Genomic DNA, 475,562 nt, shown 5'->3' on the forward strand with positions numbered 1-475,562 from the left:
TGTTGATCTTTGAAATCAAACCAGGCTTAGGAACCCTTTCCAGGTAGATGTCAGTACTTTGTTTCTCTTCTGTTGTTGAATTTCTTTAGATCAGATCAGGATGTGTGGCTTTTTGAGACCCTTAGGCCTACTTCGTGCTGTCAGACAGGCTCTGTTTTAGAGATTTCTTAATTCTGCAGGCACACCAGTAGTTAGGCCTTGGTCAGTTTAATATTTATATTTTTTGATGATCTCAAACATTTAGGTGTGACAAAAAAACAAGAAATCTAAAATGAGGCAAATACATTTTTATTCTGATGTATAAAAACTTAAGCTACAGTTATAATCGTGACAGATCACATCGATCCCTGTACCTTACTCAGACATTTAGAAAACGTTTGTTTTGATAAAAAAAACTCTTAGCTTGTCTCTTTAATGAGAATTCCCTCCTTATTCTCCAAGCTGGGATCACACCGACGGCTGCCTACTGATGGTAAGATACTGTCTGCTCAAAGCTAATCTACACAACTACACTAAAAATAACCCAAACTATCCACTGAACACCATAATAAAAATAATATATTTACCGCTCTTTGACTTTCTCAGCCATTAGAAGCAACAGACAAGATTAGGAAAAACATCAAGAAAGTCAAGCTAATTGTTCTTTTTTCAGAATTTATTGACAAAAGCAAACATATAACACACAGCAAGCCTTACCTTTTCAAAAGAAATCATGTTGAGCCCAGTGGAAAGAGGTAAGGATTGAGGGCAAAGCCTACATGTAGTAGCCTGGAGTGGGTTTTAATTTTAGGCCTGTGCAGATTCCTGGGTTTGCGAGTCTTTTTCACAGCCGTCCTGGAATAAAACCCATCTTGAGCCGTGACAGCAGCACAGTTTTCATTTGTGGATCAGTTGATTTAAAGCAGGCATCGTGCACTCGACTCCACACATAGAAACAAAAGATAAAACCCGGTGCTTCACACTTTGTTGCCATTTCTGCCTCAGCTGTACATCTTATAATACACGTTTAATTTACAACTCTTCACACACAAACGTGAAATCCGCTCGCAGTCTCACGAAAGCCTGGACCCGGGGACTGCAGCGGGTAAAGCTACGGGAAGATGAAGTGTCGTCCTGTTGCATAGCCCTACTTTTTAATATATTATTTCTTTGTGAACAGTCATCTGCAACAACACAACTTTTTATAGTACCTGTGAGTTTACATACAGGTCCATTTGCCAACAAACCCTCACACACTGGTCCCTTAAAAATCAGAGATGAGAAGAAGGAAAGCCCGGAAAATCTGGGCTTTTATGGCAGAGGATAAATACGGTGCATGCTGGAGGAGGCAGGTGTTTCTGAAATGTTTCCTTTTTTATAGAGATTTTAAAAAATGGCACTTTTTCTCCATTCAGAGACCGTTTTCTGTGGCTGACTGGCAGTTTATTTGAGAGAATAAAGGCAAATGCTTACCACAAACCCTTCAGCCAAAGTAAAAACACTACGTTTTCACAACCCTTATCATGCACTACATCACGTACTCTGAATTAATTGTACTAATTTGAACATAACCACCAGAAGAATTGTACAAGGAAAATGTATATTTCTGGATTTAAATCCAAACTGAACAGGAATTTTGTTCAGTAAAATTTTCCTTCCCAGCCACTGTCACTCTGCTTTCTCTGTTTCGGTCCTTCTGAGCCGAGGCGAAGCTGAAACCTTTACGAGTCGTGGTAAACGAGGCACTTGGTATTTGGCCACTTAATGCCAGAAAAGAGTTCCTCTGGTTCTGTGTGCACAGAAACCTTTCACATCCTGTACAGATTACAAAAATGTTACAAATGGAAACGCGACAGAAAATGTGGAATCTGACAACTGGAGGATAATTGGTTGACTTACTTCGTAGGCAATTAACAAAAAATATGTAGAAATGTCACAAATACTGACATAAAAGTCAAGCAATCCATCAGTGTTGATGGTACCACCCCATAATTTGCATTTCTACAACAAACACCTGCACAGGCCTGATTCTGCAGCTAAAAGAGACGAAGAAGAGGATTGATTTTCAGGAAATGTGACCCCAACAAGACAGCGTCCAGCTGAAACTTTGGAAAGGAAAGGAAAACTTACTCTAGAAGGTAAACCAGCACTGAGGGAAGCACAAGATGTCTGTTGATCTGTTGATGGGTCGAAAAGTTGCAGCAAGTTCAAACAAAATGGAAAATGTGTAAAAATGGAAACATCCAGAAAGGCTTCAAAGCACCAGGACAGAAAGCTCCAAGCAGCATGCAGCTGGAAAACAGATACAAATGAGTCGATGTTTGTCAAATCAAGAACACTCTCCTACGGAGGCCATTTCTGAAAAAAAGATTTCTTGACCTACTTCATGTTGTCAAACAGGTTCTATTTAGGTGATCTCTTGGTTCAAAAGCTCAGACAGCAATCAGGCTTAAACTCAGCTTTACACAAAAGGTGGTTAATTACAGTTAACTTAGGATTTAACATTAACAACAGGTTACTTACTCAGGTCATCTTTCTCTGATCTAAAATGATCTTGCTTCACTTTTTCAACCTTCACACTTTGTCCAACCAACTGGGAAAACTGGCATCTTTTGCTGCCCTGCATGTTGATTTGACCTTCTCTTGGACATGCTTCCTGGAAATAAGCTCGTTAAGATCTGCAAACCCTCCCCTTTAACTGTGGACCCATTAGAAGAATTAGATCTGTGCAGGTATAAGTTTTACTAATGTAAATTAAAGGCAATTTGTCGTTTTTTCCTGGAAATTTGGTCATTTTCTATATTTCTCCTCCTTGATCTGAAAAAAGATATGCCACCAATTACAACAATGTAATGAAATTGTTTGGAGATGTTTTAAAAAGTCATCATCTGTTAAATTAAACAGCTCTTTATTATTTATGTGATTTTTTTCAGCTTTAAAGTAAAATAAACATCATCTAAGAGATTCCACATTTTTTGCCCCATTGGCTGATGCCTCTTTTTCTACTCATGGTTTCTACATATTTATCAGACGTTCTAGAAGAATCTTAAGACCTGAATGAAAACATCTTTCCTAACCTTTTTTTGGCAAAGATTACACAGAAGTAGCAGCTAAACAAACAAATCTGAAATGCTATTCAGTGGATAAAACTTTTGTGACCAACAAACAATACAACAAAGTATTAAACAGTGTGAGCAGCTATGATAACATCAGGAATGAGGCATTCTGATTGGTCTGAAGCCCGGTTGACAGTTTCATTCAGAACATTTTGGCTTATTTCTTCTGAATTTACCAGCCAAGGCAGAAGGTTAAGGGTCTTCATGTGTGCTATAATCTCAGTGCAAGTAAGCGGGATAGAAAAAGTAGTTTTTTCCTGTAAAGAGGTTGTGATGTTACAAATTAACACTAAAAAGCTGGAATGACCTGTGAATTCCTTTAACAGAACAGTCCACTGACTTTCCTTCTGGACCGACCTGCACCCGGCCGGTATCAGTGCTTAGCAGCACTTTTTTAGCTTTCAGGTATCTATCCAAAGCTTTCCGCCCAGCTAGCACCAGTCCTCCTCCTCCCGCTCCCCGAGACCCGCTGTTCCTCTGCTCCCGGGCCCCGACGCAGACCCGAGGGTGAAGTGGTACCCGTTCGGCACTCCCGCTGCCCGTCCCTGCGTGCTGGTTGCAGTGCCAGGCGTGGCAGCGGTTCCCTGTGAGGCTGAGGTGGGAGCAGCGCTTCTGGAAGGCTGTCCCCCACCATGGCTGCTCACAGCGTCCTGGAAGTCCTCGCCCTCTTCAAGGAGGACCGGCTGGGAGAAGTCCAACTGTTGCCTGTTCGAATTAGAGTCCGAACCAATGGAGGTGACTGGGATTTTAGACTCTTCGTGGCCCGGGAGCAGACGGTCGTGCTCTGATATGCCACGGCCGAAGCGAGCCTGAGGCCCCGTTGTAGAGGCAGTGGCACTGAGTGGAGGAGCTGAGGAAGTGGGAGTCTTGTAGGCCACGGCGGGGCGAGGTGTGAGGGGTGTCTGTGGGAGCTGCCTGCGACCACGGCCTTGTGTGTTGGTACCAGAAGTCAGCTTCACCACAGTGATTCCCTGCTGGGACACAGAACCAAACCGTGACTTTAAGGTTGTCTTAGTGAAGTGGTTTCCAATCCAGTACCTGTGACCCGGTATTTCCCCGATTAACCCTTTAAAACATGTGTAGTGCTTAGGACCTCCAACATCTCACCTGTTTCCTTCAGGTTCATACATGCACAGAGCTCCAGTCTGAACCAGAATGTTTGTTATCTACACAGAGTGAAAGCTAAGATCTTGGGTGGATCCAACGTGAAGGTCAGAGTTCGTGTTTGTTATGCACACAGATTATTTTTCTAGAGAACAACCTAGACAGCGTGCTTATTTCATGATTACACTCCTGAGGAAGAAACTACAGGTTCTCCTAATTCAATCATATGGTGGATCAGAACCAGCCGGTTCATCAGCTCATCAAATGTTTAAGACCATCAGTCTCCACGAGCTGGAATGTGTTAGACCAGCATTAAAATTTCTCAGAAGACCCTGAGGATTATGGGACCAAACACCAGTTTTTGCTTGGCTGAGGTGGATCTGGGGGGTGTACATGAAGACTCAGGCAGATCTTTGACCTAAATTAAGGCCTTCACTGATGCCGACTGCAACCCAGTTACCATAAGATGGCATCAGCGAGAGAATGGCTTAGAGAACAAAAAACATCTAGAAAGATCACACTTTCTCACCGCACAGATTTACCCTTTTGGGCTTTGCAAAGCAGCACCAAAGGTGGGACCCTGAAAGGTGGAAGAAAGTTTTACTCTGACAAGAAATTGTCCTGATGACAAGGAGGTCCCACTGGAGATGTTTTCTACACAGCACAGTGGAGGAGGCTCCATCATGATCCATCCTTCAATGGAACAATGGAGCTTCAGGTTGTGTAGGGGTGTCAGAGAGATGTTGGAACGGGCGTTTCTTCTGACTGGTCTTCTCGTGATGAGTGGATATTTTTAACCTGCAGTTTACAACACCAGGCTGAAAAAAGACTGCTTTCCGGTTCTTTTGGACCATCCTGCATGTTCACCAGTTCTAAATCCTATTGAAAATGTTTGGGGTTGGAGGCCAAAGGAGGGTTACAAAAACAGACATCAGTTCCAGACTGTAGGTGACCTTCATGAAAGCCATCTTCACCACATGGAGCAACACTTCCACCAGCCTACTGGAAGCACCCCTAAACCACATTTTTGGAGTGATCAACTAGAAAGGCAGGGTGACTCACTACTGAGCCTTTCTGTGTTGTTTCTGAGGCTAATGGTCTTAAAGAGGACATATCATGCAAAATCCACTTTTTTAGCCCTTAAATACATTGTGTTGTGTACTTGGAGTCTGTAGGAGGGCAGAAAAGTTGAATTTAGTCTCTCCAGGTGCTGCGGAGACATCTTTATATTCAGTTTGGGTCATAATGTTCAGTCTGTTCAGTTTTCTCTATCAACTGTTACGTTTTTTCATCTGTTACGTCACAGTATTTGCTGCTGAACAGCTAAATAAGGTCATGGACTTCTGGCTGATCAGTTTCGCGTATCCACCATATTTATTTCTCGCTGTGATGTTGTAGTCCAAACTCAAGGTTTCCTATGCTGAAAGAGGATAAGTTTGGTTCGGTTATTGGGTGTATTAACCCACACAATTCATTACACCGTCCCCCAGCATCAGAACCTCTTCAAAGCACCTGATTAATTTTTATTTTTCATGGAAATGTTCCCGCATCAGTGGGGAAATTCCTGTTTTCCAACTTCAAGGACGAGTTCTTCAGCAACCTCCACCAGTATCAAGAAGTATTTGCTGAAAGACTTCATCTGATTAAGGGATTGGTTCCTTCTGTCTATGGAAACGATGGACACAAGAAAGCTGTAAGCTGCAAATAAAGATAAAATGACTACAAACTTTATTTTAAACCTGAATTTCTTGTGTTGATATGACGTCCTGGCCATTGTTCTGATAGCAGTAACATCTCTGCTGATGTTAGCGCTGTGTGCTGCTTTTAGCTCCTTGAGGACAGAACCGTACTGAATGTTTTGGATAGTATTATTACATTAACAGTTTAACATTGTTTTTGCCATTTTGTCTTGTTTCTGCGCCGCAAGACAATTGTTATCAAACTACAAAGATGGCCGAACGGGTTAAAGTGGAGCGCTCTTTGACCTGGAGGGCGGCGGGGTGTGAAGATCGTCAGTAGCATTTAAAGAGACGGCACCAAAACGAGTTGATCTCAGATGCTCCTCAGAACAGGAGTAAAAGAGGAGCCTGTGGAGCTGCAAGAACAAGGAGTTCAGACCAAAGCATTGAGGTTCCACTTCATAGAGACCACATCTGGATGATTTAAGGGTGAAAAGGAAGGATTTAAAAGCATCATATGTCCTCTTTAAACTTTTGATCAGCTGAGGAACAGAGTGTTCGAGTTTTGATGTGGTTTATAATTATTTACCTTCTCTATTATCTCTTGCTTCTGAACTCATTACCTGTTTATAATCCAGAATTTCTGGAACCGAGAAAAATTGGATAAAGTCCAAATCCAACCGCCTGTTGCATTCAACCAGCCCCAAAAAGTCTTTCTAATGGCAGACATGCAGACCAGATGTCTGTCTAGCAACAGGAGATTTCCCATCAATTTTCCTTCTATGGTGCATTCAGGTACAACTAGGAACCCAATCTCTAAAAAAAATCCAACCTTAAACGAGAAACATCTTATTTTAGAGGCCCACACCTAAATGACAGAAGAGTGAGAAGCAATTCATGATCTGGAGCCCAACTTTTATTATCTCACCTGTTTGATGAGACCAGAGTCCTGGCTGTCTCCCGGAGATGTGGACCGGCTCGGACCGGCCGACCTGGCCTGAAACTGCTCCCTGCCACCGTAACGATCGCAGGAGTAGTACCGCTGCTTCTCCCCAGCAGAAGAGTGGTGTCTCCTCTCGTGGGGGCGGCTGCGGTCCCGCTCCCTCGCTCGTTCTCTGGACAAACCATCAGCTGAAGGGTCTTCAAATGAGCCTGCAGGACGGTACCAGAGTTAAAAGGAAGCTGGAGCCGTGAGCTTGCATTATCATGACCTTCTGACAGAAAATAATTAAAGGATAAAGGCCTTAAAGGCTGCTGGTACCGAAGCTTGTGTGACTAGTATCTGTCCCACAAGTGTCTCCTGTTTATGCTTTTTTTTTTCAAGTGTTTCAGATCGTTAAATAAATTTAACCTGGGTAAAAACATAAAGGTAAATATTTCATTAATTACAAACCAACTGGCCCTTGTAAATTCATGAATAAACTGTAAGCAACCACACTGTTTCCCTTAAACAGAACCTGTCTGGCAACCTGACGTAGGATTAAAGATCTCCAAAGGCGATACACCATGCCATGATCCAAAGAAATTCAAGAACAGATGAGAAACAAAGCCACTGACATCTATCAGTCTAGAAAGGTTGTGCGAGACCAGAGAACCACAGTGAGAACTGTTATTCAAACACGGAGACAACACAGAACCGTGGAGAACCATCCCAGGATTGGCTGGGATACTGAAATTACTCCAGGACAGAAAACAAAGCCCCTTTCACATTGCTGAAAAACATCTTGATTTGGGTGTTCTGTTTAAGACCTCGCAGACATACTGATACATATGCTACTCTGGACAGCATATACCACACTGCACCACAGCGCTGAGGACAAGGGACACTCGTCTAAAGACAGCAATGTGCACATTTTGGGCAGGGAAAACGGTTTTAGAGAGGAGGGAAAGATTTTTTGTTGTTAAACATGAAAAACCAAACCCAAACAGAGCAAGTGGTCTCAGGTTTCATCTTTCTAACACCTGCTCTGCAGCCCTGACTCCCCAGAACGTTTTGGGACATGACCAAAACGACTCATATGGCATCGTCAGGGACAAGTTTGGATCGTCAAGCAATGCTGCAAACATTGATCTGAATATAGGGTAGAACCAGTGACTCGTGTGTCCTAATTGGCCCATTAGCATCTGCTAGTTTGATTGTTCTGACTACGACCTATAAACCTGGTACTTCCAGCCAGAACTGAAGAAGCCTTTTGGATGAGAGAGGAAACATCTTCAAGAAACAAGAGAAGTCCAGTTGCCTTCTATCTGATAATGCAGGACTCCTGTTTTATCTCATGTACATCATTTTGATTTCTTCAGAATGAAACGTGTACAGAAATAAAAACATTAATGATGAGGTTGTGTGATAAAAGCAGTCAATGACGCATAAATAATGATGTTACCAGTTTAAAATGTTCTACATTTATCTAAATGTACACATTTAATGATTTACAGACTGCTTTTAACTGTGTTTTTATTTAAGAGTCTCCAATTACTTTTATTAAATTAAAATCTACTGACTTATTTGTGGATGTGAGCCAGCTCTTTCTTGGGTGTGGTAACATAAGGCGAAGCTACAGTCTGCAGTAGATACAGTGTCTTCAGAGTTGAAATATTTCCAGTTTTCAGAATGAAGCTGCAATGACAGCAGCATAGAAGCCTATTCATCCTAATCTGATGTGTCAGAGAAGGCCCTAAACTCTCCTTTTCTCTTTCATTATTGCTGATGTTCTTGGGTCTCACCAAGAAGTAGTCATAAATCCTGAGTCTGACCCCTGTCTGCTTTGGTCTTTTATCTTGGCTGTTCAACCCTGCAGCAACCCTTGACTGATCCCACAAAAACCATCCTGCCACCAGATCTCAGGCTTTTATCACTTTAGCAGATGACCCGAAATGAAAAACCAGGTTCTGTGACCAAGATCTGCAGTTAAAAACAGAAAGAAACACACAGTTTGCAGTTTGTGGCGCTCTCTGAACTCACTGGCACCCTGGTAAAGATGCCAAAAAGCCAAAAAAAATAAATTGATCTTTTATTGCAGCAGCATAATCTCACACTGTAAACTTTGGAACAATTTATCATAAATATATTCAGTGGGGTGAACAAATCCCATTTTAGGAAACAAGCGCTCGCTGCCAGAGTTAATTCTTTATATACAGCACTCAGCCTTCTCCCGTGATATTTCACGGGACCGCAGCATGCAGAGAGAGTCCTGGGTCCTCTCTTATGCTCTCCTCTGTCTTGTTCAGCCAACAGGGTTTCCACAGGAATGAGGTCTGGTGAAGCACGGTGTAGATTTGGCCAGATCAATACCATGGATCATCATCAAGCAGGAAGAGCCAAAGATGAACCAGTTACAGTTTCCTGAGGTATTTTTTCTATTCCAGATGTCCTGGAATCCCTTCACTCTAATAAGGTTCCCAGAACCGGTGGAAGGGAAACGGGCCCACAGCATCACAGGTCCTCCACCGTACTTCACATTAGACATGAGGTGATTTTTCACACACTGATCCTTTGTTTCACACCAGCCAATCCTGGAGTGTTTGTTGCCCAATCTCATCTTACCACGGTTCCACTTAAAGTCCCAGTAGAGTTTAGCAAACTCCAGACATTTACTCTTGTGATGGTAGGACATAAAAATTGTTAGATAGTTGTGGCTGACCATTGATGTACAGCAATTTGTTGCAACTTGTTTGTTTAAATTGCTACACAAATAAAATTAAAATTGACCTTTAATTATGGCTCTGACTGTTAAGATGGGCACGTTTAGGACGTTTAGATCTTACTTGAATACCATGTTCTCTTGTCTTTCACATTTTCTAGAGCAGCTAAGAAAAACTGGCCTTTGTTTAAAACCATATTTTAACCCAAGAGAAACATAAAGTTCTGGAACATTTAAGTTCCTAGAAACACAAGTCAACTCAAAAAGTAGAGGAGGAGTTAAAAATGCTGTAATTAAATTATTTCACAGTAATTTGTAGGGCGTCAATATGAGTCTTTTGCTGAAAACAATTATATTTAACATAAAGACTCCTCTCTCTGCATGCTCCAGTCATGTAAATTTACAGGAGAAGATCTGTATTATTTGTTTCTACAAAGCATTAACAACTTAAGTTAAAGGTAAAATGTTTTGGTGGGACATTATGCTTTTAGGACAGGAGTCTCCAACTCCAGTCCTGGAGAGCCACTGTCCTGCTACTGTCCCTCCTCCTAACACACCCGAATCAAATTAATTGCTCGTTAACCTCTCAAGAACTTCATGACATGGTGAGGAGGTGATTCAATCATTTGACTCATGTGTGTTAGAGTAGGGATGCATTTAAAAGTTGCAGGAGAATAGCTTTTCCAGGACTCAAAAGATTCAGATTCATTCCTTCATCCATTTTTTAGGAATTAAACCATTTTAACCAGAGGTGCCTGTAAGTGTGGAGGTTGCTGTGTTATTTAGTGAGTTAAAGTAATTGTTCTTAGTGTTTAATTCTTTTTACTGAACTTTTTTTTTGGTAACAAATCAAAATGAAAGCAAGTGGCTCACCGACTGAGCAGGACGGCTGCACCGGGGACGTTTTTTCCAAAGATTTCTGTTTCTTGTCTTTGTCTTTATCCCTGCGTCGATGGCAGCGGTGATGGTGGTGATGGTGGTGGGCTCTGTCCTGCCCCTGGACCTGATCTGGTCCAGCAGAGGACCAGGTCTTATCGACCCGTTCCAGGTCGTGCTCCCTCAACCTGAAATCCTGTTGGGAGTGCTGTGGCGTCAATGAGGACGCTGAGCGTTTAATTGGGCTGAGGTCAACAATTGGCTGAAAGGAGGGAGATAAACAGAAGAAGTGTGATAAAAAGCAGACTGTTTGCCAGAGGTGGTGGTTTCACCCAAATGACTTGAAGTGGATCAATTAAATATTCACAACACACAACTAGAGAGCAGCAACCTTTCTTCTAAAGGTCGACATTAAACTTGTTGCTTGATCATCCACACACAGAGGTTGGAAACTTTAAAAAGCATGAACAGGTTTCTGTGGCGTAACTTAACTTAAAGCTACATAACCGATGTCATCTTTAATCTGACAAACAGAAAAGTGGTGGGGGAGCAGAACTGTCCTTCGCTTTTAGATGCTTGGCTTCTGGACACACTTTAGTCCAAGGTTAGGTAACACTGCCAGGTGTATATATATATATATATATATATATATATATGGCACGTAACACTTACTTCTCACTGCCATATATTATTAAAACAAACTAAACTTTTCCTGTTTTAGGTCAGGTAGGATTTCCAAATTATTTTTTCTTGGCTAAATGCCAGAATAATAATGAGAGACTTTCTATCAAACTTTCTTCAAATTCAGAAGTTTACATACGTTTCTTCAGTATTGGCAGAATTTCCTTTTAAACTTTAAGACCTGGTTTTGAACTCTTTGGATTTTCTCCTACAAGCTTGTCACAGTAGGTTTGGCCCATTCCTCCTGACACACCTGGGCTAACTGGGTCAAGTTTGTCAGGGCGGGCTGCTCACACACCGTTTTAGCTCAACCCAGATCATTTAGATGCAACTGAGATGAGGTCACTCCGAAACTTTGTTTTTCTGAAGCCACTTTGTAGCGGATGTGGCAGTATGATTTGGGTCATCATCCGTTTGGAAGACCCATTTGTGTACAAGGTTTAGCTGACCAGGTGACGTTTTGAGATGCTGCTTCAGTATTTGAATAATAATGTTATTTCCTCATGATACTATATATTGTGTGAAGTGCTCCAGTCCCTCCAGCAGCAAAACACCCCACAACATGGTGCTGCCACCTCCATACATCAACTGGGCTTTCCCAGATTGTTTTAAGGTATAGTAACTTAATTAATGTAAACTTTAAAACAACGAAATCTCTCACTATTCTAGCATTTGGCAAATGGAAATAATTGGGATTAATCCTTACTGAATTCTAATAAAAATACCAATTAGGGGTGGATTTTTTTTTTGCTAACTGGTTTACTGGTAACTTTACTGAGTGTAAAAGCAGCCTTCAGTTGACACCTGATGCCACTGGCAACTAATGCAGTCCAAATAATGTATTTGCAATAGTTTCTTAAGATTAACAAACGATTCCTTGATTTTTAACATTTTAAACTGTGTCTGAACCAGCCTGAAATCAGCATTAACCCATTTCTTGTGACTTAAAGGGAAACACCAATGAACACATCTGATGCTGACCTGCTCAAACATCAAACTGAACATTTTTAAGAAAACATTATTGGAATAAAACAAAGATGTCAAACTCTGGTCGTCTCTTAAACTGTTCATCAGTTTCTGCTGAGGCCTGTTAATGACCCACTCGTTTGATCCAGAGGTGCTGAAGCAGAAACATCTAAGAAGTTAAACCAGCCCCTCACAACTGAGTAAACTTTACCATTTTTACATAACAGAGTTGTATTTTAGTATCACATTTTTCTTAAACAAAAAATCCAGGTTAATCTGCCTTACTTCTTGAACTGCTTGGTGCTTCAGGCATCCTTTCACTGAACAGGCAGACCGTGGATAACCTTCTGCACAAAGATGCTTCTTTATGTTTTTAGTTTCTTCTTCATTTTCAGTGGATTAGAAGGACAGAATCTAGGATTTACATAAACTTCTGAAACTATGTTGACTTGTTTCTTAAATCTAAATAAATGAACAAATTAATATAAAAGTAAATAAACCAAGAATAAATATATAAATAGAAATTAAATAAATCAGTAGATAGGTAAGTCAGAAAGCAAATGAATAAATATAAAAGTAAATTAAAATGTTTGTGAGGTAATAATTAAGTACTCAAGAAACATGATTAATATGCATATTATTAATTATGATAATATTTTATGAATAATTAACTAAGAATATATGTTTCTAAATGGATCAGTAATTAGGCACCAAACTGATTCAAGGAATAGCTGAATAAATGAACAAAATTGTGTATTATTTTACGCCAAATAAATCTGTATTATTAAGTAAATAAAGAAACATAAGTAAATAAAAAACTGATATGTAGATACCTAAATAAATCAGCAAGTAAGTAAATATATACATTAATATTTATTCACGTAAATATTTATCATACCATATTAACTACCCGTTCGTCCTTCTGTGTTTGCTTCAGGCCTCCACCGCTTTCTTACAAAAAGATTTTCACCTGCTATCTGCTTTTTAGCTCTAACATCTTGAAAAATATGTAATGCATGATATGCAGGTATGAGTACGCAAAGTATGCATCGTATGCAGGTATTACTTGTATGCAGGTATTACTTGTATGCAGGTAATACTTGTATGCAGGTAATACTTGTATGCAGGTATGCATTGGAGTATTCGTTTTTTTCTTAGCAGTCAGCACATTTCTTGTTAAAAAGGATGACATTTAATTAACTTCAGTTAGGTTTTTGTCTTGTACTGTAAGGACAGTGCTACTCACCCCACCGTATTCTTACCTTGTAGACCAGTTGGGATTGCAGCAATCAAACTGTTGAGATGAAGAACTGGAACAGGACCCAAAACTCACCTTCCAGGCTTTCAGCAACTAATTTTAGTAATGATTTAAATATTATTTAAAATATTAAATTGTTTGTCTGATTAGATAAGTCAAGGAATATGCATTGTTTGGTTAGGGTAGGTGGTTGAGCTGTTCCTCTTGTTCCTAGCTCACAGTTTGAACTATTGCTGCAGTCAGAAACCAAAGACAACACAACATGTTAAGAAACTAATCTTAACACAGTTATTTTACTCAGTAAGCAGCCTTAAAATCTTCGTTTTAAATAAACAACAGATGTACCATAATTTCTGCTATTTCTGTTCACATCGCAAACATTGGTGCAATCAAACGTTTTCAAACTTTCATTTAAAGTATGAAAGACTCTTAGAATCAGATGTCTTTGTTCTAATGAGACATAAGATTTTAAGACTGAAATCAGCACAATGATAAGATTAAACATGTTTTAAGTAAGAAATTGAAAGATTTTTCTTGAAAACAGAAGAGCAGCAGTACCGTCTCTACCTTACACAAAACAACACGAACACTCACAACCACATTTGACCAAAGTGTAGCACTGTACTGCTGTAGAAGCTGGTTGGAAAGCAGGAAAGAGAGCTTGACGTACCCTGAGAACACATACAGATACCTTTCCAAGGATGTATGGCTTTAATGGGTCATGTGAATGCGTATGCTGTGAGGACTGTTTTTTACTGACATTTATATGAAATGACTGGTGCATTGTGGAGGGCGTCAACTCTGCAATGTGATGGGGCAAACGCAGATAAAGAGAGAAAAGGCTGGGAAAAGGGGAGAAGAGGAGAAGGGAAGGACAGAGAAGAAGCGACAGAGTGGTGGTGCAACAGGTGGTACATACTGCCAGGTGGGTCCCGGGGGCGTGGCGAGGGTGGCTCCGCTATCAGACAGCACGCACAAGAGGAGGTGGGCAAAACATTAGCAGTGAGCATCAACAGAAGAAAAAAAGGGAAGACAGTGGAGAGTAGAGACCCTAAGAACTTTCCTGCTGTCCAAAACTCCAACAGAACCTTTAAACAGATAATATTGGTTCTTTGTTTGTTAGCCATGTTGAAAATAACCTGTTATTGGCAGTTTAATTGAAGGGACATAGTTTGGATTCATTAGAGGGAGAGGTTTAGTCTCCACATACAAAAATGATTTATTTCTGCTGCCTACATATGGAGTTCCTCAAGGCACTCTTCTGGGTCCTGTCATGATTTAATGATGCACATTGCCCTCAAGTTGCATTTTTACGTTCCAGGATTGTTCAAAAGTCTAGAGTATACCTTCATCTTGTTACATTTCCTATTCAAGCCACAAGATCTTCCTAAAATCTTTTAAAGTGGTTTGATCATTAGTTCTCCAGACTTTCTAATCGTCTGTAAAAGGTTTTCTTTTTAATTTCGGCTGAATTTTCCTCCATTTTTTGGAGTACCTCTCTATTTCCACAGGAATTATCTGTTTATTAAGGCACTTAACGTGGGCTCAGCAATCATTCTGGCCTGAAAATTCACAAGATTAACTTGTGCACCAAACAATTTTACTAAGACCCAATTGGGCCCATAGGCTCTTAGTCATATAACCAGTCTGTAAATTCTGGCTTTGCCTTGTGGTCTCAGTAGCTGTGAAGCACTTCAGATGACTCTGTTCGACGTGGCAGGGCAGTGGATTCACTCCTATCTGTTCTAGATGACAGTCTGTCCATCTCCATCCCACCACTACTCCTTAACAAAATACATGATGCTTCAACAGACAGAAGAACTGGACTAAAACTGGGAGAGGAAGCAGCCCAAGTCCTAACCTTAGCAGACCCTCAGAAAGCTTGGACAACCTTTGATCAAAACTACTTTTAAATATAAAAAAAAACAACTGGATGCTTAGATGGAAGGTGTGAAGAATTCAGTGGTGGTTTAAAAGCTTTTGCAGAGTACTGTGATGTCCAGCTTCATTACTTTGCTGATTCAAATATTTCTGTATATACAAATGAAATGTCAAGATTCTCTGAAGGCTTTCGTAATATTTTAAACAGATTTTAAACACTTTTCTATATTCTCTGTGTTCCTGCACCATCTCCCAGCTGCTTTCTAGTTGGGCTCCAATGTTGGTGACACTTTCATGAAAAAATATTCACACCTCAGGATCCTTTTCATATTTTCTCCATTTTCAACCAAAAACTTCAATTTCCTTTTTTTTGTCAGGATTTTATGTGAGACTAAATCAAACTGGTACATAATTGTGACCCAGAAAATGATGCACAGGTATTCAAAATGTGTGGTAATATTATCAGCCCCCTTTACTCTGACGCCCCTAAATAACATCCAGTGTAACCAACTGCGTTCAGAAATCACCTAATTAGTAAACAAAGTCCATCTGTGTGTTTTCTGGTCTTAGTATAAATCTAGTTGTTCTCCGAAGGCGTCAGAGGTTTGTTAGAGAACATCAGAGAACAAACAGTATAATACGGGCAGAGGAACACAGCAGACAGGTCAGGGAGGAAGTTGTGGAGAAGTTTAAAGCAGGGTTGGGATCTAAAACGACATCCTAAGCTTTGAACATCACTCAGAGCTCTGTTCAATCCGCCATCTGAACATGGAGAGTGGATGGACCAACTGCAGACCTACGAAGACATGGGCGTCCAGCAAACTGAAGCAAGGAGAGCTTTAATCAGAGAATATATCCATTGGACCACTTTAAATCATAAACTCCAAAAATTTGGTCCCAATGGAAGAGCGGCAAGCTTTGTAAAAAGTCAGCCAAAACATATTTAACTGTCAGAAGTTATGCAGAAGACACAGTAAACATGTGCTTTGGTCAGATGAGACCTACATGCAAAACACTATGTGTGGTGGAAAAAACCCCCACTGCTTATAACACTGAACACACAATCTTTAGGGCAGTGCAGGGTGGTGGAAGCGTCATGCTGTGGGGATGCTTCTCTTCAGCAGGGACAGGGAAGCTGGTTGGAGCTAAATACAGGACGATACTGAAAGTAAAGCCTTAAGAGAACACTTCAGGCTATGGTGGAGCTTCACCTTCCAGCAGGACAACAACCCTAAACTGCCAGCAAGTATATTCATATTTCAGCTTGGCCTAGTCAAAGTTTAGACCTTAATCCAATTAAAAATCTGATGTAAAACATGAAGAATTATGTAAAAAATGCTGTCTCTCCACCTAATCTTAGCTTATAACTATTTGGCCAAGAAGATCAAGCAAACATTTTAGTCTCTAAATGTGCAAAGACAGAAACAAACTCAAAAGACTTGCAGCTGTAACTGCAGCAAAAGGTGGTTCTACAGGGGAATGATTGAAGGGGGCTGATTATAAATACACACTTTGCAGATGCTCATTTGGTAATAAAAAAAATCATTGCACTGCTTGTTGTCTGTCGATCACATAAAATCCAGAGAAACGTCTGTGGTTGTGAAGTACATTCAGAAGCGAATGAACAATTTGCAAGGCATTGTGGGGCGACTGCAGCATGAACTCTTTAAAGAGCTTAAAACGGAAAGCATGTGCTCATTAATCGTGCGGGAAAGACGAGTGACGGAGGTCCGACAGGTGGAAAAATCCAGAAATAGAGAAACGAATCCTCCGAACACGACATTGACGCGCTGCAGACAAGAACAGCTGCGCAATGTCTCAGAACGAAATTTATATAAATTAAAAACCGAGGTTTATGAGACTAACGCACTGGATTATTGAACCCAAAACTAAATGAATAAGGCAAGGTTAGGAAACAAAGTGCAGAACTAATAAAATTTAATTCTAACATTTATTTCCTTAATTATTTTACCTTTTCTTTTAAACGGTTTGATTAGGTAATGCATATAAATGTAAAAGCTCTTAAAAGAAATTCTGTTTCTTTTTTATACACATTAATTAATAAATGTACAGTAATCTATGTTTCCAGATTCCATATTGAAGGAAAATATGGAACTTGATCCTTTTAAATGCAAAAGAAACAGAAATATTAGGGGTAGATGTTGCTTTACATCTTTTCTCTTCCAATAAATCACTTCCTGCATTATGATATTGTAACAATTTCAGACTGAAAAACAAATTCAAAATGCAATTTTAAACAAAAACAGTACTGTGCAATAGTTTTAAACCAGTTTTAAATCTCTGACGTGTTTTTATTTTTCGTTCAAACACCTAGACATTCTTGTAAAATTGTACATTTGTTCTGATGAAAATTTAAAAAAGAGATCATATTTCTCTTATTTTAGCTTCCCTTCACTGGCTACATGAGATCTGATTGGTCCATATGTTCCTAACAGAGCACTTCGTTCTCAGACTGCAGGTTTACTGGTGGTTCCTAGAGTCTCTAGAAGTAGAATGGGAGGCAGATCCTTTAGTTATCAGGCTCCTCTCCTGTGGAACCAGCTCCCAGCTTTAGTCCGTGAGGCAGACACCCTGTCTACTTTTAAGGCTAGGCTTAAAACTTTCCTGTTTGATAAAGCTTATAGTTAGAGTGGCTTAGATTATCCTGAACTATCTCTGTAGTTATGCTGCTATAGGCGTAGGCTGCTGGAGGACATAATGACCACTTTCACTCTCCTGCTACGCTCTCATACTACTCTCCAATTTTGTGTTATTTGCTGTTATTTCAGCTTCTAACTTTATGTTCTCTCTCTGTTTTTCTATTTCTAGAAGCTACACCTGGCCTGGCTCTGTGTTTAGCTGTGGCATATTCCTGGAGGGGGACATGGGCTGAGCTGCTGGTGTCAACAACTTAATGCTCACCTTCTACAGATGATCCACCTGGCCCTGTCTTTCAGTGTTAACCCTGTCTCTCCTAGACATGGCTACTGGCTGAGCTTCTACTGTGACTAACTCTATGTGCTCTCATACTTTAGACCTGAAAACTGGCTCAGAGTTCATCTGCTGTCTTTCTCTCCTAGATGAAGCCACTAAAGGAGCTACAACCATTAATGTTTTACTGCTCCTGGATCAGTGCTTCTGTGTTCTTTTTGTGTCTCTGCTCTGTTCTCTCTAGGAAACTGTTTCAAACTTAATGCAGTTAAAACTTTTCACATGTTGTCGTGTCACAACTACGACTCTGACCAGCTTCTCTGTCCCAGCTGAAGAAAAATATCCCCATATCATGATTCTGCCACCACCATGTTTCACATGTTTCTTGATCCCACATAAAGGATTTTGCCTGTAGACCAGAAAGTTCAGCTTTGTTCTTATCTGACCCGAACATCTGCTTCCACATGTTTGCTGTGTCTCCTGCAAGGCTTGTAGAAAACTTTAAATAGGACTTCTAATGTCTATTTTTCATCATCTGTCCACAGAGGCCAGACTTGTAGAGTTCATGACTAATAGTTGTCCTGCTTACAGATTCTCCCTCCTGAGCTTCAGATCTCTGGAGCTCCTACGCCGTTCGTTCTCTAATGTTCTCTAACAAACCTCTGAGGCCAGAAACAGAACAGCTGCTTCTATGTTGAGATTACATTACTGACAGATGGACTCTATTTAACAATTAGGTGACTTCTGAGGGCAGTTGGATGTTATTTATGAGTATCTGAATATAAATGCAACGTCACACTTTTAAGATTTGTCTTCCACTTCACAATTATTTATCACACAAAAACCCCCAAAAAACAGTAAAGTTTGTTGCTGCAATGTGACGAAATGAGAAAATGTTTAAGGCTTATGAATACTTTCACACGACGGTAAATTATTCTGCTAATAATTTCTATTTTTTCCAAAACAATGGCAAGTTGTTATTTCACTTCTGATGCAGCAGAGTGATCCTAAGCTTGACTTTGTGAGTCTAGAGATGAACTGTTTGCCGTCCGACTTGTTGCCTCTGATCCTGTAAAATACATGAAAGTGTCTGGCTGGTTTAGGTCGGGGTCAGCAGGCTGATGTGATGCGGGCAGACAGGGAGCGGCTCTGCCTCCGTTTGCTTACTGCTGATTTCCCTTTAGCCTTTCTCAGTCCTGTCCACTGTCTCCTATTCCAGCTGCTTATTTCACTTTTCCACCAGGGAACATTCAGGAGGTCCACAGTGCCCGCATCTTTAAGAACACTGACTGACACAGAGAGCACACGGATATGCAGAGATGCTTTCAACAGAAGAAGAGCTTACATGGTACTCGGCATTCAGGCGAGGGAGAGATGCAGCTCTGGCATGGCCCTCCAGGCTGGGATATCCCTCTGAGTCTGAAATGTTCTCCCCCGGCTTTGGATCAGCCTGGTGCTGTAAAACAACACAGACGTTAGTGTAAGTTAGGAGGTTTTAGAGGGGAGAAATTTAAAATAGATGAGTGTTTTTCTACCTGTGCTCTGGAGGAATACTGCACATCCTCTGACTGGCCTCTCTGCAGCCTCCTCCGGGTTTTATGCCTCCCAACCGCCTGGGAAAAATCTCCAGACTGGGAATGTTTTATGTTGCTCCTCTTGTTCAGCCTGTGTGGGGAAACATAGGAGCTTTATGGGCAATTTTATTTTTTTTTCATTAAAATTCATTGAAAAGAGCAAACGATAACTGTTCTCCTCCGTTTTTCGTATGAAATGTATTTTCTGTTTTCACTCTCTGTGGAATCAGTGTGCTTTTCTTGAGTCGAAACAAATACCGGGAATATTTTTTGGATGTATTAGTCAAGGTGCTCTTGATTAAAATGATTAAAATGTGTGTCCAACATTGCATTAAGGTTGGCAGACTGTGTCGGTGGCCCCTGTTCAGTCAGAGTAAGAAATTGGTTTGTATCACAGGTAAAAAGTTAGACTTTGTCCTGGTGAGTGCTGGAATCCAGCAAGGTTGCTTAATGTCACCAACTTCTAAGCTCAGACTGGCCAGAACAGTCTCCATCTTGGCGGTTGGGTGCTGTCTCTGGTTTTGTTGCTGCTTTCTTGCAGCTGACGCGGTTCTGCTGGTCTCATCAAACAATGACCTCCAATAGGCACCGGAAAGGTGTGTGGACCCATGGTGAAGCAGCCAGGATGAAGAGTCTGGTCGTACCGACCACTCAAAACACTTTTAAACTAGAGCCACATTTACCAAACTCATCACTTTATGAGTGGAAGATGACTACTCTTCCCACTGACCCACCGTATCCCCAGAGATCATGGTAAGGACATGGTCCTCAGATGGGTGAGAAATGTGGATTACCCCCTTCTGTTTTTTCCAGGACAAATGCACAGATTCCTCCTTTAGCTAAAAAACACATTTTCTCAGAGCAGGAAGTGTTTGGTGCTCAGTCAGCCCTAAAGCAGCAGACAGACTGTGATTGTAGGTGTCTTACACTGTGTCCCGGCTGGTGGCACTGTTGACGGTGGTACTGGTGGTACTGGGTGGGGCTTCTGGTTTGGATTCTGGCTCTGGTTCTGGTGGGGCAGGTGGTTTGATTGGTGGCGCTGCCTGGTGTAGGTGAGTGAAGGGCAGCACAGGACGGAACAGCGCACACAGTTTATTCTGCAGGACAAACCAGAATCCATCATTTAAAAATAGAAAGGAAAACATTTAAATCAATCATTCCTCCGATCCATTTACACCAGCGGTGAAATATCCCGTAATCTGCACGTCCAAATGGCTTTAAGGTCAAACATCTGCTATTATTCAATATTTTTCCAACCAGATGTTGCTTTTTTTTCTCAATCAGTTGTTTTATGGAAAAATTCCTTGTTGAACACATTTTCCAGTTAGGGTTAGAAAACCCAACAGGTGGATGAGATGCTGCATGATCCTGAGAGCATGTGAAGATTTCACAGCAGCTTTACTAATGAAGATAATACCTAACAGGTGATATTTGAAATCTTTATTTCAAAGATGTCACCTGGAGCTCAGTGAAAATGAAATTTCACTTGTTTTTTATGTGCATATTATGTTAATTTTTTCCTCTGAAGACTAGTTTACTTTTGGCACCTCAGGGCAAAGACAGCATCAGGTATAAAATTGTAAACATTATCCTTTGAGTTTTTAAACTGCAGCAAATGTTTGAATTAAAAGTTTATAAAATAACATTACATGAACAGTGGGTGCATTAGTAGTAGGTTTAAGAAGAAAAGAAGCTAATCTGAGCTCTAAAACGAATCAGTTTCATCAAACGTAAGATACTGAGAAAGATATTAACTGTGGATAAGATCTTTACTGCTCATAACATCCTAATAGAAGCACACAAAGAAAAAAATGATGCTGAAAGGCTTGACTTGCATTTATATTCACCCTCCTTTACTCTGATTCCAATAAATAAAACCCATTGCAAGCAATTGCCTGGGAGGATGGATGGAGCTAAATACAACCCTGGAAGAAAGGCTTTAAAAGACATGAGACAGTAGGACAATGACCCTAAAGATACGGTCAGAGCTGTGTTTAGGGTTGTCTTCCTGCAGGAAGGTGAACCTTCACTCCAGGCTCTAACAGGTTTCTTCTCTAGGACTGTCTTCATTTAGCTCTCATGAACTCTGCCTAGCTTCTCTGTCTCTACAGAATGATGCTTCCATCACCACGTGTCACCAGGGGGACGTGCAGTGTTAGCTTTCCTCTACAGAGCAACTGCATTCATACTGAGTCTAATTTACTTACTTTTCAGTCAAATTCAAGGGGTATTAATACCGTTGCAAGGTGCTGTTTCCATTTAAATTAGATATGCATTGTTATTTGCTGTTTATTTACACTTAAAATATGTAAAAACAAATCTGCAAAACAATATTAATCATTTGTCCAAATGGTTTTCCTAGACAGTTTTCTGTGCAATCAGACAACTTTACTGATCTTATCTGTATAATGTGTGAATGATTTCTTGTTCTTCATTTCCTCTTAACTGAACCCCAGTTCCGAAACACATGATCCAAACTGTTATTTACAAATTAAAACAACTACAGAAGTGATGAAACCTATGTAATAAAACAGGATACAATAAAACAAATCCACAGTTTATTAATCATATTTTCAATTATTTTCTACATTAAAAAGATAACGTGTTCATATACTGCAAGTAGGTTTTGCAGATTATTTCAGAGGAATGGTTTGACTGTAGAAGTCTGGAAAAAAAGATCATATAAATCTGTGGAGTTTTTCACATTAAAATGTTTAAATAGTTGATAAAATTTGTAATAATTTCATTTGAAAATAATAACTGAAATTGAAACTTGTCAAACTGTAGGTGTTTTTCCTTCTGAGACAATATAACAAGATTAGAAAAAGGAAAGTTTTTGACTTTGAAACAGAAATGTAGAGCTAATCATTACGCTGAATTCAGCTTAGCTTCATACCTGAGAGATGCCGGAAGGGTTCTGCTGTTGGAGTTTCTTGGCTCGATTCTGTTTGTAGTAGTCAAAGATCATGTGGGCAGCGTAGACTTTTCCCACAGTCAGCTCATTATCTGCACACAGAGGGAGAGGACAGGTTGAGGCAGTTTCTCTCTGCAGCCACTAGATGGAGCCAGAGGAGCATGAATGAACAACTGATGGAAGGAGAGTAATTAAATGTAATTAAAGACAAATATTGCAGAAAATCTTCAGACTAAGCATTTAAAAAATACTCTGGACTCTATCACATCTGTAAAAGGGGGGGGGGGGGGGGGGGCTGCTTCATAAAAACAAAAAAAATGACTAAAAAACATGGTGTGTTTCTATTGATTCTAGAGAGCAGGGCTCATAACTAAGAATTAAAATAAATTACTCCATAGTAAAATTTACAAAACTATTCACACTCCTTAAACTTTTTCACAGTTAATTAACAAACTTCAAGAATTAAGAAGTGTACGAGTTGTAAAACTGCAGGCATTTTGAATGGAATTTAATCTGGATCTGTATAGGTAAATTAGTCGATGCTTAAAAGCTAGGTAGAAACTGTTGTATCCAAAAACTAACTGTACATGTCTTTTACTGATTCAGTCACTAACATTTATTAGAACTTAAAAACTTTGTTTATTGTGTCAAAAGTTGCTACTTGATAAAAATGTATCATGATTTGTTAATTACAAAGCCTCTTATTATTTGGCCTCATTATTTCTAATCGTGTCCCACCTCTAATTATTTTTCTTACACTGCCCATTTATGCACATTGTTCTGTTTGTCCACCACATAAAATCTTAATAAAAGTTATTGAAGTTTTTTTACTCTAATGTTAGAAAACGTGGAAACTGTGGAGACAGAATACAGAATATGAACTATCTCTGTAGTTATGCTGCTGTAGGCTGAGGCTGCTAGAGGATGTATTACTTTTCCTTACTCTGCTACTTTTTCCTACTACTCTCCAGTGATTCATTATCTGCTGTTATTTCACTATTAACGTTTATTTTCCCTGTGATTTTTGTATTTGTAGAAGTTACACCTGCCTCAGTTTTTACTTAGCTGTGACACCTACCTGGAGAGGAACATCAGCTGAGCTATTGCTGCCAATACCTTCATGCTCTCTTCCTGTAGATTATAAATCTGTCTCCATCTTTGTGTGTTTAACCCTGTCTCTCTTCTAAACAGAGAATTTGAAGGAGCTATTGCTGTAACAAACTATTTGTGTTTTTCTTTTATCCTACAGACTTTAAAAACGGACTCAGAACTTATCTGTTAAGCTGTGTTTCTCTCCTAGACAAAGCCAGTAAAGCTACTGCTGCCGTTTACCGTCTACTTTTTCTTTTTCTTGAACATAGAAAGTACTCCTGGAACAGTTCTTCGGTGTATTTTTTGTGTCCATGCTCTGTCCTCCTGTTTCTGCTGGAGGTTCATTCCTGTTAAAGGGGAGTTCTCTCCACTGTTACTACATCCATATTCAGGACGAGGGATTGCTGCATGGTTGGTGACACCCGTCCAGGAGGACTAAATGCTGCAGGTCAATGACTGCAATCTGCTGGATTTTCTTAGACAGAAAAATTTTTAGCACTTTGAATAATAAACTAAACTTAACTGCATTGTTAATAACTAGGATCAAACTGCATAGTATGTATTGACTTTGAAGTCTCTTGAGGCGACATTTGTTGTGGAACAGAGCTATGTAAAAAGACTGAATTTAATTGCATATAAACCAAAGTAATAGTGCCACATAATGAAGAACAATGATAGAAATTGAAAGGTTTTCCAGTTGAAGTTAGATAAACAAACAAAACACAGAGACACCGCAGCTTTCAGAGCCCAAACACCAACTGTTTCTCACACTTATGTGGCGTCACCAGCAGGTCGGCGGTCTTCTGCTGCAGGTTGGGCCACACTCGGTTGATCTCCCTCTTCAGGTCGGCATCACACAAACGCTGTGCCAGGACGCCTTGGGACAGATGCATAGACACTTAACGTTAAATCAACACCAGACACATTCACCTCACAGTTGTCAATAAGGCAGCAGAGAACTCTGGTAGTTGTGGTTTCTGAGTCTCACCAGATGCCAGCTTGATCTCCAGGGCTGTGCGGATCAGAGCCATCAGCGTGGAGGTGAAATGAACTGTGTTGTCCTCAGCGATTGGCATGTTCATTCTCACCAATCGCTACAAGAGGTGGAAGAAAGGGTTATGGTTTAAGATGTTCCTGAATTTATTGAGCTTAAAACGGTTGATCTTCAGTTTACAAAACAGCTGCAATAGCAACAAATAGTTTAGCACTGCTCTGCCATGTTGCAAAAATATTTTAAGACAAAAAGCTCTACAATCACATGGGACTGCAGAGAAACATCATTTCTGACTTTTTATTTCCCATGAATCATGAGAAAATGGTCACAGACGCCTGCTATTACAGAAAAACAGCAAATCCTCCCACCGGAAAAGCTGTAAGCAGCCAGTATTCAGTGTTTTAATCGATGAGTGATTTAGAGGCCGATCAATGCTCCGACCTGGAGGTACAGCGGTCAGTTTGTCAATACTGCCTGGGGGAGAACTGGGGCTCCACATCTACCTTACCCATTATTCCTGGTAAGTCAGTGGAAGTAAAAGGAAAATAACTCATCATCAGCATGAATGTTACTTTGATTTGGTGCTTTATGTATAAGTACAGTATATATAGTGTTCAGGTACTATTATTATTCTAGAGGGGAATGATAACACAATATGCAATTTCAATATAAAAATAACAAGAATTAGGATCACAGATTTGAGTTTTAGGTCAATTTATTTAATCCTCAACAGTTTGGATGTGTTTGGTATCACTGTCTTGCTCTAACGCCTAGATGTGCCCAGTTGTCAACTAGAAAGCTCCTGATTTAGGGTTAAGTTGACAAATTTGAGGGTTGACACATCATACATTCTTCAATACACTTTTTGCAATGCACTAGAAAGTAAGGAAATTTTATTTATAAAGTGCTTTTCAAAAAATCGCAGTCAGATAGCTCAGTCTGAGTCTCGTCTGACCAGGGAGCTTTTCTCCAGGAGGCTATTGGCTTGTCCATGTGTGCAGCTGCGTATTTCAGTCAAGCTTAAAGGTAATGATTTTGGAACTGAGAGGTTGTTTTTTTAGTTGATATAAAACTGATTTTATTGTGGATAGTTAAACCGGTTTTCTCAACGCTTGTCAAGCCTTTGCCTCTGTGGTTCCTGGGTTTTCCTGAACATCTTTAAACTTTTCTTATACCTAAAGGGGGCTGTTTGTGTTATATTGCTGAAACCTGGACTCAACTGGGTGTTCCAGGATGAAATGGATGCAATCATGGAAAAAAGAGGCTGCCTGTTTCTTTATTCTTGGTTTTTAAATGCTTAAATGGTCTGTCACCTCCATATCTTTTTGAGCTTCTACATAGCTATTGTCCTTGTGGAGCTCAGAGAGGGTGCTTTTGGTGGTTCCTAGGACTCAATTTGCCACCAGGGAAGACTGAACCTTTCCAGCTGCAGCTCCTAAACTCTTCCTCTTTCTGTGAGGTCTGCCAGACCTCATAATGAACTTAAATCTTTTTTTAAAACTATTTTTTATACACTGGCTTTTAACTCCAGAGAGCATGATCAGTAGGCCAGTCCTTGTACTGCCTTTCATTGATAATTTTATTGTGTAACTGCAACTTCTTATTTTTTATTCACCTGTGCAGCACTTTGGTTGCCTTTTTATATATATATTTTTTGCAGCACTAGAGGCCTTTATTTTATAATGTTTTTTTGACAGTAGGTAGACAGGAAAGACGGCAAAGAGAAGGGGAGACATTCAGCAAAGGTTGCTGGACTCGGGACTTGAACCCGGGTCAGCCGCATTGAGGACTATAGCCTCTGCACATGGTCACATGCTCAACCCCTACACCACCAGCACCGCACCGTGCTATGCTTTGTTAAAGTGTTTTATAAGTAAAGTTTTGATTGAGTGATTGAACTTTGTTTCTTAAAGGTCTTTACTAAGCTTTGACCCCTATATAATTGAACATTTGTGGATCATGGTTAAATGTTGGGTTTTGTCCAACCATTTTAAATAAGCTGGACCCATTTTTCAAAGTATAGTGATCAAATGTTCATTCAGAAAGATACTCGAAACTTGCTTATGGCCACAAAAAGTGTGTGGTTGAGATGCAAATACTTAAAGGACAATTAACTATATATTAGCAGGGCTATATGTATAGATTTGATTCTATGTGTCTAATTTTGACCATATAACATTATTCAAACTTGTGCGATCAGCTCTTGTTTTTAAAAGTCATTGAACTTTAACTGTTTCCAGTGAAGACAGCAGGACTACACAAACGTTGTGCTGTTTAAAGTAAGTTACTACTGCTACAATCTAATTATACTCAAAATGTTCCCACTACAGAAATAATTATCAGCCAGAAATAAAATATGAACAAAATTTGATCATAATCTATTTTCATACACTATTTTGTAAGCCCTTTAAAAGAGTTTTAATCCATTGAATTATTCCAGATTGACTTGAAGGGGTTTCTAATAAAGTCACTCATGCAGGGTTAGCGAGTTAATGCATGATAATAAATTAAAAATAAATTGGATTTGGAATATTTTTTTTTTTACCTGTTTTGTATCTACTGATAACAAATGTTGAATTAAAAAAAAAGAAGAGAAAGTTTCAGAAACAATACAGGTTACAATATTTATTTTCAGTTCCAGCTCATCAGATGTGGGGATTTGCTGCATTTCTTAATGTCATCCAATTATTTTTGTTTGGTTATTTAAAAACCTGTTAACTTCAATCTGACTATTTTCTCAGACAAAAGATCCCTAAAATGCAATATGGTATTAGATGTTATTTACAACTGCATCTCAGTAAATCGTTATATTCTCAAAAAGATGAATTACTTTGATAATTCAATTCAAAAAGGGAAAATCAGACATTATATAGGTTAATTTCACACAGTGATTTATATCAAGCTTATATTTCAGTTCGTTTTGATGATTATGGCTTACAGCTAGTGAAAAAACAACAATCAGTTTCTCTGTAAATTATATTACATTGTAAGATAAAAAACATATTTTAACACGGAAATGTCTTGTTACATTTTAAAGTACGCAAAAGGGTCACTGTTAAAGAAGCTTGTTCTTCGAAGATGCTGTATCCAAGCATTATGGTAATGGAAAGTTTGGTGGCTAACTTTCCAGTCAGCAGTATCCCTACCGATTGCCGATGGCCATAACATGACATTTCTGTATCAAACCCTTTTTAAAAGTTCTTTTTATGTAAAATATAAATTTTATGAGATCCCATTTTTTGTATTTTCATTAGCTGCACACCATAATAATGAAAACTAGGGGTAAACAGTTAAAATATATCACACTGTGTCTAATGATTTATTTTTTATGTTTCTAAAATCATTTAACTTTCAATGATTATTCTAATTTATTGAGATGCACCTGGAAATTTAGACTTCTTGACAAAACAAGAGGAAATACACCTGCAGACAAAAAGAGCAAAGCACTGAGATAAGCATCCAGAAGTATTGATCTGATGAAATTATAATTGGTACCCATGAAAATAATTGATAAGGATTAAAATTATTCAATCTGGAAGGACCTGGAGCCCCTCAAAGGGCACCAGAGGGTATAAATCAGGCAGCTGTAGGAGCATCCAACAGTGCCTGTTCTAACCTTCCCCACTCCTTCCAACTCTTTACTCTTCCATGTGCTTTAACTTGCGTGCTTTAATATTTTTATCAGCATGTGTAGGTACAAATAAATCATCCCCAGCTTCGCCAGGCAAGGCTTGTGGAAGAGTCATCCATGCTATGGCAGAGCAGTGATTCCTGCACACATGCATGTTTGAATTAGTACCTCACGCTCACACTGTGGCTGGAGGCAAAAACAAGACCAGTGAGTGATGGTTTGTTACTACTTCCAGCCAGGTTGATGCAGAAATGCAGAATTAAAGCAGTGCAACAGCATGAAGCCCGATGATGGATCAAAGTATTTGCATCTTCTTCCCAGAAACAGACAAAACGAAGATGAACAAGGGACACATGTTTCTTTGACAAACACTTTACATGCTCAGCATGTTTATTCAAATGAAAATAGGAGAGAAAGGCCTGAAGCAACTAAAGTAAATGTTATTAAAAGAGACAGAAAGCTCAGCCTGAAGACAGAACATCAGAGGAGGAAACGTGACGCAAAAAATCACGATAATGTGCTGATCAGAAATCTGGCCCAAGTTAGCAGGGATGAAGATCAGCGGGATGGATTAGAAAAAGGCAAAACAAAAGAAAAAGAGGCAAATAAATTGCTCCGCCCGTGTCTTTGTTTGTGCCATTCCCTGTCGATTCACAATAACAAGAGTTATATTTGGAGATGCGGTCACGTCAGGCCCGGACGATTTTAACTGGGGCAAGGGCAGGGCCGCTTCAAGTTTGATTCAGTTTGACAGCTGTGCACATGCTGGAAACACTCACATTAAGGCTGGATGTTAGGAGGTAAGCAGCTGGAACTCAGGCTACCTGAGGATCGTTGAGACGGAGACCCGCCTCCCCCTTCAACATAACTGTTTGATCAAAATCAAAGAGTGCACAGAAAACAGTCATCTGCTGTCCAATCAGAGCAGAGAAAAGACACAGCCCCCTCCACCCCTAATCAAAGATGTTTTAAAAAGCCTTCAAATGAATTATTCTTTTATTGTAGATGTATAATCTCACACTGGAAAATCTGGAAATCTTTCCAAGACTCAAGTGTTAGGAAATGATTGTTTCTTATTATTTTTATTCTTATTATTGGCCCAGCTGCTGTTAACACTTCTTACAACCTCTTTTGTCAATAATCAGAGCTTGGTCTTGTTCTATCATATTTGATAAGGATGGAGCTTACAGAGAGGGATCTTTGACCCTTCCTCTCTGAGTGGTTTCATTAGATCATCCAGAGTCCTGGGTCCTCTTTTCACACCATGGAAGAAGATTAATTTCATGTCCGGTGAATTATTTCTGCGTTGATTTGCATACAAATCTTGGGTTATCGTCCTAAAAGACCAACTGATGACTGATTTTCTTCATTTTTGGGCCAAGTCCACAAGATTCATATTTAAAGTGTCCTGTTGTTTCAACGAGGTCATGATGCTACGCACTGTAAGGAGCTTCCCCGAAGCCTTGGAAAGAAACGGGCCCACAGTATCACAGATCTACTGCCATACATGAGAATGAGGTGATTTTCCACACATGCATCCTTTGCTGTACGCCACACCCACATGGAGTGTTTGCTGCTCAAAGGTTTAATCCTAGTCTCGTCTACACTACATACCTGTTAAAGTACCAGCAGCACTTCGCCAGCTCTGCATGCTTACATTTGTGATGGTAGGACATGCCTTCCAAATAACTGACTGACAAATGGATACCATCTACTGGTTGTTTTGGAGATGCCAAGATGTCACTCTTTGCTGCAGCACTCTGAGCTTTGGGGATTTGTTTACTTCCTTTATTAATCCTCTAATTGTCAATCAACTTGGGTTCAGCCTTGTTTGTCACAGTTTCAGTTGTTTTAATGTTTTAATTAAAACTCTGACTGTTAATACAGGCCAATTTAAGCCAGCAGATAATTTCTTGGATCCATTTCAACATCAACAATCATCTTTTTTATCTCAATGGCATGTTCTTTTGCATTTCCCATTTTGAAAAGGGGCTAAAATAAATGCGATCCTGTGTCGTGTCATATTAACCCCACAGGGACACATAAAGATATGGATCACTAACTGGAATTCTCATGACACTGTGACTAACTTTAAAGATTAAAGTATAAATTAAAATGTGCATCAGTAGTGATTTTATTAAAAACTGTTTCTTAATGTTGTTTTTTCCACAACTAAATCATGTAGTTAAATTAATAGTTACTTTTTTTGGTTTTTTGGGGTAGAGACTATAACACTGAATAAATATGAATTTACTTTAAGGTTTATTGCATATCTTTACCAGGGGGGTCAGTGATTGTGCAGGCTGCTGTATATTTGAAAGGGGATAGGAGTTATATGGGACTACGCCACTAAACATCGCAATATTCAGAGCTGTGAAGAAGTATTTGCCGACTTCATTTTCACATCCAAACTTTAAGCATCAAGAAAAATCTTAGAACCAGTCTGACAACATGAAGTAAGCTAAATCATCTCATAATGCCTCAACCTATAGAAATTATAGGAAACAGATGAGAATAAAAGTCATTGACATCTATCAGTCTGGTGTTAGAGTTAGTGTTAGAAACCCATTTGTACAGCTTTGGGACTCCAGTGAACCACAGTGAGAGCCATTATTCACAAACCAAGAAAACATGGAACAGTGGCGATCCCGCCCAGGAGCCGGCCTACCAGAATTACTTCAACAGTGCATCAACGACTCATCCAAGAGGTCTCAAAGGAACCCAGAATAACATCTAAAGCTTCGCAGGCCTCACTTGCTTCAGTTAAGGTTAGATAAGGAAGAAAGACGGGGCAAAAAAGTTACAAGATGCTCACCAAACAGAACACAAAGGCCAACCTTTTGGAAGGTATATGTCCCCTTTCAAAAGGCTTAAATCATACCCAGCTATTCAGAAAAAGAACATCACACCAACAGTCAAGCATGGTGGTGGTAATGTGATGGTCTGGGTTTGCTCTGCTGCTTTTGGACCAGGACTACTTCCTGTGATTGATGGAACCGCAAACTCTGTTCTATATGAGAAAATCCTAAAGCAGAATGTCCGCCCATCAGTTTGTCACCTTAAGCTCAAGCGCAATTGGATGTTGCATCAGAACAATGATCCACAGCACACCACCATGTCTACCACTGAGTAGCCTGGAGCGTCCTAGTCAAAGTCTGGACTTAAATCTGATTTAAATGCTGTGGCATCACTTTAAACATGTCGTTCATACTCAAAACCCCTCAAATGGGGCTGAATTAAAACAAATAAGCAGACCAAAATTCCTCCAAAGCAATGAAAAAGACCAACTGGCTGGTATCACAAAAGCATGATGGCGGTTGTTGTCTCCAAGGTGACACAACTAGCTATTTGGTTTAGGAAGAAATGACTTTTTCATACACAGTATGGGCAGGCTGGATGAATCGCTTTGTTCCCCTCGTAAACATAATCATCATTTGAAATCTGCATTTACTCAGTGTATCTTTGTCTGATATTAAAGTTTGCTTCATTTGAAATATTTAAGTGTAAAAATTAAAAAGCAAAAACAAAAAAGAAGTCAGTAAGGGGGCAAATACTTATTCACAGCCACTTTGAGGAGCTTTTGTCTTTTTTGTGCTAAAATTTGAAGAGCAAGAACCCTAACCTTTTGTTTCTGCAGTATCACTTATCTGTTCTGTATCGGTTTCACACAGCTTGACTGTAGACGGACAGGATGTAGAACAAACCCTGACAGAGCAGGACGAAGCCACAGCGCTACACAGACAGACAGAAACAACAGCAGGCCAGAAGATGTGGAGTGCATCAAACTGACAGAAGCCTGAAGGTGTTTGGCAGGTGGAAGCAGAGAGCCAGCAGTGACTGAGAGGAAGCAGAGGAAGGAGGAGAAAAGGAGGGAATTCTACCTTATAGGCGACCCGGGGAGGACATTTCTTTCCCAAACCTAGCGGAGGAGACATGTCGCGAAGCATCTCGTACATGTCACGGTAAGTTATGTGGCCGCTTCCATGAGGGAAGCAGGAAGCAGGGATGATGATTTCCAAGGAGAGGATGAGTGGGGATTGATTGAGGAGGAGGCAGCAAAGAAAAATGGCAGAAAATCGGAATGGGGAAAAGAAGGAAAAGACAGAAATCTTTGTTAATTAGATTTCCAGGATTTTTCCATGGAATGCCATTGCAGTTGAATTTATTCATCCAAGAATGGATCCCAGGGGAGAGCTGGAAGGATTCCCCTGATAAAGATGTGATGGAAGGAACCTGTTGGGTAATAACTTGGCTTTAAAGGAGTACTCCTCTGAAAACACTTGTACTGTGACTGATGTTTGCAGCTGGTAAAATATACCCCTACTTTTTCTTTGAACACAGTAACTCACAAAAGTATTCACGGTCTTTAAACTTTTCCACTTTTTGCCATGTTACAACCTCACACTTCAATGTATTTTAGTGGGATTTTAGGTGATGGACCATCACAAAGTAGCCGATAACTGTAAAATAGAAGGAAGACGAGACACCATTTAGAGATATTTAGAAAGTGAGCCGTGCATTTGTACTCTTCCACCAATACCCCCAAATGAAATCTGGTGCAACCAACTGCCTTCATAAGTTACCTAATTAGTAAAAAAAAAAGCAGTCAAGAGACCCATGGTAACTCTGGCAAAGCTGCAGATCAGGTGGGAGTATCTGTCGACATGACACTTAATAGTCGTGTTCCTGAGAAAACAGCCGATGTTGAAAGAAAGCCATGAGAAGTCCTGTTTGCAGTTTTCCACAAAGCATGAAGGGAGCACAGCTAACAGGGGGAAGAAGGTGCTCTGGTGTAATGAGACCAAAATGTAACTTTATGGCCTACAAGACATAAGCTATGTGTGGCAGCAAACAACCACTGCACATCACCCTGACCATCCCATTCATATAGTGATACAAGGCAGTGGCAGCATCATGTAATGGGGATGCTTTTCTTCAGCAGGGGCAGGGAAGGTGGACGGTTGATAGGAAGATGGAACCAAATATAGGACAATCCTGATAGAAAACCTGCAAATGACTTGAGACTCCAGACAGAGGTTCACCTTTCAGCAGAACAACAACCCTAAACATACAGTCAGAGATACCATGGCTGGTTTAGATCAGAGCATAATCATGTGGTACAATGGTCTAGTCAAAGTCCAGGCCTGAATTAAATCATTAGGAATCGTAGACAAGACCTGCAAATTGGTCTTCACAGATGCTCTCCATCTAATCTGAGCCGGAGCTGCATCTCTTCTGCAAAGAATGGGCCTAAATTCCTGTCTGTAGATGTGGATCTACATATAAATGTATGCCACACTTTTCAGAGTTTAGTGAAAAATTATGCTTTGCAACGTTTCAAACATCAGAATTAGGCTATATTTTGTAGTGGGCTTAGATATAAAATAAAAAAAATGAAATAAATTGAAGCGTGTGGTAAAACTGGGCAGAATTTAAAGGGATGTGAATACTTTTTCAAGGTACTGAAAACACCACAAAGAACAGGACTTTTTAAAGGGTGCAAGTTGATGCCCGAGCTTCTTTTTTATTAGAAGAGTCAATCATTTGGCTTTAGACCTTTCGGATCCTACACACCCACAGCTGGATTTTCAGGGGAGTGTTCCTTTAAGATTCCCTGTATTTCTGCATGCTACAGGTTCTCAGCAGTAACCACAGTGAAAACAAGGCACACAATGCTCTGTCTCTCTTCCCTCCTCTTCTCACTTCTGTATCTAGAAGAAGGTAAACATCTCAGACATCCCATCTGAAGCCTTCAGCTTGAGCCTGACTTGCTGCTTTGTTTCCCCGCACATGGTTACGTGCCAGCTGGTTAGTAGAGGATCAGTGAGCGCTTGTATGCATGTGTGCTCAGGTCTTTCTCTGCCAAACGCAGAGAATGAGGACAGACAAAGACAGTCCAAAACCATCACAGTCTCTTTCTTTAAAACAAAGGGACTGTGTGGGAGTGCAAACCTTATAGGCCACCCTGTTGGGGCACTTCTTCCCCAGACCCAGGGGAGGCGAGATTAAACGCAATAATTTGTACATGTCCCGATAGCAAATCCTCCCACTGAAAAAGATGACACATGTTCAAGAGGTTAGATCATAGGCAAACTCAAAACATCTGTCCAACATTATCAGAAAGCAGCATGAACATTTTGTACAGGGGTAGTTTGATTTGTGTGGGTGTGCGCATGGGGTTTTGTGTGGTAGTTATAAGTAGTCAGCATCTTCAGTGTATGGCAGTCAGAGAGACCTCAGTTTGAAGAATCATTAAGAGATTTTTGCAGGGGAGCCAAGCACGTTTCCTACTGCTTCATGTATTCCAGAAAACAGCCCTGGTTGGGACATAGTACATTAGATATTACCTTTAACCTTCAGGTTGGAGCTTAGCAGAGTGAGGGCACACCAAGCACTTCTAATTGCTATGTTGGCACTAATATTTCTAGTTTTAGTCATACTAGTTTATGCTACTCTAAAGTTCATTGGTCCTTTCAGAATTAAGCCTCTTGGTGGATCAAATCCTGCTCTGCCAGTTTATATCTGCATTTTTTCACCTCTTGAATTTGCTCTCCTTTGAGTTTTTCTGCTTTTTTGTCCTGCAAGAGCATTCAAACTTTTAAAAGATTTTTATATTATCAATGTGCATTGATTCACAACAAAATGTAAATGCGACCAATTGCGGCCAAGGGGAGCTTTTTACTGTCTTTATTGCTCTCACTCCCACTGGTGACTGAAATGGATGCTGGGATTTGAGCAATTCATTAAAAAATCTATTAAAGTTGCAAATTTTAACAGGAATTTTAACAGCTTTTAAAGACAGCAAAAAGTTTTTGTGCATCTGCTAGTGTTTTTCCTTTTCTCTCTGAAGCACGAACGTGTCTGCAGGTAGTAGTACTACCAATGATGCCGAGCGGTATTGTAGGACTATAAACATGACAAACAGCCACAGGGAGGTTACCAGCTCAGGGTAATTTCTGTCTCTGCTCTGTTCTCTCAAACCCCCAGTTGGTCGTGGCAGATGGCCGCTCACACTGAGCTTGGTTCTGGTTCTACTGGAGGTTTCTTCCTGTTAAAAGGGAGTTTTTTCTCTCCACTGTCGCTACATGCATGCTCAGTATGAGGGATTGCTGCAACGTCAACGCCAGTGACTGTCCACTGTCTCTACATGCTCATCCGGGAGTCACGATGTCACGATGCAATCTGCTGGGTTTCCTTAGATAGAAAAACTTTTTAACCAATTTGAATAAATAACTGAATCTGACTGCACTGTTTGATAGTTAGGATTAATTGGAATGTATGTACCTGACTTGAATAGACTTAGCCCATTTTAAGGTTACCCATCTTTCACACAGTGCAACAGGAAACAACACTCGCCAATTAATTTTACCTCTGCCTTCCTCCCTCCCTGTTTGTTGGAGTAAGGGGAGTCAGGTTTAGCTTAAACCGGCTCAGTTATGGTTGAGGTGCAAACACACCCTCCATTTCTGCTACCTGTATGACCCCTTCTCTTTTCCAATGGTTATAATCCGTCTGACAGAGAGAGGTATCCCAATCCTTGTGGTTTTTAGTATAACAATGGCCACCACTGGACTCTTTATCAGTTTATTATTTTACGTAGTACCCCTACACAGGTAGCCCATTCTATCCTCCCAAACAACCCCACACCATTCCAAACCCTTTGTAAAGTGCCTTGAGACGACATGTGTTTTGAATTGGTGCTATATAAATAACACTGAATTTAATTAATTAAATTCTGAGGGATAAAGGTAGGTATATTCCATTTCAGTCTTGAAAACGCTGTTTTCTAGATTGTTTTTATGGCATTATGAACATTTGAGCAGAGAGAGGGGGAGACATTTGGCAAAGGTTACTGGGTCCAGGACTCGAACCCGGGACGGACTATAGCCTATATATAGTTGGTCGTGTGCTTAACCCCTTCACCACCAGTGTTTTACTTCATAAAATCCTTCCTTCAAAATAATTGTGAGTAAAATAAAATGGTCGCTATGCTGATTCCTACCATTTTTATGAGGTAGGACACTGATTTGGTAAAAAAATAGTAAGAACACCTTGAAGTAGTCGATAAATAGGCTAAACCTGCTGAGAGAGTTTTGAGTTTTAGTTGTTCTTGTATGGGGTTAATTAACTCTTAGTTCAATCTTCGATGAGAATTTTTTCCCAGTTTCTCAAAACTGAGATCAGTATGAATGCTATCTGTTATGGGTAAGATTCTGACTACTTATAGCTACCACTCACATACACACAAAAAAAAGGCCTTCTTTTTGAAATTTGAATTTGATAGCAAGAAAGTCTTTAGTTTAAGGTCAAAAAATGTTCAAACACTGGTGTGTATATAGTGCAAGGAAAACTTACCTGTGAACTCCGAAAGGTCCGACATTAAAGACATTTTTCAACAACAAAATTATGAGGAAAAACTTTTAATATAGACTTAAAATGAAAGAGTAAATCCTGAGCTTTTTTTCATGTCAAACTCAATAATATCTGAAAACAGAAAAAAAAAAAATTTGAAGCAGGTAAAAAAGGTTGAATGCTACTAAATGCTGTTCTGGGGGCTAATTCATATTCAAAGGAATACATAATAATTCCTCTACCATCATCTCTGTCAGGTGATGTTAAATTTCTGTTTTACTTCTCACACCTAACAGAGTCCTGATCAAAGAAAAGAGTCCTGTGACGCTTAGTTAAAATGTAACGAGCCGCGCATAATCTGAGACAGGTTAGCCTTCACAGTTTGGCGCTTAGAATTTACATTTCGTTTCAGTCAAAGTAAACTGTGTTAGGTGGGTGTGAAATAAAATGATTGGCCCGACATAAACCTGCACTCTGCTGTTGGAGTGATAGAAACAGACAGCGCCGGATTCTGAGCCTGCCGGATTATCAGCGGGAATGGCTGAGCGGATGTGGAGCAGAACGCTGGATTTACATGCATCCGTCCAGCCAACAGGGGGCTCGTCCCCATTTTCAGCTGACGCCCCCGACTGAGGCTCACTGTCATTTATCCGTCGGCGCTAAGATGAGATTTTACCAGCTGCACTTCGGAGGCATCCTGCTGGAACCCAGAAGTCGCTGTGGGACTTTCCTACGATTCTTTTAAAAGCGAACCTCCTCTGTAACGCCAACACTTTTTAACTCAGGGGAACATGCTGGAGCAGTACAAGGCACCTACCAGGCAGCGGGGTCATATTCAGCCCACACACGGATGAATTCATCGAGGTGGTGAGGCCCGAGGATGGAGGCGTCCCGAGTTAGATACTCGAAGTTGTCCATGATGACGGCCACAAACAGATTCAACATCTAGGTGATACAATGAAAAGTGGAAAATGAATGAATGACAAGAGTTCTGCACTTGATAAAAAGAAAGAATTTCACCTGCATAGATCAGGTACCTCTACAATTCTGCAAAAACTGCTTAAACATTGGTTATTTTTGTTATTTTGCACAAACAGTCAATAACATCTTTATTTTTTAAACACACATTTTCCATTTGTGTTTAAACCTGTGCGTGATTTTATTACTAATTTAAGTGTGAAAAAGATATTATAGTTTACTAAAACACAGGATCAGTGAGGCAGCCACGATGGAAATCTTTGGTTTAAAATAAAAACTTGCTCAGTCAGTGGTTTCTATAGGGATTTAGGTACGAGGGAAAGCACAGAAAAACACGAAGACAAAGCCTCAGTCTAAGTGAAATAACTATAAATCTTATAGAAACAACAGGTATTTTGTGGTGATCACGTATGAAATTTTATTAATCTAGAATATCTGGCAGGTTAAAGAGACCCTTAATTTAAAATTTTGAATAGAAAACTCAGGGATAGAATATTCCAGAAGTGATCTGGAGTTTGGCCGAATTTTCTCAAAGCTCTTTAGAAGTTTGACAGAAATCTATATAAAGCATCAAGCAGACATACTGGGTAACAAAGTATGAGAAATTCTGAGAAAAATAGTAGTTTTATAGGGTTAAGATCTGCTCTGTGCTGAGGCCAAAAACATTTCCACCTTGTAAAAGGTAAACTCCACAAAGTAACCTGTAAGTTGTGTAAGGTTCAGAAAAGCACCCAGATAAATACCCTGTAAGGACCAGAAATGTACCCTGGCAGTTCCAGGAAAGTAGTAGAATCTACATGAAAGTACCCTGCTTGTTTAAAAAGTAGCCTGTTGGTGTTAGAAAGTTTGGAAGGTAACCTTTAATTTCTGAAAAGTACCGTGTAAGATAGAGAGAAACAATGTGTAATTTCCAAGACAGTACCCTACAAGTTCAGAAAAGTACCTTGTCATTGTCAGGATCTGGGGTTGTGTTTGTGCTTGCTACATGTCCTCATTCTCAGGTGGTGCTGGAGCTCTCAGGTGTGCTGCGTGACAAGTGCGACTTATTCCACTGATTGCCAGGAGGAGTACTTAAGCAGGAGGCTGCCAGCACTTCAATGCGAGAATGTTTTGCCACAGTGATTTTGAAAGCTTAAGCTTTGGATCTATGTCACTGAGTTTTCTGGACTACGTTTCTGAAAGTTATTCTGGATGATCAAGCCTGTCTTTGTTCTGAGGATTCCTATCCTGTGATCTACCTTCGTTTGGATTCGCATCAAGCTGGCAGCTTCCTGTCCTCTTCGTCTCCTGAGCCAAGCCACAAAGCGTACACTGTCCGCCCTCCAACGTAAGCCACCGCACATCGAACTTGTTACTGTAACCTGAGCTCCACAGAGAGCACTAAGTGAACTCTCTACGGATATACCTGCTTAAGACCTGGATCCTGAATCTCATTCCCCCTGGCAACCTGACCACCATAACTCTGTAAGCCGATCTCAGTATCAAAATAACTATTTGCTCTTAGTTTCGTTTTTCCCTCCGTTACCCGTACTCATCCATTCTCTTCACTTCTCTCCTTACAGTGAGATATTTCATTTGTTCCGTTCCTGACTATATCTTCAATAATCAATCTTTATTTTACTTCCTCCTCCTGAGTGTTCTCTGTATGTGGGTCCGAGCTTTTTCGAACATAATGACAGTCATTTACATTTAGTAACATGTAAGTTCGTGAAACTGCCCTGGATTTCATTTAATTAAGCAACCTGTACTTTCAAGAAATGTACACTGCTGGTATCTAAAACAATGTAATCTGTAAATAACCTAGGTTCCTGGAGGTAGCCTGTGAGGTCCATGAAAGTACCTAGGAACTTCTAGGATTAATAAGCTTGTAAGCTCCAGAAACTGTTTCAAGTTTCAAGTTTCACCTCATAATACCGACTGCTCTCTAATAGTAGCATAGGAAAATACAAGCTGTTTTTAATGGTAACAATGCTTATGCATTGGATGAAGAGCAAATAAATAAGTGACATATTAGTGAAAATTGTGAGTAATAAGTGGCCTTGAATGCTCACTAAATCACTGTAGTCTACATTTTAAGCCATCAAACTATTGCAGAATATCAGCTGGAGCATCAGTCTCAAGCTAAATACGGTGGAACCCTCTGATTTATGGATGGTACTGACCAGGAAGGAGCAGAGGAAGATGAAGGACACAAAGTAGAAGTAGGCGAAATCACTGCCACACTCCTTCCCTGAACTTCCTGAGAGTTTATCACACGGTCGGTTACTGAGGCAAGCCAGCATGATCTCATGCCACGCCTCGCCTGTTGCACTTCTGATAAAACACAAAGCAAACCACAGAGGAGAAACTTTCATGCAAAACGTTTATCCAGATGTTGTGTTTGGTGTTATCAGAAGCTTCAGAATAACCTGGATATATTACCTGAACAGAAGAGTCAGAGCCTGGAAGAAGGTCTGGAAGTTGTTGTGGTGATTTATGGACGTCTCCTCGTTTAACTCGATGTTACCAAACACCTGAGGAGAGCAAGAGGTGGTTACAGAAAACAAGCATCAGACTTCAGAGTGAAGTCTTAATGTGTTTCATTATTGATCCCATCAAACAGCCACATTAATAATAAACATCTACCTTTAAAAATTATACTTTCTCATTCTTTGGAAAAAAAAACTAAATTCAATCTTAAGACTTTAAAGGTAATTTTTGGATCTCTCATTAGAACATATTTTAAAGCAAGAAGTAAATATAAAATTGACCTTAAACCTGTTTTTTATTTTAGAAGATGATGTAAAACAATTTACATAATTATTTATACATTAGTTAAACTTTTTCACAGTTTGTCATATTTTAACCACAAACTCCAATGTATTTTATGAGATAAACCAACAGACGTTGGTGCTTAACTACAAAGTGGAAGGATATTGACGTTTGTTTTCACGTTTTTTAATAAATAGAAATCTTAAAATGCCACAGCTGGCAAAAGGGGCTGCACGGTTGGTAGCACTGTTGCCTTGCAGCAAAAACGTTCGAGGTTCTCCCCGTGCATGCGTGGGTTCTCACTGGGTACTCCAGCTTCCTCCCACAATCCAAAAACATTAGGTTACTGGGTCTCTCTAAATTGCCCTTAGGTGTGTGAATGAGTGTGTGCGTGGTTGTTTGTCCTGTATGTCTCTGTGTTGCCCTGTGATGGACTGGCGACCCGTCCAGGGTGCACCTGCCTCTCGCCTGTAGACTGCTGGAGAGCACCAGCCCTCCTCCGCCCCCGTCACCCACTATGGAAGAAGCGGTATAGAAGATGAACGAATGAATGATAAATCTTAAAAGTGGGCCGTGAATCTGAATTTAGCCCAAATGAGTCAGTACTTTGTAGAACCACCTTTTAAGTCTTTTTGCGTATGTCTCTACCAGCTTTTCTGCCAGTTCTCCTTTCCACGGCAGCTTCAGCTCAGTCAGATTGGATGGAGAGAGTGAGTGGACATCAGTTTTCAGTCTCGCCAAAAATCTTGAAATAGATTTGAGTCTGGACTTTAACTGAGCCATTTTAACACCACCTAAACCTTGCAGTGGAAAGGCTGTATTTGTTATGTTGTTCTGCTGGAAGGTAAATCTCTGTCCCAGACTCAACTCTTTTGCAGCCTCTAAAAGGTTTGCTTACAGAATTGCCCTTTATTTGACTCTATTCATCTCCACAATAGATCTGAGGAGCTTCCCTGTCCCTGCTAAAGAAAAGCATCCCCACAGCATGATGCTGCCAACACCGTATGTCATTATGGGGATGGTGTGTTAAACGTGATCTCTATAGTTAGTTTTCCTCTACACACACAGATTTAAATATATAAACCTTAGAGGAAATAAAAGACAAGAAGTGTGTGTTGAAAAGTAAAGGGAATGAGTGAGTACCAAACATGCATTTAGATCACTACTAAGACATGTGACTGTCCCACTGTGGCCCCTGACACAAGCCCGAAGCCTTCTTTTAAATATGCATATTCCTGTCTGTGTGTCCATCCTGCTGACCCGTAAGCACCATCAGGTTTTCTTGCAGGTTTATCTGAGAGTTTTCTCCCAACAAGCCAGGCTGAAAGGCTCTCAGAAAGCCTCAAGAACAACTGTTGATCAAGACCAAGATTACAAAAAAGTCTTGGTGGAAGTAAAATAGAAAAAACAATGAAAGTGTGGTACTATAGATGTGACTCTCAGTTCTTTGATGGCAACAGAGCATCCATGTTTTACAGGAATCCTGACGGATTCATAGAGGTTGGTGTTTCTCATCGTTGCCATTTACCTGCATCCCAATGATGGCATAGATGAAGAACAACATGGCAATAAGCAGGCAGACATATGGCAAGGCCTGAAAACAAACAGAAAGACATGTAAATATACTTCTCTTCCAAACAGACATCATATAAATCCACATTTATTATTTCCTCGGCCTCCTTTTTAATCTCTTTAGCCTTGTCTGTACTCACAGGAACACTAACACGATTCTCCACAGGGGACGAGCTCCCTTTGTCAGAGTTTTTGCTTTTATTTAGGAACACGAGCGGCCGGGCTGATTCCTATGACCGGCTATTTATAACGCTGCGAGGAGTAGGCGAACAGTTGCTGTAATTAAATAGCCACCTTTTAAGACTCCACAGCTACTGTCTGTCTGTTGCTGCTGGGCTTGAAAGCTCTCACCACTGACATTAAACCTCCTATAAATTCTCTGAGCTGTGTCCCCGGCGCTCCACATATAACTCAACTTCTCCCAAGGGGATTTAGAGAGCTAATCGGCAGAGTGTGGAAATCCCAACTGCTGTCTGCCGTGGGGGTATTTAGCTGGAATTTAAAGGAAGCACCGCATCTATTTCCTAAGGTGCATCAGTGCGTTTGTTCAAGAGTGAAGCACATTCGATTAAAGTGGCTAATTAGTTGCATTTCCAGAGAAAAATGCTTTTATCTTTTCCTCTTAAACATGATTATTCGCCATTCGCACATTAACTCACTTCAGTCGCCCACAAACAGATGCAACTGCTTTTTTTTACTCACCTTGAAGGACTGAACGAAGGTCCAAAGCAGGATACGGATGGTGTAGCCCTGTCGCAGCAGCTTGATGAGACGAGCTGCTCTGAACAGCCTCAGAAAGCTCAGGTTTATCAACTTGTTCTGGAAGAAAAAAATCCCTGTGAGGAATTCGAACATACATGTTCTCTATGTCTTACATTTTACAAGAACTTGCAAAACGCCCTCAAGCAAACAGCAAAGATCAGAAGCTACATCCACTCATGTATGAATGCTGTATTCATTTGTGCTTTTAAAGATTTATCTGAACTGTTCTTCTAACAGGAAGAAATGTTTACCTACATGTAACCACAATGATTATTAAAAACAAGGATTAGGTCCGCAAACAGCTAAAATGAGATCTGGAAAATGTCTCTGAGAAAGCTGCACCACAACCACACACTTTTGGTAGCCATCAACAAGCTTCTGGCTGAATAACTGACCACTCGTTTTGGCAGAACTGGAAGAGTTCATTTAAATTAAACACTGAGGATGAGGATGGAGATCCTCACAAACCACTCCAGAAGCTTAATGTTTGTCTTCTTGATCCATTTCAACACCAGTTCTTGTTCGTGTTTTGGATCACTGTCCTGTTGGGACACCCAGTTGTGTCTTCAGTTTTGTTGTTGATTGGTGTTGATGGTCCTACTTGATTATTCCATCCACGTTCAGCAATGCACCAGCATCAAGGGTGGCAAATCAATCCCACAGCATGATACCGCCACCACCATGTTTGACGGTTGGTACAGTGTTCTTTGGTTTAAAAAGCTCATCCTGACTCCTCCTTAATGTCCCCAGGTAAGCTGCACCCCAACTGCACACTTTCCACAGCCATCAGTGAGCCTCTGGTGTTATTCTGTCTGGATATCTGACCACTCTTCTTGGCTGAATTGGCAGAGTTGATTTAAATTGGTTGGTTTCCTAGCACTGACCAAGGTTTTAAGTATAGTCCACAAACTTTCAATAAAGTTAAAGTTGGGTCTTTGGGATGACTGTCTTTTAAGCACTCAATTGTGTCCAAGTTTAGACAACTTTTACAGAAACTGTCATCTTTAGATGAAAGGAAATTGGTCAGGGTGTTCATGAACCCTACAGGAATTACCAAGACTACAGTATGGCAACAACTGAAAAGACAGCACAAGGCAAAACAATCAACACCTTCCAAGTTTAAATGAATTTGTAACTTCTCACAAGAACAAGCTAAGTGCCATCTGGAGAAACGTTTTATGGACAGATGAGACAAAGATGGATCCTGTTGGCCCCATTGATAAGGAGTGAGTTTGAAGGAGAACACTGAACAGTGTAGCACCTGTTATCATCATCCTGTGGGCCTCTTTCACTGCTAGTGGCACGGGTGCATTGTACAAAGTGGATGGAATAGAGAAGAAGCAGCACTGCCTCCAAGCTCTTCAACTTTTTCTCGAATCAACAGCTAGATGGTTAAAACTTGATGCCAGAGGGTGTTTTAACAGGACAATGACACAAACCATGCATCAAAACTAGTCTTAGGATGGATACTGCAGGCAAACATCAAGCTTCTAGAAGGCCTCTGACCTCAGCCCTACTGAAAATTTGTGGAATATTCTATTAAAAGCCGAAAAACAAACCAATTAACAAGATAGCTACAAATGATGATGCTGCTGCTACTCTTCTCCCGAGAAGATTGGTTAAAGCTTGTTGGTGGCTATAAAAATCATGTGCCATAGGCAACATTTGCAAAGGGACATTTAAACAAGCATTTGCTCAAACAAATAATTAAAAACCCAACATTAATAGGTTATTCATGCCTGTGTTGAGCTTTTCTGCAATTCTTACCAACGCTGTAGCCAGAATCCTTCTGTTAAACTTCAGGAGATGGGATTACATTCATTTTTTAAATTTCTTGTTTAACATTAGGACTGCAAGTGCAGTAGATGGACTAGTTACAGCTGAAGCTCTCGGTTCATCTCTTCTCTAATATTATGTCCTGCCGAGGATTTAGCCAACAGTTTCAACTGAGACTGCCGGAGAGAACAACACACACACTGACAGGGGAACTGGAAGGAAAAAAGGAAGAACCAGCAGGCAACAAGAAAAGCCACTTACCGTCTAGAGGTGTCAGATGTGACAGAGGAGGCAGAGTGAGGGCACAGGCGCCAGGATAGACACAGCAGATGATGGAAACAGCCAAACAGAAATAAGAGAAGCGAAAAGGGAGACAGAAAAGAAGACTGATGTCCTCATGAGGAAAAACACAGCAGGCGTTGACACACGGGAAACCACATCGGCCAGCCTCAGTCCTTACATCCTTTTTTTAATGCTCGTGCAGTTTTTTTCTGCACGTTAAATTGGAATTACCAATTTTCAGCACATCTGTATGTTAGCTGCTGTGACTTGGTTGTATGTTTTGGAGATTTTATTTTGTTTCCCTATGAAGATTATGAAAGCTTTTGATTTAAGGACTGAGACCACGAGAGTACGACAGAGCATGGCTTCTTTTACTGCCCTAAAGGGTGGAAAAACAACGCAAATCCCTTTTCATTTCATCTGTTCAAAGTTGTAGATAATCCTATTAATCTGGAAATCAAATATTTTTTATTGAATTGACCAAATCTTTTCAGAAATGAATATACTATCAAAATAAAAATACTACATACAAGCTAATATGATTTCATTTTTAATTTTACCAGATTAACACATTAATTTAAATCTGCCCCATGCAGCAGTGTATGGATAGCAGTTTCATGCAAAATTAAATAAATAAATACTGCTATTGATAAATTATTAATAAATATTCCATGAAATAAAACGAAATAATTATGTTAAAAGAAATTTTTATCTTGTTTTATTTAATTCATTTCAAGATTTATTTAATTTACTTAAAAATGTATTTAATTCACTTAAAGATTTATTTAATTTTCTTAAAGATTTATATATATATATATATATATATATATATATATATATATATATATATATCATAGAGGCTATGTTGTCTGGGGCCTAAATGCCCCTGGTAGGGTCTCCCATGGCAAACAGGTTCTAGGTGATGGGTCAGACAAAGAATGGTTCAAGAACCCCTCATGAAGAACACAATATCGAGGCACGTGACGTCGCCCGGCGGAGCCGGGGTTCCACCCTGGAGCCAGGCCTGGGGTCGGGACTCGTCAGAGAGCGCCTGGTGGCCGGGTTGCTCCTCGCGGGACCCGGCCGGGCCAAGCCCGAACGAGAGACGCGAGGCCATCCCCCAGTGGGCCCACCACCTGCAGGGGGAACCGTCAGGGACCGGTGCAAAGAGGATTGGGTGGTGACGAAGGTGGAGACCTCAACGGCCCGATCCCCGGATGCTTAGGCTGGCTCTAGGGACGTGGAATGTCACCTCGCTGGGGGGGAAGGAGCCTGAGCTTGTGCGGGAGGTCGAGAGATATCGACTAGAAATAGTCGGGCTCGCCTCCACGCACAGCGTGGGCTCTGGAACCCATCTCCTTGAGAGGGGTTGGACTCTCTTCTACTCTGGAGTGGCCCACGGGGAGAGGCGGCGGGCTGGTGTGGGTTTGCTTGTTGCCCCCCAGCTCAGCCGTCTCGTGTTGGGGTTTACCCCAGTGGATGAGAGGGATGTATCCCTGCGCCTTCGGGTTGGGGAGAGGTCTCTGACTATCATTTCAGCCTACGGGCCGAGTGGTAGTGCAGAGTACCCTGCCTTCTTGGCGTCCCTGTCGGGGGTGCTGGAAAGTGCCCCTCCCGGGGACTCCATTATTCTGCTGGGGGACTTCAACGCCCACGTGGGAAACGACAGTGACACCTGGAGAGGCGTGATCGGGAGGAATGGCCTCCCCGATCTGAATCCGAGTGGTGTTTTGTTATTGGACTTCTGTGCTAGTCACGGATTGTCCATAACGAACACCATGTTCAAACATAAGGGTGTCCATCAGTGCACTTGGCACCAGGACACCCTAGGCAGGAGGTCGATGATTGACTTTGTTGTCGTATCATCAGACCTTCGGCCGCATGTTTTGGACACTCGGGTGAAGAGAGGGGCTGAGCTGTCCACTGATCATCACCTGGTGGTGAGTTGGATCCGCTGGAGGAGGAGAAAGCCGGACAGACTCGGCAGGCCCAAGCGCATAGTGAGGGTCTGCTGGGAACGCCTGGCGGAGCCCTCGGCCAGGGATGTATTCAACTCCCACCTCCGGGAGAGCTTCGACCAGATCCCGGGGGATGTTGGAGACATAGAGTCCGAGTGGACCATGTTCTCTGCATCTATTGTCGATGCTGCTGCCCATAGCTGCGGCCATAAGGTCTGCGGTGCCTGTCGTGGCGGCAATCCCAGAACCCGGTGGTGGACACCGGCAGTAAGGGATGCTGTTAAGCTGAAGAAGGAGTCCTATCGGCTGTGGTTGGCTTGTGGGACTCCTGAGGCGGCTGACGGGTACCGTGAGGCCAAGCGTGCTGCGGCCCGGACTGTGGCAGAGGCAAAAACTCGGGCCTGGGAAGAGTTCGGTGAGGCCATGGAGAAGGACTACCGGTTGGCCTCGAAGCGATTCTGGCAAACCGTCCGGCGCCTCAGGAGGGGGAAGCAGTGCTTTGCCAACACTGTTTATAGTGGGGGCGGGAGACTGCTGACCTCGACTGAGGACATTATCGGGCGGTGGAAGGAGTACTTCGAGGATCTCCTCAATCCTGCCATCACGCATTCCGTGGTGGAAACAGAGGCTGGGGACTCGGGGTTGGACTCTTTCATCACCCAGGCTGAAGTCACCGAGGTGGTTAAAAAGCTCCGCGGTGGCAAGGCTTCGGGGGTGGATGAGATCCGCCCTGAGTACCTCAGTACTGGGGTGGTGGTCCCCCTTTATAAGAAGGGGGACCGGAGGGTGTGTTCCAACTACAGGGGGATCACACTCCTCAGCCTCCCTGGTAAGGCCTACGCCAGGGTATTGGAGAGGAGAGTCCGACCGATAGTCGAACCTCGGCTTCAGGAGGAACAGTGTGGTTTTTGTCCCAGCCGTGGAACACTGGACCAGCTCTATACCCTCTACAGGGTGCTCGAGGGTTCATGGGAGTTTGCCCAACCGGTTCACATGTGTTTTGTGGACCTGGAGAAGGCATTCGACTGTGTCCCTCGTGATGCCCTGTGGGGGGTGCTCCAGGAGTATGGAATCGGGGGCCCTTTATTAGGGGCCATCCGGTCCCTGTACGAGCGGAGCAGGAGTTTGGTCTGCATTGCCGGCCCTAAGTCGGACCTGTTCCCAGTGCATGTTGGACTCCGGCAGGGCTGCCCTTTGTCGCCGGTCCTGTTCATAACTTTTATGGACAGGATTTCTAGACGCAGCCAAGGGCCGGAGGGGGTCTGGTATGGGGACCAGTGGATTTCGTCTCTTCTTTTTGCGGATGACGTGGTCCTGCTGGCCCCCTCTAGCCAAGACCTACAGCATGCGCTGTGGCGGTTCGAAGCCGAGTGTGAAGCGGCTGGGATGAGGATCAGCTCCTCCAAGTCCGAGGCCATGGTACTCAACCGGAAAAGGGTGGCTTGTCCTCTTCAGGTTGGAGGGGAGTTCCTGCCTCAAGAGGAGGAGTTTAAGTATCTCGGGGTCTTGTTCACGAGTGAGGGAAGAATGGAGCGGGAGATCGACAGACGGATCGGTGCAGCTGCCACAGTAATGGGGGCGCTGTGCCGGTCCATTGTGGTGAAGAGAGAGCTGAGCCGAAAAGCAAAGCTCTCAATTTACTGGTCGGTCTACGTTCCTACCCTCACCTATGGCCATGAACTTTGGGTCATGACTGAAAGAACGAGATCACGGATACAAGCGGCTGAAATGAGCTTCCTCCGTAGGGTGGCCGGGCACTCCCTTAGAGATAGGGTGAGGAGCTCGGCCATCCGGGAGGAGCTCGGAGTAGAGCCGCTGCTCCTCCACATTGAGAGGAGCCAGTTGAGGTGGCTCGGGCATCTATACCGGATGCCTCCTGGACGCCTTCCTCGGGAGGTGTTCCAGGCACGTCCCACCGGGAGGAGGCCCAGGGGACGGCCCAGGACACGCTGGAGGGACTATGTCTCTCGGCTGGCCTGGGAACGCCTTGGGCTCCCCCTGGAGGAGCTGGAGCAGGTGTCTGGAGAGAGGGACGTCTGGGCGTCTCTGCTGAGTCTGCTGCCCCCGCGACCCGGTCCTGGATAAGCGGAAGACGACGAACGAACGAACGAACGAACGAACGAACGATATATATATATATATTTATTTATTTATTTCATAATGCAGTTTTATTTTGTGCTGCTGTTTTTGTGGAAGCTGTTTGTGCGATAAATTTTCGTCATCCTTTCAGCACGTCATACACACACATAGTGCTATTTATTTACCATCCAACGCTGTTTATTAAATAAAAACCAATAAAGACATCATCATTTAAAAGTAACAGGCTATAACAATAATGACATCCGGTTTGCCGATAATCACCATTGGTTTGCACAAAAAACAGCGGCAACCGCCATGGCAGGCTTTTATGGCCGGTCTGGCACCGGCTCTGGCATGCTGTCTTCTGCCGGCCACCGCCACGAATTGAGCTCGGCCCTGCCGTCCCAGCGCCACCCAGCAGATAAAACTCTGCCCCCTCATTTGAATATCAGAACATGAAATAAAAAGAGCTTAAAATGAAAAACGAGGTTAAAAAGTAAAAGTCACTGAAATACGTAAAGTAGATTTACAAAATAAAAGTGTCACAAAATAAAACTGCAATATGAAATAAATAAATAAATAAATAGATAAATTGATAAATAAATAAATCTTTAAGTAAATTAAATACATTTTGAAATTAATTAAATAAAATAAGATGAACATTTCTTTTAACATAATTATTTTGTTTTATTTCATGGAGATATTTATTCATTTCATGGAATATTTATTAATAATTTATCAACAGCAGTATTTGTTTATTTATTTAATTTTAAATGAAACTGTTCTCCATAGCAGTGATGGTACACTGAAGTTTGGTAATTATCTGTTGGATGCATTGACATGTAACATTGCACAAAGGTGGCTGCAGGTCTTACATTTATCTCTGTGAACAAAATGTCTGTGATGCTCCCAATCACAGTCACAAAGTCAAACACATTCCAGGGTTCTTTCAGGTAGTTCTGAAACACAGACACAAATTAGGCTGTTAGCAATAAAATAAATAGAACTTTTACGGTAAATATCCTGGGTTATTTATTATATTTTAGTCATCTGGAAGAAATGAGACCCTTCGACTTCTACAAAAAAAAATACAAATGACATACAAACTGAAAACATACTAATAGATAAACACTGACACCATCTCCTGCATAAATCATGAGGTGTTTCTTGCACCCTGAACACCTTCAGACAGGTCCATCATCCAGTTCCTGAGGGTGGAGGTTTCTGCCAGACCCCCACAGCTGTTTTCTTTGACCCGCTACAGCAGCCAAGCATTTAAAAAGGCAGATGTGAGCTTAGCAGCGAAACAGGTGAAGGTAAGTGGTGTGTGAGAAAAGCAATTTAATAAATGGGCCGTGTAAATGGAATTGAGCTGAAAAGGAAACGCGTCACTGCAGACCAGACGGCAACATGTCAGGAGCAGATTTATGCTTCTTCCTTTTAATTCATTCCTGAAATAAAAATGGAAAAAATCCTTTTAACACCTGATACGTTATGTGTTTTTCATTGGATACTGACATTGTAAAATGGGAATATTTTAACATTAATTAGGTTGGTTTGATTTCATAAACATCCACTCAAGTAAAAGATTAAACCTCTGAAATGGATAAGGTTTGAGAACCTACTGCTTGTTCACCTCAGTTAAGAGTAATCGGTATCTTACCTGCAACAAACAGCAGGTAAGATGATCTCCTTGGAGAGTTAGGGAGAAATTATCTGGAAGGAGTCTCCCAGGCAGACTACTCAAAGTCAAGCTAAAAGTTTAACATTATCAAGCTAAAATCCAAGTAAAATCAAGGAAACGGATACTCAGAATCAAGCGAAAAGCCTATCAGAGTCAACCTAAAACCTACTTAATGTCAAGCTGGCAGGTAGTCAGTGTCAAGCTAAAAACTACTTAAAGTGAAGCTAATTGCTACCCAGAGTCAAGCCAAGGGCAACACAAACACAAAGAACTACTAAGAATCTAACTAAAAGCTACTTACAGTAAAGCTAACAGTTACTCTGAGTCTAGCTAACATCTCCTCACAGTTAAGCTAATGCCTGATTAGGTCAAGCTAACTGATATTCATATTCAAGCTAACAGCTATTCAGAGTCAAGCTAACAGATACTTAGAGTCCAGCAGATATTTTAAGCTCACAACTATTTTATGTCATGCTAACCAATGTTTAGCCACACAAACAATCTGAGTCTAAACCAACAGCTGTTTATTGTCAACTAAACAGTTACTTGGAGTCAAGCTAACAGTCAATGTGAATCAAGAAACTAATAATCGGAACTTAGCTAATGACTAATCAGGGTAAAGCTGATGGCCATTTTTAGTCAAGCTAATCCCTAAGCAAAATCAAGCTAACAGCTAATCAGAGCCAAGCTAACAGCTAATCAGGGTCAAGCTAACAGCTAATCAGGGTCAAGATAAAAAGGGACTTCCAAACAAGCTAATTACTACTAATAGTCAAGCTATCAACTATTTAGAGCTGGGGTCATGCAACAGAAAAAAATGGCCCTCTTAAACAGATCAAACATAAAACCTTACAAGCAGGAAACTCTCATTACCATAGTAACTGTGAACATAAAAACATTGGAACAAAGAGCGAGAGTTTAGTGCACGGCAGATTGTCTTCAACAGCTCACCAGTGGATTGAAAGCAATAATCTTGAGGATGCACTCCAGTGTGAAGAGGCCAGTGAAGACGATGTTGAGGTATTTCAGGATAGACTCGTACACCACTGGAGCTCCGTAGAACTGAGGACAGAAGGTAAAACAAGTATACGGTTTTAATCTGACAGACTGCATCTGCATAATATTCTGTACCTGAAAGAGTAAATGCAGCTAATAGCCATTGGATTACTCACACCTGCTTAAAAGCTTTATGTATAGAGAAAATGTATCTGTCAACCCCAGGTGTTAGTTACACTCTAACCCACTCAAATATCTGTGTGGGCTGTTTGTGTTGCCACTGTGGGTATCTCAGATAAACAGGTATGTTGTGTTGGGTCGGCTGGAGCTGTTTTAATCTTGCTGAGATGTCCCACTCTAAGTTCACCATGAAATTCCAGTAAGAGAATTTGGTATTTTCTCTTTTAGGGAGGAGATAATTTATTTGACATAAATCCTTGAAAACTGTACATCAAGAAAGGTAATTTTCTGTTTCCGCATCTCGTGACACTGAAATATTGGTAGTTTTTCTGACTAATTGTTACCATGACTCAATTTGATACCGAAAGGGAAAAAAACTGCCTCATCAAAAGCAATAGAGCATCAGGAGAATAGCTGCACCAAATTATGACATAACAAAGATGATTTTCCAGTGTTGTTTGTTTTGAGAGTACAACTCTCTCTTAAACCTCCTCATTTGGTAGAATACAATTCAGACTTGAGGAGTCTAACACCTTTATAGATCATTCTACATCTGTAAATAGTGACTCTGAATTGAATCAAAAGGTAAAAGTAATTATTAATGAAAAAGACTAAGCCTGAAGCCTCAGCCGGGGCGTTTACTCTCTTTGGGTAACTATGACTGTAAATGTGGCAGCCCATCCGCCTGAAGTGTAAAAAACACAACAAGTTTTTCTGTGTATGTGATAATTAATACTTATTGGTTCTGTTACATGTGTAAATGAACCTGTTTACAACAACCTACCTCCTACTGTCTGTAAACTTTTCCACATATAAACAGAAAAAACTGAGGTGAGCATCACTATAACTTCAGCTTCTGGTAATCTGCTATATATATACAGTGCCTTGCAAAAGTACTCGGCCCCCTTGAACTTTTCAACCTGTTGCCACATTTCAGGCCTCAAACATTCAAATTTTTTGTGAAGAATCAACAACAAGTGGGGCACAATCGTGAAGTGGAATGAAATTTATTGAATGTGTCAAACGTTTTTAACAAATAAAAAACTGAAAAGTGGATTGTGCAATATTATTCAGCCCCTTTACTTTCAGTGCAGCAAACTTTTTGCAAGGAAGAATGGGCAAGAATTTCAGTCTCTCGATGTGCAAAACTGATAGAGACATATCCCAAGCGACTTGCAGCTGTAATTGAAGAAAAGGGTGGCGCTACAAAGTATTAACGCAAGGGGGCCGAATAATATTGCACGTTCCACTTTTCAGTTTTTTATTTGTTAAAAAAGTTCGATACATCCAATAAATTTCATTCCACTTCATGATTGTGTCCCACTTGTTGTCGATTCTTCACAAAAAATTAGAATTTTTTATCTTTATGTTTGAAGCCTGAAATGTGGCAAGAGGTTGAAAAGTTCAAGGGGGGCGAGTACTTTCGCAGAGCACTGTATATATATATATTTATATATTAGGGATGAAACCATGAATCGGATTAATTGTTATTAATCTATTTTTGAAATAAACGTCAAATAATTTAGTAATTTAATAATCTTTAACTGGAGTATATAGACTCTAAAACATGCAAATTGCTGAAAGAACAACCCACTCAGAGCAGTAATTAAGCCAAAACTGTACAAAAAAATAAATACACTTTGCATCTAAGATGAAAAACCTTCTTTGTCTGTAAATATGCTCTATCCACGTGGCATAGTTTTAGATTCGCCTGGTTCAAATTATGTAAAAGAAAATCTCCTATTAAGCACCTTTTGCAATCATTCATAAATAATGCACAATCCTGCACAGGAATCAGTCATTGAACATGTCAGGAAGGGTCGATGTTGGTCGTGGCTTCGCCCTGTGGTGCTTCAACACCTCAGTGATCAGATTTGTGAGTCAGACATCAAGTGAAACACAGCAGTAAGATGCTAGGTGCTTCATTGTGTCCTGAATGTCGTTTAGTCAGATTTAAACCTCCACATTTCTGAATCCATGTACAAAAGTAATAAAAAGCTACACTAGTATGTGCTCAGCTATGTTAATTTGTTTAAATGAGTTAGCCTTAAGCTAACAACATTAGAATCAGTTAGCCAAGCAGCGATCAGCATTAAGTACACACTTTCTGCCAAACTATTTTCTATATTTCTCCTAACTATCACGAGATACAAGCCTGAACACATTTGAAAAGGAAAGATTGAAAAAATTATGATATATACCTAATAATAAAATGATCATTGTATCCTCAGCCTTTCAGCAAACTGTGTGCTCAAACATCTGCTAATTTCACCATTAAAAATACAGACAACTGTAAATGTGTGAAATGGTTTCCATCCACAGGATGGTCTGACCTATCAATCACAAATGGATAAAAAATTTAAAAGCAAAAGGTTGACATTATTCAACACATAAATTACTCTGAGTTTAATTCATTTGAATCTTTTCTTTAACAGTGAGAGTTGCATATTTAAAATGTGACCCAGCCAGTGTGCTACTTTTAAGCAGGTGAGGGATATTTGAGAGGAACTGGCACTTTGCCTCATTAGTAAGAGTGAGAACCGACCTTCATCATCAGCACGACTGTGTTGAGGGCGATTAAAGTCATGATGGCGTACTCGAAAGGTGACGACACCACAAACTTCCACATCTTGTACTGGAAGGACTGCTTGTTCTCTGGCATGTATCTTGTAAGCGGCCTGGCGTTGATGGCAAAGTCAATACAAGCCCTCTGTTTGTGGAGAAGAAAAAGCTCAAATATTCTCCAGTAGAGTTAACATTTAAAGACAAAACATTTGGCTACACACCAGGGATCCTTCCAGTTCTCCTTTTAATTACTTATTCTGTAAACCATGCTGGGGTTGGGATGAGTGGAGTTTATATTTCTAACAGGACCAGCTTGAGCTCCAGGTTCTAATGAGGTAAATGTTTGTTGTGCAAACAAACATTTGCTAGAAACTGGAGTTTCTGCATATAAGAGCAGTGTCTGTCCCTGTTGCATGCAGATGATTACATGAATTAAATCTGAAGAAGAAAACCAAAGAAGGTACAACACCTCATTCTTCTCCAAGCTGCACTCCGACATGGCCTTGTCTCCTTGCTCCTGGAAGGTGATGATGATCAAAGCCACAAAAATGTTGACAAAGAAGAAAGGAAACACCACAAAGTAGACCACATAGAAGATGGACGTCTCCATGCGGAAGCCCGGGCTGGGGCCCTGATCTTCATATGTGGCATCCACAGAGTGCTTCAGGACCCTGGAAAGAAAATATGCAACTGACTGAAGATTACCCACTTGGAGATAAAGCACTTTAATGCATTTTGACGCATTTGTAAAGATTAAAACGCTTCCTCTGCTCTGTTTCCTGCAGCTTTCATTGAGCTCTGTAAGATAATAAAGAACTTTATTCCAGTGAGACGCAAAATAAAAGACTGGAAAAACTGAGCGCTATGAAAGCAAATAAAAACAGTACTGAGATAATCATCTGACTCAGTCACTAAATACATAATTACAGCCCTCAGAGGTTTTCAACCACTACCAAAGAACATATTAGGAGATGAGAAATACAGATCAGACAAATGTCTGTCATTCATCGTTTCCTTCCATGGACGCAGACTTTCTTATCTTTTAAAGTAGTTTTCCAGGCTCTCTGAAAGTCATCTGAAGTCTTCTTTTGGACTTTGTTTTCAGTGCAATACCTGATCATGTTCAAAGGTTTTGTGCGTTTCTGTTTCTATGAGTCATTCGGATCCACAGATATATTTTCTGAAGCAAATTTCCACCTTTTGCTTTTCAGCCATCCTTCAGACATCACCGGAGCCTTCAAGATATTCATATCCAGTATTTGCCCCCTTTTACTCCCTTTTAAATGTTTCAGATCAACAAAAAACAATAACATTAGATAAATATAATCTGACCAAATACATAATTCAGTTTTAAATGATGATTTGAGTTATTAAGGTCAAAAAGCTATGCAAATGTGAAAAGTAATCATTCCCTTGGTAAGTTATGAATTAAATATAATTTAAGATATTTTTTGGGAAGCTGAGTTCAATCTCACTACCCACACCCAGGCCTGATTAAGACCTTTAGTGAGAAGGAATCACTGAACCAGTACCTGTCTGAGTCAACATGAGATCGGCTAAAACATCTTAAAAAGATGTAACATGCCCCAAAATAAATGAATTCAAGAACAGATGAAAAACAAAGTCATTAGCATCTATCAGTCCTGAAAGGGTTGCAAAGCCATTTCTACGGCTTTGTGACTCCAGTGAACTACAGTAAGAACCAAATTTACTCCAAGACTGCATGACCAGCTCATCCAGGAGGTCACAGAAGATCCCAGAACATCATCTAAAGCAATGCAGGTCTCACTGCCTGACTTAAGAGAGACTGGGCAAAAATGGCCACTATGTGAGACTTCCAGGGCCAAAACCACTGCTGAGCAAAAAGAGCATCAAGGCCAGTATCACATTTACTGGCATATTGACAGTGAAACATGGTGGAGGCAGTGTGATGGTCTGGGCCTGCTCTGCTGCTTTAGGACCTGAACAACCTGCTGTTCAACCTCTTTTTTTTTTTTTTACTTTTCAGCACAAACTACACAACATGATATTATGATCAGGTACAAATCCTAGGAAAAAATATGTAAAAACCAGCCAAAGTCCAGAGAAAAGACCTTCAGAAAGCCTGGATCACAACTAATTCTAGCTTCCTAAGTGCTAAATTAAAAAACAAATTGTTTACAGTTTTGCACAGCACTATAAATGGTTCAATGTAAAGTCACACGCAGGGCAAGCAAAGATCATAGGTTTCCGCAGGACTTCGACATGTAAAATGTAATGATCTAATACATATTCACAGATTACAGGTGTCTGGAGAATCAACGTGGGATCCAATCCTCCTGCTGCGAGTATTTAACAGCTTGTGCAGGCTCCTGTTTTTATCACCATCTGCACATTTCCCATAAGCTGCTGCATAATTAACTGCTCCTTGTGAAGCTCTTGTAAGTTTTTCAATGAGTAATAGCAGAAATTAAGAGAAAATATGTTGATTATTTTGCTTTAAAAGTTACACAAAGCTTCCAACCAATTAAATACCGGCAGCTGTAGTTTTACAAAGCATCGTTATTGATGTTATAAATTTATGTTTGGCCATTTTTTACTTACTCAGCTAACATTCATCTTTTTATTCCTCACCTCTAATAACTAACCTGTGTAAATCTTAGGTATGAATTTACTCCCTACTTTTCCTGTTGGCAACAATGCATGAAGACAAACTCCTTCACAAAGGGCAGTTTAACATCTGCATAGTTTAGATAACAGGCAGAGAGGCAGAACTGAAGGGCAAAATTCATCAGTCATAATATTTGCACCAAATCAGCCATCCCTGTTCCTGCCCATTCAGCCAACTCTGTTATCTATTTGATCCAAGGCAGCGCTTAGCTAAAGTATTCACACCCCTTAAACATTTGCAGATTTTCTTTATGTTTTTTCTTAATGTGATAGATCAACAAAAAGTGCATGATTGTGAAGTAGGAGGAAAATGATATATGGGTTTTATACAAATGAAAATCTTAAATCTGTGACATACGTTTCCATTGGTGTTGCTGCAATTCCAGCTGCAAATCTTTTGTGGTATGACTAGCAGCTTTGCATATCTCAAGACTGAAATTGTTACCCATTCCTCTTTGTAAAATAGCTCAAGCTCAGATTAGATGGAGAGCATCGGTGAAAAGCAATTTTCAATTCTTACCACATCAAATTTAGCTCTGGACTTTGACTGGACCATTCCAACACTTGAATATGCTTTGATCTAAACCATACTATTGTAGCTCTTGCTGTATGTTTGGTTCATTGTTCCTGCTAAAAGGCGAACCTCCACCCAAGTCTAAAGTCTGTATTAAGATTTCTTGTCCATGCTGAAAAAAAACATCCCCACAGCATGATGCTGCTACCATTATTGTCCCTTTTCCACTGGCTCTAGTTAGGCGGCGCGGCTCTGCTCCACTCGGTCTCGTTACACTCTGTATGGTACCAGTTGTGTTTTCACTGACCCACTGACAGCTGGAGCTATAGCTGCTGGAAGCCCCACCTCCAGCTGTCATTGCACTGCTGTGCTGCTATTAACATTATTAAAGTAATCTGAGTGAAATGATAAAAAATAAATAACAATTAAATAGAAAATAAAAAAATTCATAAACAAAATACAAATAATTTTTGGATGATTGTATATGCAAGGATGTCATGTATATGTTTTCTTTATGTATAAAATAACAGGATAATTATCTGGACCACAGCCCAGCCAGAACTTATAAAATAAGGCTCATGCAGGTTCTGATGTGAGGGGAAGCAGAGAGGAGAGAGGCTGTTGTCTTGATGGTGAGGCTCCAAAGTTTGCCTGAAGAAGTCACAATTTTGGGCTTTATGAGGATGTTTTTGTCTCAGCTATGGCAATAATGAGGACAAGGACTTTAAAGCGCAAAATTGCTGACTTCTGACTGCGGTGAAGTTCGTTTTAGGTTGGATATTGGGTATTCGTGCTCCCATTCGATCCGAAGCAGACAGTCTGATTACGGGCAGCTGCCTATTGCCTGCTCCCTCCTCCTGCAGATGGTGGTTTGCTTAATGACCGCCAATATATTTGTGTGTCTGAACAGCTGATTTTATGTTTGATCTGCTGGTTTAGGATGTTATTAAGTACAGTGCCCTGCCTGTGTGTAATACAGAAAGCTGATGAGTCCTTTATCTTCTTTCAGCCTTCAGGCATGGTTTATGCTCTGTAAATAGTAAAATTATATTTCGGTTTAACCCGCTGCAGCCATTGTGGTCCTTAATAATATTGTAGTCGATCTTGAGTTTTATTAACTTTTCCCTGCACTACCTCTTTCAAAACGTTCTCATTTCTCCTGGTCCCATGGCCAATCATTGAGTAGCAGTCCTGCTCAGGAGCAAGGACCAAAAAACTAGGTACCAGTATGAAAAAAACTGTAATGGAAATGCTCGCAAAGTTGGCCTGGCCAAAGTTGCCCTCCAGTCCAGCAGGTGGCAGTAATAAGAAACCAAAGGCCAAACAAGCAAAGCCTGACCAAGAAGCCCATATCCAAAACAAGATGGATGCCCAACTGGCTCTTTTGCTTGTGGTTGTAACTGAAACCCAGCGATCTGCAAGGGAAAGAAAGCAGGCGATCACCCGAGGACAACGTCTTAGAAAACAACAACACGTAGATCTTAAATATGGTGGGTAAGTTGAAGTTAGAACACCGCAAGAAAGGGTCCACCAATATCACAGTCCTACCCCAGGCCAGGACCTCTTATACAGGAAAGTGTGGATCTGAGAAACTGAAATAACTTGCACAAAATTGTGTCAAAATGCAAGGAGGGCTTTAATCTAGTATGGAAAAGGGAGATAAAATGCTTATGGTATATCACATAAAACTCCATTAAAAATATTAAAGTACGAGGCAGTAATGTAACAAAATTCTTAAAACGTTTAAGGAGTATAAATACTTCAGCAGTCACTTCAATACAGTCACAAAGGGCGTCAACACAATTAACACACACATGCGTTTTAATCACTTACAGTGGCCAGCCCTCTCCAGTGGAGACAGTAAAGAGCGTTAGGAAAGCCCAGAGAACATTATCGTAGTGAAACTCATACTTCTTCCACTCTCTGGCCTGAGCCGTCACTTCTTCACGATCATACTCCAAAAACTGACCCCTGCAAGGAAGGTGAGGGGATAACAGGTAACAATCAAACATTTAATCAACAGGTAACTATGGCCGAATGTGTTCTGGTAACAGATGTCACTAATATTTGTTCTCCCTGCTGATTGTGGTAACACATAATAAAGAACTGTTGATGCACCTGCAGTCCTTCTCCAGACCCTTAGACTCGTCGGTGCAGTAGAAGAATTTGCCTTTGAAGAGCTGCACAGCGATAACGGCAAAGATGAACATGAAGAGGATGTAAACGATGAGGATGTTGAGAACGTTCTTCAGAGAGTTCACAACACAGTCGAATACAGCCTGAAAAACACAACCAGAAACACATGAGCCGCTATGAGAGTGCATCTATTCATAGCTAGCAGGATACTACACAGATTCAAGATGTCAAGAAGTAAAAAATAAACTGGAACACAAAGTAAGTGGGATTTCTGACATGTAAGTCAGATGAATCCTGCAGCCAACACCCCCAAATCCAACATCCCGGCCCTACATTTAAACAGGAGTGATAGTTGAATTATCCATAGTGTTTACAGTCGATATAATAAGTCCACATCCCTGGAAAAATGCCATCCATGTTCTGATATAAAAAAGGGGACCAAGATAAAAAAATTTGAACTGTTCCCAACTTAAATGTGACCCATAACCTGTACAACTGAAATGTTTTAGTTGGAAAACTAAATGATAAAATTATGTGGTTGCATAAGTGTGGCCACCCACTTATAAATACAGATCAAATAGAGCCCAAAAGAATTTGTAAACTGAATTTCTTTTAATAAAGCAAACATACAAAACCCTTTTTAGGTTTTAGATCTACAATGATTTACAAACCCCTTTCCTACAGAAAGTCTGACCACTTTATTTGTTTAATCAAAATATTGCAGGTTTGCAAATTTATGTATCTGAGAATTTATTTTATTTTTTTGTGCATATGAACGTATGTACATGTCTGAAAAGCAAAATGCCTATAAACATATTGTAAGAGATTCCGTTACAATAAGACAGATCTGGAGCATGTTTTGCAAAGAAGAGTGGGCACCTGTTGCCAGGTGAAGATGTGAGATGCTGACAGACTCCTAACCAAAAAGACTTTGCTTCAACAAAGTATTAGTTTAAGGGTTTGCACGGGTATGAGACCACATTTTTTACATTTTTTTATTATTCCCCAGTGTGTTATATGTCATAGATTGATCAATAGATTCGTAGATAGATAGGTAGAAACCAAAGTTCCATTAAAAACAAAAACAAGATTAACATGTGCAATAAAAATTTTACAATTATGTGTCACAATTTAACAAATAAAAGTAGTTGAAACTTTATTTAAATGCTGTGTAATAAATAGAGAATAAATAATAAAACCTATACCTCAAATATTAAGATTGAACTACAACAAACTTCATAGAATCCATATTACAGTCTGTTTTTATTCAGTTAACTTATGAAATCCATTTATAACAATTTCTGGAACAATCTAAATGTATCACTTCAGTACCTATTAGGCACCAGAAGGAAGGTTTGTGTTCCTGTGTCTTCCTGCATGTCTCTTTCAGCCTTCTGTCTCTTGGTTTTACCATCATGTCTGTATTCAGGATGATCTACCCTGACATGTGACCAATGCTGCTGCATGAGTGATCCCCATCAAACAGTTCTTCTATTCTGCAGAGAGCTTTGAAGCATAATTATCCTCTCCTCCACCAGCAGCAGAGCTGTCAAACCACTCTGTCCAAGTATCCACAAAGACCCAGGGACGGACGGCTGTCTGCCAAGACTGATCTGTCCCCTTCATTTCACTTTTATTACTCCAATCAGATTCCTCATCTTTTGTCAGAGGCATTACTTTTGGGTGATCAGCTGCCTACATGCAGGACAGGGAAGCTGTCATTTCTCCATTAGGAGAAGAAGCAGATGATCTTGCCTTGGAAAGTCATACCAGGAGCTGCTGCTGTTGTTGGTTTTTCTTTTTCTTCATGTAACATGAATGTGATCTTACATGTCATAATTCATATTGTTCAAACCTCGTCATCCTGACTGTTTGGGAAATAATTTATCTTCTAAACCTTCGGGGAGAAATTTGAATAAATTGATCCCTAAGAAAATTATATGTTTTAAAATTCTATTTAATATTGCTAATATAATACCAGATATCAACTACACTTCATAACACAGCTAATTAGACTATTTGCAATATTGATGAAATAAAAAAAAACTTTTAAAATGAGTTTTGCAGCCCTGTGAGTCACAGCAGCTGACATGTCACAGAATGGCCAGTTTGGCATTTAGACTGATGTCAGCAGCTGCTCCTATAGACTATAACCCACCATCACAAACCTACTGCATTGAGCTAGAAATAATCACTTTATAGAAGGTTTACAAGACCATTAAGCAGCGCTAAGACTTTAAAAATAGTTATAATCAAATAAAACATATGGTATTTATGAGCATTGTTAACCAAAGCATCAGAAGCTACTTCTCAAAGCCACTAACAGAACTCTGCAGGGGGGGGGGGGCGCATACTAAACATGAACAGAAAACAATAATAATAACAAAACATTGTACTCTGTGAGCAGTTTCAACTGGCTGACTGAAACTACTGGTGGCCAAAAGTTTGGACAACCCTGTTTTAGACATTTTTGTGAACCTTTGGCTACTTAGTTAAAATAAAAGTGATGAAACTCAGCCTTAGCGACTAGAAAACAAAGAAAATTACTTTTATTGAATAAAAATTAAGAGAACAAAAAAACTCTTGTGGACGTTCTTGTCGGTTCTGTGAACCTTTTCCTGCAGAACTGTTGAACTTTAACTACCAACAAATCTTCATATACAGTTTTATATCTTTGACTCATAATACAGCAGGGGATTGTGAATATGTCCAGAACCAACTGATCTGTGTTTCTAGACTTTCCAGAACATTCAGACAGAGTGAAATACCGTACCTTCAGCTTCGGCAGCCGTTTGATGGTCTTCAGAGGCCGCAGGACTCGTAGGACCCTGAGGGACTTGATGGTGTTGATGTCCTTCCCCTTCGTTCCTCTGTGCAGATTGAAAATGCAGTCAGTCTGGGAGATATGCTGTAATCGATTGCTCTTTTCTCCTTTAAAGCTCCATTGACAAGATTAGAATGTAGTCCAACAGGTATACTGGTCATACCTGTTTGCATTCGGTTAGTGGAGCACATGCATGTGAGTGGATCATCTAATTCTAGAGAAACATGCAAGAACGATTGGGTTGTTTCTTTCTTTTCTTTGCTCCTCCATAATACCCTTCCTCTATTGTGTTTTTATTTGGATCCTTCTTGCAGGAAAACTGTTTCTTGTGTTTCTTAATCAACCCCAAGAAGCCACAATGTAAACAGGGACTGGTAAAATATTTGTAAACACTCTGGGACACAAGTCAAGCAATGGGGAAGTTTTGTTCTTACTTTATAATAAATGAAGGAAGTCAAATGGCAGGAACTGTGCTTTCGTATGAATGGGGCCATCCAAAATGGAGCATAAAAATAAAACGATACAGTTTTACACAGAAAAGGGAAATATCCACTGAGTGCCAGGAAGAGTCATCGACTATCAGATACTGTAAGTGTATTGCAGAGTACTACAGGAAGAAAACGATGAGCTTTGAAAATAAAAGGTGTTATAAAGAGATAAATATGCTAAACCTATAACTCTGTGTATGACTAAATAAAGGGTATAAGAGTAGCGGCAAGCTTTATTTAATTAGCTTGAATGCATCTATCCCAAAGAAGCACTAAAGTATAAATAACATCTGCTCGCCATAATAGCAACAGGAATTCAGTTTATCTTTAACTGTGGTTGCATGAAGTTTTTTTTTAAATCTTTGTTTATGTGTTATGCATTTTTTATCCCGACTTACCATCAGAACTGAAACAGAAGACACATCAGAGGGAAACATTGTAACCTACTAGAAACTATAAGCCTGGTTTACTGGGAGTCTGTCCTCCTGAGTTCCATCATCAGGCTAGAAGCCTGTGTTTATCATGCAGACTGAATAAAATCTACTTTTTCAGGTCACATAAACACACAGAAACCCAAAGACAAACAAGCCCAGACTCGTATAGCTCTCAATAAAACAGCTCAATGATTTTTAAGTGGAGGGACTGGGGAAACCATAAAAACATTCTGGAATCGCGCCGGAAAACCAATTTTTGAGCCACACAAAACAACAATAATGAATCTCATTTTGTTGCGAAGTTTCTGCTAAAGACCAATGCTTCTAAAGAAAAGAAGTTATACTCTGAAAATGTTCTTTTACAATATAATGGCATGCAGCTCTCATGCTTCAATGAATACCATGACATGCAATCTCTGTTCCAGTCCGGCTACCCAAGGATTCACGCCATTTTTAAATGGCAATAACAGTCCTATAATAGCTTTCAGAAGCACCAGACACAACGTGCTGAACATCCACCAAACTCAGGTCATTTGTAGTCGTCAAGACGTCTCTACACGGTGATTCCTGTTCAGAGAGTCCAGCTCACTCCGTGTTTCGCAGGAAGTTCAATGACTTGAGGAAATATGTAAGGCACAGTACATATTACTGTGCCTTACAGTACTGTGTGAACACCGACCTTCTAGCAATCTTCAAAAGTGGTCTTGATCTGTTGTTCTCCAGCTGTCTGAGGGTCAGTCCAGTTCCTGACCCTTCTCAGAGAAATGTTTCTCAGGCTGCAGCCATTCTTCCACAATTAAAACCCGTTGATAAACATTTAGATGACACATACTTTTGTTTCAAGATTTTTTATTTATTTTTCCTCCAAATTGTTGTGTGTGTGTGTGTGTGTGTGTGTGTGTGTGTGTTTGTGTGTGTGTGTGTGTGTGTGTGTGTGTGGAGAGTTATTCTATTGTCAGTTTCTATTAAAGCAGCTGAAAGCTCTCTGAAGTGAAACAAGTTGTCTGCTACATTTTCTTGTTTTTTCTGCACATTTGACTGATTGGCTTCCTGTCTGTACCTGAAATAATGTGCAGATTCTCTATTATTACATTTTAATTAAAAGGTTTCCTGTTTGACCACCTTTAGACACCAGTTGATGTTTTTCTGTTACATTACTTTCTACACTCCTTCTATATTTTAACTAAATTTATCAATATCAATCAGTAATCAATAAACAACTTTTCACTAATATTGCATCGCTCAGCTCATTTTTAAGGTCTTTTCTGGATTTCTTTCGTTTCTCTTAACAGCGTGACCTTCAGATAGGTTTTTTTGAGGCCTGGACCTTCTTCTCCTGTCCACTTCTCCAGTTTATCCTAATTTTTAAGCATGTCCTGAACAACATGCTGTCATTGCCAGGCAGACGATACTGGACAGAGCTGAACAGCCGGGAGAACTACAGATCCAGAACATTTTAAAAGACTACAAGAATGTCTGGCTGCTTGGAGAGAAAATCTACAGAAAACAGGCTTGATATGAAATTTTCCACAGTACTGTACATGCAGGTAGATTCTATACAAAATTAGGGACGTTAAAGACAATTTATTTTTTAAATAAAACTGAAATTAATATTTAAAGCAAATAGGAACAAAAACGTTTTTTTGATCAGCTTTTTGTTAAGAATTGACATCAATTTGTGTATTTCTAGCAAAAAATAAGGTTGTCTATAGTTAGTTTACATGCATACATGGCAGCCCGGGAAATAAAAATCAAAAACGCACTGATGTAAATTGAGAAGAGAGCCTGCTCTCCTTTATTGACTCTCCTCTAAGCCCATGGCGTAAAGGAGAGATGTTAAAGGCGTAAAAGAAAGCTGTAATCTCCTCACATTGACCAATTAAAGCGTCTTATATCGTGATTGTAGGAGTTTAGATGGGTGGATAAAGACCAGCTTTGATGGACCTGATTGTGGAAAGAAAAGCAAACAGATTTTCATGTTTATCAGCAGCTTGGGCTTCTGAAACCTATTTAATGGAATTCCCAATATCGCCTTGTGACTTTGGTTTTTCAATATTGGCACAGGAGGATAAAAACGAGCAAGGAGGGGTTGACGTTTGGTCAAACTGCAGGCACCGTAGGACTGGTGGTGAAAGGTTTATTAGGAGGCTGGGAATGGGAATGTTCTGCATTTTAATAGTCAGGAGGGGGAGGTGTAGATAGGGACAGTTCCCACCTGGCCACACTTTGTTGTGATCTGATGAGGGAAAGAAATGATGAGCAAGCAGACAGGACAGAAAAATTACCAGCAGAGAAAGAAGAAATAACTGAATAAACACTTAAAGCAGAGATTAAACAGGCAGGAAGACAACATTATTTAACCTTGCACCATTAAAACAGACCACTTGTTGCAATTAAAGTCAGAAGCATTTAAATAAAAGCAACAGACTAGTTAGAAAAGTCTAAATGAATGCGCTGAAGTGGAAGTAAATCAGGTTTATAAGCCAAGGTAGAAAGATACAGATGATGATATTTGGTTGTTACTGCTTTCACAATGCAAGGCCTGCACATTAAATCACAATTTCCATTACTTTTATGGTCTCTCATTTCACTACATTTGTCTATCATTATTTTTTTTAGCACAGAGGGCTCATTACCAGCTTCACGCAGATCGGGTAACTGTTTTCTGCCACTTTGATACTGTGTATGACCTAATTACCCAGAACCTCTTCTAAAATCATAGTTTGTCTCTACAGCCCTGTTTAAAGACACTAAAACGTCCAATCAAGCTTCATCCTTGATATTGTTTCCTGACTGGAAGAATAAAAGCAAAAAAAGACATTTATTGAGTTTGGGTTCACCAATAAGAATTATACTGCTTTTTGGTAAAAGGAAAGAACAACCTCGTAATACCAGATTCTACACAGACTTTATTTACTAAGACTTGGCAGATTTAGGTTAATTTAAAGTGATTCTTTTGACTGGAAATGATGTTAACGTTTAGGAGTCCTGACTTTAATCTAATAGAGAATCTGTAGGGGGCAGTTAAAGATTAGGGCGATGGCAAGTAGCCCTTCCAACCTCAAAGACTTGGAGTTAATCACCAAAGATTAATCATGAAAATACCAGAGGAAACATGCAGAAAACTGAAGGAAACAGTTTTTTTTATTTATTTTGGTTAACATCTGGCTTTAACTATACAGTATTTGATCCAGGGGTTGTACCAGACAAAGCAGCGGCACCTAATCTGTCAATGAGGATAATGTGGGAGGTTGTTCTGAATGCTACCCTCAAGCCGAGGAGGATGAGGATGATAAGGAGTTCAAAGTCAGCAGCCGAGAGCCGTTGTTTCAACATGGACCTGTTCATACAGGCTGTTTAGAGAGAGGTGATCTTAAACCGGAGATGCAACTGGTTTTTCCAGGGTTTGAGAGATTAAAGCTAGACTGGAAATTGGACGAAAGTTGTTGAAGCTACCGGGGTCAGCACTAGGTTTCTAAAGAGCTGGATTTACAAAAGCTGATCTAAGATATGAGAGAAGAATGGACAAAAGCAGTTTAATGCAGATCTGTGTACCGTCGGTACTTTGACATAAATCAGTTCAATTCCCTAAACTGAGCCACACCAACTCTTAAGCATTTTGTCTCCAGTTGTTCAGCAGATCCAGGATTATCCTGCAAACCTTGCATTGTGAATGCAGCCCATTAGACATAACTGTAACTGATGAAGGAAGTAGTCTGACAAACAATTTCAACATGAGATGGGTGGAAAAAAGAGGAAATGGTTTAATCTCATCAAATCTAAAACTAGAAAAAGAGAAAATTCTGGCATAAAAACAGAAATATATGGAATCAAAGAACATTCACTCTGTTTCTTGTCATTTTCAAAAAGTTTGTGTCCAAATGTCTGAAAGTTGTGGAGAAAATAAAGTTCAAATGTGAAAAATTCAAATCCTTTTGACAGTATTTTTGTCAATACCAAAGCTTACAAACGTTTATTCTACCAGATGATTTTAAAGCAGGTATTTACAATTATGCAACCGGAAAGTGTGGGTATATAACAAACACAGAGTAAATGGCAGTTTCTTCAATCATGACTGATGAGAATGACAAAATTTGACATTTGCTCGAAACATTTAGCTGCGAAACTCAAATGACACGGGGTTGATGGACGTGAAGAAAAGCAAGAGGACACAGACAGACACAGACAGAAAAGAAGCAGGCATTACCCCATAAGGCTCCTGAAAGCAATCCGAGCCAGGAAACAAAGACAAAAGAGGACATAAAAGTGGCAGAGGCAGACTCAGCAACAGAGAAAAGACGGAGAGAAGCCGCAACAACAATAAGCCAATAAAATCTGAGTCACAGAAAGATTACAAAGCAGAATCTGCTGTGAGGAACCAAAACCAGTTTCAGCACAGAGCAAACCTGTCAAATACAGTTAAACAGTTAACTATAACTCACAGCTGCTCTGAGAATGAATCATCTGCTGGCTAAATGTACTGATACCCCTGGTAAAGAGGTAAAAAACGTTTTGTTTGCAAACACATTTAAACCCAATTACTGAGGCTGGATATTGCAGTGCTTACTCTCACATGAGCTTCGTGTAAATATTAATTAAATAAAGTGCAAACTGAGGGAGTAACATTCTTCTCAAAGCCATTTTTAGGGATTTAAGCCAGAAATGTTAATATGTTTTACAGTATTTATGTTCAAAGAGACTAACCAAAACAATCGCAGCCTCAAGGATTGTGTCACATTAACTCATTTTAGGGTGGAATGAAGTAGACATGCTGCAGCTGCTGCTACATGTGTGTGGTTGAAAATCTTGACATAAAATTGACTTTAATTCAGTTTCAATGTGTAACCTGGCTCTCACCAGGAGCCATCTCTCCTTCCCTTTCCTCTCCTCTGCCCTGCTCCAAAGACAAGTTTTTTACGGTTACACCTTTCCATAAGGTTTGGAGTGACAAATCATGGCTTTTATCTTTGTAACTGCAACTCCTTTACTGTGTCTCCTGCAAACACTTGGGAATCAGGATAATCAGGATAAACAACTATAACTTTGAAATGATGGCAGACTAACGCTGTGCTGTTTAATGTTTAGCATCATCTGCCCTGACTGACATTCACAGCCTAGTTATGGAACTGACTGACCAGGTAAAACAGTCAAAACATGCCTTAACAGTGATTTGTTTTACCTCTGCAACGTCCAGGGTAGAGAGATAAATGTGGGTCCTAGTTCAGCCTTGTTGCCAGTGGCTAAAGAAATTGGTCTCAATGTCATGTTATATTTATACCTCAGGTAAACAGGAAGAATGACTCTGATCAGCCTATAAACATAAACTACAAATAGCCAGAAAATATATGGTTCAGTTTTTATTTTAAAGAGATTGAGGTATCTGGACTGTGTCTTTATTTCTCCAAACTTAACTTCCTGGATCTACCTAGCCCATTTCTAGTGTGCATTTCCACTTTGGGCCTCCTAAACCGGGTTTTTTATGTAGATTAACGTCTCCTTACACTAAGTGGCTCATCCTCCTGCAGGAGTGCAGCTACAACCTGGATCGTCTCCTACTGCAGTGGAGTAAAGACTGTGATTTAGAAGAGTTAAATCAGGCCAAACTTGCATTAATCTCAATTTTGTTTTATAGCAGTTATGGTTTAAAAGCCATGGACTGCCACTCCAAACTGTGTGGAGGATAGATTTTAAATGGTCCGGACTTCTGTCTGCAGAGGAAATTTTAAAAGCAGAGCTCTGACCTGGATTAAGATCAGCTATCAAAGGACATTATATCAGTTTCATGTCGGTTAAGATCTGAAACTGAATTAGAACTAGTTTGAACTTAGAAGAAGTTTTAATAATCCACAGACCTTTTATAACTAAAGAGGTGTGTCCTCTGCCCCTTAAGTGGTTCGTGAAGAGGAAACACACCTCAACTGTGCCATCATTGATTTTTGTCAAAAACAATTATTACAGTATTATCACTTAGCCAGTGAATTTCCCCAATTTCCAGCGTGAGATTATGCTGCTGCAATAAAATATCTTTCATTTATGATTAATTATACATGCTTGCCATGGTGTACCAATAAATGTGTAAGCAATTTGCCTTTTACTTCTGCAAATGTTTGCAACACCGTATACAAAAATGGGAAACAATTACCTGACATTGTGTGAGGGATTAACAGCAAAGCTGCAATTATCTGGCAAACAAAGCCTTAAATGTACTAAGAACAAAGTCCTTCTGACCCTCATAAACTACCAGTAAATTGAAAACAAAGGGACAGACTGTGAGTAGAAAACAAAAGAGCAATCTGGCTTGATTGTGACAACCGAATAAGCCTCCAGCTTACATAAAAGCCTGAAGCTCAAAAATGCAAAGTGGTTTTAGCAAAGTAAAACAAGCAGCAAGAGCATAATAATGGAGACAACATACCAGCTATACACTATTTCAGTAATGTAGGTGGATCTAATTTGATATATGGGGAATTATAAAGTAATGTGCATCACACAAGGTGCTTAAAGTGACTTACGAGCAAGCGAAGGCCACCAGAGCTCCACTGACCACAATAAAATCAAGGATGTTCCAAAGGTCACGGAAATAAGAGCCGGGGTGAAGGAGCAGTCCGAGGTCGATCATCTGGAGTCAGACGTTAAACAAAAACAGAAAACAATGAAAGAGCAAGTTCATTGTGAAAATAATAAAAAAGGTATTACTTTAGCCTCCAGAGTTTCTGATCAGTACACTATGAGACCTTTTCTACCACCAAGCCCTTTCAGACATTACACTCTACTATCACTTAAAATATCCCTGTACTAAATGTTAGATCCTGTAGATTATTAGTTTTAGGTTGGTGCATTGATGGAAACACCACGGGTTGTGTCTGTTTTCAACCTAATCAGGATATAGGTTATATATGTTTGAAATGATTTATCTAATTTTTCACACTAAAACAATTGTTCAACATGTTTGGTGCATGCTTTAGAGAACTTCAGGCGTGTTGGAGCAGAAACATCTAAATATAGGACATCTGCATGCAAGAAAACTGTCAGCCAAGAGGGAGATGCTATTTGCTTGATCAAGGTGGATTCACAAACTCTGGTATGGTTCGGTTTTGAAAACTTGCAGGTTCTGATAGTATTGGAGCAGACAGCATTACTAAGTAATTTCCTTCATTTTTTCTCCTTTCACATGTTTCCAAGTGGATCTGATACAAGGCTTCTGGCAAACAACAAACAGGACTTCTTATGGCATTCTTCCAACAATGACTTCCTTCCTGCCATTCTTCCATAATGTCCAGCTCTGTTGAAGAAAGACCAACAACTGACTTTCTGATAGATTCTCCCACTTCAGTTGCAGATCTCTGCAGCTCCTCCAGAGTTACCATAGGCCTCTTGGTTGCTTCTCTGATCTGGTCCTTGCCAGGCCTGTCAGTTTCAGGTGGACGCCCATGTCTTGGTAGGTTTGATCCATCATGTTCAGATGATGGATTGAACAGAGCTCTGTGAGATGTTCAAAGCTTGGGAGAATGTTTAAGAACCTAATCCTGCGTAAAGCCTACCCACAGCTCCCTGACCCGACTGATGTTCCTTGGTCTAAATGATGCTGTTTGTTCTCTAATGGTTTCCAACAAACCTCTGAGCCAGAAACACAACAGTTGCGTTTCTACTAAATTGAACTTATCTTTGACTTCTGAGGGCAGCTGTCGAACTAGGTTTTATTTATGGTTATCAGGATAAACAGGTGTGGATATACTTTACAATTATACTGTAATTGTGTTGGATTATCAAATAGCAAAGTTTGTGGTTGTAAGGTTCAGGGGTATGAATACTTTTGCAAGGCACTGTTTTGTTTATTATGAAAAAAAACTATTGAGATTGAAACAGTAAAATTATTATAAACCAATAACAATTTCCAATCTCCTTCTGCCAAATCAAAGAGATTGACCTCATTCTTACATTACAGGTTTTTAAGAACTCAAAATGCTCAATTATCGTCTCTATGGCTCATCTCACCTTTATCACCATCTCAAACGTGAATACTCCAGTAAAGACATAATCCAGGTATTTGAGAACCTGCAAACACAGCAGAAAGGTTTAGGATGACACGTCAGAGGAAAGTTCGCTTTTAAAGACTCCTCGGAGGTGCGAGCGAATGGACTGGTTATGTTTCTCTATCCTGTCAGGGGTCTCAGGCTCTGTTTGCCTTGCACTCTTCTGCACACACATCTACTAAAGAATACAAAACACGTACACACACCTTCACCTCAGTTTGCCTCTGTGGCCCTGACTGAAATGCTAATTAGCTGTGCTTGTCTGTCTAAAGGGAAAAGCTCAGGTCACATGTCTGCATGCATCTCCTCCCAACATGGGCCAACATGTCACACATGGATATCAATTGAAATAAGAGATTAAACTCGATGTGTGCAATACTCAGTCATTGTTTTAACACTTTATCTGCAAGGTGAGTTCAGGATACACTACTGCACCTAAAATACTTTATTAAAGCATCTTTGTTGAGCTTTCCTTCGCTTGTACATCTACAGGAGCCGACTGTCCAAATGACTCAGTTAAAACTAGAGATATTTATGCATTAATCTCCATTCGCTTGCATGACCATGCACATTTTCATGCAAATACATGTCTGCCTGTGTTTGTTGTGCTCGCCCCAGATGTTTATGTATGAGGCCCAGACGTCAGCTTGACTCACGTTGTTCCGCGGAGCGTTGGCCTGCACCGGGTCCTCGGCTGCCAGTGTGATGCTGCTCATGGTGATGACCATCAGGATGCACATTTCAAAGTAGCGCAGGTTGACCACATAGTGACACAGGCGTCGCACCCTGCAAGACCATGTGCATAAAAACCCAGAGATATGTACAGAGGTTAAGCACTCGGTGGTTACCGCTTGGCAGGTACAGGACTGGGAAAAGTATTGTTTTATTTTTTTGTCGCATGTAAATGTTTCAGATCATCAAACAAAAACTGTTTAATTTATTTAGAGGAAAATGCTATCCAGACCAACCTGACCCATTGTGAAAAAGTAACTTATAACTGGTTGTGCCACCCTTAGCAGCAACAACTGCCTCCAAGCGTCTTTAGATTGATGTGGAGGAACTTTGATCCTCTCTTCTTTGCAGAATTGTCTTAATTCAGACACACTGGAGGGTGTAGGAGCATGAACAGACTGTTTAAGGTAATGCCACAGCATCTCAATAAGATTCAAAACGTTCACTATGGGACGTTTTTGAGCCATTCAGAGGTGGACCTTTCATGAACCGATGGGTACATATTCTCCTCCAGGATTTCCGTGTAGAAAGCAACATTTAGGGTTCCAAAAATTATGACAAGTTGTCCAGATCCTTAAGCAGCAGAGCAACACTAGATGATCACAAAACATTCTCATCAGTCCACAGACTATTTTCCTAAATGTCTTGCGAACCATCAAGATGGTTATTGTTTAATCATGAACTCTGACCTTAACTGAGACAGTGAGGCCTGCATAGCTTTTGATGTTGTTCTGGGTTCTTTTGGGACCTTCTGGATGAGTTGCCAATGTGCTTTTAGAGATTTTGGTAAGCCATCCACTCCTAAGAAGGTTCTTCACTGTTCCTTGCTTTCTGCATTTGTGGAACATGACCCTTACTGTGGTTCTCCGGAGTCCCAACGCCTTAGAAATGGCTTTATCAATGGCTTTTCAGGTTGATAGATGTCCATGACTTTGTTTCCTATCTGTACTTGAATTAATTTAGATCGGGGCATGATTTGTTTTCTTATTGAGATTTCTTGGCCTAAATCATGTTGACGGACATTTTCATTTAATTATTTAAGTGATTTTGAAAAATATCTAGTCGTGATCCTTGTTTTAGATCTTAGTTTATTCCCCTTAGGTTAGTTTTTGTCTTTTCCCTTGGGTTAATGTTTCATGGTGTCTGAGTTCAGCTTCTTGTCTTAATTAGTCTTTCTCCCTCAGCTCCCAGTTGCTCTCTCCACACTGCCCTCAGTATATATAAGCACGCTTATTGTCATTGTTCTCTGCTGGATCCTTCCGTCATTCCCCGTTTCCATTCCAAAGAGGTTTGATCCTGTTTACCAATGTGCTTCAACCTACTGGATGTGGAAATCATGCATATTACTATTCTCTCTGTTAAATGGCCCTCCCTGTTTGTCCCCAGACGTTCCCAAGGGATGGATTCCAAAGCATAAATATTTGCTAGGGCTGCGACCATCGTATCTGTGTCAGAGCATATGTAAATACCACACACAGTGAGGTCGGCGAACTGCAAATATTTCACACATGTCTGTTCCCAGAGTCGAAACGTAATTAGGAAAAATGGTGTTTAAATACGCAGCATCTGTTTCCAGAAATAATGTAGAAAAGGAGAAGAATTTGTCAGAAATGGTACAGCTGATTTTTGTTTTTTGCTGTGTATTAGTTGTAGCTGTGTTGTTTCTTGTTGCCATTTATATGTTTAAATGTTAAAAGACATTTTAATCTCAATAAGAATTTTACCTGGACTTTTATAATTTTTCTATGTATAATGTACATATATTTATACTTTATGTTTTATATAGTGTTAAAATATTTCTTCAGTGTCTGTTCTTATTATGTTTATTCAAAGTTTGGTTCTTTTTCGCAACAACATAGCAAAGAAAAAGTCTGTCAGTGGTGAAATTCATTTAGAAATAAATCTGATTCTGATTTTTGAAAAACGTTGAACATCATGTACAGAAAGCGTGAACAGGAATTTTGCCGTTAAAAACTATGATTTTTGCAAGACAGATTTTTGTGGAAATGCACACCTTAAACTTTTGTTCATCTTATCTCAAAAAAATAAACTTCCTTTCCAAGGATTATAAGGCTAAAGTGAGCCTTGTTTGAGAATGGCATAATTACAGAGCAGATAGAGGCTTCGTTGTTACTTGATTAGATTTGTTTGCTGGTAGCTTTTTGGTGCGACATGTTCAACTTATATTAGCTGCTACCATCACTGTTGTGCTTTCTGATAAAGAAGGAACCATTTTTTATTTTTATTTTAAAAATATTTCTGCATATGACAAAAGAAGCCTTTTTTACGTTTAAAAATATGTCAATATATTCACATTGTATCTCAAATGAATGATGAAAAAACAATAAACAACGATCTCCTTCAATGAATGAGAAATAAAATTAAACTACACATATAAGAACAGCTAAGTTTTCTTATATTCATCTATCTCAAATAATTTATTTGATTGTTTGTTAGTGTAGTATAATTTAGAGGGCTGAAATGTGCTAAACATCTTTCTGCGTATTATGTGTTGCTCCGCTGAGACCCCCTCCAGTTGAAACTTACGGGTTTGTTTGTCCGAAAATGAACATTGAGCTGTAGGGAAGGATCTGCCGAGGTCCGTTAGCTGCCTCCTCCTCTTCCAGATCTTTTTTCTCCTCGCTGAGCTGGAAGTTGTCACAATCGATGTTGTTCACTAATGTAAAGCAAAAGAATATATAAATAGCACTTATGTACAGCAACATAAATATTTAACAAAGATAAAAGTTAGATTTTTATTTGGATAAGAAATGCATAGTGTTGTTTATTGTAGCATTCCCTTCAATTGTTCTACTTTTGTGAAATCAATCTGTTCATGTTAGCTGTAGCTACTCAAAGTTGAGCTGACAGCTCTTACGAGAAAAGCTAACAGCTACTCAGATTCTAACTAACGGCTGTACTAGGAGTCTGGCTGACAGCTACTGACAATCTAGCTAACACCTACATTGAGTCAAGTTATGTAGATGTTAGCTAGTTAGAGTCCAGCTAACAGCTACTGAGAGTCAAACCAATAGCCACGAAAGTCAAAGTAGCAGCTTTTAGAGCCAAGCTAACTGCTTGGAGTCAGCTTGCAGCTAATCAATCAGAAAAAAGAGGGTTATCAACTCTCATTAACCTCACTTGAGTACTCTTTTCCCCCTTTTCTCGCTCTCTCAATCTGCCAAAAAAAAATCACACTCCAAGTGAGGAAAAGGACACATGAACCCTTTTTTCCAACATAAGTGGTCATTCAGGCTTCTTTATTGCTTGTCAGATCTTCACACCAATTGGATTTTTTGTCAGTAATTTACAGCCATCATTGTGATGACCAATAAAGTAGCAGGGAGAAACCGAGGAAACGAGTGCTAAGAGCGCAGCAGCAGGATACACTTTCTCCAAACTTAGATCACTCTGACAGCTGTCTATAGGTAAATAGTACTGATATGTACTCACAATCACTGTATAAAAATGTTAAAAGGTATAAACAATGACTTAATGTAGAAAAGAACCATAATATTCCAGCTATTAACAGGCAGCATTTTACAGATCAAGTTTTCTTTTAATTAGATCAAAATAAAAGCTTACTAATGTTCTGTAGAACATACAGTGAATATTTAATGTCTAAAGTGTAATTGTATTTAAAATAAAAGAAAGAGAAATGCTGTACTCACTAGATATGACGGTGGTTTCTCTAGGTGGGGCAGTGATGGTGACAGGGATGTGGACAGCGTTGCTGTTGAGGCCAGCCTGGCTGGCCCTGGTGGAGTTCTTCTGGTTGTCAGCATCTTCTTGTTTTTCACTCGGAGTCAAACTGCTCCGCTTCAGCTGTAAAGAACTGCCAGCAAGGCTGTCCTCCTCAGTATCCACCTGTTTATCCCTGGTAAAAAAAGTTTTGGATAAGTAAAATTATACAAAGAATGTCCTGTTGCTGAGAACATATCCAAAGGTAACTGAAATCAAGAGCATGTTTACTATTTAGAATTGAGTACAAATGTTTTAAATGTGGATTTAGAAGAGGATTTCCCAATATTATTAAAACTTCTCCAACTAAGGGTGAGAAGAAAATTCTGCAAACCATATTTAGTGCAATATAGAATGAAGGAGTGAACAATATGAAGAGAGATAAACAGCTGTTAACTTAGTCACTACAAAGACAAAAAAGAACTTTGTTTGATTCACTCAGAAAATCAACATTTACAGGTTTTAATCTGTTTCTTTTGTTTTCCTTACAGCATAAGTGCCTGTTTTATTTCTAATGGGGTAAATATCACATCTGAAAAATTTTCAAATTAATATAAAGCAGCCTTTAGCAGTTTTTTGGATTTAAAATTGTAGGCAAAATTATTAAAATGTAGCTGTTAATAAATATTAAAATATTGAAAGATAATTACTAAATCTTCATGTAATAATTTAGGCCAAACAGTGCGGGTTTGGATGCCTAACCTACAGTGATGCAGGGTTAGAGGTGACCTATATGACATGGATATGATGAGAAAATATTTATTTCGGTCGTAAGAGACTTGAGACTTGACTTGGACTTAAAAATAAAAATCTCTGATTCTTACTCCTATAATATAACTAACTATTCCAAGCAATCCAGCCATATTAGATTTTGAGGTTGTTGTTGGTGAAGTGAACTAAACCAACTTCAGTCGCGGCATTTCAGTTGATTTAACCAATCTGGAACCAACAAATTCTAAGTTGTGCTCCAAAAGTCTCACCTGTTACTTTTGAATCCATTTTTGTTCCCCTTATATTCGTCACCACTCAGAGTAGAATGAGCTTTAGCCATGCAGGAAGAATGCAGCTTCTTCTCGCCATTGCTGTCCCCATTTCCTTTTCCCTCTTCTTGTGTATCATTTGTCAAACGGCTGTTTCCCTCTTTCGGAGTTCGACGGGAGCGGTGGTGGCGATGCCCTCTTTCCTCTGCTCCTCCTGCCCGTGGATCCTCTTCAGGTGAACCAGTTTGGTGGTGGTGTCTCTGACCTCCCTCATGATTCCCTCCCCTCTCTTTTTCCTGGGAACCATCTGCATTGTGTTCTCTGCTCCGGCTGTGATGACTGTGGTGTCTGCCTCCCTGGCTATCACCTTCTTCACCATTTCTGTCTCGGTGGTGGTAATGCCTCCTGGGATGGGTGTGGAAGCTGTCCCTTACACCACCTTGTCTGGGCCCTCCTGGCTCCTCCTGCACTCCAGGTCTTGTTTGATCACCATTCTTGTCCTCCACAACAAGTGGTCGGTCAGTGTGAGTCTTCATATCGGGATGCAGATGGAGGGTGCTTGATATCCTGAGATGCTCCTCGGGATCCACCTCATTGAACAGGGCCTCGGTGCTTGTCTTCATGTTGTGCTTCCTCAGCTGGTTGGTCCGCTGCTCCCACACTGACATGGTCTTTGCAGACCGCTGCTGCTCCTTGCTGCAAGCATCGAGGCATATCGAAGCAGAAAGATTATGAATAAATTTCATGTTTAACAATGAGGTGTTCTGGGGTTTGGGTGAAGAAATGCAGGATCAGCCATAGCCATGACATCTGCTGCTAAAACATTTCCCAAAAAGCATCTGGATGATTAAAAATAGCAGATTTAGGTCTATGGATGGGTGAGTAAAATGTTGACATGAAGAAGAAAATGGAGAACAATTAGTAGATTAAAAGCATCTAATGCTTAGGTGTGTACTAAGATGCTCTGATCTATAGATCCTTGTAAAATCCAGTTGAAGTAATGGAAGTTTGATTAAAACCGGTTGCCTCAGTTTATAAATCTTACCTCCAGTTTAGTGAAATGTGCTTTCGTCTTTGCTGACAGAGATTTTGCTCATGTTCTCAAAGTTTGTGGTACAAATAGTCATGGGGAAAAACTAAGTACATCCCATAAGACTATGCTGTAGCTTGTAGGACCATCTTTAGGGGCAGTAACTCTTAGTAATTATTTTTTATAATAATATCGGTCTTACTATAATAATATAATAACCGCGCCAAGTACTGTCGTTCCTCATCTCTTGTAATTGATTTATCTCTCTTTTAATTCTTCATTATTTTAATATACATATTATTAGTATTATTTGTTTTCAATTCAATTCAAAAATACTTTATTAATCCCAAAGGGAAATTAAATGTTGTTATAGCTCATATTATGTAGGTTTCTTCAAAGAGCCGTTGTAGATGCTGATGGCTGTGGGCAGGAAGGATCTCCTGTAGCGCTCCGTTTTACAGCAGATCTGAAGAAGCCTCTGACTGAAGACACTCTGTTGTTGTAGGACAGTGTCATGAAGAGGATGCTCAGGGTTCTCCATAATGTTCTTCATTTTATGAAGAATCCATCTTTCCACAATGATCTCCAGAGGTTCCAGAGGAGTCCCCAGAACAGAGCCAGCCTTCTTTATTAGCTTGTTGAGCTTTTTTAAGTCCCTGGCTCTGATGCTGCTTCCCCAGCAGATGATGGCAGAAGAGATCAAACTCTCCACAACAGACTTCTAGAAGATATGCAGCATCTTGCTGCAAACACCAAAGGACCTAAGCTTCCTCAAGAAGTACAGTCTGCTCTGTCCCTTCTTGTAGATGGCTTCACAGTTGCAGACTTCACTCTAGTCTGTTGTCCAGGTGAACACTGAGGTATTTATACTCCTCCACCACCTCCACTTCTTCTCCCATGATAGAAATAGTTTTTAACTTATTCCTGTTTCTCTTAAAATCTACAATCATCTCCTTTGTTTTAGTCACGTTCAAAATGAGATGATTGTTTCCACACCATGCCACAAAGCGGTCCACCACCATCCTGTACTCAGCTTCTTGTCCATCTCTGATCCACCCCACGAGTGCAGAATCATCCGAGTATTTCTGCAGATGACAGGAGTCTGTCTTATTCTGAAAGTCTGAGGTGTACAGAGTGAAATGGTGAGAGTACCGTCCCCTGTGGTGCTCCTGTGCTGCTGACTACCTGGTTAGACTCACAACCCTTCAGTCTCACAAACTGTGGTCTGTTTGTCAGGTAGTCTTTGATCCAGGAGATTGTTGAGGCCTCCACCTGAGTCTTCTGGAGTTTCTGACAAAGCAATTCAGGTTGGATTGTATTAAATGCACTGGAGAAATCAAAGAACATGATCCTCACAGTGCTGCTGGCTTTGTCCAGATGACAGTGGGTTTGTTGAAGCAGGTGTATGATGGCATCTTCAACTCCAACTCCACAGCGATAAGCAAACTGAAGGAGGTCCTGATAGTTCATTGTTTGCTTTCTCAGGTGGGCCAACAGGAGTCTCTCTAGGACCTTCATGATGTGAGATGTCAGGGCAGCTGGTCTATAGTCATTGAGGACTGATAGGTGAGTTTTCTTTGGTACCGGAACAAGACAGGAGGTCTTCCACAACACCGGAACCTTCTTCTGGGCCAGGCTAAGGTTGAAGAGGTGCTGCAGAATCCCACAGAGCTGCTCTGCACAGGCCTTCAGGACTCTAGGGCTGACCGATCTGGACCTGTAGCCTTATCCTGATTCAGTCTCTCCAGTTGTATCTTCACCTGACTTCTTGAGACACAGAGGTCTCTCAGCTTACTTGGGTAGATCCTTTTAATGTATTTCTCTAGTGGTTTTTATGTTTGTCTTTCTGTTTATAACCTCTGTAAAGCATCACTCCTGGTTGTATGAGTTTAGTTGACTGATTGTTTGATTCTGTTGTAGATCTGTTTTTTATGTATCATTGTCCTGTTGATGACCCAGTTTGTGCCAAGCTTCTGCTGTTGGTTTATATTTGACTTTAGAATACTTTGGTATATGGTTCAGGTTCCCCTCAAAGACTTCAGGGTACCCTGGTCATGTAGCTACGAAACAAGCTCAGATCATTACCCTCCACCATCTTGCTTGACAGTTGTTATCAGGTGTTTGAGCAGATGTGATGTGTTTGGTTTTGTCCAAACATGCTGTGGATATCATTATGTAACCCCAGAAGCCTCGGGGGTCCGTTTACGGGCCCCTAGATGGCCAGAGTGATGACGTTTATTTGTTTGACATCAGAATGTCACAAATTTTTTCTAAAACATGTTACCTTTGCAAAGATGTCCTACCCAAAATTGCTATTTTCCTCTTTATACACTATAGGATCTATAGGATGATGGATTTTTCATTGTTTGAAATTACCTTACAGCCCTTCCCAGATTAAAGGGCAGCAACAACTGCTTCTCTACTGTGATTGCTGAGGTCTTTCCACCTTGGCACAGTCTATTCTTAGAAAAGGTTTTTAAACGACTTCAGACCTTAAACAACACACTTAGGGATTCTTAAGGCTCTTCTTTTTACTTCACATAGGGTTGTTTTAGATCTTTTGGATCTAACTGCAGCCTTTGGCTCAGTCAATCACACCATCCCTCAATCAATAGTTTTGTGTTCCTAAAGGTGTACTGCTGTCATGCTTTGAGTGATATTTGTCAAGATCTTTTTCAGTATATATGGGGGGATAAATATTTTCCTCTGTGATAGTTTGCTGTGGTGTACTGAAAGGATCTACTTTGATTGAAACATTTAGTGTCCATTTTCAGTATGTCTTGTAACAGGTACTACAGGGTAAACTGCCAAAACTCCTGCTAATAATTGCTAATAATATAAGCAAATGTTAAATAAGAAACAAGGTTGTGCTTAGTTTTTACCCATGTCTATAAATGCGTTCACTGAAGCGTTCTTTTCCCCTTAACTGTACTCCTTTGAATTCAGAGTGAGTCTGTCATGTGTGAACGAGATGGGCAAGGCCAGCATGCTGCACTTTATTAACGCATTGCTGATTCCAGAGCAGGAAAGATGCTGGGACATGATATTTAATGGGAGAAATTAACTGTTTGCATACATGCATTTATTTCCCATTAAAGTAAAAAGGAATAAAAATCAAATGATTAAAAACATCAAATGTCTTCAGTGTTTCCACCCTGGAAGCCAATACTGTTTCTGTAAAGTATGACTGTACATGACCATTTGTGGGACAATTGTCTTCTATGGGGTCACCTGTATTTCAAGATATGTCGAGTGGGAGAGCAGTAGACTGTATAACTCCTAAAAGACAGACACAGACAGAAAACACAGGACAGGCAACCAGACAGACAGGTGAAACACACACATACAAGTAGCTTTAGCAGGGTTGCACATAGAACATGAGAGATATTACACTGACAGGGTTTTTGACAAATAATATCCAAAATTTACAAAACAAAAAAGGATAAAATGCGTATAAATGATACTTTTTTTTTACAGATGCTTTACAATAAATTGAATTATTGATGAAAAGTTTTTTCATTTCAGTAATTTAATTAAATAAACTAACAGAACATTATTTCAAACAGAGTGATACATTTTAGGTGTTTATTTCATATTATTCGGATAAGCAAATTATCTGACATGCAAATTTGAATATTACATCTAACCAACCCCCAAAAAATTATTTTTAATACAGAAATGTCAGCCTACTGAAAAGTGTATCCACGTTGCAGTCTATCCACTCAGTACCTGGTTGGGGCTGCATGAATTTCGGCATCAGTGTGGCGTGGCATGGAAGCGGACTGGCTGTGGTTCTGCTGAGGTGTAATGGAAGCCTGGGCTGCTCTGATAGCGGCCTTCAGGTCATCTGCATTATTAGTTCTGGTGTCTCTCATCTTCCTTTTGACAATAATCCATAAATTCTCTATGGACTTCAGATCAGATTTGTTTTCTGAACAATGAAGAACAGTGATGCCATTTTTGTTAAAGGAGGTATTTTGGTACTTCGGCAGTGTGGGCCGGTACCAAGTCCTACTGCAAAATTAAGTCAGCATTTACATAAAGCTTGTCAGCAGAAGGAAGCAGGAAGAGCTCTAACATTTCCTGGTGGATGACTGCGTTCACTGTAGACTTCAGAAAATCCAATAGACCAACACCATCAAATGACATGGCAACACAAATCATCTCTGACTGTGGAAACTTCACACTGGACTTCAAGCAAAATGGATTCTGTGCCTCTCCAATCTTCCTCTAGGTTCTGGGACCTTGATTTCCAAATTAAATACAAACTTTACTTTCATCTGAAAATAGATTTTGTCTCAACTGAGCTGCAGCCCGAGTCCTTTTTCTCTTTCTAGATACTTCTCTGTGTGGCGCTGACTCCAGCTGCAAGCCATGTGAACCAAGCTCTTCAATGGGCTTTGCTTCAAAGTTCTCTCAAGGTTTTGGTCAGCCCAGTATGTAGGTTTTTCCTTTCACAAAACCTTCCATTAATAGGATTGAATACAGTACTCTGTGAGCCTCGAGCAATCAACTTTTGAGGCATACCCTTCTTGTAGAGGGTGTCAGTGAATGTCTATTGGACAGCTGTCAAGTCAGCAGTCTTCAGCATGATTGTGAAGGCCTTGACAGAACATTTCTTTAATAAACATTTATTTTATTATTGGTCTTACGTAATATTCAAATTTTCTGAGAAACTGTTTTTTGGGGGGGCTTTCATGAGCTCTGAGCTGTAATCTATATATATATATATTCAACTCAATTCAAAAATACTTTATTAATCCCAAAACTCTGTTGTTGTAGAACAGTCTCATGAAGAGGATGCTCAGGATTCTCCATAATGTTCTTCATTTTATGAAGAATCCATCTTTCCACATTGATCTCCAGAGGTTCCAGAGGAGTCCCCAGAACAGAACCAGCCTTTTTTATCAGCTTGCTGAGCTTTTTTAAGTCCCTGGCTCTGATGCTGCTTCCCCAGCAGATGATGGAGAAGAGATCACACTCTCCACAACAGAGTTATAGAAGATCTGCAGCATCTTGCTGCAAACACCAAAGGACCTAAGCTTCCTCAAGAAGTACAGTCTGCTCTGTCCCTTCTTGTAGATGGCTTCACAGTTGCAGACTTCACTCTAGTCTGTTGTCCAGGTGAACACTGAGGTATTTATACTCCTCCACCAACTCCACCTCTTCTCCCATGATGGAAATAGTTTTTGACTTATTCCGGTTTCTCTTAAAATCTACAATCATTTCCTTTGTTTTAGTCACATTCAAGACTAGATGACTGTTTCCACACCATGCCACAAAGTGGTCCACCACCTTCCTGTACTCAGCTTCTTGTCCATCTGATCCACCAACAACTGTAGAATCATCTGAGTATTTCTGCAGATGACAGGAGTGTGTCTTGTACTGGAAGTCTGAGGTGTACAAAGTGAAGAGGAATGGTGAGAGTACAGTCCCCTGTGGTGCTCCTGTGCTGCTGACTACCTGGTTAGACTTATAACACTTCAGTCTCACAAACTGTGGTCTGTTTGTCAGGTAGTCTTTGATCCAGGAGATCGTTGAGGCCTCCACCTGAGTCTTCTGGAGTTTCTGACAAAGCAAATCAGGTTGGATTGTGTTAAATGCACTGGAGAAATCAAAGAACGTGATCCTCACAGTGTAAATCTTGGGCTGTGGACAACGTGAAACATGTATTGTTCTCTGATGAGTCCACCATTACTGTTTTCCCCACATCCGGGACAGTTACGGTGTGGAGAAGCCCCAAAGAAGCATACCACCCAGACTGTTGCATGCCCAGAGTGAAGCATGGGGGTGGATCAGTGATGGTTTGGGCTGCCATATCATGGCATTCCCTTGGCCCAATACTTGTGCTAGATGGGCGCATCACTGCCAAGGACTACCGAACCATTCTTGAGGACCATGTGCATCCAATGGTTCAAACATTGTATCCTGAAGGCGGTGCCATGTATCAGGATGACAATGCACCAATACACACAGCAAGACTGGTGAAAGATTGGTTTTATGAACATGAAAGTGAAGTTGAACATCTCCCATGGCCTGCACAGTCACCAGATCTAAATATTATTGAGCCACTTTGGGGTGTTTTGGAGGAGCGAGTCAGGAAACGTTTTCCTCCACCAGTATCACGTAGTGACCTGGCCACTATCCTGCAAGAAGAATGGCTTAAAATCCATCTGACCACTGTGCAGGACTTGTATATGTCATTCCCAAGACAAATTGACGCTGTATTGGCCGCAAAAAGAGGCCCTACACCATACTAATAAATTACTGTGGTCTAAAACCAGGTGTTTCAGTTTCATTGCCCAATCCCTCTATTTGATCACTTATTTTTTTGACATTTTAGGGGAAGCTGAGCTTCCCTTGCAGTCTTAGAGAAATTGCCACTGATAGTATATCTCTGTGTGTGATGAATCTATATGGGTTTAATTTGGTGGTGTAGGAGTTTAAGCGTGCGACCCATGTACGGAGGCCTTGGTCCTCAAAGCAAGCTGTCGCGGGATCGAATCCCTGCCTTGGCGACGTTTTCTGCACACCCTTCCTCCACCCTTTACACCATTTCCTAACTGCTTACTGTCAAAAAAATGATAAAATAAAGGCATTATCGCCGGAAAAAACAACTAACAACTAAAAGCAAAAGTAAGAGTAAAAGTAACATTATTAAAGTTTAACCCTGAGAAGGAGTAAAAACAGATGACACAAAGTAGGAGAATAGAAGAGATTATTCATAAAAACAAGAAGAAAAATCAATGGCAAAATGGGAGGGATTAAGCAATGAAAAGAGAGAGTAAAGGAAACAAGAGAGGAAGGAGAGGAAAGAAAGGAAGGAAGGAGAAGAAAATTGTATCAGAGAGAGCGATAACTCACGGTGACTGAATGCTGGTGACGGACGACCTGCGAGAGAGTGCATCTCGATTTTGCTTTACAAAACTGTACATGCAGAACAAAAACAAAAGAAAAAAATGAGACAAATGTGTAAGGGACAGGTGGACGGTCTGTTGACCTCCCGGTGCCATCCACCTGTCCCTAACTCAGTGTTTCACAGTGTTTCTATGAAGTTGCTTTTAAAACACAACAGCAACCTAGGCAACATCAGGAACGATTTGACAAAAACCAAAAACCAGTCAGGAGTTTCATTCCGTACTGGGAAGATTTGAAAATTAGGAATTAATGGGCACTCAGCATTTCACTTTTTGCTTTCCTATTAAACCAAAATCTCATCCGGAGGCTACAGTGCTGAAAATTAGAATTTAACTTCTTGCAAATGGCTTCTTTGTTTTTGCTCATCTCTCAATTAAATGTTTCAAGTCACTAAAAACATTTAGTACCAGGCAGAGATAACCTGGAAGAATACAAAACGTAGTTTTAAAATGATGACTATTGTGCTCAGTAGTCATCTTGCAATCCAAAAGTTGAGGGTTTACTTCCAGCTTTCGCCTGCTACATTTATATGTTCCTCTGGGCAAGGCAATTCACCTTAAATTGCCTTCTGAAAAGTTATATTTTTGTCTCGTCAGTCGATAGAATAAACTGACTGCAGACCCCAAACAGACTCACGCAGGAGCCCAGAGTGACCGCGGGAGAATGACCTGCAGTAAATGGGGAAAATTGCAATGATGTATTGTAGTCCAGGTAAATGCTGTTTTTACATCTTTTTCATCTGTCCCAGGCTTTACGCTAATTTTTACAAATGGGATTTCTGACAAGGAAAGAAAATGGTTTTACACTAAGCCTGTTTGAATAGGCTTGAGTGCCTTTTCTTTAAACAGAGGTTAAAGACATTTTTTTTATTGACTGTGTTTACTGTCATTTTGCTGTTCCATATGCAAAATGCACTTTTCTTTTCAGAGTTTAAAAGTACAAGTTATTCAAAGAATTTAAGTTATTAAAATATGAAATATGGTGAAAGTGATTAGCATAATTACGCTGTTGTTTATCTATAATGCCATAATATACATTTATACTGTTTACAAATGGCCTCTGTTTTACACAGTGTGGTGGGTTGCTTGTTGGGCTTGCTTTCATAGAGCTGGTTGCTTGTTTCTCTTGCAAGATCTGACAACACTGGTTAGAACTGCAGCTGAGCAAGCTACCACAGGAGTCACCAAAAACAGAACGCTAGCACAAATTAATGCCACAGCACAGCTAGCTGAATCAAGAAGCTAACATTTACACACTATATGATTTTGTCATTTCCATATTATTAATTTTTCTCTTAATTGTGTGTTAATTGTATACTCTATTAACCATTTTGTGTTATCTTTTTAGTGAAAAGGGCAATATAAATAAAATTTACTTAATACTGCATCACAGCTAGCTGCTACAGGAATCTACCATTAGCACTTCAAGAAAGTAATTTAAAATAGGAAGCTAGTACTAAAACTTCAGCACAGCTGCTACTGGAAGCTGGTGTTAAAACTTTAGCTCAGTAAGCTGACATAAAAAATTAAAATTGCACTGCAGAACAGCTAGATATCATAGGAAGCCAGTGTTACCTTCAAAGCTAACTGTTACAGAAAGCTACTGTTAGCACTTCAGAGACATTTGCAAAAGGAAGCTAGTGTTAAAACATCTGCACAGCTAGCTGCAACAGGAAACTAAATGTTAAAACTTCAGCACAGCTAGCTGAAGCATAAAGACAATATTAGCACATATTGCTGCCAAAGGAAACTAGCATTAGCTGTCTAGCACAGCTGCCTGTTACAGGAAGCTAGTGTTAACCCAGCAGAGCTAGCTAAAACAGGAATATAACAATCGGACTGCAACAAACCTAGCTGTTATTATATGCATTGGATTATGGTCTATTCATTGACTTTTGCCATGTGGCAATCGTTTTCAGCAGATAATTATTCTAGTCGCTGTCTTAATGGTTCTGCTAGGGGTCGTTATTTAAATGTTGCCTATTTATTAATACCATGACAGAACTTCCTCTGGTAATGAATAATATTCTGCCAGAATTTGTAGGATGGGTAAGTTGGTAAAAAATTATTTTGGCCTACTAGTACACTGTCTGTATAATTTTATAATTTTATAATTTAGGACACATCAAATATATGTATCCCTTAAGCAATATGAACTGACACATTGATTAAATAACCTTAATACTGACATTATTTACATCATTTTTAATTATTAGCATAATTTACAGGCCCAATTTGGTAATCTTAGATCTATTCAGCTGTTTATATGGTACATAAATAAGGCTATTTGGTTTAAAATGCTTTAGTCAACTGTGTTTTTAATTTAGACAGAGATATTGAAAAATTAAACAGATCTACAAATACACTTAAATGTGAGGATACTGTAAAGAAAGGAGCTCTAAACACACTTTAAAACTGATGACTGTTGTATGGCACCTACATTTCCAAAAAGATCTGAATCAATTATCTCAAATAAAATGGCATAAAATGTTCCCTTTAAATTAGAAAAAGGGCTAACTGTGCTGTGTGCTGGAAAAGGACTTTGGAATGAAACCCTGAGTTTTTCTCAACATCACAAAGGAAACAAACAAAGCCTGTTCATTTAAAACAAAACAAAACCACAAGCCTTTTTGCATACTGTTCAACAACGAAATTAAATTGTTCAGACATGCTGAGACCAAACGCACAAGATCACACAACAAAAGAAATAACAACGACCAAGGAGAACCACTGGGAAGCAGACTAACTGGTGATGTACAGCACTGATCAGCTGCTGGAGTCTAAATGACCTCATTCTCAGTAGGGAGGATAGCAATTAAGGAGCAAAGATGATCACTTTGTTAAATGAATAAATCACTGTGAAAGTCCTTCCAACATAAAAGCCATGCAAGGACTCTGACTGAAAATTAGCGGATCCAGCTTATCTTATTTCTGTTCAGCACAAAGGCCAGTTTGTTTGATGGGACCGATGAGATGAGCCATATGTGCACCTGTATTTACAATAGTTTAACATCTAACATTCCCATGTTAGAGCCATGTCTGTCACAGTTTTGAGATATGCAACTCCTTGGCAATAAATCTTTACATTCTCTTTTGTCTCTTTCACCGCTTCTACTTTTTCTCTAAAAACCACATTCAGAAGAAAACATTTCAGTGGTCTGAATTATTAATCAGCAACTGTGCTGAAGTAAACAGGCACAATAATTGTTTTATTATAACAGTAAGTCAGAAAAAAAACTCACAGCTGCTGCTCAAGACATATAAATAATAGCCAACCTAAGAGTCACAAAAATATATATTCTCCTATCCTCAGAAGCATGCTATGTGCTTTTTTTCTGGTTAAAAATATGCTGTGCTCAAATTATCCTGATTATTTGTTAGTATTTTGTGTCACACCTCATTTTAAAACTTTGCAAAGAACTGTACAATATTAATGTCCTGATGTTACATTAGCAATATTTTCTCCTTGGCTATTCTTATTCTGAAATGTTTGATGCATTTTTTTATTTCATCAATAAAATGTTAAATCTAAAACATAAATAGTGCAGACTGCATCCTAAAAACAAAATGTGCCATATCTGCAGAGCTGGGAGCAACATACGGGAGATAAGTGGTTGAATTTCTAAGTTTTTCAGACAATTGAAGAAAATGTTATTTAAGCTCAGCAGTAAAACAAACAATTAAATGAAAACTGTTAGTAGAAACTCAGTGCTTCCTTAATTGCAGATAAAGTTGGAGAAGAACAACAGCTGGGTGTGAGAAACCAGACAACACAACTAGAGCACTCTCATAGCGGGAATAGATGAGGAGAAATGCAAGACAGACACCAATCAAACATAAACACACTTTTGAGTCTAAGAGGAAAGAAAATACAAAGAGAAAAAACTGGGAAAAACATATTCCTTCCACTGTGGGTTCAAACAGAGGGCACGAGACACTTAGAAACTTACGCAGCAATGGAAATGTTAGTAGCTGACATTGGGCTGACTTCTTTTACTTCCAGAGCTTTCTGCAGGGCTAGCTTCTTATTGGCTGCCTCCTCCTGCTCTTCTTCATCCTTCAAACCATTGGTTAACATGTAAAGCTGATGGTTTATGTTTCACAGGTAAATATCATGAGCACACACAGAAAAAACTAAAACTTTTCAAGTGATTTCAGTTATTTCTGTATAAAGATAACCCTGGAAATGAATTTGCAGAGCCCACCTTAGTCAGCTCTTGGGCGTTGGCGAGGTTATCAACAGCGATAGCCAAGAAGACATTCAGGAGAGTGTCTGAATGTAAACAGTCAGGTAAAAAAAACATTTAACAGTAAAATACGACAAAAAAACATGCACTTTTTATTCTCGTATACTAGAAATAATTCCCACTAATGCCGATATTGTCCAACGGTTCTGCACCTCAACCATCAGCTTCAGTCGTGCTATTTTGAAGCAAACAACATCCGTACTTTCAGCAGTTTATCAACAGCATGAGAAGATGCAGGTAAGGATGGAAGAGGAGTTATTTCTTCTCAGTTTTTTTTTCTCAGTTGTGCTCTGACTGTAGTATTAGTGAATTAGAAATCTTAGCCGCTGCCCATGCTTTTTCCTCCTCTTCATCCTCCTGCTTATTGTCTTCCTTCTCTCTCTTTTAAACATAAATGCAATGTCAGGACTTCTTTTTGACATCATGGCAGGCACAATTTGCATTTGATTTGTTTAGTGTATCATTCCATGTGCAATTTGGAAGTGTGTGTGCTACTTCACTGTTCAAAACTCCATCTTCATTGCAAGTACAATGCCTTGGCTTCTCTGTAACACTGCGACAGGTACATTTTGCATTTGAACAGCAGCCTAAATTAACTACAAACATTAGTGAGTCTACCAACCTATGCACAATTTGGAGACCTACGCACTTCTCCAAAGCTGTGAGCCCTACTCCACAAGGAACCCAGCACATATTGATCTTTAAGCCGCCTGGTGCAATGCTCAAAGCAGCTGCAGTGTTAAAAATATTACAAGTATGGCCAGTCCTGCTTTCAATTTTCCAATGACCAACGCAGGTGCATGCATGTCACATATAACAGATAAGCTATCCTTCACAACAGAGGTTTTGTGCTTGCTAAATATACGTCAGGAAACTCTCACGCTCCATCTTTTGTAACAGGGAATGCACTGCATTGTTGGTGTGCCCAAGACGACTCACCAAGTCTCTGCAGCGACCATTGACATTCGAATTTATTTTTTATGTTAAAGTGCTGATTTAGTCTGCTGTGGAGGGAGTCTAAATAGCTGATGTTTTGAGTTCATATTCAAATAATATTTTTTACTTCAAGTGTGCCACTGCTGATATTTTGACTCATTTCACACTTAAATTGTAAATCAGTTTACACAAAATGTAAACAGATTTACAGGATTTATTCTAACCACAATGATAGTAAGTAGGGATGGGTACTGAATTTGGTACTTTTATACAGTACAGACCAAAAGTTTGGACACACCTTCTCATTCAAAGAGTTTTCTTTATTTTCATGACTATGAATATTGTAGCTTCACACTAAAGGCATCAAAACTATGAATTAACACATGTGGAATTATATACTGAACAAAAAAGTGGGAAACAACTGAAAATATGTCTTATATTCTAGGTTCTTCAAAGTAATCACCTTTTGCTTTGATTACTGCTCCGCACACTCTTGGCATTCTGTTGATGAGCTTCAAGAGGTAGTCACCTGAAATGGTTTTCCAACAGTCTTGAAGGAGTTCCCAGAGATGCTTAGCACTTGTTGTCCCTTTTGCCTTCACTCTGCGGTCCAGTTCACCCCAAACCATCTCTATTGGGTTCAGGTCCGGTGACTGTGGAGGCCAGGTCATCTGGAGCAGCACCCCATCACTCTCCTTCTTGGTCAAATAGCCCTTACACAGCCTGGGGGTGTGTTTGGGGTCATTGTCCTGCTGAAAAATAAATGATGGTCCAACTAAACGCAAACCGGATGGAATAGCATGACGCTGCAAGATGCTGTGGTAGCCATGCTGGTTCAGTATGCCTTCAATTTTGAATAAATCCCCAACAGTGTCACCAGCAAAGCACCCCCACACCATCACACCTCCTCCTCCATGCTTCACGGTGGGAACCAGGCATGTAGAGTCCATCTGTTCACCTCTTCTGTGCCGCACAAAGACACGGTGGTTGGAACCAAAGATCTCAAACTTGGACTCATCAGACCAAAGCACAGATTTCCACTGGTCTAATGTCCATTTCTTGTGTTCTTTAGCCCAAACAAGTCTCTTCTACTTGTTACCTGTCCTCAGCAGTGGTTTCCTAGCAGCTATTTTACCATGAAGGCCTGATTCACACAGTCTCCTCTTAACAGTTGTTCTAGAGATGTGTCTGCTGCTAGAACTGCTATAATTGACCTGTTCTCTAATCTGAGCTGCTGTTAACCTGCGATTTCTGAGGCTGGTGACTCGGATGAACTTATCGTCCGCAGCAGAGGTGACTCTTGGTCTTCCTCTCCTGGGGTGGTCCTCATGTGAGCCAGTTTCTTTGTAGCGCTTGATGGTTTTTGCGACTGCACTTGGGGACACTTTCAAAGTTTTCCCAATTGTTCGGACTGACTGACCTTCATTTCTTAAAGTAATGATGGCCACTCGATTTTCTTTACTTAGCTGCTTTTTTCTTGCCATAATACAAATTCTGACAGTCTATTCAGTAGGACTATCAGTTGTGTACTGTATCCACCTCCTGCACAACACAACTGATGGTCCCAACCCCATTTATAAGGCTTGAAATCCCATTTATTAAACTTGACAGGGCACACCTGTGAAGTGAAAACCATTTCAGGTGACTACCTCTTGAAGCTCATCAAAAGAATGCCAAGAGTGTGTGGAGCAGTAATCAAAGTAAAAGGTGGCTACTTTGAAGAACCTAGAATATAAGACATATTTTCAGTTGTTTCACACTTTTTTGTTCAGTATATAATTCCACATGTGTTAATTCATAGTTTTGATGCCTTCAGTGTGAAGCTACAATATTCATAGTCATGAAAATAAAGAAAACTCTTTGAATGAGAAGGTGTGTCCAAACTTTTGGTCTGTACTGTAGGTACCGACCGAATTCATTATGTGCATTATGGGGAACAATCTTTGATCGGGCAAAGACCTCTACATAAAGACCGCTAAAAAGTACAAACACTCACTAGTGGTATGCATGTCTGGCTCATGATTGGTTAGTATGCATTTTTTGCCTCACATTTTTTCTAGTTTTATTAAAATGCAGCTGTTAAATGTTTTGTCATACCTTAAGGAAGGCAAACAAGTGAAACAGAAAACATAATGCTAGTTCTGTAACGGTTCTTGGAGTTTTAATCTCCCCACACAAGCTCTGTTGTTACATCAAAGAGGATACAGTTTCCAAAGAGTGTGAGGACGATGAAATAGATGGAGGAAAACATTCCCCGTCGAACGCCTCCTTGAGACTCAATGCCATGGTACATGACGGCGTTCCAGTCCTCACCAGTCAGAATCTGAGGAAGGCAGGAGTAGGATTGACACGAAGGGACACATGCTGGTTCATAAAGCACATTCAGATCTCACAGACTGCAGAATTAAATTCCTTTACAGAGCAAAAGGTGATGAGCAAAGACTAATTGAAGGATTATTACAGAGCTCCTCTGGGGACAGGAGATGCACAAAGCGCTTATTTTAAACTAATTAAAATGCAGATAACAAGCTTTCTTTGGTCATAAAGATCATTTCTCCTCATATTTTTGTGAACTGTTGAACTGTGTGGAGCTGGGGTTATTTTACCTGGAACACAGTGAGGATCGCTGCTGGGAAGGTATCAAAGTTTGTTGTTGGTGTCTCATCTTCAAAGTTAAACCTGGAAAATCAGAAACACATCATTAGAAATAAAGAAAAAAATTTAAAAAGATAAACGTAGTTTTAGGTGTTTACAAGATTTATAAGTAGGTGAAGAAAAGTATTTACAGTAATACAAGTAAAAAGTAGTTGGTTTACTGAATCAAGGCAGAATGAATATGATCAAAACCAGAAATATTTACACATAGTGTAATCTGCTCTATTTTCTTTTCTTTTTTTGTGCAACAAAATGTCCCACAACAACACTAGCATATAAATACATAAACAGGTAAACATGTAAAACCTTCTCAGTTCGTAAAAGAAACAAAATTGTAAAATATTTTTGGAACATTATTGTTATATATATACTTATATATATAAGTTATCCCTTGTTTATAAAGATTTAACAACTAAGCAGTTTCATTAGAATAATACATAAAGCAAAAACAAAACAGCATTTTTAAAGCCCTGAAGTGCTGTGCTTTACAATTTTCTCCAAGATGCAGTAATGTTTGTTGCTTTGTGCATGTATTCCTTCCTCTTTACTCTCCATTAATATGCATCGGATACAAGAGTCAGCTTCTTCAGTCATGACATTTTTAGGCTTACACACCTTATGGCGAATATCAATGAATGTCTTCTGGACAACTGTCAACTCTTACCCATGATTATAGGCTACAACATTGCCAAAACATAACATTGTGAATATAACATACCTGAACCTGGTGGTTTTAGCATTGATAGTGCCCTGGGCAAAAAATAATGATCCGTTTAGTCCTTTAAAGAATATACAGGTGACCCATCTTAACTTTATACAACTATGCTTTAATTATTTTGGATTTTAAACTAGGAACGATTAAACAAAGATTCTTTAAAAACAGTGAAATAGCTCTTTAATTTAGTGCTGACCTGGAAGCCATCTGACACCAACCTCTGCATCATTAGATAGCTGTGGCACACAAGCATATATTCTTACAGTGCTTACAGTGCAAAACACCGGGGGGCACCGCTCCACAGAACCACTGCATGTGGTGCAACAGTAGAAATGATCCAACTATTTCAACTGCTAATGGTGCCTTAAAGCCCATGCCCTCCTGGGTGGAGAGTCATATTACCTATGTCAAGAAACGCCATGGTATCTGCATCAAAAATCTTTGTTTTATTGGTCCTTTGTGTTATTCTCATTTTTTGAGATACTTTGGCTTTTCATTAGCTCTAAGCCATTACTATCAAAATTAAGCTTAATTAGAGGGTTATGGTACACTGTAAGTGTACCTTAACCCTCTTTACAAGGGATAATCCAGTAGAGATACTGTTAGTAAATATTAATAATGGCACTAATGTGTAGTCATGCTCATTAAACATGCATTTGGTAGATAATTTAGGCTTAAGCAGAAAAAAAAATGGAAGGATTTGATGAGAAACATGAAGGAAGAAAGAATAAATAAAGATGAGGACAGGATGCAGCTCACTGTTACCACAGCAACTGGCTGCAGAAACGACAGCTGGCTTCTCCCTCTCAGTGCGGATCCAACAAACACGTGTACGATCATATGCATTTGTACAGGTTTAGTGAAGGCAAGATTACTTGGCTGAAACAAATTGTACAATAGAGCAACATCAAACCTTACAGTGAGAATATTATTAAGGTCAAAGGTGGTATGACCCATGCATTGTGCTCCAAAAACTCAGACTGTAACATCATGTGTGGTAAAATGTGGTAAATTTGTTAGATTCTCTTGTATGTGCAACAAATATGCTAGTAAATAATGTCCGTAATGAAAGGCACATGGTCTGCCCTTCAAAGGTTTCACAGACTGATCTTTTATCTTAACTTCAAAATGCAAAATTACTGAAGTTCTTGATGTTCTGGATCATCAAGAACTTCAAGAGGTTTAGCTGTAGTGAAGAAGGCCGAAACCAAGATTTCACCTCAAGCATTAGGGCGGCTCACACTGAGAGATGATAGGAGTGTAAAATCTGAACCTTTATCCTGCTACAAGAGACAGAAAATAGACGTTTTAAGTACAATACAGGACGTTTTATCTTCAAACAATCTCCATCACCTGCATTTGACATGTGAGTAAGCATGGATGTGAATGCAACTGGCCATGGAACAGTGGACCAGATCTTTATCCTTGTGCAGTCGCTAAGGCCTGGTTTACACGACAAGATAATTATACTGATTTTAGACTCGATCCTTCCCTTCCGATAATCTTAAGGACGCCTCTATTATTGTGATGGCTCTAAAAATAATCTTATGATATATTCAAGCTTTGTGTGGTGTGTTAAGAGTGATCTAGAGTGATCTAGAGTGAAGGACGTCGAGACCGCTCTGACCTCAAATCGGAGATATTCAACATGTCTTGGCCCAATATCCTACCATGTGGGGTGTTCCCCGAGGACAAATGGCCTGTTGAACGTGACATGAAGCCAATCAGAAACTATCGGCATCCTTGTTGGCCATGTTTATCTACTCTGGACTCACGTTTGATCTCGAGAGGTTTTGCGAAGTTTCCCATCTGACATCTGAATGTTTGTAGTGAAATCTATTTGTGTGTGGGGTGTTGTGCTCGCTGTGTGGCTGGACACCACACACTAGGACCAAACCTGTTATATCTCTGATTTTTTATCGTCATGGTCTTGTCAGGTCTCTCAGGTTTTGAAAATCAAACAACAATTTCAAAATTTTGCATGAACCAGGCATAAGGGAGCCGAGGATATTTTTGAGGCCTATCCAGTCCATGCGAGATCTGGGTCTGCATCCTTAGGACAAAGTCAAGCTTGTTTCCAGAGCCAGTTGAACTCCACTAGGCCTGCCCCCTTGTTCTTGATGCTACCTGCGGTGTTCATAAACAGGATCTGACGGTGTAGCCATAGAGAGGAGGACGCCTGGTTTGGGAACCTCAGGGTCTCATGTTTGGTTTTTGGAGATGATGTGGTTCTGTTGGCATCTTCAAAGCAGAGTAGTTCAAGTATCTTGGTGCCTTGTTTATGAATGATGGGAGAAGGTTAGCTGTATTGTATCATCTGTGGTAATGCAGGCATTGCTCCGGTCTGCCGCGGTGAAGATTTATTGGTCAGTCTGTGTTCCAACCTTCATCTATGGTCATGAGATATAGATCATGAATGAAAGAATGACATCCTGGATACAGGCAGCTGAAAGGAGCTTCTTCCATAAGCTGGACTTAGTCTTGGAGATACAGTGAGGAGCTCTTTCATCCAGAGGGAGCTCACCGTATCTCCACCACATCAACTGAATCCTTTCTATAGTTCTGGCATCTGATCAGGATGCCTCCTGAGTGCCTCCCTTTGGAGGTGTTCCTGGAACTTCCCACTGGGAGGAGACCCAGGGACAGCACTGGAGGGACTCTATATTTCCCTTCTCGCCTGGGAAAGCCTTGGGACCTCCCAGAAGGGGCTAGAGAGCGTTGCTGGGGATAAGTATATCTGGGTTTCCCTCCTGGACCACAACCCTCACGAAGCAATCTCAGATAAATAAAATACAATAGATAAATAGATAGATAAATCTCTATCTAGCTGATTCTTTTTATTTGAACTGTTTTTCCAAGAAAATTGATTTGACAAATCAGATAAATTAACCTTGATTCTTGATTTAATTCAGGAATATTATGTTACAACCATAGTTTTCTGAAAGTTCTTTGAACTCATACTAAAGTTTATTCATGTTAAAGGACTAGATTTGTACATCTCACACAGATACTGTCTTTTTAAAAAGTCCAGCATGTTTAAAATCCTGGTGGTGTTTCTCTCATCCAAACTCACACATCCGCATGGGTGAAACATGTGTGGTGAAACACATTTTCATAGCAATGCTGGTTGGGTTGAGGGATGAAAAAATAAAGATCAAAAGAAGTGATGGATTGGCAGCTACCTCTTGGGCTGTGAGACTTCTTCTCTTCTTCATCTAATATTCTTCTTTTCTGTTACATCACTCCATCATCCACAACTTGCTTTACCTGTCTCAGTTTTTTCACCTCTCTGTCTTTTCCCACCTTCATTTCCTTCCTCCGGACTCTATTTCCTCCCTTTCTTCTACAGGGATTAGTAAATGCTCAGTAGTGAGCATGTTGCAGCACCCATGCTGTGGACCTCTGTTTAGTCTGATAATAGGGATTGGGAGCACATGCCTCGGCTTTCAGGAGCCGTCCACGGAGACTTCATTAACTCTACCCGGGAAACGGGAATCACGTGACGCCCAACTCCATACAAGTTTGTTTCCACAGCTCCACTTTATCTAATCCTGAGCACAATAGCGGCAGGTTTTATCATAAACTGAGTGCAAAAGCAGCTGGCTTTCTTAACGAAACCTTGAGGAGCAGCTTTATGGCAGAGTCTAAGCATAAACATTTTTACTTTTACAGGAGAAAGTCAGACGCAGAGTGTGAGTCTGCTGGATTAGACGGTTTCTTAGAGAAGACAAAATGTTCTACATGTTGGTCCAACAATGGTTCCTGTAAAGCTGTTCGCTCTTTGGTAGGTTAAAGACGTTATTTCTTTAGCTTCCTGTTACTCTCAACGCTCATCTCAATGCAAACTTTCTTTTATTGGAAATCTATTAAAAAAATGAATAAACCCAGGAGTCATAATGCTAACATCCGTCCATCCATCCATCCATCCATCCATCCATCCATCCATACATAATGAAAATATCATTGTTCCTCCTTAGTACAAGGACCGCCCCAATGACCCTGAAAAATTTAGGGCAAATCTCATCAAGTTGTCATTGAGTTCTTTGGTAACTCAACACCCTCAGCACTAGTGGGAATTTTTGTCTTTTCTGTTAAGGAAAGCACACCGGTTGTGATACTCATTCCTCCCTCTGACTAAACTCAACTTTATTAGATACTGGACTGGACCCCCTTTTGCCTGCAGAACCCCCTGAATTATTTGAGGCATTCTGTGTTATTGTAGCCTAAGTTATGTGTTCTTAGTTTTGACACATTTAATGTGTCTTCTGCATCTATTGTCCATCTGCTTTAAGGTATGACATGTTGTGCATTCAGAGACGGTATCCTGCATACCCAGGCTGTAACGAGTGGTTATCTCAGCTGCTGTTGCCAGTCTCAAAGCTGTCTGCTTGTTCTACTCTGAACTCTGATAACAGTAAAGCATTTTTGTCCACACAGCTCCTGCTTACTGGATATCCGAGCAAATCTGCAGACTGCATTTAAAGTCACTTACATTTCTTGTGATACTCTATTTGAACTTAAGGAAGTCATATTCACCAGGTTTAGATGCCTAAATGTACTGAGTTACAGCCATGTGATTGGCACTTACACTATTTGTGCTAGCAAGCATGTTGATAGGAGTACCTAATAAAGTGGCCAGTGAGGGTAGTGGTTTTTTTGTGTTGGTTAGGCGTGACTTGGCTAAAGATAGTATAAACTTTAATTTGTTTTTAAGGGCTTGCAACAATGTTCTCAGCATTACAAAAACAATTTGACATTTTGTTGTCAAGACGGATCACTGAAACAAATGACAACACAGATCAAGCTCTTTTCTCTGTTTTTCTTTTAACTAAATACCAAATCTTTAAAATACCGAAAACAGTCCTACACTGAAATGTCAAACTGAAAATAATCTAACTGAACTTTAGAGTAAACAACTGCCTTTTGATGCGTTTGTGCACAACAAGCAGTAGAGTCTCTGAATGGGCTTGTGCAAGAAGTTTCTGGCTGAAAACATTAGAATATCATGTCTGCTGTGAATGACAAAGTCAGAGCTAATCGACAAAGATGTCAGCAAACTAAAAAAACAAATCATTGCTCCGTCACAATAAATGCAGCCTGTTTTCTTCGGAAAATTTCAAACATTTTATTTCTTTCCAAACACAACCATGTCCATGGAGTCTCAGCGGGGAAACATGTCTCTGCAAGATGTCTAATTTTCTATTCTCACCATTTCGCCAGGAGATTCCTTTCAGTGAGTGAAGAGCAGAAACATTCAGGTTTCTAGAAAAACTGTAAAAGAAAGGTTGTTTTCCCTTTGTTATCCCACAACTGACTAGAACAGGCTATTTTTAGGTTACACATGGTGACTCATGATCTTTGCTAGGGAACATAAAACAGGCTAGATGCCACTTTACATGCTTAACAGGAGTTCAGTTCAGAGCAACACAAGGAAATAATTGATGTAAAGAAGTGTGTTCAGTCTGATATGCTTGGCTAGCTTCACGGATCACGTTGATGTCAGACTCATCTCACACATGTCCATCAGGACAGACCGATGTAACGCTAATGAAGCTGCACAATTAAATAAGGCACTATGGCAACAGCCTGCTGTCTCAAAAAGCAAGGACACGTGGGGGCTACTCCCAATCACTGGGAGAAAGGACAACCGATAAGAGTAACAGAGTACTCAGCTCAGAGACTTGATTCACACTCAAGTCAAAAAAATAAAAGGCTGTCTTCCACTGAAGGCTGTGCTAGATTTTATTTATGGGCATCACAGTAAAGGGGTCGGAATACAAAAGCTCGCCATTCTTGTCAGATTTTCCCTTTGCAAAAATTTTATTTCCCTCACATTTCAGAATAATTTTGTTGATCTATCAAATAAAATCCCAATAAAATACATTAAAGTGTGTGGTTGTAACATGACAAATAAATTATAGGCCACATTTCTCAATAAAGGCATTACGTTTTTCAACAAACAGTTTTTCCAGTATTATATTGTGTTTGTCACCATTTTAATAGATAGGAATCATTTTTGCAGTTTCTATTTCTTGGGAAGATACCCGTTAGAAAACACTTGTTATAGATATAGGTAAGCGGTTCAATAATACAATAATTACTTCTTTTATGAGTGACATCAATGTCACTCATAAATGAGTGACTGCATTTATGAGTGAACGCAATAATCAACATTATTGCAGTCATTTTTTATTCTTAAACTTTCTGTCAACTTCTCAAACAAAACCCCCAAGAAACAGAGTTACAATTTTTAGATTGACTTTGAAACTCTGGATCACCAGAGCCAATTTCGTTAGCCATATTTGCGCCTACGTTACCAACAAAATTTCATTGAATTCATCAACAATAACCTCTATTTTGTTTTCCACCTCATAATAGATATCAGTCTATTTTTATACTTCTACTTACCCTTTGTTTCCCTTGTTTGATATTTAATAAATTCCCTATAGAATTTATTTCTTTTTTTTACATGCTTTTTCCAAGCCCTTTCTTAACAACGATTTACAAAGTGTAGAAAAGTTTAAGGACTTTGAATATTTTTGCAAGGAACTGGGTTTTATTTCACATTGTTTGATTGACTGTTCCAACATGTACATGAAGAATCTGCCGAATGCATGACGTCTGTGCCCTAGAAATGCCAATTTGTTTTCAGGAAAAGTCTGACGGTTGTTCCTGAACACCTCCGACATCTAACGGATGAAAAATTGCTGAAAGACTTGCAGTGACAACAGAAAGCTGGAAACTGCTCTGCAAACTACAGCATTTTAACATCACAAAGTCACAGCAGTGATGTGGACTGTTATATAAAAGGTTTGTGTGTAAATTGATTCAAAAAGGGGCCAGATGCCAGGCCTCTGATTATCCACAGTCAGCTCAGGATCAGGAGGTGTTCCTGTCATTAGAAGACATGGAGCTCCTGCTGGGGGTGATATTCAAAGGGCTGCAGTCTGTGCAGCTGCTCAGCCAGCTACCTGCTGCGTCGACTTGCCTGTCACCGGCGCCGCCACAGTGGTCCAGGAATTACAAGCGGCTGGAGGAGGGCTGGGTACACGAGAGGATCAGGGTGGCGCCGCTGGAGATTTGTGTGTGCAATGAATTGCAGACGGAGTGACAGAGGAGTCAAGAAGACGATGACATATTGAAAGTTGTTACTCACTGTCCACCGAAGAGCTGCATGCCGAGCAGAGCGAAGACCACAATGAAGAGGAAGAGGAGGAAGAGCAAGCTGATGATGGACTTCATGGAGTTGAGGAGGGATACAACGAGATTTCTCAACGAGTTCCAGTATCTGAGAGTGGGAAAAAAGAAACGAGGAATTACTGTCACCATAAAAAATGCAACAGAGAAAGATCATTTTTGGGTTGAAAGAAACAAACAAAACCACAAGTTGAAAGGTTAAAGTTTACATCCACAAATCCTGGACATAAATGTCATATAGACTGTGGACATTTATTGTTGCATTTAGACAGCTTAATTTCTAGAGTGGAAAGAATACACGACTTCCAACTGCAATGGTTTTTAAAAACAAGAATAACTTTGCATTTATCGTGGATTTCCTCTGATCCTAAATGGATCTAAATTATACATACAGACTCACATTTATTCGTACACCCCCACTAACGATCGTTTCTTTGCAAGATGCTCCTCAACCACATTTTTTGTAGCCATCAACAGGTTTCTGGCATCGCTACCTCTCGCTACCTGGAAGAATGGGTAGAGTTCATTTAAACTGGTTGGTTTCCTACCCCAACCCACACATTTTCAACAGGGCCTGCTTTATCCATTCCAAAACCAGTTTGGATGTGTGTTTGGGATTACTGTCCTGCTGAAACACTCAACTGTGTCCAGGTTTCAACCATCTACAGTTAAGTTCTAAATTATTTTTCACCCCTGGCAGACTTTGGTGCAACGTGATCTTCTAATTAAACCAACATGTTTCTTCCGGCTGGAACAAATATTAACGTTTTGGAGTCTCGACCTGAATCTGAGAGAGAATCTGTGGAGGGAGCTGAAGATTAGGGAGATGGCAAGAAGGACTTTCAAGACTTGGAGCTCATCACGAAATTTCATTTTTGTAAAACGAGTGCTCCTTTTGCATTGTTTCATCAAATTTTTGAGTGATGCTTCTTTTATTTACTATCAGAAATAAAACTTTTTGTTGAATGAAAGTAATTTTAAATCAAAATTTGTTGTGGCTATGGAATAATTTTGGACTTAACTGCAGCTGCTGATCTGAGGTAAAGTTGAGGTATTTGAAGGTAGCATCCCATCTTCGTGCGATGCATCAATACCTCTGGAGCACACAGCATGGTGGTACCACTGCCGTGCTTGATATTTTGTAGTTTTCTTAGGTTCAAATGTCTCCTATTCAGTCCTCCAAGCATTCTTCTAGTTGCTGTGGCCGGATAGATCAGTCTTTGTCTTGTTGGCTTGTACAGGTAAAACACTGCAGATTTCAGAGCAGGGGCGTCTCAGTCCACACTGGCTTCTCTGTGGAAAGTTACACTGGTGTTCAAACAGTTTCCAATTTATCCAAGGCTTCAGTCCTGGTTGCTTCTGGGTTGTTTCTAAACACCCTAACCAATTATTACCAATAATTCATCTGAGGGGGACAGTTTGGGTCAGATTCAAAACACTGATCAAGGTGCTTCTGAAATGGACAAATCAGGGGTCCGAAATGGCCTCTTTCAAAGGTCTGACATCAACCCTGTAGAAAATTTGCAGACTGTCTTTAAAATCTAGGTTTGTACCACAAAATCAACCAATTTAAATTAACTCCACCAATTCTGCTGAGATCAATGGTCAAATATCCAGACAAAATTATACCAAAAGCTTGTTGGTAGCTACAAAAGCTTTGTAGTCAAAATTAAACTTGTTGAGGAACATTTTGCCAAATAATATTGAGAATATATACAGGTCCTTCTCAAAATATTAGCATATTGTGATAAAGTTAATTATTTTCCATAATGTCATGATGAAAATTTAACATTCATATATTTTAGATTCATTGCACACTAACTGAAATATTTCAGGTCTTTTATTGTCTTAATACGGATGATTTTGGCATACAGCTCATGAAAACCCAAAATTCCTCATCCAGAGTGTTGGGTCTTGAGTTTCTCAACGTTCTCTTCACAATATCCCACAGATTCTCTATGGGGTTCAGGTCAGGAGAGTTGGCAGGCCAATTGAGCACAGTGATACCATGGTCAGTAAACCATGTACCAGTGGTTTTGGCACTGTGAGCAGGTGCCAGGTCGTGCTGAAAAATGAAATCTTCATCTCCATAAAGCTTTTCAGCAGATGGAAGCATGAAGTGCTCCAAAATCTCCTGATAGCTAGCTGCATTGACCCTGCCCTTGATAAAACACAGTGGACCAACACCAGCAGCTGACACGGCACCCCAGACCATCACTGACTGTGGGTACTTGACACTGGACTTCTGGCATTTTGGCATTTCCTTCTCCCCAGTCTTCCTCCAGACTCTGGCACCTTGATTTCCGAATGATATGCAGAATTTGCTTTCATTCGAAAAAAGTACTTTGGACCACTGAGCAACAGTCCAGTGCTGCTTCTCTGTAGCCCAGGTCTGGGGAATGCGGCACCTGTAGCCCATTTCCTGCACACGCCTGTGCACGGTGGCTCTGGATGTTTCTACTCCAGACTCAGTCCACTGCTTCCGCAGGTCCCCCAAGGTCTGGAATCGGCCCTTCTCCTCAATCTTCCTCAGGGTCCGGTCACCTCTTCTCGTTGTGCAGCGTTTTCTGCCACACTTTTTCCTTCCCACAGACTTCCCACCGAGGTGCCTTGATACAGCACTCTGGGAACAGCCTATTCGTTCAGAAATTTCTTTCTGTGTCTTACCCTCTTGCTTGAGGGTGTCAATAGTGGCCTTCTGGACAGCAGTCAGGTCGGCAGTCTTACCCATGATTGGGGTTTTGAGTGATGAACCAGGCTGGGAGTTTTAAAGGCCTCAGGAATCTTTTGCAGGTGTTTAGAGTTAACTCGTTGATTCAGATGATTAGGTTCATAGCTCGTTTAGAGACCCTTTTAATGATATGCTAATTTTGTGAGATAGAAATTTTGGGTTTTCATGAGCTGTATGCCAAAATAATCCGTATTAAGACAATAAAAGACCTGAAATATTTCAGTTAGTTTGCAATGTATCTAAAATATATGAATGTTAAATTTTCATCATGACATTATGGAAAATAATGAACTTTATCACAATATGCTAATATTTTGAGAAGGACGAGTATATGTAGATCCATGTTGCATTACCATTACACCTTTACAATAGAGCAGCTCATATAAATCATTAAAAGCCCAAAATTAATGTGGCTATAGCTATATGACAGAACTGTATGTGTGCCAGGATTTAGAGCTGATAGGATACATAAATCATTTAGTTATTTCTAATATTATAACGCGTTCTAAGGTCATCTGCTCAAAGGGTAAAACCACTGACCTTTAATTTCAATTCAATTCAATTCAGTTTATTTATATAGTGCCAATTCACAACACATGTTGTCTCAAGGCACTTCACAAAAGTCAGGTACATACATTCAAATTAGTCCCAACCATTGAACAGTGCAGTCAGAGTTAGTTATTTATTCAAATTGGATAAAAAGTTTTTCTGTCTAAGGAAACCCAGCAGACCCAGCAGATTTCCAGCAGAAGTTCTGGATTATCAGCAAGATGCCTTGATTGTGTGTTAGAAACATTCAGAATGGACCCACATCAGCCCAAGTCAATAATATCAATTATTTTATTAATTTCTGACCATCTTAAGAGTCTTAATTGACACATTTTTGGATGATTGCAATACTGTGTTAATCATGAAAGAAAGAACCCAAATCCCTGCTACATTTTTATTAGTGAGTTTAAGAATATATTTAATATAAAAGAGTGGCTCAGAAGGATTGACCTTTGGAAATGTGGAATCAGAAGGTTCCAGTTAATAGGTTCCTAAATGTTGAGTTTAAAACAAATCAGAAAATGCTTTGAAGCAATAATGCACTGACCGTCGCCATGTGCATAAGATAAAGAAAACACTGTTTGTTGACCAGAAGTCATCTTGGCAGCAACTTTCCTAAAACAAACTCACTTGGTAACTTTGAAAATCCTGAGTAGCCTCAAGGCCCTCAGCACACTGATCCCAAACGATGCTCCAGGTTTGATCATGTCCCAAATGACCTCAAAAATACTTCCCACAATAACCTACAACAAAAGAGCAGAGGACACATTTATCAGGTGGTTTTAGCTCTGTGGTAAGAAGAGGAGTCAGAATTAACCAACTGTGAGAAAATTTGTCAAATATATTCTGTGGACTTAAAGCTCTTCTGAATACAACCCCTTAATGTTTACTCCCAGTGTGGTTGATTATTTTATCCCAAAACAGTGTTTTGTTTTGTTTTTACAGTTTCCACGTCTCAAAGCAGTAGTATATTTGGCCTCATTTACTACCAAACCTAATTTGGATTCTCACAACAGTGGTAAAAACGGTGCTTACTGTAGGAAACGTTCGATTTCACAGAGTTGTATTTTAAACTGGAGTAATTTTGGAGTAATTGAGGCTCATCAACCAAATGAAGTTGTGGAAATAATATTTGAAAGGTTATATCCCTGCATGGCAATGATTAGGGTATCAGATAAGGTGGGTAACAGAGGTGGCAGTTAAGGCACACTGATGGTCCTGTCTCCATCAGATGTGCCATCCCCTCAGGCCTAAATGCAACTTTATATTTAGAGCAGAACTGATGCATACAGCTGAATCCTCTCCTGCAACAAGTTGGGCTACAGCTGTTGAAACATGCCCCCAGATCCAGCAGATTGGTACTTGATCGGAGTTGTGTCCCTAGATGATCCTTTCCTATTTCTGACAACCATGAGAGGACCTCCGCATGTCATAGACAGTATTTTCAATTCACACACAAGCTGTCTTTCTAAAACAGCAAACAAAGAGGTTTTGTCAAACAGAAAGACAGGTGGACCATCAATATCCTCTGAATCATTACCAAAGGTGACCTAAAGTCAGACCCTGTCACCCTCTGCACCATGATGCCAGGAGGAACGACCCATCAGAGCCACCATATGACCAGATGTGATCCATGATTATAAAGAACTGAGATTCATTCCTGAACCAAGGTAAATCGTCATCAATCCATCCCGCCCAGTTATGGCCTACAAAGGTAGTTATCTTTGCATCAGAGTTAATGGCAATCGGACAGAAGAAGTACTGTTGAGCTAATGCCAGTCATCAAGATACAGCACAGAATGGACCTTGTAAAAGTCTATAAGAAAACCTGTGTCCAACTAGAGATGTCATGGGGTTCTGTAATGCCTATCTCCTAATACAACCATCCTACCTTGATCTTGGCTTTCTTGGAGAACAGGAACCTTAACAATAGATATGGTTGCACTCATATTAACTGGTTAATGGTGAAATGGAACAACACAGCTGATAGAACATCACTCCACTGTTGTGACCACACATACCCCCCTGGTGTTCGTGCTCTCTGGTGCTAACTCCTTGTAAACTGAATCATTTATATCTCCATCACTGGTCTACATGTGTACCAATTCACACTGAAATTGGACCGATCTGCACAATTTAACATGCAGTTTTGTATTTAAACAGCTAATAACCTCACAGATGAACCCGTTCTTATGATAAGAGTGCTCCCTGCTATTTTCATATCCACATAGCGTCAGTCCTGCAGTGGGATATAATTTCAGTTTGACCAGCCTAATTAAAACAAGCAATTAAAAATAATAAAACAAATCAGGTTTTGCCATCAAAGAAACACATTTGATTACAGTCAGGAGCAACTTACCCCAAAATCAAAGCAGTTGAAGGACGAGTGGAAGTAGTTTCTTGCTCCGAGGCCATACATCTTCAAAGTCATCTCCGTTAGAAACAAGCCCAGAAACACCAACTCTGCTGTGTCTGGTTGTGGGATTGTAAATAAAACTTTCAATTAAAATGATCATGAATATCTTGGTAACATTTGCTTATTTCTGGAGATCACTCACAGAGAGCTCTGGTCAGCCACTCAGGTTGGTCGTAGTGTACGATGGCCACACACAGAGTGTTGAGGCCCACCAAGCACAGGACAATCCAGTAGAAACTTTGAGCTTTCACCATTCGCCGGATGAAAAAGCGCAACCGCTTCTCTTTACGTCTGAAGTAGGTCGAGCTGTCCATCTTCCCACCGCTTTTCACACTGGCCCGACCAAACGGAGAGCCAGGGGGAACTGAAACATTCATAGGAGAAACAAATGGGAAATAGGCTGGATATTTGCATTGGTTCATCATTTAAAACTGTTTTTCTTTTTTACTTTAACAAAGCAAAAACAGAAATCTGTTGTTTTGGGCACGTCAGGATTGAATTACATAATATATTTTAATTCAAGACACTGTGAGTAACAGAAACACATATATTCTGTTCGGACGTCAAGTTGTTTTTGTTTTTTTACTTTTATTTTTATTTTAGCCAAATACATGTTCAGCGGGAGCCCCAGTTTAGCTCATAGTTAACCAAACAAGCACAGTCACCAGTTTAAATTTGGTGTGAATGTTCATAATGTGTTGGGTTTGGGTTTCAGCCAGACTTATTGAATTATTTATTTATTTTTCGTTGTCACGTGTGCCTTATATTAAGCGCTTATACAACCTCCTACTTGAGTAGAAATGAGTGCAGTCCGATCAATTAATGACTGTGTGGTAAATTTTGTAAACTGGAATGTAAAATCACCCAGTTAAGCGAAAGAAGGTTATTACTCATCAACATCTCAGAACAGATGTAGCATTTCTTCAGGAAATCTGTGTACTACCGATCATTTTTGAATTTAGACTGGTTGGGTAGTTGGGGTTCAGCAAATCTAATTAATAAAACTTTACCATTTATTGCTACAAGTATAGATATGGACCCGACAGGCTGTTTTGTTATTATTATAAGGCAACTTTATGGCTTTATTTTTGACAAATATCTACGCCCCCAACTGGGATGATCTGTCTTTGTTTTCTAAATAGATCTGACCCACATACAGAAGAACGCTCTGAGGAAACGAATAAGTGAAAAAAGGTGTTTTTCCACTCGTCCCCTTGGCAGATCCTAACAAGATGGTAAGCATTTCTGAGATCTAACTTGGAAAATTCTGTAGCACCATAAACCGGTTCAAAGACAGAAGTGATGAGAGGAAGTGGGTACTTGTTTTTAACAGTGATTTGATTTAAGCCCCTATAATCAATGCAAGGACGTAATGAGCCGTCCTTACCTACAAAGACAAATCCTGCCCCAAGAGGTGAGGAGGATGGCCGAATAATACCTGGCGACAAAGAGTCATTAATATAATTTTCCATGGACTTTTGTTCTGGATGGGAGATATTATAAAGTCTGCTAGATGGCAGAGGGGCACCTGGTAGAAGGTCGATCACGCAGTCATAGGGTCTGTGAGGTGGTAGAGATAGAGCTTTGTTTTTACTAAAAACTCCTTTTAAATCATGGTACTCAGTGGGCACATGAGACAAATCTATTACCTGGTCCTCCTTGTTAGCCTGCTCGGGGAAACTCGGGGAGAAAGCTGACTGGAGACAAGATAAGTGGCAACTAGTGTAGTGGACCAGGACTCGACACGACACTCAGACCAGTCAAAATGGGGGTTATGTTTTTGTAACCAGGGGAAGCCTAGAACTATGGCACCTTGAGACACTGGAATCACGTAAAAAGATATATTTTCCCTATGGTTACCTGACAACAGAAGTTCTAGTGGTTTGGTTCGCTGAGTTATCTGCTGCAATTTCTTTCCGTCTAAAGCTAAAATGGAACATGTAAGTGGTTCCACCTCAATTCCTGCTTTGATTACCAACTCCGAATCTATCAAATTCTGTTCGCTCCCCGAATCTATCAAGGCAGACAGAGTCAAACTATGTTGATTAACTATGATAGTACCAGGTAGGCTGAATCTGGGGGCTTTGCAAGTTTGCAAGTGGTCCACCAACCCCCACTTCAAAGATGGCGGACCCTGTCTTTTGGCTGCTCGGGGCAAATAGGACATGTAGCTACAAAGTGATCAGGTGAACCACAGTAAAAACACTGTTTGGTTAGTCAGCATCTCTGTCTCTCTTCAAAGGTCAGACGGGTATGTCCCACCAGCATGGGTTCTGATTGGGTGGCTAATGGCTGAGGTGGATGTTTGGCACTGGGTGGAAAACTGGTCATTGACTGTGATTTGTAAACAGACCTTTCAGCTCTGGATCTTCTCTCTCTTATTCTATTATCCACTCTAGTAGCTAAAGAAATAGCTTCATCCAGTGTAGGGGGCTCATCAATCAGGGCTAGCTCATCCTTTAGGGAGTCGTCTAGAGCATGAAAAAAAGGCAGTCTTCAAAGCTCCACTATTCCAACCAGAGGCAGCTGCCAAAGTACGAAATTCGATAGAAAACTCGGTAAGAGATCTATTACGTTGCCTTAAGGTCCACAATTGTCGACCTGTACTAGTCTTGTTACTTCCCTGGATTCTGGTGTTAGATATATTTATTTATATTATCTTGTAGATCTGGTACCTCCCTGTTTATGTTCTAGAGTTTAATCATTGTTTTCTTAGATGTTGTCTGTTAACTCCTTGCACTCCTGCTAATCAGCATTAATTAGTCACACTCCATCTGTTCCCTGCAGTCTCCTTGTCTCCAGCTGTATTGTATTCCTCCTGATTAGTTCCCCTGGTTCATTGGTCCACAATGTGGACCCCTGGTTCATTGGTCCACGGTCTGGCACTCCCAAACTTTTTACTGGGCATCTAATGTAAAGGCAATGTTAAACTGGATGAAAGATCATGACAATCTATTGTCGTGGTTAACACTGGAAAAACTGTCATTAAAATAATCTTCATTGCTTTGTGCCAGATTGCCACTGGCAGTTTTACAGCAAATCCTGCTTTTAGCGTATGGACAAAGCTTGGAATAACATCAATGAATGATTTTTTTTTTTTTTTTTTGCAGCACTAGAGGCCTTTATTTTTTCATGAGACAGGAAATGGGGCTGAGGGAGGGGGAAGACATTCAGCAAAAGTCTCCGGGTCCAGAACTCGAACCCCAGACAGCCGCTTCAAGGACTGTAGCCTCTATATATGGGTCACGTGCTTAACCCCTACACCACCAGCGCCACGCCCTCAATGAATTATCTTTTCTGTGAAAATGTCTTTAGTTCATTTGAACAGCTGGTAAGATTCCTCAGTCCCATTTCTTCAGGTATCTACAAGCTTCATTGCCTCTAATACTTAATGTTTTCTGTCCTCTCCATCTCTCCTGTATTAATTCTTTGATCTTAAACAGAATGCCAAAGGTGTTACAGGTGTTGCTTATGAGTTACTAAGTAACTATAAGTTGACCATTGCGGTTGCTCACGGGAAGATGGGAAAGAGACTTGGATGAATTTTATTCCACATGTGACCGGTGTAGACGGGACCCTGCATCTCTATTACGTATGTTTTGGGCTTACCCTACAATGGGTAAATTTTGTATATGTATATTTGAAACCTTGTCTAAAATATGTGGCATTTCAATCGCACCATGTCCATAAATAGCTATCTTTGGGGTGACACTTAGTAGGGCCGGTCTAACTAAATTACATGCAAATCTGATTCTTTCTGCATTTTTTTTTTTTTTTTTGCCTTGCTGTTTATGATTATATTGTTGAGGATTTGTTTTGGGGGAGAAACATTTTTAACAATTCTGTTGTAACTGCATTTCAACCTGGAAACTCACAAGAGAAGACAGGGATGCAATTAGAAAAGTTTATTAGTGAATGTTTATATTTTTGGCGCTCGGACCCCAGTGGAAGATATGAATGCTGAGAATGACATGGGCTTGAATGAACATCTTAGGGTTAGATTTAAAGATGTATTCCCCCCTGGGATCCGATCCTGGTGGTGGAGTGGAGGCCTGAGGAGATTTGGAAAGAGTTTGGAAGCCAAATGGTGGAGATGGGGTGGAGGAGGGTCAAAGTCCAGCTGCAGAACGGAGGGTTCATGGATGAAGATCTTTTAAAGCGGAGCCTTGAAGGATGATTGGCCGGGGAGAAATGCAGACTTGACGCTGATTGGTGGAGCAGAGCCGCATGGAGGAGTAATTAGACGAAGCTGGAGGTAATGGTGAGTTTTCCATGTTGAATTTTCGTTTAAACTCGATTATGTGAAGAGAGATGGAGATAGACATTTATTCCCTCTGCACACCTTTTTATGAAAGGCAGTCAGTAGATTGAGTACCTAGATGTTTAAACTGAAGGCAACAAATTGGATTTGGTTAGCAGACTAATGTTTCCAAAGAAAAGCATTTAAAAATATTAATATAAACTTGAAAAAAATATAATAGGCTCCAGGGGATTTTCTTGCAAGTTAATTCAACATTATAATTGGAAAAGTTAATTATCTCATTTCTCCTTGTAGGGGATATGCTTCTGTAGGAAAAAAAAAAAAACTTTATTCCCCTAGATCAATGCATGGTTTGTGCTGTGCTAATGTACAATACTATGCAGATGTTTCCGGGAAAGGTTAATTTACTTTCACAAAAATAACTTCTATTTATTGTTTTGTTATTTATTTAATTCTGGCTCCAGCACTGGTCCTCGTTCAGAACTGGAACATATTTGGTGGAAAAACCCTAAAAGAAAGTGATATCACTGAGGACTTCAATTTAGCAATTTTAGTGATGGGCTGAGGAAATTATTGTGGCAGATGAAAGACATAGTAAGCTAATTTTCTGTCAAAATCAAAAGAGGATCAACAGTGAAATCAACTCTAAATTAGAAAAATGGTCTTGATTAAAGGATTTTAGGTAAAAGCCACGTAATAAGGCCAAATATAGGTGAAAATGTAAAACATTTCGCAATATCAGAAGCCTGTTTGGTTGTTGAAAAGCTGGAGAGAGATACAATGGTCAGTATCTTCAGGCAATAGTCAAGTATGAGGTCTCCTTCAACGTTAGGGCTGCATTTCTGCAGTTGGAGTTGGAGATTTATTCAGAAACAATTGCGTCCTTAGTGCTGATAAATGGGAATATATTTATCCATTATGTGATACAACCATGGATATAGCCTATGAGGTCCAAATTTACATTTGGCAAACAGCTGAAACATAAAATGTATGTTTTAATATATATTTTAGCATTACTATAAAAACCAAACCCCCAAAGAAAAGAATATTCCTTAAAATAGGACCTGATGCCCTTTTTGCAATAAAAAGTGCCCAAAACAGAAAGGAGTGAGAACATGTCGTGTCATCACTTTTCAACATATCGAGCAGGATAGGTACTAAAATTCAGGGTTTTCTGTAACATCATTAGCCGTACAGTCTATACTGGTGAGGTAACAGTGCCTGCTAATCTGATAAATGGAGGTCAGAGGGCCAGTTGCACATAGGCTGTAGAAAACTGGTTTTCACAGACACCTTTTATGTAAAAATCTTTGAACAGCTGGTGTCAGGTGACCTCCATCTGATTTAAAGATGTGAGACGTACCAACAGAGGACATGTCAGCAAAGGGATCCTCGCCTTCCTCAGCACCAATCAGATCATTTTTATCCTTCTTGATTTTGCCTCGCTTCAGAACTGCAAAAAACACAGCACACATAATGGAAACTAGCATTTAAAAGATTGTTCTGTTAATGAATTAAACAGATTATCTCTGATTTTATCAAATGTATTCTGAAAATAAATGATGGCATAAGAGTTTCACACTTTAAGCAAACAGCTCTTGCAGAATTAAAAGGGAGAATGTGTTCCCTCAAACTTAGCTTTGAGACTCATAGAAAAAATGATCCAGCACAAACTAAAACAAAATTCACTTTTGTCAGTATCAGCTACGGAAAACAGAAAAGCTACTTAAAAAAAGGTCTCGCCATTTTAAGAGGCTTATTTTGCTTCAATTTTCTACACAGGGTACATTTTTAATTGTTTTAAATGTCAACATGGTAACAAATCAAATTACAAAAACAGGTAGGAGGTAGCAAAACTAGTATTTCAAGATGACACTTTAAAGATGTTTTCATCTATTTCAAATAGTCAAAAATTGTTTAAACTGGAGGATTTTATATTTAATAGAAAAAGGAGCTATCATCATTCATGAAGGAAGTGGCGACCAACAGTTTAACAAAGAACATCACAAGTGCAGAGGCTAACAAAAGAGTTCATCACAGCACTCACAAAGCAAGAGAGACATACAAAAATGCAGTGGAAACCTAATAGACTTCTGTTTGTGCTCATGTACAAGCTGACATTAGTACTGTTGCAGAGCTGCAACAGTACTACAGAGAACTAAATGGAGCCTTGCACCGCAGTTAGCGACAGGAAGTCAGCATTAATACTGCAACATCATCAGCAACATCAGAAGGTTAGCATTAGTACTACAGAATCGTTAGCAGAAACAGGAAGTGAGCATTAGTACTGGAGTGTCAATAGCAACAACAGGAAGGCAATATTAATAATGCAGCATCATTAGCAGAAACACAAAGTTAGTGTTATTACCACAGCACTGTTAGACACAGGAAGTCAGCATTAGTACGGTAGCATCGTTAGCAATAACAGGAAGTCAGCATTAGTACTGTAGCGTCGTTAGCAACAACAGGAAGTCAGCATTAGTACTGGAGCATTGTTAGCAACAACAGGAAGTCAGCATTAGTACTGGAGCATCAATAGCAACAACAGGAACACAGCAGTAGTACTGTAGAGTAATTCACAGAAACACAAAGTTAGCATTGTTACTGTAGCACTGTTGGCAGAAACAGGAAGTCAGCATCAGTACTGGAGTGTCATTAGCAACAACAGGAAGACAATATTAATAATGCAGCATCATTAGCAGAAACACAAAGTTAGCGTTATTACTACAGCACTGTTAGCAGACACAGGAAGTCAGCATTAGTACTGTAGCGCCGTTAGCAATAACAGGAAGTCAGCATTAGTACTGTAGCGTCGTTGGCAATAACAGGAAGTCAGCATTAGTACTGTAGAGTCGTTAAGAACAACAGGAAATCAGCATTAGTACTGTAGCATTGTTAGCAACAACAGGAAGTCAGCATTAGTACTGTAATGTTGTTAGCAACAACTGAAAGACAGCAGTAGTGCTGTAGCGTCGTTTACAGAAACACAATGTTAGCATCATTACTGCAGCACTGTTACCAGAAACAGGAAGTCAGCATTAGTATTGCAAGCATGTTAGCAGCAGCTACGAAGTAGGCATCAGTACTTCCACACAGTTAGCTATTACAGAAAATTAAAGTGATCCTGTAGCACAGTTAGCTAGAAGTTACTAAATTACCGAATTTGCATGATGGGTTATCTGCATATAATTGTAACGGATGTTGTTGAAGTGATAATAAGTAGCTACAATTATTTCCACCAGCAATGACTCATATACCACCGGTTTTACTGTCTACCTAAATCCCAGACTATGACTGACACTTTGCTCCATTACTCACACCTGTTATTTACCTGAAAGAAACAAAATTAATATTTTCTGCACCAACAACATCGAAGTGGCATTTCTACAGTTGAGGACTCAGACATTTAAATCCTTCATTTGTGACAAATTGAGCAGACAGGATTGCTGGATTCTGTCACTTTGCTGAAACTATAGGCTGTGGATGTGTGTTGAGTGTGTGTCTGTTTTCTGATAAATGCATGCCACCCAACTACCTTCTAACCAAGCTGCAAAAACTTAATTTATCAGCAAATTAGTGAATTGAAATGTACTTTTTGAAGACTAGAAAAGTAAATTAAAAGTTTAGAATAAACTCTTCAAACAGAATGGAAAACAGCTAAATATGCTTTTGTGCCGCCATATAACACATAATATGCAGTGATGTTGTGTCTAATAGAAGATTTGGTTAGTAAAATGATTTCTAAACCTTTCTGATTTATTCAATCTTTAAAGAATTATGTACAGTGTATTTGTAGTGCCTTGTTATAGTATTCTTACTATTTGACTTCTACCCATTGTGTCACGTTCTAACCACGAACCTCTATGTATTTTATGGTGATTTCATGTGACAGACCAACACAGAGTGGTGCCTTATTGTGAAGTTGAAGAAAAATTATATATAGTTTAATTAATTTGTTTAAACAAATATCTAAAAATCCAATCTTAAGAAAGGAACAGTTTGCAAAAAAGAAAAACGGGGACAGAGGAAATAGTCAGAAACATGGAAAAACACTGAGGCAGGAAATTACAAGCAATTTAGGTACAACCTTAAAGGTTTTATTCAGGAGCACAGAATTTTAATTTCAGGGAGTACAGTTAAAACCCTGCAGTTAGCAGCAGGAAGCGGCTGAGTATCTCTGCAGAAATCTACAAACTGATTTCGTTTTTTAATTCTGTGATGCTTGAATGATCTGCTAAGAAAACTGGGAGAAAGGAAAGGTGTGCTCAGATTACTAGATCATTTCCAGACACTGCCACCGAAACCTGGATTATTCATGTAATTAGGATATGTTTTACCTATGCAAATGTAATATTTGATTCTTTTGTTTTTAATAAACATATATTTGCTTGCATTGTGCAAGTACTGAGCCTATAAAAAGTGCCACACACAACAGTTTTTTTCTTATACAGGTCCTTCTCAAAAAATTAGCATATTGTGATAAAGTTAATTATTTTCTATAATGTAATGATGAAAATTTAACATTCATATATTTTAGATTCATTGCACACTAACTGAAATATTTCAGGTCTTTTATTGTCTTAATACAGATGATTTTGGCATACAGCTCATGAAAACCCAAAATTCCTATCTCACAAAATTAGCATATTTCATCCGACCAATAAAAGAAAAGTGTTTTTAATACAAAAAACGTCAACCTTCAAATAATCATGTACAGTTATGCACTCAATACTTGGTCGGGAATCCTTTTGCAGAAATGACTGCTTCAATGCGGCGTGGCATGGAGGCAATCAGCCTGTGGCACTAAGGTCTTATGGAGGCCCAGGATGCTTCGATAGCGGCCTTTAGCTCATCCAGAGTGTTGGGTCTTGAGTCTCTCAACGTTCTCTTCACAATATCCCACAGATTCTGTATGGGGTTCAGGTCAGGAGAGTTGGCAGGCCAATTGAGCACAGTGATACCATGGTCAGTAAACCATTTACCAGTGGTTTGGGCACTGTGAGCAGGTGCCAGGTCATGCTGAAAAATGAAATCTTCATCTCCATAAAGCTTTTCAGCAGATGGAAGCATGAAGTGCTCCAAAATCTCCTGATAGCTAGCTGCATTGACCCTGCCCTTGATAAAACACAGTGGACCAACACCAGCAGCTGACACGGCACCCCAGACCATCACTGACTGTGGGTACTTGACACTGGACTTCTGGCATTTTGGCATTTCCTTCTCCCCAGTCTTCCTCCAGACTCTGGCACCTTGATTTCCGAATGACATGCAGAATTTGCTTTCATCCGAAAAAAGTACTTTGGACCACTGAGCAACAGTCCAGTGCTGCTTCTCTGTAGCCCAGGACTGGGGAATGCGGCACCTGTAGCCCATTTCCTGCACACGCCTGTGCACGGTGGCTCTGGATGTTTCTACTCCAGACTCAGTCCACTGCTTCCGCAGGTCCCCCAAGGTCTGGAATCGGCCCTTCTCCACAATCTTCCTCAGGGTCCGGTCACCTCTTCTCGTTGTGCAGCGTTTTCTGCCACACTTTTTCCTTCCCACAGACTTCCCACTGAGGTGCCTTGATACAGCACTCTGGGAACATCCTATTCGTTCAGAAATTTCTTTCTGTGTCTTACCCTCTTGCTTGAGGGTGTCAATAGTGGCCTTCTGGACAGCAGTCAGGTCAGCAGTCTTACCCATGATTGGGGTTTTGAGTGATGAACCAGGCTGGGAGTTTTAAAGGCCTCAGGAATCTTTTGCAGGTGTTTAGAGTTAACTCGTTGATTCAGATGATTAGGTTCATAGCTTGTTTAGAGACCCTTTTAATGATATGCTAATTTTGTGAGATAGGAATTTTGGGTTTTCATGAGCTGTATGCCAAAATCATCCGTATTAAGACAATAAAAGACCTGAAATATTTCAGTTAGTGTGCAATGAATCTAAAATATATGAATGTTAAATTTTCATCATGACATTATGGAAAATAATGAACCTTATCACAATATGCTAATTTTTTGAGAAGGACCTGTATATATCAAATTTCTTTGACACAGTCTAAATTGCATGAAAAAAAGTCAGAGCAGAGTGTCTGGATGCTGTTTTATGCAAAACATTTAAATGCAGGCTGCAGATATTCAAATCTTACCTGAAAGGTTTTGTTTTCTCTTGTACCACGCACCGTCCAGCGGGGACTTCTCCTCAGCAATCTCATCTTCTTCTTCAAGCAACACCTCCTCTGCAACAATAGATTAATTTGTCATATTTAGTCTCTTTTTTTCTTATTATTGACACAAAGCCACCAGTCCAGATTTGCTTCTAGTCTAACCTGCTTTGCAGATCCACTCCAGGTATCCGGTGAGCTCCCTCTCAATCTGCTGCTGTCGGCGAAGCTTCAGGAACTCCTGCCTCTTCTCCACCCGTTCTCGCTCTTTGGCAAATTCTCTGACAAAGGTTTATTTGAAAAAAAGAGACAGAAAATGCATCATCAGCTAGTTTTGATCGGGATATGTTTTATTTTCTCTATCTTATGATTTATATTTGAAACTGTCATGAAGCTGGGAGGTTTACACCTCTACGTGGTGGCTTAAGACTTCTGAAAAACATTCATGAAGATGGATGTACTTGCAAATTACAAATATGGCACACAAATCAACTAATTTTTCATAAAAGATCAACAATCTGTTTCCCGTCCCCTGCAGACTAAGGTTGCACATTAATATATTTGCTTTATGAGAAAAGCCAGAGGATGGCGATGGGTGAGATGAGTTTTTTTGTGGCTGGAGACACAATAAGATCAACAGACATAAGATCTGACAGATCCAGAGACACAAACAACTGGGAGGATTAAAGCGACACATCCCATTCATGATATAAGAGGTTTGCAGGAAAAGTCAATTAGATGACAAAAAGATGTTATATGACAGAGGAAGAGCGTAATCAGTTTAGTTTAGTCAATTTTTCACTTATATTGGGTTATGTCTCCATAGCTGGATCCTTGTTCACATTTTAAAACTCTAGTTTAGTTAAAGTGGCCACAAACATGGCCATTGATTTAAAATGTTCTTATTACCTTCCATGTACTTAATTATGTAATAATTGATTTTTTTTAAATGTGCTATTATTTACCTATTTAAAATGTTTTCATATTCTTACAGACATTCTAATTTAACATTGGCATTTAACACCATATTATGTCAGCACACGATAGAAAAACCAACATCCTAAATGTATTCCAACAAAATCCAGTTAACATGTTAGCAAATTTACACAACAAATAACTTTTCTGAAGAAGCTTTTTTTTACTTTTTTCACTAATTAACCCCCACTTTTTGTGTTGACTGTGTGTTTAACCAGAAGTTTTACATGTTTTCTAAAATTCAACCACAAACCCAAGAAAAACTGGCAGAGATACATACTGCAGCTGATACCTTCCAGGAACTTACTGGATATTTTCCAGAAAAGACAGGTAGCTTTCTGGAACAAACAGATTACTTTAACTAGAACTTACCTAAAACTTCACGGGGACGTACAGGTTACATTACCCAAACCCACAGGCTACTTTCCGAGCTTATCATTTACTTCACAGAACCTGAAGGTTTATTTTTCTGGAACTTCCAGATTACTTTCCTTTATTTTTCTGGATCCAACAGGTAACCTACCAAAACATAGGTAAGTTTTCAGAATTTACACGCTACTTTCTAAACCACAAAGGTTACTGTCCTGGACCTTTCAGGTTATGTTCAAACATTTAAAAGTTATTTTATTGGAATTTTCAGGTCACTTTTCAGAACTTTCACTACAGTTTCCCAGAACCTCCCAGAATCTACCGACAAGTTTTTGGAACGGACATGTTACTTTATGATGCGTTCTGGATCTTTCCGGAAATAACAGGCTACATTCCAGGAACTTAGAGGTTTCATTTTCTGGATCTTACAAGTTGCTTTCCAATACTTTTGAGAACTTTCAGATTACTTTCTAGAACCTAAAGCTTACTTTGTAAACCTATAACTTTCTGAAAACTACAGGTCACTTTCCAGAAGCCGACAGGTTCATTTCTAGAACTTACTAGTGACTTTTTAGAACTCGAGTTCTTTCCCAGAATTTAGGGGCTGCTTTCCCAAAACGTACAGGTTTCATTTTCTGTAACTAACTGTATACAACTTTCTGGAACTTGACAACTTACTTTTCTGGAACCAACAAGTTACTTCTAGAACTTTCAGGTTAGTTTTCCAGAATATTGAAATATCATTTTTGAAACTTACAGATCATTTTCCATTATTGTCTGAAAGTTAGATTTTACGATTTAGAACCAATGGGTTATTTTCTGATGTTTTTTTAACACTTTCCAGAACTTAGCAGTAGTTTTCCTGGAACTTGCAATCAACTGTCTCAAAACCTACTGACTGCTTTCCCGGAACTTCCAGGTTTAATTTACAGGAAATCAGTCTACTTTCTATTACCAGTACATTGCTTTCCCAGAACTTACAGGTTAGTTTCTGGTAGGTTAGTTTCCACTTTCCTAGAATTTAAAGTGAAACTCTTTTTGGAACCATGAAGGGCATTTTCAAGGACAGTTACCACAACTCACAGGTCACTTTGATAGAACTCAAAGGTCACTTTCTGAAACTTAACAGTTACTCACCGGAAGTTACAGGTTATTTTTCAGTAAGTAACCCCTAACCTTTCGAAAGGTTACCTAATACATAAAATCTAATGGTTAAGCCTTTCTTATAATCATTACCTTCATGCTCATTGACACATTCACACTCAAATAATACAATGCTTTACTTTATGTTTGTACTCTATATAAGAGAGGATGATTTCAGGAGCAATAAGAGTTCAGGTGTCTCACTAAATCATTTTCACTTGTGGCAGGGTTGGTAAGCAGCAATTTACACACTGAAGTGAATCCAGCTTTAATTCTAAACACATTGTTTGCCCTGACAAGATGGGAGTGATATGGTTACTGCACTTACATTTGTTTTATATGAAGATGAAATGCGAAAATATTTCTTCTTTAAGTGGACTTACCCCGACAGGACACCGAGCACCAGGTTGAGCATGAAAAAGGAGCCTATGATGATGAGAGGGATGAAATAGAGCCAGTTCCAGTTGTTTCCCACAGCATCATTAGTCTGAAAACAGAGCCAGAAAAGAAAGGCTGTAAATCACGACACTGATTTCCCTGTTTATTGCTGTGAAAATCCATTAAAGTTGTATATATAGTTGGTTCCAAATTTTAACAAAAGTATATTCTGCTTCTCTGCCTGTTCTGTCTGAAGAAAGCTTTCTCGGGTTCCTCATTAGAAAAAACAAACTGTCATATCAGTTCGCCTCCTAAGACACAAAGGCACTCTGTCCTCTATCGCGCCAAAACAGAAGCATGTAACTCTAATTAAAGTTGTTCCTAACAATTCAGCATGATAAAACTGCGTTGCAGTACCAACTGCCACAAAAAAAACACATGCAGTATTTTCCCATTCTCCAGTCTGTACAAACCACACAATATTCAGAGCCATATAGTAAACGTTCTGCTATTTTTCACAAACATGTTACTGCAGTATTTCTCTCTGCTGGATTTTGACATTTTTTATAGAAAAAAGAAAACAATGGGTTTACAACACACAAGTATTGTTTCAAAAGCGAGATGGGGCAGGATTTTAGAATTCATTTTGACATTTTCATTGGGACATATGAGATTATATAACTGCTAAAACAGGTAGAACAACCGGAGCACAAAGAATCATCCAGAGTCCTCCTGTCATGAGACCATCAGCTGCCTAGGCAGCATCTCTTCCTTTTCCCCTTCCCAGTTTGCCTTGCCACTTGAAGGCATTCAGGGGAGGTGGTGCAATCATTTGAATCAGATGTGCCAGAGCAGAGACACGTCTAAAAACATGGACTGTGAGTCCTGAGGACCAGGGTTGTAAAACGCTGCTCTAGAGCAGTGAAGACATGTTCTCTAGAGTGACCCATAATGCCTTTCTGTCTGGCAATCCAAGCGATGACTGGGTTTGACAGCTGCCAGGAGAACAGCACTTGCCTGACTGAATTGAGTCGAGTGTGACGTTTGATAAAGAGAGAATTATGGTATGGTTCTGATTTTCAGGAGTTTGGCTCAGTACCTTAGTTCCAGTGAAAGGGACTCTTAATCTTTCAACATATTAGACACTTTGGACGATTTTATGCTCCCAACTCTATGGGAGATGTCTATTTCCTGCTCCAACATAACTCCACACCAGTGGACAAATCAAGGTCCATAAGATATGGATGAGCGTGTTTTGTGTGGAAGAACTTGACTGGCCTGCTCAGACCCCTGACTGCAACCCAATATAATACCTTAGGAATAAAATAGTGCAGAGAGCCTAACCTAACCTAGACCTTCTCGTCCAGCATCAGTGTCTGACCTCATAAATGCTCTTCTGGTCAGATATTTCCATAAACTCACTCCTAAACCTCGTGGTAAAAACCTTCCCAGCACAAGTGAAACTGTTATAGGCGCAAAGGATGCACCACCATCATACTAAACCCTGTGGATTAAGATAAGCCTGTTAATCAAGTTTATGTGTGTGTGAATGCAAGTCAGCTAATACTTTTGGCAATACAGGGTTTGCAGAAATTCCTGCTGCTCTGCAAGTAGAGAGTCCACAGCTAACAAAGCTGCAAACAAAGCAGGCGCTAAGAGAAATGTCAGAGAGATCTCCATTAATGGTATCAAATGAGTTAATGGTTCTGTTTTTATTTTTTTGTCTGGTTCAGTTCTATTACAATCAACATAAAGTGGCCTGAAACACTCCTCCCACTCAGCGGTGGTGTGAACAAGCAGTTTCCATCTCAACTTTTTCAGGCAATGATGCAGAATATCTGTTGGATTGTAGGTCTGCTTCAAAGACATAGTTCCTAAAATATTTATCAATTACTCCTCAATTTTCCCAAACACTCTCATTTTGCTTCTCCTTTGCAGTTGTGCCTCTATGTCCTGCCTCTGGAAGTCAACGTCCTCTGTGTCTGAGAGTGCTACCGCACAAGGGACAAGCAAACCGCAGACTGATGCTCCGTGTGAAGCACAGTGACATTTTGCAGACGCCGGTGTCAAAGTAATTGTGATGGAAGGTTCAGGCCAGCCCAATCAGTGGGCTGGGGTTCTGTATTATGCACCAGAGAATCCGAGATAAGAGCATGAAAATGTGCTGCAGCAAACCTTCTGGCCCCGCTGTCAGAGAAACAACCACCCACCCGTAGGATAAATACCTCAGAGGGGCTGTGTTGTATTAGCTGGGTTCATTTCTTTTCAAGCATTTCATGACTTTCTCATCATCTCTTACCCGCTTTGTCTTGTTTTTCCCTCCACTCTATAGCTGAAGTCATTTAGTTTGACACTTACATGAAGGTCTTTTCAACTTTCTTCTTCATTAAGACTTCAAGGAAGCTTTTGGTAATAATTTGGCAGTTCATGAAATGATTTTCCATTTTTTTCTTAAAATGTGCAAAACATGGAAGAACTAACCAGCCAGTTTATACCTAACAGAAGAGGGGAAGTTTGGCCTTGCCTTAGACTGGATGAAAGATGCATGTAAAGTCCCCCCGTGTAAAAGAAGACGTGCCTGAAATCTGCTTTCCGTTTAGTGACCAGTAGGGGTTTGCATTGGGCTCACCGGAAGAAGAGTTTTACTTCTGCACCCAGAAATTATGAATGTGGTGTTTTTTTTTTTCCTGGGAGGAGGATGTCTATGTCCTAGGAGCTGCATGGTCTAGCCTGGTAGCAGCTGTGGAAGTTTATCCATGACATGTGGCCCATGAACATCTACACATGCACCTTGGTGGTCAAACAATTAAAAGTAGAATGGACACTGCTGCCCTCGCTCAAAGTTGCCTCATTTATTGAAAACCTTTTGGCATTGCAGCTGTTATGTGCATATAAAACTGCACCATGCTAAGGTCTCTCGCACTAAGATGACTTTACACATCCACTGAATTTCCCGTGCATTGGGGCTTCCTGCAGAAGATAAGCACACACACACCACCTTCAGCTGCAGGAATAGTGGGGAAGAGAAAATAAAGTGAGGCTGTCTTTTGTGTCATTTACACTTTTAAATTCAGCTCGAAAGGTGGAAGTGCTTTTCTTTTGACATGGCCTTGATCCGGCAGCTTCAGCAGTTGAACCAGGTTCATTTGAGAATAAAAACACATTTCTCTGGTTATACTGGGAAGGATTCTATTAGATGTCCACTTTTGCAGAAGAAAACATTAACAATAAATAAAGCATTGATAACAAAATTACAATTAAAAATAAATGACTAATAATGACAATAAAATATAATTTTGCAGCCCTTATAGTAAGTAACAATTGTTTTCCTTGTAATACTGGACATTTTCCAGAGCTGCAAGAAAACCTCTAGAAAATATCTGGCAGCCTAACAAAAACTTTAGGATAAACCTAGCCACCATAATGATTTCATTGCACAAATATGGATGCAACGTTTGTCCTCTGTCCAGGACCCAGATTTTGTGCAGGCTGTAAAATGCCCTGAGCAGCAATAAAAAAGGAAAAGAAAACCTGAATCTCTCGAGGACATCACTGAAGGACACCCATCATTTCATTTAATCATATGTCACTTCATGACGGAGGTGTGATTATCAATGAAACATAACTAGCAGCCTCTGGCACTGTCAGTAAAATACATCTGAGGCACCATTTAGGTTCAAAATACAAATATATTGAAAGATTTTGTGAATAGACTGCGCAAGAAAAGCACAAAAAACGATTATTCTGGTTCTATTGCTCTTTAACAGACCAAACTGATCCTTATGCGGCTCCTGACTCACACAAATAAGTAAAAAAAACATTCTCATCTACCCTGGAAGATGTTTCTGTTTTTTACTTTAAACGAAATAAATAAAATGGTTCTCCTAAATTCTTAACATAAACATTTTAAATTTGTGGCCTGGATTTGTATTCAGCCCCGCTGCACCAGCTTTGCACATCTAAAGAATAAAGTTTTTGCCCACTGTTTATTGTAATTTAGCTCAAGCTCAGTCAGATTGAATGGAGAAAGTATTTCAACACAAATTTTCAAGTCTCGTCATGGCTTCTGAATTCAGGTCTGGACTTTGACTGGGCCATTCCAAAACATAAATATGCTTTAATTAAACCATTCCACTGCAGCTCTGGCTGAATGTTTAGGGTCATTGCCCTGCAGCAAGGTGAACCTCCACCCCAGTCCCAAAACTTTTTCAGCCTTCAAAAGGTTTTCTTCCAGGGTTGTCCTGAGTTTACCTCCATCCATCTTCCCATCATCTCTGACAAAATCCCCTGTCCATGCTGAAGAAATGCATTCCCACATCATTATGCTACCACCACCATGTTTTGCAGTGGGGTTGGTGTGGTCAGAGGATTGAGCAGTGTTAGTTTTCTGCCATGCTATATGCCAAAGGATAAATATGACAGAAAACAGAAATTGCACATCACCCTGAATACACTATCCCTACCAGGAAACATGGTGATGGCAGCATCATGCTGTGGGGATGCTTTTCGTGCTACTCTTTCACTATTAATGCAGCGAATGACTCTACGGCTCCTCCAGAGTTAACATGGGTTAAATGAGTATGAATACATGGCACTGTAGTGCCTGCCATGTCATATTCTGCTGAGACAATTTTAGTTTCCAACCACCACAAGACAGCTATGCCTGCCTCTATTTGCTGCTCCCACATCCTGGATTTTCTTGACATGTAAAAACAACCATTAGAGCGAAGTTCACTTGACATGATTAATCCAGAGCTGTTCTTCATCTGAGCTGGTGTGGGCTGACAGCTTTAAATGATCAGCAGGGGAAAATATACAAAAAAGGCACAAAAAAATGCCACAGATTTGGATTCACGCATCATGCAGTTCCAGGGTGACAGTTTCTACTCCCACTCTCCGCTTTCGGATCAACCATCAACACACAGATACAGGCACAAGGAGAGCCTGCTGAAGGGAAGACAACTGAAGCTCTAACATCACGCACAAGTGTCAGCAGCTAAATAGCCAGGGTGACACACAGAGCAAAAGGTCTTTCAAAAGCAGCAAAAAGTAGGAGAATCAAAAGAGCTGCGTGAATATGAAGTTAAAGCTAATCCACCTCTTGTGGAGTCGACTATTATCTCCAGACTTTTGAAATAATTTACTTCACAGTAATTTTAGTGAGACTTTTTCAGTTTAAACCTTAACTGTGCTCTGCATCCAAGTAATCTTACTCACTATTGTACAGATACAGATATGTTGTGCTGTTTTTGCTCAGTGTTAGCCATGTACAGAGCTGTGAAAAAGAGTTATTCTTTTTTTGAAGATGATGATTTAATTTATCAGGGGAAAAACTATCCAAGCCAACCTAAGCTAATTCATGAATAATCTGTAAGTAACAAAAATTGTTTGTTTGGTTTAATTAAACTCACCATGCCCAGGTCCGATTAGTGAGGGACCTGTAGAATCAAGAAATTACTTAAATAGAACCTGTCTGACAACACGATGTATGCTGAATGACCCTTTTAGTTTTACTTGTGTTGCATGTATGTCCTGTACAGTCTCTGGCTTATTTTAGTTTTATATTATTGCTTATGTGCTTTATGTGAATGTGTGTGCTTTCATTAGCTTTTTACTTTGCTGCTGATTCACTTGGATTTTCCCCGCTGAGGGACAATAACAGATAATTCTATTCTATTTTATTTTGAAAGACCTAGAAAAAATAGGGGTCATGCCCCAATCTAAATAAACAAAATCCTCGACGCAGCCGTCCGGGTTCGATTCCTGACCCTTGAACCTTTGCTGCATGCCTTCCCTTTCTCTTTCTGCCCATTTCCTGTCTATATACTGCAAAGAAAGGCCACTAGAGCTAAAAAGAAACCTTTAAAAATTTTCTATGGACTGACAAGACCAAAGTGGACCTCTTTGGAAAATCTTTGAAAAAGAACATCATACAAACATGGTGGTGGTAGTGTGATGTTCGGGGCTGTCCAAACCTAGAGGTGCATCTCAGTAGGCTGGAATATTCGCTCTGATGAGGCTCATTTGTCAGATGAAAAGTACCTTTTGAAAATAACAACCTTTATTAACAACAGTCATTAAACATACTTTTCATTTATATTCTAATTGTACATGCCATGTTTTTATTAGTTGTGGGGGGAAAAAATCATCATATTTACCAGAAACAGGCTTGAAAACATCAGTCTGTGTGTAATTAATCTACATAATGTGTTTCACTCGGTGAATTGAGTTACTGAAACAATTTATTGAGGTGTATGTACATCAAGACACCACTGGTTCATCTCTTAGGTTTAGAGGCCTTTCTATGTCTGAAGGATTTACAGATCAAAATCAAGTGGCTTCCTCAAAAAACTGGAGAGAAAATGAGTAACAATGCAGCAAAAGATCTTCAGAAAGCCTGGACAACTTGAGACGATAAGAAATTCTAGCAGCTTGGATGAAAGATATATAGAAATGAGGGTTGACTGAAGACTTTCTAGCTCTACTGTAAATCGAGATCTATAACCAAACCTACACATCTCTCATGTGATTTAATAAAACTCTGACAGAGCAGACATAATTAGTGTTGCCTCTAATTTAAAAGTAGCCGTTGAATCCTCAGGGGAGGCGGGGAATATGTAATGAAATTGCGGACTGTGAAATATGCATCTCTACGTTAACAACACAGTGAAACCGCCCACAGATCCTGCTGCTGCTTCTGCTGCTGCAACAGCAGTAGCACGTTGCCTCCTGTGTGGCTCACAGTGTACAGACACTCTCACAGTGTGAATCGGAGCAGCACATTTCTGATTTTTGTGTGCACTCTCATTGTGTTACAGCTAAAAGAAGAGAGGGAAAGGTGGGATAATAATGTCGGGCGGTCACAGGTGGAGGAAAAATGCTGCTCTGTAGATTTATAGACTCACTTCCTGGATTTTAGCTGTGTTAAAATCAGTTGCTGATGTGTATGTTCTCGTTTAGTATCATTTGGAATCAAATCTTTTCCCTATTGCAAAATGTTACTGGAGGAATTAAAGATATTTTGAAGTAGTTGATGTTGAGGTGTCGCCTGATTTTTTCTTCAGTGTTAAATAAAATATATATTTTCCAGATGTGAAAATCCAAACTAAAACGGCAGGGACCGGCAGTCATCATTTAACCTAATGAGTTTCCAAAAGCACACCTACAGTTCTGACCCAGATCTAAATAGATACATACACCCACACTAATATTTACCTGGATGTTCTTTAACAAGTTGCAAAAGGTTAAAAAAGATTTTAGGAAAGTTCTGGCTTAATATTTGACCACTCTACTCCACTGTGCTTGACATTCACTGCTGTATTCTTAGCCTCACTTTGACTCGAACCTATTTTTCAATGTCGGCAGGTACAAATCTCAGCCTGGCTTTAAGGTGTCGATTCTGCGGCGCAGGCTTCTTTTATAGTTAGCACCTCCAGACTCTATGGTTATATAAAACTGGGTTCACTGTGGAAAGTCACACTGGTGTTCCAACAGAAAACTGTGTTTATAATCAGCTTAAACTTTGGTGTTTCCTCAGTTGCTCCTGAACATCCTGACCAATTTCCTTTAAACTGAGTAACAATTTGGGTAAGATGGTTGGAACATACACACAAGGTGGGGCTTCTAAAGCTAGGAACCCTACACCACCTGTGAAACATGGTGGTGGCAACATCATGTTATGAGACTGTTTTAACTGCCTCCCTATAGTTTTACTTCAAACCAACAGCTAGATGAATGAAACTTGGACAGGGCTTGGTGTTCCAGCAGTACAAAGATCCCAAACACACATCCAAATGGGTTTTCGAATGGATAAAGCAGGCTAACAATAATCTTCTAGTATGGTCTACCCAAAGACCTGATCTCAACTCTACCCTGTTGCTCAAAAACGTTCCATCCCTCCAACTCCTGTGTAGTGCTGTCGGTTGTTCTCCTTCTGCCAGATTCCATCTAAAGACCATTGAAAGGGGTGGTCTTCAAGCAGGTCTTACAAAGCCTCTCACAAAACAATCACCTTGACCCAAACTAATCTGGGTTAAGAAGTGGCCTCTCCACTTTGAAAAGGCCTTAAAAGAAGACATTTGACACATATAAACCACCTCACTGGGCCAGATCATCCAATTATGTGGCTTCTCATTCACTGCTATGCTGACGATACCCAACTCTGATGACCACACAGTCTCAGCATGAATCTCGGACTGTCTTTCTGCGTATTGACATGGATCAACGCCTATCGCCTCTAGCTAAACCTCTCTAAAACTGTACTGCTTGCCTTCCCAGCCAGACCAATCATTCGCCATGATTTCTGCATCCTAGCTGAATCCCTACCGTTTGCTCCATCAAAGGTAACTAACTTGGGTGTCACAATCAATGACCAGCTGACTTTTAAAGATCATGTTGCCTCTGTCACTCAATCATGCCGCTTCGCATTGTTAAACATAAGATTTAGGTCATACCTGATCTAACATGCCACCAGGCTCCTGGTGCAGTCAATGGTCATCCCCCATCTTGACTAGGATGCCGTACTAACTAGTCGTCCACATTGCAGTGTGAAACCTCTGCAGACACTCCAGAACGCAGCGGTACGTCTCATCTTCATTCAGCCTTAAAGACGATGCATCATATACAAATAACTGATGTTAGCCTACAAAGTGTTTAACTGAACGGCTCCCGCCTATTTGAATGTTCTCATGAAGTTTTATGTGACGACTTGGTCACTCCAGCTATCAAGGGATTTTTGGCTAGCAGTGCCTACGCCACGATCAAGACTTTATTTAAAATAAATGTATTTAGGCATTTATTCGGATAAAAAAACATTTTGTCTGTTATGTTTTGTCTAACAGCCAAACCCACTGTATAAAACAATTTGACACTCTGTGGGTAAGACAAAAAATAAACCCAGTAAATTCAACCATGTGCACGAAATGCTTGTTTTGTATTTTGAAAAAGAAAGATTCAAATGAACAATTAAAAGCCCTTAATAAATATATTTACAATTCTTGCAAATATTTTCAACAGGTACAAATCTTTCAAGAGAAACTAGCACAAAATAAAAACAACTATCCTTTCACAGGATCACAACAATAAAAAGAGCAGAGATTTTAATGTGGGATGGTTATGTATTCCCAGTGATCCACTGATGATTTGCAGTTTGTTCTGCTTTTGGAGAGAAAAATATTTGCCTGAGAAATGCACAGCATGGGGGGGTGGGGGGTTTACATAAAGCTGATTCAAAAAAATAATCAGAACAAAGATCATGCAAGAAGGTTGGCAGTGTTTATAAAACTGTTTTTGAGGCACACTGGCTTAGAGAGTGCAAAAAGGCGCTTCTCTGTTAGAGGCCAGGACAGTGTGAATGTAACATCTACTTCATTAAGTTTTCTGTAATCAGAATGTCCTCCTCCATCTGTTCCTTCATTTGCAGTGTCTGGGATTTGTCTCCCTTCTTTACCCTGAAAATGTGTTTGAAATTCAGAAACAAATACAGATCTGCCACAGATGGTAAAAACATTTAGGATTAAAAGATCTGAGTGTAATTAGAAATTAGGATTCCAGATCACTACCTTACTTACTTTGCTAAAATTAAGCCTCAGAAATGAACCAACACAAGTCATAGCTTTAGCTGACTGCATCTTTCTGGTTCTTTGGAAATTTGGAAAGTTTGAGATGCCTTCCAAAGGTATTACATGTCTGAATGCCTCCACCTGGATAGATAACATTCATATTTTGATTCAGGAATAATAAAAATGACCAAACAGCTACATAGAAAGCAAGAGGTGGTCAACAGGGGCCCCGCCTCGTACTGATATCCACAATTTTGACTTTTCACAGAAAGTAAAAGATAAACAGGGGAATCCTTAATGTTTTTAATGTAGCTTTTATGCCCAGAGAGGAAATACAAAATTTTTTACAGTAGTGTCAAAAAATTAGGACACTTCATTAAATATTATTTTCTTTTAAAAGAAATATTCACATTTTGATGTCTAAGCTGTCTTTTGTTTATCCTTAAACTAAAGATAAACAGAAATTCAAGCAGAGGAAAAACGTTTTGGAACCCTACCCCCATTAGCTAGTCTCACCGCCTTCAGATGAAATAACTTTAGTAAGACACGTTTTTTTACGTAATTGTCATGATTGAGACGTCAGTCATTCAAGCAGTCAGACAAAGAAAAACATCATTCAAAGGCAATTACCACTCTTATCCATTCATGTGTTTTTCATGGCTTATGTTAAGTGCAGCAACAGAAAATGCATAGATTATGCTAGTACCTAAAGCTCTCCACACCAAAGCAATGCTATAACTCCTGGAAATGACACACAGGAAGCTAAAGACCTTCTACTATGTTTATAATCATCAGAGAAGAAAGTGATTTTGAGTTTTAGATGATACAGCATCAAAGGTTAGTGAGCAATGGCAAGCCTGACTGTCATTTAATAGATACATTTATGAAAAGCTGTTTGTGTATTTAATCTGGAGGAGGGGGGGGGGGGGGGGGGTTGTCTTCTCAGTAGCAGAGTTTTTATTAAAAGGCACAGTCATACTTTTGTCTGGCCTGAAAAACCACTAAGGACCTGATGTTTAGATAACCAAACGGTTTGGTAGCAGAGAGGTAAAAGAAAGACTCAGACTGTTGGTAACCCAGTGACCCAGTGGTCAAAAGACACAACCCAAGAAACCACCTCAGTTCTGACATGAGCAGCCCATCCCTGTTTTGGCATTTACAGCCAAACTTTGTACAAATATATCAGAACCGATCAAGGAACTGACAATTACAACAAATACAATGTAACAAGATGGAAATTTTATGGAGTGTATCAGCGCCTTCTGGGTTTGTTGCCATCCCTGTTATTGATATTTAAAGAACCTTAAGATAAATTCATCTTTTACTCCCAAACAACCAGTTGGCATGTCGATAGCATCTAATGGTTGCTATGGCGACTTGGTGACCCCCCCTTAGATGCTGCAGTATGTTACAGGTCTCACAGATTCTTGTTCCTTCCTAACCTTGTCTTGTCCAGCCTGCTTTGTTACCGTTTCAGGGGCCTTAGTAATTTAGATCAGTTGGGATAAACAGAAACATTTTTATTTGCTAAATGTCTGAAAATGTTTTTTTTAAACTGCATGACTTAGATCAAATGTTCTGGGGGTCCTTCCACAAGCTTCTCACAATAGTTTGCTGGAATTATGGCCCATTCCTCCAGACAGAACTGGTGTAACTGGGTTGAGTTTATAGTTTACCTTATTCACACACTTTTTCTGCTCTGCCCATAAATTTTCAATGGTATCTGATAGGATCAGGACTTTGGAATGGTGGCTCCACAACTTTGACTTTTTCCTAAGCACCGTTGTAACTATTTTAGAGGTATGCTTATGGTCACTGTCTATTTGGAAAACTAACTTGCTGCTGAGCTTCAAATTCCTTACTGATTTCTTGAGATTTTGCCTGAATATTTCCACATAATGTTCTTCCACCTTGAGGCACTTTATTTTGTGAAGAGCAACAGTCCCTCCTGCAGCAAAACACCCACACAACATGATGCTGCCACACTTGTACTTCAAAGTTGGGATGGTGTGGTCTGGCTTGCAAGCTTCCCCATTGGTCCATAATTATCTTCCTGATATATTGGCTCATTTCTTTGGATTGTTCAATGATTAATGGAAATTCTCTTTATCATTATTCTGACATTTAGCAGAAAAGAAATTACTTTGTTAATCCCAACTGACCTAAAACACAAAACGTTTAGTCTGATTTGTTGTCAGACTGAAATAAAAGATCATGTGTGTTTTATACAATGTGTGTAAATATCTGCTTCCAGTTGAATAATTCATACTAATTTACTACTAGACGTACGCTGTAGAGGATGTCCACCCAGCCTTCCATGGTGATGCACTGGAATACTGTCAGCACTGCAAACAGGATGTTGTCAAAGTTGGTGATGCCAAAGTTCGGTCCGGTCCAGTACTCCTGGCAAACGGTGCCGTTGGGGCAAGTTCTGGCTGGTGACTCAGAACCACACGGCCAGTCCACCACTCTTTCAGCTGAACAAGAGAAAGACAGAGAAAGAAAAGGAATGGCACTGCCAGAGTTAGTCCAATGCTTTGTAATGAGAAAATATGTCAGTGAAAGATTACATTTAAATTATATTGACTTTAAATGAGTCCAAACTGCAGCCGAGACCCCAGTATGGCCAAAAGGAAACCGTTTTGCTCTTGCATCCTTGTTCGGATGTGTAATTTTAATCTCATGCCTGCTTGGTATGTTTATGAACATGCAGCAGAGTTGTTGAAGTTAGTTTTCTGATCAGGATCATTTACCCATCAACAGAAGTGCATAGGTTAAAACACGTTTAGCTGAGTTAATTGTACTCTGAAAGTTTCTGACATATTTGAGAAAAACATTCTAGGGGATTTCTGACACCTTTAGATATATTTATTTTTATAATGCATCAAAATAAAGCCGTCATGGAGGAACCGTGCTTTAAAACACCAGGAATTGGATTAAGGTTCTTCCTGCTGCTACTCTCAGCAAGATGGTTTTTACTTGAGAAAACCATCAACGTGGTTTAAGTTTTGTGTTTAATCCTCTCCGGTTTTTACGCTGCAGCTGCATGTTGGACCATTCCAACACATGAATATGCTTTGATCTAAGCCACTCCACTGAAGCTCTTTGCGTATGTTTAGGGTTGTCCTGCTGGAAGGCGAAACTCCTCAGGTCAAACAGTTACATTTTGGTATCATATGATATGAGCACTGTCTTCTACCTATTTTCTATTTCTGCTACATGACTTGTTGCAAAGGTAAAACAGGAATTATTTTGGCTTTAAGGAAAGCTTTATGGGGTCAGAGATAGCATTGGTAAATTAAATGTTGTCCTGTTGACAAATGCACTGAGATTTTTGTTGGAAACTGGCTAAAGCTCAATCAAACTGGACAGAGAGCATCTCTGAACATCCATTTTTAATTCTAACATCCTAACATATGAATATTGGTCTGAAGCATTCCACTGTAGCTCTGGCTGTATGTTTAGGGTCACTGTCCTGCTAGACTTTAAACCTCCAGCTCAGTTTAAAGTCTGTTGCAGTCTCTAAAAGGTCTTCTTCCAGGACTGACCTGTATTTAGCTCCATCCACATTCCTGTCATCTCATCTCATGACTAGAAGCTTTCCTGTCAACAGATGCTCTCACGTGAACCGTGGATCTCTGCAGCTCCTCCAGATTTACCATGTTCTTCTGGGCATCTTTGCCATCTCTGATCAATGCTCTCCTTGTCCACCTAATCAGTTTAGGTGGACATCCATTTCTTAGTAGGTTTAGAGTTGTGTTATGTTCTCTCTATGTTCAGATGATGATTGAGCAAAGCTATGTGAGATGTTCAAAGCTTAAACTTCTCCACAATGTCCTCCCTGGCCTGTCTGCTGTGTTCCCTGATCTTCATGGTGTTGTTTGTTTGATTTCTCTAACAAACCTCTGAGGCCTTCACAGGGCAGCTGGATTTATACTGAGATTAAATTGCACACAGTTGGACTCTATGTACTAATTAGTTGACATCTGAATCAAATTGTTAAAAACCATGCACCCTTTTCCTTCCACATCACAATTGTACTAACTTGTTTTGTCTAACACATAAAACCAACTAAATACATGACAGTTTGTTGTTGTAGCTTGACAAAATGTGGACGGTTTTAACCAGTATTAACACTAAACTCTGTAATCACATCGTATCTTTGGCATAAAACAGTGAAGAACATCAGCTCCTAATACTAATCGGTCAAAGTTCGGGTTCTCACCGCCAGGCTTGAAACAGGACTGATGGAACTTGCCCATGTAGAACTCCACCCCGATGATGGCAAACATGACAATGGCGAAGAAGAGCAGCAAGCCGATCTGAAGCAGCGGAACCATGGCTTTCATTATGGACTTCAAGACAACCTGGAGACCTTTGAGAGACAAGGAGCAATCAAAATGTGAGCTGGAAACTTTTACATGCTGTATTTTTAATATCAGTGTCTTTTCCGAAGCTCTCCGGTGGGCTTACTGGGAATCCCTGACACCAGTTTTAGGGGCCTCAGCACTCTCACGGCTCGCAGAGTTCTGAGGTCAAAGTCTGAACCCACTGTGGCCAAGATTCTGCGGACACAAGGAGAAAAACAAGATGTTTGTTTAAAATAACTGCATCCATATTTTTCTGCCAGACTGAGAAAAACTGCAGAAGGTAACAAAAGGCATAAATAATAAGTTTTTAAAGAAAATAACTCCGGAAATGATGGTGAGTGCTTTCCAGAGTTAGGTTTATTTGATAGTTAGGATGAAATAAAGCTCTAGGATGAAAATGTTAAAGTTTGTGATAAAATCCTTGTCTTTTTAAATTAAGATACATGAATCATTTCTGCACTCAGTGAGCTAATAATACTGTTGGATTTTCCCAAACCAGAACATCATGAAAGTCATGATGTTTTATCTTTTTCATTTAATTTTAATTTTAAACATAACAGGGTAAAAGTATGACTCTATGTGTTGGAAGTTATAATCTGTTCATTATTTTTCCGATTACATTATCTACACTGTATTGTTTCTTAATACTCTCTTATACAGCTCACAGCGATGATGGAAGCACATGTAAGACCAACATATGTCCAGTTTATTTTAGAGCTGATCAAATTCTTAACAAAGCTGGTTGTAGAGAGAAGATAAAAGTAAATGTTGAAAGCATTCATGCACCAAAGCAACAGCAATTGACATCGTTTGAAAATCCAAGAATATCGGGTTTGGGGAGTGAATTTGTAAAAGAGTTGCAGAGCTTCCTCTCCATTCTTTGTTTTCGATCATAATGATGTCCCCACTCTTGTTCACTAAGATCTGCATCAGGTGTGGGCAAAGGACAGTGAACATTCAGCCAACTGGGAAAATTACTCATTAGCCAGCAGAGTTTGAAGGCCAGGCCTCTGAAATGTAACGTCCTACTCCATAAAACCTTCAAGCAATCCTTTCTGATTGTGATGTTGCTCATTATGAAATTACTGCTTCTGTTTTGATCTATGGTGCAGCTCTCCATCCATCCATCCATCCATCCATCCCACGCAGACATGTTTCCCATTACGTCACACGCTGCCCATTTCTGCCTCGACCTACGAGTGGAGACCTATGTTTTGTGTGTGTTGCTTATGTGGCACAGCTGGCAGCCCTCATTACAGCCTCTACACACAGACGGAGACTTAAGTGCTTCACTGAAACACACACATAGAAAAACAGTCCTCCAGGCTAGAGTCTCAGAGAGAGGGCGAGATGGAGAGGAGGATGAGGAAGATGAAAATAGAAGTTTAATTAAGGAGACAGAGGGTAAGTGGATGCAGACGAAGAATTCTAATATTTGTGCACTACGGGCACAAATTAATTTTGGCATTGTTTCACCTGAGGTTTTATGCTGCTGCTGTTAACCTAACTCCACTTTATGTATGAAGCACATTTTTATGCTCAAACGTAACCGAGTGCTTAAAAAAATAAAATCTAACATATAATGGAGGGTCTGCTGAGAAGCTTACAGTCACTCATCCTAGCTAAGAATATCGCAGCAGTTTGAGTCTTTTATTGATTTATTTGAACTATTTTCCTGCAACACACAAATGCAATATGTCTTAAAAACCAAGAACAAATGTAAACTGACATTCACCTAAATCTTAATAACTGGTGCTGAAGGTTCTTGAGTGTCTTTTAAATGTACGAGGCCAAAGCATATCAGCGTCTGGTTGGTTCTCATGACTGGGTGCAACTGATGAGTCCCTCTGTGCCTTAGAAGGACCAAGGAATTAGGTGAAGATGGAAGAAGAAGTATTGTAGATTTACACAAATTGGGAATGTTTTCTGGAGCCATTTTCTAACAACTGCAGATTCCAGGATCATAAACTCAAACAACTGTTTAATTTACTCAGATGCATCACCACTTTGGCACTTTGGATCTAGAAGAAGACCCTAACTGTGCCCCCCTTCAGATGACAGGAAACTGGTCAGGGAGTTTAGGAACAACCCACAACCCACTAACGCTAAAGCCTGCCACTGCCCAAATGCCATCTAAGGATATGTTTTCTGTTCAGACAAGACAAAGATTTATCTATTTGGCCACAATGACAAGAAGAATGTTTGGAAGAGTCTGAGTGAGGCTTTCCAACCTACTTGTCAAGCATGGAGGTGGCAGTATCATGCCTTGGAGATGTCTTAATGATGTAATGACTTAGTGAAACAGTACAAGAGGAGAACTAGCTCCAAATTCTTCCACTTGACTTCAGATCCACTATCTAGGTAGTTAAAACATTGAGGTGTTCTGACAGAATAATGATCCCTAACACATGTAAAGCGGGCCAACTTCACACATCTGGGATTAACATACCCAGGATTTACAATAAATTGGCAGAAGTTGCAAGTTTGTCAATATTAACTTTTAACGCCACACTTATATTTAAGCAGGAAGTAGAGCTGTGTGATATTACAAAAACATCACGTTGTGGTGTTATTATTGTGATGATTATTTGGATGGTGATCAACACTTTTTCCACACAACTCTCTATCTTTTCCATCCCAATGTCCTCCAACTCTTTGAGAGCTTCCCTAACCACAAAGCTCTATATCAGATGTGGGCATAAAAACAAGGTGAAAGTTGATCCAAGAGGCCAAGTATATTTTTGGCAAATGTATGAAACCATAAATAATATAGGCTGATAATTATTTGATTTCTGCAGGCTTTTACAGCTGCGATTTTGCACGTTGATATTGTGAGCATGACTGACAGCTCTAGTAGGAGGAGATGGATTGTTGTTTTTATCAAGTGTGTCACAAACAACATAAATCTGAGTCCTGTTTGAACCGAAATCTGACTGATCAAAGCAAGTTGCGTAGATCAGTCGATCATCGGGGTAGTGAGGACATTTTGATGTGTTGATCCGGTTTGTCAACAATGGTCAAATCATAGGATGTGAGGAGAGAGACAAGAACATCAGGGACACAATGCCAGGCCATAAACTATTTCAACTATCGGAACAACTTCACAAAACAGCAAGGAATCACTTTCCATTAGCAAGTTTCGTGTTTAGATTTAAGATACTCTGGATCCTGTCTGTTGTTCCTGAAGTAGCGGTGGATCAAGCGCACCTCCCGGAGGCAGCCCCATGTTGGAGCATTTGTTTGCTACTATACCTCCCAGTGTCATCTGCTTCTATAGACCCCAGTCTGCAACCACAACTCCCAGCAGGAATTGCAGCTGATAGGAAGGGGCGTCATCGCTCTGATGTCACAGTGGGCTATATAAGGACACGGGAGACGCCCCACCGTTGCTTTTCTCCCACTGGAAACCGAGATGTGGTTACCACGCAACGGAGGCGCATCATTCTGGAGAAGAAACTCACACGTCGGTTTTCATTAATTCTCCTCACTGGCCAAAACTCATGGGAAGAGTTTTCTGGGATAAGAAGACCAGTAAACTTTACTTGACCGATCGAAGGCGTGGATTTAACACGTAACACAAGAAAAACCCACAGAGGTTTTCCAAGGAGAAGAAATTTTCCTCTTTGTTTTTTTTGTTCCAGTCGACTGTTGACTGTCCATCATATTTTTCCCCTTTTCGCCAAAGGAGGTAGGCCGGCCGTCTTTGAGTTTGTTACGGACGCGTAACAAATTCCCCCATCTCCCCCCTGCTCCAGAGACGACACCAAGTAATCCCGTTTTGTTTTATTTCTATTAGAAATAGCTTGGGCAGGATAGAGTAGGATTTTAGAGAGATTTAGAATCGCCACTTATAGTCCAATGTGTTCTAAGTTGTATGTGCGTGCAATGTCTTACTGAAACGTTGATTGCTGTTGGACTCTGAAAGCTGCCGCGCTTCGAAGATGTGCACGTCTCACTGTGTTTGAACACCTGAGCACAGACTCAGGTGAACTTAAAGTTGGACTGCTAGAACCTCATGGTGGAAAACTCACTGTTCCATTGTCTTCACTATTAGTGTTTTTCCACCTGTTGCTGCCTAAACGTTTTATGATCCTTTGTGTTTCACTGAGCTCCAACTTTGGGGGTTTTATGACTCCAGCCTGGTGGAGGCCGCTCCCAAAGCTTTGCTCAGTATCATATTTTCTCTTGTTTTTGCCATAACTGCTGGTTTGACTTTCATACACACTCAATGTTGTTTATCTTGTTTAGTTAGTTATTTTACCCCTGTTGTGTAGAATTTTTGCATGCTTGATTAGGTGAAGGTTATTGAATCAGAATAGCGAGGTGTATCAGGGCTGTTGATTTAATAGATATTCACGTAGATAAAGAGAAAGCATTTGTGTTTATTTTGAGCAAGAGTGATTTGTCTGTCAAAATAAGGTCAAAGTTCCTCCACCTTCGGTGAAGCGGTTAATTAAACAGTGACATCTAGTAACAGTTATCAATTATTACTGAGAATTTATTTAATTATAATTATCAAGGGCCTTGAGCCGTAATTACAACACCAGAGGACATCTCTGATTTCGATTTGTAAGTAATGATTTTTGGTTAAGAAATAAAAAAAAAAAAGTCAAATTATGATTTTAAATTATAATTCTTGATAAATATTAATTAATCAATAATCATAATTCTTACACCTGCCTCTCCACAGGTGTGGGCGGCTCAAGCACAGCATGGGGGTCACCAACCTCCTACTTCTTTAGGAAATCCTTCCATCCATTGTCTTCCGCTTATCCAAGATCAGGTCACAAAGATAATATGTCCAGGATGGAAAGCTAGACATCCCTCTGCCTCGGAACACTTTCCATCTCAGCCTGTGGGATAATATGGTGCTCCCAGGCGATAAATGATATATAATCCCTTTAGCAGATTTTGTGTCAGCCCTGGGATCCCCTTCTAGTAGAATGTGCACAACAAAAATCCAAATGGTCTTCCAGAGGAGGCCGCCTGATCAGATGTCTAAACTTACTCCTTTCAATTTGGATGCTCAAGCTTTGGTTTTAGGTTCAGTTCTTTACTCATCTATATAGATCAAAGCAGGTGCTGCATTACTACAATGAAGGCCCGGTCCATCTATCCACCTCCTGCCCCGTTTTACCATCACCCTTGATCAAGACACCAAGATACTTTTACTCCCCCAGTTGAGGCAGAGGCTGACTGCTAACCCAGAGCGAGGAGTCCATCGTTTTTTGGTTGAGAACCATGGCTTCCGACTTAGATGAGCTGACTCTCATCCCGGGCGCTTCACACCCATCTGTGCTGCTACAGTGCTTGCTGGAGTTCTTTGCTTGAAGAACCGCAAAAGAAGAATATATGCAAAAAGCAAAAATGAGAGCCTGAGGTTCCCAAACACGATTACGCACCTTTTAATGACTATGCTTTAAGATCCAGTCCATGAAAAACATAAACACGAATGGTGACAAGAGGCTATCCTGGTCCAACCGGCAATCAGACGAACCTCGACGTGCTGAGAATGTGGGAACAGCTCTTGCTTTGGTTATACCAGGTCCAAATAACTCTTAAGAGGATTCCCAGCACTTCACAGCACCACCTACAAAATGCTTCACCAGATCTGCAAAACACATGTGGACCGGACAAACAAATGTCCATGATCCCCTCTGCGATAGTAAAGATCTGGTTCATGGTTCTATGACCAAGACGATAGCCATACTGTTCCAATCAATCATCAAACCTTATATTCAGGAGAAGTTAGTTGGAGCACACTCTCTGGTTACGTTTCTGAAATAAAGGGACCATTACCCTGGTCTGCCTCTCCACGGGTGTTGTTCTGACCTCCCGCCCCAATAAAGAGCAATAAAGAGGCACCTTGACAAGGTGGTTTCCTTCAGTTTCAAAGGGAAATTACATTTTTCAGTAAACACCTTTTAATTATTTGACTCTCAATGGAATCAACTACTCAAAGTCATCTTCCATTACTTGAAGGAAGAGAAAGCTGTTTTTGCCAGAATCAATACCACACACTGTTTTACTAAGTACTCAGATCTGTATATATATATATATATATATGTGTGTGTGTGTGTGTGTGTGTGTGTGTGTGTGTGCGTGGGTGTGTGTGTGTGTGTGTGTGTGTGTGCGTGTGTGTGTGTGTGTGTGTGGTCTTTGTTTGGGCATATCTGTCCATGAAAGGATGATTCAGACACAGTGCGGTCATGAGCTGAAGAAAAAGCCATGACTTTTAATATTCTTTTATCATGTTTATAACACGTCCATGTCAGAGACAGAGACTGGCTCAGGAAATATGGAGGGTGATGTTATTGGCTGCCACAAGCTAACACAGACAGATTACTCTGGGTTTGTCAAAAACAGCTGGTACCATGAAAGCTTGTTGGAGAAGGAGTCAGACGATCAAAGCATAACCAGATTTTTAGCAATGTAGCAACTGATAAGTTATGTAAAACTATATTAATGTATGCAAATTAATCAGCCTAAATAGAAATGTATGCATTATCAATCAAAAATAATTACAGGTCAATTATGAACGTAAGGTGGTGACCATAATCAAGAATTCATTTTACTTAATTTTTTTTATTAATTAAAGGCTATTTTCTAGTGACTTAATTAAACAAAAACAAACTCAAAACAAACCAAACAAATAAAAAAAACAAATATGACACTAATTTGACTCTATAGCTTCAGTGGGGTAAAGGGACAATTTTCTGAATATGAAATCTACGTCATGTAAATTTTATCTGATTAAAGAGTAAAGTAGTCTCTCAGAAGTTTAAAGAAAGTTATTTTTATGGTCTAAAATTTAAATTCCTTTACTTTAATTTCAGGTTTTAGGAGAAAAATTCAGCATTTCCAGAACCACATTTTCTCAGTCAGCTTGCCACAGCAGAACCTCCACTGTAGAACAGAAAAAGAGAGCGCCTATTATGTAGTCCAGAATCATGCTGCTGGCTCATGGAACCAACCTGATCACTCCAGGTGTGTGACTTCTACAGTCACATCTGATGAGGAAACATCGGACAACAGCTGTTTTCTTGACTGAAAGGTCACTCGCAGTCTGGAAAGCAATTGATTCTGTTTCGGTTCGTGGCATGCCTTGGTTGTTTCTCACTTTGAATTTGGAACCAGATTATGAAAGACACATGAAGGTCCACGGTGCAGGAAAAACAGAACAAAAATCTTTGCAGGAACATAACACAAAAATTAGGAGAAAGTACAAAACAAAAACCAAAACCAAAAGATTTATTGCAAATTATTATTTATGACTTCGCAGGAAAAGACTTCTTGTAGGTTCTGAGGTTCTACTTTTTTCATATTTGAGTCTCAGAACTCACCTGCATCTGCAGTTGGCAGCTTCCGGGGTAGGAGCCATCACAAGAGACTGATCAACCAATTGGAAGTGGACTTGAGAAACAGGCAAGCCACATACGTAAAATAGATTTGATAATTTTTCTTTAGATTCAGGCAGAGTCCAAAAAATGTAATCACACTGTCCTTGCAGGTGAAACTTTTCCCTGTAACCATACAATCATTCTACTAAATAAAAAGACTAGTTAGTAACTCTGAATTACTAAATAATCAAAATACAAACATTCATATGAGATTCTATGACATAAATGAATGATATTCAGACAAAATGTTTAAGGCCAACATTACAGGGTGAAAAAAAACTTCATATTCAGGACACCCTCTACATTGGATAAGAAGGTATTGTGGTTAAATCTAAAAGGTCCATCAACAATAGTTTGAAGGTACTTGGTAAAAGCAGTTCTGAAGAGTGAAAGGTCAGATCTGCGGTGTTTGTGCAACACAACTGAAAAAAGGTTTGCATTGATCAAAAAGCAGAGGAGACACTGATTCCTCCATGACCACATGAATCTGCACACACAGACAATGTCCTGCAGAGGTCATCACATATAAATCCAGATGCTGTGCTTCAGCTTTTATCAGTGAGACATAAATAGCACTAAATAACAGTCGTAGCTGCAGACACAGAGGTAAGAGTGACTCATCGTGCTGGCTATTAAAATTTGTGGAGCCAATCCACTTAATTTAACCGATATTTTTCTTTTCTCCCCCTTCATGCAAATATCCAAGTTAACATTGATAAATAACTCCAGCTGATGATCATCTTTGGTAAACTGGCGTGCTTTAGGGAAGTGAATGAGGCACTAGCAGGGAGATAGGTACGATGTGATAATGACGAAGGAAAATAGGAAATTAATCATAACTAAACAAATGCTTAATTTAACACAGATTATATGACTCTGCCGATATGGTCGGATGTTATACTGTATTTAAACCTTTGGACATTTGCACTATGCCGTGAAATACATAACTAAAGTTCATATGTCTGTTTTCAACTGCTTATCTGAGGCTCAGTTGCAGAGGCAACGGATAAACAAGTGGAAACGAGTCCATTTTCATTAACGGTTCCTTCCTTTACCTCATGCTCCCTGCTGCTCCGGTAAACTGCCTTTCTATGACCAGCCCGCTTCATGAGATTCGTGTCAGTTTCTTCTCATGCAAGACGATTTTTGTAAACTCTTTCCATTTTTATTTATTAAAACATCCTTTTTTCTCTTGTTTCTGCACCGCTTGATAATTGTATCTCTGTTATCAAACTACAAAAATGGCCTACAGGTTAAAGTTGAACGCTCCTTGACCTGGAGGGGGGCGGAGCATGAAGTGCCTCAACTGCATTTAAAGAGACAGCACCAAAACGAGTTGCTCCCAGACGCTCCTCCAAACAGGAGTAAAAGAGGAGCCTGTGGAGCTACAATAACAAGGAGGTCAGACCAAAGCATTGCAGTTCCACTTTATATAGACCACACCTGGATGATTTACAGGGGTTGGACAATGAATCTGAAACACCTGGTTTTAGACCACAATAATTTATTAGTATGCTGTAGGGCCTCCTTTTGCGGCCAATACAACGTCAATTCATCATGGGAATGACATATACAAGTCCTGCACATAGGTCAGAGGGATTTTCAGCCATTCTTCTTGCAGGATAGTGGCCAGGTCACTACGTGATACTGGTGGAGGAAAATGTTTCCTGACTCGCTCCTCCAAAACACCCCAAAGTGGCTCAATAATATTTAGATCTGGTGACTGTGAAGGCCATGGGAGATGTTCAACTTCACTTTCATGTTCATCAAACCAATCTTTCACCAGTCTTGCTGTGTATATTGGTGCATTGTCATCCTGATGCACGGCACCGCCTTCAGGATACAATGTTTGAACCATTGGATGCACATGGTCCTCAAGAATGGTTCGGTAGTCCTTGGCAGTGACGCGCCCATCTAGCACAAGTATTGGGCCAAGGGAATGCCATGATATGGCAGCCCAAACCATCACTGATCCACCCCCATGCTTCACTCTGGGCATGCAACAGTCTGGATGGTACGCTTCTTTGGGGCTTCTCCGCACCGTAACTCTCCCGGATGTGGGGAAAACAGTAAAGGTGGACTCATCAGAGAACAATACATGTTTCACATTGTCCACAGCCCAAGATTTGCGCTCCTTGCACCATTGAAACTGACGTTTGGCATTGGCATGAGTGACCAAAGGTTTGGCTATAGCAGCCCGGCTGTGTATATTGACCCTGTGGAGCTCCTGACGGACAGTTCTGGTGGAAACAGGAGAGTTGAGGTGCACATTTAATTCTGCCATGATTTGGGCAGCCGTGGTTTTATGTTTTTTGGATACAATCCGGGTTAGCACCCACCCGAACATCCCTTTCAGACAACTTCCTCTTGCGTCCACAGTTAATCCTGTTGGATGTGGTTCGTCCTTCTTGGTGGTATGCTGACGTTACCCTGGATACCGTGGCTCTTGATACATCACAAAGACTTGCTGTCTTGGTCACAGATGCGCCAGCAAGACGTGCACCAACAATTTGTCCTCTTTTGAACTCTGGTATGTCACCCATAATGTTGTGTGCATTTCAATATTTTTAGCAAAACTGTGCTCTTACCCTGCTAATTGAACATTCACACTCTGCTCTTACTGGTGCAATGTGCAATCAATGAAGACTGGCTACCAGGCTGGTCCAATTTAGCCATGAAACCTCCCACACTAAAATGACAGGTGGTTCAGTTTCATTGTCCAACCCCTGTAGATGTAAAAAGGAAGGATTTAAAAGCATGATATGTCCCCTTTAATGTCCCAAGAGCTAGATTGCCAAATTGTACCAAGGTCCCTGAGCAGAATGTGTCTTCCTTTAAGACCAGATGAAGCTGGGAAAACAGGTGCTCACCAAGCCACACACTGAGCATGAAGTTACAGCCAATAAAACCATCTACAGTACATGCACTCATTATTAATTTATGTTTATCTAATAGAGAAATATAAATCTGATTGGCATGAAATTTAAACAGTTTCAATGAAGACAGACCAGGATAATAAAAATAAAAATAAAAGTAAAACACACAGGTGGGAAAAAGGAAGCAAGCCGAAGAAAGGCGGTCTTCTTGTTAGGCTCACTGATGTAGTTTAATTACATCGACCCGGTCCAGCTGGGGGCCGGGGGCTTTGATTGAGTTTTTCACACGTCTCTGTAAAACTCCGAGGACAGACACGGGAACATGGTGCTGACAACCTGACTGAATAACTGCTCCTTGTCTGTGTGATCATAACCAGCTGGTCTCAGACTGTCTGTCTGCCTCACCGTCTGTCTCTGGGCCTCACATCCAAACAGAACCGAGCAGCGAACCTCTTAACGCAGCACCTGCCTGTCTGCCTGAGGCTTTTGCTTTACTCAGAAAGTCTCCAGATTTTTGTTGCCTCAACTGATCAAGGCACATTCTAGCGTCTTCAAAGCTTTTATTATTAAATGCATGTGTAGAAGATTACAAAATAATATCTTACATTTATTTCTAAGTACCGGTGCAGAAAAGAAAGGAAAACAACCAAAACATGGCACTAAAATTAGCTTCTTTGGAAGGCTTATCGCTGTGAAAAGGGTCACAAGGATTCAAAAATATCAGCACAGTCTCTAATCAGAGGGCTACCATTATTGCTCCCTTCCTCAGCAGGGAGGATATTTCCTCTTCCAGTGCTTCTTTGTCAACAGCTTTGAGATGATCAGTTGGTCAAATGGTGCTGAGAGGTTATTAGCAAAACTGTAACCTTATTCTAAGACTTCTACCTTAAGAAGAAGATAAAAGACTGAAAGGAATCTAGCTCTTTTTATAGGAAAGCGTGAACACAAGACAGGATTGGCCCTTAAAAAAGTTTTCCACAAAGAATCAGAATTTCCCCACTATTTCCCAAACTCCATTTCTTGAAAGTAGGCAAAAATAATCCTTGTTTGAAGCTCATGCATGTGTTGTAGACAATTTGCTCACGTCTATTGCTTGTCCTTTCCATGCGAAAATGTCCTAACAATCTAATTTACTAGGAAACAAGCCCCCCAATCATGGAATCTTGAAATGTGTCACATTGAGTTTGTTCATAAAATGTGTGTGTGTGTGTGTGTGTGGGTGTGTGTGTGTGTGTGTGTGTGTGTGTTTGCATCAGTATGAATGGTAGCGGTCCGCTTCGCTGTGATGTTATACAATTTGAGTGGACAGCCCTGACAGTCAGGAGAGCAAGCATTTCCCACAATGCACATGAGGACAAAAAGGGGGTACTCATGAGCTCAACGTCTCTGCCAGAGTCACTCGCTATCAAACATGGCTGCTGTGGTTTGAATGTAACACTGCAGGCACGTCTGAGTATGCATGCATGCATGTACAGGTCCTTCTCAAAATATTAGCATATTGTGATAAAGTTCATTATTTTCCATAATGTAATGATGAAAATTTAACATTCATATATTTTAGATTCATTGCACACTAACTGAAATATTTCAGGTCTTTTATTGTCTTAATACGGATGATTGTGGCATACAGCTCATGAAAACCCAAAATTCCTATCTCACAAAATTAGCATATTTCATCCGACCAATAAAAGAAAAGTGTTTTTAATACAAAAAACGTCAACCTTCAAATAATCATGTACAGTTATGCACTCAATACTTGGTCGGGAATCCTTTTGCAGAAATGACTGCTTCAATGTGGCGTGGCATGGAGGCAATCAGCCTGTGGCACTGCTGAGGTCTTATGGAGGCCCAGGATGCTTCGATAGCGGCCTTTAGCTCATCCAGAGTGTTGGGTCTTGAGTCTCTCAACGTTCTCTTCACAATATCCCACAGATTCTCTATGGGGTTCAGGTCAGGAGAGTTGGCAGGCCAATTGAGCACAGTGATACCATGGTCAGTAAACCATTTACCAGTGGTTTTGGCACTGTGAGCAGGTGCCAGGTCGTGCTGAAAAATGAAATCTTCATCTCCATAAAGCTTTTCAGCAGATGGAAGCATGAAGTGCTCCAAAATCTCCTGATAGCTAGCTGCATTGACCCTGCCCTTGATAAAACACAGTGGACCAACACCAGCAGCTTACACGGCACCCCAGACCATCACTGATTGTGGGTACTTGACACTGGACGTCTGGCATTTTGGCATTTCCTTCTCCCCAGTCTTCCTCCAGACTCTGGCACCTTGATTTCCGAATGACATGCAGAATTTGCTTTCATCCAAAAAAAGTACTTTGGACCACTGAGCAACAGTCCAGTGCTGCTTCTCTGTAGCCCAGGTCAGGCGCTTCTGCCGCTGTTTCTGGTTCAAAAGTGGCTTGACCTGGGGAATGCGGCACCTGTAGCCCATTTCCTGCACACACCTGTACACAGTGGCTCTGGATGTTTCTACTCCAGACTCAGTCCACTGCTTCCGCAGGTCCCCCAAGGTCTGGAATCGGCCCTTCTCCACAATCTCCCTCAGGGTCCGGTCACCTCTTCTCGTTGTGCAGCGTTTTCTGCCACACTTTTTCCTTCCCACAGACTTCCCACTTAGGTGCCTTGATACAGCACTCTGGGAACATCCTATTCGTTCAGAAATTTCTTTCTGTGTCTTACCCTCTTGCTTGAGGGTGTCAATAGTGGCCTTCTGGACAGCAGTCAGGTCGGCAGTCTTACCCATGATTGGGGTTTTGAGTGATGAACCAGGCTGGGAGTTTTAAAGGCCTCGGGAATCTTTTGCAGGTGTTTAGAGTTAACTTGTTGATTCAGATGATTAGGTTCATAGCTCGTTTAGAGACCCTTTTAATAATATGCTAATTTTGTGAGATAGGAATTTTGAGTTTTCATGAGCTGTATGCCAAAATCATCCGTATTAAGACAATAAAAGACCTGAAATATTTCAGTTAGTGTGCAATGAATCTAAAATATATGTATGTTAAATTTTCATCATGACATTATGGAAAATAATTAACTTTATCACAATATGCTAATATTTTGAGAAGGACCTGTATGTACAGCCTTCCTCATTACTGAACACCAAGTTGAGGCCAGAAGAATCAGAATACAAGCAAGCCTTGAACCAAGGATTAACTGTTGTTTTCTTTTTTTTTACTACATTTTACTTATTTAGAAACCTAAAAATGAAATACCTAATTCAAAATAACACATGCAAATATGATATTATTGTTGCTCTTGATTCACAAAATTGTCTGAAAACAAGTCAGAAGTAAGTAATATAACAAAATATTAAAATAATTTAAACTTCTGAATCATTTGTGTCATAGCAAAAAGGAAAGGGTCGTTGGAAAAGTAATTTTCCCTCGAATATTTCAGAGCTGTATTACAACCAATTGTGAAGAAGTACTCAGAAACTAAGACCATTTTGTTTAAAAATTTGTATGACAATTGACAGTAATTGTTTTTCTAAAGAAGTAGAAGTAAACCAAGCTCTTCTCCATGGAATACCTGACAGGATTACTCATTGTTTAGTTACAAAATAATCAAAGAAATATTTTTTTAGCCCAGCTTAACAAGAAACATGTTAACATTGATGTAGCTAAGCTAACACATAACTTCTAGATTAGTGTTATTTAGTTAAAAAAAAGTTAGATAAAAAATGGCACAATTGACATTCTCTTGTAAATCTACTTTTTTATGTCGATCAACTAGCACAAAATGGCATGTGGTTATCATTTCCTCCAGCCTGGGGGATGGCAACCCTGCAAGGGCTCCTCTGTGGCATCACCTGGGATCTCTGGAACCCTAGACATGGCCTCCACTGTGGTGGAGAAGGTGGATGCGGAAAGCCAGCGCCATCCTGCACCGCAATTTTAACACACTGGGTATCAGAGACGGGATGGTTAAGACTCATTTCAAGACACTTTAGATATACACACCTGCATTCATACAGATGTTTCACATTAACACAGAGACACATGCATACACTGCGGACTACGAAGTGGTGATGGAGTTTGGGGTCATGCCATGTCTCTTTTTTGCTCCTGCCCCAGAACCTGCTCTGATTCAGCAGGGGCTGGTAACCATGTACAAATGCCAGCTGGTTATAGGTCCAGTTCAGTACTGGCTAGGCTGCAGAACCCTTATTTAGACCATTTTAATTGTTTCCTCTTTTTTCCAAAACCAGAGTTGACATTAACAGATCTTCATCCTAAAGCCATAAAATATTTGCACTCTGCCCTGCTTAAACAGGCTTGCATTACAATAATTGTCTTTTTTTTTTTTTTGCAAACACTCTAAACAAATGCTTACACTCAGCTAACTTTTATAATGAAACTTTTTCAGAGACCTGACCCAGATGAGGACCTTTGAAACTCAGATCTAAGGAAGACGTGATGTGCTTCAAGATGCAGCACCCTCCAAACAAACCCAAATGGAGAGAAACAAAACACTGGCAACAATGTTATAAATTAACAGTTAATGAGCATTTGTGGTAAAAAGCCAGAAAGGCCAATATTTTTATTTTGTCAGTTTTTTTCATTAAAACATGTTTTGTTCCAATATTATTATGAGAATATAAAATAATGTGATGTAATAAGTTTAAATAAATATATTCTGGCACAGGCCCAGCTTGAACCATTAAACAGGAGGGCCTATGGTGACTTCAATAAGAGGTAGGTGAAACTGAAGGCATTTTCAATCCACACTATTAGTGTTATTATGGGTATTATTGTGTTTGATTATGATCCAGCTGTTTTTATAAAGCAGCTCAGAGCTAAAAGTCCTTATATCAATAATATCTGATAAGGAAACTGGCAGCGACAGCAGAAAGCCTATTCATTCTCCAAGGGGGAATATAGATTTTAGGTAAACTAAAAGCAGGTATTCTTTATTCCAAAATCTGTTTGGGTTTATCGTTTCTAAAGGTGATTTCAAAGTGCTTGGTTATTACACTAAATAATACAAGAAATCTTCCAAATGTAAAGTATGTATGATCAAGCCAATCAGTAAGTCAATACACTTTCTCTTCAAGGAGAAAACTTGTCAAGATGTGATGGGATGCACAGTGTGTTTGGGAATCCAGTCAGCTCAAACATTCAGGAAAGCTGAATAGCATGACATTAAGGCATGCTCTTACCCTGTGAGCTGACAGACAAAGTACAGATCTTGACTTAAAGTACATCAGTAGGATTTATCCTGGAGGGACTGGGAAGCTGGATGCCCCAGTAATAACCTTGTTTTCAGTCTGTCTGGCGTGTATGCCATATATAAATACAGTACGTCTGTAACAAAATCATGGCTAGATCTTTATTGCGTTTTGCAAGACCAGAGAGCTTTCCAGGACGCCTACAAATAATGACAGCAAGAGAAGAACATAAGACACAATGACCAGAAAACAACATTAATAAAGAAAGATTAATATTAGCCAGACAGTAAAGATATTGCCTGACAAAATAGACACAATTTGTTTATAGATTCTAGTGGGAGGCCTACAGGAAATTAAATAAAATGTACTGTAATAAAACACTGTCTTACAGTTTTGGACATAGAAAATATTGCAACTAAAGTTAAGCTTATGCTTAAATGTGCAAGAATACATCAAAAGCTTCTAAACGTAGCTGACATTTTTCTAACTTCCTATGCAATCTGGTAACTTAGTATCTGGGATGTTTAGTGTGACTAACTTAATTGTTTTACAGTTGCCATCAGAAAACTAAGATCTACTGGTGACCAGTTCTTGTTGTAAATTAACCTGTGCTACATTTTTAATGTGATCGACAAACTGGAAAAGCACAGCAAAAGTCATTTCTCTTGAGGTTACACATTTAAAGAATTTGGCAACATGTTCTGATAGTGCTATATTACAGAAATTGTACAGTAATATGTGTGCAAATATAAATACTGAGATGCACACCAGCAATTGCAGAGAAACCTCAGAATTGTTCCCGTTTCTAAACTGTAATTTAAAAATTCAGATTTCCAAGTTCAAATATAACATTTGCTTATTTCTTGTGCAAACTTTGTTTATGCAAAATTATTCTGCTTAATGAGCCAGGCTAACTACTATAACAACAAAATCTCTCTAAATTTGGACTCTAGCAATTTGTTCAGATAGTTCTGTAAAAGAGAAATTTTACAGTACTTTCAGTGCAAAAGATTGAATAAAACAACAGCTTTACTGTCACACCTCAGCCATGGACCCTTCTGCTTCTACATGTTTGCCTTCAACCAAATCAGAAGATGCTGATGCTCCATCTGCCTCCCCCTTCCACCTGTGTGTCTCAAGAAGTCAGGTGAAGAGACAACTGGAGAGACTGAATTGGAATAAGGTTGCAGGTCCAGATGGTGTCAGCCCTAGAGTCCCGAAGGTCGGTGCAGTGCAGCTCTGTGGGATTCTGCTGCACCTCTTCAACCTTAGCCTGGCCCAGAAGAAGGTTCCACTGTTGTGACCTCCTGTCTTGTTCTGGTACTCACCCATCTGTCCTCAATGACTATAGACCTGTTGCCCTGACATCCCACATCATGAAGGTCCTAAAGACTCCTGTTGGCCCACCTGAGTAAGCAAACAATAATCAAGACCCTCTTCAATTTTGTTATCACGGTGGAGTTGGAGATGAAAATGTCATCATACACCTGCTTTAACAAACCCCCTATCATCTGGACAAAGCCAGCAGCACTGTGAGGATCATGTTCTTTTAATTCTCCAGAACATTTAACACAATTCAACCCGATTTGCTGTGTCAGAAACTCCAGAAGACCCAAGTGGAGGCCTCAACAATTGTGCTAACTTAGCTTGGGATAGGTTCTTGTGCAAACTTAGTTTGTGCTGACTTCTTAGGTTACCTTAGCTTGTGTAATCGTCTTATGCTAATATAGCTTGGGCTTGTGGTAACTCAGCTTGGATTAATGTAGCTTAAGCTATCTAACTTTTGCTAAATTACACTGTGCTAAAATCTTGGTAATCTGCTAACTTTGGGTTCTAACTTAACTTGTGCTGGCTTCTTGTGCTAACTTAGCCTGGGCTAATGTCTTCTGCAAACCTAGCTTGGGCTATTTGTTAATGTAGACTGAAATAACGTAGCTTGTAATAACATTTTGGGCTAGCTGAGCTTGTGCAAATTACTTCTACTAACTTTACTTTGGCAAACCTCTTGGGTTTGCCAGTGGTCACGTATTGTGCTAACAGCTTGGGCAAATGCCTTTGGCTAACTAAACTTGAGCTAAGGTAGCTCAAGCTAACAACTTGGCTTACACTAACTCAGCTTTAGCTAGCTTCCTGGAATACTAAACTATTGTGCTTCCTTGGCCTGGGCTAACGTCTTATCCTAATTCAGTGTGTACTAATTTCTTGTGCTACTTTACCTTGTGTTTACTTCTTGTGCTAACGTCTTTGACTAACTTAACTAATAAGCTTTTGTGGTAGCTGAGCATTTGCTAGCTTTGTTTCTGCTGCAGTATTCACTAACACTGATTTAACTCTAGAGGTAAATCACAGTCTTTTGAAACATGTTTATACAGAAAGGTACCTTTAGATAAGCCATTTCTCTTTTTATTGTTCTTTAACAGGTATCCTGTCCCAATACCCACACTACACCCTATGCCCCTCTATGAAGTGTGTACTTTGTACAAGTGCACGTAGGGGTTGAAGTGTGCAGGTTACAAGCGTGCAAATTGGAGAAATGGGACAGTAGGGGTTACATCATTGACTTGCACCTCCGTAACTGCAACATCAAAAAGGGCGGGAATCGGCACTGTTTTCGCAGTCTTGCTGCTAAAAAAAGATTTTAAAACTGCAACAAGCAATTGTTTTGAGGAGAAGAAAGTTACACTAGACTCTGGCCTACTGACTGCCCAGACTCATTCTGAAGCCAGAGGTATCTTACCATGTTGAGCCTGGAAAACCAGTAAAAAAATATATATTTGTCGGCTTGCTGTCTAAAGTTTACGCAGTTCTTCTTATTCTGAGTTGATGGTTCATTGCATTGATGGTTGAAATTGGTTTTTGCTCGGAACATCATCTGCAGCAGTGAATTGTGGGTAGTATACTTCGGTGAAGTCCGCTTAGATGCGTGCTTAGCCCAAGTGTGGATTGAAGGCACAAAGGGGGCGGGGCTAAGGACCGTTCTGGAGAATTGGGACACACTACGCACTCGAACCCATCAACTGGATCGCGCAATTCAGGGACACAAGGGTGGAAGTGCAAGTATTGGGACAGGGTCTAACTCTACAGCCCCACCATGGGGGATGTCAGGATTGGTTGCTTTTACAAGCTGTTAGTTGCTGCCATTACAAGGCTACAAGTGGCACTGTAAAGGTTTCAAAACTAAATATTTCCAGCAATGGCACAGACTGATTTTGTTCTTGTTATATTTTGTTGAATATAAAATCTTTTTTGTGTTGTTTTTAGGTTTATACATTCTAAACACATTGAAGCACATTGAAGCATTAATTTTCCGTAGTAAAACAAATTTTAATTCTGCAATTGCAGATGTATGTAACATCAGTATGGCCCTGTTAAAACTTGCAATACCTTCTTGAAATATGGAATGTTCTCAAATAACACTACAAGAGCAGTAGATGATAGAACTTCTATTGTGGGACTACAGAAGATGATTTAGATTAAATTCATGTTTCCGTTTTTTTTATTTTCTGAGTGTATTTATGACTGCTTTGTCTCCAACCTCCTTTTTGTAGTTTTATTTGTTTTTTTACTTTATTTGTTTTCATTTTTCAGTGTTCAACCTTTCAATTATGGAGGCTGCCTCAAAACCCTTTTCATCATTAATCATATCACTTACCAAAAAACACCTTTACAGTACAGTGCCATGAACTGTTGTGTACAGAAGTCCATGTTTTAAACACCTCGGAGGTGTGAACAAACCAGTGGTTATGTCTGTTTTTGTGTAAAGGATTTTTGTTTCAAAAAACTTCTGAAACTGTCGGCATCCTAAGACCCAGGAAATACCATCAGTAGGGAGACCTGTCTCTTTGTCTGAGGGAAAAACTCCTTCCACTTGGTAAATTTGGATCAGTGTCTCACTCTGTCAGACACAGAATCCCAGGATTTTATTCTTCTCAAACCTCAAATGACAGCAAGAGCAATTCATATGATTCAGAAAAACAAAATTCTTTCATCTTAGGTTTTTCTAAGCACACTGGTTGAGTTTACATGAGCGATAAATCATGCATTAAAGATGCTTTGTTTATTAGGCAGCTGGCAGGTTGAACAATAATTTAGTCAAAAATAAAGCATGACTATATTAGACAGTCTGGCAATTAAATCGCAATAATTGTTTTTGAAAGAACAGCTGTGTGCAAATACATTAAAAAACAAATGACAGTGAAGATCTTTTTTAATAGCGAATGCAGTAAATTATTACCATTAAGCAGTCAGTGCGTCATGTTTAGATGAAGCTTCTGAAAATTGCTTTCTTGCAGAAGTACCATTTGAACTTTTCCACAATGCATATTATTGTAATTAAGGCTGCACAACATATCGGTAATATAACATCATCACAATATCAGTGTGTATAATATTTATATTGCTTAGGACTGATTGGCTAATATATTCCAAGTGGTATGAACCTACCTTTTTCATGCTAATTTAATATTTAGCCAGTTTGACATGTGGGAAAAACAGTAAAGGTGGACTCATCAGAGAACAATACATGTTTCACATTGTCCACAGCCCAAGATTTGCGCTCCTTGCACCATTGAAACTGACGTTTGGCATTGGCATGAGTGACCAAAGGTTTGGCTATAGCAGCCCCGCCGTGTATATTGACCATGTGGAGCTCCCGACGGACAGTTCTGGTGGAAACAGGAGAGTTGAGGTGCACATTTAATTCTGCCGTGATTTGGGCAGCCGTGGTTTTATGTTTTTTGAATACAATCCGGGTTAGCACCCGAACATCCCTTTCAGACAACTTCCTCTTGCGTCCACAGTTAATCCTGTTGGATGTGGTTCGTCCTTCTTGGTGGTATGCTGACATTACCCTGGATACCGTGGCTCTTGATACGTCACAAAGACTTGCTATCTTGGTCACAGATGCTCCAGCAAGACGTGCACCAACAATTTGTCCTCTTTTGAACTCTGGTATGTCATCCATAATGTTGTGTGCATTTCAATATTTTGAGCAAAACTGTGCTCTTACCCTGCTAATAGAACATTCACACTCTGCTCTTACTGGTGCAATGTGCAATCAATGAAGACTGGCTACCAGGCTGGTCCAATTTAGCCATGAAACCTCCCACACTAAAATGACAGGTGTTTCAGTTTCATTGTCCAACCCCTGTATATTCTGTGTTAGAATGTCCTTGTCAGAGTCCAGAGCTAAATGTAGTTCGGAACCTGAAAAGTGCTGTTCACTCTCTGTCAGATCTGACTGAGCTTCAGCTACTTTGCAAAGAAGAGTGGGCAGAAATCTCAGTCTCTAGATGTTCAAAGCTGTCAGGGATGGCCCCTTAAAGACTTGCAGCTGTAACCGCATTGGAAGGTGATTTTATATTGACTTTTTAGGGCTTTCAGACATCTGGGACTCAAATCACAGAGTGCAAACGAGGCTTGTGGTTATACAGATCAGTACACCAGATAACAGAACCGAGCAGAGTGTGCTTGGACCAATGAAAATAAGGAACATCCCAAAGCAAGGCTCTGTGATGATGTGGGTTTGTATCACTGCCTTCTGCAAAGCTCATCCCCACTAGCAGCATTAAAACAGACAAGTCCAACAGAGACTTAGGATTAATCTGTGCTGCTGTGAAGACTACATCCTTTCCAGGGATGTCTGAGTATTTTTGCAGTTCTGACCTAAGTCCAACAGAGAATATTAGAGAATTTTCACATAAAGAAAGAGGTTGACACCTGTTCAAAAAAACATTTTTGTGTCTAAAACACAAAGAAAACCACTATGATCGGAGAACTTGTCAGAATTTTTCCCATCACAACACAAACCTTAATGTCTGTATGTGATAGATCAATACAAACTAGTGTGGAAAAGTAAAGTGGAAGGAAGATGATACCAGCCTCTACTGTTTAGAACCAGGTTTTGCTTTAGGAACAGCTACACGTCATTGGAGATCTGTCTAAACCTGCTATGACAAACATCTATGCAGATTTCTCTCTTCTAACCAGTTCAAGCTCCACCAGACTGGATGGAGAGCGTCTGTGAACATCCGTTTTCAGGAAAAGCATCCTCACAGCATGATGTTGCCACCACTGTGTTTCATAGTAGAGATGCTGTATTCAGGGTCATGTATAATGTTGTTGTTTTTTTGTCCCCTACATCCCTTGTGGTAAACTTTAATATTTTCCACAATGCTCTCCATGATCTGTCTGCTGTATCCCTTGGTCTTCATGATGCTGTTTACTAATGTTGTCTAACAAACTATGAGTAAACAATGCATCGGTTTTACTTTAACTTGTTTATTTAGAGAGCCGAATACAAATGCAATTAACTTTTCACATTTTTATCTGTAAAAACAAAGAAAAGGCTAAATCATGTATTATTTTCTATACCCTTTTTCCTATTTTAACTTGGTCAGCCAACTTAGATCCAAATAAAGTACATTGATGTTTGTGGTTGTAATGTGATCAAGTGTTAGGAAAAATTAGAGGGATGAATACTTTTGTAACTAGAGTTGAAGTGACCTTGTGTGGATTAGATAAAATAAACAATAAATTAAATCTTGTGCAGCCTGTTCTGCCCTCTCTTCAGTCACTTCAGAGTATTTAATTGTAGATTTTTTGTGTTTTTATGCTCTGAATCTTGACAAAAATCAGACTCAGGCTGCAAAACTGCAACCAGTGTGTCTCTACTTCTTTGTTTAGAAAGAAAACCCTTTTCGCAATGTTAAAAGAGGAATCATTTTACTGTTGAACAGGTTATTGTTATAGTTTACAGTCAAGTAATGTGCAGATCTATAAAAAATGTTTTCATAATATTTGCTTTTAGGTCATGGAATTAAAAAGATGAACCAGGACTGTTCATCTCAAAGCTACATGAAACAGGAGCAACGTTTTAATAAAATGCGTAAATCTAAACATTTTAGATCAGTTTTCTGCAGCTACTTTAAACCAGTGAAGTCAATCAGCCATCAGAGGGGAAATACCTTATGTTCCCAGGCAGGTCATGCAGGACTTCAACTTTGAACATCAACAACTCAGAAGTTTTAATTGCTGATAAGGTCTGTTTACACTGTCAACAGAAGGGCTGAGAAATTCATGTTTCCTGGTAACCAACGATTCGATGGGTGTGGTCTCAGAGAGATCTGACTGAAAAAAAACAACCAAAACAGCTAACTGGAGAGAAACCAAATGAAATCAGCCAAGCTACAGCTGTCTGGGGTTTACCAGCCTGACAGGAAGCCTAATTTGTGCTAATCAATTTACCCCGCTGACAAATTCAGTTTGTAAACAGATGAAGATCGGTGCGAGGAGGCCTGTTTCTAAATCTTTTCTTCTGTCACATCACCCTTAAGTGTGGAGAGACAAAAGGGACACAGTCCGATAAATAAATTCATCATTACAGTTATATAGACATGTCATGATTTAATGAAAATAAATTTATTTAAAATCATTATTGGTAAGAAATTTGATCCCAATCTATCCAATGTTTCCTAATATAATCCATTTAAAGTGTGAGATTCAGATACAATTTCATGCAGCCCCAATAATAACTCCTAAAAAAAGAGTAAATAAACAAATAAATATTCACATGTATTTAAACATGTTTTAAACTATGAAAAAATAAATACCTTAACTAAATTTGAATTGATCGACAATAAAAACTTCAGTATTTGCTTGTTTTATCATTTTTGTGCAGCAATGCACCATGAAATAATGTGACAATGTCCCTGTGGCTCATCAAAAACACCTGATTAGTTCATCTGTATGGGAGGTGTAGTTATCTACACCCACACCGCTGGTTCAGCACTGACATGTGTTTCTCTCCTAGATGAAGCCACAAAAGGAGCAGCTGCTGCTATTAACGTTACATCATAGAAAGTAGTCCTGGACCACTGCTAAGGTGTTTAGTGTGTGTCTACTCTGTCTTCTCAACCACAGAGTTGGCTGCGCACATGACCGCTCCCATCGAGCTGGTTCTGCTGCAGGTTTATTCCTTTTAACAAGCAGTCGCTCCTTCCCATGCATGCTCTGTATGAGGGATTGCTGCAAAGCTAATCACAACCAACTGGGCTTCCTCAGACAGAAAATGTCTTACCAGTTTTCATAATAAAATAAAATGTATTACAACTGGAACTGAACGTGGAATGTATGTATTTGAATTTAAATCATCTAAATTATTGAGTTGTTGTGAATTAGCGCAACATAAATGAACTGAATTGGATAGATTTCATCAGTTGTTAGATATAATTTAAGATGCAATATTTACTTTAAAGATTCATTTTGTTTCTGTAGGTATTTCTGAACAGAAATGCTTTTTTTTTCAGACATACACAAAAGCAATAAACATCTGAGTAAAATAGATATACTAGATAAAACAATTCAAATAATAAATACATAGAGAAAAAGTGATCTGTATACATCCAAGTTTATTTATTTATTTATAATTTTATAGTGTGCTACAGCATTGGATCATTCATTAAAATAATTGAATAGTGTATTAATATTTATGTTTTGCGCACTATCATTTTTACAAACAGTTACATATTAAAAAAAAACTTTTATGAACCTTTTTCCCCCAGTGTTTAATAATTCATGACAACAACACAATACAACTATCATAAATTTGAGGTTTGCGCAGCATTTTGAAACTAAAAGACTACAGCAAGCTGTTGAGACTTTAAATATTTTTAATGCCTTGGTCTGGGACTTTTCTGAAAAAGAAAATCAGTCATTGTGTACCTACTGTAAGATAAATTATATTTATACTTGCGGCCAATTGATTTTTAAAGAACAAATGCATAAATTATACCTTATTATTGCACTGTTAATGAAAAAATTTAATACCTGCACGTTTTGCATAAAACCAGTCAGAAAGGTGCTAAAACTAATGTTTGCCATTGCTTTTGTCACATGGCAAATATTTCTCTACTCTTCTGTAATATTTTTTTTTTTTTTTTTTTTTACTGATGTAATATTTTTAACAGTATAAGAAGAGCCACATGCAGCCCCTGACCCTCCCTCCTCGGCTGTAAAACCCTGAGTTAAACCTATTTGTGTTTTCTTTATGCTGCTCAGCATAATAATGTAGCAAGTCATGTTTAGGTGCAGGAAACTGGCCACACAGAGCCATCTAGGACCCATCCTGTTCCTCCTCTACCTATCTCTAATCTGTTTACACGCTCTGACATTTCATGTCTTCCAGCCTTCAGAGTCTTTACACACAAACATCTATTATCCTCAGCCAGAGGGGATAAGAAGACCATATTTAAAATGCGAAGTGGTTTGTTTCCTTTCGTATCTGGTGCAGAAATGGCTTCAGATCAATGGTTTACATATGGTGTTTCTGTATTGAAGATATGATTTCATGTGCAGGGCGTGTGGTTGGATAACAGCCGCTCAGCACGTTTTGCAGAACATGTCTAGTTTTAAATGCTTAAATTAGACGTTCCTTATGAGGCAATGTTTAGATTTAAAAATGAGTGAATTATTAGCTTCCTGAGGGGCTAGTTCTCTGTTCTGTGTCTGCTGCACATCACTCATTAACAAGCACATCAGGAGAGACATCTTGGAGATAATTATGTTTCTCCATCTACTTCCTGGCTGAAGAGGAAATAGAAGGGTCGCAGTCTTATAGTAGTTTACAGCTCTTATTCTGCTGATGTACAATGGCTCGAAAAAGTGTTCATGCCCCTTTAACATCTCCACTTTGTGTTACAATGTAACAATCACGAACTTCACTGTATTTCATTGGATTTTTATGTGACGGACCAACAGAAAGTAGTGAATAATTATGACAATGTTTTAACAAATAATCAGAAAATAAATATTTGCACAATGCTCTCTGACTGATCTGACTGCATGTTTAGGGTTGTTGTCCTGCTAGAAGGTGAACTTCCCCTCAAGTCTGAAGTGCTCTGCAGCTTCTAACAGGTTTTCTTAGAGGATTTATGTGCATTTAGTTCCATCAATCTTTCCAGCTTCTCATCTCATGACAAGTAGTGGTTCTGTCAACAGATGCTCTCACCTGAGCCATGGATCCTCCTCCAGAGTTACAATGGTCTGCCTCTTTGATTAATGCTCTCCTTACCCAGCCTGTCAGTTTAGGTGGACAGCCATCTCTTAGTAGGTCTGCAGTCGGTCCATCCTCTTTCCATTTTCCATATGATGGATTGAACAGAGCTATGAGAGATGTTCAAAGCTTGCGATTTTGTCATAGAAATGAACGCTGCTTTAAACTTTTCCACAACTTTCCCCCCTGACCCATCTGCTGTGTTCCTTGGTCTTCATGATCTTCTATGTTCTCGAACAAACCCATGGCCTTTACAATAGATTAATAGATGGATTCATGCTAAAAATAAATGACACACAAGTGGACTCCGTTTACTAATTAGGTGACTTCTAAAGGCGTTTGGTTGCACAGAATTTTATTTAGGATTATCAGATTAAATGGAGCTGAATACAATTGGAAAATTTAAATTTAAATCAAACCCATGAATCCTTTTCATTCCACTTTAAATTTGCCTTCTACGTAATGTTGGTCCATCACTTGAAATGCTAATAAAATGCATTAAGGTTTGTGGTTGTAACGTGGCAAAACGTGGAAAAGCTGTAGTGATATGAATAGTCCTGCGAGGCTGCATGAAATCCAACCCTCGCCTGGTCCATCTAAACACAGTAAAATAATGAATGAAACAGCTAATCAAAATAAAAACCCTGTGTGACCTGTTCTGTTCTCATAAATCAACTCGTCTATTCAAGGCTATTACACAGAGCTATTAGCTACACAGCAATCAGCCTTCAGCCTCATTACCAGTGAGGAGATAAATCAGCAGAGTGACTGCTGCATAATGAAGACTGTCACACAGCAACTCCGGTGACTCTGACCGTTTTTTAGGAAGAAATGTTGCCAGTCATCCGGACTGACAGCAGCACATCAACAACATCAACAATCAAAACGTAATATTGGGCTGAAAGGGAAGAAAAAGAAACGCATTAACATTTACAAGGAAGAAGTAAAAAGATAATAAAAGTGCAGCGAAGCTGAACAGCATCCAGACTGCTCAGCTTTGGCTAAAGTCTTGCATTTGGAACAAAATAAGTCATTTTCTATCAGTTTACTGGAACTGCAACAAATCTGCACATATCCAGGAAAGTAATGATCATGTGTAGAATTTAATAACTTTGTAAATGTGTTTAGTGAAATGACTTATTTGTTAGTTTCTTCCACATTTTAAACCCAACCCTCAATTTTTCCCACTAAATTAGGCGCATTAAATGAAACAAATTCTGGAGGGCAAAAAGTGCCTCACTTTAACAAATAAATTATACCCTAAATATGTAATTAGTTTTTTAAAGAAAATAAATAATGTATTTAATATTAAAATAACTGAATAAGTCTTAAATAAAATGACAGATAATAATAATTCACTAATTAATTAATTAAACTTGTTCCATACTGCACCGACATCATGCTATCATTTTATTTGTCATTTATTCATCAAAGTTAGTGGGCTAACATTGTTCCAGTCAAGCTAGCTTGTTTAATTTACATACAGGTAAACCAATCAGATGTTAGTGCACTGCTGCACAGCAACCATTAGGTTATTAAATAAGTACTGAAATATTTCTTTTTTTAACAAATCATAAACTCAGAACTGAATTAATTAGTTTATTATTTAATTAAATATTGTCTAAAACCATATTCATTTTATTTTTATTATTTGTTTCAATGAAACTATGCCAGAATTTTGGCAAATCTCAATAATTATGTAATTACTTATTTGAGTCTAGTACTTTTGGCTTTCCATATGGACCCATTCCTTGTTTATGTTTATGTTCTGGATTTCTGTGCATGAACTGGTTGGCAGAAACAAGGGGATAAATGAAATATCATTCATGCAAAAAACATTGCTCTGTGAAAATATTATGATAAATAAACTATATGTTTCCATATCCTAAAGCAAACTTGAGTAATTGCTGTAAGCATGCTCAGCAACTAGACATTTCATTACTTTTTACTCTCCACAAAACTTTATAAACCGGAGACTATAAAAGCGGACATGTCATCTGTGGACCAATGAGAAGACAGAGCACCAGCTCCACTCCTCGGCCTCCCTCTGTTTGGCAAAAGAAATATGCTGCTGTAATAAATGTAGCAGTGAATGTAAAGAGCCAAATTACTGTAAGTAGTTGTGGGGATGAATACACATTAAGGTTTATTAAGAAATCAAGCATTTATCTTTTCTAAAGAAAAGAAATCCTGGGTTCAGAGAAAGATATTCCGTGCAGCGACATAATGTTATGGTCTACAATCGTGGGGAAGAATGCTGACTTGTCATGTGTCCAATACACAGTTATTGACACCCTACATATATACAAAAGCCCACTGTTTGAAAACTAGCTGTTTACAGAGTGCTATATCAGAAAATATTCATGGAAAGTTTAGTGAAAGGAAGAAGTATGATCAAAAAAGGTGCTCAACCAACAGCGGTAACTGCAGCTTTGAGAAATATTCATTTTCATTTGTCAACAGAGATTTAAAATATCTCACTCTCTGAAGACTCTATATAAAACTTGAACAAACTTACACTTTTTAAACTGAATTAGTGAAATAACTCAACTTTTCAACGACATTCTCACAAACTGAGTTGCAGCTGTATAACTATTACAAGGAGCATAGGGGATTAAAGGTGCAATAAAGAATAAAAGGATCAAAGATGTTAACAGTTGGGCCAAGTCTTCACTCACCTCACAGATGGAGCAACGTTAAACAGTAACAGGAGGCAAACATGTACACAAGCATGCATAGCGATCACTGCCGTGTCCTAATGTGTTCTGTATGCACTGGCCACTGTCCCATTGTAACTAATTGTATTTGATATTGTTCCATTATTTACACATCAGCAGCAGCACTGTAAGCAATACACAATCCATCTACAGAGATCTGTGGGGGCTCTGTGTCATAAACCCCAGGAGGGAACGTCCACGCAAGGCATGACACGCAAACAGGAACCACACGTGCACGAAAAAACAACTTGTCGGTGACTGCACCCTGTCTCTTTTTACCAAACGCTCTCCTGCTCATCCTCTTACAGTTTTCATATCTTGCTATTATGTTGGTGAACTGGAGCTGAAGAGAAAGCGGAAAGCTGCGATACAGAGCGGAGCTGTTAATGCAGAGCTGCTGCACAAATAAAGCGAGAGCACAGTTATAGAGAGTCTGAAGGATGAGGGGCGGGGAACAGGCAGTGTTCAGGGAATAATCTAATCTCCTGAGCATGCAGAGCCTTGCAACCCAAATAAAATTCAAATGCAAACTCAATTTATGTCACACAATCAGTTTATTTAGTTTTATTACATAATACTTATGATTACTTCAATGATAAGTCAACACTTGTGGAAAACTTGCAATCCATGACTCATTCCTTTATATTTTTCTATTTCTCTTCCAAGCGGTCACACTGTCATTTTTCTTCTAGCCTTTTAAAGGTCTTTCATAGAAAATTACAGCTTTTTCCAATCACTGACAAAGTGGTACCCAAAGAACGTTAAGCAGGAAACCTGACAGATCTCACATTGGCAGCTGAAATGAGCTTTCCCAGCCTGACTGCCTCACAAATATGGGAGAAGCTTCAAGCTGGATGGAAAGGAGTCAGGGGAAGTGTTTCAAGCATCTCACCAGGATGCCTCTTGGATGCATTTGATTACAAGGCATTTTTTACTGGGAGGAGACCCAGTAAAAAAAAAAAAAACCTGCAGGTTTCCCAAGGCAAGGAGTGGCAAAAAACAAAGCATAATCATGGACAAGAACGAGGTGTGACGAACACAAGGAACCAGCCACGAACATAGACACAAAACCAACTTATATACTGAGGGATAACAAATGCAGATAATCAACGGAGCAGGGAACAGGTGTGACAAGGAGGAAGGGAAGCAGAAGGAACAGGTGAAACAAATACAAAGGCTGAGGATGGGAAAAGTAACTAATAAACAATAAACAGAAACACAGACCAAGCAAACCTATAGACAAATATAAATAATCAAATGGGGAATAAGAAAACTAGAATAATCATGACTAAAGTAAACAGAGAAACTAGAGGGAACATAGGAACAACAATAACAACCTGAGAACAAACAAAGAAGCCATAAAGAAAATCTGAATACAAAAGTAAAGAAACCTAACCACACTGACTGAATTAACTGGAAAGGAAACAGAAAATAAACTAGTAAACAAGAAGAGTGCAAAGGAACAAATAATAAAACACAATAAAACGCAAAGATACTAAAGAGAAATAAAACTAGAGAATCCAGGGAAGACCAAGAACTATAATAATTACAATAATAATAATAATGATAAACCATACAAAGTAATAAGAAAACAACCATAAAAGAACTTAAGTAGTAAACACTAGGAGGCAGAAAGAGGGAGAAAAGAAAAACATGATACAAAAACCAAAATAGAAAAAACTAAGCAAAAGGTAAACAAACACAAAGCCACAAACAAAGTCCAAAAATGTCACTCCGTGACATAAAATAACAAAACAATAAACAAATCTGCAGCAGAATTTCTCTGCAGATGTTGCATTGAAAACATTTTAAACTGTCAAAACTTGCTATTTTACAATTATCTTTTTTATTTAAACACAATACAAAGTTTAAGTTATTAAGAGTGGCTCCAGAGCCACAGGTTGCGAATGGATGGATGGATGGACGGACGGACGGACGGATGGATGGATGGATGGATGGATGGATGGACGGACGGACGGACGGACGGACGGACGGACGGACGGACGGACGGACGGACGGATGGATGGATGGATGGATGGATTGATGGATGGATGAAAATGAACGGAAAGGTTCTGAAAGACCTTCAGAAAGCCTGGAGAACTATTGACGATGACCATTTTAACAGATTAGAAGAAACTCTGGCTGCTTGGAAGGAAAATAAAAAGAAATGAGAATGAGATGTGATGCTGATTTAGCCAGGTTGAGTAAACTCTGCTCAAAAAGCAGTCACAAGCACCTTTTAGTGAGACCTCTCTCAACAACAGACTATAAATAAAAATCAAAACATCGAGTCTTGTTTTGCTTTCTGTCCTACATGCTGAGCTCGGAGCACTGCTGGGGAGACAGGGTGGGGCGGATTGAATCCCTAAAGGGACAAAACATGCTTGGTTTAAACAAAATCAGCAGCAGCCATTAAAGCTCTGCATTATTTCTTGATTCCAAGCAACAATATCTGTGAAAATGATGAATTTGGCTTTGAGAAACTGTTGCAGCTCGACTCCACACCTAGTTTTTACTCAGTTCTGACAAAACAAATGTGGCTTCCTTTTAATTAATACAGCTGTCAACAGAAGATGTGCAAAGTCTACTTGTTAACCAGATTTAGGCTTCAACCCAAATTCGTCGTGCGTTGGTTCCTAAATGCAGCATAAACATCCTGAGCAACAACTCAGACCGAGGACTGAAGCTGGTGATGTAATGTTAACCTTATGTTTTTGCTCTTCAGAGGGTGGAGACAGTAAGTCAGTCATTTCCCTCCAGGAACAGAACCTTCATCTAGAATTTATCTATCAAAGAAATACATGTGAAAAAGGCAAGAAGAATCCCCCAATCATTAAAGTCTTTTCAAACCACATTGTTTATCTGCATAAAAGAATCCTCTTTTCTGAATTAAGGAATAGATCACATGTTTAGTTTTTTAGTGTTGATCCAAATTAATAAATAAATGGCTGATCAGCAGAACAAAAGCCTAGATTTTAATCAAGAGCATTCAGAGCTACTGAGCCTCTCTTTACTGTAGTAAACATCAAAGTTTCTTTAAAAATCTGAACTTTCACTGAGTGACAAAACTTACTAGAAGCCTGTTTTATGAAATACTGCATTTTAGAGGTTTGTTATAAAGGAGAAATAAAACATAACCTTGCATGAGCTCATACACTTGCAGGATAATATTTTCAGAGTTGTTGTGTGAACTAATTCAGCACTAATATCTAACATCGTTTGACGTCCTGCAGCCACAGCTGTGCAAATACGCATCTCATAAGAACCAGCTCCAGGTTCAACTGAGACATGTTACTATTCCATCTTTTTAATAAAATTAATTCATGTTGTGGGCTCCAAGGTGATGCAGTTGGTAGCACTGTTGCCTTGCAGCAAGAAGGTCCTGGGTTCGACTCAGACTTTCTGCATGGAGTTTGCATGTTCTCCTCATGCATGCGTGGGTTCTCTCTGGGTACTCCGGCTTCCTCCCACAGTCCAGAAACATGACTGTTAGGTTAATTGGTCTCTAAATTGCCCTTAGGTGTGAATGGTTGTGTGCCTCTGTGTTGCCCTGCGATGGACTGGCAACCTGCCCAGGGTGTACCCCGCCTCTCACCTGTAGACTGCTGGAGATAGGCACCAGCCCCCCACGACCCTGTACAGAAGAAGCAGGTATAGAAAATGGATGGATGGAATTCTTGTTGTTTTTTAACTCATTAACATTTTAAGCTAAATTTAAACTTGCATTATGAACTACTTTAAGTTCTTGTAATTAGTTTTCTACAAACAAGCTATTAAATTCTAGTAAATTACTTCGATCCATCAATCAGCACATCCTTTACGACACCTTACCAGTTCACATAGGTTTGATTTGATAGTGTCCTCCCTGTCCAGCCATTTTTAAATACGACTCAAAAGCAGCTTTCCGCTCTCCAAATGCAAAAGGATTCTGAAACATTGCTTATGTTTTTTACTGCTTCTTATTTTTAATGTATTACAAAAAGTGTCATGTTTGGGGTTAGGAACAGATCCAAGTGCAGGGACTGTGGCAAAATGATAAGGAATGAGGAGAACCTCCAGGGGATCGCAGGAAGAGCAGCACATGGAGCACAGGTAGTGTAATGGGTGGAGCCAGCAAATAACAATGAAAACCAGTGAGGTTATATACTGAGGGATGAGTGGAAGACGACATTGAATCCAAGTGAGCTAATCAATAGCTGTGAAGGGAAGGTTCTGAGCAGTGGAACTGAAGGAAGGTGAATAATAACAACAGTAAACTAAACTAGACACAAGGAAAAACTACAAACCAAGCGGGAGATAAATAAAGCTGAAGATAGAAGAATAAAACATAAACTAAAATACACCGAGATTCATAAAGAAAAAAAAAACTAAACCTAAAGGAATAATAAACATGAACATGAATAAACAACAAGGAAATGATCAAAACACAAATGAAAACCAAAACCCAAACACCCAAGGATTGTAACAAATAGCGGTGCTCTGCTTTAAAAATATCCTGATTGTATTTGACTTTCCATTTGACAAAACCCACATAAATTAAACACAACATCCACGCAGCTATTTTATACACACCTGAAGCCAAGATGCTTAACAGCACCAGACAGGAATACCAGCACGTGTGTGAATCAGGGACCGCCGTCTTGAGAAATATTGAACTTTTTTTGTGGGGAAATATTTTTTTTCCATAAAGCCTCTCAGTTTGCAACAGCTGTTCACTCCTAAACAGAACGTCGTGTAATGACCCCATAGTGAGCCGGACACAGTTTCAGCTCATTAGATTAAAAACAGCCTTGTTAGAGTTCAAAATTCACAGAAATTATTAAAGCTGCTAATTTACAGGTGTTCATGCAAAACACTAGAGAGGGAACTTACAATGATGGTTCCCACTCTCACATATTACAGCAAAACACTTAGAAACACCAACACTAAAATCATACTGATCGCACTCTCTGGAGTGCTTTCAGCTTTAATGTTTTCTGATTGACGAAAATGATCAAACATTTAATTAATGATCCTGTAAATTTTTAATGAATGTCTCAGTTGCCGTTTAAACTGCTACTTCTCTCCCAGCAGGATGATTCAGCTGAATTATTTACTAAATGTTCCTCTCTAACAGAGCAAGTAACACTTTGGTATCAATACCAAATGACCACCGATAGGTAATGCCTGATTCACACGGCAAGAGAGGCCCCCACAGATCCTGCCGTGTGAACCAGGCATTATGGGAGGAACGCTGATTATCTCTTCATCATGACAGCTGTTGGTGGTTGGGTTATAATTAAGCAGCAAACTAACATTTTGTCCTTAAAGTTCATGTGTTAGAAGCAGGAAAAATGGGCAAACATAAGGATTTCAGTTAATTTGATAAGGGGCCAAATGGTGAGGTTGCACAACTGCAGATTAGTCATGGTGGCCTCATTCAGCAGGTTACTGCATCAGGATAATGCATTCTGCTACAAAGCTAAAAAGACTTAGGAATGCTCTGAGGAGCAGAGGTTTGAAATGTTGACTTAACCTCCAATCTGTGGGATGGACTAGACAATCACTTTGGATCCACGAAGCTCCCACCTGGCAACTTGCAGGAGTAAAAGGATATAACATCTTGGAGCCAGATACCAAGGAATATCTTCAGGGGTCTGCAGGAAGTTGGAGACCAGCACAATGATGTTATGTCTAATAGGTGTAAATTAAGTTACTGTTAAATTAAGTTGCACTGTATTTCAGCCACCACAAGGGCTCAATGTGGCTGCAGTTGCCCGTGCTATTCTGTGTCTAAAGTCAGTCAGAATCCCTAGTGTTAAATTCGCAGAAAAAGTTACATTTTGGTCCAGAGCACCTTCTTCCACATGTCTGCTGTGTCTCCAAAATGGCTTGTGGCGACTGCTAACAGAACTTCTTGTGGCTTTCTTTCCACAAAACCTTTCTATTTCCCATCAAGACCAGATTTGAAAACAGTTTATCTTTTTTTATGTGCTTTTTCATGGGGATTTTTCAACATGACGAAAATTTAATTCCAGTTTGCGGATTTAATTTGACAAAGTGAAAAGGTTAGAGTTGTAATAAAACATTTGCAAAGCACTGTAAGCCAGGGCAGTTTGGTCTATCAGAGACTTTGCATACGTGCGACTGTCTGCTTGTGTTATATGAACATGTTTGTACATACTGGTGCCAATCACGGTCACTCACAGCTGCCCGTGGTTCAGAACCAGCTGAACCCGTGACAGCCTAACGTGCTCCAGAGTCATTTCACAGCTTCCTCTCTTCAAGGGAGCGCAGGTGTGAGTTTGGCTCATACCCCCAGCTAAAAACAACTGAGTGAGGCGCCACACCGCGTCATTACAGCAGGCAGAAAAAGAGAAAGAAATAGACACAGAAAATAAGTAGCTGCCTCCACGAGGGCCTGGAGACAAGACAGACTTTGTATTTGTCTGAATATCGTGGAAAATATTACAGGAAACTCCAAGTGGCAGCTTGTTCAGGAAAATAGAAGCCAAATGCAAACTGAGTAAATCCAAAAGGCTGATGTCAGCAAATAAATCAGATAGAAATTATACATAAACAAAGATTAGAAGCAAGGCACAGCAAACTCTGTGTACAGCTAAAGCTAAAAATGGAGAAAGAGAAAATATCCATAGAAATGAATGAAAAAGACTATATTACTTCATATCACTGTAAAACATAGTGTGCTTCAACTGAAGTATGAAATCTCAATGCCTCCTCACACTTCTTATGTCAGCAGCAGCAATGCATAACAAACAATTTAAAACCACATCCATAAAATATACAAATGTTGTGATATGATTTGAGACTTGAATGTTTTATCTTTGGTGATCTAAAGAACAACTAAAAGTATGTTTTCGTAGAAAATACATAATCAAATTCTGGAAAGGAGTTGGGGCACGGTGGTGGCTTCCCATGTTCAGAGGCTTCAGTCCACGACACAGCTCTAGTGGGTTGGACTCCTGGTCCTGATCCCACTCTTTATTCACAGCAGCCTCATTCTTGGATGAGAAGCAATCCCACACATGGATTATTTCAGCATCTGCCACTGTTGACTCCAAAGCAACATTGATTAAAAAAAAAAAATCATTTTGACATTCTGAGGTCCTAATTTACTTCTCTGAGATCCTGCAAAGGTTTTGCATAATCCTGTGTTACATTTCTGAGATTTTGCTAAAGTTTTGCTAGTGACCATTTGCAGTGACCATTTTGCAAGATCCAACAAAGGTTCTGCAAGATCCCATGTACTTTCCCAAGGTTCTGCAGAGGTTTTAGATGTTTTTCTCCAATATGAGATGGTATGAGCTTTGTGACATGGTGCATTCTCCTGCTGAAAGTAGTCATCAGAAGATGGGTACACTGCTCATAAAGGAATGGATGTTTAAACAATCCTACATTGGTCCTAGGGGCCACAAAATATGTCAAGAATATATCACCCCACACAATTATACCACCACTACCAGCCTGAACAATTGATCCCATGCAGGTTGGATCTATGGTTTCATGTCATTTTTGCCAAATTCTGACCCCACCATCTGAATGTTGCAGCTTAAATAAAGACCATACATGCAGCTCAACTGTTTACAACTGCAAGTGTGGGCTTTTGCCATGATTTACATCAAAAGTTCATTTCATGTTTTTGTTTTTTCTTCAGTGTCCATTCCAGGGCTCAATAGTCCAGAAGATATTGTAGATCTCACATTTTCTTGCAGATGTCACCTCTTCTAGTACAACAAACCATTCAGAAGGAGGATTCAACAGAGACGAAACTGTGCATCAATCTTCTGCTGCCCATTCTTGCACTTTCAGGAGAATTTAAGTCATCTTTCTTGTCCAAACCATGCTGCCAATGTTGAGCAAGCTCTGCACTGGTGGCAACATAGTTCTCCAACGCTCTCCTCAGGAGGAGACTGTCCTGGAGCATTTTGGACACTCTTGGACATCCTGAAGCATTTTCTCCTAAAATTGATCAAATTCATGAAGATAAGGACTGTTCTTATAGCTGTAATATTCTTAGGAGGAGTTTTCTGCATATGAGGCCATGTTGATGCAGTGCAACGATAGATGCTTTTATGCTTTTAGTTGGAGGACGACGATAATTTCAACCTATCTGCCCTTATTTTATAGGGATCAGTCTGCTAAATTGATTAATTTCAGCTAAACTCTTGAAAATATTGAGCTTTAAGCCAACACATTTCTTTGTAATAAATATTCCCACTTTGAAAACCATTTGAAAAACAAAGTGAATGTCTACCTACACACATTACAGAGATTTTGCAGAATAAAAGTAAAAGCAGAAGGTTTTTTGCTCATATTGACCCTGAGTTTTGTGAACTGTTCAAAATAAAGCCAAAAGCCTGAACTTCAAAGTTTATTGACCTACAGATTACTTCGCCTTTAAATGCATGTTGACCCACGTTGTTTTTAAGAAATGTAGCTGTACTTACAGCAGCACTGAGCAGAAAGTAAGAGGCAATTAGCCACAAATTAGCCTGAGCAGTGTGAGGATGTGAGGTGACAATGTTAATCCCTAAGTGAGAACTTCACATAAATCCTAAATCCCGATGGTGTTTCATAAAAGTAGAGAGAGTGAAACACATGAGAGAAACAGCATCAGGGTTGTTCTTTACAATGAAACTGGAAACAAAACACATGCATGGATGCAGTTTTAAAGAAAGTGTCTGGAGCCAGGAAGATTAGAAAAACAAGTCTGCCCCTTGTTGTGCAGGTATCTAACATTTTTACATGTGAGCATAACCTATCCTATTGCTCAGAGGCCGTACATCATCAGGAAGTTTTAACAAAGATGGATTGAAAGTAAAATTCAGATTTAGAAAGGTTTGCAGAGAACAAACACCACACATGCATAAGTCCAAGCCAGCCTTTTGCTGCAACTACAGCTGCAGGTCTTTTTGGGTATGTTTCTACCAGCTTTGCACAGCTACAACATATTTTTGCCCATTCTTCTTTGCAAAAATAGTTCAAGCTCAGTCCAAATGGATGGAGAGCATCTGTGAATATCCATTTTTAAGTCTAGCCACAGATTCAAAATTAAGTTTGTGAATGTTTACTGGGCAATTGTAACATAAATATGCTTTGATGCTGTAGTAGTAATTAATTTGATCTTGAGCACATAATGTTATAGTCAGACATCAATCAACAATTCATCAACATTCAATTACATTCCTTAAATTTTAACTCATAGATGTTCTATTGATTGAAAAGATGCAGACTGAAGCTATCATAAGTGCTCACCCTTTAATTCTTCGTTTCTGATAAATCATCAACACTTTCTGGTTTCATTGTAGCAGATATTAACAGGATACTTAGAATCAGCACTTAAATCCAAACCAAAGAAAAGAAAGAAAAAAGATAAACAGAAAATAAATACATATATCTTATAAAAGTTGCAATCGTATTCCAAATATTCAGCCCCGTTTATAGCTTTCAATCATACTATATTTTTAGTCCTCTTTAAACTGTATTATGTTTTTTACTTTAAATCTTCGGGCAAGCTATTCCACAACAATAGACGCACACGTGATTTTTAATGCAGTGTTTATACTCTGTTGTTTTAAGTTCAATTTTCCTCTCAGCTCATATCTCCCCTCCCTTTCCATAAACATTTTCTGAATATTGTTGGGGAATAAATAATTTTTTGCTTTGTATATTATTTGTACAGTTTTAATGTAAACTAAGTCTGCAAAATTTAATTCCCACAATTTATTTAATAAAGTGTTAGTGTGATGATTACACGTGATTTACTATCCTTACGGCCGTTTTTTGCTACATGTATATATATATATATATATATATATCTTGTTTCCCTAGATCTCTACACGGTATGACAAATCAAAAGTGTGTTGTAAAGAATAAAAAGTGTATTACAGTTAAAAAACTTTTTGGTTTGCCTTCTATAGCAATCCTCCTTGCCAGCTTCACCCTGACATTAAGATTTGGATCAATTATCCCTGTAATAAGGTTGTTTTTCATAGACCCTTTCCAGCCTAATGTTTTCAGTGCTTACTTCTACCTGCGTTACCGGTGCTAAATGTCTCTTTCCAAACAATATGAAATTGATTTTGCTAATATTCAAAGAAATATTATTATTATCAAACCACATTTTCAACCTTCCCAATTCAGCTGAGATATCGCTTAACAATTTACTTTCTCATCAAAACAAAATATGTTTCTATCACCTGTATACATAACACATATCGTTGATATATAATGTGAAATAATTTGGGTCCCAAATCAGAGCCCTGTGGCACTCAACAGACGATGCCTAAACATGTTTCCTGTTTTCCATGTTTCCATGTTGCTTTTGACCCAGTTAAACTCCATCACTCTCATTCCATAATGTTCCATCTTTTTTAACAGAATATTATGATTAAAAATGTCAAAGGGTTCCTTTAAATCTTGAAATACTTCAGTTGAATATTAGTTGCTATTAATTCTTCTGATTACTCCGTAGTTCATATTACTATTTCTGATCATCCTTTTTATTATGCTCCTGCTGCCTTTGGTATTAATTTTATTATTAAATAATAAGTTATGTAGCTCTGGCTGTATGTTCAGAGTTGTTGTCCGGATGGCTGTTGAACCTCCATCCCAGTCTCAAGTTTTTTCCAATCTCTAACAGGTTTTCTTCCAGAGTTGCTCAAACTTCCCATCAATTCTGATGAGCTTCTCGGTCCTCGCCAAAGTAAAACATTTCCCACAATAACATGATGTGAAGTGTTAGTTTTGACACCACATATTGCATTTTGTGTGCAAGCTAAAAAGTGCAATTTTGGTCTCATCTGTACAGACCATCTTCTTCCACGTGTTTTTACTCTGTTCCCTTCATGCACTGTAAATAACTGCTATTCTTTTGGCTTTTTTTTTGCCATGCTTCCATAGAGGACAGATTTATGTATTTTGTGACTACGGTTAAATGCAAGTCGAAGGCCAGATCTTGATAGCTTTGCCATTTCTTTCTAGTTTTTCAGAAGATGGATTGATCAATATTGTTTTATAACCTAACCCTGCTTTAAACTCCATGACCTGTCTGCTGTATTCCTTGGTCTTCATGATGCTGTTTGTTCTCTAACGTTCTCCAACAAACATCAGAGGCCTTCTCAGAACTGCTGCATTCATACCGAGAACCCAATGATACACACAGCTATTTACTAATTAGGTGGCATCTTAAGGAAACTGGTTAGTATACAGACTAGATAGAAAATTGGTTAAAGAAGCTGCCAAAGTCCAAAAAACATTAAGAGCCCTTCATAAAGCAGGTCACTGTATGTTAAAAGGAAGAAGGTCAAAAGCATGCAATTGCAAAAAATTGCAATTGCTGAACCAATTAACAAAGTGAGAACATGACCCAAATGAAGCTTAGTGTAATTTAGGAGAAAGTGGACACGCTTTAGAGTCACCGGTGCAGGCGAGGGCAGACGAGGCGAGAGACTCGCTGGCGACACATTGCACCCCGTCACCATGGAAACAGGAGGACGGCAAGACAAGGGCTCCACTGGGCTCATGGAAGAAACAGAGCGGCAGTGGGGACTACAAGTCGGATTTAGAGGGAAATGTGGGAGAGGGAGGAACGTAAAGAACCAAGGGGGTAAGGACGGGGGCCCTGAATCCCACCTCTGTGTTTGTTTTCTTAATTCAGATCTGTTCTCCGATGGACACGTCTAAAAATAACGATATTAAAACTGGATGATGCTCTCAGACTCTGCTGACAAAACTTCAAATCATAAAAATTTAGCAAAAATATGATGATTATATGCCACCAAGCCAATCTTGCTGTTGAAAATGATGACTAAACCTAATTAAAGAAACAATTTCCTAAATGTCGGATCACATACTAACTGCATAAAATCAGAACAGCGTCGTTGCTGTGGTACATGATAGCTGAGAGTCATTAAGGAAAGAAAAATAAACCTCTCCTAAAAAAGAGGAAACAATTCACAAACATAAACATGCTGTGGAAATAATATCTGTCCTAAATCTCAACCTTAATGAGTAGATTTTGAGCCTTAAATTTATATAAACAGTCAACTATTCTTTTGTTTAAAGGTGAATTTAAGCCTGGTGGAAAATCAAAGGCTTTCCTGTACAAGAAGTCACAAACGTGCCTTTTAGGTGGAAAACCAACATGCAACATCATGGAGTCTTCATCCATTATACCCAGAACAGAGGTGACAAAATGCACCTTAGGACATTTGAGACACCCAAAGTAACACTAAACTTTAAATGTGAAACATCACCCAAGGGCGATCATCACAGAAAGAGAGACAACAGAATAAAAGTCAAGAAATACAGAAGCTAAATGTTAAAAAGAAGAAAAACAAAAACTTTAAAGATATACTTTTTGATTTGCACAAACAAAAGCATGCAGGTTGGGTTAGGGTAAGGTTCCAAAAGGTTGCCAAAAAAAAAAACAAATGAAAAGATAATCATTAACCAAACGGCAACCTTGGAATAATACACTGATGCTACACCCTCTTAGTAGAAGTGTAGGAAATGTCAAATTTAAAACAAAACTAATGTGAGCAAAGCTTTACAAATTAGTTAATAATATCTGGAAGGCTGAATATGTAGCTTGCTGACTTTAGAAGGATGTCAAACATTTTGGTGAAGCGAAAGTGATCAAATACTGTGCTATTACCTTAAAAAATGGTTCAAAAGACAAAGTACCCACATGACTATTATGACTATTTAACAGTTAACATTACATGCTAACTGGTAAAAACTGAGGGTTGAGGGTACCATCAAGCTAACAGCTAACTCAGTCTAAACACACATTTTTTTACACCTAATAGGCAAATCAGTATATTGACATGAACATGCAAAATCATTCTTGATCTGTGGTAAACTTTCAACTAATGCTAGCAGCAAAAAGTAAAGTTGACATGAAATAACTAGAATAGGCTAATAAGCACTAAACATAATTGTATATAACCCTAATGGCCATATCAGGGGTGATAGAACACATATACCTTGACATGAACATGTAATAAATCAATGTGAAACTGTGCCAACCCTTGAAATGCGGCTAGCTTTAAGGGTATTTAAATTTAGCATGACTTTATTAGATGTAGCACTACTTTCTAGAAGAAGACTGGCAGACATTTACCTGCTGCTAGCTTTAAAAAGAAGAGGATTTAAACTTAGAATGAAATTATTAGCAGATGGCTAAATAGCACTAAACACAAATGTTTAGCTGATCAAAATGGAAATCTCATTTGCAAGTTTTCACATTTACTTTGAAATTGCTAGCAAAATGCTAATTAGCACCAAACACAATTTTTTGTTTACCGTTATAGGCATAGTAGTAGTGATCAGTCAGAATTCTTTTGACTTACAGCTTTAAAAATGACATTATTTAAAGTCAGCATTAAAACTTTGGCAGAGTGCTAATTAGCAGGTATCAGTAGCGACTGATCATATGTACCTTAAATGTTGAGTATTTAAAGTTAAAATTATTATCAGCATGGTGCTAAATATTAGTTCACACAAATGTTTAGTTTACCATAACGGTCATCACAACAGCAACTGATCACCTTTACTTTAGAATGAAGATGTTTTATTACATTTCAAAAAAGTGGCAAACAGTGACCTGCTGCTAGCTTTAAAATCTAGCACTTAAATTTACAATTAAATAATAAGTGGAGTGCTTATCAGCAATTAGCATACATTGTTATTTGACCATATTGAGATTAACAATAGTGACATAATTTTTACTTTAAAAAATAATGCAATAATACACTGTTGAGCAGTGGCAACATTGGCCTGCTTCTAGTTTTAAAAACATGTTTAAAGTCACCATAAAATAACTATCAGAGACCTAATTAGATAAAAAATAAATAGAAATTCAGTTGCCACTTATGGAAATATGCAGGGTTTCTTGGTTTTGTAAATGAAAATAAGAAGAATAAAAGTTTATTTAGCCATTGATACATAGTTAAATTACTTTGTTAAATTTAAAATTACCCTTTTTAAATTATTTCGGGTTACTACTATTCAAAGGCTAAACATATAGTAGTCTTGTTTTGGGTTTTTCAACAATTTTGAATTAGTTGTTTTGTGATTATCTGTGACCTGCAAAACTTCATCCTAACTTATCTGCATTTTAACATGGATAGCATAATAACAAAAGGTGTTTATAATCACAACTTTATTGAATAGTTCTGGAGGCAAAACAAGATACCAAAAGACATAGAGACACTGACTCATGTAAATATTGTATACTCTAAGCTCTGCATTTGAGCCTTTTCGTTAGCTGGAAGACAATAATGCTAATGGGGCATGACAATAAGCACTGATTCCCCAAAGGAGCCATTCTGACAACATGCACTGTGATTTATATCAGGCAATGCAATCAAGTCGGGCCAATAAGATCCTCAGCAGAAGTACAGGTCCTTCTCAAAATATTAGCATATTGTGATAAAGTTCATTATTTTCCATAATGTAATGATGAAAATGTAACATTCATATATTTTAGATTCATTGCACACTAACTGAAATATTTCAGGTCTTTTATTGTCTTAATACGGATGATTTTGGCATACAGCTCATGAAAACCCAAAATTCCTATCTCACAAAATTAGCATATCATTAAAAGGGTCTCTAAACGAGCTATGAACCTAATCATCTGAATCAACGAGTTAACTCTAAACACCTGCAAAAGATTCCTGAGGCCTTTAAAACTCCCAGCCTGGTTCATCACTCAAAACCCCAATCATGGGTAAGACTGCCGACCTGACTGCTGTTCAGAAGGCCACTATTGACACCCTCAAGCAAGAGGGTAAGACACAGAAAGAAATTTCTGAACAAATAGGCTGTTCCCAGAGTGCTGTATCAAGGCACCTCAGTGGGAAGTCTGTGGGGAGGAAAAAGTGTGGCAGAAAACGCTGCACAACGAGAAGAGGTGACCGGACCCTGAGGAAGATTGTGGAGAAGGGCCGATTCCAGACCTTGGGGGACCTGCGGAAGCAGTGGAGTGTGGAGTAGAAACATCCAGAGCCACCGTGCACAGGCGTGTGCAGGAAATGGGCTACAGGTGCCGCATTCCCCAGGTCAAGCCACTTTTGAACCAGAAACAGCGGCAGAAGCGCCTGACCTGGGCTACAGAGAAGCAGCACTGGACTGTTGCTCAGTGGTCCAAAGTACTTTTTTCGGATGAAAGCAAATTCTGCATGTCATTCGGAAATCAAGGTGCCAGAGTCTGGAGGAAGACTGGGGAGAAGGAAATGCCAAAATGCCAGAAGTCCAGTGTCAAGTACCCACAGTCAGTGATGGTCTGGGGTGCCGTGTCAGCTGCTGATGTTGGTCCACTGTGTTTTATCAAGGGCAGGGTCAATGCAGCTAGCTATCAGGAGATTTTGGAGCACTTCATGCTTCCATCTGCTGAAAAGCTTTATGGAGATGAAGATTTCATTTTTCAGCACGACCTGGCACCTGCTCACAGTGCCAAAACCACTGGTAAATGGTTTACTGACCATGGTATCACTGTGCTCAATTGGCCTGCCAACTCTCCTGACCTGAACCCCATAGAAAATCTGTGGGATATTGTGAAGAGAACGTTGAGAGACTCAAGACCCAACACTCTGGATGAGCTAAAGGCCGCTATCGAAACATCCTGGGCCTCCATAAGACCTCAGCAGTGCCACAGGCTGATTGCCTCCATACCACGCCGCATTGAAGCAGTCATTTCTGCAAAAGGAATCCCGACCAAGTATTGAGTGCATAACTGTACATGATTATTTGAAGGTTGACGTTTTTTGTATTAAAAACACTTTTCTTTTATTGGTTGGATGAAATATGCTAATTTTGTGAGATAGGAATTTTGGGTTTTCATGAGCTGTATGCCAAAATCATCCGTATTAAGACAATAAAAGACCTGAAATATTTCAGTTAGTGTGCAATGAATCCAAAATATATGAATGTTAAATTTTCATCATTACATTATGGAAAATAATGAACTTTATCACAATATGCTAATATTTTGAGAAGGACCTGTATTTCTCCAAGGCTACAGGACAACAAATTACAGCATGTTATACATATATATATATATACAGGGGTTGGACAATGAAACTGAAACACCTGGTTTCAGACCACAATAATTTATTAGTATGGTGTAGGGCCTCCTTTTACGGCCAATACAGCATCAATTCGTCTTGGGAATGACATATACAAGTCCTGCACAGTGGTCAGAGGGATTTTAAGCCATTCTTCTTGCAGGATAGTGGCCAGGTCACTACGTGATACTGGTGGAGGAAAACGTTTCCTGACTCGCTCCTCCAAAACACCCCAAAATGGCTCAATAATGTTTAGATCTGGTGACTGTGCAGGCCATGGGAGATGTTCAACTTCACTTTCATGTTCATCAAACCAATCTTTCACCAGTCTTGCTGTGTGTATTGGTGCATCGTCATCCTGATACACGGCACCGCCTTCAGGATACAATGTTTGAACCATTGGATGCACATGGTCCTCAAGAATGGTTCGGTAGTCCTTGGCAGTGATGCGCCCATCTAGCACAAGTATTGGGCCAAGGGAATGCCATGATATGGCAGCCCAAACCATCACTGATCCACCCTCATGCTTCACTCTGAGCATGCAACAGTCTGGGTGGTACGCTTCTTTAAGGCTTCTCCACACCTTAACTCTCCAGGATGTGGGGAAAACAGTAAAGGTGGACTCATCAGAGAACAATACATGTATCACATTGTCCACAGCCCAAGATTTGCGCTCCTTGCACCATTGAAACCGACGTTTGGCATTGGCATGAATGACCAAAGGTTTGGCTATAGCAGCCCGGCCGTGTATATTGACCCTGTGGAGCTCCCGACGAACAGTTCTGGTGGAAACAGGAGAGTTGAGGTGCACATTTAAATCTGCCGTGATTTGGGCAGCCGTGGTTTTATGTTTTTTGGATACAATCCGGGTTAGCACCCGAACATCCCTTTCAGACAGCTTCCTCTTGCGTCCACAGTTAATCCTGTTGGATGTGGTTCGTCCTTCTTGGTGGTATGCTGACATTACCCTGGATACCGTGGCTCTTGATACATCACAAAGACTTGCTGTCTTGGTCACAGATGCGCCAGCAAGACGTGCACCAACAATTTGTCCTCTTTTGAACTCTGGTATGTCACCCATAATGTTGTGTGCATTTCAATATTTCGAGCAAAACTGTGCTCTTACCCTGCTAATTGAACCTTCACACTCTGCTCTTACTGGTGCAATGTGCAATCAATTAGTTGTACGATGACTGCTACTCACTTGTATTTTTTTATAAAGCAATTACTTTGACAAAAGATTCAGTCTAATTTTAAAATATGACAGAAAAACTGTTAGAAGAGGATGTTGTTCACAGAACTGAGTACAAAGTGCAAATGAATTCTCAATGAATTTTTGAAGTAATGCATCTTATGGATGTTACACTAAACACCACCTTTGTAGACAGCAGTCAGCTTTAAGGTAGCAACATATTACAGCATTTAAATAATTTTCTAAAGGTTTTATTGACAACCAAATATTTGGCTTCAGTCTTATTTGCTAATATGCCAATATAATTATCATTTCTGTTATATTTCTTTAAACATTAACTGGCATTAAAACAAAAAATGCGTCACAAACTTGAATATTATGTCTTATACCGTCTTGTTTCTTTAAAGCACGACAGTTGAATGAATTTCTAGTCCAGATCTCCAGGACAATCTCAAAGACCACAAGTGAGGCTACAGTCTGGACTATCTGGTATAGGAAGTACTTCGTGAACAACCAAATATATGGGGTAAGAATGCTGTCAAAAACAATGTATATGTAAAGAGGGAAATGACATTAAGACATATATAAAGCAAGAAACTACGGTACAAAGCCAGGTAATGTTAAAAAGTTTATATATGTCTTAATGTCGTTAATATATGCTCTTGGTCCGTCATCTTAGCGCTATAGTGCTGCTGCTTCTTCTTCTTCTGCTGGCGGTACGCAACAAACTCAGAGGTGCATACCGCCACCTACAGTACATCATTGTATAACTCCACCCACTATATTCTATGTTTAAGTTTTGTATTTCATAAAAATAAGAACAATGCTTTATTTATAATACTCTTGATTTCCCCCCTATCTCCCCTCTGTTCCTAATATTCCTTTTAGACTGAATCATCTCCCATTACCCTTTTCCGTCATCCAAGGCCTATCTCTCCACTAACCAGCCTGAGATCACGTGACTTCGTGTCACGTGATATACGAGTGCTGTAGATTCGTATTCTCATAGAAAATAAATCGTATTCACAAACTGTTATAGCATATTGTATTCATAAAGAATAAACCACAACTGTAAACTTGAACTTCGTGTTTGTAATTTCTTGAAGCTGTAACATTTTATTTTGTATTCTTATAGAGAAAATATACAATACCTCTTTTGGATTTTACTTATGCACAACTATCGACTAATATGCACACATTTCCCTCTTTACATACACATTGTTTTTGACAGCGCGTTCTTACCTCATACAAATACTCCATTACAACTAAACCAGCTTATTCCTGGGAATGTGAAATATGACTGCATCAGGAGTTAAGATGACAAATTTAAGAATGGAAAAACCTTGCGACCTTGTTTAAAAAATATGATCATTTAAATCTCCTTTCGGGGCAAAACGCTTAGCTTAACCCCAGTCTGACTTACTGACGCAACAATAGACAATAAAACTGCCCTGCCAGGCTAGCACCGTGGACACAAGACAGAAAAAGTGAATGGATTCATATACTGGTGCTCTAAACTCCAACCACACAGTCATATTTAGTACATCTACAGTTCAATCAAAAGGGTTATTTTTAGGGGGTTTTTTAAGGTCACTTCACAGTGTTCTGCTCTGTCAGGATGGGGTACATAACTTCTGATGGGACATCCTTGTCTCCTCCTTTTTCAATCTTTAAGAATCAACTGAGTGTTTTTCTGGTAGAGAGAAGAATTCATCGATCCATCAATTACAGCAAATTTTCCAAGTCCTGAATATACAAGGCAGTCCAAGATGTTCACACCATATCAGCCATGTTTGGCTGCTATGTTTTAAACTAGATGTAATGGGACACACAGACCTTTCAAAATCATTTGTCTTGTTAGTCCACAGAATATGTTTCCCAAATTCTTGGGAAATCCACAAGAATTGTTTCTTGTTGCAAATGTGAGATGGGGCCAAAGGTTTTATTTTATCTTTTTAATCAATCCATTTTTTGCACACATAGTACAACATATGCAAGCTAGGTCATGAACTCTGACCTTAGCTGAGCCACCTGAGGCCTGCAGAATCTTAGATGTTTTTCTGGGTTCTTATGGGACCTCCTGGATGAGTATGTCTGGCTGGCCACACCTGGGAAAGTTCTCCCCTCTTCAGTGTTTTCTCCATTTGTAGATAATGTCTCTTGCTATGGATCTCTGGAATCCTAAAGCCTTAGAAATATCTTTGTAACCCTGTTGCAAAGATAATTGCATAATTTCATTGTTTAACAGTTTTTTGTGTTTAATATTGATACTGAAATTGGATTGCACTTGTCTGTTCAGCAGATGATTTAATGGACAATTGATCGGTAGTTAAAAAAGAAAAAATATATATTGGTAATTAATTGGATGATGGAGGTAGGTGATCTGATGCTATTTTAGTTGGGTACATTTGCTCTACATAACCATCTTTATACTCATATTTTTAATTTAAACTGATATTTTGATCAAATGATATAAAGAATCTACACGTCCTTCTCAAAATATTAGCATATTGTGATAAAGTTAATTATTTTCCATAATGTAATGATGAAAATTTAACATTCATTTATTTTAGATTCATTGCACACTAACTGAAATATTTCAGGTCTTTTATTGTCTTAATACGGATGATTTTGGCATACAGCTCATGAAAACCCAAAATTCCTATCTCACAAAATTAGCATATTTCATCCGACCAATAAAAGAAAAGTGTTTTTAATACAAAAAACGTCAACCTTCAAATAATCATGTACAGTTATGCACTCAATACTTGGTCGGGAATCCTTTGGCAGAAATGACTGCGTCAATGCGGCGTGGCATGGAGGCAATCAGCCTGTGGCACTGCTGAGGTCTTATGGAGGCCCAGGATGCTTCGACAGCGGCCTTTAGCTCATCCAGAGTGTTGGGTCTTGAGTCTCTCAACGTTCTCTTCACAATATCCCACAGATTCTCTATGGAGTTCAGGTCAGGAGAGTTGGCAGGCCAATTGAGCACAGTGATACCATGGTCAGTAAACCATTTACCAGTGGTTTTGGCACTGTGAGCAGGTGCCAGGTCGTGCTGAAAAATGAAATCTTCATCTCCATAAAGCTTTTCAGCAGATGGAAGCATGAAGTGCTCCAAAATCTCCTGATAGCTAGCTGCATTGACCCTGCCCTTGATAAAACACAGTGGACCAACACCAGCAGCTGACACGGCACCCCGGACCATCACTGACTGTGGGTACTTGACACTGGACTTCTGGCATTTTGGCATTTCCTTCTCCCCAGTCTTCCTCCAGACTCTGGCACCTTGATTTCCGAATGACATGCAGAATTTGCTTTCATCCGAAAAAAGTACTTTGGACCACTGAGCAACAGTCCAGTGCTGCTTCTCTGTAGCCCAGGTCAGGCGCTTCTGCCGCTGTTTCTGGTTCAAAAGAGCTTGACCTGGGGAATGCGGCACCTGTAGCCCATTTCCTGCACACGCCTGTGCACGGTGGCTCTGGATGTTTCTACTCCACACTCAGTCCACTGCTTCCGCAGGTCCCCCAAGGTCTGGAATCGGCCCTTCTCCACAATCTTCCTCAGGGTCCGGTCACCTCTTCTCGTTGTGCAGCATTTTCTGCCACACTTTTTCCTTCCCACAGACTTCCCACTGAGGTGCCTTGATACAGCACTCTGGGAACAGCCTATTCGTTCAGAAATTTCTTTCTGTGTCTTACCCTCTTGCTTGAGGGTGTCAATAGTGGTCTTCTGGACAGCAGTCAGGTCGGCAGTCTTACCCATGATTGGGGTTTTGAGTGATGAACCAGGCTGGGAGTTTTAAAGGCCTCAGGAATCTTTTGCAGGTGTTCAGAGTTAACTCGTTGATTCAGATGATTAGGTTCAAAGCTCGTTTAGAGACCCTTTTAATGATATGCTAATTTTGTGAGATAGGAATTTTGGGTTTTCATGAGCTGTATGCCAAAATCATCCGTATTAAGACAATAAAAGACCTGAAATATTTCAGTTAGTGTGCAATGAATCTAAAATATATGAATGTTAAATTTTCATCATGACATTATGGAAAATAATGAACTTTATCACAATATGCTAATATTTTGAGAAGGACCTGTACATTTTCAGACCACCGCTCCCATCTCCAGATCATTAGACACCATTCTGACCAAATGGCACTCTTTTGATTCAGCCTTTAATATAGTGTCTGCTCTGTCTTAATCTCCCTCGTGAAATCTCTTCCATGAGTGCCGTCTTTCCCTTACAAGCTTTTATTACGGTCCTCTTTAAAGTGGTACAAACACAGCAGTAAATTTGTCACTATGGTCACTAAAAGGCTTACTTACAATCTCACGTTATCACTAAATATCTCCAGCTCATTCTCACAGAAACAAGCAGATGTTATAGTGGGAAGTAAGTGAAAATGACAGGCAGCAGGGGAAGATATTGATCAAAAGCCATATGAGTTGTGGTCAATTGCATGCTGTGTGTGCTGCTTTGTTTTCCAGGGAAAGTTACATACATTTTCAAAACCATTGATTTAACAGTAATAAACAGAAACAAAAAAAATTACATCCTTTGGAAGGAAGATTTACTGCATGTCTGGTTTAGGTTGATGGTTTTTTTCGCTTGTTTTGTCAGAGAGTTTTGGAGGAAGACATTTGACAAAAAGGCACAAAGATTTCCAAGCATAACACTGCAGAGAAGCAAGATCATCACTGAGTGAACTGCTGAAGACAGGAAGATTACATTTGTCTTGTTTGGTTCTGACTTGTTCAAGATGACAGCATTTCGTATCAGTTCGTGAAAACCTCTCGTTTCAGACCAGTTTCTTCATTTCTTGGCTACGTTCAGAGTTGGGGCAAGGAAACAGAGGCCCCTTTCCCAGGTTTTCTGTCTTCTAATTTTGCTCTAGGAAGCACACCAATCAGGCACAAAATTATGGCCACCTGGCTACAGGTGCTTCAACATGGGAGGCGGGGGGCACTGCGCTTGCTGCGGGACTACAGCCAAAAGCAGGAAAGAGAACAGGCGAGCGATTTACCATGATGCCAGAGTACATTTATTGTAAGAAAAGATGAGTTTACTAGTTAACATTTTTTCTAATATAAACATATTATTTGCAGGACTTGCAGAACAGGCCTTGAATCCTGTGTCAAAAGCTCCACAAACAAATAGGCTCTCCTTTGTCTTGGTCTTTGAGGACATGTTCCAGGTACACTTTTACCATAACAATTTTGAATAAATTAAATTATTCAAAAGAAATCAACAAAAAAGAAAAGTGCATATTACATAAGTACCAGCAAAATGACAGGAATACACTTACCAAAAAACTTTTTTTAAACTTTGTTTCAAAAGAAAAGACATGGAGAGCATGTATTTCACACTGCAGAATCAGAATAGGGACATCGCCCATCTGTGGTCGGATCCAGTCTTTCAGTGTGCTCCTTTTCTCCCACTCTTTATTCTGTTTTTTCCCATATTTTCCCTACTTATTGCACTTATTCTCTCACTGTCTCGTCACACAATTCCCTGTCACTGGGTTCTGGCATGAGTGTGTTTGGGGTGTGCTGAGTCAATGCAGGCGGGCGCAATAACCAGGAAACTGAGGCGTGGAAAGGACAAACTACTTACCACTCGTGGTTTGCTTTATTGTAGGGGGCTGGAAGATAATCAAGGAGTTTCACTAGGAAAGAAAGCAAAGCCCAAATGAGCAACTTCACGTTCAAAAACAAGCTCAAAAAACCACAACCTACGACTCACGAGATGTGCAAGCAACTTTAGAGAAAAACCAGCTCATAGTCGCTTATAATAAGCGGACTTGACAACACTGATCATAGTGCCTCCTAGGGGCCTCCTTCTGGACAAGTCACACTGGTAGGAGATCCCAGGGAAAACTCACCACTCCCTGGAGGGATATATATCCCGTCTGGGCTGGGAATGCCTTGTGACCCGTCATACTGTGCTCAAGGATGTTGCCAGCAAAAGGGATGTCTCGGGTTTCCTCATGGACCTGTTCCCCTAGCGACTCGATCTTGCAGTGGAAGAGGAAGTGGAAGTGGAAGTGGAAGTGGATGGACGGACGGACACCTTTCCTGCCCAGGATTCCACCACCTCAGATCTTTCTGAGACAGGAAATTGTCCTTACTCTATCTCCATGGATGAGTCCAGCCATCCAACAGAGGAAGCTCATTCTCATTTCAGCAACTTGTATTCAGGATCTCGTTCTTTTGATCATGATAGATATCTCATGACCGGGGGGGGTCTGAAGGTAGATGGACCGGCAAATCAAGCCAGCTGCCTTTACTTTTTCGCTCAGTTCTTTCGTCATCTCGACAGAACAAAGCAATGTCCACATTACTGTAGATGAAACCCTGTTATCCATCCCCTTAGCATGCTACCATCACTCGTGGACAAGACTCCAAAAAACTTGAACTCCTCAACTTGAGGCAAAGACTGAAACTTGGCCTGGAGGAAGTGTTGAATGAAAACATGTCTTCTCTTACCTGCTTGAAAACACATCTGCAGCTGCTTTCCAGCAAATCTAAAAATAAAATGATAGTAACTTCCCAGGAAGGTCATGCCTGTTGACATTTAAGCAGCTTTTTTTTGGAGGAGCAACCAGATATGGACCGCTCGAAGCACCAAAATCCCTCTCTAACCTTTTCTTTCCTTGAAGTGAATTTTTGCAATGACTCCATGTAGTGCAGCAGGATTCATGGTTCAGTAGTTCATTAAACTTAAAAAAATGGGTCATGGGAGAAGCTTGGTTATAGTAATTCACAATGTCAGGTCAAGTGTTGGCTTAAAGATATTTAGGGCAACCAGTCCCTTCCTGGTGAATGAGGAGAAATATGGTTTGTCTTGATCCAATTGATGAACCTCTACTAAGGAAACTGTTGTGAAACCTTGATTGCAAGTAAAAAGACTAAACATCATCCTGTGGGGATCATAAAAACATCAACCAAACCGAAGGCCTTCAAATGCACCAAAAAGCAAAAGAAATGGCACATGATAACTGCTTTTATCTTCATTTAAACACCTGCACAGGTTTCCACCACCTTAGATATTTCTTGAGGCAGGAAATTGTCTAGCAAAAAAATAAAAAGTAATCGAGAGTTTTTTTGTGCTGAGATGGAAAACGTCCAGAGAGAAGCAGGTGTGCTTTGTCTTCTGAGGTTCCCAGGTGGCTTTTGGAGCTAATACTGGAGTGTAAATGGGAAACAGCCAGACTTCAGATGGTGTTTGTTCTCCAAGGGGCCACAGCAAGGAAATCCTGCTGCTTTAATCACACAAAAACTAAAACAATATTATTACAAATCTCTTATAAATGACCCATTTAACTTTTTTCTTAAACATATTTACTTTTTGAATAATTTGACCAACATTGATTTAATTGCATGTATTAATATTGTACTTAAAGGGACTTGCAAATGTATTCATACCCCCTTCCATATATTTAATTGGGATTTTATGTGATGGACCAACACAACATAGTGTATATTGTTGAAACATTTGGTGAAAATGAGACAAAAATAAAGATCTGAAAAGTGTGGAGTGTATTTGTGTTTATTTTCCTTACTGATCTAAACCATTACATCTGTAGCTCTGGCTGTATGCTTAGGGTTGCTGTCCTGCTGGAAGGTAAACCACTATCCTGCAAGAAAACACATCCATATTTCCATTCATTCATCCCCACAGCATTATGCTGCCACCGTGTGCTACCATAGGGCTGGTGTGTTCCCGGTAATGTGGTGATGTCCACATGTTTGGTGTGACCCTTGCATGGCTTGTGGAAAAAATTTTATGGCTTTCTTTTAACAACGACTTTCTTCTTGCATATCATGCCTAAAGGCCAAATTGGTGGAGTGCATAACTAACAGCCTGTCCTGTCACCTGAGCTGGGGATCTCTCCAACTCTTCCAGAGTTACGTCCTGGTTGCTTCTCTGCTTAATGTTCTCCCTGTCCTGTCTGTTAGTTTAGGCAGATGTCCACGTCTTGGTAGGTCTGCAGTTGGTACATCTTCTCTCCGTGTTCAGATAATGGACTGAACAGAGCTCTGTGAGACGTTCAGATCTTGGGATATTGTTGTAGAACCTTAACCTGCTTTAAATGTCTCCAGAACTTTCTCCCTCACCTGTTTGCTGTGTTTCTTGGTTCTCTAAAAAACCTCTTAGGCTATAAACAGAACTGATGGAGTTACACTAAGATCCAATTATCCACTGCTGGACTATCTCATATAATTATGTGACTTCTGAAGGTAATTAGTTGCACTGGATTTTATTTAGAGGTAATAGAGGAATAGGGGCTTAATTCAAATGCATGGCACATTTTCATGTTTTTGTAAAAAATAAAATAAAAATGGACAAACAGAACTTTTTCCACTGCATGGAGATGGAGAAGGGACAAGTAGGAACATGGGAGGAAGTTGCTGCAGAAGCAGTTTCAACAACAACCTCCAGGTGGATCTAATGCAGAAAAACTAGAAGAGGGATGTTGTTTCTCTCTACGCTCAGAGCAAAAGATCTGCCTACATCTTCCCCAATCCGAACAGCTGAAACAGAGAGCAATGGTGAGGAGATGCACTCTGGAGGAAATCTGAATTAAAAATTGGGACGATTATTTTTTCTTAAATAGAACAATCTTTGTGCCTTCTGCATTTTTTACACTATTGACTCCTGTTCATTGCAGTGCATCGCAATTCTAGTACATCTTTTGAATGTACTAGAATTGCGATTTCTACTTACAGTTTTATTTACATTGCCTTGCGTTAAATTGTGCATCTTTTGGGAACTAGGGGTAAACACAGGCAGTGAATTCTCCCATTATAGCTGTGATAACACCAAGCACGGCCTTTTTTGTGGTGTAGCTGCTGGACATGCAGGAGCATGAACCAAGAGTGCCAGCTTTGCAGACTAATGTCAGATAATAAGATGTGGATTTAACAATTTGGAACTAAAACTACAATTTAAAAAGCTTTTTCATCATATAGGTACAGGTTGATTTTACAGATTGCTCTCTTCAGTTTAGCAGGCGTATTTAAGTCCCCTTAAATTCACAACCTGGAGAAATTTCATGCAATTTGCATCAACAAAGCCAAAGTTCTGCAAAAATAATATTTAAAAAAATGTCAAGGGACACATACTCTGTGAGATTTTTAATATTGCTGCAAGATTATAGCAATATGTTATCTGACAGCAGTAATAATAGCAGAATCGTGCCAAGCCTGCACTGCAAGCAGAGCTCAGATGAAAAAGCTGTTACCGAGAAAACTTTAACAGCTTGATTTGGTTTGGATCTTTCCAAGAATCGACCTCAGAGAGTCTGAAATCAAAAGAGGCCAAGACATCTGCAGTTAATGAATCTCTACAATGTACAAGAATCCTCGTCTGAAAAAGCCTTTTGTGTCTTTGCCAAACATATCTGAGGAAACTGCGCTATCAACGATGTCTGCCAGACAACAGCACATTGTTTGTAATTAGCTCTGGGCTGAGTCATGCGTGAAGAGGGGAAACCTGCCAGTCTGCCACATCAGTTGCGGCCTTCCTCCGCCTGCAGGAAATCACAAGCATCACTTTCAGCCACGCTTCGCTGCAACCGTGAAGGCGCAGCCAGCGGAGATACAAAGCTGCGAGCGTGCATGTGTCTGTGTGAGAAAAGGAGCAACAAGAGCAGCTACTCGGGCTTATTTATGCGGGCTCTTCATGTGTGGACACATGCATGGATGCTCGTGTGTTTCCCTCGAGCTGTAGGTTCTTCAGAGAAAATCCGTGATTAATGTACGTCCTACTGAATGACGCCAACTTCCAACTGAGTCATTTTTAGTCCCGATTTGTCGTTCAGAAGCATCTGTATCATGAGCCGTGAGTTTCCACTCAGGGCTGCGTGGCATGACGGCTAAGAATCTGCCCATTATAAGTCATCACGATAATTGGACTGTATGTAAAGTCATCTCGCTAGAAGCCGTTTTAGTCAGCGACAAACAGAGAAACTCACGCTGGATTGTGTCACACCCACTCTGAGTCACCTTTGGATTTCTGAGTATTTGTTATTATAAATGGTAATGAAGTGAAGCTTCTCTCTTGAAGCTGTGAGATTAGATTAGTCACTGGTGAATACTAAAGTGTTACATCCAACACAACACACCCAGTCATCACAGGAAAATAAGAAGCCGTCTTTCTGAATCCTTACATAATTGCACTGAGGTAAAGATCACCTCTAACGAACAACATATTAACAGGTTAAACCGTTTTAATCATGATTGCTTAAAAGTTGAGCTAAACTCAAAAATGCTGATAGCTTCTGATTGAAATAGCTTCTACAACCCAGTTGAGGTCTGGACTTTGACTGGGACAGTTCTTTTCTCTGTCAGCCAGCCAGTCGTAGTGTTGTTGTTGGATAGTTGTTCTGTTGATGACCCAGTTTGGTCCATGCTTCAGCTGTCACACTGCCTCAGATTTGAGTCTAGAATACTTTGTTATGCAGAGTTCTTGGTCCCTCAATGGCAGCAAGATACCCATGCCCTGTGGCTGAAGACAAGTCCAAAGCATCACCTCTTCTCCACAATGCTTGACAGTATGTATAGTGCCTTGCTAAAGTATTTACAATCCTAGCACTTCTTCACATTTTGTCAAATTACAACCATAAAACATGGATACAATTTATTACCATTATATTATGAGCAAAAGGATGCATTCATTTTTATTTTCAAACAAATGAAAAAAAAAGAAAAGTGTGGTATGTATTTGTATGTAGCTTCTCCTTAAGCGACACTTTGTAGGACCTCCATTGGCTGCAGTTACAGCTGCTGGTCTTCAGGGGTTCGTCTCCACCATCTTTGCACATCTAGTGACTAAACTTTCCACCCATTCTTCTTTGAAAATTAGCTCAGTCAGACGCAAAACACTTATGAGGATCAAGTTTCAAGTTTTCTCAAACATTCTCAACTGAGTTTAGATGTTGACTTTGACTAGGCCTATCTAACATGTGTATATACTTTGATCTAAACCATTCCATTATAGCTCTAAGTGTATGTTAGGGGTTGTTGACCTGCTGGTGAACCTCCACCATACTCTAAAGTCTTCTGCAGCCTCTGACAGGTTTTCTTCCAGGATTGCACTATATTCAGCTCCATCCATCTTCCCATCCACTCTGACCAGCTTCCCTGCCTAAGAAAAAATGCATCATGATGCTGCATCTTCTGACCAGAGCAGCTTCCTCTCAATGTTTGCCATCTCTCCTACATGGCTTGTGGCAAACTGCAGTGCGAAGTTCTTCAACAATTGGTTGTCTCTTTCAACTCTTCTCTAAAGGCCAGGTTTGTGGGGTGCACGACTACTAGCTCTTCTGTTAACAGAACATTCTTCCACCTGAGTTGTTGATCTCTGCATATCCTCCAGAGATGCCACAGCCTTTAAGGCATGTCTGCTGTGTTCCTTGGTCTTTATGATGCAGTATGTTCACTGATGTTCTCTGACAAACCTCTGAGGCCCTACACACAGGTGATCTGTTTACTAATTATAAGGCAGTTTGTTGCCCTGGATTTTATTGACATATCAGAGTAAAGGCTGAATGTAAATGCATGGTTCAGATTTTTATTTATGAAAATATCCCAATTGAATAGACTCCAGTTTATAGTAGTACCGTTACAATATTTTGTATATATTTTATATTTATCTGTTCTTTCTTTCTAGATGAAACGACTAAAGGAGCTACATCCATTAACATTTACGTTTCCTTCCCATAGAAAGTACTCCTGGATCAGTGCTTCTTTGTTCTCTTTGTGTCTCTGCTCTGTTCTCTCAAACCCCCAGTTGGTCGTGGCAGATGGCCGCTCACACTGAGCCTGGTTCTGGTTCTGCTGGAGGTTTCTTCCTGTTAAAAGGGAGTTTTTCCTCTCCACTGTCGCTACATGCATGCTCAGTATGAGGGATTGCTGCAAAGTCAACGCCAGTGACTGTCCACTGTCTCTACATGCTCATCCAGGAGGAGTGAATGCTGCAAGTCACTGACTGGATGCAATCTGCTGGGTTTCCTTAGATATAAAAACTTTTTAACCATTTTGAATAAATAACTGAGTTTGACTGCACTGTTCAATAGTTAGAATTAATGGGAATGTATGTACCTGACTTTTGTAAAGTGCCCTGAGACAACATGTGTTGTGAATTGGTGCTATATAAATAAACTGAATTGAATATGTGGAGAAGCTTGATTGGCTAAAATATTTTAGTGAATAATGATTCTCTCTGTAGAAGGATGAACCTCAGATTGCTTGGAAATGGCCTTATAAACCTGCCAAGATTGATGAGCAACTATTGCTTCTCTAAGCTCATTGCTGATGTCTCTCAGCCTTGACATTATGTTGACACACATCTATATGATGCAAACCAGTAAACCGCCCCCATTTAGTAGAATTTACCATCATTCATATCATGTTTATTCTATAAAGTACTTTAAATTCTCCCGTTTGGAGACCAGCAATCCTGCCATTAGTTAATGGAGGTAAACTTTGAGATGAGTGCCTGGCCTAAGGACCCTTCAGCATATAAACAGGCCAGTCACAAACTGGGAAGCCAGAATTTAATGATCAGCCCACTCCTCGACCCGAGCCGCAGTTGTCCCACGTTGCCGGACTGTAGAGCAATCTAAGCTCAAGTGTTTCATGAGGACACTTCAGCTGGCAGAGAGGATGAGGTAGGGCTCAATGTGCCAATCCTTTGAACAGCAGACAAACAACCAAATACTGAAACAAACAATGTTTTTGTAGGCCATGACTCAAACTGATTGCACTCTAATTAAACTACAAAATCAGTCCAGTCTGCCATTCCAAACTGCTTCCTTCATTTGTTGAAATTACAGAAGAAAACTAATCAGGACCAATTAAATGAGCACTTAGTTAAAAAAAACAACTTACTATTTAGGTTTTTGTGTATTTGCTATTTATGTCAACTGTCTGAAAGCTCATTTGCTTTATTTCATTTCTGTTAAAGAATTTTCTGCAGGTGGGTTGAATGCAAACTGAAACAGGAAGTCCTTCAGGGGCAGGACAGTATCAAAATAAAGCAGGAAGCAAGAACTTCTGAAAAACAGAAACCAAGAAAAGAAATTCAATTCAGTTTATTTATCCATAACAATTTACAACACATGTCGTCTCAAGGCACTTTACAAAGTCAATTTAATCAATAAGCAGATTGAAATCTGTATGATTTGGGTCAGGTACATACATTCCAATTGATTGAGTTTATTATTCAAATTGGTTAAAGTTTTTCTATCTATGGAAACCCAGCAGATTGCATTGACTTGCAGCATTCACTCCTCCCGGGTGAGCATGTATTTGTATTTATTTTTATCTCCATTAGCTGCAACAAGTATAGCTACTCTTCCTGGAGGCAATCAAACATAGTGCTCACAAAAACAATTTCATCACCAGCTTTCACAATACTACAAAAAGTGAAATAATTTTCACAAAAGGTTTTCATAACCCCCCTCCTCCCCCACCCCACACACACATGCACACACCCACAGTTACACAAAATGTTCAAAAACCTGCAATCCCATAGCTCAATGAGGTTATAATTTCCATGTAAATATTACAAAATAACTTGGATTTATCCAACAAAACAAAAACCATTTTATTCCTTAGAATAAATAAGCTGTTGGCATTCACAATCATTTAACAAGGACGTCATTTGACTCCAAAGTTAGCTTCTGAGAAGATAGCTTTTCAAAAGGACTTTAAACTGGTATTTACTGGTGGCATTGATAAGGTCATTTGTTAAATTATTCCAGCCAAACATTGCCCTATACATTATATCATTTCTTCCGTCATTTGTCTTTACACTTGGAAGTGTGAACCTGCCCTTTTTGGTATGTCTGGTTTCATACCTATGTTCCTCAGAACTAAAAGATAGCTCCGTATGGAGAACCTTTGGGATTTTTACTGTAACAATGTCTCTAGTAAATCTGTTTTTCACTGTAAGCCAAGACAATGTATCGTGCATCCAGTTCACATACGTTCTAAGAGGACATTGAAGTGCACATTGAGATGACCAAATCTCAGAGCAATAATCCAGGTGTGACAGAACAAGTGTTTGTATCACATCCACAGTAGTGTTCGAAGGTAACATGTAAGAACATCCTATAACCATTGAGAGACCTCTGGCCATTCTGGGTACTACTGTACTAATATGCTTAGACCATGATAATTCTTCATTAACCTCAATACCAAGCAATCTGGCCTCTTTCACCTGCTCAAAACTGATATATTTTACAGTAAGACTCAGCTTGTGTTCATTCCTCAGCATATGTCTGGTTCCAAAAACAATACTTTTTGTCTTGCGAACATTTACTAGTAATTTATTACTTGTGACTCATTCGATTACACATTTTAATTCTTCGTTTAGCACATTTTTAAGTTGTGAAACTGTTCCATGTGATGAGTAAATAGTTGAGTCATCAGCATACATTGCTATTTTAGCCTTTTTCAAAACCAATGGCAAGTCATGTGTATATACAGAAAACAGGAGTGGTCCTAAACAGCTTCCCTGTGGCACACCACATCAAACAGTTTTCACATCCAATAGGCTCCCATTAAAAAAGACAGTTTGCCTCCTGTTTTCAAGATAACTCTTTAACCAAATTAACAGTGCTGGATAGAACCCATAACACTGGATTTTTCTTAGAAGAAGGTTGTGATCAATGAGATCAAAAGCTGCGCTGAAATCTAGCAGTACAGCTCCTGCTAGACTCTTGTTATCTAATGCCTTCAGCCAATCATTTGTCATCTGGGCCATAGCCGCAGCGGTTGAATGACCTGCTCAATTTGCATGTTGAAAATCTGTACACAAGTTATCACAGTGCCTTGCGAAAGTATTCGGCCCCCTTGAACTTTTCAACCTCTTGCCACATTTCAGGCTTCAAACATAAAGATATAAAATAAAAATTTTTTGTGAAGAATCAACAACAAGTGGGACACAATCGTAAAGTGGAAATAAATTTATTGGATGTGTCAAACTTTTTTAACAAATAAAAAACTGAAAAGTGGGGCGTGCAATATTATTCAGCCCCTTTGCTTTCAGTGCAGCAAACTCACTCCAGAAGTTCAGTGAGGATCTCTGAATGATTCAATGTTGTCCCAAATGACTGATGATGATAAATAAAATCCACCTGTGTGTAATCAAGTCTCCGTATAAATGCACCTGCTCTGTGATAGTCTCAGGGTTCTGTTCAAAGCACAGAGAGCATCATGAAGACCAAGGAACACACCAGGCAGGTCTGAGATACTGTTGTGGAGAAGTTTAAAGCCGGATTTGGAGACAAAAAGATTTCCCAAGCTTTAAACATCCCAAGGAGCACTGTGCAAGCAATCATATTGAAATGGAAGGAGTATCAGACCACTGCGAATCTACCAAGACCCGGCCGTCCCTCTAAACTTTCAAAGGGTGGCGCTACAAAGTATTAACGCAAGGGGGCCAAATAATATCGCACGCCCCACTTTTCAGTTTTTTATTTGTTAAAAATGTTTGACACATCCAATAAATTTCATTCCACTTCATGATTGTGTCCCACTTGTTGATTCTTCACAAAAAATTAGAAATTTATATCTTTATGTTTGAAGCCTGAAATGTGGCAAGAGGTTGAAAAGTTTAAGGGGGTCAAGTACTTTCGCAAGGCGCTGTATCTAAAGAATATTTTTGAATTTGTTCAGATACAACCTTCTCAATAATTTTACTTACTTAATTTTACTGTAAAGACCACAGAATGGTGCAGATGCATTTTTTTGGTAATGATACAATTTTAGTAGTTTTCCAAGCCTTTGGAAAGATACCATGCTGAAAACTTTAATTTACAATGTAAGCTATAGGAACCGCATTTATAATTGCAGCAATTTTCAATAATTTTGAATCAACATTATCAACACCCGATGGTGTCTCTTTGCATTCTGATAATTTTTCTACTTCGTCCACAGTAACATTAAAAGTATCAAAAGTATATCTTTTTCCTCTCATAATACTATTTCTTATTAAAACTTCTGTATTAATAATTTTTCTTTGTTCCATATCAGCTCTCAGCTTATTAATTTTAATCACAAAATTTGGCTATATCCATTGGCTTTGTAATAAAATGGCCATCTGATTCAAGAAACGATGGGGTCAATCTAGGGTCCCTTCCCAACATATTATTAAGGATACTCCATAATTTCTTATTGTCATGTTTTTCATGTTTACTAATAAAATTTTTAAAATAAACTCTCTTTTCCTTTTTTTTAGTTTAGTTACATAATTACACAGCTTTCTGTATATCTGCCAATCTGATTCATACCGAGACATAGTTGCCACTTTTTTGGCCTCATCTCTCTGCGTCATACAATCATCAAGTTCAACATTAATCCACCCAGCTCTTACTGTACTTACTGTTCTCTTTTTTTAGTGGTCACTTACATGTAAAAAAAAAACGTACTTAAGGCTTTCAAAGCATCATCTGTATTGTTACACATCAATACTTCATCCCAGCAAATATTTTGCACATCCTCAATAAAACTATCTTTAAAAAAGTGTCTATATGACCTTTTCACTCTTATTTTGTGACCCACTTTTGGAACTTTGCAGCAATCCCTCATACTGAGTATGCATGTAGCGACAGTGGAGAGGAAAACTCCCTTTTAACAGGAAGTAACTTCCAGCAGAACCAGAACCAGGCTCGGGTGTGAGCGGCCATCTGCCACGACCGACTGGGGGTTCAACAGCAAATTCTGTGATGTTCTGTGGCTGCAAACCAGCAAATCTGTAGAGGTTTAGGTGGGGTTTTTACGTTGTTTTTGGAGGCAGTAAGGCAAAAAAAGTTCAACTGTGTTGATTTTGCTTCCAAGTGCTCCTCAGGTTTGCTAACTGGATGCTGTGAAAGGCACAGAAATCAAAACCATGAGCCTAAAACATTCCTGAATGCAGAACAGGAAAAAGAAGTTTAACTTGTGCTGCAAATTCTGAATTCTTCTCAACATTAAGCCTGAAATTCACTCCATTATTAGTTCCCCTTCTTTATTTTCTAACATTTTACATCATAATTTATCAATTCCGACATCTAATTCTTATTTGAAAAGGCCCACTGGTTGCAGCTCTGCCTCACTTTGTATTCTTGACCACACTAGTGTGAAAGAAAAAAGATGAAGCTGACTGGTTTTCCCAGCTGCGGCCCGGGATGCCTGTGTGGCACCGACAGAGTGGAGCTGGTATCAGGCTGCTGAAACGTGGCATCAGCTGCAACCGGCTGGCCTCTGAGAGCACACAGTGTTCACCAGAGCTCTCACCGAGGAGAGATCGCTGACTGGCTGAAAGGCACTGAGGAGTACTGCTAGTACGGAGGACACACGAGCCGACATGAACCCATGGCTGCCGGGTCACCGACTGCAGCTGCGGTCAGAAGTTTACATGCATTCACAGGATGCTTCATCTAAGCTGCTCTTTTTCCAGGATGGGTGGATTTTTAAAAACAAGCCTTTGGTACACATGTTTGAATTCATGGTGGATTTTCTCTAACACACACAAGGTGAGAATTATACATACAAAGTCAAATATATACATACACTGAGCTAAACCTTTTAATAAGTGGTGCCTAAGGCTTTAAGTAGATTAAATTGACCTGAATCAGATGATTTACACCTTGATCTGTCCTGACCAGGCTGCACGGTGGCGCAGTTGGTAGCACTGTTGCCTTGCAGCAAGAAGGTCCTGGGTTCAATTCCCAGCCTGGGGTCTTTCTGCATGGAGTTTGCATGTTCTCCCCGTGCATGTGTGGGTTCTCACTGGGTACTCCGGCTTCCTCCCACAGTCCAAAGACATGCCTGTTAGGTTAATTGGTAACTCTAAATTTCCCTTAGGTGTGTGCATGGTTGTATGTGTGTTGCCCTGCAATGGACTGGCGACCTGTCCAGGGTGTACCCCGCCTCTCGCCCATAGACTGCTGGAGATAGGCACCAGCTCCCCCGTGACCCACTATGGAATAAGCGGTAGAAAATGACTGACTGACTGATGACTGTCCAGACCAGTGACAGGATGGTGAAACTCTAAAATCAAATCTTTTGGCTGAGTTGGCAGTGCTGGAGCACCATATGCAGAGGCTCTGTGCATCTTCCTCCTCTCTGTCGATCCTCTTTGCTGTCAGTTCACCGCCAAACACAGGCCTCTGGAGCAAAAACTAATTATTAGTTTAAAAGGAAATTTTTAAATCCAATATTTTTCTGGTATCTCAGAGCTGCCAGGCCACACTCTTCGGTGTGGGTGATGTTCCTGAATAAAGACGACCAAAGGTTTTTGGCATCAGTGAGTTGTTCTCTTCAACAGGAAACTATATTTTTCATGACATGTTGAGACATTTCTGCAGTTTATTCAGGTTCCAACACAGAGAGAGAGAGCAAGACTTTCAGGCTCGTTTTATCCTATTGAGCTTTTAAACCCTTGTGGGTTATGAACCGTGCTGGTTTTGGAAATGTTGGCAGCCTTTTGGACATCACCCCCAGATTATAATTATAAAACCAATGTATGAATGTATTTGAACCCGTTAGTATACTTTTGACTGTGGGTGGATGACAGGAAATCCAAAACAAATTCAAACTTATAAAATATTGCTATTGTGTTTTGTGTAATCATTCCCCCAGGAATGAGTAAAACATGGGTTGCTCTGGGTTGTTTGGTTAGATTAATGAAAGAATTTTACAAAATGTGCAATGCAAACCTCGCCTCAAACATAAGTTAGCCGTGATGGTCCACGTAGGAAGCTTAGTGAAGTCATACTCTCATTATGCATTTGACTTGTGGTGCTTTTTAGTTAAAGGTCACCAGGACACCAACACGGTAACACAACCATTACCAATGGCATTAAAATACACTCCAGCAAGGTTTAGTTGCTGTGCTTGAAATATGCTACAGTCCCTGCAGTCCAACTCTTGAACAATAGGTGTCGCTACAGAAAAGGAATGTAATAGATTAAACACACAGTCATGTAATATTCAGTTAATATTAATTGTATGGCTGGCAATGTAGCTAAGGAAAACTAAAACATTTCTTAGAAAATAAGAATATTTCATGTTCTGGTCTTCACAATCTTGTGCTGACCTCACAGCTGTCCAGAGGACCGGCACTGACACCCTCCACAAGTAGGGCAATTCATAAAAGGTCATTGCTAAAGAAGCTGGTGGTTCAGAATGCTGTCTCAAAGCATATTAATGGAAAGTTGCGTGGAAGGAAAAAGTGTAGTAGATAAGGTGCACAAGCAAAAGGGGTAACTATCTTTGAGATGATTGTGAAGCGGAGCTCATTCAAGAGTTTGGGGGGAGATTCACAAGCTGGGGACTGGAGCTGGATTCACAGCTTAAAGAGCCCCCAGGACATGGGATATAACTGAAATCTTGCTTGTGTTAAGCCACTCCAGAACCAGAGACAATGCAGATGAATTGGGTTCAAACTGTTTTGTGGTACTCCTGCTGCAATATGGCAGACAATGTGGCCCTGGAGACGATTGTGAGGGGAGCTGAGACAATTATTGGTGTTACCACACTCCTCTTCCTGGATCAGTTTCAGAGCTTCTGCAGGAAAAGGACTATGAACGTTGTCGGAAACTCTTCTCCCTGAACATTTAAACTGCTGCCATCAGGAAAACATCAACACCAAAGCAGAAGCACCAATCTGCTCTACAGCTTTCCACCTCAAGCATTTAAACCAACGTTTGAACTAATTAGCTGGAGATCAAACTTCCTTGCTTTGTTTTATGCTATAAAACATTATGATAAATGTAATGACAGCAGACAGAACAATTTTTCCACTTTGATACTGCAACTAAAAAATACAGAAACAGATGTGATGAAAGGTTGTCAGTCAGCTTTGATGAGATGAGTCAACAGGGATGTCAGATGTGATAAAACACAGTTTAACCCCGAGTCTAACCTCACCTTTCAGGTGAACAAGTACAGACACACATCAACCAATCAGAAACACATAAACTAAAGGAGACAAACCTCTTCACAGAGCAGCATTCTGGCAAATGTTCAAAGGCAAAAAAAAATCTTATTTATGTTGCAAAGCATAAGGTAGAATGACCCCCTCTCTGTAGTCTCTGCAACGGCACTTTGAAGCTGCCCATTGTGTTAACCCGTCGCCTGAGAGACACATGAAAGGACATCACAACTTTGAAGTCGCCACAAGCACCCACTCTCACCCGGACCACTTATGGCCCGGGCTCACAAATCAAACCTACAGATAAATAAATATCAGCCAGCCTGTCTTTGTTTCCCGGAAATGAAAGAGGGATTGTTGTTCTCCTGTTGGAGCTGGACATTTTGGTGTTTTTATGGTGTTTAACCAGGCGGAAGAAGACCATATGAGGCTTGTGACTGGTTATGAAAAAGAGGACCAGCTGACAGAAACTATGATAATGCACAAGTGCATGAGGCTTAAACACAGCTGTTGCTTTAATTGCTTTAATGCAAAACTTTAAACATTAAATTTATCTTTTTTTTATGCAAAATAATTTAATACCTTATATAAAAATAAAAAGCTGCAGATCATTAAGAACACAGTGGTAGCACTAAAAACCCAAAAACTTCAGTTATTTTTCTTTGCAGAACAGTTCAGACTGAGTCGGATTGGATTGAGAACATCAAATTTCAACTTGTACACCGATTCCCCCTTGTATTTAGGTCTGGACTTTGACTGGGCCATTCTGAAACATGATTTGTAGCTCAGGCTGTATGTTTAGGGTTGTTACACCAGAATCGGCCTGTATTTAGCCTCATCCATCATCCCAACAACTCTGACCAGCTTCTCTGTCCCAGCTGAAGAAAAACATGCCCACAGCATGATGCTGCCACGATAACATCTTACCTTCGGGATTGTGTGTTGCAGAAGATATGCAATATTTTCCAGCACACAGTATTTTGCATGGGTTGATGAAGGGTTGCCCTCTCAACAGATCCTCCCACCCGAGCTGTGCATTTCTGCAGCTCCAACATAGTTACCATCAGACTCTTAGCTGCTTCTCTGAATAATCCTCTCTTTACCCGGCCGATCAAGCAGACAGCCATGTTTGCATTACCAACAAAAGTATTTTGTGTTTTCTTGTAAAAAAGAAAAAACATCTGGCATTTTTGGGGTAAAAATTTCAGGAGATTCATGAATAAACATTTATGTTGAGGACTGATGTGGCAAATGACATGAAAAAAACATGTTGCATAAGATTTCTATTGCAATCTTTATAAGAGTTTCTGTCCAAGGGAACTATGGAGCACAAAAGGAAATTAATCAAGGGTTCTGCGATAAAATAAAAAGTTTCAGTTTTTCTGCCCTCGACTTCAGTCACTGTTACTCATGTGAACTGCCCACACCGCTCTATTTCAATTAAATAACATATGAAAGAGTTGAAGAAAATAAAAGATGGAAAAATTAAAACTCACTCTATAATATGCAATTTCCCTGAACACGGCCAAATTTATGCAAATATAAAACCAGAAAAACGTTCAGGGACCCAGGAGAGATACCATCGAGGCATCAGTAAACATGGAGATAAAGATTAAGATCCACTCTGCTGCAGCCTGCAGGACTGAGCACTCTCCAGTCTCAGATGGAAAATCATAAGTCTGACTTGGCTTTCAGAATAATTGCTTTGCTTCAAAATGTCAGAAACATTCTCGTCTTCCTCTTTCTGCTCCTAATGAACGAATGCTCCTTTGTAGCATTCTCTCTGTGACGTCTCTAAGGGAGGTTATACAAAACAACTCATCTAATTTCTGGACTCTTCAATCTGAATTCAGATGGTTTTTTTTTTTCTTTTCTACAAACAAAAAACTAGATGCTTTTCACTTGAGACTATTAAAATTACGTTAAAAAAGAAGTCGGTTAGAGTTGTAACCCTGATTTTATGACAGGTCATGTCCTCATCACTGCCTAATGTTTCTGAGGTAGCCTGCTCCCTGCTCTATTGATTAAGCCTGAGGCCACACAGGCAGATTTATTCTCTTATTAGGGGTTACATTAATGCCTGATCAGGGCAGATTAAAGGTCTGCCACTGCCTTCAGCTACCCTATCATTTAGACCCTTTCATTAGGAACTGATTGCTGTATCAACATAATAAGCCTAAGGAGGGAGCACTGGAAAAACACAGCTGCTGGAGAGCAAACATTTAAAACTAAACTGGAATACTGTAAGAAACCTTATTGATTTCTTCTTTATATGATTACTGATAATCCAAATAAATGTTTAAGCGGGATAGTTTGTTGTAGCAGAGCAAAATTTACATTAAATTATCTCTCATAGTATATTAGATCAGTAATAACTCTGACCGCCCACTCTTAAAATAATAAAAAGCATTTATTTAAATAATTAATGAAATGATTGACAACATCCATCCAAGACTCCATCTTAGTGGATTTCTCCTCCGTGAAAAAGCCTTTTAAACAATATACAAAGAAAAACGATGCATTTATACCTTGACCCCCACTATTGTTGGTACAATGGTTTGGTCCATTAGCATTACCACACAGTTTTTACTAAGAGGAGACGACTCAAAGTTAGTTGTTGGTAATATTTGGTAGGTGGTGGTAGCACATAATGTGTTAGAAGCAATTAAAAAGAGGAAAAACAAAAGATTACTTGGAGGAAAGATGTGCTCGGGTTACTGCTAACTAGCATACAAGCTAACGTAGCCTATGCTTTACAGCCGAACATCAGCATCTGGATCAGCTTTATTGGCCAGGATTGTGTGCGCAAGCAAGGAATCTGACATTGGTTTCAAGCCCTCCCAGTGTTAGCCTACAGAACCTGAAGATAGCCTAAACAGTTTGTGTCCAGGATGTGTGGGGTCTGCAGAGATGTTAGCTGCCCTTTTCCTGTCCCTAGACCTGTACAAGTCCTGGATGGAGGTAGGGTCAGTACTCTGCAGATCTAATTGTTTGTTGCAGTCTGAACCTGTCCTGTTTTGTGGATGACTGAAACCACACTGAGATGGACGAAGAGGACGGACTGAATAATGGCAGTGTAGAAGATGACAAGCAGCTCCTTTGGATGGCTGTACTTCTTGAGTCGCTGCAGAAAATACAGTATCTGCTGGGCTTTCTTCTGAACAGTGTCTATGTGTGAAGACCACCACAGGTCCTGAGAAAGGGTGTTTCCTAGGAACCAGGAGTGATCCACGGTAGACACAGTGTTGTTGTGCATGGAAAAGTGGAGCGAATGTGGGTTTTTTTTTTCTGGAAGTCCATCATCATCTCCACACCATTGAGAGGATTAAGCTCCATGTGTCATGCCATTTACTGTGACTCGCAAAATGCTTTTCTCTTTTCAAACACAAAGTAAATGATATATGGCTTTCAAAAACCTAAAAGGTGTTGCATGCCCCCCCAACTGAAAGCCAGAAAAACCGATTGCCTTCCGAGGTCCACTAATAAGTAACACTAAGGGCACCTGTGTGTGAATTAACCTAAAGTCACCGTTCAGACCTACAGTACATTCAAAATGCTTCGTATGGCAGGAAAAAACTCACTCTGAACACGTCATCACTATGGTTGTGGCAGCATAGTGCTGTGGGGATGATCTTCTTTAGCAGCAACAGGAATCTACATAGAAAGGTTAAGATCAAAGTATATTTGTTTGTCAGGAAGTCCAGAAATTATGTATCAGAATATTCTATTCCATTTCTTTTAATGATGCCATTATTGTTACTCCAGTCAATAAACACACTCTTAATTATTGGAAATCGGAGTTTTTGGAGGAGTATTCTCCAAGCCCGGGAGACTCAAACAATGGCATCAATACAAATTCAGCTTGTTTATATTTTTTCTGCAAAGTTGTTTTAAACAAAATGTTTCCTGTTATCTAAATTAGGCGATATCTACACAGAGCCCTTAAGTCCGGTAGCTTCACAGTAAAATCAAGCACTCTGTTCATTTCACTGAGCTGAACTGTTCTCCTCAGAAGTACTGAATAGACAAGATAATTATACCGTTTCGTGGTTCCCCTCATTTTAAGCTACAATTGGGTTATTTTTGGACACAAAATGAAAGGTTCTTTTAAAAAATGTTATTTTTTCAAATTTCTCTTTATGAATGCTATTATTAACTGAAATTCCTTACATACATTTTCAGAATCAGAATCAGCTTTATTTCCAAGTGTGTACAGACAAACAAGGAAATTTGACTCCGGTACACTTTACTCTCATTAATAAAGAATGTCTTTTACTCAAAAATCTTTTTTAGAAAACAAAACTAAAAACACATTTTTTTTCTTCTATCATATATGTACATTTCAATTTCATAGCTTTTGTGGGGATAGGGAGGGTGTCCAACCCTGAGATTGTCCTCTGTTATAATGGCCTAGTCGAAGTCCAATAATAAATCTAATTCAGAATATTTTTCAAGACATGTAAATTGATTTGCACAGTCCCTCTCCGTTCAGTCTGATTGGACTGGAGTTATTTTATAGAGAAGAATGATGAAAATCTGCAAAGCTAACAGAGACACATACTCTAAAAATACTTGCAGCAGGAATTTCTATGAAATGTGATTCTACAGGGTGTTGTCTGATGGGGATGCATGCACATGCACACCACACTTTTCAGATTTAAATTAAATCCACATTTCATTTTCCTTTCATTTCCTAATTATGTACTACTTTGTGTTGGTTGATCACAGAAAGTCACATTAAAATACACAATTCCAGTTTGTGGCTGGAAAACGATCAAATGTGCCACAGAAACTGCATGCACTGAAAATCAGTTTCATCCCCTTAAGTCCATCGGTATCTGCTATCACAACTACGTTTCCCAGTAGTAATAGTTCTGTGATTCAAACTATGTCCAGAGGGAATATCAGCAATTTCAGATACATGCAGGCTCAAGAACAAGCAAATAGTGTGTCAAACGTATTCACAAACACAGAAACAGAAACCCCTTTTACATTAAGGCACGTCATCTGCTCTGGTTGCCTGGAAACCAGAGGGAGATACACTCACATGCACAGAATAATGGTTAATTTGTCCCCAGCTGTGTCAGCAACGGGTGGTCAGAGCTGGAGAGCTGCTTCTTCATTTTTAGTTCATGGAGGAGAAAAAAAAGACTGAAATAATGGCTGATTTTTGATGCATGGTAACTGATCTAGAGTGCTGTGCAAAATTGCTAAACCACCCCTAATTTATTTAAACATCCCATCCAGAGGGTCACAATTCTGGTAAACCTTACAGATTGGTCTTTTTGAAGGTCCTTCTTTGGACTATGGCAGCTTTTTTTCTCCCATTTTAAATTTAAGCCAGCTTAACACTAGCCGAAATGGTAAACCCTGAAGCTCTTCAGCAGCCTGACACATACAAATGCAGACTTTCATCCAACATGATTTCTCCCACTGCACAGTTATCGCACAGGAATGTTAAATACGATTACCTCAGATCCAAAAAACATGTCTCTGCTCACAGGCTGAATAAAAAAAGAAAAAAATGTGCCTAAATAACTGCAAAACCACAGTTATAGCCACTTAAATAGAAAATAACCGTTATATTATATTGTCTGTTGGATAAGATGTGCAGTATATTTGTACTCAGTATTTATGTTTACCTGCCCTGCAGGATATGAAATACAGGCAGTGGATAAAACTGGTAAAAAAAACATTTATTTTCCATAAAATGAATGCTCTTTTTATTTTTCCTGACAAATTAATACAAGCTGTTTTCTTTTTTTCTAAATTTAAAAAGCTTCGCAAAAGTTTTCATAAACCTTTTTGTTTCATATTTTCTCATGTCTTCTGTAGCTTTAAACAGGTTTTCTTCCAGGTATGCCCAGGGATTTAACTCCATCCATCTTCACATAAATTGTGTCCAGCTTCCCTGTCACTGGAAAAGAATCCCCACAGCCTGATGCTGCCACCACCATGTTTCACCATGAGGATGATGTGTTGTCCTTCATATACACCACTTTGCATAAAGTCCAAACATGTTGGCCTTATCTAAGCAGAGCACCTTCTACCACAGAGAGTTTAGGTGGACGTCCATGTCTTGGTAGGTTTGCAGTTGAGCCATACTCCATCTACATATGATGGATTGAACAAAGCTCTGTGAGATGTTCAAAGCTTGGGATCGTTCAGTCATTTTCTACCGCTTCTTCCGTAGTGGGTCGTGGGGAAGCTGGTGCCTATCTCCAGCAGTCTATGGGCAGGAGGCAGGGTAGTTCATCGCAGGGCAACACACAAACAAGCAAGCACACACTCATTCACACAGTTAAGGGCAATTTAGAGAGACCAATTAACCTAACAGGCATGTCTTTGTACTGTGGGAGGAAGCCGGAGTACCTGGTGAGAGCCCATGCATGCACGGGGAGAACATGCAAAGTCCATGCAGAAAGACCCCTGACCGGGAGTCGAACCCAGGACCTTCTTGCTGCAAGGCAGCAGTGCAGCCCTAAAGCTTGGGATGTTGTTTTAGAACCTAACTCTGCTTTAAACTTCTCCAGAACTTTCTCCCAGACCTTTCTGCTGCGTTCTTTGATCTTCATGATGCTGGTTGTTCTCTGATGTTCTCTATCAAACATCTGAAGCCTTCATAGCTGCGTTTACGCTAAGATTCAATAATCCACAAGTGGACTCTATTTTTTTATTAGGTGGCCTCTGAAGGATTTTATTTGGGGGTATTAGAGCAAAGGGGATTTTGATGTAACAACTTTACATTTAAATGTTACTTTGTGTTAATCAGATAAAATCCATATAATATACTGATGTAACATATTCTCATTTGCTTTATTTAGTTTCTTGCAGAATCTACAGATGCATACATTATTTTTGGGAACTTGTCAACCGAATCATGTTTTTATCTCGACTCATTCACCACAAACTCTCAGTCTATGATCAGGGCTGAAGAAACCTTTCATATGAACAGTAGAAAAAGAAGAAAGTGTCACGTTCTGGGTTAGAGATGGACCAAACCGCAGACAAGAGCTTGGCAGCAGCATTTTGAAACAGTCTTCAGCTTTATTCAAAAGATTACGAACGTAGCAAAAACGTAGCAAACGTATCACTGCAGGTACAAGCATGAGACAAATCCAAACTTACTTGAATACTCACTGCAGGAACGTAGCAAAAACTGAACTTAATCAGCGGTTGTGAACGGAGTGCAACAGAAGGAACCAGCAACACACAATGAAACAAAACCAACAAATATACTGAGGGAGACAAAGGCAGGTAATCAAAGGAAGTAAGAACAGGTGTGACAATGAAGCAGGGAGGCAGAAGGAACAGGTGAAATAAATACAAAGACTATAGCATGGGTGAAGTGACTAACAATACCGAAACGAAGCTATAAACAAAATAATCAAATGAAGCATAAGAGTCAAGAATAATCATAACCTAAAGTAAACAGAGAGCACAATAATAATAAATAATAATAATCATAATAATAACAACAATGACAACAAAGAGAAAATCATACTAAGATAACAACAATAACTAAAGGAGCTATGAACGAGGAGGGAGAAACTACAACCTAACACTAGGAGGAAATAAAGAATCAGGAGCAAGGGGAAATAACAAACAACCACAACTACCAAAATACTAAATATAAACATCCTAGAATGAAAAGTAACTAAACACAAAACCACAAACAAAGTCCAAAAATGTCACACCCCGACAGAAAGGTTCACTTATTTTCTGTTCAAATATCTGGGAAGGTCTGAGATTTACTGCAGTTAGTTTGATGGCTACTTTGTTACTGAATGCCTTCGACTCCTTCCAAATATTAAGTGTTGTTGGCCATTATATGTTACATGCAGCCCCATCTCCAATCCCCAGAGTATGACAACTTCCCCACCAGGCACCCGCTAAAAGCTGCTCAACAAGGAAAGAAAACACAACTTTTGGCTATAAAAGCATCAGTTACACGACTCTGAGGTCTATTTGACCAATACTTTTCTACTATCCATCTCTGGAGATTTGAAAAGCAGATATTTAGCTATAGTACCAAGAGGTAAACACAGAGCAGAGAGATGAGGACAGTTCCCTGGTCAATCACAGGGCGACGCAAAGAGACCATCCACACTCCCACCTGAGGGCAATTTAGAGTAAGCAGTCAACCTAACATGCATCTTTCTGGGAGACCAGAGGAAACCAGAGTAGCTGAAGATGCCAACTCTACACTGGAACAAACCCACACAACCTCGTTGCAGTGCACCACCGTTCAGAGATAAACAACTCCTCCTAAAGCTTTAGAAGCAAAATCTGAAGAAGAATTACCCAAACAACCATTTAAAAGACAGCAGTGAGATCCAGAAGTGCCAGAACAGAAACATTATGGTTGAGACACATGAAGATCAGCTCCAAAGCAAACCCTTAACAGAAAAGGTCAGTAAGCAGCCAGAAATCAGTTCAATAACTTTGGAAAACCATTTTATCATAGACTTTGTGCTTTGGGAAAATGTGTGGTTTAATCAGTAGTAGTAGTACAGAAGCATTAAATACAGAGCTGTGAAAAAGTATTTGCTCCCTTACAGATTTCTTCAGTTTTGTTCTCACACTTAAATGTTTCTGGTTATCAAACAAATGTTAATATCAACAAAAGAAAACCTGAAGAAATAAAAAAAGGAGATTCAAACCAACCTGGCCTTGTCTGTGTGAATCATGAACCAATGAATCTTTGACTAACCACATTGTTTTGGTTCAGTTTCACCAGAAACACACAGCCCTGATTACTGCAAGACCAAACCATTTATTTGGAACCTGTCCGACAACCTGAAGTAGGCTAAAAGATCTTAACAACACTTGAGGAGTGCATCAGCAACTCATCCAGAAGGTCACACAAGAACCCAGAATAACATCTGAAACTCTGTGTGCCTTGCTTGACTCAGTTAAGATCAGAGTTCATGATTCAACTATAAGAAAGAGAGACTGGAGGAAATGGCCTCTATGGGAGAGTTCCAAGGACAAAACCACTGCTGATCAAAAAGAACAAAGGCCCATCTCACAATTACCAAAAACATCTTGACGATCCTCAAAACATGTGGGAAAATATTCTGTGGAACTTTTTGGAAGGTGTGCATCCTGTTCTAGATCTAGAACTAACACAGAATTTGAGAAAAAGAACATCAAAGCACCAGTCAAACACGGTGGTGGTAGTATGATGGTCGGGGGAATCCAGAATTCTGCTCTCCATCAAGAAATCCTGACGCAGACTGTCCAGCCATCAGTTAGGGATCTTAAGCTCAAGCATACTTATGCAGCAGGACACTGAAGCTCACCGTCAAGTCAACCTCTGAATGGCTCAAAAAATGAAACACGATGAACATGTTTGAGTGGCCTAGACAAAGTCTGATTCAGATGAGGTGGCATAGAGGGCCAAAATTAAAGCTATTCTGCAAAGAAGAGTGGGCCAAAATTCCTCCACAGTGATGTAAAAGTCATGCAGGGGTGGAACTCTGGGTATTTTTGTGTGACGTTAAAATTAGTTTGAAAGCTGAAACATTTAAGTGTGACAAAAAAAAAAAAAATAACAGACGAAATCTGTACTTTTATGCATCATCATAATGGTGATGTAATCTTTGAATGGGTCACTTGTTGAACAACATTCACGCCTGAAAACAGCTGCTGTAAAGACCAAGGCTTGATCCCAGAGAGGGAAAAAGAAACCACTCTTTTAATTACGACATCCATCGGGAGGGATGGAGGGAAGGAGGGAATAGGGGGCTTACCCTGTGAGGACGACCACGAAGTCCATTACATTCCAGCCGTTGCGGAGGTAGGAGCCTTTGTGAAACGCGAAGCCCAGGGCGATAATCTTAATGGCAGCCTCGAAGCAGAATATTCCAATAAAATAGGGCTCTGTGTCGTCCTGAAGAAAGACGGGGAGAAGGAGATTGGTTGTTTTTCTAAGAGGTCTGAGTGCGTTTAATGAAGCATTAAGAGAACCAGATAGTGAGGGAGAGAAGGAGAAACATACAGCTGCTCACAAAAGTATTCAGACCCTTTGAACCTTTTCAGTTGTCACTTTTTAACCACAAATTGCAATGAATTTCACTGTGATTTCACTGTGTGTAACACTAAGCAATGATAACTGTGAAGTGGGAGGAAAATGATACACAGTTTTCAAGTGTGGCATACTCTTAAATTCAGCTCCCTTTTTACTCTAAAACCCTTAAATAAAATATGAGGCAATAAACTGCCTTTTAAAAGTCCCCTAAATAGTAAATGTGTGTAATTGAACCTCAGTATAAATTCAGCTGTTCTGTTTCTGGTCTCAGAGGTTGGTTAAAGAACAAACAGCATCATGGAGACCAAGGAACACAGCAGACAGGTCAGGGAGGAAGTTCTGGGGAGGTTTAAAGCAGGGTTAGGTTCTAAAGCAAAATCCCAATCCATTTTTCTACAGCCATGTAGGTTGCAGCTGCTTGCTTAACTGCAAACAAGTGTCAGACAGTGCTCTAGTCCAATGAGACCAAACTTAAACTTTCTGGAAATCTAACACTACACAACACCCTAAAAACATGGTGGTGGCATTATCATGCTACGGTGGATGGTTTTCTTGAGCAGGTGCTGGTCACAGCGGATGGGAACATGGATCGAGCTGCCTTTTTAAAAAGTTGTGTAACATTAGCGGCTTTTAATTAGTTTTATTTAGCTGGACTGGGAGCAAAAATGGCTCCTTGGGTTGTAACGGTTGCAGACCAAAGCATATTCATGTGACCCAGTCAAAGTCCAGGCCTGAATTCACTTGATCTGTGGCATGAAAACTGATGTTCACAGACACTCTGCATCCAATCTGACTGAACGTGGGTAAGAATGGGTGAAATTTTGACTCTGTACACCACACTTTTCAGATTGTTTTTCAAACAACGTCCTTTCATGTACCTGGTATGCCCTATTATGTGTTGGTCTATCACATAAAATCCTAATGAAACACAGAATTTTAAGGGGTATGAATACTTTTGTAAGGTACTGTATGTAGCTCCTGTCTGTGAGCTGAAATGCAGGAGCTTTAATAAAGCCAATTCAGTAACAAACAATCAAACAAACAGATCATAAAACACAAACGTGGTCCAATAGATCACAGAATGCATTCAACTATTTAACTTCAGCTGAAAGCAGGAAAACGTCACGTGCAAAAGACAGGATGGACGAAGGGCAACCTCTGCTGAGGCAGTGGAAAAGAACCCTTTAACCAAGCCAAAACAACAGACTTTGAAGGCGAATGGGCCAAGCCACTGGGTTCAGCCGAACCATCTGGGAGAGTAGATCCTGGTTTTATTTTTCCTAATCTATATTGCTTGACCGTATTTCAAAAAGTCACAAGGTTAGGGAATGATGGTAGGAGAATTAAAAACAACTCCTGGGCCTTTTAACTTTATTACAACTTAATTACAACTTAATTAGAAAACATGTTTGTTAAGACAAAGGTCAAAAAACACAGAGAAAGTATTTTTTTGCAGTATTTCACCACATGAAAAGCACAGTGGAGTCTAAAATGGGTGAACCCACCTCTATGAATGAGAAAATACTTAATCCCAACACAACTGCTGGAACACGGATGGAGCGTGATTTATTTCATTACCCCGGTGTTTCCTGATAGTGTCACAGCTTCCTGATAATTCCCACCGTGTGGCTAAACTCGCCCTGAGCATCGCTGCAAGTGAAAAAGCTGGATCACTGTGACACTTTGCCTCCACTAATATTTCCGAGAGCCTACAGCCGAGCGTGTCTCATGCCGACCGTAACCTCCCTCCCCCGCTGTTGCTCCCAGCATACTACAACCTGAAAGACATCCCCTCCCCCAACCCCCGTTACATCCATCCATCCAACAATGCAAATAATCACATTAGAGCAGCATGACGAGCTGGAAGGTAACAAGAAATGTGACCTTCTCAAAGCCCTGGCTGAAAGCAACAAACATCCAGAGACATCACAGATGCACTGATTGCAGTTTTGTGCGCCGATTCCACTTTTGATCCATGCTGAATATTGCTTCATGACATCTATCGTCTCCAAACCACAGAGTTATCTCTCTGATGGACTTTCCATTTTAATTCACTCCTAATGAAAATGTTAACATCCTCATGTCTGCCATCTCCAGCTTGTTCCTGATGATGCACAAGGCCTTCACTTTACTCTCCAGCTTGCTCTAAGCTGTGGGACATGTGCTGAAAACCTCTGGAGGGAAGCATCTCAGATCCATCCTGATCAAATTTCCAAGCCACCTCAGCTAAGTTGTTTCAGTGCAGAATATCATCAGTTTTACTCTGAGCTCCCCCAGATGGCAGAGCTCATTAGATCAACTCTATGACCTTCCTACAGAAGAAGTTCATTCCTGCTGTTCTTATCAAGGATTTTGTTCTTTCAGTCATGACCTGTATCCACTAGCCTAGACTGGACACCTTTTAGCTCAACACAACAGACTGACACAATGCACATATTTCTACAGACAAGGTTCAGAAACATCCAGCCATCTCTTGCTCCATCTAACTACAACTTCAGAAAAAGACAAGATATTTGAACTCCTTCCTTTGAGGCAGAAACTGAGCTTCCCAGAACTCGCCGGAGGGACTATATATGCTTTCCAGCCTAAGAACATCTTGGGTTCGCCCCAGAATGAGTTGGAGAGCATCACCATGTCTGGGTTTTCCTCCTCGACCTGTTTCCGAAAAGTGGAAGTCAGACAGAAGGACAGCTCTGCTGGTTACTGGACAAGCCAGCTGAAAACCAGCCCATCCCAGCTATCTACAAAGCCACTTATGCATTCTCGGGGAGGCGCTGTACAGGAGATAAAAATAAAAATAAAATATAAAAAATATTCAGTTCTTAGAAAACATAAGTGATTGATAGGATTCATGCATCCCTAACAATCATCTAAATGTGATTCAAACTGGGTTATTTTGGATGAATAAACAAAAGGTCCCATTTTATGAGAGTTATGGAGCAACATCAATAAAACCCTCACTAGTTGTGTAAGCATCTATAGAAGATAAATTAATAGATACATATTCTGAAAACAGTCGAGGAATTCTCCAAGGACCAAAGCACTATAGACCAGCGATGAATCTGAAGCACACTTAGCCAGCACCACCTCCACTTACAGCACGCCTGCTGGTCTGTTGACAGAGCTTCACTGTATTATGGCTGATCCCTGGTTCTAATTAAAAGCCATCTTGTCATGTTACATCCTCGAGGTGGAGGAGGCAAAGAGGATACTTGTTTTTCCTCTTTGTGTAGCCTCGCTAATCACTTCATGTGCTGAATACCACCTTTCATAGCTGGAATCTCCTCCAAGCCATCAGAATAAATAAAAATGCAACATTTCTTCCCTCCATGTCAGGCTGTTGCTCTTTACTGTAAAATGTGAAGCCATGAAAGCGTTGCAAACCTCCTGAAGCTGCAACAATCTTCAACAACAAGAGGGTGGAAAATGCTGAAGGCTGAAGCTGGATGGACGTCACTGATTTTTCTGCTGTGCATCTTTCGTTTTGTGGCTGTCCAAACTCACATTTGTTCCAGATGATGCAAAGAGATGCAAGAAAAGCCAAAGCAGGGGCTTAAAACTAGATAACGGAGAATCTGCAAAGTGACAAGATATGAGCAGGATGGATCAAGCAGTGGAGTAAAAATAATACACTACTGTAATCAAACTGGAACATGTTAGATTTTAAAATGTAAAACTAAGGAGCCTTCTAACTGTAGGTGTAAAAACAGCTGGATGCTGCCCTGAATTGTTCAGTCAGCAACTGTAACACGTTAATATGTCCATTATGTTGGGAATAAGACACGCTTTCCGAATCTTACAGTTTATCTTCCGAATAACTTATTGGGTTACTTTCACAGAATTTATGGACTCATTTCTGGAAATTACAGATCTGTTTAAAGGATTTATCCTGAACCAACAGGTTACTTTCACAGAACCTACAATCACTTTCCAAAATGTAGAGGCTGCCTTTTGGATGACATACTCAAAAGCTAAGAGGTTACTTTTAAAGAACTCGGAATTTACTTTCACAGAAGTTTGAGGTTATTTATAGAAATTACTCAGACATTACAGGGTACTCTCACTGAACTTACAAATGAATAACTAGAACTCACCATTAACTTACAGGTTACTTTCAGGGAACCCACATGGAATTGACAGATTAATTCCCAAAATGTGTCCTCAATCTACAGCTTCCTGACAAATAATTCACAGATTAGTTTCTGGAGTTTACAGGTTACTTTTACAACAAATGTAGGTTACTGTCAGAAAGCTTGCAGAATAATTTCGAAAAACTTACCCTGAACTTATCATTTCTTTTTAAAATATGTACATCTTACTTTCAAAGAACATACAGGTTACTGTCACAGAACTTAAAGGTGAGTTTTCAGAGCCCACCCTGAACGTACAGATGATTTTTATGGAATTTAAACATGGGTTTCCTGGTTTTTTCCTTTTACAGAACCTACAGGTTACTTTCAAAGAACTTTCAGGATAGTTTCTAGACTATACCCCAAACTTACAGATTACTGTCAGGGAGCCTTCAGGTAACTGGCAATAAATTTACATTTTGGTCTCCAGAACTTAACCTGAACTTACAGGTTTCTTTAAAAGAACCTTTAGCTTACTTTAAGAGAACTTTGAGGTTACGTTTAAAAAATTACAAGCTAACTTCTGTACCCTACCTGGAACTTGCATGTTAGAATTTAGAAGTTACTTTTTCCGAAGTTACTGGTTGAATTATGGAACCTACAGGTTACTTTCCTGGAACCTACAGGTTACTTTCCTGGAACCTACAGGTTACTTTCCTGGAACCTACAGGTTACTTTCCTGGAACCTGCAGGTTACTTTCCTGGAACCTGCAGGTTACTTTCCTGGAACCTACAGGTTACTTTCCTGGAACCTGCAGGTTACTTTCCTGGAACCTACAGGTTACTTTCCTGGAACCTACAGGTTACTTTCCTGGAACCTGCAGGTTACTTTCCTGGAACCTACAGGTTACTTTCCTGGAACCTACAGGTTACTTTCCTGGAACCTACAGGTTACTTTCCTGGAACCTGCAGGTTACTTTCCTGGAACCTGCAGGTTACTTTCCTGGAACCTGCAGGTTACTTTCCTGGAACCTGCAGGTTACTTTCCTGGAACCTGCAGGTTACTTTCCTGGAACCTACAGGTTACTTTCCTGGAACCTGCAGGTTACTTTCCTAGAACCTACAGGTTACTTTTCTGGAACATGCAGGTTACTTTCCTGGAACCTGCATGTTACTTTCCTGGAACCTGCATGTTACTTTCCTGGAACCTGCAGGTCATTGTAACTAAACCTGCAGTTCATTTCACGGATCTAAAAATCTACAGGTTACTTTTGAAGATATTACAAGTTAATAAGATAACTAAGATAATTTATGAACTTACAAATTATTTTTTGACACTAACAGTTTTCCATCAAAAGCTATTTTTACCATTTTTACAGAACTGAAAGGTTGCTTTCCAGGGACTTACTGTGTACTTTCTTGTATGTTCCAGTAACTTTTGACCTGTGATGCATAGTCCCATATTTATTTAAATCATTGAACAATTAGGGATAAAATACATAAAACTGTAATTGTAGAAAGGAAATATGTCCTCTACAGTAATTTATGTAACACAACAGTAAGTAGCAGAGACAATATTTTAGGTGCATAAAATAATTCTGCCCTAAAAGCTTTAACTAATGACAATAATCATATTTAAAGGAAATAATTTGAAATAAAAACAAAAGTGCACAACAGTTCTGTCTACGCTCTTCAACATGGCGGCATTGTTGACGTGCAAACTGCTAGAGATGCAGCATAAAGCTATTCTGGTGAAAACACATCCACAATAACAGGAAAATAGGAGTTGGGTTTCAAATCCATGCACTCACCAGGCGTTCCGACATCGGCGTCTTGTCACTAGCGGGTAGATGTTGCTCCAATGCCAAGACGATGCAGTTGGCGATAATCGTTGCCAGGATCATGTACTCAAATGGAGTGTGAGGGTTAAGGATTATTCAGGACATATTTATAGCATTATAGCATTGACATGGCTACATTTATGGAGCAAAATCAATAAATGAGACAGACATAAAAACAAAACAAGGTTGCACAATAGCTGTGGAAAATAAACCATCCAGCATGCTAATATAAGATAAACATAAAATCAAAACTCTGTTGCTTTCTGTCCACTAAGGTAGAAACCTTCCAGATGGTTGACTGAGTACAATCTTTTTGAATTGTCATCTCATTCTGCAGTCCACATTCATTGGGTTGGCGCCTGAGGGTCAGGGCTTATTGAGGACTCATGCATTACTCAATAGGGGGTTGTAACTAAAACAGCATGGATGTTTGTCTATTATCCATAAGGAAAGCCAACTAATAGAATGAGTCAAGCAGAAACTGTTTTCTTTACTCTTGACATTGATTTTGAGATCTTTTCTGGGTATTTTTATCATTGTATTTTAGTACTGAGTGGAGTAGGTGGTTTAGTTTTTTACAACCCAGAAGGCACAGATATCCTGATAGCAACAGTTTCTTTGTTTGTTTTTTCTTATTACAGCTAATTGTCACTGTTGCCTACAGTGCAGATCCAGCTGTCTGCTCAGGTTTGTCACCAAAGATCCAACTTCCCGGTCCCAACCATTTCACTGTAAAAAGAGATTTAATTAGCCAGAGTGATTTTCCTAAGAAAATATGAAAGACAGTTACTTGGAAATTCAAATAATTGAGTTATTTTCAAGGCAAATGGTGCGTTTCCACAAGAAAACTCATTACACAATCTTACAAAACACAGAGAACATTAGTTTAACTGTGCATTTTCTATATTTTACTAAGCGTACGTTCAAAAAGATTTCCAACACACAGCTACATTATTAACTCATTAACTGTGTTGTATAATTGAAACCCAACATTTCAGAACATATTCTGAAGGGTGCCAGTTCCCAAAGATTAAGCATAAGTTAACTTTGTCAATAATTTAGAACCTACTTCTGTAATAATCCGGCCTATGACAGACTTGAACTCCTAATTTGAAGAGTACCAGTGAACGTTTTCTGGTAGGGGCGGGATGTTCTGGAGGCCATGGATAAATGCCTACAGTGTTTTATGGAGAAGTTAAGGTAGTGAATGTGAGGCCGATTGTGTCCTTGTTGCATTCTAGGGAGATCTGACCGAAAACAAAGACAAAATGTCTGTTTTGATGTGTTAATTGGAGATAAAGGAATTATGAGCAGGACAATAGTTTAAATCAAAGTGTTTTTATATATTATACTTTTAAATCCTGGTGTGGGTGACATTCTAAACTGAACATTAAGCTGAACATTCTGTGGAAAATCCCCCTAAAAACCATAAAACCTAAACTGTGATTGCATGAAAACCATAAAAGGAATTCAAATAAAATGTCAGTCGTTTTAAACTCAAAATGGGGTTTCTATTTTTGCAGTATGGCTGGAGTACAGGGCTATAAAGAGGGGTAACTCTTCAGTTTTTTCACCTGAAATACAGTTAGGATCTAAAAGGAAACTGTTTATTTTGTAAACACTGTCAAATATATCTGCACTACAAGGCAAGGCGTTCACTCTCTATTCAAGCTGCTCTCTGGTGTATTTTATGTCTGTTTTGGTAAGACAGGTACATCTCAATGTCTTGAGATATTATCGAAAAGTTTTATTTCTCTAATTAAATTAAAATAGTGACATTTGTAATGAAAACCCAAAATTCAGATTCTGAAATACTTAAAATAATTCCTTGGACCTCTAACAAAGGTGTATAAACCCACAGTAAAGTATGCTGATGTACTGGACAGTGCAGGAATAATTGGTTGGAGCTCCTTCTGCATGATTGGCTGCATCAGTGCAGCGTGGCATCGAGGCCATCAGCCTGTGGCTCTAACGAGTTGTTCAAGACACTCAGGTTAATTTGATGGTTTTCAGCTCATCTTCATTGTTGGTTCTAGTGTCTCTCATCTTCCTCTTAACAGAACTCTATAGATTATCCATAAGGTTCAGGTCAAGCATAGCAACACCATGGTCATTGAACCAGCTCTTGGTACCTTCAGCAGCGTGAGCCGGTACCAAGTCCTGCGGGAAAGTGAAATTAGCAACTCCATAGAGCTTGTCAGCAGAAGGAAGCATGAAGTGCTGTGAATTGTCCTGTTAGAATGCTGCCGAGACTTTGGATTTGATTAAACATAAATGGACCAGCACCAGCCAATGACACGGCTTCTCACATCACCACTGACCAGGAAAAGTCAAACTGGAAATAATTCATCTTGGATTCTGTTCCTCTCCTCTCTTCCTCCAGACTTTAGGACAATGAGGTTCAAATAAAGGGCTAAACTTACGTTCATCTGAAAGGACAGACAGGTTCAACACTTCTGATGCTGCAGCCCACATCCTAGCTAAATATTTCTGGTGGCAACTTAACTGGACTTCAGCTGCAGTTTACACATTATAAATCTCCCCCAAACTCTTGAATGGATTTTGCTTTACAATCCTTTATTGACTGTAGTTATCAGCCTTTTCTACCGCAGTTTTTCCTTCCACAAATCTTTTCTTTTTTTTTTTGTACAGGAATGCCTCACTTTCAGTCGCCAGCTTTTTAAGCCATGACTTTTTTCCTCTCCTTGTGGAGGGCGTCATTGACTGTTCGCAGGATTTCTGTCTAGTCAGCATGATCCTCGACCATAACATGGTCACAACATAACATTTCTTTGACCAAAGTCACTCAAATGGGATTTCAGTTTTATAAGAAAACGAACTATGGGTTTTCATTAGCTGTAAGCCATAATTCTCAACATGATCAGAAGAAAATGTTTGTAGTATATCAGTAATATATATCTGCAACATTTTCCTCCTCAACTTTAAAAGCGAATGAGCAACATGGTGAGGTTTTGGTTTCTGAAGTGGACATTTTTTGTAGTGATGAAGAGCAGCGTGGGCGAGTTCAGCACCATGGAGAGGAACTCTACGATAACAAGGCGGTGCTGAAGTCACTGACATGTAGTTTAGGCTTTCTTGCCATAATTTCTGCACAACCGAAGGAGATAAAAGTGAAGAGTGACCAGATAAAGGCCGTCTTTGCACCGATTACTCATCTCTGTCAACCCGAAGCTGTAATCAGGATAAATATCTGATCATTAACTAAAACTGCTGTGAAGGCCTGGCAGGTGACATTTTGACAAAAGGAACATATCAGCCAAAGATGGAAACACAATGAGCTCTTTTCACCTGCTGAGCAAAACATTGTTGTGTCCGGTTAAACAGAGATAAGGAGCGGCAGGTGCAGCCAGAGCAGATGGATAAAAGCGGAGGCTGGAGCGCAGAACTGTTCGACAGAAACTCCAAACTGACAGAGAATATTTAAGCGACTCAATATAAAATATGTGCATGTTTCACAATGACTGTCAACCTGCTCAGGAAGGATATGGCCACTCTGTTATTCGCTTTGCATACTTCCTGATGAGGTTGTCCTCACGGAAGATGAACAGGGAGCGGTTGACCGTGAAGCAGTTCTGCTTGACAGGGTTCGGGTTGTAAATAGCCATGGTTCGGGCTCTCTGGGCCATCGACTGCTTGTACATCCTCTGCCCACCGCCGCCGCCCCGGGCGCCTCCTCTCCCGGCGCCCGGTCCGCCTCTCCCTGCGCCGCCCGCGCTTCCTCCATAGCGGGTGGGTAGATCGTCTGCGAAGCGAGCCATTCTGGAAAGGCACAGATCCGACAAGAGGGGAGATCCAAACTGGTGTCAGTGGGAATGAAGGGGAGACGCATCACCACATGCACGCTTCATCCAAAACCACTGCCTGGCGTTATAAATGGAGAGAGGACCGCGTTTGGGGAATAAAAGAGGAAAAATGGGTGGCCTCACTGCAAACCACCTTATCCTGATCCTTTCCATTTATTCATCCTCAGGGAAAACTAATAAAATACATTTAACTTTCATAGAGGCTGTTGCATCCACATCAGGAAAGAGCTTCAGATGGAGGAAAAACCAAACCTGATCACCCTGCCTCAGCCCCAAATCCTGACAACATCGCGTCCAAACACCAGTTGAAACGTTCACTGTCAGCTCAAGAAGGAAAAAATGACTCCTCTTTCCCTCCCAGCCTGGAACAGCTCCAAAAATCGAAAAAATAAAAATCCCAACAGGAGCCAAGGTCCTGTGATTCCTGTTTGATCGCTGGATGAAAAAGCGACTCCTCTGAGGAGCGTAAGGAGGCGCGCATGTGACCAGAGCGGACCTATCGCTGACGGGAGCGCACAGACGCCGCTTATTAGAGCCGGAGGAACCTAATGAAGTTTAGAGGAACCCAGCGGGTCCAAACATCAGCCTCTGTTTATTTTCCTACCAGCACAATACGGAGAAAATATGGTCACTTGTAGTTAACATGCAGTCACTGTAAAAGAAATGCCTCATTTCTAAGATCTGTAAATAATGAAATATTAAAATTAACAGTAGTAATCATTTTCTAAATGACCTTCCATGGAACTGTTCTAGTCCACATTGTTGCTTCAGCTCATTGAGCTTCACCCACATTTATTTCTGCACAATTCTCTAAAAGCCCCACCACAATATTTAAATTTGGTTGAGGTCTGGACTTTGACTGGGACATTATATTTTTCATACCATCACTTCTCCACTTCCTGGCTTGGCAACTGGCATGAGGTATGGATGAAAAGATAGAAAAACAACCAGAAATCTGTTTAGAAATGAATGATGGGCAGCAACGGTTGCTTCTCTGAGGCCATTCCTGATGTCTTTCCAACCTGACATGTTGGTAATGTTGGCCTAATTTTAGAAACTATTTGGATTGCTCATTGTTTGTCCTTATAACCCCTCCCAGACTGAAGGACATCAGCTGTTGCTTCTCTAAGGTCATTGCTGATGATTATTAGTCCTGGCTTTGGGGTAATGTTTACATCATTCTAAGACCTTCAGAGAAACCATTGGTTGATTATCATGTTCTGAAATTTCAAACTTTCAAGTAAAATGTGGACTAATTTACTCGTCTGTGCAAATAACCACAACGTTTGGTACAGTTTTTGTTTCCAAGAATGAATCATGTGTCAAACGTTTTCACCTCCCAGTGAGCATGAATATTAATGTTTTTTAATTCAATTTAAATAAACTTTTCAGTTGAAACAACCACTATTCTTTCAAGGCGACCAGGCAGTGGCGTCCATGATCTTCTGCATGTTTCAGATGTTTCCGTGGTTCAACACACCTGGATCACATAAACAATGCATTAGCAGGCCTCTGCAGAACTTGGTGCTATGCTGTAGAAGTCATTTAGCCTTTTCTCTGAGCTGCTTTGAAGCAGGGACACACTAAAAACATGCAGAACCTTAACCCTTAAGGCAGGGATGCCCATGCTCTGTCCTGCAGAGCTAATATTCTGCAACGTTTAGATGCGTTTCCTCTCCAACACACCTGAACCAAATGAATGGTTCGTCACCAGGTCTCTGCAGAGCTGACTGACATCCTGATGAGAGATTATATTCATTTGGTTCCAGTGTGTTGAAGGGATTGTTATGGAAATTTTAGTGCCTTGCTTGATTTGCTCTGATACTACAGGAACTGACAACAGTATTAGAACCCCTCATTGTTGTTCCATTCTTCTCTTATTTAGTCTTAGACTAATGGTTTCTCAGCCTTCTGCTTGCAGCTGTGTGAGATAATATGTACGCCACACTGTTAAGATTATGTCTAGAACAACAGGTTTCTCTCTCTGTTCCTCTCTCTCTCTGGGTCTCATGAGAGGCACCTTGAAAACTGTTGTAGCTTATAAGGAGAACCTTTGCTTTGTCTAGTCAGAATGATCTGGCAGCACTACTGAGCGCATCTCCAATGCTGTAAAAATCTTTCTCTCTTGCAAGATTATAATAAAGCTGATTCTGAGTGACAATCATCGGTCTCTGACTTGGTAAAAAAAAAAAATTTGTACGACAGGATGCATCTAAAATTTGCAGGATGGTAGCTCTCGAGGACTCGCTGAACACCCCTGCAGAAGGGTGACATCTGGTGGTTTGGTTGCTGTACTGCAATGAGAATCTTGCATCAAACCTCTGAAGCTGGTCAGTCATGTTATGTCTCTAAATGTTCTTTCTGATTTATAAATAGAAGTTTAATAACTTTAAATTAAGTTTGCGGATGTGCTTTTCACACCTTTGGGTCAGCGGGGAGTCGTTCAGCGTGTCGTGCTTCCACACGGCCCGGCGGACACCATCTCTCGTTGCCGGTCTGCTCACTCCATCTAAGGTTAAAACTGTGTCGCACTCCTGGCCGGTGTCTTCGTGGACGACTCTCCATGACGGCTCCATTGACTTCTCGGTACAAGCGTCTGTCTCCTCAGAGGGGGTCGAGTCCTCCTCGACCCGTTTTAAAGTCCCCCGCCTCCTGTCAGGTGACTGAACCCAGGTGTACTCATACTCCGCCCCCAGGGTCAGCATCCTCCAGGACCCGAAAGTGGCTGCGCGGACCGCTGGTGGAGGAAATGAAACATTAGCACCCCCTTGTGGCAGCTCAAGCAACGTCGGTCAAATACTGTTATTCTATCAGAAACTTTTAGCCCAAAAATACTAAATAACATACAACATGAACGTAGGTATTTAGTTGGAATTATTCATGTCATTTAATCTTTTCTATAGAAGTGAGAAATGTAGTTAAATGGCTGAATTACTCAGGTAAGTGGAAAACGATGGGTGGATGAATGAAACTGACCAAGGAGATCATGGCAGCTAAGAGAAGCTACAGCATGAGGCTAGCAAATAGCTTCTCAGCAGATGACCTAAAATCAGTTTGGATCGGTCTGAAAAATATAACTAACTACAGGAGCCCATCCTTGTCTGGCAGGCAACCTTAACAGCTTCTACTGCAGGTTTGAAAAGCAGCCGTTCACACCTTCCACCAACTCATCCAGGTCTTACACAGTAGCTTCCCATGCACCTACCAACCACCTCTTCTCAGTCCCCCTGTCTGGTCTTAAGATATCTGAGGAAGATGTAAATGACTCTTTGAGCAACAGAAGACAAGGAAAGCTCCAGGACCTGATAATGTCTTCCCCTCATGCCTGAGAGCCTGCGCTGACAAGCAGGCCCCCCATCTTCACTAAGATCTTCAACAAGTCTCTGGAGTTGTGAGGTTCCCTTGTGCTTCAAGAGTTCCAACATCATCCTGGTCCCCAAGAAATGCACCATCATGGTTAAATGACTACAGAGCTGTCAAACTGACATCTGTGGTCAACAAATTCTTTCAGCATCTGGTGCTGAAGCATCCTGAAGGACCTCACAAGCCCCCTGCTGGACCCCTGCAATTTGCCTACTGGGCAAACAGGTCAACAGACAGTCAGTTCGGGACTACATTTCATCCTACACCAGGTTGACCATCCAGGGGTATAAGGCAGGACCCTGTTTGTGGACTTAAGCTCTGCCTTCAACTCCATCAACCCAGAGAACCTCCACCAGAAGCTCACCCAGGTCAAAGTGCTGGCCTCCACCTTTCAGTGGATCACCAGCTTCCTGACTAACCGGGAGCAGCAGGTGAGGCTGGGGAGCATCTTCTCCTGCTCGAAAACCATGAACACCTGCGGTCCACTGGTGTGTTCAGAACCACCTGGAGCTTAACCCACTTAAGACAGTGGAGATGACAGTGGATTTCCAGAGATGACCTGCCACACAAGCTTCCTTTACCATTTCTAACAACACACGTTCCAGTTCCTAGGAACCACCCTTTTCGCAGGACCTGAAATGATCCTCACACTGTTCAGAAGAAGGCCCAGCAGAGACTGCACTTCCTGCTGCAACTCAAAAAGCACAACCTTCCACAGGCGCTGCTGGTCATCTACACTGCCTGTCCCGTGCTTGTCCATCTGTGTGTTTTGGCTCATCCACAAAACAGGACAGGTCCAGACTGCTGCAAACAATCATATCTCCAGAGAGGATCATCGGAGCCGACCTTCTTTCCATCCAGGACTTGTACAGGTCCTCACATGTGACAGTCTAACACAGTTTGGTCTGTATTCTACATGGATGGTTTGGTTTACATCATTGTGTTTGTACAATGAATACATTAAAAAGCATTTTCATCGGCATAATGTTGCACATGCTGGGTCATAGAAGCAGGACCTTTCAGTTTTGTTACCATCCCTTAAAAATGTGAGAGAATTTTCTCCTACTTTCTTGCCCTGATGGTAAATTTGGTAAAATAGTGTTTCAGATGAGGATGCAGAAATCTCCTGGAGGCATAAGAAAACTCAGATTGTTAAGAAGGGAACTGGACGTACCGTAAACCACCGTTGATCGTCTCTCGGCCCATCTGGAGTTGTGGGAAACTGATCTCTTCATACGTGCTGAACACTGAAATATTTCAGGTGTTTTAGGTAGATCTCCTGACAGGAGGCTGCGCTCTGTGGCACCAAAGGTCCATGACAAGAAAATAAACTTTCAGTTTTTTCCCCACCTTGGAATGCGGAAAGTCTGCTTCCTGTCCTCCCAGTTAAGAAGTTGCTTATCGGACTCTCCATCTTTTACGCTCAGGGAAAATTTTCTCTGATTTGGTTAGAGGCTCTGTTCGCTGGCAGTCAGGAAGGGAGCAATCATCGCTCAGTTTATAAACCCTAAAAGCGCTGCAGATTCCCACTTCCTGATGTTTTCTCCTCCCTGCTCCTACAGGGAATATTCTGAATCCCAATAAACTGGCCTTTTGTTCCAGACAACAGCTGATTTGATTTCCCATTTTATCGCAGCTTAAATAGATAAAAAATATCCATTTTAATTTTCTCAGCTTCAGAGGAAAATTATGCTTTACTTTCGTGTCATACACACGACAGAAATGTTCACTCCCCTTGAACTTTTTCATTTTGTCACATTACAACAAACACTAGCGTGTTTTCTAGTGTAAGATTTTATATGCTCAAACACAAAGTGGTGTATAGTTGTGGAGGTAAACCAGTGCATGGATTAGGAAAATAGAAATGTGAAGAGTGCATTTGTATTCGGTCCCCTTGCTAAATACTTTGCAGATCCACGTTTCACTGCAAGTCTATCAGGATTTGTCTCCATCAGCTCTTCATATCTAGACTCGGATGTTTGTCCTTTCTTCTCTGTAAAATATCTTAATCAGTCAGACTGAAAGGAGAGCATCTGTTAACATTATTATTCAAGTCCTGGCACAGATTCTTAACTGGATTTAGGTCAGGACTTTGACTAGGCCATTCTAGTATACAATGAAGATGCTTTAATTTAAACCGTTTTAGCTCTGGCTGTATATCCTGCAGGAAGATGAACCCGTCTTCTCCCAGCTGACAAAAGGATCCCCACAGCATGATGCTGCCACCACCATGTTTTGCCATGAGAATAGTGTGTTCAGGGTGGTCTAAGGCTTTAATTTTTCTCTACATGTAATCCTTTACAAGTAGGCCAAAATGTTCTCACGTTCCCTGGTACGTTTACATGGCTTGTGGCAAACTCCAAACAGGACAGTTTCTGTAGGTTTCTTCTTACCACTATTCCATAAAGGCTAAATTTGTTGAAAGCATGACAGTTTTAATGGGAATAGATTTTTCCACCTGAGCTGTGGATCGCAGTAGCTCCTCCAGAGTTGGCTGCTTTTCTGATAAACGCTCTCTTTTCCTGACCTGCTGCACCAGGAAGGTATTCACTGGGAGGAAGGAAGGAAGGAATTTCTGACACCATTAAAAGTAATTCCTGCAATGAGCATGCTTTAGATGTGAAACACAGAAACATTTGAAAGGAAGGAACACAAGGAAGAAAAGAGGAAAAAATATGTTAGGTAGAATACAAACAAGTAAGGAAACAAGAAGGGAAGGAAAGGCAAAAACAGAGGAAAGAATCAGAGACAATGAAGAAGGAGGAAGGTAGGTAGGACACATCAGGAAAGATAAAGGAAAAGGGAGGATACAAGGCAAAAAGGAAGAAAGGAAAAGTAAAGGACAAGGAAAGAGAAGAAAGGAAGGATTGATATTAAAGAACAAAAGGGAAAAAGAACAAAGGAGGAAGGAAACATAATTACATCTGAGAGAGATGGGAGGAGCACACAAAGAAAAAAAGAAAGGACAAGGAAAGGAAAGAAGGACATAACGAGGAAAGCTAGGGAAGAAGAAAGGACATAATGTAGGGAAGGAAGGAATGATACAAGAAAGGAAAGATGAAATTAAAAGGAAGGAGAGATGGAAGGGGCACAAAAAAGCAAGATATGAGGGACACATAGGAGAGAAGAAAGGACTGAAAGGATATAAGAAAGGAAGGTCACCAAATTTAAACAGGTCGGACAGAGAATAAGGATATTTTTCCTTTTAAAAACCGTTTCCAGACTTGGAAAATACTGAAATAAAATTCCAGACTTTTTCAGTCAGTGAGGGTCAAATCAAACTGATTACAGGCTTTAAACATCTTCAGTAGTGAGTTTGTGAAATCTGAACATTTTCCTGCGAACAATCAAATATCTTGTTCACAAAGACCAGAAACAGTGAAGAAATCTGAGAATCAGTGCATTAATAATAAATTTATTGAAAAAGATACAACCAATCAGACGGATGGTTCACAGTCCAGAAATATGTAACAGAGGTTAATGGAAGTGCAATTTTATCCCACTTTTTCCAATCTGACTTTGCAAAACAGTCGCCGCTTTTCCAACTGTTAAAAAAATTATTTGACTTCTCTGAGCAAAAGAAAATCATAAATGGAAATTACAATCCGACTATGATTAGAAGACGGGATAAAATTAAACATAAAAAAAAAAAAAGTAAAAACATTCTCTTATTTTACAAACTATGTTCACACGGATAGTAAAAATGAGAACAAAAGTAAAAACCTCCGTCAGCACCATTTTCCTGTATGTTTCGGGGTTTTTTTTTTTTCCTTTAATGGATTCCTAAACCGCTGTGGCAAATATTCAGACATATTTTGTTTTTCTTTGACAAATGGTTTGTCATCTTTCTACCAACCGGACCTCATGGAGTATCTCGTAAACCCATTTTCAGATTTTCATCCATTCCAACATGATGAGAATGAAGAAATAAGATTAAAAGTGGCAGAAATCTTCAGTAATAATCGGCTGACTGTTGCTGGAATGGTTCGTGGTCGCTGTGCCAAGTGGCCCCAGATTCCTCGTTCACAACATCGTTGACTAATCATTATTACAAAAAACAAAACCAAAAGACAGTTGTCCTTCCCAGCCAAGTGTTTTTTATTGTCCCACATGTCCCCTTAACATTTTCACATGACACACGAAGTCAAGAAGAAGTTCCAGGGTTCGATTGTGCATCTGGATCATAAAGTTTTACAGTTTTAAGAAGAATGGTCCTTGGTAATGATGGAAAGTGGAGATACAGTACGCTTTCACTCAGAAAAGTTCAAAACGAGCCAGGAGGACATGTCCTGTCTCAGTCCTTGTCGCTGTGAAACCAAACTCAGCATGAGGGTCGCTTTTAGGAGGCGCCGCTGGAAGAGCTGGTGTCGGGCAACGCGCTGGGCTGCTGCTGGTTCTCGGGTGTGCTGTCGGCCTGCAGCGACGCCATGGCAACCGATGAGTACTTACACTTAGACGAGCCACATTCGCAGCTGAACAGCTTGCTCTTGACTTCCCAGAAATGGTCGCCGTAGTTAAACCTGAAAAAAAGGAGAGGCTGTATAAAATGACCCGAGGAATCCAAGAACATGAGAAACATAGTCACTGATATCCATCAACCCGGGAAGGGTTACTCAGCAATTTCTATAGCTTTGGGTCCCCAGAGAACCACAGTTAGAACCCCAATATCCACAACTGGATAAAACACGGAACAGTGGAGAACCGTGATTCCCTGTTACTGCAAGAGGTCATCAAAAGCTCATGTAGAAGGTCACAAAAGAACACAGACATCTAACATCTAAAGCACTGCGGTCCTCACTTCTTTTAGTTCCGGGTCTAAAACCACTGCTGACCCAAAAGAACACAAAGGTCCATCTTACTTTAACCAAAAGGCATCTAGATGGTCCTCAAGACTTTTGTGAAAACATTCTGTGGAGTGACGGGACAAAAGTGGAACTTTCTGGAAGGTGTGCATCTCCCCATGTCTCAGGTTAAACTAACACAGCATTAAACACAAGGAACGTCAGGCTGGCAGTCAAACATGGTGGTGGTAGTGTGATGCTTTGCTGCTTCAGGGCCTGGATGAATTGTCCTAATTGATAAACCATGAATTCTGCTCTCTACCACAACAAATCCTGAAGGATGTCCAGCCATCAGCTTGTGACCTGAAGCTCAAAGCACTTAAGATATGAAACAGGACAATGATAAAAAGCACACCAACCAGACCACCTCTTTCAGTGGCGTAGTCAAAGTCCGGACTTAAATCCTACAGAGATGCTGTAGCATGAACTTAAACAGGCCGTTGATGCTGGAGGCTCCTCCATTGTGGCTGAATTAAAACAATGCCCGAAGAAGAGTGGGCTGAAATTTCTCCTCAGCGATTGTCCCGCGTTAAACGTCCGCGCTGAACTAGCTACCGGAGTCCTGCAGACTCTAAGAAGGAGCTCAGGTTTTTGAGTCATTTCTCTGAGACTACCTACTTTTGTACAATCTTTATCTCTGGACAGTGACTTGCCTAAAATAGTTGGGAAATTTTCTTATAACCCTTCCCAGCAACAGCTTAGGTCATTGCTGGCGTCTTTCTGCCCTGACATGGTGTTGATGTCAACCTCACGGTAAAAACGCTGAGGAACTGATTTTGCTTTTATCATTGTTTGGAAAAATGCGTCATAGCCCTTCCCAGATTGAAGGGTAGAACTGTTTCTCCAAGGTAATTCATTGCTGATGTGTTTCCACCCTGGCATGGTGTTAATGCCAGCCTCATGTCAAAAACTGTTAATGAATTGATTATTTTTATTTCTTGCTTTTTAAAAATGGAGTTAGAAACCTTCCTGCGTTGATGGGCAAATTTTACTGCTGTTCTTTGGTCACTGCTGTTGTCATTCCACCTTGACATTGTGTGATTACTGATATTTATGTATTTCATATCAGGTCTTTACGATGAGCCAGAGGCCCCAACGTTTTCCTTAAATACGAAGAACAGCAGATTACCCAAGCTCCTCTCCAGCCTTGATGTTTTCACTGGCAAAGAAGGCAATGTGTGGGAACCGAAGGTCCTGGTGTGTTGTGAAGACCCGACAAGCAAACAGGTTGGGCTCGCACATGTGATTCAGGAAGCGGCTGATGTTTCCATAGAAACGGGCATCAATGCAGTACTGATCTTCAGGCTGGAAGAAAAAAACAAAGGCTAGGACGGAGATAAAAATGCAGGGAACAAAATGTACGGTGTCTCGTAAAAGTATTCGATGGTTTTACATTTTGTCATGTTTCAAACTCAAACTTTAATGTAATTTATTGGGATTTAATATGATAGAACACAAGCTAGTGGATAATTGTGAATTTAAAGGAAAAGGATGCATGTTTTTACAAATACACAACAATTTAATGGGATCTTCTAATTAATTTTTTCTTTGCACATCAATACATCACCTTGTCATCAAGGCTGAACAGGTACGCATCGTTTTGCCTCACATCTGCTTCAGCTTCAGAGATGATCTCACCAACATACCTGTTGGAAATCAGAGGACCAATCAGCAGGCTTGAAAAACCGTCCCCTTTCTCCTCAGATTTATATGCATGAATTTAACACCAAGCAAAAATAATTAGATGTTTTTAATAAATTACAAAAACCAATAATCAGGAGAAAATGCTGAACCAAGCTAGCACCATCCTTTTAATTCAACCAGTCAGATAAAAGCTGTGGTTCTTTAAATCAAATGTTTTGAAAAATATTCTGCTGATACTAAAGGAAAGTATCATTGGCCGGTTCTTCCACTGCAGGGAGTTTCAGCCATTAACCAGGACTCTGAAAAACTTCCAGGTATTTAAATCCCGGGCCTTCCTTCGGTGGAAAAGTGGTTTCTTATTTAGAACTAAGGTGAATATAACTACAGTAGTTCAGGATCAGATATTTAAGCTGTTATTACAATCCAAGTTGTCTCCCTGACAGTAGAAATAGCCGCATCCTGTTGAAGAGCAGCCGGTTAAATTTAAACGGGGTGAAAATGTGTTACAATAGGATTATTACAACGGTTTTCTTCAATAACCCCTCCTGTGTTAAAGCCTTAAACTGAAAATGGTAAAAACTATCCACAACAAAAAGTCTAAATGATTAAACATTATCAAAACTATTTTCATGACCTACATTTGTAGTTGTTAAAGACGGATTTTCTCACAGCATCCAATAAAATGGAGGAGGTTCATCTCAGACTCTTTAATCTCAGATTAAAACAAGTTTCAAATAAAACATCAAGAACAGCCTTTTATTAAGGAAGGAAGTTGTCTTGTGTTGTTATAACAGCTATGATCACCCTCCAAACAAAGGAAGACCTGTTCTGCTGTTCAGTATTAATATTTGGTGGGATTTCCAGGAGCTGCCTTGGAGCATCTGGCCAGTGTTTCCAGGAGCTGCCTTGGAGCATCTGGCCAGTGTTTCCAGGAGCTGCCTTGGAGCATCTGGCCAGTGTTTCCAGGAGCTGCCTTGAAACATCCGACCAGTCTTTCCAGGAGCTGCCTTGGAGCATCTGGCCAGTCTTTCCAGGAGCTGCCTTGGAGCATCTGGCCAGTCTTTCCAGGAACTGCCTTGGAGCATCTGGCCAGTCTTTCCAGGAACTGCCTTGGAGCATCTGGCCAGTCTTTCCAGGAGCTGCCTTGGAGCATCTGGCCAGTCTATCCAGGAGCTGCCTTGGAGCATCTGGCCAGTCTTTCCAGGAACTGCCTTGGAGCATCTGGCCAGTCTTTCCAGGAGCTGCCTTGGAGCATCTGGCCAGTCTTTCCAGGAACTGCCTTGGAGCATCTGGCCAGTCTTTCCAGGAGCTGCCTTGGAGCATCTGGCCAGTCTTTCCAGGAGCTGCCTTGGAGCATCTGGCCAGTCTTTCCAGGAGCTGCCTTGGAGCATCTGGCCAGTGTTTCCAGGAGCTGCCTTGGAGCATCTTGCCAGTCTTTCCAGGAGCTGCCTTGGAGCATCTGGCCAGTCTTTCCAGGAGCTGCCTTGGAGCATCTTGCCAGTCTTTCCAGGAGCTGCCTTGGAGCATCTGGCCAGTGTTTCCAGGAGCTGCCTTGGAGCATCTTGCCAGTCTTTCCAGGAGCTGCCTTGGAGCATCTGGCCAGTCTTTCCAGGAGCTGCCTTGGAGCATCTGGCCAGTGTTTCCAGGAGCTGCCTTGGAGCATCTTGCCAGTCTTTCCAGGAGCTGCCTTGGAGCATCTGGCCAGTGTTTCCAGGAGCTGCCTTGGAGCATCTGGCCAGTCTTTCCAGGAGCTGCCTTGGAGCATCTGGCCAGTCTTTCCAGGAGCTGCCTTGGAGCATCTGGCCAGTGTTTCCAGGAGCTGCCTTGGAGCATCTTGCCAGTGTTTCCAGGAGCTGCCTTGGAGCATCTGGCCAGTCTTTCCAGGAGCTGCCCTGGAGCATCTGGCCAGTCTATCCAGGAGCTGCCTTGGAGCATCTGGCCAGTGTTTCCAGGAGCTGCCTTGGAGCATCTGGCCAGTCTTTCCAGGAGCTGCCTTGGAGCATCTGGCCAGTCTTTCCAGGAGCTGCCTTGGAGCATCTGGCCAGTGTTTCCAGGAGCTGCCTTGGAGCATCTGGCCAGTGTTTCCAGGAGCTGCCTTGGAGCATCTGGCCAGTCTTTCCAGGAGCTGCCTTGGAGCATCTGGCCAGTGTTTCCAGGAGCTGCCTTGGAGCATCTGGCCAGTCTTTCCAGGAGCTGCCTTGGAGAATCTGGCCAGTCTTTCCAGGAGCTGCCTTGGAGCATCTGGCCAGTGTTTCCAGGAGCTGCCTTGGAGCATCTGGCCAGTCTTTCCAGGAGCTGCCTTGGAGAATCTGGCCAGTCTTTCCAGGAGCTGCCTTGGAGCATCTGGCCAGTGTTTCCAGGAGCTGCCTTGGAGCATCTGCTCAGGTTTTCTAGGAGCTGCCTTGGAGAATCTGGCCAGTCTTTCCAGGAGCTGCCTTGGAGCATCTGCTCAGGTTTTCTAGGAGCTGCCTTGGAGAATCTGGCCAGTCTTTCCAGGAGCTGCCTTGGAGCATCTGGCCAGTGTTTCCAGGAGCTGCCTTGGAGCATCTGGCCAGTCTTTCCAGGAGCTGCCTTGGAGAATCTGGCCAGTCTTTCCAGGAGCTGCCTTGGAGCATCTGGCCAGTCTTTCCAGGAGCTGCCTTGGAGCATCTGGCCAGTGTTTCCAGGAGCTGCCTTGGAGCATCTGGCCAGTCTTTCCAGGAGCTGCCTTGGAGCATCTGGCCAGTCTATCCAGGAGCTGCCTTGGAGAATCTGGCCAGTCTTTCCAGGAGCTGCCTTGGAGAATCTGGCCAGTCTTTCCAGGAGCTGCCTTGGAGCATCTGCTCAGGTTTTCTAGGACCTTAATGGAAGTACCTGTCTGGTTGTTCCAGGACACATTAAACTATAATCGCTCATTATATTGTTTGATATTATTACCTTTACCAAAATGCTTTTGTAATTTTTCAGAATGTCATGAAAAAAAATCATCTTGTAGGTTGCATCAGTGGGTTTTGGGTTTCAATAAACAGCAGCAGTTTGGGGTGATCTCTCATGCTTCTCCTAGGGGCTGGAATGTATTTGACTATTCCAAGGAATTTTCCCAGTTCACTGGAACTCTAACTTGTTGTGGTTTACCTTCTCTTGAGTCAGGTAACTATTTCCCTTATGTGGAAAGTAGTCCTTCTGTAGTAGAAGATCTAAATGTGATGGAACAGAAGCTGGTTTTAAGATGCGAGAAGCTCACCATTGTTAGGGTTTTTATGACGTTTTGTATTGTTTATCACTCATCTAAGTGCTTTTCCCTCCTTACATGTTGCAGGAGGGGAGATGGTCAAAAGAATGAGTTATGCTTTTATCACTAGCAGCATCTGGGGGCTATACACCAGGTGCCCACTTCCCACTTCCTATGTTTGTTTATAATCAAGACAGATGAACCCTAACCTTTCTGACCCCACACACACACATATATACACCCCCACCCTGAATGATGTTTGAACTGTGTGTGACCAAGCATGTATAAATAAAGAGAGAGGGGGCTAATACTTCGTAGTCTGTAGTGCACAGCTACCCTTGCAAGTAAAACTGACTCGGTGTCTTTCTTTACCTCTGAGTTGATTAAATAATACCTATCAACCATGTTCCCAGATTCTTCTAATTTATTCACTCAAGGGGCAACAAAAACCCAAATTCCTGGTAACTCTGGCCTCATTTCTTCTGAACAGACTGCTGAACTAGCAGCTTGTCAGCACATCATCACCACCACCTATTAGCCTGCTTGTGTCAGTGGTAAGTTTCTCAACTTCTCAATCCTTGAACAGCTAAGCAACAACTGCTAGGGTAAAATGTCACATTATCTCAGGTGCTGACCCGCCAGAAAACTCTGGGTGGGTGAGAAATTCGATTGCACACATGCAGCTCTTTCCTGAACATTTTTGTGTTGCTGTATTGTGTTAAACTTACTCGCAAACAAAGCTCCCCTGTGGTATGTCCTGCAGAGCCCGGACGCCCCAGCCTTTTTTACTGGTTCTGAAAACCTGGAGTCTGGTCCTAAATGATTGAAAACATTTTAGGCATAATGGTTCCTCTCTCTCAGAAAATTTTAACAACTTATCTCCTGTTTACTAAGATTTTTGCTATGCATGTTGAGATTCTTTTGAGTTACCCAAGTCCGTTTTGTACGACACGGTTCTTGCAGGTCCTCCAGCAGGAACATGCATGGTTGCACTCAAAGATAAGAGGAGGCTCCTCACGACAGAACTCAGGCAGAAGGCAGCCGCTCTACGCATCCATAAACACAGGTGAAGAAGAAGATGAAGATGTGTAATGTACATCACAGTGAAACACTTCAAACTGCCTTAATTTGACATGTTTCTACCAAGCAGCCATATTTTCTTATTATCTGTTATGGTGGTCTCGATCAGCAGTTCTTCAGGCTTTCTAAAGATTGTTTGAAGATTTTCTTTTGAATTATGCTCACTCTCCCTGATTTTCAGCCCGGACTTTGTGTCTGATCATGGCAGCATCTTAAAAAAACAAAACAAAAAAACAAAAGTGGACAAATTGAAGCCAAGAGATGAAATATTTAAACCTAATGCTGCATTCAATATGCCTCGGAAGTCAGAACTCCGGACGTGGGTGAAGCTTAGGCTGTCACACATTTATCTGTCTGTGGGAACCATTACTGATAATGTCTCTCCGCTGACTTTAAATGTTACAATATAAACTGGAGGCTCAGGCCCTAACCATGTCAACTGATTATACGGAGTTGTCTGCACCTCTACTGACACCTTACAGAGCCTGCTGCAGGCAGGGAGGGCGTACAGCTGGTGGCTTGCATGGACCACTGAGATGAGGAGGACTTCTAAATCTTTCCCTCCCAACCATCAAACAGGACAGTATAGCCCAAATAACATCTCAGATATTATCTTTAATTGTAAGACTTTGGATATTAGTTTTCATGCTGTCTTCATATAATTTCTGTAGAGGTCCTGAAGCCTTTTTTCCTACAAGCTGAGAGCATAGAACCTGATTTGGGAGGCGAGAGTCAGACCTATGGATTATATGGAAAGTTGATGGGACCTGGTGTTGGGTAATGGTAGCAGTGACTGTAGGGATGGCAGTCTCCTCCAGGATTGCTGGTGTTTGTGAACCTCTCCTCCTAGCTAAGACAGCTCAGATAAAATGTCTGTAGTGCCGTCACATGAAGCAGGCAGGTAGGTACCACAGCTTTGTAGAAACAGGATATCTGTCACAGCTTTCAAGTTGTATTTTCCAAAACCTTTTTGAGTTTAGAAAAGGCCCCAGTGAAACAGCTAAGGCTGTCGTTTTTTTCATCATTAATATTAGCTTAGCATACAGGACATTCTACTGCCTAAACTATCTGCTCACCTCTCAGATTCATTTAATCCAGAGAGAAATCATGCTTGTCTGTCTGGCATACAACGGACCAGTCTAGTTCTGGAGGTTGTCAGGAGAATGGCATTTGTCTGACTGCTTTGTGTCGAGAGTAAAGTTTGGTGGAGGGAGTAATATGACGTGGGTTGTTTTTCAGGAATTGGCCACTTAACTCTTATTGCTGCAGCACACAAAGACATTTTGGACAATTTTTTTACTCCCGCTTTTCTGGAAATAGTTTGGGGATGGCTCCTTCCTGTTCCACCATCACTGCTCACCAGAGAAAACAGCAAGATCCCTAAAAGACATGGCTGAGCATGTTTGGGTTGGAAGAACTCGGCTGGTCTATGGTCTGGTCCTTACCTGATGCCAACAGAACATCTTTGGGATGAATTAGTGCTGAGACTGCAAGCGGCCAAAGTCCATATAAAATGTTTACAAGGCCTTCAGAAAGCCTCGAGCTAATGATCAAGACCACTTTGAAGGTTTGGTTGTTTGGAAGGAAAATGCAAAGAAATGAGAGTTTTTCCAGTATAATGAACATGCTTGTCCTCACCTTGTCGTACCAGCGGCGCAGACTCAGCTGTCCACACATGCAAATACTTGTAGAACAGTCTTCCTTACAAACACAGTACTGTCAACCACAGATGGAGGAAACGGCACATTGGTTAGTAACTCCGCTGAACCCTTTATTTCCAATGAAACACCTGATCAGATGGCTTTAAACTCACCTGTAGGTGTGTTATGTTTCGGTCGATATTCATGGGGGACGTGACGCAGTTTTCTGTGATGTATTTGTAGTCGTCTGGAACGGGTTCGCTGTCCACAGAGTTGACACAAGGAATGCAAACTCGCTCCTGGCCTAAGGATATGTCACTGTGGACAAACACCACGCAGGACGAAGCATTTCAAATCCAGTTTATTGGAAACAACACAAAAAGTCATATTTAAAATGTTTATAGTTGGCCTTCAGCAGTTTCTTCTCCTAAAACTGTGATTACTGTTCTAAATGTCTGCTTTTTCTTTCTTATTGATGACTCCACTGCATCATAACCCCAACCTGTCGAGCAGTTTCTCTTCAGTCCTTCTGAGCCTGCCGTTTTTGGCGTCCCTGTCCCTCTTGTAGGCCTGCAAGGCACCCCAGGCCTTGGAGTTGTGGCTGCAGCAGTCTGGAGGAGTTTCTCCTTCCCGGTTCTTCAGAAACACATTAGCTCCTCGTGACAAGAACAGTCTGAGGAGACAAAACCCGGATTTCACAGTTAGTCGACAGCTGCCCTGCTCTGGAACAGCTTTTAAAAACACAGTGAGGTTATTTTTGTATCCTCTGGAGGTTTAGTTATTTACTTCACACATTCCAAGCGGTTTTCCCGAGCAGCGATGTGCAGAGGAGAATCTCCGTGGATGTTAACAACGTGAAGATCACAGTGGGCATTCAGGAGCAGCTCGGAGATCTCCACACTGCCGGAAAACGCCGCCCAGTGAAGGCAAATATTTTTCTCCTGGAAAAGAAAAAGAAAAGGTACTTTCCTGCAATTTCTGGAGGTTCTTTGATAAAGGTGGTCATTTTGAACCGAACATCAAAGGTAGGAATTAAAAGATTAGCTCCATTTTAATTAAACTCAAAAGAACATGCTGTTGGTTAAAACCTCCATAGACCAAAAAAACCGGAGTTTCTATGCACTGCTGCTCAGCTGGCTGAAAGAAGGATCCAACACTTGCCCTTTCTTACACGAGGGACAGATACTTGTGCTCTTAAAAGTTTTTAGCGAGGAAAAAAAAAAACAGGACAACCCATCACTCTTATTAAGGCAACAATGTTTTAGAACTGCAGTTTGCAGACTGACTACCTGACCAGAGATAAATTAACCAGCTATAATGACCTGTCCACAGGAGGAAAAAAACACTCTAGTTCTGGGTGCAGTTTGTTATAAATCAACTAAACAAAGTAAAACCAAAAACCTTCTGGACTGACCTTATCCCTGATGCTGATGTCTGCTCCTTTGGACAAAAGCAGCTTGACCTGGTCCACGTGTTTGTACTCTGTGGCCCAGATCATCGCGGTCCAACCACCATCGTCCTGTGGAAAGGAGAAATAAGCTCAGATTTTTATTCTTCCTGAAAGGAAAGTCTGATTTCCTCATCTTTATCCATGTATTAGAGAGTATTGGAGAGTATGTGCATGCTCTGAATCATACTCCATCATGAACTTTCCAACAGTGCATAAACAGTTGAGTTGAAGATCTGGATTGGTGGATGTGAGCTGGGCAGATTTTAAAAAGAGTCATAGAAAAATCTGCAAACTGGCTATAAAACAGGCTATTATATATAATAAGCTCCATACTTTTCCAAACTCAAATTTCCAGAGTTCCCAGTTCTTAGCTTCAATATGAATTTATAGTAGGTGTTTCTGCAGATGTCTGGCAATAAAATCTTGAATTTAGAAAAACCACCGACTGGAAGCAAGGGAGGGAGAAAGGATGCACATGCAGGTATGGATGGGAAGATAGATAAATTATCTGAATATTGAATGGGCAGGCAATTGGATAAATGGTTGGAAAGCTTGCCGTTTGAATAGATGGATGGAGCCAATTTTTGAAAAAAGGAATGAAGAAAAATTGGCCAAAAATACAAATATTTGCCCATTCCCTTTATTTACACTTCCATTTAATTCCAATTATTTCTAGAGTTCTTAGGAACCCTGTCAGCCAACAAAACAACAACAACATTAAGGGAAAGCTCCAGAAAGGGAACATGAAAAGTAAAACTAAATTTTTCAAATAAACACGAGATGAAAATGTGTCGTACAGAAGAAAATGCAGATGTTTGTCTTAAATTGTTATTGAAAGTAAAACACTACAGTCTCAGACATTAACACTGTCCCTTTAAAATGGTAAGCCTTTCCTCTAATTACCTGATTTGAAGGAACATGTACTGACCTGACAGTTTATGTCAATCAGCCCTGTGGACAGAAGGTGCTCTACAATGTTGTAATGACCAGACTTTGCCGCTAGGTGGAGACATGTGAACCCTTCAACATCCTGTTAGAAAGAGAAGCAAAAAACAGTTTAAACATCCTAAGAATTTTCCAAAAAGAAAAAGCCTGAATTTTGTAATCATAGAGGATGTAGTGTGAGGGATAAAGCTAATCTACCTTGTGCATGGCGCTGGCTCCAGCTCTCAACAGAAACAGGACCACCTCCATGTGATTGTTCTCGCAGGCCTCCATCAGCGGAGTCCTCTGATCTTCATCACACATGTCTAAGTTTGCTCCGGCCTGAAGTGGAGTCGCACCATGTAAGAATCAGGATTTGAACCTTCGTTTGGTATTCCCACTGAGAGCAGAAACGTTAGCCCACCTGAACCAGCATGTGGCAGACGTCGACGTATCCTCCCTCTGCTGCGGCGTGCAGCGACGTACGCTTGTTCTGGGAGTCCATCTTAAAGTTTGGGTCGGTACCATCCACTAAACGGATAAAGCAACAACATATCAGTTCAGATTCCTGAATTCAAAGCAGAAGAATATATAGTTATATGAAATAGTCTTGAAATAGCTTTTATTTAATGTTTTCTCTCCAAGCTGAAGGACGTTTTGAGGTCACTCAGCACCGAACTATGAATCATTCAGGCTTGAAAAGTCTCCTGAACACAAAGGATGAACCAGTGTTGCGCCAACAAGTAAAGAAACCATTATTCACATGTTGTTTCATTACAAGCACAAACTTCAATGCATTTTATTGACATTTTATGGGGTAGGTTGCTACCAGATTTCCTCATGTAGAAACTGAAATCTTTGCCTATTCTTCCTCGCAGCATGGCTCAAGCTGAGTCAGATTGGATGGAGAACATCTGTGACAAGAGTTTTAACATCCTGGCACACACTCTCAATTGGATTTGGTTCTGGACTTTGACTGGACCGTTATATGCTTGGAAGTTAACCAGCGATTTCTCTTGGTAAAACATTTTGAAAACGTTGCATCATTTGGTCTATCAAAAAAAAAAAAAACGCATTAAAATATAATGTTTTTGGTTGTAAATTGACAGGATGTGGAAAATGTGACCACAGGTCAGAGTTGGGTAGGTCAAGTACTAGACAGGAAATGACAATGTCTAAAGAAACACTTTAAAAGACATGCAGAGCACCTGTAGAGACGTTAAACAGACCAATGTACAAGATTACAACGATGTCTGGTTGCTTCGTAAGAAAATGCAAAGAAATGAGGGACGGATCATGACTTCTGCACAGCATTGAGGTGTGAATGAAAGGCCTGAGGAGGTTTTACATACCCAGCATGAACACCACCTTCTTCAGTTCTCCCTGTTTGGCCGAGAGGTAAAGCTGTTTGGGGTGAAAACGCAACTTCTTGGTTCTAACAACAGAAACAAGAGAAGAAGAGACGTGTCACAGATCATGTTGTCTTTCAGGTGCAGATAGAAGACAATTCCAGTGTGGACTGGCTTACTTTTCAGTATCAAGGGCGACCAGGACACTCTCCAGAGTTTCTTTTGTTGTTCCTAAGGGGAGCGTAGGTGGCGCTATTGTTCCGATTCCAGGTTGCAAAGACACTTGCCTGGATGACCCAGGGACCGCCGGGTCATCGAGGTCCTGAGTGGGATGTGCAGAGAGCGAACTGTCGGCTCTGCCACTGACTTCAGCCACAGGAGCCAAACAAGAAGAACTGCAAAAGAAAATCCTTCCTGCTTAGACTCTGAAATGGATAAATGAAAGTGGTGTTCCAGCTAGACTCATACCTGCCAGTGGTTGTGTCTGCTCGACCCTCAGGAGCCCCAAGGGTGGCTGGCCCCTTCGCCTGTGCTGGAGGAACGGTGGAGGTGGTGTCAGCCTTGGCGATGGTGACTTCTTTGGCCTTGCTGGCCTCCTCTCCACAGTGCGGACAGAAGCTTTGACCTTTCAGCATCGATGCACACTCTCGATGGAAGCGGTGAGAGATGGTGACATCCGGTTGGCACTCCATGAAAGTCCCCTGCACCAGAAAAACACAAATCGTGATCAGTTACTCTTTCACAGCAGAGGCACAAGAGAAAAAAAGGTGAGAAAAGAAACTTACAACATTTCGTTTTCATCTAGTTCTCATCCTTGACAAAGTGAATGTCAGGTGGGATCAATATGAATAGAAATGAGTTGTTTCCATGGTTTCCCTTAGGGTTGCACGATGTTAGAAAATCTTACCGATGGGACTAATATCACTAAATATTGTGATGATGATATCAGGTGCGATATCTGCCTATTTTCTTCTTTCCTCTCCTCATCTGTGCTTCCATCAGTCTGTGACCTTCGACATTTTGGGAAGGGTCATTTGGTCTGGTGTGAACGTCTGCTGCCCCGAGACTATGTCCAGCTGGCTAAATATTACATTAGCATGAAAAACCCACACTAGTTGGGACACATTAGCCAACACCTTACTGGACTCCAAACAGTCCTTTCCAGTATGAATTTTGCACACACTGACGATATATTGTGCAGCCATAGTTTCCCCCCACTCCTTTATTCCTCTGTCCGTGTCTTCTTTGTTGCTTTAGTTGATCTCCAATGTCCTCCCAGTTGCATAAAACGGATAAACAGACTGATGGATGGAAGGAGGTATGGATGGACAAATAGATGAAAGGAAGGACAGATAAATAGAAAAGAGACGGGGCAGAGACAGACAGACAGATGAACGTATGAAGACAAAAACATTTATAGACAAGAGAATCGAGGGTGGACAAGCGTAAGAAGAGACAGATGGACTCACTAAATGGCTTGGGAATAAAGTTTGTTAATACACCTTTGCCCCCACTTATCCAGACCCGGATCACACGAACACTCAAATGAAGTTCCAACCTTTTCCAGATGGAGCAGAAACTGCTGGGATTCAGGTCTTACCGCTCTGCAGAAGAAGCCACAGCCGGGACAGCACTGGTGCTTCACCATGCCGGTGCGGTGGTCCTCGCACAGAACCAGCAGCTGAACGGAGTTGGAAGGACGCATCATCTCGTGCTTCAGGACAGCACTTTGGCAGCGGGTTAACTGCCCATCCATGCTCTCTGTGGCCATGCACTTCCTGTCCGCCAGGATGAGAATCTCTCGGCTCTTTGGGGTCTCCATGCGGCAGCTGCAGAGCGGAAGCTCCTGAGCCTCCTCGATCGCTGACCCTGAAGGCTCTGAAAAGACAAAACAAAAACCTTCCTGGATTCAACCCTGATCTCAACAAATGTTTAGGTAAACCTTGTTAACATTCAGAACCCCGGGCCTAAATCCAGTTGTGTTTGGTTCCACAAACATATAAAAGCTGAATATCGTTAGTCTCATAACATATTTGCCTAAGCCTAACCCCTAGGCAATCATGTCATTAGGCTGACAATTTCCAAGCTGGCTCATCTTAAAGATATAATATCTGTCAATTAGACACTGATCTGTTCTCTCTTTAAGTACGAGAAGGTTACAGGGCTTTCTGCTACCACCACCTTTACCTGGACGCCCAGGAGGAGGAGATGCTGATTCTCATTGGGGACCTTCATGGTCAAAAAAATACCACATTATTAATATGCTGCAGTCGATCGCAATTATTACGAAGCCAGAATTCACACTTCAAAAGATGTTGAAATGTTTTAAGCAAACTCCAACACTCCTGCCTCCTGCATAAAAAGCGCAGGATGGTTCAAGAATAAACAGCTAATTCCCATTTCTGCTTTTCAAATTAGTGGCTCATAGAGTACCGTGCGCCCCCTGCTGGTTCATAGCAGGGTGTAATGTCCTTCCGGGATCCTAGCTCCGATGTCTGAAACTCAACACCCGGAAAATGATTGTACACAAAATGCTACTATGAGTAATTCCTGTAATGAGCAGACTTTAGATGTGAAACATGGAAGAACAAGAAAGGAAGGAACACAAGGAAAGATAGGAAAAATATAAGGAAGGTAGGATGGGACGTAGGACAGAACTAAGGAAGGAAGGAGAAGAAAGGAAGGCATGGCAAGCATAAGGAAGATACAAGAGATGAAGGATGGAAGGACACAAAGGAGGAAGGATACATCACTTAGACAATCGGATAGAGAATAAAGTCTGGAAATAAAAATACTGTTGATTTTCTTGCTTCTTTGGAAACCTGCTTAGTGTGGTTGGAGATGTTCATTTTCTATAACAGGCGTTTATTTTAGCTTTAGCAGATCCTTGAACCAAACTCTGAGATTAACATTAACAAAAAGACTAAATAAAAATACAGAAAAGCTAATAAGAAACTATTTTACTGCAATAAAGTGACTGGATCAGTTCAAAGAACCAAATTTGACCAGAATTCAGACTGGATCCGAGTTTACCTTTGGTGTGTGAAGACTTGCTGAGGTGGACACACTCGGACGGTAGGATCTGTGTGCACTCCTGACCAGAAGTCTGAGGCAGAACATCCGTCTCTGGTTCTAAACAAAACCGTGGACAGTAAGACACAGAACCAGCATGTAAAATACCACTTCTAACATTTATCATTTACCTTCTACTTTAAAATCAAGTCCCAGTTTAAATAGAAGCCCGATATAAGACGTTAAAGTTTGAGGTTGTAATGTGAGAATATGTAAAAACATTAAAGGTTTATGAATCCTGACGGATCACCTTTGGGGGCCGTCCTTCTTTTCCTCTTCCTGGACGGTCTTAGCCATGCGCTGTCTGCTTTTGATTTTTTCTTCAGCTTTTTCTTCAGGCTGGACTCGAAGCTCTGAGACGGGCAGATCGGAGTTAAGTCAGAGATCATTCCAAAAAGACAGAAACTAAACTCTCTTCTGAAGCTAGGAAGACTAATGCTTCTGAGGGACATCCTACCAAATCTGACTCTGTGCCGTCCTCCTCTCCTTCATCTTCTTCTTCTTCGGAGTCTTCAGACTCGTGCTCATCTTTCACCTCCAAAAGATCAAAGTTAAAAGGGACTTCCTCAGCATCAACATCTTCTAAAAAGTAAACTCACAATATTTTTGTCCAAGATATTCGCTGTGTGTTTCCTTCTAATCCAAACTTTCTCCAAACCCGAAAAACCCAGAAAGCCATCGTGTTCTTTCAAACCAACTTTCAGAAACATTCCTTTAAGCTGCATAGGAAGTAGAAACATCTCTTCCTCTCCCACCTGATCAGCAGATTCAGAGGTTTCTTGAACAGCTGAAAGGGTTTGTTCTGCAGGCTGCCGTCGCATCTCCTCTTCAGACTCCAGGTCCTCCGACTCGTCTTCCTCGGATGCATTCACCACCTTCTCCCCGTTTATGTTAGCCACCTCCCTTTTCTGGAAAGCAGGAGATTCATTCAAAAGTGCTTTAGTTGAGAAAACTGAAATCAAATATTGAACCAGGTTTTAAAAACAGGCTTAAGGTCATCAATTTTATGGAAATGTTTGGGGTTTTTTCTACCTGGATATGCTTGGGCACCTCTGGGATATTGCAAAAAAATTAAGACATCTTGGACATTAAGATCAGGAGATAAACTGAAAAAGTCAGAATGGAAAAGAGGAAAGATCTGCATGGCTGTGTAATAAAGCTGCCAAAATATTATCAAATATAAATACTTCATCTTATTAGGTCTTATAAGAGGGTTTAATTCCTTCAAGACACAGTGACAGGAAAAGTAAGTACACCCAATGATTCAGCCTTCAGCAGAAATAAATCGGTACTCATTTTCTGTTTGACTCTCAGTCTCTCATGATTGTTTGGGATTCATGTGGGAATTTTTCTTTGTGCCCAGCTCTCTTAAATTCCTGCCAGAATGTTTTAGGTTGAGGTCTGGACTTTGACTAGGCCACTGTATTTGGAATCATTGTCGTGTTGATGACCCAGTTTGGGCCAGGCTTGTCAGACAGATAGCCTCATATTTGACTCTAGAATACCTCTGTAGAGAAGCTCATGGTTGACTATGACTGCAAGGTACCTCGATCCTGAGCAGAATAAGCCACCCTTCTGCTTAACAGTAGTAGGAGGTGTATGCTTGGTTTAGTCCAATATGGCGCAGTGCATTATGACCAATGATCTAAACCTTGGTCTCTGTCCAGAACTTACACAGGTCCAGCTTTGCAAACCTAAGCTGTGCTGCTATATTCTTTCTGAAAGAAAGGGCTGATTCAGCACATCCAAACAAGCCATACTTGTTCAGTCGTTTTCTAATTGTCCTGCTATGAACCATAACGTTTAACATCTAGAGACTTAGATGGAGCTGTTGGGTTGTTTTGGCGCAGCCTGATCTTGGTGTGAATTTGCTGGGACACACCAAGAACCACTCGCAGTCGTCTCAAACGTTTTCCATCTGAACAATTGTTTGGAAATAGCCTCTCAACTCTTTCCAAATTAAATGGCAGCAGTCTTGTTTTAAGGTCACTGCTAAAGTCTTTCCTCCCTGACATTGTGTGAATGCTCATGTCATGGCTAGACCTACTAAGGACCTGATGGCTGTGGTTTCTTGTTTATAAATGGCCTTATAAGCCTACCTAAACACGTTGATGGGCAGCCACACTTTAGCGGTTCTAAGGCCATTGCTGTTTCTTTCCAGCTTGGCGTTGAGTTAACACACTGCAAACTGACAAAATTCCTGCATTTACAGAAGTGCTTAAACTGATGATGATCCATTATTCGAATGCATTTTATTAGCAGTACTTGGCTGATACTTCTCCCTCCTATAGAAGCAGCAAGGGTGTACATAGTTTTACCATTCTGGCTTCCTCTTTGTTTATAAAATAACAGGTTGGAATCTGTTGTGGTTTTTCTACATTTGAGGTTAGATTGAAGTGATTTTAGAGCCTAATTATGACTTTATTATTATTTTTGCTATGTCTTGATGCGTAAAAAACATTAAATAGGGTGTACTTTCTTTTTACCATGGCTATATTGCTTGTCTTAGTTCAATTTAAGGCACAAATGGACTTTTTTCATGTAATCTGGACCCACAGAAACTGGTTTATTAAACAATCATGTAGGACCTGTTGGGTCTTTGTAGACTGCTGCAACTCCTTGAACATTTCCAGCATGGTTCTCTGCTTTAGAACTTTGGTTTTCTTCTTGGGAACCAGGCTGTACGTTCCCATCCTCCTCTTCTTCTTCCGAGATGAAAAGCCTGCTGTGTAGGGTCCTGTGTCAGAGAAAAGGAAGCATACCAAACCATCAGTAGGTATCCATGCTGTTAATCCAAACAGCAGTCTCTAGGCTCTGTCCTACCAAGGAGGAGCTTGGCAGGAGCTGAAGGTGCTGGAGGAGGTGGAGAAGCTGCAGGCTCTGTGGGAGCTGCTGGTGAAGCTGATGGAGCAGTGTGTGCTGAAGCTGGCATTTCTGGTGGACTCTGAGGTAGATGGTTCGGCGCAGATGGAGGCGGAGAGGATTTCTGCACATCTGGCGTGACTGGAGACTCCAATTTGGCACTGTTTGCTTGTCTCAACTCCCTGTTAATAAGCTGCAGGTGACAAAAACAATAAAATGTTAGGACCACTGCAATGTGGAGCTGGTGAGGCCAATTGCTTTGGATTTCATCCCATTCCAGAGTTCCTATAATTATTTTATATGTGAACATTAGAAACGTTTCCAGCATCAAATGTCAAGCTTTCTTTGTGCTTCAGCAGATTTTTTAAAATAGAAATAGAGATTCAAGGTAGATATCCACACAGATCAACAGACTAAATATTGAATCTAAAAACAAAGAATGAATGGATGGACAGATTTATTCTTGTTTTCCATCCTTTATGTCCTTCCATCCTTATTCCTTTGTCTCCTTCTTTCCTTTCTTGTGTTCTTCATTTTCTCCTTCCTTCCTTGTGGTTTTCTTCCTTCGTTCCTTCCTTTTGTCCTACCTCCTTTCCTTGGTTATCCTGACAGAGACGTGGCTAATCGCACTAACTTTGGACACACATAAACATAGATGGTTCTTATTTAATCTGGGCCGACAGAACCAAGGAGAGCGGTAAGAAGAGAGGAGGTGCGTTTGTGAATGATAGATGGTGCAACTCAAGAAATTTAACTTTTGAAGAGACAGTGCAGTAAGAACATTGAGCTGCTAGCTGTTAGCATGTGGCTGTATTATTTACAGGGGGAGTTTACACGTTATCGTGATAATGGTCTATGTTCCCTCCTCTGCCAATACTTCAGCAGCAAGCAGCCTCTTTTCCAGACGGTTTCCAAACAGAGGCCCTTTTCATAATCTCTGGGGATTTTAATCATGTCTCCCTGACCTCCACCCAGTGTGTTAGCTGCCACACCAGAGACAATAAAAAGCTGGACTCATTGTACGGCCACACCAAGGAGGCATACAGCTCATCAAGTCTTCCTCCCCCTGGGGGCTCAGATCACAACCTGGTTCATCTCCAGCCTGGGTATAAACCCCTTGTACACAGAGAACCAGCTATGACACGCACAGTGAAGAGGTGGTCTGAGGAGACAGAAGACGCTCTGCGGGACTGTTTCAGCTCCACTGTGTGGAAAGAGCTAGGTGGACTACATTAACGTCTGTGTGGACAACACTGTGCCCCTCATGAAGGTATAGCTTTTCTCCAATAGCAAGCACTGCATCAACCCTGAAACAAAGGCTATCCTTAAAGAGAAGAAGAGAGCCTTTAGATCAAGAAACAATGAGAAGCTGTGCAGAATGAACTAAGAAAAAGAAAGAAGATGATAGAGGACCAGCTGCAGCAGTAAAACATCAGTTGGGTTTGGAAGAGACTGAAGACAATTTTAGGTCACAAACCAAACTTCCTGGCTGTAGGAGATTTAGGGTGGATGAATGATCTGAACCAGTTCTTCATCCGATTTGACGTGACATCTGACGAAGACCTTTGAGAGGTTGATCCTCAGCTATCTTTGCCCCCCTGGTGAGGTCTTCGTTGGATCCGTTACAGTTCGCCTACCAGCCTGGCATCGGGGTGAATGATGCCATTATCTACCTCCTGCACCGAGCTCTGACCCGCCTGGAGAACCCTGAAAGCACTGAGGGGATCATGTTCTTTGATTTTTTAAGTCCTTCTAATACCATTCAGCCTGGACTCCTGAGGGACAAGCTGAATCTGTCAGGAGTGGACCTCCATCTGTCTCAGTGGACACTGGACTACCTTAGTAGCCGCCCGTCGTATGTGAGGACAAGGAGCTGCGTCTCTGACAGGCTGGTCTGTGGTACAGATCCCGCAGGGAACTGTGCTGGCACCGTTGGCACTGGTGCCAGTGGAACCACTTCTTTATCCATGCAGGGAAAACTAAGGAGCTGGTGTTGGATTTCTGCAGTGGACTCTTATAGGGACCTGGGTGTTCACCTGAACAATAAACTGGACAGGAGTCACAACACTGAAGTTCTGGTCAGAGCAGAACATCTGCCAAGGAGACTGACGTCAGCACTCCTTAAGACCTCATTTTGACTCTGTGGTGGCATCAGCCATCTTCTATGGTGTAGTATGTTGGAGCAGCAGCTTATCTACAGCTGAGAAGAAGCGGTCAGATAATCATTTAGGCCATCTCTGTCCTAGGATGCCCCCTTGACCCAGTGCAGGTTCTGGGAGACAGAAGGACTCTAGAAATATTAACATTACTGCAGGACAATGTCTCCCACTTCAGTGTATGAAGCTGGTGCAGAACTGGAGAGCTCCTCTAGTTAAAGACTGCTGAACCCTAGGTGCACAAAGAAGTATTATTGCATATCCTTCCTCCCAGCTGCTGTTAGACTTTATAACTATCTCTGCTCCAACAAACGCAAGTGTTTACATCACTGCTGATTTTGCACAATTTCTCTATTGCTTGTAAATAGTCTGTTGTTGTTTTTATGCACCAATATACATGCACATGTGAATTTTATTAATTATTCTACTCAGTTGCACATTTCTTTAAATCTGAGTATGTTATTGTTGATAGGTGTACTCTACTCTAGGGTACACCTAAATTAGGACAATAAGGAATATTTCCTATCCATTTCATTCATTCATTTATCGCCTATGGATTTCTTTCTTCATTTTTTGTTCCTTCCTTGTGTCCTTTCCTGCGTTAACCAGATGTAGAAATATCTGCCGTAAATTCATAGTGAACCTTAGTATTTTAGATTTCAAAATGAACATGTATGAACTCTGAACTTTAGAAAACTGAGTCTGGAAAATTATGGAAATTGTTCATGAAAATCTTTTAGGAATCCTGATGATGAAGGCATGGACGCAACCTTTAGACACTGGGACAAGTAATTAAGTGGGGAAAACAAGTATTATTCACATTCTTTTGTCTTTATCCACACTTATCCCAACCAGGAAAATACCGCCAGAACCCACCATACACTCCAATATCATACATTTATTCTACCAGGTCACAGTGACAACAACACTCTTTGGCGTGGATGCTGCTAGTGAGACAAGACTCTATTTTCAGTATCAGTTAGAAGGTAAAAATGAAGACAGAAGAAGCATAAAAGCCATAAAAAGCTACTGTATATTGTTTAGATATACACTGCTCAAAAAAATAAAGGGAAGACTTAAACAACTCAATATAACTCCAAGTAAATCAAACTTCTGTGAAATCAAACTGTCCACTTAGGAAGCAACACTGATTGACAATTAATTTCACATGTTGTTGTTCAAATGAAATAAACAACAGAGGGAAATCTTTGGTGATTATCAAGACACTCAGTAAAGGAGTGGTTCTGCAGGTGGAGACCACAGACCACTTCTCAGTATCTATGTTTTCTGGATGATGTTTTGGTCACTTTTGAATGTTAGTGGTGCTTTCACACTCGTGGTAGCATGAGACGGACTCTACAACTCACATAAGTAGCTCAGGTAGTGCAGCTCATCCAGGATGGCACATCAATGCGAGCTGTGGCAAGAAGGTTTGCTGTGTCTGTCAGCGTAGTGTCCAGAACCTGGAGGCGCTACCAGGAGACAGGCCAGTACACCAGGAGACGTGGAGGAGGCCGTAGGAGGACAACAACCCAGCAGCAGGACCACTACCTCCACCTTTGTACAAGGAGGAACAGGAGGAGCACTGCCAGAACCCTGCAAAATGACCTCCAGCAGGCCACAAATGTGCATGTGTCTGCACAAACGGTTAGAAACCGACTCCATGAGGATGGTATGAGGGCCCGACGTCCACAAATGGGGGTTGTGCTCACAGCCCAACACCGTGCAGGACGCTTGACATTTGCCAGAGAACACCAGGATTGGCAAATTCTCCACTGGTGCCCTGTGGTCTTCACAGATGAAAGCAGGTTCACACTAAGCACATGTGACAAGAGTCTGGAGACACCATGGAGAGCGATCTGCTGCCTGCAACATCCTTCAGCATGACCGGTTTGACAGTGGGTCAGTAATGGTGTGGGGTGGCATTTCTTTGGAGGGCCGCATGGTCCTCCATGTGCTCGCCAGAGGTAGCCTGACTGCCATTAGGTACCGAGATGAGATCCTCAGACCCCTTGTGAGACCATATGCTGGTGCGGTTGGCCCTGGGTTCCTCCTAATGCAGGACAATGCTAGACCTCATGTGGCTGGAGTGTGTCAACAGTTCCTGCAAGATGAAGACATTGAAGCTATGGACTGGCCCGCCTGTTCCCCAGACCTGAATCTGATTGAGCACATCTGGGACATCATGCTTTAGTCCAGGTCTGGGAGGAGATCCCTCAGGAGACCATCCACCGTCTCATCAGGAGCATGTCCAGGCGTTGTAGGGAGGTCATAGAGGCAGGTGGAGGCCACACACAATACTGAGCCTCATTTTGACTTGTTTTAAGGACATTACATCAAAGTTGGATCAGCCTGTAGTGTGTTTTTCCACTTTAATTTTGTGTGTGACTCCAAATCCAGGCCTCCATTGGTTAATAAATTTGATTTCCATTGATGATTTTTGTGTGATTTTGTTGTCAGCACATTCAACTTTGTACAGAACAAAGTATTCAATGAGAATATTTCATTCATTCAGATCTAGGATTCATTATTTGAGTGTTTCCTTTATTTTTTTGAGCATTGTGTTTGCAGCTTATTCGCTGTGAGAGAGCAAGACATCAGCAGATAACAGGAAGGCTAAACAGACTACACAAATTTCCAGTGTTTTATCTTTTTGGGAATATTGGCTTTCCTCTGGAAATCACTGAAAATGAGAGACGTGAAGAACTAATAGTGAGAGCCTTAAAAAGACTTCAACCCGCTTGACAGAAAATACGAAAAAAAAAATGAAGGATGACTCAAGACTATTAAACAGAACTGTATATTTATGTCAGATAGAAAGTAAGAAGTTTGCTGCTATGCAGCCTCAGTTCTGGACAAACAGGCCAGAAGATGCACTTGTATGATTCAAACAAATAAGAGGAGGAAGGAAAACGGACAGTGTGTTACCTTCTGTGCCGGGCTGACCGCAGGTCTGGACATGGTCTTCCGAGCTCTGTGTACAGTAACGGGTGGTGGGATAATGACGGGACTTGAAGCAAAGCCATTTTTAGAGTCCGATGTCCCCTGTCCCAACATATTCCCCGTGCTGGGGACAGTCCTTAAAGCACCTGAACTCTGCGCACACCCTGATGCCGAGGCAATGAGGGGTTTGGCTGTTTGTCCCCCCGTCAGCGAGCCCAAAGGCAGCCTGTTAGTCCTGAGAGGGGAAACTCCTGAACCGGGCGTCACTGCAGCGCTGACGTCCTGCTGCTGCTGCTCCTTAGTGAGAATGAAGCCATTGCTTCCAGTTACAGATCCGTGTGGAGTCTCGATCTCTGTTGTGCCATTTTCATTCACCAGCGACATAGTCTTACTGCTGCTTATTGATAGGTCCGTGTGCATCCCATCATCACTTTCTGTGCCGTTAAGCATTGCCTCCGCTGCTGGGGGAGAAGCGCGTCCTGCTGCTACGTATGTGTCCTCATCTGATTCAGAAAACAGAAAATAACAATGCTAAGCAATCAGACACGGAACCAAAACCACTTAGAGGTAAATCTGACGTCTGACCTGACTTCTCCTCTCTGTAGTGCGGTGGATCCAGTCCCTCTGCCTTTGGGAGTGCAACAGTATCCACGGCTAAACCAGCGGGCTGGAGATAAAGAAGAAAGTTCATCAACTATTAGTAGCTAATAGATAGAAGACCTGTCATGTCCCAAGCTAATCATATGAAGCAAAACACATCTCTTAATTTAGACATTTGCTCAACAAAGACCCTTTTCTTTTCTGCCAACTTCAGCAGGCTGGCTGGTTTCTATCATTTAGTCAAAATAAACCCTTAGTTTGGTCATTAGAGCATCTCTTAAAATCATCAGCTGGTTTCCTTGAATGACAGAGCTGTAAAAATATATTTGCACATTTAAGAATTTCTTTACTATTTTGTAACACTTAAATGTTTTAGATCTAAGAAATCAATTTTAATATCAGACAACAATAACAAAAAAAAAAGGTATTACATGTTATTAAATGATCATTTTATTTATAAAAGGGAGAAAAGCTATCCAAAGCAACCTGGTCCTATGTCATCGCCCCCTTTTACATCACTGTGGAGGATTTTTGCTCCACTCTTCTCTGCAGAGCTACACTGGGGGGTTTGACCATGACCAGCCTGGTTAAGGTTATGCCACGGCATCTAAATTGAATATAAGTCTGTACTTAGATTAGGCCATCCAGCTGTATTTTATCATATTCCTTAGATAATGTGTTTCTACTTTAAAAAATATCCAGTCTGAGAAAATTAAGAACTATTCTTGTATGTCTTTTCAAGTGTAATTTTAAACTCAATTGTAAAAGCGTTTCTTAATTAAGGATTCATTATTTAATCACAAAATGTGCACAAAGTGAATTTTTTACCCTCTTGAGCAAGAAGACCCCCCCCCAAACTAAACCAGAGGTACAAGAAAAATGAACTAACTAAAGACCATCTCTCATTTATGCAATGAACTCCAGACAACCAGTTTTCCTGTAATACCATCATGAGGTGTGCAGGGTAAACACAGAGTCCAGGACTGTCTTTCTAAGACACTCAGCAGAACAGCAGCTTCAAAGGAAATCTAAGACATCCATCAATCATCTCTAACTCTTGCAAGAAACGCGGAGAAAGAAAGCTGAGGGCTTAAATGCACCCATTTTTGTTGCTGAATTTTCAATCTTTGGCAGCATTTCAGCACAAATCTGACAGTAAAGCAGCCAAGATCTGTCCGACCTTTGACAGTAGCTTTTTGGAGGCCGAACAAAGGCCGGGTATAGACAAATGTACTGAACAAGATCAGGAGAGACGTACAAAGCAGATAGAGTTCGATTTTTCCTAAGATGGAGGAGCAAATTGTTTCCTTTCAAACGGGCCCAATCAGAAGACCTAAAGGAGGCAGAGATGGCTGGAAGCTGCACATTAACAAACCAGTCCAGACAGTTTCTCATCAAGGCCTTCTCTCATTACCAGACAGTCTGAAACCTGCCTGCAACCCAGACCCAAACTACCCGAACCATCAGGACAGACGTACTCAATCCTCCTTACAATGTGTGCTTTGGAGGCCCTACACTCAAGGCAGGCCGGCACCTGGTCTGTCATCAAGAAGCTCTCCTCAACAGCAGCCCTGCAAACAAAACTGAGGCTGTTTCCCAAAGACCTTCCAGTCTGAGTGGAGCTTGACCTGCCCCAGGAACACCTGGGAGCGGAAGGACCGGAGGAACCCTGCAGCTTCCTCTTTTAATTCAAATGAAAACACAAAGACCATCCTCTTCCCTCCCCCTAGTGGTGGAAAGTGGAACTGACACTAAATTCAGAAGGCAGAGAGAGGGGGGAAGGGAGGCAGAGAAAGCTGTCTGCAGAGCTCCGCCATTTCACAACCAGAATGTTTACTGACATGGCACGGCCATTGCAGCAGTTTTCCACTAGGTGGAGAACTGAAGGGCTTGGGAAGCTCACGGATTGGAATAATAAGGAATCTCCAAACGTGGAACCAAATCTAAGAGAGATGATCAGCAGTCCTAAAGGCCTCAGTTAACAGGAAAAGATGGTAGATTAGACCAAAGCTGCAGCTGGAGCTTTAAGAAATGAAAGCTCTAATGGTTCAGAGCACAATACCAGATTCCATATTGCTGTGAAACTGGGAATATTACACCAGTTTAATCATTCACTGTCTCTCCAATATCAGGCGAAGCTGGTATGTGAAGGCCTGCAACCTATCTTTAGATCTGTTCCAAGAGCCCTGAAAACGAGTCAGAGCTCCAAAACACAAAGTATGAAAGCTTTTCACAAAGAGAGTTTCCACTGAGAGAGACAGAGGCAGGGTCTGCAGGAGAAATCACCACCATAACATTCAGCCACTAACTGGTTCTCTTTTTAAACTGGAGGGGTTTACATGGCCTTGAAAATGCATTGAAACCTGAAGAACCTTTCCAGTTTGTCACGTCAAAACACAATAACATTTTATTATGACTGTATGTGATACACACATCCAACTCTGACCACCCCTTTCCCTGCTAAAAAATAGTTCGCCCACAGCATGATGCTACCACCACCATGTTTTACCATGTCTTCAGGGTGACGTGTGGTGTTTTCGACCCCTCACAGCCTTTGGCATGTAGTCCAAACAGTTCAATCTTGTTATTATCTAACTGCAGCACGTCCTTCTGTGCTTGGCGAGTCCCCTACATGGTTTGAGGCAAACCGCAAACAGGACTTCTTAGTTCCTCTTCACACTCTTCCATAAACACCAGATATTTAGAGAACACAACTAACAGTTGTCCTGTTAACATATTCTCCCACCTTAGCTCCAGATTTCTGCAGGGCCTCCAGAGTCACCATGGGCCTTTGGTTGCTTCTCTTCAATGCCCCACTTGGATGGAAAAGAGCTCTGCGAGATGTTCAAAACTTGGTATATTGTCTTATAACCTAACCCTGCTTTGAACTTTCTCCCTGAGCTGTCTGCTGTCTTCCTTGGTCTTCATGAAGCAGTTTGTTCACTGATGTTCTCTAACAAACCTCTGAATCCTACACAGAACAGTTGAATTTACACTAAGGTTACAATGCACACAGGTAAACTCTGTTTACTAATTCAGTGACCTCTGAAGTTGAACGTTTGCACTGGATTTTATTTAGAGGCATCAGAAATGGGGCTGAATACAAATAGCACCAAACTTCTCAGATTTGTGTATGTAGAACGGTTTGTAAGCAATTTCTCATTTCCTTCACCCTCTCAGTTGTGCACTACTTTGTGTTTTTCTTTCCTGTAAAACCACAATAACATTCATTGAGCTCTTTTAAACTTTAGCGAGGCAATGCAACTTCCTTATAGGAAAACATTTTAAATTTTTCTGCAGGTTCTGAAGAAAAATTAATAAATAAATCCAATATTGAAAAAATATAATGTGCATAAATGTATCCTGTTACTTTAAAAGCTCGAGATGCACATTTTGCAATTCCATCAATGCGAATTTTCCATCCCCTCCTCCTTCCTGTCAGCTCAACCAGCCAAAAGAAGTAAGGACCAACCTAACCACAGAATTATTCCCAGTTCCAAATTTACATCAATGGCTCCCCTGCTGCTACATTAACCTTTGAAAAGAACAAAACATACAGGGGATGCTTGTAGAAATCACACAAGAGGTCAAATCAGACATACCCAACTGCTAAAAGATGGACTCATCCAGACACACAAACAGAACCTTTATGTTAACGTATGACATACAGCACAGTGAGACAGCATATTCCATGAAAGAAGAAAGGCCACAGGGAGGCTGCAGTTTCCAGAGCTTCAGGAGATCAGATTGGTGTGCCCCTTTCAGGAGATGTGGAGCAAATGTTCTGATTACTCCTGTTTTTCTATTACGGGTTCCCTACACAAAAGATGCAGGATGGCATGAATGCACCCCACTGCCTTCCTGCTTCAATGTTGGAAACTCTTCAATTTTTTGCAGCACTTTAGCACAAATATGAAATAAAGCAGCCTCAGATCAGCCTGACCTTTAACAACATCCCATCCATCATTGATGACAACTGTTAAAGCTCTCCTCTACCTGATGTGAGGCTGATTGGAGGCCGAACAAAGGCAGGGATGCAGACATGTACTGAACAAGATCAGGGCTCACATCTAGAGACACACGTGGCAGATAAAGAGTTCGATTTTTCCTAGGATGGAGGAGCAAACCGTTTCCTTTCAAACGGGCCCAATCAGAAGACCTAAAGGAGGCAGAGATGGCTGGAAGCTGCACATTAACAAACCAGTCCAGACAGTTTCTCATCAAGGCCTTCTCTCATTACCAGACAGTCTGAAACCTGCCTGCAACCCAGACCCAAACTACCCGAACCATCAGGACAGACGTACTCAATCCTCCTTACAATGTGTGCTTTGGAGGCCCTACACTCAAGGCAGGCCGGCACCTTGTCAGTCATCAAGAAGCTCTCCTCAACAGCAGCCCTGCAAACAAAACTGAGGCTGTTTCCCAAAGACCTTCCAGTCTGAGTGGAGCTTGACCTGCCCCAGGAACACCTGGGAGCGGAAGGACCGGAGGAACCCTGCAGCTTCCTCTTTTAATTCAAATGAAAACACAAAGACCATCCTCTTCCCTCCCCCTAGTGGTGGAAAGTGGAACTGACACTAAATTCAGAAGGCAGAGAGAGGGGGGAAGGGAGGCAGAGAAAGCTGTCTGCAGAGCTCCGCCATTTCACAACCAGAATGTTTACTGACATGGCACGGCCATTGCAGCAGTTTTCCACTAGGTGGAGAACTGAAGGGCTTGGGAAGCTCACGGATTGGAATAATAAGGAATCTCCAAACGTGGAACCAAATCTAAGAGAGATGATCAGCAGTCCTAAAGGCCTCAGTTAACAGGAAAAGATGGTAGATTAGACCAAAGCTGCAGCTGGAGCTTTAAGAAATGAAAGCTCTAATGGTTCAGAGCACAATACCAGATTCCATATTGCTGTGAAACTGGGAATATTACACCAGTTTAATCATTCACTGTCTCTCCAATATCAGGCGAAGCTGGTATGTGAAGGCCTGCAACCTATCTTTAGATCTGTTCCAAGAGCCCTGAAAACGAGTCAGAGCTCCAAAACACAAAGTATGAAAGCTTTTCACAAAGAGAGTTTCCACTGAGAGAGACAGAGGCAGGGTCTGCAGGAGAAATCACCACCATAACATTCAGCCACTAACTGGTGCTTTTAAGATTTTTACACCGCCTCGCAACTGTTTTCATTCCTTTTTCACGTTTTGTGGTGTCACACCTACAGATTTAATGTATTATATAGGGATTATGCAACTTTAGCATGATATTCACATACACCGTAAACACAAAACGTTTCCTTTTTAAGGTCAGTTACCGTTATCAACTTTGTTTCTCTTTGCTAAATTCCAAAATGATAAAAGATTTCTTTAAGACATTTCTTTTACTTTCTTTACTTTCAGAAGTCCTCAGAACTTGGTACGGTTAAACTGTAAGACTTTGGTCACACGTATCTTTCCACAAGCGTCTCACAATAGTTTGCTGGTATTTCGACCCATTCCTCCTGCCAGAACTGGTCTAACTGGGCAAGGTTTGCAGGCTGCATTGCCTGCGCACACCTTTTTAGCTCTGCCCACCAATCTTCCATGGGGTAGAGATCAATGATTTGTGATGGACACCCCAAAACATTGACTTTGTTTTCCTGAAGCCACTTTGTAACTAATTTGGTGGTATGCTTTGGCTCACTGACCATTTGGAAGAGCCGTTTGTGCCTCAGCTTTAAAGTCCTAGCTGATGTCTTGAGATGCTGCTTTCAAATGTCCACATAATATTCTTTCCTCGTGGTTCCATCTATTTTGTTTAGTGCAACAGGCCCTCCCTCAGTAAAAGACCACCACAACATGATGCTACCACCTCCGTACTTCAGAGGAGGCACAGGGTGTTCAGACTTGCAAGCTTTCTGCCTTTTCAGCCAAATGTAATAATGGTGATTATGACAAAATATCTTAACTTTAGTTCCATCAGACCAGAGTGCATGTCCCTAAACATTCAGCTCTTTGTTGCCAAGTTAAAACTGTTATCACGTTTTTGTGTTTCTTTTGGAAAAATGGGATCTTCCTTGCCGAGTGGCTTTTCAGGACTCATTTTACAGTAGAAAATGACAATCTTTTATCAGCTTCAGCCAGCATCTTCACAAGGTCTTCTGCTGTTTTTGTGGTTGATACGTACATCTGGCACCAAAACACGTTCATCTCTGAGACACAGAACCTGTCTCCTTCTTGAACAGTATGATGGTTGGACATTCCCATCCCGTTTATACTCGTGTTTGAACAGATGAACGTGGTCCAATTAGGCGTCGGGAGATTATACTTAGGATGAACCAGACTAATGGAGGTCCACAATTCTTTTCCTGAAATTGTCACTGATTTATTTTGGTTTCCCCATGATGTCAGACAAGGAAGCAGTGTGTTTGAGGTGTTGCCATAGGGTACATCCACAGGTGTGACTCCAGTTAACTCAAATGTTATTTATAAACTCTCAGGAGCTTATAAAGCCATGACATCATCATCATCTTGGCTTTCCCAAAATGTTTAAAAACATACCAATCTTTATGTATGTAAACTGCTAAGTTTGATGATGGTTAAAAAAAAGTCCCTCTAATTATTTTCACATTTAGTGAATAGAAATAATTTTGATCTAAAACAGGGAAGAACAAGTTAAATGTCTTTTTTTCAGTTTATGTAAATAACTGCATTCAACTGTGCATCCCTGCTCACACAGTCTCAGCTGCTTAGAAACCACCTCATCACATACTGTACAATCACTGAGACCACAGGTAACAACATTCCTCAAAAAGAAAGCCTGTAGTTTCCAGGAGTTTCTTCAGGAGATCTGACTCCTGATCCCCTCTGAGGAGACAGGCAGTGACTCTTTGAAATACAAATGTTTTCTTATTCAGTGATGAGACACAAACAGGATCCGACATGACATTTGAAGCTTGGGATAAATCTGGTCTGCTGCCACACAAGAATTATGACTTTACAACGTTAAGGTAAAGGCAAAGCTAGAAGACAGCATAAATGCATGTATTGCTTTCCTGCCTGTTTGCTGCAAACTCTTTAATCTTACTGAATGGTAGCAGGGCTCACATCTAAAGAGAAGTACTCAGCAAATACGGAGTCTCATTTTCCCTGAGAAGGAGGAGCAAACCGTTTCCTTTCAAACGGGCCCAATCAGAAGACCTAAAGGAGGCAGAGATGGCTGGAAGCTGCACATTAACAAACCAGTCCAGACAGTTTCTCATCAAGGCCTTCTCTCATTACCAGACAGTCTGAGTCCTGCCTGCAACCCAGACCCAAACTACCCGAACCATCAGGACAGACGTACTCAATCCTCCTTACAATGTGTGCTTTGGAGGCCCTACACTCAAGGCAGGCCGGCACCTTGTCAGTCATCAAGAAGCTCTCCTCAACAGCAGCCCTGCAAACAAAACTGAGGCTGTTTCCCAAAGACCTTCCAGTCTGAGTGGAGCTTGACCTGCCCCAGGAACACCTGGGAGCGGAAGGACCGGAGGAACCCTGCAGCTTCCTCTTTTAATTCAAATGAAAACACAAAGACCATCCTCTTCCCTCCCCCTAGTGGTGGAAAGTGGAACTGACACTAAATTCAGAAGGCAGAGAGAGGGGGGAAGGGAGGCAGAGAAAGCTGTCTGCAGAGCTCCGCCATTTCACAACCAGAATGTTTACTGACATGGCACGGCCATTGCAGCAGTTTTCCACTAGGTGGAGAACTGAAGGGCTTGGGAAGCTCACGGATTGGAATAATAAGGAATCTCCAAACGTGGAACCAAATCTAAGAGAGATGATCAGCAGTCCTAAAGGCCTCAGTTAACAGGAAAAGATGGTAGATTAGACCAAAGCTGCAGCTGGAGCTTTAAGAAATGAAAGCTCTAATGGTTCAGAGCACAATACCAGATTCCATATTGCTGTGAAACTGGGAATATTACACCAGTTTAATCATTCACTGTCTCTCCAATATCAGGCGAAGCTGGTATGTGAAGGCCTGCAACCTATCTTTAGATCTGTTCCAAGAGCCCTGAAAACGAGTCAGAGCTCCAAAACACAAAGTATGAAAGCTTTTCACAAAGAGAGTTTCCACTGAGAGAGACAGAGGCAGGGTCTGCAGGAGAAATCACCACCATAACATTCAGCCACTAAGTCTTTACCATCGTTTTAGGGACATTTTCCAGCTCTCTGTAGATTTTGATTCAAAAACATCACACAGAACCTAAAAAAAGGCACACATTGGCTGAAATTTATAAAACTTTGGGCCATCTGAATCGTGATTTTCCTGTGAGGAAAGACATGCAGTAAAATATTGGAATACAGCCCTTTTGTCACTTCATGATGAGATCCCTCTACAAACATGAAGCAACCTGTAAACTTTCTGACGCCTTTTAGATAAATCGACACTACCGCCAAACAAGAATTATGGCTTCAATAAATTAAGACTTTCAGTTCAAGAAGCAAGAGCAAAACTCAAACCAATTGATTGTTTTTATTTTAGAAGCAATGAAGCCAGTCTACATGTTCTCAAAGCACCTAAGGCCAAACGAGAATGAACACAGCATGGCTTTCCTCTCCTGTGTGTCTCAAGGAAGCATCATACCTGCTTTCTTCTAATGGCCTCCACTGAGAAGAAGAAGGCGAAGAAGAGGGATTGGGGGAGGAGGAGGACTGTGTGGGGTAAGAGAGGAAGAGGAATGGCTGGGAGGACAGAGAGAGAGAGAGAGAGGGAGAGCAAGAGAGCGCGAAAACCCGCTGAAGAGACTGCTCCCGTTTTCTGTTCTTTCCCCGCATGTGCATTCACCTCACCATCATGTGACCTGTTGGCTCCATCTGTCGGTTCTCCTCCTCCTCCTTGAAAGGGTCCTCCACTGAGCATGCTCAGTCAGTTCAAACTGTAACACCACTCTGTTCCTCTCTACTGGATGACCTCTGAAGAGATCCTTTGGAGCCAAGAAACCAAGCGAGGGTTTACACTTCATAGGAAGGGAGAAACGCCTAAGAAATCCAAGCTAAATATGTGGAAACGAAAGGTTTTTCTTTCACTCTTAACACCAGTCCAAAACCCAGTAACCACTTCAACAGTCATGCATGTCGCCCCAAATTTCTTTGAGCAATTTCAAAAGTTAAATCAATTTCTTTCAATCAGTTTTCCTAAGAACTATCCCCTACAGACTTTCCTTGAGGCCTTTAGTTTACAACATGAACACTCCTGTTTTCAAATTACCTCAAGGAACCTCCAAGAGCCCCAAAGAATGAAGCAGAACAACACAACCAGGTCAACCAAATCATACTACAGCTAAAAATCCGACAGTTGCAAGCTAATCTGAAAAAAAAAAAAAAAAAAAAAACATTTAAAAAAAGAAACAGCAAAAGAGGTGCAATAAGGTGTAACTGGTCATCAGGGATTTTTATAGCAATCATGTGCATGAAATAAAACCATCGACTCTTCCCATAAAAGAAGGTAAACCAAATTTGATGATAGTTTGTGCTGGCAGGTCAACAGTCCAAAATTCATAAACAAGATAAAATCTGCAAGAATTCTCTTAATTTCAATTCAAAAACACTTTGTTAATCCCAGATGTCAGGACTTTCTGCTCTATAAATTATTTTTGAAACGTTGGTGGAAATTAGCACCAACAACTGGCCAAATTGCCTAATATTTATGAAGGTGTGCGAAAAATATATAATTTTTAGTAATAAAATAATCTTATTTTAAATGAGACCTATTATGTAAAATTTACTTTTTGATAATTTTTAATACTTCTTTTTGGGTCTCCAATGCTTCTACAAACAGTTCAAACGCAAAAAAAAAAAAAACCATTCAGATGTTTTTTTGGCTATAAATGATGTTTTATTTTTTCTTCAAAAGCTGTGTAATTGTGACGTCACAATTACACTAACACCTAGCAACGTTACACAAGTCCCGCCTCCAACTAGCAACTGAAGCGGAGCTCACATCTCGCCGGCTGGATTTACCTTTCATGAACGTTACAACAGCTGCCTTCAAAGGCAGATGTTCTGTTGAAGGTTAAAAAGACCCACACGTGTCCATACACATTCTCCCGCTTTCGGAAAACAGAGATTCGTGGCTTCATTTTATTTTTGAGGGCAATGTTCCAGTCACATTGCTGAAGACGGCGTGAATCACTTCACCAAAGGCTGCTTTCAGTACACGTCAGGATTTGCAGAAAGACTTAAGCTGAAGAAAAATTCCGTCCCTACTGTTCATCGCAAATCTGCAGATGACAGAAATGTAAGTACTTATTGTTGTGTTTCGGTTTCATCTTCATGTATGAAGTGCCGGTTGGGGGCATGGCCAGATACAGCTAATTTGCATAAAAGCGACAGAGTCCTAAAACAGCTCATTCTGAAAGGAGCTCAAAAAAAGGGGAAACTGAGGAGGTGAAATCTCATTATCTGAGAATATAATTAACATGTTTTGTATAGCCCATAGACCTATCCCAGTTGTTTACAGGGAAGTATAATAGGTCACCTTTAATGATAAAGTACCTGTCAATATCGAGTATTTCCCTCGAAAATTACCAAACAGAAGCGGGTCTTTTTCTCTAACGGAGATAGTTTAGCTTCAAGATGGAGGACGTTGGAAAAAAGTTGGCTTAGTCAGCCAACTTTGTGGAAGAGCACGATCCATGTAAGATGGCACCATAAGGTCACAATTTCATCTTTTCCAAACTAACCAGTGGACTAGCCAGCTACCGTGTCACTGTTTGATGACATCCTGCTGTCTGGATAAACTCACGGGTGGGATTACTCCATTAGGTCTGAATGAAGCGCCGACACCACGGCTATGATAAGATCCCATGATTTCCATGAAAACAGACAGTAATGCTAATTTTACACACTCCGACGTAACGGCTGCCAGATTGTTCCTTTCAGCTCCAGTCCCTGAACATGTACATTATAAGACAGCCGTGTGAGCTTCATAAACGCATTGAAAGCATGAGGGCAATATAGAGATATAAACTGATATGTAATTGATTAGTATATAGGTACAAAAGGGATGAAACAGGTTATTTGCCAATTTGTCCGAGCTGGCAAAGTGCCGGCAGGAGCCGTCAGGTATATTCTCCTGGCAGCATTGTATGTGTAAGTTTGTGTAATGCTTTTTCCAGCCCTAAGTGACATGTAAAGTAGGCTAGATTGCAGATCCTGTGTTGTTATTGGCTTCTCTTGTTTCACACTTTCACAATAAAAACTCAGTCCTGATCTGCAAGCTTTGTAACACTTAGAAATATGACACATTTTATACACAAAGCCAGACTAAAGATAAAGATGACGACTATCCAGCCTTATAGACAGAAAAACCTTAAAATAACCAAACTGCAAAGTAATTCTAAGCCAACATTAAAATTGTTTTGTTTTTACCTTAAACGTTATATACACTATAATAACTTTAGTATGCAACAACACAACAGTTTCAAGACTGCAAAAAAGAGATGGACCAGACATCTAACTTCCTGGCTTCAAACAATGGCTTCTTCCACAAAATCCTTAACTTAAACTTGGCCTGATCTGCCTGCTTCCATCTTTAATGGAACATTTGAATTGAAAAAATAAAATAAAGGAGGGTTGAAGCACGACCATCTCTGACGCCGCCAAACAGTTGCAAAAGAGAAATGTTCGTTCGTTCGTCGTCTTCCGCTTATCCAGGACCGGGTCGCGGGGGCAGCACTCAGCAGAGACGCCCAGACGTCCCTCTCTCCAGACACCTCCTCCAGGGGGAGCCCAAGGCGTTCCCAGGCCAGCCGAGAGACATAGTCCCTCCAGCGTGTCCTGGGCCGTCCCCTGGGCCTCCTCCCGGTGGGACGTGCCTGGAACACCTCCAAAGGAAGGCGTCCAGGAGGCATCCGGTATAGATGCCCGAGCCACCTCAACTGGCTCCTCTCGATGTGGAGGAGCAGCGGCTCTACTCCGAGCTCCTCGCGGATGGCCGAGCTCCTCACCCTATCTCTAAGGGAGTGCCCGGCCACCCTACGGAGGAAGCTCATTTCAGCCGCTTGTATCCGTGATCTCGTTCTTTCCGTCATGACCCAAAGTTCATGGCCATAGGTGAGGGTAGGAACGTAGACCGACCAGTAAATTGAGAGCTTTGCTTTTCGGCTCAGCTCTCTCTTCACCACAATGGACCGGCACAGCGCCCCCATTACTGTGGCAGCCGCACCGATCCGTCTGTCGATCTCCCGCTCCATTCTTCCCTCACTCGTGAACAAGACCCCGAGATACTTAAACTCCTCCACTTGAGGCAGGAACTCCCCTCCAACCTGAAGAGGACAAGCCACCCTTTTCCGGTCGAGTACCATGGCCTCGGACTTGGAGGAGCTGATCCTCATCCCAGCCGCTTCACACTCGGCTGCGAACCGCCACAGCGCATGCTGTAGGTCTTGGCTAGAGGGGGCCAGCAGGACCACATCATCCGCAAAAAGAAGAGACGAAATCCACTGGTCCCCAAACCAGACCCCCTCCGGCCCTTGGCTGCGTCTAGAAATCCTGTCCATAAAAGTTATGAACAGGACCGGCGACAAAGGGCAGCCCTGCCGGAGTCCAACATGCACTGGGAACAGGTCCGACTTAGTGCCGGCAATGCGGACCAAACTCCTGCTCCGCTTGTATAGAGATCGGATGGCCCCTAATAAAGGGCCCCCGATTCCATACTCCTGGAGCGCCCCCCACAGGGCATCACGAGGGACACAGTCAAAAGCCTTCTCCAGGTCCATAAAACACATGTGAACCGGTTGGGCAAACTCCCATGAACCCTCGAGCACCCTGTAGAGGGTATAGAGCTGGTCCAGTGTTAAATGTTAAATATATAAAAAGGAACCAGCATTGTTGCATACAGGTTTGAAGATAACGTACAGTGTGTGCAACAAGTTGCTGCAGGACTTGAACACCAACAGTTACACTACTGTGACAACATTTCTTATTTTGCCAAATGTGCTGCAATTAGGGCTGTTCGATATCGAGTACGAGTACGAGTACAAGAAATCAAAAGGGCTGCACGGTGGCCCAGTTGGTAGCACTGTTGCCTTGCAGCAAGAAAGTCCTGGGTTCGACCAGGTTTCTTTCTGCATGGAGTTTGCATGTTCTCCCCATTCATGTGTGGGTTCTCTCTAGGTACTACGGCTTCGTCCCACAGTCCACAAACATGACTGTTTTGATTTCTAGACTTTGCGGTACACATATAGCGGTTATATGGCAAGTCGTGCGTTGCCAATCTCTTTGCAGAGGACTCAGCCACCGGAGGGGCAAGTCTGAGAAAAACTGTTTTAGGTTTAATAGTAACCTTTTTTTTTTTTAGATACGCACACCTGATGTTTGCATGAGAGACAAATGGACCTCTTTCATGCTGAAATACTGAAAACCCTGGTGTGTAAAGTAATCTGAAAAGAGCAATACCAAAAAAGTAAATTTACATTTACGCACAAGAATATGATTTGCGTTTGAAACTCTGCATCTGAATTTTATCCAGTGTTCCTTCTACCATTTAAGGTTACCTTGTTCTGTAAATATATAAAGCAAATACTGTTACGTTAGATTAGACCTAGCTGCGCACACACATGTGCACTAATAAGGCACTGGACGATCACCAGCTGTCTCAAGGTACATCGTGATTTTGAAAAGTTACTAGAGGTGTAATAAAACTCACATTCATACCAAACATTTGGTACACCCCTTTTGGTATGCACGTGTACCGAATGAATACAGAGTTGTTCTAAACCTCTACACACAACTGTGGTCAAGCCAGGCAATCTTAGCTCTCTGTTGAAGACTAGCTTCACGCTAATGTCAAGGTGCATTACAGTAAAACTGTCGCTGCAGGCGGAAACATTAAAGAACGATGAGAAAAGGAGAGACATCATCGTCATCATCAAAGATGTCTATGTGCGGAACTAAAAAGCACAATTATATGATCCACAATGGAATAAAAACAGAACCAAAACACAATTTCCACCTACCACTAAAGTCTGTTATTAGGGAACTTGGAAGTTTCTTATTTAGCCGCCTGTTGCATTCAACCAGCCCCAAATACAAGGTGAGTCTTTCTAATGGCAGACATGCAGACCAGGAGTCTGTCTAATGACAGGGGATGTCTCATCAGTTTTCCTTCTATGGTGCATTCATGTACGACTGAGAAGCCAGTCTCCAGTCAGTTCTATACTGGCTAAGTTGTGAACTTCTAGAACATGCTGATAAAATCAAATTATTGTCAGATTATTTAAAATTTCTTAGTTCATTTTGAACATGATTAGAAAATATATTTATATAAACATAAATCCAACCCCAGAACCTCAAAATCCCTTTCTTTCAAAATAAGTAAAAATAAATAAATAAATAAAATAAAAATAAATATATATATATATATGTTTATTTCTATGATTGGCTCATACTGAAAATGTACCGAACCGTGACTTTAAAACCGAACAGTCACTTTACCTTTAAATCCCTAAAAGTTAGTGTTTTAAAAACCTCTAAAATTATCTATCATGTCACTCTTACGGTTTAAAGTTGCTTTAATAAGATCCTACAGAAAGTTCTGAAATAAGCAGTCTAGCTCAAACTGTGTGAGCAGAATTGTTCTGCACTGCCCCTCTCTTACCAGTCCCCCCAGTTCAGGATGTCATGGTGTGAAATCTGAAGCCACATATTGCTGTTATTGAGGCCATGCTGTTCTTCAAAGTGTAGTTGGCATTTTAAGAGGTTAGAGCAGTAGGTGCGTTAAGAAGCAGAATGCAGGCTAGCTAACCAAGCCTATAGCCCAGATATTATCAGCTCATTAGATTCCCAGCATTACTCTATGTAGAGCAGAACAGCCAGGAGTTTATCGTTAGCCTCATAGCATAATTGTCTAAGTCGTATTTGCCAAAATACGACTCAGGCATTTATGCTATGAGGCTAACGATAAACATTGTCAATTTAAACAGAATGAATGTCTTCATATGTCTGTCTTATATCATAATATCAATAGACTATATTTAACATAACTATTTAAACTGCACTAATCAATATGTTGCTCTATTTTAGCAGCAATAACAAAATTGTTTTGTTTTAAATAAAAACTTTTAGATAATGTTATACACATCTAAATTAAATACTTGTGTTATTGTGAATCTGTGGTTTTCTGTAAATGTAGACAGCAGAAACAGACAGAAGTGGCCATTATGAAAACCATGATTGCTTTAAATGTTTGTGTCGGTAACAGTCTGTCTGTGTGAGCCACTATGAATGCTGCTACTCAGTGGTTTTGTATACCTTATCATAAAACTGTCTTTTCAAATGGCTACAGGCAGTCCCATCTTAATAAGAACAGCAAACCAGCAAGAGCAACAAACACTAGTCTTAACTGTAGCTGTACAGAGAAATTGTCTGTTGACCAAAATCAGCTTATTTTCATCTTGATTGGCGCTGATCAGCCAAATAGAAACTCTAAAATCAGATCTTTTTCCAATCAGTGAGTGAAGACGACTCAAAGCTAGCCATTTTCAGGGTCACTGAGGTGCGTAAAAGTGAAGTCAAGGGAAGCACAAAAGCTGCAAGAAGCTATTCAACCAAAAACTGTATCTTGGCAAGACATGTCTGCGATTAATTCAGTGTGCGAGAGTGCAAAAGATAACAGTAGTGTTAAACAGAGTACAGCAAAGTCTGTTTTATATTTGTGAGCTTTCAGCTTGTTATAAAACATACTGGATTAGGAAATGTTGTCAGTCTTTTGGAACTCTCAGAGCTAAGGTAAGGATTTGCATTTTCCTGGAAACACACATTGAGACCATGGTATCAGGATTGCTAGCCATGCAAAGCTAATATACCATACATTCAGGCTCCCTACACCCGTCTTATATTTGGTGAAACTTGTCGTTTAATTCAGCATAAAAACTTTCAGAAGGTAAAGAGGTGGCAAGGTGGTAAAGTCACTAAAAACTGCAACCAAGCAGAAGGCACCTAGAAGCAGATCTTTTAATAAAACATTGTTGCTGAGATGGAAATACCATTTTTTTTCAGTAGCTGAATAGACAACTCATTATCTGGGATCTATGTTTGCTATGAACCTAAAACAGAAAAAGATTTTCCCCATTATTTCTTTATTTTTTTGCAAGTCATATCATTAACGCAACATTCACCATTATTATCGCAAACTGTACGTCTTCCCTAGTTTGAGCCAAAAATTACTTCAGTTAATCACAGGATTTTTCATGACTGGTAATATCATCTACTGCTAGTGTTTGTAAAAAACTATTTTAGATGTTAAATAAGAATACTGAACTCATGGGTAATTCATCATTATAAAAGATAAGGGACAAACATCTTATTAATGTTGCTAAGTAACTTTACTCAATGATAACACAAAAATCTAACAACTCAACAAGTGAATTCAAATGCATTTACACAAACAATTGCACAATATGGCCACTAGGGTTGCACAATATTAAGAAAATATGTACTTTTTTACTACTGCTGAAAGCTGCCAAGATACCGATTATTCCACATTTTTCGGACTCCCCCACTCTGTGAGCTTTAGCATCTCAGCCACAAAATGTACATCAGGTGTGGGCTTTAACGGCAGTAACAGACCGTCTAACTCTGCAAATATATTACATATATGCAGAACATGAATGCATGATTCATGAAATATAATATTGTACCACATATCGCATCCAAACAGTTCCAGAGATGTTGCATACTGATTTTACGACTATGACTGCGATTCAATATGTTGTGCAGCACTAATGGTCACAAAGACAAGCACCTCCTTAAGGCCCATTGGAAGTTCACAATAAAGCATTCAGTTCATCCATGTAATGTGACAACTTATATTTAAATAAATCAAATTGGTATAGAGGAACCAATCACTGCAGCAGTGCAGGTTAAAATAAGAGTTCTGCCAGCGTAGCCCCACTTCGCACCTACATGCCAGCTCACTGTCAACAATCAGCACATTAAATGTTTATGAGTATTATTTGTGATAACTAGACAAGGCCATTATAGGAAATGTCATTTCCTGTGATTTTAGTCATTTTGATTATATATGCACAGAGAAATCAGCCGGTGGCCAGAATTGGCCGATTTTATGCCCTGATCGACCAGTCGGGAACTAAAAGTCAGATTTACGTGCTACCTTTCCACAACACTCCTCAGAGTGGAAGTTGTTACTGAACATAATGTTTACATATATTATTGCTAACCACACCACCTGTGCTCATAAAAACCTGTTTAACTACAGAGCTGTGAAACAGTGACAGCTCCCTCACATATATAGTGTGACATCGCTTCTGCTCCCAATTTAAACAATGATCAGTCATAAACAATCGTCTTAAGGCCCCTGTTTAGTTACAATAATTAAATGAATGATTAAACAATCTACACATTACAGTAAATCAGAGATTTTTCTTTGCAAATATTAAATTGGACAGCACTAGGGCTGAAACAATTGATTATTGAAATAACAGTCAACTAATTTAGTAATCGAATAATTGTTAACTGGAGTATAGAAACTTTAAATTCATTTAGCAGTAATTAGGCCAAAATTTCACAACTATATACATTTTGCATTTAAGATGAAGAACGTTCTTAGTCTGTAAATATGCTCTATCCAGAACGCATCTCTGATTTTTTTTTTTTTTTTTTTTTACCAAATTGCTGTATGTTTATGCAAAATGAAAAACAAGTCTCTGTGATAATAATGTAATATATATTATACTGGCTTTGGTATAATTTGTTGGAAGTTAAAAGTTTGTTTTCATAATAATAAAAGGATACCTCCAAACCCTTACTGTTACCTCGACAATACTCCATCCTAAAAACAATTAATGTTTTACACTGAAACCAGAATGCTGTTTGTGCGCCCCCTGCCGACCAAGACCGTGCCTTACCTCCTAAATACATTTAAAATAGAAAAGAAAACAAAAGCTGAAGCGTAAAACAGATGCTTTAAACATTAAGGGTTATTTTCCTTTTTGTTTTCAATCTGGAGCGGTCGGTTTAATTATTTCTCATGCTAAATATTTCCTCTGAATAAAAATAAGAGCCATCTGAAACAACACCGCACTCTTTCAAACCTTAAAGAAGCACTAGGAAATGCTAAAATCCGCTTTCACCTTAAACAGATGAGGATGTGCAAGCAGGGTAATTTCAAATAATAAGTATAAGAAGTGAAAAAGTACAGAATATAGCCGGTTTCAGAGCTGGCGCCTTGCTACAGTTGCATTCATTAGTCGGTTAGTTTTCATGCTGTAAACCACAGTGAAGACAACACTCCGAAACCAGCCTCAGTTACAAATATTTCTAAGACGACATCGTGTTTTTTAGAGCTAATCGGCTTCAATAAAAATCACTTTGTGATTTTATATTTGACAGAGAGAGCAGTCAGCTAACTAGCATCGCTGCTAGCTAGCTGAACAGCGTTCTTAATAAGCCGCCGGTTAGCCGGCCAAATGAAACGCAGCTAAAAACTGTGAATAAAATCGGCTCATGATGCACGACAAAACGTCTGCAGTTTATTATGAGCAGCTAAAGGGTGGACACAGCTTTAGGGATAGTGACACGAACCGGGACCATGTATAACCAAGCCGAGCTGGATGCCCAGCAACGCGCCAGAGGTGATTATTCATGTTCCGGGACACAGCATCTTCCTGCACATTCAGTTGTCCTCCGGGTCCAGCACAAAAGCACAAGACTGCGAGCTGGCAGCGAGCAGCTTACGGTCAAACTACAACCGGACACCGGCAATCCGCTCATCTACAGACCGACTCCCTGGCTCTAGGGGAGGACTTTATTTCTACGCGTACAGGAAAAGAGCAGCAAAGTGAGACGAGTTTGGCGTAGAAAGAGCTCTCATACTCACCTCGGTTTCTACCGAAGCCATGGTGCCTGGACGTTAGCTCCACCCACTGCGGATGACGTCACATTTATTGATTCGCAATCAGCGACGCCACACCTTAGATTAGACACGCTAAAAACAGTAAAGTTGACCGAAGGAAACTGTTTTATTAAGTCGAGTAACTGATGGTAACAGATAGATGAAATGTGTTAAATCAATTTATAACTTAAAACCTTTACACGTTGTTTCAATAGCATCTGGTTTCAAACTAAACTGTCGTGAAATTCTTCATCTTAAAGATTGTGATGATTTTTCTATACCAGGAATTCTTGTGAAATATGTAAAATATCAGTGGATGCATACAGTTAAAGATCCTACTGCAAGAATGACCCAAAACTTTGATTCACTCGTTACTTCGTTGCAGCAGTTGATTTAAGCAGAGCTTGCATCTGTATATGCAGGCTCTGCTCTTAATGCACATAACCTTTCTACAAACTGGCATCAAATTCTGTTTGATTTTATGTGGACGAAAAAAAATCTTATATTAGAAAGAAATGTGATGATTAACAAGCTCAGCTCAGGTGATTTTCATGTCCTAGACTGTCAAACCCTGCATTCCACGAGTAAAATCTATCTCTATCTATCTATCTATCTATCTATCTATCTATCTATCTATCTATCTATCTATCTATCTATCTATCTATCTATCTATCTATCTATCTATCTATCTATCTATCTATCTATCTATCTATCTATCTATATGTTGTTGAGTGGTCTGGATTTTGTGTTAAAGTGGAATTACAAAATAGAAAAACTTCCTATAAAGTCATCTAATTACCATAAACTGTTAAACTAATAATGGAAATTGGTTTATAAACAGAATTTCTTCCATTGCAGATGTTATAATGGGGGTAAACATGATATTTAAACATTGATCATTGTTTTTGAACTAATGGGTTGATCATGGCATATTGATTGTCAAGCAGTTGTTTAACAAGAAGTTCAGATGTGTACAAAGTTTGGTTTTATTTCAGAATTTAATATTTCTATAACGCATAAAGAGTTTGTGATTAAAGCCATTCCAGCAGGTTTAAAAATGTTGCTCTCCACTGCTATAAAAACGTTATTTATTACACTCAGCTCACAGAATTATACACAGAAAATAAAAAAATAAAAAACCAAAAACAGACGTAGGGAAACATTGTTATCAGACCTGCTTCTGTATGATTTTGGTACGACTCTGATAGAGATCAGGAACAGATGACGTGGTAGCAGAGAGAAAGTCCGAGAGGTTTCACTGAAAATATTACAGCAACGCAATGCAGCTAATCCAGTAAATGTAAAATACAGTTTAAATGTTGAGCCTCAGTGTTTGTTTTGTGTTATATTGAAAAGGAAACATTAACTCACCTAATTTTGAGAATGCACGTAGTTAGACCTTCTAGTGTGACTTTAACCTGTCCTGAAACAAGAAATTAGATGTCCTTGTCAAATGTCTGGGATAATACTTATATTATTAACATTTTAAATCTTAATGTTGGGTCATTTTTAGCTGCCTTCACTGTACATTTTCACACCAAACCTCACTTATTTTTCATTTTAGACTGAATTTGCAAGGGTCTTTTTGCCAGCAATCAAGCTATTTTCTTTTTTATTTATAATGAAATGTACTGGGCCAATACAATTAGCAACTATCCTTAGCTGGTAATAAATACGTAAATTAATTCATTAATAAACCTTTTTCATAAGAGATATGTGAAGTTTTTCTTCATTGACAAACCTATCTTATATGCCCCATGAAGGGTCACAGGGTGTTTCAGGGTTCTGGGTTCGCTGTGGGCTCTCCTCTCAGTGGGATGAGCCAGGAACACCTCCGAATGGAGGCATCCTAAGCAGATGCCTGAACCAGCCCAACTGTCTCCTCATTACACAGATCGGCGGCTACTCTGAGTAAACTAAGAGCATCATCTTTTGGTTTAGCTCCTTCTTCATCATGACAGACCGTCATTACAGCATGGAAAGCATCAATCTGTATATCCATCTCCTACTTCATTCTTCCAACACAAATCAGCCAGATACTCAAACTCCACAACTTAAGGGAGAGACTGACCCAGACATGGACAGAACAGTCCCCCTGCTCTGGTTGAGAACCATGGCCTGAAACCTAAAGGAGCTTACCCTGTTCCCTGCTGCTTCACCCTCTGCTGCAAACTGTGCATGCTGAAGGTGTGCAGTATGAAGCTTTTATCTGGATTTTATCTGATAGTGCAATGCAAAGTAGTGCATAATTATGAAATGGAAGGAAAGGATATACGGTATTCCACACATATGAAAAGGACAAATGTGAAAAGTGTGGCATGCATTTGTGTTTAGTCCTGAATTAACAGTGGAACCACCTTTAGCTGCACTTACAGCTGCAAGTCTTCTGGGATTTGTCTCTACCAGCAGTCTAGAGCCTAAAATTTCTGTCTATTCTTCTTTGCAACATAGCTTATTCTAAGGTTGGATGGAGAGTGTCTGTGACCATTAATTTTCAAGTCTTGCTACAAATTCTCAATTAGAATTAAGACTAGACTTTGACTAGGCCATTTTAACACATTGATAACCTTTGATGTACATCATTCCATTGTAGCTCTGGCTGTATGAGGGCTGGTGAACCTCCATCCCAGTCTCAAGCCCTTTGCAACCCTCTAAGTGTTTTATTCCAGGATTGTCCTGTATTTAGCTCCATCCATCTTCCCATCAACGCTGACCAGCTTCACTCTTTCTACAGAAGAACAGCATTGCCACAGAACACAGCAAACACTGAAGCAATGTGCTCTGTTCAGATAAGACCAAAGCTGAGCTTTTAGCCTTCATGCAAAATGTACTGTGTCATAACAAACTAACACAGCACATCGTTTCCATTTTGAAACATGGTAGCGGCAGCATCATGCTTTAGAGCATCTTTTCATGGGATGGTGGATGGAGCTAAATACAGGGCTGATCCTGGAAGAAAACATGTTAGAGTTTGCAGAAGCAGGACAACAACCCTAAACAATCTGACTGAGCTTGAACAATTTGCAAAGAAGAATAAAAACAATTGTTTCTGGAGGACTTTTAGCTGTAATGGCAGTAAACAATGATTCTGCAGATTATTGACTCAGGGGGACCGAATAAAAATGCACACCACACTTTTCAAATTTTTAAATGTAAACAAAAAACTTTCATTTTGCTTCCACGTCACAGTTATGCACTACCTTGACTTGTGTATCACCAAACCAACCCACTCACTGGGGCGACTGTGATTCAATCTAAAAGTCGATTCCAGCTTTCCAATTTGCATATAGGTGTGTGAATGTACAGGTCCTTCTCAAAAAATTAGCATATTGTGATAAAGTTCATTATTTTCCCTAATGTCATGATGAAAAATTAACATTCATATATTTTAGATTCATTGCACACTAACTGAAATATTTCAGGTCTTTTATTGTCTTAATACGGATGATTTTGGCATACAGCTCATGAAAACCCAAAATTCCTATCTCACAAAATTAGCATATCATTAAAAGAGTCTCTAAACGAGCTATTAACCTAATCATCTGAATCAACGAGTTAACTCTAAACACCTGCAAAAGATTCCTGAGGCCTTTAAAACTCCCAGCCTGGTTCATCACTCAAAACCCCAATCATGGGTAAGACTGCCAACCTGACTGCTGTCCAGAAGGCCACTATTGACACCCTCAAGCAAGAGGGTAAGACACAGAAAGACATTTCTGAACGAATAGGCTGTTCCCAGAGTGCTGTATCAAGGCACCTCAGTGGGAAGTCTGTGGGAAGGAAAACGTGTGGCAGAAAACGCTGCACAACGAGAAGAGGTGACCGGACCCTGAGGAAGATTGAGGAGAAGGGCCGATTCCAGACCTTGGGGGACCTGCGGAACCAGTGGACTGAGTCTGGAGTAGAAACATCCAGAGCCACCGTGCACAGGCGTGTGCAGGAAATGGGCTACAGGTGCCGCATTCCCCAGACCTGGGCTACAGAGAAGCAGCACTGGACTGTTGCTCAGTGGTCCAAAGTACTTTTTTCGGATGAAAGCAAATTCTGCATGTCATTCGGAAATCAAGGTGCCAGAGTCTGGAGGAAGACTGGGGAGAAGGAAATGCCAAAATGCCAGAAGTCCAGTGTCAAGTACCCACAGTCAGTGATGGTCTGGGGTGCCGTGTCAGCTGCTGGTGTTGGTCCACTGTGTTTTATCAAGGGCAGGGTCAATGCAGCTAGCTATCAGGAGATTTTGGAGCACTTCATGCTTCCATCTGCTGAAAAGCTTTATGGAGATGAAGATTTCATTTTTCAGCACGACCTGGCACCTGCTCACAGTGCCAAAACCACTGGTAAATGGTTTACTGACCATGGTATCACTGTGCTCAATTGGCCTGCCAACTCTCCTGACCTGAACCCCATAGAGAATCTGTGGGATATTGTGAAGAGAACGTTGAGAGACTCAAGACCCAACACACTGGATGAGCTAAAGGCCGCTATTGAAGCATCCTGGTCCTCCATAAGACCTCAGCAGTGCCACAGGCTGATTGCCTCCATGCCACGCCGCATCGAAGCAGTCATTTCTGCAAAAGGATTCCCGACCAAGTATTGAGTGCATAACTGTACATGATTATTTGAAGGTTGACGTTTTTTGTATTAAAAACACTTTTCTTTTATTGGTCGGATGAAATATGCTAATTTTGTGAGATAGGAATTTTGGGTTTTCATGAGCTGTATGCCAAAATCATCCGTATTAAGACAATAAAAGACCTGAAATATTTCAGTTAGTGTGCAATGAATCTAAAATATATGAATGTTAAATTTTCATCATTACATTATAGAAAATAATGAACTTTATCACAATATGCTAATTTTTTGAGAAGGACCTGTATATGAGTGTTATTGGGTGAGTGTGGCTTTAGTGTAAAGCGCTCTGAGTGGTCCGTGGAGGAAATTGGCTTCCCCCGTTTGTATGCAGCTTACCTGCTGTCTGTGGGTCACTGGAATATCATTCCTGACCAGTAGGCGGCGGGTGTGCAGGTTATTGTTTTGTGGAAGTCCTTTCATTAAGATGTTCAGTGGTTCTAATTCTAGTACATCATTATATTCACTGAAACCCAATTATTCAGTACCAAACCATACTTTTTTAATAAGAAATTTAACAATTACCGCACAGAATTCAAGCGATGGGACTAAAACTTTTATATGGATACCTTCCTTTGTACGAATAAAAGGAAATGAGCTGGCAGACCGATATGCAAAACCAGTTACAGAAAGCAGGCAAATTGATATAATAGTACCATTCAGCAAAGGAGAATGAAATCAGTAATTAAACAAAAGGTCAAGGGAAGATGGCAGAAACAGGGGGAAGAAGAAAGAACTGGCAGGTGGATTTATAACACTCAAAGAAAATTTGGCATAATGAGGAAAGCAGGACGAAGTAGAAATAACTATATCCAGATTACACTTTAGTCATACAGGGTTAAATAATTCATTATTTCAACTGGGGAAACATGCTACAGGAAAATGTAATTTTTGTTTTCAAGAGGAGACTGGAACACCTTTGTTTCACACCAAATATGTTGTTGAGAGAAGGGAACTGGTCCGTATTTTACTATATCTTCTGGACAAAGTTTAGTTTTCTTTAGTTATTTATTTGTGAGTATGTAACAGCACATGCAGAATGTTAAAAAAGAAAAAAAAAAAAATTGGTGTACAATTTCAATGGGTGGGGAGAAGTATGAACTTATAATGACCTCCACCTTTACCAGACACACCTGTACACCGATCATCTCCTGGTTACATGAATAAATTCTTAATGATGTGCTATAAGTTATATATTCCCTTCAATATTATCTACATATTCATCTAGTTCTGAATGTTATTCATTTTAGAAACCTTAAAAAGTTTAAGTTAATAGAGAAAATATAGTATTTTTTATATAAATGTGTAGTTAATAAATATATATAGCAGGTTATTCTACCGATCCCCACTCCATTCCAGTTGGTGGCGCTAATGCATCAGAACGTTGCTTGCCAACCGCCATTAAACAAGAAGAAGAAGAAGAAAAAACCCCGCCTTTCAGGAGCGCGTCGGTTGAGTTTTGATGTTTAAACCGCCTCTCTGCTGGCTGCTGTAGCTACAGGCAGCTGCAGAAACATCACCGGTACTTTAAACAGCCCAGTTTTTCCTAAATTCAGCGGAGGGAAGCTCACTAAAACCACCATGACTCAACAAGCTGCGGCTCTTCAGACCTACAACAACGAACTCGTCAAGTGTAAGTGACTGCTTTCACATTTGACCTGCCTAGGTCACGTTTTAGCTGCCTCTAAAGGGGTTAATATTAATGTTTCAGTTCAAAATATGCCTTCAAATAAACATAATGTTTCAGTTCAAAATATGCCTTCAAATAAACATAATGTTTCAGTTCAAAATATGCCTTCAAATAAACAGTGACCGTAAAATTATCAGGGTTTCCCTGTTTTAACTGCATGTACATTAAATAAAGAATTCATTTACACTCTGTGTAAAACAAACATAACTTAAGGTGTTAAATGCAGCCTTCATGTGTTTAGCTTTAGGACAGCGCTGCACAATCTGATTATCTCTCACAGATTAGGTTGTAATGTTAAAATCAGCATCTAACTCTCAGCACACTGTTGTCGCTGTAAACATTAAATAATCGGTGTTTCCAACCCTCACATTTAACCACTTTTCTAAAACCTTCATCTTAATTTGTGTGAAGAAACAGTAGAGAAGTCATGATGCAGTCCTGCTTACCTGTCACATAATCTGTTTAAGGTCTTGCAGCCTTGGAGGAAAGTTCATCTGAGTTTATTTTTAGGTTGAATTTTTAAAGCTAGCTCTTTTTTTCTCTTGTTAAAGATTATGGTGTAGACAACTGCTGTCATAAAAACCTAAGAGCATGCAAGGTTTTTGTTTTAATTGCAGCAGTGATTACACCTTAAATGTTACTGGCTCTTGTCTAGTGCAACCAATCAGAGATGAAGTGAACCCTTAATCTGCTCTCATTGTTGGCTGTAGGCAAAATGTTGAAAATCTGTTCTTTTTCTTCTATATTAAATGCATCAGTGCCTTTGTTTTACATCTTGTATCCATATTTTTTTTTTTGGGTTTAGTAAAAATCAGATAAAGGTTCACGACTTCATGCAGGGAAATATGTGAATATTTCATTTTCTGCTGGGTTCAAAGCTACAACCTCTATCACAGTATCTGCTGCACGATTTTTCTCAGTTTTTAATAATAAAAACAAAAACTCAGAATCTGTCACACCCAAAACCAGAATATTGAAAGATTTTTGTTTTGTTTTTGTTTCCATCAGATGCTTTCGCAAAACCAGTCGATAAAAAAGCTATTTTACGGCAAAAAAGAAAATTTCCATTGCTGTCAGTACAGTCGTGAGGAAATCTTACTGCACCAAATGATTCAGCAGTTTGTTGAACCCACTTTAGCTCCAGAACGACATCTCCTAGGTGCAGACTTGCCATGAACGCCTCGATCGGGATCTGGAATACACGCCTGAGACGGTCAGGGAGAAACTGCAATATGGCTGCATCGAGTCTGCACCCGGGTGCACCACTTGCACGTCTCTAAATTTACCACTTAAAACTTAGAGGGCTTCTCACGCTCTTTGTCACAATTGTCTGAATTTGTTATTTCAGAAACAACTGATTTTATTTCTGATAAATATCTGGGGGTTTTTCTCACACATTTCGGACTTTTTAATGTCAGAGAATATCCTAGTTTTAATATTGTAAATTTATGCCTTTAATCATGGAAAATTATAAAAAAAAAAATTCTTGCAAATTTACAACTTTTCGACATTAGAAAACATCAAACTTTTTTTATTGTAAATATGTGAAATTATTGTAGAAACGTCGACATTTCTTGGAATAATTTTATTCCCACGTGGCCACACATCTGTTTCTTTGATCTACAATCTCCCTAACTCTCAGTTGTAAAATTGTTTTTCACTTGTGAATAATCCTTCTCTTGGGAGAAATTGGTTGGATTTGGCCTTTTTAAACCTTTTTATTTCACTTGGCAGAAACAGTTACACCTCTAAGATCATTGCTGATGTCTTTCCATTCTGGCAGGGTGTTAATCTTGGTCTCGTTTTAAGAACAGCTGAGACACTGATGGTCTTTGTGTTTTGTCTAATATTGTTTTTTATAAACCTCCCCAGATTAATGGGCAGCAAGAGTTCATTGCTGATGACTTTTTGTCTTTGCTAGTATACACCTGTATGCCTCAGGGCAGCAAACCAACAAAACACCTCATTTTACTGAAGTGGTCAAACAGACCAAGAACTGCTTTCTTTTTTAAGTTCTATGAAAGGAAAAAAGGTGACCTTAGTTTTTTGACATGAATGCAGTTATTATCTAACAAACTGCACGTAGCAAGATGTTCAATTCAGTTTTATTTATATAGCGGCAATGTTCTTAGCGCCATTGTAGGAAACCCTCCAATATAAAACAATATATTCTAACTGAGAAAACGCTAGGTAACATCAGAGGAGCAACTTGAGCCAGTTTGTGTAATTGCAAATAGCAGAATGCTATTTAGTTGTGGGTATATCTACATTACAGAACATGCCCAAGAAAGTTAAAAAAAACATCTTCATTTCCACTACATCAGGTATTGAGGACCTGTGCTCGAAGCGGGAGGAGCTGAACCGCCAGATCAGGCAGGAGGAAGACGAGAAGGAGCGACTCCAGCATGACATCCGGGTCCTGACCGAGACGCTCAGCCGGGTCAATGAGAGCCTGGCGCAAAGACTGGCCACCAGGGCCAACTTGGACCGTACCATCGCAGAGACGGAGGCTGCATACACAAAGGTATGCATCCCCAGCCCCGCTGCCTTAGATATTACTTTAAGACCATAATGGGCTTTACTGAGTATTTTTTGGAGGTAATTGTTGCAAACAGGACTCATAACTGCAGGGTAACTTTTGTTTCTAACATCATGAAAGAATGTCTTTTTATTGTGTTAAATTCAAACAACTTTTTAACATGTGAATCATCCAGAGCTTAATAAGGTGGGGTTCCTCAGGGATCAGTTATCAGCCTATTTTTTCCTTTTTTACCTGATTTTATAGAAATATTTAAATGAATACTGATGCTGTTCAAGTGGTTCCTAAGTTTGTCTTCCTCTTAAAAGAAAAGCTGCAGCTCTGTTAAGGTTTTGCTGAAGTTTTAAGATGTTTAGAGGTCCTGGAAGCTACTGTCATGACTTTTATTTCATCTTTACTTGCTTAACTTTCTGACCTGTTTATTGAAGATTTACTGATTGGGCCCCCTGGCTCTTCGGGGCCTCTGCTGGGGTGGTGATGTGTCCCGGGGTCTCTGGTTTCTGGGTCCATGGCTGCATCTCCTCCAGCGTAGACAGCTGCCGGCAGGGCCTGTGGGCTCGTCGCTGCAGCTCCCTGGGGCTTCTGCACTGTGGCTACTGGGTGGTTGCCCATGGAGTCGTCTGTGGGGGGGGGTTGCGATAGTCCCGGCGGTGGTCCTCCCGGGGTTCCCGTGCTCTGGAGGGCCTTTGAATTTCTGTGGTTCAGACCTCCTTTGTGTCTGTCTCTGGTCCAGGCAGGCAGGTCTGTGGCTCCTCACACTCACTATTGCATATTTTTATGGAGAAATCTATGGATACACACAAGCGCACTCACACACACCCACAGGTGTTTGGATTCAGACATTAACAGATACACATTCATTCATTCATTTTCTACCGCTTATTCCGTAGTGGGTCACGGGGTAGCTGGTGCCTATCTCCAGCAGTCTATGGGCGAGAGGCAGGGTTCACCGTGGACAGGTCACCAGTCCATCGCAGGGCAACACACAAACAACCATGCACACGCTCATTCATACACCTAAGGTCAATTTAGAGAGACCAGTTAACCTAACAGGCACGTCTTTGGACTGTGGGAGGAAGCCAGAGTACCCGGTGAGAACCCACACGCAGATACACAAATGTTCTGTATTGAGCTGCAGTTACCGTCAAATACATCTTGCATTCATTAGTTCCTTGGACTTTTTGGTAACATTGCTGTTGTTCTGTAGGGGGGAAATAAGTCTTCTAGTGTCTTGTATTCTCTTCACCCTTCTCTCTATTCCTTTTGTCTCTTCCCTTTTCCCCGATCTCTTTCTTTCTGTCTTGCTGCTTATATATATATATATATATATATATATATATATATATATATATATATATATACAGGTCCTTCTCAAAATATTAGCATATTGTGATAAAGTTCATTATTTTCCATAATGTCATGATGAAAATTTAACATTCATATATTTTAGATTCATTGCACACTAACTGAAATATTTCAGGTCTTTTATCGTCTTAATACGGATGATTTTGGCATACAGCTCATGAAAACCCAAAATTCCTATCTCACAAAATTAGCATATCATTAAAAGGGTCTCTAAACGAGCTATGAACCAAATCATCTGAATCAACGAGTTAACTCTAAACACCTGCAAAAGATTCCTGAGGCCTTTAAAACTCCCAGCCTGGTTCATCACTCAAAACCCCAATCATGGGTAAGACTGCCGACCTGACTGCTGTCCAGAAGGCCACTATTGACACCCTCAAGCAAGAGGGTAAGACACAGAAAGAAATTTCTGAACAAATAGGTTGTTCCCAGAGTGCTGTATCAAGGCACCTCAGTGGGAAGTCTGTGGGAAGGAAAAAGTGTGGCAGAAAACGCTGCACAACGAGAAGAGGTGACCGAACCCTGAGGAAGATTGTGGAGAAGGGCCGATTCCAGACCTTGGGGGACCTGCGGAAGCAGTGGACTGAGTCTGGAGTAGAAACATCCAGAGCCACCGTGCACAGGCGTGTGCAGGAAATGGGCTACAGGTGCCGCATTCCCCAGACCTGGGCTACAGAGAAGCAGCACTGGACTGTTGCTCAGTGGTCCAAAGGACTTTTTTCGGATGAAAGCAAATTCTGCATGTCATTCAGAAATCAAGGTGCCAGAGTCTGGAGGAAGACTGGGGAGAAGGAAATGCCAAAATGCCAGAAGTCCAGTGTCAAGTACCCACAGTCAGTGATGGTCTGGGGTGCCGTGTCAGCTGCTGGTGTTGGTCCACTGTGTTTTATCAAGGGCAGGGTCAATGCAGCTAGCTATCAGGAGATTTTGGAGCACTTCATGCTTCCATCTGCTGAAAAGCTTTATGGAGATGAAGATTTCATTTTTCAGCACGACCTGGCACCTGCTCACAGTGCCAAAACCACTGGTAAATGGTTTACTGACCATGGTATCACTGTGCTCAATTGGCCTGCCAACTCTCCTGACCTGAACCCCATAGAGAATCTGTGGGATATTGTGAAGAGAACGTTGAGAGACTCAAGACCCAACACTCTGGATGAGCTAAAGGCCGCTATCGAAGCATCCTGGGCCTCCATAAGACCTCAGCAGTGCCACAGGCTGATTGCCTCCATGCCACGCCGCATTGAAGCAGTCATTTCTGCTAAAGGATTCCCGACCAAGTATTGAGTGCATAACTGTACATGATTATTTGAAGGTTGATGTTTTTTGTATTAAAAACACTTTTCTTTTATTGGTCGGATGAAATATGCTAATTTTGTGAGATAGGAATTTTGGGTTTTCATGAGCTGTATGCCAAAATCATCCGTATTAAGACAATAAAAGACCTGAAATATTTCAGTTAGTCTGCAATGAATCTAAAATATATGAATATTAAATTTTCATCATGACATTATAGAAAATAATGAACTTTATCACAATATGCTAATATTTTGAGAAGGACCTGTATATACACACTTGTGAAAGTAAGTCTGTTGGGCTTCCTCTTGGCACTCAGACAACATTTCTGAGCTACTCTGCTGGACAGGAAACGGTGAAAAAAAAAAACCCAATCCTGTTAAACATGTTTGTAGTAAGATAAGCAGACCTAATTGAAGTGGTCCAATCTTGGCTTATCCTTCTTGTTACTGTTGAACTCCCTTTGTCCTCAAGCTAATGACTAAAAACAAAACCCCCCCTGGGAAAACATCACGGAGGTCAGGAATCTGACCCTTTATTATACTTTCTGCCCAACAATCTCCTTCTAGCACAAACAAAGTAAAAGGTTTTTACATTGACACACAATGGTTGTTTAAGATAAAGAGTTTTAATGTTGGACATGTTTGTAATTTGAAAAACCAATCAAGACATAATAAAAGCATTTTAACTTTACATGAAGAGTGTTGAGCTGCTTTCATCATTGCGTTCACAAAAAGCCCTAAAGTGGAAATGTATGAAATGACCAGCATCTATATGGATGTCATGGGACAAGTCTTGCCTTTTACTGTTTGACAGCCAGTAGAGTGTCTGCACTCAGTGTCTGGTCTGGGCTCCTTGTGCTTGAAATATTGCACCAATGCAGCAGTGTGGTATGGAGGACATCACGCTGTGGACCTGTTGAGGTCCGGGTGGCTTTAATAGTGACGTTCAGCCTGCCTGCTCTGTTGGGTCTGGTGTCTCTCATCTTCATCTTGAAAATACCCCATAGAGTCTCCAAGGGTGGTTTGGTCAGTCCAATTAGTTGGCCAATCAAGCAGTTATACCATGGTCATTAAAGCAGGTGTTGGTACCGTTGGCAGTGTGGGCCGGTACCAAATCCTGACCTCAGTCAAATCTGCATCTCCAAAAAACTTGTCAGTAGAAGGAAGCATGAATTGCTGTAATAGTATTCACTTGGCTACCTGTGATTGCCCCAGATCTCTCCTGAAAACGAAACCTTACTACTCAGAGGAACTCACCTTTTATAAATAAAGGTTATGACTGAATGAAGGACATTTCCTAATAGACGACTGCTCTGACCTTGGACTTGATCAAACACAGTGAACCAACAAATGACAGCTGCCCAAATCATCAGGCTCCCTGTGCACCTTTTTCTATCACAGTTTTTACTTTCACTAAACTTTCCACTAATATGCTTGGATTCAACACTTGGGGAACACCCAGCTTCTTTACCAATGACCTTTTGCAGCTTACTCTCCTTCTGTGACTGTCTGCTGGACAACAAGTCAAGTCAGCAGTCTTCTGCCAGATCATAACAGTTCTGTTTTGAAATAAACCTTCGAAATTCAATGATCTGAATGTAATTAGACTCTTTGACTTTCACACTGAAGAAAGTAAAGTTTTAGGGGGGTGTTTCAGACACCCAGGGGGGAGTGGTGGCCTAGTGGTTAGAACAGGAGGTTTGTGTTCCAGAGGGGACACAAGGGGCCAGGTTCGTATCCCTCAGATTTCCTCCCTGGGTCCCTGAACAAGACCCTTAGCCCCAGTATGCTCCCCGGGCGCCTCACAATGGCAGCCCACTGCTCCCTATAAGGGATGGGATAAATGCAGAGGACACATTTCGTTGTAATGTACATGTGCAATGACCAATAAAGATGATTTATTATTTTAGAAATGATCCTTTTGTTCCAGAACAAATTTCTCAGCTATCTTTGTACTAATTATATTTCATCTGTATTTCTTGTTTTCCTCTGCAGATCCTGGAGAGTTCCCAATCCTTACTGAGTGTCCTGAAACAGGAAGCAGGAAACCTCAGCAAGGCCACCGAGCCTCGGAAAAAGGAGCACTAGGACCAAGAAAAACACATTGAACTCTGTTGGACCACAAACCTCCACTCATCTTGCACTTTTAAACCCAATTTTCTGTTCTTTTTAACATGTTTATTCTTGTTTAATGCAATAAATGTTTGATATTTAAAGGTATAACTCCACTGACTCTTTCAGACTCATTCACAGCACATTTTTACTTCAAGTTGTCTATTTATTCAGCTTTCATTTTTACATGTATGACATCTTCATTGTCCCGATCAGATTGTAGACAGTAGGTTTACAGTAAGCACATGAAGATTTACAGACAGGAAGGAGCAAATAAAGGATGAACAGGATGGATGGATGAAGCTCTGTACAGAGTCTGACGCTAACTGCTCTATGTGCAGCGGGGGGAACCGGTGCACAGCTGAATCCGAGTGAACACGTGCGTTTGTATCTACTGGTGTCGTCTAAGACCATCATTTTCTTTTCTCCCACCCGGTCACAGTCGGGTTTGTCGGCTTGGCTTCAGGCAGACTGGGAGGGGCAGTCACCACCGGATGGACCATCTACCAACCACGGCTCCACAGCAGCTCTGAATAAAACTTTAATAAACCTAAATTAAGCTCCACATTGCTGCAGACTACAAACTCATGCTTTACATTTGTGTTGTTCCAATCAGTTATTTAGTGGCATGACCTTTGAACTTCTGCCCTTATGGACACTACAACCACTAGAATGTATTTTACTGGGTTTATGCAGTTGATTCACTGATAGAGGTTATGTCTGGCAGTGACACTGGACTCCAGGGGTAGTACACCACACCTTTCTGATTTATCTCTCACATAAAATCTCAAAATACATTTGTATTCAGCCCACATTACTCTGATACCCCTAAATAAAATCCACTGCAACCAGTTTACCTTGAAGATCACTTAATTATAGAGTTACAACCATTCTGTGGAGATCTGAACTTCATAATTATAATCCCATTAAAATACACTGAAGTTTGTTGTAACATGACATAAAATTGGAGTCTTTAAACAGCCCTTCATTTTTTAAATATTTTTCTCCAAAGCATCATTTTTAAAGGTCTTAATCGATAGTAGTTCTCCAGGCTTTTTGAAGGACCTTTAAGGGTTTTTCTTTTAAACCTTTCAGCTTCTCGAACATTTTCAATGCAGCTCTTGTTCCTGACAGCATATTGTCCTGCGTCCATTTATTAAAAAGGGCAAGTTGAGGACTAAAGAATAAATATCAGGCAAACAAATATCCCCATTATATAAACTGCATCTGGAAGGCTGGTCTTTATAAACAAACCAATAAGGATCTGAGAGATGCTTCGTCCTTCAGCTGATCAACTGCATGGCATGTTTTCAGCCAATAGGTCTTGTGAAATCACCGTTTGTGGAGCTAAAATCCTATTTTCAGTCTCAAATTGTGTTAGCTTTGAGGTTTTCATTGATTCAAAGAAATTGAATTCATTGATTAAATAACTTGGGACATGGATCCTTGAGACATGCTGCTGGTAAGGATCCCAAGAGCTTCCAAGGCCAGAAGCAATTTCCTTTAGGTCTTCAACCAGTAAGACTTGTTTGGAAAACCTCCAAAAGGACTGCATCTGGAAAGTATGGTGATCAGATACCCAAATGCCCCTCAGCAGACTCGTTTCAACATGAAGCAACAGCTTTACTTTCAGCTCACTCCAGAAGACGGAGCTTGTAACCTTATCTCCAGAGATAAAGTTTCAGCAGCTTGGATTCCGGACTCATTCTATGGGTCACAATCTATATTTCCTGAGCATAATGGAAAGATGGACCAAAAACCGACCAGAATATCAAGAGGTTCCCTTTTCAAATCGGTCCATCTGTCCAGCTCCTGCTTTAGTCTACCTTTACAAAGATGCTTCAACAGCCCCTCTAACAGCAGAGACTCGACCTCCAACCCAAAAATCTGATGAAACAACTTTTAGGTGCAAGAACTGGGGTGAAGATGAGTGGGGAACGCAAACACAGACGTCCACAGAAAAAATATTTCAAAAGACCTTCAGAAAGCCGGAGATCGCTTTAAAAGATTACAAGGTAGTCTGGCTACTTGGAAAATAAAAATAAATTTTTTTTTCCCACATTAACATTAAATTCTCACTCCTTTGATTCAAGCTAATCTGATTATAGTTTCAATAAAACGGCTTCTGCATCAATATGAAACCACTTTCAAAAACAAAAATTGTTTGCTAATAATCAGCAGAAGAAGAATGTTTCCCCATTTCCTACTCAAGCAAAGCCTTTTTGTCCACATACCTAAATCACATGGGATCAGTTTGTCTTTATATTTAAGCATCATCATGACTTGTGGTTATAAATGGCCATAAACATGCCCAAATCTTATATAACCATCTTTAAACCAGCTGACCCCTTTATGACCCCTGGTCACAACAAGGGGACCACCTTCTAGTGGGGTCATATAACTAATTACTCCATTTTACATCCCCCTGGTTGGTGTGAATTAGCCAAACATGACAGGTGGCTCCTGTTTGTACCAGAAAAAGCTGGTTGACAAACATCCACAACTAGAAATCTGCCGAACGACCAAGAGAACAAATCAGGAGAAGATTTTAAAGGCTACTTTGGACCTGCTGTGGAGCCGTGGATGTATGGTCACAGTGACGAGGCCGACAATCATGAGACTTTAATACAAGGCTGCGGCAAACGTTTAAAAACAAGCCAGCGTGGCAACAATCAGCAGTGCATTCATCTTGTTCGGCCGGGCAGTTTTACTTTATCATAATGTTCTTCTGCTTGTTGCTAATCCACCTCTGTGTTTTTACAGGTTTAGTGGTTAAACCTCAGGCTCCAGCTTTCAAACCAAACCCTTTAGGTTGGCTTCTCGTTCCTAACGTTTCTTCCGTTGTCTGTTTTCATCACTCATCAGGTGCAAAAATGCAGCTTACAAAAGGCATGACAGTGCAAAAGACATTCAACATCAAAGACTCCAAGATTTCATCAGAAGAAAACAAAAATCCAGCTTCAAGGACAGAAAAGATTCCAGAAGACAGGAGAAAATGACCAGTCACATGGGTCTTGGTGTTTGGGAATACTGGTGGAAGGATAAATATGAGGCCAGCACAGCAACACTTTAATCAGTTGGCATTACGAGTTCAAGACAAACAAAATCATCTGAGAACTTTAAACCTTCGTATAAAAACACAATGGTAAAAAAAACAACCTTTCAAACATACACGATCCCATCCTCATTGCACTGGTTCCCACTAGGCATGGGTTGGTAACCAGAATTTAAGGTAAACCCAGGTTTAAAAAAGGTTATGGCGCAAAACTTGCATCAAACTATTGTTTTGATGGCCCAGTCAGGCAGCCACAGCTCAGAATCAGCATGTCTGTTATAGGTCCTCTTTTTTTTCTGTATTAATTAAAGGCATCAAAACCAAAAACTCCAAACATTTTCAAATTTGTTACTCACCTATGAGGTTCCCCAGGGGTCCATTCTTGGCCCATCAGTCTTTTTTCTTTGTATTTAACTGGTCATATTTCAACTCTTAATAAATATGTAAATGAGATGTAAAAGAAAGAGAGATCCTGCCTGGATTCTGGATAGTGTTAAACCGAGATTCACCAATAAAATGGCCAGAAATCAGAATTATCCAATTTTTGCTCCAATATGCTCTGATGATTGGCAGGTAAAATAACTCTGATCGGCTCACAGGTCCACACTTTTACCCCCATCTGGTATTTGAGTCAATACTAAGACCTCCCAACATATTTGGTCTATTTCTCACTTGATATGTGGGGTTACTCAGGGGTCCATTCTCAGTAAATTTTTCGTTTTTACCTGCTCTTATTTGGTTTGATCCTTGATACATTTTTAAATGAACTACAATGCTGTGCCAGTGATTCACAAATCAATCTTTATCTTCCCCTAAATAGAAAAGCAGCTGCCCCTTGCTTCCTTTGCTCAACTGTTGAAACGATTTAAGATCCTAAATAGTGCTAAACAGAAATGTACTGATCAACTGACTAGAGGTCAGAATCATCTAATCCCCACTGGATGGAATATGATCTGATCTCAGCAGGTCAAATACTAAAGAAAACCTATTTATCAAATAGATCAAGACCAAAAACATCCAATATTTTCTATAAATGCATCAACCAACATCATGTACTCTGGTACACTCTAATGCGTGAATGGGTATAAATTTATTAGACCTTCATTTTCTGTTGGATTCAAAGTTATCGTAGAAGAAACGGCATTTTTTTCTCTATTATGGGTTATGACCCTTGGAGGAAAAAAACCCAAAATAACAGGACCGACCGGCAAGTCAGATATGAAGAAAACTGGAAGTTACAATCCTTCGAATGAAATGTCAGAGGAATGCTTGAATGAGCAGAGGTTTTGTCAGACTGAATGGACCAGAGTAACACATTGCTGCCCTTTCCCCATCTGCTGCTGTGCACTGCCAGTCAGCTAGCTGAAGTAAGGCTCATAGACCTTTACCTTATTTACAAAAAAGACAAGTTTGTCTGTTTGGAAATATCTCTAGAAACCGGGGACAATAATGCCGTGAAACAAACAGGACAAAGGTGATCAACATCAGTCCTCAAGAGCTGGTATCCTGCATATTTTAAATGTGATCCAAATGGTTTGATTATCTTTTCAGCATGTAATCAAGTTTGTGGCGGACCAGGGGAACATCTAAAAGATACAGGATACCGGCTCTGAAGGAATGGAGTTGTCCATACCCAACAGGAGAACCATGCTGCTCTGCCTCCTTCCATCACTTCTTTTAAAGGTAACACTGTTGGCAGAGAAGAATAGATGAGTTCAGAAGAATATAGTATGTGCCTTTCTGCATGTAGAGGAGTATGAAAGGCTTCCAAGAGAGTACTTGTGCTCCTTTATGAGAACGTCAGCTGAAGACGTAAGCGAGTGTGGTGTGGTGAGACAGCGGTGAGGTGTGTGGTGTGTGGCTTTGCTGGGAGCCCCTTCTTATTTAAAGTTGTTATAAACAAGCTGATATATGAAAATGAGCCCTCCAACAATTGTTACTACACACTGCTGACCAACTGGCAGAAACGAGGCAACTACACTTTTTCCTCACATACAAGAAGGACAAATTCGGCTGAATGGGAACTTTTCCAGTTGCTTAAAAAAAACAAAGATATGGCATGAAAACTAATGGAGCTCAACCCATCAATCGTTTTACGTTAAGACTACAGCTGACAAGCTAATTAAAGCTGTAATACTTAATGTGACATTATTCTGGCAACTATAGGGATAATTAGATCATATTCTACATTTTCATTTTAAATAGTTTGTGCTAATCAAGTGACTTTTTTACGCAAGATTACACCATGATAATCTTAATCCAACCCATGCCTAGATCCCACCAAAATTTCATTTAAACCGGCTGCTCTCTCCGTGGAAAATAGTCGAGGTCTGACTGGAGACACTTGTTTTTAAAAATCCAGCGAGAAGCTTTTCCTGCTCCTGCTGGTTTCCTTCCCACATGCAAACATGAACCTCACAGAAAAGAAGTCGGAAACAGTCATCAAATCGGAACATTTGTCGGTAGAAGAGTTGACATAAACACATTCTGCAGAGCGATGATTTCTGTTTGGACATACAGAGATTATTATTAATATTATTGGCGAAGGTCACTTTTTTTCCCGAGCATTCGATACGGAATAAAAGCTGCTACTGATGGGTGTCTTCTTCACCTCCTTCCAAACAAAGAAGGGAAGTTTTTAAACACCTTCGAGAAACATCCAGCAACTTTAATACAGCAAGAAAACCTCAACTAAAGAAAGATAAAGAGAAGCTTTACAGTAGAACAGGAGCTGGAATCAAACATGCACGTACAAAAACTGGGAAAAAATAGTTGTGGCACCCTTTTACCTTCATTTTTTGTTGTTTTTATGTCTGCTATTTACAATCTGTACAGAAGCAGAGAAACACATCCTAACACTGATCTCCATCACCAACAAGCGAGACTGTAGGACAGGTCAACTGTCCACGATCAGAGGGGGAAACACAGCCCAGCTGCTTCTTTGTTTTCTTCCTGTTTAATTCCAATTTGTTGCTTTATCCCGAAGTAGTCGGAAACTTCCCCAATGGGAAATCTATGGCAGAAAAACAGCGGGATCAGAGCGGCGTGTGCTTTCAGTCAGGCCCGGAGCGCCGGAGGTGTGACGGACTCAGAAGTAAAGAGCCGGCTCGCTGCTGTAGTCGGACAGGGAAGAGCTGTCGGCCGGAGTCAGCTGGACACAAGAACACGGTTAAACTTTTTCAGATGATGTCAAACTTCACTGTGTAAAAGTCTTCCCCCCCCCCCCAGAACTTCTTGTAATCTTAATGGTCTTGATTAAACACTTGGACTCACTCCGATGCTGAGAAATTAAACTTCGCTCCATCTTTCTAGACACCCAGAGATTTTAGGTCACTACTCACTCATATTTGGAGCTGCTCAGTTTTATTAGACTTGAGAAAACACCAATTCTATTTAAGAAAAGTAGCCCCACAGAATGATGCTGCCACCACTGTGCTTCACTGTAATTATGTTGTTCATGTTGCATTTAAGTTGATTTATTAAGGTCTCATTTTATTTAGACCTCAGAACCCTGACATTTTGACGGGGGGTGATTTCGATGCACCATCAATATTAAAAAACCATAACATCAGGGTGGAAAATTTCACAAACCAAATAGTAACAAGCAGCTTTAAGTTTTTACTCCTGTGTAAAATTACTGTGCATGCTGGAGCCTCGTTTGTCTAGGCGGAGAGACGTGTTTTTCCCCCTTACCATGACCTCCTCTGTGATCTGCGGCGAGGTGGGTTCTTCTTGGTACACTTTGTCTTCTTGTATGTTTTCCTGCCAGGCATTGAAGTCTACAGAGTGCTTGGGAATGTAGCTGGAAAGGTCTGCAAGCATTTATTAAAGCACAATATTGTTAAATTTTTTCCAACAGGTTCAAAAAAACATTTTTGTAGCAGTTTTATACACACAATACTGGAAAAAGTTCTCTTGCTTTATGAAACCAAATGCAGTTAGCAGTTTCTCCACTAGGGGTCTCAGGCATCCCACTAATAAATAAGTTCAGGTTTGATTTCAGATGATTTATAGTTTTTTCTGCATATTTTCTTTAAACTTTTCTGCATTAAAACCTACCAGTCACTTTGTACATAGTGTACAGTATTCTCTGCACACTCCCATCAGCGTTTAGCTCATAATATTTTCAAATATTCCATATTCGTTCTACTTTAGGTGAGAAATCCCCTCTTTACCAAACAAAAACTACGTTTCACAGAAATTTCATAAGAAAATTATTAAGTAAAAAAAACTCCACCTCATGGAGATACCGTTAAAGCCATTAAACAACCTCACCTCAAGCTTTCCATCACCCCTTCAAATAACACAAAGTAATTCTTAAGTTTGGAGTGGACGGAAAAGGATGCATGATTTTCAACATTTTTTATTAATAGAAATCTGAAAAGTGTGGTGTGCCCATCCTTCTTTTGCTTATGTTCAGTCAGAATGGACAGAGAGAGTCTGTGAACATCTATTTTCATACTTTTTCACAGATTCTCAATTGGATTTAAGTCTGAACTTTGACTGGGCCATTGTAACACATGGAAATGCTTCAATTTAAACCAGTGATCTCCAACTCTGGTGCTCGAGAACTGAGGCACTGCAGCTTTTAAAAGCTTCCGTTTTCCAACACACCTGATTCAAATGGCTGATTTACCTCCTCAACATGTTATCGGGTTCTTCAGAAGCGTGGTTATGAACCATTCATTCGTCTCAGGTTGTGTTGGAACAGGGATGCTTCTAAATGTTGCAAAGAGTCTTTCAGGGACTGGTGTTGAAGACACCTGGTTTAGAACCTATTCCATTAAAGCTCCTTTAAGAAGGTGAACCTCCATCCCAGTTTCAAGTCTAGATCAGCCAGTCCTGTATCTTGCTTCGCCCATTTGATGCACCATCCACTTTCATGTTCTCCACCAAACCTTCTGCTTGTTTGGCCCCACACTGAGCTTAAAGGTGGGAACAGAATGCCGTCTCACCGTTGCCGTTTTCTGCATGGACAGGCGAGCCGATCAGGCTGGGCCGCGGGATGTGGAAACGTCCCACCATGCTCGGCTGCTCCTCGGCCAGCTTCTCTTCCTGCTTCTCCTCCTCGTCTTCCTCACCGCTGTCCCACACACTACTCTCTGATGGATACTCATACGTGCTCTGAAGGGTCGTCTCGTTGAACGAGATCTTTAGCTGCAAAGAGATACAGGAAAGAAAAACCTGTGATTATGATTTTCTTCAGATTTTTGGCTAAATTAGGGATCTAAAAACACAAGTGAAGAAAAAAATCTAGTGGAACATTATTTGTATTTGGACTTCGACGGTGCTGCAATACAGTAAACACTACAGAATTAAACTAAATGCCATTAAATGCTTGATGAAGATCAAATCCTCCACAGTTATTGGCACCCCTGGTTAATCAGTCAGTTTTCCCTTCATCTGCTTTGAATGATGAGAAAACTAAAGTTGACAAAGTAATATTCAACTTTCTTAGATTTTGAAAGTATAATTATGTACTATTCAGTTATTGTGTCAAATCTAAGTTAAATATGAGGCTTTTTTCTTTTTTTTTGGAAGTTTTTTTTATTTTTATTTTTTTTTTAGAAAACTTAAGTTTTCATAAATAACGTAATACCTAAATTATTATGCTCTTAAAAGTTCTAAACTTTACGTTGCAAAAACCCTGAGGGATTTTCAGAGGTTTTAGATGGTTGCTAATGTTGGACAGAAAAAAAAAGCAATTTATACACAGAATAAATAAATATTTAGTTTAGATTTAGTGCACTGTTCAAAAATGATAAACTGATATATTTCCTTCCAAGCAACCGGAGAATATGATAATCTGGTCTCGGTCAATAGTTCAGGCTTTCTAAAAATCTTTCCAAGTTTTTAATCAGATTTTTGCCTGGGACTTGATTATGAGAGCATATTCCTGCAGTTTTGCTTAACACAAATATGTTACACATAAAAAACCATCACTGGCAGAAGATCTAAAACTCTTTTGTTTAAAATTCTTGGGTGAAGATAAAGTGGAGGATCAGCGAGATGCATTTCCTTCAGTTGATTGTTTACTGTATCCCAGAGTTTTTGCTAATAACTCTTTGGAAATTACCCTGTTGGAGATAAATTTTAGGTTCTCTGTTATTTCATGAGAGGATATTGGTTCATCCCTTGAGTTTAGATGACTTTTTATACCAAGTTATACATAGTTTAACAGAGTTACCTGGCTTTCCAAATAAAATAAATAATTGTCTTGAAATAATCAGGTATTAGACTGAAAATAAGCAAAAAGGTATGTGAAGTCCAAAGAAACAATCCTCAGACAGCCTTAAGAGACACTGAGCACTTTAAGAGATCCCAAGACAAAAGTCTAACTGCTTAGAGGCAATACAAAGAAATCAAATCAGTCTCAACACTTGTGCACAGTCCTGGTGAAAGCGGTAACCTGAGGTGTGCAGAGAATAAACACCATGTTTAACCCACTAAGCTCTCTGTCTGGTGCAGGTTGTTCATGTTAGATTACACGACCCTTGTCTCGCCTCTCTCAGCGGTGCTCACTGACCACCAAAGTGCTGCCAAACAGACGCGTCTTACAGCAAAAGCCTGGAGACAATCAGGCACATGCTCTGAGCTCCTGCAACGAAGCCACCTGGCCCACTGAAGCAACTCAGTCTCCACAGACTCAAATTAAAATCTGTGGAGAATAAGGAGGCAGTCGGTGCCTGTTGAGAACTGAGTAAACTGGTGTCTTTGCAGCATCAGCAGATGATAATGCCCACTAGAGACCGTGTAATCATGCAGCAATAAGGAAACGATAACCTGTTAACCGGAACCCATAAAACACAAGATTCTGCAAGGAGTTTCCAGCTCTGCTTTAAATAACATTTATCTGACTTGTTTGAATCTCGGCTTGTGGCCGTGAAGTTTGGCCTCTTCAGCATGTCGACAGATAGTGGCTTGTGTTTATGGTTGAAAACAAAGAAATTCTGCAGAAATACAGCTGCCTGGCCCTAAAATAAATTAAAGTTACACCAGACTGAAGTTTAAGCTTTTGAACAAGCATTCTACATTTGGACCCAACTGGTCAGCAGTGCAAACAGAGATGCATGTAGTCAAACAGCAGTTCATTTGTAAAGATCCATTTTTCATTTTCTCAGAAATTGTGTCTAAACAGATTCAGACAAATGTTTTAGAAGCTAATAATCCTGGAGGATTTATGTGGTGTAGGAAAAGTATGATGGGTTAGTTTTCTTTGGTACCAGGACAAGAAAGGAGGTCTTCCGCAACACTGGAACCTTCTTCTGGGCCGGGCTAAGGTTGAAGAGGTGCTGCAGAATCCCACAGCTGCTCTGCACATACCTTCAGGACTCCATGGCTGATACCATCTGGACCTGTAGCCTTATTTCGATTCAGTGTCTGCAGTTGTCTCTTCACCTGACGTCTTGAGACGCACAGGTGGAAGGGGGAGGCAAAGGGAGCATCTTCTGATTTGGTTGAAGGCAAACATGTAGAAGCAGAAGTGTCCATGGCTGAGGTGGAAGAAAAGACATTTGAGGTGTGACAGAAAAGCTGTGGGTCAAAGGAGGCTGGGATGTCTGTTTGGCTGTGAGCAGGAGAGGAGGATGCTGAGATTGTTTCTGAACTGAACCTATTAAAGAATGTGTTCAGTTCATTGTCTCTGTCCAGACATCCATTGGTCTGATCATCCTTCTGCTTGAAGCCTGTGATCTTCTTCATCCCTGACCACACATCTCTGATATTGTTTTGCTGTAGCTTGCTCTCCAGCTTCTTCTTGTACACCTTCTTGATGTCTCTGACTTTAAGTTGCTTCTGTATAATCCTCAATAATTATCTGTCTCCCTCTCTGAAGGCTCTTTTTTTCTTGTTAAGCAGGTCCTTCAGGTCACTGGTGATCCAGGGTTTGTTACTGGTGGAAGCATCTCACCATTCTGTTGTGTAGCATGCTGGATATGGATAATGTTGGCAGACTGTTTTCTATCCACACACAGAAGTTTATATAGTCGGTCAAACACTCAGTCATAGCATTGATGTCCTCTCTGTGTGGCTGGCACAGTGCGTCCCAGTGTGTAGCCTCAAAGCAACTTCGCAGGGCTTCTTCAGCTTCTTGTGACCATTTTCTCACAGTCCTCTTTATTACAGGTTGCCTCCGTCTGCTCATACGATCAGAAAGCCTGACAGAGAGACGCTGGAGTCAGGGATATGATCCTGCACCCATGTCTTAGTGAAACACATAATACTGCATTCTTGATACTCTGGCTGGGTCCTTTGTAGGGTTTGGAGTTCATCCAACTTGTTTCCCAACGATCTCACATTGCCCATCAGAATCAATGGAAGAGATGGTTTTAACTTCTCCTCTGCATCCACAGCACCTCCTTTTCAAATTATCCAAAATTTTGGGTTTTAGTTGAAGTATTTTTAGAGTTTTTGAGATATTAATCAGCTGCACTCGGTTGTGAAAAACAACCCTGTTGCCATGCTACGCATCATAACAAATGTCCAAAAGTCAAAAAGTATCAGCAAAAATCACTTCAGCTGCACAGCATCCGATACTGGAGAGGATAATCGTCCCAAAAAATCTATTTTTAACCACGAGAGAAATTTGAGTTCTTAAAAAGAATTTATCAGAATGAAAAGTAACAGAGCTACTCCAACCTGCTCCCATCTTGAGCGGCGCAATTCTAGAATATGAATATGATAAAGCTGTTCATCCATCCATCCACCTATCATTAAAATGATAAATAGACCAACTTTCTCCTTTTTTACTGTGGCAAAGAGTTTCTGGGGCCATACCAACTATTAATTTTTGTCAGTGTCTTAACCAAATGCAAATATTTGGATTTCCCTTATATCCACCACTTTTGTAGCATTAGTTTAAAACAGCTTGTTAGGGGAAAAAACATCATGTTGCAGGAAAACAAACTGTAGAGGGACTTATAGAGTTTGAGTAGCATGACGGAGGAATAATCGTCTGACAGATACATTTATGTCATGCGGTTAAACAACAACAAGCAAAACTGGGACTTTTAGCCGCTTCCATTCACTCCTGCTAAGTTTTACAAAACCACTACATGGTTGGCTGACTAAATATTTTAGAGAGAACTGAGTGCTCACCTCCATCTGCATCAGCTTACAAAAGATTTATCAATGGGCCAAAGGTTTTGTTGCAAAATTTTAAAAACAGCAGAAGTAATTCAGTCCATGCCTAGTTTATCCCATATAAATACAATAAAGCCCTTAATGCATCATAAGTATTTACAATCAGATGATGGTTAATAACCGATACAGAAAATAAGCCCCAAAAGTAAAGTATTAATAAAGGCTAATAAGTAACATTTATAAAACTCATGACTTGATAGGATAATCACTTCGATATCAGCAGGAAGCACATTTTCACTAAAGATCCTAGGACCACACAAAGAGCTGAAAGTCTGTTGTGTAGCATGCTGGATATGGATAATGTTGGCAAACTGTTTTTTATTCATGCCAACACTGAAATCAGAATTGAAAGGTCAAAGCTTGACAGATAAGTTATTGTAAAATATCGACGACAGAATGGCCAAAAAGGCTCCCTGAGTTTAGGAGCCTTTCTGTGCCTGAATGAGCCTTAAGTCAGAGTTAAGTGTTGCCTGCTTCTTGATCTCCACCATAAAATTACACCAAAAACTATCTTTAACCACTGAACAGCACAGTTCTCCTTTAGCGGACCGTTGCTGCTTAAGTTGACGCACAAAGCCCTTCATAGGCTATTATAAATTACTTTTAAAATGTTCTGAACGCTTGTAGGCGTCACAAAGCCAAAATGCTTTTATTTCTTCCTCTGCTGTTGCCATGGAGATCAAACCTTTGCTCTGTAGTGTCCAGAAATGTATTTCCTGCTCTAAAACACAAGTGAATTAGCTCAGATGTTAGATTATCATGGCAGAACTCTGACCAATCAGAGGACCTGCTGAACGTATTTATAATCCTGTAAAGCCTGTGCAGGCGTGTCGCAGTGCAAAGGTCATATAGAAGAAGACGGTGCCTTATTGCCCCGCACACTGACTACATTTGACACTAAAGGAGCTAAATATTCAAATTAGTTTTATCTTTAATGGTTTTTATAGTATCAGATTTATTACTGAGTTGGAAGCTGATCTTGCTCATTAGAAAAACCTCTTTGGTATTCATATCAAGTGCCTTCTTGCTCTTTTGTCATTTTACAGCCACAAATCTCAATGCATTTTATTGGGAGTTTTGTGATACACCAACACAAAGTAGTGCATAATTGTTAAGTGGAAGAAAAATGCTGGATAGTTCTACGAATGGTCTTACAAATAAAAATATGAAAGGTGTGGCGGGCATTTGTGTTAAGCTCCCTTTCCTCTGACACTCCTTAACAAAATCCAGTGCACTGCAGGAGCTGTAGAGGACCACAGGTCAGGTGGGAGAAGACAGGACAACTAAAGTTACGCACTGGTAAGAAGAAAGCCATAGCTGTTAGCAGTATGCCACAAGTCATGCAGGGGACACAGCAGACACGTGGAAGAGGGTGCTCCAGTCAGATGGGACCAAAACTGAACTGCCTGGCCTTCATGCAAGACGCTATTTGTGGCAGTAAAAACACCCTACCAATAATTAAACATGGTGGTGGAAGCATCAGGCTGTGGGGATGCAGCAGGACACAAGGCTGGTCAGAGTTGATGGGTACAAGGATAGAATTAAATATAGGATAATCCTGAGGGTACAAATGACTTGAGACTGGGGCAGAGGTTCACATTCCAGTAGGACGATGACCCTAAACATACAGCCAGAGCTACAAAGGAATGGTTTAGGTGGTTTTAGAATGGTCTAGTCAAAGTCCAGACCTAAATCCAATCAAGAATCTGGGCAACAATTGGCAAAAACGTCAGTCTCTAAATGTGCGAAGGTGGTAGAGACATACCCCATAAGACCTTTAGCTATAATTTCAGCAAAAGGAAGCTCTACAAAGGTTTTGACTCAGGCGGGCTGAATACACTGAATACAGCACACTTTTCAGATTTTTTTTTATAAGAAATGTGAAAACCATGTATCATTTTCTCTACACTTTACCATTACACTCACCGGCCACTTTATTAGGTACACCTTGCTAGTACCGGGTTGGACCGCCTTTTGCGTTCAGAACTGCCTTAATCCTTCGTGGCATAGATTCAACAAGGTACTGGAAACATTCACTCACACTCAGAGTTTGGTCCATATTGACATGATAGCGTCACACAGATGCTGCAGATTTGTCGGCTGCTCATCCATGATGTGAATCTCTCGTTCCACCACATCCCAAAGTTGCTCTATTGGATTGAGATCTGGTGACTGTGGAGGCCATTTGAGTCCAGTTAACTCATTGTCATGTTCAAGAAACCAGTCTGAGATGATTCGTGCTTTATGACATGGTGCGTTATCCTGCTGGAAGTAACCATCAGACGATGGGTACACTGTGGTCATAAAGGGATGGACATGGTCAGCAACAATACTCAGGTAGGCTGTGGCGTTGACACGATGCTCAATTGGTACTAAAGGGGCGTGTGCCAAGAAAATATCCCCCACACCATTATACCACCACCACCAGCCTGAACCGTTGATACAAGGCTGGATGGATCCATGCTTTCATGTTGTTCTGACCCTACCATCCGAATGTTGCAGCAGAAATGGAGACTCATCAGACCAGACAGTTTTTTGCCAATATTCTATTTATTTAAGGGGTTGGACAATAAAACTGAAACACCTGTCATTTTAGTGTGGGAGGTTTCATGGCTAAATTGGACCAGCCTGGTAGCCAGTCTTCATTGATTGCACATTGCACCAGTAAGAGCAAAGTGTGAAGGTTCAATTAGCAGGGTAAGAGCACAGTTTTGCTCAAAATATTGAAATGTACACAACATTATGGGTGACATACCAGAGTTCAAAAGAGGACAAATTGTTGGTGCACGCCTTGCTGGCGCATCTGTGACCAAGACAGCAAGTCTTTGTGATGTATCAAGAGCCACGGTATCCAGGGTAATGTCAGCATACCACCAAGAAGGACGAACCACATCCAACAGGATTAACTGTGGACGCAAGAGGAAGCTGTCTGAAAGGGATGTTCGGGTGCTAACCCGGATTGTATCCAAAAAACATAAAACCACGGCTGCCCAAATCACAGCAGAATTAAATGTGCACCTCAACTCTCCTGTTTCCACCAGAACTGTCCGTCGGGAGCTCCACAGGGTTAATATACACGGCCGGGCTGCTATAGCCAAACCTTTGGTCACTCATGCCAATGCCAAATGTCGGTTTCAATGGTGCAAGGAGCACAAATCTTGGGCTGTGGACAATGTGAAACATGTATTGTTCTCTGATGAGTCCACCTTTACTGTTTTCCCCACATCCAGGAGAGTTACGGTGTGGAGAAGCCCCAAAGAAGCGTACCACCCAGACTGTTGCATGCCCAGAGTGAAGCATGGGGGTGGATCAGTGATGGTTTGGGCTGCCATATCATGGCATTCCCTTGGCCCAATACTTGTGCTAGATGGGCGCGTCACTGCCAAGGACTACCGAACCATTCTTGAGGACCATGTGCATCCAATGGTTCAAACACTGTATCCTGAAGGCGGTGCACCAATGCACACAGCAAGACTGGTGAAAGATTGGTTTGATGAACATGAAAGTGAAGTTGAACATCTCCCATGGCCTTCACAGTCACCAGATCTAAATATTATCGAGCCACTTTGGGGTGTTTTGGAGGAGCGAGTCAGGAAACGTTTTCCTCCACCAGTATCACGTAGTGACCTGGCCACTATCCTGCAAGAAGAATGGCTTAAAATCCCTCTGACCACTGTGCAGACTTGTATATGTCATTCCCAAGACGAATTGACGCTGTATTGGCCACAAAAGGAGGCCCTACACCATACTAATAAATTATTGTGGTCTAAAACCAGGTGTTTCAGTTTCATTGTCCAACCCCTGTAGGTCAACCTGGGTGAATTGTAGCCTCAGTTTCCTGATCTTAGCTGACAGGAGTGGCACCCGGTGTGGTCTTCTGCTGCTGTAGCCCATCCGCCTCAAGGTTCGAGGTGTTGTGCGTTCAGAGATGCTCTTATGCATGCCTTGGTTGTAACGAGTGGTTATTTGAGTTACTGTTGCCTTTCTATCAGCTCGAACCAGTCTGGCTATTCTCCTCTGACCTCTGGCATCAACAAAGTATTTGCGCCCACAGAACTACCGCTTACTGGATATTTTCTCTTTTTCGGACCATTCTCTGTAAACTCTAGAGATGGTAGTGCGTGAAAATGCCAGTAGATCAGCAGTTTCTGAAATACTCAGACCACCCCGTCTGGCACCAACAACCATGCCACGTTCAAAGTCACTTAAATCACCTTTCTTCCCCATTCTGATGCTCGGTTTGAACTGCAGCAGATTGTCTTGACCATGTCTACATGCCTAAATGCTTTGAGTTGCTGCCATGTGACTGGCTGATTTGTGTTAACGAGCAGTTGCACAGGTGTACCTAATAAAGTGGCTGGAGTGTGTATATGCTACATTATGTTGGTCTATGACTAAAAAATTCAATAAAATCCACTGATATGAAGGGATGTGAATACGTTTGCAAGGAATGGTATGTGCCCTAACGGAAGGGAAAATATCTAGTATAAAATGACAAAAGTCACAAAATATTCAAAGACCCAGTGATACTCGCCATTTGACAACACCTTGTAAAATGTTCCTGGTCTAGGATATTGACACGTTTTAGCCATAAAACAAAGACTTTCTCTGTTGAAGAGGCATTGTGTCTCCGAGGAAGTCTCTGACTGCCAAAATTGAGGCCCCATCAATAAATCAGGCTGAGCGGCTGTGCCACTGGGCTCGCTTCCCCTTTCACAGTCTTTCACTTTTCTTTTGGTCTGCCCTACCAGCTCTCTCCTCACGCCATGTCCTCGCTTCACATTGATCTAAGACCTAGGACCTGATTTTTAACTCTTTATAAAAGGTCCGATGACCTTACGTAGAGGCCTCTGCCGTGCTGCACACACCTTCGGAGTGTCTGTTCTGATGTTAAAAGCCTGCACCACTAAGGCAGGAGTGGTTTGTCTTCTTTCCAGAGGGTGCACGAAGTCGGGGAAAAAAGGTTCGCCAGGAGATTTAGAATCGCCGTCATTCTGGTTTACCACAGGGCACAGAAATAGGATCCTGCGGCATCAGGGACTGGCTTCTTTTTATATTTACCAGAAAACCCACCATGCACTGCCGTGTGAAGCTTTACCTCATGACTTTAGGCTGAGGTGGTGCAATGACTTGGTAGTGTTCTCCTGGCTCGTCCAATAAAACTTAAAATCTTGCACAATGTCTAAATTTTACCAACAGAGAATAAGAAATCCCATGACTGATAACTAATGGGATACCTCTGCAGATATCCCTTGCAGGCAATGATAGCCTGGGATTTAAGATTACCAGCAGCACCCCTGGCTTCTCCAGGATTTTGCTTTGTCTTTTAAATTTCTTCTTTAGCAAACAGAAGTCACGTTCAGCTGGATTTCCATCATGAGAAAAACTTTCCATATTTTTGAGGGTGTGGAGTGCTGTAGATAGAAGCTTAATCTATCCAGCTACCCGTTTTCTGTGATAGGGCTGAACAAAACTCACAAAAACAAAACTATGGGTAAATACTGAAAGCCTGCATACCATGGGATGTTTTGTACACTAGAACTTAGATTGAACCTGATTATGTTTAAAAACCCTATAATTAACCAAAGGGTCAGTATCTTTTCTACCATGTTGTCATTTCTTTCCCAAATTTCCTCAGTCATTTTTTATTTGTTTTTATGTTGCAGAAATAAAAAGAGGAGCGGACAAAGAACAGAAAAATGAAGGGAGAAAGGCTGAAGAGGAGATTATGTCTTCATGAATGTGTCCTGGCCAGTAGGGCGAAATGAGGGCCCTGCCAGCAAAATGTTTTCCAGGCCAAGCAGCATGGCATGTCCTCGTTTGGTGAAGCGTGGTTCCTGCTGAAATGGTGCACAAGGCTCTGACTGGGCTCAAGTTAAACGGCTCAGAACCACAAAGTAGCACTGGCACAATAAAACAGCTTCAGATCATGGCAGCTGTTGTTTTCTGTGTTAAATTGGTATTTCAGTGGTTTTCATCGTGAGCTCAGTGCTGTGTATATTGTGCATTGTAAATATGTATATTCTGTAATGCAAAAACAAAACCAAAGAGCAAAGTGTACCGGAGTCAAATTCCTTGTTTGTATGTACGAACTTGGCAATAAAGCTGATTCTGATTGTATTTGGGGAAAGTTTGGCAAAGCACCTGATAGCTTTGGATCAGGGTAAAACATGATAGAAATGTATTCTGTTACCTGGTGCAGCAACAAAACAGACCAACAACGCTTCAGGGAACAGAGTGAGCAGGTGCCCGATTAGAGCTAATCTCCAGCAGGTAGATAATATTAGAACAGTACCACAATAATCAGGCTGAAGAGTGTCAGCTGCGGCTGCATTAGTGCTTGCATGCAGCAAGTGGTGGGCAACTTGCCCGAGCTACAGCGGTTTCCAAAAGCCTTAAACATTTTCACATTGTGTCACTTTATAACCACAAACTTCAGTGTTTGCATTGGAAACCACCTTCCACAGCGATTATAGCTGCAGATTCAGTGCAATAATCAATGTTTTGCCCATTCTTCTTGGTAAAATATCTCCAGCTCAGTCAGACTAGATGTAGAGCATCTGTGTACAGCATTACTTTAAGGAAGCCACAGATTCTCGATTGGACTTAATTCCAGACTTTGACTAGGCCATTCTAAAACATGAACATGCTTTGATATAAATCATTCCAGTGTAGCTCTAGCTGAATGTTTAGGGTAATTTCCCTGCTAAAAGGTGAACCTCCACCCCAGTCTCGAGTCTTATGACGCCTCTAACAGGTATTTAGCACCATCCAGCATCCCATCAACTATGACCAGCTTCCCTGTACCAGCTAAAGAAAGCTTCCCCCGACCATGATGCTGCCATACTGGTGGTAGAGTGTGTGACCCGTATGTGGAGGCCTCAGTCCTTGATGCAGCCGTCCCAGGTTCAAGACCCAACTCCGGAGAGCTGTGCTGCATGTCTTCCTCCTCTCTCCACCCAACTTCCTGTCTGTCTACTTTGGAAAAATAATCAAAATAAACTCCACTAGTGCTGCAAAAATATAAATAACACACAGACTGACTTATTTACCAATTAAAATATTTCTAAAGGCGGTTGGGTGAACTGGATTTTATCTATAGGGATCAGAGTAAAGGGGGATGATTACAAATGCAAACCACATTTCAACTTACACTGATGTGCTGCGAGTAAAATAAATCAGTTTTTGCTGCCATCCCCATTCAGTAAGCCAAACAGCCACAAATCAAACATGTACCTATCTGTCTGACCCAAATAAAGATCAACTTAATTGTTTTGCAAATTATACCATTATAATGAAAGCAAATCTAATCAGCATTTACAGGTCATAATTCTGAGGGCCGACAACTACCAATAAGACACACCTTGAGTGCCAGGAAACAAAACCAATCTGACCAAAATATTCGACCTGCTTCACCTGAATTACGCCACCAGTGGCAGAAGTCAGTTGACAGAGAAGATAAAACATGAAATTCCAAAAAATCACAAAAAATGCAAATCTAAACCCACGTAATGCATTTTACAGGGAGGCTCAGAACAGACTACCTGCTGAGGAGGCTCAGAGGTTTGTTAGGAAAGATGTCTGGTGGAGTAGCAGCCTTTTAACAGCCGAACTCAGGAGGAAGAGCAGCTCTGTCTTTTGATGGCCACTTGATCAGGTGCAGGGTGCGGGATGGGGACAGGCCAGCCCTGCTGAGGCTGTCCGCTGTCCTTAGCAACGTCTCCCACCCCAGGCATGATGTGCTGACTGAACTGGACAGTTCCTTTAGAGACAGACCGCTCCTTTCCTCCTGCAGCTCTCAGGCTGCAGAACCAGCAGCTCAAATACACACAGTAATACACACTAATATTTGGTTACACCGCACTTTTTGTAGCCAACAACCTTACAGCGTAATTCTGGCTCAATATTTAATCATGAAACTCTGACCAATTTTGCCAAGTAAAGCGCTGAAATATATATGACGTTACCTCACCCTGGTAAAAGAATGGATCACATAAATAAAAGCCAAAACCTAATATGAAATTCCTGAGGATGGGGGTGTGTAAACTCCTGACCACCAACGACAGTAAATATACCCACCAGTAACCTGTTCAGTACGCTCTTGTGTGAAGCTGTAGGTGGAGAATCACCTCAGCGCTCAGATAGATGCGCTTTAACAGACGTAGGTGGATGGTGTTCACAGCAAAGCCTGGTGAGGTGGGGCGAAAGCTGTGCCAGCTGAGAAAATCTGTGTTTACTCTGCTGGGTCCCAAGATGGCGTGAGTCACTGTGATAATAGTATACCCTTTAGCCTTGCGTGAGTAACGTGTTTAAGTGTCTGTGTGGCTTCAGGGTTGGATTATATGACTGATAAGAGCTGGAATGAAAGAAGGGGATGGATTTCCAAGCCAACGGGCCCTCGTCGGCGAGTTCAGGTCAGTGGACAATAACTTTCTGAGTCATCTGAGGGCATTTCTGCACATATACCTGAACTGTGGAGGTAAGGTGACACCAGTAGGGTGGAGATCCAAACCAATCGGCAGTCCACTCCCAACACACACAAACACCATCATTGTTGGTGCATTGAATTCTGGACTGAAATGTTGGGGGTTAGGTGTGTCTGAAAAAGCCACAATGGCGACAAAGGCAAGGTCAGAATGACAGGCTGAATGATGGGAAAATTATTCTCCAGGGAAAGAATGCCTATGACTCTCACACTGGAAAAGCATCCATGACGGACTTTTCTGGCAATATCTATAGCTGATGCACAACATCATCACCAAGTCATAAGCACTGGTCAATATGTGTTAAAAAAATAAAATAAAATCAGCTTTTTTTCACTTCAAAATCCGTACTAGAGGGAAGAGTTTGTAGTTTATAGTTCTGTTTAACCCATTTATAAATACAACAAAGGTTTTCTATGGTTTTATAACGTTATATTTCTACAGAGGCTAACCTCTGTAGAGCCTGACCTCTGCAGAAATAATCCTGTGGGTTTTGTTGGTGGAGCCAACAAAACCCACAGGATGGATGGATGAATGGACGGATAAAGAGAAGGAATGGTTTCTGGATGGACAGACTGATGCAAAAACATAGTAACCTTGAAACTGGATAATCGGAATTTTTCCAAGATGTGATTTAAGGTCCAATTTATCCAATTTGTTGAATAATTTCAGGATTTTGGGGGTTTGAAGATCATCTAATCTTGTGAAACAAGTATAAGGATTAAAGTTTGAGCAAAACACTTTGCAATTAATGTTTTTATTGGGAATTAATAATGTATTTTTACAAAGTGACTTGTTTTGGGCCATAATGAAAGGAACAGAGGAGGCAAAATCATTGGGAATTAGTTGTATATCAGTAAAATTGTGTCTTCTGTCTAACTTTAGACAAACTAATAACGGGAGCAATCCAACTGGTGCATCCCAGAGGGATAAACCATTTTTTCAGTGAACTTTGGGACGGAGAAACTATTTTAAAGCAGCAAAGCAGAAAGAGGAGAAGAGGAGCAGAGATAAGATGAAAGAACTCTTTCATCTGAATGTTTTCTGCAAACACTTTTAAACTGGAGTCAGATTCATTCATTCATGCACAGAATCGTCTGAGTTTGGGCTTAAACTGACAAACAGGAAAAGTCCAACAAATTGCAGAAGTTCACTGTTGTATTTATAAAGTGACTGTTCAACAAGCCACTATGACTCATTTTCCATTTCATTTTCAGGAAGTCCCAACGATTTGGTAACAACGCTGAAAATGTTTGACAAAGCAAGCTCAATCAGAAAAGATGGAGAACATCTGTGAACATCAATTTGAGTCTGGACTTTGACTAGGCCAATAGTTGTCAGCCTGCAGCTCCAGAGACCCAAGTTACTCTTTGGACCTTCTACAGTGGCTCTAAATAACTTGGGCTAGAAATGATGATGAACCAACTAATGTTTTTAATATATCTATAATAACAAATGCAGGTTTTAGCAGTTTTTTCATCTTTTTTTCATGGAAAAACTGCATTTAATTGTTTACAAAAGAATGACACTTAAAGTACCAGTAATATTTCTAGACTAATTTTCTTGTCATTTGGTTGGAAATGTTGATATTTTTCCCCAAATATCAACATCCCATAGAAGAAACTGTATCCATCCTCTTTTAGCAACTTTTGTTTTTCTTTGTTAAAATCAGATACTTTTATTTAGTAGTCATTTATTACAAATGATAAGTTGTCTTTTTTCAAAAGGTCAAGTAACATTTCTGGCTCTAAACCAGTTTAATTCAGCTGGACTGAGGACAGAAATGGCTCTCTGGATTTTAAAGGTTGCAGACCCTTGGACTACGCCATTCTAACATATGAATCTGCTTTGACCTAAACCATCCCATTGTATTTCTGGCTGTATGTTTAGGGTCGTTGTCCTGTTGGAAGGTGAACCTCCGCCCCGGCCTCCAGTCTTCTGCAGCCTCCAACAGGTTTTCTTCCAGGATTATCCTGTATTTGCTCCATTCATCTTCCCATCACCTCTGACCAGCTACCCTGTCCCTTCTGAAGGATAGCATTCCCCTATTATGAAGCTGCCGCCACCATGTTTCACTGAAGAGATTGTACATTCAGGGTGATGTGCAATGTTAGTTTTCCAACAACATAGTAACCTGCATGAAGGCCAAAAACTCCAAAGAGGACTTTTGAAGGCTTTCTTTTTAGCTATTGCTTTCTTCTAGCTACTTCCATTAAGACCAGATTTGTGTATTGTGGAGCTAAAAGTTGACCTGTCAATAGATTCTTCCACCTGAGAACCTCTTCCAGAGGCCTCCTGACAGAACAGTTGGATTTATACTACGACTAAATTACACAGGTAATTTACTAATTAGATGACTTCTGAAGGCAACTGGTTGCATTGAATTTTATTTTGATGTATCAGAGTATTGAGGCTGAAAAAAAATGCAAACCACATTTTCCTTGTTTATATTTGCAAAATAATTTCACAATTATGCACCACTTTGTTTTGGTCTGAAACATACAATACCAATTAAATAAAATAAATTAAAATAAATTAAATAAAGTTTGTAGCTGTAATGTGAGATCAGACACAAACCTGCAGATTCAGCATTTTGCTGAACAGAGATCACATTTAAACAGATTTACATTTTCACTATTTGAAAGATAATAAATGCTCTTTGTTCCAAATTCACAATTACAGAAACCTGCAGCATCCACGCTGACGTCGAAACCCCTTATCCTGGGATAGAATGGCCGTGGCTGGTGTTGCCCTGGCGACAGGCGCCATGGATATGAGACAGGGAAACGAGAGAGTGGAGCTAGAGACGGAGACAGATGAGCAGACGAGACGGAGAGCTTGAGAGCTTGGATAAAGCTAGTTATCCCGAGCATCAGGGACAAACTGGGGGTAAAAAAGCCGTGTGAATCCATGTTTACATGCCGCTCATGTCAGGCCAGGAATGTGGGACGGACACCAGATTCAGGTGGATCAGACACGGCTTCTGTGTGGAGATTATTTGAATAAAATTTACATGGAGACACAAAAAGTACCAAACAAAACCGCAGCTGGTCCGTAATCAAGAAATAGCTGAGTTTGTTTTTTTTAAATCCTTATAATTAAGAAAATAAATAATCCACGGTAGATGCATCGCCAAAACAGATGCAGAGTAGCAGAGGAGGTAATAAAGTAAGTGACCTGCTCCTGCTCCTTTCACTTGTGCCCACTCCTGTTCCTTTTATAAACCCGCCCCGTCTGCTGGCGTCCTCTGCTGCTGCCCTCTCAACTCCTTACTCTACAGACCCACACAAACACACAAACACACACACACTGAATTAAACATGACGATGATAGTGGGGCTTTGCTGGCTGAATTCTAATTACACCGACTCTTCTGGCTGTAGCCCGAGGGCCGCGGGGGAAACTTGCATTCATCTGCAGGTTTCAGTGGAAGCCACAAAGCGTCACAGTTAGAGAGAATGACACATCCCTTATTTGGGAACCAAATCTGCATCACCCCTGAGAATAATAAAAACAGAAGTAGCACCTCTCCTACGTGGCAGACTTCTGGTGAATTTATTTTAACCGTAATGTGACTCAATGCAGCCCAGCCGGTAATGGCAGCCTTTAAGAAGAACAGCTAAATGATTAAAATCTAGTCTAGACAAAAGAGAAGTTGAGTCCTCTATTTTCACAGATTAATTTAGGGTTTACCTGTTGCTCCAAAGGCAAGAAGATCTCTAACGTTTTCTGAAGCTAACTGAGGGTCTGGTAGGGGGAATTAAAAACGTCTTAAAATAATGGGAAATCAACCGTTCCACTTTACTGAAAATAGTCCACAAATGGAAGAAATTCAAAATATCTGCCAACCTCCCAAGAAATGGAAGTCCAAGCAAGTTTATCATGAGAGCAGACTGTAAAATGCTGAAAGAAGTCTCCAAAAAGATAAAATGTCACGATTGGACCAAGTGCAGGTCTGTACAATCAGAAAGAGACTGCACAAGTTTAACTTTAATACAAGGTATACCAGGAGGAAACTTTTATTGTCCAACATGAAGGCCTGTATAAAAATGCCAGAGATAACATAGTCAAAGACCAGAACTGTTCTTTGGACCGATGAGTCTAAAATATTATTTGGACACCAGAGCAGATGATGTTTGTGTTTGGCATAAACCAAACACAATGAAAGAACCTCATACTAACTCTGAAGCATGGCGGGGAGGGTGTCATGGTTTGGTGATGCTTTGCTGCAGCAGGATCTGCATCAGCTCACCATGCTGTGATGGTGAGCTGAGCCCAGATCTTGATCTTATTAAGATGCTGCGGTGTGACTTGAAAAGGGCTGGACATGCAGGAAACTGTTTAAACATCTCATCGCTGAAAGTGAGGCATGGGACCAACTTTCCTCTGACTGATGTCAGAAACAGGTGGAGAGCTACAAGAAGGGTCTTGACCAGCTGTTAGAGGGTAGGTGACTAACTAATAGACTGGAACCTTAGCCTTAAAAAGCAAATTATAATTCAGTTAAAAAATGCAAAATGATGCTACTGTCGAGCTGCTGGAAAACATTAGTAAATCCGCTGTCTTCATAAATCTTACAGAGGGTGGGATCACAAACGGATTTAAATCAAATTAAAGTTCTCCACATTGATAACACCCAGGTTGATGTTTAACGATACACGTCTTCACAATCTCTTTATATTACTCCGGTTCTGACTCTAAAACAGACAAGGAGGCGAGGTTGTAGGTTTTCAGGAAGCGTAAGGGAGGAGAGAGCTGAGATGGGGAAGGTATGCCGGATGGTAAATAATTAAACACAATGGACTTTCACACCTGTAGCTCAGACGCACACTGTAAGTGTAGGAGCATGCCCTTTGCTTGGCCTTCCTGTGTTACAAGGAGCTTTTACCCATTCAGGGTATTTTTTACCTCCAGCACGATGAGAAGCAGTGTGAGTTCCCTAGAAAAAAATCCATAAACTGCATCAAAAATTCAGGCAAATGCAAGAAATCATGCATGGGGGAAGTAAAATACTTGTAATCAGTTTTACACCATTAAGAGCTCACAGGGTGAGTTCCACTTGTCTGACTTCGCAAAGTGTCAAAGAAAATCCCAGATTAGACTAAGGGACAATGATTCCTAAATGTTCTGATCCAACTTTGCTAACAGATGGACTCAATTGCCAAAGGTTGTAAAATTGTTAATACCAACTTGTTACACCTAATGCCTTCTGGCCTGTTTTCTATCATCAGTTTATAGATTTGGTGGTAGCCAAAACGACATATCTACACCCAGCGTTGTAAAGCCATGCTTTAATCCGACATTAAAAAATAAACCTCAACGCCCTCTTTGAACCAGGCTGAGGTGGAGCAAGGAGGCAAGCCACAGGAACTGGGAACTCGGAATTCCTAAATTTCCTGCAGAAGTATTCAACTACAGCAACCTTTCAAACACATTTCCAAAGATCCCAGAGAAGCTATTCCTGCAGCGGCCTGTTGTCTCAGACAGCATAATCTGCCGGTCCCACGGGGCTGAGGGGCCGTCCATGCAAACACCAAAAACAACTTTCCTATACCAACAACATGTTGGTTGGCTCTCTGCTTAGAGCTGCTACCAGAATTACCCTGCTCCATGCCTTAGATGCATTACAATGCTATAAATCAATTTTTATTTATAGAGGAAGGCAGGGAAATATAGAACAACTGGGTATACACAACGTTCTGATGTTAAAGAAACTACTAGATGGTAAACTAATGCCTTGCAAAGCACTAATTCAGGCATATTTAAACCTAAAACGATCCATTCCTTCTATTAGAATGTTTTACAATTAAGGGAGCAGTATAAAGGTCATTTGCCCTACAAAACGTTTGAAAAATTGGTCAGAACAACTTTAGAGAAACGTATGGATTGCTCTAGACTAGTAGTCAAGACCACCTAATCCGAGACCAAGTGCAGACCAAGAACAGACAAGACCAAAGTCAGGAGCAAGAGAAAGAGAGACTTTGGGAATCTTGCTCTTAAATAAGACATGTATGCTCTTAGATTTTCAAAATAAAACACCCCCGCTGAAAGGGTACCTGAATATCTGAACTGGTAGGGGCCATTTTCTGGCCTGTAGGTATGCACTAAAGTTTTTATCCAACACTCCCTCAATTCAAAGTGTTTAAATGTGTTCATATGTCTCCTAAGAATATGTAGCTCCCCCTCCCCCAACTGTTTCTGTGAGCTGTCAGTCAACTGTACTTCCTTTCACGTTCCCCAAATAAAAATAATCACAGCCAGTAAAGGTCTAAAAAATCATTTTAGGGAATCTAATGATTGTACAGCATGCTGTTGGCCCTGTGATGACATTTTAAAGTTTTTGGAGACTTCATTTAGCATCTTGTCGTCTGCTTTCAGGAAGACCAGACCTGGGGATCATCATCTTTAGGCTAACACTGTTTCAATACAAACGTTCACAACTAATGACAGTTACTGTGTCTAATGGTTTAATAAACAGCCACACAAACAAGCTCACTACTGGAGCAGATAACCTGGCTAATTAACTGGCTAATGTCAACTTGCCAGGTTGCTAAGTTTACATTGTGGAGAACAGAACAACAGGAAAAATAACCATTTAGAGCAAATAAAATGACCTGGTGGTAGTTCTTTAGTAATTTTGTTTAGGTCTTCAACCATTGAGAACATCTGCTCTGAAGAAAATTTTATTGCAAACAATGATGCCAAATGTCATCATGAAATTTAATCCTACCCATCAAAATGAAAATATAAATGTCCCGCAGAATAATTACAGCTATAATATCAAAAATGAGCAATATTTGCATTATCAGTAGTAATAATGACTGCATTTCTGTTCAAGGAAATTAGATCATGTCATACATGTTTGCTCCAAATCTTGGTTTTTATATCATTATATTAGGTATAATAATCTCATACCAGCCCATACCTACATCTTTCAAATTAGTGCACTGCTCATAAAAACAAAAGAGAACCTGCAGTAAAAGTACAGTAGCTGCCCATAAAGTACTGCACCGCATCTATTTGTAGACATGTTATTAAGAGTGCTTACATACAACACAATGTGCAGGATATTTGTATAACGAGCTTGTTCAGCTACCACGGAGACAGCGAGCGAAACCAGCTCTGTTCAAGTGAAACAATGCCACATTGGTTTTCCATACTGTTCAACAGAAACATAGACAACCCAGCAGAGACGCTAATCCCAGCGCCTACAGCCAAATGTTGATGTAAATAAACCACAGAGTTTGTAAGTTTTGGTCGGAGGTCAGAAGACGAGTTTCGCGTTCGTGTGAACACTGCCTCTAGTTGTTTAAAGCCAGGCTTTATATTGAAGCTAATGGAAATAAAGCACCTTCCAACATCATAGACGACCAAGTTAAAGATGTCTTGAAGGAGCAGAAGGTAAAATAATTGATATGTGTGTTTGTCGTATTGAGTATCAGGTCACATCAGCGGTCATGACTTCATATGGTAGGAACCCTTCTTTGATAGGTGAGCTGATTCACCTGGAAGGGGGAAACAGTTTCTGACTTGTCATCGTTGAGGCCAAGCAAACGCTTTAAGTCACTGAGGTGCTGCACCAGGGTAGAAGAATTAACATGCTTATTGTTATCTTGTCTTATGAAGTAAAGTGTGATATTTCCAAACACACAAAACCTCCACATCTGCTGTTGCCACCTTGCTGCTTTAGCGTTCAAAAATAGTTTCCCCCTTCCGTGGGTGAGTCAGCTAACCTGTCAAAGAAGGGTTCCTCCCATATATAGTCATTAACGTGGATCACCTATGTGACCTGATACTCAATACCTCATACACAAATGTCACTCATTTCATCTTCTGCTCCCTGCATCTGTAAAACACCCAAATAAATTCATCTTTTATTGAGGCAGCATAATCTCACTGAAATAACGATCCAACATTTATTTTTGCAACACAAAAACGAGAAAATCAACCCAACAAATCCTATAAAATAAATAGAACTGCCTGCAGTGAATTTTCAATCATTATTTTTCTCAATGGGGAATACGTAAACACTAAATAATGACTTAGCCAGTCTTCAAAGACAAGAAAACATGAAGCTCAGGTAAGGCAGCTCTGTGTTAAACTTCATAAATCTGGAAATGGCTGCAAGAAAATAGCTTCTTAATTAAACTTCCCAATAGTCAACTGTCAGAACAATTAAAAAGGGTAGAACCACCAGAACGGAGATAAACAAGTTCATCTTGCCACCATAAACAGTGAGGAAACCTCCAAGGCTCACTGCTGCAGCAAAGAGTGGCAAGTCTCCTTAACAACAATTAGATGTTATCTACACACTAACCAACTGTATAAGAGTAATACCAAGAACAGCTTAATTGTCCTACCATCACAAACGTAAACATGTGGAGTTTGTTAAGTTCTACTGTGCTCCAGGCTGACCTTCCATTACCCATCAGACAGGCCTCCTCATTAGCTGCTTTTAAATCTTCACTTAAAACTCATCTTTTTACGATGGCACTCTCTACCTTTTAATTTGTTGATTTCATGGTTTTTGCTTCTTTATTTTAATTGTTTGTTTTTAGTATTAAATTTACAAGTGTTAGTCCTACCTGTACTGTACAGCACTTTGTGTCCTTTGAGGGCATTTTAAAAGGGCTTTATAAATAAAATTAGATTGGACTGGATTCTAACAGACCTTTTCAAGTTCACAGTGCTTTTAACTCAAATATAAATTCAAGTATTTCCTTTAAATTGGATGGACAAATGCATAGACAATGGGCAGAGAAACAAACATATGGACTAATTTGCAGGACATTTGGATATAGGGATAAAAAACATTCAGCCCAGGAATTTTTCTTCTCTTATCCAAACCTTTAAGTTTAATCGCTTTGACAGAATCATAGATTATAGTTTTATTGTTTAAAAAATAAATAAATATCACACATTTAGTAGCTGAACAGAACGTAAAGGTCACCGCAAATCGTTTAACATCTGTTTCAGGCATTTCAAAACAATTTGTTGTTACTTTATATAAGTTTTAAAGTGTAACCGCTTTAACCAAGTCCTCGATTTTAGTTTTACTGCTGAAAAATCCCACGCTTAGAGGCTGGACAGAGAGGTCGGCCATTCATTTAACATCTTTTCTACAATGTTTGGAGGGACTTTTCTTAGCTTTTAAATCATTATTGCTAGAAGATCAATGCTGTACTGGTTTGATTTCACAGATGGAGATCCCTCTCCCCAGATCTCTGAAGCTGCAGGAATGACTGAGTTGGAAAGTTTTGTTAGCAAACAATCACAAGTATTCTCCCTTGGAACTTTGACATGACTGTAGGCAACAGGCTAGTTGTGTGTATATTTCAACTTCTAAGTACTTTACCCTTCCAAAGGAGCCATGCTGCTGCAGTAGGAGGAGCGATCCTCCCAGCATCAGTGGTCAGAACTTACATAAACAGCACTGTTTTGTAGCCTACAGTGGCACTAAGAATACATTTGGTGACAATTATTGCTTTCCAAACAATCCTTCGCAAAACTATTATTGCGCACACTGACCGTAATTGACACCTTAAGAAGTTTTTCACTTTAAGTGACTATAGGTGGGTTTGGTATAAAACAAAGAATGAATAGGTCGAATGAATAGGTAGAAAAACACTTTGCGCCAACTGTACGTAACTGGGTCTTTCAGCAGGATAATTATCCAAAATATGTAGGTGAATCAACACAGGCATGATTCACCCAACACTGATCTACTACTATTGGTAATTCAGTAGGGGTTAGTACAAACTATTAACAACATGAGTAAGTGTGGCATCTGCAAACAACTTAATAAATGTACTTAAATTGAAGGTTTCTGTTTATGCTATTGCAATAAAATTCGAATTTCTTTAAACATCTTTATTAAAACGTGCCAAAAAGAAGGATGGTGCTGTAAAAAAAAAAGCCTAAATCACCCTGAAGACGCCATCCCAACCCAGAAACATGGTGGTGGCAGCATCATGCTGTGGGATACTTCTCTGTAAAAGGCTGCTAAATACTTGATTGTAGTTCACCTTCCAGCTGGACAATAACACCAAGAATACTGTCAGGAAGAAAAGAAATCCAGTTGTGTTAGTGTGGCCTTGTCAAAGTCCAGACCCAAATCCAATGGAGAATTTGTGGCAAGACTTGAAAACCGGTGTTCCCAGCTGCTTTCCACACAATCTGACTTAGGTACCTTTTCTCAGACTTTTATTTGTAAAACACCTTTAAATAATTAAGGATGAAGCTTGCAGTAAATCTAAATCCATTTAGCTTCCTTTAAACTAACTTTTGTTCCTCTTACAACTTTTCCTGTTCACTGAACAGTTCCTCCAAATGAGCAAAAGCACTGGAAAGAGTCCGTGATAAAAATCTCTTCTGCTGGGAAACACGTGGTTCCCTCTTCCTTTTTCCACAATAACCAGTAGTTAGCGGGAGGAGAAACTTCAAAAACAAACTCTGTCGCCTCCCACGGCTTTCTGCAAGCCACATCTATCACTTCCCAGAGGCTCTGCCATCTTCCATTATAAAGAAAGGAAATCCAGTCTGTGTTTAACCCAAAAACTCAGAGCGATTTTATGCAAATGCAAGAGTGACGTGGAATAAGAAGCTGCACTTGACCTACATACAGTAGCTCCTCCACAGTTCCTTCCCTGACAGAGGAGATCACAGGAAGCTGGGAGCGAGGCTTATTAACCACCACTTTCCCCTCCAAGCGATGTGCAATGGAAACACAAGGAATCAGGCTAAAGGAGGGTCTGAGCTGCCTGAGGTGCAGCAACAAAAAGACATGCAGGAGTAGAAATAGGTGCGGAAAAGTCAAGAGGAATGAGTCAAGGATCGGCTCGAGTTTCTGATGTAAATATTTTTTGGGCCAAGGGCCTCATTAAATGTCCAAATTCCTCGTATGTCCAAAAACGCACTTGGCAATAAAGCTTTTCTGATTCTGGAAAAAAAAAAAAACGTTTTTTATGGGGGGAAAAATACCTAGCCAGAACTTTGAGAAGCAACCATTATTGGCAGGCTGTTTTTACACAGAGAGAAAAATTCCACACAAACTATGCGGGCCGGGCCCAAACCTCCATGTTTTTCTGGTTAGGGCTCGGTACAGAAAAGAGCAAAAAACAACAAAAATCCGACCGAGCAGAAAGAGAAGAAAGTGTTTTTATACATTTCATCGCTTTTGAATGCATCTCTACCAGGGCTGCCATGGATGAAACAGGCAAAGGTTCCTTGCCCTACTTGTAAAAGGTGATCTCCACGTGGAGCAGAGGATTAAAGAGCTCCTAGCTGTGGAAACGGGACAGCAGGCCAAAGTCTCAGAGGTTGTAACACTGACCCAGATTGAAGAGCTGCTGATTCCAGAGGTCACTGAGATAACTACAGCACTGTGCAAGGGTTCGTACTTTCCTTCCAAGAGCGAGACCTTATAGTCATTTTTAAAAGTTCTGTTGATCAACAGAAAAAGGAGCCAAAGTCCAAAGAAAAGATCTGAAAGACCCTCAGAAGGCTTGTGGATCAAGACCACTTTAAAAGATTATAAGAAAGCCTGGCTACTTGGAAGGAAAATTTAAACGAACTGAACTGAACGGTGTCATGTAAAAGTATTTACATCCTTTGCATTTTTTCACATTTTGCCCAGTTACGACCTTAAAATATAATGAATTAAAAAAGGTCTTACTGCATAGATTAACACAAAGTTGTGCATAATAATAGTGAAAGAAAACAAATAGTTTCCTTTTGGGAAAAATCTGAAATGTTTACAGTTTATTTGTACTAAGCCCCATTTAGTGCAATGCCCCTAAATAAAACCCAGCGTAACCCACTTACCCCCAGATACCACCTAATCAACAAAAAGTAAGCATGTGTGCCTAATTTAATCCGAATAACAGGAAAAATAAGAGGAAAGCTATTGGTGTAAGAAACTCATAAGTAATCGTTTAATTTAAACGTTTAAAGAAACATGGTGGTGGCACCATCATGGTGGGGGGATGTTTTTCTTCAACAGGGGCAGGGAAGCTGGTCAGGGCTAATGGGAAGATGGATGGAGGTAAATAAAGGGCAATTCTAGAAGAAAACTTGTTAGAGGCTGCAGAAGACTTGAGACTGGGGTGGAGGTTCACCTTCCAGCAGGACCACAAGCACACATCTGGAGCTAAAATAGAATGTTTTAGATTCAAGTGTTAGAATGGCCTAGTCAAAGTCAGTTTAGACTTTGTGGCAAGACTTGAAATTTGATGCTTCAAAGATGCTCTCCATCCAATTTTTTAAAGAAAACTGGTTATTAATATCTAGGTACTAGATTTACAAAGCTGCAGATATGAGGTTCTATGGAGGTACTGACTCAGGGGAGCTTTTCCTCCCACTTCACATGTAACCACATCTTTGTGTCGGTTTATCACAGGTTGACAAACTTCAGTCCTCGGGGGCTGCTGTCCTGCAACTTCTGGATGTGTCCCAAGTCCAAAACATCTGAATCACCTCTTCAAGTACTCAAGTTCTACAGAGTCCTGCTAATGACCTGATTGTGTGACTCAGATGTGTTGATGCAGAGACACATCTAAAGATTACAGGGCAAAGGACCTTGAGGACTGGAGTTCGACACCTGAGGTCTATCACAATAAAATACCTTACAGTTTAGGTGTTTAACGCAGCAAAATGTACAAATCTTCAGCGGGTAAGCATGCTTTTGCAAGGCACTCTATTGCCTTCTGCACATCTATGAGAGAGGATGAGGTGTATCATGCAACCATGGTGCACTCTTGTCCAGGATGCTGTGGTTCCCGTGCATCTCACCCCAGTGTCTAAAAACAATACAGAGAAATTCAAACCGAAGGTTGCAGTTGTTTCCTCTCCCTTTACAATGAGGATGCATCATGAGAGCCGGCCTGCAAAAACCAAAGCATTGCATGCAAGACTGATCCAGTTTTCAATCTGAGAGATCAACCCTGCAGCTCCTCACAAAATTAATTAGCAACACTCCCTAAAATTTAATTAATCCCAAATCCACGTGAATCGTGGACAATTTGCCTTAAGCAGGCAAGCATCAGATCAGTGATTTTTAAAGAAAACCAAAACACGCTTGCTTGATTGGATTAAAAAACGCCTCAGGAGTAAACATGCTGCTTTTTAGGAAACAGGACATTTTCCTTTTCAGTCGTTGAGGAACAGAAGATAGCCTTGATGGGATTGGTCAGTTAACCGGCTTGGAGAGCCACCTGAAACAGTAATGGGCTCTGCGACAAACAACATGCATTAGTGGGACAACATAAAACGAGCAGAAAGGCACAGCGAGTTGCTCCAAACGGCTGTGTAAACACACACTGCTAATCCACTTAATCATAAAGAGCTGCAGCATGTCCAAGGATTGAACGTAAGAGATTTAGATCAGCACTCACACACACACATACTGCACGGCTTGGTCGGAGAACAGTCTGGAGACAGGTGCAACCAAAACTCAGCCACTCCTGTGTGACGTGCCACTTCTTAATTTAGACCAGGGGAAGATCCAGAATCAGAGAAATATAACTACAAAAAAGAAAGGAAGACTGATGCAACCTGCAAACAGAGACTAAACTAGAGATTCACGGATCAGGCTTTTTCCAAACGATATAGATTTTCTGGTTTTTCTTTAAGGTCTGATCTGCCGATTCTGATTTTAAAATGGTCAAAATGTGCATAATCTTCATTTTCTTTTCTACTGCTCATTGCTCCAAAACAAAACTCAAGCTGGCCTGTAAATGCACCAACAAAGAGTGTGTTGTTTGTTGCACTGTGTTCATTATTTAGTTTGCAATTAAATTTGCTCTCTCCTATCCATTCATTGATTTAGAACCAATACAGCTTGCCTTTAGGCCTAACAATGTAAATCTGATGAGCCAATTCCAAAATTTGACAGAAATGCTATTCCTTTCCAAGAACTTTAACAAATAAAAACGGTTATTTGATAGGGGTGAAATTTTATATACAACCAAAAATGAAGATTATCCCTATTCATGCATCAAGGCACATGCCGTTATCAGGCCCACAAATCTTTGTTGATCCTGATTTCCTCTTTTCTTTGAGGTCTGATCAGCCAGTACCGATTTCAACCACTTCCAATTTTTTCTTTCTAAGGACTAGAACGCACAATAGGGAAGAAAATGGAGAACTGTGCTGCATGTTCTCTGATAGAGCTAGCTTTTAATCAAACAGAAAATGAATAAATTACTAGAATATCCTGATTTATGCTCCAAAACATATGTCCCTAACTTACAGCTTATAGGTTAAGAGACATATTCAGCTAAGCTAAAAAGGTGATGCGTTTACAGACCTGAAACGGTGGGAGCAGAAAGTCTTGATGCATTTAATGAAGATGAAAAATAAACATAAAAATCCCAGATTAGATTAAAAAAAAAATCAACTGATTACGATCTGTGGCCAACCAATCAGTGCAGCTCTAGAACAAACCTCACAGATGCCCAAATTGCAATGATGCAAAGTTTTTAGACTTTTGAAAGTAAAAAGCAGCAATTTTGCAGAAAAATTAAAGGAAATTTGGAGCCTCACAATATATTACTTTCATTTTTAGAGGTACTTTAAAAAAAAAAAAAAAAGCCCATCTAGGTACAAGTGCTGTGAATTAGCTGTTGCTATTGCACTATGACGCAAACATGGGACTGCTGTTTTGTTCAGTTGGTCTATGTCAATGTGTGTCTGTCCCTATCAAATAAACTTAAAAATAAAATAAAAATCCTAACAGTCATCACAAAACTGATGTGTGCAAAATCCCAATCTCAAAGCACTGTTTTCATGCAATATTTGGAAGGTTGTTGTAATTTAGGTGCAATGCATACAAATAATATGTTCAATCAGGTGCATGAAGTTTTAGGCCTCCTGATTTAGTTGCCAAAAGCTACAGATCATGAAGAGTGGTGGAGAAAGGGTGAAAATAGAGAAGGAGAAGACTAAGAAACATGGGGATAGATTAGAACCGTTGTGCTGGCATTTGCATGTTTTCCTAATATTGTGCTGCAGTAAGTCAGCTGTGTTCTTCTCACCTTCTTGCCCACCGACCCGGTCTTGGAAAGGCAGGACTTTGCAAGGCTCAGGTACCCTCCAATGACTTCTATCTCCTCCACAGCAGGGTAGCGTTTCTTCAGCAAGCTGCCCAGATGTGCATACTGGGGTTGTGGTGGAGTGGATCCCGGTGGGGCCTCACTTGGAGCCACCTGCAGGGGCTCGGCTGAGCCTTTCTGGGGGTCCACTGAACGTTTAGGCACCACGGTGAAGGTGTTACCCTTTTTCCTTTGCACCATGGGGCTGGGGACAGGGACATGCTGCGGTGGCTCCACCTCGATATCATCTATGTTTGTGACTGGCAGTTTTTCCACGCTGAGTTGTTTTGGAACTGGAGATGGTGGTGAAGAAGAGAATGAGGTCAGGACAGGTGGAGAGGAAGGAGCAGTGGGTTCGCAGGCTGGAGGAGGAACAGGAGGGGCTTCATATTCCTTCTTCTCCAGCACCTTCTCCTCTTTCTTCTTTGTGAGCGCTGGGCTGAGCGTTGGGGAGCGGGGAGTTGGCACTCCTGGCGAGGGCGCCTCGGCTCTGTGTGATGGTGAGGACTTGACTGGACTTGGTGGTCCTGGGTTGCTGGATGCAGTCGACCCTTGGAGTTGACGTTTGGGGACCACTGTAAAGGAGTTTTTTGACTGCAGACGCAAGTTTGCGAGGGCTCGAGCCTGGATGTCCCCGTCTGGGATCTGGTTGACGTCTGGCTTAGGGGAGGGGCGGATCTCAAACTCAGAGGAGGAACGTAAAACCTTTGAAGAGACGGGCAATGTGGAGGACTCGGCACGAGCACGGCGGGTCTCCGGAGAACATGGCACCTTAGGTTTGGGGGGCACCTCTGCACCCTCCCAGTCTCGCTCCCTGGTGAGCTTGCTCTGACCTTTGTCTGGCTCGTCTCTAGAGACAACGCTCGGGACATGGGCCCCTTCAAACATCTGCCGAAAGGAGGACACCGGCTGGGGCGACCCTGGGTGGTGCTGTTCCGGGTGTGGCTTAGGTTTGGAAGTCCAAGGAGTCTGGAAGATGGGTGATGTTGGCTGGCTGCTGACAGTTGGACTTGGCCTGGGCTTTGGCACCAGATCTGGCTGTGGCTTGGACCAATGTCTTGGCCTGGTACTGGCACTACAATCTAGGTCCAGCAGGTTCTCTGTGCTGTGGGACTTCTTCTGTAGCTTTCCATAGTTACTGTCGAACTTCTGCAGGATCCGGCTGACCCTCCCTTGGCCCTCCCCTGCATCATGGGGGCCATCAGGGTCAGGGCGGCCCAGAGTGCTCAGGTTCTCCTCACTCCGGCTCAGCGTGGTGTCATAAATGACCACCTCCTTTGCTCTTATCTCCGTCACAGCGCTGCCTCTCCGGTCCAGGAGGTCGTTCAGAGAGCTGTAGGTGTCCATGCCGTTCTGCTGCCAGCTTTTACCCTCTTCGGCCTCCGGAAAGTAATCCAGATCCGACTCGATGATGATGATATTCTCGGCCCGGATGGTTCGGACTCCGGGGACGCTCCCATACAGCTCCAGGATGTGCTGAACTGGACGGGTGGCGTTCTCCCGGTCCTGTCGTTTCCTGCGCTCCTTCTCCAGCTTGATGAACGGGTTCTCCTCCAGTGGACCCAGACTCTCCTGCAGCACCAGGCTCTCCCTGGGTGCTGTCCTCTCTGCGGCCGCCGCTCGGGGCTCTTTGTTGTTGGCGAAATGTTGGCTTGCCGTGGTGATGGTGTAGTTCCGCCCGGACACACCGCTCGCCCCGCCGTCTGTTCTCGTACCACCGCTGATGCCGTTCACATTTCCCGTTACATCTCCGTTGACGTGATGGGTCCCCGCAGCGCCGCCGGGGCTCGTCTCCGGGGCAGGGCTCCCCGCAGAAACGCCGCCCTTAGCCTTCCTCCTCTCCAGGATTTCTCGCTTCCAGGCCGGCATCCTCGGACTCTCTTGGCCGGCTTCTTGGCGGAGGACGCGGATGTCTCCACCGCCGGACATTGTGTAAGTTTGCGCGTGGAGAACACAGAGAAATTTCCGGGGGACTCGCCGCAATCTGGTGCGGCGCTATGAACGCTGTTATCCGGCTGTGATCGTACCTGCAGCACCGACCAGCGGAAGCACACACATCCCTTCCTCCGCTGCTATTCTCTCTCTGTCTGCCTGCTTACTGTTTAGCTCCCTTTCTCCTCACGTCCCTTGAACGCAGCCCCGCCTCCTCCAGATGCTGATTGGCCAACTCAACTTATAGGTACGCCTCCTTTCTCAGTATAGCCACTCCCATTCCCATTGTGATGGATGCAAGGAAGCACTGTCAATCAAAATTGTTGCGTTTAAATTCAATATTTAGCTTTAGATGATAGATAGATAGGTAGATAGATAGATAGATAGATAGATAGATAGATAGATAGATAGATAGATAGATAGATAGATAGATAGATAGATAGATAGATAGATAGATAGATAGATAAAACTGGAAGAAAACATACAAAGAAAAATATATATTTATCAATACTCACTTAATTGACTAAATAATCTATTAATTAAAATATGTTTGAAAATAATTTAATAGAATTTTAATTATTTTCATATCAAGAGAATATATATTTTTTTAACAATTTATTACGTGTAATTGATTGAAATCCATTAGTTATATATAATCCTGTACAAATTATTTCCATTTAATAATTTCAAAGGCTCATATCCATGCATGTGTATCATTAAATTAGATTATCAATTTAAAAAGGGAATTTATTTTAGTGATTATATTAAAAAACTAATTGTGAAAGTACTGTTTTATATCAAATCGTCACATACATTTTGTACGTGATTCACAGATTTAAGTTTAAGATTTTTTTACTACAGAAATATTATGGCTACATTCATGGGTAAGGCTGTTTAGAACTGATTCTCCATAAGGAGGGTAAGCTGCTAAAGGTCAGTGCTAAAGAAGTTGGCTGTGTACAGGGAGTTGTGATCCAAGCCTATTAATGTAAGGTTGAGTGGAAGGAAAATCTCACAATCAATATGTAAATAACTTCTGAAACACATAGTTTATAAAAATTTATTTATTATATGCAAAAGGCTATAATTATTAAGGCATTTATTTAATTATTTCATAGTCCTTAGTAGACGCTTATTATGAATTTATTTGACAACTCTGCCTTATCCATCAAAGTCAGTGGGTGGGGCTAACACTGCTATAGATAAACTGATTGGTCTGAAATTGATCTGCTGTGCAGAACAACTAATCAGATGTAAGGGTGGGTTTAATGACCAGCATTAAGAGTTTAAATTATCTGATGATGGACTGTTGCACAAATACGCAAATATTTGTATAATTATTTCTTTATCGGATTTCTCTTTACGATGACCCAATAATAAATAATTTGTTAAATAAAAGCTTTTCTATCATGTTAAATGAATTAAAAGGCATTTATTATTGTAAAACGTGTCAGTCATTTATTCAATACAGAATTAAATGTCATAATCATTAAATAATATCTGATTTTATTTTGTAGTAATATCATATGTGATAATTCTTGCATTTATTTATTTTCTATTTTTGGTGTTGTATTTTCATATTTAATAACTATTGAAAAAATATTTCAACATTTAATTAAATATCTCTAAATTAATTTATTAATGTAATATTTGTGTTTCCAGTCTTATTGAAATTCTTATATTTCACACATTTAATTTTGCATCTACAGTATAACAGCAGAATCACATATCTGAAGGTTTTTATTAAATGGAATCTGGTGTTTAGATACAGCGAATAAGTTTGAGTGATACAGTCCAGTGAACAGCTGAGCAGTCGGCTGCACATGAATCAGCACTAAGTGGGCTATTCTTGGGTGCTACATGAGATTACTGGTCCTAATCAAATATTTATGGCAAAGCCGTAATTAAACACAGTCTGACCGAACAGCGCAGAGGAAAATTAGACCCAATGTGCATTATTTCCTCAATCATGAAGGCTTTACTGATAAAATAGGTGATACCTACAAACACAAACGAGGAAACTGACCAACATGAACCTTTCTGGGATGTCAGGAGGGACTTTCACTGTGTCGTAAATAAACTGTTGTTTTAAACATTGGCTCATGCAAACTGACAGCAAGCAAAACTTCTGTGTTGAATAATTTGAATGTTGTCGCGTCACAACCAACACCTGAAATTAATTTTATGAGTTTTATGTGGCAGACCAACACATGGGAGTATTTACTTGTGAAGAAAAACATGTGGTTCCAGATTTTTTTGGTTTGTTTAGAAATGATTGCCCGTTATGTAGCTCCATCCATCTTCTCTATCCCTGCAGAGGAACCCCCCCACCCCACAGCACAGTGCTGCCACTACCATGTTTCCCCATGGTATGTTCAGATGTTTCCTCCACACGTGGCTTTTGGATCTCATCTCACCAGAGCACAGCCTTCCTCATGTTTGAGTGTCGCCTAGCTTGTAGGAAACCACTAACCTGACATCCGATGGCTTTTTTTCTTGCCACTCTTGGTCAAATTTGTAGACCGCCCGACTAAATAGCTGTCCTGCTGACAAATTCTCCTGCCTGAACATCTCGGCTGCTTTTCTGAGTAATGCTCTCCTTGCCGGGCTGTCAGTTCACTGGACAGCCAGGTGTAGCTTTAGCGGTGGAATGTGAGTCTTATAATGCTGTGACAAAACTGCTAAGAATTCAGTTTTTGAAACAAAAGCATGTTATAGAAATAAACATTAAGCAACTTCTCTGATTAATCCTCTCCCTGCCCAGCCTAATTCCCTCTCAAGAACTGGTTGCACTGGATTTTATTTAGGGGTATCATGTTAAACAGGGGCAAGTGCATATACATATACCCTACTTCCCTGATTTTTTTTTTTTGTAAATTGTTTTTCCATTGTGGGCTGCACGGTGGTGCAGTTGGTAGCACTGTTGCCTTGCAGCAAGAAGGTCCTGGGTTTGATTCCCGGCCTGGGGTCTTTCTGCATGGAGTTTGCATGTTCTCCCCGTGCATGCGTGGGTTCTCACCGGGTATTCCGGCTTCCTCCCACAGTCCAAAGACATGCCAGTTAGGTTAACTGGTCACTCTAAATTGACCTTAGGTGTATGAATGAGTGTGTGCATGGTTGTTTGTGTGTTGCCCTGTGATGGACTGGCGACCTGTCCAGGGTGTACCCCGCCTCTCGCCCATAGACTGCTGGAGATAGGCACCAGCTCCCCCGCGACCCACTATGGAATAAGCGGTAGAAAATGACTGACTGTTTTTCCATTGTCTGTTCTCCTTCCACATCAGTTATGCACTACTTTGGGTTGGTTTGCCACATAAAATCCCAACAAAATCTATTGAAGGTTGTGGTTGAAACAGGACAAAAGGTGGAGAGGTTCAGCAGATTTAAAGATTTCTTCAAGGCGCTGTGTTTTCTCTTTCTTTTTATAAAGCAGCAAATGTTAGAGGAAAAACTATTCATGTCCATTGAAGGAAAATATAAGGAATTACTTTTTACATATTATTGCACATTTACTAGTACTCCAAAAATACTTATGCTTATCAAAAAACATTATAATAAAAGGCATGTGCAGCACAGAGTTTAATGCACTAGTTTATAGGCTCACAATAAATGAAAAAGATAATGAAAAAATAATGAACAATTAAAGCTCCTTGGGTTATCAACTGGCTTAGTGGCGCCTCCTTGTGGACAGCTAGTGGCTGTACACCATTAAATTAACCACACACTTTTTTAAATGTTTGTTTTATTTACATAATCTATACAAATAACCAATATGTACTGCAGCAAAAACATAACATAAATATAAACATGTGGATTTGTCTTTAAAGATTCAACATATACATATTACACAGAATTTTACATCAAGAGTTAAATTAAAGGAGGCCATAAATACATGCAGAACATTTACTAGGAACCAACAAGCTGGATACGTTGTACGCCGTGGAAAAAAAAAAGCATGTTTTTAGGAAAGATGAGCGCAGACCAATCTAGCTTGGTGACTGCAGGTGGATGCTATATGACCAGCACTCCCATCAACACTCAGACAGGAGATAATGAACCATTAGCAAGCCAGCAGCGCTGTCCTGGGAATTACAACTGTAAGGTCGCCACAGTTTATCAAGTTCACATATTCCTTGCACTACTGAAGAACTGTGCACAAGTCTTGGGTCAGTCAGATTTCTTTAAATTTAGCTTTGACCAAAATAGTCATTTTTTCCCCAAGCTTTAATTTCTCTGGCATCATCATCATCATTTTTGGATATAATATTTTATTTAACTTCTGTGTAATTTTTTACATTTTTTGGGTTTATAGTTTTTATTTGTTTGAATTTTTATAGTATATTTTTGGTTGGTTTTTTTTCTGAACATTAACCACGCAGATTTTATCAGTCTCCTCTGCTGCTAATATTTTGGGTCAAAGAGCTGATACCATTCATAAGTCTGAAGAAGGTCTGATCTTCTTCATATTTTTCTTAAATCAATTTAACATTTTAGAAACACTTAATATATAAATGGAGACAAAGACTAGAGAAACGATTGATAAAGACTAATTTTGTCTGTGAAAGATGAACCAGACATTTGGCTGCATGGAAGGAAAATGCCAAGAAATGAGGGATGACTCAGGACCTTTGCACAGAGCTGGAACGTGCTTTTCCGTATGGATCATCATCTGCCAGTAACTACAGGATGTAGAGGCATGACAGATCTGCCACAGAGAAACAATTTGTCCTTGACCACAAGTAAACCTGCAACAACAACGTGCTTGATGAGAGATTTTCTGGAGATTGTGTTGGAAAGGTACATTGTAGTGTAACCCCAAACATGAAAAACTCTTTCGTTAAAGGTGACATGTCAAAAAAAGAAAAACGACATCACTTGTATCCTTAAAATCTCTCATGGCAGATGGAAAGTGGTCTCTGCTTCAGTGTCATCATTGAGCCGGCTACCCCCTTAATTGACTCGGCATGCCCGTATCATCAGCAGCTGCAGCAGGATGAAGAGTGGTGACACGATGAGGCCATACCAGAGGTCTCGGGCTTGCTCCTGCCCGGCCAGCTTCTGGCACAGCAGCACCTCGCAGACCAGCTTCAGACTGAGTACCGTCAGCACCCACAGCAACCGCAGAACCGCCAGGCGCTTCTCGTTCTCCTGATACAGCCGGATGGACACAATGGCCGTGAAGTAAGTGCTGAGCCCATCTGCAGTGAACAGGGGGATGAACACCAGCCACCAGCTCACCTGGAACAGGTCCACCTTCAGAGCCACCAGCATGCTGAAGACCAGCAGGGCGAGCAGGTGGAGGAACAGTTCAAAGGTGGCGAAGCCCAGCCACTGGACCAGTTCCTTGAGAGAAAACAGCATGGCTGACGATGGACGGATGGACTAAAAGGCGGCTGAGCCGAGCTCCTGGTCAGGGTTGGAGGAGCTCCAGGGTTGGGGAGGGGACTGATTATCTGGGAACAGAAGATACTACAGAGATCTCCCACCTGGCTGGCTACATCTTCTCATCCAGCCTAAAGAAAAAGCAGAGCATAATTATGGGGATGCGTCATTAAAAATCCTGTTTTTCCCATGTTAAAAAGAGCTTTCTGTTTGTAAAGCAGACAGGGCCCATGACTTCAGCTCTCCCTCTAACTATTCCCACTGTCAGTTCACTTTTTCAGGCTATTTAACGGAGATCATGATCCAGATGATGTAGTTTTATTCTAATTCACTACGACACAGCATCACATTTACGTTTAAACCAACAAACAGCTCGAAGATTCAGAACAGTCGAATGCTACTGGATGCTAACCACAGTCATGATGCAGGAGTCATTAACACGCATACAACACGTAAACACGCATCATCACGCAGATATTCACGGTTATATGGAATTACTTTACCTTAGAAACAAAGGGTAGTTCTTCTTCTCCATATAATTACAAGTGAAACAGGCAGAACACAACGATGCTAACAAGCCGCTAACATGGTAGCTTCTGCTTTAGTTCTTCTTTGCTCTATATAGTAGCACTCATCATAGCATTGCTGCCACCTAGTGGAGTTCAACAGTTTGTACAGGGGCCGCGCAAGAATTTGTCCGGTTCTCACGAAACAGGCAACTAACAGCAATCCTCTACTATTTATTTATTTATATTGTTTATTTATTTATATAATTTTTCCTATTTCAAACATTTTCTATTTGGATATTATCTCTGTTCTATTTTTTCTATTTATTTATTTTTATGAAGGATTTCAAAAGTTTGTCTTTTTCTACTAAAATATAAATACTTTCGATTTTTTTTTTTTTGAATCCCTGTGCTTTATGATTTTATTCTTATTTATTCTTTTTGCTCAGATTTTTCCTTTATACTTTTGGTTATCTGTCCGCTACCTATAAAGTAGTAAAAACTTCTCTTTATATATTTATTCATATTTATTTATTTATGTAACTGTATTACTTTTTATCTTCAATTCAATTCAAAAATACTTTATTAATCCCAAAGGGAAATTAAATAAATAAAAAAATCATTAGCAATTTCATTAATTTCTTTACACGTTTTTTTCTTAGTCAACAGATTTTAATAGTTGTACACATGTATCTTTTTTACCTGTCTGCTCAGGATGGCTTGTCTATTCTTTCATTTAAATCATTTTCAAATTTGAACTAAAATGAATAGCTTAACATTTAAATGATTTTATTAGAATTTTGTGCAGCATTGATATAAACCAATACCTTTATAAAAAAATAAAAGTACTTTACAGTGGATAGGGAATTTTAAACAAACTATTTTTTTATGTTCAGATTCTCTGGTGGTTTTTTGGTGTTTGACTCACTGGGACTCAGACTTTAGTTTTAAATGTAGAATTTGGAGGATTTTATTCAGAATCCTTGGAAAGGAAATGATTCATTCATGTAATAAGACGGCTGAAAACAACAGCATTCGGTTGAGGTTAAATACTAGTAAATGTTAAAAAGATGATCACTGGTTGGTTTGATGCCTCAAAGGAGAAGAAGAAACTGATATGAATGTATGATGACAAACTGAGTTGGGGACATGCAGCATTCAGTTTGAGGTTTTAATTTTATGAGAAACATTAAAATAGCAACCATGATTATGTGTCATAGTTAAAGTACGGTTCACTGACTGATATTAAATGATTCAACATATTTTCATAGAAAGTTTTTTAGCAAGTGTGACACACTGAGAACCACTCTATTTAAGCATTTCACAAATATATTTATATCCTGCAAATTGTCAATGAAAATATGTTACCCGTTTTTCCAGTATGTGTCCTCTTAAAACCACAAACTTTAGTGTATTTTATTGAGATTTTGGCTGCATGTTATTTAGGGTTTGTCGCTAGCAGCTTTGTGCATCTAGAAATCTTTGTTTATGATGTGATGTGCTATGTTAGTGTCCCACTTCACAAAGCTTTTCACATGTAGACAAAAAAATTCAGTTTTGACTACTGAAGGTAAATGGTTGCCCTGGATTTTATTCAGGGGTGCCAGAGTAAATATAAAAGCACAAAATGCATTTCAGATTTGCATATGTTAAAAAATGTTGAAACCCATGCATTATTTCTTGAGTCCATTACATTGTCCATGGCATTAATATGCAGTTAAATATATGAAAGCTTGTAGTTGTAACGATAAAAAATGTGAAAAAGTTCAAAGCACTGTAGTTATTGTTTAAACACTGGTCAGTTTGATGTTACCAGGAAGTAAAATGAAAGGAATGTTATTAAAAGACTGTAATTATAACATATATGAATAAATATAACACTGTTAATCATCAGGAAACATCAAAAATGACCTGTGATTCAAACGTAAGTCACAGTTAAAGTGAACCGTTTTGACTAATTTTAAATGATTCAACATATTTTCATAGAAAATTATTTAACTACTGATTAAAAATATCTCTTTTTTTTTTTTTTTTCTTTTAGATTTATGCAAGAAAGGGAGTTATGGCTATAAAGGCAGTTATTATTTTCATTTTATTTGGCCTACTAAATGTGGTGGTGGTGGTCCTTCAGCCATTACTTCTCAGTATTAAAGAACCAGTCCCTGCCTTACTTTTAAAGTTAGACTTAAAACTTTTCTTTTCATTGAGACCAGAGTGGAATCAGGTCATCAAAACCTTGATTTTTCTGCCACTTTTAAGTCTAATCATAAATAACTGGATATTTTATTGTCTTTGTCTTCTGGATTTTATGTGTAGCCTTAAAGGTGTTATGTTTATTAACCTCTTTTTTACTAAATCAGTCAGATTTGTATTCTTTTTAATAACATTTTAAAACCATTTACTTTAATGTCTAAATATATTATCGTAGTACATATTATAATTATTATCATAAGTATATTTATTATAACTATTATTATCAGTAGCAGTAATGCATAAGTGGCATATCAAGCTTCAGTTGCTTGCTGTTTTACCCTTCACCTGTAGGAGGCGGAAGGGCTGTCACTTAAAGCTGTTGTGAAATCGTAAAAGGAGAAGAAGAAGAAGAAGCAACATTTATCAGTCTGAGCCGAATGTGAAGAAGTAGACTGCTCTCTACTCTGAGGTGAGTTTAATGGTCTGTTTTATATAGACTATTGTTGGGTTTTATATCAATTTAGAATTTTCTTATAGTTTCATAAAGTTTTTGTATAGTTTCTCTCATTTCTATGCTCACTTCGGAGATATTTTGTTAGCTAAAATGCTAAACACTAAACAGATTGACAGACGGTTGAGAGTTGACCTTCCTGTTTATGATGAATTAAAGTTTATTTTATGTAAACAGACGCTTATCATTAATTTCACTGTTTTATTTTGTGCTCATGAAAGGAGGCTTCATGTTTCTGGGAGTTACGAGTTTAGACTTAAACACTTTTTATTGCTTACTGTTAATGTGTTTAATATTTTACAATGATTTGAAGGTAATTAACTAGTCATTATGCTTTTATCTCATGGGAATAAGCGCTTACTGAGCTAAACCTTATATGTTTTAAATAGTTACATATGGGAATTATTCTAAAAGGACATATAATTGCAACTGAAAAACTTGATTGGGGTAAAGTAAAAAGTTTACTTTTGTTAGTTTAAATGTGAAATAACGAGAGTATCAATCAGATACAGTTTATTAAATATTTTAAAATGAATTAAATGTAATCAACGTGTTTTTAACCAATGAGAGTGAGCTTTTTGTCTATATTCAGCTAAAGTATTTATAAAAAGTTATGCATTGAAATTAAGAATAAAAACACCATCAAATGTTTTCAGGTTTCTATTATTTTTACATTAAAACACCTGAAACAGTAAAAGTCTACTTTGTTACAGTAAATGTGTAACAATATGAAAATAATCAGATTCTTCTTTGATATACTCAAAACATTTATAATTTATTAAATGTTTTAAAATTAATTGAATGTAATCAATAAATGATAATTAGCAGTTTGGCTACAATACTCACCCAAATTGATTATTAGTAGGATTTATACATGGAAATGATCTTAAAAACAAAATAAAAAACTACTGCTCAATATTATCCTTTTCTTAATTAAAGCTTTTGAAAGTTTTTTTAAGTGTAATTCTGTAATGATTTCATATCAGACTCTTTTTTTTAAATACCAAAATCAACAAAAAATATTTTGTTAATTAAAAAGTTTTATAATTTGAGTGTAATTAACATGTCATTAGATTTTTGATTAATCATAATCTGTATTACTCACTCAAAGTCAATCATTTCTGAGATTTATAGCTGGACATTATATTAAAATCACAAAATATTAAGTTTTTTGTCAAAGCATTGTTAATTATTGTCCCCTTTAAAGAAATAAAAATAAAAAGCTGTTGGGGGGGGAAAAAACATTTTGACTACATATATGAGAACAAATGTGTAAAAAGTGGATATTAATCTGACTTTTCTTTTAAATTCAACAAACTAGTTTATAAAATAAAAACAAAAATCCACATTTAAGAGCCAATTTGACTCCAGGATTATTGTCGCTATAAGTTCATGCTCAGGATAATGGTTTCCTTTCAGCACTGATCCTGTTTAGTATGTTATTCCTGACATTCCACTGAATTCCATCACTTCTTTTCATCCTAGTTTATGTTGATAATCAACCATGCATGCCTGCTCAGTTTTCCCAGTGACTGAGCAGCGAAAAGTAAACTGGGAGTCTGCTTCCTGCTCTGAGCTCGGCTAACCTAGCCGGGCCTGAAGGGAACAAATATTGTTTTTATCCTCTACATCAACTATATCACTGTTGTTGTTATTATTAGAAGTTGTGGTTGTAGTATTCATATTTTGAATGACATACATTTCAGTTTATTGTTGTAATTCATATTTTCATATTGTTGTCATTGTAAGCAACGATTGTTACTCAGCAACACAAAAAGAACATAACAGCAGAATCTTTTTGTATATTTTGTGTATTATAAATATTTCTATTTCTCATTACCGTTTACTGTAACTTGGTCACTTAATGCAATAAATACAGAAAAGAATAATCGAGTTGTGTTTTTGACTCTGCTTTAAAATGATGACAGAATTTGAGCTGTTCTCAGTCTAAAAACTTGATCTCCTGGTAGTTTTCGTGCTAAGGGGTGAAGATGCAGACACCAGCAGAGTCGATCCTCCACAGCGGATATTTCCACCCCACGCTCCGATATTGGCAGACCTGCGCCACCGATCTCAGACCAGACAATCTCATCTACCCCATCTTTATCACGTGAGTTGATTACTCTACATTTTCAGCCTCATCAAAGGCCAAAGGGAAACAAGCCCCTCGGGTTTTGATGTTTGGAGAAGTTCAAAGCTTTGGATGATGATGTTATGGTAGGTTTCAGAGGAATCTACTAAAAGTTTGAGTCTGTTTATGTCTGACTTTCTGTTATAGAGACAGTCCAGATGCAGTGGAGCCCATCGGAAGCCTGCCAGGACAGGCAAGGTGAGAATCACACCTGAACCACGGCTGCAGATGAAACAATAGCTCGATCTGGGAGGATGCGGCTGTTTTCCTGATAGATTTGTGTTTTTTGTGTTCGGCCCCTGACTTAGTCAGGGGCCGAACACATAAGGGACATCATGGGTGTTGTCTTCGGATAAAAGCTGTTAGGAAGGGTGGACCCAGCGCCAAACAGTGAAGCTGGACTGAGATAAGAAGAGAGTCAGTTAGATTTTTGTTCCATTCAAAGCTGCAAACCTGCGATCACAGTTTGTTTCCAGTCATCAGACTCGAACTGGAACCAGCTTTCATTTCCAGTTGGGTGGATCAGTGGCTGCAAAAACGGCTTCATTTCCACACAAACACACAACTGAGACTGTTTTTCTGTTTGTTTATTTTAATTTATTGATTTTGTTTTGGTGTTTATTTTTTATCATTCATTTATTGATTTAATTTCAGTCCATTTAATATTTTTAATAATTTATTTACTTTTTAAAACATTTATTTTGTTTTACGTTATATTTTATGAATCTCGTAAGTTTTTGATTTTTATGTAGAATTTTATCTTTTGGTTTATTTTAATAGAAGGTTTTTAAACTGTTTTATATTTGTGTTTTTCATTTTATTTAATTGTATCTTTTGATTGTGTTCATTGTATTTTTTTATTTTATAGATTCATTCAATTTAAAACATGCAAGGTTGACTTACTTCTATAAATTTAGATTTAGATCTGTTTTTTTTTTTCCTTTAAAAAAATGTAAAAATATAGTGTATTTATTTATTGACTGATTTCATTTGATCCTTTAAATCATTTCAAATAACTGATCCACAGATACGGAGTGAATAAGCTGGAGGGAATGTTGCGACCACTCGTGGAGAAAGGTCTGAAATGTGTTCTCATTTTTGGCGTCCCGGCAAAAATAGCAAAGGTACGTCAAAGTCGAGGTAAAGGAAACTGGAACTATGTTTATGCTGTGATTACTCAGAACTGGTAACTCACACAATACATCAGTTTATGTGCTTCAGCCCACATTTACAGCCATCCTTCTTATTTCAGGATGAAAGGGGTTCGGGGGCCGACTCGGACAATACTCCTGCTGTTCTGGCTATTAAAAAAATCCGATCTTTGTTCCCGGAGCTGCTCGTGGCGTGCGATGTCTGTCTGTGTCCTTACACCTCACATGGACACTGCGGTCAGTGTTTACCTTCTGCTACTTGTTGAGAAAGTATCCGCAGCACACGTCTGATTTTATACATAATTCTTATAATTTTCAGGGATCCTGACTGAGGACGGCACTGTGAACAACGACGCCAGCTGTCTGCGTTTGGCAGAAGTTGCTCTGGCTTATGCACGAGCTGGTAAATGTATTTTCTTGGTGTGAGCTGAGATAAACAGGAACTAATAGAGGGCGTAACTTCCAGCGAAGTTACAGTGGGATTACTGACCCTGCAGGTCATCTTTCTGTTGCTCAACTTCTGGTGAATTTAAACTGAATCCAGTGAAATGTTGTCAGGTGGTGGAGGTTGTGAGTGTCTGCTGACGCATCACAGACATGATGGTGAAAAAGATCACTATTTACTAATCCATGTCCACATGGGGCAGACATACAGAGGTTGGACAATGAAACTGAAACACCTGGTTTTAGACCACAATAATTTATTATTATGGTGTAGGGCCTCTTTTTGCAGCCAATACAGCGTCAATTCATCTTGGGAATGACATATACAAGTCCTGCACAGTGGTCAGAGGGATTTTAAGCCATTCTTCTTGCAGGATAGTGGCCAGGTCACTACGTGATACTGGTGGAGGAAAACGTTTCCTGACTCGCTCCTCCAAAACACCCCAAAGTGGCTCAATAATATTTAGATCTGGTGACTGTGCAGACCATGGGAGATGTTCAACTTCACTTTCATGTTCATCAAACCAATCTTTCACCAGTCTTGCTGTGTGTATTGGTGCATTGTCATCCTGATACACGGCACCACCTTCAGGATACAATGTTTGAACCATTGGATGCACATGGTCCTCAAGAATGGTTCGGTAGTCCTTGGCAGTGACGCGCCCATCTAGCACAAGTATTGGGCCAAGGGAATGCAATGATATGGCAGCCCAAACCATCACTGATCCACCCCCATGCTTCACTATGGGCATGCAACAGTCTGGGTGGTACGCTTCTTTGGGGCTTCTCCACACCGTAACTCTCCTGGATGTGGGGAAAACAGTAAAGGTGGACTCATCAGAGAACAATACATGTTTCACATTGTCCACAGCCCAAGATTTACGCTCCTTGCACCATTGAAACTGACGTTTGGCATTGGCATGAGTGACCAAAGGTTTGGCTATAGCAGCCCGGCCGTGTATATTGACCCTGTGGAGCTCCTGACGGACAGTTCTGGTGGAAACAGGAGAGTTGAGGTGCACATTTAATTCTGCCATGATTTGGGCAGCCGTGGTTTTATGTTTTTTGGATACAATCCGGGTTAGCACCCGAACATCCCTTTCAGACAGCTTCCTCTTGCGTCCACAGTTAATCCTGTTGGATGTGGTTCGTCCTTCTTGGTGGTATGCTGACATTACCCTGGATACCGTGGCTCTTGATACATCACAAAGACTTGCTGTCTTGGTCACAGATGCGCCAGCAAGACGTGCACCAACAATTTGTCCTCTTTTGAACTCTGGTATGTCATCCATAATGTTGTGTGCATTTCAATATTTTGAGCAAAACTGTGCTCTTACCCTGCTAATTGAACCTTCACACTCTGCTCTTACTGGTGCAATGTGCAATCAATGAAGACTGGCTACCAGGCTGGTCCAATTTAGCCATGAAACCTCCCACACTAAAATGACAGGTGTTCCAGTTTCATTGTCCAACCCCTGTATATCTGAAGGTCTGTAAGGGGGCAAATACTGTTTCATGCAATTCTTTGAGCCTATATGAATAATCTTGTCTCTCTATGAATTAGACAAAACTGCACCAAGGTCTAGTTTTTAAAAATCTATTCAAATGTTTTCAATCTATCTAGGAAAAAGAAGTGTTCAAAAAAATCCTCAAAATGAACCTGGACTCTGGCTGTATAAATGACACGTTGTTTCTCCTGCTTGATTATAAAGTTCTTTGGACTGAGCTTCACCTTTTTAATAAGAGGTTAATTTGCTGTGCAGGTTGCCACATCATCGCTCCCTCTGACATGATGGATGGACGAATCAGAGCCATAAAACAGGCTCTGCTGTCCAATGGTTTGGGAAACAAGGTCAGTCTTATCTGAAACTGGTGTCTGTGCAACAAAAACGTTTCTTAAATAACCAAAAACTGTAGATTTAAATGTTGCCCTTGTCCTCGTCCAGGTTTCAGTGCTGAGCTACAGTGCGAAGTTTGCCTCTTGTTACTATGGTCCTTTCAGGTAAATGCTCACCGTAAATCAGGGATCCTCAGATTAGAGGAATTCTCCTTTCAGGTGTCTGTAACTCCACGCTGTGTTTGCATGCAGGGACGCAGCACAGTCGAAGCCTGCGTTCGGAGACAGGCGCTGCTATCAGCTTCCTGCCGGAGCGAGAGGACTGGCGCTCCGAGCTGTGGTCGGTTTGGGTTCTGTTTGGGGATTTCTGGGGGATTTGATCGCCGCAGCAGCTGTAGCTGATATCTCAGTTTGTGTTCGCCGCAGGAGCGAGATGTGAGGGAAGGAGCCGACATGCTGATGGTGAAACCAGGCCTGCCGTACCTGGACATCATGAGGGACGTCAAGGACAAAGTGAGCAGCTGGTCGTTTTTTAAGCAGAGGGAGTTGAGGTTCCTACACAGTCTGGGAGGATGGTCTTTTCCACATCTGGATGATTTCCATTAAACAAAATAGTTTCGTGGAAAATATTTTTTATTTCCAGACTTTATTCCCTATCCCACCCTCTAAAAGTTGTATCCATCCATCTGTTTTTCCTTCGACTTATCTTTTTATTCTTTCTCCTGTGTATCCATCTGTTTATTGAGGGGTTTATTTGTTAATCCATCCATTTATTGCTACATCCCTCCTTCCCTCTCAGTCTGTTTTCTCCAGGTTTAATATTAAGAGTCTGACGTCTGTAGAAATATCTGCTGTAATCGGAAGCAAACGGAGACTTTTGAACAAACTGTTGTTTCCTGTCAAAGGCAGGATCTTGTTGTCTGCTGTGAGCATGCAGTGCAGTCAGAGTGTTACACACACACACTCACACACATGTCCTGTGGTTATTCCTGTCGTTGTGAGGGCACCAGTTATCGATACTGCTTTGAGGCAGAGATGGAAGCCATAAAACATTGAGTCAACCAGAAGGTGCTTTGGTCATGACTGATTTTAAAAAGTTGTCTTAATGAGCTGCTTTTCATTCACAGCTTCAGACTCTTGTTGCCTTTTGTAGCAACAGCAGGAAATCATGTGGATGAAAGCAGCTTTTCCGACAGTTTGCTTATGTTGTAATGAATCTCATGTGAACCCTGAGGATGGGGAGAATCAAACAGACGAACTGTGAAGGCTGTACTTGCAGCGAGCAGCAACATATTTTGTGGAGACATCGCTGCATTTTGTCTTTGAGACATTAACCGCACCGTCAGTGTTTCTCTCCATCTTCTCTTCAGTTCCCCAGCCACCCTCTGGCGGTATACAACGTGTCCGGGGAGTTTGCCATGTTGTGGCACGGAGCGAAGGCCGGAGCGTTCGACCTGCGGGCCGCTGTGATGGAGGCCATGACCGCCTTCCGCAGGGCAGGTGAGGTTAAATAAGAGGCGGAACAATCAACCTGCAGACAAACTGAGATTTCTGAGGGTTCATTTCATCTGTTTCAGTTCAAGGAAAAGGATACACGGTTTTCTGAATTTTAAAAATATGGCGTCACATATGCAACCCCCCTTCAGTCAGTACTTTGTAGAACTGCCATCACTGCAGCTGCAAGACGTTTGGGTCATGTTTCTATCAGCTCTGATTCATCTAGAGACAGCAATGTTTGCCATTCTTCTGTGCAAACCAACCTAGGAGGGAGAACGCCTGTGAACATCAGTTTTCAGATCTTGCCTCAGATTTTCAATTGGATTCAAGTCTGGACTTTGACTGGGCCATTTGAACACATAAATATAGATGGGTGTTTAGTGTCGTTGTGCAGAGGGAAGGTGAACCTCCACCCCAGTCTCCAGTCTTCTGCAGCCTCTAACAGGTTTTCTCCCAGGATTGCCCTGATTTACTCTGACCAGCTTTCCTGTCACTGCTGAAGAAAAGCATCCCCACATCATGATGCTGCCACCACCATGTTTTATCATGGTGTGTGAGTGATTCACAGTGTTTCCACCAGATATTGGCCTTTGCTTATAGTAGTACAGAATCGCCCACCTGAGCTGTGGATATCTGCAGCTCCTCCAAAGTCCGCTTACAGTGAAGATCTGAGGTTTTCACATTTCAGCAGTGTTTAAATTGGGACTACATTACACATGTGGACTTCCCATGTGTTTACTGATTAGGTTGCTTCCGAAGGTGGTTGGTTGCTCTTCAGAGTGAAGGTGGCTGAACGTAAATGCACGACACCCCTGAATGCTTCTGGAAGGCAGTGTATAAAATCAAAGACTGGGGGAAGACCTGAGACCAAAGTAACCTAAAATTCAGTACTTTGTTCAGCACCAATAAACAAGTTTTAGGAAATTATACAAAGAGGAGGTTCTTGCTCGTCAAACAAGCGTCTTAAAAAAGCAAACAAAACCTGATTTATTTGGTTTGAATCAAACAAAACAGTTGATACATTTATTAAACATGATTTTACAGTGCTAATCTTTAAACTCTTAAATGAAGCTGAGGAACAGCAAACTTGGAAAAAGAGGGAAGTAGACTGATTTACCGTTTATCTGGCTGGAGAAACTCCTTCTAGGAGCTTTATGACCCACAGCAAGATCTCCCTACCTTGGTCGTCAGGGTTCTAGATGTGTCTCTGCTCCAGCACACCTGATTCACAGGATTTCATTAAATCCTCAGGATGCCATGCAGTGCTGCAGAAGCCTGTTGGTTACCCATTCATGTAGGCCAGCTGTGCGCCAGCAGGGCAGTGGGCCCGGAGGACCAAGGTTGAGAAACCATGACTTAAAAGTAGACCAGCTGTACATGTGATGTAATGAAACACGGCTCAATGCCACAACACAGACATGGATCTACTTAGAAAATTCTGCTGTTTAATCCCAGAACAGCAGCTGCAGACGGTGAAAGATTGAAGCTTTTTTCCTGTTGAGTTCAGTACAGTTCAGCTGTTGGTGTCACCTGCAGGCGCTGACATCATCATCACCTACTACACCCCCGAGCTGCTCACCTGGCTGAAGGAGTAAGGGTCCGACGCTGCTTTAAATGCCTCATTTTGACTGAGGGGAACATTATTAACTGGAAACAACTCATTCCTTGATCATCTGCACACCAGCTCAGCTTTGTGACCAGAGTCTGGTAAACTAGTTTGGCTTTTTAGCGTCTGAAACGATGATATGTTGAGAATGTAAAAACTTTTGTAACTATTGTGCTTAAGTAAAACATGTCAGTGCTGCATAAAGTAAGACCTCTAAAGGATCATTAGTAAGATAATTATGACATATATATGTTAGAGTTGGTTTTAAATAAAGCTGTTCATTCTGGTCTGTAACTGTGTGCTTTTGTTTTCTTTAAATCCGATGTTTATCACATTTCTTCTTTTTTAGCTTCTTTTGTCTCATGTAATCTGTTCAGATTCTCAAACATATTTTAAAATCGGAAAAAGAGAAACTAATTAAATAAGACATTTTTGGATTATTTGCTTTTACTACGGGGGAAAAAGGCCTGGCCCTGTGTGAAAATTTAATAACCCCCCTTATTAAATGTGATTTACCGCATTATGTTGGTTCACTTTCACTCACCAGGCCTGATTACTGCCTGACCTGTGGAATTAATCACTTAAATCCAACTTACTTGACGGCATGAAGTAGGCCAGTAGAACGCAACATATGTCTGATCTAAAGAAATTCAAGAACAAATATCAGTGTGGAAAGGGTTACAAACCATTTCTGAGGACTCCAGTGAACCACAGTAGGAACCATTGGATGAAGAAAACATGGACCAGTGGAGACCCTTCCTAAGCGGAGATACCAAAACTACTACGAGAAAGCATCGACGACTCATCCAGAAGGTTCACGTCAGAGGTTCTGATTCAGCAAGAGAGGGGAAAAATGGCCTCCATGAAGGCCAAAACCTCTGCTGACCTAAAAAAGCACCAAGGCCCGTCTCACGTTCGCCAAAAAACGCCACAAGACATTTGGAAAAATATTCAAAAGTGAGGACAAAAGTGTCACTTTGAAAATGTAGCATTTTTTTTTTTGCTTTCAGACAAGTAACATCATACCGACAGTTAAACATGGTGGTGCTGTGATGGTCTGAGGCTGCCTGATGACTCGGGACCTGGATGGCTTGTCATTTTTGAGTGGCCAAGTCAAAGTTTGCACTTGAATCCAATGGAGATGCTGGGGCACGACCTTGAGTGGAACATTAGGCTTGAAAGCTCCAATGTGGCTGAAGTAAAATATGAGTAGAGCAAAGACAGTTATTGCAAACGAGCAATCAGGTTGATGTGGACAGCTTGCTTCCCTTAATAAATAAAAACCATCTGGAAACTACCTTTTGTTTTTTACGCGGGTTATCTTTGTGTGATATAAAACTTAGTTTGATGATGTAAAAATGAAATGACAGAAAATCTGTAAGGCAATAAATACGATTTATACATTAATAGAGAGAAGTGTGTAATAATGTTTTTGCTTCCTTTAGTAGTGCAGTTAAATTTCTCCTCGTGCATGCGTGGGTTCTCACCGGGTACTCCGGCTTCCTCCCACAGTCCAAAGACATGCCTGTTAGGTTAATTGGTCTCTCTAAAATTGCCCTTAGGTGTATGAATGAGTGTGTGATTGTTTGTGTGTTGCCCTGCGATGGACTGGCGACCTGTCCAGGGTGTACCCTGCCTCTCGCCCATAGACTGCTGGAGATAGGCAACAGCTCCCCCGCGACCCACTATGGAATAAGCGGTAGAAAATGACTGACTGACTGAGGATTAATAAACATGGTGCACGAGTCTTTTAGTTGTTAGATTTAATCTACAAAGGTCGCTTTATTCTAAATCATGAGCTCTACATAAGGGATCACATGATCACTTTTGTGAAAATGAAATGTGTGGAAACCCACTGATGTCTGCCAGCGAGCAGTCCGGTGTTGTGTGGTGTTGGAGACCCATTTGTCTTTTTAGAGCTTGGATCTGATCACAGTTTTTTGGCTTTTGTTTCTCCGCCTGCTTTGTAAGATCTGACCACAGGTTCTCGGTGCAGGACCTCTGACCCTTTGTGCCAGTTTGCATCAGCCTTCCTCTGTCTGTCTTTATGCTTCCAGCAGATTTTCAGCCTGTCCTTAGTGGCTGCCCCGTCCTCTCTGTCTCAAAACCCGGCGATGCCAATGTTGAGCAAGCTCTGCACTGGTGGTGACTTCTCTAGCTCACTCTTCAGAAGGAAGCATTTCAGACCAATTGGATGCAAATCCTACCTGTTTACATAAAAGGTACACAAACCATTGACAATTTTTTATCAAAGCAAACACACATTTTTCTTTTATGGAAATTGATGCCTTTTTTAGAGTTTTACTGTTCATATTTATTGCTGAATTTTTTATTTTTTGCTTTAAAATCACTTTGGTTCTCATACTGCTAAAGTTTTCATTCCAAATGATATAATCTGCTATCTTTTCTTTTAATTTCCCTAAACATCTATAAAATCATGTATGATTCAAATCTAATTTCTTCCTGCGTGGATTTCTATTTCTTAAGAGTAAGAAAAACAGAAACCCATAACTATAGACCGGGTGAAATGATCAATTCTGCCTGCAACCACAAGAGGGCAGAGTTGCACCGTGTTCCAGAGCAACTGCCTTTTCTGCTCTTATTTAACAAGAACGGACTATTTAGGTTATATCTTAAACTGCCCTCCCAAACTGACCTCTGATCTTCTGCCGGTGAAACACATGTATAGAGATTCAGTAAGTACTTAGTTAATAGGTACACAGCCCTGCATTACTAACATACAGCCAGAGCTATAATGTAATAGTTTAGTTCAAATCATATTCATGTGTACGAATGGCCCAGTCAAAGCCTAAATCGAACTGAGAATGTTTGGCAAGACTTGAAATTCAATGCTCTTCATCCAGTCTGTCTGAGCTGGGGTTATTTCGCATAGAAGAATGGGCTCCAGCTGGTATCTTTTTCCTTCCACTGTACAATTATGCAGCCCTTTGTGTTAATCTTTCATATTAAACACAAATAAAATGCACGGATGTTAAAAGTGACTAAACGTGAGATGGTTCAAGGGGTTCTTCAGATGATGTACTGCTGTGCATAAAATGACCGCTAGGGGGAGACTTACCTTGGGTTTTATTTTCTTTATACATTTAAAAAAAAAAAAAGTTTTATTCTATTTTTTGTCTTTATTTAACTGCGTTATTTATTAAGCAGTTTTTAACAGTGGATCTGTTTCAGGCTGATTAAATTCTGCTGAAGACAATAATTAATTATCTAATTTAGAGATATATAAAAAACACGAGTTGAAGGCTGCTTGTAATTTACCTTAAAAGTAAACGAAGTGTCTTTTGGATAGAAATCATCTCAGGAAACCTCCGGAATGAAAGCGCATTAGTTCGGACTCTGTTGCTGTGCATTTTTTGCAGTGTGTGACGTGTGGAGGGGGCCGAGCAGAACCGTGAGCAGAACCATGAGCAGAGCCATACTCTGATTTAACCTACAGTCATCTGGCTGAGAGTAACCACTCTGGGAGAGGCTATCACTGTGAGAACCGCGCTGCGCTTGGAAACTACTTCAAGTTCAATAAAGGTGGATTTACGCACCAGGGACGCATGGCACAACCGGGCTCTCACCACAGGATGATGAGTGTTTTGAGTCGGTGCCAGTTCTGAAGCGGAGCGTGGGCTGAGTTTGGGGTATTTATGGTGCGGTGTGACTGAGTGGAAGCTGTGCGCTCTCTCCGGGCACAGAGATGGGGCGCAGAGGCGCGCTGGGATGCTGCCTGCTCGCCGCGCTGTGCTGCTGCTGCCTCCTCCGCGGCTGCTGGAGTAACATCACCGTTGCGGTGATGCTGCCGGACAACCACCACAAGTACCCGTGGGCTCTGCCGCGCGTCTTGCCGGCCATCCTCATGGCGCACGAAGACCTGCACGGCAAACACAAGCTGCTGCTCGGCCGCAACATCAAGATCCTGAACTACAGCACGGAGGACCCCGCCGCGGGCTCCTGCGCCGAGAGCCGAGCTCAGGTGGTGGCCGTGGACGCCAAACTCTACATGCGCCCGGACGTCTTCTTCGGACCAGGCTGCGTGTACCCGCTGGCCTCCGTGGCGCGCTTCGCTTCCCACTGGAAGCTGCCGCTGATCACCGCCGGGGGCCCCGCGTACGGCTTCGACGAGCGGGGGGAGTACCGGACCATCGTGCGCAGCGGGCCCACCACCACCAAGATGGGGGACTTCACCAACGCGCTGCACACGCACTTCAACTGGACGTCCCGCGCCGTGGTGATCTTCTACGACCTGCGGAAGGACGACCGGCCGCACTACTTCCTGACCGAGGGGATCTTCCTGAACCTCAAGCAGGAGATGAACGTCACGGTGGAGGCACGGCCGTACGTAGGCGAGCAGGACTACAAGGATCTGATTACCTTCATGAAGGAAAGCGGCAGAAGTAAGTTCAAACTTCTAAAAGAGCAGAGATCAGCTGTTGATGATGAGAAAATTGAGCAGCGTGGGTGATGTTCTCCATCCATCCATCCATCCATCCATCCATCCTAGTTGTCTGTCTGGAGAATCCCAGTTGTCTAACTTTTACTTTCCAAAAGTTGTTTAATCTCTGACCCAGTTTTAAAAAAATGCTGATATGGGAGAATTCACCTTTAATAAATGAGGTCACAATGAGGTTTTTCCAAGTTGAGGTGGACAGGAATAGGATCATGGAGAAACCTATTTATTTCAGGGTTATTAAACAGGAATGTTTTTAGGCTGTGAGCGTGTCTGCTGCTGCTGCGGGTTTAACGCCTGTGGAGGACCACCACCTGGGAACGAGAAACTGTCATTAAATACGCTCCATCACAGCCAGCAACAGGCCGCATGTTGTTCACTGTGGAACAAAGAACACATGGAGAATCTCATAGAGACCGTGAGCAGATTTACTAATATTTTATCAAGCTGGAAAACTGGCGTTTAACTTCTTAGCAAAAACATTTCCCTGCAGAAACGTATTTACGTTTTCCATGCTTCATCCACAAACTTCAGAGTATTTAATCGGAATTTTATGTGATGCATCCACACATACAGAGGTGTAGAAAGGAAGGAGAATGAAGCCGTTTTAATTTGTGTGACATATATAAAACTAAAAAGTGCAGAAGCCACTCATATTCAGCCCCAACTGATCAGTCATTAGTTCAACCACAGAGATTTTTGCCCACCCTTCGTAGCGACACAGTTCAAGTTCAGTCAGATTGGATGTAGAGCGTCTCTCAACATCAGTTTTCAAATTTTGCCACCTATTCTCAATTGTATTTGGGACTGGACTTTGACTGGACCTAACTCATAAGTATGCTTTGAATGAAGTCCAGCCTGGATGTTTAGGGTTGTTGTCCTGCTGGAAGGTGAATCTCCACCCAGGTCTCAAGTCTTCAGCAGCCTCTAACAGCCTTTCCTCGCATATTTAGCTCTATCCATCTTCCCATCAACCAGCTTCCCTTTGAAGAGAAGCTTTCCCTCAGCATGATGCTGCCACCACCATGTTTCACCAAGGGGATGTGTTCAGGGTGATGTCCAGCATTAGTTTTCCTCCACTATTCCACCGTTTTTGCATCTCGGTGAAAAAGTTACATTCTGGTCTCATCTGATCAGAACACCTTACTGAAAAAAAAAGCATCCCCACAGCATGATGCTGCCAGCATCATGGAGATGCTCTGACTTGGTCTTCATGATGCTCTTTGTTCACTAACAAACATCTGAGGCTTCAGATACACACAGGTGGACTCTATGAAATAATTAGGTGACTTCTGAAGTTGGTTGAACCGGATTTTATTTAGGAGTTTCACAGTAAAAAGGGGGCTGTATACAAATGTGCTCAAATGTTTTAGGTTTATTGGAACAAAATGTGAAAATCCTGTATCTTTTTCTATTTAATTCCCAATTATGTACTATCTTCTGTTGGTCTGTGACATAAAAAGCTCTAAAATCACTAGAGGACGTAATCGTAACAAGACAAACATTTAAAAGATTCAAAAGAGGTTCATCGTTTCGTTAAGCACAGTAAATTTCTGCTGTTTGAGGAGATGGAAATGAGAAAGAGTAGGAAGAAGCTTTAAAGACTTGCAGCCCCACAGTTTAATTAAGTGGCAAAACAATACTTAGAGTTGATTTAAAATGACACTCTTCTTATTTTCGCTCAGGTTTGTTGGTGTACATCCCAAAAGAAACGTAATTAGAACCTTTGCAGGAATATTTATGTTTTTGCAGCGATTATTTGTGTTGAAAAGCTTGAGGAGCAAAGATGTCCTGCTGACAGCTCAGAAAACACACAGCCAGGGCTGTTTTTTGGAAAGATGATCTGTTTCGACTGATTAGATCCAGTTTTGATAATATTTGGACTCCTTTTAAATCCTTTATCAGGAATATTTGCTCAGTCACACATTTATATTAAGAGTTTGATACATGCATCACTTTTTATTTGTGTTATTTATGTGTAATTTCACATTGTTGTTCTATAACAAGAAGGTTATTTTAGCTGATCCTTGTAATATGTGATAGTTTATTGACGACTCATGATCCAAGAAACATCTAAGGGGAATCATCAATTTATCCAGCTCCGCATTTCAAATCAGAATGTGCTCCCAGACAGTAAATACTGCAGGATTTTGGTTTCCTGGCACTGAGCAACAATAAAAATAAAATTAAAGAAACAATTTCAGGGCGTCTTAATGTGTTGTTGGTTGAGCAATGAAAGGCAGCCCAGCAGAAGCCCTTTTGACTCCCCGCGTTCGGGACAGAGAACTGGAGGTCATGTGAGCTAATGGTTTTGTCAGGGCTTGTCCCGCCTCGCCACTCAGCTCACTTCTTATCCCAGAAAATATCTCGCAGGTGGTCGGGGTTTCTCAACTGAGGACTGGCAGTAAGGGAGAAAAAATAAAGGTTTCAGTGGGAAGACAAACCACAGCGGACATTTAAAAGCTGAGGTCACCTGATGTAATATAATACCAACCTTTTCCAGCAAAGTATCATCAACGGGATTAAAACAAAAAGGCTCCCTACCCAGGGGGCTCTTCTGTCAGAGGGCAGCTTGAACAGTCAAACAATAAAAGCTGTTTATTAAATTGTGGCTGACTTTTCTGTTGCTGACTGCATGTCCAGTTGACTGTGAGCGGGTGCCTCCTGCAGAGTGTAAGCACTGTAAGAGACATGGCTGTGCACCATAGATAGTCAAGACTGCATTTCCCTTTCCAAAGCTAAAATACTTAGACTAATGAAACCTGAAATAAATTATTATACTTATATGTGATATTATATTTTATAGATATACACAACGAAAGCAGCTGGTGACCAGAATCCACCAGCTTTCAGCTTCGCCCGCCCTAACTAATAACCCAGCTGTTGGAAACTCAGAAATTAGATCTTTTTCTGGTCAGTGAATGCCCCACATGTCACTCTTTGGTGTGACTGGAATGATTAATGACTGCTCATCATAATCTTTATATATAGAGGGTGTAAAATGATGTCCTTGTTCAGGGTGCCGTTCATGAAAGAACTGCTCCTGGACAAAGGATGCCAGTGAAGACCCAGATCAACATTGTGTCTGAATATGGTGACAATTTGAGCTCACTGAAGCTTCACAGCGAACCATGAAGAATTAAACAGTATTTTTTAACAGCATGATTAGTGAGAAGAATTGAGTAAATGAGATTGTTTTTCCTCACACTTGATCTTTGTTTTCTCTCAGTCTAATTAATCAGAACCTTTTGGCGTTTTTGAAAACCTTTTCACTTTTTTGTTTAGAGTTTGTTTTCTATATAGTTTCATGCAGTAAGATTCCATATAAACAAGATTAAACTGCTGTAAATGCTTAAATGTCTGTTTATAGAGGGCAAACAGACTCCAGTGAATGATAAATAAGGCCTTACAGGAAGATTTACATTAAGGATTATTAAAATAAATATATGAAATAAATTATTTGTCCATATTTTCAGTAATTTATTAGAAATTAAATAATTAAATGTGGTATTCAGTTTTCATTTATTATTTCCTAACATAAACATTGGAAGGTGTGTATATTTTATTTCCTGTGCATCAGAACATCATTGAATAATTTAACCTCCAGCTTTGGCTTTCTAAATAAATCCTAACACCTGATTGGCTGCTGCAAACCAACAGCAGACCAATCATTTTGTCTGTGACAGCTTTACCCATGTCTGCTCACTCTTATGTGTGTTGAAAGGTAAAAGGTCAAATAAATTTGTGACGTTCTGATCGTGAAAGTAATGAAATCATTTCTAATGATTTCAGCATGTAGTAAATGAATAATTTCTGATGTAATTATCGAGTTAGTTCTTCAATATAATTTGAATAATCCCATATATAAACATTTATTTTCCAACCTTTAATTTATTGGATTTGTGGCACTTCTGGCTTTTAATTCACCCTTTCCTCTCCATTATTCTTAAATAGGACAGTTGCTGAATGCCACAAGCATAAGAGTTTTAGATTAACGCTTTGTATTGTATGTCCAATATGTGATCAGTCAAGTTAGTTTGTCTAGTTTGCAGAAACTTGCAAGAAACTTGCAGAAACACCATTTAAAGCTTAAATTGGTCACAGGAAGCTAGACTCCAGAGTTTAAATTGTAGGATTATTTTAGATTTTAGTGCAGAATATTCAGCTTAGAAGGCAGTAATGTCGCGCTAGATTTAGTCTCTTAAAAACATTCAGAAGCTTTGCAATTTATACTGTTGTCTTCTCGCCTACACTACAATTAATATATCCAAGCGTAGGACTTGTTTTCTGCTTTCATTCAGTGTTTTGTGCTTTTCCATAGGTCTTACAGTTTTCGCTCACGGTTCAAGAACGTTTTTGATTACAACTTCAGTTTTTCTTACAGCACCATGTTTGCCTTTCCTTCTGCTTGTCTGATAAAAACGTTTGTTCTCCACTGATCCCCAGAAAAGGCAGGAATCACCATAGCAACTAGTGGCATTTTCTCATATTACTGACCAGGTTGTTCTTATATTATTCTATTATGGCTGCTCATATAGACTCTGTATAATCTGTCATCTCTGATTAGACTTTATTAGGCTGAGATTTAGGTTATAGGTTCTTCAGGATTCAGTATTTCTGGTCCTGAAAACTATCACCTAACCTGACATCTATTAAATAAAAATATTAAATTAAATAAAAAAAATCTAGAATTGCGCCGCTCAAGGTGGCAACATATTGTGGTGGATACAGTTGATTTTTTTTGGATGACTGTCCACTCCAGTGTCGGATGCTGTGCAGCTTGGAGGATTTTTATTAATACTTTCTATTTTTGGACATTTGTTATGATGCATTGCCATGGCAACGGGGTTTTTTCTTACAACCGAGAGCAGCTGATTAATATCTCAAAAGCTCAAATAATACTTCAGCTACAACCCCAAATCCCTGATGAGTTGAAAAGGAGACACCGTGGATGTAGAGCAGGAGCTAAGAGAAGAGAGAGAAGGAGGAAGTTCAAACCATCTCTTCCGTCGATTTTGATGGGCAATGTGAGATCGTTGGGAAACAAGTTGGATGAACTCCAAGCCCTACAAAGGACCCAGCCAGAGTACCGGACATGCAGTATCATGTGTTTTACTGAGACATGGCTGCAGGATCATATCCCCGACTCCACCATCTCTCTGCCGGGCTTTTTAACCATACGAGCAGACAAGAGATTTAAAGAGGAGCGGCAAATGTAAAGGAGGTGGACTGGCAGTACTTGTGAACAACAGATGGTGTAATCCAGGACATGTTACTGTGAAGTGTCATCTCTGCAGTCCAGATATTGAACTGTTGGCAGTAGGTTTTCGTCCATATTATTTACCCAGAGAGTTCACCAGTGTTATTTTGGCAACAGTTTACGTTCCACCTTCCGCTGTTGCTGACACTGCATGTGATGCCATCAGCTCAGTTGTTGCTAATCTACAGACACAAACCCCCAATGGTTTTGTGGCAATTTCTGGTGATTTTAACCATGCTTCACTCTCTGCTACACTTCCAACGTTTCAACAATTTGTCAGCTGCTCTACCAGAGAAAACAAAACATTGGATTTGTTTTATGCAAATGTCAGGGACTCATACATCTCTACAGCAAGACCTCCTCTAGGCAAATCAGATCACAATCTTGTTTTTCTCTGTTCGAAATATAAGCCCCTTGTGTGTAACTGACTATATAAACTTCTGTGTGGATAACATCATCCCCACCAGAACCGTGAGATGCTTCCCCAATAACAAACCTTGGATCACCAGTGACCCGAAGGACCTGCTTAACAAGAAAAAAAGAGCCTTCAGAGAGGGAGACAGATAATTATTGAGGATTATACAGAAGCAACTTAAAGTCAAGATAAGAGACAGCAAGGAGGTGTACAAGAAGAAGCTGCAGAGCAAGCTCCAGCAAAACAATATCAGAGATGTGTGGACAGGGATGAAGAAGATCACAGGCTTCAAGCAGAAGGATGATCAGACCAATGGAGGTCTGGATGGAGCCTGTGAACTGAACACATTCTTCAATAGGTTCAGTTCAGAAACAAGCTCAGCATCCTCCTCTCCTGCTCACAGCCAAACAGACATTCCATCTTCTTTTGACCCACAGGACCCACAGCTGTCCAGTAACACCTCACATTTTTTATCTTCCACCTCAGCCCTAGAACCTTCTGCTTCTACATGTTTGCCTTCAACCATATCAGAAGATGCTGATGCTTCCTTTGCTTCCCCCTTCCACCTGTGTGTCTCAAGAAGTCAGGAGAAGAGACAACTGGAGAGACTAAATAGGAATAAGGCTGCAGGTCCAGATCATGTCAGCCCTAGTCCTGAAGGCCTGTGCAGAGCAGCTCTGTGGGATTCTGCAGCACCTCTTCAACCTTAGCCTGGCCCAGAAGAAGGTTCCGGTGTTGTGGAAGACCTCCTGTCTTGTTCCGGTACCAAATAAAACTCACCCATCAGTCCTCAATGACTATAGACCTGTTGCCCTGACATCCCACATCATGAAGGTCCTAGAGAGACTCCTGTTGGCCCACCTGAGTACGCAAACAGTAAACCATCAGGACCCCCTTCAGTTTGCTTATCGCTGTGGAGTTGGAGTTGAAGATGCCATCATACACCTGCTTCAACAAACCCACTGTCATCTGGACAAAGCCAGTAGCACTGTGAGGATCATGTTCTTTGATTTCTCCAGTGCATTTAATACAATCCAACCTGATTTGCTTTGTCAGAAACTCCAGAAGACTCAGGTGGAGGCCTCAACAATCTCCTGGATCAAAGACTACCTGACAAACAGACCACAGTTTGTGAGACTGAAGGTTTGTGAGTCTAACCAGGTAGTCAGCAGCACAGGAGCACCACAGGGTATTGTACTCTAACCTTTCCTTTTCACTCTGTACACCTCAGACTTCCAGTACAAGACAGACTCCTGTCATCTGCAGAAATACTCGGATGATTCTGCAGTCGTGGGGTGGATCAGAGATGGACAAGAAGCTGAGTACAGGAAGGTGGTGGACCGCTTTGTGGCATGGTGTGGAAACAATCATCTCATCTTCAACGTGACTAAAACAAAGGAGATGATTGTAGATTTTAAGATAAACAGGAATAAGTCCAACACTATTTCTATCATGGAAGAAGAAGTGGAGGTGGTGGAGGAGTATAAATACCTCGGTGTTCACCTGGACAACAGACTAGAGTGGAGATGCAACTGTGAAGCCATCTACAAGAAGGGACAGAGCAGACTGTACTTCTTGAGGAAGCTTAGGTCCTTTGGTGTTTGCAGCAAGATGCTGCATATCTTCTATAAGTCTGTTGTGGAGAGTGTGATCTCTTCTACCATCATCTGCTGGGGAAGCAGCATCAGAGCCAGGGACTTAAAAAAGCTCAACCAGCTGATAAAAAAGGCTGGTTCTGTTCTGGGGACTCCTCTGGAACCTCTGGAGATCATTGTGGAAAGATGGATTCTTCATAAAATTAAGAACATTATGGAGAACCCTGAGCATCCTCTTCATGAGACTGTCCTACAACAACAGAGTGTCTTCAGTCAGAGGCTTCTTCAGATCTGCTGTAAGACGGAGCGCTACAGGAGATCCTTCCTGCCCACAGCCATCAGCATCTACAACGACTCTTTGAAGAAACCTACATAATATGAGCTATAACAACATTTAATTTCCCTTTGGGATTAATAAAGTATTTTTGAATTGAATTGAATTGAATCTCCCCTGCATAAAATGCATGAAACTTTGCATTTATGCTCACTAGAAGGTTCTGCCAGGCAAAGTTACGTTTTTTTTTAAATATTATTTGCAGTTCTCTTACAACATGTTCTTTGCCTTTCTGTTTGCCTGTCTGGGCAGTATCACCATGGCAACAAGTGATACAGCATTTTGGGGGTCTCCGGTTCTTCTTTCTAATGGTAATCCATCATGGCTGCCCCTGTAGACTTTGTATGATCTTACAAGTTCCATCATCTCTGATTAGACCATATTAATTAGAGAATTAAGTGAATTTGTATTTTCAAAATAAAGCTTAGGAGTACTCTTTAAAATAAGAGACAAAGATAGTTGCCGTGGTATACAAGTTGTAGTTTCAACAATTCAGATGTGCTTAAAAAACTAGCAGTAGCTTCATTGGCGTTCCTTAAAATTCAATCAGAATTTCTTTATTTCTTATCTAAAGGTTTTACAGAAATAGTCCCTGGTTTGTAGTGTTCTTAGTCACTGCATCATTTCCTGAAATATGAAGATTTTGTTCTGTGTCGATACCATTAGGAAATCTTGATATTTGTTGTTTAATTTTTGAATTAAAAAATTTGTGGTGAAGAGAGAGCTGAGCCGAAAATCAAAGCTCTCAATTTACTGGTCAGTGTACGTTCCTACCCTCACTTATGTCCATGAACTTTGGGTCATGACCGAAAGAACGACATCCCGGATACAAGCGGCTGAAATGAGCTTCCTCCGTAGGGTGGCCGGGCACTCCCTTAGAGATAGGGTGAGGAGCTCGGCCATCCGGGAGGGGCTCGGAGTAGAGCTGCTGCTCCTCCACATCGAGAGGAGCCAGTTGAGGTGGCTCGGGCATCAATACCGGATGCCTCCTGGACGCCTTCCTTTGGAGGTGTTCCAGGCACGTCCCACCGGGAGGAGGCCCAGGGGACGGCCCAGGACACGCTGGAGGGACTATGTCTCTCAGCTGGCCTGGGAACGCCTTGGGCTCCCCTGGAGGAACTGGAGGAGGTGTCTGGAGAGTAGGACGTCTGGGCGTCTCTGTGGAGTCTGCTGCCCCCGCGACCCGGTCCCGGATAAAGCGGAAGACGACGAGTACGAATTTTTGAATATTATGCAGATAATATTTGTTGGGATAAATAACTATTTGCCAAACTGCTCTGTTTATCATGTCTCATTAGGATGATTTCAGCAACCCTTTTAATTTTTTACTGTCTTTTCATCTATGCTGAAAAGACTCTATTTAAACAACTATTGCTACTTTATTAAGCTTGACTGGGAGCCAGAATTGGACTATGTTCAGCTTGATCGACCCCTGACCTGTGAGTGGCTGGCAGGAAACTCAATAATCTGTCAAGTGGTAACAACACTCTTTAGTGTGGAAGCTGCTACTGAGGGATGAAAGGCTAAAAATATTTTATATGTTATTTTTATACAGTGCTGTGAAAAACTATTTCCCTTCTTATAGATTTCTTAGCTTTTTTGTCACACTTTCAAATCCTCAAACAAGTTTTAATATCAAACAAATTTAAGACAAAAATGCTGTTTTCAAATGATGATTTCATGCATTTAGGCATTAAAGCTATATGTATTGCTCTGGTGCATGACCACAGTCTGCCTGGGTTTAAGGCTACAAACTGATGGTTTCCTTCAAGACATTCTGCTACAGAGCAGAATTCATGGTTTCATTAAGTTCTCCAGGTTTTGAAGCAGCAAAGCAGCCCCAGACCATCACAACACTACTACCATGTGTGACTGTAGGTATGAAGTTCTCGTTCTGAAAGGATGGGCCAGTTTTACACCAGTTGTAATGGGACACACATCTTCCAAAAGGTTTGATTTTTGTCTCGTCAGTCCACAAAATGTTTTCCCAAAAGTTTTTGGGTTCATCTACATGATTTTTGGGAAACAGGCCTTTGTGTTCTGTTTGGGTCATCAGTGGTTTTGGACTTAACTCGCAAATAGAGGTCATTTTCTCCAGTCTCTCTTTCTTGTTGTTGGATCATAAACTCTGACCTTAACTGGGGCAAGTGAGAACTGCAGTGCTTTAGATGTTGTTCTGGGTTCTTCTGTGACCTCCAGGGTGAGTCTTAATTGAAGTAATTTGATAGGCCGGCCACTCTTGAGAAGGTTCCCCACTGTTCCAGGTTTTCTCCAGTTGTTGGTTAACGACTCACAGTGGGGTCCCAACATCTTAGAAATGGCTCTGTAACCCTTTCCAGACTGATTGACGTCAGTGACTTTGTTTCTTTAGATCGAGGCGTGGTGTGTTGCTTTTTAAGATCTTTTAGCCTACTTCTTGTTGTCAGACAGGTTCTACTTTAGTGTTTTTTTCCTTATTCTTCAGTTCAGGAAATAATTAGGCCTGTGTGTGCCTACCAGTCAAATTAATCAAAAAGTGTGATTAATTGCAGTTAATTCAGTTATATTTTCACACTGGATGCATTTTTCCTTAATAACAGTCATCATGTAAAAAGTGCATGCTGTACTTATTCTCGAATCGACGCTCTCATCTTGATACTTTTCAGTCTGCTACTGGAATGTAAGAGACAGAATCTCTGCTATGAGAAAGAAAGACCACAACGGGCTGCGTGTTTCCTCTCTTTCGGGTACCTTCTGTGCATTATTAGTGGTTCGCAGCTCACAGTGGGAGACGAAAAGAGAGTCTGCAAAATACGGCTCAGGTCATACCTTATTACAATAACAGAAGTCCGGCTTCCCATGAAAATCCTTCTCAACAATGGTAGCCTGGATAACCTGCATGCTCCTTTTACATATTCAGTTCCATGTGCAAAGCAGCGGGTCTCTCATGTTCTAAAAGAGACAGAGAAAGCTCCTCAAACAGATTAGATGATAAACAAACAGAGCTGGAGGTAATCCGGCTCGACTGGAAGGAAAAACATGACACTCGTCAGAAAATCTGCAGTAATCCCTGTAACATAATTCAGTAACTCACTTGATTCTTGCTTCTCTTGTGTGTGATTATCTGTAAAGCCTGTCAAACAGTTAAAGCGTTCAGTTTTAAAAGAGACACTTAATGTACAGTACAATCTGTCAGGAGAGCTTCTTTTAGTGTCTCTGTCTACACCAGAACCAGGAAACTGATGAGCTCTCCTCTAAAGGAAAACATGTGCAAATAAATAGAAGCTGCATCGAGAACGAGAAGTAGGTGTTAATTCATTCTGAGGTAAACTCAAATAACAAGTTTAGTAAATCCAGGGCAGAATGGAAACTTGGAGCAAAAACAGTAATGATAGTCATGACCATGATGGCGTTGTTTCCCTTGGTCAGAGCTAAATGGGAGAACAAGGCACACTTATTTTACTGGTTGCTTATATTTTTATGTTCAAGGTTCTCTCTGAGATCCATCTGTGTTCCCTGTGCCTTATCCTGTCAGTGACAAAAACAGCTCATGCTCAGCAGGAATGGGTCTGGTTTGGCCATTATGTTTTACACAAACAGGCCGGTGAAGGAACCAGCAGGTGTAGGGTGAGCGCCGGGCAGTCGCTGAAACGTCCGGCGGTCGTGGAAACAGTGAGTGAAAGTCAGTAGAGATTGAGAAATTAAAAATAGCCCCAACAGGCATCATTATCAGCTACTCAGAGTTTTTCAGAGGTCGCATTTTAGCTTTGCATGAGGATGGGGGTGAAACCAAACAATCACCTGGCATGTAAGGGACAATGCATGATAGGAAGACGCGTAGGGGTGCCCTGATTTAAAGAGGTCTAACAACATGCTGGACAATCCGTCTAACAGGCCTCATGAATACCCAGAATGTCACCTCAGGGACGGTCATGCCCTTATCTACGAGATCATGTCTGACATACAGACTCTCAAATAAGTTTAGAAGTTTTGGTTTTGGCTGGATTTGAATGGATACAATTGGCTAAAAAGTCAGTTAGTGTTATTTCATTGATCTTTAGGTTATTGCAGCATGGACGCAAGATGTCATTGTTTTAGTTCATTGATGAATGAATTTTAGCTGCAGGAATCCAGTCCTGCAAAAGATTTTTTTCAATATGTAAAATCATCTTGTAGAGAAGCTGCTACCAACTTTGGGCAGCCTATCCCTGATCAATTATTTATATTAGAAACAGAGGTGATGTCACACTGTGTGAGAGAGAGAGCAGTCCGTGTTACGGAGCTCTGTAGGGTTTCAGTAATATTTCTAAGCAGCAGACAAACTGATTAAAGTTGTCTGCTGATTAAATTGGCTTTAGCATCTGACATAAGGCAATTAGCAGGATTAGCATTCAAACATTTCCTGTTCCAGCACGTTCCATGACAGAGGTTAAAAGCTAAAAAGGATAAACAGAGCAGCTCTCTGTTCAGCCTTCCTGTTATCTGCTGAAAGTCTTGCTCTCTCGTAGCCTCTATGAACTGCAGATATGTGTCAACATATTGGAAAAAAACTGTTTCCTTTCAATGTACTTCTCTTGTCTCTTAATCTAATTTCAAACATCTCACTGATATTACTGAACTTTTAGTCTTTATGATACAACTGTAGCACTCCCACTACCGAGTACGATGTGTATGATGTGTTCATTGATTGGAAAAGGCTTGGATTTTTCAGTTTCTGACTGGCCGGTCACAAATCAGTGCCAATCAAGCTGAAAATTAGGCGATACTGGTCACCCCTAACTGTTAGAAAATGGTGAACAAAGTCGAAGCTTGTGCTACAGTTATTTAGGGAGAACCTATAGGCATGCTTTGGATGCTCTTTAGTATTTGGGTGTTTTGCTATCCTTTGAGATACCACCTACTGGAGAAGCATTGGTATTTCAGCATTTTTGAAGGAGATTCGGCAGCAAACTTCAAAATATTTGTTCTAAAAAATGTCTAGAGTAGTTCAGGTTTGGCTGATATTTACTGAAGCAAGTAATTTGATTCACCTTATATTTGTACCAGCATGAGCAAAAGTATCTCTTCCTGCTGCTTTCTCACAGTTTTTCATGAAAATATTCCCTATCACTACCTGTTTCCTGTCAACTCGTGGCGCTCTGTTACATGATACACCGCTCAAAGAAATAAAGGGAACACTTTAGCAACACAATATCACTCTAAGTAAATCAAGCTTCTGTGAAATCAAACTGTCCACTTAGGAAGCCACACTGATTGACAATCAATTTCACATCCTGTTGTGCAAATGGAAAAGACAACAGGGGAAAATCTTTGGCGATTAGCAAGACACTCAATAAAGGAGTGGTTCTGCAGGTGGAGACCACAGACCACTTCTCAGTACCTATGTTTTCTGGATGATGTTTTGGTCACTTTTGAATGTTAGTGGTGCTTTCATACTCGTGGTAGCATGAGACGGACTCTACAACCCACACAAGTAGCTCAGGTAGTGCAGCTCATCCAGGATGGCACATCAATGCGAGCTGTGGCAAGAAGGTTTGCTGTGTCTGTCAGCGTAGTGTCCAGAGCCTGGAGGCGCTACCAGGAGACAGGCCAGTACACCAGGAGACGTGGAGGAGGCCGTAGGAGGGCAACAACCCAGCAGCAGGACCGCTACCTCCACCTTTGTGCAAGGAGGAACAGGAGGAGCACTGCCAGAGCCCTGCAAAATGACCTTCAGCAGGCCACAAATGTGCATGTGTCTGCACAAACGGTTAGAAACCGACTCCATGAGGATGGTATGAGGGCCCGACGTCCTCAAATGGGGGTTGTGCTCTCAGCCCAACACCGTGCAGGACGCTTGGCATTTGCCAGAGAACACCAGGATTGGCAAATTTGCCACTGGTGCCCTGTGGTCTTCACAGATGAAAGCAGGTTCACACTGAGCACATGTGACAGACGTGACAGAGTCTGGAGACACCGTGGAGAGCGATCTGCTGCCTGCAACATCCTTCAGCATGACCTGTTTGGCAGTGGGTCAGTAATGGTGTGGGGTGGCATGTCTTTGGAGGGCAGCACGGCCCTCCATGAGCTCACCAGAGGTAGCCTGACTGCCATTAGGTACCAAGATGAGATCCTCAAACCCCTTGTGAGACCATATGCTGGTGTGGTTGGTCCTGGGTTCCTCCTAATGCAGGACAATGCTAGACCTCATGTGGCTGGAGTGTGTCAGCAGTTCCTGCAAGATGAAGACACTGAAGCTATGGACTGGACCGCCCGTTCCCCAGACCTGAATCCGATTGAGCACATCTGGGACATCATGTCTCGCTCCATCCACCAACGTCACGTTGCACCACAGACTGTCCAGGAGTTGGCGGATGCTTTAGTCCAGGTCTGGGAGGAGATCCCTCAGGAGACCATCCACCGTCTCATCAGGAGCATGTCCAGGTGTTGTAGGGAGGTCATACAGACACATGGAGGTCACACACAATACTGAGCCTCATTTTGACTTGTTTTAAGGACATTACATCAAAGTTGGATCAGCCTGTAGTGTGTTTTTCCACTTTAATTCTGTGTGTGACTCCAAATCCAGGCCTCCATTGGTTAATAAATTTGATTTCCATTGATAATTTTTGTGTGATTTTGTTGTCAGCAGATTCAACTTTATCCAGAACAAAGTAATCAATGAGAATATTTCATTCATTCAGATCTAGGATGTGTTATTTGAGTGTTCCCTTTATTGTTTTGAGTAGTGTATAATCCAACTCCGCAGGTCTAGGATCATGACTCTGACATGATTAATGAAGTGTTATGTAAAGCAGTATTAATTGTTGCTCCTAAGAAACAAACATCATTGTGTGTGTCAGCTCTCATTGTTCTTGTGATGTTTTCATTCATTGTCAGGGAGGATGACCTTCAGCGGAAATCTGAAAGTTTAAATGTTGAACTTCATTGCTTGCGACCAGGCGGTGCCAGCAGGTGGTTAAACGTTTGGAAAAGTAATCACGCTAATTGAACCTTTTCTCGTTTGTTCAATATAAACCACAAATGCATATTTTGCTTTATTTATTTATTTTTAATTCGTAGAACATGAACAAGAACATAGCTCCAAACCTCTTCCAAACCCACCTACATACCAGCAAAAGAAGAAAAACAATACTTGGTACTGATGGCTGCAGGCTTATCAATTCTAAGAACCTTTCTCCTTTAATAAGGTTTATTAAAGATGTTGGAAGGATGTCAAATCCTAACTGAGGTATTATTATCATTTCTCAGAATAAAAGGAAGAAGACGGTTGGGAGTCAGACTTCCAGGAAATTACTTTGTATTTCCTGGCAACACAATGCTAGGAACGTCTGTGGTGTCTTTCTTAATTGTGCAACAATACTGTAAAGTTTCCCAATAAACATGTAATCTAATCAAAATGACAATCCTAGAAATTATGATGTGAACTTGAATTGGATTTTATTGGGATTTTATGTGATAGACCGACACATTCAGCCTCCCATGAATCAATACTTTCTGATACCATTTTTCACTCCAAGTAGATCAGCAAGTCTTTAGGGTTTAATCTTTACTACATCCTCATTTGGACTTTGACTGGACCATTGTGACACCTTGAAAATGCTTTGATCTGATCCTTTGCATTGTACCTCTGGTTGTATATTTAGGGTTGTTGTCCTGCTAGATGGGTGAACCTCCACCGCAGTCTCATTTATCATTTGCTACCAGTAAACTCCAACCAGCTTTTGTGAAAAAAAGCATCCCCACGGCATAATGCTACCACCACCTTGTTTCACTGTGGGAATAACTGGATGTGCAGTGTTAGTTTTTCCCCTTGCAGAGTATTATATACAAACGCCAAAATGTTCTATTTTAGTTTCATCTGACCAGAACACCTTCTTCCACATGCTTGCTGTGTTCCCTGCATGGTTTCTCAACTTTAAAGGTAACATATTATGCAAAATCCACCTTTTTAGCCCTTTAATACATTGTGTTGTGTACTTCGAGTATGTAGGAGTGCAGAAAAGTTTAATTTAGTTTCTCCAGATGCTGTGTAGATATATTTATATTTTGTTTGGGTCACATTTTTCTGTCCGTTCAGCTTTCTCTATTATTACATTCGTTACATTTTTCTGACTGTTACAATTCAATTCAATTAAAAAATACTTTATTAATCCCAAAGAGAAATTAAATGTTGTTATAGCTCATATCATGAAGGTTTCTTCAAAGAGCCGTTGTAGATGCTGATGGCTGCGGGCAGGAAGGATCTCCTGTAGCGCTCCGTCTTACAGCAGATCTGAAGAAGCCTCTGACTGAAGACACTCTGTTGTTGTAGGACAGTCTCATGAAGAGGATGCTCAGGGTTCTCCATAATGTTCTTCATTTTATGAAGAATCCATCTTTCCACAATGATCTCCAGAGGTTCCAGAGGAGTCCCCAGAACAGAGCCAGCCTTTTTTATCAGCTTGTTGAGCTTTTTTAAGTCTCTGGCTCTGATGCTGCTTCCCCAGCAGATGATGGCAGAAGACATCACACTTTCCACAACAGACTTATAGAAGATATGCAGCATCTTGCTGCAAACACAAAAGGACCTAAGCTTCCTCAAGAAGTACAGTCTGCTCTGTCCCTTCTTGTAGATGGCTTCACAGTTGCATCTCCACTCCAGTCTGTTTTCCAGGTGAACACCGAGGTATTTATACTTTATTTACATCACAGTATTTGCTGCTGAACAGCTAAACAAGGTCATGAGCTTCTGGCTGACCAATTTCATGTATCCGCCATATTTATTTCTCGCTGCGATTTTGTAGTCCAAGCGCAAGTGTGAAAGAGGATAAGTTTGGTTTGGTTGTTGGGTGTATTAACCCACACAATTCATTACACCGTCTCCCAGCAACAGAACCTCTTTGGAGTGTCTGGTTAAGTTTTATTTTTCATGGAAATGTTCCCACATCAGTGGGGAAATTCCTGTTTCGAGTTCTTCAGCAACCTCCACCAGTATCAAGAAGGATTTGCTGAAAGCCTTCGTCTGATTTAGGGATCAGTTCCTTCTGTTTATGGAAACGACGGACACAGGAAAGCTGTAAGCTGCAAATAACGATAAAATGACAACAAAGTTTATTTTAGACATGAATGTATTGTGTGTTGATATGACGTCCTGGCCATTATTTTGATTAACATCTCTGCTGATGTTAGCGCTGTGTGCTGCTTTTCGCTCCTTGAGGACAGAACCGTACTGCGTATTTAAATAGTTTTATTACATAAACAGTTTAACATTGTTTTTGCCGTTTTTGTCTTGTTTCTGCACCACTGGATAATTATATCTCTGTTATCAAACTACAAAAATGGCCAAACAGGTTAAAGGTAAACGCTCCTTGACCCGGAGGGGGGGCAGGGCGTGAAACGCCTCAGTAGCATTTAAAAAGACGGCACCAAAACAGTTGCTCTCAGACGCTCCTCAGAACAGGTAAAAGAGGAGCCTGCGAAGCGACAATAACAAGTTCACACCAAAGCATAACAATTCCACTTTATATGACCACAGCTGGATGATTTAAGGGTGAAAAGGAAGGAATTGGAATTGCAAAACCCAGTGCAATTGATTGCACTGAAATGGGGGATAATAGCCTATGCATGCATTCCACATGCATATGCACTTTCAAGATTTCCAATCATGTGTTATTTTTCTTCCCCTTTACAATTATGTGTTGCTTTGTGTTAGTCTATCACACAAAATCCTGCTGAAATACATTGAAGTGGGAAGCTGTAACATGACAACTTTGCAGTCCATTCTGTGTCCTAAGATAAGAACAAACAGAATAAAATTAGCTGCTAATGTCAAACGGTTCATGTGAAGTGAAATCCCCCCAAAGCCAGTAAGACTGCTCCAACACTGGAGGACATTTTCCCAGCTGTTTTTGGGTGTTTATTCTGGGATCAGTCCAGGAGACGGCAGGAATACCTGGCATGGCGATGCACGTTGGAACAGCAGAGTCTTAAGGTCGGAGCAGCAGCCTCCTTCGGTCTAACACATGAGGAAATGTCTGCTAACTGTAGCGTTGCCTCCGAGTTGGCAGCAGCCGCTTTGACACACACCCTGCATGGAAATAAAGCTTTGTTTTCAATTCATGACTCAGCAGCAGGAGGGTGTAGGCGGCGCGGGGTGAAAACAGCAGGTTGAGACACTTTCAGAGCCTTGAAAAGAGGGTGTTAGGTTTGATTCTTACAACTGCAATCATAGTGGCAGAGTGCCTTCGAGCAACGCAGTCAGCATTCCTCTGGAAAAAGGTGGAATATTTCCTGTTTGTAAATATTTGTGACTCGCTGACAGATTCTTTTTAGGTAATCTGGATTAAGTAACGCTCAGGAGCTGGGGACACAATAGTTAACCAAGCCACAGTAAGAAAGAGCCTTTTTATCTTAGTTGCTGCTGTATGATGAATACAATCATTTTAGGGTAAATGTTCTTCCTTTGGCTGTTTCCACATCTATGTAGCCATATAGAGCGCCCAGATTACAGGAACCGCTACATTTCAAATGCCTTTAAGGCTTAAAATGATTTCTGTTTGAGTGTTGTAGCCTTATGTCAAAATTCATCTCTTAATTTGAGTAAATTTAAGCGGTGTAAGAAAGTCATAAATGGTGAAACAGTTTTGACTAAAATCACAGGAGGCCACAATTTTTGGCACCCTTTACAATTTCTGTGAAAGAAATTTATCAACATATGGAGAAAAGGTTCCAGGTTGTCAACTTATTCATGTGAATAAGTTTCTTCCACTCTGCTGCTTATTATAAATGATTATTATTACTCAGTGCACCTTTTGTAATTTCAACATGTCCTTCAAATGTTTTATCAGAATCAGACACAACAGTCGAAAATCAGGCCAGGATGAAAGACATTATAAAATGCATGAGCTAATTTCGTTACAATAAGTGAAACTAGAAGCTTTTGTCAAAAATGTGTCATTCTACTCTGCTGTTTGAGGAAATGATGGGTGCTTTCAGAGGGAAATTGGCTCCTGTGCAGAGCAGTTTTGGCTGCCCATAAAGGCTGTTAGAAAGGTTTGCTGTAGATGCAGCTGATGACCCAAAGGTTTGGGGCTAAACTAAAGGGCTCTTCCACAGCTTCTTCAGGAATCTGGACTATCAGAATCCAGATACCCTAAACTTGTCAAACTTGAACTGACTTATTTTACATTGAAGAGATCATTATTATTATTATTATTATTTTTTAAGATATTTTTTCGGCATTAGTGGCCTTTATTTTTTCCATTTTTGACAGTAGGCAGACAGGAAAGAGGGGTAGAGAGAGGGGGAGACACTCAGTAAATGTCGCTGGGTCCGGGACTCGAACCCGGGACAGCCGCCATTCGAGGACTGTAGCCTCCGTACACGGTCGCGCGCTTAACCCCTACACCATCAGCGCCGCGCCAGATCATTATTTTTTGATTTTATAATTGAGACAAACTTAAAAATTGCAATACACAGACCTAGATGGCATTTTTCCAAATTTTGTTTAGATTCTTGAAAACACAGATTTGCTTTGATTTGATTTGGAAAACCTGTTTTTTAAAACCAGGAAATGTGACTAACGAGGACTTTTAGCCTTCTTGAAGGTGATTTTTCTTTGTCATGAGGCCAATATTGTTGAAATAAATGCTTATAGAATCAAATAACAGCATTTAATTAAAGTTATATTTAGGTTTTCTGAGACTAACTTCAGGACTGTCGTTGAGATAAAGGACGATTCAGTCACAACTTGTTAACTGTTGAAATTGTTTGACCAAAAATACAATATTATGTTCGCCTTTCAGGCACAGATCAAACTCCAAGGCTGAGATAACTCTTGTTTCCTTCTGTTCTGTCTGCAGTTATATACATCTGTGGGCCTTTGGAGTCATTCCTGAGCATCATGAAGCTGTTCCAGAGTGAGATCCAAGACCCGGAAAACTACGCCATCTTCTATCTGGACGTGTTTGCAGAGAGCTTGACTGATCGCAAACCATGGCAGAAGACCAACTTCAGCTGGGCCAATCCAATCGAGGTCTTTAAGGTAACAGCAGAGAGCATTTTTAAGAAACCAGACCTTCTCTGTCTTTGCTGCAAACTATAATAATATAAAAGCTAAAAAGAGGAAGACATAAAGTTCATGACAGACACGTCAAAGACAAGCATGGAGTCTCTTTAATGAGCTCAGAAGTTTCCATCAACTTTGCCAAAAGGCTGGGAACTGAGTCCGCCAGTCAGAGGACACAATCTCTCCCAGTCACAGTTACTTTCACCACTTTAGGGAGTTCAGTTCCTGCATGACATAAATGAAAGAGCGGACGTGTTTTTACAGGAAACCCTACAAATTAGCACCATGTGAAAAAAGTCAGTTGTTCATCTAATTTATCTCCCTTAATGCCACGCAGGCTTCGCTTAATTCTCTTAATTTATTTTTCATGCCCTTTTAAAGGAGAATGGTTTAGTGCCTCCAAATGCACTCACTTTTAAAAGACTTCACGGTAACTTAGTGTTGTGGCTGGTTGCATAATTTCTCTCATTAAATGACTAACATGTCATTTGCAAAGACTGCATTGCCTTGCTGAACTTTTTCACATTTTGTCACATTACAACCACAAACTTTAATGAATTTTACTGGGATTTTATGTGATAAACCAACACAAAGACATGCACAATGGTAAAATGGAAAGAATTTTTCAAAAATGTTTTTCAAAGCTTTTTACAAATAAATATCTGAAACATAGGGCATACATTTTATTCTGATACCTCTAAATAAATAACCACTTTGCTGATTTTAACGCTAAAAGCCTTTTGGCTTATGTCAAACTCTTTCAAGTTTGCCACAGATTTTCAATTGGATTTAGGTCTGCACTTTGACTAGGCCATTCTAACACATAAATGTGCTTTGATCTAAATCATTCCACTGTATCCCGGCTGTATGTTTAGGGCTATTGTCCTGCTAGAAGGTGAATCTCCACCCCAGTCTTCTGCAGCCTCTGACAGGTTCTCTCTCACCCTAAAGAAGAGTGTTCCCACAGCATGATGCTGCCACCACCTTGTCTCACAGTCCTCCACTTATACTGGTTTGCATCTTGGCCCAAACATTTACACTGTGGTCTCATCTTAACAGAGCACCCTGCTGGAGGAAATCATCCCCACAGCATGATGCTGCCACCACCATGTTATATATAAACATCAATTTTTAAGACTTTTGTAGAGATTCTCAATTAGATTTAGATCTGGACTTTGACTGGACCATTTTAACCCATGAATACAATACAAACACACTGTATGCTTTTCCTTCTACTTCACAACTTTGCACTATGTTGTGTTGGTCTGTCATACAGGATCCCAATAGAAGTTTGTGATTTTGGCTCTAACAGGTAAGAAGTACAGTAACACCAACTCTCTAGCAGGCATCTCCTGTCCAGTTAGCTCCTTTCATGCTGAAGCTGACAGTACAAACCCGTAATCTGTTGGTGTTATTGATTTGGAGATAGTTAAACGTCTGGGTAGCTGCGAATTATATAATATTATTGGCTTTCAGTTTTGTTAACACAAAGCAAGTTTTCTGGGTCACAGCAGAGCCAAAGAGTTCACTGAACTAAACAGACAATTAAAATCTCACAACTCCAGCTACTGTCTGAGGTGAACAATGACTCAATTGTGTAAGAACCTTATTAGTGCATTTTCTCTCAAGTGGGGATTTACTGGTGTTTAATTGCATTTTAACATGCAGGAGTAGACAGAAGTGAGGGCGTTTCCAGTTTAGAGAATTGGGACTTACATTTTGGGGAAGAGTGAAGCTCACAGTTCTTCCGATCTGCTGTAAAAAACAAAGCAAAATGAAATATGTCCTCCCTGTTGGATGAGGTGCTATAGATGTTTTTATATCATTTCTGTGACCAACAGATGTTTACTGGTCATTGTTTTGCGTGCGGCAATGATATTTTCTGAGATCTGTGATGAGTTTAAAAAGCTTTCCTTTCAGGACTCAAGGCCTGTTCAGGGCTGTTATCCTACTTTAAGGTGAACCTCCATCCAAGTCCCAGGTTCTTTCTTCAAGACTTTCCTGTATTAAGGTCCTTGTTTTCCCATTAACTAATTGCCACACCATGATGCTGCCACCACCTTTGTCACTGTAAGGATGGTGTGTTCAGGGTGTAAATATTTTAAATTTTCTTGCCACAATTTTTCATGTAGACTACAAAGTCTATTTCAGTCTCATCTGACCACACCAGGCCACCTTCTTCCACATGTTTGCAGTGCTCCCTACATGGCAGTGGCAAACTGCGAACAGGGCCAGATGTGTAAAGCGCACAACTAATAGTTGTCCTGTGGAGAGATTCTCCCACCTGATCTGTGGTTCTGTGCAGCTCCTCCAGCGTTACCAAGGGCATCTTGGCTGCTTCTCTGATTAATGATCTCCTTGTTTGGCCTGTCAGATTAGGTGGACATCCATGTCTTGGTAGGTTTATAGTTATGCCAAGCTCTTCATGATGCTGTTTGTACAATAATGTTCATGTAGAAGCTGCTGAGGCCTTCACAGAACAGCTTCTTTTATACTTTGGTTAACTTAAATACAGAGGTTCTCATTTACACATCTGGTGACTTCTAAAGTCTGTAGGTTGCATTCAGTTTTATTTAGGGGTAACAGAATCAACAGGTCTGACTACAAAAGTTTTCACGTGTCATTTTGTAATTAAGAGGTTTTAATTTCAGGTAAATGTCAGTTTGTTTTGCCCTTTTGACAACAATAATGAAACTATAAGTGAAAGAGAGATTTTTTTTAACAGAAAATTCAGCTATATTAATAAATAGAAGATGTCAACACAAAAATTAAAAGAGAAGTAAAACAATTTTGATAGGCTTGCAGAGACCAGACTGGAAATGCTATGTATTGATGCAGTTAATATGCCTGGAAAAAAAGTTACACTGCTCATCAAACCCCAACACATGGTAGTGGCAGCAGTATGCTGTGGGGTGGCTTTTCTTCAGTTAATATGCTAACTTGCTAACTTGATTTTCATATGCTGGAAAGCCTTCTCTGATAATAAATAAATGTGAATTTATGCTGCAACATGAATTCAGGAAAGATTAATATGTCAACAAGTACTTCATGAGGGCGCAGCTCTGGTGGTGTAGGGGTTAAGCGCGCGGCCATGTATATAGAAGCTATAGTCCTCAATGCGGCCGTCCCGGGTTTGACCTTTGCCGAATGTCTCCCCCTCTCTCCGCCCCTCTTTCCTGTCTGCCTATTGTCAAAAACTGAAAAATAAAGGCCTCTAGTGCTGAAAAGATATCTAAAAAAAACAAAAAACAAGTACCTCATGTCCACTCTTAAGTATGTTAGAGGATCTGTGATGCTGTGGGCTTGTTTTTTCCATAAACTCTAAAGGTGAATGTTTTAATCCATGTGAGCAGAATATTTGGTGCAGATATTCTGTAACCCAACTCTTTTTGTATCTCTTTCCTTTTTGCTCTCCAACTCTTTGTTGGAAATATGGCTAAAAATACTTACGATAGCATTCTGTTGAACTACAAAAGAAGGTTTTTGGCTCCTCTTAAGTAGACTTTACATTACCCACTTAATAAAAATGTGTTCATGGCATCCTTTTAAAAACTGGCAGCAAACAGCTTCAACATTAAACACCTTTTTTTCTCGGGACAAATTTCTGCTCCAGTTAAGCTAAACATGCAAGGTTTGAATATGCTGGCGGGCTCTAACACGGCCTATTGTGACAATATGCTGTTTTTCTTTTGGTGCAGTAATTACTTGTGGAGGTTTGTGGTGAGGTTTTAATCACTGTTGTGACATGAAAAATTATCCCAAGCTTTTTAAGTCGAGGGTAATGCTGACTTAATCAAAATGCCAATGACTTAGTTAGGTTTATAGACTCCAGGTATTCAGTGTTCTTACTTTTGTGTCGCGTCACAACAACAAACTTCCATGTATTTTATGTGATAAACTAACACAAAGTGATGCAATATTATAAACCAGAAGAAAAACGACACATGCTTTTTAAACGTTTTTAATCCATAAAGTCTGAAATGTGGTGTATAGATTTATATTTAGCCTGTTATTCCTATACCCCTGAAATCAATCCAGTGCAATACAGCATGGCTGGAAAAAAAGTAACACTGCTCATCAACCCCCAACACATGGTAGTGGCAGCATTATGCTGTGGGGTAGTTTTTCTTTAGCAGGGACAAGGAAGCTGGTCAGGGTTGATGGGAGGATGGATGGAGCTAAATACAGGGTTGATTCTGGATGATTCTGTTGGTCTCTGCAGGTGTTCTGATCACTCAATGGGCCGGTAAGATCAAATAAGTCACTGGCTCCACCCTCCATTCGGTTTAATGTTGGTTCATTATCACTTGATGGTCCAAATATGTAATCTAATGATTCTAGTATGAAAGTCGTTTTGGCTGCAAAACCCCCTGGAGAGTTGAAACAAGACTGCACTATATCAATAGATATAGACATAGATCTATAGAAAGAAGAGAAGACCAGTTGCCTGGATGATTTAGAATCTATATCGATGTATTTTTGGAGTTGATCGAAATCCATTTGCTTCTGTTTCTCCACCTGCTTTTTGTGGGGTTACGTTTCATCAGTGCCTGAATGTGCTGGGAGTATTTTGCATACTATTACCAAACTGTGCCAGGATTCCTGGAAGAAGTTACTCAAGTGGGCGCTGAGAGGATATTTTGATCCAACTCTTTATTCGTGGCAGGCTTCTTGGGAAGAATTGTCAATGAGCCTGCTCCCTTGGATGAAAAGCACATGTGGTTTGAATCAGGATGCTTCTCTGTTGGTGTAACACAAGACTGCGTTCACCTTACCTCCTGTAACCATATGATTTTCCTGATGCTCCATCAATCCGGAGAAAGATTCCAGTCCTCTGATATCCATCCATCCCATCTGTACTTGATGTTTTTCTTGTTGCATGGCCTTTATTTACAGCCACCTACTGTTAGTGTAAAGCAAGCTCTGCACCAGTGGCATAATCAGACAGTTATATTTTATTATCTTGTTAAAGTTGTAAACAGAGTTTGTAATGTTTATTTGTTAATGTTTTATGTGTAGGTAATATTGACAGTTACGGAAATACTCAGATTTCTACACACATTTCCTGCAAGACAACAGGGTTGCAGATGCATCTTTTATTCAGTCCTTGGTTGTCTGAGAGTTGTTTACTGTTTTCTCTTGCATGACTTCCAGGAGAAACAAATTTAGGCACACTGAGTAGATATGCTTCGAATTATTTACATTATACTGTACATTGATTTTACTGTATCTGAGCTACACAAACAAAAGTAAAATACAAACAATAAATATAAGGCAGATTAATAAATAATGCTGGATATGGAGATCATACAAATGAACTCTTTCAAATGCAAAGCTATAGAATTCCAGGATATTATTCATTTTTTAAAAAGCATGAATAATATTCAAAGCAAAAAATAATTGACTTCCAAATAAAACAAAGAGATAGTTTTCACAGAGAGAAAGGGGGATATAATTTAAGAGGGGAACTGAATCTAAAAATGCTATTTGTCAGAACAACTTCAATAAAAACGTGCATTTCATTCCCAGAAATACAATTATGGAATAGTCTAGCAGATGAATGTAAACAAAGTGAAAAATCAGTTTAAAAGAATATACAAAATGCATGTTTTAAATGAATATAAATATGAAGACGGCTGTTTAATCCTGGATAATAATGACTCTGGAAAACATAGATCTATCACAGTAGAATTGTTGGCTTTTGTTGTTGTTTTGCAAAACTAGATATTGTTTTGAAATTCTAAATAGTGTAAATAATTCAGTAGTAGTTGACTGAGCTCACAATAGGGTAGGAATATATAAGTTTATACACATACCTGCTCCTTTTCGAACATGGAAGAAGAAAATGTAATATGTGAAGATGGGATTTATTGATTATATGAATGTGTCCAATAATGTTTGAAATAAACCCAAATCTAAATGTTTGTCTTCTACTCTGTCTTTCTGAATATCTTTTCCTCCTTTGTGTGCTTCTTGTAGTCTGTGTTCGTCATTACGTACCATCCCCCGGATAATCCAGAATACCTGGACTTCCAGAAGAAACTCCATGCCAGAGCTCAGAGGGATTTTGGTGTTCATTTGGAACCATCATTAGTAAGTATTAAATGCCTGTGAGTTCTAGGCTGCACAACTTAAATTTTTTATAGGAGAATCTAGACAGTGAAAACATCCCACTGTGCAGGGTAATTGCTTGTACTTAGGAGTGATGTTTACAGTAATGTTCGCAGTTAGTGCATTCAGCTCGGGCATTTTATTTGTGAGAGCAATTTATATGTGAGAGCAACAAAAAAAATGCAATTTATTTAGAACCTTAGCAGAAAAAAAAAATATTTTTTCTTTTTATTACTTAACCTCTGCTATAAAACACTTGTTGGTTTAAATAATGCCTGTTATTGCAGATGGACTACATTGCTGGCAGTTTTTATGACGGTTTTGTGCTGTATGCAATGGCCTTGGAGGAGACTTTGGCAGATGGGGGTCTGCAAAATGATGGCATAAACATCACGATGAGGACACAGAACCGTCGATTCTGGGGTAAGGACATTTTAAAATTTTTACCACACCACAGGACTAAGAGTGCAATGGTAAAGGTTTAACATGACATACTCCTTAGCAGTCGCGCATCTTATTTAGCTAATTTATCTAATTGTATTTGAGCTTTAATAGTTCTCAGTGTTGCATTTGGCACAACTGATCGTAATGTCCTGATTGACAGGAAAACTGGGTGGCAGAACAGGACTACTTAGTCTTAATCGGCAATTAAAAATCTCAGCAAACCAAGATCCCACATGGAGTTCCTCAGGGCTCCATTCTCGGGCTAGTTTTATTCAGTATCTATTAATTAGTCTCAGTCTTTATTTTTACTTCACCTTGTACACACAACGTGGGCAACACAAAATGATTTTCATAAGATGAAAAACATACATCCGACAACAAAAAGATGAAAAAGAAAGAGATGACGTTGGTTTAAAGGATTGTGGAAACACAACTGTGTTAATGTTGATGAGAAGACATGAAGGTTAGAGATAAGCATTAAAAATGTTTTATCCAAAATACTAAATACCTAGAGTAATATTAAATAAATAAATGTGCTCCTCCGGAAATAAATAACTATGTGCTAATAAATATCTGTGTGTTTGCCCTAGACCAGGTTATAGAGAAATAAAAAGGCTCTAACCACAAGTATGCTGATGAATAATATTCTGTTTCACGACATGACTTCAATCCCTTAAGCTACTGTCACTGTTTTCGATCTTTACATGTATGTTGACGTATTAAAAAACATGTGTTACATGGGTCTAAAAAAGGAGGAAATGAAGAGTATTATTAAGCCCTCAAGACGTTTTTGAAATATGCCTGCCTTAACACGCTCCCATTCTGAATAGTGCCCATCTACTGGGATCAATGGTATGGAATTCAGTATTCGGCTGTGTCAGGATGGTGGATGTTACCTTTCCAGTGAAATCACATTTTATTTTTTTAATGTAAGGATCAACTGATCATCCAGGAACTATACTTCAGTGCTGCATGAGTGCCCCAAAGTGGTCAAATAATTAATAGCTGAATTATTCAGAAAATAGGTATAATTTAATTATAATATCAACCCAGACATCCTCCACCAGAAGCTCATCCAGCTCAAAGTCCCAGCCCCCACCTGTTGGTGGATCACCAGCTTACTGAAGGACTGGCAGCAGCAGGTGAGGCTGGGGAGCATCTTCTCCCGCACAAGAACCATCAGCATCGGTGCCCCCCAGGGGTGTGTTCTCTCCCCACTCCTCCCTCTACACAAATGACTGCACCTCAGCAGACCCGTCTGTGAAACTCCTGAAGTTTGCAGATGACACCACTATTATTGGACTGATCCAGGACAGTGATGAGTCTGCATTCAGACAGGAGGTGGATCGGCTGGTCCACTAGTGTGGTCAGAACCACCTGGAGCTTAACCCACTCAAGACTGTGGAGATGATGGTGGGCTTTTGTAAAACACCACCCCCACACACACCCCTCACCATCCTCAACAACACTGTATTTGCTGTGTACCACTTCCGGTTCCTAGGTACCAACATTTCTCGAAACCTGAGATGGTCTTCACACATAAACAATGTTCAGAAGAAGGCCCAGCAGAGACTGTATTTCCTGTAGCAACTCAAGAAGTACAACCTTCCACGGGAACTGCTGGTCATCTTCTACACTCCCATCATTCAGTCTGTCCTGTCTTCATCCATCTCAGTGTGGTTTGGCTCATCCACAAAACAGGACAGGTCCAGACTGCAACGAATAATCAGGACTGACCTTCCCTCCATCCAGGACTTATACAGGCCTAGGGTCAGGAAAAGGGCAGTTAACATCTCTGCAGACCCCACACACCCTGCACATAAACTGTTTAGGCTTTTACCTTCAGGTGGCGCTACAGAGCAATGTCTGCTAAAACCAGCCGCCACAGAGACAGTTTCTTCCCCAAGGCTGTTTCTCTGATGAACACTTGACTGCCAGAGTCCCAGAACAACACCATGCATACTTGGGCTGATCTCATGTTATATTCTAGTGTAAAGTCAATTGTGCATATATGTACATTTAAAAAGATATTCTTTATTATTGAGAGCAAAGTGTACCGGAGTCAAATTCCTTGTTTGTCTGTACAAACTTGGCAATAAAGCTGATTCTGATTCTGATTTAGGACCGAAAACATGGCATTAAATGTAGCTTGTAAAATATTTGTTTTTTTTTGTTTATTTTATAATGTCTTAGCTAGCTACATGTTTTAATTGGGCATTTTTTAATCACTCTTTGAATGCATTTGTTGTTTTTAGTGGAATTTTCTTTACCTCTGTTTGTATGTTTCCAACTTTAGATCTGCATCTACCGATGCAGATACAGCGATGTATGTAAAAGAAAACCTGTTTGTTCTATGGTAGACAGGCCAAGTGTTTGGTCAAACTGAACAACACTGAAAAGAACAACTGAACCCTGAATTTGAATAACATCTGCAGCTTTAATGCAATAATTACAGTCTGATTACACATTTTTACAAAACTCCTTGGTCCAAAGGGCATTTTCAAGCTTGATGTGTGCTGTGGCACACATCCTCCGTTATTTGCTGCCTGCCAGATCTTTGCTCATATCATACTCAGCGAGGCAGAACAATGTTACTCTGTTGCCTCAACTTAAAAGAACTGATTATGGTTGTTTTTTCATGGTACAATGCTGAAGAAAAGTACGGCCAAAAGCCTTCAAAATATCTAACAGTCATGCAGAAAATGGCTTTTTGACAAGTGGAAAAAATGGATGGTTGTGAGCCGAATGTGTTGTAATTTAATGCTACAAACCTTGTTTATGTTGTACCTAATAAATGTTTATCGTTATTTGCAAGAAATCACTTCCTCATTGTGCTTTTTTCTTCTGTTTTAGGAGTTACAGGACTCGTTTCCACAGATGACAAAAATGCGAGAGATATAGATATGGACCTGTGGGCGATGACCAACCAGGAGACAGGAGAGTTTGGGGTAAGTCAACGTTTACAGTCCCAGAAAGATTGTAAACAGATATTTTAGCAGCCATGTGTGTTTTCCCAGCTCTTTTGTGTTGTAGCAACACAATATTGTAGATGTTCTGCTGTGTTTGGTAATATTTTCCTTTTTTTTGTTTTGTTTTTTTCCGATGTTTGTACTGTCCATTTTGGCCAAACATGTCTACTCTGGTCCCATCCGCTCAGAGGATGTTGTCCACAAGTCTTGTGGTTCATTCAACTGCAGCTTTGCAAAACTGAGTCTAGCTGTCATAATCTTATTCTATAGAAGATACTTTTTCCTCTGACCTTTCAAAATCAAGTAATACATGAGGTTTTTGCTTCTGATGGGCCTGTAATGAACTTTCATATCTTTGAGCATTGCATGATCCGACCTCGGGGTGAACTTATTTTGTTTGTATGCCATAGACAGGTACTATACACCATGCACTAGTGATTTATCATGAAAGTGCGGTTAAGCAAATAAAAAGACACATCACAGATGTTTTCTCTTGAAATTGCAACATTTAATGGTTCCAAAACCCAAAGAGAAAGATAAACATAGTTTACTGCAAAATACTTTGATGCAAGTCTTTTAGGATATCTTCATAACATGACAGCGAATAAACCGAGTAGCAAACCGGCTCAGACGTTCAAACAAGGCCTGCGTCAAGAGTCGAAGGACCAGGGTACTTTGAGAAGAAATGGATTACCAGAACAGGACAGCAATGGACACGGGAAGACAACAAGGTACTGCAGGAATGCTACTACTCCAGTAACCCTAGGCAGCAGGGGTACATGACAAGACTGTGGGAAACATGGCTGCTTCGAACCAACATCCACAAATGGCAGTTGCTTTCACAGCTAAAGATTCAGGAGGTACAATACATTAATACCACAGCAAGGGGCGGACAGGACACAAGGTCAGATGGGGGAGTTAACGTCAGCGCCCCTCTCGAGATTGGGTACCAAGCCCCAATGACAGAAAAGCATGCGAGAGTAAGTACCCTGAGAGATAAGATCATGGCTAAGCTGAGCACTTGTGTACCCCGACATTGACTAGCAGAGCTGAGTGAAGATGATGTGAAAGCAGTGCAAAATACCAACCATTACAAAAACCAAAGATCTGATGCACAATGCAGCAACATTGATCCTTAAGATGCTTACCTGAGGCCGCTATGATGCCTGACAGGAGATCCCAGGTTGTGGAGAGCAAGTTATTGGATCAGTTATCAGGACTGTTCGGCCCTCCGTCAGCGATTCTTCGGGGGTCCCACTCCCCAGCAGCTGGTTCATTTGACAAACTGCCAAACAGAGAGTCCAAGCCTTGGCCGCCCAACTGAAGAGAAAAACAAAGGAGATAGAAACCGGACAAATAAACGGCTGTTTTAACTGAAGCAGCTAAAGTGTACTCCCAGTGGCAGGGTAATAACACATGAGCGAACCCACCAAGGCTCTAGACTGAACAGTACCATCAAGAAAGACAAATGGTAGAAGGAGGCACTGCATAACAACAATGCACAGTGACTGATAGACCTAAGAACAGACTACACCAATCTAAACAAAGTCCTGTGAACATCACAGTGGCAGACATCCAATAAGAAGTCTCAGGTATAACGAACTGGACAGCACCAGGCCCAGACAGGCCCAGACAAGAAGCTGTATTCTTTCTGTGAGCGCCTAGCAGCACACATGAACCGACTGCTGAAGAATGTGACCCACTTGAATGGCTGATCAGTAAAAGTTCCCCAGAAGGGAACAATCCCTTCCAACTATCAACCAAAAACCTGTATCTTCACAACATGGAAGCTCACATGGATCAATACATCTCAGAGGCACAAAAAGGCATGGTTAAAAATACCAAAGGAGCCAAGCACCAGCTACAGGTTGACAGAACAATTGCCTGATACTGCAAGCCAGACAAACACAGCTGTGCACTGCCTAGACTAATTACAAGAAACCCTACGACTTAAAGCCACACACGTGGATGCTGGAATGCCTGAAGCTGTACAAGGATAGCCTTCGTTGCAAACTCCAAGAGGCTGGGAAAACCACCCTATGATGCCAACATCAAACCAGCTGAGCAAGTCACGATCAAATGCGGCATACACCAAAGAGATACTCTGTCCAACTGCTGTTCTGCCTAGGCCCGATTCCCCTCAGCCAACTAATCAACAAGACTGGCTATGGATACGGACTCAGCAATGGGGCCTCCATCTGTCAGCTCCTCTACACGTATGCTAAGAGTGAGCGAGACATCGACCCTCTGATGTACACCACCAGGATCTACAGCAGGGACGTTGGATGCCATTCAGGCTGGAGAAATGTAGCCGGATGGTGACAGAGAAGGAAAGTAATTCACACAGAGGGAATCACACTCCCAGAAGGGAGAATAGCAGCTGTTGAATAGCTATAGGTACCTTGAAATACTACAGGAAAATGGCAACTATGAAGAAGCAACAAGAACAGTAGCAGAACCATATACAAGTAAGGCAAGTTCGGAGAAGTCAGCTCAATGTCAAGAACAAGGTCCAGGCAACCAACAGCTATGCCTTCCCAGTAATCGGATACCCTGTTAGGAAATAAAAGGTGGATTTTTGACACAAATACATTTCTATCTACAGATGCACAAAGCAGAACTTCTCAGCCTTTTTATTTTGCAATGTTACAAAACCTAATGTAAGAGTCACAAGAAAAAAACATAAATGACTGAAATGTATTCCCATAGTTTTAGATGATTGTAAATTCTGTCAACAGTGGGCCCTGCTCACACTAACGCTAAACTCAGATCAGTCTGAGTGATGTCTACTGCAAGTAAGATACTGGCTGCTAATATCTACACCACAACACCTAAATTGGCCCTTCAACAATGATCACTTGATCATATTCATGCTACTGTATCTGCGTTTATCATTAGAGTTCACACCAAGATGAACTAATAACAAAGAAGGCTGTAAACACTCCTGCTAAATGAAAGGTAGTGTCGCTGTGTCAGGAGTTAAGCCCCATTACATTCTGCATTGTTTGCATGACCCTTGGCACAGGTCACAGCCTCTAAGGTTTTAGGGGACAATTGGGTGAACAAGTTCTTCAGCTAGGTGGAAACACTGGAGTCACATTTCAAAGCTGAACAACAGATGCTGCTCATAAAGTTAAGTGCTTACAGATAAACTATTTGGAGTGTAGCCTTTGTTGCTTTAATTCCATGTTTTGATTGTAGACAACTGAAATATCAAGATGCATTCCTGTTAGTCTCTTGGAATAAACAACAGTACCTTGAAGAGCAGAAACAGCTACTGTACGTGCAAAATTAGCATTTTCCATGTTTTGTTTTTACATTTTAAATTTTCATATCCTTTGAATTGTTTTCACATATGGTCAGGTATTTAAGTTCAATTTTATGTGATAAACCAATTTTTGTCACAGAAGAGCAAAACTGTAAAGTAGAATGAAAATAATATATTTTTAAAGATTTTTTACAAAAACTGCAGCATGAATTTTATTCAGCCTGTTTTAATATGATATTCCCAAAGAAAGCCCTGTTAAAAAATAAATAAAAGCAGCTCAGAGGCTCACTGTAAGTTTGGAGGAGCTGCAGAGATCCACAGCTCAGGTGGGGAAACTACCTTTACCAAAATCCATTTAGTGGACTCAGCAAACGTGTGAAAGAAGGTGCTCTAGTCAGATGGTGATCAAAATTAAACTACTAATTCTCTCTTTTCTCTTGCTCTCGGTGGAAAACACGCGTTTTCTCTCCCTCTCTGCTGATCCCTGCTTCTGCTTTTGTCTGTATTTTTCTCAGAGCCTCACTTTGCATATCCTCCAAACTTGTAATTTATGGATTTGGTCAGCTGGACTCTCAACGTAATTGATCAAATTTTTTTTCGACGGGAAGACAAGGTAAAGGAGACCCTCTTGTCCATATGGGACGTTCTTCTCTGGAAAACACAATGGATTCTTGGCAGCAGTGGAAGATTGTGTGCCTGACTACGATGTCTGTCAAGGACGTAGAAGATGTGTACATATTTGGACTTTTGATAACAGGATTTCTGCTTTTTGGAGTTGGTGGTTACCTGGCTTATCGAGTGATTCCCAAAACGTGGGCGGCTGTTCAAAGCATCCCAAAGCTGCCTGCGATGTTGGACGGAGTCTGTAGAGCGATCAACACTCAGACTGAAATGTTAAGAGAGCAGAATCGCAAGCTGGACACGATTCTTGAACAGAATCACAGCCAGGCAGTGGTTGGACTCAGAGGTTAAAGGATATAATCTTGTATAAAGTTGTACGCTCAAGATCTGCGGAAAATACCAGAAATTTGGCTATTTGGATTTGCAATTGAGACATACCAGTAAAACTCTTAAGGTGGTTGGAAATTCACAACTGCCTGAACCACAACATTTATTGTTTTTCTAAATCCGGCGCCCCAATGTGGTCTCGGCAACTTCTGCTAACTGGTTATCAACAAAATATCTCCTGGATGTTATAAAAACACGACGCTCTTCCCCAGCACTCCCCTACCAGCTGTGTGCTGATAGGACTATGGGGCTGATTGATAAAACTTCCACCTCTCTTCTCAAGGACAATGGCGCTTCTATCAGTGTTGACAGTCTAATTCTTGCAAACACACTCAGACTTATACATTCGCACCCTCAAGATTCCACCGTACCCTTGCTAAATCTTTACTTATGTGTTGCTTACCCCTGCTGAGGGTTTTTGTACTACTTCAGAGTCTATTCTGCTAAGAATAGAGTCAGAAATATGATTTTCTTTCCCTCCTATCTTACTTTACCTAAATGTGTGATTTCATTACTTTTCATAGATTTTCAAATTTCTCAGAAGAATTACCAGCAAAAGCCAAATATTATTAGTATTTGAAAATGTGACTACAGCTGTTTTTACACCAATGACCAGAGATTTTTAGATTTCTTAGAAGAATTCTATTACAACAATTTCATACCAGTGAAAGCCAAACATTATTACTATTTAAAAAGTTTGGACCAGTGACCCAGCTTCTCTACTTAGACTTCAGTGAGTGCCCATGACTGTAACTATTTTAATGATGGGACCACAACTGCCTCATACCAGCGACCTCAAGGATTAATATTATCATTTTTCTTCTAGCACTGGATTAATTCCTTACCACAGAGGACTTAATGAGCTAATTACCTCTATTAGAAAGATTGGATTAGGACCAGCTCTTACCAGTAAACTCCCAAGGATTATTAGTGTCATTTGATTTGTTTTCTGTGTTTGATTTTCTGTATCATTGTAATGTTTTTCCTCATGTACAGCGCTTTGAGTGCCTTTCTATCAGCCAGCTGACAGCCAGTGTGTAGCAACAGGTGGTGGAGGGGCATTGCTATGTTACTCTATGCTCCATAAAGTCTCATTAGAAGGACTTTGAATCAAAGGAATGGCATGATGGAACATTTTAGTGGTTTTGAAACTTTGTATACCTGGATACTGGCACCCGACTCATTCTAGTACTATAAAACTTTTTTCTGGCTTAATTCAATTGTTACTTTGTGACACTGATGACTTTGTAGAGGGTTTGATTTTTCCAATAAATTGTTCTTAGATTTAATTTTTTGTTTTGTTGTTGTTGATGTTTAACAGTCTTTCTGAGAATGTAGCTACAACAGAAGTGACTTCTGGATTCAGTTTTTGATTTTGCTCTAAATATTACAGAACAATGTTGTATGCACTAACCCTAACTTTGGAAGGGTTGTGTTTAACTCCCATTTTCTCTGCTGGTGCAGGTCGTGACTTACTTCAACGGAAGCACCAAAGAAATCATTTGGTCCCAGACAGAGAAGATCCACTGGCCCAGTGGTGGACCACCTCTGGACAACCCTCCCTGTGTGTTTTCCACAGATGACCCCTCCTGCAATGATGGTATGGTAGAATGAACACCCGGTCCAAATTATTATAATCCGCTTTCAAACTTGGACTTAAATCTGACTTAACATTCAACAGGTCTCTGAAGAGAAATCTTATTTAAGGCTGGCTAATTGGAACATTCATGCAAAGGACTGACTTAGAATGAATTTTCCCCAATTCACTGGTGCATAAAACTGAATTGTAGGAGATAATGCCTGCTTTCAAACATCCCTGGCATCTATAGAAAGCTTTCTTTTTGATGATTTTATCCACTTTGTTTTTCTTCTATGCATGCATCCAAAGGCATAGGATGAGGTTATGTAATTGTCAGTAGCAGAGCAGTGTATTTGCTGATATAAACTGGATGGCAGTTTTTGATGGCTCTACTACAGATGATGAACTGAGCAGAAATAAAATAACCTCAACAGTTCCTGAGAAACAGAGGCCAAAAAACTGTGATCTATTCCAATCTATGACAGAATTACAGGGCTTATAAAGAAGATGGTTAATCACTGGAAATATTTACTCTTCACCCACTTGCAATGTTAATAAAAACATTTAAAATGTATAAATTGGCTTGAATTTATTTCCTATACCGTTGAAATGTGGGAGAAACATAGAGAATATTAAAACCATAAAACAAGACTTTCAACAATTAGAGTCTTTGCTTCAGTCTACATCTCTGTTGCCAGTTTTAACAATGTTATGGTCAATTCCGTTGGTTCCTGTAGCCTTATGGTTGTTTATCATATCAAACCAATGCTTTGAAAATAACCAAAAGGCTTATATAACACAATCTTTAGAGCTTTTTCTTTACATTGGTGTTGAAACCTCTAGGTTGCAATAGATATTTATTTTGTCCCAAATTCAGCAATATGTTAAAAAAAAAGTTAAATTAAAAAAGCGAGCATCAATTCGCACACAAGACAAAAGTGTGGAAAGCAGAGTCTCCAGCTCTAATTTGAGATTATAAAATGAAAATTTACGTTGTCATTTATACGAAGTTAGAAGCTTGAAGACCTAACCAACTGGTGCCATGCCCTGGGATTTAAAAGCGCTCTGTGTTGAGCCCAGTCTGTCTATAATGATTGTGTAAGTCTCACTTTCCCCCACATTATCAATCGATATTCTCCTGAGGGTTTAACTGAACCACAGTAATGTGGCTGTCAAAAAAAGCTACACAATCTGTCACAGCAATCAAACTCTTTGAGTCTGTCTGTATTTAGCTTTCTCACGTTTCATTTGGCCTTAAAAATAATCTAAATAACGTCACATGTGGTGGGAGAAAGGGAAGTTAAAATAATGTTTGTTGTGAAACCTTCATTCCTTCATTTGACTCAGACACCAAAAAAAAAAAAACACCCTGCTACAGCTAATAATCAGTAAAAGAAAGCATTTTCTCACTTGATAAACATTCTGCTTATAAACAACAGCCCGGTTGCCACATGGTCTGGCTGTTACAGATACATGAATCCATTTGATACCTTACAGATTTCTTGTTTTTACTTTTTAGTCTCACTGGGTTGTTTCAGATCATCAAACTAAATTTAATATCAGACAAAGATAACTTGAGTACATACAAAAAGTAGTTTTTACATGATTTCACCAACCTGGCCCCGTGTAAAAATATAATTGCCCTCCTTGTCAAATGAAGAAGTAACTAATTATTCAGATTTTTTGGGTTCAATGTCACCCGCCACAGACGGGACTGATTATTGCCTGACCTGTAGACTTCAATTAAACAGAACCTTTTTGACACCATGAAGCGGGCTAGTTGATCTTAAAAAGTAACTCATCATGCCCTGAATCAAAGACGTTAGATTGGGGCACTTTGTTTCTCATGTGCTCTAAAAGAACACATGAGAAACAAAGTCACTGATATCTGTGAAATTTAAAATTGTTACAAAGCAATTTCTAAGGCGTTGGTACTCCACTTAGCTACAGTGCAGCCATTATCCACGAACCAAGAAAACATGGAACAGTGGGGAACCTTCCCAGGAATGGCTGGTGTACCAAAATGGCCTCCATGGGAGAGTTTGAAGACTAAAACCACTGATGGCCATAAAGAACACAAAGGCTCATCTCACATTTGGCAAAAAACATCTTGGGAAAAGGATCTGTGGACTGATAAGACAGAAAAAAAACTTCTTGGAAGGTGTGTGACCCGTTACATCTGCTGTAAAACTAACACGGCATTTTGGAAATAGAACATTTAACTGAGAGTCAAACATGGTGATGGTAGTGGGATGGTCTGGGCATGCTTTGCGGCTTCAGGACCTGGACAACTTGCCATAGCTAATGGAACTTTGAACTTCTGCTCTTCTGTAGCAGAAAATCCGAAGGAGTATCTCCATCAGTTTGTGACCTTCAGCTCAACGCCCTTGGGTTATGCAGCAGGACAATGGTACTTCTGAATTATTAAAAATAAGGTTTTGGAGTGGCCTAGTCAAAGTTTAGACTGAAACTGATTGACATTCAACCTTAAAGAGGCTGAATTAAAACAATTTTGCAAGGCTGAGTGATGATGGCAGTTGTTGCTACCAATGGTGGAAAAAAATAGGTTTATGGAAACGATGACCTTTTCCACACAGGGACAGGTTGGTTAGGACGGTGTTTCCTCAGGTTATCTTTTTCTTATATAAAATTGTGTTTGATGATCCAAAACCTGCATGACAAAAAATAAATAAAAACAGAAGAAATCAATGGGGGTTACATACTTTTTCATGGCGCTTTATGTGCATCATGCAGTATTGGATAAGTGGATGTATGAATGGCTTGGTAAGTCAATAAATGGATGCAGTAACCAGATGGTCAGAAACTTGCTGCTGTTCTGCAGAACTTAAATGTTTTTATATGATGGAGATGAAATCATTTGCTCTCTTGTTCCCATTTGTCCCTGCATCTTTGAAGAAATGTCAACGTGAGCTCTGATTACTTACAGCTGGTCTTAGGTGCTTGATGAAATGGAGCCCAGCCCAGTCAGTAGCTCTTGGTATTTGATAACAGTAGATGTAAAGCACTCAGACTAGAGCTGCACATTATGTGGCGAATATATCGTCATCACAATATCAGTGGAACATTCTTATTGCAAAGGACTGTTTGGAGTGCAGTAACAGCTGGCTAATAGAGTCCAAATGTTATGAAGCTACATTTTTCAAGCTAATGTAATGTTTATCCAGTTGGACAGGGTCTCATGGGAGCAGATGTTCACACAGGACACAGATGATGTTATTTAAAAGGTCAGAATGATGGAAGCACACGAGAAAGAGAGGAAAGAAGTAAATAGCCATATATCGTCATCCCAATATTTTCTAATATCACCATCGCACGATTTTCTAATATCGTGCTGCCCTAACTCAGACCCACTTTTAAACACCATCTTCACTGCATGGAAAGGATTATTTCACATTATGGGTTTTTGTAAAATCACTGCATATACAGACCTCCGTTAAACCATATATGTGTGAAAATTCCCCGTTTTATTGCTTTTCTTCCCACAGTGTGAACTCCACCTAAATTCTGCACACACTGAACCTGCTAAAATATGTCGATAACAGTCTTAAATACACAGTCAGTTTAGGATGACAGTAAATTAAAAGTTTCAGGAATTGGTTTGAGTGGGTGGGGGCTTTTGTGATTACGGCTATAGGCTTATGCAGTGATTTACTGCAGGACTTAATTAGGGTTTTAAATGCACATCAGGGATGTCAGAGATGTGCAGTTCTGTGAAATCGTTGTGGTGTTTGTGGTTTGACAGAGTGCTCCAGTGGTGCAGCTGTACTCCACAGCTGGGATTTTCGCAGCACACGTATTTTTTTCTCTTTGAATTCTGAGAAACCATCATGGACATCTGTTGCACATTTGAGACTGTGATCCTTTTACCCTGCTCTTGCTTCCAGGTCAGCTCCCAGTTCTGGGCATTGTTGCTGTGGGTTCTGGATTAGCGCTCATCATTTTCGGAATCTCCAGTTTTCTTATTTACAGGTGAGTTGGATGGCTCTCATGCTCCCTGTCTAGCTTCTTTTTCCCTCCAGCTAATTTAATGCAATTTTAATGACAACTAATTTAATGCAATTTTAATGAAAGATGTAAAAATATGTTTTAGAGCTTGAGAAAAAAGGTTTTAATTCAGGTTTATTCTATACGCTGGCGTGGTATTTATACAGTGCAGCAGCAGCTCAGCCGGTGACGGTGCTAAAAGCAGTGAAGTTTGTTTAAGCTGCAAAGTGAGCTCATAGGCTGCCACTCTCACTTTAACGATCATTAGTGTCTTTTAAAAGCTCATTTTCTTTTCCCCTGGTTTAGAAAAAGCTTCTTGTTTAAAAAACATGTTGTATGGACATTGAAATACACTTGCTGATTTATTTTTCTAAAGGAAAAAGTCTGGGGGAGATACTTTAAAATCTTTTAATCTAATTTAGGATTTTAATATGTATATATTGTACATGTGTACAAATGAAAACACATTTTGATCAACTGAAACCTTTTAATCTCCCTATTTTTATATGCTGTAGTCAGTATCTTCCTTGCAGTAGACAGCATTCAGAGGAACAGGGAAAATCCCATGTAGTGCTTTTCTAGTGCTGGTGTTAGAGCCTGTTCCTAACTGGTTCTGTAAAAGAACCAGTTTGCTTTTCCACCACCTGAGAGCCAAGTCAGGACTACCTTATTGTAAACGTCTCTTCCAGTCATTGTTTGGTCCTCCTACTGTTTTAATCTGAGTTTTGGTGCATGGATTGGGGTTAATTAGGAAAATCATGTTATTTTTCCCAGTATTCCTGTAAACAGATGCCCTAATATCACCATCTTTATTTATTAAGGCTGTTTTAAACAGCAAAGGGTGGTTGTGAACACCTCTCTGTCCCAATCTGCTGGTCTCTCATCTGCACCAGCAGCTGGAAAACAGGAGAGAAACACAATGTTGAGAGACATTTATTAACACCAACTGGCCATACTGAAAGACTTGAGTCTGGACTGGTTTTTATGGAGTCAGTGGACAATAATCAGCTGTGAGCCCAGCTCTAAGCGGCACGTTGACCTGCTGAAACTCTGTAATGAGTGATAATAAACTAGAGAAGGATAAGACACAGCTTGTGTTATTTTAAAGCTAATCAGTTTTATTCTTGTTGACACACAGTTTTTTTTACAGTTTTTATTTAATTGGACAGATCATCAATTAAACTAAACTCCGGTTTTAAACATGGTGCTCACAGTCTTTTAATTGGCTGCTGTTCCCGATGAGCTCGCCCCTAGCTGCTGATGAAAGCGGTTCTTTCCTCTGGCCTTGTTGTAAACTGGGTTGCTCTGATTCTCAAGCCTTGGGCCCGGGTTTGTCTTGGCGCAAACACGATGTACTGGTGCTTGGTAAGCTCTAGCACCAGTTAAGCACCGGAAGCAGTTTGGTGGAGAAGGCCCCTTTGTGGAAAACACTTTTTGCTTCAGGGTTATAAAACAACTGGAATCTTGGATTGAAGCAAAGGAAAAACCCAGAGCTCTATGTTGAGGACACAACACAACTAATGAAAGACAAATGCTGTGTGTTGTGGTACCAAAAAAACCTTCCAAACTCAGAAGTTTGGAAGTGTGGACTGAGTATAGTTATTTATTGCAATGTATAAACTGAGCATATTATTAAAATAAGTTATTTTTATTCATCAGATTAGGAATAATAGTGAATAATAATAAATTAGCTGGATTTTCCGAACATTCACACTTCTATCTAGTGTAGGTTAGATGCTACGTGCTCATGATTGCTTAACACAACCACATTTGAAAAGATGGAAACAGCGCTAGAAAAACTGGATGCTTTCCTTAGTAAGCATATTGTTAAAACTACTTGGCCAAATTTAGTGAAAGAATAAAAAAGCAAAATTAATGTTTTTAAAGTTGGGGTCCTTCTTGGAGAGTCCTGCAGACTGTTGATTTAGTTTTCTACTGTTTAATTTTAGATTTACGTGATTAGATGTTTAGCAAAGTGTTTAACCTGTGACTGCCACCTGCAGGCCCCTCAGTTTTATGTGTGTTTAAGGAGAAACAACAGCTTGCTGCTTGTCTAATGGGTTTAACTTTCTGCTCAACACTCAGCTGTAAAAACAAACGAAAACAAAATTGTTTCAGTGTCCCGAGTGGCACAGTCTTCATCTTTATGTTGCAGCATTAAGCCCTGTTTAATTACACCCAAAGTAAATCATGCCTGCTCATGCCAAGTAATTAAACTCCTGGAGGGGACTTGTGAGCTCTAGTTAATGTCATGGTTAATATCTGCGAGTAAAGAAGGGCAGTTCATGTTTTCTTCCCATTTTGTTGCGTTTTCTGAGATGTTGTAGAAGGTTAGTGCTACTCTGAGCTTAGATATGCATTAACCTTTAAGATGAGCTGACTTCTGCATCACTGCACAACTGACAAATCACACGGGTAATCTGATTACTTATCCAATACTGACCATTAACACAAACAAGTGTTAATCACCAGCCAATCAGAATCGATTTTGATCAGAGGAGTGGCGGAAGAAAGGTGGAGGAGCAGCTATCCACTTGAGGTAATTCCACTAAACATTAATCTGACTTAAATACGTCCCCGAAAAATGAAATACTGAACATTTAATTTGATCCAGAGAGTGTGTTTAACTCTCAGTAAATTAGCTTTTTCCTCTTTTTCTTCAGCTCACAGTTCAACAAGCGCTGCAAGGTTTCCAAACTAGCTAGCTAGTTCTCCTGGACTCTGGTCTGGTAAGTTCTTTAAAAATATATCTGGGATCCTGGTATACAGTGCCAAAAAAAGTATTTCCCCCGTTAAAGTTTTTTTTTTTTTTTTCTTTGTTACATTTAATTTATTTAGGTCATGAAAACAAGTTTTAATGCAAAAGAGCAGTTTTCGAGTGGGTATTTAATTTATTAAGGGAAAAAAGCTTTCCAGATCAATCTGACCCTCTGGGAAAAAGTAAGTGCTCCCTTAACCTAATAACTTGTGCCTTCCTTGGCAGCAACATCAAGTGTTTGTGAGTCTTTTACATTCCTTTGGAGGAGCTTTGGTTGAATTTAAATTCAGACACAGTGCCTGTCTAAGATCATCGCATTGCATCTCAGTTGGATTTAAGTCAGGACTTTGACTAGGCCACTCCCTAGACTATCACACAACCACCACCATGTTTGACTCTCATAATGATGGTCGTTTTTTGTAGTACTGTGCTACTTCATATTGACAAGTGTTGTCCTGATTTAACATGTTGGTTTGGATATTTTTCTTCTCTTAAAGAATGAAATTCTGATTAGAAAACAGCTTTTTGTGTGACAAAAAAAATTTAAGACAGCAGAACTGTATGGGGGCGAATACTTTTTCACAGCCCTGCAGCATTAGGGGACCTAAAAGCAACACGTATCTATTTGCGTTATGGGAACCTCTGATGTATTTGTAGGTCTGACCCATATTGTGGGACTTTCATCTCAAGGGTAACTATATTTAGTTTGTTTTCCACAAATGACATCTTTAAGTTCTGAAATCTGAACATGATGTCCTTTATTTGCAACGTTATGCCCCCCAACTACATTAAGCTGCAAAATGAATCTGAGCTTTTCTTCCTACATTTTTCTGTGTCGGCTCGGCTTTAAACCAAAGACTAACGAATCGCTTCCTGTTTTTGCAGACAGCAGTGGGGGCTTTGCTGATGGACTGAGAGGTGGACGGCAGAGCTTTTAACAGCCACCTTTAAGATCACCCAGCTGCTGCCCAGGGGTTTTTATTTTCAGAACTTCAGGACCCATAAATACTCAACTGAAATGTTTAAAGTGTTCTGTCTCTGTCCACAGTTAATCAGAACAGATAAGATTCTCAAACTCAAGGTGCAATTCACATTTCTGGGAGATACATGTTTAATTTCTATATTTTTGATAAGACATTAAAATATAATTCATAAAAGTTTATTTACTGCTGTCTTGATGCTGTTTTTCTTGAATACATGCAATTATGGTAAAAAGTAAGTACACCCTTTTTAATGCTAGGGTTTCATGTATCAGGGGTGTAATGAAAATGATCTGGTATTTAACAGGCTCTGAAGTTAATCAGATTAAACGTCAAATGTACTAAACACACACAGCAGATGCTGCACTGTTGTTATTTATTAAACAAAAAAAAAACTAAGTACACCTCAGGATTTAACAGCTTGTAGAATCATGTTTAGCAGCTTTATCACAGCATGTCAGTTAGGTTGAGGTCTGGACTTTCACTGGGTCATTGATCTTTTCTTTATTGACGCATTCTATTCTAAATTTGCTGCTGATGTTTGGACCGTTGACCTGTTTATGACCCGGTTTGGGCCAAGCTTTAGCTGTCAGACACATGAGCAGACATTGGACTCTGTAATACTTTGGTATTCACAGCTTAGTTGATGCCTGTTCTGTGCCTGCAGCATGCAACATACAACCCTTGTCAAACACACTTAAATCAAGTGTCTAATTTGCCTTATCAACATCCAATCAGGTTCTGCAAATGGCCCAAATCTTTGGTTCAGGTATGTTGAGGCTTTCTCTGATCAACCCATTCAAGCCATATTTGTTCAGTCTTTTTCTAATAGTCCTGTCATGAACTTCAACATTCAGCTTGCTAGCTGAGGCCTGTAGAGTCTGGGATGAAACTCTTGGTTTTTTTTTTTTTTGTAAATTCAATCTCTCTTTGGGGTGATTTTGTTCTAACATCCACTACTTGGAAGTTTGAAAGCTGTCTTGAATGTTTCCCACTTGTGAATCTTTCTCACTATAGATTGATCAAACATTATGGGAAATCTTTCTAAAGTCAAAAACAAAAAAGAGGATACATTGTCAATTTAGAAGCTGGATTCCTTATGTTCGACTTAGATGTTGTACCACACTCAATCAAGACTCTTCTCACCCTCTAAAATATCTTGTTGCTAACAAATGTGTCTGATCCTCCTTAAACTTATGTTTCTGTGCACAGATTTAATGCCTCATGCCCAAATATCTTCTGCGCCTGTTTGAATCCTGCGCCTTATTCATTGACTTCTGCTGTGTGTACAGCGCATGTTTTACAGACAAGCACAGGGAATTTGAGCGTGTAGAGCAGGATTCAGATTGGAGCAGAAGATGTTTGTACAAGAGACATCAAACCTGCCTGTTTCCAGAAACATTATTTTGAACATGAGATCAGAGTTTAGTGGGAGAGCAGTATAATATCTGAGAGTAAAAATAAGGAATCTTGCTCTCAATTTGTATTTTTTTTGAAAGAAAACTTTCCCCAGACATCAAATATTGCAGAAATGACCTCAAAACCCTTTCCAGATTGATGGACAGCAAAAGTTTCTTCTCTTTGAGTGCTGTTGCCATTCTACCCTGACATTGTGTTAACGCTGACCTGTTTGCTACAGCGAAGTGCACAACCCATGCTTTATAGTAGCAGCTCCTGGCTGCCCTCTCAAATGCTATGGAAGCAGCAAGGGTGCAGTTGGTTTCCAACACAAAGATTTTACATTTTGGCTTCATTTTTATTTAAGAAAATATCGACAGTATTGAATCTGTTGGGTGCTGTTTTGTTCATTTGTGGTTAGATTTAAAGAATTTGAGGACCTCATATGTCCTAATAGATAATACCTGAGAAATGAAACAGGGTGTACTTTCTTTCATTGATGATTACAGTCTATAGTATCCAAGGGAATATCAGTTTGGAAGATTTGTATCTATTTTATGTTAGATTGCTGGTATATCTCATAAAAGAAAAGGGCAGAATGGATGATTGGATCTTCCTCTGAAACACAAACTAACTTTGATAGAATATAAAATGAAATAAAAGGATATATGTTTGTGAAATCATCTGTTTTCCTTTGATTTGTTAAGCATATAAACCTGAAGCAAGTTAAAGTTTGATTTTTGTCAGAGCAAAACAATTTTTTTCAATGGAAAATGTGTAGAACTGACTAAAAGTCACAGATTTACTCTAAAATGAGACTATTGTAGGTCCAGAACAGCATATATCTGGATTCATATGACATATATGCATTTCTAATGGATATTTATGGCTTTATTAGGTAAAAATGATCTAATTCTTCTGTGTAATTTAAGTTTTTTTTATTGAGTGAAGGTTGGCTGTTAACTTAAAACTCAAGCAGCTGGAATGTCTGGTGCTCTGAGTTGATTTTGGAGTCTGCCGGGCAGCAGGAGTGTGAGGTGATGTTGAGCAGAGTAGCAGCGACTTTGTTGTTTTATTGAAGGGGGGTTGGTTCAGCAGGAAGGCATTCACAAATGGGATTGGTGAAACAATAGGCCCAGTGTGGAGCCCCACACTTTGCACCTCTGGCTGCCAGAAGTCTCTAAACAAGACCCTTTAAATAGAAAATTGCTGGTGGTGGTGGATGGGGGCTGGAGGGCATTGCTGCTTTAATGCCCTCCAAATGCTCGCAAGCATCAGCGTCTCATTTATGTTGCTGAATTGCCCAACATTAAAATGAGTACTGGTGACATAGTGGCAAAAACTAATAAAGAAGCCATTTCTGGGGCCATGTTGGCTGAAACAGTGGACAGCTACAACAGGGCAACATGCAAACGCTGTAATCATTTCCTCCAGTCATCTGGAAGTGTTTTATACCTTTCGGACTGACTTAGAATTCCTCGATTCTGCTCATTTTTCACGTCTAAGTTTCACACCATAAATAAATTGCCTACATATTTCGCAAAAAACAGAGTGAAGCAAATAAAAACAAATCAAAATAGAATGATTTCTAGCATCGTGCAGGTTTTATTTCTGAATATATTTTGGGGGGAGAATCATTAAATGTCAAGGAAACGGCAGCTCTGGTGAGATTTACTTCGGACGTGTTGAATTGCTGGAACGCATCTTCTCTGGAGAATCTGCCAGTCAGACCAGTGCTCAAAAATAATCCTCAGATGTGTCAAAAATATCACTGACAATGAAAATGACGAGATGAATTACTCTGGTTAAGCTGTCCAGACATGTGGGCGCGTTTTGTCATTGTCAAGCATTTTTTATCCATATCTGCTGAAATTCAACCACTAATAATCCACTGTTGGATGCATGTCCCAAGTCAGTTATTCAAACAAATAGCCTGTTGTAGAGGGTGATATATAAACTAAGATGCCCTATATTAATGTATATAAATAATCAGTCTCATAATGTATCAAGTCTAAATTCTGTCTGAGGGACCATTTTTTTCTGTCCTACTGAACTATTCCTGTATTTCCCAGATTAAAATATATTTATGATCACTAAATTAATTACACATAATATAGGATTTTTTTAATTAATAAACTAATTAAGGTTTGTTTCCTTTTCATTTATTGAAGTAAAAAATACATAAAAACTTACAAAACCAGAGGCACTAAAGAAGGTTTTAAAATCTACTTCAAGGAAAAGGGAAAGTTTTCTAAATGAGAAATTAACTTTCAAAATGTTATAAAAGGTGTAACTTTTCTCAAAGGTTTACAGGTCTCTCTCGCGAGTTAAAGGAAAGGGTCTCACAGCCTAAACTTCCAAGTTTTAATACTTATTTGAGGTGGAAAGTTCGAGAAAGAAAACCAACTGGCAGGGCACAATTCAAAGTTTCCATATCAGGTTCTCACACCAGAACACCAGTGATGGAGCAGGAAAACAGTGTTTACTTCGTGGTACGGAATCAGGTTGGTGCCCTAATACAGGAACGGATTTGGATTCCCAGTTTGACTGATGGGAAAATCACGAAATGACAGCTGTCTTACAACCAAAAAGGTCACTTAGACTGGAAGGCTTGTTGTTCTGTTTCAGTTCGTTGCATGTCTTGATAGATTTGAAACTAGATTGGACGTGGGGGCAAAAAAAAAAAAAACTGACAAAAAAATCAAAGAGTGCCAAGGAGCAAAAAAACCCGCAGGAACTTTATACAGAATTAGACTACTGAAGTGTTGCAGTTAACATCATTCTACCCCAACTGGAGATTAGGTTTTCTGGTAAAATTAATTTTGTGTTTAAACTAGAGACACATTAGTTGTGTTGAGTGGTAGAATTTATTCCTGTTTGATCTGTTTTATGCGAACAGCTGCTAGTTTGTATATTTTGCCAACAAAACACATTTTGAATGTGGAGAGAGTACAATCATTTTTATTGTAGCTGTAACAAAATGCACAATGCAAACAAAAACATTTAACTCAGCCGAATCTGGCTTGTGGATCAGCCTTGGCTCTGACTCGGCTGGTTCACAGTGTGTCGGCACTTTTCAAAGGAAGGAGTCGCCACAAGGGCCTGATCAGCCAATGAAAAGCAGGTTTATGGAAACATATGCTTGCCAGCCAGTAAGAAAATTAGATTCATGCTATATTTTCCCTTTTCTATCACGTTCTTTCAGCTAGAGAGAGGTCTAGAATGTAAACAAACTATCACACTCAAGGCTTCCAACAAGTACTCATACTATTCAATATTAAGGCTAGCTTACATTTCAAAGTTTATCACCAGCTTTTTTAAATGTCCAAATGTACAATCAATATAAATGCTTGACACTTTACAGGCCTTCACACAAGATTCCTTTAAACTTAACACGTTATGGTAATACAAATATTCATACTTTGAGCAATGATTATGCAATTGGCATAGTGTAAGATGTGGGTTTCATAAAAGAGTTCAGCAAGGTCTTGGTGGAAGCAGTTAAATGTGCGTGAACTGTCAGAGCTAGTTTGTATTCTCATCTTCTTTGTTGACCTTCAAATAGTTCTCTTCTACGTTGTGTTTATGGTCATATTATGGCCTGAATTGCGTGTTAAAGAACAAGCTGAACCAATAGAAAAAAATACTTCATTCCCAGTTAGTGATAACATAAAACTTATACATTTGTGCTATAGTTCAGTATTTTTTTTAGTTCAAATAACTCTTTATTCTGGACTATGAAGTAGAAACTTTGTATTTACCAGCTTTCAGCTACAGCACATGTGGATTATTGAAATACAAATCTTAGAAAAACACATGCACACAAGTGCTTGAACACATAATGCTGGACGTGACAAACTCCATTATCAGATCCAGACAGTTATCTCTATAAATATGGGACAGGGATCAAACATAACTAAGCAAATGGAGAAAGTCTGGTCTTGGTTAAGAGATTAAATCAATGTTGCTTAAGTTTTCAAAACCCAGAAAATTTAACCATAAATTCAGAATGTCTTTAATTCAATTCCAAATGATGCTGCCACAACTTCGTAAAAAAAACCATTGGCTCCAAAACCATCTTACTACCTCCCCTAAATCTGATTTCTGTGAGAAAATAAGTCAGTTTAACAAGCTGCTCCCTATGTTTTTCCCTTTCAACAGGAAACTGAAGCTGGAGAAGGAGCTGGCTGGAATGCTGTGGAGGATTCGGTGGGAGGACCTTCAGTTTGAGAGCCCCAATAAATACAACAAACGAGCCGGCAGCAGGTTAACCCTCTCACAGGTAAACGGACTCAGACAGAATGGTGTGCAGCAATAAAAGGCAAATCATGATACAAAGCACAGATGAGGCAACACCCACTTGATCTCACATTAAAAGCTTTGTTTGCCTTTGATTGAGGTATGTTTATGGAATGGGTTACATTTTAAACAGTGCTATGAAAAATAATCGGCCCTGCTTTTCAGTTACACTTAAATGTTTCAGATCATCAAATACATTTTATTTATCAGACAATTTAACCACTGGAAAGACAAAAAGCTGATCCTATGTAAAAAAAATCCCCTTGTCAAGTCATGAATTAATTGTGATAAACCAGATATTTTTTTTAAATTAGTTCACTTAGTGAACTTTTATCAGCCACATCCAGGACTAATAACTGCCAGGCACGTAGAATCAATAAATAACTGAAATAGAACCTGTCTGACAACCTGAAGTAGGCTTGAACATCTCACAAAGCAACACATCATGTCCAGATCTAAAGAAGCAAAGTCACTGCCATCAATCAGCGTAGAAAGGGTTACAAAACCTTTGCAACCAGAGAACCACGGTGAGAGCTATTATTCACAAATGGAGAAAACATGGAACAGTGGAGAACCTTCCCAGGGGTGGCTGGCCAAGCAAAATAATTCTTGATGAAGCGCTATACAACAACATCTAAAGCACTGTAAGCTTGTCTGCACATCTTGATGATTCCCGAGTCTTCTGAGAAAATGTGCTGTGGATTCACGAGACTAAAGTGGAAAGTTTGGAAGGTGTTATTCTGTTACATCTGTCATAAAGCTAACAAAAAATGTAAGAAAAATAACCTCAAACTAGCAGTGAAACATGGTGGTGGTAGTGTGATGGTCTGGAGCTGCTTTGCTGCTTCAAAACTTGGGGAACTTGGCAAATTCATTGAAACATAAATTCTGCTCGCTACTAAAAACATCTTGAAAAAGAACGTCAATTTATGACCTTAAGCTCAAGCACACTTTGGTCACCCAGCAGGACAAGCATCTAAGGGACACCAGCATTTCAAAGACAAGGTTATGGTTATTGGGCGGCCTAGTTAAAGTCAACAGACCCACCATGTTTGAAAAACCTTCAATGTGACTCATTTAAATCAATTCTGCACAGAGGAGTGGACTAAAATGCTGCCACAGAGATGTTAAAGAGTCACTGACAGTCATCACAAATGTTATTCCCTTAACAAACTAATTCATTTAAAAACTACATTTTGTATTTATGCAGGTTATCTTTGTCAAGTATTAAAAATTGGTTTGATGATCTGAAACATTTAAGTGCGAACTGAATACACTGTAAGACCATCCCGAGCTGTGCATAAGAATCCTGCAGCCCAAAATCCCCAAATCCTCTGCAAGTTTACACATTCCTGAGAGCTTTTCCAGCGGTTTAATCCAAGGTGGCTGGGCTTGCAGCGGCAGACGCACATTAAATGGTCGTTAAAATGAGCCTTTGGTCTGGCCCCGCTCCTTGCATTCAGGGTATGATGCCTCATCACGTTCATTGGGTGTTGGGTTCTGTCATCTGGAGGCTGCATCTCCTCTGGGTTGTGCCTCTGCCACCACTTGCAAGTGTTCATGGAAATCACATGCACACACCTTTTAATGACTGCTTCTCAGTTTTGTTCTTAGTGGAAAATGCCATGTTTTTCCAAACATCTTTGGCTTCCCAATTTTCCATTTGCATTCATTACAAACACAGATTGAGCCGTGTTTTTTTAGGAATTCAGTTTGCAATACAGAAACAGAACAAAATTCCTGTTGCAATTTCCTAAAAATGCTCATTTCTCTGATCTGAACTCAGTAAAAGTCGTCTGTTCTTCTCACTGCTTCTCTCCATCTTCTCAGAGAGGCTCCAGCTATGGCTCCTTGATAACTGCCCATGGAAAATATCAGCTATTTGCAAAAACTGGCTATTTTAAGGTAAGGCTGAATGAGTTCTGACATTTTCAACTCCTGCACACTCTTTTCCCTCCCACACACATGTGCACGCTTGCAGAGAAAAAAACCGGAGAGCTGGAGAGGCGAGAGAAAGAGAGAGTGCGTGGGCGAATTTAGGTAGTTGGTTTTAATGTGAGCTGCAGAATGCGTCAGTTTGCTTTTCTGTTTATTTTTTTTATGTGTGTGTGTCTCTGGTTCTGTACTCCAGCTTCAGAGTCTGGACACAACAATTAATTTGTTGCTGCTAATTTGTCTGTGTAAAAATGGAGGGGGTGAGAGGACATGTGAAAAAAGAGCTGTTTTTAGCAAAAAAGCTGTTTTAAAATTAATATGGAGGTGCTGATGAACTTCTCAAGTTTTCACACTGACCTGAGGTGATTAAATCCAAAGCAAAAACACAGTGATGTAACAGGTTTTACAACCTGAAAACTTGGAATATAAGGTATTTTCTCTGCAGTGTGACATGCACTCACATTGTGAAGCTATTATCAGCTGACTGCGTGTTTCTTATTTAATAAAAAGTAAAATCTTGATATTAAATCAGACCCAACGTCTGACCTTGCTTCACAGTTACAGAGGCAGCATATTTTTTCCTGTCCAGACGATCACTTCTGTGGCTCTAGGGAATTGCACTCCTAGTTTACAGGAAGGTTTACATGTCTTCACACAGCAAACAGCAAATCTCCTTCTCCCTCTGCAGCAGAAGCTCCAAATGTACCTGTAGAACTAAATGTTTTGTCTGCTCAAAACTGCCTCGTTCCTCTGTTTTTGCTAATATTTTTTATGATTATAGAAGGAAGTTTCTTTCTAATTGTGTTTTTATGCAGAATATTATTACTGACTTCACAGGTGTTTTATGTTGCACACAGGGAAACCTGGTGGCCATTAAACATGTCAACAAAAAAAGGATAGAGCTCACGAGACAAGTATTAATGGAACTTAAACATGTGAGTATTTATTTTATGTAACAACCCTTTACAGAACTGATTTGTGTTTTGTATTTAGCTAAATTCCTTATCTCTGCTGTTTGTAATCTCAAGGTTGCTTTGAGCCTGAAAATTTTAATACAACATCTAGAAAAATTGTAATATAATCAAAACAGCTGATTTATTTCAGCAATTGAATTCTCAAAGTGTAATTCATATATTCAGCTATATATTTCTAATGTTCATCCATTAATTTATTCATTCATTCATCTTCCATACTGTTTCTCCATAGTGGGTCAAGTGGGAGCTGGTGCCTATCTCCAGCAGTCTACGGGCGAGAGGCAGGGTGCACGCCAGTCCATTGTAGGGCAACACAGAGACATACATGACAAACAACCACACCCACACTCATTCACACCTAAGGGCAATTTAGAGACCAATTAACCTAAGAGTCATGTTTTTGGACTGTGGGAGGAGTACCTGGTGAGAACCCACACATGCACGGGAAGAACATGCAAACTCCATGCAGAAAGACCCCCGGCCAGGAGTTGAACCCAGGACCCTTGCTGCAAGGCAACAGTGCAACAGTGCTACCAACTATAGCACTGTTGCACTGTGCTACCAACTGTGCCACCGTGCAGCCCTATTTTAAGACATGTTTTTATTTCAAATGTTTGATTCTGTAAATGTTGATGATTATGTTAGCTAATAAAAACCCAAAAATACAGTTTCTTAGAAAGTTTTAATATTACATGAGACCACTAAAAAACAGCTTTTAGACAGAAATGTTATATTATGGCCTAAACTGTCATCCTGTGGCTCATCCTCCAGAAGAAGGATAGGCCACAGGATGTCTTTGTTAAAGATGCTTGCTGTTCACAGTGTGTTTCCAAGCACATTGATGTAAAGTCTAGTGGAAGGAAAACCTGTCACAGATGAAGGCGCACAAGCAGAAGTGGTAATTGCAGCCATGAGAGGATGAGGAGACATTGTGGCTGCAGAGCAGCAGCAACGCAAAGAAAAATGATAGGAAGTTCAAACCATCTCTTTTACTGATCATAAGGGGGAATGTGAGATCTCTGGCAAGCAGAATTGATGAGGTTCAAGTGCTGTCAAGACCCGGCCAGAATATCGGGAATGCAGTACTATGTGTTTCAGAGATGGGATAATTAAAAAAAGGTAATATTCCAAACTCAAATGTCTTTCTGCTCCACATTCTGACCACACAAGCAGACAGATATGTTGAACAGGAGTGGCAAAAGAAAAGGAAGTGGTTTACTAGTGCTTGTCAACTACAGATGGTGTATCTCAGGTAAAGCTAGTTTATTTTGGCAACTGCATACATTCCATCATCAGACACAACACCCCAGTGCATTTGTGATAATATCTGGAGATTTTAAACATGCCTCCCTCCCTGCTACACTTCCAGCGTTTTAACAGTTTGTCAGCAGCTCTACCAGAGATAACACGTTGTTGGATATGTTTTTTAGTAAATGTTAAGGATGCATACACCTCAGTGACAAGACCTCCTCTTGGGAAAGCAGATCAGAAACCTTTTTTTCTGTGCATGGTGTATGAACTCCTTATTCACAGGAAGCTGGAGAATCTCTGCTGGGTTGTTTGCTACAGACTGGAAAACAGTCTGCCAGCAGAAGTCTGGATAGAGCCAATGAACTGAACATGTTCTTCAGTATGTTCAGATCAAGAACAAGCTCAGCATCCTCCTCCCCTGCCCCCTGCTCCCAACCAAACAGACATCCCATTCTCCCTTGACCCACATCTTTCTTGCTACACCTCAAATGTTTCATCTTCCACAATCATGGACCCTGCTGCTTCTCCACCATTGTCTTCAGTCAAATCATATTATGCTGGTGCTCCCTTCATCTCCTGCTCCTGCCTGTCTGTCTCTACAAATCAGGTGAAGTGGTGGCTGAAACTGAACTGTAACAAGGCTGCAGGTCCTGATGGTGTCAACCACAGAGTACTGAATGCCTGTTTGGACCACCTGCAGGATTCTACAACACCTCTTCAACCTTAACCTGTCCCAGGAGAAGGTTCTGGTGCTGTCGAAGGCATCCAGCCTTTTTCCAATAACAATAAAAGAACGTCCATAAGTCCACAATGACCATAGACCGGTTTCCTTGACAACCCACATCACAAAGGTTCTGGAGAGACTCCTGTTGGCCCTCCAGAGTAAGCAAGCACCTTTTAGGGGCCACTGCAGTTTACTTATCACTGTGGAGTTGCAGTTGAAGACCATGTCATACAACCACTTTTCTCCAGTGCATTTAACACAAATCAGCCTGATTTACTATGTCTGAAACTCCAGAAGACACATTCGTCAGGTCACCGGTTTTCTCAAATGTTTCCATATAAATAAACTGAATTTACGTTCTATTAAAATAGCCACACTCTCAGGACAAACTATTAGGTTGTGAGGCTCTAAAACAGTAAATATTTCTTCTTCTTCAGACTGATATGCCTTTAAAGGGGTTTGAATCTGTTTCTGACATAATAAACGTACATCCACTTTATTTTGTTTCCCTTTTACCAAGAAATGGAAGTCTGTCTTTTATCAATCTGTTGAAGCAACGCTGAGGGTTGCTGTTAGTTTGTTACCAAGAAAACTAACATCCTTAAGCCTTCTTTTTGACATCATCGGCAGCAGCGGCTGATAAAAAGACCCCTCTGGCTGGGAAATATTTACGAGTAAGCGATAAGGAAGCTGGAGGAAAGAGGAAAACAATCTTACAACTTAATGTGGTTTGGTGATGGAAACTCACTGTGGCACAGGGGGATAGCCATAACTTGGAAATTACACTGGCAGGCATGGACATGACGAATGCTTGTGGCTGTTAATCATTCGTACTTATAGTCTACAACTCTCTTAGCTTTAACTCTGTGGTTCAGAAGTGAATTTTGGGTCATTTTGTGTGAAGCTGAGGACAAGGACAGGGCCAGTTAGTGGCCATCGGTCAGTCGGGCAGGCTGCTGTCTGAGCTGGCAGCTTCTCAGATGCCCCGAGGGCCTGATGGCCCGTCAAACCTCAGCTCAGGGAAAGAAAAAAGCCAACCAGATGGGGGGAAACAGACATGCCTGCCAGTGGAAACTTAACCACTTGTGTCCCAGATTGCAGCACAGGAAAATAAATGGGCCAAAGGGTAGGCTAACAACATCTCCCGAGCCGTGAAACAGGAGCCATTAACGCTCGGCGTTTGCTGTGAGAGCGGCTGTCACTCACCGTGGTCGAAGAAGAAAAGCGCTGTTGAAATGATGTTCAGCGGTTTTTGAAGCTGGCAGCAGGTTTTTTGACTGCTGCCTCTGTCAGCACTCTTACTGGCTAGAATGAAAGCTTGAGTACCGTGCCACTTGTTTCTACAAAAATGAAATTCACACATTCTAATGAAAGGAAAAAAATGTTCCCTCTAAATCTCTTAACCTCAAACATCTGTGTTATTTTTTTAGTTCCAGCCAAATAGACCTGTATTATAAAAATGGTGTTTGATTAGTGATTATTTCCAATGATTGTAGTTTTGTTCCTCTCGCTTGTTTCACTCTGATATTTTTGCCTAGCATGACTTTTTTAAATGAAATCCTGCTCAGTACACTGGCTCATTCATAATCTCCAAGGCCGACTCATGCAGTACATGCACATGTGTCAACTAAGTGCGCTGAGCAGGAATGCCTCTCAACACACAGAAACAGATCCGGCACAACCCAGTCCACTGCAAACAGACTATTTTGATGAAAAGTTGGCAGCGTTATGCTGAAAAGTTGGTGCCTAACTGAGCCGTCAGTCCTCTCCTCCACCGTCCTCTGTTTCCGTGGGGTTTGGGAATGTGATGTTTGGAAGAGTCTGGGCTCACAGCCGCTGTGTTTGTGTGGTTATTTTCAGATGAGAGACGTTCAGTTCAACCATCTGACCAGGTTCATCGGGGCCTGCATCGACCCTCCCAACATCTGCATCGTAACAGAATACTGCCCTAGAGGAAGCCTGCAGGTAATGTCTTAAATCACGTTTTCTACAAAGTACAGTACAATATGGCATAATTACAGTGCCTTGCAAAACTAGTATTTCCTCTTGAACCTATTCGCATTTTATGATTTAATCTCCAATATTTGAATACATCACCTAGTGACATAGGGGGTATGATCATTGCCACGGGGCAGTACTGTCCACCAAGGCACCAGCAGGGTGCCTCCTCCCTCAGGGTCTTGGGGTGACTATGGGCCTTGCTAGCTAGTGGGGGGGGGGGACCAAGTATTGAGTGCATAACTGTACATGATTATTTGAAGGTTGACGTTTTTTGTATTAAAAACACTTTTCTTTTATTGGTTGGATGAAATATGCTAATTTTGTGAGATAGGAATTTTGGGTTTTCATGAGCTGTATGCCAAAATCATCCGTATTAAGACAATAAAAGACCTGAAATATTTCAGTTAGTGTGCAATGAATCTAAAATATATGAATGTTAAATTTTCATCATGACATTATGGAAAATAATGAACTTTATCACAATATGCTAATATTTTGAGAAGGACCTGTAGTATTCTTAGACAGGCCTCCTGACATGACAAGGAATCGTTGATAAGGCTGAACTTCAGTGTTAAGACTTGGGGAGAAAGAGCCCCCCCCCCCCCCCCCCCCGCCTCAAAAAAAGATAGTTTAAGCTGATGAGATGTAGCTGCATGTCAAAGCTGGATCCAGATTCCAAGAACAGGGCCAACTCCCAGGCTGTGGAGTTATTCATTAATATCCTGCAAAGGCTCCATAGATGTCAGTGAAGATGAATGGAAAAGAAAAATGTTGATTCTGTGCTTCATCCTAACATAAACTTCTGTCTGCCTTAGCGGATGAAAAGTTACAGCGAAGTTCAAGTTGTTTCTATGTTTTTTTGATTTGCTCTTGTTCTTGCAGGACATTTTGGAGAATGAGAGCATAAACCTGGACTGGATGTTCCGCTACTCCCTGATCAATGACATAGTAAAGGTAAGTGGCGTTCAGGCTGCAGGCACGGCAAACAAATGAACCAGGCATCAAAGGCAGGGTATTGATTTATGTGTTTTCGCATGGGCACGGGCAAAAGGTTGCTTCTTGTGCCATACAGATGTGCACACAACAATTTCTAGGTTGTGTGATAACTGAAAAATGTGCATTAAAATGTATTTTTGATCCAGAATGGTCTTGAAAGTACAAGTAGCATTGCTGTTTCTTTAGGTTGAGAGAGAATGAAAATTCATCATAAACTTTGTTAAGGTTTGATCAAAAGTAATCATGTAAAACAAATGAACATTGCTTTAATCACTTTTTTTCTGTTGAACTGAGTGCTTGATGAAGTTCTTTGGCTAAATTAGTCCACAGAGGTAGCGTTGTTTTGCACAGAAGAGGCGCTAGTGAAGCACTAAGGGATGTTTGACAAAAAAAAAGTTAGACTGAAAGAGGAGGATGTTAATGTTTGGCTTCTCTGCACCAGGGAATGAACTATCTCCACAACAGCTACTTTGGCTGCCATGGAAATCTGAAGTCATCTAATTGTGTGGTGGACAGCCGATTTGTTTTGAAAATTACAGATTATGGTTTGGCCAGCTTCCGCTCATCCTGCGAAAACGATGACTCGCATTCCCTCTATGCAAGTAAGTTAGTTCCATACTGTCCATTTACAAAACCATCAGCTTTTGTTCTATTGTCCTGTGTTTCTGGATTTTTTACTTTTCCAGAGAAGCTTTGGACAGCTCCTGAGCTGCTTATATATGACCGCCACCCCCCTCAGGGTACCCAGAAGGGTGATGTGTACAGTTTTGGCATCATACTGCAGGAAATAGCTCTGAGGAATGGACCTTTCTATGTGGAAGGCATGGATCTCAGCCCTAAAGGTAAACAGAACTGTCTTTTACATGCCTCAAGGCAGCCAGCTTACTTCTCAGGAGTAAAATGATTAAAGTCCTTTAAAGTAGTAAACTAAAGAAGTAACTTTAAAAGGATTACAATAGGAAATCAGCAAAAACACCCTAATTTAGACAGACATAATCCAAAAAATATTTATTTTTGTCAACTTTATGTTCCACGTGTTCCTTTCTTGCTTGCTTGTCACCTTCCACAACGGGAGCTTTCTAAGGACAGAGAAGTGTATATTCCTCCTGCAGCCACGTACACAAACAAAGAACACGTGTTGGCCAGATGTCAAGATAGGTGGAGTCTCACAAAACCAGCACATCATAGTTTTGACAGAAAAAAACGTAGTAATTCCTAATGCAGAAATGTTGTTGACAACATTAAAGAAATATCTCACTGACAATATGTCAATATAAATTTGGAAGTCAGTTTAGTATTCTACAGGCTTTTTAACTAGGCCAGCTCGAGTGATTAATATGAAAACAACAATAGTTACTTTGGAAGGTACGTTTATATAGGATAGGGCTGAATGGGTACTATTCAATGTCTACATGACTAAATTACTCTATAATCTATATTATAAATAACTATTTTCTTTACCTTCATCACCATGCCCCTAACTATTTTCAGTGAGTTTTGAATCTTGGTTAATAAATGCAAAATGAGGTGTGTGGATCAACAGGTACTGAGAGTCCATCCAACAGGACAAATATACTACAGACATGCACAATGGGTGGATACAAAATCACTTTCAAGCAGTCTTTTGCAATTGTGATCTTGCACACAAGGATGTTGCAGTGTTGACTGGGATTTTATATATTGTGCCGCGATACTGCAAAGGCACATTTAGAAAATAGTATTTTTCAAATTTCAGCCACTTCATTCATGTAATTAGACATCATTTCATATGGACAAAAAGCTAATGCAAGAATCTTCTGTGAGTTAGAATGAGGGCAAATGTTGTTATTATTTATTCATTGTATCTTTTGTTGCCTTAGTAAAAAAATGTCAACCATATAGATAAACCTTGAAGGAATCCGTTCCTTACCAGCTTATAAGGTGGAAAAATTACAGGGGCATTTCACTCTTTCAAGAAGTGCTGAGTCTGTAAATGGACTTTAATGTGAAAAGATGTGAAAAGGCTGGCCTTATACTTTTGTAACAAAGTATGTTTTGGATTGCTAGCTTAACAGAAAACAGGTAGAAATATTCATTTATTTTCCCAAAAAATTACTTTGAATACGGCATGGCTTTCTTGGCTTTTGTTTTTAAAATCTTGGGATAAAAAGTAATTTTTATCCTTTTTCTTAATGCTAGTTTATATATACTTAGCCTAGCCTTTCTTAGCTTAACTTAATTTAGCTGAAAGCGGTAAGAAATATCATGACTGTTTCCAAAGATGACTAATATATGTCATAAATGTATATTTTTTGTACACTTTTGTGATAAAGTTATTTGATTTCTTTCTTGAATGGCAGATTAGTTTAGACAGGCCTACCTCAGATATTAAATTATTTACAGAATCAGCTTTATTTGCCAGGTTTGTGCACAAAAAAACAAGGAACTTAACTCTGGTTCCACTTTGGTCTCAATGAAGACATCTAACAGATGAAAACCTGTGTCCGAAAATGACACGTTCTAAACAACATGATGTCAAATATGTTTTGCGATATTTACTTTCCTGGAATCTTTTTTCAAATATTCGTGATTCAAAAATTCTCTGTTTTTTCTTAATCTAGCTTAGTTTAGCCTAGTCTAGCCTTCCTAGCTTACATGACCTTAGCTGAAAATGAAAAGAAATGTCCTTATATTACACATATTCTAACTGTCATGGTGTCATTTGTTTTGAAACAATAACTTTTCTGTTTTCTTTCTTAAACTTTGGTAATGGACAGCTAATACTTTCCTTTTTGAAAGCTACCTTAGTTTAATCTAGAGAAGCATGTCTTAGTGAAATTATCTTAACTGAAAATAGTAAGAAGTATCCTGGCTATTAGATGCCATATTCAACCATCTAGTAACATGACTTCAATAGTTTTTTAACTTTAGATTTTTCTTTTTACATATTGTGTTAGTTATTTCACTGAAATGAGGTGTCCTTGTGAAACAGATTATTTTCTATAATTTCCATATTTATTTCCGTGTTAGGGGTCAGTCTTTATATCAAGTGGAGGAGTTTAAGTATCTTGGTGTCTTGTTCACAATGTAGGCGCTGCCCCAGTCTGTTGTAGTGAGGTAAGAGCCGAGCCAAAAAGTGAAACTCTGGATTTACTGGTCTGTCTACGTTCTTATGCTGCTTTCCATTAACTTTGGAAGTCAGAACTGGGAAGTCGGAGTTTACGTCACCCCAAGTTGTAGCATTCCAGTTTTCTGCTTGTTGTTGTTGGTATTACAAGCAAATTCATCAGCAGTCTTACAACAATAACAATGACACACTAAAAACACTGTTCTATGCAATATTTCATGCATATAAACAGCACTGAAACATCTTGTCTTATAAACACTGAAAGATATGATGGAGTAAATGTTACATAAATATTGAAGAACTGCTAAAAACAATAAAAGTAAGAACGTTTCACTGCTATTGTAACCATTGTAGCAAACGTCTTGAATGCGTAAATCGGTATGGTTGTGTTGCCTCAACTTTCCAGCTTGTAATTCTGACTTTTTGGGGTGTTCCAATTGAAATTTCCTACTAGGGAGGTCGGAAATTCCGAGTACAAATGGAACGCAGCATAATTCTTACATATGGTCATGAGAAATGGTTTATTACCAGAAGAACAAGATTCCAGATACAACTGGCTAAAATGAGCTTCCTCTGTATGGTGGCCAGGCTCAATCTTTTAGATTCTACAAGGAGCTCCATCATCCGGAGAGAGCTCAAAGTAGAGCTGCTGCTCCTCTGCACCGAAAGGGGTGTCTTTGCAGTTTTTCAAGGATGGATGGATGGATGGATTTCTCTCCTTGTAATGTGCCTTGATGTTGATAAAAATAGCCTGACATTAGAGGGTCTTAATGTTTGACTTCTCTGCTCTAGGGAATGAACTAGTTCCACAGCAGCTACTTTAGCTGGCATGGAAATTTAAAATCCTAAAATTGTGCAGTGGACAGTCGATGTGTATTGAAATAACAGATTAGACCTTTGTACAAAATATCTGCCTTAGGTTGCAAAGTTGAGCTCTACAAAAGATGTGGGATCAATGCTATTGCCTCACATCTTACAAATCATGGTGTTACATTGGATGGCTCTTTAACTTGGAAGCTGGCAGTGTGACTGAGGATGTTGTTGCACTTAGTCAAAATGCACACATGGAGGGAGGAGGGGATGGAGGAAGGTCTGTCAACTTCAATGCAATAAATCCCTACTTAGCTCTCTCCACACTCAGCGTCGTCACATCCAAAGTGGGTGCGTAACACCTTCCTAGGGAGCTTCCTCAACCTGTTAACTTTGATTATAACCTTTTATTCACAGTCACGTTTGAGGCTGATTGCACAAGAGGCAGGCGCTTATGTATTAACAGGCTGAGGACAGATGTTCTCTGGTGTTTAAATGATCACACCCAACATTTACTAATAACTTTTATGTTTTAACTAGATTCTTTAAAAAGCAGTCAGTCAGTCATTTTCTACCTCTTATTCCATAGTGGGTCACGGGGGAGCTGGTGCCTATCTCCAGCAGTCTATGGGCGAGAGGCGGGGTACACCCTGGACAGGTCGCCAGTCCATCGCAGGGCAACACACAAACAACCACACACACACTCATTCATACACCTAAGGGCAATTTAGATTGACCAATTAACCTAACAGGCATGTCTTTGGACTGTGGGAAGAAGCCGGAGTACCCGGTGAGAACCCACGCATGCACGGGGAGAAAATGCAAACTCCATGCAGAAAGACCCCAGGCTGGGAATCAAACCCAGGACCTTCTTGCTGCAAGGCAACAGTGCTACCAACTGCACCATTGTGCAGCCCTCTTTAAAAAGCAATTAGGGGTATTTTTTATGTTGTTTATTATACAGCAGGAATAAAATAAAATCTTTTATAGAGTTTTGATTTGTGTTATTTATCAAAGAGGAAACATTTGCACTAGTAAAGAGTCAGCTGCACTCTAACCATATCCAAACCGAATGCCTTCAAGAATGTAATAGAAATATGAGGTGATGGTTATATTTAAAAAATACTTTTTCATGTTTACGTGTTTTATCTTTTATCTGCTGCACTTAAAGTCACAAAGAAAAATGAGAGTTTGTCATAAACGAAATTAGCAGCAGTGTATTTGCAGAATGGATGGAGTCATAGTTTAATTAGCCCCTAAATTATGCAGACAACCCAAAAAGAAAATTGAATTTTCTTCATTAAAACATCAAATTTCATGTACAGATTATTTTTATACCAAAGAGTTTTGGTCGTTTTTTCAGTCTTAAAAGTTTGTATATTTTAGCATAGTTTAGCCTAGCTTCATTTTTAGCCCGGGTTACATACTGTGACCCTTATAGTTTAGCATTATTTTGAAACACAACTTATTTAAGCATTTTATTCTTTTTTTAACTAATTCTTAGCAAATTTGAACAGTGCCATTAAATTGCTGATTTATGAAACATATATATATATCAATCAACAGATTAAGACTTTATGAGTAATATCAAATGTCCTTTGATATCAACAAAACTGAGCTTTTAGTATTTTACTAAGCAAGAGATCAGCTTTGCAGTTTTCTGTTTTTTAGATATTGTTTTTTTATTTATTTTCCAAAATAGCTTCTGTTGACATTTAGTGTAACTTAGCTTAGTATAGCCTATTTTAGCCTTGCTTATCTGTGCTTTTTGCCTTGCTGAAAACACCGACTGTCTTTGAATATGGGAACTTTTTGTCACTAATGTGTCATTTATTAAGAAACAGGAGTAAAAAAAATCTAAATAAATTTAAAAGCGGCCTATGATAATACAAAAATGCATAACTTAACAGATTGAGTGCTTATGTGTATATGCAATATAAAAATAACCTTTGGTATGGACATGTTTTACATAAAAAATTATTTATTCAATCTTTTCAAATAGTGCAGTTACATCACTAAGTTATGCTACTACAAAAATGTACATATGAACAGACTGACAGATATAATGTATTTGGTGGAAATAGGAATATCTACCTTATAAAAACAATGAAATCAACAAATTATATTTTGTTTCAGATTTTTTAAAATTGTTCAGGATTATCAAATGAATATAAATCATGAAGCCTTGGTTTAACAGCAAGAAATATAACCAGTGCATCCTTAAATTCTGATTTTGTACCATTCTATGCTTTCGTCCACCCTCAGAAATCATACAGAAGGTGAGGAATGGCCAGAAGCCATACTTTCGACCAACGACAGACAACACATGCCACCCGGAGGAGCTGACCATCCTGATGGAGGGCTGTTGGGCCGAAGACCCGGCAGAGAGGCCAGATTTTGGCCACATCAAGATCTACATGGCAAAACTCAACAAGTAAGACTAAAATGTTACTTTTCTAAATCTATTTATCCATTATTTCCTTTAAAGGATTAATTTATTCCCTAAAACCTTTAGAAACAACAAAAACATTGTCAGTACACACAACCACAGCTACTTGTGTAGCTCTATTTTATTTCATATTATGTGCGCTGATTAAATTACATTAAAAACATAGATTAACATTTACTTCTTTTTCTATCTTCCTCTTCAGACCGAATATAGTAAGATAAATTGAGACTTTCAACTGTTTCTGCCAAGTCCAATATGTTATGAACAAGAAAAAAAAGATTCATGCTCTGAAAATCACTCAGACAATTTTTGATAAAAAGCTGTTTGTAATTCCTGACAGGCGGTTGTTAACGAGAAGCACCCTCTGAAAGCATGAGTGTGTGTTTGAGTAAGAAAGGATTTGGAGTCCATGTTTCTGGTATTATGTTCGATGATCTTATGGATTATTCATGCGCATATTTTGGTTGGAGTATTATGTCGATGCAGGAAGGGAGGGAAGCATGTTTTCCCCTGAGTGTGACAGATCTGTCAGGAAGAGTTACTGTAAGGAGTGCAGCTGAAACAAAGTGACTCTAAAGCACAAACATGCACAGAAACCAGATACATTTTTTGTAATTTGGATTGAAAAATAAGCCTGTTGGAGCCTTTTCAGAAACTATGCAACATTAGTTTATGTGCAGTCGTGGGAAAAAATGAAGACACCCCGTTAAATGTTCGCTTATCAATGCCTAATCATTTAGTTTTCATTTATCTTTGACAAGAAAATGATTTATTTGCTTTAAACAACAATTAACCTTGTTGTATTTATTAAACAAAAGATTTTTTGATTAAAGAGTTTTTAACTGAGGTAAATGTTAGGACACCATAATACCTAACAGTAAGTTTTACCCCCTGAGGTTGAAATAACTTTAGTGACGCTTCTTGTATCCGTCTACCATCTCTGACATCAATCTGATGAAAGTTTGCCGCACTCCTTCATTTCCACTGTGAGGTGGTGAGGGGTTTCTTCACCCCACAGCATCTCAATCAGATCAAGATCTGGACTTTGACTAGGCACAGGACTGTTCATTTCTTAATTCTTAGCAAGTCATTGGTGGGTTTACTGCTATATTGGGTCATTGTTATGTTGCAGGGTCCAGTTCAGGTTCACGAAATGAATTGTTAATATCCTTATGTGAAGTAGGAGGAGTGCCCAAATCAGATTTTATTGTGTGAATAGTCCTCTCACTTTCTCTTTTCCGCAGCTGCCTTGCCAACAGTTTGTGTGGCTTATCTCCAAATTCAAAACACATCCTCAAACAAAAGCTGGAAATGTCTCCCATAACAAGATCAGGGAAATATCCTTCTTATCATTCAACTCATAAAACAGTTTAATTTGAGCTTTCAAATACTCACAAAATTCCTTCTTTGTCAGAATTTGGGGATCAAATCTCCAAGACCTCCAAGACATTGCACTGGAACCTGTTGTTTTGCCATGTACACAGGGCCTATATATACATATGTTCAAATATGTGAGAAAACCACAAAAGGTGTCCTAATTTTTCCTCATGACTGCATTTGTGCCGATATACAGTGTTTGATCTATGTTTCTTGTTTAATAGTTGTTAACCTCATGAAATTATAAAATATAAAATATATTATTGGTACATCCAGCTTGCATGAAATTGCAAAGGAGCAATATTAGGAACTAAGTTTTTAATGCATGAATGTGGCTCATTTTGAATGATTGTGTGTTTGATGAAATCTGACAGTGAGTCAGAGACTCTTTTGACTGACGAGGCCTTTGAATTGTTACCTCACTACACTTAATTATTAATTAAACTAAATTATTAGTGTTTTGTTCTACTAGAAACAATAATCTCTTTGTAAAAAAACTAAACAAAGGTATTGTGGCAGGAAATGCTTTATTTGAACAACACACCAAGAAGCTGATGTTGAAATTATGTTGCAGGTTTGAAATTTGTTCCCTAAACTAAAAAGAAATAAAAAGCTGTTGGAGTGAACAGCTTTGGGAATCACTATTTCCAGCCCATTTCTACCACACGAAGGAGTTACTAACCTACTTTAAGCATCTTACCTCCTTAAGAAGACATGGATCATGCAGTACTGTTCATGTTATGTTTTTGCCCGGAAACGTGATAAAAAAGAGGGTATACCTTAATAATATTATTGGTTATTGCAGATTAAGTGTAGAGCCTCGGTGAATGCAGTATGCAGCTTTCATAGGTTGTGACTTTCTGCCTGTCAGCTGCAATCAGTGTTAGTGTGCTGCAAGTTGTGGCAGGAATATCAAAATATGGGTCATGGTTGGTTAAACCGAAGGCAGGCTGGAGATTTCTGACTCTCATGGATCCGTCTGTTCAGCTAAAAAACAAACTGTTATCTTATAATGTTTTTATTGCAACACCTAAACATGTCACATGCAGTTAAGGCTGAGCCTTGCATCTAAACATCTGACACTTCATTGGTTTATAGTGTGGAGTAAGGGGGAAATTGTCTTGTCTCACTGCTGGATAGGAAATTACATCTACAGGTGCATCAAATTAAATTATAATATCAGCAAAATATTTACTTACTAAAGTAATTTAATAAAAAAAAAAACATATATTATTTAGAATAATTTCAGAGTATTTTATTTCTTTTTCTTTTGGATTACAGCTTATGAAAACCCAGAATTCACTTTCTCAGAAACTTTGATTACATAAGATCGATAAAAATATTTTTAACACAGAATTGTGAACCTAATGAAAAGTGATTCCATGTACTGTACAGTATTTGCACTCAATACTTGTTTGGGCTCCTTCTTTGTGAATTAGAGTCAAGGTGGATGACCTAGGGTCCAGGTCACCTTTGTAAATGAAATTTTAAATCTCAATGGTTCTTTTCTGATAAATAACAAATAAATAATTACTGTATCAGTGCAGTGTGACATGGAGGCGATCAGCCTCTGCTGAAATGTGAAGGAAGCCCAGGTTTAACAGAGTTCTTCAGCTCATCTGCATTGTTGGTTCTGGTATTTCTCATCATATTTCTCTCTGTGAAATAAGAATAAAAGGCATGAGAGGTCTTCCTGATCCATTCAGTGACATGAACTCATAAGTACTTAGGAAAATCATTGTCACCCTAGGCAGCGTTCCACAAAATAACTCGATAATGTATAAGGAAGGCGGAAGCCATAAATCTACTCTGAACAGAAACGATGCAGCAGCAAGTTCTCTGGGAACAAACTCATCTCCCATGGTTACAAATGCAGGCAACAAGTTTGTCACATGAGTCCAAATTCAATTAAAAACCATGGAAGGATGCTGTTTTTGCCAACGATGGAAAAATGTTGTTGATTCCTTTTTAACTAAAGGAGTTAAATCCACCTTCTGCCATGATATGGTGGAGAATCAGTGTTCATGGTATGAAGATGATATGATCTGAACAGAGACAACAAAGTTTTTAATAATATCTTCATCTTTACATGGCAGCCATAATTCTTTTACCTATGTGATCAAAACATATATTTTATTTTGATGACTGACCCCTTTCTAAGTAGGCTGCCTGCAGAATGCTGTATCTAAGCTTCATAATAGAAGTAAAAAATGGAAGCAAGAAGTGTGTGGACAAAGCAGCATATCCAGCAGAAATAACTGCAGCCTTGAGAGGAAGCAGCCTGGGCTTCCTGAACCTTAGCGGAGCCACAGGCTGAATGCCTCCATGCCACTTTGCATTGATGCAGTACTTCATGTACAGATGGAGAGTTTTTCTCATCAGCTTGGCCTCTTCTCTGACTCAATGCAACCTGCTGGGTTTCCTTAGATAGAAAAACGTTTTATCCAATTTGAATAAATAACTGAATCTGACTGCACTGTTCAAGGATTAGGATTAATTGGAATGTATGAACCTGACTTTTGTGAAGTGCCTTGAGACGACATGTGTTGTGAATTGGCGCAATATAAATAAACTGAATTGAATTCTCTGTTAGCTGTGTTTCTCCAGATTGGATTACTCTGCTCTCTACTTAAAACCATTCAGAGTGGTTTTAAGTAGAGAGCAGAGAGGTCCTTATGATTGATAACCTCTGAAGCACTCAAGGATGCTCTTGATAGCTGGGTTCGACGTCCCTCCTCTTCTGTTGGAAGCCCTTCGCCTGAGCAGCCCGCGCTTTAATGCACCGTCTGCTGGTTATTTTCATTAGGAAAATGCATGCTGTTGACATGACGTGATGGATGGGCTGTTATTTTAGGAGCGAGAGTGAAAGGATGTCCAGTGGTAAATGGTTTGGTTTGAACCCACACAGGGAGCCTGAACTGGGCTCGCTATGAATAGCTGACCTCTCACTGTGAACATAAAGTCTCTTCATTCTTTGTCGCCATAAATCAAACTCTAAACACATTTACTCTATCTTTGAAGTTTGATGATTTTAATTTTTAGACAAAAACCCATTCCAGCCATTCCCTGTAATCTGTAGCCATGCATGTATATGTTTTTCAAACCTGCCACACAAAACAGTGATGTAGATGTAGGGTGGTTTTGCATGTGTAAGTATTTTCTCATATAAAATTATTCTTGTAAATGCAAAATCCTATATTAGATTAATTCCAATGCATTTCATTTATCGTTGCTGTTAATTACACTTTTGTTTTTTAATTTTAGTGTTTAAAAACGTAATAGCATGACACTTAATTCAGTTTTATTCATTTTCTTTAACTACACAATTCTTAATAAAAAATGCATTGTATGTATTGGCTGAATATTTGGTTAAAGTATGAGTGGCACTGATAATAAATAAAATAAATTTTATCTCAGTTCTTTTCTTGGTTTCTACCATTCAGATCAGTGATGGGAATCTAAGCCTGAAGTGTTGGGTGCAGTAAACTTCATGTGACCTTTTCGATTAATTTCAGAGCCTTGTTGCTCATTAGTCTTGTACGTTTGATATTTGCTCCTTTAAAGATAAACAGCATGTGGGTGTCTGTAGGCGCTGTGACCCAGTACAAACTGGGATGGTGCCAGACAGTGATGCTTTTAGTTTCCATGTGGATGACTCAGCTTCTTGCTTGGTCTGAGTAACTGTGAGTGTATGGGTGCGTTTATGCATAAGCATATGATTGTCCTGAGACATAAATATTACACAACACACATTTTACAGAAATAGAAAAACCTACGAGAAGTGTGATTAGAATAGTAGTTATCCAGAAGTTTCTGGCACAACTTCACAGACTCCCAAGGTTGATGGAGAGGGTCAAAGGTCACAATTTCACAATTTTCCATGTACAAAAAGCATGAATATTACCCATAAAAAGCCATTAAAACTTAGAAACTGCATTGATGGTTAAAGCAACTCTACTAATAATTGAAAGGAGCCTTAAATATATAGTCTTGACAGCAACAGTTTGAGTACAATTCCAGTACACCTTTACAAAACAAATACTCTAACAGCCACAACAGATATCTTTATATATGTATTTATAGATATATATGCTGTAAATGTATAAATATTTACAAAAAACGTTTTTTATTTCCTTTCGTATATAATTTTATTTAAAATGTCTTCATTGAAAGCTAAGTTGAACCGCTGCACAGTAACAAGTCAATCCCTTGTGAGGTTGCATGAAACTGGTGAATAAAGCTGGTTCTGACGCTGAGTTAGCTGTGGAAATTAGCATTAACGTGCTAAAAGTTAGCATACATGGTTATTTTAGACCAAAGTGCATTGTGGTCAAGAATATTTTACAATACAGGTTCGGTTCCAGTTTTCCAACTAATTGTCCATATCTAGTATCTCAAGGTAAAAACAGATGGTCTGTTTAAAGGTCCATTTATGCTCCCTTTATGCACATAAATAGGTCTTCCTATTTCCATTGTTGTCTGCTCTCATGCTGTCAGTGTGTTTAAGTCAGCATGGCTGTTAGGTAGTGTAGCCACTAGAATAGTAGTGGCTACACTAATAGTAAATAGTAATAGTATTGCTCCAAGAAAGTGCAAATAATTAGCCAGAATGATTTTAGCCAATTTAAACTCCCTGATTTGAGGTTTTTGTTGGACATTTTCTGATTGCTTGTTGTTTTTGTTGACCTCAGTTTTCTGGGTTAAGCTGGACATTAGAGCTTAAATCAGAACTGTTACATCTTTGTTTGCGTGTGTTTTTTTCACAGGGAGGGCAGCACCAGTATCCTTAACAACCTGCTATCCAGGATGGAGCAATATGCCAACAACCTGGAGAACCTGGTGGAGGAGCGGACGCAGGCCTACCTGGAGGAGAAACGGAAAGCTGAAAACCTCCTCTATCAAATCTTACCACAGTAAGGGGAAAAAAAAAACTAAAACCACCAATTAACTTGAGGCCAGCTGATTGGGGGAACTACCATCATGTTGCAGTGACACATTTTCAGCAACTCTAAACCTCTGTATTAATTAAAGACTCAGAAACACATCTCCCCGCAGTGCGATCACACTGTAGATGAAAGGGCAGCAGAGAAAGCAGGAAGGCAAACTGCTCATTAAAGGGAGACAGCAGAACGGAGCAAATCCAGCCTTTCTCAGTCGTTTATCCTCTGCCTCCTCCTTCGTCATGTTGAAATTAGGCAGACAGAAAAAGGGCCTGAGAGAAACGAAAGATTTAATTTCTCACCGCACACCAGAATTAAACCAACTGACCCCTGCCTCTGAGAGGGTTTTGCTTTTGGTATCGTTTGATTAAAGCAAAATTAAAATGAGCAAAGATAAACTGACATTTGGGGATGATTGTAGCGGTCAGGTATTCAGCCAGATCTGAGGATTGCTGGCTAATAATGTGATAACAGCTGAAAAAACATATTTTCTCTAAGTTTTGAGCATCGTCTGATCTTTCCTTCTTGGTTTCTCTGCTTTTCTGCAGCTCAGTCGCGGAGCAGCTAAAACGAGGCGAAACGGTGCAGGCGGAGGCCTTTGACAGCGTCACGATTTACTTCAGCGACATTGTTGGATTCACGTCTCTGTCTGCAGAGAGCACGCCACTGCAGGTACCTTCAGAGCATCTTTTCGAACCAGAGCTAGGTGATTCCCACTCTGCAGCGCGCTGTCGTGATCTCTCAGCTAATGCATTAAAGAGCTCGCCGTTATCAGGCTGCTACCTCCAGAGTGCGTGTTCCCACACAGCCTGGGACTGAAAATAGTACAGCTGTTAAATGGAAGATGTTGACGCAGAGTTGAGTCACATTATCTGAGTGAGGCCTCAGACTTCAGGCATGATGTACCTCAGGATCTACACAACACTCAATGATTTGGAGTCTGGCAGAAAGCAAAGTTCAACTTTTCATCTTTAGTTAAGAATAATGCTTAAGAGCTCAGTATGATTTGTATCCAGATATTCTGTTGATGTATTTTTAAAATCCAAACAGAAATCTGAAATCTTGTGCGAAATTCTTAAGGGTTCTTCTGATCTTTTAAGGCGGTTCTGATGAATAGTTCTTCACTCCAGAAGAATCAGTTTCTAGTTTTGAGTTGTTTAATCCCTGGAAGTACCTGGATTAAGACTTAGGCATGATGCCACATCCAGCATGACTGGATTTCAGGTCCAAGGTGGAAAACCAGTGGATTTACTCATTGTTTTTACTTAGTGACCAGTGTATTTGTAAGAAACCATAAATATATTACAATTTATGCATTTAAATTCAAAAGCAACAAGCTCACAAATATACAGACCATTGCTTAATAATCACACCCCATGAATTTATCCAAGTTTTGTCATATTCTGACACATGAATACATTTTGATCTAAACCGCTTCAATGTGGCTCTGGCTGGATGTTTATGGTGTCCTGCTGGAAGGAAAACCTCCACCCCAGTCTCCAAAGCTTCTCCAGACTCTAACAGGGTTTCTCCGAGGATTTTGCTGGATTTAGCTCCATCTATCCTTCGATCAACCCTGACCAGCTTCACTGCCCCCGCTGATGTCTCACTAACTTTGTGCAAGAGGTGGAAGTCTCCTGTCATCTAGCATTTGTGATAACTGGTAATGAGTCCATTTCTATCACTGTGGAGGAATTGTGCCCAATTTCTCTTTGCAGAATTATTTTAATTGAAGCACACTGGAAGGTTTTCAAGCATGAACGACCTGTTTAGGCTGATGCCACCACATCTGAAACCATTTAAGTCCAGACTTTGACTAGGGCACTTCAAAACCTTAATTTCATTTTTGTGGAGAACTTGCTGGTGTTCTTTGGATCACTGACTGACTGCATAAACCAAGTTCACTTGAGCCCAAGGTCCCAAATCAGTGACGGGACAGAACCTTCTGTTTGGGAGCAGAATTTAAGGTTCTATTAATTACATCATCCCCAGATCATTATACTACCACCACTATGTTTTGGCATGATGTTCTTTGTTTACAATGTTGTGTTAGTTTCACACTGCACGTAACAGGATGCAAACCGCATCATTATGTTTCTCTGCGAAAGTGAAACAGGCCTTAGAAATGTTAGGCCTTGTAACCCTTTACTGAATAGAATTGCTTCTCACCTGTTGGTGAATTTCCTTAGATTGGGGCATGATGCGTTGCTATTAAGCCTACTTCGTGTTGTCAAACAGGTTCTAATTAGGTGACTTTTTGGTTGTTTACAGGTCTTGCTGTTTAACAATAATAAATAAAAACATCATTTAAAAGCTGAATTTAGTATTTACTCAGTTTGTCTTTGTATATTAAAATTTGTTTCATCTGAAATATGTAAAAAACAGAAGAAATTCCTAAGTAGAATATACTTTGTAACTGACCTGTATATACTATGAAATTTATTTTATATATATATTAGGATTAACTACACTGTGTGTCTTTTGTTTGGAGGATATTGATGAAGAAGGGTATTTCTTTAGATGTTAGGAGATCAATCAGCATTGGGAGGGAAGCAGCACCCATCACATCTTTTTTCGCTCAAGCAGCAGGAAGACATCCCAGAGAAATCAGTCCTTGGTCAGCAATGTCTCTTCTCCTGTTTGCGCTCAGTCGCCATGGTAGCCTAATATACTGGCCAACTGATAGTGGCAGTTTCTACCACTATCACTGTTTGGGGCTTTAACTCATACACTCACCACAGCATTATCATAAATATGGACCACGCCTCATTCAGCCATGAAAAGGATCCTAAACAGTATTGTGCTGACAGCTAACAGACAACAAGCTGTAAACCTTTGCTGACAGAAGCAAGAACTGGACTGAAACCGAGCCATAGAGCAGCCAAAGTCCAAAAACAAGTTCTGGAACCATTCAGAAAACCTTTAGCTATGTAAAGTTAACTTACTTTAAGGTGTGGATCATGACCGCTTTAAAAGATACTGTACTAGAAGTACAGGATGTTAAACACTTAAAACCATTTATTGTTTTCCTACAGGTTGTCACATTGCTCAACGATCTGTACACATGCTTTGATGCCATAATTGATAACTTCGATGTCTACAAGGTGCGTACGAATCACTTTAAGGTGTAACTGGGATATGGAAGCAGCAAAATGATAAGAGGCGGGATTTTAGTGTCTTCTGACTGGGCCCGCAGGTGGAGACCATCGGTGACGCCTACATGGTGGTGTCCGGGCTGCCGGTGCGGAACGGCAAACTCCACGCCCGAGAGGTCGCCAGCATGTCACTGGCATTGTTAGAGCAGGTCAAAACCTTCAAGATCCGACACAGACCGAATGACCAGCTCAGACTTAGGATAGGTATACACACAGGTGAGTCATATCCCAAAGACCAGACACCATTTTTTTCTCAGCTCATCAACAACTGCTCCCAATGTTTTGATTACTTTTCAATAGACAAGTTACAGCAATTACAGCAGAACCATCCTCATTACTAGTTACACCAGACCTGTCTTCTACAAATCAGTCTGGAATCAGACTGGAGACCTTTTTTGTGTCCAGAAAACACATCTGCCTGTTCGTACTTCATACAACATAAATGTAAAACCATCCATCCATCCATCCATCCATCCATATATACATACACACATACATAACCTATTATGGTTATAAGGATTCATATGTTTTAAAATGTCTTGAAAAGAACAGAGAGAAGGAAAGTTATGGCATGTTGAGATGACAAATTTGTAGGAATGTTGTATACAGGACAGTCATAAACATGTTTATCAGCTGAACGGCGCCTGGCATAATTTATCATAGGTTTCTGAAATGGTGTTTAGAATATTTCACGGCACTGCACCTATTTCTCTCAGACACTCGACATGCAGCAGCACTGGTGATGTGTTCCAGACTCTAAAATGTGACCATGATTTGCTTGTGTTTTTCAGGTCCAGTATGTGCCGGTGTGGTGGGGCTGAAGATGCCCAGATACTGTTTGTTTGGAGATACTGTCAACACGGCGTCCCGAATGGAGTCCAACGGAGAGGGTGAGAGCAGCTGTCACTGCCACCACTTTTTATCTCTTCTTTTTTCCACTGCTGTTCCTGCTGGATGTGCTTCCCTGATGTCTCCTGACAGATGTGTATTTTTAACAGGGGATATATATACATTTCAAACAAGTCTGTGTTTTGGAGACACGGGTTCATGGTGTATTAAATTGATTTTCCATTCAATTTTAGAATGTTAGGCCCTTATTGAATTTTCTGATCTTTTGATCAAACGGCAGCAACATCTTCTTACGTCTGTCTGCGTGTCTGCATTTAATCAATTTATTTATACAGAGCCAATTCTCAACACAATAAAAACTATTAAACTGAATCATACAGACAGATTCCAAGTCAGGAACATGCATTTCAGATTGATCGTAGTTATCAAGAAACGCAGTAAAATTTAGTTCATTGCTCAATTTGGATAAAACGTTTTTCTATCTAAGGAAACCCAGCAGATTGCATCCAGTCAGTGACTTTGCAGCAATCCCTCATACTGAGCATGCATGTAGCGACAGTGGAGAGGAAAAACTCCCTTTTAACAGGAAGAAACCTCCAGCAGAACCAGGCTCAGTGTGAGCGGCCATCTGCCACGACCGACTGGGGGTTTGAGAGAACAGAGCAGAGATACAAAGAGAACACAGAAGCAAGGATCCAGGAGTACTTTATTTAGGAAAGTAAAAGAAAACGTTAAAGGCAGCTCCTTTAGTGGCATAATCTAGGAGAGAAAGACAGCTAAGCAGATAAACTCTGAGCCAGTTTTCAAGTCTAAAGTATGAAAGAGAGCACATAGAGTTAGTCACAGTAGAAGCTCAGCCAGTAGCTATGTCTAGGAGAGACAGGGTTAACACTGAAAGACAGGGCCAGCTGGATCATCGGTAGAGGGTGAGTATTAAGTTGTTGGCAGCAGCAGCTTGGCTGATTTCCCCCTCCAGGAAGGTGTCACAGCTAAATACAGAGTCAGATCAGGTGTAGCTTCTAGGAAGAGAAAAAACTGGGAGAGAACAAAGTTAAAAACTGAAATAACAGCAAATAATGCAAAATTGGAGAGTAGTATGAGAATGTAGCAGAGCGAGTGAAAGTGGTCGTTATGTCCTCCAGCAGCCTACGCCTAGAGCAGCATAACTACAGAGATAGCTCAGGATAACCTAAGCCACTCTAACTATAAGCTTTATCAAAAAGGAAAGTTTTAAGCCTTAAAAGTAGACAGGGTGTCTGCCTCACGGACTAAAACTGGGAGCTGGTTCCACAGGAGAGGAGCCTGATAACTAAAGGATCTGCCTCCCATTCTACTTCTAGAGACTCTAGGAACCACCAGTAAACCTGCAGTCTGAGAACTAAGTGCTCTGTTAGGAACATATGGACCAATCAGATCTCTGATGTATGATGGAGCTAGATCATTAAGGGCTTTATATGTGAGGAGGAGAATTTTAAATTATATTCTGGATTTAACAGGGAGCCAATGAAAGGAAGCTAAAGTAGGAGAAATTTGATCTCTCTTTTTAATTTTCATCAGAACTCTTGCTGCAGCATTTTGGATCAGCTGAAGGCTTTTAACTGTATTTTGTGGACATCCTGATAGTAAAGAATTACAATAGTTCAGCCTTGAAGTAACAAATGCATGGACTAGTTTTTCAGCATCACTCCTGGACAGGATATTTCTAATTTTGGCAATGTTCCGGAGGTGAAAGAAGGACAAACAATAGTTGCGACAGTAAAGTTTTAGGATACTTGTTCGACAGTGTTGATAAAACTTTTTTTTTTTTTTATCCTCATAAAATATTGAATTTCATTCTAAGCTTGATGTTTTCTGACATTTCTGCTCCTGCTTCATACTGTCAGCAGTCAGAGTTATGAAACAGTGCTTGGATATTTTACGTCTGAATCATCAGATGTATTGATTAACTACTGAGTGCTTTCCTGTATTGGGTCTCCTCTGGTAAATAATTCATGGCTCTTAGAAAAAGCACCTTAGCCAGCGATAAACTGTGCAGCTGGAAGCTTCACAGGTAGAAATCAGGCCCCTGCATGATGAGCATTAACTGAGTAAAACTAATCAAGCTTTCATCACTGTTAGTGTCTCAGCTGCTTGTTTCTGATGGTACTGACTGCACTGGCTTATATCCTCAGTTGTCTCTTCCGTTGAATGTGTTGAAGGCTGGTATAAAAGCCGAATGGTGTTTTTTTAGATGCTGGAGCTATTTATATTGAAACACTGGAAAAGCTTTATGCTGTGCTTTTGGTTTTTCTTGCAGCCTTAAAGATCCACGTATCCTCAGCCACCAAAGAAGTGCTTGATGAGTTTGGTTACTTTGACCTTCAGCTACGAGGAGACGTAGAAATGAAGGTAAGATCTGATTATTTAATTTTTTCTTTCTTTAGTCGAATCATGATGACCAAGGTTGTTCCCCTCCAGAATACAGGAGTGTGAAAGCAGAGTTTCATGTGAAATCTATTTAACCTCAGCTTATTAATATCTACACAAAATTATGGTAATAATGTAAAATAACTGAGGAAGCTTATAAATCTTCCCAAACTTTAAGATGAAAACCAAATGATTTATGTTGATGAAACATTTTGATCAGTAAATGAAATAATTACATAAACAGCCTTTAAAAGAAAAACCCTAAGAAGTCTTGTTTGCAGTTTGCGACAAATTATCTAGGGCTCATAGCAAATTTTGCAAAGAAAGTTGCTCAGATGAGACCTTAATTAAACATTTTGGCCAACATGCAGAATACTACGTGTGGTGGAAAACTAACACTGCACATAACCATTACACACGGTGGAGGCAGCATCATCCTGTGGAGATGCCTTCCATCAGCAGGGACAGGGAAGCTGGTCATGGCTAATGGGAAGGTGAATGGAGCTAAATATACGCCAATCCTGGAAGAAGGCACTAAAAGGCTTGAGACTAAGGTGGAGGTTCAAAAACGTAAACCGCTCACCTGCATACATATGTGCACCTTCTTCCAGGAGCACATAGGGGCATGCGGAGACTAGATAGAATAACGTGGCTAATTTACCATTTCTGTGCTGGTAAAATAGTCCAGATATTTTATTTATCTGAACAGCCACCTTGATCTTTTATTGCTCTATCTATTGATCGAACAACATTGAGCTATATTGTCTGACGTGCATGTAGTACTGAATGAGGGAATGACCTCTGAAATCAGTCTGAGCTCCTCCGCTTGTCTCTTGACAATGCAAAACTTTTTTTGTCGTCAAACACATGGAGATTTTCCTCTCTCTCTGAATCCACCTAAAATCAGGCGATCTCATCACGTTTTGTATGCCCTCAGAGGTACATTGCTTTGACAGGCAGACTCTGAGGAAACGTCAGCAAAACAAGACTTATTTTCCAAAACAATTAATTAATTTTCCAAAACATAATGCAAATCCGACTGGCGGCCTTTCAACGGTGTTTATGGTCACTCATTTGACCCAGTTGGATAGATGTTGATAACCTGTGGCAAGTCACATGGAGGACACACACACAGACCTCCACATGATGTAATCCAACTTTCTAACAATTAGTTAACAGTTTATAGGTAATCTTTTCTTCACAACGCTGCATCTGCATGTTGGTCTCAGTGTAAATATTATTATATTTCCAAAGGAATGTTATTAAAATTGTAAATCCAAATGAAACAGTTCGGCATATTTATCCTTTTATGTAAGTCCATATCTGTGATAAGACATGGAAATTGATGTACACAGATGCTCTCCATCCAGTTTGACTGAGATTGACCTCTTTTGCAACGAAAATCGAGGGAAAAAGATTAGAAACTTACCCCCAAAGACTTGCAGCTGCAACTGCTGCAAAAATAGCTTTTACATGTTGACTCAGAGGGGCTAAGTAGGGCTTTTGAAAAGCTTTTCCTTCCACTTCACACTTTTGCACCTCTGTGTGTTGGTCTATGACATAAAATCCAGATAAAATTAATCTTAAGTTTGGCATTTTAACATTGAAAAGGCACAGAAAGACAGAAGCAATATGTGCTGCTTCGTGGAAACAGTTAGGCTTATTATCTTTATTGATTAATTGATAAGTTTTGTTTAGTAAAGCAGGGTTCCAGCCAAAATTGACCAGAAGAAATCAATATTAATCGAAGCAGCTCTTAGGTAATTAACGCAGAGCCAGTATGGTGGAGAAGCACCTTGTTTGAGTCAAATATAGCCTGATGGCAGGAAGAAGCCGGCCCTTAAATGAAAACAACCCAGAATAAATCAACCAAAAAGGACATTTTAATAAAGAATCAATTCTCATGGACATCTAAATCAACAAATTTCTATGCTTGTTCAGAAGGAACCAAAATGTGAAGCCTAATGTGATACTTCCGAGTACATCAAATCACACAGTACGGTGTTTTATGTTTCAGATGGGTCTACAAGCTTCTCATGTTCAAAAATACTAGCCCTTTAGGCACTGCTTTGGTGTGGAGTGTTTATTCATTTTCAGCACATAGCACAAAGCAATACAAGCAGGTGTGTGAGGACTCTTCTGAGTGATTCGACATCACCTGTGGCAAACATATTGTTCCTCTGACTGCTTGGACCGCCCAGGGATGTCAGAACTGTGACTATCTGGGGGTGGGGGGGACGCATCTTCTTTATTGCTCTTCATCATGTTTCACATGGGAAGGTTCTTGTTAGGAAGCCATTAGTCTTCAGTGTAACTGACCAAAGATTTATATATAAATGAACCTATCTTTGAAAATATTTAAAAGTTTCAGGTGCATCTAAAATAATTAGAATATCTGCCAAAATGTAATTTATTTCTGCAATTAAATTAAAAAGTTGATTTATTTAGTTGACTTATTACACACAGAGTGATAGAATTCAGGAATTCATTTCTGTTCATTTTGATCATGGCTTTCAGCTAATGATAACCTAAAATACAGTTCAGTCCAGAAAATTTCAATGCTATATTTCCCTGATGAGTTGGCCTACTGAAAATATGTTTGTGCACTGTACGATAAATGCATTCAGTTCTTGGTCTGGGCTCCTTTTGCATGAATTACCAAGGGTCCATACTTCACCCCTTGACAATCTTCCCCGAACTCCTAAATTTGCTTTGCTTCTCTGTCCTCTCAAGCCTGTGTTTATCCCTATTGCTTGTGCACCTTTTTCAACAATAGTTTTTCCTTCCACCAAACATTCCACAATCATGCTTGGATACTGCACTTTGTGGGGTTTTGAGGGCTAACCACTACATGGAGGCTGTTAATAACTGGCAGCTGAATAACTGTCTGCAGTCTTTCCCATGCTTATATTAACCGTAAGATACCATTTGTGTTAAAAATCCTTTTGTATTGGTCTTATGTAATATTCTAATGTTGAATTTGGGGTAATTAAAGTTCATAGAAATAAATACATCTCTTTGTGTAATTAATCTCTATATTGCATGAAATCAACCTCCTTGGTTGAATTACAAAACCAACTTTTTGATGATATTCTAATTTATTGAGATGCACCTGTATAACAAACAAAAAAAAAAAGCGGTTTGAGGTTGTATTTGTTTTTAAAAGCAGACTCTGTAATTAGCTGGATAGAGCTTCTTTACAGAAGCCCACTTTAAAAAAAAATCCGAACTGTCCGTTTAAATAAGTCAATCAGACCTTCTGTAAACAATATGTCAGCCACCCATGGCTTAACCAGTCAAATGTTTGCTTTATAGGCTGATCTTTACTGCTTTATTCCCGACATGCCTCCTGTGGAAAAAGATGGTGGTGTCATAAGATCTCTTATGACACCCATTAACAAAGGCCGATCAAACTGATGAAATCAAACCCCAGCCACCCTCCCCCACCTTCTCTGATGCATTTCCATTGATGAACCCATTGATTTCTGTGTTTTTCCAGGGCAAAGGCAAAATGAGAACATATTGGCTTCTTGGGGAGAAGACTGATGTGTATGTTATCTGAGAGGCCTGCTGATGCTGTGGCAGCAGCAAAGATGACAGCAAGAGCTGCTACTTTATTTGTTCTAGAATAAGTCCTTAACTGTGATTTCCCTGCAAGGAGAGGTGAAAACAGCCTAACGACAGAACCAGAGGAAATCCCAGGTATATTTATTACCTGCATAAATAAACAAGAAGAAATAAAGAAGAAATGTTGTTTTTGTATGAAGAACTTCTGTACTGAGAGGGGGTGCTTTTCACAAATGAATCCTTATTTTTTGTGCTTTCTATATTCAGATTTGTAATAACGTGTTTGGGAGTCAATGATGTTTTAGTATTTTCGAAATGTCCATGAAGTTTTAAAGGCACAGAATAGCAATCATTGTTACTGCAGGGTGTTCATCGACCATTTAAATCAGCTGATGTATATATGTATATCCAAGACACTGTAAAATATTTTGTTCAATAAACTGAGTGAAGCACTCTTTTTTTCATTTATCTATCTGCTGGGATCTATTTGTTTTATGAACATATTTTTATTTACTTGGGCTGTCAACAAGAAGGTTCTGGGTTCGACCTCTTCCTTTTTTTTTTTTTTGGGCTGCACATGGCGCTTTTGGTAGCACTGTTGCCTTGCAGCAAGAAGGTCCTCGGTTCGACTCCTGGCCGGAGTCTTTCTGCATGGAGTTGGCATGTTCTCCCCATGCATGTGTGGGTTCTGTCCGGGTACTCCGGCTTCCTCCCACATTCCAAAAACATGACTGTTAGGGAAATTGGTCTCTCTAAATTGCCCTTAGGTATGAATGGATTTGTGCGTGGTTGTTTGTCCTGTGTGTCTCTGTGTTGCCCTGCGATGGACTGTACCCTACCTCTCACCTGTGGACCGCTGGAGATGAGCACCAGCTCCCCCACCACACTGTATGGAATAAGTGGGTGTAGAAAATGGATGGATGGATGTCTTTAAGCATGACGGTTCGTCTCTGGATCACTGTCCTGCGGAAACATCCAATAATGTCCAAACTATCCTCCTCAGATGGATGGAGATTGAAGGTTAGGTGGTTCAGGAACCACCAGGCCTCAAGTCTACAATGAATTGGAAACTGCTGGAACACCAGTATTAACTCCTTACAGTAAAGGCATTTTGAAACCCATATGAACTGGGAGTGTGCCAACCAAGAAACAAGTCCTTCTCCTAAAATCAACACCTTCATTTCTAACTAAAATGTGCATTTGCCCACATGGAAAACCAACTCTCTTCTGGAGGAAGATTTTATGGTCAGATGATTAAAATATTGAGCTGTTTGTCCACAAAATCAAGAAGTGTGTTAGGAGTCAAGGTACATCTTTCAAACGTAACAAAACAGGACTAATTGTCATGCAGGGTGGTGGCAGCGTCATGCCACTACTACCACCATGCAGGTTTTGAAAAAAAGGAACAAAACTGAAATAATGAAAGATGCACAAGCTGTTAGTAAAACCTGCTTCATATTGAAACAAAACTACTAAAACTGAAATAATATCTTAAGTCTTTAAATGTTCTAAACTGAAGATGGTCTCATGCGTCATCTCTAAGAAACGACTCAGGCTGAATAAACGGTACACCTGTAGCTCTGCTGACAACAGAGGAGACACAAACAAACTAGCAAAAAGGAACTTAGAGCTGCAAGCGGAATGACAGAGGTCCCAGCTGCGAGTGCAATCTCCTTCCTGTTGCCTGAGTTTGGCCACTATGACGACCAGTTTGTTTTGACCAGTCAAGATGAGGATTTCAGACCTAACAACACTGTTACCAATTGTCAAGCATGGCGGTGGTAGCATTAGCCCCACCTGCCCCCATCACCCTCTGTGACTCCACAATTGACACTGTGGAATCTTTCCCCTTCCTGGGAACCATCATCTCCCAGGACCTCGAGTGGGAGCCAAGGCTATGATGGTGCACTTCTACCCAGCCATCATTGAGTCCATCCTCACCTCCTCCATCACCATCTGGTACGCCGCTGCTACAGCCAAGGATAAGGGCAGGCTGCAGCGTGTCATTCGGTCTGCTGAGAAGGTGATTGGCTGCAGTCTACTGTCGCTCCAGGAACTGTACACCTCCAGGACCCTGAAGCGGGCAGGGAAGATTCTGGCTGATCCCTCCCACCCTGGTCACAGACTCTTTGAAACTCTCCCCTCTGGCAGGAGGCTGCGGTCCATCCGGACCAAAACCTCACGCCACAAGAACAGTTTTATCCCATCTGCCACCAGCCTGGTTAACAAAGCCCAGAACCCCCCCCCCCCTTTTTTTTGCTGACAGGACACCTGCAACCTGCACTGCAACTCTATGCGTTACATTAACGCTCAGGTTGGACTCCTGGTTTACTTGCACAATGATCACCTGCACTGTTGTACCGCTCTGGCATCTTATACTGCTCTATATTTACTCTCACTCACTTAAAACTGTGCACATATATTTATATTATATTGTAGATATGTTTATACTGTTTAATTTGTATTGCATTGCACCAAAACAAATTCCTTGAATGTCCAAAAACGTACTTGGCAATAAAGCTTTTCTGATTCTGATTCTGATTAGGCAGTGGGGCTGTTTTACTGCCAGTGATAACGGTGGATTGCACAAAGTGACTGGAAAAATATAGAAGAGGTGTGTCTTCAAAGTCTTCAAGTCTTCTTCAAATCAACAGACAGATGAAACAAGTCAGGGTAGACCTGAGCGTTCTAACAGGTAAACGGTTGCAAACAAAACTGGTTTTAGAAGGATAAAGCCAACTAACATTCATTATGGAATGGCCATCCCAAACCCTGACCTAAACCCTGTTGAAATGTATTGACTCTGCTTAAAATTCAGCTCAATGCCAGGAAAGCAACCAATATAAATGAACTCCACCAAGTTCTGCAAAGAAAAGTAGTCAAAACTCCAACCAGAAGCTTGTAGATGGCTGCAGAAAGTGTGTGTTTGAGGTGAAACCTGCAAAGTGACATTTAACCAAATATTAGTGGGGGTGTGTGGATTAAATTTAAACATGTGCACTTAGCTGTTTGTTGTATAGTCATCCCACCACGGAAAAAGGTCTCAAATAAAACATTGTAGTTCAACATGAACAGTGTTTTCATGCACATGATGTAAATTCCTGAACACAATTGTTACACAGTGTTAAAACACTTGGGTAGCTAAGCATCCGTGTGTGTCTTTCAAAACACTGTCATGTTTCTGGAGCCTAATTAACTGCTGCGGGCTGAGGATAAATGAGGAAAGGAGACGGTTGTAATGACATCACTGCTTGTTAGATGCTTGTTATCAGTTTTCTGAAACCGCTGTGTGAGGGCTGTGTGTTTTTATCTCAGCAGGAAAGCATCTTCCTCCTCTGCAGGACTGTTATTACCACCCAGGCTCTCCCTGAGACACGCTGCCAGCGCCTGTTAAGAGTGGCTGGGAGAAGAAGTGAAGGTCTCTGCTGAACTCCTCACTGACCTGATAACTTTTTATTAACGGGTCAGGGTTTCATCACCGCTGAGTTCATGGAGACTGTCACATGTCCTCTCAAATTTCCTTTGAAATGGTCATCTTGTACATGCAACACTGAAAGATTGTTTTACAGTGCTGCCCCTTCCACACATATTATTGTGCACTACTGGTCACCTGGCTGAAAGAAACCAACTACAAGGTATAATAAGCACTTGAAAACTACAGTTTAATTAGGCAGGTATTTATTCTGTTATTGTTCCTTAGGTACAGTGGTGGGCACAGCTAAACAAAAGGTTAGCTTCGCTAACCCATATTTTGCTATGTAAAATGTTATCTTTTTAACACTAAACAGATAAAAACAAATGAGAAAAAACTAACACTAACCGCTCAGATGACTGTCAGTCTGCGTCACGTCTTCGTCTCCTCCCAGTTGAAGACTGGTGGGACTGAGGCAAACCTGTTGACCTTGGCTTGATTCTGTTGGTTTGGTTTGAAGGTGGGCAGGGTCATTTGTGACAATTCTTCAAATCCTAACCAGAATTATAGCCCTGCATAACTGATGGTCATGAACTAACCCAAACAAAAACTTTGTTTTCACCTTTCATACCAGGAAGATTAGCTGAACAATTTTTAACTACATTTCTAAATTGCCTTCAGCTAGCTGCTGCTGCGTCGCACAATGATGCCTTGTCACATGTAGGAGAATGCAAATAGCGTGCTCAACGAACTCTTCGAGAGATGTCCACAACAGAAAGGAACAAACTTGAGTTTTGTTTGCAGACTTAAAGTTGGCAAAACCTAACTTAGTGGAAGCCAGACGATCAGCTAACGGATCCCAAAGTTTGCAAAAAAAATGTGGGAGCCATCATTGTTGGGTTTGGCTCATCAACAATCAGGTCTGCAGAGAAGATCATCAGGACTGACCTTCCTTCCATCCAGGACATATACAGGTCTAGGGTCAAGAAAAGGGCAGCTAGCATCTCTGCAGACCCCACACATCCTGGACACAAACTGTTTAGACTACAGAGCGCTGTTTTTAAAAACCACCCGCCAGAGACGGTTTTTACCCCCAGGCTGTCTCTGTGATGAACACAATGAAGACCTTAGAGCCAGAGTAGCAGTATACATACACATCTATGTGCACGTTGTTCTATTTTTATTTTATTTTATCTCCTCCAAAGTTTATTTATATTTTATGTCTTTACGCTTTGAGTGCTTTACATTAAATTACTGAAGCTGCTCTGAAATTATGAACATCAGATTGTTTAAATGTTCTGATCTGAGGATGGCCTCTTTTATCATCTAAAGAAACAGCCTGTATTGAATAAAAGGCCTGCATCTAGTTCAGCACATCTGTGGCCACATAAACAGTGGAGACAAACCTGAAATTAAAAAGAAAAACTAAAAAAAGGAGAAAATTGCTGTATCTCATTTCATTTGAAATGTTAGGTACAAATCTGCTCTGGGGCCACGTGTATCAGAAGCAAATTGGTTTTTCCTGTCTCATCCTGTGGGATAATGAAATGTTTGGAGAGAAAAGCTGCATAAATAAAAGCTAAAATTACTTGTCTCCATAGCTACCGCCTACTAATCCCTGCTGAAGGCTCAGAAAGGATCAGCAAAGCTGGGAATTGTCCTCTGATTGACACGACATGTATGAATCTGTTGCCTGTGTGATACGTTCCCCAACGTGGTGCTGGTCCACATGAGGATACTGCAGGCCTGCAGGAACCAGTCCTGCTTTTCTTCCTTTTCTCTTCAAGGACAAATATGGGATATTTATCCAATGTAGGAGGAAATGTGGCTTTCTGTTGCACTAATTACAGGTTACACACTGCAGCAAAGAAATGATGAATGACTCCAAAAAGAGCTGAAAGTATTGATGTTGCAAATACTTTGATTGTAAGACCTGACATTCAGCAACCTGAATGGGACCGTTTTATACTTCACAGGCTCAACAGTCAATAATAGGTAGTGTTGGAAGAACAAGATGTGTTGTGGTTTCATTAAATAGTGTGCCCCATGTCCAAAATTGTTTTTATTTAAGATGAATTAATGCAAACAGTGACTTAAGCTATTTTGTATAAAATCTGATGTGCAAACGTTTTTAATTAGGCTTTTTTTTTTGTCTTTTAAAGTAGTCTTGATCAGTAGTTTTCCATAAGAAGTCATGATTACATTTTGCTACGAGCCATGTAGGAAACATATCAAACATGTGGAACAAGCTACTCTGGGCCAAAGATACCAAACGGAACTTTTATGGAGGTGAATTAACACTGTTCGACATGGTGGTGGCAGCATTATGCTGCGGACATGCTTTTGTTCAGCAGGAACGTTTGTCAGAGTTGATAGGAAGATGGATGGAGTACAGTTCTGGAAGAAAATCTGTTAAGAGGCTGCAGAAGACTGGAGAATGGGATGGAGGTTCACCTTCCAGCAGAAAAGCGACCCAAAACATCCAACCAGAGCTACAATGGAATGTTTTAAATCAAAGCATATTCATATTTAGCATGGTCCAGTCAAAGTCCAGACCTAAATGCAACTGAGAATCAGTGGAAAAACTTGAAAATGAGTGTTCACAAATGCTCTCTATTCAATCTGGATGAGCTCAGTTATTTGGGCAGAAATTTTAGTCTCCAAATGTGCAAAGCTCATAAAGACAAAGCCTGAAAGCCTTGAGACAGGCGTAACTGCAGCCTAAGGTTGTTCTACAAAGCATTGACTCAGGAGGGCTCAATATATACGAACAGCAAACTTTTTAAAATGTTGTTAGTAAAAATGTTTGAAGCATAAATGTTTTTCCTTCAGCCTCACACATTTTTGAGTTGGTCTGTCACATAACGGTAACCTGGGAAAATGAAAAAGAATCTAACTTCAAGAGCTATGAAGATCTCGGTTCAATGTGCTCAGTAAAATACACATAAATAAAACTTAAAGAGAAAAGTAATATTTCAACTTACCCATTCAATCTAAGCTTAGACAGACAGAGGATCATTCACAGACAACATCCTGTGTTTTATTAGAATTTTGAATCGCACAAGATTTTCACACACAGGTTTTCTATGTTGAACTGAAGCACTTTCTGTGAAGCATTTTAACGTTTCATAATGTACATTTTTCCTGCCTTTAAAGGCGTTAATGGTGACACGCTGCTGTCATGCAAAGCTTCTATAATCTGTATGAGACGTGTAACTGTAATGCAAATTCAAGGTATTATTGAACACTCGCATCAGTTTGCAAAAAGACAAAGTGACAGAAACTCAGATGGAGTGCAGATGATTGAAGAAGGCTTCAAACACCAAATCTTTAGAAAGTCACAGTGGGAGGAGAGAAAGCATAGAGAAATGCGGCAACATATTTGCTCACTACATACTGATGGATGCAATTTTACTTAGTAAAGCCTGGAGACATAAACCACAGTTCATGGCTGCCAGGTCTGTCGGTCTTTGGTATCTGCAACCAACAATCTTTTCTAATCATTATTACGCATCTGTCTGACATTGTCGACAACCACAGCAGTCAATCTGTGGGAAACGTACGACACACGACTGCTTCAGGTGGTATCTAGACCATTGTTTTTCTGTAGCAACAAGTAACAAATAACTGTGATCAAGGGCTACAACCTCAAAATATGAGCAGTTCGGACTTATTCAATGGTGCAGTGGAGACAATTTCAGTAACTTCAGTACAAACTGAAATTGATGATAGTGAACCAGGAAGCAGTGCTGGAGTGTCATTTACCTCTAAAGGTGAACAAACATGGGGAGTGCTGTATGGGAAGTGTTTCTGATACACACTTGATGTACATTAAAGTACACCAAAACAGAACAGATTACCTGACCTCACCCCTGGGTAGTTTTATCAGAAGTGTCAACATGTTTGAATGAAGCAGGCTTGAAAAGGAACACTGGCCACCGGCTTGGAGCATCCGCCTTCGACCCGATGCTGTCAGTGTGCGTTGCTTCACAGAGAATAATTCATTGTTGTACTTTCTGATATTAATCTTAGGCCGCAGATGTGCATTGTCTGTAAGTTTGAACTTGAGTTTGGGAATGACGTCTTACCCAACGTAATCCTGTTCCAGTTCAAAGTTAGAATCCTGGCTGAATTTGCTGCTCAAAGACCAGCTAACGACTACTTGGAATGTGGGCAAAGTAATATATAAGCACTGCTAGTACAAGTTAGTACAAAGGGTGGACATGGCCAGCAACAGTACTAATGGAGTTGGTGTTGTTTAATTATGCTAAATTGGTACTAAGAGACTCAAAGTGTGCAGAGCAAACATCCTCCATACCATTATACCACCGCCCCAGCCATGCAGTAATGTTTCCACCATGACCCTGACCCTACCATCTCAATGTTGCAGTTGAAATCGAGACCAGGCAGTGTTTTTCCAATATGTCACCGTCCCATCTTGGTGACTCTGAATGAAAGCCTGAGTTTTCTGATCTTGGGTGACAAGAGTTTCACCTGGTGTAGTCTTCTGTTGCTGTAGCCCATCTACTTCAAGTTTCGCCATGTTGTGCATTAAGAGATGGTATTCTGCATGTCTTGGTTGTAACAAGTGGTTACTTGAGCTATTGTTGCCTTTCTATCATCTCGAACCAGTCTGCCTATTCTCCTCTGGCCTCTAAAATCAAAGGCATTATGTTCAACACAGCTGTGGCTCACTGGGTTTCTCATTTTCTGGATCATCCTCCTCTAACCCGAGAGACGACTGTGTGTGAAGATCCCAGATCATCAGTTTCTGACATACTTAGACCCGCCATTCTGGCACAAACAACCACGCCACGTATGAGGTCACTTAAATACTCCTTTTTCCCCCCTACTGATGTTCAGTAAGTCGTCATCACCTCGACAACGTGTCGAAATGAGTTTCTGCTAGATGTGTTAACAAGTAGTTGAACAGAAACACTAACACATTTGCCAGCGAGTTGGTTTCTCTGCAAGTTCACTAAAATAATTTGGTGTGTGAAAGATGAAATGAGACACCAATCATCAAAAAACCAAATAAACTATTTTTACTGGAGCCATTACTGAGCTTTATACATAAGGCAGCCATATTGGATTTTGAGATCGGTGGTTGTGAGAAGCCTGAGAAACTCCTATTTGGGATTTGGATTTCTAGGGATTTCCAAATTTGAACTTTAAATTTAGAAATTTAACTTCAGAGTAAAAATTGAAATACTTAAATATAATACTTTACCCAGTTAGGCAGAGACAATGGATTCAAATCCTTTCTTTCTTTTTGATAATACAAGAAACTGAAAAAGACAAAGTATTGTTGCAATACTGTTGATGCTGATAGTTGAAAAGTATGTTCTTTACTCTGGTTATACTTGTAAAATGCTGTTTTCAGTGTAGGTACAGTATGTATTTTCTAGTTTAAATCCAGGTGGGAGGAGGCTGCAGATGAAGCCAAAACAGATGGTCTTTAATTACACGAGTTTAGCACCTGTTTTACAGCTGCTAGTAATGAAGTGATGGAAGTGACTCAGTTGTCTGGCGGCAGGTCCTCTTCATCCAGGCGTTCACTGATAGGGGTGCTGAAAAGCGCAGACTTCCTGAAAGGTGCGTTCAGCTTGCGGATAGGTGTTACACCCTGCCGCCAAAAAGAAAAAACATATTAATCTAATGATTTTTCTCTGATACTTGATACTGAAGAACATAAGAAATAAGAGCTTTAAATGCAGACTCTGTAATCCCCTTGGTCTACTCAAAGAGTAACTTCTGTCATGAGACAGAAGCTGGACCAACATGCAGACAGAACCATGGAAGTGAATCGTGAGTGAAATGGTTCAGAGAGTTTAAATACAGAAGCAGGGGTGGAGAAATGACAAGCAAACCAGAAGAGCAACCAGATGAGGTATGGAGCAGCTGTGACAGCAGAAATGCAGAGCAGCTGAAGGAGGGAGGCTAATTAACACAGATGAAGTGAGCAGAAACATATAGAAACCCAAAGAAGATATCTAACAGAGATAATTGATATATACAAAGAACACTAGAATAAACTAGGAAGCTTAATACAAAGAATACACTAATAATAAGAAAAACACTTAACAATAATACTCATAGAAAAATTAACTAAAAAAACCAAGACCTAAAGAACATAATGAACTGCAAGGAAAAAGTAAAATACACACAAAACACATAAACACATACACATAAAACTCAAAAATCTCAGGATTATGACAACTTCTATATGTAATATAATCTACAATAAGAGTAAAAATATCTGAACTATAGCTTTTTCTACCAAAACGTTTCACAACAATATACTGAATATTTTTCTCAACTTTACACTTTTTAGCCACTGTAAATATTAGTAGTGACCAGATTTTAAATATGAAGCCAAAAAACACTGGATGGATGGATGGATGGATGGGTGGATGGATGGATGGATGGATGGGTGGATGGATGGATGGATGGATGGATGGAACTTTTAGAGAATGGAATAGGACAAAAGTATTGAAAAAATTATAAGAAGTCCGGAAAATAAAATAATTGTCTATGTAATACTCAAATTCCACACTTTTCTATACTGCGTAGGAATCCTGTAGCTGCGTAGGAACCCTGGAAGTGCATAAGAACCCTGTAGCTGCATAGGAACGTTGTAGCTGCATAGGAACCCTGGAAGTGCATAAGAACCCTGTAGCTGCGTAGGAACCCTTAACTGCGTAGGAACCCTGGAAGTGCATAGGAACCCTGTAGCTGCATAGGAACCCTGTAGCTGCATAGGAACACTGTAGCTGCATAGGAACCCTGTAGCTGCATAGGAACACTGTAGCTGCGAAGGAACCCTGTAGCTGCATAGGAACGTTGTGGCTGCATAGGAACCCTGGAAGTGCATAAGAACCCTGTAGCTGCGTAGGAACCCTTAGCTGCGTAGGAACCCTGGAAGTGCATAGGAACCCTGTAGCTGCATAGGAACCCTGTAGCTGCATAGGAACACTGTAGCTGCGTAGGAATCCTGTAGCTGCGTAGGAACCCTGGAAGTGCATAAGAACCCTGTAGCTGCATAGGAACGTTATAGCTGCATAGGAACCCTGGAAGTGCATAAGAACCCTGTAGCTGCATAGGAACCCTGTAGCTGCATAGGAACACTGTAGCTGCGAAGGAACCCTGTAGCTGCATAGGAACGTTGTGGCTGCATAGGAACCCTGGAAGTGCATAAGAACCCTGTAGCTGCATAGGAACGTTGTAGCTGCATAGGAACCCTGGAAGTGCATAAGAACCCTGTAGCTGCGTAGGAACCCTTAGCTGCATAGGAACCCTGGAAGTGCATAGGAACCCTGTAGCTGCATAGGAACACTGTAGCTGCATAGGAACACTGTAGCTGCGTAGGAACCCTGTAGCTGCATAGGAACCCTGTAGCTGCATAGGAACGTTGTGGCTGCATAGGAACCCTGTAAGTGCATAAGAACCCTGTAGCTGCGTAGGAACCCTGGAAGTGCATAGGAACCCTGTAGCTGCAAAGGAACCCTGTAGCTGCGTAGGAACCCTGTAAGTGCATAAGAGCCCTGTAGCTTCGCAGGAACCCTGTAAGTGCATAAGAGCCCTGTAGCTGCGCAGGAACCCTGGAAGTGCATAAGAACCCTGTAGCTGCATAGGAACCTTGTACGTGCATAGGAACCCTGTAGCTGCATAAGAATCCTGTAGTTGCATAGGAACCCTGGAAGTGCATAGGAACCCTGTAGCTGCGTAGGAACCCTGTAGCTGCGTAGGAACCCTGTAAGTGCATAAGAACCCTGTAGCTGCGTAGGAACCCTGGAAGTGCATAGGAACCCTGTAGCTGCAAAGGAACCCTGTAGCTGCGTAGGAACCCTGTAAGTGCATAAGAGCCCTGTAGCTTCGCAGGAACCCTGGAAGTGCATAAGAACCGTGTAGCTGCGTAGGAACCCTGTAGCTGCGTAGGAGCCCTGTAGCTTCGCAGGAACCCTGTAAGTGCATAAGAGCCCTGTAGCTGCGCAGGAACCCTGGAAGTGCATAAGAACCCTGTAGCTGCATAGGAACACTGTAGCTGCATAGGAACCCTGTAGCTGCATAGGAACACTGTAGCTGCGAAGGAACCCTGTAGCTGGATAGGAACGTTGTAGCTGCATAGGAACCCTGGAAGTGCATAGGAACCCTGTAGCTGCATAGGAACGTTCTAGCTGCATAGGAACCCTGTAGCTGCGAAGGAACCCTGTAGCTGCATAGGAACGTTGTAGCTGCATCGGAACCCTGGAAGTGCATAGGAACCCTGTAGCTGCATAGGAACACTGTAGCTGCGAAGGAACCCTGTAGCTGCATAGGAACGTTGTAGCTGCATAGGAACCCTGTAGCTGCGAAGGAACCCTGTAGCTGCGAAGGAACCCTGTAGCTGCATAGGAACCCTGTAGCTGCGAAGGAACCCTGTAGCTGCATAGGAACCCTGTAGCTGCGTAGGAACCCTGTAGCTGCGTAGGAACCCTGTAAGTGCATAAGAACCCTGTAGCTGCGTAGGAACCCTGTAAGTGCATAAGAACCCTGTAGCTGCGTAGGAACCCTGTAGCTGCGTAGGAACCCTGGAACAGCATAGGAACCCTGTAGCTGCAAAGGAACCCTGTAGCTGCATAGGAACGTTGTAGCTGCATAGGAACCCTGTAGCTGCGTAGGAACCTTGTAAGTGCATAAGAACCCTGTAGCTGCGTAGGAACCCTGTAAGTGCATAAGAACCCTGTAGCTGTGTAGAAACCCTGTAGCTGCATAGGAACCCTGTAGCTGTGTAGGAACCCTGTAAGTGAATAAGAACCTTGTAGCTGCGCAGGAACCTTGTAAGTGCATAAGAATCCTGTAGTTGAGTAGGAACCCTGGAAGTGCATAGGAACCCTGTAGCTGCATAGGAACCCTGTAGCTGCGTAGGAACCCTGTAAGTGCATAAGAACCCTGTAGCTGTGTAGGAACCCTGTAAATGCATAAGAACCCTGTAGCTGCGTAGGAACCCTGTAGCTGCGTAAGAACCCTGGAAGTGCATAGGAACCCTGTAGCTGAATAGGAACCCTGTAGATGCGCAGGAACCCTGTAGCTGCGTAGGAACCCTGGAAGTGCATAAGAACCCTGTAGCTGCGTAGGAACCCTGTAGCTGCGTAGGAACTCTGTAGCTGTGCAGGAACCCTGGAAGTGCATAAGAACCCTGTAGCTGCGTAGGAACCCTGTAGCTGCGCAGGAACCCTGGAAGTGCATAAGAACCCTGTAGCTGCGTAGGAATCCTGTAGCTGCGTAGGAACCCTGGAAGTGCATAAGAGCCCTGTAGCTGTGTAGGAACCCTGGAAGTGCATAAGAACCCTGTAGCTGCGTAGGAACCCTGGAAGTGCATAGGAACCCTGTAGCTGCATAGGAACCCCGTAGCTGTGTAGGAACCCTGTAAGTGCATAATAATCCTGTAGTTGCGTAGGAACCCATGGAAGTTCATAGGAACCCTGTAGCTGCATAGGAACCCTGTAGCTGCGTAGGAACCCTGTAAGTGCATAAGAACCCTGTAGCTGCATAGGAACCTTGTAAGTGCCTAAGAACCCTGTAGTTGCGTAGGGACCCTGTAAGTGCATAAGAACCCTGTAGCTGCATAGGAACCCTGTAGCTGTGTAGGAACCCTGTAAGTGAATAAGAACCCTGTAGCTGCGTAGGAACCCTGTAAGTGCATAATAATCCTGTAGTTGCGTAGGAACCCTGGAAGTGCATAGGAACCCTGTAGCTGCATAGGAACCTTGTAGCTGCGTAGGAACCCTGTAAGTGCATAAGAACGCTGTAGCTGCGTAGGAACCCTGTAAATGCATAAGAACCCTGTAGCTGCATAGGAACCCTGTAGCTGCGTAGGAACCATGGAAGTGCATAGGAACCCTGTAGCTGCATAGGAACCCTGTAGCTGCGTAGGAACCCTGTAAGTGCATAAGAACCCTGTAGCTGCGTAGGAACCTTGTAAGTGCATAGGAACCCTGTAGCTGCATAGGAACCCTGTAGCTGCGTAGGAACCCTGTAAGTGCATAAGAACCCTGTAGCTGCGTAGGAACCCTGTAAATGCATAAGAACCCTGTAGCTGCATAGGAACCCTGTAGCTGCGTAGGAACCATGGAAGTGCATAGGAACCCTGTAGCTGCATAGGAACCCTGTAGCTGCGTAGGAACCCTGTAAGTGCATAAGAACCCTGTAGCTGCATAGGAACCTTGTAAGTGCCTAAGAACCCTGTAGTTGCGTAGGAACCCTGTAAGTGCATAAGAACCCTGTAGCTGCATAGGAACCCTGTAGCTGTGTAGGAACCCTGTAAGTGAATAAGAACCCTGTAGCTGCGCAGGAACTTTGTAAGTGCATAAGAATCCTGTAGTTGCGTAGGAACCCTGGAAGTGCATAAGAACCCTGTAGCTGCATAGAAACCCTGTAGCTGCGTAGGAACCCTGTAAGTGCATAAGAACCCTGTAGCTGCGTAGGAACCCTGTAAATGCATAAGAACCCTGTAGCTGCATAGGAACCCTGTAGCTGCGTAGGAACCCTGGAAGTGCATAGGAACCCTGTAGCTGCATAGGAACCCTGTAGCTGCGTAGGAACCCTGGAAGTGCATAGGAACCCTGTAGCTGCATAGGAGCCCTGGAAGTGCATAGGAACCCTGTAGCTGCACAGGAACCTTGGAAGTGCATAGGAACCCTGTAGCTGCACAGGAACCCTGGAAATGCGTATGAACTCTCTGACTGTGTTGGAACCCTGTAACTAAAACAGAAATCTCAGAGGAGTCATGTCACGCATCTGGGAAAAAAATAGTTCCAAGTCATCACTGGACCCGGTTTGGTGGAGAAACCCTTGAAATATGGTGCAGGTGATGAGTTACACCCTTTAGATAAGTCACTCTTAGTTTATGAATCTGTATTATTAACACAAACAAACATGTAAGAAAGGTCTGACACACCTGTATCTGCTGGCAGTTTTCACTCCAGAATGTTATGGCCTGCTCACGTTTGTAATCATGAACCTGGAAATGAGGGAAGACTGCATCAAACAAGGCACTGACCAAAACTACAAGATGTAGAAAGGTAAAAATGTCCTAATGTATTTAACCTAATGATCTGATATTAGTGTAAAAATCTAATTTCCAGTCACATTCCAGCAGAAAATCCTACAAACATCACAAAGCTTCAAGCAGAAACCTCTCCAACACATACTCGTGTTGACTTTGGTCTGCTGGGAACAAACCCTGGGACACAGAAATCCTTCTGGGTTGTGGAGCTGTAGTCTGCTTCAGGTGGTGGTGGACTCTGTTCATTGTGAATCTTCTCCCTGTGAAAACAGGAGGTGAGCAGGTCAGAGTGAAGATCCATTAAAGGTATTTGAGCTCCTTGCCATAAAGCATGTGGGGATTTTGTAGAGTTACATAAAGCCCACTCTTTGTTGCCAAAGTTCTCAAAGTCTCTAAGATTGTGAGGACATCTCTTGCCTACAGCCCTCTTTAGGTGAACCCACAGATTTTCTGTCAGATTTAGTTTTGGACTCTGGGTCAGCCATCGGTTTTCTTCTGGTGAAGCCATTCCTTTGTACATTTGTTTGTAGATTTGTAGTCACTGTGATACTGAAAATAAATATCCATCTTAATATTCAGCTTCCTAGCCTCCTTTCAAAGGTTTTGGACCTTCGAAGTCTTTTGCAGCCTCCAAGTGTTTTAAACAGGAGTTGGATTGGAGTGATCATTTTCATTCTTTGTAAGCTCTCTGCAAATTATAGCTTCAGCTGAAAGATACGAATGAGCAAATGTCAGGGAAAGGTGTAACACTGCCTTGATTTTTGCTGTTTACTTTCTATTGACCGCTGCAGCATGAGACACGTGGTAATAAAGCAAGTGAAAGAAACCAGCAAATGTTTGTGTGAAGTGCTGCATTCAGGAAGTCGTCTGGCCCTGGGTGAAGGCCCTGTGTTTTCAATGACCACACAGAGCCGCACACAATCTGTCGAGGCCAAACAAATGTGTGGGTGAATCAAGGACACGTCGGGTGCTATCAGTCACACAGGAGATCACAAACAAATTTTATATTGAGTAATTTCATCTTGTTTTCATTTGTACAATACAGTGAATACTGTTATAACCAAAGGTTTGGTAGTGGAAGACATTCTGATATTGAAAGTTTACATTGTTTATAGATTATTAAGTGTGTGTGTGAGTGATAGGATGCATATTTTAAGATCATGAAAAAGAACTTTATTAGTTTTAAAATTTCACTTCACAACCAAACACCCATGTTCACTGTATTTATCCAAAGAAATAATCAGCTGAGAAAGAATCCAACTGAAATCAGTTTATATTCATGTGAAACAATCAGTGTGAATCATACCGCTCTAAACTGTACTTGTAAAAGAGAGGGAATTGAATATACGAAGTGAAGGATTAGAAGCGTTGATCAGACTGTTTTCATCAAATTCACAAAGCTTTTTATTCCTCCTGAGCGCTCTAATCGAGCAGGACGTTCATTTCTGTGGGGGCACCCCTCTATCAGCCCCATCATGATGACTGGCCTCCATGCAAAATAACACCATAAAGTCTGATTTAACCCAGACATGTAAATATTAACTAACACTGCTCTCCGTTTCTAAAAAGAAACTGCATGCAGAAATGACATTTTCTGCTTCAGTATCAAAAGACTTGTCTGTGACTCACCTTATCACCTGGGTAATATGTTTCTCCAGCAGCTCCCTTCTGATGCCTGCACCGTGGAGATATAAAAGAAATGAACTTGGAGAGCACAGCAAATCGTCCTAAACAACATTTTCAGAGTAAATAAATAGAGGTCACAACAGTCATCAGCGTATTTATGAACACTGAGCTCTGATTCTCAGCAGGCTACAGTGATACTGGATAAACTCCTTTCAGCTTCTAAAATTCACCTCAGTTTCTAAATGGGTTAATATAAAATCAGATTTGTTACTCTGAAGGAACATGAAGGCGCCTACCCCTCAGCCTCACTCCAGGACCCATCAGAGGAACATGAGTAGCTTTGTACGTGGTTAAAGTGTCCATTTTACACCGCTGGTCTGTTGTGAACATCCCTTTGTGTCCGTGAATCTTCTTTGGGTCCTCGATGTCCGGAGAGGCAACTGCTCTCTGGAGGACAACAGAAATCATTGAGACTAGATACAAACTAAAACTGTAATACAAATACTATCACTGCCGACTGGCGCTTTTACTTTACCTTAAAAACTGTTTCTGTCATAAAGTCATTTAGACTGCAGCGAAAAGTTTAGTCACCCAAACTGAATGTTCGCATTAAGGAGGTCGAGCTGGAAATATTATTCAAACTGTGGAAAATAAAACTTCTACTTTGTTGATTGGAAGGAAATACTACTAAAAGGTACTACTAGAAAAGATTTAAAAGGATTTTTTAAATTTGCCTCCATCTTAACTCATTTTCAGTCCAGTACCTGACTATCTGCAGTCTGTTAAACTTTTTTAACTTGGATCTTCACATTTTGACCAGCTGCTTGATGCAGAGACAAAGTTAGATTCCTTTACTTTAGCTGAATATAAAGAAGAATAACATACAAAATACTAGGACTGAAAATATTTATCAGGAATAACCAATTATTAAAATAATCGTCAACTAATTTAGAGTATACAGACTCTACAGAAAGAACAACCGACGGCGAGCAGTAATTAAGCCAAAACTGTGCAGAAAATATCTACATTTAAAATGAAAAACCTTTGCAGCTTAATTGCAATCGTCACTGCAGCAATGCAACTGCAGAAAACTACTTAGCGGCAATAATTAGAATATTCACAAACTCTAATGTATTATATTTAGATGTTATATGACAAACCAACACAAAGTAGAGCATAATAGTGAAATGCGAGTTCAAAGATAAAAATTTACTTTTTTATTTACAAGAAGAAATCTGAGAAGAGCGAAAGACTAGTGAACAAACCACGTCATGAAGGCCAGGGAACATACAGTCAAATTTAACAATTCAACAACCTTTAAGCAGGTAATACACATACTTTTCATTAAGCCCAGGTTTCTGTATTAAAATGTTTTTATTGGTCTGATTTTAATTTTAAATGTCGTTTTTTTCATTAAGGGAGGCATAAAGGAAGGCTTTGAAACATCAGTTTGTGTGTAAATAATCTATATAATAATGTTTCACTTAGGGAGGAAGTTGCTGAAAGAAATTGACTTCTAGTATACAAACCCAATAAAAGCATTTTATAATACAAATATGCGGGCTTAACTAAATATATTTAATACCTGCTTAAAGGTTGTTTTTTAAAAGGGTACTTTTAATCTGACAAATTAAACTCTGTGGAACGCATATTTTATTTAACTGAATATGATTATATATGTATTAAAACATCAAAGTTAAAAATCCTGGGTTTCTGTTTCGTATCTGTTTGCATCAGCAGATCGCAGCTTTCTTCCTCATTATCCTTGCACACATTTTCCGACGGCAGTGACGCCTGAACAGCGGCTAATTCAACTCACCTCCTGCATCCAGCTGTGCTGCTGGAGACATTTTCCGATGTTGGTTTTCATTGAGGCCGTCTGCTCGGCCATGGTGGCAAAAACACAGCAGCTAACACAGCTAGCAAAACCACCAGAAGTGACTTGGTTTCTCCGTTTGGAAGTCTCCCATGGCAACAAGCTGCTGTTCGCGGAAGTGTTGTCATGGCAACCGGGTTCGCGTCATGCTAGCTAGACCGTTGATTGTTGACAATAATTTATTTATTTATTTTTACTAAAATACAGTAAAATGAAACGTCTGAGATGTTCCCACTGTACATTCTTCAAAACCTTGTCACAGAATGAGTGAGAATCCGCCTTGAAAGTCCAAAGAAAAACTTTGAAAGATCTCCAAAAATCATTGAGAACACTTATGAGACCACAAAAATCCTGATCAGATGCTGGACCACCTCACAAGACTCCTTTTGATGTCAAGAAGCAGCAGCTCTAGCTTGAGCTCCCCGATGGAGCACCTCACCCTATCTCCAAGGCTATCTCCAGCCACCCTATGGAGGAAGCTCATTCTGGCCGCTTGTTTTCGGGACTTCGATCTTTTAGTCATGATCCATGTCTAATTCCAACTGGGATTGTTTCACAAGTAATACATATACTTCAAAGTCGTGCCAATAAATTTTTTATTAATTCCCATCATATGTGGAAAGATAGGAGACAGTGTGGCAACAGCTTAAAGACAGATCTCACACTGTCATTTCCTGATCCAGAAAAAGGCATTTTCCATCTGGTAATTGACCCCTCCAATTATCGCTTACACCTACATGTAAATTGCTAAACCGAGGTTGTGTTGTTGATTTTTTTGTCGTTTCATGTGTATTATAAAACATCAGAAAAAAATCTTAGTTTTCTAAAAAAGAAATCCAGCAGCTTCAGAACCAGAAAACCTAAATAAATTCATTTTTGCTTGCTTATCATTTAAAAAGCAATATTTTACAGGGCTTTTTTTAACCTGCTTTCTGAAATGCACTCAGGACTCTTTAGGTCTGTTTTCCTACCACCTACAATTGATCTGCCTAAAGCAGAGCAACACTGTTGTTCTCTAAAAGGCATTTTACATCCAAGTCAAGAAACATCACCGCCTTACAACCTCCTTTCTATTTGTTAGGCATCCTTGCTGAATCATTGTATTTATTCATATCAGTGCAAATTCTGCTATATATAACACTGCGCTTGTTACTGTGGAAATGAACGGCAGAAACAAACCTCTGTTGCTGAGAAACTGCGACTAGAGCTTTCACTGTCAGGCAGCCAGAGTCCCTGTAGGGGTCACAACCTCATCAGCATGAAGCAGAGCCAGAAACAGAGCCAGTGTTTTGTGGATGTCAAACAGCTAAACTAAAACATGGCTGCATCGGGCTTCCACCCGTAATTTACACAGGAATCTGTGATTATTTTAGTTAGAAATGCCAACATGTTCTGGAAGGAAAGCACAACAGGATGATGGCAAGTGGAAACAGCTGTAGATAGAAGGAAACGCTTTGGAGTAATTCTTCCTTTTGAATAAAAGAAACTAGGAGTTTTTTTTAAGAATTATTCATTTGTGCAAACTAAAAATTAAGACAGCCAACATGAAACTAAAGAAAGATATCTTATATCACACTCTCTACCAACGTTCATCCCTTATCAGTTCTCTTATTCACTCCAGCTGGTCTCGCTTTCAGTTCTCCCTTCACACTTGCTCCTTATTACTATTCACACCTGCCTTAAGTTTGTTAGTAACAGAGATTTCTGCAGCACTTCGGGGTGAAGTTGGATGTTTGGTGTGGATAATAAGAGTTAGTCTCACGCAGGATAGGGTCCCAGGCACACAGGGTTTGGGGGACGGGTTTGGTGGCTTGTCTTTTATTGTCTTTCAACTGTTTCACCTTTTCTCTTGTTGGGTTAGCCCCCCAGTGGTGGGTGTGCTCAGATGGTGCTCTGGGGTGTTTTGCCGCTTGTGTTTTGTGGCTAAGGTCGGCGTCTTCCTTGAGGGAAGCATAGTTGGCTTATTGGGGTGTCGGAAGCACACGCCCTAATGGGTGATTGCAGTTTGTGGGTTGAGTCCCCAGGCCGAGTTGCTTCTAAGGGGTACCCCAGTTCTTCCTTCTCAAAATAGGGCTCATATTTTTCTATGGGTGAGAGGTGGGGTACACCCACCTCTCACCCATAGACTGTCCAGTCCATCACAGACACACAGTCCATCACAGACACACAGAGGACAAACAACCACACACTCATTCGCACCTCAGGGCATTTAAGAGAAACCAGTTAACCTAACAGTCATGTTTTTGGACTGTGGGAGGAAGCCAGAGTACCCAGAGAGAACCCATGCAGAAAGACCCCCAGCCAAGAGTTGAACCCAGGACCTTCTTGCTGCACGGCAACAGTGCTACCAACTGTGCCACCATGCAGCCCAAAAAAAAAAAAAGCATGAGAAGTGAGCAGCCCACCAAATTTAAAGGATGTAAACAATATTAAACAAGCTCATGTAATCTTGCTTTGAAAACAAAATACTGTTCACTCTGTTCAGGTTTGATGAACCCAGTTTTTAACGTTTGCCATAATGATCTCTGTGGAAAAGGATCTGGAACTCTTCTTGCTGCCAGCGAAGACAGCGATTCCTTAAAAGTCTTTGTACGAGTGCAACCTCTGACCAAAGGTGCTGGGCTGACCACACGTGTCAGAGTTTGTGTAGCGGAGGACCCCGGAATGCAGACAAGCAGGCAGCATGACGGTAAGAAAAATATTTAATCAAGAAAAAACAAAAACTCACTCACTAGAGGAGGCAGGAACAAAACAATGAACAGGCAGGCAACACAGGCATGGTATGATCCTTAATGTTTCCGCGAGGAATGAACATAACAGAGGTGTATATATGGAGAAAGAACCGGGTGTATGGGAAGAAACTTGTGCCATAGGAAACTGAATTTGAATTGCTCAGATTGAATCTGTATTTGTGTAATTTCAAATTAAATGCATTGGTTTGAAAATGAATTTCACTAAACTGAAACTGAATATAATAGTTTAAAACTGAATTTGTTTGCTTTGAAAATTGCTTTGCTTGTATTGAAAATTCAGTTTGATTACTTTCACTTTCAGGTCTGAAATTCAATTTCAGTTCCAAAATTCACTTTTTTTGTGTCACACATCCGGGTTCTTGAAGCCTCAGATTAATCAAACACAGATTTACTGATTCACGGATGTCATTCACTGTTGCTGTGTCCAGATTCAGGTCTGCATCCTTTGAAGGACGCATTTGGAGGCCGATAACATCCTGGATGAGAAGACGAATGCTGTCCAATCTCCAAGGTTCCAACAAATGCATCCTTCTTATCCCTTGTTCCTAAAGTTAATATGTTAGTGTTTAAGTTGTTGAAAGCTTTACAAATAAATTAAACAAATGGTATTTGTCATCAATGCATTTTATCTAGAGTTAAATTTTTATATCTATGAACACAATAATGAAGATCATAAAACAATAACATTTTAATACAAAACAACATTATAAGCCATCAGCAATATGTCAAAGGGTGAATAAAAACCATGTAGTCATTTACAGTAGAGACAGCAATATTAAGGGCTGCACGGTGGTGCAGTTGGTAGCACTGTTGCCTTGCAGCAAGAAGGTCCTGGGTTCAATTACCAACCAGGGGTCTTTCTGCATGGAGTTTGCATGTTCTCCCTGTGCATGCATGGGTTCTCACCAGGTACTCTGGCTTCCTCCCACAGTCCAAAGACATGCCTGTTAGGTTAATTGGTCACTCTAAATTGACCTTAGGTGTATGAATGAGTGTGTTCATGGTTGTTTGTGTGTTGCCCTGCGATGGACTGGCGATCTGTCCAGGGTGTACCCTGCCTCTCGCCCATAGACTGCTGGAGATAGGCACCAGCTCCCCCGCGACCCACTATGGAATAAGTGGTAGAAAATGACTGACTGACAGCAATATTAACCTTCAGGCTCCATTTCGGCTTCACAGTTCTGCGCTTCACGCTAACACAGTTGCTAGGCAACAGAAGTGACGCTGAGGTAAGGGCAAGAGAAACGCAGACTGACGTGACACCGGCGGCACACTATGCTAATCTAGCATGTTTAGCTAATAGCTACAGGTAGCATAAGTGTTACTGTTTGACCATCATTTGTTTACATGACGCTTCTTATAGATGCTCATTTGACTTGGTGATGGACATCTGTCAAGCTCATGTAGCTGCACTGCTGCAGCTCAACATGCTGTAAAGGAAGTTTAACCTGATGTGAAACGTAAATCAATGAATCTGTGTTTGATTAATCTGTGGCTATTCTCAAGGACCCGGATGTGTGACACAAAAAACTGAGTTTTGGAACTGAAATTGAATTACAGACCTGAAAGTGAAAGTAGTCAAAATGATTTTTTAATACAACGAAATACATTTTAAAAGCAAATAAATTCAGTTTCAAACCATAAAATTCTGTTTCAGTTGAGTGGAATTCATTTTCAAAACAATGCATTTAATTTCAAATTACACAAATACAAATTCAGTCAGAGCATTCAAATTCAGTTTCTGATGGCACAAGTTTCTTCCCATACAGGTGAAACGAGGAGACTGAATGCAGGTGAACCGAATAAAGTTAATTGACAGACAGAAGATAACAAAACGTGGCTGGAGCAAAACAGAGACTCTTGAATACAAACTAATAAAAATACAACTAGTAAACCATGAAACTAAAGCAGATCCAAAAAACCAAACTTGACAAAACATGAACTAGAAGACAAAAACTAAAGCATAACCAGGAAAATAATAAAGAGAAGCATGATTCAAAACCTATCAAGAATAATAATAATAAGAAGAAGAAGAACCCAAAAACACCCAGAAATCATGACAACACGGGGATCAGAGTCTTTATCTGAACATCAGCTCACCCAACACCATCCTTCTGCTCTCAAAACCAGAACCATGGACCTTAACCTATGACCATGTGGCAGATATAGACACGTCTCAGGACTCAGTTTTCAACATTGTGGCCAGAAATATTGTTGAGTCTTGCATGAATGGATATAATGGTACTATATTTGCTTATGAACAAACGGGCTCAGGAAAAACATTCACCATGCTCGATCGGTCTGAGCTGGACAACTTCACAAACGAGCTGAGGGGGAGTCATATCTCGAAGTTTCATGTACCTGTTTTTTCTCACTGGCAGAGCAGTGGGAAAAAAAGGAAAAATTGAAATTGAAATAAATACAGTTTCCAGTTGTTGCAGATCCTACTGTGCTTAAGGCCAAATGTACAAAGAAATTGTCTTTTGGTTCCTTGAGCAAACTGTGTAAAAGGTTCAACACTTGCCAAGCATTTTTAGGCTCATTAGCGTGTGGAGCTTTTTAAAGCTTTAACTGTCAACTCCATCCAGCATTAATACTGTGTTTAATCTAGGGGTTGTTGAGGTAACTGGGATCAGGTTTTCCCTGATCCTAGCACAGTGAGAAATAATTTTCAGCTTTTTTTTTTTCCACTATCACGTACACTTTAGAGTCCAGAACTGTTATTTTTGAACCACTTTGAGATTACATGTTGACTGGCCATCCTCATGGCTACCAGCATCCCTGCAGATGTATGGATGAGGGATAAATCTTTACAATCAGCACACGATGCACCTCTGCTTTGGCCACAAGTCACTTTCTTTGGGAGTTCTATCCCTTGCGACACGACCAAAATACTGTGAGATGTGGATAGCAAATCAGCTTTCATCTCTTTACTTTCATCTTCCCCCCAATTCCCACCACCACCGGACCCATCTCTTACCCTCTGCCAACGGTGGCCCGATCCTTCAATAATTGCAGCATATGGCTTTCTTCTTCAGTGTTTTGAGTCACAGATTGTGACATCATTATCCAGTTCAAGGTGCTGCCTGGCGGAGATAAAAAATAAATTGGATTAACTTTTTGTTTTTTAGGTAAATATGCAATAAACAGGTAAATGCAACACAATCTTATGCTCTATTCACAGATCAGCCACATAATGGATATATATGCAATTAGAATCCTCAGAGGAACATGGTAATTCATTTACCACACCAAACCAAAAAGAACTGAAAGTAGGGAGGTTGCACAGCCTAACACAGGTAAATGTCTGAGGAAAACTGCTATGAAAAAGCTTGAAAAGGCTCAGATTGACTGACAATATCTATATCATTTTAAACAATGCACAACTATAACAATACATCCAGAAATGAGAGGAGATCATACGTCATATTGGATATAGGATTAGATTTTAGCAAGATATTTGTTTCAATTACAATCATTAATGATTCATGCATTCATAAGCCTGATCTTTTCTCTACAGTTCTGTTTTAAAGGGTGTGTACTTTTTTTCCATGACTATGAATTTAAAGAAGCATACTGATGATCTGAAATATTTTGGCCAGACAGACTTATTTATGAACAGAAGCAGAACATCTTGCCCCTATTAAGTAACATTTGTGCACGGTGTCATATTGCTAACCTGTCTGTGAGATTTCAGTATCTTAGACCACAGGAATAACAGGCCCTGAGCACTCTTTTGGAAATTCAACATAATTTAATTTGTACCTGAGTCTTGTTGGATTTGAGTACCGCTTTTCTTTTTAGGTGGAATTACACTTAAGTCTTGGCTTTGTGGCCCTCGAGTCTGCACCGTAATTTAGAGAGAGCTGCCGAGAGCCAAATTGACTGGTGTTATAGAGCCACTGTTTTACGCGAGCAGACTGTGGGTTCATATTATGCTCCCTTCACAGTCCTCAGCCAGGGCTTTAAGTTTTGGCCTGCACCCATAAGTGTAGTCAGCTGTTCGACGCAGATTGCCATCTTGATTTTGGAGAACCCTTCTTCTCCCCTCTCTGACAAGGTGTAGCTCAGGCTGTGAAACATTTGGACTTTTGGCAGACAGTTGCTACTTCACATCCAAGGGCAAACATGGAAAATGTTCCATGTCTCTGCTTTTGGAAGAATGTGGGGAAGGTTATCATCTCAATTTGTTAACACAGATGAAAGAAACTATAGAAAAACAAACAAACAACATCACAGGGATTCAGATGTGTTTCTTCTACACATTTTTAAACAAAAGCAGTAATCGAAGGTCAAACAATCAACTTATTTTTTAACTTTTCTTTTTTTATTATTGGTTTAGAAAAAACAAAGCAAGTTTATTTGTTTTGTAAAATTCAAACAAAAGGTGGCTAAAAGTCCCTTAAAGGAAAGTAAAGGAAGAGCAGTAAAGAAAACTATGTTAATGACAAGGAACATGCAAAAAGAATAAATGTTATTTTAAGTCTTAAATAAAAAAGAAGCTGTTTGGTTGTTCAAAATGCTAACTTAAAAGAAATAAATGGTTAGGTTTTGGGAATGAGGAAATGCAGCGAATTATATAAGATTCTAGACCAAGATAAATGCAGAAAACCGCCACGGTGCGGTGGTCAGTACTTTGGCAGCAGCGTATTAAATGGGCTGCAGCTGCCTGATTGATTTTTATTTCACAGAGACTATTAAAGACACAGTAACAATAATCTACCAAAAAAACAAAAAACAAAAGCAAACACCAGTTCAGCTGTGTACTGTTTTAACTGGAAACTCTTTATTCTAGTGTTTTTTTCAATATGGTACTAGTTTCATTTGTGACAGGCTTTATGCGGTTGATAAAATATAGCTCATGGTCAAAGACAATACCTACACTTGTGCCATATGCTGTGTTTTTTAGCCTAATTGAGTCTAGCTGAGCGCTGTTCCTTAACCTTGGGAATACATATGATCGGAGAAATATTCTAGTACTCCATAGTGTCGGGGCTGGAGTTTCTGTTGTATGTTTTTGTCTGTGTTTTTTGACTCCTAGTAGGCGCTAGTGCTCAGCAGTGGTGGAGACAGGTGTTTTCCATCTTGGTGACTGAGTCCTGGAGTACTTAAGCAGGAAGCAGCCAGTATCTCGTCGCTCGAGTATTAGCCTCTGTGTGAACTGAACCGGAGGTTACCCAGGCTGGCCCCGGTGGCTTCGTTTCGCTCTAGCCTCGCTACTAGGATCTCCCCAGGAAGGATCTTCCACACACACCTACCCAACGCCATACTCTGGAACTTCCCCGGCTGGCTGCTTCCGGACCCGGATTCTCCAGAGACCATTCAACCTAACCTGTCCACCCTCCACCTCTTCGCTGACGCTTTGCCTGCACTCCAAGCTCTAACCCAAGTAACTAAGAAATCATCGGACTACCATTGTCTCCATATTCACTTCTTCTCCAGTCCGAATCCCTCTCCTCCTGGCGGATTGCCTACTCCCTCCTAGTAAGAGACATTTCACATTTAAGTTCCGGTTTCATTTACTGTGCCACTTACCTGTCGTTTTTTCCTTAAAGTTGTTCCTGCATATCATACCAATCCATTCTCCTTAAATAAACCTTTTTCAAACTTGTACCCATTTCCCTTGAGCGTGATTCTGCATGTGGGTCAGAGCCATACGTAACACTATGACAGATAATCTGAGCTCTGGGAAGCATATTTTTGAATTGAATTGAATATAGATACTGTATAAAAGTGGGCTGAGAATACAGCCTTGAGGAACCCCACATGTGACCATTGTTTGCTGAAATTTCTCATTGCCACATTACTCAAAATAGTCCCCGTCTGCCAAATAAGAACTGAGCCATTTTAGCACAGTACCAGACCCTCCTCTGGACTTTCCCAGTCTATCAGTTGGTATGTTATGATCAACTGTGTCCAACACAGCACTGAGATCCAGTAAGACAAACACTAACGTGGACACCTTTTTAAAAATTGTTGGGGCAAAATAAAATCTGCTTAATATTAATAAAATATTTGTACAGCACAGACAAGTTTTCTTTTATTAACTATCCTTTTTCCTTTCATTTTAATTTTATAGCAAATAGGGCCACAAACATTTTTGAAGAAAGAATGACCTACAACCCCTCCTTGTTGCTGTGAAAACTAAAACTATTTTCCAGACCAAGAAATAGAAAATGATGCCCTTCATAAATTATGGACATTGCCTTTCGTTAAAAAAATTATAGAAGTTATAAATGATAATTTGCAGATAGTGTTTGACAACAGGCTGCTTTGTTTATTTTATGAAAAGAATGCATGTTTAGTTTATTGTTAAGAAAGGAAAAATAATAAAGTCACAATAAATCTATTTCAGTGAATAGAAATACATTTTTGTGGCATCTGAGAACTTTTCAACTTGATGATTTTGACACACATTGGACACTATTGGTTTACCACAATATATCCAAACTGCATTAAAATTACATTGCAGTAGGAATGCGTGTTGAAGGGGGATAATCACGTCTGCAACACGTTATAATATATGGACCCCAAAAAATATGCTAAACTATTAAGGCTTTTTAATGTAGATGCCCTCTAAGAACCACTATTAGATGGATGTAAAAACAAGAGACCACCCCAGATGCCACCTCAAACCGTGGGGTGCGGACGCAGCTTTCCTGTATATTTGACACGTCAACAAACCTGCTGCCACAAAGACACAAACACTTCAACAGCCATTTGTTTGCTCTTACCCTCATTAGGCTTAGGTTTAAATCCCCTCTTGACTGTCTCTGCAACAATGCTTTGGGCAAACTGGTTTCTTGATCAAGTATCTGACAATCACAAGAGCATCACGGGTGGTTTAGCCGTCCTTGTTGTTTTAAAGGACAGTAATTGTGGATTAATATCTTTCCTTGGATGTCCCCTGATTCAAGACCTTCTAGTTTTTTGTTTTCAAGTGTCTAACAGGAGATAACACACTATAGATTTTCATTAACTTTCCTCCAAGACAACACACTTAAATACAGCAGGAGTTCTACCAAACTAATCTCTTAATTCCAACAAACAAAAGATGAAGCTCTGATGACTCAGAATACGACGTGGTCAGCTTAGACTGAAATGGTATAAAAGGCAACGATGGTCCAAAGTCCGAGTTAGAACTGAGAAGCAAGATTTAGAAGAAAATTCATCTCCTCCAAGCAAACAACTCCGACCTCCTGAAAGATCCCCACCATGAGGCAGTCCCTCTTGTCGGTCATCTTTGCTGCTGCACTCTTACTCAACTCAATGGCACTGCCCATGGGCAAGACTGAAGACGGATCCTTGGAGCAAGAAGTTTTCAACTCGCTCCTAAATGATGAGGCAACGGAGAGCAACCTGGCTGAAGCAGATGTGGCCAGTGTGACCAGACCACGGACATCGAAGGTCATCGTCATTGCCGCTGATCCAACTATATGGAGGGACCTGCGAGTGCTGCAGAACGGGCTCTCTGTTTACAAACGAAGAGCTGATGATAGCAACCAGGCCAGCGAGCATGGAGACGGCAGACAGCAGCTGGGCTTCCCCATTCTAAGGAGAGACAACATGAGGTGCATGGTGGGACGGGTGTACCGGCCTTGCTGGGAGGTCTAGGACTGTTTGTTCGGCTCCATGAGGCAACCAAACCGAAGAAAGCAAACAGATCCTTTCCTGTCTTACACTGTTGTGTGACATAATCAAGAAATGTGTGTACGAGTATTAAAATTCTTGTAGATCTGTGAATAAATATTATTCAATTCTGCTTTATGCCTGCTGTTTATTTGGTAGCTGGTTTCTTAGAAAATATAGTGGAAAATTTCTTCCTAAAACAGGAGGATACATTTTCAATTCAAAGAACTTCACTTAGAATTGTTGCTGCTCTTGCTCAAAACTCTGCTCTCACACTCAAACCAGAGTTGCTCGCTTACAAATGTGTCTGCTCTGCCTCAAAAGTACATTTCTGTCCTAGATTTAATACTTCTTGCTCCAAAACCACTTTCTCGTCTGAATACTGTCGTGCATGCTTTAACTTTCTATGAGTGTACGGAACCTGTCCTCTTAGGTGTGTTTTCCTTGCTTCACGATTTTCTATGGTCCGTCTTTAAACAAAGTGTTTACTCTACCTGGTAACAGACTATGACATCACTGTCTTTTTAGCATGCCACTCTAATAAGATTTTTTAATTATTTTATTTTACTAAAATATGTCTAAAATATTTGTAACCCATTCATTCATTGTTCTTAAAAGGTTGTTAGTCCACACCCAGATGATTTATACCATGTAATCTGAATATATACTAGTTATTTTTGATAGGAAGGAGCAAGGATATCTGGCCTCAACTCAATATTCCTTGCAAATCCCTGAAGACTGTGCTGGCAAAATATCTAGGATGTACGCTGCCCCTCGTCCAATGACTCTTGGAGTTAGGCACTAACCCTTCAAGGTGATGATGGTTAGATGGTTTGGTTAAAAAAATATGACCAGTCAGTCACCATAAAAAAAATGTCAGCATCTTCATTTCAGTGAAAAATAGATTACTTTTAGAGACAATGGCTTGGTGAGAAAGGAGTCAAAACAAACTTATGCCATGCTGGAACAACTCCAGTCTCATAAATGTCAGAGGTTCATGCCAACGGACCATTATTTGGTTCAGTTTCACTAGGCACATCCAAGCCCGATAACTGCCAGACCTGTGTTGGGACCCACAGCCATGGTTACAACGTGAAAGGCCAGTACAGACTTTCCGGGAACTTTCAAAATAATTTGCATTAACCTACTTCCGCACAGCCAGGAAACGGGGTAACTGCGGACTTCCTGTGACATCACTGTCCAAATAAAAGCACCGCTCTTGCTACATCCTGTCTCTTCCACACCGGTGATCATCGGGATAACAGAGGCAAGCGCGCTAATGTCTCTTTGCTGGCAAACAGACATAACTCTTCAACTGGATCCGAGAGTGTCATACGATCATCGATCATGTTGGGACCCACAGCCAGGAAACGGAGTAACTGTCCAAATAAAAGCACCGCTCTTGCTACATCCTGCCTCTACCATCCGGACTCTGTGCGAGGCTGGCCGGAGAGACACCGCGCTAATGTCTCTTTGCTGGTAAAAAGACATAAACTCTTCAAACTGGATCCAAGGGTGTCATAAGATCACGCGATCATATGCAAAGTTAAGTACAAGTGAATCACTGTTTGTGTACCCGGTGATTTCATTCATAAAGAGAGGAAATTAAGGTATAAGCATTGCTTTACTTTGTCTCTGAGGCCTGCAGAAGCAAACTGTGTCCCAGAGGATTCCCCAGTGGAGCGGTTTTCCTGATCTAAGAGGACGACAACAGGAGCCACATCCCATGGTAACGTGCAGTTTGGTCAGCAGACAGACCGAGCCGTCTTCCAGCCACTGCTCCAGAGGTTAGCTGGAGGCTAACCCTTTGTTCACAGAGCGGCCGCACCTTCAACCCCCCCACAGCTACGGAGGTTAGCTGAAAGTTAACCGTTTGTTGACTGTGGACGTTTCTTCAAACTTCGTCGTCGCCCAGACAACTCCTCAACACATTCATAAGAGGTTTGGTGTTTGGGCAGAATAAGAGAGATAGAAGTGAAGATAGAAGTGATTTAGATTGAAATGATCTAAACGTTTTTCATTTTAAGTTTGGTTTTGTTTGTGTTGAACTCAGCTATCTTGGTGCTAGCAGAATATCTGCAGCACACGTGTTCAGGTTGTGTTCTGTGTTTGTGTGTTTTTAAAGTTAAGACAAACTTTACTTGAAGGGTGATTCTAATCAGAAGATCAGCCATAACGCGCCGTCCGCGCTTATGCATTTAACCCTTTTATTGATGGTATTTTTTAAGGTGTGTGTTTGATTCTGGTGCTAAGCTATCAGCCTCCTTTGTTTGCTTCAACTGCTAACAGCTAAGGACACTTGCTTGCTGCCAAATAATATTTAGCCAGAAAGGTTTAGTTTTCAATCTAGTAAATAATGTGTCCCTAACATCATTTTACTAAATTTGATAACTAAGTAAACACCATTAAGACCATTTATCCAGAAAGATTTGGCTCTTTTCCAAAATATTCCCTTAATAATATTTCTTTAAATATTATTTTAATAAATAAAGGCAGCTAATGAGACACCGTTGAGAATTAGTCATCAAGAAGGTTGGTTTTATTCAGCAGATCATTCTTAAAACATTATTTTATTAAAATAATTTATCTGATCTTGCATTGTGAATGGTTGTCTAAAGGTGTGCTGATTATTGCCTAAGTTGGTTCCAAGACTAACTTAACTTCATTTCCGGATTCTTCAAGATAATCCTTGGTTCTCAAACATAAACATTTCATGGTAATGTTGCATCATTCTTTTGGTCATGATTTCTAATCATCTTTAATCAACTTGTTTATATTGTTCATAGCCCATTAATCTTCCCTATTCTTTAATTCTGCTTGGTAGTTTAGTTGGATTGTTTTAGCATAGTAAAGAGTTTGTTGATTGAAATATGTTTGACTTTGAGTTGACTTATTTTTGTTAATAAATTCTTGTATTTTAAGAAATTGTGGGAATTCATTCCATGTGTGTGCAGAGTTTATGCTGTTCAATAATATCAGAGCTTGGCTCATCCCTTTCAATTTTGTCCTAATACCACCGCCTTACTGGGCTGGTATTCACAGGACAACCCTTAACAGACCGAAATATTATTTGATAAAATATTAAAATATTATATATTAAATAATATTCTCAGATTCATAATCACAACACCTGTAGAATCAATAAAGTCACTTAAATAGAACCTGTCAACATCAACAGATGAGGAACAAAATCACTTATGTCTATCAGTCTGGACAGGGTTTTGAAGCCATTTTTAGGGTTTTGGGACTCCAGAGAACCACAGTGAGAGCCATCATCCACAAATGGAGAAAATATGAGACAGTGGTGAACATTCCCAGGAGTGGCCAACCTACAAAAATTACAACAAGATTGCATAAATTACTGATACAAGAGTTCACAGAAGAACATCTAAAGTTCTGCAGCCCTCAGTGCCTCAGTTAAGATCGGAGTTTATGGTTCAACAATAAGAAAGAGAGATTGGGCAAAAATGGCCTCCATGGGAGAGTTGCAAGGCCAAACCACTGCTGAGCAAAAACAACACAAATTGACTTCAGGACCTTCATGGCTTTCAGTAATTGATGTAGCCATGAATTCTCCTCTCAACCAGACGATCATGAAGAGAATGACCATCGTTTTCAATTCAATTCAAAAATACTTTATTAATCCCAAAGGGAAATTAAATGTTGTTGTAGCTCATATTATGAGGGTTTCTTCAAAGAGCCGATGTAGATGCTGATGGCTGTGGGCAGAAAGGATCTCCTGTAGCGCTCCGTCTTACAGCAGATCTGAAGAAGCCTCTGACTGAAGACACTCTGTTGTTGTAGGACAGTCTCATGAAGAGGATGCTCAGGGTTCTCCATAATGTTCTTCATTTTATGAAGAATCCATCTTTCCACAATGATCTCCAGAGGTTCCAGAGGAGTCCCCAGAACAGAGCCAGCCTTTTTTATCAGCTTTTTGAGCTTTTTTAAGTCCCTGGCTCTGATGCTGCTTCCCCAGCAGATGATGGCAGAAGAGATCACACTTTCCACAACAGACTTATAGAAGATAGGCAGCATCTTGCTGCAAACACCAAAGGACCTGAGCTTCCTCAAGAAGTACAGTCTGCTCTGTCCCTTCTTGTAGATGGCTTCACAGTTGCATTTCCACTCTAGTCTGTTGTCCAGGTGAACACCGAGGTATTTATACTCCTCCACCACCTCCACTTCTTCTCCCATGATAGTAATAGTTTTTGACTTATTCCTGTTTCTCATAAAATCTACAATCATCTCCTTTGTTTTAGTCACGTTCAACATGAGATGATTGTTTCCACACCATGCCACAAAGCGGTCCACCACCTTCCTGTACTCAGCTTCTTGTCCATCTCTGATCCACCCCACGACTGCAGAATCATCCGAGTATTTCTGCAGATGACAGGAGTCTGTCTTGTACTGGAAGTCTGAGGTGTACACAGTGAAAAGGAATGGTGAGAGTACCGTCCCCTGTGGTGCTCCTGTGCTGCTGACTACCTGGTTAGACTCACAACCCTTCAGTCTCACAAACTGTGGTCTGTTTGTCAGGTAGTCTTTGATCCAGGAGATTGTTGAGGCCTCCACCTGAGTCTTCTGGAGTTTCTGACAAAGCAAGTCAGGGTGGATTGTATTAAATGCGTTGAAGAAATCAAAGAACATGATCCTCACAGTGCTAGTGGCTTTGTCCAGATGACAGTGGGTTTGTTAAAGCAGGTGTATGATGGCATCTTCAACTCCAACTCCACAGCGATAAGCAAACTGAAGGGGGTCCTGATGGTTTACTGTTTGCTTACTCAGGTGGGCCAACAGGAGTCTCTCTAGGACCTTCATGATGTGAGATGTTAGGGCAACAGGTCTATAGTCATTGAGGACTGATGGGTGAGTTTTCTTTGGTACCGGAACAAGACAGGAGGTCTTCCACAACACCGGAACCTTCTTCTGGGCCAGGCTAAGGTTGAAGAGGTGCTGCAGAATCCCACAGAGCTGCTCTGCACAGGCCTTCAGGACTCTAGGGCTGACATGATCTGGACCTGCAGCCTTATTCTGATGCAGTCTCTCCAGTTGCATCTTCACTTGACTTCTTGAGACACACAGGTGGAAGGGGGAAGCAAAGGAAGCATCAGCATCTTCTGATATGGTTGAAGGCAAACATGTAGAAGCAGAAGGGTCTAGGGCTGAGGTGGAAGATAAAAAATGTGAGGTGTTACTGGACAGCTGTGGGTCCTGTGGGTCAAAGGAAGATGGAATGTCTGTTTGGCTGTGAGCAGGAGAGGAGGATGTGAAGCTTGTTTCTGAACTGAACCTATTGAAGAATGTGTTCAGTTCATTGGCTCTGTCCAGACCTCCATGGGTCTGATCATCCTTCCGCTTGAAGCCTGTGATCTTCTTCATCCCTGTCCACACATCTCTGATATTGTTTTGCTGGAGCTTGCTCTCCAGCTTCTTCTTGTACACCTCCTTGCTGTCTCTGATCTTGACTTTAAGTTGCTTCTGTATAATCCTCAATAATTCTCTGTCTCCCTCTCTGAAGGCTTTTTTTGTCTTGTTAAGCAGGTCCTTCAGGTCACTGGTGATCCAAGGTTTGTTATTGGGGAAGCATCTCACGGTTCTGGTGGGGATGATGTTATCCACACAGAAGTTTATATAGTCGGTTACACACTCAGTCATGGCATTGATGTCCTCTCCATGTGGCTGGCACAGTGCGTCCCAGTCTGTAGCCTCAAAGCAACCTTGCAGAGCTTCTTCAGCTTCCTGTGACCATTTTCTTACAGTCCTCTTTATTACAGGTTGCCTCTGAACAAGTGGCTTATATTTCGAGCAGAGAAAAACAAGATTGTGATCTGATTTGCCTAGAGGAGGTCTTGCTGTAGAGATGTATGAGTCCTTGACATTTGCATAAAACAAATCCAATGTTTTGTTTTCTCTGGTAGAGCAGCTGACAAACTGTTGAAATGTTGGAAGTGTAGCAGAGAGTGAAGCATGGTTAAAATCACCAGAAATTGCCACAAAAGCATTGGGGTTTTGTGTCTGTAGCTTAGCAACAACTGAGCTGATGGCATCACATGCAGTGTCGGCAATAGCGGAAGGTGGAACGTAAACTGTTGCCAAAATAACACTGGTGAACTCTCTGGGTAAATAATATGGACGAAAACTTACTGCCAACAGTTCAATATCTGGACTGCAGAGATGACACTTCACAGTTACATGTCCTTTTTGGGACTTTAAGCTCAAACACACTTAAATTATGTGGCAATATGATCCAAAGCAAACCAGCATGTGCAATAAATAAAATAATATAAAGGTTTTGGAGGCACTGTGTGTCTGAGAATGTCTTTTAGAAGAAGGGAAGACGTTCTTGAGTTGCCCAGTTGTTTTGACAGATGTGACTAATAAAGACTGCTCATCAGGATAGCTGACAACCCTTTTAAATCAGACCACATTCAAGTTCCCTTCTGGATGTTTCTCATAGTGCAGTCTGTAGTATCCCCTTGCAGCAACAGCTACTCCAGCTTGGCGTGTTCCCTGGATTTCTCTCTGGAGATTTTGTGGGCTTTAAATCAGCCAAACATCTGTGTTGGGAGCAGAAGCTTTGATTTCCCCAAGTTGCTGCCTTCCTGACTTCTAAAATTACATGCAGATTTTAACTAAATTTTGTTACATCAGATCCTGTGTACTGGTAAATTACCTCCTCTATGTTTCTTGATGGCTCACTGCTTTCAGGAAAGTTTTAAGAAATCACATTGGCTTTTGTCTTCCAAAAGAATAGTGTTCATTGTAATAATGCTTCTCCAGTATACTTCAGGTATTGTTCATAATGTGTCATGCACATCTCCCCTTTACTGGCTGGGGATTTTTTTGTTTTCAGTACTCCTTCTTTGGCTCAATATCTACAGTTATAGTAAAAGTCTCCAAATCAATGGTTTTTTTATTTGAACATAATACAAATGATCTGGTACCAGGTTCTAAAACCGATGTTAGTCTAACCTCAAATGAGCAAAAATACATAACAGATTCAACACTGTCAAAGTACTTTATTAAATGAATGACCTAATTTCAGTCCAACTTCAGCTATTGGACAGATGCCCTCATATTTGACTCTGGGACCCTTTGGTACACAGAGGAGTTCATGGTCGATCCAGTGCCTGCAATGTGTCCAGGTCCTGTGTCTGCAAAAAAACCTGAATCATCAATTGTCCACCACTGTGTTTGACAGCTGCTATGAGGTGTTGTGCTTGTGCTGTGTTTGGTTTGGTTTTCTTCAAACAAGGCACTGTCCTTTTCTGTCAAACATCTCTACTTTGGTCTCATGGAATAACCTATGATGGTTACTAACTGCCAATATTAGAGCAATCTCCTCAGGAACATGATCACAACCGTGTTTATCTGAAAAACCTGACAAAATTCAATAAACAGTTAAAACACATTCCAACAAATTCTGTATCAGAGAAGTTTTAAGCTGCTACTTTTCTTCATGTGGCAGCTAGCTGTGTTGCAGGGCTAATGCTAGCTTGTATGGAAACAAGTACAAATTTCTGTGTATACAAATTATTTTATTTTATGTACAAAAAACAGTTTTGTTTACACCACAGTTTATTAATTCTGCTCTTTCCTGATGCTTTTGTGAGGTTTCTGTTGTGATAATTTGATGTATCCATTAGCAACAACACAAGGGTTCCTACATAAATCATTCAGGTGTGGTCTGTATAAAGTGGAACTGCAATGCTTTGGTTTGAATTTGTCGTTATTTTAGCTCTTAAGGCGTTCATTTTATTCGTTTTTTAAGTTTCCTTTTTGACTGTCTCGTTTTACTGCGGTCTCTTTAAATGCAAATGAGGCATTTCACACCTCGCCCCCTCCAGGCTGCAGAGCATTCCACTCCACCCCATAATTTGTAATCCCTTTACAAATGTTTCTGACAATATTTTTACACAAACTACATATAAGACACCTTTTAAAATGTTGTATGCTACCACAAATTGAATGAACACAACTTTTAAACAAGACCCCAACATAGTTAATGTCTTAGCTAATGCTAGCATCAAGAACATCACTGAATGCATTTGGATCATGTGTTTCCCAAGGCAAAAAGGGCAACCAAACAGACTGCAAAATTGTGTATTTAATATTGTTATTCAAAACACACACTTAGGTGATGTTCTTAAGGAGCTAAAAGTGAGCGCACAGCGCTAACATTAGCAGGAGGCACGAAGCTGTGCTATCAAAACAACCGCCTGTAAGTTCTATCAACACCTTAACAATCAACCTTGCTGTCATTTTACCATTATCTGCAGCTAACATCTTTGCTCTGTCCGTCGCTTCCATAGACAGAAGGAACTGACCCCTCAGACAGACGGAGTCTTTCGGCTAATCCTCCTTCATACTGGCCGAGGTTGCTGAAACACTCCTCCCTGAAGTTCTTCGCGCAAACAAAGAGGACTTTCCCCACTGATGTCGGCACGTTTTCATGAAAAATAAAATACAACCAGGCGGTCCGAAGAGGTTCTGATCCTGGGGGATGGTGTGATGACTGGTGTGAGTTAATCCACCCGACAACAGAACATTTAGATTTTTCCACTTGGTACTTCCTTCAACTTGAACTACAAGAATGCTGCGAGAGAAAAAAATGGCGGATTTGCTGGATTGGTTAGCCGGAAGTCCATGACCATCTTTAGAAGTTCCACAGAAAATACTGTGATGTAATAGAGAACAAAACGTAATACACAAAGGAAAAATCTGAACAGACTGACCAAATATGATGCGAAAAGCATCTAAATATATCATTGCAGGATATGGAGTGACTAAATTCAAATTTTCTAGACTTTCAGAGACTCCCAATGCACAAAAATGTGTTTAAGAGCTAAAAATTTAGATTTTGCTTGATACGTCTCCTTTAAAAAGGAACTAAACTCTAAATCAGCTTTTTTTTTGGAGATAAACTTTATAAACAGGGCCTTAAAGGTGCTTTATGTTACTGTGCTAATTTTTTACATTTCATGTGCTGCCCTCTAAGGGTTGGACTGTGGTTACCGCAGCTGAATTTAACCCCCTACGTTCATCCCGACACTTTTGGGGGCCATTTTCAAATCTGTCTAAGGGCGGAGTTATTATTGTACATTGGGTTTAGCTCCACTTTAATGTTAACTAAAAGCTTGTTTTTTTGCATTGCAGCTAACAGAGGTACTAAGAGGTAAAATGCTAATTATTGATTTTTAGCTAAAAGGGGGTGATAGGATATAGGGCTAATGATTTCTCATTTCAGCAAATATCTATTTTAGCTTTTGATTTTAAAATGCTAGATTAGATTTTTAGCTATAAGACCTGTTTAACCTTTTTAGTTAATGAAGGTGGTGGAGACCGTTTTACCTCTTTAGTTAAAAAAGTACAAAACTGAAGCCATTTTTAGCTTCTAAGACGTAAGTGGTCCTAACCTAAAAAGCTTTTTAAATTTTTGCTGAAAAAATCCGCAAAGCTCAAAAGCAATTTTCTGTGAACTGTTAAAATAAAGACATACTAGACTCAAAAATAAATTGAACAGCTCTTTATCTAAAAGAGATGTGTAGTGTAGGAGCTGAAGATTTAGCTGTTTAACTAAGATTTTCTTTTTAGTCAAATTACTTGCATGATAAAAAAGAAACTCCAATCTTTTAAATAAAAAACAAAATTAAAACATATTTGAGGTTTTTAGTTTAAAGAGGTGTTCAGGTGGAGAGCTAACGATTTAGCTTTTTATTTAAGACATATTTTAGCTCTTTGGTTTAAAGAGGTGTGAAATGAAAAGTCTTTTTTAGCCCTCTGTCCCTTCTACTACTAATTCTAAAATGTGTAAAGCTCAAAAGCTTTTTTAGATTTTAAGCCAAAACACCTGCTTAAGTTTACTGATCCTTGCAACATTTTCCTACAGTTTGCTCATTTTCATCCTTTAGCTAAATCCAAGAGAAATTAGAAAGGGTCAAAATAACCTCAGTGTACTAAGGAATATCGTCAAGAGAGAAAAAAAAATATTACACAGAAATAATTCAGCAGAAAATTTGAAGACATGTCAAGAAAATACAAGAAATATCCTCATAACCTGATAGATTAGAAGATTTTTGCAAGGTAGATAGATCCCAAGATAAGAGTGGGATGCTGATAGACTCCCACCAAAGAAATGAAATGCTAAAACTAAAGAAATCAGAAGGTGTTTTCGCAAAGTTTTCGTTTATGGATGTTCACACTAATTGCAACCACATTATTGAACGGTTTGCTTTTATTTTTTTCAATCAAATAGGCTTTTTTGGGGGGTTTTTTTTTGGTTGAATTAAAGTGCAAAAAGGTAGAAAATGATTCATTATAGACTTAATCTTTTAAGGCCTAAAATGCCTGGACTTTTAATAGGGTTGACAATTCATGATTAAATTTATAGGTGTGGACATTATGAATGAATACATCTTTTCTTAAGTTTGTACATGGGTAAGGTTTGTAGTCATCTACTAAGAATGGATAAAAGGTTAAAAAAAAGTCTGCAGCTCCTCAATATTCAGGGTGAGTCAGCAGAAAAGTGTGCTTCTGGGAACATCTGCACCTTTTGAGTATTTACAATAAGCTTCTGGTTGGAAAAACAATTATAGTTAAAACAGTGGCAAAAATGCAGCATGTGAAAAATGTAATGTTTACTCTGCCAAAATGACTTATAGGCCATAATTACCAAAACTGTGGTACTTTAATACTCTCTGACAACATGAGAAAGGATTTTATGAAGTAGAACTCTTGCAGCTCATAACTACTTAATGAAAACATTTAGATTTTTAGATTGTAGGAACTGTTTAAAACTATAAGGATGGTTTTTAGCTGTTTGTTTAAATATCACAATGTTCCGTTTGGTGGATTTTTGCCCAGACTGAAATATTTCCATAGGAATTTGATGGATTCTCACATAACTCTGTTCCCGCTCCCATGAGGATGAACTGTAATAACTTTCAGGCCCCTTCACAATTTTCTCCCTGAAGCTCTTGAAGGTCGGGTATTAAAATTAGACTGCCCTGATGGGCTTACAACAAGCTAAAGTTATTACCTTTTAAACAAATTTATTCACCTTTTTAACTGGTACCTCCGACCTTAACAAGGCTCTGGACATGTTTTACTTTGAACTAAAAGTTTATTCCTAACACACTGAAGTACTATAGACAAGATGAACATGCTACACAAACACTCTGACTGGACACGCCATGTCCTCAGGTTGAAATACCAAATGTTTTGCCCTTTAAAAACTAGAATTACAGTCGCAGCCTTTGGACAGTTTCATACCACATACAGTGCCTTGCCAAAGTATTCGGCACCCTTGAACTTTTCAACCTCTTGCCACATTTCAGGCTTCAAACATAAAGATATAAAATTCTAATTTTTCGTGAAGAATCAACAAGTGGGACACAATCATGAAGTGGAATGAAATTTATTGGATGCGTCAAACTTTTTTAACAAATAAGAAATTGAAAAGTGGGGCGTGCAATATTATTCAGCCCCTTTACTTTCAGTGCAGCAAACTCACTCCAGAAGTTCAGTGAGGATCTCTGAATGATCCAATGTTGTCCCAAATGACTGATGATGATAAATAGAATCCACCTGTGTGTAATCAAGTCTTCGTATAAATGCACCTGCTCTGTGATAGTCTCAGGGTTCTGTTCAAAGCGCAGAGAGCATCATGAAGACCAAGGAACACACCAGGCAGGTCCGAAATACTGTTGTGGAGACGTTTGAAGCCGGATTTGGATACAAAAAGATTTCCCAAGCTTTAAACATCCCAAGGAGCACTGTGCAAGCAATCATATTGAAATGGAAGGAGTATCAGACCACTGCAAATCTACCAAGACCCGGCCGTCCCTCTAAACTTTCATCTTGAACAAGGAGAAGACTGATCAGAGATGAAGGCAAGAGGCCCATGATCACTCTGGATGAACTGCAGAGATCTACAACTGAGGTGGGAGAGTCTGTCCATAGGACAACAATCAGTCATACACTGCACAAATCTGGCCTTTATGGAAGAGTGGCAAGAAGAAAGCCATTTCTCAAAGATATCCATAAAAAGTCTTGTTTAAAGTTTGCCACAAGCCACCTGGGAGACACATCAAACATGTGGAAGAAGGTGCTCTGGTCAAAGTTGATGGGAAGATGGATGGGGCCAAATACAGGACCATTCTGGAAGAAAACCTGTTGGAGTCTGCAAGAGACCTGAGACTGGGACGGAGATTTATCTTCCAACAAGACAATGATCCAAAACATAAAGCCAAATCTACAATGGAATGGTTCACAAATAAACTTATCCAGGTGTTGGAATGGCCAAGTCAAAGTCCAGACCTGAATCCAATTGAGAATCTGTGGAAAGAGCTGAAGACTGCTGTTCACGAACGCTCTCCATCCAACCTCACTGAGCTCCAGCTGTTTTGCAAGGAAGAATGGGGAAGAATTTCAGTACCCTTTCTTTGCCCACACGTGGATGTTTCCTCAACGCCCAGAACAACTTCTCCTCAGCACGGTTCACGTAAGAGGTAGTGTTTGGGCAGAGAAGATTAGTTTAAGCTAAATAATCTTCCTTTAATGACGTTTGTTTTGTTTGTGTTGAAAAAATCAGCTAATGTTGTGTTTTTAAAGTTAAGAAAAATTTGTTTAAAGGGTGGTTATCGTCCATAATGCGCCATCAATGCTTATGCATTTCAACCCTTCAGTAAATCAATCTTTAAAGTGTTGTTTTATTAAAATGTTTTATCTGATCTTGCATTGCAAATGGTTGTCTAAAGGTGTACTGGTTATTGCCTAAGTTGGTTCCAAGACTAACTTAACTTCATTTCCAGATTCTTCAAGATAATCCTTGGTTCTCAAACATAAACATTTCATGGTAATGTTGCATCACTCTTTTGGTCATGATTTCAATCATCTTTAATCAACTTGTTTATATTGTCCATAGCCCATTAGTCTTCATTTTTCTTTCATTCTGCTTGGTAGTTTAGTTGGATTGTTTTAGCAAAGTAAAGAGTTTGTTGATTGAAATATGTTTGACTTTGAGTTGACTTATTTTTGTTAATAAATTCTTGTATTTTAAGAAATTGTGGGAATTCATTCTGTGTGAGTTTTGCTGTTCATAATGCCAGAGCTTGGCTTATCCTTTTCAATTTTGTCCTAATACCATCACCTTATTGGGCTGGTATTCACAGGACAACCGTCCAAAATATTATTTAATAATCTATTAAAATATTAATATTAAATAATATATTCATAATCACGACAACCGCTTGAGTTTTATCTGAATTTCCTAACTTAAAGTGCTGTCAAAATGTTTCAGATCATTAAACAAATTTTAATATTAAAAAATGATGGCCTGAATATATGCGAAGAAAGCGACAGAAATCTGTAAGGGGGTAAATACATTCACACCACTGTAGATGGAGCAGGAGAGGCGCTGAAGGTTTTTCCTTATCAAAGCTTTACCAGTGGCCCTGAACCCAGACTGATAGTCCATCAATCCATTATCTACAGCCTCTTCTTCCATACAGGGTTCCAGGGAGCTGGTGCCTATCTGCAGCAGTTTACGGGCAAGAGGCAGGTTTCCCACTGATTTTTGCACATAGAATTGAAACAATGTTCAGGAGTTGAAATCACTTATTTTACTTTTTAACAGTAATGAAAAGGTACAAATAAGAAAAGATTTACACGTTCTTCATACACTCATCTTCCACAACTGCTAAAAACATATTTCAGGGTTTGTTTTGCAACCAAAATATCATGCTTTACACCTTAGTATAAACTTCTTTACTTGTGCTTTGCCATTACACTATATTGCAGGACCGTCTTAAAATGTGCCTGGTTACAATGTGACAGCGAGGGCCCATTATTGCCAGGAGTAACCGAAACAGCTGACTCAGAGAAAAGGAGGCGAGCAGATGACGTCTAAAAGAAGGGGGAAAAAAGCTGTCCTCTGTGTGTGGTTTCTTCACCTTTGTGTTTGTTCAACACTGCTCGTTTCGCACGGCTTACAATAAACGACTTCACCCTCAGTGGGACATGTTTGGGGGGGCGAACATATGGAACCCATTTTTGACGAGGCAGTTATTCTGTCTGGCCTGTCAAGATAACGCTCTCTGCAAAGGTTTTGCACACTGCAGCAACTGTGACTTTTATTTTACTATTCTCCTGAAAAGCCATATTTTACTTCTGACACTGTGATTAAGTTAAATGGTTAATCCCGTTTCCCATTTAAAAGATTAGATAAAAAAATATGTATTGTTAGTAAAGGTAGAAATGGGCTTATGAGAGGAGAGCTTGATGCATGACAGCTGAAATCTGTAGGAACATGGATTTATTTTGCTAACTTGTGCAGCATGAGTTCACCACTAAAACCAGTATTTTTAGTGTTATTTCACCATGGAGACAGCAAACATCTCCCTACTTCTACTTCTCACAGACACAAAAAAGTAAGAGGGCATTGCATTGGGCTGGAGGGGCTGGTTTTACTAACAACTCGTCAAAATATTTTACTTCATCTGGTCTCCAAACCTGAGCCCTACCTTGTATGTGTTCCATATCCAAAGCATAACAACAAAGACCCTCATTATGCTTCCAGCTCTTAATGCGTTGTTGTAACAATCTCTATGATCTCAAATTTAGTTTTCTGGAAATAATTAGGATCCTCTTCAAGTATGTGATTTACTGCGATGATGTAGTTGGTTCTTGATGCAGCCAAGTCCCAGTCGTCAACAATGGACCATTTGAGCTGGGCATGGTGGAAAACTGCAGCCATGGTTAGTCTTATTGATCCCTGAAGAGGGGGTTAACTTCCTCCATCCAGGATGAGAGCGGAGAGGATGGGAAGGGGTCAGATGGTTGCCGGAAAACTGTGGTGCAGGAAGGTCCCATGGGACGGGCAGGAAGTGATTCATAGATCAAACAGTGGAGGTCTCTGGTTGGATCATATCAAATGTCAGGAGTTTCAGTGGAGTTTCCCTTTGAACATCTGCCCCACCATCTGTCCAGACCCATAAACATTATATACGGACTTCAGATTTATTGTATGAAGTGCAACATAATTGCCTGGCTCAGTGTGAAAGCAACCTGATACTGAAGACTAGTCAAATCTTTATCCGCTGGTGTGAGCAGTTTAATGGTGCAGTCGACCGATTCCACGACATCTGCGTCTCTGGCATCCTGTGTAGATTGGTCACAATTACTTCAAATAATCAGCCCAAGGCTGATCTGTCAAGCTGATGATTTAAAACTAAATATTCAAGGGACCTCACGCTTCACTGCTTGTATATTTTGGAGAATATCTATGTGAACATTTTATTAAATTAGCAAGATATGTCATTTCTCTTTAAATGAAGGTCTTAACTCTGTGAAACTAAACATTTTTATTTTTGTTTTGCTGAATTTAGTAACTTTATGACCAATTTATATTATTTTGAATGATGGATATGCTGGTGAAAACTGTGGCCTCACAGCCTGAAACTTCCGTGGACCCTTTTTGAGTGGAGGTTGTATGTTTTACCAGAGCATGCATGGGTTTTGGTCATGACCTTCAGCATCTGCTGGACTGTTTCCCAGCTGAGAGTGAAGCAGCTGGGATGAGAGTCAGCTTGTCTAAGTCTGAGGTCATGGTTCTCGGACTGAAAAAGGCAGACTGCTCCCTCCGGATCACAAGTCAGTCTCTGCCTTAGGCGGAGGACATCAAGTATTGGTGTCTTCTTCATGGGTGATAGTGGGATGGAGCAGGAGATTGGTAAGGTGTAATAAATAAGCCTTATTTTTTTCTCAGTTCTCCAACTTGGAAAAGAGAAATTTGTTTTTTTAATTTTTAGTTGGTCAGTCCAAATTATTTTGTAACTTAGAGAAGGTGTTCCACTCAGGCTTAAATACTGTAGACTCTAGCACAACGCTTTAAGGTGTTGAAAACATCTTATGGTCCTTGGACTGGGTACAACATTATGTCCAAAAAGAAAAACCAAAACTTCTCCAGTTCATATTTCGGGTTCATCCTCACAGCCAAGGTACTTTGTGTTCTTTAGTTTAAAAAAACGTGGCGGTTCTGTCAGGATCAGTTGAATGTATCTGGGAGCATGTTGGGTAACTGGTGCTTAAAGCTGCACACAAAGAGCTATTAGACGGTTTGATTGCCATGGACATTGTGGTAGCTTTCCTTTGATATTGTTCCAGCTCACTACCCCAGTAGTGAGCTGGAACATTGCAGCATATCAATGTGTTTCCAAAGACAGTTTTAATAAGAATATTAAATTCTTATAATTCCTTGTTGTACAACGATGATTGATTAATTGTATCTGCTCAATTCTTTGTTAATCTAATACTATTACATGTACACAACTAATTTTGTCAATCTTAGTACAGTAAAAACCTCCTGCACCCTTAATTATCTCCAGCTTCACAATAAGAATCACTGTTCTAAATAGACAATAGCTTGCAAGTGATAACAGTGTATGTAGAGCTTGTCGTTTTAATTACAAACATGTTCTCTGTTCTGTTTTGTTTTTAAAGCAGCAAGAACAAGGACGAAAAGAATGATGCTTGGTTTGTTTCTCCAGTACCTTTTAATGTGTTTTGCTGATGGAAGTCAGTCACAACCCAATCATTCTGTAAAAGGTTACTGTGATATGCTACGTTATTACAGCATATGTTTTAGCACAAGCCATAATGTTTTCAAACCATTAACCTCTAAGCATTTTATGTGAAATACCATGAAACAGCAACTGAAACCAACAGTGATGTCTCAAAGGGGAATAGTTCAGGAATGAGTTGTACTCAGGTCTATAGCTTGAATTTTATGTAGCATCTTAGTATTTTTCGAATGTTAAATAGCAAACCAGCCCCTTTCATACAGTCAAAATAACACTTAACCAAAGCAGTCTTTGATATCTGAATTGGCACTTAAAGCATTAAGTAAGAATCTGATGAGTGATATTTTTACGTCCATTGTTGTCATTTATATCAGCTTAAGATGGAGGGAAGGCACGGTTTTATCAGCACAGTTTGTTCACTTCTTGTAAATAGCCTGTTGTTGCTTTTTATGCACAAATTTACAAAAATGTTTGTTACTGAGCATGTTACCATACTCAATTGCACATTTATTTTAATCTGACTATGCTATTTTTAACTGTACAGTATTTTTCTTATGTTGTAAATTATCTTTTACTGTACAGTTTGTTATTCTTATTTTTTCTTTTTATATATTTCACCTTTGTGTGTATCTGCTAGCTTCCATTTGCTTTTCACTTTGCTGCTGGTACGTGTGAATTTCCCTTTTGTGGGACAATAAAGTATATTTCTATTCTATACATTTCTATTCTATTATTGCTTTAGTAAATCTATAATGCTTTAAAATAAAGGTAAATTAGGATATAGATATATCTAATATTTCAAAATGCAAAAGAAATGTTCCCTAATGTTAAGTAAGTATGATAAACTTTGTAGTAAGTGAGTTGTGCTCTTACGGGACAAATAAAATTTACAAATATGGAATTTTAGAAGATACATATTAGCATGCTACCATTCTTAGCCAATTCAGAAAAAAGAGGAAAGTTATATAAACTAGCTATATTTGGTTCATTTAAACAGAGGAAACCTGTAGTAATACTTCTGTTCTGTTAAACAAAAGTTGGCTAAGTGGTCAAAACTATGCTAATGCTAATGGTATGGCAAAGATCCAAATCAGCCATGCTCTGAATGGATATCATGCTATCTTCTCCTGCAAATATAGCTTAAAATACATTTTTAAAAGTGAATAAACCTTTGCTCATGCTATTGTTGTGGCAAATCGATAGTTTTTGTAAGGGAGCTTAGCAAGATTAGCATGAAAGAGATGTCTTATAAGAAACTGTTAGCAGATTACCATTCAGCTAATTTAGCAAAAAAAAAATAGAAATGAGGTAGCTATACGAATGCTAAATATTGAGGCAAATTGTTCATGTTTAGGATGTCAAATAAAAGAGGGAATGCTAAACTAGCAGTGGTGTTGTTTAAAATCAGCTCTTAAAGGAAAAAGATTTATGAGATAGGTATGTCCCTTTAAAAAGGCTAACATGCTACCATGTGTAGCCTGACAAAGAGAGAACACTTTGCTAATGTATTGCAAATTACAATTGGCCTCAATGAAAAATGTTAGCATTCCGCCATAGGGAAACTCTTGGGCTGCATGATATTAGAATATCTTGCGATGGCAATAATATTAGTAAATACGTAGACATCTGTAGTGATATATGCCTATTTTCTTCTTTCTTGCTTTCTCATGCAAGCTTTCTACACTTTGTGAGCTTTAGCATTTTGGGCAATGTTATTTGTGTCCAGTGTGATCATCTGCTGCCGTGAGACTCTGTCCAACTGGCGAAATATTGCCTTAGCATATAAAATGCAAGTTCATAACGCTTGGAACATATTAGTCAACAGTTATTGCACTCCAAACAGTCCTTTGGGATATGAATATTGCACACACTGATATAGTGATCGCGATATATTGTTCAGCCTTTATCCTTCAACTAATAGTGTGACATGTTTCCATATTTAGCTACTTTAGAGTAATAAGCTAATAAAGCTATGCTGATGCTAATGTTGAGTCAAACTGATCATATTCTTAACAGAAGATGAATGGCAAGAAATAACGTACATGTTTCAAACTGTTTGCTTGCTGCGTTTAGGTTTTTAATCAAAAGAGGAAAAAAAAAAAAAAGAAACAAATATGCTAATGCAGATTTACCATTAATTTGCAAAAAGAAAACTGGTGAGATGTCAGATTGGAAAATATTGGCATTACAAACTTTAGCCAATTTGATCAAAGCAGGATTACATGCTTATGCTTTTCCCTCAATACTATTTTTGGTAACTCTAATGAAGTATAAATAATGCAGACTAGAAACCTCAAAATGCATTCCTATGGATTTATGTATGCTATAAAACCTGACAAGGTCTTCATTGCTACATCTGACCTGGATGATGAGAATTTTATGCAGTGACAAAGGATCTATGCAAACAGACTTTTCTAGTGCCAGTCATATCAAGTGTGAATCTGAGCTTATTCTCTAATTCTTATGAAAACTGAAATACGTACTAATTGTGGTGATGTGAACTTAACCCCTCAAGAACATCCAACATATTCCAAATTCGTTTCAGGCCATCACCCTCTTGAGTCTGGGGCCAAGCACTTCATCCATCTTAAATCCCTGTTTCAATATTCCACAGACATCCTTGTGGTGACATGCCACATGTTAGAATGTGCAAGTGATCTGAAGACCTTTCCAGCCTTCACGAAGCTTACTTGCCCAGATGGTGAGAGACAAAGAAAGCCAGTAAAAGAACGATGGCTCTTGGCATCAGGGTAACTTTGGTCTCTCATGACTCTTGCTGCTGTTCGTGTTGATTTACCACAGTGATTTAGTGTTTTTGCTGTATAAACTACAATCAGAACTTCCAAGAAATGAGGCAGAAAAACAGCAGGAGAGCAGAAATACCTCACACTACTGTCAAAACACCTTTTTTACTTTAAGATTTTGATTAGCAGCAGGAATTTCCTCCTGCTTTGCCATTATTTCTCCATTTGCATTATTTTCCATAATAGTGAGAATATGTTGGAAGTCAAGTGGTCATCGTTAACAGTTGTTGGAATAGGGCAATAAGCTGTCAAGAAGAAAGGGTTTTATGCTGTTCTGTGCGACACTTTCATTTTACTATCTTATCTAATAGTGAATGAATACAACCTACAGTCTGTCTGGTGGTCTGTGCATCCGATTTTTTCCAAGAGATTTGTTTTCAAGGTTTTATTTATTGTGTTTATTTTTATTATGTTGTTTCAGAGTATACCTGCATATTTACTCTGGTGACAACCTTTCAGCTCTAGGGCAGCAATCCACAATCTGTCATGCACTATTTTGTGTTTGCTCAGCAGAGGAGACTTCTGTTAACCTATTTCTTTCTTTACTATTTGTTTTCACTCAATGAAATGAGAGAATGGATGCACATTAGATTTAAATCTGCACTTAGAGTAAGGCTCACAACAAAACATGTCCATATTTTACTTTTGCCATGGATATTCTACTTTTTCATTACAACATCGCTCACCCACAACAAATGTTAAGCCCCAAGAGGGAATGGTTGTAAATTGATACATATGAACTGAGCATCCGATGGTGTATTGTAGGTGGGAGCATCATGAGGATAGGGACAATGTAATTGTCAGTTGCTGGAACGTCCGACACTTAGTAAGAACCGTGATTTAGAGTGTTGGATGCTTCATATATGAACTAGACAGCGTTACAGCACATGACAGAGTTTACTGGTGGTGGAAGTTTTGGTTTGGAGGGGCAATTGCCCACAATGTTGGGCGTACATGTCAAAGGGCCAAAATGTTAGGAACACTGGATATTTGAGAGCACATTAAGCCTTAAACAAGGCAGCCCCTGGCAGATGTATGGGTGCCTCTCTTTGACCCTCCTTGGTTCCACCCTGGGAAGGGTTTCTGTTAAATTTATTTTACTGTACCTTGTAGCCTTGCATCTGTCCTTCAGAGGGCACAGAGGATTCACCTCATAGCACCATCTCTGTCACCCAAGGAGCCCAAGTGCCAATTTTTAGATTAAAATCCTGTTTTTGTTGCTAAGACATTTTAAGAGAAGGCCTATCTGCCTTGAGCTTTAGCCCCTAAAGGGGTTTAGGGTCGGTCTTTCACCGCACAGATGTCACAGGACCTCAATTTTAACAGGACTTCTCCTGTTTCTCCCAGAAGAATTCAATAATCTTCTCTAGCAGTGGATTTGACCTATTTTTCTTTTTTCATCTAAAGGAGTGTTGCTTGTAAGATATTCAGCCCTCCTGTAGATTTACAGGAATAAATTCCAGTGAAACCTCCTGGAGTCTTGAAGCAGAACTAAGACAACTTTATCGCCTGTCAGCAGCGGTCAGCTATAATTGTATACTTTGATTGCATAAACTACCAATGCATTATTTGATTCTTTCATATTTACAGTTTCCTCTTGACCCATCTGTTGTTAAAGACTTCCGTCAGACCTGTGGTCCTCCACGTCTGACTCCATCATCCACTGCCCTTATCTGGTGAAATCATTGTGGCCATCCCACCCCAGTCATTCCCCTCCCTTGGTGTGTCTAATGGAGGCGTGGATCTGAGGGGCTTCTGAATAATTTAGGAGCTCTGGAGTACTTTATAACCCTGGCCTGCAAGGCAAGTCAGGACATCCAACCATAAGTGCATTAGTATAATAGTCAGAGAGGAAACTGGCCATATTGACTAATATGATCAATAACTGTGCTTCTGTGAACTGTTGAGTCCCCAAAGGATGATGTCTGTCTCAAATGATTGAGCATACTGAGAGACAACAGTAACCTAATCATGCCTTGAGTTAAATTCACCAAATCCAAAGGGATACAACAAGCTAATACAGCATTGTATCATTTTGGCATTGGGCAGAAAGCTCATAAACATCATCCTCAATCCATAACATTTTGATCTCAAACAATTAACAGGAAACCTTTATGATATGAGCTACAACAACATTTAATTTCCCTTTAGGATTAATAAAGTATCTTTGAACTTAAATTGAATAGAATTTGAATTAGAGATTCCTAATTGTCCTGATAATTGTTCTCTAAGCTTTCTTTCAAAGCTTTTCTTTGGACTTTAGCTGCATTAGTTCTCATATATACTGTAATTTTTGAACCTGATCATTACTGCTCAATACAGTGATGTGAAAGAAGAAGTGTCAGACCTGGAAAGAACTATCCCCAGCATATGAATGAGAGACATTTCTTTAAGAAACAGGAAATCCAGCAAAAAACTGACTGAAAACCTGACTGATACAACACCCTTCAAATTAATCTACCTTTTTTAATGTTTTGGGCTAATAGCTATTTGTAAATTACAAAAATTCTGTAATGCATTTTCCTCTATAAGTTGTCTGTTAGGCTGACACAACAATGGTTCACCTGTTAAGTTTAAAAAAGGGTTTTCATCCCTGAATTATTCGAAGGTCTGAGTTAAGTTGCCTTACAGGCAATCCTCTGTCTGAAGATGGACCAAAAGGAGAGAAAAAGGGTCCAGAGCTTAAAGAAGGCTGGAGATCTGCTGATTAAGATCCCCGTGAAATATGCTTGGCTACTTTTCGAAGCAAAACAAAGGAGTGATGGAGGATTTTAACTGAAAATGAAATTAAATCTGACAAAGACATAGTAAATTTTTACAGTAACATTTTCTTTTTCTTTGATAGATAAGAAAACTCCTACCAGGTGGTGAATTAAGATAATTTCTATTCCCCCAAGAGTCTGTGGATTCTGAAAAATATAAAAAAACATTTAACCCAAGTTGGTTTACTGTGTTGCAACTGAAGGAGCACTAGGTCTTGATGTTTTGTGCGTTCATAGATGGTATTCTGCAGACCATACTTTGTAAAATGTGGTTGTTTGAGCTTCCGTTGTGTTGGTATCATGTTAAACCAGTTTGTCCATTCTTCTGGGACATCAACAAGCCCTTTTTGTCCACACAACCCCTGCTCCCTGAAATTTTTTTCATTTTTTCATTTCATTGTCTTTAACCTGAGAGATTGTGACCATGAAGATCCCAGCAGATCAGCAGTTCCTAAAAGACTCAGACTCATGCCACTCCTAAACTCACTTAGATCATCTTTCCTCCCTGTTTTGAGGCTCACTTTGAACTTCAGTAGCTCGCTTGTACCATTTTACTATTTGCCTAAATCTAAAGGTGTTGCCGCCATGTTATTTGGTGTGTAGGTAAACAGGTGCACATAATAAAGTGTATTTATTTCAGTTTGAAACTAAATCAAACTGAATTGAGCCAGGGACTTTCTGCGTGGATATTGTATATTCTCCCTGTCCGTGCATGAATTCTCTCTGGGTACTCCGGCTTCCTCCCACAGGCCAATACACATGACTGCCAGGTTAATTGGATGCTCTAAATTGCCCTTAGGTATGAGTGTGCATGGTTGTTTGGCCTGTTTGTCTCTGTGTTGGACTGTCGATCTGTCCATGATGCACCTAGCTCTAGCCCAACGATGACTGGAGATGCACACCCGCCCCCCTTCAACCCTGTAAGGATAATCAGGTATAGACAACGGTCGACTCTGTTAGATGGTGCACTCAGTGGTATATTAATATTTACAATGCTGGCCTTGGCCAAGCTTTGAACCATGAATTTGCAAGCTGTGACCCAACAGAAAAAACCAAGCTATCCCCTTGCATGGGTGCTGTTAAAGGTGATGTGCCCTGAGTTGTTAGAGAGACATGTCGATTGTTTCTTGTTCTAATGAATTCTTTTCTGAGAAATATATTTTTAATACAAAAATATAACTTTAAAAGGAAATTTGAAAGGACAGCAAAGACATTTAGGCTGCAACAAAACACAATATTGATTAATTAATATTTTTGGATGAACTCTTCTATCAGGCGCACATTGTGTGACTTCAGACTAGATTTGGTTTTCAGGAGAAACAGCAAAGGTGCAAAGTTTCAGTGCTGGATGCGTTCTGTTAGTCCCACTCTAGCATTGGGGACAACAAAGGAGATGGCCAAGTGACCCCAGAGGTTGATTTACATTGTGTCAGCAGTGTGTCCCATCCCCTCCTCCAAGCCCTCTGTAGCGATTTATCTGGGATAAGAGCTGACGTCTGCCAGGCAGGCTGACTCACCAAACCGGTCAGATTACAGCACCTTGCAAATATCAGAAGACCTCTCCAAAGATCAGTCATGCTGAGTGTTTATATCGCTACTGATTACAGCGTATCTCAGCTTGTTTGTGTGATAAACAAAAAAAAACGTCATGCCATGATGAGTTGGGTCACTTTTTTGCTCAGGATGATTGTTATTCTTTCCTGGATTTCAAGGAAAACCCCTAAAACATGTGAACACAAAAAGTACTTCATAAAACACCTCATAAATCTTTTTATCAGTAAAATACATAATGTATTACAGAAAAAAAGACCCTAATCACAGGAATAAGAAAGTGCCAGACTCTTGGGCCATTCTTGTTTTCATTAATACTGATCTCGTAAATCAAAACACAAACACTGGCATATTTCCCTCCAAATAAAACCGTAAAATAACCTCTCATAATCAGCTTTCCATGGCAACATTAGCTTAATGACCCCTTCATGATTGTTTTCTTGCACAATGACGTTAAACTACATTCAGCAGCAAACTATGGCACCCCAATCAAGTTAATGGGGTATAAAGTTTAAGTTCACTGGGGTGGAGGGTAAACACAGGAGCCACAACTGAAATTCAAGAGGAAAGTACCTGGGACAAACTGGTTCCTGAAAGGGACCTTTGACATACCTGCAGCTCCTTTTTGAAAGTAAAAGGTGTGGTGCATCATCACCTGAAGCAAATGTTTCCAATTCAATGGAATTTCCCTGGGGTCTAAGAACCTTTAAGGAAACATGTTTTCTTCACTGGTGTTTCCAAAGAAGAAGCCAACAAGTTAATGAGATTGTGTTAGCCCCTGAATTCCTTCTTTATGAGAGAGTCTACCTTTACCTTTTGGCATTATCATAACATTATATTGCAGAGAAATGAGAGGAACAATGATCTCATGTGTGCAGAGACATCATGCCAATGTTGAAGCTGACTAACTGGTCTCTTTTGGAGTAGCTATGTAACATGATTTTTGTTTTTTAAATGCTGAAATCATGCCTGTGACATAGGTCATTATTATTTAGTCTCTTTTAGCATTGTTCTCATAATAATGATGTATGTTCTAACATTCCAAGCTGTTGTTCTGCAGACACGTAGGACTCTCACATTAGACAAAATATGAAATCATGAAGACGACCCTCTTTATTTGCTTTAATTGGAATATTTCCTAATTAAGCATTTTAATATTAATTGCTCAATGTTTACTTTCAATGCTCAAAGAAATTCTCAGCAGATATGTTTTAAGTAAAAAGGAAAGCATTTTAACTACAAATGAGAGATTCTCTGACTGGCTAATCTCAGACTGCCTCTAGGTAATGAGCTCTATGGCATAGCTCAAATGTTGCCTAAAAATCCACAACTGATTGGCTGCCCTTCGGCGGGCCTATTATATAAGAGAGTTTGATTTCCATGTTTAAGAAAGAACAAAGCTTGCATCAAAGCAAAAATGCTGACCCAACTGAGTCTCCAGGACTTTACAGGACACCAAATCTTTACAGTTGCGGTTGTTTTGCATTGTTTGTCTAACGTCTGTGTGAAATGTATACAAATATCTTGGTCTTATCTACCGTGCAGGCCTCAGTGCTTCATCCCATTCAGAATCCACGGTGGAAAACCTAAAGACATCCAAACCTGTAGTAACAGAGACCACGGTCCTATTTAACAGTGACTTCTTTGGGCCGATGGAAGCAGTGCTGTCCAGATGCATCTCTAGTCAAGAGATCAGAATTTTAAGGGAATTATCAGTCCTGTGAGTAACTGAGAATGAGATTCAGTAAATTCTCATCCAGATTGGATTCTCTGGAACACTAGGTGATGTCCCCGCGAGCTTCTTATATTAGAACATTTTACTTTGGTTACCAGGGAAGAAAGTTCATCAAGAAAGTCCTGGGAGACCAGCCGGGGGTCTTTCTGCATGTTTGCATGTTCTTCCCATGTATGTGTGGGTTCTCTCCGGGTACTCCGGCTTACTCCCACAGTCCAAAAACATGACTGTTAGGTTAATTGGTCTCTCAAAATTGCCCTTAGGTGTGAATGAGTGTGTGCATGGTTGTTTGTCCTGTGTGTCTCTGTGTTGCCCTGCGATGGACTGGCAACCCATCCAGGGTGTACCCCGCCTCTCACCCGTAGACTGCTGGAGATAGGCACCAGCTCTTCTGTGACCCGCTATGGAAGAAGTGGTAGAAAATGACTGACTGACTGACTTTGATTTGTTTTATATATTTATTATTTATAGGTAGAAATTGGTGCATTAACATTAGAATTCTTTCTCCTAATAATTGCAGAAAACGTTTTGGATTTTGCTTGTTTACTCTTTCAATAAATTCCATTAAAATTACATAAAATGTCATCTTCTTTTATAAGCGCTTTAAACCTGGAAAGGTTGATAGTTCACCTTCAAATAAAATGTATTTCATAGATTTTTCATTTAATTTTGATATCCAAAAAGAATATGTGCTGACTTGCTATATGAGATGGCCAAGTGTTTCCTGCTTCCTGCTGTCTAGAAAGAACTAACAGGATTAAAATATAAAGAGAGCTGCTCGGTAAGCTAGAAGACAGTGGGATATTTTTTAATGATTAAATACAGAAATACAGAGTGAGTGAAATGAAAAGACAATTGTCCTCTGTCTTTAGAAGTTCAAAAACACCTGATTCAAACCCTCCACTGTTCAAGCTACCTTTCTTTCTAATGTAAAATTGGTGTTCAGTCGAGTTCATGATCTTTATATGAAAATGTATACATTTGTTACATAGGTTGCTTCTGTACTTATTTGTGCTCTACGCCATTCCTGGATCTGGACTCCTGGTTCCATTTGCCAGCTGCCGACCTATTAGCACCCCACGGAAACCCTAACACCTCTGCCTCAGGGCCGTCGTTTGTTCGTCTTTGTCATTATTGAATTGAAGCCTGAAGACTTGATGAATGGAAGGTGAGAAAGGCCATCCACTCACTTTGAAGGG

At 40.3% G+C, this 475,562-nt stretch overlaps 9 protein-coding genes across 11 annotated transcripts; 4 read left to right on the forward strand and 5 right to left on the reverse strand.

Moving 5' to 3' along the window:
• Positions 1-640: 640 nt before the first annotated feature.
• cacna1bb (calcium channel, voltage-dependent, N type, alpha 1B subunit, b) lies at positions 641-214,802 on the reverse strand. Its single transcript, XM_047372543.1, has 50 exons — positions 214,702-214,802; positions 208,543-208,682; positions 133,481-133,572; positions 133,233-133,382; positions 131,297-131,484; positions 119,453-119,556; positions 116,748-116,863; positions 116,568-116,657; positions 111,801-111,890; positions 106,319-106,540; positions 106,120-106,232; positions 104,391-104,503; positions 100,440-100,571; positions 92,520-92,592; positions 92,119-92,236; positions 88,936-89,003; positions 88,681-88,787; positions 84,678-84,740; positions 76,784-77,479; positions 75,734-75,939; positions 74,610-74,739; positions 71,987-72,116; positions 71,293-71,352; positions 69,810-69,916; positions 67,505-67,516; positions 65,513-65,533; positions 62,325-62,421; positions 59,534-59,694; positions 59,249-59,386; positions 54,722-54,923; positions 54,233-54,397; positions 51,463-51,573; positions 49,703-49,786; positions 44,770-44,772; positions 42,673-42,789; positions 41,927-41,992; positions 40,069-40,160; positions 39,810-39,960; positions 37,487-37,614; positions 34,270-34,366; positions 24,681-24,786; positions 24,462-24,569; positions 22,583-22,692; positions 20,614-20,783; positions 19,648-19,777; positions 19,458-19,568; positions 14,220-14,258; positions 10,393-10,657; positions 6,807-7,030; positions 641-4,069 (listed from the first exon to the last, which is right to left on the reverse strand). The coding sequence occupies exons 1-50, from the start codon at positions 214,792-214,794 to the stop codon at positions 3,527-3,529; spliced, it is 6,852 nt and encodes a 2,283-aa protein (XP_047228499.1). The 5' UTR covers positions 214,795-214,802; the 3' UTR covers positions 641-3,526.
• Positions 214,803-225,317: 10,515 nt separating this feature from the next.
• On the reverse strand, positions 225,318-268,588 carry ehmt1b (euchromatic histone-lysine N-methyltransferase 1b). Of its 3 annotated transcripts, none has more exons than XM_047372736.1 (26): positions 268,537-268,588; positions 249,676-249,757; positions 249,076-249,593; positions 243,953-244,184; positions 243,718-243,866; positions 241,885-242,037; positions 241,587-241,664; positions 241,380-241,482; positions 241,091-241,189; positions 239,658-239,935; positions 238,526-238,758; positions 238,237-238,452; positions 238,061-238,143; positions 237,133-237,239; positions 236,928-237,050; positions 236,713-236,814; positions 235,749-235,853; positions 235,121-235,275; positions 234,837-235,007; positions 234,508-234,652; positions 234,333-234,410; positions 232,545-232,660; positions 232,343-232,429; positions 228,327-228,405; positions 227,889-228,064; positions 225,318-226,438 (listed from the first exon to the last, which is right to left on the reverse strand). In XM_047372736.1, the coding sequence occupies exons 1-26, from the start codon at positions 268,555-268,557 to the stop codon at positions 226,258-226,260; spliced, it is 3,870 nt and encodes a 1,289-aa protein (XP_047228692.1). In that variant the 5' UTR covers positions 268,558-268,588; the 3' UTR covers positions 225,318-226,257. The 3 variants fall into 3 exon arrangements, with proteins under 3 accessions (XP_047228692.1, XP_047228693.1, XP_047228694.1); XM_047372737.1 differs by lacking the exon at positions 268,537-268,588 and adding an exon at positions 268,242-268,265; XM_047372738.1 differs by lacking the exon at positions 268,537-268,588 and adding an exon at positions 252,200-252,218.
• A 6,000-nt stretch (positions 268,589-274,588) lies between these two features.
• Positions 274,589-282,289, forward strand: ssna1 (Sjogren syndrome nuclear autoantigen 1). The gene is made up of 3 exons (XM_047372740.1): positions 274,589-274,810; positions 277,192-277,391; positions 282,065-282,289. The coding sequence occupies exons 1-3, from the start codon at positions 274,759-274,761 to the stop codon at positions 282,155-282,157; spliced, it is 345 nt and encodes a 114-aa protein (XP_047228696.1). The 5' UTR covers positions 274,589-274,758; the 3' UTR covers positions 282,158-282,289.
• Positions 282,290-282,326: 37 nt separating this feature from the next.
• Positions 282,327-320,188, reverse strand: tprn (taperin). Its single transcript, XM_047372739.1, has 4 exons — positions 317,892-320,188; positions 290,192-290,393; positions 288,930-289,048; positions 282,327-288,387 (listed from the first exon to the last, which is right to left on the reverse strand). Exons 1-4 carry the CDS (start codon positions 319,875-319,877, stop codon positions 288,325-288,327), a joined length of 2,370 nt encoding a protein of 789 aa, XP_047228695.1. The 5' UTR covers positions 319,878-320,188; the 3' UTR covers positions 282,327-288,324.
• Positions 320,189-323,542: 3,354 nt separating this feature from the next.
• Positions 323,543-325,921, reverse strand: tmem203 (transmembrane protein 203). Its single transcript, XM_047372929.1, has 2 exons — positions 325,766-325,921; positions 323,543-325,393 (listed from the first exon to the last, which is right to left on the reverse strand). Exon 2 carries the CDS (start codon positions 325,239-325,241, stop codon positions 324,831-324,833), a length of 411 nt encoding a protein of 136 aa, XP_047228885.1. The 5' UTR covers positions 325,242-325,393; positions 325,766-325,921; the 3' UTR covers positions 323,543-324,830.
• Positions 325,922-328,314: 2,393 nt separating this feature from the next.
• On the forward strand, positions 328,315-337,432 carry alad (aminolevulinate dehydratase). Its single transcript, XM_047372664.1, has 12 exons — positions 328,315-328,430; positions 330,443-330,582; positions 330,751-330,801; positions 331,631-331,727; positions 331,856-331,991; positions 332,074-332,157; positions 333,962-334,050; positions 334,145-334,200; positions 334,288-334,375; positions 334,462-334,548; positions 335,406-335,535; positions 337,069-337,432. Exons 2-12 carry the CDS (start codon positions 330,464-330,466, stop codon positions 337,125-337,127), a joined length of 996 nt encoding a protein of 331 aa, XP_047228620.1. The 5' UTR covers positions 328,315-328,430; positions 330,443-330,463; the 3' UTR covers positions 337,128-337,432.
• A 3,194-nt stretch (positions 337,433-340,626) lies between these two features.
• npr2 (natriuretic peptide receptor 2) lies at positions 340,627-421,053 on the forward strand. The gene is made up of 22 exons (XM_047372663.1): positions 340,627-341,541; positions 361,021-361,202; positions 367,206-367,319; positions 367,625-367,760; positions 370,635-370,729; positions 376,491-376,626; positions 380,511-380,595; positions 389,908-390,028; positions 391,876-391,950; positions 392,838-392,915; positions 396,790-396,894; positions 397,813-397,884; positions 398,369-398,528; positions 398,613-398,768; positions 404,108-404,276; positions 410,435-410,581; positions 411,157-411,280; positions 413,644-413,712; positions 413,805-413,979; positions 414,555-414,653; positions 416,909-417,000; positions 420,518-421,053. Exons 1-22 carry the CDS (start codon positions 340,845-340,847, stop codon positions 420,578-420,580), a joined length of 3,150 nt encoding a protein of 1,049 aa, XP_047228619.1. The 5' UTR covers positions 340,627-340,844; the 3' UTR covers positions 420,581-421,053.
• An 8,270-nt stretch (positions 421,054-429,323) lies between these two features.
• On the reverse strand, positions 429,324-438,662 carry spag8 (sperm associated antigen 8). The gene is made up of 6 exons (XM_047372030.1): positions 438,490-438,662; positions 436,967-437,117; positions 436,674-436,719; positions 435,190-435,304; positions 434,937-434,999; positions 429,324-429,623 (listed from the first exon to the last, which is right to left on the reverse strand). The coding sequence occupies exons 1-6, from the start codon at positions 438,559-438,561 to the stop codon at positions 429,516-429,518; spliced, it is 555 nt and encodes a 184-aa protein (XP_047227986.1). The 5' UTR covers positions 438,562-438,662; the 3' UTR covers positions 429,324-429,515.
• A 9,781-nt stretch (positions 438,663-448,443) lies between these two features.
• Positions 448,444-449,061, forward strand: pmchl (pro-melanin-concentrating hormone, like). Its single transcript, XM_047373328.1, has one exon. It carries the CDS (start codon positions 448,515-448,517, stop codon positions 448,911-448,913), a length of 399 nt encoding a protein of 132 aa, XP_047229284.1. The 5' UTR covers positions 448,444-448,514; the 3' UTR covers positions 448,914-449,061.
• The last annotated feature ends 26,501 nt before the right edge of the window (positions 449,062-475,562 follow it).

This window comes from Girardinichthys multiradiatus, chromosome 8 (assembly GCF_021462225.1).
Source record: "Girardinichthys multiradiatus isolate DD_20200921_A chromosome 8, DD_fGirMul_XY1, whole genome shotgun sequence".
Taxonomy (NCBI): Eukaryota; Metazoa; Chordata; class Actinopteri; order Cyprinodontiformes; family Goodeidae; genus Girardinichthys; species Girardinichthys multiradiatus.

Coding starts and splice junctions, on each gene's coding strand:
- cacna1bb (XM_047372543.1), bottom strand. CDS start 214,794: ATGATCCTGGCAACGATTATCGCCAACTGCATCGTCTTGGCATTGGAG. Junction 39,961..40,068: donor GCTCTGACTCTTCTGTTCAG/GTAATATATCCA, acceptor GTGTTTTATCAG/AAGTGCAACAGGCGAGGCGT. Junction 22,693..24,461: donor GCTGGTGACGCCACATAAGT/GTGAGAAACAGT, acceptor CTCTGTGTGCAG/ATAATGAGCTGACTGTGGGA.
- ehmt1b (XM_047372736.1), bottom strand. CDS start 268,557: ATGGCTTCGGTAGAAACCGAG. Junction 239,936..241,090: donor CAAGTCTTCACACACCAAAG/GTAAACTCGGAT, acceptor TTGTCTTTTCAG/AGCCTTCAGGGTCAGCGATC. Junction 236,815..236,927: donor GAGCCAGCGCCATGCACAAG/GTAGATTAGCTT, acceptor TCTTTCTAACAG/GATGTTGAAGGGTTCACATG.
- ssna1 (XM_047372740.1), top strand. CDS start 274,759: ATGACTCAACAAGCTGCGGCTCTTCAGACCTACAACAACGAACTCGTC. Junction 274,811..277,191: donor CAACAACGAACTCGTCAAGT/GTAAGTGACTGC, acceptor CCACTACATCAG/GTATTGAGGACCTGTGCTCG. Junction 277,392..282,064: donor CGGAGGCTGCATACACAAAG/GTATGCATCCCC, acceptor TTTCCTCTGCAG/ATCCTGGAGAGTTCCCAATC.
- tprn (XM_047372739.1), bottom strand. CDS start 319,877: ATGTCCGGCGGTGGAGACATCCGCGTCCTCCGCCAAGAAGCCGGCCAA. Junction 290,394..317,891: donor CCGGGTCGGTGGGCAAGAAG/GTGAGAAGAACA, acceptor ATCTCTTTGCAG/CTAAAGATCTCGTTCAACGA. Junction 289,049..290,191: donor CCATGCAGAAAACGGCAACG/GTGAGACGGCAT, acceptor AAATGCTTGCAG/ACCTTTCCAGCTACATTCCC.
- tmem203 (XM_047372929.1), bottom strand. CDS start 325,241: ATGCTGTTTTCTCTCAAGGAACTGGTCCAGTGGCTGGGCTTCGCCACC.
- alad (XM_047372664.1), top strand. CDS start 330,464: ATGCAGACACCAGCAGAGTCGATCCTCCACAGCGGATATTTCCACCCC. Junction 334,051..334,144: donor CCAATGGTTTGGGAAACAAG/GTCAGTCTTATC, acceptor GTCCTCGTCCAG/GTTTCAGTGCTGAGCTACAG. Junction 334,549..335,405: donor TGAGGGACGTCAAGGACAAA/GTGAGCAGCTGG, acceptor TCTTCTCTTCAG/TTCCCCAGCCACCCTCTGGC.
- npr2 (XM_047372663.1), top strand. CDS start 340,845: ATGGGGCGCAGAGGCGCGCTGGGATGCTGCCTGCTCGCCGCGCTGTGC. Junction 397,885..398,368: donor TGATCAATGACATAGTAAAG/GTAAGTGGCGTT, acceptor TCTCTGCACCAG/GGAATGAACTATCTCCACAA. Junction 410,582..411,156: donor CTCTATCAAATCTTACCACA/GTAAGGGGAAAA, acceptor GCTTTTCTGCAG/CTCAGTCGCGGAGCAGCTAA.
- spag8 (XM_047372030.1), bottom strand. CDS start 438,561: ATGGCCGAGCAGACGGCCTCAATGAAAACCAACATCGGAAAATGTCTC. Junction 437,118..438,489: donor AGCACAGCTGGATGCAGGAG/GTGAGTTGAATT, acceptor GTTGTCCTCCAG/AGAGCAGTTGCCTCTCCGGA. Junction 435,305..436,673: donor CATATTACCCAGGTGATAAG/GTGAGTCACAGA, acceptor CTGTTTTCACAG/GGAGAAGATTCACAATGAAC.
- pmchl (XM_047373328.1), top strand. CDS start 448,515: ATGAGGCAGTCCCTCTTGTCGGTCATCTTTGCTGCTGCACTCTTACTC.